This window comes from Mustela lutreola, chromosome 15 (assembly GCF_030435805.1).
Source record: "Mustela lutreola isolate mMusLut2 chromosome 15, mMusLut2.pri, whole genome shotgun sequence".
Taxonomy (NCBI): Eukaryota; Metazoa; Chordata; class Mammalia; order Carnivora; family Mustelidae; genus Mustela; species Mustela lutreola.
The window spans coordinates 12,498,649-13,075,364 of record NC_081304.1 but is presented as its reverse complement, the minus strand read 5'-3'; the positions used below and the strand labels follow the sequence as shown (position 1 = coordinate 13,075,364).

Sequence of the window (576,716 nt, the reverse complement as noted above, 5' to 3'; positions counted from 1 at the left end):
GCCTCCGGTCTGGCTTCCCCAGTCATTTTGGTACTAGGCCGTCCTTTATTTCTTAATCATTTCAGAATGTGGAGGGCAAAGGAGGCTGGATGCCTTAGAAACCCAGCCGGGCAGCATAGGGCCCCCGAGGCTATGGTTGCATCAGTCTGGCTGCCGCCCTGCAGAGTCCTGAAGACAGATCAGGCTTGCTCGGCTGCCTGCGTGCCCCCACCACTGCCCCAGGACGGCCGGTCCACCTTCCAGCCCAGCCGTGGACGGCACCTGGACGGCACCGCCCAGCAGTCTGAAACCCGGTTAAAGCGGGAGAAACCCACCTTGACCAGCACAGAATCCACCCTCCCTCCCCCTTCTCCGGGAGGCCCCACTCTGTCCCCCGGACTCAGGGAGACACTATTTGCCTTAAGTGCTCACCAAGACTTGAGGGGAGCTCTATCTACCCTTCCTCCCGCCCCCACAGCAAGAAGAGAGCATTTTAAAAATGTTTTTATTTAATTAAAAAAAAGACAGAACTAACAACCCAAAACCAGTAGTCGGTACAGGATTCACAGGTGCTTAACTGGCGAAACACACAGGGGCTGGTTGGAGAGGGTCGTGGGGCAGGAGGGGGCGGCCACGGGCCACTGCGTCCGGCCCTGGACGCAAGGTCTCGGACCGACAGGTGGCAGGGAGCCGGCTCCGCGCACGTCCCCGGGGATAACCTCGGCTGAGAGGCGGTGAGCAGGAGGGGTGGCCAGGGCCGAGGGGCTGGGAGCCCGAGGGGGCATGGTGGGGAGCAAACCCATGAAGACCAGGGGCACTGAGGTGGTCCTGCTCCTGCTCTTCTGTCCTTTGTTTTCTCTTTTCTAGGCTTTCCTGGTCCCTAGAGCGGGCCCCACGGTCTCTGCCTGGGACTGGGCAAGAGGTAGGATTCATTGGAACACAGCTTTCTCTGTGAAATGACAGAAACCACCAGGGCGGCAGGTGTGGAGGTGGAGAAAGAGCACAGCTGCCCGGCTTTGGGAAGGGACAGAAGAGCCTGGGGACCTCGCTGGGGGATGGGCTCCCAGATTTTGCCCCCTTCCTTCGAGTCTGGTGCGATGGTGTCCTAGATGGGGGGTGGGGGCAGGCTGCCGAGGGCAGTCGGGGGTGGGGGCGGGACGGGGACAGGATTGGCCCCAGCAGGGCGGGCCACGAGCCCTGACACGCCATTATTCACGGCTGCACATGCTTGGACAAACCACCACACAAAGCCAACCTCAACAGGAGGAAGGGGTTTCGAGCAAGCACAAAAGGGTCCCCAGCACACGGCGCCTCCATGGGCCCACACTCTGGGGCGGTCAGGTGAGGGGGGTCCTCGGGGAGATGTCCTCTCTGGGGGTGTGGGGGGGTGAAGGATGTTGGAGGTGACCATGACCCAGATCTGAACTCCTAAGGGGCTGAGTCCACCCCGGGTTGGGGGGGAGTGAGGGGGTTGGGGGAGGGGGTTGTCGCTGAGCAGGTGGCTGAGGTAAGAATTTGCTTGTCACTTCTAAGGATGACAGCTACTGGGACCACAGACGACCGCTCGAGGTGGGATTACCAAAGTCTCAAAAAGTAAGAAAGGATTTGTCTTTAGAAAGCACGTGTTTGATATAAAAGAGGGCGAGCTCCCTGTTCCAGAAAGTTTGGCTTCTCAACCCACACACGCTTCCACGTTCGCCGCTTGCTTCAGGAGGGAAAGGGATGGTTGCCGATGGAAAGAATGTCAGACGCGGAGTCGCCTCCCCGGTCCCTTGGGGCTGGGACGTCCCTCTCACGAGGAGGGAGGACAGCACGGTACGGCCTTTCCATCCGCATATTCTCGACTGAGCCCTTCACGGGGGTGGCAGAAAAAATCACAATCCCAGGCCTTTTTAAGATGAAGAAACCAATGTCACTTGCTTCCCCGGCCTTCACCGGCAATCAGTCGTGATTAACGGCTGCTTAGGAAATGGACGTTTGATCTGATTTTTTGGTCACTATTTACCCTTGGGTCTCCTTTCTTGCTCAGAATTTCAGGCTCCTGTTGCCAAATACCAGCGTGTGTTTGGGGCGGGGGGTCTGCCCCTCCCTCTCCCCGAGGAGGGACAGAGCAGCTCCTCAGGTCACTGGGGAGCAACCTATGGCCACCTTTCCTCAGACCTGTGGAATCTTCCAAACTCTCAAGTACCATCAGTGTGTTCTGCCCTTCCCGTGGGAGGCAGAAACTTCTACAAGCGGATAGGAATGCCAGCGACAGGCTCTGGCTTTTACCTCACCACCACCCCCCCAGCCGGCGAAGGCCTCCCCCTCTGCAGATTCTTCCACAGGCCTTGGTCTCCTCAGGTTGAGGGAAGTTGGCCCCAGGACAGCACAAAGGCCAAAGCACCAGCTGGCCACAGGGCTTTCTCCTCAGGATTACTGTTATTTCAACAACTGGCCACTGCCAGAGACAGAGAGAGAGAGAGAGAGAGAGAAAGAGAGAGAGAAAGAGAAAGGGCACTCGATAGACAGGAAGGGGGAAGCTCTGGCTTCCTTGTTTTCTGCTCACGGACTTGGAAACCTCAGATCAGAAAGCAGCAGACCAATGTCCAAAGGTCCCCGTGTGTCCGGTGAGGCCCTCCCAGGGGCCCAGCACCGAGGCAGGTGGGGCGGGGTGGGGGGGGACCCCAAAAGCCCATTCTTCTGGCAAAATTTGTTTCCGAGAGGAGATAATGGCTCGATTTTGTCTTCCCCGGGGGTCGCTCCAGGCCGTGCAGCCTCAGGAGATTTCAGAATCCCGGGGCATCAAACACGCTCTCTGGGGACAAAGTGAGCCTTCCGCCTCCACTTCCCATCCCCCGGGTGGCTTGGCGCCCAACCAGCCCGCGACACTTGCTGGAGACCAGGGAGGGGTGGGTCTGGCTTCCGTCCATCGTTGGTCCGTCTTAAGGGGCAGGTGCCCTCGTGTGGGATCCACACGGCGGTTCTGGGGACAGGCCGGCGCTGAGAGGAAGGGGCAGCTCACACAGGGGTCGTCCGCCGGTTCAGCATGCTGACGTGCAAGCCTTCCTTCAGGTCCTGCTGGAAGAAGTCGTGCACCTGCAGGAAGCTGGCCTCCTGGTCGGGGCTGTAGCTGGCGGCCGTGGTCACCTTGAGGGGCTCCCTGGACAGCGTGTACATGGACAGCTCGCCCATGGGGATGGCCCCGGTGATCTTCAGGCCCACCGGGGATGCCGCCCTGGAGGGAGAGGCCTCAGTGGACCTGGAGCTGGACCTCGAGCGCCGTCGCCGGTACCTGTAGCTCGGCATCCGGGCGTACGGAGACGAGGAGGGAGCCTTGAGGAACTCCCGTCTGGTCTTAAACCTCAACTCCTTATTTTTCTCAATGTAAATGTTCACAGCCAGGACTCCCACGGTCTCGGCCACAATGAAGGACAGGGCTCCAAAGTAAAAAGACCAACCGTAGTTGTAATGGTTTTTTTTGTCTTCGTCGCGCTTGTCGCTCGGGTCGCCGGTGTTGCTGGAAATGTAGACGATGATGCCTATGATGTTGCTGAGGCCTGGAAGAGAAGCAGAAGAGGGGGTGGGAGGGAGGGAGGCAGAGGTTAGACCCGCAGCTGGACCAGCCGAGGAGGAGGTGCTGGTGGCCACACTTCCCCGGACGGGCGCTGCTTTGTTCCGGTCGTGAACTTTCCTTTAAAGTTGTTTTTTTTTTTTTTTTTTTTTTTTTTTAAAGATTTTATTTATTTATCAGAGAGAGGGCGGGGAGAGAGCGAGCACAGGCAGACAGAATGGTAGGCAGAGGCAGAGGGAGAAGCAGGCTCCCTGCCGTGCAAGGAGCCCGATGTGGGACTCGATCCCAGGACTCTGAAGACTATGATCTGAGCCGAAGGCAGACGCTTAACCGACTGAGCCACCCGGGGGTCCCTGTTTTTCTATCATTGTTATGTCCAGTCTCTCTTCCTCCTTCCCCCTCTCTTTTACACACACACACACACACACACACACACACACACACACACACACATACATCTATTGTTTCTTTGCACAATACTCTTTGTCCCTTTGCCTTTTTCTGGAACAGTCTACCTGGCAGACGGTTCCACGTCAAGACAGAGAGAGCCGTCCATCTTTCTGAGAGCCCGTGGCAGCCGCTGCACAGATGTGTAACCGGGGCTCTGCCACGGACGTCCAGGAAGCGCCTAGTCCTCTGCGGTGACAGAGCTATCACAGACAGCCTTGTGTCCACACCATCCCACACACGCACAACTACAACCGTGGGATGAACTCCTTGATGTTAAACCTCTGCCTCCTCGGATATGTGCATTTCAAAGCTTAAAAATAAACTTTGGGGACATTAGGCATAGTGAAAAGTTGTGAAGAGGATGCGGAGAGCCCCTTTCTAGCTCCTCGCCGGGTTTCCCCCGTGAACGGCTGATGTTACCGCGTACATTTATCACAATCAGGAAACTCCCCGGTATGTTACTACTCACTATTTACTTATTTGAGAGAGAGAGAGAGTAGGAGCAGGGGAAGCGGGAGAGGGAGAAGCCGACCCCCACTGCACCCCCCTGTTGGCTGTCTCTGTTTGACTTGATCTTCCCAGAAGAGAGGTTCGGTAGAGCCAGGCTGCCTGGGTTTGAATCCGGTTCTACCAACAACCAGCCATGGAACTTTGGGCAAATAACTCAGCTTCCTGTGTCTCCGCATTCTCACATGCCAGACGGGAGTCCCCGTGGTACGCCCTTCCCGGGGCAGATGTGAGGACCGAAGGGGCTGGGACATGCCCAGTACTTAGCACAGCAGCCGGCACAGGGTGGGGCGGCTTTCCTGTTCTCTCATCATCCGCTGTGCTTCACTGGGCAGTAACGTGTCGTCTGGTCTCCGCACTTTGCCCTCCGTCCTCCCGCAGAGATCCAAGTGTGGACGGTGCGCTCCAGGCCCTCCCGGCCTCTGGACCATACCTCTCCCCAGGCTCTGACCATTTCCCGCCTCAAATGGCTTCTGGGTCTAAATCATCTCACTGCTGGGGCTGGAGAGGCCTCGAGCTGGGGGCCCCATGTGTGACCCCTGGCCTGCCGTGGCCGTGGCCCATGATCAGAGCTTCCATAAACCAGGGAAAAAACGGGAACGAGTGGACGTCATCTTGCTCGTCTGCCGAGACTGCTCTTGTCCCTGCTTCCTCGCCGCTCTGGACCCGTGTTTTTAGAGGAGTGTCCCCGGGCTCCAGTGACCTGGAGCACTGGGTATGGTTCCTCCTGGGGAGATGGGCAGCCGCCGAGAGCCCCCCCCCCCCCCCCCGACATGGGAGGCTGACAGCGCTGGGCACAGCCTGTGTCTCTACCACCAGATGGCCTCAGGGAAGCCACCTGGGCCACCTGATGGCCTCCTCAGGATCTGGGATGCTGTGGTTGTGCTCCCTGGGCACCGGGTACCATGGCCCTACTACTTGGTAGTGGAGGTTGGTGCAATTCTTCTTTCCCTTCCTCGGGGAGAGGAAAGGGGGGCAGGACTCAAACCTTATGGCAAGGATTTCGTTAATGGTTCATGCCTTCAAAAAGCCGGGGACTCAAAGGAGGAGAGAGAATTCTCCTCTTACCTCTGCCCCGGGAGGGGCCAAGAAAGAAAAGCATGGGGGCCAGGCCAGGAAGGAGGCTCTACACTCGGGCTCTCCTTGCCAACACACACACACACGCACACCCTGCACTCTTGACACACACACAGAGACACACACACACAGTATCAATTGCCTTGGGAGGACACAGACGTGGAAGGGATGTCGAGACAGGAGCATTAGAAGCTGGCCGAAAGACTTTAAGCCAGTGCCTTGACTGCTTTGGCCCGAAGTCACCTTCCTTCTCCCAGAGAAACCACAAGGAGTGGACAAGATGAGGTCAGGCACCGTGAGGCCCTTCCACACCTGTTCCCGCAGCCCCCCACCACTGTCCTCAGCAAAAGAAACTCGACCACCAAAGACCACCACCGACCAACGCCATTGCTGGGATTCTCACTGACCCTCCTCATGGGACTACTGGGCTGTTTCAAGATGCAGAGCCCAGGCCAAGCTAGGGCTGCCTCACCAGAGCGAGGGAAGAAATAAGATGCTTTGAAAGCAAGAACCCTGTTACGGCCTAGCAGGGAGCTATGATAACCATTTAGGAAAGAATCTCTGAATTCAGGGCCACCTAGGCGGCTCAGGTAAGCACCTGCCTTTGGCTCAGGTCATGATCCGAGAGTCCTGGGATCGAGCCCCATGTCGGGTTTTCTGCTCAGTGGGGAGCCTGTGTCTCCCTCTGTCTCCCATTCCTCCTGCTCTTTCTTGTTCTCTCTCTCTCTCAAATAAATAAATAAAATCTTTATTAAAAAAAAAAAAGAATCACTGAGCTTTGTAACACATCTCAAACTTACGTACTAGAAGGCCTAAGACATTAGGCAGGTCCTGTGTCTCCTGACAGAGACCCCTGTTGCAAGTTTATCTGAATCCCACAGGGGCTGCCTGGAGCCTTCAGGACGCCACCAGCCAGTTTCGGCCTCGGCAGGAGCCCCCTCGAGACTCCCCCGGAGACTCGGGCCAGTGTATGGGCTCCCACTTCCGGTCCAGACTTCTGCCAGGTCTGCAGTGGTGAGACATGAGTCGTGGTGTCTCCATCAAGAGGAGGGACGGTGTGAAGTCATTTGGGACCAGGTAGGCTGGGGGAGCGTGGCGGTCACCCACGGCTCTGTGGGTTTTCACTGGGTCGTGGAGGGCGGCTCCGAGGTGCACCCTTGCCAGTAACGTACCCCCTTCACCCTGTCCTCACCTGATAGGCTCCTTCAGGTCCTGGCTTCCGTTGAGCCCCTCTTGGTGCCCCCCGGTCCACCCCACCAACTCAGCCGGGCTTCCCCATCACAGGCTTCTGAGGCTCCAGCCCTGCCCTTCTGGGGCACTTTGCACACTTGGACTTATTAATCTTTCTGGTCAAGGTGAAATTCACAGAACATAAATTAACCCTTTAAAGTGCACACGTTCATGGCTTGGAATGCCTCTGGAGTGTCGTGCAGCCACCACTGCTCTCTAGGTCCAGAACATTGTTCATCACGCCAAGCAGAGACCCCATGCCCCTTGAGCAGTTGTTGCCCACTTCCGCTCCCAGCCCCCTCCCACTTGGACACCTGAAATCAATTTCGAGAAATAACTTTACACCTGCCCCCCACACTCCCCCCGGCCCATGCATGCACCAGGACGCAGACCCGGTGCAGGGGGAACAGAGCTGGCGACTCACCCGCGGCCACAAAGAGGATGCCCGCGCTGAGGACGATGTTGTTCTTGTGGCTGTAGAACCTTCCAGCGCCGATGCACAGCCCGCCGAGCAGCAGCAGGATGGTACTGAGGATGGGGAAGACGCTGGAGGCGCGCACGATGCCTGGGTTGGGCAGGAGACAGAGGGGAGGGCAGTGAGAGGGGCTGCTGTCCTGGGCGTCGCCATGGGCACCGGCCAGGAGCCCTGAAGCTTAGGGCCCTTCCCCTGACCTTGAAGGTTCCCATCAGGCCCTGGAGACCACGGTGGGTTGGGAGCTGGCTGGGTGGGTGTCGCTGGGCCAGACTCAAGGGATAGCCCAGGCTTGCTGGTTACTCCCTGCAAGATGCCAGGTGGCCTGGAGTCATGTCTGCCCGTGGCTCACTTAGGCTCTCCCTGGGTGTGGTTCACACTTCTGCCAGCCTGCAGGCAGGAGAGCCCCTCAGTGACATCTGGGAGCTGCAATGAGAGTCATGAAAAGGCTGGTCTGCCTTCCGTTCAGATGAGGCCTCACAATCCACGGAGCCTTTCACCGGCACCATCTCTAAGAAGCCTCTGGAAGGCTGGGAAGTGGTGTCCACAAGAGGCCGCTCTGATGGGTAGCTGAGAACACAGGCTTTGGCATCAGACGGTCCTGAGTCTGCTCTGCGACATGCTGGCTGTGTGGCTTGGGTCAAATCACTTCACCTAAAACGGAGCTCACCCGTTTCCAGAAAGCAGCTCACAGTGGTACCTACACCTGACGGTTGGTTTTGTACGAATAAGGGGCTTAGCACAGGGCCTGGCTGTAGCACACCCCTCCTAGGGGAGCTTCTCTCTCTGGCCTCTTCATCACTGTCCTCAACCCCAGGTGACACGCAGAAGCACGGGACCTCCCGAGGTCACAGGGGATGGGGTAGCTACACAGAGTGGGACACGAGCGGACCCTGCCACCCAGCAGAGCTTGGTGTGCACATTTGCTCCGCCCCCGATGAGGGGGATGGCCAGGGCCATGGACTTCTGACAACAGCAGTCCCCTCCTTTATAACCCGGGGAGAGTAGTCATACCTATCTGTGGGGGTTGAATCCTTCCCGCCCCCAGATATGACCACGTCCCACCCACGGGAACCTACAAATGTGACTTTTATTTGGATACAAGCTCTTCGAGGCTGTGATTAAATTAGGGATCTCAAGAGGACACCATCCTAGATGAGGGGGGGTCCCAAATCCAAGGACAAGTACCCTTGTAAGAGGAGGGAGAGAGACAAGCAGAAGACAAGGCACCTGGGAGAGAAGGCGTGTGAAGACAGAGACAGAAAGGGGTAAAGTAGCCCCAGGTCAACGACAGCGGGAGCATAAACGCTGGAGAGGCAAGGACAGCTTCTCCCCCAGGGCCCGTGGAGGGAGTGCAGCCGGGCCAGCACCCCTTGAAGTCTTCAGCCTCCACACCCATGAGAGTAAACTCCTGTCCTTTGAGGCCACCCAGCTCATGGCACTTTATCCTGGGAGGCCCTAGGCAAAGAATGCACTCCCTCCATTTTGGAAGGGCTCTGGAGACCTGGGTCCCTCTTCCTTAGTGTCTGGCTAGGAGGAAGGACAGGAGGAGCCCCGAGCTGTCCTGCCTGATGCACCTGCCTGCTACACCTCCCAGCCCAGGAGAAATCCTGGCTACGGGGACACTTGGTGGCCCCAGCAGGGGACAGTGAGCCCGGGAGCCCTGGCAGGCGCCAACTCCTGAGCCAGCTGAGGGAGTCTGTGGCCTCTCAGCCTCTGAAGGCAGCATTTGTCCCCTTCCTCGTAAGCCCACCAGTGTGTGCCCTGCTTCACAGAGGGGGCTTTGTTGGGGGCGTTAAATAAAGCTCTTCTCTCCAGGACTTCCTCCTCCCCCTTCCTCTGCCTTCTCGCAGCCACAGGCTCTGGGAGGAGGTTTCCCGTGGGCTTGGGAAACATGCCTCTGAGCCGTGCTGACCAGAAAAATCTGATTTCAGCTCCCCTTAGACGTCCTCGTTCTGCAGACAGGTTGGAGGCTGGAGAGGAGGAAGCCTGGTTCCTCCAAGGTCCCTGAGGTCAGACTTGGCTCCGAGCCATCCACCCTGCCCAGGTAAGTCATGTGTATGACTATCCTTTGCCGCATAGGCTCATCCCCGAGTTCTGGCTGTGCGGACACCAGCTGGGGTCGCTGTGGACGGTGGTATGAGTTGGGTCTTGCACAGAGCTGAGGGACAAGTGGGGCTGAGGTCCAGCCCACGCGTCACAGCCAAATCTAGCCGAAGCTAGCCCTGTCTCTCTAGAGGATGGCCACCTCCTTCTAACTCCCCCGCAGGCACACCATGACCTCCCAGCAGCCCTGATACCCGCTCTTAAGGCCTGACATGGGTTTAGTACAGAAATCAGCTGCCTGCTGGGAAAATGCGGAGCCTGGAGAAAGGGCACCAGGCACAGGGCAGGGTGGATGGGAATCTCTAGGGTTGGTCTAGTGGAGCCGGTGGAAGAGACATGGCAGACGGGGTGTGGGGTGGTGACCCTCTCCACACCTGCCTATGGGTCTATCAACTAGTGTGGGCACTGCCAGAGCCCCAAGGCTGGGAGGAAGCCCTCTGACAGTTATGCAACTCAATGTATGAGCCTGGTTTCTCTGGAAGACCTCAGAGCATACGGCCTGAAAGTTGACCTTGTTCTTGACTTGTTGAACACAGCCTCGGACCTGCTGGACAGCTAAGGTGCACCCCAACAGGCTCTCCCACAGGCAGACATCATGGTACCTTCTGTGACCTTCTCAGACCCCCCTGTTCTCCACTGGAATGTTAGCACCAGGACGACAGAGCGCTGTTGTGTTCACTGCAGTATCCCACGTGCCTAATACAGTGCCTGGCACATAGGTCCATAACCACTTTTTGTTAAATGGGTGATGAAATGAGCTCTCGTGACCCTTGTCTCTCTCTCTCTCCTGTGCATCTATATGTTTTTGGGATCACAATAGTCTGGGGACCAGAGGACCAAATATTGTGAATCTGGGGGGATGGTCACAGTGACCATACTCTTGGCTGTCCCCAGGGGTTGCCTCCTTCCTCTGGCTGAAGCTCCCAGGTACCTGCACTCTGAACCTTGTTTCAAGACCGCTTCCTTGTTTCCGCAGACCGTTTCCAACAAGGAGGAAAAACACCTTAGATCTGCCCTCCGCCCCAGTTCCAGCAGCAGCTAGAGCTGCCGGCCCAAAGCCATCACTTCTTCTTGTCCTTGGGCTTCTCTGGGCTTGTTAATGAGCCCGCTGCTCCCCGCACTGTGTACACCTGAGGAACGCTTTTCCTTCCCAAATGAGCTTTCGTTGACGTTCCGTCACCATCAATCTGGGAAAATCGCTGCTAGGCCCCTCCTAGTCCTTTCGACCCCCAACCTCAGGTACCCTGGCCGAGTAGGAGGATAGCAGGAGCCTGAAGCTGGACGGGAGAGTGGGCAGCACATTCCTGATCTACCCCTCCGCAACCTTGTTCCAACCTTTGGCATCCTGCCCTGGGCCCTGGGAGGCACAAGCCATGCACAGGATATGGGGGCTCCCTGGCCTCTGGCTTTGGGAGGAGAGTGCAGGGGAGTGTCCCCCCCCCCCCCCCCTTAGCTTCCTTCCTGAGGTGGCTGCCTTCCTTCCTAAAAGCCACAGCTCCTGCCAGGCAGCCCTGTCTTCAAGCGTCCCCCTTCCCAGTTCCCATACCTGCTTTCCTCACCGGCTGGGCCCAGGAGGGGAAGGGCTTCCCCTAGCTGCCCCCTAGCTGCCGTGCCGGTGGTCTCACCATCCCCGCCAGTTTCCTTTAAGCCCGCCCACCCCTTTGTAAACAGTCCCTCACTAGCTCCCCTTCCTCCACCCCATCTGAGCCAACCAGTCTGCTTCCTGCTGGGACCTCAAGCAGCTACATTGTCTGGTCTCTGGGTCGAAAGAGATTGCAGGGCTCCGGGCGTGAAGAGGAGACAGGGGCAGGGAAGTAAAGAGGAAGAGCCAGCGCGCCAACGGCCATAACCTCAAGTAAGCTCAAGCGGGGAAACAGGAGAGGGGATGCTTTGTTTCTCCAGGCCTCGCTCCTCACACCCCCAGTGGGGGCAAATCTGCTCTCAGAGCCTTAAGAACCGCCTGAGTGCCCTGAGTAGGGCAGAGAATGGCAGGTTCTGAGTCGGGCTTCATTTCCAGTTGAGCCATCCCCGCTGGTCTGAGCACCAGGGGTCGCCCCGGATGGCTGTGCAGGCCACGCACTGTACAACTTGAAGGGTGTCATTTATGCCACAGTCTATGTACGTGGCATTCCTTGAGCAGTGTGTCAGCTGCACGGCCATTTGCGGCGGCCCTGTGGACTATCATTTGCTTGCTTCCGTGTTTTCCCCCCAAAAGCAGAAAGAAAGGACCGGCAAGAGGAGGAAGAGAAGGTGACAGAGGGATCTTGGGAGGCAGATCTAGCCCCCAATTTTTTCAGGTTCTGGGCCCAGCCAGAGCCGCCCAGCACTTCCCCAGACTCCACGGGAACCGCACGCTGGACTGTTTCCCCGGATGACTCAGAACCCAAATCCTTTCTCTTAGGAAAAACAAAAACGAAAAACGATCCATAAGCAGGTGCAGAGTAGACTGAGCTCTCTCGGAGGACGCTGGTATCGATTCTCCATAACTGAAGCTGGGCCCCGGCCCCCGAGGGGGATGCTGTGAGCAGCTCTGTGTGTGTCTTAGCTAATGGGAAAGGGAAAGTGGCTTCAAAGCGGGCATTTCTTCCATTTCTGGGCCCTTCCCTGGCTGCAGCCTCATCCTTCCTCCCAGGGAGGTATTCACAGGCCCGGCGGTGAGATCCAGCTTTAGGGTGTGGAACGGGGTTTGTCCTTGTCCAACATATGCTGTGACTTCCCGTCGGGGGACTAACCCGGCCACAGGGCCTGGGCATAGGCGGGGGCTCCCCCAGCTGGTGTCGTGAGCGTGGACATCAGAGCCGGCTCGGCCACCCCTCCTTGCCTTCTCCCCCAGGCAGCCTGAGGGTGCCGCTTCCTCTGAATTTTCCAGAATAAATGCTGGGTGTGTGGGGCGGGGGTAGGCAGGCCCAAGGCTGGCAGTGCAATGTATTTAGGCTATCGTGCCCGCCCTTGGGATGCTTGGCCTGGGCAAGCCTTTGTCTAACCTCCCTGCTCCGGGCCCAGCAGCAGCAACTGGTGACTCTGGAACTAGTCATGACCAGCCACCCTGGGGAGGGGGATGCCCACACCATTACCGGCCTCAGTCTCCCCAGACGTGGGCCTACCCACCAAGGAAGCCCACTGGGAGACTCAGCCCATCACGGCAGTGTCGGACCAAAGTCCATCCTCTGGACTAAGAATCCCGAACTGGAAAGGGAGAGAAAGAGCCTTCGGAGGATGTACCCCCTTTATGCGCACGGGGCCAGGCTTTCCGCCCGTAGCAACCCCCTCTCCCCTACACACACCAAGGAAGCGAAAGATTCCTGACACTTACGAAGGAGATACTCGGAGCTGTCGTGGTCATAATCATTGTCCTCTGGGAAGTGATTGATCCGGAAGCAGTGGCCTTTATAAATTCCTGGGGAGAGCAAGAGGGAAAGATCATGGTAAATGTTGCATGGGGCACGGGTTCACGCAGCCGCTCCCTCCAGCCTCGTATACGGCGTGTGTGCCAGGCTCTGGGGCAGGCCCGGGGCATGGAGAGAGGAGAGAGGCCCGCTCTGGCATCCCTGGTCTGTGCGGGAGCGGGCACACACACAGAAGGACCACGCAGAGGGATGAGCGCCCAGGACGGGACCCTCTTGGTCATGGTCCACGTCTGGGCACCTGCAAGTGTGAAAGGCCCACCAGCAATGACTATGCGGGGACAAGAGCTGAGCTGCTCAGGGCAAGCAGGACATTCAATCCACCCGATCCCCTGGCCCGTCTGGTCCAAGGTGACTGCAGAGCCATCTCGAAAAATGATAAAGAATTTGCCCCTGGGAACCGTGAGAGGGGTCGTTCCGGGTGGAGGAGGAAGCCGAGAAAAGCAACGGCTGGGGTCCGAGCCCAGCAAGTGGTGGGAAGTTCTGTGGCCGGACTCAGTAGAACCCCTGTGGGGGAGGGGCTGGGCCATAGTGGGGCAAGGTCTGGGTCTGGGTCTGGGTCTGGGTCTAGCTCAGGGTCCGATGAGTTGGGATGAAATCTTACCCTGAGATGTCTGTGTAGAAAGGAGGAAAGAAATATATTTATATATTCAACCTGAAAACAACACTCGGGTTTTGACCTGTTAGCTTGCATATGGATATCTTTGCTCCAAATGCTCCTGTAGTACGTCTTGCTGCCCTCAACTCTACATTTAGGAGAGAGTTAATATTTGATAGAATCTGTACATAGAACTCACACTGTCCAACGTATCAACTTTTTTTTTTTTTAAGACTTTTAAATTTATTTATTTGACAGACTTCACAAGCAGGCAGAGAGGCAGGCAGAGAGAGGGAGGAAGCAGGCTTCCTGCTGAGCAGAGAGCCCGATGCGGGGCTCGATCCCAGGACCCTGAGATCATGACCTGAGCCGAAGGCAGCAGCTTTAACCCACTGAGCCACCCAGGCGCCCTGTATCGACAGTTTTTAAAAGCCATTCTTTTTCGTGGTTGCATAGCCACCCACAGTCATGTTTTGTCATTTCAGTTGGCCCACAGAATCCCTTTCTTGGGGCCGTATGCACACACTGGGAATCCTACCATGTCCTATTACGCTCCGAGGGACGTTGAATCCACACGTGCATTGTGCATCGACTCCTTTCTCTTTCCTTCCTTCCTTCCCTCCTTCCACTTTGAGCCCTTATCCACAGACAGAAGGGATGGGCATTGTTGGGGGTTGAATTATGTCCCCCTGAAAGATGGACTAAAGTCCTAACCCCTGGTACCTGTGAATGTGACTGTTTAGAAATAGGACACTTGGGTGGCTCAGTGGGGTAAGCCTCTGCCTTCGGCTCAGGTCATGATCTCAGGGTCCTGGGATCGAGGCCCACATCGGGCTCTCTGCTCAGCAGGGAGCCTGCTTCCTCCTCTCTTTCTCTCTGCCTGCTTGTGATGTCTGTCTGCCAAATAAATAAATAAAATCTTAGAAAAAAAAAAAGAAATAGGGTCTTAAAGACCTAAGCAAGTGAAGATGAGGTCACCCTGAATTCGGGTGGGCCCTAAATTTGGGGACCAGTGTCCTTATTAAAAAAAAGAGGGGGGACTGTGGAAAGAGATACACACAAGGGAGAAGGTCATGGGGAGAAAGAGACAGATCCTGGAGTGACATGTCTATACACCGAGGGATGCCAAGGATTACCCGCCACCACCAAAAGCTAGGGAGAGGCAAGGAAAGATCCTACCAATGTCTCAGAGGGGCCACGGCCCTGCTGACACCTTGCTTTTAGACTTCCGGCCTGCACCACTGGGAGACAAGACATTTCTGTTGTTCCCAGCCACCCACTTTGTGACAATTTGTCACGCTGGCCCTAGGAGGCTCATACACGTGTTGTGCTATGTGGGAGAAAATGCAGCGTGCCTCCCTCACTCCCCAGGGGGCACCGCAGCCCTACAGAAAGGTGAAGGCGCCCTGCCCAAGGTCGTGTTCCATCTTCCGGCTCCTCAGTCAGCTGTGGGAGTGTGGGCAAAACTAAGAAGTCAGGTTCACTGGGCACCTCCTTGTTAATTGTGCTGGAGTGAAACTCCTGTGGTCTCTCAGGCCCAGGCTTCCAAAGCACCTTGGCCAGTCCCCATCGGGGTCCCAGATCCTCTCCTGATTCTCTCGCTTTTTGGTACCTGCCGGCCACGGGGACCTCATCACCTCCCCAAGGCATTCCATTTTTAAACAGTTTTAACGTTGAACTTCCTGAAGTTCCTGCCTCCCTCCACTGGTGCTACTCACAAGCTCTAGGAATGAAAGAATCCCTTGGCCATGCTCGGACCTTCGAATCACTGAATGTGTCTGACAGGTTGGAAGTCAAAGCTACTTTTCTAGCTGCCCAGGATTTGCAGGTGAGGCCGGAAGCTGAGGACAAGCAATGACCCACCACCTGCCATCATTTGAGACCAGACCCCTCCCCTAGCAACCTTATTAACAGGCAGGATACCTGACCCCCATCCCCGTCAACCTTATCCCCAAACCTAGTCTAAAGAAGGAGGGCTGTGGAGAAGAAGGCACCACTTGTCATTGGTGTATGGAGAGTGAAAGAGATTGCTCCCTTCCCCTAGAGTCAAGGATTTGCGTATTTCCCTTAAATGAATGTCACCTCTAGGTCAGACCTCTTTAGTTCCTTCAGTCATTTCTTTATTGATGGTTCCAATAGGTTCCAATAGGTTCTCCAGCCTAGCTCCCTTCTTTGGGGCAGCTTCCATCTCTCGGCTCCCACCACCAAACCCAATGTTTCAGAGCACAGAAGAGCTGTCCCCTCCTCTCCTTTGGACTCTATGCTTCTGTTAATGGGACCTGGTGTCAACTCGGGCTCTCAGAAGTTTTTCTCAAGAACTGGAACACCTCCCCCTGCCCCCAACTTGTTTTTGTTGAATGGGATGTTTATTCCTAGTGCCTTCACATTTATTCCTGTCACGTTTAATTTTGTTAGTGTTGGCCCAGTGCATCCGATAGGGAGGAAATGAATGGCTGATACAAGAGGTAAGAGAAGACCATTTCCAATCCACTTCACATGTGCTCTCTCTCCGTGAACAGGTTATTCGCCAAGTTATCTATTAAGTGGGAGCTAAATGACGAGGTGGTAAATGACGAGATCCTGGCCAGACCACATTGCAGGAGCACTGAGACATTCCTGGGGATCCTCTCCTTCCTGGGGTCAGGAAACTACTTTGTCACATGGCCCCAGATGAGTTATTTCTTCATCTACAAAACTCAGGAACTGGGCCAGAGGGAGCCTCTCCTGCTCAAAGATTCTTGAACTGTTTTGTGTAGAAAAAATAGGAATTCAAGCTCCCTGCTCAGCGGGGAGTCTGCGTCTCCCTCTGCCTGCTGCTCCCCCTGCTTGCGCGCACTCTCTCTCGTCAAATAAATAAATAAAATCTTTTAAAAAAAAAAATCTTAAAAAAAAGAAAAGAAAAGATAAAATTGTGTGCCCAGGTTAACACAGTCATTCATCTACAGACATCTAGACCACTTTTGTTAAAGCATTTTCTAAAGGCATAGGAAACATTTGGAAAGAAATATCCTTGAAAGGTGCAGTGTTTTATCTCTGGGTGATAGGGTTATGAGCGAATTAAAGTTTCCTTCTTTACATTTTTTTTTTTTCCTGAATTTCCTACAGTGCCAAAACATGAACCGGTAGGGGTTACTGAAAGAAAGAAAAGAAACAGAATCTTTGATTCTTAGTGATGACGGGAGGGTCCTTCCGGAATGACTACAGATCCGATCAGATGTGACCACTAGTGAGTTCGGTGCAGACCGCGGGGGTGGGACCGTGTGGGAGGCACTGGACCCTCTCCTGGGGGAGCGTCCCCAGCGCCCCCCCACACACCAGGCAACCAGGGGGTGCAGCCCCCACGACGTGGCGGGGTTGATTATGGGGATGTAGGATTTTCAGTGCAAAGCGGGAGGAGACGGTCACTGGACACGTCCTTTCTGGAAGGCCAGCGTCCGACACAAGCTCCGCAACGGGCCACTTCGGAGCTCTCTGGTCACGGGGGAATCCTGGAGTAAAGACTGGTGGAGGGTGACCACACCGAAGGGGATCGTTCCATACTCCTCGAGCCTTACAAACACTGGCAGCAGCCATCACACCCACTGGGTACAGACACCTGTTAACCGCCCCCCCCCACCAGTACTTCTCTTCTGGCTTCTCACTCCAGCCCTTCGTCCACGAAGCAGCCAGCTCCACGCACGGGTCACCTGCAGACACCTCGATTCGGCCGCACTCATCATTTCTGGCTTTTCTCCCAGGGTGCAGGGTAGGTTGTAGGGGTGGGGTGGGGTGGGGAGAGCTGGACGTCACGCCCATGCATGGAGCTGGAAGACTGACATGGAGGGATGATGACAATCCTTCCCCCTCCCCACCCCGTAACCTTTGTGTAGGAGGATGAGGGGAGCTGGTGGATAAAGTGCTCATCCCCCATCCTGGGGGTCCATGCTGCCTGCTTCTGGGGGCCGGTTCCAAGAGGACCAAGTCTAGTGATGGTCAACTCAGGGACGCCCCCGGCACTGGCTCGCTTTCCCTCTAATCTGGGTTTTGCTCTCACCGGCGCCCCTGCCCTCCCCATCACCGTGCCCATCCCCTAGGACCGCCTCCCAAGATACACCCCCTGCCTCCAAGCCCCGGGGCTCAGGCTATGGTGAAAAAGGTGATGTGCTGAGCATGTGCCATGCACCGGCTCATTTCATCTTTGCAAAAACACTCTCTTGAAGATGGAAGAAAGGAGCTAAGAGACACTGGAAGGTCTGCTCCCCAGGCCGCACTGTAGAGGTCCAATTAGGAAAGCCTGGGCGTTCTCCCTTAGCTGCAAAGTCTCCTTTGCTCCATTTGAAAGCAGAGGCTTGGGGGACGCCCGGAGTGCATGCGGCAGAGCGGCGGTGCCTGGAATCCATCTTCTTGACTTCTCATCGCGTGTTCCTCCCTGGCGTGATGTTCTCGAGACTCCTCGGCAAATGTGAGGGGCTTCTCATGCAGCGTGGGCTGCTGGTCCTCCTTCCCAGGACGGGTCAGGATGTGCAACCTCACAACTGCCAAGAGCGCCGGATTAGCCTCCAGGAAACGGTCTCCTGACACTGAAGCCAGAGGCAAAGTCATGTCCAGGCCTTGGAAAAGGCAGTTGTGGATGAGCGGGGATGGCTTGGAGGCTCAGAGAAGGTGGCCAGACACGGCAGGGCCCCTTTGGCTCGAGGACAGGATGAGTGTGAGCATAGAGTGCAAAGGGTCCAGTGGAAGGAGGTGCTGAGCTGGGGTTTTCCTGCCTCAGTCATCCCCCAACAGGATTTTCACTCTCATGTGCCAAGCGTGGCCCAGGTGCTGGAGCTTCGGGTCTGAGTGAGGCCCCGTCCTCGCCCTTAGAGCGAGCTCTCGGCTGGGGGCACCCACAAGACGAGACACTCGGAGAAATCACCGTGAGTATCATCCCGGGGGGTGATCGGGGCTGGGAGGCAGGGGAAGGCATCAGAGGTGTCTTAGATGGTAGGTTCTCATCCTGAAGTTCAGGCTGAGCTCAAAGCTGAGGTCCGGGGCCGGGGTGGGGCCCAGGGAAACAGCCCAGATCTGGGAACCGACGCCTCTGCAGAAGCTGCTCGAACCCATGACAGTAAATCAGCCCCAGCCCCAGCCCTCCTCACCATCCCCGGCCAATCTGAGGACTGGAAAAGCCCAGAGGAGGCCCAGCTGCTGACGAGGAGGTGACAGTGAGTCCCACCCATGGGCCAGCACATCCCAGCAGACCCGTCTAAATCAGCTTATGCATTGGAAACTAGTTGAACAGCACTTATTTTTCTCCATGGACAATAATCTGGGATGCTGTCTCCTAACGAGTCCAGATTAAGGACAGGTGGCTGGACTGTGCTCTGCGAGTTGGGCCATCACATGCCGGTCCCGGCCCTGGTCCAAGGGCCAAGTGGCATGGGACACGTGGGAGGAGCTCAGAGGGAGCCTGTGTCTCCCGGTCCCGGCGCCGATGACACACCAGGACTGCTTCCCCTGCAGGGTCTTTCCAGAGCTGTGTGTCTGTCAGCTGGTCCCCAACCCTAACCCTGACTTCCTGCGGGAAGGGCGTGAGCAGCTTGGAGGACTGGAGGGCTGTACATTTCCAGGAGGATATAGGCCTTTCTAGAAAGGACCCAGGACTTGTGGAGGAAGTGGAGAACGAAGAGGCAGCCAGGCTTTGGCCAGGCTAATGGGGGGCGGGGAGGTGGGGACGAATATTATCCTTGTGGCAAGAAGAGCAGCAAGGATTTACTTAGCACCTACTATGTGCCAGGCTCTCTGGGGAGCACCTGTCACTTATTAGCTCACTTCACCTTCCTACTAAGCTTCTGAGCTAGATAGGACAACAAATCCCATTTGCTACTAAGTGTCCTAGCCAGGATTCGAACCAGGCCACCTGGTGTCAGCAGCCATACTTTTATCTCCTTCACTTTGGAGGCAGAAGGAAGCGGGGCAATCTCAGAGCTACAAGGAGTTCTGATTGGTTGGAGCGTGTCGCAGACGTATAGGTCCCTGACACTCTTTAGTGTTTTCCTGGACTCTTGGGCAAAGGGGCAGTGGCCGAGGGGAGTGGCTGGATGAGCTTTTCGCCAGAAGGTGGGGTGCCCGAGCTGGAGGCAGGGCCATCCAGGGCCCCAGTCAAGACAGCGGTAATGGGGGTGGGAGAGCTTGAGGGCAGAGCTTGGCTGAGGCTAGGAACTTGGAGGGGCGCGGATGCGTACCTGGGTAGGCAGCACAAGCAAAGGGCACGGGTCGAGGGGACGAAAGGGCACAGGTCGGCCCGCCTTGTGTTCTGGAACCATGGAGTGCGGTATGGGTGGAGAGTAGCAGAGGGGTTTGAAGAGGCTGGGCCCCTTCAAAGGGGGCCCGTGGGGGTCTCACAGGGTAAGCGGGGAGATGGGGCTCTACTGCACAGTCTTCACAGGGGGTGACTTGAGGTTGGAAGGCCCCGGCGGGCTACGGCCGCTCTTCAAGGGAGGTGTGTGGGGTGAGGGTCATGAGGGGTGTAGGGACAAGAAAGGCAGCACAGGGCTGTGTGAGAGGGGCCCTTCGTGTGGGGAGACCCTGTGTCCTGCCCTTCGATGTGTTTGCAGATGAGGGACTAGAGGCCAGGCCGGAAGGGACCCGGGCAAGATGGCTTCAGCATGGACAGGCAGCCTGTACTCCTTTCCGGGGTTGCAGTCACGAAGTATCCCACACTGCGTGGCCAGGCCCACAGAATTTCTCGGTTTCTTGGCCAAGATAGGGGAGGGCAAGGCTGGTTCTTCCGAGGGCTCTGAGGGGAATCCACTCCCCTAGCGGTGGCCGTTTGCCCGAAATCTTGGCTTCCCGCGGCCTCTGAAGCCTTGCCTTGATTTCCGCCTTCAGCCCCACACGGTGTTCTCCCTGTGTGTGTGTGACCGTCTCCACATTTCCCCCTCGCACGAGGACAGCGGCGGTCCTACAGTTTGAGGCTGCCCTAAGCACCTCATTTTAACTTGATTATCTCTGTAAAGACCCAAGCTCCAAATAAGGTCACATTCTGAGGTACTGGGGTTAGGACTTCAACATGAGAGTCTGAGGAGGGGGGCTCATAACACAGGGTGAGGGCCACGTGGCCAGGTGTCCAGGCCTGGACCCCAAAGTCTCCACACTTCTCCCACCTCTCCAGCTTCTGCTCCCGTAATCCCCCCTCAGAGTTCTCCTCATGATTCCTCCCCCTCTACGCCTATCTCCAGAGAAACTTCCCAGTAACTGTGATTTCCCACTTGGCACACTCTGGTGTCCTCTTACAAGCTCGTTTCTCTTCAGCAGCAGTGAGGCAGGCGGTTGGGGAACTACTCTCTGGGCTGCCACAGAGAAATGATAACTGGAAAGCTCGGGGATGGTGCTAACCACTCGAGTCCTTTCCTTACTGAAACGCAGGGTCGCCATGTTTGCTGTTAGATGAGGCACAGTGACCGAGGTGGTGAATGGAGTGTGAGTAGTGTCTTTCTGGACAACGCTCTGGAGAAATGGGTGCGCCCCTCCATCTCCATGGCACAAGGAGCCACGTGACAGAAAGGACCAAAGTCCCTGGATCTAACTATGAGGGAAAGCTGCCCATGAAGAGGACTATCCACTTTGAACTGTTCCATGAGCCATCAATCCACTTCTAGGAAGTTGAAGACATTACACGTTTTAGTGTGTCTCTGTTCCAGTAATAATGATACAAGAAGAGAACAAGGCAGACGTGGCCTCTGCCATTCCGGAGCTTTCCAGTTACAGAGTCAGTTACGGCCGAGGGGAGAGTCTGAAGGAAGAGGCCGGAGTTTCAGAGAGCACTTCATGGAGGACCTGACCTGGGTTGCTGAGCGGAAGTCAGGAAAGCGTCTCCTCGTCTGGAAAATGGAGAAATATTTTTATGATCTTTCAGAGCCAAAGGGAGGCCGAATGAGCCCCACGCTGGTCGGAGCACTTTGAGAAGAGTATAAATCCTGAGGATGTGGTGAGGGTGAATATATAGTTTCTTGGAGATGCCTTCAGACCAGACCAGAGCCCTCCGTGACCTCTCCACGGCCGTGGGGATTCAGAGCCTGTGCGGCCTCCTTGGACGTCGCTGGCCGCCAGTGGCTGGGACGTGCGTAGCCCTAGGTTAGTCACTGGGGTGCCTCGAGGATGTGTGGGGGTCTTTCTTTTGATAGAGACATGGTTCATCCTTTTGACCTTTACCCTTCCTTCCTTTTTAAAAAATTCATTTATTTATTTTATAGAAGAGGGGGAAGCCAGAGGGAAAGGGAGAGAGAATCCCAAGCAGACTCCACGCCAAGTGGGGAGCCTGATGCGGGGCTCGATCTTATGGCCCTGAGATTGTGACCTGAGCCGAGACCAAGAGTCGGACGCTTGACGGACTGAGCCACCCAGACGCCCCACGCTTGTCCTTTCTTTTACTTCAGTATTCATTGGTAGATGCCAGGCCCTGTGGGAGCCCAAAGACATTGGTCCTGCTGGCAGGAACTTGCAGCCCATTTGGGGACATGAACATATCCCCATCACCTTAAAGCAAGTGAGCCAGTGACATGTGCCTTGAGGGAAGTACGGGGTTCGCGGAGTTTCCAAGAACGAGCAAGAAAAGCTGGGTGGGGTGTCTGGGACCAGTCCGGGGAGTGCGTTTTGGCAGAAAGCATGCCTGGCGAGGAGCAACGGAGGCTGAGAAAGGTCTGTGGGCTGCTGTCACGGGCATGCCTGCGTCACCCTGCAAGGGGACTGGATGTCATGCATTGGCTCCGAGGTACCGCTGTGAGATTTTGTGCGACTGGAATGGAACGGTCTCCTCGTGACTAATGCAGGGAGCCCTCGCCCCCCCCGAGGCTCCGCATGGCTGCGATTCTATTCCCAGCCCCGCTGGGTGTCGGTTGACCTGTTAGGTCTGTGGCCCTGCCTGGGGGGTCCCTTGGGGGTCTTGTTTTCATCCCGGAGGAACCCAGCTGCCCAGGAGATGGCAGGCTCCGCTCCCCCAGGATTAACAAGCTCCCTTCATTGCTCCCCTCTCACAGAAGCGCCTTGTGAGGAGGGGACGCACTGACACGCTGGCCCAGAGTCACAGCTTCCTGCAGCTGCCAGACGACCACGGCCACTCAGTGTGGCCGCTGCCAGGAGCGCAGGGCGGGGAGGCCAGCGGGGGACCCAGGACTCAGCCTGGCTCACCCCCCGTCCACCGTCATTCACAAGGAGGGAGCCACGTTGAGGAGTGACGGGTGCCAACAGAGAAGAATGGATTCCACGGCAACCTGGACCCCAGGCCTCCTCCCTCTGGTCTTGTCTGCATAACCAGATGGCGGCTGGCGGCGTGGGGTTCCAGCTCCAAGACGCCTCCTCCCTCTAGCAGTGTAGGTGAGCTACTGGGTAGGTGCAAAAGGATGTCTCTCTTGACTGGGAGAGCCCTAGCGGAGCATCTGTGAGAGGTCACCCTTGTCATCAGCCACCGAAGGAGGACGGCACCTGTTTCCAAGGGGGCTAGACTCCGGCTCAGTGTCTGTGGGGTTCTGGTTCAAGCCCCAACCCCCAGGTAATGGGATTCCCAGAGAGAACTCTATTTCTGCCCTCAAACTCTGTCTCTATGAACCCGGGAGTGAAGTTGCTCTGGTAAACTGAGACAGGTTTCCAGGACCGGATTCTAAGGCTCGTGGGCTAGCTCAGAGGAGCGGAAGATGGGGAGAAGCCGTGTGCCTGGCGCTAAGCCCATCCGAGGTTCTGAGGTACTTCTGGAGTGTGCCCGTGCGGAGCCCCTTTCTCTGGGAATGGGTCCCTCACGTGGATTTCTCCCCAGTGGCCACTTTGGATGACCCTGCCCCAGCCAGGAATCCTGGACGCACAGCTGGACCAGCCAGAAGCTCTCTTGGGGGTTTGGATTTTGGATCAGAAGCAGAGGGGACCTAGGGGCCAAGGGACACTGGGGAGCTCACGAACGGGGTGTTCTGCCAAACTTCTGCTGCCAACCTTCCTCAATCCCTGGGACCTTCCACATCCGAAAAAGTCCTCTTCTGGGATCCAGCCGCAAGAAGCTGGTTTCTGTGCGCCAGGGGAAAGAGATTCCCACCCAGTCTGGGCGGGCTCCGATGCCCGGCTCCTATGTCATTTCCTCAGGACACGTGTGCGATGCTTTGACAAGATACAAAGATGAGCGTAGGCTCTGGGGCGACCAGAGAGCCTGTGGCATAGGAGGCATGTTGCGTCTGCAGACAGGAACACTGAACGTCTGTCCTGCGAACTTCGTCTCTCGAGGTCTCAGTCCCCTGGGAAAAGCCTTCATCAGGCCAGTCCGTTAATTATACACCATTATAATTATACAATTATGTATGTCTCTGCTTCTTCACCTATAAAGAGGGGATACCCATGCGCCCCCTTATTCCATGAGGAATAAGGTAATGACACCCCTTGAGGCCAGCAGGGAGAAGTTTCCCCATAAATGGTGGCTTCTCCTCCATCCCAATATAAAAGTCCTTCCTACCTGCTGGTGGCCAGTAAACCAGGTCCTTGGACAAGGTCTCCTCCCCCATAAGCCTGCTGAGAGGACCTCAGACATGGCTCTGGCCACCGCCTGCCCCAGGGCCCATCCTCACGGCCCTGCTCCTGCCCACGCACCCCGGCCCTTGGGCAGGAGATGGGAGCCTGGCCTCCTCGCCATCCCAAATCCCTCACGTCCCTCGGTGAGTCCTTCAAGAACTCCCATCGCCAGCCTCACGCCTCCTCCAACACTTCGCTACTAGGTGAGCCAGGATTATGAATCCTGCTGAGATTCATAATTGCACAGAGCCGGGGAGACGTCCCCAACCAATAGCTCCTTTTTCCTCCTAACGCAGGGAAATGGGGGTTCAGTGATTGTGGTTTTTTTCTACTTGTATCTGCTTGGGAACCGCTGCTTGGATGAAATCTCCGTATCGAGGTTCAGGTTTTTGTTCTTTGTCTCTCTCTCCCTCTTTCTTTCTTTTAATGAGGAGCAAATCCAGAGCTCCGAGAGGGTGAAACAGCTTTCGGCAGATTCCAGGCTTCTCTGCTGGTGTGCCTCTGCAGATCTCCGGAAAGTTATGCTCCAATAACCCGAGAGTTTTAATTGAAGGGCCTGGGCGAGGGAAGGAGAATCACAGTGTGGAATCATAAACTTCTAGAAGGGAGTCTTGGGACCATCCCTTTTTATCCCATTCACGTTACACATTAAGAACCTGAAGCCGGGGCCGTTTCCATGGTGATGGGCTGGTTGGCGCCAGGCAAGCCTAGAACTCAGGTCTCCTGACTCTGAATTCAGTGCTCTTCTCACCCATCCCCCGCTGCCTGCTCCAGTTAAGGGGTCTCGACCAGGGGTGACTTTGCCTCCCAGGAGACACTGTCTGGAGACCGTCTTAATTGTCAGAACCTGGGGGAGCTCAGTGCTCCTGGCAACTGGTGGGGGCAGGCTGTGCGAGGTTCAGAGCAGCCCCTACACCAAGAATTACTTATTTATTTGAGTTATTTATTTATTTAAAGGTTTATTGATTTGAGAGAGAGGGAGAGCTCATGCATTCAGGCACACACACTAGTTGGGGGAGGGGCAGAGGAAGAGATCTCAAGCAGACTCCCCACTGAGCACAGAGCCCAATGAGGGGCTCCTGCTAGGACATCCGTGATGCCAAGGCTCACGATGAGTAGGTGGCAGGCACAGAGCGGAGTCCTCTCGTCTCAAGGCCACGGCAGACATTGCTAATCGATCACAGTACTTTCCTCCCCTCCACCCCCTCTGCAGGGCCTGTGAGTCAAGGTGATGCCCACTGATCTTGATCATCTCGTGGCCAGATACCACAGAGCTGGGAGGTTACGAAATTATGCTGCTTGGGTGTTTGTCCCGGCTCTGTCGCACAGCTGTGTGACTGTGGGTCCCCATTAACCTCCCTGTGCCTCACTTTTTATCATCTGTGAAAGGGGACCATAAATGGGAAACTCTTCAGGGGGCTGTTTGGGAGGTTAAACAAGTTAATGCCGTCTACAGATGTCACGGTGCCCGGGACACTGTGAGTGTTTAAGACACGTAAGCTGTTCTCATAATCAACTCCGTTTAGTGTCAGAGAGACAGCTGGTCGTACTAGGAGAAGGGAGCAGGCCAGGTTTGTTCCGGATCGGGACCGACACAGATTTTTCCTTGTCTTCATATAGCTGTGATATTGCCGCTTTCAAGCGAGCAAAACCTTCCCGACTCTTAGGACTTTGCTTCCCTTAGCCTCATTGCCCAGGGACTAATCAGGGCTGGCTGCGGTTGAGCACAGACCTCCTGCAAAGCCTTGTGCGAAGCTCCTCCCGTTTCCTCACAAAAGCCTTGAAGTAACCCCAGAAGCAGAAAAGCGCCTAGGAACCCATTTTACAGATGAGGAAACCAAGACTCTCGGAGGGCAAGTAACTGCCGGAGGTAATCGAGCCCCCAGCAGCCAAGCCAGGATTCTGTTCCTGTCGGACCCTGGCACCGGACTCTCACCGCTGTGCCTCTCTGCCTCCTTCTTCTATTTGAGAACAGGACAAGGGAGAGAGAGGAAAGATAGGAGGCAGGGAGAACCGGCGTCTTGGGGGGCGCACACCTGCCAGGTCACGGGCATTGTCTGTTGGCGCGGATGGGCTGGTCTGTGGGGCCCAGACTCCCTCTCAGAGCACCCTGGGTGCTGGAGGGAAGAGCTCCCTCTGGGCAGCCGGAAGCCAGATGCAAACCCAGCTTTTAAGATCCCTCTTCCTGGGACGCCTGAGTAGCTCCCTCGGTCTGGCGTCCAGCTCTTAATTGGGGCTCAGGGCATGACGTCAGGGTTATGCTGGGCAGCGGGCTCCACGCTGGGCGTGGAGTCTGCTGAAGAGTCTCTCCCTCTCCGTCTGCCCCTCCCCCAAGTCTGGGGCTTTCGCTTGCATGGGGGCGAAAAATATAAAAGCCAGCTTCCCTCCTTCCAAGGCACAGCAGGGCCCACGAGCAGGGCGTTGGTGGGCTGGGACAAGGCGGCTCCCAGCTGGCTGTGAGCTAGTGTCGCTGGCTACGACGGAGAAACCCCCAGGAAGGGAGCAGAACAACTGTCATTGTGACTCAAGCAGACTGTTTATGGGGAGGATAAAAGTTAATGGGAAGCCATATCCCAGCTTCTCACCATTAAGCAAGAGAAATGCTGGTGGAAGACACAAAGCCGGAGAAGAGAGGCCCCGCATGCAACAGGGTTCTGCGCATAGGGAGCTCGGGAGGAGGCCAGGCGGGGTCCGCAAGAAGCGCGTCCCCAGGAGCCACATTCGTCACCTAATTAGGAAGGCAATCAGCGTCTGCCCATCACCGATTTCATATCATCTCCATGGGCTTCCACATCTGGGACCCCCATCCCTCCCAGGCCCACTGTAAGTCAGCTGGGGTGGAGGGGCCTGTCCTCTCCCTAATTCATCTAAACAAAGCCTGCTGTCCGGAGCCCACCCAGCCGGGCAGCCTGAATTTGCAGCCTCCTCTATCCTGATCGCGTGCAGGTGCCCTGGTTTCTTGCCAGTCCTCGGAGATGAGCGAGGGACGCAGGACCAAAGCCTGCAGAAGGGAGCTGCTCGGGGCAGGAGCAGGCGTTCCCACGCTGATACCACCACTGCTACAAGGACCACCACCAGGAGAGCTAACACATGCCGAGGCTCACCCTGTAATAAGCGATTTATGTTTTAACTCACTGAGTCCTCCTATAACCCGCTCTTGTGGGTTCTGCGTTTATCATCAACCCCATTTTCCAGATGGGAAAACTGAGGCCCTGAGGGGTTAAGTGACTTGCCCGGGGCTGCCCAAACCCTAAGTGCAGAGCTGGAATTAGAACCCAGGCAAGCATCCTTCAGAGCCTGGGCGCCTAAACACCCAGCTCTACTACCAGCTCGGATGCTATTGAAATACGTCAGGGGTTACACAGGCACTTGCTGGCAGTGCAAGGGCTGAGGGGGTGGGGGTAGCCTAACCCATCTGCCAGAATGTTCCATGAGCTACCTGGACCATCTCAGGAGCACCTCCCTCTCACCAGCTTCTGTATGTCCCAGGCTGGGAACCCAAAGTGGACCCACCAAGAGGATGACCGTGGGTCCTTGGAAATGTGTGCCGAAGGGCTCAGACGGGAAGGCAGAGCCCGGGTGAGGGAGGATGTGCGGAGCGCCTGCAGATGAAACGGATTTGGAAACGGAGCCTGAGGCAGGCAGCGGTACTGGGGGGCCGATCCCTGCTACTGAAAAGGAGCTTCCTGCCTGGGGCAGGGGGGGGGCACTCCTAATTTCCCTCCGCTGGTTCTCACTCTCTCCAGGTCTCCTCCTGCCCCCGCCTGCCAGGGCTGTCCACTTCCCGTCTGCCTGCAAGTCCTGTCTGCACACCCCAGGCAGGTGCCCTGGTTTCTTGCCAGTCCGCGGAGTGAGCTCCTCCGTCCACAGCTTCTCTGACCCCCCACCTGGATGGCATGGCTCACACCTACACTGTCCTCCCGCCCCTGGTTACCCTCCTCCTCCTCCTCCTGCTGTGGTTTTGCCTTACCCTCTGGGGGGTCTTCACTGAAGGCGCCCCGTCTCCTCCCTCTTCGTCTCCCTGCCCATCCCCCATCCATCAGACGATCTTGCAACGTGACCCCTTGGGGATACCCCAGGCCTGTCACTACCCTCCACCCACACCCCCCCCCCCCGCCCTCGCCTGGGTTTACGTGGCCTTTCTCTTAACTGGTATTCTTGTCACTGCCTCCTTCAGAATCACCTGCTGCAGTGGTCGGGTCACACGGGGCTGGCCACAGCACCATCGGTGACTTTCTACCTCTTACGGGACCAAGTCGGGGCATGTCGGCCATCAAGGGCTGGTTCCTGTTGACCGCAGGTCTCCTGCCTGGCCTCGTCCTCCAGGAACACTGAGCCGTGCGCGGCATCTCTCCCTCGAGGTGTGCTCTTCTGAGCCATCTTCTGGTTCTGGCTTTCCCTCTCATCTGGAGCTTTCCTCCTTATGAAGACTTCCAAAAGTCTTTAGGGCAGGTGCTGCCCCTTCCAAGAAGCCTTCCTCGACCCGCCTCCACCTTCTGTTTTGGGGCCACAAAATACTCGGCCCATACCCCTATCCCTGCACTTTCCTGCCTTGTATTTACATCCTGTCTCCTCCCTGAGCCAGACGACCAGGTTCTGCACTTGCCTTGGAATCCTGAGCTCCTATTCTGGTCTGCTCAATCAGCTGGATTGCAATGAACTTTCTCCAAAGGGAGGTTCTACAGGATTGGGGGCATGGAGGTGGGTGGGTCACACTTCCCTCCCGGCCCCCTAGTTCCACATCCACATGGGAAGAAAGGTGCTCTGCGCTTCCAACTGTCTTGCCCACCAGTGGGTGAAAATTTCCAGAAAAGGCAAAGAATTTCTACTCGCAAAGCCTGAAGGCATTGGCAGGTCAAGCCCAGCTTCTGTTCACAAGATGCCAATGGACACACTGCTTGTCATCAACCCTCCTAAGTCAACAAATCCTGAAAGCATGAGCCGATTGTAATATGATAAATACGACCGATCTAGAGGCGAATCCTTGGGCGGCCCGGCTGGGGACCCAGGGTGACCGGCTGTCACCCAATCTCCATTTTAACCAACTCTAAAACCAGAGTAAAAACTGCCACCTCGTAAATAGGGAAGGACAAAAGAGAAAAAGGAAAAACCCACAAGCCTTTCTGGAGCCCACTTTTTAAAAAAAAATTATTTATTTATTTAACAGAGAGAGAGAGATCACTAGTAGGCAGAGAGAGAGAGGGGAAGCAAGTTCCCCGCTGAGCAGAGAGCCCGATGTGGGGCTCGATCCCAGGACCCTGGGATCATGACCTGAACCAAAGGCAGAGGCTTAACCCACTGAGCCACCCAGGCGCCCCTGGATCCCATTTTCAAGACAGCATACGTTGCCGTAAACTCGTCTTGATGTCTCAGGAGACAGGTTGGCCCACCCAGAGAAGACACCGACAAATGCGAGGCGTGGGCTCCTGAGTCCCTGGTGGGGTCGACACCTGGGAGAGCCTGAGCCAGCCATCTGTCTGCCCCTACACGTTTCTCAGCCAGAGCTCAGAAGCCTGCACTAACTCGGGTGCCCCAAGAAGCCGCTGCCGAGTGATGGTAAGGCTTTCATTATTCAGTAAGCCATTTTTCCTCCCGATTGAAATCCTGAGATCCGGATCCGGACATAGGAACAGCACAGCCTTCAGTTCCCCGGCCGCACCCCTCCCTGCCTGCGGACAGAAGCTCAGGACGCCCATCTCCAGTACTTCGAGTCACAGCCAGGGGAACGAGGCTTGCGGAGGTGCGGTGACCTGGGTCAGCGGTGCCACGGTGGCCGGGAGCCAGCACCGTGCCCGGGGAGGGCTGAATATGTTACCTCTAATGGCTCTGAGTTAGAGGCTTTATACCTTGAGATACCAGAATAAACCTGATTTGAAACTGGCCCAGGGGAAATTTGTTAAAGAGAAATAAAGATGTTGGACGGAGTCTTCTGCACGTTGCAAGGTGGCTTTCTCCACCCACCCCTGCTCCCAAGGCCATGGATTTTTGGGTGATCCAGGCTCCCACCCTGCTCGTACCAAAGCCGTGGCTCCCCCATTCCTCACCCCTACTCCCATCCTGGAGCTGCCACTCTTTCGCTCGTGACCTGCCCACCAGTCAGCCTCCAAGAGGAAGTGCGGGGGGGGGGGGCATGGAGAGTGATTTTGTGCGGGCGCTCAGCCACATAGCCCTTAGATTTACCGCCTCCTCCCCATTTTACAGAGAAGGAAACTGAGACCCCAAGAAGCAGCAGAGAAGGGCGCCTGAGTGGCTCAGTGGGTTAAGCCACTGCCTTCGGCTCAGGTCATGATCTCAGGGTCCTGGGATCGAGTCCCACATCGGGCTCTCTGCTCGGCGGAGAGCCTGCTTCCTCCTCTCTCTCTCTTTGCCTGCCTCTCTGCCTACTTGCGATCTTTCTCTGTCAAATAAATAAATTCTTAAAAAAAAAAAAAAAAAAAAAGAAGAAGCAGCAGAAAGGTGAAACTTTAAACTCTGCTCCCTGGTTCCAAAGTGGACAATTTTTACTTAGGCAACTCCCAGCTGAGTTGCCACCAGGACTGGGACATGTGGGGACCAATCTGGGAGTCAGCTGAGTCCACAGGAGCTGTTCCTATGTGGTGAGTTTCTTAAACCCTCTGTGCCTCATTTTCCGGCTTCGAGCAGCCAGGGTAGCTGCAGGACCTGCCTCCAACGGGAGGATTAGGTAAAGCACGAGAGGTCCTTGGCCCTGTGCCTGATGTGTCTTCTCCACGTGTGTCTGCCCACCCTCGAGACACCACTGTCGCCGAATGACGGGATGTGTCATCCCGTGCACGAGTGGACAGGCACGTGGGTAGGACAGTGATGGGGGAGAAAGTAGACGGACGGGTGTGCACCTGTCCCGGGCACCCAGACCAGCCACCACGCATGTGCTTGGCTTCGAGCAGACAAGCCCTTTGGGGTGTCACCATGGCAGATGCCAAAGCCCTGGAAGCCAGCAGACTTGCCTGCCAGCCTCTCAGAGCCCCCCGGCTCCAACCGAGCCCTAATTCATAGGGTTGCTGCCAACGCTCATTAATAAATGAGCGAGAACCTCTCAGCAAATGTCGGACCCCAACATGGTGCTCGCAGTCCCCGCTGCGAGCCTCGGGCCCAGCCGGCCTCCGGGTGAGTGAGGCGGGAGGGCAGCCTGCAGAGCACCTCGGGGACAGCCATGAAGTCCCTTACAGCCAATCGGAGCCTGGGGGTGGTGGGAGCGATGTCTATTGCCGGGGTGGGTGTTCTGTCTGGGATTCCCTTTGGGGAACTCAGAGGCAGCCGGGTTTGGAGGGCCCTGTGTTCGCTGACATGGATCAGGACCGCTGGCTGGACGCTGAAAGGTCAGATTGATGAGTGTGTTTTCCAGCTGCCTGGGGAGCTAGAGAGTAGAGTAAGGAAAGGAAACATAACTCACGATCCTTCCCGGGGGGACACGTACCTGGCCTGGGGAGAGTGAGGTTCTAGGAGCAACAGGCTGGCTTTAGCCAGTGGGGACCCCCAGTTCTAACCCTGGAGACTGGCTCTGTTTCAGGGCCAGAAGCCCACTGTCTCTGCCCCCAGACTGCTTGATTTAGGGAGACCTGCTGGAGGAAAGTGGGCTCCCCCCAGAGGAGTGCATTCACATTCGGGGACCCGGTACCTTCTTTCATAAAGGGTCTCTCAGTGTCCCCACGGACAGGGACCCCCCACCTTCATGGGATGTCATGCTTGGGTGATGTTTTTATCTACAGCCCTATCAGGAACAGATCTAGATTTTGTTGGGCCCCGAGTTTGTGCAATTAGGCCCTTCTAAAAAAAAGAACACACAAAATTAGGCCTATAAAGTTCCTGTGCAAGGGAGGGAACTGACGCTTCTTAAGCATCCCACTAAGTCCATCTTTGGGCTAACCCAGGCCGGGGACCCAGGCCCCAGGCTGAGCTTGCTCAGGGAAAGCCATGCAAACACCACAGCCCCCTTCCACTCTGTTATCTTTCCAAGAAGCCCCCCCCCCCACCCCATCAGACCAAAGGTCTCTACATCAGGCTCCAGGCTAGGTTGAATGAATGGATGGTTGGATGGATGGATGGATGGTTGGATGGATGGATGGATGGATGGATGGTTGGATGGATGGATGGATGGATGGAAGGATGGATGGTTGGATGGATGGTTGGATGGATGGATGGATGGATGGATGGATGGTTGGATGGATGGTTGGATGGATGGATGGATGGATGGATGGATGGTTGGATAGATGGATGAATGGATGGATGGTTGGATGGATGGATGGATGGATGGATGGATGGTTGGATGGATGGTTGGTTGGATGGATGGATGGTTGGATGGATGGATGGATGGATGGTTGGATGGATGGATGGATGGATGGATGGATGAGGTTAATGTTTCATGGGAAAGACCACCTCTGAGATGACTCTTGAAGGATGGACAGAGCTGGGTGGGCGATGGTTCCCCCTGGGAACAGTCCCATGGCATCCAGATGGCGTGGTGGGAGGTGGGTCTGGAAAGGCACAGTAGACAGTGGAATTCCACTGTCCCAAGAAGGGGCAAGAAAGTCCAGCCTGCAGATCTGTGATTTATGTACTCTTCAATGTCAGGGCCAGATTATGTCTTAAACTTCCAAGGTTTCTGGTGGTTGGCTGGTAAGACACCTTCCAGATTCTTCACACGCCCCAGAACCATCAACACATGCTTGGGAGGGGACAGGCCATACCCAGGACTAGTACATGTGGGGGAGGGGCAGTCCCTGAGTGAGAACTCACTGAAGGTGCCAAAGGGACCAGCAAGGGATCTTACAGGAGGAAAGACATCGGCCCCCCACCCGCACGCCACCACCCCCGCTGCTCAGCTCGGCACCAGGAGGGGCCCGGTCCTTTCCTATGGGATCTGGCTTCTGGGCACAGGGGAACCGCACCTCACGCTATATGGGGAGGAAGATATTTCCCAAGCATTTTGTTCGTTTGCTTGTCTGGGGGACCTTATTTCATCCCCACCTTTCACCAGGCAAAGCTGCAGGGATGCTTACCATTCAGGAGAAGGGGAAGGGGCAGTAACAACTGTGGGACAGCTGAGCCCTGCCTGAGACGAGGCGGGGGCTAAGCCACACCTTCGGGCTCCAGGGCTAGGTGCGCCATCCATCTCAGTCTTCCTCTAGGAGGGAAGCAGGCTTGCAAAGGAGGGGAGGGAGCTACTGCTTCCTGAGCTCCTAGCAACTGCCCTGCTTGCCTGTCTAACCGATCTAATCCCCCACACAGCGCCCTGGGTCTGGTAGGATAGCCCATCCTTGATAAATAAGGAGACTCGGATTTAAAGGGCACGCAAGGAATTTGCCAAGGTCACACCCTGGAGTCAGGGACTCAGCCAGGACTCTGAGTCAAGTTCCGCTGAACCTGGTAGGCAGAATCCTAACACAGTTTCTGAAATCCCCCTCACCCCCACCCCCACCCGGCGTGCTCCCCTGGAGTGTGGGAGGAACCCGCGAATTTGATGAGATCACATTATATAAGACCCCACTGTGGCAGGCTGGAGGGGGCGAAATCAGAAACAAGTTCCTCCTGGCCTGGAAGGAAGCACATGGCCAGGTTGTGAACCGCCAATAGGGCCGTGTGGCAGGAAGCTGTGGGCGCCCCTCGGGCTGAGAAGCCCCAGGCTGATGGCTAGCAAGAGCATAGGGCCTTGTCATGCACAGAAACCAATTCTGCCAGCAACCAGTGAGCTCAGAAGAGAGCCCCAGTCTCCAGAAAGGAATGCAGCCCGGCTGACACCTTGGGAGCCGCCTGGGGACACCCCCACGAGCAGGGCATCCAGCCAGGCTGTCCCCAACTCCCAATCCACGGAAACTGTGAGGTCATAAGTCTGTGTTGTTGCAAGCCGCCAAGCCTGTGACACTTAGCCGAGAAAAGCCTTGCGAACGAATAGGTTTCTCATCTTAACCAGTCCCTGTAGCCTTCAGTAGCTCAGTCCAGTCCTGTGAAAATAGCCATTGACCCAGAAAGAAATAAAAATATTCACGTTGCCTTGGAAAAATGATTTCAGCTCTCTGCGAATCAGTTTCCTCAATTGTAACCGAGGACAATGATGGTCCCGACGTCAGAGGGCCGGTGGGAGGGTTCGAGGAGGGGATGCGGACTCGTTCTCAGCACAAAAAGCACGCCCTCGAGGCGCGGTGGCCAACAGTCACATTTCCTTCATGTCAGGTTACCCTCGGGAGGCTGGCTCATTCGGTGGTTATTGGCGAGGCCGAATTAATTTCCCTGGATTGGTTTCCCAGGCTCTGTCACAGAGCACAGCAAACGAGGAGGACTTAAAACAAAGGAGACGGATGCTCTCCTAGTTCTAGAGGCCAGGAGCCCACAGTTGAGGTGTCAACAGGGCTCTGCCTTCTCTGAAAGACCAAGGGAAGAATCTGTCCCAGGCTTTTCTCTTTGCTTCCGGCGCTCCCCGGCATGCCTTGGCTTGTAGCTACGACCGTTCCATTTCGGCCTCCACCTGCTCAAGACCGTCTCCCTGTGTGTGTCTCTCATCTTCTTCCAAGGACCCCGTCCGCAGACTGGGATGTCATCTTGACTTGAATATATCTGCAAAGACCCCCATTTCTACATAAGGTCCCTTTTACAGATAGCAGGGTGAGGATTTGGGCACATCTTTGTGGGGGTCGCAATCCAATTCACATCACACCCCGGTGCTCAAGACCCTCGTCCTCCTCTCCTATTTCCCAACTCTCCTGCTGTTTCCATGCCTTGCCTAGGATGGAACCAGAAATGGGAAGCCTCTGCTGGTGGATTTCTGCAACGTTCTGGCCTGAGGGAGGCAGCCCTGCAACGATGTCCTGTGTCCTCCAGGCCTTCTGGAGAGCAGCGGAGAGCTCAGGTTCCATCTGAGTGGCAAGGTGCAAGAGCCTAGCGAATGACTGAGGTGACGGGAGACCCGGGGGCAGGTGCTGGAGGCCGCCCAGGAGGAGGCGGGGCATTGTGTGGAGTCCATAGGCATTTCTGCGAGATCCCTAAGGATGGGGCTGGATTTCTCAGGAAAACAGTAAAAGCTGCTTCTTTCCTTCAGAGAAAAGCTGGTGCTGCAGATTCTGGGGCCTTTTTTCTTGCCATCTCCTCTATCCTCTCTCTCACTGAGGGCAGTGGGGGAGGTAGGTGCATCTGCCCAGTGGCCCAGCTGCGCAGACCGGCCGAGTCACTCGGAGCCCTGATGCTTGGGTTCCCTCATGGGTCTTCCGCCAGGGCAACAGGAAGGGACAGGCAGCAGGCAGACGCTGCTGCAGAGACTTCCAGGCACGGGTGCATGGGGACTTGCGCAGCCAGCTGGGTCCTTTTGGGTGGGCGACCCACAGTAGCCATACTGTGTGGGCCTACACACATGTGTGCACAAAAGGGCTGTGTAGCCACAGGCACACACAGCCATGGAGTGCAACTCCGCTTTCTCCCTCAGTGCACACCCAGGAGCATGTCGGAGCACAGCGGGCAGGGGTCATACGTGAGCCGACACACACAGACCAACACGCCTCACCACCCACAGGGGCAGCAGAGGGTACCCCTGTATCCCAGGAAACTACATTTCCCAGGCTCCCTTGCTCCTGGCTTCTGGGCAGTTTTGGCCAATAGGAGGCTCTGATGGAACATGAGAAGGTATAAGGAAGGGAGAAGTCAGGGTATTTCTCCCTCTGTTCCTTGGGCAGTGTTGGTGGCGGCTACTGACTGCATCTCCTCTAGGGGTCCAGTTCCTTTTGGAAGGTCCCTCCCTTTGCGGTCCCTGCTTCTTGCATGATCCAAGCACTTGATGGATGGATTGGCCTCTGGCAAAGGCACTGCTTCTTGTTCTCATTTCAATGCCTGGGTGGAAGGGGCTTCCTCTTGTGGCTCACGTCTGGGTGCCTCATGATTCCTCTGTTTGGCTTTTCAGCTCTTCTCTCAGCTGGGAAATCAACCCCCTTTACTACATTTCTTCAGTCTGAATGACAGAGAGAGGACTTCGTTTTTCAGGGATGGACCCGGACTGTTAGAGTCATGACAACGACCATTTATTAAGCATGTAGAAGGTGCCAGTGATTCTTTCACGCATTATCTCCCTGAATTCTCACATGCGGAGACACAGAGGTGGACCTGTTGATTCCATTTTGTAGACAAAGAAGAGGAAGTTCAGAGAACACAGCCAACTTACCCAAGGAGAAACCTCATTCCAACCCAGTTGTAATTGAAGGAACACTAAGCTTTGGTGAAAATCTCATTTCAACCCCTTGGTAGCTATCTGGGCTCGGGCAAGTTACCTAGTCTTCCTCAACCCATTTCTTAGTTCTAGAACGCTTTTATTTATTTATTTTTTAATTTTTATTTATTTATTTGATAGAGAGAGAGATCACAAGGAGGCAGAGAGGCAGGCAGAGAGAGAGGAGGAAGCAGGCTCCCCGCTGAGCAGAGAGCCCGATGTGGGGCTCGATCCCAGGACCCTGAGTTCATGACCTGAGCCAAAGGCAGAGGCTTTAATCCAGGAGCCACCCAGGCGCCCCCTAGAACATTTTCATTACCCTAAATGGAAACTCCGTATCCATTAAGAAGTTGCTCCCATTCTCTCCCCTGAGCCCTTGGCAACCTTTAATCTGCTTCCTGTTTCCATGAGTATGTTGCACGCGCTTCATATAAACAGAATGATACAGTGAGAAGCTGTAAAGAGTTGAACCACGTCCCCCTACTTCATATGGGGGGGGGACATATAACAAATTCATATGTTGAAGTTCTAATCCTCCAGGACCTCAGAATGTGACACTGTTTGGAAGGAGTCACCGCAGGCAAAGTTAAGAAGGCCATCAAGGTGGGCCCCATAAGGGTGGGCCCCGATTTGATACGACTGATAGGAAGGGAAGACACACAGACACATGCGCACGGGGAGAATGCCATGAGAAGATGAAGACAGAGATATACGAGCCAAGGAACACCACCGGCCTCCAGCAGAAGCTGGGGGAGAAGCACGGAACAGATTCTCCCTCACGTGGGCAGAAGGAACCAATTCTGCCCCGACCTTGATCTTGGACTCTGGCCCCCAGAACTGTGAGACAATGAATTTCTGGCGTTCAAGCCTGCCAGTGCGTGACACTACATTATGGCGGTCCTAGCTTTTATGGCTGGCTTCTTTCACTTAATGAGTTTTTGAGACTCTCTGCTACAGGGAGGGAGACATGACTAGGGTTGGGGATGGGCAGCTGCCACAGGTGAGCCTTCCAGGAAACAGAGCTGGGGTCGCACCTACAGGATCTTGGGGTGCAGAGCTACCCATGTCTTGCTAAGAAACTGGTACCAGGCTACGTGGCTCCTCTCACCACCCCGAGAAGTTCCCGGCTCTCCCCTGCATCCAGGGGCTGGGGACCTCCCTAAGGTTGCCTCTCAGTGTGGGGGTCAGGACCAATGATACCCAGAGCCAGACTGCCTCTGGGCAAATCCCAGGACCAGCTCTGCCACTTGCATGCCCTGCTGCTTGGGACACTCACTGCAACTCGCTGTACCTTTGTCCCCCCATCTGCAAAATGGGAAGAAATAAATAGTAAAGAGATGAGCTAAGACATAAGAGCTTTGTAGAGTCTGATCCAACCTAAAGTCCCTGCTGTTCCCTGCATGCACCTGGGCTCTGGCCTGGAGCTGTCCTCGGCAGCTCCACTCACGAAGCCTGCTGCTCTTCCCAGGTGTCCTGTTTTGCTTGGTGACGCACTCCTCCCGGGATGGGTTCCCCTCTGCATCCCCACAGCCAGTCTGTCTCCAAGGTGGATCTCATAGCCACCTTCTCTCTCTGCTCCTAATCCAGGGTCCCTCACCCTGGTCAGGCCTTCTCCAGTACTTTCCTAGCAGGTCTCTGTGCCTCCAGCCTTGCTTCGTTTTCTGTAGGAGAGCCTCAGTGAGCTCTCAAGACACGAGTCAAAACCTGGCTGCCACCCCCAGTGGAGCCCTTCACTATCAGCCCTTGCCATGAGGGCCAAATGCAGGCTCCTGTGCACGGTGTGAAGACTCATCTCTGAAAATGGGCTCAGATGACCTATTGCCTAGAAAGACCCCTATGCCCACACCTTGTGCCTCCGAGGGCCTCCCTCTCCCCACCCTGTAGGACTCCAGCTCCTGGAAGGCGCATTTATCATCACAAATCCACAAGGAATTACAATGGATTTGGCTGTCAGGCACTAAGTTCCTCTAGGAATAGAGCAAGATTCTCTTTTTCACCCAGGTAGCTCAACAAAATGTCTGCTGAGGAGTGAATGAATGGGTGAATGAACGAAAGCATGTGCCTCTGTACGGTCAGTTCCCCCTGACTGCAGACTCCTATGCATTCTGCAAGACACAGCCAACGTCACCACCTCTGGGCAGCCCTCTCTGATTTCCTCTGGCTGACAGAGGTCAGGATAGACCATGACAAGGATCCCTGCAGAGCCTGCCTCCCCATTTCAGAGCAAGCCAATCACAGCCCCCACATTATTCAACATGGTAGCCATTACTATCTTGTTAGAACCGAGGTGAGACCCTATCAGGCCTTGGCCCCAAGCTCTCCAGTGCCTCTTCCAAGTCCTTACTGGTGGCCACAGTCCGCTCTTTGACCGATATCTCCTGCTCCCTGCCCTAGGCACTCAGGCCTCAGACAAGCTCAAATAGAGCTGTGATGCTTACTCTCCTCTCTGCCCCACACAACGGTCCCCAAGACCTCCCCAAAGCTCACCTCCTTCGGCCTACTCAAATACCTCCCGGCAACGGGGCCCTCCCCGGCCACTCTCCTGATTTCTCTTGCTTATTGTCCTCTGAGACCATATAATCATTATGTGAATCACTGTTTTCCTCGCTGCTATGAAGGAAACTTCCCCCGCCATCTAGAACACCGCTTGGTTCAGTAGCAGGCCCTCGGTAAACATTTGCTGAATGAATGAATGACCCGAGTGTCCAGGACTCCGTCTGGGGTCTGGTTTTTAAATTCTCCGTAAGTATTTGAGGGATTTGAATCGAGATTCAGAAATGCTGGTGGGGATTGGGGGTACAGGGGGTGTGAGGAGGGCTGAAGGTACTGGCTTCCCCAGGCAGGGTAACGACAGGGCTCGGAGAGTCACAGTTGCCTGGCTGAGACCAAGAACAGTTTCAGAAAAACAAGGTCATTCTTGGCCTTGGGGCCAGACCCCCTTCACCCAAAACACATTACACTTCTGCTACACCTAGGGCGGGCCCTTCCTCAGCCGGTGTGCTGGGCTCAAGTGAGCATCTCCATAAGGATGAGGCCCGTGTGGAGGGGGAGATGGGCACTCAGCTTGTGGCCTGCCCAGTAACCAGAGCAGCCCCGGGGTGGGCTCAGACTCTGCTCAGAGGAGGTGGATACAGCATCGTGACCAGAACAGGGCCCAACGCAAGTTCAAGTCAGACTCTGCCTTCCCGGCTCTGCCGTCTTGAGGCCGATAGAGCCCATGTCCCTGTAGGGTGGCGAGAGTTCCATGAGGGACCGCAGATCGGGAGACACGAGCAAGTGGGGGATCTCGTCAGCTCCCAGTTACGCCGTTCTCGGACACAGGAACGTCCGTCTCCTCCAGCTGGCCAAGCAGCCTCCCCAAAAGGCTGGATGCAAAAATCATAGCTGAGTGGAAGAACAGATGAGCCAAGTCACTGAGTCCTTAGAATTCGGCACAGGCTAGGGGCCCACATTGCCAACGAGCATTTGTGGGATTGACTAGAATTGGAGAAAATACCAGCCAGCCGGTGAGGATCGATGACAGCAGGTGAGGGCCGGTGACAGGCCACCCAGGGGTCTTTGTCACCCCAGACCTGTATTGGTCTGTTTTAAAGTTTTTTTTTTTTTTTTTTAAAGATTTATTGATTTATTAGAGAGAAAGTGTGAGCATGAGTACGGGAGAGGGGCAGAGGCAGAGGGAAAGAGAGAATCCCAAGCAGACTCAGCGCTGAGCACAGAGCCCGACATGGGGCTTGATCCCAGGACGCTGAGATCACCACAGATCACCTGAGCCTAAGCCAAGACTCAGACACTCGGCTGACTAAGCCACCCAGGTGTCCCTGTCTGTTTTTAATTTTTATGGGTGATAACACACAGAGAGCAATCCTGAGGGCAGTTCGATGAACATATGTCTCCATGTCTACACTGATACAAATACCAACCAGGTCAGGATCTGGAATGTGGTCACACACACGCCGGGGGCCTCCTCTCGCCCCCTTCCGGTCAGTTCTCTGCAAAGGAGAGCCATGCTGCTGACTCCCATCGCATTTGGAATTAGACTGGTCCTGCGGGCATCTGAACTTGATATGAGAGGAAGCACAGAGTACGACCAGACTCTGTGCTTCTGTCTGCTTTTTGTAAGCTGGGCGTGAGCACGTGAATGCCAGCCGCCGGAATCTGGGTGTGAAAATGTGCTGGCAGGTGGCATCCCCTGCAAAACGTGGGTTCTGGGGGTTTGAAGTGTGTGGTTAATGCCTCGTTCAAGGAGCTGTCTCCAGCAGAATGCTTTTTACCTTCTCTACCGAGAACATCCAATCTAAAGAGCCGCCTTCGGTCTGACAGCAGAATCTTTCCTCTCCGGGCTGCATGAGTCAGACTCCGAGCCCAGCATCGTGTGCTGTTCTGGTCACGACTCTGTGCCCACCTCTTCCGAGAAGCCTGCCGTGCCAGCCTGGCCTGTGGCCAGCAGCTTGCCAACCTGCGGAGCTGCAACTGTGGGACACCTCCTGCTCTCTCTTGACATCCAGCCCTCCTCCCCACCAGCAGCACAGGAACACAGCAGCCTGCATTTTGACCCCTAGGTTCCTGGTATCCCTATGGACCATTCTGGAAATGTGTAGGACTCAGAACTGCCCGACCACCGCTCCTCAGGGCGACTGAGGCTGCTTCTCTTTCTTGATAGGCATAGGGTAGTTTTTCCCACGGGGCTGTAGAAAGAGCTCAAGTAAGTTTCCGAGGCAGACGCCTGGGTGCACATGTTGGCTTGTGTCCAGGAGGGTGAGCCTCCCTTAGCATCTCCGCCTCCCACAAGGGAAGTGTTACCCGTGTGGTTCCGTAAAGCGGAGGGGAGCTAGCCAAGTGCCAGCACTTGAGCGATTTCCACAAGTTGTAGTTATCGCTATCGTAGCTCGGCAACAAAGAGGAGGCGATGTGAAGCTAGACAGCCCGAGTCTGAAGTCTGCTGTCACCACTTGTTGGCTCTGGAACTTCGGGCAAGTCACTTAATATCTCCATGCCTCAGTTTCCCCCTCTCTACAGTAGAAGCAGTGACAGTACCCACTCAGCTGAGGACCAGCTAAATCCATACCTAAAGTGCTTGGGACAGTTCCTGGCACATAGTAAGCATGATGTAAGAGTTAGCTCGCTCTCTCTCCCTCTCCCTCTGAAATATACGTGATGAACCAATAGTTCATTAAATAACTACTTAAGTAGCATTACATCATAGCTGTTATAATGATGAGAGACCATACGGAAAGTTCTGGAAATAATACATTCAGTACCTGGTACACAGTAAAAAATTTTTAACTTTAAAAAAATTTTTTTAAATTTAAAAAAATAAAAAAAATTTGTAGTCTTGGGGCGCCTGGGTGGCTCAGTGGGTTAAAGCCTCTGCTTTTGGCTCAGGTCATGATCCCAGGGTCCTGGGATCAAGCCCCACATCGGGCTCTCTGCTCAGCAGGGAGCCTGCTTCCTCTTCCCTCTCTCTGCCTGCCTCTCTGCCTACTTGTGATCTCTATCTGTCAAATAAAATAAATAAAATCTTAAAAAAGAAAATTTGGAGTCTGGATCCTAAGCAAAGAAGTGGGCAGGGGTGTGGGGGATGGGTAAGCAGGTGAGGCAGGAGGGGAACAAGGGCGCCATCAGGCAGGACGGGGCTGGCCTGGGCACCTACCTGCTCGTGGGCCACTCAACAACCCGCCTCTGAGAAGTGAGGAGGGTCTCCTCCTGCTCCGCCCACTGCCCCCAGCCCAGGGCGCTTTGCACCAGTGGGCACGCCACAAAGGCTTGTTGACCGAAAGCCAGAAATGGTCTAGAGAAAACAACCAGGTTTAAGAACAAACAAAACAAAACAAAACAAAGACGGGTAAATTTCCTTCCCGATCCTTCCGAGATGGGAGAACTAAGAGAAGACATAAGCACCGCTTCCGAGAACATGAAGGGCTTTTAAGGGCGAAGATGAGTGCTTTGTTTTTGGCTTTGGGAAGGACTGAACGAGAAGGAACAAACACACCATCAGAGACCCAGCGATTTTTACGGGAATCAAGGAAGTGCCTTCTAGTCTAAGGCTGGGCATCGCAGCCACAGCCACTGGGCTGGGACCTCACGTCTGCCTCTGCAGGGCGGCTCGCACGGCTGTCTTTGCTAAGAGCACCGCTACCCACTAAAGCAGCTCTAACAAGCAAGCATCTGGCCTCAGGAACCCCTGGGCGTTGACAGCCCAGCATCGCCGGGCATTTGAAGAATCAACTGACTCACTGCCCCGAAAAGCAGAGTGGGGTTGGTACAGGTCATAGCGGGAAGTACCTTTCCTCCAGCATTTGCCATGCAAAGCCTTTTTGCAAAGAATTTACACAAATGGAATTGGCAATGGAAAAAGTCTGAGACCCAAGAATGCTTTATTTGAGGTTTTTTTTTTTTTTTTTTTTTTGTGCCATGAAGCATGCGTAAACTTGCCACAGGGAGATTTTTCAGAAGACAGAAGGGGAAAAAAAGGAAAGAAAATTCTGCTCAAACTTCACTGGATTCCTATTTCGAGAAATGTGGGCCAGTCTGGCTCAGGCAGAAAAATTCCCCCAAAGGAACATTTCATGATGCAGCTTTTATACGAAGTGCTTAGTTTTACATATGGGAGAAAAGTGTGTAGGAGCGTCTATCTGGGGTTTTATTTCTTTTTCATTTACTTTTGTGGTCAGTTTGGGTACTTTGATGGCATGAGATAGATTTCTAGGAATGCAAAGCCAGTGTGCAAATTGCGCTTGCAGGAAACAAAAATTCGCCCGTGGATAGCTCACAGAGGCTTTCATCCAGGAATCAATTTGGTTATAAGTCAGGGATGGCCTGTAATAAAACACTGACAAAAGGTGACCGGGCGTGATGCCGGGGAGCACGCTCCTGGAGGCATTTAAGAATAAAGAGAAAAAACACCATTAACACTGAATGAACCTACACACCCATTCATCTCTCTGAGGACGAGAGATGGGCCCTGGTGCTTTTTATTTACTTATTTATTTCTAAAGATTTTATTTACTTAAGAGAGAGAGAGAGAGAGATTACAAAGGGAGAGGGAGAAGCAGACTCCCTGTTGACCAGAGAGCCTGATGGGGGGCTTGATCCCAGGACCTTGAATATGACCTGAGCTAAAGGGAGATATTTAACTGACTAAACCACCTAGGCGACCCCCTGGTGCTTTTTAAATTTAAATATCAGGTTTCTAAATCCCAACTCCCCAACATAACAGAAAATCTGAAAAAGATAGGAGAGTAAAGAAATCATGCATAGTTCACACGACCACCATTTTAACATGTTGGTGAATTTCCTTCCAATGTATTTTTTTTTTTTTCCTTTTTTTTCTGGCCGCATAGAATAATCATACCATATTCCCATCTATTTTGTACCAGATGACCTTTAGAGGTTCCACATCTATGGGTTTTTGACTCACTCAATTTGCTACTTAATAGAATTCTTCCCATGTTTAATAAACCTTCTAATAATCACAGACTTAAGATAATACATTTTTATCTCGTAAGTGCCTCAAGAACTTTCAAAAGTCTGCCTTGAACCAGACACAGGAGAGGGTCTGTGTGATTTGAATATGGCATACTGCAAAGGGAAGAGGAAGAAGTAGGGGTATGAGGCAGAAAGCGAGAGAGGGAGGGAGGTTGGGGGGGAGGGGAGGAAGAACAAAACACGTTGGTTTGGTAGGAGGCTCGCGGAAGGTTGGCTGGTGGGTGTGGTGATGGTGGGACAGTGCGCGTTGGTCTCAACCCCAAACAGGACCCTTGGGACACAGCCACCCAGTGGGGAGAGGAACTGACCAGTGTGAAGGTGGGAGACAGGCCAGGGGCCAGAAGACAACTCTTGGAAAGACTGAACCTCAGGGGCCACGGGCCACAAAGGGCCACCAAGGCGGAAGAAGGGGGACCCCGCACATGGCTAAGCAAACCGGACTCTTCACCCACCAGGCATCTGGCCTTGACTCCCACGCAAGGAATCCGTGGGCAGAAAGACAACAAAAGCTATTTTTCAGGCAAGAGGAGTTGGACATCAGGAAAAATCAGAGCCCCTTTGTATGACATGCCAAATTGCTGAAGCGAGAAAACGTCTCGGGCGAGGGCTCAGATGCGAGCCGGGAAGAGCGCGCTCGCCCAGGGGAACCCGGCCGTCAATGTGCGCTTGTTATCGGGGCTTTTCAGAGCGAGGGCCGGAAGCAAGCGCGGGCCGTCCTCCCCCCGCTGTGTGGCAGAGATGAGCTGGTGACACGGCCTTGGCCGGACTGTCCGGCCCCTGGAAGGGAGCCTGGGTGTCCTGAAATGTCCCCTGGAAGCCTTCAGGGATCTGGGCGCTCTCCCTTGCTTGTGGTTTGGGCCGGGGGCTCGCCAGAGACTCCCTTCCTCTGAGACCCATCCTTACAGGTGGGACCCCTTCCCGCTGCCCCCACGTGCTGGGCATTCTCTGAGTTAGTAAAGGACAGTAACTACTGGGCACTGGACCCTTTATTCCTGGCTCGAGCTGAGCACGGACACAGCACATCTTGGCTCCTGGGAGCAAGTCTGCACTGGAGGGTTGCTACAGCCCATTTTGCAGAGAAAGTAACTGAGGCTCTACAGACACTGTGAAATGATTGACAGGCGACCGCACAGCTAGCAGGAGGCAGAGCCTGGGCTCAGACCCCACTCCGCAGGGGATCTGAGCGGTGCTCCTTCCCATGCCCTCACCATGCCCTACTTCTCTCCAAGAGGCCGCTTACACTGTCCCTGTGTTTTGCATGTCTATCGCAAAGCAGGTGTGTATGGAACCCTGTGTGTGTTTTCCTCTTGATCCTCCGGTGACCCTAGGAGACAGGTCCGGCTGGTGCCCCCAGGAGGGTGCCCCGACAGCCAGGTGTGCTCTGGAGCTCTCCATGCCCTGCACTGTTGTGTGTGAACATCTTGTCTCCTGTGGGTTCCCCGGAACCCACAGGGTACATTCTGCACCCATCGAGCCCAGCACGAAGCCAAGCATTCAGCAGGCACCCCATAAATGCTTCACAGTGACAGAGTTTTAAGCCGCACTACTATCCGAGGCAGCCCCTGTCCTTGTGTAGAGTTGGTGGCCAGCCCTTGGGTAAAAAAGAGCAGTGAGATCTACTTCCCAGCTCCCACCTGTGCTTCCCACCCCGACTGCCAATTTCTGCACAACCTCAGGACCTTCCAGTGTCAGCTTCTCTGTCCCATTTTTCTCAACAAAGTTCCTTCTCGGAGCAGAAGGACACTTGGGAGAGGTTATGCTGTTTATGGGATCCAATGCAAAGTGGAAATACAGATCCTCTTGTTCAAAAATGATTAAGAATTATAAGATGGTGAGAGCAGAACACCCAACACTCAGGGGTCCTAACCGCACAAGCTCCCAGCCCGTGAATACAGTGACAACAGTCACTTTGTAGCCTTTGCACATGGCCTGTGACTCAGGTCTGGATTTTTCTAGGATGGTTTTGCTTTTAAATTGTCTGCTCTCTCCCCTGCCCTGCCACTTCCTCAAACAAACTGTGAATGTCAACATTTCAGGATCCCAGTAACGTCTCCTATATTACCTCTTATACCTTCTACAACAATAGAAAACCTGTTGTTTTTTTATCTGGTTTTGGTTCAGAAAGTACAAATGCCACAGGGCCATTGGTCCCGTCGGGGAACCGAAGGCACTCGGGTTCATGTTCATGACCTGACACGTCATCACAAGGGGGAACTGTTTTCGTCCATCCAGCAGATGACTCCCGCACCTGTGTCTCCAGGTCTGCCCTGCTTCCTCCCTTAGCGAGGGGTGGTCCTCCACCCTATGCACTCAACCCACCCGGAGTCCAGCTCTCCTATCTCCAGTTCCCCTAGACCACTCGTGCTTGGTGCTGTGTCTTGGGGAATGGCTCCACTCCTTGGGGGTTGTCTATCATGCTATCCCATTTTACAGATGAGAAAACTGAGCCTCAGAGCAGCTGGAGGAGTTTGCCCAAGCTCGCAGGGAAAGCAGGGTAGAGCAGGATTCAAATGCACGTCTCTTTGTCCAGCCCTCATGCTATCAACCATCACATGGGCTTGGTTCAGATACATCTTCCCTGACACTTTTTCTGGAAAATGAAACGTCTGGTGGGAAAGATCAGAGAGGTGTGTGGGGCCCCATCTGCAGGGTTTCGTAGATCAGGGAATGGGCCTGACTTGATCACAGATAGGTTGTGGTCCCATTGAATTCTGTCAAGCTGGGGAGTGAATGCCATCTGATTATATATATTTTTTCTTAAACATTTTATTTATTTATTTGACAGACAGAGATCACAAGTAGGCAGAGAGTCAGACGGTGGGGGGGGGCGGGAAATAGGCTCCCTGCTGAGTGGAGAACCCGATGTGGGGCTCGATCCCAGGACCGTGAGATCATGACCTGAGCTGAAAGCGGAGGCTTTAACCCACTGAGCCACCCAGGTGTCCCCACCCAGGGACACCCAGGTGTCCCCTGATTATATGTTTATAAGAACTTTCTGGCTATGAGTGAAGGGCTGGCATGGGGTGGGGGGGCAGGAGAGAAAGCAGGGACATGGGTCAGGACCCTGCTTGGGGCATCAGGGCGAGAGATGACAGAGGCTGGGAGCCAGGTGGGGAGAAGGGGCAGGGGAGCAGCAGGTGTGTTCTGGGGGGGGGGGAAGCTGGCAGGGCTAGGGGAGCTCCCGCAAGAAAGTGGCTCTCGTCTGGCCTCTGTGGTGGCCAGCACGGTGCTGGACCCAGAGCAGGCTCACAGTGTTTGCTGGAGGTTGCGCTAAGCACCCAGTGGGTGGGAGAGGAGTCGTGACCGATTGTCCTGAGGAGAGACCACGCTGGCCAGCAGCAGCTCATGTGATATGGGAGGCTGCTGCCCACATATGCTTCCTTGCTAAGTACGTGCAAAGGTCCTGTCCCCTCTGCAAGTGCCTCCGTGGGAGCGGCCATGGCCTTGCCAGCACCTTCCCACTGCATAGTCCCCTAACCCCAGTGGGGGACAGTGGACAAAAGGAGGATGCAGGGGAGAGGGAAGGAGTAAGGAGGGAGGGGTGGGGAGGAGTGGGGAGGTAAAGGGATGAAGGAGGGAGGCGGAGGCGCAGGTGTCACTTGCCAATTGGCCAAACAAGCAAACCGAGGCTCTGCGAGGTCGGGGGACAAGCAGAAGGCGGTTCAGATGGTCAGTGGCAGGGTTGGGATCAGGCCATAGGTCTCCTGACCCCCGTTCTGACGGGTCCACAGCCCAGCATCCTGTCCTCCTCAGTCACAGCCCGGATCCCGCCACACAGGAGTTCGCAGCGACAGCCTCAGTACCAGGAAATGTGATGCAGGGACTCTCAGCCCGGGTGGCTGCCGTCACCGCTCTGGGCACTGCCTTGGTGCTAGACCTTATTTCAACTCCTAATGGAGAGCCCTTGGGTTCTGATTTTATGGTTCACAGAAGCCACTCGAGCAGTTCTGCCTCAAGAGGTGATGACACAGCACCATGTTCTCCCCTGGCCCGAACATCCCTGGAGAAGCTCCGTGTCTTCCTGTTCCCAGACGCTGGGGGCCAGTGAGCTGACCCGGGGCCCCGCTCAAGCCCGCTGCAAACGCGGAACAACTTCGTTCTTCTGGGGAAATTTCCAAGGTTCCGGAAACATGGAACCAGGGAGAAGGTAATCCTGCCTTGAATGATGCCAGGCACCTCGGAGGTAATTTTGCACCAAACCCTTTGCATATACCCGTGAGGTTTTCTCACCAAACCTTCCCAGCGACCCCAGGGGCTATCCCACCATAAAGGGACTGGTGTTTGGCGGGGGTTAGGTACCTTGATGAGTGGCCATCCGGACTCAAACCCACGTCCGTATGACTTCAGGGCTGGGTGCTTCCTTGTGGGCTAGTGGGGGCTGGGAGAGTGAGCTGCTGTGGGCATCTAGTCCTGCCGTGCTCCCCTGGGGCCAGTGGGTGACAGAGACAGCCAGGGCAGATGATGAGCCGGGGAAGCTGACCGGCCTTAGCTAATGGGTTTTCTCCCAGGCTCTGGAGCTGGGCTTGGGTCAAAAAGTCCCTGTGGTCTTTCCACACTCTCAGAGACGGGGCAATGGCCAGGGAGGAGGGACACCTAACCAGCTCTTGGGAGGACCTCTGCCTCTGTGGGCTTGGTGTGGTGGGAGGCACAGAAGGGTGGATGTCGGCAGGAAGGACCTGGCTTCGGGTGTGCAATCCTTGGAAGTGGGGGAGGGGCGGGAGAGGCAGGGAAAGGGTGAGGGCTGCTGGGGTTACAAGTTTTGCTGGCTGGAGGCTGGGAGTTGGCTAGTTTCTTAGGGGAGGTTGGCTTGAAGGACCTTGGAGGTCGGGGAGAAGGGTGGAAGTGAGGTGACAGATCCTGATGTTTAGGGGAGCAAAATAATCAGATTACTCTTCGGACCCAGCATCCCCAACAGGGTGGCTCCCAGGCCCCATCCTGGCTCCAGGAAAGCGGGAGGGTAGGGGGAGCCAACCTCAGGCATGGCTGAGTATGGTGTCACAGTCATGGTGTCACAGTCTGTCATCTCTGAGCTGGCAGAGTCCTCCAGGGGCAGGACCGTCTGCTTTGCAAAAACCCCGGAGCTTCCCTCGGAGGGTCATCGGGCCGCAGCCCTGTCCTGCCACTGCAGAGAAATCACAGGGTGCGTGAAATGCAAAGGGGCATTTCTACACCCGGGAACCTGCTGGGAAACTCCTGAGTCCTCCCCAGGGTTGTCCTAACAAACATTCCGTTTGGGGAGTATCTACTCTGTGTTTGTGCGCTGGGCACTTTCACATTTGTTGCTTCATTATCTTATTTTCCAGGTATGTGAACAACTCAGAGAGGTTAAGTAACCTGCCCCAAGCAGCACAGTTACCTGGGAAAGCTTGGATTTGAACTGAGAACCTGGCCTCCTGCCTCGCCACCACCCCCCACCCCGCCCCCACCATGCTGCCTTTTCAACAGAGTCTACTTTATTGTGATAAAAGGAAGCAGGGAATACTTTGCTCCCAGGCCTCCGTATCAGAGACAATCAGGCTTCTCTCCAGCAGAGATCTCCTCTACCGTGTGCATACTGGCCACCCCACGTTTGGTCATGCTCTCCTGTCTGTCCCCAGCCCCGGGAAGCTCAGGGACAAGCAGTGGCCCATCTCCAGCAACACAGCCAGCCTCTGCAGCGTGCTTTTTGTGTGCTAATCGGACTCAACCATCACCTTACTTTCCTGCTCTTGTTTCTACTTCTGACCCAATGTCTCCTCCACTTTTTTTTTTTTTTTTTAGATCGGGTCCCTTTCTTCCTTTCTCTCTTTTTTTGGTTGGAGGGAGAAGAACTAAATAAGTAAAATCGTATGATATCATTTTCACAGCTTTGAAAGGTTTTCACATAAAGAAATGGAGAAATGGTTATGTCCTTCGTCTGGTACCACGTCCTGACTCTCAGTTCAGAAGAGACAGTCTCATCAGTACCCTCTGAGCGCCAGGGCGGTAAAGAGAAGGATTGCGAGGGGTATGGAGCGGGGGTCTTAGGCGTGGCCCTGGGGTTAGAACCAGCGTGTTCTCTTACTGACCCCGATTTCAGGGATCTGGCCAGTGCTCACGTGTCCTTACCGGAGGCCAGGGGCTGCTGCTCTGAGTGTGTGTTTGTGGGTTAACTGTGATGGAGCTGATGAGCTGTGGCAGAGGAAGGCCCGGAGGGAGTGAGTTCCCTTCATCTCCCTGTGTTTCTTGCTGCCTAGTGCCCAGCCTCTGCCCCCATGCCCGCCTGAGGGAAGGCTATGCCCAGCGAGCCCTAATCAGGCAGTCCCCACACCCCCTTCTGCCCCAGGTCTGTTACCAACAAGCCGTGTGACCTTGGACGAGTCACTTTGCCTCCTTGGCCTTGGGTTTCCTTTGCTTGCAGAGTGTGAGGCTCGGGCCCCATGGGCAGGTCCCATCTCTAGTGTGGACACATGCTGGGGTGTCACAGGCAGGGGTGAGCTGGGTCCCCTGTAAGTCATTACTCTTAATAAGGGAATAGAAGTGACCCCTTCTGCCACCAGTCACCTAAAGCAGATGCCACCTCGTTCTATCTGTACATATGGTTTCTTGAAGGAATGAGTCAAGAGTGGGGATCCTACCAGCTGCCAGAAATCAGGTCCGCCTCAGCCCCCCACCTAAAGGCTGACTCCCTCAGAGCAGTGGTTCTCCACAGGGGTTTGATTTCGCTTCCCCACTCTGCCCCCCACCCCACCATGCCCAGGGGACACTGGGCAACGTCTGGGAGTATTTTGGTTATCAGAACTTGGCAGCAGAGGGATGCTTCTGGCTTCTGGTGGGGAGAAGCCAGAGACGCCATTGAACTGCCTACAGCCCACAGGACAGCCCCCGCCACCAAGAAGGACCCAGCCCCAAATGTCGCTGTCCTGACGTTGAGAAACCCTATCCCGGGGTGATGGGCAATTGATGATGAATCCAGACACTCGGGCCCGTGATGCCATAGAGTGGTCCTCCTGAGTTACCCTCCTCTGGACTTCCCAGCATGACTTCCGGTGGAGGGCATGTTGGGTGGTCGCGCCAAATCCTGGAACCCCCATGAGTACATGCTTGATTTCCCTTCCCGTTCCTGCTTCTTCCTCCGTGTTCCCCACTCGGCCATGGCCGTGCCGTCTCGCAGCTGCCATAGCCCCAGATCCAGGAGTCAATCCAGGCAGTCAGCCTTGACTCCCCACCTCTGCTGCCACCAGTTAGCCCCAAGATTCCATTCGGGTCCCCGGCAGTGAGGACCAGACTGGTCTCCTGGTGGCCTCCCTTGCCTTCCAGAGTCTCCACTCCCCATGTGCAGCTGAAGACTCTTCTAAAACCATAAGTCAGGTCAATTTACTCCCCAGCCCCAAACTCCGCAAAGCATTGATCTTGATCCTGACCTCCAGGAGCCTCTCGAGGACCCCCACGCGGTGCTGGAGCCCTGCCCGGCCTTTCCTGCCTCAGAGCCTCAGCCTGCCTTTTCCTCTTCCTGGAAGGTTTTCCTTCTTCCTCCGGTCCTCTGACAGCTCTTCCCTGTCCCCTTGACCGATGGCAACCCTCCCCAGCCTCTCCCAGCACACCTCCGCCCTGCGTCCATCCTAACCCTCATCCATGCCTGGAAACGTCAGCTACCCCATGAGAATGTTGGCTCTGGGAGAGCAGGGACCGAGTCTGTCCCGTCTGCCGTGTGACGAAGAGCCTCACGCGCCTGACACAGAGCAGGTACTTGGCGAGCATGTGTGGAATGAAAATAAGTGAGTGGATTGGATGAATGAATGAATAAAAAGAAGCAGGCCCGGCAGATTGGTGCCTTAGAGCCTTTCTGCGTGTGTGTCTTAGCAGAAAAAAGGTCAAGAGTCGCTGAACCAAGTAATCTCAGAGGTTCTTCTGGCCAGAGGAGCCCTGCCCCCCCCCCTGCTGGCCCGTGTGTGGAAGCCTCATGAACCTGATTCAACCAGGAGGCTGGGGGCAGGGGGCTCTCTGGGGCTTGTAAAGCTGAAAGCCAGAAATGGAAGGAAAGTTCCAGAGCAGCTAGGCCCCTCCCTTCAGGCTCACCGGGCCCTCTTCCGCAGTTCTGGTTTGTCTACGCCGTTCTTTGCCTCCCTTGCCTTCTGAGACTCTGGGTTTGACGGCCCGAGGTCTCTTCTGCTGCATTTCTGTGACGACAGCCCCCAAATCTCGAGTCTCTGCATCTGAAGAGACTGACCCAGGAGATTTATTTTAAAGAGCTGCTGCGTTCCTACTGAGCCTCTCTAAAGCCCCTCACCGGGGGGGGGGGGGGGGGGGTGTTCCTCCAAATCCGGCTCTGTGGTGAGGTCCTTAAATCAGACCCCTGGGATCCCCAGCCTCTCCTCACGAAGTCAGCGGGTCCAGTTCAAAGGAGCTGGGGTGTTCTTACAAGAAGAGAGAAAGCAGCAAAGAACAAAGCAGGACATTAAGGGAAGGTAGACAGGAGAAGGGGCTGCCAGGGCCCCTTCCTGAGTGGCTGGAGAGTGAGCCCCGGGGAAGCAGGCACAGGACGGGAGATCAGCCCTCTACCACACCGAATGCTGGTGTCCTTCTGAAATTCCTATATGTGGACAAAATTTGTATAGGTTGACGCTCTAACCCCCTGGGGTACTTGGCAGTGGGGCTCTGGAGGTGGTGACTAGGTTTAGATGAGGTCTGAGGTGGTGGTCGGGGTGGGGGTTCCTCATGATGGGGTTAATGCCCTGATAAGGAGAGACCAGAGAGCTCGCACTCCTCCCTGTGAGGACATGGTGAGAAGGGGGCTACCTGCAAGCCAAGAGCCAAATTGGCTGGCACTTGATCTTGGCTTTCCAGCCTCCAGAACGCTAAGAAATAAATGTTGCTTAAGCCAATGGGATAAGACAACACCCTCACTCACCCCTTCCCAAATCTGTGTGGTTCAAATAAAGGACATCCTCTGGCTGGTGGAAAGCGGGCTCATCTATTCAGACAGAAGACATTGTACAGCACTCAAGAGCTCTGACCATCGGAAGCCTCATCTTCCACATCTATGAAAGGCAGGTAATTAATATTTGCCTTGAACTATGGTTGACAATTACACGAACTTACGGAGTCCTGCACGGAGGTATTCACCAAGTGATGGGCATCTTTATCAACACCAGAGGGCAAAGGAGAGCCGGTAGGTGAGGTGACTAGCTGAGGGAGACCTGCTCTGGCTACTGTCCCCCACCCGGGCTTGACTGGACAGGCTGCCTGTGAGTTTTTGCAAGAGAAAATGAAAGCAAACACAGACAGGAAAAGTTCCCAGCGCAGTGCCTGGGAGTGGAGCGGGTGTGGAACGGACGTTATTTGAATTAAAACGTCTCTGAATGGTCCTATGTTGGGAGTGTGGTAAGGCAAATCTTCCCAGCACCTGCCTGGAAAGGGTTCCTAGTGTCCTGGAGGAGGAAGCCCCGCCCCCCTGGCAACTGGGCGGGGCCTGGGCGGGCTGAAGCCCCTGGCTAGTCCCTGAGAGTTGTCTTCTCGCTCCCCTGGCCCCGGGGTGCAGTACTAACAGTTTCTTTTTCTCTGTGTTCCATAACGTGAATGAAGTCTGGGTTTACTGGATGAGAGGCGTTGCTCGGGTGAGGGTGGTGGGTCCCTCACGGACCCTGACCTCCAGCGGCCCCCGCAGACACTCCGGAACTAAGAGCGGGCGTGGGGACTTTCCCAGGACACAGTGCACGCTCCCTAATGCTTGCTTACATTCCATACCTCGCCTAATTGCAAGACGCATTAGAGATTGAGCAAATGCTGGTTGGTGATACCTACGAGGGAAAAGTCCACAAAGATTTAGGACTTCTTTCCCGTGTCCCCAGCATTGGGCTGAGTGTCACCAAAGACACAAAGAAAGAATGAGGTGGGCTTGAGAAGGAAGGGAGCAGGAGGCCGATAGTGATGGGGATGGGCTAGTCCAGAACGTGGTAGAAGAAGAGAGAGACAGAAACAGAGACAGAGGCAGAAATAGACAAAGAGAGAAGAGAAGGGGAGGGGAGGAGAGAGGGGAGAGGGAAGGAAAGGGGAGGGGAGGGGAGGGGAGAAAGAGTATGTTATGCAATTTGGGCATCACTTGTACATTCTCACTTCTGAATGCCTTCATGCTGCTGTCAGCCCAACCTCAGAGCTAGGCTCCACTGGGTAGTCAAGTACTTGGTTCTATTTTTAATGGCAACCCAGAAGCTGTTTGGGAAAGGGCAGGATGACATGGTGGGAAGAGCTTTGTAGTGAGACAAAGGCTCAAATCTGGCCCAGCAGCCTCCTACCTGGGTGCCTCCGGGCAAGTGCCTCACCCTCTCTGAGCCTCTATACCCTCAGCTGCCTATGGGGATGCAGACAGTATCCTCTTGGGGCTGTTGTGAACGTGCCGTGGGTTAACATGCACAGGCTCCGAGCGCTTGTCCGGTGGAGAGGATCTGGGGGGGAGGGTGCAGAAAGAGGCTGGGGTGACGCCAGCACTGCTTGGCTGGGGGCGGGCCTGTCCGACTGCTGGGATGCCTTCAGTACGCAGAGGGCTCGGCTCTCCGGTCCTGGCAGCATCATTGACGGGAGACAACCAGGAAATGGAATCACTGTCACCAGCAAACCCTCAGTCACAACCAGTGTTTTGTTAGTGGCCCTGCTCCAATATTTCTCTTGGTTCAGCCCAGAGGCTTGATTTTTTCTTTTCTCTCTGCCCCCCCCCACCCACCCCATGTAAAGCTTTGGGAGCACTCCATGTAAAGCTTTGGGAGCACTCCATGTAAAGCTTTGGGAGCACTTGGCTAGAGAACAGGTGGAAATCATGCCTTTTACACACAAAGCCAACACTGGGGGGGGGCAGGTCCCAGGGAGGGGCATGGGATGGCTGTGCTGCCTGGGTCCCCGCCTGGACCCTCTCTAGCAGGTGGAGGCCTCACAGATGTCAGGCGATTGTGCTTCCCCGAGGTGAGCCAGCAGTTTCCACCCAGGTCCAGGGAAGGATGATACTAGCCACAACAAGGAATCCTGAACCAGCTCTCCTGGTCCTGGGTTGGTCCGAGGGTGGTCCAGCCCTTGGATGTGGCCTGGTTTGGCCCTCAGAACCCCTGAGCTGGTGGGTGGGGAATGACAGAGGCAGCTCAGTTCTTATGGTGAAGTCCCCCAGATGGCAATTCTCCACCCTCCCTCCGCCAGCGGAGCCAGCTGCCCAGATCGGCTTGATGAACACCGAGTGCAAACGGCTCGAGGCAGCTGGCAAGATGCTAAGTGCAGCATCAATCCTAATTAGGATGAGGAATTAATAAAGGAGGCATTCGAGCCGCTCTGCAGAGGCCGGGCTCGCCGCTGTGGAGGAGTTAGTTCCGATTCCCACTGGGAAACTGGGAGGCTTGGGGTCCACGGGTGCCTTCGGGTGATGACAGCGGCATGACTTACTGTGCCCCCCGAACCTCTGTGAGGGAGAACATGGGGGCTCTGCGGCCCCTGTTCTGTGTCTAATTCAGGTGCCGTGGCAGGTAGTGACGTGGGTACATTCTCCAGATGAGAAGAGTAGGTGTTTGTGATCTGAGCAATTGCACACCAGAAATGATGTTTTTCAAAAGAAAAAAGGAGGGTGTGATCGTGGGCCCACCGATCCTTTGTGTGGCTTGCTTCCCAAACGACTGATTGCACCTATGCCCGCTCCTCCAAGACTCCACTTAGCCCTGGCACTAAACTCCAAATTGCAAAGGGCAAGGCAGCCGCGTCTGGGAGAGGGTGTGGGGGGCAGAGGTGGGCAGGATTCCCGCGAGGGCAGGTCTAGGAGGAGGGGAAAGGGAGCAAGTTCAGCCTTCCCGAGCCGACCCAGCTCTACAAAGCCTCTTTTTATATGACTCCAAATGCGGCCAGAAAAAGGGCCATCTCTTTAAGAGCTTCCTACCAACCTCCACCAAGCTCCAAACCCGCTAAACTATTTGCAGGGGCTGTAACTGCAGTAAGGAAGGCTGGGTGTGTGGGAGAACTCCCCGAATGACGGAAGGGCGGAGTTAACACACGGGAAAAGGTTACAGAAAAAGAAAGAGGAAACTCTGTCCAAGGATATCGGAAAGGAACGCTCCGCCAACTCCCCCCATCCCTTTTCCGATCTGAAAGCCAAGACCAAAGCGGCAGGCCCCGTTCACAACCTGGCTGGGGCCAGACCGCCCTTCCACAGCCACCTGTTAGTTCCCGTTCCGCAGCGGGGCGGGCTGGAGGCGCTGAAGTCGGGCGCATTTTGCCATTGGAGGCGTCCGGGCCCCTCCCGCAGAGGGAGCGGTCCCCTTGGTCCCGGGACACCCAATCCCGGCCCCGAGAGGCATTCCAACCTTGCAACACCTACTTCACGCCCCCCTCGCGCATCCGTGGGGCGCCGCGCCCGCCCCACTTGCACCCACGGGGCGGCCACGCCCCTCCCAGGCAGTTGTTGGTCCGCGGGTCGCCCCTACGCACTCTGGCGTCCTGCCGAGGTCTCCCGCAGCCTCCCTGCCGAGGGACCGCGACGAAGGACTTGCTCCCCTAGTCTGGGGTGGGGGGCAGCCTCGGTGACGCACCCCTCCCTCCCCGCCGAGCAGGGAGCAGCGGGCCGGGTCCCCGTGGAGGAGTAGGCGGCGGAGCAGGGTCTGGGCGGCGTCAGGCTCCGGCGACCCAGGTCACCCAGAGCCGCTCGGAGCACAGCCCCCACCCCCACCCCCACCCCTCGGTCCGGGCCTGGAGCGAGCGAGGAGCGGCCCCAGCGCTCCCCGCCCCCGGCCGGCCCCGCCCCAGGATGGCCAGTTCCCATAGCAATCGCACAGACACCGGTTGCCAAGCAACCCCTCCCCCTCCTCCCTCCCCTCCTCTCCGGTCCGCTCCCCCCAACTCCAGCCTCCTCCCGCCCCCACGCCATCCTCCACCTCCCCCGGGGGCTCCGGCGCGGCCCCTCGGGATCGCTCCGGTCTCGGGCTGCACGCGCGCCCGTGTGAGTTTCCGTGTGTTTCATTGTGTCTGTGTGCGAGGGGGTGTGCGTGTGCGTGGAGTTTGTGGGATCGGCCTGAGGGACCCCGAGCTGGTGCACAGCTGGCCGCGAGGGGACCCGCCCGCTCGCTCCGGCTCCTTTGTGTGTCGCGCGGAGCCAGTGCCGCGCCCACCCCCTTCCCGGCCGGCACCCCGGGCAGGGTGTGCGTGTGCGTGTGTGTGTGTCGGGAGGTGGGTGGGTGCCGCGGCCGGCCGTACCTTCGATGCAGCACACCCGCCACAGCCCCGAGTGGGTGAGGTCGCCGCGGGCGCGGCGGGGCGCGGGCCCGTCGTCCATGGTCAGGTTGGTGCCGTTGCAGATGTGCGCGCTGGAGTAGAGCCAGTAGTCGGTGCCGATGGCGATGGCCATGAGCGAGAAGGCGGCGAAGGCTCCGGCCGTGGTCAGCAGCATCTGCAGCCCGCGGTCGCATCGCACCATGGTGGGCGCCTCATAGTCCGCCGCCCGCCGGCCCGGCCCGCCGCGCCCGCCCGCCCTCCTCCCTCCGCGCGCCGCTCCGGGGGCGCCCGGGCTGGGGGGCCGAGGGCCGGGGGGCGGCGCCGCGCTACGCGCTCCGACCCCGCGCCCCGGGGCGTGCCTGCGCTCGGGCCCCGCCGGGGCTCAAACTCCGAGGCGCGGCGGCGAGTGAGGGCTGCGCGGGCCGCGGGGCGGGCTGGCGGCGGAGGCCGGGGGCTCCTCCCTCTCGGCCCGCCCTCCCGGCTCGGCCCGCGCCTCCGCCCCGCGCCCTCCGCGCCTCCGCCCGCCGCCGCCGCGCTCCGGGCCCGCGCCCCGCTCCTTTCGGCGCCGCCCCTCGCGCCTCGGCCCCCGCCCGGCTTCGCGCTCCCCTCTCGGCCCCTCTCCCCCGGCCGGGATTTTCTCTTCCCCCGCTCCTCTCCCCTCTCCGCGCTCGCACGCGCTCTCGCCTCCTCTCCCAGGGTTCATTCACATTATTGGAGCGAAGGAAGCCGAGGCACGGGTTCCCGGGAGGACGGAAGGGGAACCGCGTTGCCAGCCACCTCGCTTACTCAACCCAGGACATCCAGCCTTCCCTTAGATGGCCCGGGGACTCTTTCATTTGTGGAGTGTGTGCGTGTGTGCGCGTGCGGGGGGTGGCCCTCCTTGCCCCGTGTACAAATCTGTGCCTTTACCTGGCGATGGATGGTGTAGGCGTCATCTGGCAGTGGGAATGTTCCGGTCAGATTTCCAGAAGCCCCAGATGTGGGTCACAGCTGAGAGATATTACAGGCCAAGCCAGGCCCTGGCCCCTTCCCTCCCCCACCTAACTGCTCCTGCCCCCACCAGCTCCTCCAGGGGACCCAGAATTTGGGGTTGAGGGAGAAGAAAGGTGTCAGCCAGAGGTCAGTTGGGAAGAACATAGCATCCCTGTTAGGCAGAGCGGTAATGGGGTTGTGATTGGAGAGGGGGCTCCCCTCCATTATTACATTTCTGGGTGCTTTATTCCTGTGAGTCCAGGAACACCCTAGTTGTAGCCGATTCAAGCACGGCAGCCCTCAGCTGTTCCCCTCTTTCTTCTTGCTCCCTCCTGAATACCTTTATTTCTTTTTGCCTTTCCCTCCACTAGAGCTTAACTGGCTTTCCCTCACCTCTGTCCCTTTATTGCCAGTCTCTGCCTCCAGCCCTGCTGGCTTCACTTAATTGCCTTTGCTGCTGGCATGATCCCAACCTAGACACGCTCCCTTCTCCCAGAGCCAATGCGGGCTCCTTCCCCTTCAAAACCTCAGCTCCAAACTCTTCTCTCCAAAAGGTCTTCGGAGACAAGTCCTGGGATGTCCAGCCTGACATCATTCTGTCTCTCCCCAAAGCTCGTGTGGTTGGCACCCTTGATGGCTGCCCTGGGGCTGCTGCCCTGGACCCCCAGGAAACTGAAAGAAGTGTGCCAAGTGTTGCTATTCTTCTTGTGAGGTGCAGACTAAATATCACCTCCATTTCTAGCACCTTCCCTGGCCTCCGCGACCCAAAGAAAATTAATGACCTCATGCTGGAATTAGTGGTCTCTCTTCCGTGAGCCTGTGAGCCTTTCTCATATCTGATGTATGTGGTAAGGAGTGGAGAAATGTTTGCAGAGTGAGAGGTGTTCCTTGTGCCCTGGAAAATCAGAGTCTGACTGGGGGACAATAGAGCCTATAAATAAAACCCAAGATAATGTAGCCCAAGGACCAGGCTAGCTGCATTAATTCACATTTGTGGCCCCTTCTCCTGCTTTGGGGGTATCTGTTCGTAGGTCCCCTGAGTCTCAGAGGACGAGAGCTGTCACCTGTATTCTACTTTCATCCACCTGTCACCCGATCTGGGGTTCTGTACACAGCAGGTGCCCAATGTATGCCTGAAAGTGCACACCTGGTGTGAGATGGCTTACTCTGACTCAGAGCAGGGCTGCCTTCCTATGTCCCTAATATCCACAAGGATAAATTCTAGGTTCTGTCCCCAGAAGCACCGAGAAGGGTAGATCTCAAGCTTTCTCCTTCTTGTTGTTACTGTTCTTCTTCTTCTCCTTCTTAAGGAGCAAATCTTTGCCTCAAATTAAATCTTAAACAGAAGCCCCAGATAAATAAACCAAGTCTCCTACCAGTTAGCCATGTAGGTCAGGGCTGGCATAGCTCTGGTTAAACAGGGGCCCCAGATTACCTGTACCCACCCACCTACACCACCCCCTGTAGCCCCGAGAGCTGTGGACCTAGGGTTCCAAGAAATATGGTGTGAAAACCAGCATCCTGAGCCTGCTTCTGGGTCCCTCGGGGACATCCTTTCCATTCCGTCCTGCTTGCAGTCTTTCTCGGGGACTTTGAGAGAAATAAATGGAACCAAGATAAACAGATCTTATTTATCTGTGGGGTGGAGCGGGAGTGAGAAGCTTCCCTCAGTCTGCTCTTAGGTCTGGGAAGTGATGCATGCGTGATGGGGCCTTCTTCCAAGCCAGCGATCCTCATGTTAATCCCACGGAAACAGAACGGAAATCTTCATTCATCAGAGCCCGAATGGACCAGTTCCCACCAGCATTCCCAGGAGCATGTGGGAGAGTGGAGACAGCCCTGGACCGGGAGCCAAGATGTCAGCATCTCAGCCTGCCTCCATCACTAACTGTGGGTGATCTTGGACAAGCCCGAACCACCTGAGAGAAAGACACCTCTCCAGCCTCCCCTTTCAGATGCTTTTGAGGATCAAATAGAGTACCTTGCACATTGCATACACTTAGCGACTTAGTGATCATTTGTGGAATCAGTAGTAAATACTGCCCCCCCCTTTTTTTGAGACAGTGAGCGGACATATGTTACTACATCATCTGTTATTCTCACTGTTATCCCCCTTACAATACCTGGGGAATCCAAGGCCCAGAGAAGTTGACTAACTCGCTCAAGGTCTCACACCTGCAAGGTCTCCGCTCAGATCCCGATAACCAGAATATTTCAAGGGCACCAAACTGCCTCTTGGTCTTTGTCGAGTGCTGCTTGACTGTGTTACATATGGCATGTTGGATGTGGGAGAAGGGGACCCCAATGGGGCTTAGCAACTTGCCTTTCTATCTGTGGACGCCCAACCGGCAGCCATGCTTAGTCCCGAGATGGCCAGGGTGTAGACTTTGGAGTCAAATAAGGACTTGACCGCCGGTGACGGGAGCTGGAGCAAACTCAAGACTGTCTGAGACCATTCATCATGCCTGGGTGAGCACAATTTAAATCTGGAAATTTCTGCTCAGCCGGATTAGAGAACTCTAAATGGCAGTGTTTAAGGGCTGCCTGAGGTCCCCGGAGTTTCTCCCATGTGATATTTCCAGTTCCGAGGGAGGGATGTGTCTTTTGCTTACTCAGGAGGAGGTTCTGGGCTGGTCTTGTTCTGGAGACAACGGACACTTGGCATCTTCCCTTGGGGAGCTGCTCAGTGTCAGATCCACGGTGGGGGGAGGGGCCGACTCACTGTACTTATTACTATCTCTGTGGACAGCTGAGCAGGTGGAGGTGTTTAGATCAGTCCTTTGAAGCCATCTTTTTCAACACAAACGGGTTTCTTTCCCTTTCACCTGCTCATTTGGGTAATGACCACAATTCTTCACTTTACTCTGGCTGTGAGGACAAATGAATGAGCTCCGAACCCTCCAACCAACCCAGCTCCGGGGTGAGGCGGCGGGGCAGTGGCCGTGGGAGGGCAGTACGCATTAGACTGTGCACGCTGTGTAATGGGCATGTCAAAGCCGCCCAGCATCTGTAGTCAGAAGGAAGGGAGAGGCCCTCCGCCAGCGAGGGGGAACGCAGTTCCGAGAGCCCTTATTAAAAGCTTTGCTTTCCCCCTTTGTCCTCCAGAAATAATGACCTTCGGGTGGCAACTTTTTGTACTATCTCATTTCCATGCCCAAAGCAGATGGTTCTGCTGATTTTAGAAGACTTAATGGGGCGGGGGCGGGGGTGGGGGGGAGGGGGATATTTGGAGAGCCAGGCAGATATTTCCGGTGAATTGACAGAAAGAGTGATTTTGATTTTCTATAGCACAGGGTTGAGGATGAGACTTAGAAGGTTCCGGGGCTTGGCTCAGTGTGGAGGCTTATCTGTAGCCCATCCAAGCTGCTCAGAATCCAAGAAGAATGCCTCTAGATCCTGGTACGGACAGCCTCCCCCGTCAGATTATGCACACCGCAAGAATGGCTTTTTTTCTTTTTCTTCATATTTCAGGAGGTTCCTTTGAGGAGGAGCGCAGATCCGAAAATGCTTCTTGGCTTTATGTATTCAAGTTTATTCCATTTCATTTGCTTATCACTTATATCCCATTCAAGGTGGCTGGGCCCGGATATGCAGCCTTCTTTCTCAGCCCTGCCACAGTGAAGCGGTGGGGTGCTCACTATCTCCACGCCAGGCCAGCGCCTGGAAGTGCAGAGGGAAGAGCAGCTGCCTTCCCCGAGTGCCCTCTCTGTGCTGCCTCCTATATGGGCATCGTTTCATCTCATCATGGCAACAAGCACATAAGGTCGATGCCTTTACCCCCATTCTGTAGGAGACGCACCTGCAGCCACACAGAATCAGCGACTGCGCTGGGATTTGAACCCAGTTCTGCCCGAGCCCAGCCAGGGTGAGCCAGCTAACAGAGGGCGCCGGGGCTCAGGGTCTTCCAAGTCCCTCTACCCACATCTGCTTCCTCCGCTTCTCTTCTTTCATGTCTTCCTCCAGATGAAATCAGGTTCAAATGACCATCAAGGTCACAGGAGGGTGGAGAGGTTAAGGAGGGGCTGCGCCTTGCAACCCCAGGGGCGGGGCGGTGAGTGGACAAGGGAGTGAGGATGAGGCACATTCCCCATTTCTTGGGCAGGTAGGTTGAGCGGGGCTGCTGCTGTCAGGGACCGGAACCAGCCTTAGGAGCCTGCCTTCTTCCTCCTCCTCCTTCCTGGTTCCTACTCCCAGTGCCTGTCTTGATGCTGGCCAGAGTGGAAGGCAGAAGGCCACCCCTGATCTGGGGTCCTCCGACTGCCACCCCGCCGCCCCAGGTTTTTCTGTTTACTGTCAGTGGGAGGGGAAGGCAGTGGCCTGCTGTCAGTGTTGCACAGCGAACAAAGCGGCCAACTATGAGCAAAGTCCGTGTGGGCTTTTTGAAGACCTGTGTGTTTTCAAACCGGATCCCACTAGGGGCTGCACTCAGTTGCCGGCTGGGCGGTCTCCCCCGCTAGAATTTGTTCCAGAACCAGCCCCGCTGATGAGCATATTGATATTAATGGCCTGACTTGGCCAAAGCTTCCGGCACAGCACGCCTGATAGTTAGCTGGTTATTCTGAGAACATTCTTTTCAAAACACTCAACAGGACAAACAGGCCGAGAGGTTCCTTTGTCCACAGACGGCCTCTGAAACTGAGCCGACTCTCAAAGGACTGAGAAGAACACTCCAAGGAAGAAATCGGCGGCCCAGGGAGTGCAAGCATTTGAAACGGCGGGCTGGGTGGAGAGCACGGCCGGCGGCAGCCCCGTCCTGCCACGGACGCGTAGCGTTTGTGCTTTCGCCGGAGCGGAGCTTTTAATTCCTAAAATATAACAGCCCTGGGCAGGAGCCTGCAAGAACCGGCAGCGGTTCATGCAGAACTTTGCTGCCAAGTGCCTGGCTGTGGAGGGCAAGGTCAGGTGCACGGTCCATCTGGCTACTTTCGGCTCCTGAGTGGCCCTTTCCCTTGCATCTCCTGCCTCCCTCATTCTCTCAGTGGCCTGCCCGGGGGGTGGGGGTGGGGGGTCAGGGGACAGGACTGGCTACCCTCAGCCCTTGTGGAGCTGTGCTTGCTACCGACTGGGGGAGTTTGCTTTATCCAGAGATTTCTTTCTGAATCATGGATATCAATGGAATATTTGCACTCTGCCGCCTCCGTTGGCTATCCCCGCTCATGTCCTTATTGAAGGGCTGCTGCATCTTTGCTGCTTTTCTCTCCACGGCCTTTTCTTGTGAACAGGAAAGGAAAGGTCACTGGGTTCAGGGTGACCCAGGTTTCTAGTCGTGCTCTGTCACTTGCAGCTGTGTGGCCTTGGACTAGTGGCTCAAGCTCTCTGGGCTTCAGGTGGGGACCCAGACACCTGCCTGCTGGGGTTGTTTGCAGATTTAGGAGCCTGGGCAAGACACTGTCGCAACAGTGCTGAGAGCTGAAGCTTCCGGAACATTCCACAAGCACCAGGCTCCTTTCTAAATGCTTTACTGCGCTGTATGGGACTCACTTGGTTTACTCCCAAACTCTTTGAAGCAGCCGTATTATGAATCCTCATCCAAGAGGTGAGCAAGACACAGGGCTGGTAAATCCCTCACCAAGGGATGTACCCAGCTGTGAACCTTAACAGTCAGGCTCCACAACCCATGCTTATAATTTTGATTTCATATGTGCTTAATAAATGGTAGCTTTCATTAACTCACTCATTAATGCCCCCTAACAGTTAGGTTTAAGTTACTCAGTATCCTCCCCCACGAATAATCACTGACTTTACGAGACTCAAGTATTCCTTTGTAAGAAAACTTCTCCAGTCCAGAAATACGGGATTTTTTTTCACTGGGCCCCTCTCTGTCCGTTCCTTTTGTCTTCTGGAAACCTATCAATGTGGGTCTTCTGAGTGACAAAGACATTATTATTATTATTATTATTATTATTATTATTATTATTAGAAAATGCAGGAGAGGGGCGTAGGGAGAGGGAGAATCTAAAGCAGGCTTTATGCTGGGCCACGCGGGGCTCGATCTCACGACTTTGAGCCAAAATCAAGAGTCGGATGCTTAACCGATTGTGCCAACCAGAGACACCAACAGACATTATTAAAATCATGGCCATCGACCGTCAAAACTCTGTGGCCAGAGGAGAGCAGGCCCTGAGGCGCCCAGTGGTGTAGGATTCCGGGCCGAGGCCAGCTCCTCAGTCCTCCCCAGCCACAGTGGCCCAGCAGCACCGGCCCTGGGAGAGCCACCGGAAGAACCTGCAGAGGACAGGTGACGGGCCTGGCCCCAGCTGACCGAGCCAAGGTGGTCTGAAATCAGCGGGTGTCCCCTGGTAGGTGAGCATCACATGAAATCAGAAATAATACTTACCGTATGAATGATGGGTGCAGCCAAGATTTTGGGGTCCTTTTCAAGCGGTCTGCAGAATCACCGGGTTCTTCTCTGACGTGTCTGCTGGGAAGTACCTGCTCCCTGGCATGGCCTCAGGGTCTTCTCCTCCCCCCACCCCCAGACCAAAGCACCACTGGGCAGAGCGAGTGCTTAGACACTCACATCCAGCTCCACACTTGGCTGGGTCTGATAACAGACCATTTCCAGGTAAACAGGGGATGGAAAATGAATTGACTTCCTAGAGCAAAGATGTTAAATGCTTTAGATCCTTTTAAATTCAAGGAGAAGGATTCTTTAGCTGGTGCTGTGTCTGTGGAGGGTGTTGTCCCCTGGAGCATGGCACCTGTCCTCTGGTGACCCCTACCCAGAGGGGGAGACCCTGAGGCAGCTCTGCCATTACCTGCAGGTAATGCCATTACCTCCGGGAACCAGGTGCTGTGTCTCCCCCTTCCCTGACCCACTGCCCCATTGGGCTCCTCTGCACACCCAAGTCTAACCATCTCTTGTCCCATATGCTGGATTTGTGATGCCCCCACAGCAGCTTTCATTTACTGGAACGTTATGTATGCAGTAGCACTCTGTAACAACCCAAATGTTGCTATCCCCATTTTACAGATGACGAAATGGAGGCTTTATGGAGACAAGTAACTTATTCACGGTCAAGGCTAATACACGGAAGAGCTAGGATTCCGGAGTAGGATTGGCTGTCTCTAGGGAACACGTTCTTGCCATAACTCAATACTTTTCAACCCCGGATGCCCTTGACAATGGCCTAGGGGGACTTTGGGGATATACACCCCACTCCTAGAGATTCTGACCACCCTGGAATGGGGCTTGAACAATCAGTATTTTTTTTAAAGCTCCAAGTGATTCCTAACGTATAGCCCGGGAAAGAATCGGGACACAAAGCCATGATTCCTTTGGACCCAAGGTCTCCTGGAAAGAGTTTGGCTTTTGACTAAATTCATTGTCAGCAAGCACAGCCCAACTCAGACCCTGCGGTAACTGACAGGGAGCGGTGGGCTGGGGAGCCCCTGGTATCGTCTGGGCTGGCTGTGCCCAGGGTGAGTGGGGAAAGCAGCTGTTCTGCTGGTTAACATCTGGGAGATTCTATAAAGCTCTCATGACCACTTCTAGCCCTGCAAGCAAGCCGACCTGCCCTGTCTCCAGTGTGGGTCAGGCTGTCCGCCTGTGTCTGCCTTCTCACCCAGCAGGTGGGAAACGCCCAGCAGGGAGCCCTGGCCAGGGCTGTGGCTCTACTGAAGGCCTCCCGGGCTGGGAGAGCCTCGCGACGCAGGGGCCAAGCCAGCATCGTCTTCTCCAGCACCTTATCCCACTAATAACTGGAATCTGCTGTGGGAAGCTGGTCACCCTCCCCTCCCCACTCCTCTGGTTTAGCTGGGAAAGTCAGGGAGCTTTGGCATCCGACCAGAGGGCGGGAAGGATGAGATGTGGACAGTGGTGCTAATGGTGGGGGAGGGGTGTCCCGTGCCTGGCTCATATGGGGGTTTGGGGCTGTGGGATGTCAAGTGGCAGACGTACCTGGTCTCTCAGGATGCCCCGGGCCCCAAACACTCCTCCCTCTGTCTGGGCCCCAAGCTCCTCCTCCCTCTGCCTCGGCCAATTCCCAGCAAGCCACCCGCTGCACTTGCCAATAGAGCCAGATGCTGCTTTAGGGAAAATACCTTCTGGAGTTTGTTGTCTGAGTCCTCCCAGCTGACACCCACGGTGGAGAAGATGTGTCAGGATAAATGAAAAATCTCTTCATAAATATTTGAAAAAGGCAAAAAGGAAAAGAAGAAGAAGAAGAAGAAGAAAAAAAAAAGAACCCCGAACTCCCCGCGTTTGGGAGCATCTTAGTGACTGCTGCTAACAGACAGGATGCAGGTCATGAACATCCCTCAGTTTGTAGTAGGATCCCAGGGAAGGCTGGCAGGAACCCCGGGCTTAGTTCAGGGGCCCCTCCCCTGGCTCGTCCCGGGGCTCCGGGGAGAGGACAGACCTGTCCGGCCTGCTTACGGAAGCCACAGAGCACACGCAGATGCCAAGCTGCCCTTTATCCATAATGCATAATTGTGTCTTTAAACTCCACTGCCATGGGACTTTATTACAAGTAGAGCACAGGCTAAAGTGGCTTACGGGGGGCCCCTGGGAGGAGAGTGAAGAGGCCCTGGGGGCCGGTGCCCACAAGCAGGAAGACAATGGCAGGCCCAAGACCCGCGAGTCCAAGGTTGGGGGCCCCCTCCCAACTCACACGCCCTCTGGAGGGTGGAGGAGGGGAGATAGGGCGCTTTGAGGCCGGGACTCCCCAGTAAAAGGGGGCGCTGCTCAGGCTCGATTATCAAAGCAACTCACCACCCAGGGACAGCATCTTGGTCTCAACCCTGAGATTCCGGGTCTGGCCACATCAGCCCTGTGCGCCCCTGGGATCAGAAACTGGGGGTCCCAGCAACACAGGTGCCCTATCTATGGGCTCTACACATGCCTTCCTGCCTCCCTCATGCCAGCTCACTTGCCTGCCTCGGGGGCCTGGTTCCTGCCCCTCTTGTGATCCCAGCAAATGGACTCTGCAACCTGGAGGGAACAGAAGGGCCCATTGGAGCAGGAACTGGGCTGAGGCAGGGTCTCCAGAGGACAGGACCCTGGAGTGGATAATCTAAGCGTGGGTGCCTGAGGTGAACTTGGAAAGACAGATGTGTTCGAGGCTCCCGAAGACCCGTGCACCCCGTGGAAGGTCTGTCCGCGAGAGCCTCTCTGCCCTGAGAGCTGGGCGCATGGCCTCCCTCCCACTCCGCAGCAGCGGACACCCTTCAGTCTCCGGAGCTGGTGTCATCACAACAGCAGGTGGCCTTCAGCCCAGGCTGGAGTATAAGGAGGAGGAGGCCACCTGGGAACTGGTGACAAGGTGTTTGTCCCCAAGCCTGGGATGCGAGGTCACAGAGACCTTGACCGAGGCATTTGGAGCCGCATTTCTCATTGACATGTGTTTCAGGATTCTCCAGAGAAACAGATCTCTAAGAGGAGATTTATTATGGGAATCCACTCCCAAAATTATGGAGGCTAAGAAGTCCCACGATGCACGGTCTGCAGGCTGGAGAACCGGGAAGGCCGGTGGCATAATTCAGTCTTCGTCCAAATTCAGTCCAATTCAGTCGCGTAGTTGAAAAATATGAGAACCGCGAGCTCTGAGGTCCAAGGCCAGAAAAAGATGGATGTCCCAGCTCTGGATCAGAGAAAGCCAGAGAGAGAATTCACCCTTCCTCTGCCTTTCTGTTGCAGTTAGGCCGTCCGTGCATGGAGAGTGCTTCCCCTGAGCTGGGGAGGGCCAGCTCCACTCAGTCCACTGGCTCACACACACGAATCTCTTGCAGAAACACCCTCACAGATGCGCTCAGAAATCGTCTTTGACCAGCCTCTGGGCATCCCTGAGCCCAAGCCGGTTAACACGCAGAATGAACTGTCACAGCCCACGTCCTCCGCATGCACAGGTATCGGAATATTATCTGATTTCAGGAGGAGGCTGGGAGCAGGAGAGCGTGGAGGCTGGGCCATGCCACGGTGACTCAAATTCTCTGTGGCATTCGGACTCTAAGTCAGTTCTACCCGGAATGCTGCACTCTGGCCGCCGTTCCAGCACCCTCCAGAGAAGCCGGTGGTGCCCACAAGCCTCCCCGAGAAGTAAGCCGGCTGGGAAACAGGGTCTGCTTCTCGCAGAGCCTCCCAGGTGCACGTTGCACGTGTCCAGTCCACGGCCGTGCTCACTGGCTTCTCACCAGTGCCTGGCCTTGGGTCGCTCAAATTCTCTTTGACGAGGGATCATGAAAGGTAAAGCAGAATCGCTCATTCAGTTACTCAGTAGGTACATGGAGCAGGGTGCTTCGGAGGTCCCCCAAAGGGGATGTCCTTGTCCTAGTACCTGGACCCTTGAACGTGACCTTATTTGGAAAAAGGTTCTTTGCAGACGTGATCAAGTGGGGGTTCTTGAGGTCACCCCGAGTTAGAGCGGGCCCTAAGTCCAGGGACAAGTGTCCTTATAAGGGAATGGGAGGAGACACACAGGCAGGGAACGGACGGACGCAGACAGGAAGTCAAGGAATGCCAAGGATTTCTGGCAGGCACCAGAAGGTAGGGGAGAAGCATGGCACGGAGTCTTCCTCAGAGCTTCCAGAAGGAACCAACCCAGTCATCATCTTGATGTTAGAATTTTGTCCTCTAGAACGTGAAAAAATAAATATGTATTGTTTTAAACTACCCTGTTTGTGGTTGTTTGTGATGGTGGCCCTAGGACCCAAAGGCAAGGAACAGGTGAGGGCTCCCAGGTCAAAGGCAACAGATTCCCCATCGTAGCGATGCACAGAGAAGTGGTCTCACTTGAAACGTCACATTCACAGACAGGCTTTTCCAGAAGGCCCCGTGTGCCTCAAGAACCTCTTCCTTCTTTGTTGGAACCTTTCGTCTTAGCTCTTCTGTAGTCATTTAAAGGCTGATATGTTTAGTGTCTGACTTTTCCACACACACAGCAAACCCCAAGAGGGTGGAGGCCGTCTCTGCTTTATTCAATTCTGAGCCTCCACCCTCTCATGTAGGGGCCTGGCATGGAGAAATGCCCAATATATACGTATTTGTTGAATGAGAAGATAAGTAAATAGCTTCCCTGAGCCATAGGAGGTAGTAAAGAAGAACCCACACTCGGGACGCCTTGGTGGTTCAGTTGATGAAGCATCTGACTCTTGATTTCGGCTCAGGTCATGATCTCAGGGTCATGGGATCGGGCCCTGCATCAGGCTCTGTGCTCAGCACGGAGTCTGCTTGTCCCTCTCCCTCCGCTCTCTCTCTCTCTTTAAAATAAATAAAATCTTTAAAAAATTTAAAAAGAAAACAAAAACATGCTTAAAAAAAAAAAAAAGAACCCACACTTGTGTGGCCAACTTCTCCTGAGACCCTGCAAGTTTATTATCTCATGACAGCAGGCTTGGAAATGTAATTACTTTGTTTTTCTCTCTCCTCCAAACACCTTGTTTTTAAAGTTTTTTTTTTTTTTTTTTTTTTCCCACTTGTGGAGTAAATAACCCCTAGGATGGCAGAAAGGGAAGGGTAGGCTCAGGAAAGAGCATACTTACTAAAAGTCAGACCCCCAGAAGGAAAACTTCCTGTCAAACGGAACATCTGATGAAAGTTAAAATGCTCTTGCAGAAATAAATTGGTTGCCCTAGCAACCAATTTCTTCTGGTTCTCCCCCAGAAGAAAAACATAGAAAGAGAAGGGGGGGGGGATGTCAGCTAACTCTGGTCTGAGCTTTGGAGAAGGAGCTGTCCAGCTAGAACTGGGGGAAGCAATGGTGACCTGTCTCACGTTACTGGCCTAGAACGATGCTGGCACGCTTGCCTCCGTCTGGGCAGTGGGGTCCCTCCCCCGAGCTGCATTCACCCCCTGTATTGCCTTCCTGGCCGGCTCTCGTGGGCAGCAGAGCATATGACCTCCTCCAGACAATGTCTCTTGCCCCCTCTCAAAGTTGTATTAAAATGCTCCTGTATTAAAATGCTCTTTAAAGAGACCCTGTTCTGGGTCCTTCGATCATGAGTAATCAACTTCCAAAAGACTCTCATTGTAAATTCAGATTTTTATCTATCTACGGTTTTCCAGCGTGGAATCCACCCACCTGTGCCAGGAGAGTTCACCAAAGGCATCTGAGCAGGGAGTGAGCGCTCAGAGGTGCCTCTTGATGGTGCATATGGGGTTCGTGGGGGAATGACAGCCCACTTAAGGGGGAGAGGGGCAGCGGCGGGACATTGAGTGCAGGGATGTGGGAGGGTGGGTGCAGGCACGTTTTTTATGAAATGTGGTGTTCCTGGTGAGCGGGCAGCCCAACCTTAGCTGGTTTTCTCTGAGCAGATTATCCGTTGAGGGTGTGAGTCTAGAGAAGCACTTGCCCCGGGTTTGATAGCGGTGAAAATGCCCAAAGAAGGTTGGAAGGTTGTTGGCAGGGGTGGTGGGGCGAGTCTATGAAGTTCATAGGTCATCGCACTCACTCCTTTTTGCTCGGTCTTTGGATCCTGTCTTTTGGAGGTAGGATAATGTCTTCCCAAAGAAGCCTGTGTCCTGGTCCTGGGGACCTGAGGATATATTACATTATGGGAGAAGGTGGAATAAAGGTCGCTAATCAGCAGACTTTAAGATGGGGGTTTATCCTGGCTTATCTGGGTGGGCTCAACAGTATCACGAGGGTCCTTAAAAGTGGAAGAGGAAGGCACAAGAGAGGCTCAGCGTGATATCACATGAGAGAACGGTTGTTGGCCTTGAGGATAGAGGAGAGGGCCCGAGCCACAGAACGCAGGCGGCTTCTAGAAGCTGGAGAGGCCAGGAGATGGATTTCCCCATAGAGCCTCTGGAAAGGAACACTGCCCTGCCGACCCTTAACTTTAATCCTGCAATCCTGGAGACCCATTTTGGAAGTTCGAATGACACAAAGGTAGGATAACCATTTCGTGTTGTTTCAGGCCTCAGACCGTGTGGTAATTTGTTACAGCAGCCCTAGGGCACCGATCTGCCTTGAAGCACCAGGCCCCGTGCCAGGTCCTGGGGGCACAGGGTCCACGGAGGCAAGGCTGCCACCCCCATGAGGTTTTATAGTCCAGAGAAGGGGGAAGCCAGGAAAATCAACAGTGGAGGCCTAGTAACGTAAGGGGTAGAGTGCAGTGGGGGTGGTAGAGGGTAGGAAAAGTGTCCCAGGATAACTTTTGAAAAATGGACTCAAAGGATTGACTAGTGAAAGATCGGCTGGGTACGATGTCCAAGATGGAGGGAGGACATGGCCAGTGGGGGTAGGGGGGCTTGCAATGCACTGCTGAGAGAAGCAGCATGGTGAGCTAGGCTAGGCATGACAGAGCTACATGAAGCAGCGTGAACTAAGCCAAGTACTGTAGAACTAAGCCAAGTACTATAGAACTAAGAAAGTACTATAGAACTAAGCTAAGTACTGCAGAACTAACTTAGGTACTGTAGAATTAAGTCAAGTACTATAGAACTAAGCTAGGTACATAGAACTAAGCCAAGTACTATAGAACTAAGCTAAGTAGCATAGAACTAAGCTAAGTACTATAGAACTAGGCCAAGTACTGTAGAATTAAGCCAAGTACTATAGAACTAAGCCAGGTACTGTAGAACTAAGCTACGTAGCATGGAACTAAGCTAGGCACTATAGAACTAAACTAAGTACTGTAGAACTAAGCTAAGTACCATAGAACTAGGCCAAGTACTATAGAATTAAGCTAAGTACTGTAGAACTAAGCTAAGTACTATAGAACTAAGCTAAGTACTGTAGAACTAAGCCAGATATTGTAGAACTAAGCCAAGTACTTCAGAACTAAGCCAAGGACTATAGAACTAGGCCAAGTACTATAGAATTAAGCCAAGTACTGTAGAACTAAACCAAGTACTATAGAACTAAGCTAAGTACTGTAGAACTAAGCACTGTGAGCTAAGATAAGAACTGTAGAGCTAAGCTAGACACTATGAGCTAAGTAGGATAGAACTAAGTTAGGTACTGTGAACTAAGCTAAGCACTATGAAACTAAGCCAAGCTCTATGGAGCAAAACTAAGCAGCCTGACTTTTATCTGGAGAGCTACAGGGAGCTTCTGAAGGGTCCCGAGAAGGGGTTGACAAGGTTTTGATCAACCTGACCAGACACAGCAGAGTACGTCAAAACCAGAGCCAAGCTGATCAAAATCAAAGCTTATCTGGTCACTGGGCTGAGAAGGGTCTCTCTCTTGGGAAGAGAGTGAGGACTTTCTGCCAGGGACCTGCCCTCCCCTCCACTCAAACTCCTCTGTTCCCATCTCAGCTGAGACTGGATCCCCCGGTATTCCTTGACCTGCTGCAAAGAAGTGGTCAGAACTCTGCAGACCGGGTCTGCTTCCCCAACCTCCAGACATTTTCCCCTTCCCAACCGGCAAGGGCTCCAGGGAAAAAGCCAAATGGAAAACAAAGCCATGGTCACAGGCGGAGGCCTGGGCCTGCCATCCTTTCATAAATTAAATATAAACTGTAAAAATGGATTATTTAAGGCATAATTGCCATTATTTTCTGATCTAAGAAAGCAGGAATGAGCACGGTGATGGATCGTAAGCCAGACTGGAAAGAGGCACGGAATTAATTTCCCGAGACTGCTGAAAGGCTATCTCTGTGAAGGGGCTGCAGCTTGCCCCTCGGGGCAGACCCCCCGGCCTAGGGTGTGCTCCAGAGCCCTGCCCCTGGGGTGGGGGGTTGCTGAGGCCTGGGCAGGGTGGGAGAGGGAAGGAGCAGCAGGTTTGCTGCGTGGGGGCAGGGGCTGGGCTCTCAGGATGCGCTCTGGCTGGTGGGGCTCGTGGGAGGTCAGTGGAGGACCAGAATCTGGGCTCTGGGAGGTGGAGGCCAAGCGCAGATTCTCAGCTAAGCGTCCTGAGCTCAAGCTTCAGGAGCTGCATGTGGGCTTCAAGGGAGGAGCCCTGGAGTCCTGCCTCCCCTGGCTGAGCTCAGCGACCCCTGCTTCAGCTCTAGTCATTAGAAGCAAGTCCCCATCATCCTCTCCAGCTCTACTCACTGGATCTTGTCCTGTCCCCCGGGATCCTGGTCATCATGATGACAACGCCATTTGATCTAAAAGCCACCTGCTTCCCCACGTCCCGTGGCCCATGCTGGAGGACCCCATAAGATGCATGCAGTTCCCATTTTACAGGAGAAGCTTGAGGTCCAAAAGGCTGAACAGCTTCACAGGAACGTGGGGTTAATGGCGCGGTCACAATTCGCACGAGGTCTCTGGCCCATCAGGCCCCTCTCTTCCCTCTGTGCCACTGGCCACTGTCCCAACACCTAGCCCACTGTCCCTAAAGGTCCCCAGGGACCAGCCTGAGTGGGACTGCTCTAACTGGGAGGGGTGTAGTTGGGGTTTCCCATCTGCCTTCAGAGCTGGGCTATCTCTTGCCCAGACCAGCTTCCCCCAGCCTCACATGGTTCCCAGACTGAACGACAACACGCCGACAAAGACACCAGCCCCGGTCCCAACGCTGGGTCCCTCCTGTCCCGTCTCCATCAGCCCCACACCTTTCTCACCTGTCCCCTCTAGCACTGGGGCCAGAAGGCACAGATTTTCCTTTGTCAGAAGCCCCATTCCTTCATTCATCCTTGCCATGAACACTGACTGAGCATTTGCCATACTGGGCGCTGAGCTAGAGACGGAGACTCTGCCTTTGGGAAGCTCCCAGGCTAGGAGAGGAAACAGACAAGGAAACAGGGGATGACGAATGTCCATGGCAGGTGCTGCGGTGGGGCAAGGTGGGGGTTGTTGAGGGATTCCCCAGCCGGCTGGAGGAGTGGGGAAGCAGGGGGCACTTCCTGGAGGAGGGGACATTTACACCGACTCCCACAATGAAGGGAAGAGCAGAGAAGAGCCTTCTAGGTGAGAAGCACAGCCCAGGCACACAGGTCTGAGGCTGGGGGGGGGGGCGGGGGCTGGAAGGATGTGGGGGGTGGACACTGCGGGGACAGCAGCAGGGGAGGCAGCTGAGGCTGGAATGAACGGAGAGCTGGGCTTGCCTCTTTTCTTGAAAGCGGTGGGACGTCACTGAAGGAGTTTAAAAGCAGGGGACAGGCGGCAGGGCAAACCTCCCTGCAGAGAGATGATGCCGGTGTGAGCGCAGAGCCCCAGGCAGAGGGCCAGGGAAGGGAGGCCCGGGGTGTGCAGGGTGGGAGGGTGCTGGCTTGGAGGCCGTGAGGATGGAGGAGCGGGTGAGCTTGGGGCTTCTTCAGAGGCGGTGACTGGAGTTCTTCTCAGACAGAGATTGCCACAGACCACGGCTCAGAGGGCAACGGGAGAGGGAAAGCAGCTGCTTGTGTTCCAGACCCTTCCTCGATCCCTTCTGGTCCCCGGGACGCGCTAGCCGGGGGTCTGTTTGTTCTTTTTTCCTTCCGTGCCCCGTCTTGAGCTTTCAGGATGCGTCACTCAGAACTGACTGAGCAATACCATCCTGACACTTGTGTGATTCACGGCCCCCGCGACGGGCGCTCGGGGAAGCTGCCGCGGCCTCTGAGGCCACTGGCATCTAATTGATTTAATACATCAGCTAAGGAACTGCTGTTTCCTGAACGAAACCTAAAATTGCATTGACGCCACAGCTGCAGCTGAGAAGGACTTAACCCCAGCCGTCCAAATGCACGCACGGAGGTGGCACCGGCATGGCAGGGACTGTCGCCCGAGTTAATGACTGCGCCTTTGATCTGTTGTCTTCTGTGTCCTCCCCCGGGGAGGGGGGGGGCTGGCCGTGGGAGAAAGCAGTGGGCTGCATGGGAGGCTCTTCAGAGGGTGACAATGGCCACTTGTAAGAAAGCAGGTCTCCCCTCTCCAACCCTCCCCCTGCCCCCCGGCACACACACACACACACACACACACACACACACACACAGCGGGGCTGAGATAATGAATGTTCTATGAGCCGCTCTCATCTGAAGGGAGCTAATTGATTCCAATATTCATTTTACTGGGTCCCATAATTCTTGATTATGCCTTCTTCTATGCCTTGGGAGACTTGGCGCTGACTCGCTGTGTAACAGGAGGCCTGTGTAATCCGCGTGATGATCCTTTATTCACCAGCAGGACAAACGGCGCTCTGTGTCACCATGAGCACGCCTGGGGAACGCCTCCTGTCTGTCACTCTTCGCCTCCCATCCTAGATGGCCGTGTCCATCCCAGAGCTTGTGAGTCATCTCTCCCCGCTCTGGGAAGAAGGAAGGGGACCTTTCCTGAGGCTGTCCCCTGGACAAATGGGAACACGTCGGGGGGACATCGTGCTTCAAGACGCTTCCCTGGTGGCAGGTGCCTGGAGATGGCATTCATTCACTCCGGAAGAGAGGAATCAGCTCTGTCTACACCCTGGGAGGGTGCGCGCTTCCCCAGCGCCTGGCCCCGGGCAAAGTTCCAGGAAGCCAGGTTATCAGGCCGGTTTCAAAGACTTAGGTCATTGCCGGGCTCTCCTCCCCGTAGTGGACTTCACAGGTTCCTGAGCGCACGGCCTCATTCACTCACTCTCTCGCTCCCTCTCTCTCCACACACATTCATCAAGCCCCTGCCGTGTGTCAGGCACTGGGGATATGGAGATGAATAACGCACGCGGCCCTGTTGTCAAGGATCGGCTTCTGGTGAGGAAGAGGGAGCCATGGAGCGTTGGGGACAAACATCGAGAGACACAGGGACAGAGGAGGGCCTGATGAAGCCCCGGGGGCTGGGCGGCCCCTGCGCTGGGGCAGGGACAGGGCGGCTGGGGCAGGGGATGCAGAGGCTCGTGGCGTGACACCAGACGTGACTGTGGGCAGCTCTTCGCAGAAGCTCAGGGAGGGGAACGGCTGAGGTTTGGGGAGCCGAGTCACAAGGGCTGCGCCTGCCTTGCTCAGTAGTTTAGTTTCACGGAGCAGACGACGGGGAGGCAGTCCGCGTCTTTAAGCCACACAGAGACAATCCGGAACGTGCAGCGTCTGCATTTTAGAAAGATCCTTCTGGCTTTGGAGAAGGAGATGGGGAGCAGGGGGGGGAGTCCGACTTACCATACAGGCAGGGGGCAAGGCAAGGAGAGGACAGGATGACGCCGAGGAGATGAAACATCCAGACTCAGTGACTTCTGAGACATGAAGGGTGAGGAAGTAGGGAGTGAATTTCACTCCTGGGATCCTGTGGAGGAGCTGGATGGTGAGGTTGCCCCTCTCTGTTTTAGGAATGCTTCCATCAGGCGAGGGATGGAAGACTGACAGTGACTGATGCAGTAAAGGCACTAATGGTCCACACACTGAGAAGTCTAGGGGTGAGCTGTCGCAAGCTGGTTGGACATCTCAATAGTGTCGTTAAAGATCTAGGATCTTCCTGCTCATCCACTGTGGGTGCGCAGTGCCTTTTGCCGCCCCCCTCATGACTGCAAAATGGCTGCTTCAGCTCCAGACATTTTCATGGCATCCAAGGCAAGAAGAAGGAGAAAGAGGTGGCCACAACCATGTCTCTATTTCCTTTAATTTTTTTTTTTTTAAAAAGCCTTTTTCGGAAACTTCTACCTATAAGTCAATGACCATCCGTAGTTGCAAGGAGGCTGGGAAAGTGAGTTTTAAAGTTTTCTAGCACCAAGAGTGGAGGCAAGTAAAGAAGAGAGGGATTGGGTATTGAGCCAACAGTGCTGCCAACCAAGAGGGACAAGTGAAAGGGGAAGGGACAGCATAGCCCCACGCCCTGGGCAAGTGAGGTGTGGGACAAAAGGCAGCCTCTGGCCCAGGGAGCTACGGGGAAGTGGGTGTCGTAAGGCAGCCGGCTTGCCTTACACGCACTCCTTGCCCTTCCTTGGCCTTGCCTGGCTGTGTTTCCATGGCTCCCTGCTCCTTCTGCCCACGGTAGGCACTGGGGGAGATGGGAGGGTCGAAGGAGGGAGAAGTCGGGGGGGGTCACTCCTCCCCCTCCCGCTCTGTCCCCAGGGGCTGCTTCTCTTTGCAGGCTTGGCTCCCACCTGCTGTGGCTCCAGTGTCCCCTGGTGGACGTTAGGCCCTCCTTGCTGTCCCTCTAGCCATACAGGGATGAGAGGGTAGAGGAGATCCTCCACTGGGGATGGCGGTGGGCTGGGGAGGGGGAATACCAGGCTGTGCACTGGATATCCTGGAGCTGGTGCTAATGGGGCCAGAGCCGCCATCGCAACAAGTGACAGAGGGAAGAGGCAAGGCAGAGTTCCCACCTTTGCACTCTCTGCTTCATGACCTACGTTTTTGCTTCCTGTGAGTCTGCTAAGACAAAGCTACAGAGATCAGACTCTGGATGTCTCTGACGAGGCTCGGAAGGGAAGGCTGGTTTTACCCTACAGACCAGGCTCCGCAATGTTGCGGCCACAAGCCACCTTCTGGTCCCAGTGGTTTAATGCCACAGAAGTCTGTTTCTCATTCACGCTATGTGCCCGCTGGAAACGCCCCTGTGGAGGACACTGGAAAAGTCCACAGGGGGCTCTGCTCTCTTTAGTCCTCTAAGACCCTCTCTGGTCACACACATCCACAAGTGCCACAGCTGTGGAGAGGAAACATGGAAAACTGTAGGTGTTGCTTGAGGTGGTGAAAGTCATTCACACTTTAGTAGTAATTAGAAGCTCCATGGAGGCAGATGTCTGTCTATTGTGATCACGGCTGTATCTCAAGCTTCCAGAAGAGTGACCAACACATACTAGGTGCTCAGTAAATATATGTGGAGTGAATTATTAACTCATTAGTCCTCACAGCAGCCCCAAGGAAACTGGTGTTATAATTACCTCCATTTTCCAGGGCAAGAAGCTGATGGTCACCAAAGTTAGGACATGGCCAGAGCTGACCACCCTGACCCAGAAATCAGCAGCGGCATGCCCGTAGGTCTGAAGAGTTTCTCCCCTCTCCCTCGCGCATGCTTCTCTTCTTTACGGCAAGATGTTGTCACCTCCCTTTGCCAATCTGGAAATGTCACCTACGGGGGAATGCCTTGACCATCCCTGGCTGGTTGGCTTCTACCAAAGAAGATCTGTGCACTAATTGTGCAGGTGCTGGCGTCAGCCCTCAGGGAACTCCCGAGCTAGTGGGGTCCTCCGAGCCAGGCTTTCTGGAGATGAGGGAAAACCCACGCCCAGGGATCCTGACCGCTGGGAGAGAGAGAGCATCTCATAGCTCCGGGAGCAGCCGCGCCTCGTTTCTCTAGGTGTGTTCATCGCCTTCAGTGGGGGCAGAAGTCAGTGCTTCTAGTCCTTTGTCACAACGCCCAGCCTGGGGCGGGACAGGTGCCAGCTGGTTTCACCCCTGTGGACTTTCCTCCCTTTCCTGTGGGCCGCAGCACCCCATCTCCGCCTGAGGACACGGTCACCCCTGGAGGCGGCCAAGTGGGCTTGCCGATCCAGGGCCCTGCCCTCTGCGGGTCAAGGAGTGGGGGTCTCCAGGGGTTGATGCGAGCACATGAACCCCTCCTGGGGCTTGTTTTTGGAGAAGGCCTTCCAAGATATGCACTGCCCTGCCGTCGGCCCCCTCCCTGGTTCCAGTTCCCCGGGCTCAGCTCTGGGAGCACCCCACCCCCTCTCTGCCCCTCATCCCTTCCTGCTGAGATCAGCCAGAATCGCAAGTTTGCAGCATGCGGCCCCAATAACCCAACCGAAGCACACAGGCTTGCTAAATCCAGAGCTGGAGGGCAACTCAGAGACCATTTGATCCAACCTTTTATCCTACAGCTGAACAAATTGAGGCCTAAGACTCCATCCGTGTCTGCAGAGCGGGCGAGACGGCGGGCGGCGCTGAGGGCTTTCTGAGAGTCCACCGTTTTTTCTCAGCATCCCGGGCCACCCTACAACTCCCTCTGAGGGCTAGAATCCCCCTTTTAGAGACAGGAGGCTGAAGCCCAGCAGGGCTGAGCCGTTTCCCGCAGGTCACACAGCTTCCCCAGGGCGGGCCGGGTCTGAGGCCAGCCATTGGGTTCTGGAGCCTGAGCTGCCCGCTGTGTGCTCTGCTTCCTCCTGAGGCTTGCCCGGGGCTCCGAGGTGCTGCCCAGGGTCGGACGACAGGTCCCTGTGGAACCTGTGCTCCGTAGGCCGGTATCGGATGCAGCTGTTTCTTCCTGCCTTCCTTCTCGTCAGTGCTGCCCTGGGTCTGGCGGGGTCCCCACTTTGCTGTGTTGAAGGCTGTTCCTTGAAAGCCTGTTGAGCCATCAGTGGGTCACATGGGGCTCCTCTGCCACCATGGCTGGGAGACGGGGCCACGGCCTGCGAGTCTGCAGAGCCACGGTTCTCAGAGCCCCCACCAGATGACCAGGGAGCAGCCCCGACCTTCCCTTCTGGGGCCGCTGCCTCATGCCTGACGGGAGGCTGTGCCATGGGGCGGGCCCCCTCACAGCAGTGCTCTGGACAGCAGCAAAGACCCACTGACCTCGGGGCACTGCACACATTCTGCGCAAGAGGATGGACTCACCCCTGCCCCCACCGACAGAGGCCTTTCGGAGGCTCCCCTCTTCCTAGGGTCCCCCCATTTTCAAGCCTTCAACCTGGCCTCCCCAAGGAAGGGGACCCTGCCCTCCTTGCTCCTTTCCTGTTCCCTGCGAACTCCAGCTGGCCAGGCCTCCCCCAGGTGCCGCTTCTCCTCTTTCCCGTTCCCAGAAAGGGAGGGAGGAGCCCCCAGTCCAGCAGAGAGAGCCCTGGGCCTCCTTCCTATTGGGCCCAAGAAGCAGCCCCTCAGCAGCCAGCCAGTCTTTCTGGGGACGGCTGGGCCAGCCTCGCATGGGGAGGGACTGTCCCTCTATTAACAGGGCTCGGCGTGCCCCTCATGTAGAACGAGCCCCGTGATTCTGCATCTGGGGACATTGCCTTGTTATCTAAATGTTTTTGTGTGTCTGCACATGGCCGGTTTAGTGCTTTCCAAGACGGGGGAGCAGAGCCAAGGGGCTAGGCTCTATTCTCCGGAGGATGGCATCTTTCTGGTTATCTCCCCACACTGCCCCTCCCCCCAGATACCCAGGGAGAGATGACAGGATGCGTGCTAATGCACGAGGCAGCGATCACCTCTGCGCGCACCGAGCAGGGCTGACAGGCAGTAAACGCGAAGTGACAGGCAGGGGCCCTGAGCACCGTGGTGCAACACAGCGGAGAGCGGGGAGGGCCCGGTGGCCTCCTTGGGAGGGGACATTTCAGCGGACATCTGGGGAGACGTGGCGTGGCTTAGCAGGACAGAACCGGTCGGGGTGAGAGAGAACGGCCGAGGCAGAGCGCGGGTCTCCTGAAGAGCTAAAGGAAGATCAGAACAGCCAGAACCAGAGCTGAAGGGGAAGAAGGGCCAGGACGGTTAATTGGGCACCTGAGAGTTCCAAGTGCTGGACGAGAAGGTTCTGGAAGGCTGGCTGAATTGGGCGTGGGGGGTGGTTAACCTGTAAATCAGATGGAGGGAGTCGAGTATTATGCTGAGAACAATGGGAGCCATGTATGTCTTTCAAGCAAATGAGTACGAGGCACATGTGGGGTAACGTGCGGACGTGGGATGGGCAGGGCTGAGGGCGGGGGCGGGGAGGCTGTATCAGGAGGTCATTGTCATAACCCAGATGAGATGCAGGTGGCTTGGGCTACCGTGTTGGCAAGAGGATGGAGAGGGACAGGTGGGTCCTGGGGCCATTTAGGAAGTAGAATCTGTAAGAGGCAAAGAGGAGAGAGAGAGGATTTAATAAATCACGGCCCCCTGCTCAGCCCCTCCTTTCTTGGTTTCCCCTGGTTAGTTGGGTGATGAGATAATGAGTGTCCCTTCCTAAATGCAGGGCCGTAGCTGCTAAACTGCGCAGGGGAACAGCGGCCAAAGGAGCCACAGCACCCCTCCCCCCATGGATCCCAGGGTCCCAGAGAGCTGGCAAGTCCTTCCCTTAAGAACCCAAACCCTCTCCACGCCTCCTCCCCACCAGCGCCCTCCTCTGTCCCAATGGATTGGTGCGTCCTCTCAGTGGAGAGGTGAGACCTCTCAGGGGTGTCCTCACATCAGCCCTCCCGTCCAGCCTCACGGGACCTCGGTGGGAAACTATCTGTATGCCCGTGTTCACAGCGGCATTGGTCACAAGAGTCGAAAGGTGTAAACCACCCAAGTTGTCCATCGGGGAGGGAGGGACCAAGGATATGCAAAGGAATACGACTCAGCTTTGAAAAGGCCTGGGATTCTGACACAGGCGACGGAAGGGATGGAACCCCAGGACATGCTGCTTAGTGAGATAAGACCCAAAGTGCATGATCCCCCTTATGCGTCAGGTTCATAGAGACAGAAAGCAGAGCAGTGGTTTCAGACAGTGATGGAATGGGGAGCTAAGGTTTCATGAGGATAGAGTTTCTATTTTTTTTTTTAAAGATTTTATTCACTTATCATTTTAGAGAGAGAGAACAAGACAGCAAGCAGGGGCGGCGGGGGGCACAGAGGGAGACAGAGAGCGAGAATCTCCAGCAGACCCTGCGATGAGCACGGAGCCTGGCGAGGGGCTCAATCTCACGACCCGAGATCACGATCTGAGCTGAAATCAAGAGTCAGTCGCTCCACCGACTGAGTCCCTCAGGCACCTCCAGAGTCTCAGTGTTAAGAGACAAATAAAGGTTCTGGGGCAGAGTGCTGGCGGTGGGTGGAGAGGAAGGTGGAAACAGGCTGAACGTCACTGAACTGTACTCTTAACAATGGTGAAGACGGTAAGTTTCATGTTATGCGTATTTCATCACAATTTTAACAAATCAAGCAAAAAAAAAAAAAAAAAAAGAGAGAGACCATCAGAGTGCAGGTGCACGGGCTGTCTCGGCACTGCTTTTGCAACTCCTTGTGAGTCTATAATCATTTCCAAAATAAGAATCTAAGGAAAAAGGGAGAAACCTACAGAATGGTGAAAAAGGAACATTTCCCTCTGTGTTCCCGGCCTATCTACCGACTTAGTCCTGTTTCTCGGCCACCCCAGGAAGCCACTTGGCTCCTCACTCGCCTTCCAAAATTTGTTTTGGCGCGCACAGACCAAGACAAACAGAAATGACAGTTTTCCCTCTTTGTAAACTAAATGTTAACACACTGTTCTGAGCTTTGCTTTTTTTTTTTTTTTCCATTGAACAGTAAATCCTAGAAACCCTTCCATTTAAAGATTTATTTATTTATTTGAGAGAGTGAAAGAGGCAGAGCGTGAGTGCAGGGAGGGGCAGAGGCAGAGGGAGAGAGAGACTTGAGCAGAATCCTTGCTGAGCTCGGAGCCCAGAGTGGGGCTTGATCTCACAACCCTGAGATCATCACCTGATCCAAGAGTCAGATGCTTAGCCCACTGTGCCACCCTGGGGGCCCCATAGAAACCTTCCATTTAAACACACAGAGAGTTTCCCAGTTATTTAAAATGTGCACAGAATCCCATGGTACGGGTGTACCGTGATTGGCTCAACCAGCTTTGGGGTTCACATCTTGAGCATCATTTTTGCTGTTCCAAACAGCACTGCAGCGAGTAACCTTATACACACGCCAGCCTCGCCTTCCTAGACGTGTGATCACGGGGTCTTCTGCAGGCTTCTCTGGTGACCAAGGGGTCACACTTGGGAAGGCTAGCTTTGCAGTGAGAAGGACCTGGCTTTCCCTGGCTCTGCTACTCACCAGCTGTGTGACCCTCCGCAAGGCCTTTCACCTCTCTGGGCCTTGGTTTCCTCTTCTGAATGTGGGAATGGCTGAGGACCTGCCTCCTAGAGTTAGTGTCCGCGTTCAGCCCAGGGCTGCTGCACGGTTGCGGCTATCAGCCTGAACAGGCGTCTGAGCCTTCCTGCCTCAGTCTCCCCTAGTGTCACTGAAGTGATGAACGTATGCACGCCCATTTTCAAAGGAGACCTCTAAGAACCCGCTTTGTCATGCTGGTACCCTCTCATCCAGTGGGGTACGAACACACCAGAGTGGGAGAGCAGAGAGGCAGCTCTCTGCCGGTGGCTCTCCGGGTTCCAGCCCACCCTGCTCTCCCTGCCTGTGTCACCCACGCCCCGGGTTTCCTGAGAGTGCCTGATTCCAAAGGTGGACCCCACTTTCCAATGCTGGGTGGAAAATCTGGTGACTGCGTTCCAAAGTGGCTCAGGGCAGGTGCTTTAGTCGGCCCCAGAGGGCTGGCTTTCCCTCTGCTGTCCACTGTCATAGGTCCCAGACCCGGAGCTGTTTCAGAGGACATTCTGGTTTCTGCCAAGCACACGGATGGTATGGTGTGACTTAACAGAGACTGGACCAGGCAGACCTGGAGATGTAGTCCTGCTCACCGATCACGTGACCTTGGGCAAGTCATTTCACTTCTTCGAGCTTCAGGGTCCTTGGTTGTAAGGTAAAGATCACACAGTACCTGGCCCCCTGGGGCTTTCCATGCATCACCTGGATGCATCCTCACGACAACGCCGAGAGATTGGCATCTTCAATAGCTCCATTTTGCAGATGGGAACACTGAGGCTAAGAAAATCCTGGGGCTAGTAAACGGATGCAGAAATCCAACCCAGGTCTGCCTCGCTCCAGAACCTGGGTCTGTCCCCGCACAGGCCTTTCCACCGACACAAGGACTCATTCATCCTGAAAGCAGACTGTACTTGGCCAGCAGGTGACGTGAAATCCCCATGTCCCCCGGGACTTGAAGCTACCTACCACGTCTGACAGCACCGGCTCCAAACAGGCTGGCTGGAAGTGAGCTGGGGAGAGATACAGTTGGCAAAACACATTAGCATCTTCCTCTCTGCTAATTAGTTTTGTGAAAAATTATTTATTTATCTATTTATTTTCACCAGAGAGCAATTGGGGATACGGAAATGTGGTGACATGTTTTACACGAAAAGGAAAGGAAAGGAAAATGATGTGCATTATGAGGTTTAAATCATGTCCCATGCAGATAACGAGCAGGAATCTGGGAGGCCCCCGTGCAGGGGAGAGACTGGGGTTAGAGCGTGCGTGTGATGGGGCTCTCGCTCTCCAGGGGTCTGGAAAGACACACCTGCAACCGGGACCGTGTCTGCCTAAGGGTCATGTGGCTGGTGTTGATTAAAGGCTATTTATTCCCTGTGCCCATGACCTTGTATGTGCTGGTCCCACTGCTTTAAAATTTCTTTTTCGTCTTGTCTGCCTAGAAAATGTTCCTCCACCTCTCCAGTGCCAAGTCAAGCAGCATCTCCTTTGGGGAAAGTTTTCAGACCCTGAGGGGTAAGGTTCCTTTCTGATCCCTTTCTGGGCCACCACAGCCCCTGTATATACATGATGCATCTCGTGACGAGCATGTCTGACGTTCAGTCAATGCTGGTTGAAGATGGGACAGCTCGTGTGGCGTGATGGCTGCAGGCTGAGCTGGCGAAGGAACGTTCCACAGAGGTGGGGACTTGGAGCTGCGTGTTCAGTGATTACAGGATCTGGCCAGGTGGTGGGGGCGGGGAGGTGGCTGCTTAGCACATAGCACTGGTGGGTGCACGTACCCAGGGTCTTCCCTGCCATATGGAGGCTTCTTGAAAGCAGGACTGAGGTCCCAGTTGACCCTGCCTTCCGGTCTTACTTAGCATTGCTACTACTTGGGTAGCTGATCTTTCAAGAGACCTCCTTGGCATAAGCTCCACGAAACACGTGCTCAAAGGATGAGCAAGACATGGTGAGTAAGCAGAAGACACTAGCCAAGAGGCCAGCCAAGGTGAAGACTCATGATCTCTGTGATCAGTTTCTGCGTGATACGGGGCCAATCCCTGTCCCTCTCTGGGTCTCGTTACCTCCTCTGTTGATGGGAAGTGTCAGGCTAAGTGTGATCTTTAGGATTCCTTCTGTTTGTCTTGTTGAAGACTGCCCTTTCTACATTTGGAGAGCTGCTCACATGATGAGGTCCCCTCTCCCCGCCCACGGGTAGAAGCCAGAACTCTCTTTCCCAGCCTCCCTTGTACTTATGGTGGTATCATGTGACCTGGACTCTTCAATCAGACATAAACCTGCTAGAGTCTCCCATTGGCAGAGCCAGTCTTAGGGGGCGGACACCGCTCACAGCTCACTGTTCACTGGTGGAAGTGGAGGTCTCAGGGGCAGCCATGGTTCAGGTCCCAGTGGTGATGCCCACACTGGGGCCCACTTCTGGTAGGAACTGAGGGGCAGATGTTGGTGGCAGGAGGATCTCTACTGGTCACCACGAAGATCACCGCCTCCCAAGTCTGACTCCCTGACCTGCAGTAGTTGTGATTTGTATAATAGTCCTCATCAATTTCTCTTTCCCCTGAGACCAGCAAGAAGGGGTCCTGGTGTTTGCCCTTAAGAACTGGGATGGAGGCAGCTAGTGTTCTCAGACTTAAAGTAGAGATAGAGAGTAGCCACTCCACGGTTATTGGTTTGCAGACCTGTTATCCCAGTCTGGCTCCCCATTAGCTGATCCTTCCTGGTCATTTTCAAAAGCTTGAAGAGAGAGCCCTCACCCTTTCAAAGCAGCAATTTGGAGAAAATGTCTGAGATCGTGATTTTGACCTTCTCATCTCACCGAGGGCCAAGGCCAACGTGACTTAGTTTTCTGCCCAATGCATTCTGCTTCACACGGGACCAGAGAACACGCACCCTTCTCTTGGAAACCTCGCTTCTTTGCACCAGCAGGTCTCAGAGCTGTGGTGCTGAGCAGGGTGGCCGAAGGCAAAGGCTTTGGAATTTGACAGCCCTGAGTTCCAACCCCAACTCAGCCGCACACCAGCTGTGTGACCCTGGCCATGTCACTTAAGGTCCTTGGGCCTCAGTTTCCCTATCTACAAATCGGGACAGTAATGCCTACATTGATGTTTGTTAGCAGGTTCGTGAGTATTGTTTGACTTGGTGGTATCCTTCAGGGCTAGAGGTATTCTCTAAGAGCAAGCAAATATATTTTCTCTTCCCTTTTAAAGGAAAAGTAACTGCATACTCTAAACAATATTGTATATCTTGCTTCAAAAAATAAAACAAAAAACAAAAACTTATTCGTACAGGGCACCTGGGTGGCATAGTCATTTAAGTGTTTGACTCTTGATTTTGGTTCTGGTCGTGATCTCAGAGTCATGAGATCGAGCCCCGAGTCGGGTTGTACGTTCAGTGCAGAATCTGCTTAGGGTTTTTTTCCCCCTCTCTCTTCCTCTGTCCCTCCTGCTCCTCTAAAATAAATAAATAAATCTTAAAAGAGACTTATCTTTTTATCTTGGAGACAGTCCCCTTTCTGTATATAAGATCTTGCTTAATTCATTTTTATGGCTGCGTATGATTCCATTATGTAGATATATCATAATTTATGTATCAAGTCCCTCTTGATTAGTTGTTTTTAATCTTCAACCAACACAAAGAATGCCACATAATTGTGTACATATGTCACTTCACACATGTGCAATTCTGGTATTGCTGAAAATGGACAATGTGTTTGTAATTCTGATAGACATTGCCAAGTTGATCTATACAGGGTTCTATCATTTCCCTCCCCATCATCAAGATATGGGACCCCCTGTTTCCTCTTGCTCTCTCCAACACAGTACAATCAAATTTTTATTTCTTTGCTCATCTCATGGGTAAGCAATGTATCTCAAGTTTTTCTCGTATTATGAGAACAGTTTCGTTTACTGGAGAGCTATTAGTATTCTTCCAGAGAACTTCCTGGTAAAGCTCTTGCCTCGTTTTCAACTGGCTTGCAGTCTATTTTCTTACGGATATGCAAGACTTCTGATTACAACGAGGAGCTTGCACTCCTGCCTCTTGGTCCTCTCTGACTTCCCATTCTGGAGTTGGGAATCACGGCATCTGTCGACTTCAGACTGGGTTTTCCATTGCCTCTGTGTTTGTTGCCTGGTCGTTATTCCAGCGTGAGGACATCCAGTGAACCATGCAGACTGAAGAGTAAGTAGACTTGAGTAATCGCGAGAACTTCTGAAAATCCTAGAGGAAAGAACACACCCATGTGCCACCCCTGGGTAGAGCTAAGATGCCCCTCTCTTTGCTGGGTGTGTCCTTAGGGATGTTCTTCCAGGGATGGGTGTGGTTCGTGCTGATTTGTCTTCCCAGATGCTGCTTGGAGTCATGGGCTCTGTCCTTGCCTAAAGCACAGAGCTTATCACATTCACATGCTTTCCCCATGTCTACTGTCTGTTTTCTCATCTTGATCCACTGGGAGACTGGCTAACTGTTACAATGGAGAAAGATTAAAAAAACAACAACAACAGGAATATGCACGTTAGAATAAAAGAGAGATGTGTTGGCCACTGATCTTAGTGCTTTGACTGTCTCATCCCATTCAATTCTCTTAGCAACACTATTGCTCCTATGTGTTACAGACACGGAAACCGAGGAACGGAGAGATCAAATAACTCGCCCAAGTTCCCACAGCTAGTATGGAAAGAAACCAGGATGCAGCATCAGGAAATCTGGCCCAAGAGCTGGCTCTCTTTTATCCTGCATGATTCACCTTATTCCCAGCCAGCTGAATATTTTTATCTTTTGTCCTCAGGAGAAAGAATGACTATTCTAGCAATGGCAAATAGAGTTCATCATGTATGCAAACTCTGATTGCTTGGTTGTGGCTGTCTGGAGCACCAGCTTGGAAAAGGTCCAGGCTCGGCAGGCGGTGGTTGATTAATAATGTCTGCCATTCAGAACAAGGAAGTAGCAGCAGGTACGCCTTACATTTGCTGTCTCTGGACTATTCTCTTGAAATGTTTCGATCTCGGGTTATCCAGTCAGGTCCCCCTTAGCCGGCTGCCTGCTCTCTCCCTGCCCTAACATTAACACCCCGGCTCCTTTTTTTTTTTTTTTTTTTTTTTTTTTTTAAGATTTTACTTATTTATTTATTTTTGAGAGTGAGAAAGAGAGAGCAAGAGAGCATGAGAGGCGGAAGGAGCAGAGGGAAAGAATCTCAAGCTGACTCCAGGGGGAGTGCTAAGGGGATGTGAGGCTCAATCTCCGAACCCTGAGATCATGATCTGAGCTGAAACAGAGTCAGAGGCTTAACTGACTGAGCCACCCCAGGGTGCCCCTTAGTCTCCTTCTCTCCAGAATCCATGCTCCTCATGTCTGCTTCCCTGTGCTCCCTAACAATACCATCTCCCCTCTCAGAAGTCAACTGCGGCCAGCATTCCTGCCTCCCGTGTGAAATTGCCCAAAGTCACCCTGACCTCTCAGATCTTTATTTTCTTGGACTCTCTCTTTTGTGAGATCGAGCCCTCATGTTTGCAGACCACTGCCAGACAGAACAGTTAAGGTGGGAGCAGGTGGTTTGGGGATGGGAGAACCCATGCCTAGTCTTGCCTTGGTCAGAGTCTAGCACAGAACCTTGTGCAACAAATGCGTAAGAATGAATGAGTGGTGGGGGCACCTGGGTGGCTCAGTCAGTTAAGCACCTGCCTTTGGCTCAGGTCATGATCTCAGGGTCCTGGGATGGAGCCCCATGTCAGGCTCCCTGCTTAGCGGGGAGTCTGCTTCTCCCTACCCCTGTGCCCCTAACCCCACTCTTGTGCACTTGCTCTCTCTCTCTGCCTCTTTCTCTCAAATAAATAGAATCTTTTTTTTTTTAAAGAATGAATGAATGATGTTCTTCAGACATTTCACAATTTTTTTTTTAAAGATTTCATTTATTTAATTGACAGACCGAGATCACAAGTAGGCAGAGATGCAGGCAGAGAGAGAGAGAGGGAAGGAAGCATGGATTCCCTGTGCAGAAAGCCCGATGCAGGGCTTGATCCAGGGACCTCGGGAACATGACCTATGCCAAAGGCAGAGTCTTAACCCACTGAGCCACCCAGGCGCCCCCAGACATTTCACATTTTTACCTCTTGCCAATTGTGGACAGAGATGGGTCCTTCTCAGCACCAGTGAGGTAGACAGTAATTTCTTAAAATCTGTGGGAACAGAAACTGAGCTTATAAAGCCTTCAGGGGCTGGTTATTGAGCAAGCTGAACGAGATAGAGCACAATGAACACTCATAGCAGGAACTCGACAAATATTTGACTATTACAAATAGTAACAATAATGATAATAATGCCCCTTATTGATTTAGCCATCTTGAGTGTACAGCAGCTATTTATTTCATATATTATTCAATGTTTCTCTTTCACTGTCAATATTCATGTATAATTTATATCGGTTAGTTTGGCTGTGTAACAAACAACCCTGAAACTCAGTGGTTTACAGCAATAATGATTTATATACTTCAAATGGGTAAACTTGATAGTATGCAATTTGTAGCTCATCAAAAGTTTTTTTTTTTTTTAAAGCAACAAAGAGATCCTGCTTTTTGCTTAACACATTGACAAAGATAACTGTTTTCCTTTGTTTAAAGGTAATGTTTCACAGATCCCTAGGGCTTTCTGAAACCTTTTCAGAATGTCCAGGAGATTAAAACTATTTTCAGAATACTATTAAATTTGTTCTCCTTTCTCATGCTTATTCTCTTACTGGTGTGCCATCGAGTTTTCCAGAAGCTCCGTGATCTGTGGTATTGCAACATATTGATGCAGAAGTGGGCATGAGAATCCAGGATCTTTTAGTAAGTCAGATATTAACTAGATTTGCAAAAATGTAAAACAAAGCCACTTTTCTCAATAGACATTTTTAATTGTGTAAAATAATTATTTTTCATTGAATATATTATTTAGGTTAACATTTCATGAGTATATTGCTATTTTAAGTGAATTGATATATTTTTGAGGGGGGAGGGACAGAGGAGGAAGCAGACTCCTCACTGAGCAGGGAGCCCCACTCAGGGCTTGGTCCAGGACTCTAGGATCATGACTTGAGCCGAAGGCAGTCGCTTCACCGACCAAGCCACCCAGGCACCCCAAATGAATTGATATTTTAAGAACCTCTTTTAACTGCTAAAATGGTTAGTGTTGATTGAAATAATCTGCATAAACAAAACTCTTTGGAATCCTTAATAATTTTTAAGAATATGGACCCTAAGACTAGAAAGTTTAAGAAATGCTTTTGTAAAGCAATGTGACATAATGATCCAAAACCTTGAAAATGAAGCTTTTCTTTAACCCAACATTGCCATTTTATTTATTTTATTTTTTAAAGATTATTTATTTATTTGTTTATTTGACAGACAGATATCACAAGTAGGCAGAAAGGCAGGCAGAGAGAGAGGAAGAGAAGCAGGCTCCCTGCTGAGCAGAGAGCCCAGTTAGGGGCTCCATCCCAGGACCCTGGGATCATGACCTGAGGGGAAAGTAGAGGCTTTAACCCACTGAGCCATCCAGGCACCCCTAACATTTCCATTTTAAAATCATTGGTCCTAAGGAAGTCATCAGAAATATATGCCAAGATATTCTTTTGAGTATACTCATCACAATATTATTTAAGACAGCAAAATGTAAAAACAAGAGGACTGTCTATCCACAGGAGATCATTCAATAGGTAATAACAATGCAATGCAGTATATACAGTTAACAAAAAATAGTATCACAAAATAACACCTTATTGTAACAAAGAATGTTAATAATTCACTAAGTTAAAAATAGGAGACCATTCAGGGTATAGAGTAGGATCCTATTCTTAAGAAAGTAGTTTAACCACACATGCATGGAACAAAGAATTTAGAATGTTCACAGTAACATTACGCATTTCCAAAGTACTCTATTTAAAAACAAACAAACAAACAAACAAACATGTAATAATGATCTCTTTAGGTCCTGATTTTGTGAGTTAGCATTTTGGACCAGGCTTATCTAAACAGTTTTTAGGTAAGCAGGGTCAGACTCAGCTGATCTTGGCTGGTTCTCAGTCAGATGTTGGTTGGACTTACATGTATGTCTATACTCAGCTGCTGTCGGCCAGGTGTTGTGGCTTCTGGAAGCCAGTGGGCTGAGGTTACGTGGGTGACACCTGTCGCTCACCATCTTGAAGGCCAGTCTGGACTCCTTCATGCGACAGCTCAGGGTGCCAAGAGCAGAAAAGTGGAAGGAGTGGGAGGTTTAAGCTTGGAAATCACACGTCATGTTCACTGTATGCCATTGCTTAAAGCACAACAAGATCCACCGCGTGGGGAAAATCAATGACTTTGAGGTACCTGGGTGGCTCAGTCTTTAAGCATCTGCCTTCAGCTCGGGTCATGATCCCAGGGTCCTGGGATGGAGCCCTGAGTCGGGCTCCCTGCTCGGCAGGGAGCCTGCTTCTCCCTCTCCCACACCCCTGCTTCTGTTCCCTCTTTTGCTGTCTCTCCGTCAAATAAATAAATAAAATCGTTAAAAAATAAATCAATGACCTCAATCTTCCTTCCTTTCCTCATTTTTTAATTTCTTAAGATTTATTCAGTTATTTGAGAGAGAGAGAGAGCACGAGTGGGCGGGGCAGAGGGAGAGGGTGAGAACCTTCAGCAGACGTCACAGTGAGCTTGGAACCTGATGCTGGGCTTGATTTCACGACCCTGGGATCATGACCTGAGCCAAAATCAAGAGTCAGATGCTTCACCAGCCAACCACACCACCCAGGTGCCCCCAGCGACTTCAGTTTCTGATGAACGAAGCTGCAGATTATCATAATGCTTTATGCAACCTACATGTAGTAAGAGCAATGGCTCTTTAATTGGACAAATACTTCCTCTGTGTCACGCACTGTGACCGCGTCTTTGCTCTCAGGGGAGAGACACATATGTCTCACCTGATTACAATCTTAGCTACTCAGAGAACCAAGCGCATAGTAGATGCCCAGGGAACACTTGTGGGAGAGGGGAGGGGCTCTCACAACCTCAGCCCCTCCTCCTGACTCAGCTGATAAGCTTCACTCACATTCCCCCACTGGGGTACACCGTGTGGCTCCCCCAAATCCTTCAAATTCACATGAAAGCAAAGCAGGGTTCCTTCTGGGACGCACAAACCATCTGCTGGGTTATTGTGGGGGTTAGCCCGGTCCTGTAGAAGCAAAGTGCCGGTGGCACCCGTTTATAGGGGAGTGGGGAAGAAAGCAAAGACCTCTATATTTAGGAGAAAAGCCTTATTTTCAGTTTAGACACAAGCAGACAAGCATATGAAAAGAATACATTTCTTTGATGTTGCCACTGATTCTGGGTCTAGACATTCCAGAAGACAGGCTTTCTAGGCTGACTTCACAAACAAGCTTCCAAGAAAGGGGTAGGCCAGTGGAGGCTGGGGAGAGTGTGTGTGTGTGTGTGTGTGTGTGTGTGTGTGTGTGTGTGAGAAAGAGAGAGAGAGACAGACAGACAGACAGAGACAAAGAAACAGAGAGAGACACACAAAGAGAGGAAAGGAGAGAGAGTGAGGGAGGAAGGTAGAGAGCTTCACATCTCTGAGAACAGAACCCAGAATGCCTCTGAAAATGTTGGTTTGCTTTGGGTTTTTGGTTTATTAAAAAAAAAAAAAAAATCAGTGATTTCTCCCATTGGAGAAGGTGCTTGGAGCAGCTGTTGCCGAGTCTGCTGCTGGGTCTCCCTCGCTGCCCTGCACCTTCTGTAGCAGCCACTCGTTGTGGCGGGACCACAGAATCTGTGCCATCCGGAAACCAGACTCTGCCTCGCTCTCAACGGCTCGAAGCAGCTCCTAGAACACAGAAAGAAATGCCCAGGGAGGACCCGTGCTGACCTGGTTCCCTTGTAGCCAGTGAGTGCAGAATACATTGGGTTTCCTGCCAGACAGAGAGGAAGAGGCTGGTCTGGAGGAAGGCGGGGGAATACAGGCCCATCAAACCCTGCAGGTAGGGCTGTGGGTGGGGGGTCATCCACACGGACTTTGGGCAGCTCTGCCATTTACTTACTGGGCAAACTTTGGGCAAATTACTAAACCTTGCCAGCCTGAATTGCCTCCTCAGTGAAATGGGGTAATAATTATGCCTATTAAGCTATATAACAATTCTGGCATATAATAATTGAGCAATTAATACTGTTTAGCATACAGTAATTGCTCAATAAACAGCAATGTTATGAACTGCATGTTCATGTTCCCCTCACTCATCTGCTGAGGCCTTAATCTCCAGTGTGATAGCATTGGGAAGTGGGGTCTTGGAGAATTGATTAAAGTTGGGTGAGGTCATGGGGTAGAGGCTCAGTCATGGGCTTGGTGCCCTTACGAGGGAATGAAGAGAACCGAAGTCTCTCTCTCTCCATCCTTCACATCAGGAAAGCAAGAAGAGAACTCTCAGCACGGCCCAACCTTGTTGGCATCCCAGTCTCGGACTTCCCAGCTTCCAGAATTGTAAGAAAGAAATGTTTGTTGTTTAAGCTACCCTGTCTGTGGTATTCTTGTTAAGGCACCCCAACTTTGACAAGTAGACACAATGTCAGTCCATTGGCATGTGTTGGGGGGTAGAGAGGGGCCTCAACATTCATGTTTCTGAAAACCGCCTTAGCTTTAGGTTTACCACCACGTGCACACTCCCCTATCCATCCCTCATCCTCAGAGGCTGGAGAATTCCAGTCCAAGGGCAGAATGAGATGGAAAAGGTGGTATATTTACATTATCTTTTAGCACTGCAGAACTCTCTAGAGCAGAAAGGAACTCCCTTAGGTGGTAGTGAGTGTCCTGTTCCTGGAGGTATTCAAGCAGAAGTTGACTGACCAGTTGGTAAGGATCTGTACAGGGGATTCAAGATGGTGGACAGATGTCAGCTTTTCACCTTTGCGATTCTCTGGATCCATAACTAGGTAGGTAATGTTCAGTGGTTAGGTAACAATCTCATAATGGATTCACATATTTAACTTGGCTTCTTTCTGTCCTCATCTGACTCCCCTCCCCAATTTTTTTTTTTTCCACGTGAGTTCCCCACAGCTGTTCCTCCCATGTGAGCTAGCAATAAGGACATCTGGAGATGTCCACAGTCATAATGGTCTTGGAGAAGTTCTGTATCTTCTTAGTTTTGTTTTTAAATTAAAACAAGCACTGTGTTTTCTTTTGTGGAAAAAAAACTATTTTAAATGATGGTTAAGACCTCAAGTCCTATTAGCCCCAGATATATTGAAAGTTAACCCCAGTATGTGGGCTGAACAGGGGACCTAAGAACTGTGCACTCGGCCATTTCTACTGGAAAACATTTTCCAAGATCTGAACCTGTCTTGAATGGACTGACATGTCGGAAGGCAGGAATTGTCTTACATAGAGTTAGACACAGATTTCAGGTCAAGGTCATGAGTTCTGGGCTGGAATGGCTCAGTTCACTTCCTTCTTCCCCAAAGCCATAGGAAGCACCTCTAATCTAGACCTCTAATCCAGAGTCTTCCCAAACTTAGATGTTAGGTCCCTAGCGGGGCCGGTGTGGACCAGTATGAGTGGTTTAGCTCATCCCATATATCTGCATCTTGTCCCATACCAGCCTGGCTCACCTCTCGTATGTCTACAGAAATCGCTGTGAGCACCATTTCTCCCAGGAGACACCTCGTCCCACTGACCAGTGTGAGCTGGGCTCGCACTTACTCTTAAAGTCGGTTATGAGATCTGCTTGAATCTCCATACCCTCTCCCCAGGGTGCTTGCAAGTGCTTTTGGTCCTGGTCTCCACTTGTCATCTCATAAGATTTCCTGTAGCTCCGCCCTGGCCTTGACCCCAACATGGGACACTCCCCTTTTGCCTGGAATCCTTAATAAACTACCACTCATTGGGTGACACAGACATTTACAGTGTATTGAGGGTATGGCAAGAGGAAGCCTGAAATTGACTTTGCTATTTTAAAGTTCTTCGGTCATCTCCATGAACTTGGGCTCTATCAAGCCCAAGTATCTGTATCTGAATACAGAGGCCAGAGTTCCATGAACTCTGCCCCCTTCGTGAAGGTGATCGGCCACCCCCTTCTCCTCTGTGTTTCTGCTCATTGTTAGACTTTGCCCCCATCTATCCATCTCTTGCAGCTTCCACCCCAAAGTTAATCCCAGGGTTTTCCTGGGATCGAGGGTAGCTCCTCCCTCCCTAAGAGCAGCTCTGGTACAAGCTGGTGAAACAAGTCGTTTCTCCCTCTACTATACTATCTTTGCCTGTGAAGAACAGTACATAATAATCACACGTTTATTGGTATCACCCTGGCTTCTGAGACAGCAGATAACATTGGATCTCTGCCCCCTGCTGATTGGCCAAGTGCCCCCTGGAAACACGGTTCATCGCCGTGCCAGCGACCACCAAGAAACCAAAGGATGCCCAGTGGTCCACAGTGCCCCTTTCATGAGTCCAGCCAAGAACCAATACCCTGAAGGAGGGATTAGAATAGAAAATTCATTCCCTTGGGGTTGTGGCTGCAATTTTCTGAGTATCGATTCCAGACACACAAATACCCAATTAAGAGGCCACAGTAAAGGACATGGGGAATGACTGAGTCATGTGATTTCCTTTCTTAGTAATCTAACAAGTTATCAGTTTCATCCCAATTAAGGAACCATTATTTCTTGAAACCCAAGTATGCAGCAAGTCTCAGCCAGTTCTCCCCAATGACTGGCTGGGCTCTCTGTCCACTGTGTTATCTGTTCATCCAGAGGCTGTGGGTCACCCACGTGGCCCCCTTTCCCCTAACCACATGGAGGCTTGTCTTTCATCATCAATCCCCATGGACCAGTGAGGGGTCTTCGCCCTCAGCGTCTGTGCCCAGGCCTGCCGTCTTCATCTGCCGTCTTCACCAATATCTCTTTCATCGTAGGAGGGCACCGGGAAGGGAAGAGGAATTAAACTGGTCTCCTCCAAACCAAGGCCTTGAGTAGACAGCCGCTATCCTGTGGGTAATGGGGAACCAGTGGAAGCCATTTGATTTGTGTGGTAAAGGGATCATATCGGTGGGGACAGATAGGAGGGACTGGATTGGGACTGTCGCTAGAGATAGAAAGGCCCATGGATATATCATGGGATTAGAGTAAGCTATAAAAAAAAAAAAAAGAAAGCCAAAATAGGGCACCTGGGTGGCTCAGTGGGTTGGGCCTCCACCTTCGGCTCAGGTCATGATCTCCGGGTCCAGCGATCGAGTCCCGCATTGGGCTCTCTGCTCAGCGGGGAGCCTGCTTCCTTCTCTCTCTCTCTCTCTCTCTCTCTCAGCCTGCCTCTCTGCCTACTTGTGATCTGTCAAAAAAAAAAAAATCTTAAAAAGAAAAAAAGAAAGCCAAAATAATGGTAGTTTAACAAAACAGAATTCTATTTCCCTCTCATGTTCAAGCGTCTGGAGTGGCTTTTGTAGTTTGTATGAACCTCATCGTGTCAGAGACGCAGGCTCCTTCTATCTTCTTGTTCCTCCAGAAGTGGCTTCCATTCCCATCACTTTCCAGGGTCCAATATGGCTGCTGGAGTTCCAAGCATCACGTCTACATTCCAGTTAGGAAGAAGAAGGAAAGGGAAAAGGAAATACATGCTCTCCATTTAAGGGTAGCTCCTGAATGTTACCTATGCCACTTCTGCTTACAACCTTTGGGTGGAAATTAGTCACCTGGATCTCACCTTGCTGCAAAAAGAGGCTAGGAAATGTAGACTTCATTCAAGGCCGTCATGTGTTGGGCCAAACATCAAGGGTTCCTCAACTACGGCAGAAGGGAAGGGGAACAAGCCTGGCTTCAGCTGGGAGTGGCTTCTCTGCACCTTGACCAAAGGCAGCCATGGGGACACATGACCTTCTCTCTCCACACACACAGGAGTCTGGAGAATCCTCAGTCGTCCCTTTCCGTGCTGGGTGCTGCAGGGGAGGCAAGAGAGAGCCATAAGATCCTCCAGGGTTTCGCTTGTTCGTTCCTGGATCCCCTGCTCAATGTTTGCTTTCATTTCTAAGGACTTTTTTTTTTTTTTTTTTTTAGAGCAGTTTTAGATTCACAGCAAAGTTAAAAGTTAAGAGGAAGGAACGTTGCGGGGAGACCAGAGCATGTCAAACATCTTTCAAGAAAACCCGTGGGAAAGATACTGGGAACACAGGATATTTTCCAGCGGCTGGAGAAGCTTAGGTTTCTCTGTCCTTTCCCCGCTGTGTGGATGTCTTAGCCTCATCGCCCGCCCAGCCAAATGCTTGCTCGTTCTCGAAGGTCTAGCCGGAACATCTCCTTCTCTGTGACCCACCCATGGAGCTCCGAAGACCCCTTTCGGGGTCCCCGAGGTGCCCAGTCATGGTGTGGGAGCACCTAAGCCCCCACGTTGCTCCCACTCATTGGACAGTGAGTTCAGTGAGGCCAGGCCTGCTGCTCCTTTCCGGCTGCCCAGGGTCTGGGACAGGGTCTGGGACAGGGTTCGGGACAGGGTCAGGGACACAGTAGATGCTTTCGTTCACCTGTGGAAGTGATTTATGCTCATCCTGGAATGAAGCCGCCTCACCATTCACCCTGTGTCTTTCTGGAGAGGGGCAGGGCTGAGGCGGTTCGTGGGGTGAGGGGATTGGGAGAGCCCTCCCCTCCCCGGGCGGGCCCCAGGCCGGAGCTGCAGAAGGGTGTGCCTGTGTACTGCAGGGGAGACAGAAGGTGTGGGGGATGCAGGGTCTGTGCTTGTGCCCAGTGGTCTGTGTGGAGGGCAGAGGTGTGTACACCCTTCGCTTGTGCGAGGGGGAGGGGTTGTACGGGGGCGGGGGGGGGGGCAGAAGCAGCAGCAGCTCGGGGAGAGCAGGAAAGATCAGAAAGAGGAGAGAGAATGCATGTGAGATTCAGAGTCTGGGCATCCTGCGGTGACTCAGGGCCTGCAGAGAGTCTAGGCGACTTTTCTTAAAGGGAAAACAGGTGGGTTTTTGGAGTGATGTGAGGCTGGCCGAGGACAGTTTGGTCATCTTGGAGGTAGATTCCAGACTCTTGTCAGGCTGTGTACAAAGGGCGCTTTCCCTGCCACCTCCTTGCCCCGGGGGCAGCAGCCTGCAGGGACGGCTGGAAGCAGGAGGGCTGATCCCCCTCCAGGTCCCTCCCAGTCCCTCCAGGTCCCTACCAGTCCCTGGCTCAGTGAGCAGTATTCCGTGGGACACAGGCTCCCTCTCGTGGGCCGTTGGGCCAGTGGGAGCAGAGGCAGCGGCAGGGGTGCGGGGAGCAGGGGGCTCTCACCCTAGCCCTGCCCCAGGGTACCCTCCGGCCCCGGGGTGTGGGGTGTGTGTGCTCAGTGGAGTCTCAGGTTGCAATGCCTTGCAGAAGGCTCTTCCAAGCACTGCCTTTGGAAAAGCAGCTCTCTGGCTGCCCTTTGACCCCTTGTCCCAGCCCGCCAGGAGAAGTCTGGAACCATCGGACCAACAGTCTGGGTCAGCAATACCTGTGAGCTTCTTAGAAATTTGGAATCTCACCTCCACCCCAAACCTCCTGAATTAGAAATTTTGGAGACAGCAGGGGTCCAGCAGTCTGTTCAGTCAGCTTTCTGGGCAATTGTGGAGCAGGCTAAGGTTTGCAAAGCGCTGTTCTAGATTGCCTAATGGAAGCACTGTGGCCTGAGCGAAATCGCCCATGATTTCACTCACATACTCATTCATTCACTAGAGATTATATTGAGTGCCTAAGATCTTCTAGGCACTGATCTAGGCCCCGGGGATACATCAGTGGATAAAAATCCACACCCTCGAGGCGCCTGGGTGGCTCAGTGGGTTAAAGCCTCTGCCTTCTGCTCAGGTCATGATCTCAGGGTCCTGGGATCGAGCCCCTCATCAGGCTCTCTGCTCAGCAGGGGGCCTGCTTCCTCCTCTCTCTCTCTGCCTGCCTCTCTGCCTCCTTGTGATCTCTGTCTGTCAAATAAATAAATAAAATCTTAAAAAAATCTACACCCTCGTGAGCTTATATTGAATAGCTTAATGTATAGAAACTTAGAGAGAAAGTGCTTAGTGAGCAAAAAGATGGAGCTAAGGAGACTAAAGAGGGGAGATACCAAGCGTCTAGGCTGTAAGTAAAGACTCGAGGAAGTGAGAAGAGGCAGCATGCCAAGAAGGTGTTGGTGGGAAAGGAAGCAGTTGGAGCAAAGGCCCTGGGGCAGGAATGTTGAGAACTAGCATGGCTGGGAGGCATAAAAGGGAGATTGTGGAGGTGCAGGTGCAGACTTAGGACTGGCTCTTATCTTCTCTTTGCCTGTGTCTTACTCAGATGCTGGGCTTGTATGCCTGGGGGCTGCCTCGCAGGGATGGAGCCCTGATGTCATAAGGCCACCATGACCCAGAGTGAGACGGGAGCCATTGGAGGATTCAGAGGAGAGGGGCAGAATGACCCAGGTGCACTGAGGTCCTCGGGCTGCAGGGCGGAGACCAGTCTGAAAAGGGACCAGGCTATGCAGGAGGCCACAGCAATCATTCAGGCAAGAGACATCAGGGGCTTGGACGTGGGTGGCAGCAGTCAAATGGGCAAGAAGTCATCAGATTCTGGGTGTTTCTTTTTCTTTTCTTTCTTTCTTTCTTTCTTTCTTTCTTTCTTTCTTTCTTTCTTTCTTTCTTTCTTTTTGATTGTTAACTGTGGTAAGACACCCATAATGTGAAGTTCAGCATCTTACCCATGTTCAAGTGTACAATCCAGTGACATTAAGCACATTTGCTGGGCAACCCTCTCCACCATCCGTTCACAGAACTCTTGTCGTCTCGCAAAACTGAAAGTCTGCATCACGTCCTCAAGGTCTGTCCCCGCGGTGGCATGGGTCTGATGTCTTTCCTTTTCAAAGCTGAATTCCATCTGTTGCATGGGTTGACCCCATGTCCATCCATCCCTCTGTCGATGCACACAGATTCCGATGTATTCTGTAGAGCCGGACGATTGGGTTGGGGGAGGGTGAGGATGGATGGGGGGAGAAAGAGAAGAGCTGAAAATGACACTAGGATTTTGGTCTGAGCGCTGGAAGGATGGCCTTGATATGACCAACGTGGGGGAGACCCCAAGGTAAGGGGAGTTGCTTTTGGCGGGGGGAAGTGGGAAATTCAGGTCTGGATGGTTCAATGGGGAATGTCCTCTAGCTCCCCTGGGGAAGCGTCTGCGGGCTGTAGGGGCCTGGCACTCAGGAGGGAGGTCCTTCCCTGGGGGGACCCATGTTCGGGGATGCCAGCACGTGTAGGGGTGTGGTGTGTCAATCCATGAGACTTGGTGAGGGGGGTCCCGAGGAACAAGTACAAAGAAGAACGGTCCAAGAACTGAGCCATGGGACACTACAGTGTTTGGGGTTCTGGAGAAGAAGAAGAATCCACAAGGGAGCTGTGGACTGAGTGGCCAGGAAAGGGTGGTGTCCCCAAGGCCAGTTGATGGCCTCCTGGAGGAGGAAGAAGTAATCAACTCATCTAATGCAGATGGGCCCCTAGCGTCCTGGCTGTGGAGCTCTGGGGTTAGCAACGTGGAAGCCCATCGGTGACCTTGGCAGCCATCGGTGACCTTGACCCTGTGGGGACAGTGGCTTGGGGTCAAGTGTGATGGGGTGGAGCAGAGAGGGAACCAGAGGGAAGGGTGGGGAGGCAGGAAGTCACAGCTGGGCGGTGGCCGGAGGAGGCTAAGGGGCCGGGAAAGTTTTGCGTCTTGTTTTATTCTGTTTTGAAGCTGCAAGAACCAGAGAGGAGGAGAGCGGCTGGAACCGTAGCCATGAGTAGGGACCAGGATCTGCGGCGCAGGAAGGGGGACACGGACAGGCCACCCACAGTGACAGGAGGGACAGCAGCGTGCGAGGACGCAGATATAACAGAGGTGGGTAGGACGGCCGGCAGCTGGGCACTGAGGGCGAGGGCGGGGAAGTGTTAGGATGCAGGGCCAGAAGAGAAAAGCCTGAAATTGTCAACCCCGGTGGGTGGAGACAGAAGGCTCGGGAATTCCTTCCAGCAGAGGTGGGCCCGGGACCCCATGGAGGCTCCTGGCTATGAGTTCCCCAGGACTGGAGTTCCTCCAGGTGAGCGCTGAAGGGAGAGGCGGCAAGGAAGCCGAGTGTGGCCCCAAAGGAGGGGATCCGGGTATGGACCAGGGCTCCCTGCTCCAAAACATGGGAATTGTGGGGGACCAGGTTAAACTGCCTCTCTGCGGTTTGGCACAGGAGACCCCATCTTATACCCACGAGTGTCCAGGGTAGGACCCCGACCCACACAACAGTTTGGGACTCTCCTGCTCCCTCTGGCTTGTGCCAGGCTTGGTGCAAACATCCTGAATCCTGGGGCCTTGACATGTAGCCAAGGGTTGCCGTGGGCTGTCCCATCTCCCACAAAGAGCTTGACCCGCCATGGCTGTGCAATTATGTAAGCGGTGCTTGTTGAATGAATAACAAATGCACTCATTTCTGGCCTTAACGTTTTCAGTGTACACCAGGGATTTTCAATCTGTTGTCTCTGTAGCAGTTCTGAATATGAAATTTTAGGTGGAAGCCCTACTCGAAGGGATTAAGAATTTGTCTGACTCTCACTAGGTAAACGGGCAAAATTTACAACATGGTCCCCAGTGCCGTTCGGCTGTGTCTCGGGATGTCACTGAAAGTCCTCACAAATCATGGCATCTGTTCATTTTCGTCGCCCCCAGGGCTGTGAGAGGCAGCTTTCCCTTTTTCTCTCTCGCTCTGCAGAGTTAACCCTTTCTTCTGGGTCAGGTCCCAAAGTCACCATCTGAGGGGAAAATACAGTCTACTAAAAAAATTACCTTTGGAAGTGGTTGAACGTGCCTAATAAGTATAAAATTCCTGTTTTTCTCACACAAACCTCAGTCCTGACACTGCTTGGTAATGTGTCACATACAATGACATCCTTTTATGCAAAGAGCACTTACAGTGTTTTTGATAGAATCAAAGGACAAAAAGTCAGGGATTACTTAAATACTTAAATCAGCATATGTACAAGGCAAAATGCTCACCTGTCCTGCCAAAGTCAACATTTCTCTCTCCCCGGCCTCGGGTCACATTTTGGCATGAGGTCCGCAGCCCTCCCTAGCAGCGGGGACAGGATCCACTCCGCTCCGTTGTTATCTCATTCAGGGGATAGGAGCAGGTGTGGGGGGGGTTGGAAATGGACACTGAGCCCCGGGTCACTGGATGGAAACCCTTTAGGTCCCGTGAATCCAAAGCAATTGCTTCATTTGGAATTCGGGAGCCACAAACGGAGAATTTAGAAAAGAGACTGTCAAACTAAAATATTAACCAGTACTGCAAATGGGGTGCAGAGTCCCTGCCCCGCCCCCGGGTCCCCTAGAGTGCAGATGCTCTTTTCACACTGGCCTAAAGCAGAGGTTCCCAAGTGCCTGACCGCAGACCCCAGCAGGATGCCGACTGACTGTCGGGGTCTCAAAGTCCACGTGGAAAAGCAGCTCTGTCTGCAGAGTCAACACCTTGCCTCCTGCGTAGACAGATGGCTGTTGTTTGAAACTGTATACGCATAGATACTGTTGTGATGAATTGGCCACAGATTTATCCCAAAACCTTGCGGACTTCACTGTAACTTTCCGTGGGTTTTGTACCTTCTCAGTCAGCATATCCCAGCCATGCACCTGCTCTGGGTAAATGAGGCCGGCACCTTCCGAACCCAGGAAGCCCCGGTCTGAAAGCTGCAACAAAAAGTGAGTTCTCCCAAGGCTTCCTCTGCTCTCTTCTCCCATCAGAAAGTCAAAGCCCTTGGTTTTTTTAGATTCCGAATTTTCGGAACAGAGTTTGTCGGACAGGAGAGCAGATGGAGGCAGGGTGAGGTGGCAAGCTTGCTATCCAGGCTGGAAAATGCCGATTTCCATTGTCTCCCAAAGCCGAGGATGCAGGAAGGGTCGGGGAGAGTCCCTCTCGATCTTGCTATGTCCCCACACTCAGAAAAGCCTTGCGGTGGTGGGTGTCCAACCCTCTTCCTTCAACCTTTAAAATCTCAGCTTCGGCTGGTTCCGTCCTTCCTGCTCTTATTCCCAGTCCTATTTCTATAAGCAGATCCTTTGCTTCTGGAAAGGTAGCATCTGCCCGGAAATGGGAACTGGCAAGCGACTGGCAAGGGGCATCTGACGTGGGCAGCGTGTCAGCACCCGAGGAACAGAGAGATACCTATTTCTGTAGACGAATCAGGAACAAGGCTGTGAAGGGGATTTTGAGGAACTGTGGCACCAAACAACATTTTTGCAAACTTTACTTTGAAATTTATATCTAAACCTAGAATTGCCCTTAAAAAGTCTATTAGTCTTAAAAAAATGAAAATTTTTAAAAATGCAAAAAACTGATATCAAGAGAATAATTTCTTCTATTTTCCCCTGGGCTGCTAAATCCTAGTGCAGGAATATACTAGAAAGTACTGGAAGAATCCTAGGTATCAGTCAATTTGCCTTCAAGCGGCTTCCAGTGATTGAAACAGTTGTATCGAAGAGGATACCAAGAAAGCACACTGGCGCGACAATCAGGAGACTGACCCTGAACGAGGCTCGTCTCACCTTGCGAGATCTTGCTCAGGTCAATGAATCGCCCAGAGCCTGGGCAGAGACAGGAGGCTGGTTGAGAGTCATCGGGGACATTTCCAGTGTTCCTTATGAAGATTCCATTCTTGGGCAAGTAAACACACAGAGCCATGGGGTTTTGGAGTTCCTTGGGCAGTGCACCCCAGAATTTTATGTGGAGCAAGAGAACTTTTTTTTTTTTTTTAGGATTTTATTTATTTGACAGAGACAGCCAGAGAATGAGCACAAGCAGGGGGAGGGGGAGGGGGAGAAGCAGGCTTCCTACTGAGCAGGGAACCCTACGTGAGGCTTGATCCCAGGACCCTGAGATCATGACTTGAGCCAAAGGCAGATGTTTAACAACTGAGCCACCCAGGTGACCCCTCCATGGGTTAATCCAGATGGTCATTTTCTACTTTTTCTGTGCACGATATTGGATTTCCATTTACTCTGTGAAGATGGCAAAGATATTTCTTTTAAGTGAAATGTATTTAAGCGAACAAGTGAGTTGGTTTATAGGGAAAAAAATGTTAATGCTACAAATGGAACCTAGACGTGGCAAAAAAAAAAAAAAATTGGGCATGTGCCCACAAACACAGGTGTATGTGAGGTTTGGAGATTTTTGTTTACGTATTTAGGGGATTACGATTTATTTTTTTGTTTATTATTAGTTACTTGTTTGTTTCCTTATTTAGGGCTTGAGAATACCCATTGTCCTGTCTCTGAATCGCAAGGGAGCTTTAAAAGGATTGGGTTTCTCCCCCCTGTGAATGTCAAAGTCACTTGAGTTCTGGGGGTCTCTCTGGCTCAATCTCTTCAGTTGCCGCATCTGACCACTAGATGGGGCTTCTCCCTCGGTGTCTGGTTAATGGGTGCTTTCTTGCTCTGAAAGGCCACCATTTTCTGAGCTTAATCCAACCCTTCTGGATTAATAGAATCCACACATGTTCCCTAGCATTCAGGCCTCACGTCTGCTGTCCCCTCCTCAGGGAGCCCTCCCGCTCCCCTCCATCTGAGCCTGTGTTATCACCGACATGGTGCTTGAACCTGAGTTTTAGGTATGTGCTAAGTGGTTCTGCGGTGTTCCCTCCCCGGACCTGCCCACTGGAAGGTGAATTCCTCGAGGGCAGGGGCTCAGGCCAGCACAGCCCCTGGCATGCAGTAGGCATTCGGCGCATACGGTTCAACAGCTGAGCTCGGGGCCCTCCCGCGGAACTCAGCCAAGGTGGCAGGTGACCATGAAAGAGGACTGGTGTTAAGAGTCAGGGGAACTTGATTTCACATGTCAGGCTTACGGGCACCCGGGTGGCTCCAGTGGCTCAGATGTATGGCTCTTGGCCCGCGGGTGGGTGGTTTGGGGCAAGTAATTTGGATTTTCCAAGGCTCCACCTTCCCCTGTGTGCAGTGGGGGAAGAAGGGGTCACGTTCACTGGGTCATTCCGAGGGCTGAGGGGGAGGTCATTTCCATCAAGGGGCCAACCCGGTACCCGGCCCGAGGTGAGAAATGCACAGATCTGAGGGGTTTCCCACCCTCTCCCGGGCAGAAGTTTTAACTTGACATTCTGTTTTCACGGAAAGTGATTCTGTAAAATGCTTCTCCCCACCCTTCCAAAAATACCAGCTGATGCGCACCTCATAATCTAGACCCTCATCCCAACCCTAACCTCCATCCCTATGCCCCTCCAGCCCCCTGCTTGTCATCTTGGGCTCCTCTCGGCTTCTGAAACTCACCTCAGAGCCATTCCGCCTGCTGGTCCCCCAGCCTGAAAACATCTGCCTTAGGCCTTTCCCTGGGGAACTCTCACTCATTCATCAGGGCTGGATTTAAACACCACCTCCTCCAGGAAGCCCTCCCTGATCACACACTCCACTGGGTCAGCCGTCCCGCTAAGGCTCCGCTGTTCCAACTTGCGTTTACTTTCCCATTATTTGTTGACTTATAACTTGTTCGTGGACAATATCTGAAAGTTGGAGTGGTTTGTTTTTCGACTACAGGTAGAAAATCTGTCCTCATAGCCTCAGAGCAGCGGGGCTGACACGCTCTGCCCGGAATATGCCAGATCCTGCAGGAGACTGCATCTGTGCCCTGGGCCTAGATGAGGAGCTCTTGCTTCCCTAAATGGCCCCCAGGTGAATTACGGATGTGCCTCTATTAAGAAACTTATTTGACAGTTAAGGTTTGTGAATTCGTAGAACAGGATCTCTGTGGCTGAGAGATTCATTCCCAAGGACAGGAAGGCAGTAGAAAGTGGGCAGTGTGTTCCCAGATTCGAGGATGGGAGCTGAAACATGTGGAACCCTGCCGCACTCACCCCTACTCCCAGTCTCCCGTCCCCCTGCCTCAGATGCGTGGGCTCCAGCCCTGCTGTCCCGGGCTGCCCTCTCCCTGCGCCTCCCTCTGCCTCCACCCTTCCCTGCCCCTCTTCCCCTATCCCAGAGTCCATCCGCGGTGAAAGATTTTGGAGGTAATTGCTAGATTCTGCACATTTTTTTTTTTTTCTTCTTGGCGAGAGACGGTGGGATTTCAGAGCAATCTGCCATGTTCTCTGGCCAAAGAAGTGTCTCTGTTACATGTTTGCAGCTTAATTATCAGCCTCCTGATTGCAGCGTCCTCCCAGCGGGACACACCTGTTCTGCCTTTGGAAGCTTGGCGTTTGGAGTGTATGCGCCTCCGTGTGTGTGTGTGTTTTGCAGGGTTGTTTTTTTTTCCCGCTGAAAAAAAAAATTCTGTTTGTCCAGGTAAATGTGTTTCACCCGTGATGGACTTTAAGTGCTTCTTCTTTTAAAGAAACTAATTTTATTTGTCTTTGCACTGCTTTCCCAAAGGACGTCTTCTTCTCTCAAGAATGTGTGCCGAGGGTCGCAACGGAGAAGAGCTCTGGGAATGGCTTCCCTTTCTATCGTGACGTCTTCTCTGCTCCAGGGCACAGCAGCAGACAGACTGGATGGTGTCTTCTCCTCTCCCCAGGCTCCCCAGTGATATACGCTCTGAGTCTGAGCCCCAAGCCTCTCTCTGCCCCTTTGGGGACACTGGGAATCCATGGCAGGAGACTTCTGTGCTCGGATACCCAATGCTGTCCCTTTCTTGTCCCACAGCACGTCTGTCCACCAACCTCTCAGACTCTGCCCACACCCTCTGCCCTGTCTGGGACCCCCTACCCCACCCCTGGGCCACCCACGGCCTCTCCTTAGTCTCTGCTTCCCGGCCCAGCCCCTGGAGTCAGAGCATCTATTGACCACTCTGCTGAGTTCTGGACACCAGCCTCATTTCTGGAGTCTTCCTCCGCCTTAATTCCTCATTTTCCTCATTCTGAAGCCTGGCGCCCCCTCGGCCCCTTCTCCATCTCCATCCTGAGTTTCCAAAGCCCAGCCCTTACCTGAACCCACATCCTAGTTCTTCAGAATGTACTGATTAAACAAACTGTTGCTCCCTAGGTTGGTCTACGATGAAAGTGGCTCTTGCGTTAGATGCAGATCTTTCAAGAAGTAGGACAACCATAGCTAACATGTATTGTACCTTACTCTGTGCCGGATCCTGGTGGAGAGCCCTGTTCAGGTGTCTTCATTAATCCCCATGACAACCCACCGGGTGATTCCTGATATCCTTTTACTGTGTGAGGAGGGGGAGGGGCAGTGGAACCTGGAAACAAACACAAGTCATCCGACTTCAGAGCTTCCAGAATTAACTGAGATGTGGTGCCCTGTCCTGAGAGCTGATCTCGAGGCTATTTCTGGCAGGTTCTCAAATTCGTTATTGGTGGGGTCTGCTTTGAGATCCTTACGCGAAGTTTGTGTGGGGAATGTCTTCTGTTGTGATTGGACAAAGTGGGGGGCTGGGCTTCATCCTCAGGGTCAGAGGTGGGAAGAGGTATCTGCAAGACCCGCCCCTCCATCTTCAGGGAAGCGCCCCTCCATCCCTGCGAAACCCAGCCAGTCGGCTCCTTCTGGACCAGCGGACAGCCTCCCTCTGGCTCCTCCTCACCCCCCTGAGCTGTGGTCCGGGAGGCTCTTGTCAAAAGTGAGTCTGGGGGAGCCTGGGTGGCTCAGTGGGTTAAGCGTCTGCCTTCGGCTCAGGTCATGATCTCCAGGTCCTGGAATCGAGTCCCGCATCGGGCTCTCTGCTCGGCAGGGAGCCTGCTTCCTCCTTTCTCTCTCTCTCTCTGCCTGCCTGTCTGCCTACTTGTGATTTCTGTCTGTCAAATAAATAAAATCTTGAAAAAAAAAAAAAAAAGTGAGTCTGGCCTGCCTTACCCCACAGCTTCCAAAATGAAGTTCAAAATTCTTAGTCTGGAGTTCAGGTGCTAAGTCCCTGGCCCCAGCCTATGTCTCCAGGCTCCCGTTCTGGCTCTAGGCTCCAGCGTCAGCGAACTCACCATTTGCAAACAAAACCAAGCTCCCCTACACGGGTGCAACTGGACAGGGAACGCCCCCTTCTCACTCACCCTTCACCTTCACCAAAAGTCCCATTAGCCCTCTTGGTCATTGGTGATTGCCTCCTCTCGTTCACTGTGACCTTCTAAACTGACCCCTCAACATGGCACTTGGCGGGTAGTGATGCAACAATGTTAATTCCCAATGGTGAATATTGCCTTGGGCCGTGTAGGGCAATGTCCGCCTTTGCAGGAAATATACAGTAAGAATTCGAGGTGATGAGCCATCAAGCCAGCGACTTACTGGTCTTGGGCCACGGTTCCAACAGAGCTGCTGTTCATCAAAACCCACATGTCTACCTCTCCAGAGACCGGGCACAAGCGCAGAGCAGGGCACGTGCAGCTCTAGAACAGGGCGACGAACAAGATTACAGAAACCTCGCCTCATAGAAGGAGCTACTAGCTACTTCTTTTGCCCTGGAAGCACCAGAAATCATGCCTGGAACCCCGAGGGTGCCACTTACATGAAAGTTTGGGAACCACTGGCTTAGAAATTTGTGTTGTTGTTGTTGTTGTTCCGGATTTACAAGTTTCAGATTGTTTCAAAATAAAATGTGAAGCACTGAGGTCTTGGTGGAGGCTCTTTGTGGACAGAAGTCTCTCCTGCCACCCAAGGCAGCCACACACCGTCAGGCTTTGCAGAAAGCTGCCGAAAACCAGGACAGCAGCACATGGGGGTTGACGAGCCTCAGAAACTGCGGTCACCAGCCACATGGTGACAGGCTCTTCTGCATTTCTGCAGGCAGGTGTGCGTGATTCCGAAGAAAATGCATGTGAGGCAACGTCAAAACCATGAAGGGACTCAGCTTGTTCCATTCTATACCAAGGACATCCATTAAAGAGGAAAATAATAAATTGGCCAGAAGAGGGCAGAGTTGTTAGCTTTTTTTTTTCTTTTCTTTCCCCTTACAAAGCTGCAGAAACATTCAAAATTTGGGAAAAAAAACCCCACACTTCTTTACGTGTGCAAATTCTCTGTTGAACAGCTAAGCGCATAATTTGGTAAAGGGGGGAAGTACATGTAAGATACTGACTTTGGACTCCAAAAACCGATTTTCTGGGTGCAGGCTGCTAAAGACCAGCTTAAGGACTGCTGGCTTGGAAAAGCACCTGAGGTTATAGATCTATGGCATTTTCTCAATGCGCAAACAGACAGATGCACAATGCTGACGTTGAGGAAAGTGGTGGTGTCCAGCATTTGGTGTTGGAGCTTTGAATCCATTTGGGAAATCACATTTAAAAGAGACACTGCCATCTAGAGGGTCTACAGAGGGCAGTGCCCAGGGAGACAGAATGTCCCAGGATCCCAGCTCTTCCAGATTGGGACGTAGTTCACTGGCAGAAAAGGTGACCAATCAGTGGGGACTTAGAACTGCTCTCAGCTGTGAAACTGCAAAGCATGGTTTCTTTGCTGTGGTTCCTGCGGGCAGAGCACAGCCAGAAGGTTCAAGGGGCTGGTGGCAGAGATTCGCTGTGCGGGAAAGAGCATCACTGTTGGGGTTGGCCAGCCCTGGAGCCAGCTCTGCGGGGGAGAGTCAACATGATGCTGGGGGCATCACCTGAGGTGACTGCACGGAGCAGGGAGTGTGGCATCTGCCCGGGGTGTGAAATGGGTGCAGAAGTGAGCTGCCTTCACTGAAAGGGGGTGGGCACGGGTGCTCCCCACCGTAGCTCTTCCAGCATGAAGGTGCGGATTGGCCCAGCTAAGTCCCTTGCCCACTCTTTGGCCAAAAGGGGAGTGGGTCCCTTGAGCAGAGGAAGGCATGAGATGCCCTCCACGATGAGTTCTTGCAGCTGTCTGTGAATCCTGTCAGCTAGCCTTACCTGGAGCAGCCCTGGGAGATTTTATCAGCCATTACATAATCAGCGATGTTCTGTTGCAGGTGCCTCGGGAAGCAGACCACGAGAAAGAGCTGGCGAGGTGGCGGTTGTCCTCCATCTGGCGTGGGACCGGGCAGAGGAGCAGCCCAGCTGCCATGCGGCCTCGCCCCCAGGAAGTGCTGGAGGCAGACCAGCTGAGTCGGCCCGGGGGGGAGCCAGTCCCAAATGGAGCGGCCGTTGGAGGTCATCAGCCGAGGCCTCGAGCTGAGGGTCTGCCCACAGTCCTTGCAGGGATGACAAGTCCTTCCCCGAAGGCGGATCTGAGTCCAATAGCTGTCCTTGTCATCAGCAGCAGCAACAGCATCTGCTCACCTGTGAGCTCCTCGAGAACAAAGGGACAAGGTCCCTTTGACCCCGCTGTCTTCATCCCCAGGTCTAATGCAGAGCGTGGCTCTTGGGAAGGCACTCCGTGGCCATGGGCTCACCTTCTCTATATAGCCGTTGTATCACATGTGATGTTTATAACCTGCACCGTAGAAGCAGGTGTCAGTGCTTTCAGTGAAGTTTCTGAGAGGTAAAGCCTTCTGTCTGACTGAGGACCAGGCTGCCACTGTGAGGACCAGCCCCGAGGGCTGCCGTGCACCTTCTCCCTCCCTCGCCGAAGCCACTTTCCCTGGACAAGTTGCCTTGAAGACCAGTGCTGGGCTTGGGTCCCCACTCTGAGCCTCTGGCGTCCCCGCCACGACCTGGTGTCCCCACATCAACTTGCCAGGAAGGCAGCCTCTGCCTGGGATCCAGCGGTCCCCCTCTGCTCCCCTGCAAGGGACCCTGGCTCAAGCCTTGTCCCGGGGCTGACCCGATGCAATGGATGGGCCATGAGCAGGGCCACCTGCAGCTCCCTTGGAACAGAGCCAACTTGAAAGCCATGGTGCTGCGGGCAGGTGCTCTGATGGGAGGCATCCGTAGAGAGGTGGAGGAGGAGGTTGGGGAGAGATGGGTCAGAGCAACGGCGGAGGAGCAAGGGCAAGGGCGAAGGTTCCGGGGTTGGTCAATCCTGGGCTCTCATATCTACAAGCCAGTGGCCATTAGGTACGTGACATGACCTCTCTCGGACTCAGTTTGCAAGTCCGTCTGATGGGAGTCCCTTCGTTAGACTGTTCTGAGAATTAAGTGGTTTTCCACGTGTAAAGGGCACAGAGCAGGTGCCGAGGAAATCCTCTTCCCAGCCCTCTCTTCTTTCCCAAGGGAACAAAGAGGCTCTGGAAGCTTGTGGGGGCAGGGCCTCTTTCCTCTGCACCGTCTTGGAGAGGGGGAAGGGGGAAGAGCCAGAGGAGCAGGAGTAGCGACAGCCCTGTGTTTAGGGGGGCCCCGAAACGCACCGAAAGCTCCAAATCGAGCTACTGTATGGGGATAATTATGGCTGCTATTTCTGTGCATTGGTTTAATGACGTTAATTTGGCGACAGTCTGATATTATAGCACCCTCTCCCACACAGAAGTGGCTTTAGCTCCCTGTTCTCCAGAATCCATTAGCATTTTTCCGGTTGGGTTTGGGGCTTGGGAGCTGATGACTCATAATGGGAGGGGCCTCCAGGAAAATCCCTTTTCGACATGGGGGCAGGAGCTCCTGGCAGGGTCATCCTGTGACAGAGAAACCACCCCCCCCTCCCTGGAAATGGCCTTGCAGCCTTGCCCTGGGTCTCTCTGAAAGCTGACACGGAAATGGTCACTCTTGAGCCATCTAATCAGGTCAGACTTCTTAAGCTTTTTAAAAAATTGGATGCCTGGGTGGCTCAGATGGTTAGGTGTCTGCCTTCTGCTTAGGTCATGATCCCAGGATCCTGGGATTGAGCCCCTGGTGCCTGGTGGGTAGGGACTAGGAATGTAGGGTAGTAAGTTTCCTACAATGCACACAACAAATATTACCCAGGTCAAATTGTCAATGATGTTGAGGTTGAAGAATGCTGGGCTGTTTCAGTGGGGATGGGGATTTGGGGCAGTCGTGTTTGCCGTGGGACTATAAAGTGGGGCTTCCATTCTGAAAAGCAAGAAGGGAGGATTTGGTCAAATTAAGTGCCCGCATATCCTGGGATGCATACATGCCGCTCCTCGGTATTCCAAGAAAATGGTCACAGCGGTCTGTAAGGAGAGACAGTGGCCATATTTTAGCACTGCTGTTTGAGTGGTGGGAAGTTGGAGGCAACGTGACCCAAACGAAGACTGGAGGAATTGGGGTCAGATCTGGGTGACAAGCTCTTCAGCACTCTAGGAGCCCACCCCTTTTTAATCTCATTTTCCCAGTGTCACTGGGATGAGAGCTAGGCAAAAGGCAACGATGAGCAGCAAGGGAGTGCATGTTCATGAAGAAAACCAGAAGCGTCATAAAAGTAGTGTTAATGGAAAAGCGAGAAAGAGAACAACATATGTAATGCAGAACAATTTATTCAAGTTCAAGTTAACATGCAAAAATCAACAATACACATCAAAGGAGCACATAGAAACAAAAAGATATGAAACACATTTGCGTGGTTGCTCCTGGGATGAGAGAAGAAAGGGAAAAAATGCATGCATGAGTGGAAAACCAAGAGCCAAGCCTTTGTGGGCCAGTGACGGCCGTACACCATGAACCGGAAAGTGTATTTAACTCAACTCTGATCTAGGGTTTGGAATAAATACAAAAAAATGAAATCATGTAGGACAGACATGCCTAGGATAGAAGCTGGCATAGAGTAGTTACTAAATAAATGGTAACAATAGCCAAAATAACATATTAGTACTAATTTAATTATTAATAGGCTAACAGGGTAAATTATTAAGAATGCTTTGATCATCTCCTCATCTCTTTTTTTCCTCCCCCAATCCTGATAAGAGAATCCACCACTGTTTCTAAGGACCCACTGAGGGAGAATAGAGCATCTTTTCAAGGGGATAGGTTGGAAGGAAGTCCTTGGAAGATGGTCGGGGAGAACGCCAACCCTGGGGACAGTCCCCGTCCTGGGAAGGAAATGAGCCAGGAAGTGTAATAGGTGGGATCCTAGAGTGATTGGGACTAGAGACCCTCAGAGGGCCCATGATGGGTGGTGGAGTGCTGTTTCTGAGGACACTGGACACCAGGTGTGGATGTCCAACTATCCAATAGCCTCCATCATGCCCTTCCCCTTGGATTCCTGGGAAATCCTGGGGGACATGGACTTTCTCACCATCCAGTTGAATGGGGGCTCAAAGTCACACTTAATGTGATTGAGAAAAGCCAGGGGATCTTTGTCACATTTAAGCGTGTTGAAGTAAAATTCATTTGTGCTACACTTTTTTCTTTGCACCTCACGTAGCCAGCAGCACGGGAGCACACACATATGGTGTTTCAGGAAACATTTTGTTGAGCAAATGGAAATATTCCCTCCTCCTCTCCAGCTGGTGGACTTTAGACTGTCAAGGTCTCCCTTCCCATGCACTTACACTGGCTCTATGTTTCATAGTGTCCTGGGATTCAGCCTGGAAAAGGGGACCTGGAGGCTGGAGCCCACCCAAAACTCAGGTCCAGGATCTGAGCCTGACTCCCCAGCCCTTCGTGGATCTGGTTGTTGGATGTGCCAGATGACCCTGGTCATACTCTCAAGAGTCAGACCAAGCATGCGCTGTGAGCCCTTCTCCTGGAGCTGGCAAGCAGGGAGAGTGCAGTGAGGAGTTAGGATGCAGGAGAACCTGGAGTTGTGCAACCATTTCCAACATGGGTCGTGTGAAATAATAGAAAAATCCACATGTTGGCCTCTGCTCTGGTTCCCAGAACAGAGCTCCTAAATCCTTTGGAATTTCAGTGGTGATGGAAGAGTCTTTTGTTCTCAGGAGGCAACCCTGGGTGGGCTCCTGGATAGCTTCAAGTGGTGGGCTGGTCACCAGAAAGACCGAGGTATGATTCGAAGTCTGGAACTCTCAGCCCTATCTGGGCTAAGGATTGATCACACCTACATGATGAAGATGCCATAAAAATCCCTAAGTAAGAGATCTGGAGAGCATCCGTGTTGGTGAACACATGCATGTGCCCAGAGGGGGCACAGGAATAGAGGAGCTCCTGCCTTCAGGACACTTGCAGACCTCGCCCCATGTACCTCTTCATCCAGCTCATCTGCATCCTTATAACCTTCACTGTATAATAAACTGGTAAGTGTGTTTCCCTGAGCTCTGTGAGTTGCCCTAGCAAGTGATTGGACCCAAGGAGGGAAGTCATAAGAAACTCTAATTTGAGCCGAGTTGGACAGATGCTGCAAGTCCCCCAGAGACCTTCTTCCTGTGGTTGGCACCAGAAATGGGGGGCGGTCTCATGGGATTAAGCCTTTAACCTGTGGGGCTGCTGTAACTCTGGTGAGTTTCAGAGTTGAACTCTAGGACACCCAGCATGGTGTGAGGAAGAATTGCCTGGTGTGGGGAAACCACACACATCTGGTGTCATCAGTGGTGTGAGGGTGGAGGAAGAAGCAGTTTTCCTGCATGGGTGAGTATCATGTGTAGAGATGGGACTGGCAAACAGAGAGCTTTCAGGAGAATGACATCTCACCATTCTTTCCCACTTACTGAGACTCTATCTTCTCATCCATCTTTGAATGGGACACTAGACTTTTCTCTGATTAAGGAGGTGGGTGCTGTGGCCATGCCGGGCATTAAAACTGTAGATACCAACCGTTTGAAACATCACTTGCAGAGCATGGCCCTTATTATGATCTTGTGGTTGTGAGCCAGCCCCTGACCCTCTATAAGGCCCAGTGTTCTTCCACGTACAAGATCAAGAGGGCTAAGTGAAATAGTGTTCTCAAAACCCCCTAGGACGTGCTGGGCACTCTAGATGCTTCACTGTTGATGGTGATGTCTGGTGATGACCCTCAGCGGAAGTCATAGTGTCTTGGACCGCTATTCACAAGAAACACACTGTGTTGTAATTCAAGATGGTGAATCCACTTTCCCCAAACCTGTGATAGACCTTGTAGGACCCCATCCAGCCTTGATCATCTAGGGCACCGAGACCAGCTTTGTATTTAATATGGGGTACTCACCTGGAGCTTCTTGTGGGCTTCCTTTCACTTAGTCTCTTTGTCATGTTGTTAAGAAAAATCATCTGAGGAGGACTTTACATTTTAAGTACATAGTTGTTGTCTTTTTAAAAACAGACTCTGTGGTATTTTCCCACAGATTCCATTGTATCTGGTATCCGTGGAGGAGGAGGTGGATGTGTGGGTGTGGGCGGGTTTAATATAACAATTGGCCTAAGTCCACTCTGCTGAGGAGACTGTGATACATGGTCTCTTCATTGCCTGATCAGAAACCTCCAAAACCCTCAGACCTTGTTCTTTTTATGATTGCTCAGTGTAAAATGAATTATTCAAAAGCCAGCGATGAAGATTGGTTTAAACTCTACATTGGAGCCCTGAGACTGTAAGGTCATTTCTGAGCATCTATCAGGCATACTCCGGGCCAGAAGTCCATCCCTTGGCCCTGAGAGTGGGGCAGAGAGCACACTGCCTCCAGAATGCTGAGTGCTGTTGTCCTTTTTCTCAAGGGCAGGCCCTTCCTGTATCCCAATGAATACCAGCTCAACGGAGAAAGGGCCCAGGAGCAGAGAGGCTGGGCATGAGCCCGTGGACTTGACATCTTGCCCACGGTACAGCCTTATTTAAAGAGACAGGGCCTCCTGGTTTGGGAGGGAGCAAGGATGATGCCTGGGCCCTGCTTGGATGCCCACCCAGGACCATCTCCTCTTCTTTTCCTGTATTTTGTTTGGGAAGCAGTACTCCCCGACCAGACTCAAGAGAAGGGCTTTATCCTCAGTTTGAAAGGCAAATCCTGGTAGATCCAACTGGTGGTTATCAACCCTGCTTTCACTCTAGAACTACCTGGGGAGTTTTAATAAGTTCATGTGCCTGGAAGTCAGTCCTGAGAGCCCAAAGCATGGCACAGTCTTGACATCACCTGGAAACTGTCAGAGAAACAGAATCTCAGTGCCCAGCTCAGAACAAAATCAGGATCTCTGTACTGGGAGAACGACAGTCAGAGACAGTCGTGGTGTCACAGATTGTGTTTTCCAAAGTTGGCTGCCCCAACAGATCTCTTGCTCATGACCCTGTCTTCACAATGTGTCTTTGACACTCCTCCCATCTCAGACTGGTAGGATCTATGTTCTTTGCCCTTACATGGTCTGGTGATTATGATGGAAGTGACACAAGGTGACAGCTGAGGCTACTTCAAAAAAGGCAAGACTGCCTGTGTCTTGGGATGCTCAATCTTAACATCCATCTCTCCTGCTCCAAGGAAGACATGGTGTTGTGGAGAAACTGTATGTAGGTGTTTAGCCGATGGCTTGGCTGAGGTCCCAAGTGAGTATGATTGCCAGACAAGTAAGCAAAGAAGCCTTGGAGGTGATAGACACAGACTCCAACCCCTGGGAGATCCTGAGTGAGGACCATCTCATTGAGCCCTCTCAAACCCCCAAATTATCAGATGTAATAACGATGTGATTTTAACTAAGATATTGAGGTTGGGGCTAATCTGTGATGTATCAACAGATGACTGGAGCATGTGGTCACCCCTTCCCCTTGCCAGGTGGTGGTTCAGGAATGGGCATGTGATCCTAGAGGTAGGTTCTTAGGGGTCTTTTTTCCTAAGAAAGCCACGGAAGAAGAGATAGTCCTTCCCTTCCTTCTGATATTGTTGCATGTTGATATGACCCTTGGCATAGCTGCCACCATTTTGATACCGACCTGAGGATAAAGTCAACCCTGAGGACAGCAAAACCAAGAGATGGAAAGAACCTGGGTTCTTGATGGCATCATTGAACCCTGAATTAGCCAGTCCTTGAACCCGCACCCACTCCAGTCCTTCCCTGATGTGAAGATAAGAAATACTTCCATTGTTTAAAGAAGTTTGAATCCGATTGTTACTTGTTGTTGAAACGTCTTGTTTGTTGCACTGCATAAGCCAGAATCCAATCTCCACCAGCTTTGAAAAGGAAGACTCTCAAGGCCAAACTCAGTGAGCAAGGTGGGTTTTCAGATACGCTTCCCCAAACTGCTTCTTGCTGGTGAGGAGAGAGCAAGAGAAGTGGGAAGAAAGCCCTAGCCCTAGGCTAAGTGCACGGTGAAGGACTGGAGGGGAGCAGGGCTGGGGTGACATGAAAATCAGCTCAGCTTGGGGCCATAGAGATGTTGACTCTGAACCAGGGCTCAGCCCCGAACCAGCACATCTGCTCTGCTGGGCACCACCAGGATTCCCATCTAAGTTCTCACTCAGGCTCACTCCTTCCCAGAGAAGAGAGACTGAGAGGGCTGCCAATCTAGTGGGTGGAGAAACTGAGGCCCAAAATGTGCCACTGGCTTGCCCAAAGGGGGTAGCTGGAGGCTCAAAGTTCAGCTTCGAGATCCTTCTTCTGGCCTTTGGAAGAATGGCTTGGGACTCAACAAAAGAAGCTACATGCCCTATCCCTGAACCCTCATCCCACTGGGGTAACCAGCCGTCACCTCGTCTGCTAATCAAGGCCACAGCTGAACTTCTGGCACCATTTCTTGGATGATATTTTCCAGGGAACTGTCAGTTCCCTCCTCTTACCCAACTCCCACCTGGAAACTTTCATCTCTTAATAGACACAATTACATTTTGGATCTCTTTCAGCTGGGAAGGGTCTTTTTTGCTTTTCCTTTTGCATGAAAGTGGTGCCCCTTGACCTTGAACCTGCTCTTGAACCCCTGGAGTTGGCTCAATAGGGCCTCACCTCCCATAGTGCTGTCCACGGGGAGCAGACATTGGATTGAAAAGGTCCCCTGCCTCTTGTCCCCTACGGTGAAGAGGAAGGAAGGGAGCAGCCAACTACTGTCTTCGAAAGCTCCGTCCCCTACTCCTGCTACTATGGGTCCTGCCAGGTGTACTCCATGACACTCAATCTTGTTCTTTTGCGGTCCCCCAAATTCTGCATTCTTTGGGGTGTCATCTAGGTGTCCCTAGCAGAAGGCAGAGGCTGGGGTGGGGGTGTCCATCATTTGAGCTCGGTTGGGTTTTGCCTATAAAAGTTACAGTCTTTTGGAGCACCTGGGCGACTCAGTCATTAAGCGTCTGCCTTCGACTCAGATCATAATCCCAGGGTCCTGGGATCAAGCTCCACCTCTGGCTCCCTGCTCAGCGGAAGTCTACTTCTCCCTCTCCCACTCCCCTTGCTTGTGTTCCTTCTCTCCCTGCCCCTCTCTCTCTCTCTCTGTCAAATAAATAAATAAAATCTTAAAAAATTAAAAAAAAATCTTACAGCCTTTTGAGCTGGAGACAGAGCCTGCAGACAGAGCCTGAAATGATTTTACACACCGCCCCCCCCCCCCATTATATGAATGAAAAACACAGGTTCCTATGCTACTGACCATGCACAGAAGGTGGAGCAGTGCCCGGCAGGGGACTCAGTCCCACTGCCTCCCTGGAACCCGCAGAGCAGAGGGCTCGGTGTGTGCAGATACCCAAGGACGCGCTCCCTCGGCAGAAAACTTTCACTCAGAAGTGGACAGCAAGATTAAACTTGAGTACACACGAGAAAGTCGAGGCAGGTCCTGGGAGGGTGAGAGCTGTCCAAGGTCCTAGAACAGAGGTCTAGGATCCCAGCGCTGTTGTAGGTGGGAATCCAGAGACTAGAGTTCTGCGCCTGTCCTAGGTCCTGAGGGGCTATGGTCGAGCTACGGCTCACCACCCTCCCCCAACTGTGGGAAGTGTCAAGTCTGCCCACAGCAGCCACTGAACCTTGCCATCACAGCCGAGCTCACACCTGTGGTGCCCGCTGGGTCCTGGCATGTGTGGCACATTCGGTGGAATCCTTTTAGCCGCACCCACTACGAAGCTGGAGCATTTGTGTTCCAGAGGCTAATCAACCTCTCCTGGGCTGTATTCGCATGCAGGCATGTATTCACGGAGTGTGGGATACCGGTCAAGACTGGAGGGACTGCCAGCCAGCTCCGTGCCCTCGTCAGGAAGATGGGCTCAGCTGGAGGGGCCACCTGCCAAGGAAAAGAGCCTGGGGCCTGGCTGGGCTGACTCCACCCCCACACTCCCCCCACCTGTCCTACAGTTCTTAAGATGGAATGCCATGTCTCCTGCTCTCCTCTGCCCTTTATCCACTTGTGGTGGTGAATTCACTTGTCAGCTCGGCTGGGCCATGGGGCCCAGATATTATTCTGGCAGGTTCTGTGAAGGTGGGCTTTGGATGAGATTGACATTTGAATCAGTGGACTCTGAGTAAAGCAGATCATTCTTTAGAACGTGCTGGGCTTTGTCCAATTGGCTGAAGTCCGAAATAGAAAAAAGACGGACCCATCCCGAGCAAGAAGGAAACACACCAGCAGACCACCTTCAGACTCACACTGCAACTCTCCCCTGAGTCTGCGGGCTGCTGGTCTCCTCCATCTCACTTTGCATTTGCTCAGCCTCCACCACCATGGACACCAATTCTTTAAAATAAACCTCCCCATGTATACCCCATTGGTTCCATTTCTCTGGAGAACCCTAATATATGGCTTTTGTTCAGGAAAGGAGGGGGCTCCCCTGCCCCATCACTGAGAAGCCCATGATATTTATGGATTTGTCCCTAGTGCCTTACCATCAACTCCGTCCACAGCCCTGGTAACAGACCATTCCTCTGAAGGTCATCTGGTGGGGCAGACGGTGTCCCTGACTCACCCCCGGAGCAAGGAGGAGGCTGGGGGGTTCCACAGGGGAGGGAACTGGCAGTTTCGGAATTGTTCCCGTGTGACCACTGGCTGAGCGCTTTTATTCCAGAATATATCATCAGACTTCAGTGTATTACCCTCCCTCTCCAAGTTTTTGAAGGTGAGAAAAAAAATCTCAGTGTGTTTTCTTCAAGTGCTTGAGGAAATCAGCAAGTGCATTGGGAAAGGACCCTAATTATAATTTCTGAGTTTATACACTTTAATATTTGACTAAAGCCTTTGATTGCGAAGAGACGCTGCAAATAGGACCCCCGGTTCCGAAACCAACAAAGAGACGGAAAGGAAGCTGTAATCATTGTGCTATGATTGATCTATGCCCCGTCCCTCGTGAGGGAGGACAATGACCCAGAACCTGACCTAAGATAAGCATCAACTACACCTTCGCAAGACACGAGGTGCTTGACTTAGCAGCCCAGGCTCCAGGCCAATCAAGGCTCATCCTAATGATGTCACAGTCAACAATCAGCTTGTGTTGGGGAGTGGGTTCTATTTTTTTCCATGTGCACACACAAGCCTGGCACAGTGACAGAGAAAGGGAGCTTAAGGGACAGAAAAGTACATTTTAGGAGGGTAGTAACATTGACCAAAACAGGAGAAGGGCACATCTAAACAACCGTCCAGTTTGAAAATGCTGCCCACTGGTCTGCACGTACACTACCTGATTCTTTTCCTGCAGAGGAGAGCGTGGTATCTGTCTGGGTTTACGGTCGCTATCAGTTTCGAGGCAAGGCTCGAAAAGTCACATTGGATGGCAATCTGGAGCTTTCTATGCAAGGCTGAATCACTAGAGTTGGGGGCAGGTGTGTGGAAGAGGGTGGCTTGGGGATCATTTGGACCAAGCCCCTCAGAGCAGATGGGGTTGCCCAAGGATCCATGTTCAGATGGTGGCTGAACAGGGACCACAACTGTCTTCTCAAATCTTCCCCCCTACTGTGCTGTGAGCAAGTGGAACAGTCCAGCCACAAAGTGACCTGCCTGTACCTGCTGGTTGCATGCCTGTCCCCACACCCCTAAGTTCTATGTTGAGCCCCTCACCTCCAGAACCTGGGAATGTGACCCAGAACCTGGGAATGAGACAGGGCCTTTAAACAAGGGATGAAGTTCAAATCAGGCTCTGAGGACGGGCTCTAATTCAATCTGGCTGGTGTCCTGCTGAGAGGGAATGTGGACACCAAGGGGTGGGCACACAAGCAAGGAAAAGACTATGGGAAGACATGTTGAGAAGACAGCCACCATTTGCAAGCCAAGGAGAGGTCTCAGAAGACAGCCGATCTGCTGCTATCCTGATTTCGGACTTCTGGTCTCCAGCATGTGAAAGCCCGGTCTTATTTTGCTACTCACAACCTCAGAACTGAAAATGCACACACTGAGAGGGAGCCTGGAGACCCGGGGCGTGGTCACGTCCTGCCCTGGGCCTTCCACTGATCCTTCCGCCCCTGGCCCCTGTGGACTTCATGCAAGGTGCTTGGTACCTCCCAGCTCAAATATGCTACTAGGAAAATGGGCATCACCCTGCCTCACCTTCTGGGAGGATCTGGCTGCCTCCATACGTCCCCAGTCCGGGAAGCAGATAGCGCCCTGTGTTAGGATTAAATGACAACCCCCATATATTCACGGGCACCCACAGGAGAGCAGCTGGACCTTTCCAAGGCTGGCTTTTGACTCAAAATGCACTAGGTGTCGCCAAATCTAGCTCCAAATCCCAGGCAGCCTCTTTAAAAGCTGCCTTCTACTTACGTGGTATAGATGTGTATCTACATGGTCAGAGTTTAGGGCCTTGGACCAGAAATACTGCCCATGTGAGCAGGGACAGTATCCCCAGGGCCTCATAACACTAACAGTGCCTGATAATACTAACGGGGACCTGCCAAAGTCTGACGTTCTCCTCGTCAGAGTCACTTATTGGGTTAAGGCATTAAGGACCCCTGTTAAGTATGTTATAGGGGGCCAGACATATTAAGACATCATCAGCCATTAACACCTCTTTGTGACTTCATCAGAGTGGCCTCAGACCCACTGTTACGCCCTTAGGGACCAAGACCCCAGGCAACTTAGTCCTGGTAGAAAGAAAGGAGGGAAGATTCAGAGCCTGTCGGTCGGAGGGGGAGATGGAGAGCACAGAAAGGGGTGCTGGGCGGACAGGGGTGGGTAACCAAAAAAGATAAAGGATTTCACAAGGAACGCTGCTTGGCAATTCTGAACCAGCTGGACCTCCATAGGAGAGTCCCCTTTTTGGCCTGATGGCCCAGATCATGAACAGGAAGGCCAGGCTAGTTGGTAGACACACAAGTCCCGCTGGGTGTGTGTAGGGAACTTGGCCTGCGGCCATGAGGTTGGGCGCTTAGGGACAATTACACAGCTGGAAAGGCCGCCTCTCCCGTGAAAGGGGAGAGCCCTAGGAGTGATTGGCACTCAGGAGGCGGGGCTACGCTCACGCTCTCGGCCAATCAGCTTGCCCGCTGGCCCCGGACTCCCGACACCCAGCCTGGGGCAGTTGGAGCTACTCTGCGGGGGAAGATGTGGAGACAACATGGGTCGAGTGACAACAGCAAAGCGTGGGGGCAACCTGGGCCTGTCAACCAAGGGCCTGGGGCTGCCAGACCATCGGGGGATCACGGGAAGGGCTCTCTGGCTGTCCACCGTCCAGGGAGGGAGGCGGCGAGGCTCAGCAGGGGGACGAGGACATCTGGTCGTAGTCGGGGCACTTGAGCAGGGCTGGGTAGTTGCTGTTCATCTGCAGGGAGGCGTCGCTGGAGATGTCGGAGGGGCTGCGGCCCCGGACCCAGGCGTCCGGGTGTAGGAACTGGCCTGAGTAATCGGAGCAGTTGCTCAGACGAGGCCGGTAGAAGCCGGGGTGCGGCCGGTACATGTCCTCGGCGGTGTAGCGCTTCATGAACAGGTACACGGACATCACTCCGGCGCTCTGCCGGGAGGAGGGGGCAGAGCGCTCACTGCCGGGGGCCTGGCCTTGCTCTCCCGCTGGGGCTGGGGTCTGCGTGGCGGGGGGTGGGGGTGGCGGCCACTAGAGCCGAGAGGAAACGTGGACAGGGGTGGGGCGGGGGGCAGAGCAGGGGTGCCGGGGAGGAGACCCCACCCCGACCCCCGGAAGGTGGGAGAGGGACACCTTGTGGGGAGGATAAAGGGCAGCAGAGTGGGCGGGGCCGGGGTGCTTGTCCAGACCCTGCGGCTCCCCCGGGGCAGTGCCCCGCCCCCACCCCACCCGTGAGGAGGTTTACCTCAGTCAGAAGGAAAGAGATGGCCGCGAAGGCAAACGACCAGCCGTACTTGTAGTTGAAGTAGGTCTCTGCGTCCTTGGTCCTGTTGAGCATCTCGTCGTTGATGCTGGAGATGTAGAGCACCAGGCCCACCACCAGAGAGAGGCCTGTGGCAAGGCAAGGGGTGCTTGGTGAGCAGGCCCCTGGGGTTTGCGGATGGGGCACCCACCTCCCCTTGGGGTTCAGGCAATAATGCTCTCGTTTGGGGCTTGAAGGAGAGCAGGTACTGTCCTCCTAAAGACCTCGTTTGGACCATTACCCCCTGAAAGCAGAGAGCTGCGGTGAAAAAGCCCCCTGTCCAGCCACCTTCTGAGACACAGAAGTCCACGGCTGTCACCTCACCTGCCCATGGGAATCACCTGTCTGATATACCTGCCTGAGCCCCGTGCCAGACCTTCTGGGTCACTTGTCCTGGGCGGGGGCCCTGACACTGCCATCCTCAAAGCTCCCGGCTGACGCTAAGGGGAACTAAGGGTGCATCCACTGAGCCAGCAAGTGGCTTTTGCTAAACTGAGGAATAAGACAGGCTCCCCTGACCGAGGCAGCCAGGGCCTCCGATCCCTAACTCCCTAACATCCTTGCGGAGACTCAGTGGCCCATGATCTTCACAGCCCGCCAACGACGTCAGTGACACAATGAGATCCCGAGGCAGGAGGGATAAAGTGAGTTTGTCCAGGGTTTGGCAAGCGATCAATCAAGAGGCCGGTAGGGACCAGACTTCTGCTCCATTGTCCTCAGGCACCGGACCCTCGGTTAGTTACTGTCACCGAATCAGGACATAATTAATTACTCTGTTTTGAGCTGCTCAGGCGTAATTCCACTCACATGATTAAACTAGGGCATCCTGAAGGAGGAACATTAAAGGAAAGGAGGCTGGAATCACTGTTGGCCCAAGGGAACCTTCTCTGTTGTTATTAAAACAACTTCGTGTGGCCCCATTCATTCAGAGATTTCTGCTCCTGTTGCCCCCTGCTGGAAAGATCTCAGGGCCTCAAAGCTACTATAGGGCCTTGACTCTTCTGAAGCTCACAGAAAGATAAAGGAAAAGTTTAACCCCTGAGTCTGTACCTCTTGGACTAGGTGGAAATATCACCATGCAGAAGACAGGCTGAGGACGCGGCAGGTGCCCAAGAAATATTTGTTGGACTGATGGGTAGAAAGGGGGGGGGGGTGAGCGGATTAATAGATGGAAGAATGGGGGGAAGAGGGGTGGGTCGGTTGAAAAACAGATGGACAGGATGGACAGGATGGAGGGAAGAAAGGATGGAGAAAGGAGTTAAGGGAAGACAGGAGGAAGGAAAGGGAAGGGACGAGAAGGGAGGGGAAAGGAGGAAGGAAGGAGGGAAGGAGGAGGTTACACTGATAAGAAAATGTTGAGAAAAGGAACCTAAAATGGCTTGGAAGTCAGGTGGCCATCAGAAAACCTGGTGACAAGAGCTCTTTTACTCCCTTCTCTCCCTCCCTCCCTCCCTTTCTTCTTTCTTTCCTCTATCCATCCACCCACCCACCATCCATCCATCCACCCACCCAACCATCCATCCACCATCCACCCACCCACCATCCATCCGTCTACCCAACCATCCATCCATCCGTCTACCCAACCATCCATCCACCCACCCACCCACCATCCATCCATCCACCCACCATCCATCCGTCTACCCAACCATCCATCCACCCACCCAACCATCCATCCACCCATCCACCCACCATCCATCCGTCTACCCAACCATCCATCCACCCACCCAACCATCCATCCACCCATCCACCCACCATCCATCCATCTACCCAACCATCCATCCACCCACCCAACCATCCATCCACCCATCCACCCACCATCCATCCGTCTACCCAACCATCCATCCACCCACCCACCCAACCAACCATCCACCATCCATCCATTCATCCATCCATCAACCCACCCAACCATCCAACCATCCATCCATCCATTATTCAAGCCATCCACCTACCCATCTTCCATCTTCCATCTACTCCTGAGGCCCTCCCTTGTCTGAAGTGCTATCTCCAAAAGAAAAGGTCCTCGTGAAAATGTACAGGTCACCTTAAAGGGGAGAAAGAACCTACCTTTCTTTCCCAAATTCTCTTGCCTTCTCACTCGGAGCCCTCCCCGTGAGTAACCACATCCCTACCCATGGTTCCCTCTCCTACTCCCCACGTGGTTAGCTCCTAATCTCTATTTTGGGTTCAGGCCCCTTCCATGAACGTCAGAGGTTCAGCCTCTGATGTCAGCCTTTGGGATTCCTCCTCTTAGATGTTATATGGACACCTCAAACCCAGCATTTCCCACACTAAACTCATGAACTTGGCTCAAATTTGCTGCATCTTCTGTGGTCTCTAGATTAAGCATGGATATGCCATCCACCCACTGCCCAAGCAAGAACTTGGCACCATCCTTGACTCTTTTCTTGAAAGCCTAGTCCTTGTCACGTTGAGTTGATCCCCAAATGTCACCCTGAATCCTGTCATTTCTCTCTCCTATCATCCCCTTAGTGTCGGCCACCATCCCCTCTCTCCTGTGCACTGAAATAGCCCCACACCTGCTCTCCCTGCCCCTGTCTCGCTCCCATCCTTCCCTCCATTCCCCAGAGTGGTCATTCTAAAATCCCCAAAGATGACCATATCGTCATCCCTCAACTCAAAATGCTTTTGAGGTTTCTCGCAATGTCCAAAATTCACAAGGCATCATTAGACATCTTCCCATATCCCTCCTGCTACATTCCACCTTCCATTCCCACCATAACGAGCAATGCACTCCCCAGTGCTCAGCCCCTCTTTCCTCCAGGCTCTCTTTCCAAACCCACCTGCAACCTCACTCCTTTACCTATTTTTTCGTCATCCTTCAGCTCCCCTTCTGGTGGTCTTCCCTGAACAACCCTTGGTCTGAGTTTCAGTCACTGCTCTTGGCCCCCATAGCAGTCCTGGCTTGTCCTGCTGTGATCATATTTATGTCTACTTGTTTCTATCTCTCACTCCGCTGACCTTTTTGTGGGCAGTGATGCCAGCACTCAGAATAAGAAGGCCTGGGAGAAAGAAAGAAAGAAGAAAGAGAGGAAAGAGGAGAAAGAAAGAAAGAAAAAGAAGAAAAGAAAAGAAAAAAGAAAGAAAAGAGAAAAGAAAAAACAAGACAAGACAAGACAGACAAGCTGGTGTCTTTCCAGGAAGAGAGATCCGTGTTTAAGGGACCTGGGTATGGACATTGACTGGAAAGTGAAAGGGGACAGTTCGAATCTCCTGATGACAGCTGAGGTCTGGGAGTGAGGGGGCCATGATTCCAAAGGCATATTGTACTTACCTTTCATGCAAAATCAGGAAGAAATAGCCCCTTCAAAAATAAGAACGCTCATTATTGGTGCAACTAAGAAGTCAGAGGTGGTGACAAATGGGCAGTGAGGAGAGAGCCCCAAGTTGAAATCTCAGCTCTGCCCCAGGTGAGCCTGGCAGGTATCTCCTCCTCCAGGGGTCATGGATGGGCTCAAGGTCATCAGAGGTCCCCCTCACTGATCCCAGTTCTGTCCGAGGCTCTGACTCAGCCACCCTGGTGCCGGGGCAGAGCCAAAGCTGTGATCACACTTCCTAGAGCAGAGCCACGGAGGAGTCAAACGTCGGGAGTTGTGAGTGCACGGAAGAAAACTGTACAGCTTACCTGAGAGGATGAAGAAGATGCCAGAGACAAAGGCAAGTATTGTCCTGTGGGGACGGATGTGTCCGATGTTGCTCAGGATAAACCCAATGAACATGAAGAAGAGGCTGACCAGGGGGAACGGTGTTGCCGAGCGAATCATTTCTGATTAAGAGGACAAGAGGACACCATTGGCCTCCCGTGGTTTTACCTACTTACCTCCCCACCCAGGTGTTCCCGACAGGCTCTGCCAGCTGGTCCCCCAAACCCCCTGGCCTGCATGAGTTCTCTGGGTTCCCCCCCCTTCTTGAGTGGCCCAGGGATCTCCCAGCACTGGCAGGGCTTGCGTCCCTGAGGCAGGGCTGGGAGGTCTGACTTCAAGGGCCAACATGCTTCTGTCTTCTCTTCCAGAGCAAAATGCTCCCTCCTTGGCATCCAATATGGCCACTGCAGAAGGGCTGGTCACGCATCTCACTTCCTGTCTTGGGGGCATGAACCCTCACCATGCACACAGGCATCTCTCTCTGAGGGTCATAAGAGACAGTTCCTGGCCTCTGTTGTCTTCAACTTATAATTTCTTGGGGAACGGTCTGCATAATTGTATCTCATCTTTGTCCTCCCTGGAGTTTCCCAAGGGAGAAGAGTGTCTTTGATATTTATGGCGGGCCCCTCGACTACACCGGAGATTTTTCCAATCAGCTGACTCAGGACAGGGGCTAGAAAGATCAACCATGTGATTAGAAGGTGGGGTTTCGAGCCACGTGATCCAGGCCTGACTCTGGGAAGAGAACGGGTGTCTGGAGACTGTGTTCAGTCATGGGCTCACTCAATCACACCTCCATAATGAAGCCCGGTGAAACCTCGGCAGCAAAGCCTGGCTGGGCTTCCCGGTTAGTGAACACATCCATGTGTCGGGACGGCGACTGTCCTGATTCCATGGGGAGAAGACATGCTCAACCCTCAGTGCCCTCCCAGATCTGGCCCCATGTGCCTCTTTATCTAAGCTCTTGCTAGTAAAACTGTGATGAGAAGTATAGCGTTTTCCAGAGTTCTGTGGCTTATTCTAGCCATGTTTTGAACCTGAGGGCGATCACAGGAACCTTGCTTCTTCCCTCTGCCCCGCTCTGCTCTGTTCTAGCCAGGGAACCAGGTCAGAAAGTCTGAGACACCTACTTAGAACATTGACGGTGGACTCCGACGTCAGCTGGGAGTTCATGGGCATCACGTATTCTATGGTGAAGCAGCGTCCCCGCTCTTCCCCTGGGAAGACAAGAATCATTTCCATTTCCGCGTGATTCTTGAACGTGGATTTGAAGTTAATATGTTCAAATGGTATTCCCAAATGCTCCGGGGAGTCTCTGCCCCACTGGGTTTGCACCTGGGCTGGATCTAAACCTAGGGGGCCCCATCCCTGGCGAGTGACCGGCAGTAGGGGTAGGGGCGCCTCCTGACGTCACATCCTTCCTAGAGAAGCACCCCCATGAAAGTGGACCCAAGCACCAAGAGTCGTACAAAACGCAGTCCTCAACTTGAGGTTGAGGGACACATCTGACGGCTGTCTTGCTGCTCTGGGGCAAACTTAGCTGATGGCGGTGCATGGCGGGCTTTGATGGACCAGACCCTCCCACCCCCCCAAAGCCTTGTCCATCATTTTGGAAGCCAGATCCTAGTGACTTCAAACTCTCCTTCAGACTTTAAGTGGAGACTGGTGCCACATAGTTTAGGGCCATGGGAAGTGAGGTTAATGTCAGATGCCATTTCCCACATAGACCAATGAGTCACCAGGAGGCCAGGCCTTGAGGTGTGCTCCCTGCTGAATACCACTGGGCGCCACCCACCACTGTCATTCTGCAAAGCCCCACTATAAAGCTGGGAAAATCACAGGTTCCCTCTGCCCTGTGTGCATGGAAGGTGACAGGGCCCTTCTAGGAAGGCTCAGTAATCACCCTGGGGGGTGGTTCCAGCCAGCTCAGGCTGGTAACCAGTCCTGCAGGGCATGGAGATGTCCGTCTCATGCAGGCTGGTTCTGGGCCATGATAAAGGGATAAAGACAAAGTGTTTAGAATAGCAACTCAAGGGTTCTAGAGAAGTCCTCGAGAGCTGGAGGGAGGCCCAGATAGGCAGGAGCAAAACCCGAACCAGCTGGCAGATTTGGAAGGACCTGCATCCGGGTTTTCTCCTCCTCATTTCACGGACGTGGAACAGGGCAACTGTCCGGTATTTCCCATTCTGTAAACCAGTGGACCTGTGACGTCGCATCAGGGAGGCTTGCTGCATCTTCATTTGCTTATTTGTGATGTGGAAATAAGTTGTGCCTTGGAGTTGGACTTGGGGAAGCACTGGGATTGATAATTCCACGAGCTGAGGCACGCAAAGGCAGTGCCAGACCTGTGGGAGGCCAGCCCCGTTCATTCAGCCTGGGAGGCAGAGTGTGGGGAAGGGTGGGGAAGACGTGGCTACATGCATCTCCCAGGCCGGGGGCTGGGGACACGGGTCCCAGGGGATGACAGGACCTGCTCCAGTGGACACTGTGACTCAGGGCTTGAGTTTGGAGTGGGCCCTGGTCATTGCAGGGAGCCCCACCCAGAATTCCCGAGGTCCGTCCCCGGGGAACTTCTCCTTCCCAGTGGGCATCTCTTCCCAGCGGTGGGAGGGGGGGGGGATGGGGAGGCTCTCGGGCTGGTTTTCCTGGGGCAGGGGCAGGGGCTGCTCCTCTCTCTGGGGCAGGGCCGTCCCAACCCGCGGTGCCCTTACCTGCGAGGAAGCAGACACGCCACAGGCCCGAGTGCAGGGACATCTTGATCTCCACGCTCTGGTTCTGGGGCAGGACCACGCCCTCCTCCAGGTAGAGCCAGTAGTCGGTGCTGACGGCGATGCCCAGGAGCCCCAGGCCACAAACGGCAAAGACGCTGCTCAGCAGGGTCAGGGCCTTCCTCCCGCAGCCACTCATCTTCCCAGAGGTCACCGGGCGGCCTGCGGCCAAGGAAGCAGGCTCTGGAAACAGGAGGGGGGGGGAATGGAGCTGACCGTAGCAGCCACAGCTCTGAGGAGGCCAAGATGTGGGGTCCTGGGGAGGAAACTCAAGTCAACCTCGTCTGGGTAACTGGACGAACAAAGACCCACAGGCCGCTATGGGGGTGCTTCCTCTCTCCCCCTCAGGAATTCACAGCTTCCTGGACAGGCTACTTCAGGGCTCTCCCTTTCCTGCAGCAACCCACTCTATCCACACGGAAGACAAGAGAAGCAACACTCTCCCTGCCCTCGAAAGGTTCCCATTAGAAGGACAAGGTACCCCCAGCACAACTGAAAAATGCAGCCTGAGGTCTCCCCGAGAGCCTGAGGAGAAACGGAGGCACGACCTCTGCTGGGGCGGGCTTCTCTGTGTTAAGAAGGACTCTGAGGTTCAAACGCACCTCGGCAGAGAGCATCAGGATCCAGAAGGGGAGGCAGCAGCAGCCTGAAGAGAAGAGAGAGAGGCAGCGAAGGCCCCTGGGAAAGGTGTCTTCCTCACAGACTCTAATCAGTTCTGGCTCAGCCCCAGCCAAGAAGCCGCACCACAGTCCAAGCCCAGGGGGCCTCTAGAACCATCAGACCTGGCGGGCTCGGCTGAGGGATTCTGGGGCAGCTGGCCTCCGGCGGGGGCGGTAGGGGTCGCCTGCGGGTGCTGTCCACCGCCGCTCTATCGTGCAGCCCACGTGGAGAACGACTGATCTTTGCTCCTCCGAGTGTGACCCATGGACCGACGGCATCGGCCTCACCCCAGAGCTTCTCAGAAAGTCAGAATCCAGGACCTCCCACCTTTCTAAACCAGAACCTGCCTTTTAACAACATCCAGTTGAGCTGCGGATCTGCGGAGGTCTGCGAGGCTCTGTGCCAAGCGAAGAAGCAGCACGCTACGGCGCAGTAAAGGTCATGACGGGGGAAAGCTGGGCTGTGACGGGAGCCCCGAAGAGGGTCACCTAGGGGGCGGCAGGGGGGCAGGCAGAGCCATTTCTAGAAAGGAGGGCAGCGGGCAGGGCCAGTCAGCTGAGATGCAGGGACCTCCCCGGCTGAGCCCGCTGAAAGGGGACAGAAGCCACGCTCAGGTCAGGAGGCTTGACTTGTCCCGGGAAGTCTGTGCCTGCTGTGGGAGCGTGGCGAAGGGAGAAGGGGGGAGAATGGGTGCTCTTCGCCCCAAGTGGGGATGAACTGATCCCAGCTCCTTAGCCCCGGCCCTGCCCTAGCAGCTGACTGTGGGAGAGCTGACTGGGCTACGGAATGAGCCCCGCGCCGCTTCCCTGGAGGCCGGGGTGAGAGCCTGCGAGCAGGGCTCCTGTCCCCGAGGCTGCAGAGCGTCGTCCTTCCTGAATCGGCTTTGACAAAGGAGGGAAGAATAAAATCCCAAACAGCCAGCCCCACCAACAAGCCAAGTTGTTGTCCGCACGCCGTGGGGTGGGAGACGGAGCAGGACGGCTTGGCTCCCTCCTGGGTTACAGGCGCCTAATAAAGCACCTGCTCTATGTGGGGGGCCCTGGGCTTCCGTGCTCGGTGCTGCGGACAAGGCAGAGGAAGCAGGCACTGTGGCTTGCAGAGTTTATGAGCTGGAAAAGGAGGAAACAGCAGCCTCCTGACGAGGAGCCCAGGGAAGGGGCTGGCAGGACTGCCAGGACGGGTGGTGACAAGGCAATGACAACTGAGACTTTAGTACATACACTTTGTGGTCCTTGCACTCCCTTCTGAGGCTCACAAAAACCCCAATCCGCCAGAGGGAAAGGAATTAGAAGCCAGGGGTGGTTGGGGGGCAAGGGGCGGAGAGGAGACCGAAGGGAGTCGATCCCCAATGAGAGCAAGAGCTCTGTACGCTGCCAGGAGCCTTGAAGTGAGAGGTGGGGCGCCTGGACACAGCCCGGTCACTAACTAGCCATGTCATGCTGAAACAGTAACCTTTCAGAGGGCCATTTTTTTTTTTTTCTCTAAGAAAATAACAGTAAAAGCCAAAGTGTATTAAATGTTCTTCATTGTTAGGTACTCTGCTAAGCACCTGACTCTCTCTTTTAATCCTTATAGCGGTGTTACCATCCCCATTTTATAGGCAAACTGAGGATCAGAGAGGTTAAGAAACTTGCCTGAGATGGCTCAGCTAGCAAGTGGTGGTGCCTGCCTTTACACTTCACTTGGCCTCATTCCTGAAACCTGTCCTGTGCCACCGCTAGGAGTGTTTTCCCAAGTGGGTTCCGTGGAGCATTATTCTAGTAACAAAGACTCCAGTGGGGGAAAAGCGTGGGAAGCACCACACCTAGGTCTGGAAGAATCACGCTGCCTATCAATGTTACAGGACTGAAAAGCTTGTGCAGTTTAGCTCATTGTGGTGTTTTCCAAACTCCTGTGCCCACAAAATGGCATCTGTTTCCATGGCACCCACTTTGGGAATGCTGCTGTCCCCCATGAAGAACGCTAAGCTCTCACCCCATCACGCCACGAAACTGCTGGGGGATTAAACAGAGCACGGACGCGGTGTGCTTTGTGAGGAATGAGCGTCACACGGCCGTGGGGGTAACCAGCCCCTGTCCTTGCAGGGGGCACAGATCAGGGCTTCAGACATGACAGCCAGCGCCTCGCTGGGGCTGAACGGCCAATTTTAACAGTAAGCTTGGCAGAGAGACAAAAAAAAAGATTCAGATCTGAGAGGTCTAGGAAGGAGAGGGTAGGGAGGAGATTGGAGCTGAAGCCGTACGTGCGGGAGAGAAAGGAAGAAGCAGAGGCTGGCCCACCAGCCACACTGCAGGAGCAGATCGCGAAGCCTGGGGTGAGCTTGGGCAAAGGGACCAGACCCTTCAAGAGTGTGTAACAAATCCACGCAAGGTGGCACAGAGTGAGAAACGGTCCTCTTCTCACAGTTGTATTTGCGCTTCCATTACGAGATCGCATTTTTGTACAAGTAAATGCCATGGGCTGAGGGCTGAAAAGCCCTTTGTGCACAGTACCTCATTGGGACCTCAGGACAACCCCATGAGTAGTAGGTGGTGTATGCCTCCATTTCATGGATGGGGAAACTGAGGCTCAGACATGTAATGCAGCCTACATGACGTCACAGTTGGGTGACATCTGTGACCTGAGATTGATTTAAATGTAGGTCTAATTCCCAAGTCTATGCTCTGGCTACATCATCTCCCTGCTGCAGGAATAAACAGGTTCAAGAAACTTGGGGTTATGGTCCCTGGGTAGCTCAGTAGGTTAAGCCTCTGCCTTCAGCTCAAGTCATGATCTCAGGGTCCTGGGATGGAGCCCCACATCGGGCTCTCTGCTCAGCAGGGATCCTGCTTCTCCCTCTCTCTCTCCCTGCCTCTCTGCCTACTTGTGATCCTCACTCTGTATCAAATAAATAAATAAAATCTTAAAAAAAAAAGAAAGGAAAAGAAATGAAACTTGGGGTGAAAAGGCACATACAGAGCAGGTCCCTGGGGAATCGAGAAATGGACACAACACAGTGTCTCAGAAGCTTGTCTTTGGAAATAGCCAAACGTTACATGAAGGCGGACACTCCCGACACTCCTGGGTTTCCTTTGGGGGAGTCAGCCGGCATCTCTGCTCATATTGAGAGGTGAACTCTCACCCAGCACTTCTGATTCCCCAAAACCTCCTTTCAGGGTGGGAAGACTAACGCTTCCCTCCAAGCACGCTTAAGAAAACCAGGGTCCAGAGGAGACAGTTACCTGAGATCGCACGGCCCGTTCCGTGGAGGGACAAGAGTGTGAACTGGAAATCGGAGTGCTGGTGCAGTGCTTTTCTCCCCGTGCTATACGGGGCGGACTTGTGCACTCGCCCACTCTGAAAGCACCGCCACGGACCGATCCTGTCTTTGTTCCGAGCCGGGCTCGCGTACGACTGCGCGTGCGCACAATTTCTTCCAGGCAAGGTCTTCAGTGGGCGGGGTAGCGGGCCCCCCAAGACTCGCCAGTCCGGAATGAATTCCTAGTTCCTGCACAGTCTTTGCTTTTCCACGGCCGCTTCTCCTTCTCACAAATCCTCTCCCTCGGCTGCAACATCCAGTTGATTTTTCTCCTGGGGGAGGCAGACCTTTTTTTGGTAAGTTGCTACCACCAGACAAGACATTTCTGCTATGATATTAAATGAATAAAGCTGGAGGTGAAACCTCGCATTTGCCAGGAGATCACCTCTGAAACAAATTCATAGGCTGGGAAGGCATAAACCAAATCGTTGATGGTGGATATTTCCAGGTCCTAAGTTACGTGTATTGGATTTTCTTTACACTGTTCTGTGCTCGACAAAAACCCAAACCCAACCCAAACCAAAACCAAACAAAAAAACCACTCGTATATCCAGAGAACAAAACTAAAGATCAGTCATCAATTGTCTGATCACTGCCCTTGTAAACAGCAATGGAAGGGCCCCAGTTAATTTCTGGGCTAGAGATGCCAAAATGCAGTGTCTTCCCTTGGAGTGTGGGGCTCAGAAGCACAGCATTTTCGAGCCTTTTAAGATGATTGTCCTGGTGCCATTACCTCTAAGAATTAGCTTGTTAATGATCATGAATTAACAGTCGCTAATTATCATCTGTGACTAGCAATTAGGGAGAAATGTCTCGTGGAGATTAAATCAGTAATGGCATGCCCAAGCCGATAGCGAAGGCTTAGGTGCTCAGAGACAGGTGAGCTTACAGGCATGAGTGAGAGCCCAGCTGGAGAACTGGGAGTGTGTCTGGCAGGGTGGACGGGGTTTAACTGGGGAGGAGAAAAAATGTGGAAGGAGACTCCAATGCAGACATCCTGATCTCAGTTTCCCACGAATACAGAGAAAACCCAGTAGTGCTTGATGAAGGGTTGGGGGTGTGGGGGTTCTCGACAGTGCTTCCAGGCAGTTACAGCAGCTGCTCCTGTGGGTGGGGCTGGGTGGCTCAGCATCAGCTTGGCCCACACATAGCAGAATGAGCTGGTGACCCGGGGACAGCCCCCAGTGGCCTTGTGGCTCTGCTTGCTTCCCCTCGTACTGATCCTCTATTACATTCTATGGTGGCGAAAAAGTGACCACAAATTCTTTGACACTCTTCCCACTGAGAGGTGGGACCCCCAGCCCTGTCCTCCTCTTGAGTTTAGGCAGGTTTGTGATGACTCAGACCAACAGAGTCCATGGAACTGACATCACAAGACTGGGTCACAGGAGGAGAAGCAGTTTCTGCCCGGTTCTCTGGGGAGCCCCTGCAGGGGGAAGCCAGTCCCCAGGTGAGAAGTCTGAGTCCCCCGAGACCACCAGGCTTTGGAGCAGAGTTTCTCAACTTTGGCCCTGTTGACATTTTGGGTTAGTCGCATCCTTGTGGTGGGGAGCTGGGATGTGCACAGCACGGTGGTCAGCAGCATCCCTGGCTGCCACTCGCCAGAGGCTAGTGTACCTGTTGTACTAGACAGAGATGCCCTTGGGTGGCACAGTCACCCCTGGCTGAGAACCACTGTCTTGGAGACCATGAAGAGGCGTTCTGATTGACAGCCTGAGCTGAGCTCCCAGCCACGGGATTGGGCCACTATGGATGCCCTGCCCCATTGAGCTTTCAGATCACCGTAGCCCCCGCCCAGCCTGACAGCATCTGCAGGACAGACTCCAGACAAGAACAGCCCAGCTGAGCACTTCTCAAATTCCTGACCTGCAAAATATGGTCATTGTTTTTTGGTTTGGTTTGTTTTGTTTCTCAGGGGCCTGAACTAACCCTGAGACCAAGATCTGAGCTGAGATCAAGAGTCAGTCACTTAACCAACTGAGCCACCCAGGTGCCCCTGGTACTTGGTGTCTTATATCATTGCATTCTGAGGTAATATATTCTACAGCAGAAGTTACCAAAATAACTATTACTCATTTAATTAGCATCTCCTTCTCACTGCCTAAGTAAGACAGAAATCTCAGGTGACCTGAGGGTCATAGTTTAATCCTAGAATTTATAGCTGTGTTGGGGAGTGAATGGCACATGGACTTTGGGATCTGACAGGTCTGAGCTGGAATGCCAGTTCTCCCATGTCACATCCTGGGTAAGTCACATGACCACTTTGAACCTCGGTATCTTCATCTGTAAAACAGGGAAAGCTTCAGAAGGATTGTTGTGAGGATTTACAAGTGTAATCAAATAAGGCTGGGCTACCTCAGGCCATCTCTGTACAATGCTGCAGTCAGGAAGTCCCACCGCCTGACTCCCAAAAAGCAGTGTGCAACAAGGCAGAATTAATAAGGTCCATCTGTCCCTGAAAAGGGTCAAAGTGTCCCAGACTTTTTCATCTCCATCCAGTTCTCCAATTTCCCTCTTATCATGCCAATTGCTGTCTGCAGAATTGCCTTCATTTATATCTCTGCCAAATACCAACCTTATCTTACCTCCCTATCATCTAAGGCATTTGGATGGGAGAGATTTTAGGATCTTCACACTGAACGAGCTGAAGTGCTCTGAATGGTCATGTAAAGGGTGTCTTCCTGGTGGGCACCATGGTGTTTCTGTAGACACAGATAATACATATAACATTAACAAATGTGTATGGAATATTTAAGGGTCAAGCACATTAGAGGCTCAGCATCAGAAGGAAGTAGGTCATATGAAGACCTGAGACATCTAGGCATGAAATAAACAGGTGGACATGTAATGACATATAAAAACCAACAGCTATAATACAGTTGGAAAATATAAAACTGTCTATATAGCAACAAAATGGTAAACTATAGGAGAATAAACTTAAGTGAAGTGTTAGTGTTGTATAAAGAAAACCTCCAAACTATCAATAAACATAAAAGACAACTCATAAATAAAATAATATATCATGTTTTTAGGTAGGGAGACAATGTCATAAAAATGTCAACTCTCTCTAAATTAATTGATTAATTCAATGCAATGAGTTCTCTTTAGAAAAATGACATATGGATCTGGGGTTAGAATAATAAAAAGCACTTGAGAGGAGACTTAGAGCTTTTTTGTTTTGTTCTGATATTTGTTTTTTTGTTTTTTGTTTAGAGAAGGAGAGATAAAGAGAGTGAGTGGGGAGAGAGAAAGAGAATCTTAAGAGACTCCATGTCCCACATAGAGCCTAATTAAGTGCTCGATCTCAGAACCCCGAGATCATGACCTGCACCAAAATCAAGAGGCAGATGTTTGGGGCGCCTGGGTGGCTCAGTGGGTTAAGCCGCTGCCTTCGGCTCAGGTCATGATCTCAGGGTCCTGGGATCGAGCCCTGCATCGGGCTCTCTGCTCAGCAGGGAGCCGGTTTCCCTCTCTCTCTGCCTGCCTCTCTGCCTACTTGTGATCTCTCTCTGTCAAATAAATAAATAAAAGTCTTAAAAAAAATCTTAAAAAAAAAAAAAAAAAGAGGCAGATGTTTAACTGACTGAGCCATCCAGGCCCTCATGAAAAATCCTTTTAAAAATAAAGATAGGGGCGCCTCGGTGGCTTAGTGGGTTAAAGCCTCTGCCTTTAGCTCAGGTCATGATCTCAGGGTCCTGGGATCGAGCCTCACATTGGGCTCTCTGCTCAGCAGGGAGCCTGCTTCCCTTTCTCTTTGCCTGCCTCTCTGCCTGCTTGTGATCTCTTTGTCAAATAAATAAATAAAATCTTAAAAAAAAAAATAAAGATAGATGAATGGGACCTGCCAGATATTTATGCTTGCTGTGTAGCTACAACAATTAAAACAGATTGCTGTCAATGAAAAAATAAAATAAAATAAATCATTAAATGAGAATAAAAAGAGACTTTTAGACTTCTATTTCTGGCTATGATGAACTAGCTTGTATTAGACCAACCTTCCTGTGAAAATAACTAGAACAGCTTTGTAAAACGAAAAATATCTATTTGAACACATTTTAGAGGAATCAGAGAAACCAAAATTTTAGAGGTCGAGACCTGAAGATAAAGGAAATGCACTGACATAAGCCCAACATGTTGCACAACTTTTCCACTTGAAGGATGTGTCAGTTCATACAGAATGTGGGTCTGAGAGGCTGTAAAAAAGGCTATGAGGATCTTACAGCAGACATGTGATGCTACAAGGGTCAATAATCAGTGTTCAGGCATCACCAAGTAGGGCAGACCTGATAAATAGCTCAATCTTTCAAAGAGAGGACCTGGGACAGCTTACACTGCAGGTAAACAAGAGATCAGCCTCCACAAGACTGAAGCCTATTTCAAATCAGCTCAATTCATGATTGGATGTAGGCAATCTTCTCTGATCTAACAGACTGCTAAAAAAAAAAAAAAAGTAAATCCTATTTGGGGGATGATAACACCATTAAGAACTTCTAGAATTTTCCATTAAAATGTGTAGTGTTCAATCAAAAATTACAAGACACATCAAGAGGCAAGACTTCGACAAAACAAAAGAGACATCAGAAATAGCAATGATGCGAATCATGATATAACACGATGACACTTTTTAAAGTGCTTTAAGAAAGCCGTCATCAACCTAGAATTTCATACCCAGCAAAAATATCCTTCAACATTGAAGGTAAAATTAAAAAAATTTTTTTTTCAGAAAAATAAAAACTAAGGAAATCTGTCAGCAAATTTGCATCAAAATAAATACTTGAGGCACCTGGGTGACTGGTGGGTTAAGCATTTGGCTTTGGCTCAGGTTGTAAATTCAGGGTTCTGGGATTGAGCCCCATGTTAGGCTGCTTAGTGGGGAGTCTGTTTCCCCTCTCCCTCTGCCCTTTCCCGTACTCATTTTTTCTCTCTCTCTCCCTCCCTCTCTCAAATAAATAAATACATCTTTAAAAAGTACTCAAGAGATTCTTCAAGCAGAATGATCTGGTATCAAAGCATAGAAATGAGGAAAGGTGAAAGAATGAAAAGGGTAATTATGTGTGTAAATCTAAATAAAATAGTGTAAAAAGGAAAAATAAACTATCTTATGGATTTAAAAATGTATGTAGAATTACTCTGATACTAATGTGCCTTTCTTTTCCCTCTAATTTTAAGATTTTCTCTTCATTGAACAGAAAAATGATGAAAACATGACTTACCAAGACTTGTGGCACAAAGCAAAGTTAGACTAGAAGGAAAATTATAGCCTTAAGAGCATGTATTAGAAAAAAAGAAAAACAGGGCCACCTGGGTGGCTCAGTGGGTTGGGCGTCTGCCTTCGGCTCAGGTCATGATCTCAGGGTCCTGGGGTCAAGCCCCACATTGGTCTCTCTGTTCATCAGGGAGCCTGCTTCCCCCTCTCTCTCTGCCTGCCTCTCTGCCTACTTGTGATCTCTCTCTCTCTGTCAAATAAATAAATAAAAAATCTTAAAAAAAAAGAAAAAGAAAAACTGAAAGTAAATGATTTAATTATCTATCTCAAGAAGATAGAAAAAATGCAAATAAATCTCCTCTCCAAATAGGAGGAAGAAAATAATAAGATAGCAGAAATTAATGAAAGCAAGCCTCTAATAAAAAAAAATCCACTAGTGTAATTGGCAAACTCCCAGCAAGACAGAGAGATACAGAGACAGAGACAAAGAGAAAGGATCAATGAATGAATGAATGAATGAATGAATATCCAGGGCTAGCAAGGTTGTGAGACTCACACATATGCACTTGGTGAAAGCGAATATGCAGGTCTATTCAAGGACGACACACATGAAGATTAAAAATGTAATTAATGCATGATTCAATAATTCTGCCAGGAATGTACTCTATGGATATATTCACAACAATACACCAAGTTGTATGTGCAAGGATATCTCTGCAGTGCTCAATGTTCAACAAGCAACTTAAATGACAGTGTGGGAGCTGGTTAAATAAATTAGGATTCAGCCCTGTAAGAGAATGAATCCTCTGTAGCTATTAAGTATGAGGCAGCTCTGTGTGTTCAACAAGGAGAGCTTTCCAAGATTAATTATTAAGTGATAAATGCAAAAAAGTGCCAGGACATTGTGTATAGTATGATACTCTTGGGTAAAAAAAACAAACAATCATATGTACTATGTAAATATTTTACATATATAAAAATATTTTTTATATTTATATATATATATATATATATATATACATTTCTATAGTATATATGTATATTTCTGTATATCTATCTATGAATTACATGTATATATATAGAGAAAGCGTCAGAAAAAGAGAGAGTACATGAAATCCCTAAGATAGTAGGTACTATATTCCAGAACTGTGAGCAGGGCACCCTAGACTTAGAAACTGACTCTTAGAGTTCTCACCCACACTGATGGCAAAATTGTTGGCTGAACTGAAGATATGAGAGATTTCGGAAGAAGAATGGGTGAAAGGGTTACAGAAGTGCCCCTCATTGTTAAACATACCTTATCCCAGAGAAGGCAGGAGGATGGGAAATCCCTGCCCCAAGCCTCAGGTTTAGTGAGAGGATTCAGTATATGCTGGGAGTCCAGTGGCCTGGTGGGTGAATCTGACCCAGAAAATCTCAAAGGAGAGAGATGTTGGCTACTTGTCACGGTGGTAGGAGGGAAGGAGAGGCCACTGCTGCTCTGTCCGGGGTTTGTGCTTCCTGAGTTTGTGGGACCAACGGTGTAGGAGCATTTCCACAGACCTGTGGGCCAAGCCTGAGAGCACAGCACTAGCATGGAAGGGACTAGGGTCCCGCTCAAGATGGCTGCCATCCAAGATGGCTGCCAGGAAGGGGAAGTAGCTTCAGCAGAGAGAAGCCGGGCGGGAACCTCTGGATTGCCAAGAGTTTGAGGAAGGAACCATGAGAAACATAAAACCCACAAGAGGGGAACTACAAATTAGAAGGCAGTGGAGATGGGAGAGTGTGTGTGTGTCTCTGAAGAACCCAAGGAAAGGACAGTGTCCAAAAACCCAGCCTTGAACGTTCGCAAACCCAGAGAGTCTATGCCATGTCATGACTACCCGTCAGGTAAGACTCCTACCTCTCCTGCCTCCTCTTCCTGTCCACCATCCCTCCCGCTGAGCCTGCAGCATGAGGGAGGGGTGCCACAAAGAAGAAAAGAGGCCAGCTGTACCCCTCTGCAGGGCTCTGAAAGGCTTCCCACCATGACACAGCTGAGCCGAGGGTGGGCAAGTGTGGTCATTTTGCCTCAGGTTGGAAGGTTTGGCTGTCCTTTGGGACTGGAACAGCTGAGTTACTGGCTGGGGGCGCTGTGCATTCCTGAGAGACTAGAAGAGCCACGCAGGTTGCCCTCCGCGTTCGCCGGGAGCCAAGGGAAGAACCAGCCCCTGAGTCAGTGTAAACAAGAGGAGGAGGGCTGCCCTGTCACTTTATCCCACAGGTACGTGGGCAGCGGCTTTAGGTTAAAAACCAGCAACTCCCACTTACGGCAATGTTTTGAGGAGGAAGTGAACGAGGTCAGTGCCCTTTCCTCTTCCTCCTCCTGGGCAGGGTCCCCCCCACCCTGCCCCGATGTTGATCCACCTCCTGATGGGGCAGAAATGAAAACATGACAATGGCCTCCCTTTGTGGGTCGTCTGGAGGCTGGGGTCCCATCTTCCCAGCAGCCTGAAGAGAAGAGGAGCGGGACTGAGCCATTGGGAAGCGACACTGTGTCTGCTTCGGCAAGGCGTCCCGCAGAGGTGCAGGGGACACAGGGGTGGGCTGTGACTCTCCTCTCAGACAGCGTGTCACCACTCCCTCTTGGTGGCTCCCCACCTCTGCCTGTTTGCTGAGTCCCCCCTCCTCCCCACGGGGACCTGGGCAGGACACGAGCTCCATTTCCTCTAACCCCTTTTGCCAGCCAGCCCCCCTTCTGTGGCTCAATGAATTCACGTTTCAGATCCAGTTCCTGGCTGGAGAGATACCCACCGTGGTGGGCTGTTTTAGGATTTCTCTGAATAATTCCCGTAAAGACTTACTTGTATGGCTTCTCCACCTGTAGGAGTGGATTATGGTACTGCTTCCTTGCAGGGGAGCTTGGGGGACTAGTGAACCGACACGGGCTAAGGCACTCACAACGCGAGCTCAGTAAAGGGAGGGCGTGTAGGGCACGCGTTGCCGTGGCGGATTACTAGGTAAGGGAGACGATTATTTTCATTCCCCATGCCCGCACTACGAGTGCTTGCCAGACCCATGGAATGTGAGCGTCAGAACGGGACGAACAAGGACGATGATGACGAAGAGGGTGATGACAGCTTGCCACCGACGGGGCGCATTTATCTACCGAGCCTCCATAATCTCGCCCTGAGATCTACCCTGCCAAGTTGCGTTATTATTCGTTCTTTACATAGAGGGACCTGAGGTTGAAGACACAGGGGTCACTCAGCTTGTTAAGTACAGAGACTAGATTCAAACTTTGGTATGTCTGGCCCCTAAGCCCAAAGGTCTGGGCACTTCTCCCCCATGCGGTGATGGAGACCAACCTCTTTTCCATTTAACGCACTCATGTAAAGAACTCACTGTCTTCAACCACACAGAGGTGGGTTCTTGAGTGAATATGTGGGTACCTTGGAGCTCTCAGCCCTGCCACTACCATGAGCCACAGGGACACCCTCCCCTCTATCCTGCCCAGTCACACCCTCACTGTGTGGCCCACGGGGGACCTGGCAGCGGAGGAGACGCACCAGCCCTCCAGCAGATGCCGGGCCATCCTTCACGCTAACCCCACGTGGAAATGCCCCCCCTCCAACTCCTACCCCGACAGAAATGGATTCGTGTTTTGCAGGATTTGTGGAAGCTCAAATCCCCTTTAGAAAAGACAGGAAAGGGGCACCTGGGTGGCTCAGTGGGTTAAAGCCTCTGCCTTTGGCTCAAGTCATGATCTCAGGGTCCTGGGATCGAGCCCCGCATTGGGCTCCCTGCTCAGTGGGGAGCCTGCTTCCCTCCTCTCTCTCTGCCTGCCTCTCTACCTATTTGTGATCTCTCTCTCTCTGTCAAATAAATAAATAAAATCTTTAAAAAAATCATAAAATCTTAAAAAAAAATCTTAAAAAAAAAAAAGGAAAGAGAGGGTTGCATACTTGCTTCTTTTAGATTCCACTTAAACAGGCGATGAGGGCTGCAAACGACACCATTCAGTGGCACGACGTCTTCACTGTTGACAATTAAAAGCCCACTCGTGGGGCCACCCCCTCACCATTCACACCGCCCTCACTGCCGGCCGATCCATAACGACCCTGCCTCCACAGCCATCGGGTGCAATAAAAGCCAGCCAGGAATGAAAAATAACTCCGTACCCCGTGTCTTAATATGTGTAGACAGGAAAAATGTTCAGGCGTGATCTAATTTTGGCGACACTGGCCATCTATCAGACCCAGTCTGCAAAACCCTGCAGGGAGAGCCGGGTCTGGAGTTTTCTCCTGTCCTCAGCTTCCCTGATTTGGGGTCTGCTGGCTTCTCTCACCTGTGCATGCTTCTACCTCCCTGATTCCCGCAGGCTGACCCACACACAGCTCTAAGCAATTTACCCGAGTTAATTCATTTCACCCTTGCAACAACCCCCTTGCGGTAGGCAAGGTTATGAAAATAAGGATAATACTAGTAGAACCTTCTTCATAGGATAATGAGGATTAAATGAGCTCGTTTAAATGCATCTAGTTTAAAATAAGAATAGTTGCCCAGCGCCTAGTAAGTGCACACAGCTCAGCTTAACCCTGGTCATTAGCCCCACTTGATAGCGGGGAGGTTGGTGGTTAAGGCATCTGCCTGAGGTCACCAGCCAGTGAGCAGGGGAGCTAGGACTTGACCCGAGCTCCCTGGCCTCATCCTCTGCTATGCTGTACTGCCTCTCGTCTATCCCTACGGACAAGTTCTCAGAGAGGGGCCCTGTTGAGTTTCCCACAGAGTACTTAGCTCACCACCTTGGAAACTCGCTTCCAGAAAGTGGAGAGATTCCTGGCTGACTGTCAAGTGCAAACTTGGTTCTGATTTTTCTCAGCACGACCAGCCTCTTGCCGAAGATGGAAAAGGCTGAAGGCTTCAAGCCCTTCGGTGTCTGGTCTTCGCATCACTCAGGTGGATGGCCACGCCAGAGGTTTTCCTTTGAAAAAGCCATGATACAGGTCATGATCACGGAGGAGGAGGAAGAGAGGCAGAAGCGCAGAAAAAAGCCATTGAGTGTTTCCTGCTGGACACTTGGAGCTATTCCTGGCCACGTCCAGCCCCCTCCATGCTTGGAGGAGTCTCTGAGACAGGCTTCTGCTGCCTCCGAGTCTTCCTTCTGGGAGAAGGGAGGGGTGGGAACAGCCCAGGGAAGAAAACTGCTCTGGCTTTGGAGAAGCTGCCTGGACCGCACTGGGGCCCAGAGGCCGGCTGGGAGCCTGGCAAAGAGCATGCCTCCCCCAGAGGTCCACACTGCTGCTTGACGCCTCTGGCAAGGCAGTCCATGGGGCCTGGCCAGGTTCCAAAGCCCCCCCACCCCCGCTCCTGTGCACGCATGGCTATAAATACCTCCCACCAAGCACCGGTTCCCAGCCCCCCACCCCCGCATGTTTTCCCATAACTCAGGATTCTGAGAGCATGTGGCACGCACTGTCGCGCCTCCCCTCGCTTCACTGTCCCATCTCCTGCCGCTGTCCATGCGCCCAGCCCTGTCCCCACTGAGTCGCAAGTCCGAGGCCACACAGAGAGCCAGCCGGGTTGCTGTGGACCCAGGAACGACAGCCCCAAGCCCGGATTTCCAGCACTCCTGAACCTTAGTGCCGACAGGAAGACCGTGTGCCCGCCGTGGCAGGGCGATAGTCTGGAACGAGATGGCCAAGGACAGAGAAGCATAGAAGGGGGTGACGCGTTCCTCTGAGGTGTCAGTTCTCAGGTGGATGCTTTCTGCTCCCCTCCCCGTGACTTGAGACGAAACAATACCAGGGCCACCCTGAGGTCCCCGGATGGCCTGGTTGGGAGCGTGGCCGTCCCTGGGAATCAGGAGGCCCATGGCCCCATGTGGGATGTGGAATGAAGTCCGTGGGCTCTCTCAGTCCCGGGAGGTGGGCCGTGGTCCCTGGGAGTCTCTGACCCAGCAGATGTCTCATGACCTTCGATAGATGAAGTTAAAGTGCTTACAGAGTTTTTAAACAGATTTTAATATTTCCTGACTGGATGACAAAGTAAAAACCTGAGGAGGGAACTGAGGGCTAACAGGAGGGGGAGGGGTGGTCTCACCTTTCACTGGGCCTGGGACGGTTGGCGATAAGGTGAGGGAGGCAAGGGCTGCTGCTTTCCCTCCTTTTCAGCCAGTGACCTACCTCACAGACCTGAGAGCTGTCAGGTGGGGAGGAGCCCTGGTCTGAAAAAAGAGGGGCAGGGCAGGACGGGCCTGAACCTCAGCCTGGTTCTGGCTGCTCGGTTCATCATGCAGTGGCCCATTAGTTCCAGGCTGGCCCAGAAGCACAGTGCAGGCCCTGGGGCCTCAGGCAACTCGCTGAGCCTCTCTGAGTCTCATGAATAATACAGGAATGATGGCTTCTTTACGGAGTGGCTCTGAGGATTCCGTGACATAAAGTAGGTCATGGGCTCTCCACCAGTGTTCATCTTTATTCCCTGATCCAGAAAAAGGAAGCAAGACTGGCCACCCAGGAGGCTGATCCCAGTGGGGTAAAATACTCAGGGTAACAAGATGGCGCCAGTGGGGTGGGAGCAATGGGCGAGGAAGCGTGTGTGCATCTCCCGTGAAAACTAGCCTCGGTAACGGTCTCCAACTGAATAAGGCAGAGACCGGGGTGGGTTTCTGTGGGCTGGAAGGCACAGAAACCCTCAGGAACTGCTTCTGAGGGAAGCACCAGCTCTCTAAGAAATCAGGTCAGGAACTGAGACAAGAAAAGAGAATGGCATCCTCAGGGGCCAGACAGGATTGGACAGGATACAACCTCAAGCCCTTAAATCAGTCGATCTTAACCCCTGCTGCCTCTTAGTGTCACTTGGGGAGTTTAAAAGAAATCCCACTGCTGGGTTGTTTCCGAGGCCAATTATATCTGACTCTCTGGTTGGGCGGGGGTGGGGTGAGGCATAAGACTAAAAGAATTCCAGATGACTCCAAGGCATGGCCAAGGTTGGGAGCCACGAGCCAACACGGGGGGACCCTCACAGGCCTGGAGATGTACAGACCCTACACTCATGGTTTGTTTTTGGTTTCATCTGGACTAAAGCAGAGCTATTCAACATGGCAGCCACTAGCCACAGGTGGCTCTTGGTCACTCGGAAAAAAAATATATTTTATTTATTTATTTTGAAAGAGAGAGTGAGACAAAGCGTGAGCGGGGGGGGGGGGGTGGGCAGTGGAAGAGGGAGAAGCAGACGCCCCACTGAGCAGGGAGCCCCATGCAGGACTCGATCCCAAGACCCTGGGATCATGACCGGAGCCAAAGGCAAACGCTTAACCAACTGAGCCACCCAGGCGCCCTCTGCAATGCTTTGAAATGTGGCCAGTCCAAATTGGGATGCGCCGTCAGCAGAGAATACACATGTGTTTTCTAAGACTTACTACAGAGAAAGAATGTAAAAAATTTCATTGGTGGTTTTTAGAACATCGATTACACGTTGAGATGGCATATTGAGCTACATAAAAGATATTAATTTTACTCTATCTTTATACTCTTTTAATGAGGCTGTCGAAAATTTTAAATGACATCACATGGTTCACGTTCTGTTTTTGCGGGACAGTGCTGGCCTGGAGAGGAGCCGATTCAAAAACGTGTTTTGTTTAGGTCTCCTATTTGTAATCTTGTCTCATCTGTTCTTTGACAATAACACTCTCTAAAGCTTTGCCTCGTGATTCCACTTACGTAAGATTCTTTTTTTTTTTTTTAAGATTTTATTTATTTCTTTCACAGACAGAGATCACAAGTCAAACAGAGATCACAAGTAGGCAGAGAGGCAGGCAGTGAGGGGAAAGGGATGCAGGCTCCCCACTGAGCAGAGAGCCCGACGTGGGGCTGGATCCCAGGAACCTGGGTACAACAGGTGCACCTGAGCCAAAGGCAGAGGCTTTTAACCCACTGAGCCACCCAAGTGCCCCTACATAAGATTCTTGACATGACAAAAATAAAGACTTGGAGGACAGATCAGTGGTTGCTGGGATCAGAGCCCAGAGTGAGGGGGGGAAGGCCAGGGGCAACAGGGGGGATCCCCGTGGTGTGGAAATGTGCTGCATCTTGACTTCGTTCATGTCAAGATTCTGGTTGTGGTGCTTTGGGATGTGATGCTAGAGATGTTACCATTGGGGGAAACTGGGTAAAAGGTACACGGCATCTCTCTGTGTGATTTCTTATCATTGCATGCGATTCTTTGGTGATCTCAAAACAAAAAGCTCAATGAGAAACAACAACTTCCCCTCTGAAACCATAACTCTCACACTCCGCTGGGGACTGAGTGAAGTGGGGTTCCCCTTCTGGAAAGCCACTGGGCAACATGCTTCCAGCCTTACGTATGTTCACTACCTTTGGTCCCAAAAATTCAACTTCTGGGAATGACTGATACAGAAATGGATACAGACAGAAGCACGGAAATACAAAGGTGTTTACTCATTATTGCTTCTAGTAGTGAAATGCTTGGAACCACCAATGTGCCTTTCTGAAAGGGAAGGGTTAGATAAACTATGGCTTTATCCTCTCGGGGAACAATTCCTGGACAGTCCCTGTCCTCGGTGACCATGTTGTCATGGAAGGAAATGCTGGTAAGACAATGTTCAAAAAAAAAAAAAAAAAAAAAAACAGGGGGGATGCAAAATAGCGATAATTTGCCAATTTGTAGATCAAGAATCTGGAATGACAAATAGAACAATATTGAGAGTGCTGTTTTGATAGTAAGATGATGAATATGTTTATTCTTCCTACTTGACTATTTATTTTCCCCGTTTTTGTTTAATAAATATGCACCGCATTTTTAAAGTGACATAATGATCTTTTTTCCCCTTTTTAAAATTGGTTGTCTTCCTGGAACCAAGACCAGTTAAGAAGGTTGGAGGCTGACTTGCCCCCTGCTGTCTGATTGTGGTGGTGCAGGCTGGAACCCAAGGCCCCCTCTCCCCCCTTTTTTTTCCCTTTCTTTCCTGGGTACCCGAGATCTCTAACACCCCAACCCAGAAATATGGAGTCAGGGAGAGGACGGAAGACTAGCTCTCTTTACTCTTCTGAATTTCCCAATGTGCTATAGAAGAAGCACGTATTTTCTCTGCTTGGGACACATGTGTGTATATGTATATATGAACGATAAGTTAAAAATTAATAAAAGATGACCTATATATAAAGAAAAATACATATTTTAAACCAGAGCAGCTTCATGGCAGAGGGAGGCTGATAGCGAGTTCCCTCCCCTCTCCCTAGAATGGCCTTCTCTGCTTCTTCCTGGGGCATAAGCCAGTCTGCCCCAGGCTCTTGCAATGTTCTATTTTTATTTTCATTATTTAACTGTGTCCCATATATAACTGCTAAGTGGAGTGTTCAGTTCCATAACTTAATGGACGAGTGACCTCCGTCTGCAATGCCCAAGTCACACGGAACTCCGCAGGCCATTAATGAGGTCCTCAGGCCCCCTCCCCTTGTCAGTTTCAGTCCCTGGCTAGGAGCGCAGGAGCGGGGCTGCCGCAGGGAAGGAGCGGGCACACGAGGAGGGAATGAAGGAGCCCACACCAGCAGGGGAGTGCTGGGGAGCCATGCAGACCCATGGATGGTATTTGCTCGCGGCCTGTTCTCAGGAGCTGAGCAGCTCACGGGGTTGGAGACAGGATGACTACTGACTTGATTTCTCACCTCCGCTGGCTTCGAATGATTGACTGAGCTCAGCTCCTGGCCAGATGGAGCAGGGAGCTGTCTTGGGACCCACCTCCTAGAGGAAGAAGGGGTTTTAATTCCTCTGCTTCATCATCTTTCTCGGTTATTGAATCTACACCTTCACAGTGCTCTAAACCTTGTCGTCTGACTCATCCCACAATGTTATACACTCAGGGACCTGGGGTCAGTCATCAGGCAAACAGAGAAACCACATGGCACTGAAGGGTTTGTTGAGCTACTGCATTGACCTTGACCCTCAGCATCAATGATGTTTTATGAAATACTATCATACTGGTTTCTGACCTCCCTGGATCCTCCCATCAAGTCTAGGAAGATGGTGTTATCGACGGCATGACTCATTCTGCAGGCAAGAAATCCAAGGTTGAGAGAGGTGTCCTGCCCAGGGAGGATGTGAAGTTGCATCCTCTGGGCTGCAGTCCTCTGCCTGTGCTCACCCCATTCTCCCCACAAAGAGGCGGGGTGCTTCCCCAGGTAGACCCCAGGACAGAGCCCAGGAAGTGCAACCCCCAGGACTTGGGCATCCGGGGTCTCCTGGACTGACCCGTGCTGGATCTTCCCCTCCCCGGGGCAGGAACCGGGCCCAGCCGGCCGTTTCTGCTTCTCTCCCTTGGCTGACTTCTCTCCCCTCCACAGCCTCTCCTGCCCGGTGCGGTGACTCCAGGCCCCTCACATGCTGAGTCCGCCTCATCCTTCCCACAACAACACATGCATCAGGAGGGAGACAGATGATTTGCTCCGGAGGGAAGGAGGAAGGAGTGGAAGAAATCAATAGCGCAGAATGATGTCTCTATATTGCGCCTCCCCAGTTTTATTTCCCTTCACAGAAGCGCGATGGAAAACAACTATCGGCTCTGGCTTTGATATGAATTGATCTTGAAGCCGGGTGAGCCCAGGAGCGCTCCCTTAATGGCTGGCCATTGCCTGCCCGCACTTGGGTTGACAACGAGTTCTCAGTCAATGCACAAGGGCCACCTACTTATCTGATTTGGATGTCCTGGCTCCTCTCTGCTCGCAGCACTGGGGACTGTCAGCAGGGTCTGAAATTGGTCACCAGCTGGTCGGGTGATAAGGGAGAAGGTGAAGAGAAGGAAGTGGGGCCTCTACCGCAGCCCCAAACCCATCTCTGTTGCACAGAAAAATTCCTACCTGCCTTGGGCTCAAATACCTTCAAAGCTGAGTTGAAATCCAATTGGTGCAAATAGCATCATCAGCCAGTAACACTTTAGTCTGAATTTGCAGAGCCTTGTTGAATGGAGGCAGTCACAATGCATGTCTTAAGGCATAGTGAGTAGTGCCTTAAGTGACTCACACCCAGGGCCCGGCCCATGGTCATCAACCAAATTCTGGCTGTGAACCGCCCAACTTGGGTGGCACACTGTGTGCTCTCATCTGGACATTTTGGTCAACCTCTTAGGCCCTCCATCTTCTCAACTAGGAATGTAAGATAATCCTTCCCTGTACAAGTACTAAGAGGATGAAATACAGTAGGGTATGTGGGGCTGGGCACAGCTCCTGGCACTCGGCAGCTGCTTCCATCTCAAGCTTCTAGAAGTTTCTTGTGGGAGTAGTATGAAAGAAAGGCATGGGGGGGGGGTTGCCTGGAAATCTGGAGCAATGTCTCACAGAAGATGTCAAGAGAGGGACAGCTCAGGGCAGCCAAGGACACAGAGGGCCAAGTGGGGACTCCCACCTTGGAACCCTTTCTGTTGTGTCCTCAGGGGTCAACCGGTGCCCCCAGAGCAAAGGAAGCATGAGAGGTGGAAGGACCTACCCACTGCCAAGTTCATACCTGAGGCTGTATCCCAAGAAGTTACAAAGGTCAAGAGTCCCTCATTCAAATTTGCTCTGGGTTCAAATCCTTGCTGCCTCACTTATCAGCTCTGTGACCCTGGGCAGGTGGCCTCCCCTCTGCATACCTCAGCTTCTGCATCTGCATAGGGAGGAAGAACATGGAATCCCTGGGATGACAATTACACCGACGTTCTCCCGACATGCACCATTATTGCGGCTCGGGCTGGACACAGGAACTCCCCATATGGACTTCTGCGTCTGAAGGGGGGTTGGGATTCCCAAGTCCCAACAAACAAATGCTCTAGGTTGTTGAAGTCCAGAAGTGCTCTGGCCACCCCACCCATCACTTCTATAGCCGATGAGGACTCCCTAGGAACTAGGGCTTCAGGAAGCTAGTGTTTGTGAATTCTTGCCTCGTTCGGGCAGTGTTCCAGCTGTTTCTCTACACAGCGATCTCATCCAGTCCCCGTGATGACTCTGGGAGTGCCACATGGACACTGCCCATTCACGCAGGAACTGAGATGACCCTCCACTGACCTGAGGTCACCCAGACACTGAGAAGTAGGCGTGGGCTCTGCGCCTGGCTTCTGAGACCACAGAACCTCAGTGGCCCCACAGTACCAAACAGGAATCATATCCCAGAGGGGTCAGGCTGCAGGGTCCAGGCTGTCAGGGTGAAGATCCAAGAGTAAGGCCAAGACAACTACTATGGGGCCGTAGGTGGTCTCACGGTAGGGTTGGTGCTGAAGGTGCGTGGGGAGCGTGATCAGGCTATCCTGATAGGGAAAGTTTAAAAAAAAAAAAAAAGGCATTTTCTATGCACAGAGCAAATCCTGTCTACCTTCTCCAGAAGACAGCATCCTCTCCAGGAAACAGTGGGGGCCCTCCTGACCCATCACTCACAGCCCACCCTCTGGTACTCCGTCACGGAGATGCCTCCCGCCTGGAATGATGGAGCCGGCCTTGGCCCCAGGCATTTGCCAGCCCCTGAGCTCCTTCGGAAGAGCAAGGAGAGGGTGATCAAGGTATCTCGGGTCTCCAGGATGAAGAGGTGTAAGCCAAGGTCACCCACCAGGGAACAGTCTCCTATTTTGAGACCAAGTGAGATTTACTCAGGGAGTCGCCTGCCTCCTCAGGCGATGGCCGGGGGTGGGTGGTGTCTGAATGTGTTATCCATGGGGGAAGGCGCTGCTTCCTGGATGCCAACGCTTCCTGTTCTTGCTGCCAGGGTGATGCTCCCAGCACCGCACTCGGTGGGACCTCTTTGGAGGGCAAGCTGTGCTAGGCAGGGGAAGGCCAAGTGCAAAGGCAGGAGCCAGGAACAGAGTGAAATTCCTATGGACCGCCCGCCTAGGACCCCGGCCTCGTGGGAGCCCTGGAAGAGAAGAGGCTGACGGTCAAGAGTGCAGAGTACCCAAGCTCAGGTTCCAGCTCTGCCAGCAAATACCTGTGTGGCCTTGGACGACTTACTGAACTATTCTGAGCTCCCACATGCTTAGAAAATAGTGGTAATCGTACTTAAAAAGATTTTCAGGAAAATGACAAGTTTCAGGGGGGACCTGGAACTCTCAAAGATTTGCTGGTAGAAACATAAAATGGTGAGGGGCCCCTGGGTGGCTCAGTGGGTTAAGCATCTGACTCTTGATTTTGGCTGAGGTCATGATCTCAGGGTAGTGGGATCGAGCCCTGAGTTGAGCTCTGGGCTGGGTGTGGAGTCTGCTTAAGATTCTCTCCCTCTCCTTCTGCTTCTCTCTGCCCCTCCCCCTGCTCCATGCATGTTCCCTCTCTAAAAAAAAAAAAAGAAACATACAGTACAATCCCGTTGAAACAGAGTTTGGTGATGCCTGCAAAATCTGAACACAGAATTACCATCCAACCCAGGAATCACACTCCTGGGGATATATGCAAAAGAGTTGAAAACAAGTGTTCAAACACATATTTGTATGTGAATATTCAGAACAGCAGTATTCCTGATAGCCAAAGGGTAGACGATGCCCCTCAGTGAATCAATGGAGTCACAAAATGTAGTCTATCCACACAGTGGAATATTACTCAGTTGTAAAAGGGGATGAGGCATTGACATAGCACGGACAGACCTGGGAAACACGATACTGAGTGAAAGAAGCCAGACCCAAAAGGCCCCATGCTGTGTGATTCCATTTATGTGAAATGTCCAAAATAGGTAAATGCCTGGGGACAGAAGGCAGATCAGTGGTTGCTGGGGACTTGGCAGAGGCAGGCACGGGGAATGACTACGTAGTGGGTGGGTTTCCCTTGGGGGTGACAAAAATGTTCCAGAATTAGAAGGTGGTGATGGTTACACAATGCTTGAATGTGCTAAGTGCCACTGAATTGGACACGTTAAGATGGTTGAAATGGTAGATTTCAGGTTATGTGTATTTTACCACCGTCAAACCCCCTAAAGATTGCATCTGTTTATGCCAAAGCACAGGATTCAGCACAATTAAAGGAGAGTACACAGAAAGGTCCATACAAGCGCTTGTCCGAGGGGGAAGGAGGGCCGCCGAGTGGATCCGAGGAGGACCAGGCACGACGCGCTGGGCACGGAGCCCGCACAAGTACCGGCCCAGGGAAGCCCAGCCTCCCTCCTGGTTCTCCCTCCCACGTCAGAGAGCTCAGCCTCTGTCGGCCACACACTTCACACTGCACATGGCCCTGTACCTGGGGGGCAGCTGGGACATGTTTTCTTTTTCTTTTTCATTTTTTTTTTAAAAAGATTTTATTTATTGAGAGAGAGGGAGATAGAGAGTGAGAGAGAGAGAGAGAGCACAGCCAGGGCAGGGGCAGAGGGAGAGGCAGAAGCAGAGTCCCTCCTGAGTCCTGAGTGATCCCGACACTAGGCTAGATTCCAGGACCCCATGTTCATGACCTGAGCCAAAGGCAGACGCCCAACCCACTGAGCCACCCAACATGTTTTTAAGATCTTGTTGCTGCACATCAAGAACCGGGAGCTCCACTGCCTCCAGGAGCTGCCAGAGACCTCATGCCCTGGACTCTAGAGACAGAAGTCTTGAACTTGCCTTTAACACCTGGTAACTGACACCTGGGAGATGTCATGATTATGACTGGTGAACATGAGCTTTGTCGGGGAGGGCAGGTCTACAAAGGGCAAAAGAAACACTGGGGACTGATTTCTGTAACCAGAGAGAGGGAATGGCATTAAGCAAGCAGGTAGCAGGCACCCCTTGGCAAGGCCCTGGCCCAGTGGGGAGAGGGGGAAGGAACGGATGCTATCAGTGCTGGGGGCAAGTTGGCTGATGGAGGTGTGCCAGGGATGCTGCAGAAGCACAGAGATGGTCCCGTAACTAAGGAGCATCTGGGAAGGCTTCCGGGAAGAGGAAACTTCTAAGCTGAGTCCTTTGTTCCTGTCTGGTGAGGAGTTTTTGCTTTACGTGAAGGATGGAGAAGAGAATTTTGGAAGAGTCAGACCCTGTGCCCAGCAACTTGATTACATTTTCCTTTTTACAAATTCCGAGGGTCTCAGAAAGGCCATTGGGATCCTTGGGTTTGAATTCTGACTCTACCACTAATGATCTGGCTGACTTTGGGCAAGTTACTTGAGCTCTCTGTGCCTTAGTTTCTTTACCTATGAAATATGATTAATGAAGATGACCTCCAAGAGTTGCCTGATAGACCCAGATTAGGGGATAGGTATGGGAGTAATCATCATTTAATCACTGCCTTTGCACTTGACCATGGCTTTGGGGCCAGGGTCCCTGACAAGGTGTCTATAAGGATCCACTGGCCTCAGAATTCAGTAGAACCTCTTTCAGACATCATGGAGAGGGGGACAGACTCCATGTCCACAGAACCAGGAAGACAAAGCAAGTGGCTGCCACATATCCAGCATATTTTGTTGTTTGACGTATAATGTCGTTGATCATCACACCAACCCTGGGTGGAAATGCCTACCCCCTTCACTTTACAACTCAGGAAACTCGGATGCAAAGAGGTAAGAACGTGGAGTGGTGGTACTCCATCCATTCCCTGTCCAGTTGGGAGACTCCTGATTGGGAGCCTACCTTTCTGCCCCTATGCCAACGCTTCCCAGCCACGCCTGATTCCTGGTCTGCAAAATGGACACGACAATAAGGTGTGTCTCCTAAGGACTGGAAAGCAGGAAGCTTACACGAGACTTCACGCATGAGAAGCACCCAGGAGATGCTAGCTTCTACTTGCTCTGTCATCCCTGCTGTCTCGTCTTAGTGGGAGAACTACACAGGGACCCATGCTCCCAAAGGACGGACAGCACAGATCTGCTGTGGCTCATCCTCTCAGGTCCCCAGAATGTGTGGATGTCCCCCTCCCCGACCCAGGCTCTCCCACTTGAGCCAGGATCGTCCTTCCCGCCCAGCCATGACCCCCATGCCCAGCTGCTAGTGCAGCTGCTGCGTTTTGCTCAAGAATCCCCACTGGGAGGGCACCCGCCAATAAGCCAGGAATACTGGCTTACTCCAGGGGTTCTGGCCTCCCTCACCCAGGGCCAGCGGGAAGCTGGCTGCTTTCCAGGCTTCCAGGCAAGAGCATCCCCCACAATCCAACCCCCACCAGCCTGGGCCAGCTGCCTCACTTTCTGCCTTGGGCGGGTGTCTGAGCCGACGGCATGCTGTCTGGAAGGGCTCATGCATGTCCAGACTCCCGGATCAGGGATGCTTCCTGCACCTTCCTTGCTGGGCAGAGGGCCAGGCAACGTGGCCTTGAACTCTGGGGAGGTGAGGAACTCCACACTGGGCAGCGATGCCAAGGGCACAGAAGTTTGCCTGAGGCTTCACCAAGGCGACTCCTGGCAAATTCCTTTTCACGCCAATCCAGATTCTACTGTCTGGAATTACACACAATGTGTCTCATTTCCCAACTGTTTTGCTGTAAGAGGAATTACTTCAATCCCAAGAAAATAAAGACGGTAAGTGAGGAGGGTCATCAAAACTCAATGACCTCCTTCTGAAATGTAGCTCTTGAAATGTCCCGTCTGTCCCTCCTTGCCCTCCTAGACTTTTCTCTCTCCCCCGGCGTCACGCCTGCACCTCCGTGGCTGGCGGCTGAGAGCAGCACAGCGAAATCTTGTCCCCTTGAGCACTGCGGAGACCTGAATGCCATCCTGGCTTTGCCACTTACCAGCCCTGTGATTTTAGGCCGGTGACTTTACGTCTCGGATTCCTGCTCCTCAGCCGTCGGAGAGGGAGGGGAGAGCGAGCGGGAGGGTTTAACTTCCCTTGACCTCGGGAGATACTGGCCTTGACCCCACCAGATGGCCTTGCTGCAGCTCAGTGAGTAGAGGCACATGCCCAGAGCAAGGGCCCAGAGCCGGGAGCGGGGAGGCGCTGCCTGGCCTCTGGCTTCCCGCCGGCGCGCGGGCACAGAGAGTGGGGGAGCCTGGGAGCTGGCCCGGGCCGCGTGCTGGGGTTGGGATGAAGGACAATGCACGCATCCCTGCAAAAGCCGGGGATGGCAGACATTCTGGGACGAATCCAAGGCCACACACAGCTACCAAGCGACTGAGCTGGGATCTGAACTCACCCCCGCGTGGCCCCGAAGCCGAATTTCAGTGTCGGATTGTAGAGCACGAACTGCTCAAGTTTGTGTCCCAAACTGTACCACCCACATTCTGGGCCTTGACACAGGAGGCAAGGGTATCACACGCGCCGGTGTGAACCGATGTGAGCGAACACTTGGGATGGGGTTGGCGCCCGGCAGCTCTCCTTTACCCTGGGGAGAAGGCAGAAATCCTCACGGCTCCCTCATGACCCCAACAGGATTGGGGACCCATGGGGAGCCGGCCCACTGCTGCCTGCCCAGCCACCTGTGTCCCTCTCACTCCCTGACTTTCTCTTCCTGCCGCTTGGAAGGCTCTTTGCCCAGATCTCTGCTTCACTCGCTCCCTCCCTTCCTCCCGCTGGTCACAGGGCAGGTGCCCTCTTTGAAAATGACACCCCCACCCCCACCCCCCGAAGCCACTAGCCCTGCCTCGTCTTTCTCTCAAGCATTCTCCCAGACAACCTCCTCTACATTCTCCCTCATGAGCATATCTGCTGCTCGTTTCCCTCTTTAGAAAGCTTGCTCCTAAGGGAACAGGACTGAATTTTGTCTGTTCTGTTCATAGCTGTTCATAGCCCCAGTGGTTCTCAGCAGTGGGTGAGTCTGCCCCCCAGGGGACATTTGGCGATGTCTGGAGACATCTGCAGCTGTCACGGTGGGAAGAGGGGAGCTACTGGCGTTTAGTGGGTAGGAGGCCAGGGACACCTCCGAACATCGTGCAACACACAGGACACCCCCCCCCCAAAAGAATAATCTGACCCCAAATGCCAACAGTGTCACAGTTGTAGCCCCATCACGGAACAGTCGTTAGCATGTACACAGCAGGCGCTCCATAAAGGATGATGCAGAAGAATGAAGAGGTGTTTCATTCATCATCATCATTTGAGAACAGATTTCATTGTAAATAATCTTCAAGGATGCTCATGGCTCTTACATAATGTTAAATGTCAATGAGATCTCAATTTTTAAGACGTGGTTGTCATTTGGGGGTTCGTGGCCAGAAGCTCACCCTGGTGACCAGTAACTTCTCTCTGCTCTCAGCAGTGTCCAGATGGGCTGCCGACGGCGTGCTGCCACCCCGTCCTGGGCCAAGACCAGAACATATTTCAGGCTCTGTGAGAGGGCCTGGATGACGCTGGGCTGCCCCTCCCCGAATCCATGGGCCCATGGGCCCCCCTCTGAGAGTTCCCCCTAGGAACTCTCAGTTCTCAGCCCTGCGTCTCCTAAAACTTGCCCCCACACTCACCATGTGGCTGTCCACCTGGGCAAGGAACCACCTCCAGGCGAGCCGGCGCTCCCAGGCCTCTCGCAGCTCAGGAGACTTGTGGGTCTGAGTGAATTATGTGGTTTTTGGTCTTTCTGGGGAAGGACGTGGGATGTTCAGGGAATCACGGGGGTTGAAAACTCCCCCTGGCCCCGCTCAGCCCAGGCCTTGTGCAGACCTAACAACTTACCACTGACAGCTTTAAACAGGTGGCGTGAAGAGCCCGGGTTCTCCAAATGCAGAGAACACCACCCAAGAATATAGTAACGGCCACGTGGCCATGGGCTAAAGGGAAGATGGGGCAGGAGAAAAGGAAGGATGCTTTTGCCTTGGGCCTAGTTGTCCTCTAGAACAGGCTGCCGAGACCCCGGCCCAGCTCTCTTGGTGGGTCACCCTCCCCACATTCCCCCTGGGAATTCCCACTGCAGGTTCACAATTTCCCCTGCCCGCTGCCTGCCCTGCCCCATCTCCCCAAGTTTTTCCCTCTCTCTGGGCCCTCCTGGGCCTTACAACTAGCCCTTTCTCTGCAGACTTTGCGGCTAGGAAAGGAAGTACCTTTTCCCTCTGCTACTATCTCTGCCTTCTCTTTTCTTCTCTCTCTTCCTCTGCTTTCTCCCTCTCTCCTTGCACAAAGGTCCTGAAAGCTTTTTTCCTTTTTAAAAGATTGTATTTATTTATTTATTTCAGAGAAAATACATGCGCTTGCAAGCACAAGCGTGGGGGGGGGGGGACCAGGGAGCCCGACCATGGGGCTCAATCCTAGGACCAGGGGATCATGACCTAAGCCGAAGGCAGACCCTTAACCGACTGAGCCACCCAGGTGCCCCACAAAAGCTTTTAAATAAGGTTTCGTGGCTGGCAAATGGGTACAAGGCATGAGCCAAAGGAACTAGTTTCTAAGGGTGGAATATTAGACAGCAGGCAGCTAGGTCTGTGGAACCAGGGTATTTGGCAGGCAGGGGTTTTCCTGGCGCCTCTGAAGTCACATGTAGCTGGCCCCAATTCTGCCAGGGAGGAAGGCTGACCCCAATCCAGAAATGGAATGAAAGACCAGGCACATGCCCAGTGACCACCTAGGAATGCGCCAGCAGGCTACATGGGGCAGGCCGAGGACACTGAAGGCTGGAAGCCTGAGGCAAAAGCATCAGCTCCCCCTAGAGGCAGGGGTTGGTGGAGCCTGGCTTCCAACTCTTGGCTGCTTGCTTTCTGGGGCTCAGAGTTCAATCTCTGAGCTACCCTGATACAAAAACTCACACCACTCACCCCAGCGCTGAGGATGGCATGAGGGGTCCTAGCAGCATGGTCCCCTCCCTCAAGGCCGACGGCTGAGTGTCAGATGGGGGCTGGAAGAAACAGAGACAAGCAGCCCCGAACACCTCCAGTGAGCCTGACGCTGACATCTGTGACCTTGCTTTACACAACAGCCCTTGGCCCCAACCCACAGAAGGGGAAACTGAGCCTCCAAGTGGTTCTGTGATTTGGCCAATGTCACATAGTCAGTGACACAGCTGGAGCCCATGTCTCCCACAACAACACAGGGCCTGCGTCCTCCAGCCAAGTGGGAACAGTTCAGTCAACCTCCCCCCTGTATTCCCCTTTCCCATCCCCAAGTCCTGGAAGCCCCACAGCCTAAAAATGGTCAAGCTCTCACAAGCTTGCTGCCAGGATACCAGGCGTCTCACCAATTGGACGAGCGTGGACAGGGCAGCCCTGGCTCTGCCCCTCAGGGTGTCCACGGCCTTGCACACGTAAGATGGAGGTCAAAGTCCAGGATAGGGACATCCGAGGCTCAGCTACAAACTGCATCTTCTGTAGCCGCGCTGGGGACCTGGCCCCAGGTGGGATGCCCCCAGCCATGTGCAGCGGCCACATTAGCAGGGAAGTGGAGAGGAAGAGCTTCTCGGGCAGGCAGAAGACACTGGGGGCCTGGCTGGGGTGTCAGCAGAGAGGCACAACCAGTCACCAGGACGTCTGTGGTCCTGAGATGTCCTGAAGCCAGAACAGTAGATCGAAGCCAAAGTCCCCACACCCTCCCTGTCCAACCTGGACTGTGAATTCATCAAGCCCTGGGCTTTAAAGAGATGAGGGAGTGACATGAGGCGGCCAGGAAGCAAGTCCCATCTTTTGTTCCCTAGGGTGGCTTGGAATAGGAGCCAGCACAGGTGACAGCTGGACTGTGACGTCTGTCTCCCACCTGGGGACTCAGTCCTGGGTCCTGCTCTTATCCAGCCACTGATAATCCCACAAAGGGGGTGAGTCCCTTCCCTTCCCAGAATAAGAGCTTCATCAACCCTGAAAGGGGACAGGGAGGTAGACGACAAGTTCCAGGGGGCAGGTGAGAGCCCAAGGCTGTAGGAGCGCCCCCATGAGCCCACACCCAGGCCAGCACTGGACGGGCTCACAACAGGATCCTCCTCTTTCCTCCGCGGTCAGGTTCCAGGAATTACTTGTTAAAGCCCTTTCAGTCCCAAGAAAGTGATAAATTGACTTCACTTTAAAAATTTTAACGAACTGCATCTTCACGGGTTGCCCAATTAGGATGAGGGCAAAGACAGCTCACCTAATTAAAATGGGGGAGGAGAGAGGCTTTGGAGGGATGGAGGAAATTTGCCGGCGCCTGGTGGGTGGGAACCTCACCCTCAGCCTGGGCCCGCGGCTCCCGCTCCCCGCCCACCCTCTGCCCGTCCAGCTCTGCTCCCCGGCATCTGGCGGCGACCCTTCCTCCACCCAGGCGGACCTGGGCATCCTCGCTGCCCCGCGGTCAGGAGGGAGAAGCGGGGAATTCGAGGCATGGATGGCCAGCCCCGCTCAACAGGTGGCGGTGGGCTTTCGCTCCCGTATTATCCGGATAATTTCTGCCAGCCCCACTCAAGCCCGTCGTGGGAGTGTGCCCCCAGCTTTGGAGTGGGCAACCAGAACTGCCCAGCAGCGCCGGGGCGGCAAAGTGGGGGCGGCAGCTCCTTCCCCGCACATTCCCGGCACGCACAGGCGCGCACACACGCGCACACACGGGCGTGTACACGCGCACCCCCCACCACGCTGCCCCTTCCTTCCCTGCGCCGGGCCGGGACGCGCGCCCGCGGTGGCCCCTGCCCCTGGCTCCGCGGGGACCCGAGGCAGCGCCGCTCCGCGGCCGAGGCGCCGGCGGGAGATCGTCCCCCGCCCCCCGCGCCCCCCGAGAGGGGAGAGCCGGTCTCCCCGCCGGCTTCCCGGCTCCTACCTCACCGGAGCGGCCGCAGCCCCTGACCCTGGTCCGAGGTCCCTCAGTGGCTCGGCGCGCCGGGCGGGAGGTTCGGCGCCAGGTTCCCGGGCGCTCGCCCCGTCGCGTCCGCCCGAACCGCTCGGCGCTGGAGACCGAGCAGCCGCCGCAGCGGCAGCCGGAGCCGCGAACTCGGAGAGGGAGGGGCCGGCCGGGGGCGGGGCCGGGGCGGGGCTTCCCTGCCCCTGTGCGACGGGCTGTGGGACCCTGCGGGACCCTGCGGGCGCTGGGCTCCCCGGCTGCGGGGGGAGCTCGTGGGCAGGAAGCACCTTGGTGCGGTCTGCAGGTGGAAAGTAGAGGCCTGGGGTGGGGGAGGAGAAGCTTCCGGGGCCGCTTAGGGGCTGCCCGAGACCCCCTGGCTTTGGTCAGACTTCTTTTCAAATGCCAACTGGTATTTATTGATCGCCTCCTGCGCGCTGTGGACTGTTCGGAGCGCTTTGTCTGCATGAAGTCATTTAAAGCCTTCCCAACAACCCCATTTTACCGCGGAGAAAACTGAGGCACAGAGACTTGCAGTGAAGTGCCTGAGGACGCACGGCCGGAATAGGACAGAGCCCGGATTGCAGCCCAGCTCTGTCCGGCTCCAGGACCCGTGCTCTCAAAGCCTCGCTCTGCTTGCTTTTCGCAGCATCAAGCAAATTGCGTGCCTCTTTCGCAAATGGCAATGGAAATGGATGTACAATAAATGGTAGCAACCAACATTTAAAAATTTCATCCTTCTTCAGTCTCTGTGTCTCCTTTATTCTCTGGGCCCGGGACATTCAGTAGGAGCTCAATAAATATTGGTTCATTGATGACTAATTTGAAAGCTGCAGCTGGGAGCCAGGGTGACCCTGTTCGGTCACATTGGATGTTAGCACTGAAGGGTTACCCTTTCTGGCTTGAATACTTGCCCATTTCTCTGTAATGGCAACCTGGCCTGACCAATAGCCTTGTCCAACGTGTGTGTGTGTGCGTGTGCACACGCTTGCACACGTGTAGCTTGCTCACAGACCGGCAGCTTCAGCCCTCTGCTCTAAGCACGGAGGCGCCTCCCTGCAAGGAGGGGTCTCCAAGATATAAGCTTGGTCAGCCAGGGCATAGGGAGGTTCTGCCAGAGGGTCAATAAAATCCCTGTAGACCATGAAATGGAGGAATACAGGGAGTATCTATATGTTTGGGAACGAAAGCAGGTTGTCAATAACAAGACATCGGCAATCTACATATTTGTGGAAGACTGTAAGACAGGGGCTCCAAGCGAAGCTCTTTTGGGTCTGAGGTCTGACCTGGGCATCATGGGAAAACATTGTCACATGGGAGTGGGGCCCTGTGGAGTTAGGACAACTGGAAGTTTTTAGGAACAGTGCCCCAAGTTTCTATTTGTGGCATTTTAGGCCTAAAAAAATGCCCCAGCTTTTTCTCTCTTCTCCTACTTCTCCAAAGAGTGCTCCTTCACACCTCCTTGAATTCCCTAAGGAGGAGAGGCCTCTCACCCCTTGGACAGGTGGGCACGTCTCTCAAACCCTCCATGCCCAGCAGCCCCAAACTTTCACACGTGCTCATCCCTTCTGTCTTACTTGCCCTCTCCTCCACTTGGAAAACTCCTACAAATCCTCCACGGCCTTACTCAGTTTGCTCTTTCTGACCTGATCCTTAATTTCTCCCTCCCCCATCTGGGTCCAGGAGCCTCTCCTCCAGCTCTCACCAGTTTAGCAATGGTGAGTTTACTATCAGTTTCCCCCGCTGTGCTTGTGAGCTCCTCGAGGGCACAAGTCCCGGCATACAGTAGGTGCTGAATGTAAGAAGCATTTCCCCAGGACTCAAGCTGTTAGGAGGAAAATCACCAAAGAAAACCACTGGTGGAGCTGGGTCCGTGCTGTGAAAAGATGAAAAATGGAAAATGTATCTTTCTCAAGGTCTGCTTCTAATATTCCCAGCAAAGGCCAGTGACGCTGTCCTGGGAATCCGAGTTTTATAGGGTCACCTCTGCTGGGCAGCAGCCATGTCCTCAGGCAACCGAAGAGGGAAGGTTATGAGGATATGAGGGTAGGTGTGGCAGGGGGGAATGGACTCCTTTGTGGGTCAATTGAAGATTAGGACAATGCCGAGGCTTCCCAGATCAGTTCCCTCTTTGATCCATGTGAGGCTGTTCCCCAGATCATCTTGATACGCCCATGAAAGGAACAGACCCATTGTCTGCAGAAGGCAGACCTTTAAAAGGAAAATCAGTTTCCGGGGTGCTCACAGCCTCCTCCCTCACCATTCTGCCTGAGGCAAGTGAGGATAGCTCAGGAGGTGGGTGGTTGAGGGAAAAGGGATTTGGATGAGATGGAATGAGGTCTTCAGCCTCCTTCTGCCCCTAACTAGCTGTGTGACCTTGGACGTGTTACTTGACTTCTCTGGGCTTTGGTTTACTTCTCAATAACCAGTGCTGATTCCTTGGGCTTGCGATGTATGCAGTCACGCAGACCTGCTCACTCTTTGAAACGCTCTGTGCCTGGTTTGTGATCTGCTTTTATCATCTCAGAATTTCAGTTGGGAACAAGGGGCTGATTTTCATTTTGCTGTGGACCCCACAAATTATGTAGCTGGTGCTAGTGTCAACACCCACCTTCCTGGGTTGTTGTGACACCTCACTGAGTTAGTGTTGCCACCAACGTCTAACACATGGGCTCGCAACAGAAGTTAGTCGTCCTTCCTCTGATTTGGTCTTAAAGATGAAGAGAACTTCGCCAAAAGCCAAAGCCATGGGAAGGCAGTTTCAGACACAGGGGCCAACACAGGCAAAGGTATGAGAATACGGAATTACATTCAGGGCAAGGTGAATGGTCTGGGGTCGGGTAGGCGTAGCAAATGGACGGAGAGAAACCTGGAGAGACACATTGGGGTCAGAGTGAAAGGCCTGCTTCTTTTAAGGACTTGGATCTCAGGCCTGGAGGCCTGTGAGCAGAAAGCTCCGGGAAGGGAGGGGAGGTGGGTTGTACATATCAACATTCCTAGCCCACAGTTCAGCTGCGGACTGGTTCAGATCATGAGACAGGCAGTGGTTGGCGTGGGTGGGAGCCCTGCTTGGAGCCTGCCAATATGGCATGTTTGAAACGCTCACTGTTGACATAATGGGAAAATGCTGTAGGTGTCAAAGCCAGCAGTGGTGCTCGGGGACCTGGGGACTCTGGGCCTGATGAATAATGGAGCAGCCCTTCCTCCCTGGTCTTTTTTTTTTCCCAGCCTTTCAATAATTCATGCATTCCCCATTGGTTGAAGAGTTTCATAAAACCTCAGCTTTTTCTGAATCCTGGGGCAATCTGAGCAAATCTGATGGCTTCATGCTTTAGGTCTTAATTAGAAACATACATACACAGAACCACATTCGGTTTTGTAAAATGTGCCTTGTATTCAATGTCAGGGAAAATGCCCGATGATGTCTCAGGGGAGGAAAGGTCCAGCCAGGTCCCTTGGAAGTGGAAGTGGGAGCTGGGTGCCCTGGAAGGGATGGATTGGTTGGGAGGAGGCCCACATGGTGTGCATTCTCCAGTAGGAGGCTATATATTTTGGTGTTCCGTGCCCCATCCCCCCCCCCCCGCCCCCCGCTCCATGAATAGAGTTTCCTTCACTGTCCTTTTGAAGTCATACTTGGACAGAGGGCTTGCTTTGGCCAATGAAATATGAGCAAAAGTGACATGTGTCATTTCAGGTGGAAGCTTTAGGAGCCCCTGAGTGCTTTGCCATCCTATATTCCCTGCCTTTGGGATTGTGGAGACACTGGTCAAGATGAAGCTTCTGTCACTCGGAATGTCACTCTGAAGTGATCACAAGAACTTCCTTGTTCACCTCAGATAGACACCGCACAAGCAAGTGGGGGAAAAAAGGTTGTTGTTTGAAGCCACTGGATTTGGAGAGTTCTTTGTTACTCCTACAGCATGCAGCCTAACCTGATTCATCTCTCCTTCCTCCTTCCCTTTCTTACACCTTCTAGTACCTACACCTGACTCATTCATGCAGAAGCATATGGGCTATACCTCGGCATAATGGGGAGTTGGGTTGGGAACTCCAAGTCTAAGTGGCCATCGATAAGGATGAGGGATGAGCAGTAAGAGAGATGAAGGTACTTTGATAGTGTTGGGATGGAGAAGATCTGAGTTTCTCAGCAGATCCAGATCGAGTTTGAAATGGGCATGACCTCAAGACATGTGGGGGTGTGTATTTGGGTGTGTCAAGGGGGTGGAGGGGAGGGAAGAGGGTCCAGTGAAGAAATCAGGGTTGCGGGAGGCAGAACTGGGTAAAGGCAAGGCAAGAACTGAGGCTGATGTAGAGTTGCCCTTATCGAAGTTTGGCTAAGAGTATTAGTACCTATTACAACTAATATCAATTACATGCCACACTCTGCTAAGTGCTTTCTATGTGTTAACACATTTGGTTCTTAGAACAATCCGATGAGCTAGGACATCACTATCCCTTATTTCCAGATGAAGAAATAGAGGCTTGAAGAAGTAATTTGCCCTAGAAATGGCCAAATTATAGTGCTTAAGGGAGAATGGCATGTTCAGGCTCTATCTGTGTCAGCATCACCCATGCCGCGAGTGGGCACAGCAGCCATAATCTTGAGGGCAGCTGTCAGGGCCCAGGCATGCAGGATCTGCTCTTGGTAGGGGAATCCAGGAATGGTTTTGGGGCCACATATTCTGGGTGCCTCGGCAAATGGGGAAGGCTAGGATGACAGGACCGCTGGCTCTGAGAATATTCAGGGCTCAAGAACTACTAGACTTTAAGAAACAAGAGACTGATTCCTTGTTCTTCCTCAAGAGAGAGGCTGGGTCGGGAAATGATGCCTCCTAACTAGCTGGTTGGTGGGGAACCTAGAAGTCGGGGCTGTGCTAAACCTTCAGGTGAGATTGTTTCCTCACGGGCTCTTCCTTGTTCACAGACTCATTCCTAAGTTACCTGCTTTTCCTCCTGTAGTTGACTTTGTTGGCGGAGGAGGTGTCTATGGGGACATTGCCTCTAAGGCACCCTTCCCCCATGTGGACCCCACCACACCCCTCCTTGTTCTGTTGTCTCTGAGTTCTGCCTGAGCAGTTTTCCATGCCCCTAGAGAAATCCCTCTTCTCTCCACAACCTACTAAAGTGCCTGGTCGGGCCCCACAGCGTGGCCTCCTGAAAACGGATTTCTTTTCTTCCGTTAGAATGTGCTCTCTAGATGCAGCAAAGTGCGAAACCTGGGAGTGCTCACGCAGCCGCTCATGTCTCTGCCAGGTGACCGAGCAAGCCACTCGTATTCCCTCTGGCCCTTCTCCAAGCTGCGCTCCCTGTACCCTAAGACCAGCTGTTCAGCCTCTGCTGTCCCCTTGGCAACTAGATTGTTGCTTATAAAACAGTTCCAAGGGCAGGGAACCCATCATCAAAATGGACTCCTCTCCATTTTGACCACTGAGAAAGTTGCAGGCTATTAAAGGAAGTGACACCAGAATGGAGGCCATAGATGGGGCTGAATGTAGCAGGGCAGGGAAGAGAAAAGACACAGGTGGACAGGGGTGGTCTGCCGGTGGCCGTAAAAACGGCGCTCAAACAGGTCAGCACCTGGACAGCTCCCCGCAGGGCTGAGAAACCTGCTCATTGGGGAAGGATCTTTGTAGAAGCGGCTTGCAGCCTTACAGTCCTAGAGTCCTGGACTTTTTCTGGTTTTCTGCTAAACTCTATAAAAACTCTCTGCCCTGACTCATCCCCTCGGGCCTCAGGAAGACACTGATTTCATCTGATAAGCTAATCCATGTATCCGACAGCATGCATTCTCATGGGCTAAGGTGTCGCATAGGTCAGGTGACATAATAAGCACAGTTCAAGAACCTCCAGAGGTTGGTGCCTGAGAAGAAGAGAGACTGCAGTGGTTGTAAGCCCAGCAAACTTGTTGACAAAGCGATGTGTGTGTGTGTGTGTCTGTGTGTGTGTGTATAGGGGGAAAAGTAGCTCAGCTCACCTATGATCCAGTCTGGTGACCGGCTGCCTCCCCGGGGCAAACAAACTTTGGGGTAGAAATTAGTGGCCTGGGAGGGCTGAACACCCAGAACAAAGGGCCCAAACCCCTGGAGGGTGAGAGGAGAAAGGGAGGCCAGGAAATGAGAACACTGTATTTCGGAACAAAGAAAGCAGGGGCAGGCAGGCTCCAGCCACCTCCTCCATTACCTGGCTCCTCCGAGGACAGAAAATAGCATCTTTAGTAACCATTTCCCAGCTTTGAAGTTAACAACAGCAGCAAAGAGCTTTGAAAGCTATGAGTGAGAGTGGTTTTCTAAGCGGGCAGCGTCTGGGAAGGAAGCCGTATGGGCCACCGGGGAGCTGGGCAGCCAGTGGCGGGGGGAGGTGGGACGGGCAGGTGTGCAGTGTAGAACAGACCCACAGAACCCTTGAAACTGACTGCATCATTTAGGATTGTTTTGGTTACAAATGAGACAAAACTAGGAGAGGGAATTAATTGAATCATGTAACTAGCATCTGGACTGAGAGAGTGTGGGGGAAACAGGTGCTCAGAGTTAAAACTAGAACAGATACTGGGAGAAGAGATGGATATTGTTTGCCAAATCCTCGGATGCTTTGCCACATAGAGTTTAAGGAAGAATACTCTTAAAATGCGCCAGCCTGGTTTCCCTCTCCAGGCTGGTATAAGCATGACACTAATTTTTTTTTAATTAAGAATTTTTTTTAATTGAAGTGAAATTCACGCAAGATAAAATTAACCGTTTTAGAGTGAACAGTCCAGTGGCATTTAGTACATTCACAATATTGTGCAACTGCCTCCTCTATCTAGTTCCAAAACATTTCATTTCCCTAAAAGGAAACCTCATCCCCATAAGCAACTGCTTGCTATTCTCCTTCTCTCCGACCCCTGGGTACTACCTGTTTGCTTTCTGTGTCTATGCAGTTTCTTATTCTGTATATTTCATACTAATGGAATCCTCCAATATAGAACCTTTGTGTCTGGCTTGTTACACTTAACACGATGTTTTCAAGGCTCATCTATATCGTAGCACATATCAGTACTTCATTGCTTTTTATGACAAATATTCCATGATATGTATCCATAATTTATTCATTCATTTATCTGCTGATGGACGTTTGAGCCCTTCCACCTTTTAGTTACTGGGAATAGTGCTATTATGAACATGTGTCCTTGTATTTTTTTTTTTTTGAACACTCATTTTCAGTTCTATTGGGTATATATCTCGGAGTGGAATTGCTAGATCATATGGTAAGGCTATATTTAATTTTTTGAGGAACTGACAGACTGTTTTCCACGGCAGCTGAGCGGCGTTATATTCCCACCAGCAAGTTCCAATTTCTCCATGTCCTTGCCAGCACTTGTTGTTTTCCATTTTTCAATCAGCCCTCCCAGTGGGTGCGAGGTGTACGACACTGATTTTGCAGGGCAAGGAGTCTGAGGAGATGGTTACTAATAGCGAGAGTTGGGGTGGGGCATGGGCAGAGCTGGTTTCGAATCAGAGCAATGTTGCTTTCCCCTTGGCTCTGGCTCCCCTTTCAGAACAAGCAAAGGATCATCTGGGCTTAGTTCCTGGAAGTGGGACCTCCCCATCAGCACAAGTTGGCCTCTTGAAAAAACAGACCCACCTAAAGTTTTCTGGAAGCTTCTGGAAATTTTTATTAAGAATGACACATCTCAGGAGCACCTGGGTGGCTCAGTCGTTGAGTGTCTGCCTTCAGCTTGGGTCATGATGCTGGGATCCTGGGATCGAGTCCTGCATCAGGCTCCCTGCTCAGCTGGGAGCCTGCTTCTCCCACTCCTACTCTCCCTGCTTGTGTTCCCCCCACCGACCCCCACCAAATAAATAAATCAAATCTTTAAAAAAAGAGAAAAGAATGACACATCTCCTACCATTAGCTTGTAAAGGTCATGGATTCTGTTCCCACAAGGGGATAGAAAAGATCTTCCTGTTTCCCTTGATCATTGCCATCTATTGGTAAATGTCTATTTCCTGATGGACCTCCTATCCATTTATAGGAAAAAGTTTAGCTCAGGCTGCCTTTCCCACCCATCTCCAAAACCATGATAATTGCAGGTGGCCCACTGGGGTAAGGGGACCCATCTTCTTGCAGCTGGGGGTGACGGACTCAGGGACTCCAGTGGCTCTAGAGGCTGTATCCCCCATACCTACCCCCATACAGGTCATTTATGAACATGCCCTCTGCAGGAAGATGTGTCTGAGATCAGATCTCATCTCTGCCACTGACCAGCTAAGTGACTCGGGTCAATTACTTGATCCCTCCAAGTTTCGGTTTCATCATTTGAAAAATGGGTTGAATGCCCATAACACATACCTGGAGGGTTTGTTGGGAGAATAAAGGAGACAATGTATTCAAAATGTGCCACACGGGGGTTTGGCAAACAGTAGCAAATGTAACTGTCATTATTTAGGTCTTCATGTTCAATTATAAATCCCTATGGGAGGGTAGTGTTTCTAGAAGGTTCACAGTCCTCGGCCAAACAGTCCCAGGCACTTTCTGGGAGCAGGTGTTGGCAGCATGAGAGCACAGGAGAGGCAGGGAGGGAACCAAAGGGGGGACTGTCTTCTGGGCACCGTTGGTGTCCCTGGCAGTGAGTAATCTGGCTGGGCCAGGACCCCGCTAGGAGAATGGGTGGAGGAAAGGTAGGGGCTACTCTTCCTGGAAGGGAAGATTGGGGATACTACCTAGGATTGAGCTACTATCTCTCCTGGTTGGGTGTCTTCTGTGTCTGTTGACGTCCCTCAATGCCAGCCATCTGTGGCCATAGTCAGAAAGATTCTGACTCAGGTCAGGACCACCTGGTCCTTTTGTCAACCTCATAAATGCTGGTCTGTGTTGGTGGGGTGGTTAAGCAATTTTCCCACTGATAGGTCAGGACAACCTCAGAGGACAGAGATACAGTCTCTAACGCTTCCTTTATTCTCATGTGCTAGGGGGAAGGCAAAGACTCCTGGCCTTCCCCAGGAAAGGACAACCCCGAGTTCCCAGAATGTAGGAGAAACCCAGTGCCTCAGGCTTATGAAGGTTCCTGAACCTTGGCACTGTTCACATGTGGTTGGTGGGGACAGGGGCTGCCCTGTGCATTGTGGGATATTGAGCAGCATCTCTGACCTCTATACCACCAGATGCCTGTAGCCGTCTAACTCCATTTGTAATAGAATGAACTAGAGGGTCTCAGCTCATCGGGTACCACCACACCACTATAAAGCACGTAGCTGTTCTTTATTATTTAAATGAGCAAATGAACCCTCAGAAGGACTAAATGCTCTTGTCCACGCTCACTCAGTAAGTTTAAGATGGAACTGGGGTTCATTCGTTCATTCAACATGGCTGGCACTCCTTGGTGGGTTGTGGGTGGTCTGGCTGCAGAGCTGCCCATTGTGGGAGCAACATGTTTCTGGTCAACGGACTGTCCTTGACTGGCTCTCCAGAGGCATGGGCGCCATTTTGGTTGGAGACTCAGATAATCTTCCACCCAAACCCCAGCTCCTGTATGTCATAGAAGTTTCCCAAATAGCAGTGGAAAGGAAGGAGCCCATTTCTCTTTCTCTCTGGGGTGTCCTTCATGTGCCCTGCTGTGCCCACCCCACTAGTGGCTGCTTGCCCCGTCCTGTGACTCACACTCTTTAGGCCCTGATATTATTTTTTATTTTTTTAGACAGAGGGGGAGGGGATGGGCAGAAGAAGAGGGAGAGAGAGAGAATCCCAAGCAATGCCCTGATATGTTTTTTTCTTTTGTTGCTTTTTTCTTCATTTAAATTTTAGGCACTTATCATACAGTGCAATATTGGTTTCTGGAGTAGAATCCAGTGATTCCCCATTTACCTACAACACCTAGTGCTCATCACACCAAGTGCCCCCCCTTAATACCCATCACCTGTCTAGCCCATCCCCCACCCACCTCCCTCCAACGTTCCTCAGTTTGTTCTCTGTCATTAAGAGTCTCTCATGGCTTATTTCCCTCCTTCCCCCCTTTCCCATATGTTCATCTCTTTTATTTCTTAAATTCCACATATGAGTGAAATCATATGGTATTTGTCTTTCTCTGACTTAATCCACTCAGCATAATACACTCTAGCCCCATCCGTGTCATCGCAAATGTCAAGATTGCAACTTTTTTGATAGCTGAGCAATATTTCATCACACACACACACACACGCATCTTCTTTATCCATTTATCAGTCCGTGGACATTTGGAAGGCCCTGATACTATAAGACTTGTTAACTGTAGATAAACGTAAACCCTTAAGCACACCCTGGCCCTGAAGTTCTTCCTCAAAACAGTGAGTAGATGAGCCTGGAACAGCCACTGTTAACTGGGGCAGTTTTGATCCTCAGAGCACACTTGACAATGTCTGGAGACATTTTTGGTTGTCACAACTTAAGGAGGGGGTAGTTATAGGCATCTAGCAGGTAGAGGCCAGGGATGTAAGACAGGACAGTCCCCCTCAAGAAGAAATAATGAGGCCCCAAAATGTCATCGTGCCAAGCATGAGAAATCCTGAAATAAGTAAACGGTCAGATTCATGTGCAGCTCCCAAAAGGTGAGGTAGGGCGGGGTGAGGGGGGGCGGTGGCAGCTCTCACAGGAATCGGGCAGATTGCTGGGTGAGCCTCCAGCCCAGGTAGCTTTGGATGGTCTGGTTGATGTCTGCAGCCCCAGCAGAATCAACAGGTCTCCGTTTTACTCTCAGGCATGTCCTGGCTTGGACAAGGAGCTACATAGTCACCCAGTTAAGGGGCACAAACCACAGCCACACCCTATGAAGGCAAAAGCCCCCGGACAGGGGCACAGAATTCTGCACAGATTCTTTTGAATCCCAGCATAGCCCAGAGATGGTGGCCGGTGGCGGGGGGACGGGAACCTTCACAGAGACACAGAAATCGCTCTGGCCTTTGGAACAAAATGACCTTCCTCACTCACAAAATGATTACTGTGTTTTCAAGCTAGTAAAATATCCTGGCATCTCCTCTCTGGCCTTTAATCTTTTCTTCAAAGTTAGTTTCTTGGGTTTTGTTCTGTTTTGTTCTGTTATGGACCGTTCTTGCCGCAGCAAGTGGTTGAGGGCCAGTGAATCCTGGTCAAAGGGCTTTTGGAAGAACCACCCAGAAAGATGCTCTCTCGGGAGAGCTTTGGTGCTGAGTGCTTCTCTCCTGAGCCCGCCCCCAGCCGGGTGATTCTCACGGGGCCTTCTGGAGGCTCTCTGAGATGCTTCATGAGAAGAGGCTTCACTCAGGTTTCACTGGGTCCCACGCTTGCCTGAACCAGCCATGGCCAAGGAGAAGGGGATTTCTGGTATTAGCTTGTGCCGATGAGCATCTAACCTCTGGAGCCTCTAAGCACCCAGGGAGAACACTTTCACCCCAAGTTGGTCCCAAAGAGGAGTCCGTTAGCAAGGTGGAACGCAGCGCTGGCCATCAGGTGGGCCACAGACACTTAGGCTTGTTTCCACGGAACCGTGAGGGAGATGCACCTGTTAAAGCCCTTGCATGCTTCTCAGGGGGAACCCTTTGCTTGTCTCTTTGATGCTGGGCTGGGCCGAGGTGGCCATCTTTTGTGTCAAATGGCCACTTCCCTGGGCCGCAGATGACTGCACCAGAAATGGGAACTTGACACCCCGACAGCCAATCCATGGGCTTCTGAGTGACCAATGACGAGGGCTGATGTGGGCTCACTCCGTGACCCCCCCCCCCGCAGTCCCTCTCCCAGGGGGAAATACCGCAGAGAACCCCTTAGGCTGTGGAGGGGCCAGGGGGCAGGGCCAGTCGAAGTTTTGAAAAAAGAGACAAGCTGAGGAAGCAGAGGTGCACCCAGAAAGTTCTATCATTCATTCATTCATATCACACTCTTGGGCTTCCATTCATATCACACTCTTGAAATGACAACATCATAGCAGTGGAGGAAGATCAGAGGTTGCCACGGGCTCTGGAGGGGGAGGCGTGACTATAAAGAAGCAGTAGGAGTGAGAGTTTTTGTGGATAAAACACTTCTTGATCTGAATATGGTGGCAGTTGTATGAATATATGCACGTGGTAGCACGTCATAGTGCTACGTGCATGCACACACGTGCACACGCAGCATTCAAAACCTGTTGAGCTCTGAATTAGGTCTGGAGTTTAGCGAGTAGCATTTTACTAGATCCCAGTCTAGGATTTGATAATGTACCGTTATGTAATATGTTATCATTGAGGAAAGCTGGATGATGGATCTGTGGCAACTCTCTCCATGATTTTGCAAATTCTTTCGAGTTTTAAATTATTTCAAAGTGAAAAGTCTTAAAAAGAAAAAAAAAAAAAAGAAACTGAAATGCTAACATGAGTGACAGAAAAAGGTCCAGCTCTCAGAGCTGCCCCAGATCGAGAGATTTCTAGCCCCTGGGTGGGTCGGCCCATCTGTGTTTATTACAAAGCAAGAAGCCTGAGCAGAAGATGCTCCTAGTACGTAAGTCTTTGTATGCATATTTTGTTATTTCCTTAGGTAAAAAAAAAAAAAAAAAAAAAAAGTCCCTTGCAGCAGAATTGCTGTGTATAAGCACATTTTTAAGACTTTCATTACTTCATGCCAAATTGCCCTCCAGAAAAATCTTAATGGATATTCCCACCCACAGTGTATGAGAGGGCTGGCTTCCCCATCTCTTGCCAAAATTGGGTTTTAATCTTTAAAGATAGCATCATCTTGGCCAAGCTGATAGATAAAACATTGTATCTTATTGTTCTTCTCTTCCAGGAATTCTAAATTATTTTCTTGGGCCAAGCTGGACCATATAATTGGCTACTTACCTGGAGGCTTGGGTTTTGCTTTTCACTTGGTCACTTTCATGAATTTGTGTTTTAACCTTATGCCCGTGACTTGATAAAGATTAGTACAGAAGGGTCATGTGAAATTTGCTACTGCATTGACTGTTTTCAAAAACCCCAGATGTTGTTGAGGACCTCATATCTTATATTGCTCAGTCTCTCTTTGATGTAATAAAATCAGACCCAAGAAATTTCCTTTAGAATTCAGTGTTAGGAAAGGCTTTCATTCCCAGAGGAACACACAAGCTTCATCTTTTCCAGCTATGAGAACCCTAGAGCTGTCACAGTCCCTCCCCCCTTTTTTTTCCTGCTAGGAAACGCAGAACCAAGTTTAAGAATCAAGGACAGCAGTTTTGTTAACTCTTGTGGGAAATATATTTATGTTTTTATTACCATTAGTGTTGACCTTCAATGTTTATTTTATTATTCACTTAACGGGTTTTAGTTGCAAGCCATTCCAAATCTTGTGAAAAGAGGCAAAAGCCAAAATTTCTCAATTATGAGCTCTAGTAATCATTGCATCCCTGGTATGTTGCCCAATTCTGGCATATAACCTAGTGCTCACATAAATATTTGACGAATGAATGAATGAATGAACAAATGAGTGAAAGCCCTTGACAACAAACCAAGAACAACACTGACGATGACTGAAGAGGAATACTAGTTCCTAGTTGATCCAAATGAAAGAAAATGTTATCATGGAAAGTAGGGCTTCCAGAAGCTTGGCAGGAAAAAAAGTACCAATCGTCTCAAAAATGCTCAATCATATTTCTGGGAACACAGCTGAGAAAATTATCCTAAATGCCTTCAAAATTTTAGGAACAAAGATGTTCATCACTGAGTTGTTCAAAATCATTAAAAACAAAACTAGAAACAACCTCAAAGTCCAATCATAAGGGAATTAATAAGAAAATTATGGTGATCTGTGTAATGGAAATTGATAGTTCTTTCACATACTCAGTGCAAAGCATTCTTTATGACTGCAAGAAAAATAAGAGCAGGACAGAGAATTATATAATCCTTATCTTCCCCACAGTGTAAGGAAATACACATAGAAGAGAAGAAATAAACGAAAAATGTCATCAATGGTTGGCTCCAGCTTGCACGACAATGGGTAGGTTTCATTATTTTATCTTGACTTTTCTATAGTTTCCAAGTTTTCAACAATAAGCATGCATTTTATAAGAGAATAGGCTTCCTTAAAAATAGAAAAGAAAAAAAAAGATACAACGCAAGTAAGCCTCATTGAAATGCATTTTGGGACCAAAAATTTTTTTTTTCTTCTCTTCCTGACAACAGTCAGTCCCCTGGAAGGCTCGCCTACCTATGGTATGGGGTTTTTAAAATATATCCCCAAATTCAAGGTTGAGTTCAGTCCCTCTCCCCTTGAGTCTTTGCTGTCCTTAGTGACCTGCTTCCGATAGAAGCTGGTGGCCGTGCTGCCTTCCAAGAGTAGATTGCAAAAGGCATCACCTCTTCCTTGCCATGTCTTGGATCATTTCCTTGGTGGGGGAGCCAGCTGCCATGTTGCGAGGACATCTCTGCAAAGACCGCCCAGTGGGGAGGAACTGAGGCCTCATGGCAATGACCATGAGAATGAGCCTTCTTTGAAGCAGGTGCTCCAGGCCCAGGCAACCCTCCACCTGGCGACAGCTCTGGTGACCCTTTCACTACAACCTCATGAGAGATCCCGTGCCAGCCCACCCAGATGAGCCATTACCGAATTCTTGACCCATAGTGAGATAATCATTCGTGTTGAGTTGCTAAGTTTGGGAGTGCTTTGATACACAGTAACAGATAACTAATAGACAAGGCAACTATTAGCTCTGTGGCAAGAGTGCATATGTGTGTGCATGTAAACCTTGAGACTCGGTTAAAAATTAGCAGTCACTGTTTCTTCTTTATTTTTTTTTAAAGATTTTTATTTAATTAAATAATTTATTTATCAGAGAGAGCACAAGCACAAGCAAGGGGAAAGGCAGGCAGGTAGAGGGAGAAGCAGGCTCCCCACTGAGCAAGGAGCCCGACAAGGGACTTGATCTCAGGATCCTGGGATCATGACCTTGGCTGAGCGCAGACGCTCAACCGATTGAACTACCCAAGCGTCCCTGTTTCTTCTGTTTTGGAGTGAATTTTGACAATGTGTATCAAAAACCCTAAAATGGTTTATAGCCACTGACCAAGAATCCAACATTTTGGAATTTATTCTAGGGGCAGGAAAACCTCCTGTAAGGATGCAATTCACAAGAGCAGGGAATTTTGTTGGCTTGACTTACTGCGGTATCCCCAACGCCGAGGACAGTACACGGTACCTAGTAGGGGCTCAGAACATATATATTTTTTGAATGAATGAATGAAATAATTGGTCAAGTGTGTGAAGATATAAAGATTAGAATATTTATCACAGTGTCGTTTATGATAGTAAAAAAAAAAAATTGAGAACCACTTAAATGTTAGGACATGCAAATCAAAAGTAAAAGATGATTTAGGATGAATTATAACCTGTACAAAAGGGAATATTATGCAGCCATTAAGAATATTTGGATGGGCACCTGGGTGGCTCAGTTGGTTGGGCAACTGCCTTCAGCTCAGGTCATGATCCCAGACTTCCAGGATCAAGTCCCGCATCAGGCTCCCAGCTCTTTGGGGAGTCTGCTTCTCCCTCTGACCTTCTCCTCTTTCATGCTCTCTCTCACTCATTCTCTCTCAAATAAATAAATAAAATCTTTAAAAAAAAAAAGAATATTTGGAAAGACCTGGGGTGCCTGGGTGGCTCAGTGGGTTAAAGCCTCTGCCTTTGGCTCAGATCATGATCCCAGGATCCTGGGATCGAGCCCCACATCGGGCTCTTTGCTCTGCAGGGAGTCTGCTTCCTCCCCTCCCTCTCTGACCACCTCTCTGCCTACTTGTGATCTTTGTCTGTCAAATAAATAAATAAATTCTTTTTTTTTTTAAAAAAAAAAAAGAATATTTGGAAAGACCTGTATTTTGTAGTGGAATCTGTCTTAGTTGATGTCCACTGAATGACCTATTAGATTAACCAACATTTTTTCCTCTTCAAAAAACTAATTAAAAAAATTTTTTTAAATAAAAAAACTAATTAATTCCCATCACATGCTGACTATTTTCTTTCCTCCCAATTCCTATTTTCTCAAACTTCTGTGCAATTTTTTTTCCCACTGTGACTTGCCACGAGTCAATTTATTCTCCCAACTTTTGATGTCTGCCCTATTGTTTTGTGGTTAATTTAAACAAACCACACATAAGCTGATAAAACACAAGTGCAGCTAATAGAATTATTTTAATAAACAAAATAGAATGTTGAAGAAAGATAATAAACATGAGTTTTTAAAAAATGGCTCTCGAGCTACTCGTGGGCAAGGTAACTCCAGAAGACTAGAAAATATTGCAAAAATCTAGGACTTTGCAGTCGGGTGGCTTGGTGACTATTTTGCTTTTCTTTAAATAAACTCAAATTGGAAATTTTAAGTCAAGCATATGGGTGTAGTTTATGCAAGAAAGAAACCCCACACTTAGAAGTCAACTTTTCTGAATGGTTGTGCATTTAATAAGCTGTAAGTTACAATAGCGTGCGTAAAGGGTGTGCATGTCAGCGTCTGCGATTCCTGCTCTGGATGGCGGGCTTCGAGTTCCAGTGGAGTCTGAGAAGAGGGCTTCGCTGTCCTTCTATGAAAAAGGCAACACAGTAATAATATTTGAATGAAGTGAGCAAGTTAGCAAGCCCCTTAAGTATGACAGTGGTTATCATGGCATAGTGGGGGTTTCTTTACCTTATCTGTATTAGTACAAGAATTAGGTGTTATTTTTATACATTCTCTAAAAAGTAAAGGCATTCCCATGGCATTTTGCCCAACTGAGCATTTCCTCCCCAGGCTGCCCACTGCCAATGAAATCAGCTGTGACTTTGACACATTCGCTAGCCAGCTTTTAACTCTGCCCAGACTCCCTGGGATTCCCCTGCACTCAGAGTTCCAACTCTTTTTGCCCCCCCAGGGAGGGGAGTGTTCACGCCAGGGCTGTCCCGTGGTAGGTGGGTGAGCCCCCCAGGCCGGCCAGCCCTGCCCCCAGCTTGCTTCCTCTTCTGGGGCCTCTCCAGGAGAGTTAGCCTGGTGGGGGCGGCTGCGAAGGTACCTGCCAGGTTCTGAGAACGGCAGTGCTATTTTCCACTCTCCACCCACACCCAGGCAGCTCAGAGGAAAAAAAAAGGGGGGGGGGAGAGAAAAAAGTTAGGGAAAGAGGGGAAAGTGGGAGAGAGGCTTCTAGAAACAGCTACAGAAGGGCATCTAGTCTCTTAGGCACCAGAGTAAGCCGAAAGAAAGACTCCCCCTTGATGACAGGATGGGCTTTGAAGAAAGCCATTAGGGGCAGATGGGCCCAGGAAGGCTCTGCACCCCCCACCCAGGGGCCTGAGCACGACAAGGCCAGAGACCTGGTGCCCAGCTTCTTGGCACTGCTTAGGGCTTATGTCACCAGAAGCCAGTTATTAACTTGGGCCTCAGTTTTCCCATCTGTAAGATGGGAACAATGACTTCTCTGCAGAGGTGCCACAAGGATTGCATGACATGATTCTGCTGACATTGCTCAGAGGGTTTCCGGTAGGAGTTAATTCTTCCCTTCCACCTGTTTGCTGGTTTCTGTGTGCTTGTGACCTCCCCTTTCCTTCTCAACCTCTGTCACTGCCCTCCTCCTCCAGGAAGGCCCTGGCACTGCTCCCGTCTCCCATCTGGCAGTCGGCTCGGTTTGTCTGGTGTTGCTCACCCTGGAGACTGTTCTTTAACCTCTCTGGACTTCCTTTCCTTTCTGTAAAATGGGCACAGCACATAGGACCTGCGCCCTGTGGTCGCCCTGGGCTTTTAAAGAAATGCATGCACAGTGGGGCGCCTGGGTGGCTCAGTTGGTTGGACGACTGCCTTTGGCTCAGGTCATGATCCCGGAGTCCTTGGATTGAGTCCCACATCAGGCTCCCAGCTCCATGGGGAGTCTGCTTCTCCCTCTGACCTCCCTTCTCATGCTCTCTCACTCTCTCTCTCAAATAAATAAAATTAAAAAAAAAAAAAAAAGGAAGAAAGAAATGCATGTACAGTAGTAACAGGAAGAGTGCCTGGTGTACATGTGATGCCGGCTCAGTACGCGCGAGGGCGTATGTGCGTGCGCGTGCGTGTGCTTGGTGTGTGCGCACACACGTGTTTCTAATCTGCATTTTTTTTTTTTTGCCATTTTCACCTGTTTCTGTTGAGTCTTGGAGCCCACTGCCAGCTCTTTCATTTCTTCAGATCTGTATTGTAACTTTCCCCTCTTATGCCTAGAATAGACCTCTCTGCAATATATTTATTGAATTAGCTTTTTACAAAAAGAATCTTGGAGAGACATCCAGTTCTGCTTTCTTGGAGCCAGAAACGCTTCCTGCACATTCCCTGCAGGCACAGCCTTGCTCCCTGCGATGCGCACTCTCGGGGGACAGAGGGTGAAAACAGATGGCCTTTGCTTTGCCCATGTGCACTAGCATTTTAGCTGAACTGTAATTCACCACCACCCACCACCCACGCCACCCCAGGGCGCTCAGTGGGTTGGAGAAAAAGCTCAGGGCTTGGACCACTCACTCCAGTGCCTCTGTCGGCAGCCTTTGCCTCCAGCTGCCAGGCCGATGGACAGACTCCCAACATGGGTTTCCTGGGCGTGAGCTCGTGAAAAGTTTTGGAAAGCTGATTTTTAAGTAGCACGCGGCATGTGCGCGCGCGTGTATGTACATCTCGTCTCCTTGATTAGTTGCTGGATACCACGGCCAAACACAGCCATGGTTTGCTAGACCAGGAGCAGTCTTGGGTCCATTCATTCATTCACTCTTTCAGCGCACACTGTTCCGAGCCTCCACTCTGTGCCAAGCTGCACCCTCAGTGCTGGGATCCAGCAGCGGACACAGTGGATATACCTGTCCCTCTCACAGAGCTTACATTCTGATGGGCTGGGACCCACACACAGCCAGATACACAGGCCGGCTCGGAGCTCACCTCCAAAGCACTCAGCCCCTGTGCCTCGATCCAGATAGCGTGAGGCTGCTAGGCCATGGGAAGGTTGGGGTTTTGTGTTAAAGGTGATGGGAAGACATTGGAGGGCTTGAACCAGGGAAGGTATTTGCTGGGACCAGGTCACCCTGAGGGCTGTGCAGAGAGGGTAATGGGGGATCAAGGGTTACCTCAAGGAGATCACGGAGAGAACAGAGCATGTGGAGAGTATGTTCTAGAACAGGGCTTTCCATGGCAGCGCCACTAACACTTTGGGCCGATCTCTCTGTTTGGGGACGGGGGGCCCTGTCTCATGCATCACTGCATTCTTGGCCTTTGAGCTTTACCTTCTACACGCCGGTAGCACCTCCCTCCAGTTGTGACAACCAAAAATGTCTTTGGATATTGCAAAACTGTCCTCTTTCCGTGGAGAACCATGGCCGTCCAGGAGAACCTACAAGACTTGTTGATGGGTTGAAGAGAAGTGGGCAGGTATAGACATGGGATGGTGAGGCCAGTCGTGGATGGAAGACTGGTCTTGACCATCCCACTCTGGGCTACAAACTGTATTACTCCCCAGAGGAGCAAATGCAAGCACAGCCCAGCAGGACCCCTGATTTCAAAAAGGAAGCTGGTAAGGCCAGCAGTCAAATATTCCCACAAAGAAGTATAAAATGGCAGCATGATAAGTACAATAAAGAAGGGATGTAGACACTAAGCAAGTGTATGAGGGATTAGAAGGAGAATATACTAGTCTGGGAGGAAAGAGAAGGCTTCTGCAAGAATGAATAATTCAGGGTAAGGTGGCATTAACTGGGCTCAGAGAAAAATGTTTCAGGCAGAGGGCACAGCAGGTGCAAAGGTCCTGTGGTTGGAAACATCACAGCTGGTTTGAGGAATTGAAGGAAAGCCAGAGAGTCAAGAGAATGTGGGGCTAGATGGGGGCAGATGATGCCAGGCAGGGGGAGAGTTTGCACAGGGCTCACAGCTGTGTTAGCGGGCTTGGTCTTTCTCAAGGGCAGTGGGAAGTCCTTGGAGTGTTTGATGTGGCAGCATAGGGCTTCCCTCTGCCCACAGGGAGGAGGCAGACCGGAGAGGCTGAGCGAAGCTGTGGACAGGAGGCTCCTGCTGGAGTCAGGGTGAGCCCTGGGCAGGGACTTGGACCCAAGAGGGTGGGTGTCACTGTGTGGTGCGTGGGGGAGGCGTAGGTGCAGAAAGATGGACGTGAGCAGGTCTTGCTGAAGCTGGGATCCTACGGCTGAAGTGCCTATTCCAGGCCTGACCCTGCGTTTCCTACAATGTATCCTAGCCACAGGCCTGCCCCTCTGGGAGCTCCCACTCAACACCCACACGAGGGGGTGCTGCCCAAAGTTTTGGGGCAGGGACAAGTAGGTAGGACCCAGGCTTGAATTCCTCCATGTGTTAGACACGGACCCACCTTCCTTCAACAGACGCTCAGCGCGCAGCTGCCCGGGGCCAGGTGTGGAGCTCCCGGGCCACCGTCGAGCCTTCTGGGGCTATCCCCGGAGCTCATCATACTCCAGGGACCTTCTTGCCGCCCCCAGAACCGCCCGGGGGCGGGGGAGGTGGCTGGGCCACTGCCAGGGAGCACAGTTGTCCCCGTGGGGGCCCCAAGCTGAGCCCTGGCAGCGCTCCCCCATCTCCCTCCTCCACAGCTCAGCTGCTCCTCGCCCTGAATACTGGGTTCCCGTTTACAGAGCAGCGCCCCTCCAGGCCTGCTGGGTGGGAGGTGCCCACACGTCTGCAGGCAGCTCTGGCCCCGGACTCCGAGGTTGGCTCCATACTTGCTTCCGACCAGAATCCCCTAATCAGCGGATTCATGGCCCCTTTCTCAAAAAGGACTAAAAGAGAGAAAGCCCTCAAGGCCATTCTCCTGCCCTTGGACCACCCCAGGCTCAGTCTCAGCAAAACCCAGGGCTGTGGCCTCCCTCCCACAGCTCCCACTTCCTTCATGGGACACTCTAACGCTTCCCTGGGACTCAGTCCTCCCCACTGTGGCCCACTGGGGCAGGTGCCATCCTCATTTCCTTATACAGATGGGGAAACTGAGGCATGGAGAGGTCCACTTCACTCGCCCTGCTCGAAGGGAGATGCCAGGCAGCGTGGCTGCAGACGTCGGCCCGAGTGGCCACTGAGGCTGCCCCTCTAGAGTCGGATGCAAAAGGGGGAGAGGCGGGGGTGCAGGGTCAGCAGATGCGAATGGGGCTTGACACGCGGAGGCGGCCAGGATCTAGGCACGGGGAGAAGGTTGTAAGGGCAGGAACCACGTCAAGCTGAATGAGCCTCCGAGCTGACTTGCTGACCGGCTGCCCGCCCAGCCGGAGACTCCCTGGTGTCCCAAGTACCAGGTGCGGGGAGTGGGGTGAGGCGGGGTGAGGGGTGATCCTCTAGGACAGGTTCTGCAGTCCTGCCAGGTCCCCCTGCTGCCCACTCAGGCCGTCCCCTAGGCTCCTTGGGGCTGGGGGTTCTGACCTCCTCGATCCTGTGGGGCCGCTGGGGTCACCCCGCACGGGTACCTCACGGTGGGCTGCTCGGACCCCGTGGGTCACCGGCTGTTGCTGAGGACGCCGCGCATCGCATGGAGACCCAGGGGGCGTTGCGGTCAAGGGAATGCGAGACAACCAGATGCACGGGCGCTAAGGTAGCCCCCCCGGGGGAAGCCGAGGACATCCTCTCTGCCCCCCGCCATCCTGCGAGGCCATGTGAGCACGAGGCAGGAGCTGCACGGATGTGTACAAGTGACCAGCCCAGGGGCCAGCCACCGCACACTCACTGCCCCGAGGGCCCCTTATTCATCCTCAGTAATGGTCCCACCCGTGCTCCCACTGGCAGCCCAAAGCCGCTTAACTGTAGGAGGTCCAGGTGAGAGCAGGGGCAGGCCGGGGCGGGGACCGTAAACCCAGTGGACGGGAGCACTCAGGACCCCACTCGGTGGGCTGGGAGTGAGGTCTGGAGGAAAGAGAACCAGGACAAGCCAATGTGGATACACTGGGAAGGGACATGCAGGCAGCTGCGGGACAAAGCAAGCCATGAGCCAGCGGGGAGGGCAGCCCCCTAGAAGGTGGCGGGGAAGCGAGCAAAGGCGAACTTTGCCAAGGCTGACCCTCAGCTTTTAGATGTAGGGTTATGGTGGCTCTCTTTTTTTTTTCTCACTCTCTCTTTTTTTAAAGATCGATTTATTTTTCAGCTAACATCTTTTTTGTTTTGTTTTTAAAGTCAATTAATTCACATATAGCGTATTAGTTTCCGAGGTAGAGGTCAGTGATTCATCAGTTGCATATAACGCCCAGTGCTCCCTCCATCACGTGGCCTCCTTAATGCCCGTCAACCGGTTACCCCGTCCCCCTCCCACTTCCCCTCCAGCACTCCCCTAGTTTGTTTCCTGTGATTAAGAGTCTCTGATGGTTTGCCTCGCTCTCTGATTTTGCCTTATTTTTCCTTCCCTCCCCCTATGTTCATCTGTTTTGTTTCTTAAATTCCACATCTGAGTGAAATTTTGTTTATTTGTCTCTCTGACTTATTTCGCTCAACATAATACCCTCTGGTTTCATCCACGTTGTTGCAAATGGCAAGGTTTCATTCTTTTTCGTGGCTGCGTACTATTCCATTGTGAGTGTGTGTACACCAACACGCACACACACACCCCACCTCTTCTTTATCCATTCATTTGTTGATGGGACATCTGGGTTCTTTCCATATTTTGGCTATTGCGGATATTTATGTTAAAGCTGGGGAGAGAGCATGGAGAGGGGCAGAGGGAAAGGGCGAGAATCTCAAGCAGATTCCCTGCTGTGCACAGAGCCTGGTGTGGGGCTTGATCTCATGACCAGGAGATCATGACCTGAGCTGAGATCAAGAGCTCAATGTTCAACCAGCAGAGCCACCCGGGTGCCCCAGCTTTTATTCTCTTTTGAGGCTTAGAGTGTTGAGTGTTAGGACTCTGGATGTTTTGGGATATTCCCTACCTATTTCACATTCAAAAATTACTCCCCGTTTTTCACCTATAAATAAAGTAAATCCAGAATGAAGGCTGCCATCCCGAAGCTGGGTGCACAGCGTGGCCGACAGGATGGGCAACGCCCTTGTCAGTTGCTGTGTGTCCCCCACCATTTGGGAGTGAAGAGCGGAAACTCCCAGCAGGCAGGGGTGCCTCCGCCAGGTGTCCTGCTCCCTTCCCCAGCACATTCCTGGCACCTGTGTCCACCTCCCAGCCCCCAGCAGGCTGGGGTTGATCCGTGCCAAGGGCTGATCCGTAAACGAGGGAGTGATCTGCTGCTCCTTTATCCCAGAAACTGCTGGGGTCTCAAGTCAAAGCACAAAGCATTTTAAGAAAATCCCAGCATGAACTTAAACGGAGAGGCCTGCATGGACAGGAGAAGGCCCCGGGGTGGAATTCTGGCTGCACCTGGGCTGAACCATAACTGTGAAGCCACAAAGGGACCAGGCAAATGAGACCGAGGACGCTGAGGAATGGTCATTATATTTATTCGTACACACTTGCTTCCAAACTACAATGAATGTATCTAACAAAGCATATCATGCAAACAAAGATCAGAGGTTATACAAATTGAGGAAAGCGGCAGTAGTAACTTACACATCCATCTTGCCTGCTTTAAACCAGATGTTGCTGGACAGTTGAATGGCCTCTACATTTTGTCAGAAGGTGATTATACAGAAGGAAAAAACCTCAACCTCCGTCTCTTCATCTTCCTCCTCCATACAGATTTGGGGTCTTATATGATGTTTTCCAATGAATGATTTAAACATGACCTGTTCTTCTCTCTCTCTCTCTCTCTCTCTCTCTCTCTCTCACACACACACACACACACACTCACACTCCCTCTCTCTCTCTCTTTCATGGGGCAAAAGCAATGATTTCAAATGTCTCTGACCATCTATAAAGGATACTCTGAAAGACCCTGCTAGAAGGGATAGGAGGTGAATTTTCAGACCATTTACACTCAAAAGCGTAACTGCCTTCACGGATGATTTTGGATCGTTCACTAATCCCCTTAAGGATCCCATTCTTCCAGGAAGAATATCAACAAAAATCTATGAACAATCACAAGAATAAATACTCCTAAAGTTAAGCAGAGGAGACAAAGACACAGTTATTTAACCAGAAAATGCAAAGCCACCTTTTGTTTTATTTTAGAAAAAAAAAAAAAAAAGTTCCTATAAAGTAGACTGGAGAGTTTCTGAAAAGTAGGGTTCTGTCTACTCACGAAAGAGAGAATTCGGAGACAGAGGCCCTTGGGAGTGTTTGTTGCCGCCTCTTCTTTCTCGGGGATATTGAAGTATAAATGAATTGCCTAGTGGACAAAATCTTTCTAGGGCACCTCTGAATTTTCACTGAATGTGAGCCTTGCACACTTGTGGGGACTAGAGACAGAGCCGAGGATGCGCCCAGTCCCCAAACCAAAAGGTGGTCACGGACCCTCACAGAGCAGAGAAAGAGATTCCAGGGACCCCAGGAGAATGTTATCCTAGGGTTGCTTCTGGAAGGGGGCAATAAAACCATCATTCCTATGGTCCAACGGTTTCCAGACCTTAGGTGGCTATCCTCAGTGTGCATCAAAAATATGGAGGGCATCAGTCTGCCAACACATTCCATCTGAATTTCCAGCTGTCCTGATCTGGACATCATATGCCACTGGCATGGGAAAATCCTGCAGTGGGAGTACAGGTCAGGGGTGCTCTAGCTGACCCCAGCTGAGTCCTCCTCCGGGCCCCATAGGATTGGAATCTTATCAAATTGTCAGTAGTTTTGTTTTAAAAACTCATTTTAAAAGAAGAATTGAGTTATTAAAGTTCTCTATAAAAAAGTACAAATAGCCCAGTATACTGTTGTTCTATTAGAATTAACTAATTTCTTCCTTAAGTTTTAAAAAAAAGTCTTTGGAACTTGTGGGCCTTAATGTAGGGTCCTTGTAAGGCTGTTTGATGACTGATCTGACCTCTACAATTATCACCTGACTCCTGATCACAGATCAGAGGCATGGGGTCCTAGTCACACGTGATTTTAACCCTCCCAAAGAGTCCCTGACATTAAATAATTAACAGGATTGTGGCTGACACCATTTCTAGATGCCTTCACTCACTGTAGCTCAGGTAACCTTTCCCAAGTTTCTGCATCTTCCTTAGCAGAAATATAAAATACACAGCATTCCCTAGATGTTGTCTCATCGGCCTCAATGAGAAATGACAGACATGTTTACAGTCTGGTGTATTCCATGAGATGTAATCCAAACAACTCAAGGAAAAGGTTTCCAAAAATAGTTTCCCACCTGTCACATTAGCGTGTGGTCACTAAGAACCAGAGTGCCCTTTCCTGTCACTGGTACTAACCGTCCTGGCCCCGTTGCTCCTGTAACTCTTAACGACTGACCATCACCATCATTCTTTGGTCCCCGGCCGCCTCCTTCCTGCTGATGACTAGTGTGCTAGTCACGGGGGTGTGGGGGGATCAGGCACTCCCGCCCCGATGGGCTTAAAGAGACAGGAAATGGTGTGATATGCACACACAAGAAACAGGTGACTTCGTAAAGTGAGAAAGTGACTGTCAGTTGGTGTTGCCTTTCAGAGGCATTTAATAATACCAGACTCTCACTTTCCCTCCCTCTTCAATCCTGAGAACATGAGTCCCAGCAAAAAGTGAGATTTCTCCCGCTAAGGGCAATCAGGTGGGGACAGGAGTGTTCCTTCGTTTTGCCCCTTCTCCCTCCATCCCCTGTCCTTCTAGGCAGGATGCTGCGGCGGAAGCCAGGTGGGGACCTCCTGTCTCCCAGGGTGAGCTGAATGGTGTGGCCCTGCCCAGAGCCACCTCGAGGCAGCCACTTCGAGGCACAGCAGCTTCCTGTGGCTGCTGTGGACGCGACCGGCATTCAGGGGATGCTTTCTGAGTACCAGACTGTGTCCCTGGCAACGAACCTGTGCTCGGGGACCAGCAGGAGGTAGCTATCGAATGCACCAACAACCCACAACACAAAGCCACTGGAAATGGCAGCAGCTTTCTTCCCGAGGTGGCCTCTCCTTGCACAGCCTCCTGGCCCCTCCTCTCACAAGCATCGTTCGGATACACTCAGTCCCCGCTCTTCTCTTCTCTAAATGCCATACGGACCTCAGCCTCCACTGACCTCCCACCTCTCTGCACGTCAGCGGTGGCTCTCTGGGTCCACACCTCGCTCTGCTGAGGACAGCAGCTCAGACAGACGCCCCACCGTCCTTGGCTGGTTGTGTCAACTGTGGTCTTTCATCACCCGGCAACTGGCCCCATCAGGTCAAGTTTCTGAAGCGCCCTAATGCTCCAATTTTCTGCCAGAATTCCTGATAAGAGAGCCTGACACATCTCCTAAGACCAGACGGACGGGGATTCTGCCTTTGCTGGCACCAGCTCACGGGGATCAAAGAGAAACAGAGGGGCTGGAGAGCAGCCATCATCATCTTTTGAATGAATGAACTGTCTTTAGGGAGCCTCCCATTCACCTCCGAGGGCTACACCCGGCCGCACACTCCAGAAACTTCCATCGAAACCAAGCATCCAGCGTCTTTAGACAAGGTGCCAAGAGGCAGGGGTTGCTGGCCCACTGGCCTGCAGCCTCAGAGCCCAGGTCTGCTCTGAGTCAGACACCGTCCAAGGGAAAAGAAGGCAAGGCGACACGAATGGCCCCTCAGAGTCACGGGCCGAGAGGTCTGGCGGGGAAGCCGACTGTGCTAGGTTCTGCCCAGGGTCCTGGACCTCCACAGGTCCCACGATACAGGCAACGCTCGGGGCCTGAACTCCAAGAGCTCAAGGGCTCTCCTCATTCCAGCTGCCAGCTTCCCTGCGTTTCCACACGAGGCCGCCACATTGGACGACACCATAGAACCACAGAGATCGCTGCTTTTATAAGCTGGTCTAAGGCTGGTCGCGGTCACCCACACGGTTCCTTCTTTCAGAAATCACGGTCTGGGGCTGCTCAGACCCTTAACACATTAGCCTTTACCTGGATTCGGTACCAAGCCATGCAGCAGTCAGGGCACATCACGGTGACCCATCGGTAGGCCCTGAGGTTTACGGTCTCCCCCGAAGTTTGACCTCAAGCCTCCTGTTCCCACGCGGGGCGCGGGGGTGGGGCAGCCAGGTTTTCTTTTAAAACTCTGCCACACATTCTGAAAGAACAGAAGCCAGCTGAGATGCTGAATACATTTCCTGGAGAATTATGAATAATTTGGAAACATTTTGGCTGGGTGAGGGAAAGCCTGAGACTGTTGTGGGCTCAGAAACAAGCAGGTGGCCTGGGGCTCGGGAGCCAGCGCCCCCGAACCCCTCATGTGTTCCTTTCTGAAACCTTCCTCGCTGCCTGGGGCAGGGTGACCGGCTGTTTTGCTTCTAAGGCTCATTCTATACACTGGCCCCTTTTCTACCCAACCGATGGAGGTGTGCCTGGCGAGGCAGTGTCCCCCAGATGTGCACTGGCCAGCAGGACTGCAGCTCTGGGTACGCTGGGGCCCTTTTTGGGTTCTGACGTCTACAGCCCATAAAAGAGGGCAGAGGAAGTGGCTCCTTCCGGGGCTGACACACTGTCTACCCCACCTCTTCCTCCAATCAAGGGTTCCCAGGACAGACCAGGCCCGTCAATCTCAAAGACCGTCCCGTGGTCGTGTGTCACATGAATTTTAGGCAAACAGCCAGAGAGTAGAAATGAGGAGGTGCGAGCTGGGAGACGCGTTTGGGGGTCAACGGGAAAGAGAGCAGCGCCGTAAGACCTGGTCACTGCTTCCGTGTTGGATGCTCTTGCTGTCGCAGGAGGCCGGCTTCTCCGAGGGCCTTGCGTTAGCACGGTGTCTCACTGCAGAGGTGCTCATCACAAGACTGGGAAGCCTGGTTCTAGCAACAGGTGGAAGAAAAATCTGCAGCTTCTGAAGAATCTGCGGATAGTGCCGGGGGTGGCTGGGCCCAGGGGGACTGTTGGGACTGGACAGTCGTCTCGTGAAGCGTGTGTGCGCGGGAGCAAAGGGCAGATCGTTCCGGGGGCAGCAGGATGGACAGCGCGCTTCCGGTGTGTCCGCACATGCACGCAGCAGGAAGGCCGTCTTCCTGGCCCTCCAACCCCGAGTCACTAACAGTAACAGGGCTGGAAAGGAAAAACCAAACGCAGTCCAGCCGGGGACTGTGACAACAACATCACGCCTACACAGACGTACTAGGTAGACTGGAGTCAAACGCTTCCTGATGTCCCCAAGAGGAAGAGTGGCATAGGAGTGGAAAATGGCGCTGGGGAGCGAGGAGCGAATGTCATCTCGGAAATAATCCCCGAAAACAAAAACTTTTGTTTGCAGGTAGAATCAAATATTTATATATATATTTATATATATATATATATATGTATGTATATAAGCCTAATTGATCATGTAAAATAGCCATTCATTTCAAAATTAGATCTACGATAAAAAATTAATATATCCGATACAGGGCCAGTGTGTGGGGTACGCGAGGAGTGGGGGCGGGCGGAGGGGAAGCACGCGTAGCTAGGAATTAAGCGAAAACTTAATCATAAAAGCAGATTGGAAACAAGAGCCTTCACAAATATAGCACAATTGTGTCTTATAAAATTATTATAATACTCTCTTTATACTTGGTACGATTATATCAATAATATAGATTCACTTGTTATTAAGGTTTCTTAGAAACATGCAAAATTCATTGCATGATGCATCTGCAAAACATATTAAAATCCTTCTAGCAATAAGACATCTTCGAGCTGATATGCACCCAGGTTTTCCTGACTCTACAGCTTCAGGTGTGTCATTCAACATGAACCGGACGTAGGGGACCAAACTGTATTGGTTTTCATCCCTTAGCGGAGGTCAAGGGCTGGGGATGGTAGGAAGATTGATCCATGGAGACTCATGCTCTAGTCGACGCTCTGTTAAGTTACTGTACACCGTACTCGCGTGGACGACACCGCAGCCTAGTAAATAAATAAGTACAAAAGGGGTGGGGGGGGCGTCCGTATCAGCTTCTGAGGACGTAGGTAGCAAAATACTGGTTGAGGGGTGGGGGTTGGCTAACAACTCTCGCGATAGTGGTATGATTGCTGATGGCACCCTGGATCGCAGAGTAATCTCCCAGAGGTTAAAATGAACACACACACACACACACACACACACACACAGACACACTGGTTTGTCCTTGATCTGAAATGATTTCACATGCTCTTTTAGCAAAGTCTTTAGAAGATTTGGCCTCTTAAAAAGAAATGCAAGTATCAAGATAATTTATCAACCAAACAGGGGAGCTGAAAGGTTCACCCGACGCTCATCTGAGGTTCGTTCTCTCTCCTTCTGAAGACCAGTAATCACTGGACCGTGACTGGGTGAAGACTGTCCACCCCTGGTAACACTGAGCTTGCGAATGACTCATGGGCGGGGGCATGATTCATCTCGGCCTCTCGAATTCTAGGGACTGTTTCCACTGAGGCAGAGAAAAGAAGCAGCGGGTATTTCAAAGCCTCCCCCACCCCCACCCCCAATCCCACCTGGCTCACATTCTGGGCTCCCCCGTTCTTTCGTTCCAAAGACGTCTCAGGTGGAGAGTCACTGGCCCCGGGACAGGTTCATTTTAACATCTCTGGTTGGGGGGACCCCAAGGGTGGAAATCGACAGAGGGGCAAGGAAAAATATATCAAATCGTACCAAAAAAAGGCGGGGGGAGAGCTTGTTTGCTTTCTAGGAAGGGTTAACCTACAGCCAGACAGGACTTCGACGTAAGTAAACTAGACACTGTACATTATACCATCTTCCACTAAGATAATATTCTTGGTTGTAAGAGAGAAACCCTGAACAGTTACTCACATTTGGACTAATAACCCTAAAATTTTCAGGCGCCCTCCCCTCAATCTGGAACAAGAGAAAAGGCCATGGCCTTAAAATTTTAGGGTTAAGGATTCATTTCCCACCGTCGGGGGGCCTGGGGGCCGGGGAGGCGTTGGTTCTCGGCGGCGGGTTTCATACTGCGCTCTGTAAGATGGGGTGCACAAACTGAGGGTTGACATACGAGAACCCCTCGAAATCAGACTGGTCTATGTTCGCAATGACCAGCTGATCGGGCGGGGTCAAGACAGGCTGGCCTCGCGTGAAGAACTTGTCGAAGTTTTCTGCGCCTTTGCCACACTGCGGAGAAGAGAGAAAACGTAGGACAGGTCAGTCATTATTGCAAAGCACAGGGGGTGGCTCTCTGAGAGGCCTCTGCAGGGACAAGCGTGGCCCGGGGGGCGTTGGGACTGGACGAGGCAGGAAGAATTCTGGAGAACCTGCACACCTACTGGGTTCCAAAGCCAGCCACAGCAAACAATCACGCAGAGTCACTGGGCTGTAAACCTTCGATTACCCTTGGAACCGAACCCCTCCAGGGAAAGGCACTGCTGATAGTAAAGGCAGCAGCAGCAAGGACACGGCTCGTTTTATTTCACTTCCACTTCAGAGAGCAGAGCGGGCTGTGAGCGTGATGCCACACGCAAGGGGCCACGAGTCACAGTCCACGCTGAGAGGCCAGGATTTCGGGCGGGAATGCAGACAGCGACCTCTGAGCCAAGAGGCTGAGATTTCTGTCCCACACGTGGTTCTTTGCAACCACAATTGTATTAAAGTAAGAGCTGTGTTATTCATGCAACTGGAAAGTTCTAAAAACCCCAGTCCCCAGTCTTCAACCAGGACTGAGGCTGGGGTGGTAGCAAGGTTGGGACATTCGCCCTGGGGCCCAGCTGGGCTTCAGCGTATCTAGATCTATCGGGTCAACTGCAGGTTGATACGGAGTTTCTTCACAGGTGGTCTCGGGCCGGAGGGGTTTTGCTTGGGGGCCCTGAGCAGGGAGAGCACAGTCTCCTCTCTGTCTCGGCAATTCCTTTCCTCCAGGGTCCACTGGGGCACTCAACCCAGACAGGGCTGCAGGCAGCGCCTGCAAATCAGACCCCAAATCGGGGGAAGGGGTGTCTTCACTTTCTCAGCCGCTCAGGAGGGTTGTGGCACAGTGACATCCCCGGGACCCCAGATGACTCTGGGACACAGGCGATACCAATCACGGCATTGCCCATGTTGCAAATGACCACCCTCCTACCTGCTGGTACCACGGGGCGACAGGAATAATTTCTGAGTTAGAACAGTTTTACACTAACCAGGCATCCCTGCATCCTCAACAGAGGACAGCTCTAGTTACACTGTGAAGGGGGGAGCGGGGAGAGGGGGGGCATCCCACTCCCGCGAGTGTAGAGCGGCCAGAAGAGCCACGCCCCCTCCCTGGGCTGCCATGGAAGTTGAGGGCACAGTGTTTCGCGAGGACCCCAGCATGCGGTGAGAGCGCAAGGGTTGCTGTTATTTTTGTAAGGCCGGTTTAGTCTCACAGACCGAATTCCCACTTCTTCTTCTACATCTTCCCCATCTTCTAGAAGGTTTCCTTGAGAATCTAGCTTCCTTAGGCTTTGTCCACCCTGCTCCTGAGGCACGTTATGAGTTCAAGTGAGGTCTTTCACAATGGACGGTTTTCCTTTCGGAGGGTGTTTTCGTATTCACGAGTGACCACCCATTCCGAACCCGGGAGATTCCACACCAGGGGACTGTATGGGGCGATGGTGGCCTCCCCGTGGAGGCCGTGCTGTTGGGCTTGCTCATCCCGCAGGCCCTGCCCCCTGCACGAGAGACGGTGCTGTGCTAGAGGAGGATGCCTTTTGGGAACTTGGTTAATCGACACCCAGCACTGTAGGTGCTCCCAGCGGCCGGGACACGTGCTCCCTTAAAAAGAGATCATTCGCATTTCTTTTGCTAGTCACTAACCACGCAAAGATGCAAAGAAGGAACTTCTAGGAAAAGTGACAGGTGAAGTCTCAAAGGGGAAGAGGAAGGTAGCCAAGGTAAAACGTGTCTCCGGCCATCCGAGCTGGGATTTGCTGAACTGTTCGGGGAAAAGCGGCACAGGTATGACCCTTCCTTTGGGTACCATCGTTAGGGCATTCACAGGTCATCTTCTAATGGGAGGTTCCAAAAGCCATGGCTCAACTGCCAAATAATGCAACAAAAGACTAGAAGAAGAGTCCCCAAGGTCTAAAAAGACAACCACATATACATCAGCACCGAGAGGCCCGGGGATGGGGACGGATGCTCAAGGACGTGAGATTCTAGAACTGCTGTCCTGGGGATGGTTACTCCTAAGGGCTGCCACAGCTCGTGAAGTGAAGCGTGGTAACACACGGGGCAGAAACCCTCGCTGCTTCAGGCCTCGTGCTGTGTGGGCTGCCGGGCCACAGCTAAGGGGGCTTGCGGAGACCAGGCCAGTCCAATCCCAGCTCGGTGATCACACTGCACGGGAGGAGGACCGATGGTCTCAGAACACCCAGACACCTTTTCCTTTTCCTTTCCACTCTAACTTGCTCTGGAATGTTCCCTGGTCCTAAAGAGAGAGAAATCACACTCCAGCAAAGGAAAGCCTTGGTTAAAGCCCATTCACCGAGCTGCAGGGACAAGCTGAAGGCCAAGAATAAAAATGCAGCTTGAGCGAGTGGATCTCAGCGAGCCACGGGCAGGAAAGCCCTGGAAACGCTGCAGGTTGCATCCCAGGTTCAGATGAGACCCAAAACTCAGAAGGACCTCTTGTTCCAAGGGAGCTCCCGTCAGATGGATGCTGCTTTCCCCATCTCAAAGAGCAGAGATTTTAATCACAGGTTTGGTACTATGAGAAATAGCACTTATTTTTCCACCACGGAGGGTCTCTCTTAATGCGTTAAAAAATGAACCCTCCATAACTCAGTGAATTAGCTCAGAGATAAACAATCTTCTTTAGGCCAAACAAGAGAGGATCTTGATCTGATCATTTTTCAAGATGTTTATGAAGGAAACTGTGACTACCCTCCCATCTCCACCACCAATGACTAGAAAGGATAATGAAAATCAGTGCTTTTGCATCTTCAGGGAAAAAATAAAGCCTTCAACAAGCTGTTATATTTTAAACACAGAAGATTCCTCCTGCTGTCTATGGGCCAACCCTACTCTTAACCATCGTCTTCTGCGCAGCAAGACTCAGGCGCCATCTTGAATATGGGAGGGATGAAGAAGACACCCAGAGAATGAAGGGTTCAGGGGACATTGGGTGATACTTGAGAAAGACTGAGTGGGTGACAGTGGGGGTGAAGAATGAGGCTGGCCAGACTACAGACATCCTCTCAACCTTCCTCAGAGATGGTGCAAGAAGGTGATTACCATGGCCACTGGAAGGGCAGCCTCTCCACAGTGTGTGACAACAGGCAGGGTGGGGTTAGCCATGGCCTCAGAGCTCGAGGCCACCTGCCGCTGTACACAGGATTTGCTACTTGGGAGCAAAATCCCCTGGCAGGATGTTTATTTCCTTCACCTCCAAAGGCCACCCACACCTGTCCCCAGTGGAGGCTTCTGCCATCTGGGATGCAAAGCACCACACAACTGGTGTGGGACAAAGATGGAGGAGAGGAGGGCAGCCGGAGGCACCAAACGTGGCTGGGCCAGTGTGTGAGCCAGAGAGAAGGACCCACCAGAGGTCCAAAGCCCAGGGTACAGCTTTGGGAAACTCACCCCACTTCTTTGTAAAGATAAAAGGGGGATGTGAACGTCCACCTTCCAAGGCAATTGTGGAGATCAAAGGACTGAGAGTGTGTGCAATCCCTTCTCACCATCAGGCATGCTACAACTTAAGGCACAGCCCATAATCAGCATGTAAAGGGGATAGGGTTCATATGTGAGGGATGAAGGAACACCATTAATAATCTACCTGCCTTACTTAGCTCTGGATTCGGGACATATATGTCCTTTGTTGTTCTGACATTCCTACCTATTTGGTGAACTCATCAGTTAGTAAAATGAACCCAGGAGAAATCAGGCACAGTAAAGATGGGACAAAACATGGGAAAATGCTGACTGCAGGTGAACTTTGGGATCACAGCACTCCCCATCCACGGTCCTGGATGGTGCATGGTCCACTCAACACCTGGCGCACCCTGAGGGCCGTGGGGAGAGATCGCCTGCCACGCACAAGTCGGCTTCTCGTGATTCTTACCTGGGAGAGGCCACTGAGAACGCACAATACATGTGTTGGTCTCATTCCTGTCCTTTACCTTGGTGTCTCAGTCATGTAGATTATAACCCCATGGTCACTGGTATGGGAATTAGGGTGAGTATGAGTAGCTCGAAAACATTGCCATTGCAAAGCAAAACTGAACCAAACCCAGAGGAGCAGGCAGAGCGTGAAACCAAGCGAGAGGAAAGGCATGTTGCAAGAGGAAGAAAAAAGGAAACTTATTGAGGTGGGGAGTGTCTCTGGCTGTTGCCAGATGTAGCAGGGCCAGCTTCATCTTAGGGGATCCTGTGTTTCAGTCCCACTGTGTGGTGGTCCTAGTGCAGCATTAGTAGGAACCCTGCTGACATCTGTGCATGGCTTTCTGACTCGCGGTTGTGTGCGAACTTCATTTAGTTACATAACTGACAGCAGACATGAAAGGGAATATTCTGCTTTGAGCCTCCTAGGAGGTCATGTCCACACCAGGGGACCATCCAGTGAGGGGCCTGAGGCCCCAGGCAGCAGCCCTTTCTATGACCAGCATGCTCAGGGAACGGTCTTCCGTGCATGACCCAACACTAGCAGGAGCACACGCCTGGGGTTAAAAAGTGGGGTTAGTTTGCTCATTTAGTCACTCAAGGATCTGGAAACGTGCTCACCGAAGGCCTGGATGCCCACTGCAGCCAGTGCATTTTGGTACAGAAAGTCTGGAGAATAAGAACGGACAGAGGAGAGTATTTGGAACAAAGAGTCAGTGCCTGTGGTGGGAACTTGAGAATCAGAATGGCCGGTGTAAAGGACGCTACATACCCACATGCACTCACGTGTGAACATCTCCCAGATATATCACCGGGTGAAAGGTCCAAGGTGAACAACGGAACGTGTGGTACAACCTTGCTGTGGGTATGATCACACACGCTCACAGCTTTCCAGAAGCTTACGGAAGAGATAGTAATTAGTGGGACCTGCATTTGGGGCGGGGGAGATCGCGTCTTGTCATTTTGTATCCATCTTTCCTTGCTTACCTATCTCGCCACAGTGAGCTAATGTTTTAATAATGATTTCTTAAAAAGGGATTAGGACCTCCTTCACCTCCTGCCAACACCACCTGTAGTGATAGACCAGAGGTTTTCGTTTCTCAGACAAAATTAAACAGTGCTCAGTGATCTGTTGCCTCGGAGCACGGGTCAGGAATCCGTGAGTCATCCTTGTGCAGGGGCCAGGCTAAATCTTCTCTGGAGCGTTCCAATTTCAGCACACGTGCTACCCAGGCGAGCACTAGAATGCACCTCCAGAATGGCCAGTGCTGGACCAGGGTGAGCCGGTTCTTTCGATGGGTTTGTTCACAGACTCAGGCTTTCAGCCACACATTAGCTGAGCAGATTCTTGTAGGTGTCAGAGCCACGTATCTGTGAGCGGATAGTCCTGGCTCATCCCGGCCGTATTCTGTGGAACAGGAATGTGAATTCCACTCGGCCTGGCTTTATGCCAACGGCCAGCTTGGGAGGATTCAAGGCTCCTTTCCCAAAACAGGCTGTGGGGATGACCATCGTGTTGGATACTGTCACTTCAGACAATGGGAGGCTGTCCGTTCACACACCATGAGGCACACGGGCTGTGCGATGAACCCCATCCCTCACCACCGAAGCTCCCCGAGTCTGGTGACAGAGCTACTTACTTATCTGGATTGTTATTTTAAACATCTCATGTCTTCCCATTTCTCTTTCAAGCAGAAGAGCACTTGGGGGTGCCTGGGTGGCTCAGTCAACTAAGACTCTGCCTTTAGCTCCAGTCATGATCCTAAGGTCCTGGGATCAAGTCCTGTGTCAGGCTCCCTGCTCAGTGGGGAGCCTGCTTCTCCCTCTCCCTCTGTCCCCACCCCCCCCCCTTGCTCGTGCACATGTGCTCTCTCGTAAATTAATTAACAAAATCTTAAAAAAAAAAAAAAGAGCACTGGGGAGGGTAGTTATCAAAGAATAGGCAGACTCCTTGCCTCTCATCAGCCCAACGGAAGCTGGCTTAGGCTGATCTAAAGGCACAAATCACACCGAGGGCACCATGAGGCGGCAGGCTCTGGTCTCCAGAGGCTGGTTAGGGTTCACGTATTGGTGGAGCTCCCAGAGTCTTGAGAATCTCTCACTTTTCCAGGGCATCACAGTTCCTGGTGCCACTGAACGGCAGGAGAATGAACCTATCTACTATCCAGGAGGACGACTGCATGCAGCCCAAGGCTGCCCATGGCATAGCGCGCTCAGACCAGCGCTCCGGGTCCCTCCTCCTTCTACTGGGATGGTCACCACTCTGCAGAATGACCTTTCCCGAGGGATCCTTCAGAAGAGCGGTGGCCTTGGTTTGAGGCAAGACGCATGGAACATGTAGGTGTAAGGAGGCATCACATTTGCAACTTACTCTCAAATGGTCCAAAAAAGAAAAAACCCAAACAAACCCGCCCGTGTGTGTGTCTGCACACACGCACACTCAGTGACGTAGAGAAAGAATGATAAAGCAAATGTGCTAAAATGTTAACATTTAGGGAGTCTGGGTGAAGCCAATGTACCAATTCTTTGCGCTATTTTTACAACTCTTCTGCAACACTGAAATGAGATGCTACTTCAAAATTAATTATTTTCAAAAATTAAAAAGGCATGCTGCACTGACTTTGGGAATTAAACCGGCATCAAACTTTCCAGACAAGCTAATGGCACCGTGAAATGCCTTGTTTCACTGCATTCCACAGACCCTGTGTTTTTGGTAAATCGGAAGTCTGTGGCAGTCTGGGATCCAAAAAGTCTACTGGCACGATTGTTTCCAATTGCATTTGCTCACTTCTTGTCTCTAGGCCACATTTTGGTAATTCTCACAATATTTCAAACATCTTCATTATTATATTTGTTACAGTGATCTGTGATCAGTGACAGACCTCTTTAAGAGCTCCCGTGATGCTTAGCACTTTTTAGCAACAAAGTATTTTTAAACAAAGATACATGCGTTGTTTTTTCTTCTTAAGATACAATGTTAGTGCACACTTCGTAGACCAAAGGATGTGTAAACGTAACTTTTAGATGCACCGGGAACCCCTCAAATTCATTGCCTCACTTTACTGTGTCATGTACTTCATCACATCGTGGCCATCTGGAACCAAACCCACAGGCACCCCGAGATACACCTGTAAAGAATTTCGGGGTGACTGGGAAAATGAACTTGACTGTACAATCTCACTACCACGGTACCCACTGTTCCTATTCTCTCTGGCTCTTGCTGCAAGAATGACAGCATCCTGATGAAAGTTATATTTTTCCCCTCTCTTTTTTTTTGATAAAATAAGGACAGCAATCTCCCCAGAAAGGCTCTCCATGACAGACAAGCCTATTTCCAAAGGGTTCTGCTCATCTACCAACTCAGGAATATATTTTGCGGTGTTAACTTTATAGATTAATCTCTCTTTCTCTCTCTAATAACCACTTAAGTATCAGGAAGGTTTTTGGCTCACCTGTGAACTAGCTATTCTGCTCCTAGGTGCCAATGGATAGAATTCAAAAAAGGAAAAAAAAAATCAATTAACATTCCGATTCTGATATATGTAGAAACTGTTATTTATCATGGGCAGGATGAACGGGAGCTTGAAGGCTGCTCTTGGGCATTTTATTCACATGAATAATAAATCAGGGGAAAAGCCTACAAAATTCAAAGCAACACTGGATCAGAGTCTTGGGCTCATGTGTGCCTCGAAGGGCATGCTCAGCCTTTGATTATTCAAGCAAAGCAGAAAGAAGGCACTCTCCTTCCCTGCACGGGTTTCTCAGGATGTGGGGCCAAGTGGGCTTGGCTGTGCCATATTTTCCCCTGGAAACCTCCTCTCGCACCTGATGCCATGGGAGGCAGCCTGGCCCCTTGCTTTTCTCCCTCAGCAACTGAACATTTACCTTTTCAGGAGCGACATCTTCTTTGAATTAAAAATTAAAAAAAAAAACAAAAACTTTCTTACATGGACTCTTCTGAACATTAATAAGCCTCTATGGGGACTCAGGCTTGTTTAGAACATTGGCCAAATGCTGAGCGGACAGGCCTTGGTCTGTGGATCGGAGGCTCTTCCGCTGTTGTGTTTTCTTTCAGAGAAAAAGGAAACCAGTTCACTATGTGCTTTTTTTTCCGTAAAGAAGGAGAGTTATGGGGCACCTGGGTGGCTCAGTGGGTTAAGCCTCTGCCTTCAGCTCAGGTCATGATCCCAGGGTCCTGGGATCGAGCCCCACATCAGGCTCTCTGATCAGCGGGGAGCCCGCTTCCTCTTCTCTCTCTGCCTGCCTCTCTGCCTACTCGTGATCTCTGTTTGTCAAATAAATAAATAAAATCTTTAAAAAAAAAAAAAGGAGAGTTATGAGAGAGAGAGAGAGTGAGCTCACCTCCAGGAGAGTATAACACAGCTGTTTTTCTTTTTGCTTTTGTTTGACATAATCAACCAGTACATAAGTGATGGATGCATCTTCTAGAAAACTGTCTTCACCTTCACAGTTGCACACAGCCTGCACACGCAGGCTTTTGGGGACGTGGCTCTGCCAGACCGGACTCCCCTCCCCCTCACCGGCCTCCTGGGGGCAGGCTGTTCCCTGGCTCTGCCGCTTGTATGCCTGGGATATGCAGCTCTGAGCCCCTAGACTCGCCACCATCGGAGGTGATGGCCACAGTCCCAGACACCTGATGCCGGCCACGTTCCTCTCTCCACTTGGAACGCAAGTCAATTCAAACCGAATCCAGAACACCGCTGCTCAGCAGGGTCTGAACGCCCCATCCCCGTGAGGTGGGAAGTTCTGTGCGGAGCGCCCTGACAGATTTATGCATCACAAAGGCTTGATTTTGTGGGAGCCAGGAGGGAATGGCCCCTTAACCCCCTAAATCTCAGGGAAATGGGTTCATGCTGAACAAGCAAAAGCATTGAGCAAACTTCACAAACGCAGACCAGCTTCGCCCGCTGGGGCTCTCGATTTGGTTCGGAGGGGAGATGTTCCCCGGGAGGGGTTTGGCACACATGCGGTCCAAGTGTCAGTCACCTGGCAGCAGGAGACAGCGAGGATGTCTTGCTCCGTCTCCCTCTGAAAGGACAAAACTGCCCATCGGAGAATACTGGGCTCCAGAGTTTTTCTGTCCCCTCTTGGCTTTTTCATTAGTCCTGGGTTAGGGAGCTACATTTTTCACCGAGGAAGCAGGGACACATCACGGAGCCCCTCGAACGTGCCAGTAGCTCTTCTTGGAGGCTGGGACCCCGGCGTGCCGTGTGCGGTCTCTGCTTTTGCACTGTTAGAAATGTCCTCTCCCGCCGCCCAGACCATCCTTGGCGTGTGCGGTCTCCACTCCAGCGTGGCACCTCGGGAACAGAATGACATCCCAGAGGTGGCGGAGATGCCCCTTTGGCCGGGATTAGGAGCCAAATTCTGCTGCTCTGCACGTGGCGTGGTGAAGGCACTGGGAGCTCTCCCGGGAGCCCCAACTTTCTGGTCGACCTCTGTGCCCTTGATACTCTTCGGCCCCGGGACAGGAAGTCTGCTGCTCACTCTCGCCGCGGCTTGCCCCTGTCCCCAGCTCCGCTTTGTGTCCCCTGCTGCCCCCTCCACTGCCCGTGAGTACATTTTCCAGCATCTTCCTTTCCAGCATACAGTTCTCCAGCCGGACATAGGCTCTGGCCTGGGAAAGCTCCCTGTGAGCAGAGGCTGTCCCTCCTTCTGCTCTGACCAGAGCTCTCAGCAAGCAGGCCTTTGGCATGTGGTTTCGGCTTCTGTATTGGAGTTCAAGGGCTGCTGTGAAGGAGGCTCTATCTTCTTTCCTTTTATGTTCGCTAGTGTTCAGCTAAAAACACAAAGAGCAGCATTCCAGGAATACACACACACACATACACACACACACACTCTACTGCTCGTGGCTCAGCTGCCCACCGCAGTTGGGACTCTGCTTCTGGTGATTTCCACGGCCCACGGGGAACAGTGCAGTCAGATTCCGGGCTCCGGACCCGAGTCACCCGCTTGTCCCCCTATATCTGAATTTAAGGCTCCAGTGTCCACAAAAAGCAGGTGACCACACAAACAGACAACGTCTTCTGAGGCCGAGGTGAGGACACATTGAAGGAGCTGGGTCTTACGGTTGACTTTGCTCCCTGTCGTCCCTTTCTGGAAAGCGACTGACAAGTGGCTGTATTTCGATTCACACCTATAGCAGGGTGAACGAGTTCTCTCCGCTGTTCCTGTACAGAAACTGAGCTGTGTGTATGAGGCTACTGTGTGCCTTTCATATTTTAAGGAGGCTAAACAAATCCCTAACGGAAATCCCTAACGGAACGGTCCTGAGACCGTCGGCAGCGGGCAGCGTTCTTTATCATGGCCTTTACACCCCAGGCCCCCACCAAGCCAGGCTTTGTACACCGAGGGGAATGACCCCATGAAAATGCCCTGAGATCTGGGTTTGGGACCCGCTAGGAGAAGGTGGGGGAGCAGACAGACGAGGGTCCTGCTGGACACGACGATTCAGGAGGGAGTCAACTGACCTGATTCATTTTAGTTTTGCTTTAGTTGGTGCTAAGAATATCTTGGAAAAGTAGAAGTGGGCTCCCCACTAGCAGTTTTATTCTGAGAGGACACACAAGCGTACCTGACGGGAGGTCGCTGCTCTAAGAACAAAGCCTGTGCCGACCAGCCAGTGACTCAGCCACCCCAGGAGGGTCCCTTTTCCCTGCTCATGGGCACCTGCCAGGGGGAGACAGGTGTGGGAGCTTCAGACCGAGGGCCAGAGCTGCTCTCGCTGCAGCCTTGGGGGCAGGGGCAGCACGGGGACACCCCAGAGACGGCGGCCGAGCTGGAAGACACTGTCCAGTGGTCCCCAGAGATGGGATGTGGGGGAGAGCAGCGTCCCTGGGAAGCACCGTGAAGGGGCAGGTGGCGTGAGTTAAGAGCCCGATGTCTTAACGACCCCGAGGTTACTGCCAGAGATAGAAACGTCAAGAAAGGCCACGGCTGGTTGCCACCGACAGTCATTAGATGGGCAGATGGCTGTCCCTGAGATGGCACGATGGTGTCGTGGGGGAGGGACACAGATCCCGGAGCCAGAACACCGCCTACCAGCTGTGTGTCTTCAGGCAAGTTACTCAGCCTCTCTGTGCCTTAGTTTACCCACGGAGCAGGGTTGTCGAGAGAGTTATTGAGCCGATTTGTAAAGAACAGGGCCTGACGCACAGTTTTTGTGGAATAAATGGGACAAACGGGGGTCCCGTGGGAGGAGTGTCAAAGAGGCGGCAAGACCAGCATGGGGGGTGGGGGTGACTCGCGCTCCTGGCAGCAGGGGCCGTGGCCAGCACGGGAAGCGCAGCCGGGGCCTGCGAAGAGCTGGCTGGGACGCGTCATGCTTTAGGAGTAAAGCAAACCCTGGAGAGCGGGACGCGGTGAAACATCCCGTCACAGACGCAGAGCAGAGAGGACATCCTGCTGGGCGCGCGAGTCCATGCAGCCCGATCGCCAAAGCTGAGGTGCCCCAGCTCCCTCTCAGCTCTTGGGGGGGACACTCGGCAGCCCCCTGACTGGTGGGCACAGGCCCTGTGGTCTGGTCTATGCTGACTCAGAGCCCAGATCGAAGTTGAGGCTGGTACCTGGCCGTGTTCTCACCCCGCAGAGGCCAGGAGCCACCAGCCTCCTCTCTCCAGAGAAGGGGTGGGTGGAACCCCTCTGGGATTCAGGAACATGGGGCTCAGGGGCAAGCCACATCCCCTACTCACCACTTTGGGCTTGAAGGGCGGCTGGATCTCCCTGTTCTCGAGTTTCTCCCAGTCGATCCTCCGGAAGAAGGCATGCTCGCGCACGTCCCTCTCCCCTTCTGGCCCGCAACCCAGCCGCTTGCCTGGGTGTTTGGTCATCAGCTAGAAAACAGCAGAGAGAGGGCGCAATGTGTGACACGGGCACCGGAGGTGACGACACCGTACTGTATAACTGAGATACGCGGAGAGAGTAGAACTTAAGTATTTTCTCCCCAAAAGACAAGAAGGTAATTGTGTGAGGTGATGGGTGTGACTTCTAGATGGCGGGAAATCTCCCACAGTGCGTATGCCTGTCGAACCACCATGGGGCACGTTTTCAACACACTGCGATTTTATTTGCCAATTACACCTCAATAAAGCTGAAAGAGAGAGAAAAAGACCCTCCCTCCCCTGCCACGCACACTAAAATTAGGAGAAAAAGAAAAGGCTGCACGATAGCACCTTCCCTTTGCCGGCTCTGCTACGAGCCTGATGGTGTGGATGCCTGGGGAGCACCCCGAGAAATCGGTGGCTGGCACAGAGTGACCCCAACTCACAACCATACTATTGACAGTATGAGTTTTTCTACAGCGATTTTTTATGATAAAGGACACCGGGAAGCGACGTGGCCCCAGAGCCAAACATAAGAATTTAATCAGGTGTCTTTGTACACTACCTGCATGAGAGCTGCCATTCTGTAGGTCTCTAAAAAATATGTATGCAAAAAGGGAGGCAATCATTAAAAACTGTGTGTGTGCTGATAACAGGCATCATATACCTGTTTGCTGCCTGGACCCAAATGTGTTCATCAAAGACTCATGTGCTGGGAAAAATAAATGCTGTGACCGGCAGGTGTTAATTCTCATGCGTCTACTGTGCAAGACAGAGGCGAACACGGTTATAAGCTCTGGGGTCGGGCCTGGCTCTCCCTGTTCAGATACATCAACAGTGCCCTGCTCTCGGAAGATGCCGGATAACTGCGTCCCACATGATCCCGATCAAACGTGCCAGAAAACGTTAGGAGTGTGTTACATTCTATATTCCACGGGGTCTGATGGTAATTTCGTGGCGTAAAGCTTTACAGTGAAAAATTAACCAGGTCAGGACCCAGTAATTTCTGTTCCTGGGTCTCTCCTCTGCAGAAAGGAGCTCCTAGGCTCCCCAAAACACAAAACCTAGAAGTTTCAGGGCAGTTCTATATGTAACAGCCCCAAACCAAAGTGGAAACAACCCAAACCTGCGCCCCTCCCCACCGCCCTAGCGTGAATAAGTCAACGGTGGTGTGACCACACAATGGAATGTTCCGTGGGCAGATGGAAGACGGTGTCCACGCGGGGATCTGGAGAAATGCCGCAATCACCATGTGGGGTGAAAGACGCCTCGCCTGGGGAGCGTCTGCTATAGGAGCACATTTGTGCCAAGTTCGAAACAGACAAGGCTAATTAATCCCCACAGGGACGAGCGGGGACACTGCTTATTCGGAGGGGTGGCGCGTCACTGCAGGACAGGAAGGGAGGGGGCGTCTAGGGTGTCGGAAACCGTTCCTGACCTGGGTGCAGTCACCCGGGTGTGTGTGTTTTGTGAAAATTCACTGATCTACACACCCATGACTCGGGCCCATTTCTGCACGCATGTTTGATCTCAAAAAAAGAGAATCGAATGAAGAATACCCAAGGCACACCAGGTCAGGCAAGGGAAGAGACGGAACATTTTCCGAGGACCCGAGGTTATTTCTGGTAACTCCTGGCACACTTTCATGAGGTGGATGAGAAACTACGATTAGCTACCGGGGCCAGAGCTCCAGGCAGAATGGGGAGCAGAGCCTCCTTTCCAGGCCGCCATGTTCCTCATGGCTCCCTGCAGGTCACCAAGCGGTGGCCCTTGGTGGCTGGAAGCAGAGGCATGGGTTTGTGGGCTCTCTGCCACCTCTCTCAGAAGCAGAACTACGGGAAAGAGATTTCCCCCATTCATCTTCTCGGTCCGCGATTATAAAAGGAATGCAGGTCTACTTACTCCTTTGCAGATGGAAACAGCCTCCTTGGACAAGGATTTGGGATAAGAGACGTTATGCTCCATTATGGACTGAAATAGCTCGTCTTCGTCTTCACCATCGAAGGGAGGCTGTTCCGGAAAACAGAGACAGGGGAAAGCAGGCAGGATGATTCATTAGCGTGGCGCCTGGAGAGCCCCATCAGTGCCAAGACACACACCGGGCTTCTGGGCACCCCACTGGCTGTGGACTTCGCTCAGTGAAGTTGCTGGTTTATTTGGTTATCTTTCATTAGGTTGGTGGTTGTGTGTTTTTCACTCTTTTCCTCTCTTTAGTTATCCTGCCTTGGGCAACCCAAAACAATCTTTAGGGAAAACACTCTTGAGTCATGCTTTTAATGCTTTGCAAATAAATTGTAATTAATCCATTAATCTTGCAATTTTGTGTTAAAAATTTAATTATGATCAAGTTAGGTTTCAGATGGCTCTAGTGTGTGGAGGGGGGGTGGGGGAAAATGATGGTGCCTTTGGCTTCTAAGCGTGAGGTGTTGCGGCCATCAGGACATGGGCTGAAAGGGCTTCCCCAGGTCCAGAAATTCATACCAGGGCCCTTCTGACCCAACAGGGAGCTGCTCTGTAGAGAGCCTTGCACCTGCGTGGTAGCAGTGCCGGGAGCTCAGCTTCCACTAGACACTCCCCTCTCCTCCTCTGCGGAGTTTACACTCCCCACAGGGCGAGCAGGAGGCATGGCAGTGCTGTGGGCACTCATGGCTTTAAAGTTATGCGAATCTGTACCGAATTCCAGCGCCACCATCTTCTAGCTGGGTGTCCACAGGCAAGCGACCTCCCTAAGATAGAGTTTTCCAGTGTGTATAACGGGGTTCCCTGGTGAGTCTGTAAAACCCACGATAGTCTGTCCCGTGCCCAGCAGGTGCCTGCTGCAGGGTGCCCAGTGGTACTGGTGTTTTATTGAAGCAGAGGGACTGTCTTAGAACGGGCTGCTAAAATCCTCGGGGGAGCTCAAGGCGTCCTTCCAACTTTCTCCTCCAGCACGTCTTTAATCCTGAAGACGTCCGGCAAATTACCTGTCACTATGGAGGGACAGCGCATGGGATAAGTAGGTTTATGGGGAATTTCTTAATGTTCCCTTTAGGCTTAGCTAACCTTGGGTTTAGCGAAAGAAAGGCAGACCAGGGGCAGCCGTCACAGCCAAGACAATATCCGCATGTTTCATCTCGTCGCATTTTCCTTCTCATAGAAAAGAGGTGTCTCTGTCGCTCTGACTGACACGGGTAGGGCTCCGCTAATGCCCAGAGTCCAGCTTAAATGTCAACGCCCTCACGGACAAAGGCAGCTGTGCCGTCGTCAGTGGGACAGCCCTTCTTACCAAATGTCTCCTTCCGAATGGGAGAGCAATGGGCCCAAGCAGACCGCTCCCCAGGAAAACACCCCTTGGGTCATTCCAACCTGCTCATCTGACCCCCAGCCCTACCCCCATCCACCACCCCCAGGACTGGAGAGGAGTTGGGTGTGGGGTCAGCCCGCAGGAGTTACACCTACTCAAGGGAAAGACGCTAAGTCTATAAGGAACCCTACGTTGGGACCAGGTCTGGGAGAGGGGGGGTTGGGGCGGGTGCCACTGTGTTGCTGGGTATTATTATTACTACTGCTGCTGTTATTATTATTTAGTCCGGAAATATAAATAAATAGGGCTCTTTTTCAGTCGTAAGTACCTGGTGTAAAGGATGTTTAATTTGGTCAAAGCATGCAGGTGGGTGAGGAGAACTAAAATCAGCTCCCCTTGGGGCGCCTGGGGGGCTCAATCTGTTAAGCATCTGACTCTTGCTTTCGGCTCAGGTCCTGATATCGGTGTCGTGAGATCGAGCCCCACATCAGACTCTATGCTCAGCACGGAGTTGGCTTGAGATTCTCTCCCTCTCCCTCTGCCCCTCCTGCTCATACTCTTTCTCTAAAATAAATAAATAAATAAATCTTAAAAAAAATAAAAATCACCTTGCCCGTGAATGACTCCAAGCAGAGCAGTAACAGGCCGGCACAGTGAGTTTCCCTGGGCAGAAGTACCATGGTGCCTGGGAGGCTCAGGGGCAAGGATGCTGGGCGTGGGCACGCCCCCAGCGAGAGCAGGAGGTCACCCGGGGCAGCCGGGAGTGCTGCTACTTCCATCTAGAGACACGGAGCAGGACAGCCCGAGGCTGGCCAAGAGCTACCGTGGAGGCCAGTCCTGCGGACCAACCCACCACCTCTCCTCTCTCTGACATCATGCAACCTACTTCTTCTGGACCCTGTGGTAGGACAACCGCAAAACGCCCCCTTTTCCCTAATAAGGGATCCATACATGTGGCTGAGTTGGGGCCACAAGATCTTTATAACTGAAGCCAACATGGCAGGGTTTCTGATCAGGGCTGTGAACTGCACACCTCCAGGGGGCTCCACTCTCTCTGAATTTCTTTTGTGTTCGTACTCTACAATGTCACAGTGCCCAGCATGTGAGCAGGGCATGGGTGCTGCTCCTGGTGACCCATCCATGCCCCTCCATGCGCCCCTTAGGGCCACTGGCCAGGAGAAACGTTACCAGTAGAGCATCAAACCCACTGCAAAGGGCCCCTGGAACTTGGGCCCTGTGGTGACAGAGGCAGCAGGGAGACCCCACTGGCCCCTCTGGTGTGGCTCAAGCACCAGCGGCTGGAATACTACGGGGGCTGAGGCACGGACCATCCTATCCAAAGGCTTAAGAGCAATTTTTCTTCAAAGAGAAGCTCAGACAAATCATCCCAGGAGTCCTTGTCAGGGGAGGAGGCAAGAACCTCCGCATCTGAAGACAGTTTGGTCAATGCAGATCCCCCCAACCCCCGGCCCAGCCCCAGGCTGGTGTGGAAGACGGAATGTGGCAGGGGGAGCCTTCTGCGCAGGTCACTGGCCTATCACACCTGCTCCACTGTCTCCTGGCATGGGAACCACCTCGGCCCAGGTGAGCTGTGCCTGCTACTGCTCCATGAGCAGCCGACCATGAAGTCCCCTCTGTGTTCCCTCTGAGAGCAGGACACCAGGCTCCTGACACACCCGAGACAGCATTCCTTAGAACTACAGGGTAGGAATCCTACAGGATACTCCTGGGCCAGAGTTTGCACCCTTTCCTCCCTTTATGGAGATCTGCGGTGACATTTACATTTTAAAGGTTCTAAGAAGTCCTGCCATTAAGAGAGCTGTTTAATCCAGGGTGAATCATCCAGGCCAGGGATGGCAGGAATCTCTAAGGCCCCTTGGGCTCTGATGTTGTGATAAAATTCCTAAGCTATGACAAAGGCCACAGGACCAGGCATCCTTGTGGCAGAGCCCTGGGCTTTCACCCCGTGTTCCATCCCCATGTGGCCCTAAGGAGGGGCATCTCCTGGCAATCCCAGGGAGGACACATGCCTCTACCCCTGACATTTTATCACCCACCGGGAGTCTACACTGCCTGACGAAGGATGGCCACTGTTTGGGAGTGAACAGCGGTAAAGATGGTGGCTACTTTTCAGGCTCTGTCTATGCGGTGGGCATCGTGTGGACTGCTTCTCCAGGCGTTGCTCCCTTAGTCCTCAAAACCACCATATGATGGACGTACACACTAGTGATCTCACTTTACAGTTGAGCTCATTGAGGTCCTATTATTAAGTGCTTTGGCTGGAGTTACAGAGCTGGATGTGGAAGAACCAAGATTCAAGCCCAGCAAAAGTAAACTATTGGGACTTCATCAAGGTCAAAAGCTTTTGCACAGCAAGGGAAACAGTCAATAAAACCAAAAGACAACGGACAGAACGGGACAAGATATTTGCAAATGACATATCAAATAAATGGCTAGTATCCAAAATCTACAAAGAACTTATCAAACTCAACACCCAAAGAACAAATTATCCAATCAAGAAATGGGCAGAAGACAGAAACAGACATTTCCGCAAAGAAGGCATCCAGATGGCCAACAGACACATGAAAAAGTGCTCTGCATCACTCGGCATCAGGGAAATACAAATCAAAACCACAGTGAGATACCACCTCATACCAGTCAGAACGGCTAAAATTAACAAGTCAGGAAATGACAGATGTTGGCAAGGATGCGGAGAAAGGGGAACCCTCCTCCACTGTTGGTGGGAATGCAAGCTGGTGCAGCCACTCTGGAAAACAGCATGGAGGTTCTTCAAAAGGTTGAAAATAGAGCTACCCTACGACCCAGCAATCGCACTATTGGGTATTTACCCTAAGGATACAAATGTAGTGATCCGAAGGGGCATGTGTACCTGAACACCAATTTTTTTAGTTCAGGTTTAGTTTTATAGTTTAGTTTTAGAGCACCAATGTCCACAATAGCCAAACTATGGAAAGAACCTAGATGTCCATCCACAGATGGATGGATATAGAAGATGTGGTACACACACACACACACACACACACACACACACAATGGAATACTATACAGCCATAAAAACAGAAATCCTCCCATTTGCAATGCCGTGGATGGAACTAGAGGGTATTGTGTTGAGCAAAATAAGTCAATCAGAGAAAGACAATTATCATATGATCTCCCTGATATGAGGAAGTTGAGAGGCAGGGCAGGGGGTTGTGGGGGATAGGGAGGGAAAAAATGAAACAAGATGGGACTGGGGAGGGAAACAAACCATAACAAAGTCTTAATATCAGGAAACAAACCGAGGGTTGTTGGAGGCGGGGAGGATTGTTAGAGGGTGGGAGGGATAGGGTGGCTGGGTGATGCACCCTGGGGAGGGTGTGTGCTATGGTGAGTGCTGTGAACTGTGTAAGACTGATGATTCACAGACCTGTACCCTGAAGCAAAAGACACATTATATGTTAAAAAAAAAAAAAAAAAAAAAAAAGACTCAAGCCCAGACATCTAACTGCAGAGCTTGGGCTCTGGGCCATTCTGGGCACTGCCAACCCCTCACACTTGCTCTGGCAGGTAGATGGGGAGGGATGGTCCCCCGGCGCTGCTGCTGGCAGGGCTGGGTGGGAGGTGCTCAGCTGCTGGTCCACCCACACCTAAAGAGAGCTCGACTCGGGCAGGTACGTAGGGAGGCCATTTTGGTATCTGACACGATGAATAGTGGGATCTGGAAAGACCGAGGGGCAGTCGCTACGGCCAGAGATATTTCAAGTCACTGTGTAGAGGGACTGTCTCTAAATTAGAGACCTGGCATGACTTCCCAGCCCTGACTTTGTTTGCTTATCTCCTGCTTATGCCACACGTCCACTGCCAGTGAGGAGAGGTCACCAAGGACCAATGCTGATGGTACAGCCGCCATCTTGGTCTTGCTGCGGGGGACCGGGGACAGGCGCTCTGGGGTGTCCACCCTGGAGCACATCCCCCCAGATCTCACGGGTCAGAATGAGCCACACGCTCTACCCTACCACAAGTGAGCTGGGAGGTACCATCCCACTGCGTGCCAGAAGGGAGGAGACCCCCAGCTACCGGGTGGGCAGCCGTAATGATCACCAGACTGGGGAAAGCTCCCTGGCACCCGCTATTAAATTAAGATCATGCGTTCTTGGGGGGAGTGAGGCCCAGGAAGGCACATCCACATTCCCCTCACCTCACCACAAAAACTACTCTTACTGTGTTGTGAACTCTTAGGCTTGTTGTATTATTTTCACTAAGGATGCATAATTTGGAGTTTCTTGTTTTTCCCTGACTTTTGCCAACATCTCTCTGTGGCTACCGGTATTCCCAGGCAGACGAACCCTGTGGGGCAGATCCTTCATCCATCTGAGACGGGCTCATTGGTCCGAGGGCACCTTCAGAATTGTTGCCGAGGCTTCCTTCTGATAACTAAGGCTACCAGAAACATCTCTGTGCATGTCATTTTTCTCTTCACCGAATTGCTTCCTAAGAAAAATGTCCCAGGTGTGGGCTTACGCAGTCGAAGGATGCGAGCATTTTTACGGCTCTTGTTAAGTCTCTCCAGGTCACCCCGGGAGCATTCATACAGGTAATTGCTGCTCGGGCCTCGGTGCTGAAGGCAGGTCAAGAGTGAAATTATAATTATATTCCGTCTCCTTCCCAGTCCGCGACTGAGCCTGGGGACGACAGGAGGGGATGTGTTGCTGAGGAGTAAGTGCGTGACCATTTTGGATTTGCTTCTCTCCCCTCTTTCCCACATTCCCATGATTATTTTTAAATTTCTACAGATCGGGGCTTAGTGTCTCTAGCTAAGCTGCATGTCAGATACGGTTCTCGGCTGGGTGTGAAAATGTTCCGAACCAGAGGTGTTCTCCTTAGCAATCTGCAATTGGTGAAGTTTAGACAGAGGAGGGGTGATGGTTCACTCTTTCTAAAATGATTTCTAAGTCACCTCCTGGTTCCTGGATGCTGGGGCCCTGCCATGGTTGTCCATAGACCGCTGGTGACCGGCGGAGGTGGGGGGTGGGGCAGGGGGCTGGCGCACACCCAAAGACATTTCAGGTGAAAAGTGCTGGGGGGAAAGCACCCATTACCAACGCGTCAGGAAAGAAGATAAAGCATAGATTGCCCTGGAAAAAGGGGACATAAGGAGGAGAGCACTAGTCCCTTTATGACGGAGACCCGTGAGCACGTAGAACCACAACATGCTTATTACAGTGCTGGGTAAATACTGTTTACGCCCCAAAGTAATCATACTTGTCAAGCAGTCCAGGAACTGAAGAAAGACTCAGGCTGTTTCTGCTTAACTGTCCCCTTGGCTGCGGACGATAAATATACCAAATGAGAAGAAAATTGCAATAAACTCTCTTTTCTGCTCATCGTCAGCCCTCTGTGATTAAAGAGGATAAATTTAGACCATAACCCCATCAACAGCTTTATAATTAATCTTACTTTTCAATAACTGCGTCTCTTCCCTCTGCTGGGTCTGGAGGCTGCTGCAGCTTCTGGGGGGCTGTGGGTAAAGTCTCAGAGCCTTCATTATCCTTTCTGGGCTGACTCACCGCCCAGAAATACATTGAAATTTGCATTGAGTCACGGGGAAGACGAAGAAGCGGGTACCGAAATGAAAACGCTGTGTTGGATTTAGACGAGTAACGGCTGAGCCCACCACGGCGCCCAAACGTGGGTCGCCTTTAAGATGTCGCTTCTAAAGGGTGTCACCAATGTCCACAGGGAAGGGGTCCTATCGGGCAGGCTAACGGGAGTCTGAGAAGCAGGATGGGAAATGGAAATGTGCCAGAATGTTTACGGAAGCACTGAGCGTGGGGAGGGCGTCTGCAGGTGGGGGCCTCAGAGATAATAGGCAAGAGAGGCAGGATTTTTAAGACGCACCCGAAGGGGTCTTCCCTGCAGGAGGGCAGCATTGCCTGAGCCTTCCTCTAGGGAAGGAAGTCCCTGGGCTTGGGGAGGAAGGAAAGTGGGGGTAGGCGTGTGGCGTGGCGGGGGGGGCACAGGACTTCTGAAGTCCTAGTCTCCTGCTCATCAATGACGAGTCAGCTCATCTGATCTCTTGGAAAGTGCCCTCGGAAGTGACACAGATCCTATTTCCACCCAACCAATTTCTTTTGTTGGCATATGCAAATGTGACTCAGTGAAAGCAGCGTTTGTTTCTGGGCTCAAGAGTCAGAACATGCAAGGGGGACCAAGAAGGGGAACTCCGTTTCCTGCGCCTTCGTGAACAGCCTGGCACTCAAGGGGCCCATAATTCAGTCAAACTTTATGGCCCAAATTCTAAAGACAGGAAATTCACTCAAGGGGCAGGCAACCACTGTTGGCTCACTGACCGTGGTTCTGATGACCTGCTTTTCCATGCTTACAAATGGGGGTATTTGGCCTGAGATGAACATTTTATAGGGGTTAAAAACCTAAATGAATCATCACCAACCATTTTACTATCAATCAAGTCTTAACATCCCTTCTCAGTTAACAACCCAATGTAGGCTGGAACCCTGTCTCTTTGAATCTCTAAGAGACTACTTAGATGTAAGACAATGAAAGACCCATAAAGGAGAGCTCACCAATGGCCTCCCACCCCAGAGACAAAGCCAAGGGTCTGTGATGACTTCCATGCTCACAAGACCTGGGGCTCCCCTTCCCCCTCTGACCTCAGGCCTCTCACTCCCTCTCTAATCCACTCTGCTCTGGCCAGACTGGTGGCTTCCCATCCCTTTCTTAAACATGGCCATACATTTCCACCCCAGGGCCTTTGCACTTGCTGTTTCCCTTGCCCAAAATGCTTCCACTCCACATATGTACTTGGTATCCTCTTTTTGCTGGTCTTCACTTCAGCTCTCCATGAGTCCCTCCCTGCCCTTCCTTGCTTCACTTTCGACCTTCCTCCCGCACTACATTTTCTTTCTGCTTTATTACTTTTTCTCTTAGCTTATTGCTCTTCTCTCTCTCTCTCTCTCTATCTTATAGGCTTCAAGAAGGTGAGGGTGTTTGTTTTGTTTCTGGTGGTCACCATGCAAAGAGTAAACCATCAACAAGTACACGCTGCATGCATAAATGAGAGTTGATGAACTCTGTAGGTCAGAAAGGGTGACTCTTCTCCCCCTCCGGGGACAAAGAGTCAAAGATTTCCTTGGGGGTAGCTGCTCAACATGCACATTTCTTTCCACTTACTCATACTCAACTTTTGGCTAGAGAGGGTACAGCTCCTCGACACCAGTGCTCAACTGCTGGGAATTAAAAAAAGCTGCCCAAGCTTTGCACAGTGGCAGTATCGTAGCCAATGAGGTTTATCCGAGGCAGGATTATTGCTAATTAAAAAAAGCTGCCCACAACAGAGTCATTTTTAGGTAAAATGGCGAAGATCTGTAGATGTTCACCCAACCTTCCACGGCTCACAGGTGCACTCTATCTCCCCCTCCCCTATCACCCCTTCCTGTCCCAGTGGGACCATGTGGCCAGTGGGCTGTAGGAAGGAGTGACATATGCTACCTCTAGGCTTCTCCCCCACCCACCGCCGGGCTGTGCCAAGAATATAAAATAAAGTCGTGTGCCATGTTGAACCACTGAGGTTTGGGGGGTTGCTTGTTACAGCAGTCTGTGTGATTTGCCCCAACCCGACAGATATTAAGGCCACATATTAAGAAAATGTCAGCTTTGCCATCATTCCCCGCTTATCCTGATATACGCTGCATTCCTCCGAGAAACCTAATCTGTCCTTTTATAACTGGAGGTTCAGCCTCGTTGGACTTTTGTGAAAATTGCAACAAACTGCCAAGGGCGAGGTGAGGAGAAATGGGGAGGAGCTACGAAGGCATTTCTTCAAGCTCCGCTGTCTTCTTCCTCCGCGAATGATTCCAACTCTACACCCGGGCAGCAGCTGCGGGGAGTCTGTGCAGACAAGCTTACAAGGAACCCTAACTCAGCCCCAGCTCTGAGATTCTGAAAACCTACAGAGGCCGTCCTCAACGTGCAGGGACTTTTGTGTTTAATAGGAAAGCGGCGTTGTTGATGCTCCGGGTCTCAGCTCTCAGTTTGGGGTGTTTAATGGCCAGAGATCATTGCTGTGCCTACTGAACAGAATCCACTTTCAAGGGCTGGGGGGGATTTCTCCCTCTTTTCACCTGGGTCAGGGAAGTCGGGGCAGCACCGGCTGCTGGGTCCCACCGAGCAGAGCCGAAAGCATTCACATTATCCAACAATAAGCAAGTATAGAAATGTACATTACCTGCCCGGCTAGCATTTCATATAATAGGACGCCGTAGGCCCACCAGTCCACGGATTTTCCATACGGCTGATACGCGATTATCTGTGTGGAAACACATACAGCTTACAATTAGTGGCAAATCAAAGAGCCTGGGTTCGAACAGACAAGTCAAGTGTGTAGGCCTTTCTGCACCGAGGGGAGAGGGAACCGCAAATCCCACACCCTGGGAACCACCTTCCCAGGACTCGATGCCCGAAACCTGCATGGGAGCTGCTCAGTCCACCCAGAGACGCCACGGTGTAGATTTCATTACCTTTTTTTATTTTTTTTTGGGAAAAAGCCGAGGTCCTTCAGACCACAGGTCTGAGAAATAAGATAATCAAACTATGTAACAGAATTTGGCTGAAAGTAAGGAAGATGGAGGTGGAGAAGAGGTACCTGCTGAGATCTCAGAGTAGTTTGAAAGAGACGTGATTTTATAAATGTCGCGTTTGAACCCTGTCTGAATCTTGACTCAAGCCAAAGCTACTGTAAAACAGAAATCAGGAGCAACTAAAATGTCTTGATAGATGATATTAAGAGGTTACCCTTAATTTTGTGTGGCAGGAAGATGGTACGGTGCTTTGTTGAAAAGCATGATGAGCGTATTAATGGGTGAAACACACAAGAGATGACGTATTCACAGGTGAAGTGACGCGACAGCTTAGATTTGTTTTAAATATTTGAGCAAACTAGGAAGGGGTCGGAACACGTGAAGTGAGTGGGAGCTGGTGAAGCTGGGTGATGGCCCCTGGAGACCTGTCTCCCTTCAACTGCCCTGTCTCTCTGGCTCCCAGAAGTACTAGAATAATTCTAGGACATACCCTTGCGGAAGAGGCTAATACTGACTTGGATTTCTAAGCGTGACATGGGGTATTAAAACACTGGTGTTTTCTCAAGGACACAATCCCTGACCCATGGATCAGGCCCCAGGATTCGAGGTGAAGACATCCAGACAGGTGTTCTGTATGACGATTCTGCCATTCTGCATACACACACGTGACTCTGAAATGTGCTGGGGTATTTTTTTTTTTTTTAATGGCCCACGGTGTCTAATGGAATGTCCTGGGACGTAAACAAACCTGCATGTCCCTTCTTCTCCATTTCTTTAATGTATTACTAATATTTCTCCTTGCAGCATGAGAAATATAGCTCCGGTGGCTCGCCTCAATGTGGTACATGTTGGGATCTGACAGCTCTAGAGCTCATTTTCTTGTCAAGGATATGATAACCAGAGGAAGTTACAAGGAGGCCTTCCTTTCTTTTTAAAAAAGTGCATTTGTTCTTTTTTTTTTGAAAACTTGGAAAATACACACAAAGAACAAAAAAGCCCTATCATAATGAGCCTCTGTGTGTTACCTGATGGTGTGAAATGAGGCTTGCCATTCTGGTTCCAAGATAGAAAATGATTGAGTCAAAGCCTATCTTGATTTAGTAGAACAACAGAAATTCTCTTGGGGAGAGTAAGAGAGTGCACTTGCTAAGCACCTACTATATCTTCAACGTGCTGAGCACATTCTGCAGAGTCCTGTGTGGCAGGAGTGATTGTTGTCCCCATTTTACAGGTGGGAAAGCTGACGTAGCAAGAAGTCTCAGAGACCCGACCAGGGCCAAGCAGCTCATAAGTGGTGCTCTGGATATTGAATTTTTCTTTTAAAAACAGAGTTTACGACTGCCAAATATATGTAATCACTCACACTGAGATTAATAAAATATTAATCAAAGGGCTTTGAAGATGAAAGAGGTTTAAAACCACCATTTCAGTTGTTGTAGTTGTATTTCAGAAACCCATGAATGAAATCTGTTCTTGTAACGATATTAAAACCAGTCCCGGCAATCTATTTTCATTAATCAGTGTTTTAGTTACTCTGTTGTTAACTCAGGCAGAGCTGGGGCACCGTGTTGCTGTGGGAATTATCAGGCTGGGGGACGGAGGGTGCTGAACTAGGGAAGTCCTGCTGTATTTTGTATCCTATATTCTGCAAGCGTCTGAGCAGTCTTACCAACCAAACTCCTCTACTTGGGCAGTCGGAAAGCTCGGAAAGCTGTCAGAGGTCAAGGTTAAGGAATTCCCTGTCTTTGGTCAGAGTGATTCACAAATCCTAAAAGCCAGGGCCATCTGAAGATTTTTTTTCTTCTTCTTCTTGACTCTTTATCAACTTTGGTCCAACTTGGTTTTTATTTCCTATTTGCACAGCCTCAAACTCTCATGACTCTTGGTGATAACACCCTCTCCTTCCTCCAAGGCTTTACCAAAGCAGAATGCCAAGTGACAACATCTCGTTTTTCTTGGCGACAGCATTTGGCAATCCCTCCAGCCTGCCAGCCCAGCTCCGGGGCTGAGATGACAAAGTCATGTGGAACACTGCTGTGTTCTCAACGGTAATAACCGGATGGGATCTGAAATTCAGCTGGGGCATTTCTTCTTGGAGAAGCTCACAACATGTCGCCCCTGGCTTACACGCTAGATGAAACAAGAAGGTTGGAAGATCTAAATTACAGGGTCTAGGGGTGCAACCTTACCACTGCAAATCCATTGTTAGAACGAAGCATGCTTTCCCCTCAAAGATGAGCTGCTACTAACATATATATTTTTAAAAAAATTAAAAATCTCACTGCAAAAGGGCAAGCGTGTTAGAGAGCCCCATTTGAAGGGAAACATTAAGATACACATGATGTAGGATGTGGGTTGTGCTATCCCTTGTGAGCTGTCTAGACCCGCCTGTCCAGTATGAAGTCACCAGCCACGTGTGGCTACTGAGCATTGGAAAAGTGGCTAGTGTGAATGATATGTAGTCTAGGGGGGAAAGGCACCTCAGATTCTGGAGATGCAGTTCCCCAACTGCAAAATATCTCAGTCATATTTTGGATCTACTGGGTTAAATAAAATATACTAGGCTTAATTTCACCTGTTTCTTTTTCTAACTTTTAAAAAAAATATGGTTGCTAGGGGGCACCTGGCGGCTCAGTCAGTAGAGCCCGTGACTCTTGATCTTGAGGTGGTGAATTCGAGCCCCGTGTTGGATGCAGAGATTCCTTATATCAATCAATCAGACAGTCAATCTTTAGGAAAAAACCCCCACACATACACAGAACTGGGGCCGCGAGATGCCGTTTGGCTTACATTTTGTTTCTACTGGACGGTGCTGGTCTATATCTTCTCACGGGCTCCTACAACTCACTCTGGTTCCTGTGTTCCTGTTGGCCTGGGGAGCCAGCTTTGGGCTGAGGACCAGGCTTAGAGGCCACAGAATGGATGGTGAGTTTCTCTTGTTTCTGTCCCCACTGGGGACAGGAGCAGGTGTCTCTGGGACTCGTGGGCCAACAGTGGCGTGCAGCCAAGCCTGGGGGGCTGCGACAGCAATTTGGTCTCCCCCAGCAGAGGACCTCACACAAGAGAGGCAGACTTGGCAAGGGCTCCAGTTGGCGGACCTCCCTGCAGCACATGGGGGTTGAACTTCAGCTTCAAAGACGGACCCCCAACAGGGCCACTGTCATTCAGCTTTCCTGTTATTTGTCATTATGATTATATTCACATGAGCCAATGGCTTGGGGGAGATGTCAGGATGTTTCAAATGGCTGCCTGTCTTGTAAAAGTAAGATATGAATGAGTTTTCTCCCAGCCTGGGCACAGGACCAGAATAAAAGGGGCCAGAGGGCAGCTTCTCATCTCCTGGCAGGCCAGCGGCCACAGTGGCTGGAAGGACACGGCTCTGAAACTATCCACCTTTCCACCCTCTGCCAGGGCTACATACTCAAAGGCCTCCCATAGAGGGCAGGGCTCCAGAAGCTTTCCAGGGGGGCGGTGCAGTAAGGTTTTAGATGCTACTGGCAATAGCCCAAATGACTATAAGCTACGTCACCACTGTAACACTCACTATGACCCAGGCTCCTTAGCTCTGCTAGATCGCTTAGCCCTCGTGAGACTTTTATGAGGTAGGAGTGCCCCATTTCCCAGATCAGGAAATGAGACACAGAGAGGTTAGGTAGCTTGCCCGAGGTCACACAGCGAGTAAGTAGCAATGCTGGGATTTGAACCCTGGTCACCTGGACTTGGCATCCACATTTCTTTTTATTTTTTTTTTTTAAAGATTTTATTTATTTTATTTGACAGACAGAGATTACAAGTAGGCAGAGAGGCAGGCAGAGAGAGAGAGAGAGAGAGGAGGAAGCAGGCTCCCTGCTGAGCAGAGAGCACGATGCGGGACTCGATCCCAGGACCCTGAGATCATGACCTGAGCCGAAGGCAGCGGCTTAACCCACTGAGCCACCCAGGCGCCCCGGCATCCACATTTCTGACCATTTTTCTAAACCGAAAATTCATCAGCTATGGTGGGAACCGGCCCTGAAAGGGGCTCAAATGCTTACCAGGATCAAAGCTGCCAAGACAGCCACTTCACTCAGGAACTCGGGCCCTGGAGACTTTATCTTAAGGGGACATGTGTGTGTCCCACGGGAATGCAGCATCTGTGCGAGGAGACCCACTCGCCCATTCCTGGCTGTACCTTAACCAGTTTCCACTCTTCGCTTTCACGTGACATTTACTCGCTGCCTGCCCCCCCAGAACTCACCCTGACAAACAGCCCGACCACAGAAGGACCTTCCCAGCCTGCCATTACAGACACACACTGGCCTTTATGCATAAAACATGCTCGAGTCCTTTTGCTGTCTCAAGGAAATAAAAATTTCCCTTCCTTTGATCAAAAATAGAACTATTTTACTTTAACGAAAAAATCATGGTTGTTTTGAAAAACATCCTAAGTTTCCAGCAATAGAACACGGGCCACAAGAGGCCTTCTTTATGTGCCTGGTTAAGAACATTGACACGTCACAATAGTACCATTTGGGGAAGAGAGGAAGAGCTACAGTGTCGTTGGGTATTCTGCCCTGACAGTGGGGACCGTGAGCTCATGAACTGTCTCCTCCACTCTTTCTTCTGGGGCCGACAGACCTTGGCCACCTCGAAGCTCCTAGGGCCGTTGTCACATCAGGCTGAGACTGCTTATCTGCCCTCACGTGACTCCAGACTCCTCCCCAGCGGGGCCGGGACAGCCCCCTGCACACCCAGCCCCAGAACCACCCCCCAACAGCTGGAGCAGGAGAAAAATGCGGGAGTGGATCTCATCTAGGCCCCAGGGGTGGGCACCACCACCTCTGAAGTCCAATGTCAACTTGCTGGATTGCTGAGGCTGGAGGGCGGCCCTTACAGGTGCTTTACAAAGGTCCTTAGGATTCTGGGAAGGAACCTATATTTCAGAGTAGCTAAGTGGGTTGCTTGAAGGTCACTGGGCTGGTTCACGACAAGCCCAGCACCAGGTTTGGACCAAAGTTTGAGCAACAGGAAAGCTTCATGGTGGGTAAGGGTGAGGCACCCCACCTCTCAGTCCAAGAGGCTTCCCAGTCAAAAATCCTTTGGGTGGTGAATCCAAGCCCAGAATACCAGCAGCCACCGCGCGGGAGGCACCCTGCGATGGGAATGCTCTGAACCTGACTTCTGGGGACCGGCTCTGCCATGGGAGAGCTGTGGGACCCTGAGCAAGTTGCTGAGCCTCTCTGAGTCTCCATTTCCTCAGCTGGGATGCAGAATTCCAGCACCCACCTGGTAGGAACACGGCGGGGGATAGAACGGCATTTCATATAATAAAATGTGTTTATTGCAGCTGAGTTGAATATACGATACAACCCCGTACTTCCGAACACCGGAAGTAAGAACTGGCCCCCGGGCACGGCAGGCAGGCGAAAACGAATCCAGGCACTGAAGGTACAGGTGGCTCCCAGGAGTACAAAGAAGACACTCCGCTTGGAGACATTACATGCACAATATGTACTAAACACCCCGACATAATAGTTGGCGCCTGGCAATTCTCATCAATGCTGAACTTTCCATTCATTCTTTCAGCCAGTATTAGCTTCCTACGTGCTAGACACTGCTCTAGGTGGGGGGTACGTGAAGTCATAAAACAGATTTTTAAGATACCCCTCTTGTGCAATTATATTGATTTTTACCCAAGCAGCAAAACTTCAGGTTTTCCTTTTTCCATCGACATCCAAAGGGGATGTCCTCACCTCCACTGTTTGTGGCTAACTGTCCATGTCTTTGGGCTGGGCCCTCTGCGAGGCACAGGGATCGCGACTCTAACGAAGGAGACAGGAAAATGGATAAATAAAACGGAAATGTAATGCCCTACATCAGGGATCTTTGTACACCACACGAGAAAACTCTACAGTATCTGAAGTCTTTGGACAAAAGGCAGGATAGAAGTATAAAGAAAATTGCCACAAGGTGAAAATGGAGTCCAGAGTATATATTTTCTGTTTAGACAGATATTGTGGCTCTATCCAGGATTGGAAAGAACAGGACATGATTGCTCTAATGGCAATAAAAGTGCTTTATAATCTCTTCATACTACCTACCCCTTCTACTCTGGTTGTTCCTTGTACTCCAGGAGAACAGAAAGCAAACAGCAGAACCACCTAAATCCTGTTCCCCCAAAATGTCAGGAGAGGAACGGCGAGTACAAGAATGGTTGGTAATGATTAGCACTGGCTTTAAAGACAAAGGGAAAAAAGGAAAAAAGGAAGGAAAGAGGGACGGACGGAGACAGAAGCAAAGCTCAGAGCCTCGTGATCACAGATCCATTCCCAGTGCCATCCTAGACTTTCATGTAGCACAGAAAGGGCCAGAGGCTGTATATGTATACGTACATGTACGTGTACATGTATATATATATTTTTTTATTTAAATATTTTTATTTATTTATTTGACAGAGAGAGAGATCACAAGTAGGCAGAGAGGCAGGCAGAGAGAGAGGGGGAAGCAGGCTCCCTGCCGAGCAGAGAGCCCGATGTGGGGCTCGATCCTAGGACCCTGAGATCATGACCTGAGCCGAAGGCAGAGGCTTAACCCACTGAGCCACCCAGGCGCCCCGTGTATCTATATTTCTGAGTGAGAGAGACAGCGCGAGCAAGAGTGAGAGCACGCAGGGTTGGGGAGAGGCAGAGGGAGAGGGAGAATCCCAAGCAGTGTGGAGCCAGACACGGGGCTCGATCTCACAACCCTGAGATCATGACACTCTGAGCCGAAATCAAGAGTTGGGACATTTAACTAACTGAGCTACCATGGTGACCCTATATGTTTTTAAATAAAGTTTTTTAAAGAGAAGTTTTAGGTTCACAGCACAACTGAGTGGAATGTGCAAAGTTCCCCTGTGCCCTGTCCCCACCAGTACGATCTCCCCGGCTACAGACATCCCTCACCAGACAGGAATGTTGGTCGCAACTGATGAACTACGTACGTTGTTACATCATTATCACCTTGGTGCTATACGATCTGTGGGTTTTTGCAAATATATCATGATGTGTCTCGACCACGGTGGTGTCGTACAGTTTCACTGCCCCCAGCGTCCTCTGTTCTGTCTAGCTGTCCCTCCCTCTGCACTGCCCCGTGGCATCTACTCATCTTTTTTATTGTCTCCCTTTGTTCTGCCTTTCCCAGGATGTGTTGCGGGCAGAAGCATACAGCACTCAGCCTTTCCTGGTTGGCTTCTGTCACGTAGCAATATGCACTTATGGTTCCTCCCGGTCTTTTTGTGGCTTGGCAGTTCGTTTCTGTTCAGTGCTGAATAACGTTCCATCGTGCGGGTGCACCACAGTGGATGCAGACATTCACCCACTCAAGGACACCTTGTTTGCCCCTGAGTTTGGGCAAATTATGAACAAGGCTGCTATAGACATCCGTGTGCAGGTTTTTTTGGTGCAAACATAAGTTTTCCAATTCACTGGATCGCACTACTGGATCGCACAGTGAAGACTATGTTTATCTTCGTAAGAAACCGCCAAACTGTCTTCCAAAGTGGCAGTGCGACCTCTGAGGGAGCTGCGAGTGACATTCAGAAAGCCGCACCCGCCTTTCCGGGCTGTGGAGAGCTGCCCCTGCCCCCGGTGTTCCTCGAACTCTGGGATGTGCGCTGCGGAGTTGTGGGACGTGGTCTTTTGTGGCCCTCGGAGCAGGCATTAGCACCAAGGTCCACGTGTGGAGGTGTTCCTGTTTCAAGTCCTTGTGGTTCTTCCAAGGAGGCACTAATCCCCTGCTTGGGCTCATCTCTCTCCAGCTCCTGGGTAACATGTGCTGATCGCGGAAGAAATCAGGGCGGTGACCATGAGAACGTCCTCCTGATGGACTTACCACTTCCACGTCACAACCTCTTCAGCGCGACTTCGGTAATTCCCCGTTACACCAAAGAAACCAAATACCTCTTTAGACACTCTCCTCCCAGACTGAGGTTTTCGAGAACCTTAGGGAGATACACTGTGATACCAACAGGAACAGAGGTCACATTTGCGTCTGAGCTACCGCTGAGCGCAGTTCCTGGGCTGCGCTGTGCTGGGCACCACTTCGGGTGACCACTGGGGAAGTCGAGGCACAAGCGAGCGCCCGTACAGTCCTGCACAGCAGAGCCAGGGTTCAACCTGGCCCTTGCTTCCCCGCCCTGCCAGTGCCCACTCTGCAAGCAGGAGCTGGGGATGGGCCCAGGACCTCTGAGAGACTGCCTCTTGCCTCTGACCTTGAGACTCATTTACTGCTGCCTCCTGTTCCATATGATGAGAAACAATGGTGTTGACCGTGAAAATGTCTTGGTTTACAACATAATTTACACCTAGCCTAAATGCAGGAGTCCATCCTGCTCTAGGACGGGTCCATCGCTAACTTGGGGGGGGGGGTGTGACAGGGGACACTGTTAGAAGAGTGACCAAGGCCCACATACCAGATGTCTGAACACACATTACTGATCAAGCTAAGCCAACTGTTAAATGTTCTCTTTTACCACCGTGACCAATATACCCTTCTGTATGAGTCAGCTCACGTGGCCAGAACAGAATACCACAGACTGAGCGGCTTAAACCATATTCATTCATGTTCTCAGAGGCCTGGAGGCCGGGAGCCAAGATCGAGGTACCCGCTGGCAGGGCTGGTACCGGTTTCTGACAGGCTTCTCTTCTGGGCTACAGGGCTCCTTCCCCAAGGGGCTCCCCTGCCTTTTTTCTGTGAGGGTCCCTTGAGCTGTCTCCTGACCCTCTTGTAAGGACACCAGTCCTACCGGATCAGGGCCCCATCGAATGACCTCATTAGACCTTCTACACTTCCTTAAAAGTCCTATAGCTCTACATACAGTCATATGGAGGGTTCAGGAGTGACATGAATTTTGAGGAGACATAAAGTCCGTCCATAATACTTCTCAACAACCTGGAGGGGGAGGTTGACTATAGAATTCACGGACCCCTTAGATTCCACTCCAATACTGGGAGACCTGGCCCACTCCCCCTCCCCGCCCCTGTTCCTTCTTAATCCTTCCTCACATCTATGAAGACCCTGTGTGTCCCGGCCTGTGCGTCCAAACTCTGTCCTGCTGTGCCCTGCGAACAGCCTCCCCCAGCCTCTCCATCAGACATGCGGTCAGGGTGGTGTCCCTAGCAAGGCTGGGTCGTAGGAAGAGGCCCATGTGGGTCATGGAAGGGAATTTTCAGGCTCCACAGGGCGTGTCGCTCCAGCCCTAGAAGGCGGACTACGCCTGGCAGAGGGCTAGCGGGGAACCGTCGACAGTTGGGGCCGGCCTGCAGGCCAACTTCGGCCTACCTCCCGTTTGCGTACAGGCTGCTGTGAGCACACGTCCAATGAAAACAACCGGAAAAAGACTATCGGCCTTTTGGCAGGAACAGTTGCTCAATTTTGCCTCCTGGTAAAATCTAAAATTTAGATTAGCACAAAGACTAAAATATTTACTCTCTAGCCCCTAGCAGAAGGGGTCTGCCTGATCCCAGCTCCAAAACACAGGGCAGGGGGTGGGGGATGCCCTCTTGCCTGGGTCCTCAGCACCTTAGAGATCTGCCCTCTCTGGGCTGCTGGGTTGAGAAGCCTCCCATGGACCAGCACAGAACTCAAAACAAGCTGCTCCCAAAACTGGGCCCAGTGACCCCCTCCTATCCCGTATGCCCTCCTGCATGGTGAACAGGCCACTCCCTCCCGCACCCCACCCCCATCCCTGCAAACATAATTTCTGTCGCCTCCCTTAGAGTTAGGCTGGCTCTGGGACTTGCTCTGACTCACATAATGTGGTCCAAGTGACACTGTGAAGTTCTAGGTGCGGCTCACGGGGACCTGTGGTTTCCCTTCTTGCGCTCTTGGGAGGCAGCCACCGGGCTGAGAAGCTCTGGGTAGAGGCCTGAGTGGTGACAGACCTCATGGAAAGACAGACCACACAGAGGAGGACCCATGGGGCCTCAGCCAAAAGCCAACAGCCAGAGGCCATCTAGGATCCCCCAACACAGCGGGGCCACAGCAGCCAACACCCCCTCAGCCATCAGGGGTCAGCGCCGCCACATCCCGCCGGAAGTTCTGCTGCACAGAATCAGAGCTGTAACGTGGTTGTTGTTTTAAGCCATGAAGCTTGGCAGCAATTACGCAGTAGCAGATAACTGAAGCAACGATCAGCCACGGATGGAAGTGGACGGACGGAGTGCTTCCTCTGAGGCGGCCGCGGGGACACTCACCTCACCTTCAAAGCCATGCTCTGAGGATGGTCCTGTGAGTGTTCCCATCTTACAGGTATTGCCCCAGGTTCTTAAAAAAGCAGAACTACAGCCGCAGTTCACTATACAGGAATGAAGAAAAAGCCACCTGAACTCAAACGGGAAGTTTCCCTCCAGGGGTGGGGCCTCTGGTCTGCCTGGGCCCAGCGCAGGGTCAGACAGGCCCAGCACAGGAAAGCAGACCTACTGTCGTAGCCCGCGAGTCCCCCTTCCGGTGGTTCTCGAACTCTGCCACCGCCCCCTCGCACTGGTCTCTCACAGGGTGGCGGGTGGGGGTGGCCAGTGCCTGGGGAGCGGACAAGAGCCACAGTGTGGTGTCTGCCTGGGACCCTCCTCACCTCAGGCCTCCAGACGTTCACTGTGCAGCTGAAGGAGGCAACTACAGTGAGCAGTGAGCCGGGAGTTAGGAATAAATCTTGGGCCTGTGGGAGCTCGGTCCGCTGCAATAAAAGATCTTCCAGAATCGGAGGCCTCATAGCCTGGTGGTCTTTCCAGACGTGTTTGGTAACAGGGCTGTAAGTGATAGCCTGGGGCAGGGTGGGGTGGGGTGGGGAGGCCTGCCCCCTGGCGACATTAGGGCCGCAGACCTGTACTTTGGGGCCCAGGTCACTTGCTGTCCATGAGCCTCAGACAGGGCGCCTGTCCTCTCCATGTCTCCTTTCCCTTGTCTGTAAAACTCTCCTCAGAGGGCTTTCCGAGGGTTTTAACGAGACGACAGATGCAGGCGCATGATATGTGCTAGGAAACGAGTAAGTGCGGTCATTGCTTGGCCCCTCCCCCACAATGGCAGAGTAAAAGGTGAAACAAGATTTCAGAAATCTCTGACCCATTTTTACAGGATTTAAACAAATCCCCAACCAAAAGGCCAGTGAAGGCAGCCCCAGCACGAGGGGGAGAAAGCTCAGGGCATTCGCGGGCTCTGCAGACAAGATAGCAGGAGCGAGGCCTGCTCGGGGAGTCCCTGGGCCACACCTCGGGGAGTCCCTGGGCCACACCTGCGGTCCCCTCCCTCCTCCGCCGCGAGAAGCGGACCGGCCCTGGGTTCAAGGCCCAGCTCTGCCCTGAACCGGGGCTATGGGAAAAACCGAATTTCTTTGCACCTTGGGTTTGCCCTCTGGAAAACAGAGCTTCGGACACCAGCTTTGTGGAGCTGCTCTGACGAGTAAAGTAAACCAAGTCTGTGAGGCCTCTGCCCTGGGTCCTGCTCGCCCACCAGAAGCCACTATCTCTGAGGAAGTCAGGAAGAAGGACAGAGTCCCAGGTGCCTCACGGCCACAATGTCCCAGAGGGGCCCAGGTGCTCCAGAGAACCAGGGCCAGCTGGGCTGGGCGCGGCGGGCAGACCCTAGAGGAGACGAGTGGAACCAACGTAACTCCTAGAAAAGATCTGAGGAGAGTTCCACAATTTAAGGAAGAACCCAAGGGCAAGCCTGGCCTTGGCTCTTTAAATATTTCTTGGAGGGAAGACAGCGGCTTCATTTCCTCTTGCGAAGCCGGAGGCATCAGACGGTGACCCCACACAGAGGGAAATCGGCCTCTGAAAGCCAGCCAGCCACCTTCGGCTTATCGTTCTCCGTCTTTAATCAAGGGCTTTCTGAGCTCCGCGGGCGCTCCAGAAGCGCCGATCCCGGGGGAGCCCCGGCTGCGCGCTCTCATCTCCCCTTTTTTTCTCAGCTGTGCAAGTGCTAATTTACTGCCTGGCTGCGTGCGTCTCGTGTGTTCTTTTCTCGTTTAACTTTCTTTCTTTTTTTTTTTTTAAATTTTTTTTAACTTAATTTTTTTTAAAAAAAAAAGATTTTATTTATTTATTTGACAGAGAGAGATTACAAGTAGGCAGAGAGGCAGGCAGAAAGAGAGAGGAGGAAGCAGGCTCCCTGCTGAGCAGAGAGCCCGATGCGGGACTCGATCCCAGGACCCTGAGATCATGACCTGAGCCAAAGGCAGCGGCTTAACCCACTGAGCCAGCCAGGCGCCCTTGTTTAACTTTCAGATCGTCTTCTATGCTCCATCCTTCTCTACACCCTCTTCCCCAAAGGCGAGGAACTGTCTCGGCGTGAGGGGGGGTCCCTAAGCCGGCACTTCGGGGTCTCTGCAGGACCCAGGCTGATGCCCCACGCCTTCAGACACTCCAGACCCCCAGCGCACACACCAGCTCTCGTGGGTCGCTGGCGTGAGGCACGTGGCGGTCCCCTGGGGGGCAGCCTTGGGGATCATCAGTCCAATCCCTGCCCGAGTTCCTGACCCCTCATTTCCCCAGCCTTCTGCTCCGTTCTGTTGCCGGCCCCCACCTCCCTGCTGCACCTGATTGTTCCAGACCCACCCTCCCTGCTGGGCCCTGCTCCAGAGCCTGGGCGAGGGCCTCAGCAGGGAACCAAAGAGAAAGGCCCTGCCTTGGGGGGCTGAGTGGGCTAGAGAGACACGCACGTGAGAGCACGGTGACGTGCTCTGTCAGAGGGTGATGAGCGCTGTGGAAGGACAGCGGGGCGGGGACCCGGGGCTGCAGGTTTGAACAGAGTCACCAGGAAAGATGGCCTCCTTGAGGGGGCATCCAAGCTGAGATGCAGGAGGAACCCCCGCTGCTGGGGAAGGATGTCCCAGGTGGAGGCGAGGAGAAGAGCAAAAGCCCTGAGGATGGGAGAGCCCGGCAAATTTGGGGGAATGGTAAGGAAGTCAGTGCAGGGGTGGGTTTGGAGAGATAGGGGTGAGGGGTGGAGGGCGAGGGGAGAGACGAGGTTAGGGAGAAGAAGAGGGCGGCAGACAGCAAAGGGTCCCGGGCTCCTCCAAGATGCTTAATTCAGAAACGAACTCCCTCCTCAGCTCTTGCGGCAGGCAATGTCCTGCCCCTCTGGCCCTCTCCTCCCCACCCCTCCTCCCCTCCCCCCACTGAACCTAGTCTCAATGCTCTTTAGGATTCACCTGTTCTGACAGACACTCAGCCCCGCTCTCTCCTCGCTCCCTGGTTCCCACTACCTGCTCACTCACGTCCAGGAGCCTCGAGCGTGTCACCGCCTGTGGATGTGGGAGGGGCCCCTCTCCCAGCAACCCCTGCCCCCCCCCCCCCCCCCCCCGCTCCACACGTCCTGGCCTTGCCCTTGGAAAAGGCCAGCCAGCCAGTGTGATTTCAGCTTTCTTCCTTCCTCCTGCTTCCCTATCCCGTTCCCTCCTGGCCTGTGCTATTCCGTCTTCTCTTCCCCCCTCTCTGAGCGTTTCCCACGGGCCTAGAGATACGCCAAGGTCTTCCCAGCCTTGTCCATACTCCCTTCATCTTGCTTCCCTAGGAGTGACCATCCCCCTTCCCCTGTCCCTCTACCACCCCTTCCCTCAAGACATGGCCCCAGCCTGGCTGCTGGTGATCACACTCCGCTCTTGCCACATTAGGGATGGCTGGTGCCCTCGGGCCGGATTCTCTCTCCCTCCCCACTCCCAGCTCCCTGACCCGCACAGTCCCCAGCCATCTCTGAGTTCACGAGCACTCGCCTTCCTTGGTATCCGAGACTATGGCTCCCCAGTTCTTCCACCTCTCCGGACACCCCTTGGCTTCCCTTTCTCCTCCCATTCCTAAAATGGGGTTCCCTCCAGACGTGACCTCTGACCGCCTCCAGAAAAGGTCACAGCTGGTGGCCCACTCACTGAATCTTACCCACGTACACTTCTTATTTTGAACAAGTAGGCAAGTTTTACGTATAAATGCAGTCTTCCGGAGGCGGTCGGAGGCAAGACGGGGCTGCCCCAACAGTAGGGATGGAAGGAGAAGCCACAGCCCCTAGGGCAGGCCTCCAGCTCCCCGACCCTCCCAGGAGCCTGTCCATCTGCACACGGCCAGCTGGCTGTGGGAACAGCACGCGTGCCCACAGACCCATTCCCTCAGCCATGTTGGGGCGCCATCTGCTCCTGCCAAGGGGAATCATCCCCATCTCTCAGCCTGCAGCTCTCCTGGGCGGCAGTGGCCCATTCTGAACTGCCTCCAGCCCCAGCCCCCCTCGCAGGTCCCCGCTGGGCTCTGTCCTCCTGCTGGGCGTGCCAGGCCCTTGGCAGGTGCACCGAGTATCTGGCTGATTGCTGTCTCATGTGGGAGAGGGGCTTTGCTGTTGGTGGTCGGCCGTGGCTTCTAAGGGTCCTGCCCCGTAGTACCAGCAGGGATCCTGGCCCGAGTCATGGACTGCAGTGAAGACCTCTGTGATTCGGGTCCCTGACTCCAGGTGAGCCGGACGAGCTCCTGGAAGACGTCACCCGTGTTGTACAATATCTCAGTGCTCGTTCGCTTGCAGAGTTTTCTCTTCTCTCTGGAGCCGGGGCAGTAAGTGGCCAGAATATACATCTGGGAGCTGGGGCCGGAGCGTCTCAGGTCCCAATCCCACCTCTTCCTGTTACCAGCTGTGTGACCTTGGGCGAGTCACTTAAGCTCTGTGCATAGACGCACTGTGACAAACCAGAAGTGCTCAGCGGGCTTGGTACAGAATGGACCGTCCCCACATCACGGGTGTGACCTACCATGCCCCCCACCCCCCGCCCACTGCAAAGACTCCGCGCAGCACATTTTCCAAAGACTTTGCTCCCACCATGCCAGGGGGGACTCAGAGCAAGCCCATCCCTGCTGCGTCTCCCCTTCTCCCAGGAAAAAGTGGGCCACGCTGGGATTCGGAGCTTGGTGCTCGGCTGCCAGGAGGGGTCTGACCCGCACACTCCCTACATTGCTTTCGGATGGGGAAGTAACCCCAAGGAAGCTTCCATGTGTCCTTCTCAGGGACTTGCACTGACCCCCAAGAATTCTCTCTGTGTGAAAGCATGGTGCAGGCTGTAGGCCGTGAGGTCGGGTCCGGGAATTAGACCCTGATGAACGCCCCCTCTGTGGGTGTCCAGCTCAACTCCAGAATCCCGTCTCTTAGCGACACTTTCTGCCTTGGCGCCTCTCCCTGGTTAAGGAGATGCCACAGTATTAATCCGTTTCAAGGTTTTTAAACAAATAGCCATAAATATTTAAGCCTCTGCTTTGCCTATTAGGAAAAATACCAGCTAAGATAATTATTTTTGCCTCTGCCTGACAGAAAGATTTACACAGAGGACAGGATTATGTTAACCTATGAGCAAATTCGGAAGCTTGGACCCGGGACGGTCTTCTTCACCACAATTATTCCTGCGGCCACACAGGCCACATTCCCGGATCCTTATGGGGAAAATGCCAGCGGAAGGTAAAAACAGCCTGAATTATTGATCAAGTTCCCAAAGTGGTGCAGCTTGCGATGAAAGTGAACTGAAATCAAAACACTGATTTGGGCTTCTGCTCACCTGAGCATCATGTCGTCCACACTGTGAAATGTGTCGAGGGACGGGTCCTGGTGGAGACTGTCCCAGTGGCACCCTGTTGGGCACAGTGAGTCTCGGAGATGCACGAGTCAGTTAGGAGCAGAACAGTAATTTTGTGGGGTAGGCAGTCCCCGTGTCTGCTGGGGGCCTGAGTCTAGAAGGGAAACCTGGTTCTGGGTTTCTCAGGAAGGTGGCCATGGGCCATTCCTCACTGCCTTGGGCACCTCTTCTGAGTCATGCTGTGGGGACCATGAAGGGGGCTGCAGCAGAAGACCACAAGAGGCCCCCACACTGTGCAGCAAATGGGTCAAGACAGAACAACACCCACAGCAGGACAACCTTGCTTGGGGCCCGATGATACTCCAAGTCACAGAGAGCAACCTTGTGGGGTAGATGTTATCATCCCCACTTTACAGGGGAGGAAACTGAGGCACGGGATGTTTAAGTAAACCACCTGGGCAGGTGGTGGACCTGCACTCCAGTAGGATGACTAGAAAGTTCTAGAAAGTGCTCAGATGAGAAAGCCAATCTCGAAGGGTTAGGTACCATATGACTCCATTATATGCCATTCTTGAAATGACAAAGTTATAGGATGGAAAATAGGTGAGTGGTTGCTGGGGCCAGGGATGGGGACAGGAGGGGGGTCGGGGAGAGGTGGGTGTGGCTCTAAAAGACCAAGAGGAGGGACGGAACTCTACTGTTTCTTGACGGTGGCGTTGGGAGATGGGAATCTACACTTGCGGTCGAGGTGCACAGAACTAAACAAACATACACAAAAATGAGTACAATTAAAAAAAAAAACACCCCAAAGTTACCCAGATATGTTAGAAGTGTGTCTAGGTGTCCCTGGAGAAGGGGGCTGGGAGCTTATCAAATATGGTCATGCAGGACACCATTATGAGTGTTACAGGATGGGCTGTAGCCCTTTCCCTAAAAGGTGTGTGTGCCCTAGCCCGGGAATCTGTGGCTATGGTAATTTTATCTGGTAAAAAGGACTTGGTAGGTGTGATTAAGGATCCTGGGACAGAGCGCCCAGCCTGGGTTATCTGGGTGGGTTCCATGTAACCACAATGGTCCTACCAGAGGGAGGCTGTGCGGGTGGGATCTTAAAAGTCAGAAATGGTAAGAAGTTATGTCACAGACGGTAGCCACACGGAGGCCGGAAAAGGCAAGGTGACGGGACTCCCCCAGAGCTCCTGGAGGGGCGCAGCCCCGCCGATAGTGTGACTTTGACCCAGCACGATGGATTTTGGACTTCGAAACCCCAGAGCCATAAGATAATAAATTTGTATTTTTTTAGTCCACAAATTGTATGGTTACTTGTTGTAGCGGCAATAGGAAACTGATACAATGATGAACATTAGGGGAAAGACAACGAACGTCCATTATTTGGAACATTTCATCTACGCGGATGCCCTTGTCCCTGGTGATGTCACGTGGCTGGAGAGTTACTGAACACAGGAAGCTGTTTGTTTGATCTCAGAGACCGTTCTTACTGGAGAGAAGTTCAAACCACCTTTATTCCTAAAAAACGCTTCCTTCCCTGTCACCACACATTTATAGCAGCTGGTGGGTGTTAAACGGAGAAGACGCAGCTCGTAATCACAGTTGGCTTAATGCATGTCAGCCGGCAGAGGCGTCTGAATAAATCCTGCATCAGGAAGCTGTATTTTTACTGTACACTCTCCCCATTCTTCATGTCTGAGGACTATGTAAGCTCACATCATGCCTGCAGACAGTAATATGTGAGTTCTTTGGGGGACAATGCCTCCCAAAGGTATGTATCAAGACACCATGTCACCTTTGGCCACGTCATTGAGAATTTAAGTTTCTAAGTAAATAATCGAAGTCTGTGTTTCCACACTGCCTGGGCAGATAAGAAACAAAACAAGGAACCTCTTAACAATGCGAAAAAATATTAAGCTTCCCTTAGGGACCACTGGCCACCATGGAGTGTAGCACTAGGTGCAAAGCACTGGATTTGGCATTTCTGTCCTCAGAGCAATTCTACAAGGAGGATATTATCTTTTCTAACTTGCCATTGTGGATGTGGGAGCTGAGAGGCTAAGGCACTTGCCTGAGTTCCCACAGACTGTGAAGAAAAGTCAGAGCTGAAGGACACGTTGGTCTGACTCCGAAGCTCATGTCACACCTACTGCCTCTAAGACAAACGCGTGGGGCAACAGGTTAAAAATATACCGCATGAGCTGCCAACTGCGAGCACGAACAGGACAGTGTCCAGAGAGGAAAGGTTGGGGTAACTTTGTATCTGTTAGCTTAGACCATGCTGGAGCTCAGCTGGGAAGACCCCGTTTCATCCACCGGGCTGTGTGTACACAGAAAGTTGGCTACGTAGCGACCCAGGGTTATAACCCACCCAGTCATGGGCATGTAGGTAGGCTCACAATAGGATGAAAATCACTCAGACTGTGTCACAACAGGGGTGCCTGGGTGGCTCAGTCGGTTACCTGCCTGACTCTTGATTTCAGCTCTGGTCATGATCTCGGGGTTGTGGGATCGAGCCCCGGGTCGGGCTCCATTTGGAGTCTGCTTGAGATTCAATCTCTCCTTTTCCTCTGCCCTTCCCCCGTTAGCTCACTTGTGCTCTCTCTCAAATAAACAAATAAATCATCAAAAGCAAAAAGATTGTAACAAAGAGGAAGCAATATGGTGACTGCTGTGGTCACATGTCTTGAAACCACTCCCCTTACAACCATACTGGAATATCCTTCCTAGATCAAACACCCTGGTCAATTCCAGTGGGTCATTTAGGGCACTGATTACTCTGCTTTTCTGAAAAAGCCACCACTGGACCCTCCTTTTGATGCAGTTTTCCCAAGCAGAGCATTTTTACAAGCAATATCCCCCCGCCTGCCCAACAGTGTAGCTTAAATTATCTTGACGAGGACCATGTAAGAGACACAATCTACCGTACACCCAGCTTACAAAGCCAAGTCCCACAGAATGAGACATTCCCTTACCATGCACTGAGCTCTTATACTTGTTTTCTATTTCGCTCTATTTAGTTTAGCCTATTTTGTGGTCCCTGTCTTGCTGCTCTGCTTGGCGATTCCCCCAGGAAGGGGGCTGTATTTGTGATTTGGAAGGTCTGCTCTGGAAACCAAGGAAAATCAGGGTCCCTACCTCTGGGGCAATGTAATCCGGCGTCCCACAGAAGGTCCTGGTGGTGACCCCATCCACCATGTGTTCCTTGCACATCCCAAAATCGGCAATCTTGATATGCCCTTCCGAATCCAGCATGACGTTATCTAACTTCAGATCCCTGCAAGGAAGCAGGAGAGCATCAGCATCCTTCCCACGACATCGTACGGTCGGTTCCGGAGCTAGCGAGAAACAAGGATCTTTGACTAGCTGCCACCTCAACGGCGTATTAACTCTGAGTCCTAGGAAAGCTGGGGCCAGGAAGGATTGGGTTTTGTTTTTTAGTTTCTGAAATCTCCAGAGCCTACCCTAGTGCTTAGAACAACAGTAGGTACATAATAAATGCACACCAAATAAATGACTACATGGTTGGACTAGTGATCCTTAACCTTGGCCGAACATGGGAATCACCGGATTCTAATTTAGCAGGTCTGGGGCAGCTCCCAGCCGTTTGATTTACTAGGATCCCAGACATAGCGGGGTGCAGGGGCTGGTACCCAACCAGGTTTGCCAAATCTCAGATTCAGGACAACCTTGCTGGGTCACATACATGTATTTCTTACATTCTGGCTGGTGCCATAGATCCTTTTACTCTTCAGTTAAACCTGGAAGACATTTTCCTTTCTTCGGCATCAGACTTTGACTGTTGCTAACTACTTGAAGAATTTAACTCAATCGTTTTTCCCCTGCCTCTCCCCAGCTCCCCGTGTTCTTCTCCTGCCGAGCCTCTATAACAGAAATTCTGTAACAGAAATTCAGTTTCTGCTGCTCCCTGACCTCCATTCCAAAAAAAAAAAAAAAGGCAGAGGAAGGAGCTGTCGGTGGAGAGAAAAGCACTGCTGGCAACTCAGCCTCAACACGCACCTGTATATGATTCCTCTTTTATGAAGAAAGAACAATCCAATGGAAATCTCTGCTGCATAAAATCTGCAAAAGAAAACGTTCATCAGGCCTGCTGACTTGCTCTCTGGATTCCTGCATATTCTGTTCCCTCAGTTCAGGCATCAAGGAGGCAAAAGAATGTAGGACCCCGGGAGGGTTCAGAAATCAGCATCAGCCTAAGGATGACAAACCCCTAGCCCTTCCCTTGGCTATTTTATCATTCCCACCTCCCCGAGGAACTTCACAGCTAATAAGTCAGAGAGACAGGTTTATTACCTGTGTAGAAACAAGCGCTTCTTGTCTGAGGCCGGTGGACAGTTAATTTACTGCTTACAAGAATGCTCCAATACAATCTCTTAAAGACTGGCCGCTAGACTGTTCTGTGTCAGGACTGGGGAAGAGTGGAGAAAAGGTCCCTTTTCCTATTCCTGGACAGAATGCATTAACGTTTGAAAGGGCAGTGATCCCCTGGGAGGGGGAGAAGCGTGCGCAATGTGCTTGGTAAGGCGGGTGTCCTCACCGCACCCCCCCAACCGTCCCCATTCCAAGCGCTCGGATAAATGGGACACACGCCATGATTCATGCTCCAGTTTACCCTTTTAAATAATTCATAATAAACTCAGAGTAAATGCTAAAAGGTTTTCAAATGTGCATAGGATTTAGGAATCTTTGAAATCTGAGAATCCACAATGTTGTCTGTGCCAACATCGTACCTGGAAGGCTTGAAATCCGTGCAATGTCTGCGCGAGCAGAGAACAACCTCTAGTGACGGGGAGGGGTGAGGGGGGCACCCCTAGGGCTGGCAGGGGAGGGACAGGATGGGGGAGGGAAAACAATGGGATTGCAGGTGATTTTTACATGATTTTTCAAGCTCTTCTGTATTTTTTAAGGTAAGAACCTTCTATCACCACAAACACACAACGCTGGACAAGACACCTTGATGTCACCTTATAACGTAAGGTGGCTGTTTTGCTACTAGCTCTTTACAGCTCTGTCATCAAGTTTTACTTTTCAACCCGAGCATTTTGATGCTTTCTAACAAACAGAGTTAAGACACGGGATAAAGATAGGCACTCCTGAAAACTGAGAAGTAAAAATCTAAATAGAAAAACAAAAATTCCCCTTCGACAATAACAAAAATCTGATTGGTGTTCATGTGTTTGATTGATAAGGAAATCTGAGAATGAAGAAAAAGAAAGAAAAAAAAAAATCCCCTTTTGCATTTTTTTCAGCTTGCTACCAAAACATGCCTTCTGCTTTTAGTCAATCTTCCCTAAGACGGGTCAAGCCACCCAGCCCGAAAGTTCTTTAGCGTTGTCTTTCACAATGAACATCAGCCAGGATCCAATTAACATTTGGTGACTTGATTAATTGGGGGCATCCCCATGAGGCATACTCTCCAAGAGAAATAAAAGAGCTGTTTTTTCCTCCCAAAAGATTTTTTATTTATCTATCTGGAGGAGATAGAGAGAGAGAGCACAAGCAGGAAGAGCAACAGGCAGAGGGAGAGAGAAGCTTTCTACCAACCACGAAGCCCGATGCAGGGCTCGATCCCCCGACCCAAAGGCAGCTGCTTAACTGACTGAGCCACCCAGGGGCCCCCGAAATAGCTGTTTGTATATGTCTGCCTCTGCTGTGTATCCTGTGACCTCTTGGCCCCTGGAAAACAGGGTGACTTTTGCAGGTACCGAGGTCCTCTCTTCGAAGGGCTGTGTCTCTCCCCTCTGCGGCTGCCTCCTGCATCCCCATGGACCTCTCCACATGGAGCTCACGATTCTCCTCCACATCGTCTCCTCCTTGGCGGCCGCTCCCTCCCAAACCTAAAATGAGGTGTCACCGGAAGAGGTTTCTCTGTTCTACACCGAGTTCTGCTTTTCTTCCTCCAGAACGTTTCTCAAAGACCCTTCCTCCTCTTTGGCTCCAAGGTCAAGACCTGACGAAGGTTCCATTCTTTCTGGTCTATATAGAGCTTCGCCAGCCCCGCTGCACCAGCCCCGACTCTTCCTCCTCGCTCCCTTCCCCGCTCGGTCACGGGGCTCTGTGAAAGCCGAGCCTGATGCTGTAAGTCCCCCTGAAGCCCTCTCCAGCCTTCCGTGGGCCTCAACCAGGCCCTCCATCAGGCTCAACGCCCAGAGCCCCCGCTCCCAATCCCCCCAATCCCAAACCACCTTCCTCCTCACTGACTCGGGCATTTCCTGAGGGGGTCCCCCCCCCCCACTCTCCTCTTCTCCAGGGCTCGCGTGCTACCTCTAATGTTACGGGTACACGGTACGACTGGCGTCAGGTGTTGAGCTCCTCGAGGGCAGACAGCCTTTCCCACCCCCAGTGCCCGGTGTGTTGCGACTGTGCAATAATCATTTGTTTAATAACAAGTGGCCGACTCAGTCAGGGAGGGGGTATGGGTGACGGAATGGGTGACAGGGGATACACCAGCGTCTCCAACCAACCAGATGTAGAATGAACCTCCCTTCGGAAGTGGTGACCAAGAAGTCTGCCCCTTGGGAGGAGACGGTGCTCGGCCCCAAGCGGGGGCAAACCCCACTCCCGTCTTTCACCCAGCAGCGGTCCCCATGGCCTGTCTAAATTAAGGGACTTAAAAAAAAAATACTCACACTGCTTGTGGTTCCTTAAATTTTCCCACTTGCTGAATGTGGTACATGAGGTCCCCACCGTTGACGTATTCCATGACGAAATACAGCCGGTCCTGAAGACGAAGGTTCAACATGTGAGCAGGGCTTGGCCACTGGCCAAGAGACTTCCTTCACTATTTCTAGACTGTGTTTTGCTTTCTCATTAGTTAGTCAACCGTGGGCCATGCTGGCAGGTCTGCTCAGCGGAGCCTTGCAAAAGTTTTCTTCCCAGATAAGACCTAAGTAATAGACCCTACTGCACGAGGGCCCTGGGATGTATAAAGTCATTAACGTAACTCTGAAATAACGGCTTTCTGTCCACATGGCCGTCCCCTTCCGGTTCCGGGTGCTCCTTCCCTTAGCAACGGCCTCAAACGCTCTTCCGCTTTCTCCTGCACATGTACTACATGTCTACATTAGGGGCGGTATGAAGAACCCAAATGGGCCAATTATTTACTTTTTTTTTTTAAAGATTTTATTTATTTATTTGACAGAGAGAGATCACAAGTAGGCAGAGAGGTGGGCAGAGAGAGAGGGGGAAGCAGGCTCCCCGCTGAGCAGAGAACCCGATGCGGGACTCGATCCCAAGACCCTGAGATCATGACCTGAGCCAAAGGCAGAGGCTTAAGCCACTGAGCCACCCAGGCGCCCTACTTTTAACGAGTGTTGCTGGTTTGCAACACTCAGTGGTGTAGTAGTCATGTGTTTCCACTGGAAGCTTCTGGAAACAAGTCTCGTGAGTCAAGCTGGGCTCCTATATTATAAATCCTCGATGGTATTTACTGTGGGGGAGGGGACTATACGGGGAGAGGCTAATGCAATGTGCTTCTGCACCCGTAATAGGCCCAAATGTTGTTTTTCTATTTTCTCTGTCACTGGTGTGCTCAATGAAGGCCCCACAGAGGGCGTACCTCATGGACCCCAATAAAGCTGCATATTTATGAGGTCACTGCAGTGGGGTAGATGGGGAATGATGGGGTTGAAGAGCCAAGCAGCTTGCAGCACAGCACACCCAGGTGAAAGCCGACCTCTGCTCGTTTCTAGACAATGTCACCATTTCATGGAAGTTATTAAACATGAAAGTGTCGCACGGGGAGGGAAAAAAAAAATAATGAGGCCGTTGCTAGCATCCAGGAAACAGCTCCCGGAGCTTCCATCACTAGCTTTCCTGTGATGAATTTTAATTCCATCTTTATTTCCGTGTTTTGCTGCTTCCCAGAGCCTCATCAGTGTAGTCGGGGGATGAGATCTGGGCTGGGATTCGCAGACATGGCTCCCTGCCTGGCGTATTGCGCTTCCCTCCCGGGCGCTACTCAGGCGCTACTGGGAGAAGGGGCTGGCGGTATCACCCGCAACGGGCTGACACGCAGGGGCCGGTGCCTTGCTCTGCAGCCCATGATTTGCCCCCAACACTGTGCAGTTCCATGGTCAGGGTCATGTGGAGATTCTAAAATCCAAGAGCACTGAGGGGGGCCTCCCAGCAGATTTTTAAAGCGAGATGGAAAACAGAAAGTCATTTTCTGGCCAGCAGAAAGTTGAAAATAATTACAATCATAACAGTAATAATTATAGCTACTGAATATTGAGTCACATCCTAAAAAGGGGAGCTACCGAGGGGTGGAGGGCCTATCTTTGGGCATGCCTGACAATGGTACCCTCGAAATGTTTATATTTCTCGTGGGCCACCAGCAAGCTCCATGCCAGGGCCCGGGCCCCACAAAGGGGCTGGTCAGTGCTTTGGAACCCTCTTGTCCTCTTTTTCATTATACTGTAGGAGGGACTCAGCAGACTTTCTGTAAAGGGCTAGGCAGTAAATACTTCAGGCTTTGGATGTGTCTTGCCACGATTTAACTCTGCCTGTGAAACAGAAGAGCCACTCTGGGTGACAGGAAAATGAAGGAGCCTGGCCGTGTTTTAAGAAAATGATTCACGACCTGAAATGTGAATTTCATCTAATTTACATGTCACAAAATATTTTTTTTTCCTCCTCTAAACTTTCTGAGAGCTCATGGGCTGTACAAAACAGACCAGACTGCCAAGCCTGCTGTGTGCAGTGCATAAGAACATACTCTTTTAGGAGATCAAGTTTCCCTGGGTTCTAATGCAATGCTTGGCAATGAGATCGTGGTCTTCAAAAGCCAGGACTGTGGGTTCTTTTACTGGTGGTGTAGCCTCAAGTCTTAGCACATGGCCCAGTGGATGGAAAACCTCTGGTACACATGTTTGCTGAATTAAATAGAATTAGTGCCAAGCCTGAAGGAAGGTGTATCCCAGAGAGAGGACTCCCCAAGTTTACCAGTGGCATAAGAGCGAGAGGCTTTCTGGAGCCTTCTCCACCGGAGGAAGGTTGATTCAGATGCTTACAATGCTGGCTTGGGGATGGCCCCTGAGAGCACGCCGTGTGATAAGCCATGGAGACGGCGCAGCCCCGGGGGACTCACCACGGTCTGGAAGCAGGAGTGTAGCTGTGTCAGGAACGGGGGCTTGTCCAGCAGAGCCAGGACTCGCTTCTCCACCATGGTGCACTCCACGTCGTCGTCTTGAATCACCACGTCCTTCTTCAGGATTTTGATGGCATACAGCTCCTCTGTGCCCTTCCGGTCGGCGAGCATCACCTGGGGGTGGGGTGGGGGGACCTGGTCAGACGGCCGTTCGGTTGGTGCACATTTGTAAACACGGGCTATGCACCTATTCATCAAGTTCCGCTTCGTGGGCCAATTCTAGAATCTCGCATGGCAGCGCACAGAAAACGCCGCCAGCACTGGACAGTTCAGAAGCTGTCCGGGTTTGTGCGCTGCAAAGGCTCTGGCCACATGGTGGCGCTATGGCGGCTGAGGGAAGGAATCGATGTGGTCCTCAGCATTGGCCTGAGTAGGCATGTTTTTCAGGAGCATCCTTTGGGAAAAAGGGGAGTCGGGAGCCAAGACAAAGAGACAGGATTGGAAATCACTTCCTGGATCTACCGTGAGATTTGGGGCCAGAGAAGCCAAATGAGGACAAATGGGTTCACTGCTGAAGAAACTCTGTTCGGCGTCTCTCAGCTATTACATTCGCTCACTGCGAATCAACTTTTATTTTTTTATTTTTTAGATTTTAAAAATTTATTTATTTTGATTAAGAGGAGAAGCGAGAGAGAGCATGAATGGGGGAAGGGAGAGGGAAAAACAGACTCCCCAATGGGTAGCCTGATGTGGGGCTTGATCCTGGGACCCTGGAATCATGATCTGAGCCCAAAGCAGATGCTTAACTGACTGAGCCATCCAGGCGCTCCACAAATTAACTTCTAATATTTAGTTGTGAAAATTATTGATTCAAATTATTGATTCAACCTACATTTCAGAGCACATGCTCTGTTCTCAACATGGAAACAGGGGCACACAGTGAGCCCTCTGGAGCTTTCTGGGTACAGTTGTTTTTAATGAAATGAAGTGGTGGGTGAGGCATCTGAGAAAGGAGTACAGAGAATGCGGAAACTCCAAGGACAGCTCTGGAAAGCTCAGGGAGCACAGACCCCATCCCCGATCCCAGGCATTCTCTGCAAATCCCCCCGCCCCTCCCCTCACCCCTTCTCCCTGTCCCCAGACAACGAAAGGTCCTCTTACCTTTCCAAAACTCCCCTTCCCCAGCACCATGAGGAAATTGAAGTCGGTGAGTTTCACTCTGTCCAGATTGTTGGAAGTTTGTCTCCTGTCTTCTGAAGGACTGATTACTTTGTTACCAGCAGGACCAAGCTTGGCTTTCTAAACGAAAAGCACACACAGGAAATCGATGGGTCATTTTTCCCAGGAAAAAACAGTGACAGAAAGCATTTAACTAAGCTTGAGGGCAGCTGGGAGGTGGGAGTTGGGATGGGGGCAAGAAAAGAAATCACAGGGCAATGAAATACTTATTCAAAAGTCAGTGGGTATATATACCCTAGGGGTAGCATTTGCAAAGTAGCAAAAAAAAAAAAAAATTGCCCTTTACCAATTGACTTGTTTACCAAGTCAGGGGATCTGTCAAGAGCTGGCTGATTCTCATTCTGGGATTTAGAAGTTAACGTCTGGGAGAAAACGGTGCTTCACGATGGTTAACATAACAAAAGAAATAAACGGTGCAGTGACGTGCAGTGACGCTCTTCTTATTTGTAGATTTTTCCAATTTAAGATTCATTTGCATAAAGGAGAGTTGTATCCTAGCAAAAAGGGGTTTCCTGGAGAGGAACCTCTTAACTGGCAAGCTGTGGGGATGATTTATTGCTACTTTAAAAGGCACAGTAAGAACATAGGGTTTGTTGTGGTTATTGGTGTTTTAAGTCAAGAGTTGAACTCAGGAAAATGGTGAGGTGCACGAGAACCTACATTCACACCAAACACCCAGCACCCTCTGAACCTGAAGCATCCTTGATCAGTGACCTGTCAGTTACCAAAAGGCGTGGTGGTTTTTTTTTTTTTTTTTTTTTTTTTTAATAAGCCAGGTTCCTGCTACACACAGGTGCTGGAGAAACTACACCCTCATTGTTCTGGTTGAAGAGTTAGAGTCTTGGATTAAAGGTCAAGGAGAGCAAGAAGGCTCAGCCGAAAAGGAAAGGCTAATGGCATCACTTGAGAAGGTCTCAACACTCAGCAAAGGAGCCTATAGAGAATCTCCCCCCACCTCTGCCTGGAGAACATCTGCTTGATGGTGAGGGCACGAGCTGCTGGACATGTCAGCTGCTGAAAAGGCCAGGTCCTGTAGTGTGGCTCAGCTGTCACTGCCCTGAGCCCGAGGGCCAAGACTGTGGCTTTGGATACATTCTAAATGTTCTAAATGATAGGGTAATCCTGCACACCCCCCACCTTCACCCCCCCTTGCAGCAGACCTAAGTGCGGCTTTGAGTTTCTGAGCAGGAGCCAGGACATCACTCAAGTCTGTGGTTATGAAAAGGAAGGTACACGATATAAAGAAGGCATTCTGGGCTTTGCTTTGTGACCAGAGCTCTCTCTTGTGGGAAGACTGGGGATCTGACATGTTTTCCTTAACAGAAGAGGCGGCTTTTGAGGAATCACCCATATTCCTTTACAGCAGCATCCGCCCTTCATCCCTGAGTTCCTGTGCAGGCACCTTGTGCCAGGCTCTGGGGAAGAGGTTTTGCATTAGCGGATTGGGCCATCTCCGGATGCCCAGGCCTCGTGCAGAGCTCCATTTTCTGGCTGAATGAGGAAATGAAGCTTGAGTGTGTTCGTCAGAGGCTGTGCTGTTAGGGGATGCTTTCCTGTGATAAAAACAACACGTCTGTGTAAAGATCAAACCTCACGGCTGGATGCATGCTTGAATTGAGCACATCCATGCGTGCAGAGACATTAAGACACAGAGAAGAGATGGCCCCCACTTTTTTGCAGAGACCTTAAGACGTGGGGGAAGGATGGCCCTAACATTTTTGCTTCGAGTCTGAAAGCATTTATACAGCTGTACTGTATTCCTCTATCGGCAAGGCCTGGAGGGACACACGTGTGAACCTGGGGGGTCGTTGGATACACTCACATTCTTTAAAGACAAAAAACTGAACTACAGTAATACGTAAACGGGTCTCCCCTTTGACAGAGGATGGAAGGAATGTCTAGACAGACTTGTGAGAAAGAGCTAAGACATAACCACTAGTGTTACATCAGGACCCCCTTCAACTGTGGGACCAGCCCTGTCCCCTGGAAGCCAGGAAGCAGGAATGCAGGAGCACCTGGCTCTGGGGGGCCCAGACAGACCAGGTTCGTCCACTTGTCACTGACAAAGTCCAAAGGCAAACAAACGAGGGGTGGTGAACTGAGAAAGTAATTTGTTTCAGGGAGGCCAGCACCAGGAAGACAGTGGACTAGTGTCTCAGAGACCATCTCCAAAGTGCTGAAAGCACTCCCAGGACTACGTAAGGAAAATGCAGGGCAGAGGCTGGGGGGTGCATTCATGCAGCTGGGCAGTGAAGGTCAAGTTGAGTACTGTCTTGGGGGGGGCGGTCAATCATGTGGGGGTCTTGCTGGTGCAGGGTATTCCTTATTGCAGGAGAGGGTAGTTTCGGTCCCCATCACGGGATGCTTTGCCCAAACGGTCTCATGCCTGTTTAGAGAGAAGTTGGAAAGGAGAACTCGGTCATTTAGAAAGTAGAGACTGGGATCAAAACGGAGGTGGCGGAGAGCAGAATTCCTCTTTCACTCCAAACATCTGCCCCAGGAATGATTCCAAGTTGATAAACTTTCTGGTGTGTGTTGTCGACATTGCAGTGAACAATCAGGAAGTTCAAGTGTGAGATGAGAAAAACAATGATGCCACTCTGTCCTGTTCTTTTGATTTTTAAAAATAAACATTATCTGAAAGAGGCACGAGGAGATTCATTTTATTTTGTCAGGCACTTCACAGTAAAATCTGAAAAGGCCCCCACACGACGGACTCAGTGCTCGGGGGCGCTTGAAACAGTTGAAAAGCGTCTTCACCTGGGTGAGGCTGTGATCGTGCCCGGCTGTCCAGGGACACCCAGCTTCCATCTGAAGCGCGGGGTTCCTCACCAGAGGTTCCACTCCTGTGAAGTCCTAGAGTCCCTGCTCCTTCCTCCTTTGACACTTCAGCACCACAGACAGCGAAAGAGGGATGCTGGGCTGCTGCCCAGATGGACCTCCGCAGCAGACACTGCCCTCACTGTGGGCCATAACCCAGCAAAGGAGGTTTGTGCTGTGACCTTAGTCCAGGTACGGGGAAAAGATTTTACCCAAAGGGATGTAAATGCAAGGAAAGCATTTTTGCATTTGAGTATTTCTGAACACGACTGCAACAGGATCTTGGATTCCGCTCTGAAATCAGTCCGTGAGGTTTGGGAGGAATGTCGACAAAGGAGTCTCCTGGCTCCTGGGAGGGAAAGCTGGAGGCAGGAAGGACACTGGCTTCTTCCCCTGCTCTGGGCAGATTCCATTTTCGTGTTTCTGCAGCGAGAAGCCGAGCTGAGTTCCATGTGGCTGGCAGAGCAGGGAGATGGTTTGGAAGGAGATGGGCCAGGCTGCCACACTGGGTGCATTCTCCAGCAGGGGGGCAGGCTAGAAAGTGGCCTGGCCCAGAGGCCGAGAAAGAAGGATTTCTCCCCAGCTCCCGGCAGCCCTGAGATAAGAGCAGCCTGGGGGGCTTCGTGCAGCTAGCCTTCCGACCAGAGAGATGTGGCTTCCATATTTCCCTGCAGAAGCTTCTTCTGGAGTCATTTCCCTGCTGCCATGGGCAGGTCTGGCTGTGGGACGGCCCGGAGCCTTTGCCCATGCGGAGTCTGCAAAAGCAACTCTTCTAAGGCAGTCAGTTCTATGAGACCAAAACGGCAGTGGTCTGGGCCTGACTTCGGCAAGTCCCTCGCTCAACCTGGGTCTAATCAGTGGCACAGCTGGAGGAGACAGCCAGTGGCTACTCTAGCAGCTGTGTAGCTGGGGACTGGTGGCGAGCAGACGACCCCCAGGACGGTGGTCTACACAGCCTCCACCTCCAGTCTACATTCAGGTAGCCTCTGGCCAACCCCCCCTCGTTGCCCCTCCCCCTGCCTCTCCTCACCCTCCACCGCCCCTTGCTGTGGCTGTGTAGTCCCCCCCCGCCCCCCCCCGCAGGCTGACTTCTCCCCACCTGCAGGTTCTAGTGTGACTGTCCTCTCTTCAGAGGACCCCTCCCCAAAGACTGGCTGCCATTCTCCCTCCCACAGCCCTGCTCTCAACAGTGCATAGGGCGACTCGGGAATATTTACGGTGTGTTTGCTTAACGCCTCTTCCAATCACACTGTACAGCTCATCTATTAGCAGGTTGTGCCAAATCAACCAGCAGATTAGGTCCAGAATCTGGCGTCTTCTCGGGGCCTCCTTCACCACCTCTCTCCATCGAGGCGGCTTGGCCTCTAGAGTCCCCACTTCTGTGACATCCCTTTTAGTATATGCCCTGGAGGGACCCTGTGCTGCCTCCCTGGCTTCTCATCTGCTGGACAGAAAAAGGCCGAGTTGTCACAAAGGATGAGGAAGAGCCCCTTGGCCGTGAGCTCTGTCTCTGACCTCGGTCCCAGGACTCTCTGGGCCCTTTGTTCCAGCCTCCAGTCTTGGCCGCTCTTCCTGCAAGGGCCTTACTATCTTGCTCATCCACCAAATCCAGCTCATGCACCACCTCTTCATCTTCTTGATGCCTCCTTCCTCCTGGGATTTCCCACCCGGGAAGACATGGCCTATGACCAGCCCACATCCCTGGAGCTTTCAGCTCTGCACCTCTGTGCACACCAGAGGCTGCCTGCAGGTTCTGTTGGGGCCACACCTGCAGGGAAGGCCTGAAATGCTCACGCTGGCACCCCAGGAAGTCAGGGCCTTGACTGGTGCACAAGGAGGTAGGTCCCACACCGTCTCCCTTGCTCCCCAGCAAGACTGGGCTCCAGCTTGTCCCCCATGTTGTGGCCTGGACAACGACCATGCCCTTACCTTAGCTGGCTTCCTCCCTTCCCTGGATGCCATCCCTGCTCCCGTGTACCCCACCCCAGGTCTCTTGGGATCACTTCCCAAATGAGCTCCTTGCTCTCAAAACCCTGTGGCAGAGCTGACCGATCAGGGGAACCTAAATGAACAGATGAACTTTTTCTGAGGATTTGCTGATCTTTCTCATCAGACTGTGAGGTCCTGGAAGGCACAGACCATCTTACTCATCTATGTGTCTTTAGGCCAGGCACTGTGCTGGGCACAAAACTGCACATTTGCTGACTATCTCACTGATTGGTTGGTTGATTGATTCTTTCAAAATCATACATCTTCACTGAGTCCTACAACAGAATTTGAAGAGGCCAAGTCATTGGCTGGTAGCTAATACCGGGCAGCCATCTGCCAGATGATCATACAGGAAAGCAGCTCTTACCGGGTTCGTCACTTCCTAGGGTGGCCCCTGGACACTGCATTTAGATGTGCAAGTGCAATGGGAACTTCTTCCCTCAAGCGGTCACTGCTCATGCTGGCACAGCCACAGACAAAGGCTGTGAGGGCACCTCTGCCTTTAGGGAGTTCGGCCACATGGTGATGCTACCCAAAGGCCATGCGAGATATGTTAGCTGGGCCAGCAAGCCGAAACCGTGCTCTTGGAAGTTTCTCTGAAGGGACATTTCTCCAGTGACAAGTCCTGATGGTCCTGGAGTTCGCTGGGATCCGAGGGAAGACCAACACTGAGCTTCTGGGCTGATGGTTCCTTTCTTTGAGCTTTTGAGTGGGTTGTCTGACGACGGGTCTCCCGGCGTGACAGAGACTGCTCCTTCTCAGCTTTGTGTACTGTCGGCATAACCGTTGTCATGGATGTAATTCAGACTTCACCAGAAGCGCAGATAAAATCAGTGTATGTCCAGGGATAAAGCTGAAGCTGAAGGCCTAAGTGCAGAGATTTCAGCAGACCCAAGGTAGGCCTCGGAATAAGCGGGCCAACATCCTTTCCTGCAGCAGCACAAACACGCACTGCACGGCCAGACACCCTGCTGGGCTGTGTGTGCAAACGGGGATTCACACACCGAAAGGAGAGGCAGAATGTCTCCCGAAGCCCCGCATCCAGAGGAGGGGCAGGGCATCGACTGGGGCTGAGATGGGAAGCATCACCTGTGAGCCCACTGGTCATGCTCCTTGCTGGTCAATTCCAAATCCCAAGTTCCTGCTCAGGACACATTTTGATTTGACTCATGGGTCCTTGTTAGTGAATTGAGAATATTCTAACATTTATTCCACAAGTATCTGTGTGTCTGTCACGCCCCAGACATGGGGCCAGATGCTAGGGAAACCAGAGCAGTATGATGTAGCCTTTCCTCCAGGGAACCTGCAGTGCAAAGGTACTGTGGCTAGCTCCCTGTTACTCAACGTGTGGTCTGTAGATCAGTGGTGCCAGCGCTGCTGGAAGGCTGGTCAGGAAAGCAGATGCCTGGACTCCACCCCAGACCTGCGGAATCAGAACATGCAGGTTTGACAAGACCCTCAAGTGAGTCCTGAGCACGTGTCAGATGTTCTAGTCTAAGACAGTCAGAATGTTTCTCCCAGTTTGAAGTCCCTTCAGAATCCCTGGGACCCCTTCCATGTGCAATAATCTTCAATTATAGAAAATCAATGGCAAATTCTGGAAAGAGCCCCAGACTTTGATTCTGAAGTTTAGATCAAATCCTGGCTTTACCTATTTGGGCTGTGTGACTCTGGGCAGATGATACAGCCTCTCTGGGCGTCAGACTGCTTATCTGTCATACAGTCATTCTAAGACCTCTGCATCCCTGGGTTATGCTGAAGCTGAAATGAGGAATCCTTTGCAAAAGCATCCTTGCAGAGTCTCCCATCATATCCTTCACCGTGGTCCTCTTTCCTTTGCCCTGGGAAGGAGAAGCTGCATTTCCCTCAGGCTCCTGACTTCCACCTGTGCCCTGCCTGTGCACTGAAGGCCTCTGTGAGCAGAGGCAGGTCACCAGGGTCAGGGTTCTGCTGAGGTGACTCATGGCCCAGATACCCTGTGATTATGGGTATGTGTCAAGGCTGCAGACGGGCTCAGCAGGAGCTCTGGACCTGTGGGGGAGGCCGCGGCAGGTTCCTGTGGGCTTCCCTGCATCTGTGCCCCCGCGCTGGGGTAGGAGAGGAACTGGGTCTCGGGCCCAGCTGCTCTCCGCTTTCGGGAGCAACATTCTGTAGCTCCCTCAGGGGCTACAACCATGCAGGAAGAGACCGTGACTTAGTGTGCTCTCCTCCTTGGACAATTTCCTAATAATCGACACATATCTCATTTTATGCCCCAGATACATTCACCAAGAGTCCTGACAATCATCGAAGGTATTCACAAATCTCAAGGACCCCTATGGTAAGTTTCTGTAAGGCACATCATACAAAGTGAAACTGACCACTGCAAATCCGAATTCTCCCAGGCTGGGGTTGAAGTGTGGATGCGTGTGAAACCCCTTTGTCTGAAGAGCTGTCCGTGTGTGTGATCAGGGGCTCTCCGTATGCCGCTTGTTATAGGGGGGGTCCAAGTGAAAACTGGGAGCTGGATCTGCCGAACTACGGCACCGGGAGTCTATGAGAGATGGGACTGTGGTCAATGTCAACTCTCTGTTAGGCCGGACCATTGGCATTTGGACCATTTGCATCTGGCTGAGCTGGGATGGTCTGACCTACAGGACTGCCAATTCCAATCGATTTAACATAACACCACAGACAATCTGCAATTTGTGAGTTCTATATAATGACGATGCACTAGCTTTGCTATGCGGGAAAACAGACAGACAATAAAGTCATGGGGAAGGGTACAGTCCTAAACTGCCAGCCCCCAAGTATGATCACACCCAGACTAGCAGTCCTTCTGAGAGGTGCTAACTTACCCTCAGTAGGAAGCCAAGCCCAAAGGTTTCTCTCCGGTAAGGAAGCTGAGAGTTAACCCTAATTCCGAGTTTCCCGGTGGGTTTATTCTAGAATTGTGGAGCCTCTGGGTAACCCTCTGAGGTATACCATCATGCTTCACCACATTCTGTTGTAAATGTGTCCATTTGTACCTATTTTGTGAATGCGTCTTCAATAATTTTATATCTCTTAGCAGAACAGAAAAATACGGCTTTGATGAATATATTTATCAAAGATGTTTTCCAAAGTGTAGAGAGAGGAATATGACAATAGAAGGTTCTACTTCTAAGATTCCAAGGGCAGACAGGCCAACAATGACCAACTATAGGGGCAAATGAATAACTGTGGGTTTCTTCCATAATCTTCTCCCTAAACGAACATGCCCTGTATTCAGAGTTTATCCGAACAATTCTGACAACGTAAGACTGATGGCATTTTGGTGCTTCTTCATAAACATGTGTCTCTGCCACATAGAACCAAGGACCTCAGCATCGCATCTCAGCCCTAAGGTGACATATTCACCAGCATCCACTGCAACATTCGTTAAATTAAGTTGTTACAGAAGAAGAAAACCACAAGGGGACCGAAGGCATTTTCAATGAGACTGTTAATAGAATATGGCCGGTGTATCTCTAAGAGCCATGAGTCATATCTACTACTTCCTACGCTGTCACCAGGCAACGGGTTAGGATGAGGGTACCTCATGGGCACTACAGCCTTCTGGGTAACATGGCGTCACTAAAATGCCCGATGTTCTCCAGCTGAATTATTTTTCCTCTTCTGGAACATGCCAAGCATGCTTGCCACCTGAGGACCTTTGCACTCTCTGCTCCCTCTGACCTGCAGAGCAACAAGACTGCCTCCCATCTCTGCTCGCGAGATGTTCCAACATTGAAGCTTCAGTAGGACACCCCACCTTCTCCTTCCTGTGGTGTGGATTCTACCTATTGTCTGTTTCCCTTTCTCCTTCCCCCTGCAAGGAGTACAGGTGCCTGCTCTGTTCTGCTCACTGATGTATCTCCAGGGCCCAGGAGAGAGTCTGGGACATGGTGCTCCTCGAATCCTTTTATAATGTATGGATGCACGTGTATACTGGGAAAGATGATCACTTCTCATGCAATTTTTTTTTTTTTTTTTTTAAAGGCAGAATTACTGCCTTTAAAGAATTTTTACAACAGTGTTGCTTCTTGTGAGCATAGTAGTACTGGTTCATTTCAGAACATTTCACAGGCATGGATGGATAAATAAATGAATAAATAAAGAAGACAACCTAAACTATCCATAGTTTTATCACCCAGAGAGAATCATTGTTGCCATTTTGGTGTATATCCTTCTAAATCTTTTCATGCTTTCTTCTTTGACATAAACAGAATTATATCATTTGCAACCCGGTTCCGTATGGTGTAAACTTTTTCTTTGGCAGCATTCTTTTGCCACATGTTTTTAGTGACTGCATCACACCTGCTATGTGGACCTGCCAGTATCCCCTATTGCTGGACAGCCACATTATTTCCAATAACACACAGATGAACAATTTTGTATTCTAAATCTCTGTGCACATCCCTAGTCTCAATGAGCTGGATTCCTGATGTGAAACTGGCCAGGTCAAGAGGAATATGGCAAAGGCTGGTGCCCAAGGCCAGGTACTTTAATCTGACCATGAAGTGTTGGACAGAAAAGCGGGAATCCAAAGATCAAGGCAACCTGATTCCTCATCTTGGTTTCTTTTGGGTCTTGTGTCTAATTTCATCTAATCGTCCTTTCCGAACTCCCTTTCAGATCTGGTAATCCAACCAACAACTATAAACTGGTGGCATGCGTCCATGTGTTCCTCCTGTACAAGCACGCCAACACCAACTGGCTGGAATCTTCTCCTGGTGCCGGGGATCACAGGTGGCCGGCAAATCACAGGTGTGCATCATTCATTCATCTGCAGGGGGTTCTCAGGCCCAGGGACGGTCAGCCACAGAAGGGTCCCGGGAAAGGTCCGCTCTGCCTTTGGGCAGGTGCAGACACTGGGGTGTAGAGAGCTAACTCCACTCCCCATGGCTCTGGAGCCCTTGAGGCAGTACTGGAGGCAGGGGTGGCGGGGGGGGTAGAGAAACAAAGATGTTTCTTTCTTCTATACTCATCCTTGAAACCGGATCCCCAGGGGATCATTCCCCTGAGATGTAATGTTGGACCAGCGGCACAAGGGTGACAGAATTTTTAGTATTTGGAAGGAAGCTGGAGATATGCTAACCTCCGTCACCCATGTTATAGACGTGGCGACAGGCTAAGTGATGAGTCTCACTCTTGTCTTCGTCCCCAGGTTCTGAATCCAGACCTCTGAGCTTTGAATTCAGTGCTTGTCCTCCCATAGCAAGGGTAGGCTGAGGTCTTCTGAGAAGGGACCACTACTGTGGTAAGGAAAACATGTGGCTCTGTCAGCCAAAGACCATCTCTGTTTCAACAACCCAGTCCTGCCATTGTCGTGTGAGAGCCACATGAGTGAGGGGTCCACGAACACCTGCATGGGCCACATTTTGGCCCGTGGGCTGCCGCTGACCTACCCTTGCCCCGTATCACTGCCGTTGGACGGAGACAGCATGCCCGTGTCTCCTTGTTAACCCAGCACGACGGCCACGGCAAAGACGACACACGGGAATTATCCGCTCGCTCTTCCGCGGCACTCGATGTGCTGACCTCCCTGGGGACAGGACTGTGCCGCGCGCAGGCACCCCACGTGCGGAGGGAAGGGCTGAGTCAGTAGAGCAGAAACGTAAGGAAACTACATTAAGTCATTTTCCTAATAAGAAATATTTTTATGGACACATCCACTTAGGCTGTCGCCACCGCTGAACGAATTCACAGGGAGCTGGTGGGCCTGTTGTCATGGCAACCGAGCCACAGTCTCCAGAGGAACATGCCCCGCCCCCGACACACCTGTGCCCTGTCCAATGTGGACAACGTGAAGTGCTTGGTTCTCTCTGTCCTGAGCGTCACACACAACTAGTAGCTTCCTGTGCTGTTTCCTGTGCAGCCAACCTCCTTCTCCTGCATTTCCCAGCTGTCCCCTCACTGTCCTCTCGGGCTGGCTGCCCCAGGGGTATCAGGTTGCAGGACTGGTTGCCCTGATAAACCAATCCTGAGAAGGCATTGCCCTCAGTCCTCCCCTGCTACTGAGACTCCAGACTTGGATCAGGGTCTGAGGACCAAAAACTCGCCCTCAATTTTTCCCTTTGCAATAAGAGGGGGTCTCTGGGCCAGTGGGGCGAGGGAGTACACATCGGAAGGTGCCATGTGAGGGCATGTGGCCGAGGGACAGTACTGTCAGAGCATGTCTCGTACTCAGTACTTCTGGGAAACCTCTAATCCTTCTGCCACCAGGAACGTCCCTCTTTGGTGTTAACGATGCACAGATTTACGAGTCTGCTGCGGCAGAGTCCGGAGCCCGGGAACTCCTGGAAGCTATCGGGGTCAGTGGTTCAGACGGGTCAGCTGTTCAGCACTGCTGCTTCCGGACGGTCAGCAACTCTGCTGCTGAGAAAGCAGACTGGATGTGACCGGGCTGGGGCCCAGGCAAGCCAGGCCAGACCACGGGGGTCCCTCAGACCTACAGAAAGCCTGGACTTCCTGCCTTGGCGGCACCTTGTCATAACATAAAATCGAGGAACAACTGGGAGCATAACGGGTTGATCCCAGCTTCAGGTCCGTCAAAAGAGTAAAAAGAGAGAGTCACAAATTCCTACGGATCTTAGGGGTGCAACTTTTCCTGGGATCTTTCGTTTGCAAGTCTTGACTGCCCTCTTGTGGTGTTTTCCTTTCCAAAGCCCCTGCGCTGGGACTGGGATCTTTGAGTAGCGATGTGTCTGTGTCGGAGATTCCCTGGGCCACCCTGCACAGGGGAAACTCCTACAAAAGCTCAAAGGAGACACAGATTGTATCTTTCTAGCTCTCCCTTTACAGAAGATGGTTCTAAATCTCCAACATGCAAGCCAGTCCTCTTGAGAAATGCCCACCGTCTGGGCCAGAAGTGTGTTTTAGTCTCTGCATGTTTCAGGTCTTGAAAACAGCATCTCTATGGTTCTAGACCTAGGATTCCTGAATCCCCCCTCCACCCCACCCCCAGCCCTTGGACTGAGCTCAGACTTTGCCAGAAGCAGGGAAAAGAAGGCAGGGGAGGGCTGCGAGGGAACTGGAGGGGCCTGGGGGAGCCTCTGTGTTTATCTGAAAGCACAGAACAATCTGGGAAATTCAAGGAAAAAGCCCACGAGGGAAATGCAACAGAAGCTAAATGATACAGAACAGCAGCTCCTGAAATCAACTGAAAACCAAAATCAAAACCCCTCAACACCAATAAAGCCTACAGCCCTGGGGAAAGTTCCAGACTCTGCCCTCCACCCCTGTCCAGCTGCTGCCAGGGAGGTGAGCAGGCCTGGGCCCCTAGCAGAGGAGGCCTGACCCAGCATCCTCACAGAAGTCAACCTAAACAAAAACAAAAGGATCCCTTTCTCCCCAATACTAGATACGTTTGCTCAATTACTCAATTTTCTTTATTATAAAACATCTCTGACAGCAGCAAACATTTTGAAAGTGAGGTCGAAGGTAATTAAATTCAGCACACAATTTCCACCAACCACTGATTTCACCCTATCTTCACTGGGCGTTTAAAAACCATACCAGTTTCTAGCTCAGTGGGTTAAGCCGCTGCCTTCGGCTCAGCTCATGATCTCAGGATCCTGGGATGGAGTCCTGCATCGGGCTCTCTGTCTGCTTCCCTCTCTCTCTGTCTGCCTCTCTGCCTACTTGTGATCTCTGTCTGTCAAATAAATAAATAAATAAAATATTAAAAAAAAAAAAAACCACACCACTTTTTGGGGCACCTGGGTGGCTCAGTGGGTTAAAGCCTCTGGCCTTCAGCTCGGGTCATGATCCCAGGGTCCTGGGATCGAGCCTCGTTCAAGCTCTCTGCTTGGCAGGGAGCCTGCTTCCCCTTCTCTCTCTCTGCCTGCCTCTCTGTCTGCTTGTGATCTCTGTCAAATAAATAAATAAAATCTTTAAAAAAAAAAACAAACAAACCACCACACCAGTTTTTATAAATGGAGGGACTTAATTATAGCTCAATGGGACACACCTGCTTCCCAGGCTGGCGGCCACGGCACTGCTCTGGGCTGCTGTGGTCCCGCCTGCCCCCCAACAGCCCCAGGGCCACCAGCCGACAGGGAAGCAAATAGCAAAGGTATGTCCACCAGATGCGGACTGGAATGCCCATTACGGCTGTTGATTTCTCCGAGGCCTCAGCTGCTTCATCTGTAAAATGGACTGACTGCTGCCTCCCTCCTCCTGAGTGGGGAGACCTCCCTTCCTATAGGGACGGTGGCATCACGAGAGCTCAGGAGCTGCGGCCACACCAGAAGAGAGATTCTTTTGACAGGAGGCAAGCAGAGAGGGGCAGAGATGTAACAAAGGGACATACAGGAGATGGGGGAGGGGTCCCCACGGCCCTCGGGGGCCATGGCCAAGCAGTCCATGTGTGTTTGCTGTAAGGACTGGTCTCCAGGGCAGGGGTAGCCCTCAGAGGATGGGCTTTGGGGAGGGTCTGTATGGCTCAGATGGGGCTTAGATGCCTGGAGGTAGATGGCAGGGGGTCTTGTGTCAATAAGCCGGGAAGGGCTACTAAAGTTTAAATTCTTTCCATTGCTGTGAACCCACCAGTAGCTACAGGCTGCTGGGGCTTGGGGGGCAACATGGGTAACACATGGCTGTAGCCCTAGCCACCATCTGTGCAGATGAGGCTGCCCACCCACGGCCACTAGCCAGAGTCACGGACTGTCCTCTCTGCCTGCCTCCTCCCAACGTGTCAACACAGAGAAACGGCCCCCGGGGGCCAGCCATGGACTGAGGACTGACAGGTCTATTTTCAGAAAAAGCCACAAGGTGAGGATTAGCTCCTGAGCAAGCAAGCGATGCCACTCTGGAAAGAGGTGTGAGCGACGGCGTTCCATTTCCACTGCCCGGGCTGGGGTGGATTTCCGACAGGTGAAATTTTCAGGGAGCGTCATCTGTGCTTCTTGTCCTGAGACCCGTGACAGAAGGCACAGGAAGCAAGTAGTGTGCACCAAAGCAAAGACAAGAGGCTTCACTGACATCTCCCGACCCTTCTCGTCAATGACCTTCATTGCTGGAAGGGGGAGGGGGTTGCTAAGCCTCCAATGCACAACTGGGTCTCCCGTCCCCGGGGTGCATGAGGTGGGGGTGGGAGGGGGCGCTCAGAAAACACGACAAAGTGTTCATTTTAACTTGGCGATGGCTTCTCAGAAAACAGCCATGTTTCTTCTCTCCTTGGGGAAGACGCCTGGTTCGTAAGAGTTAGGGGCAGGCAGAGGGAGGATGTGGACTGTGACAGCAGCAGCAACACTAGCCAGCTCACAACCCAGTGCTGTCCTGGCCACCATTCCTATGGCCTCGTTCAGTCCTCCCTGTGACCTAGGAGCCTGGTGATTTTTATCGCCCCCATTTTAGAGATGGAGAAACTGAGGTATGAGAGGTGAGCTAAGCGGCCCATGGTCTTACAGCCAGGAGGCTGAGCTGGGACTTGAACCCTGGTACCCTGGAACTTAACCAGGACACGGGGCTGCTTCCCTGCAGGGACAAGAAGGGAGCCTTGCCGCCCAGTGGGCAGGAGGGACGGCAGGCCTGAAGAGGGGACAGTCACTCACTACAGCTGGGAAGGGCCGGAGTTTACCTGCCAGGAGGGGACCCAGGAGGTAAAGGCTTCCTCCCAACTTTTTCTTCTTCTTTTCCCTTCCCCTTCATTTCCCTTTCCAGCCACGTCTGAGCTTTGCTGCCATGCCCAGCCCTTCCTACACGTGGTGAAATAAGAGCCCGCCTCACAGATCATTTCTCCCTGGGACGACAGACTTGCCAGCCTCATCACAAAGATGGAAACACACCGCTCGGGCAGGGGACATCTGGGCCCCAGGAAGGACCCGAATCCCCGGGTGTGAACCCACTTCATCATAGTAGAGCTTCCTCTGAGATAACGGGGCAGGACAGGTGATTCGTTTGCTTTTACAAAGGAACCATTTCCATGTCCTGGAAGGATCGAGAGGGGACTGGTCACTCTGACAGGGGACATTGCCAGGTGGCTCAGTGTGTGGGGCGCGGCCAGCTTCTGAAGAGGATTCTCCAAAGTGAACACACAGCATCACTGTGTGACAGCGTTTCAAAAGACAAACAACAGGAGGGCGGCGACGAGAGAAATCGTGACAGATGCATGTTTTCATACACTCTGTAAGACTCGTGAAACCTCAGAGAATATTTTTTTTTCTTCCCTATTTCCCATAACTCTGGGTCACTAATTTCTGGTGGCCTGAGGGCACATCATGCCTGTAGTGTCAGATACAAGTTCTACAGAAAGAAACTTGAAAAACATTATTTACTAGATGTTTTCCCTAGTGCGGTGTTTTAAAAGGTGTTTCCTAAGTTGACTCTAGCTTAGGCTCGGGGGCGGGATTTCCCCCTTGCAAATTCTTCACCCAAGTCTTTGAATGTTTAGATGTCTCAGATGGTTCCAGTATGAATATGGTGTAACGATCCAGAATGGATTTCAATTATTAACAAAGGCAATACATTGAAAACACAGCTGGTACACGGCTCTAACCAGCTCCCCAGAAGAGACTGGTGTTGTTAGAAAAGATTACGGATAAAATTTTTGAAATAATTTACATGCACATCGCAAAGTTCCATTTGACAGTTGGGGGGAGGGGCGGGTAGAATGCTTGATTAGGTTATGAACAATTCCTTTGGGGAAAAAAATGAAAAAAAAATGGAAAAAGGAATGAAATACAGTGAGTAGCATTAAGCCAGGCATTAAGAACATCAGAAAAATCTGATGATTTCAGCCCATGATGTATTACACTACCCTTTCTGCAGAAAGGCACTCGTGTAGTGTAAGTACACCATATTGTTTGCATGCTCATGTAGATGTCTACATAAAATTGAAAATGAGTCTTAGTATGTGATTGGGGATATATACTGGCAGAAGGAGAGGAAAATGTGTGCTGTCGATTTAAAGATGCACTCTTTCTGTTCGTTGGATGCTTTAAAAACAGACTTGAACTTATCTTGAATCACTGATCGGAGATTTCAATTACTTCCTAGTTCATATAATCTTAAATGGACTTAATCTGGAGACGGGGAGGACAGGTATGCTCTCCGGGTGACACGTAAGGAGCGTTTTCCCCCTCACTGGAGGGTCGTGGCCATTTGGAGGGGAGCGTGCTGACGGGGACGCGCGTAGGCGGAAGGTTCAAGCCACCAGAACACACAGTGCATCCTTAAGAGCGGAGAGCATGGCTGGGGGGGGTTTACTCAGGCTTGGCAGCCACAAAAACGTTTTTGTGGCAGGGAAGGTGGAAAAGGACAGAGTGGAGGAAGAACTACCTTTAAGAAGCGGACATGACATCCCTGCAAGAGACAGGAGAAAGGGGAAAACTACGAGGTTAGTCGGGAGGACGCTACAGACACAGGAGAACAAAAAGCACCACGAGCAGAAGAGTACAACTCGAGAACAACACAGCAGAGGTTTCATTTCCAGTGCAGACAGAAGGCACGGGGAGGGGCAGCCCAGGAGGCCGCGGGAGGCTCCAACAGACAAGGCAGGCACTGCCTGGAGGCTTGAGAGAGGCAGGTCTGACTTGGTCCTGGGGGGGGGGGGGGTGGCGGATGGACCCTTTCTTGTTGTGTGCAGAACGAGCAGACTCATGTCAGACCACACAGAGCCACGGCCCTTCTCACTCTTTCTTGTGGCTCTGATGTGGCCACACGTGACAACCCATCACACAGCCCCATGACCATCATGATGCTTCCTTTGCTTAGGGCCGATCCAGATGGTGGAGTAGTGGTGCCCCTGGTTCGTCGGTGTCTGAGGTAGCACACAGCTAGCTCCCCGCAAGCTTTACACACGGAGGTCGCCACTCCTCAGTAAGTCAGAAGAGAACAAAACCCACTTACCACGAAAACTACCCGTAACAAAATTAATTTTTTCCTTGATCATTCAGAAGACTCTTTGGAATCTTGAAGAGCCAAAGATCACTGGTAAAACATAGACTGGGCGGCTTGTTAACCGTGTTCTGGTTGCCTGAACACTAGGTGACCAGGTTTGGCCAATTTCTTTTGATATTTCAACTTCTGTCTAAAAAACAAACAAACACCCCCCCCCCCAAAAAAAAAAAACCCTCCTGACTGGGTAACTTTACTTTCGAAAGAGCTAACATGAGAAGAATAAATTGAAACCATCTTAACAGAAAGCTTTGTACCAGGAGTCATGAGATGAGTCCCGCCAGTTCATACAGAGTATGAGTGTGGGGGACAAAATTTGAGGAAAAGGCTGGTTTTCCAAACCCCACCTTCCCTGCCTGAAAAGGTCACCATATCCCCGAGCCTTAATGGAGAGGAGCTCAGAGACAAACAGATTGTATTGTGTGCTTGGAAGGGTTTGTCTACTAAAATAGGAAGCTGGTCAAATAATGAATTTTACATCTCTTTGAACAGGTACGGATAGATGAGCCTTGGTTACATCTCCTAATTATGGTCCTTTAAATCTGTAATCATGAGTCTATTTATAATTGTTCTCAAAATAGGCCATTTTATTCTAATCCCCAAAGGTCTATTTTAGGCCAGAGATCTTAATCCACATCAAGATTAAAGGCAACTAACAATAGCAACAAAAACATCCTTATTGAAATGTTGGTGCTGTTTCCAAGAACTTTAGAGGAAATTTAGTTAACATTTCTCCTGTGCCTTTCGGATAGAGCTGCCCAATCTTTGCCTTAATACCTCTCGGGAGAGAGGACTTGAGGTTGGCTGAGATGCCCTGAAAATTACATGGTATGGCTTCAGAAGGTCCCACTTCCCACTTCCATCTGCAATAGGCCACCTTCTACAGAGCCTACTTACAAAATCCTCTGACGGACACTTCCGTATGGGCAGTTTCCCAGCCTTCCCCTAACCGCTGGGCTCTCGGACTCGAATGGACCTAGAAGACCCCTAAGCCATTTCATGCTTGGACATGGCAAATGAACCCAAATCCTTTTTTGGGAAAAAAAAAAAAAAAAAAAAGTCAGGGGCGCCTGGGTGACTCAGTTTGGTTAAGCATCTGCCTTTGGCTCAGGTCATGATCACAGGGTCCTGGGATTGAGCCCCGCATCAGGCTCTCTGCTCGGCGGGGAACCTGCTTCCACCTCTCTCTCCGTGCGTCTCTCTGCCCACTTGTGATCTGTCTCTTGAATAAATAAAATCTTAAAAAAAAAAAAAAATCAAGGAAAGGTTAATGGAGGGAATCAGCCAGACTCCCACAGACCCTCTCCTTCCCCACATCCGTGAGCACTCCGAGGGAACACAGGTTGACCCTCACACTTCGATGTCGGCCGGGAGATGAGGAAGTAAAGCTCCTCTGTGCAGAGGCACAGAGGCAAGACGGTGAATGTCTGAGAGCTGCCTCAGTGTTAACTATCCTGTTTTCCATAATGAACACAAGAGACACGGAGCTCATTGGAGTCTTGGGCACGGGCCCTCTCTGACTCCACCTGGTTGGCTTGATGAGGCAGGGAGAGCCACGATGCCTCGCCCACTAGGACAATGGTCTTAAAAGTCAGAGACCTGATCCATGAAAAACAAAAATCCATCAATAAAACCAAAATAAAACACCCACGAACACCCCAGCCATCGGCTCCTGCGCCTCTCACATCGGGAGCTGCCATTTTGAGTTCCTGAGGCCACTTCGGCCTCACGTTAACGCCACGTCACATCACGAGAGCCACAGTCTTCTCAGCAGTGAGGCTCGACTGGAGTCTCAAGAACTGGAGATACGGGTACTTGGACAAGGAACTGACCTGCGGCCCAAGTTGGACACCTGCTCATTCTGTTTACTGGGTTCAGGCTGGAAAGAAAGTTCGGCTGCTCCTTTACTGTGAGGGTCAGGAATATGACGCATAGAGCGGAGCCAAAGTAAAACGTGTCACATCCCCTGTTCCTACTCGGTAATGTTCTTAAGACACGCCATTCACCAGTCAGAAATTTCCCAAACTACTTGTTCCTGGAGCCACTCAAAATATGGTAAAGGAGCTGGTCCATCTCTGGACGTGACCATATTCCTTGCACCTGGAGTGTTGCCCGAGGCTAAAGGAATTTAGGTGTGAAGGAGGGAGACACTCTGGGCTGCAGAATGGCCTCTCCCCGGAAGGCCTCCATCAGCTTCCTAGACACACAGGCTCAGACACCCTCCCCCGGGCTATCGAGGAAAGCCAAACGGGGCCTGATGTTTAAGATCTGAGGCCTCCAGGGCAGGGCTGGCCGTTTGCACTGTGGACACACGAAGGTGGCAAATCCAACAGGTGTGTGCAGCAGGTGAGCCGTCTTGGTCTACACAAGGAAATCTCAGACCCGTTTAAAAGGCTTGAGAAGCATGTTCGAATGGGGAGGCTTTGGAAAGCTTGACACAGAGGGGAAGTGGGGGGTCTCTGCAAGGGAATGCAAGTGCTAAGGTGTGTGCCAAAGCATGGTGTGTGTGCGAGGGGGATGGGGACGTGGCATCACAGGGAGCAGGACTGAGAAGAGACAGGAGGTCTGGGTCCTGCTACAAACCAGCTCAAGTAAGGCCCTTCTGTGCTTTTGTTTTCTCTCCACGGCGGTAATTTTGCACCTCGCCCCCCCCCCCCACTTCGGATATGCTACTACTACATTATCAACTTCCTCTGAGAAGGACCAGACAGCACATATTTTAGGCTTTGGAGGCCACAGAGCCTCTATTCCAGGGACGCAGCTCTGCTTTTGTGGCTGGAAAGCAGCCACTGACAATAAATGGACAAGCGTGGTTGTGTTAGTAAAGTCTTTAGATGCTCAAGGATGAAGTTCATCTAATTTTCAAGTGTCGCGAATACTACCCTTAAAAAAATCACTGAAAATATTCAAACCATTCTTAGCTCAGGAGCTGCATGAAAGCAGGTGGCTGGGGGTCCATTCCTGTGCCACTGGACTTGAATACTGGGTGTCACGGAGTCTGTCATCACCTCCACAACCACGGCAGGACACAAGTTTGTTCACCCATTATTCGACAGGTCACACCCTCCCCATCAGTGTTTCTCAAACTTTAAAGGGGACAGGATCCCTCTGGGCATCTTGTGAAAATGCAGATTCTGACTTCAGTACAAATCTAGAATGGGATCTGAGAATCTGCATTTTATAAGCAGACTCCATGCCTGGTGTGGAGCCCAAAGTGGGGCTTGAGCTCACGATCCCGAGATCAAAACTTAAGCGGAGATCAAAAGTCAGGTGCTTAACTGACGAGCCACGCAGTTGCGCCCTGCATTTCTGATAGGCTCCCAGATGATGTTCTGGCTGCTGGTCCATGTGTCATACCCGGAGTTAGTTGCAAGATCTGAAACACAAGTGGTCACTTTTTTTTTTTTTTTCCCCAGGCTACTCAGGGAGTTCTGAATCCTTGGGAATGACGTCCCTAGATCCCCAATTCTAATTCTTTGTAGGACATGTTCCTTGTGAAAACAGCAAACAGCATTATGTTGGGGGGGGGTGTTATACTTATTCTAGGCTTTTCTGTTTTAAGGGGTTTTGACTTCTTTTTTGGTGCTTGGGCTAGAACCATAGGGACCAGTGTCGGTGCTTAGGTACCGTATCTCTGTTTGTTGCAAGGGACACTGGCTCTTCCTTCCTTCCAACTCCTGACCTGCGAACTCCCTGTACTACCAGGCCTTGGGTGCACACGGATGGCTGCTTTTAACATTTACTGTAGGCTTGCCCTGTCTATCGAACCAGCAACATCCACCCATAAGCCACCCCCACCCCTGCCCCGCCGCCCACAGCTCCAAACACAAGGCTTTTTATGTCAATTCAGGAGTCCATTAGGATGGAACAGATAACTAGAATGTACAATCTTTTTCTGGTTTCCCACCAAAGTCATTTCCATAAGAGAAATTAAGCTGAAAACATGCTGCCAATGCTAGGCTATAAATGCATTCACCCTCCCTTGCGGACTAATCAGAAATAATGTGCAGTTGCTTTTGGGAAGCTTTCTTTGAGCCTGCTCCGTTGAGTGGTGGTGCTAAACTCTGCTGACAAGGATCTAATGAATGTGTGACAATGATTTCAAACATTGAACTTTGTCCTGTTTCGGCTTAAGAGTTTGCTTCTAAGACAGAGCTGAAATACAAAGAATAAAATATCCTTCAGCTGATGTGCATTTTATAGACTCCCCCCCACCCTGCTTAATAGCACACAGTTCAGAAAGTAATTAATTAAGCCATTTAGGGACCAGAATGAATAAATTAAAAAAAAAAAAAAAAGCAGAATCTATATTGGGGCACATAGATTTTGTGTTTTGGGTCCAAAAGGTCACTGGAAAGTACTCAGGTTTCCATAGTAACAGTAGCAGGCCTGATCAGATCAACAAATAGCTACAATTTATCTGAGGGTCTCCAGTGAACTATTTTCTTTTTTCTCATCCAGAGAAGAACACTCTGAATTAGATAAAGTCTTCAAAGACAATGGAGGGCTTCTGGAAAATCCAATTTCAGCAACAGTAAACAGGAAAATGTTTGCTAGCTCTTTCTTCACATAACCTAGCAACGGAGTCTCATCAATGTTGACTTAAATACTTTAATAGTAAGTGGATCACATTAATTTGTTAATCAGTAATAGGGATCATCTCAAAATGTTTCCCCGGAATAAATAAAAGTAGATGCATGTGTGTTCTTCAGGAAATCTGCAGTCTCCAGGGTGCTGCTTCTTTCTAGTAGTTTCTGGACCTCAATCATGAGCCCCACAAAGCAGCTCATTCTCATGGAACACGTGCGTCAATTTCATTTTGGCTCCTTTCGCTATAGACCCTGCTATGGTTCCGAACGGTCACAAATGCAAAACCGGGAGGACACAGACCTCAGGCTAATCCTGCCTCAGGGTCTGGCCAAGGGACATTCTGTAGAATCTTTTCAAAAAAGTCTTTCAAATCGAACATCTGAGCCATGGAAAGTTAGTGTCCTTTTGTTTCCAAAATATCTATGAAAACTAATGTAGCTCATGAGTTCACAGCCCTTAGGTAATATATTTAGTCTAGTCCCTGAGGTAAAGCAACTTTGTGTCTAAAACAGAGGGCTGGGTGAGAGCTCTGACCCTCTGCTCACAGCTTTCCAACTAACCAGACATTCTCAATACTTTTCACTGGGACTTCTGGGACGACTGTAAGAAATTTATATTATTAAATTATTAAGTAACTCAAATATTGTCCTAGCTTTGTTACATCCTTCTAATAGTTACTTGGTCATGCCAAAAATACACACACACACACACACACACACACGCACACACCCTTATCTGGGTCCAGCAACATGCTCAGAATCCCTAGAGAAGCCACTTCCTAAAATCCAGTTCTCTTGGATACAGATGATGTATAAGCCCAGGAAAAATATATTAGAAAGTCACTGGTTTTGCATTTCTTTTTTTCTTAAGATTTTATTTATTTATTTGACAGAGATCACAAGTAGGCAGAGAGGCAGGTGGAGAGAGAGGAGGAAGCAGGCTCCCCGATGAGCAGAGAGCCTGATACGGGTTCAAACTACCCTGAAATGTTGCCTGTATGGGAAACTGAGCCGAAGCAGAGCCGGGTCGGGGAGCCTGCCGCTGAACGTATGAGAGAGAACTGAAGTTTTAACTGCAGGCTCTAGAACGTGGTGAGTGTTGGGACCATCAATCTACTGGTCTGTTCTCAGGAATGATTCCCTGTCCGAACTTCTCCAAGCAGCGTTCTCAGATGCTCATGCCTCTCTGCAGCACCTCTTTGCACATAGAGGTGTAGGGTCAGAGTTTCTAAATTTTCATAAGTGTCAATCTAAACCAAATCTGAGTAAGCCCATATTATATAATCAGCTATGATGAAAGCAACAAATAAACAAAACAACCAAAACCCCCAAACCCCCCAAAACCCCAACAGTCCTGGCTAAGCTTTATTGAGCACTTACTATATGCCAGGGGCTAGGCTAGGCAACTTACACGAATGAGCTCCTTTAATCCCCACAGCACTGCTCTGCAGCAGACACTACCATTATCCCCAATTCACAAAGAAAGGCCAAATGAAAGATCAGAGAATTTAAGCATCTGATGCAAGGTTACTGCAAGTAAGGGGAATATTCAGGAGGGGAAACCACGACTATTTCCACTTGTGTCCTCTTTCTAAACTATCATGATGGAACATGGAGGAATGTGCCCAAGTTCATGGACCTGGGACGTGGACAAGCCAGGGTCTGAGCCCCAGCGGCAGGACCCCTGGGGCTGGGGTTCGCGCCAGGATGCAGAACCACCCCTCAAATGCAGGGGTCAGAGTGCTCAGCAAGAAACCCCCTGGAGCTTCGCGGTCCCTCACTGTGCTCCCTGCTCTCCTCCTCTTTGTCCCCATCAGCAGCACACTGCCCGCTCCCGGGAAGGGGGGGGTGGGAAGTGGCCGTCAGGCCCTTGCCCTAAGAGCAGCTGCCACCCTTTACACTCGATCACAAGCTTCTCTGAGTTCTCTGTAGAGAGCTCACAAGCAACACCACTATTGAAAAGCGTTCATCTTGTTCTCTTGCATCCTGGCACTCCGGAGAGCTGTCTAGGATGTCACCTGCCAGCTCTCTAATGGGACGCTGCTTTCCATGATTTTCTGACAACAGAAATAGTCCATGCAGACAAAGCCCAAAGCGCACTGCCTCTTAGCGATCTTAATTCTGCTACAAATGTGTCTATTTTGCCTCTTAACTTTTTTTTTTTTTTTTTTTTTTTAAATGTTAGATGTTAATTTACCCAGGAGTAGAGCACCTGTGGCAGGCTAGGACAGAAAAAAGACTCAGGTGCTTTTAGCTTCTCACTCTGCTCTACTTTAATTCTCTAAAACAGATGACGGAGACAACGAAAAGCCTCGACCCTCCCGCAGAAGACAATGGCGTGGCCTCCTTTAAGGAAAGCTGCTTGGCTTTTTTTACAGCAGCATCTTCAGTAACGGCAAACAACATGTGCAGGAGACCAGCAGCCCCAGGGGTAGGGAGGAGTTCACTGAAACTCCATTTGTAGCTAGAAGTCATCACAGCACAAATCAGAGACAAGGGTCTGTGATACCGGAGCACAAGGAGAGAATTCGGGTTTGACTGTTTTGACTCCTGAAATGTGACGTGTGAAGAGGCAGGTGGCTGGTGGTTTTCCTGGACTCCTGAGCCTGTGCTCGGGTGTGGTGGGCCCGAGGAACCTGGTCCGGGGCTCGGGTCATCAGCCCTATTGTTCCATTTCTCTATGGGGAGGATTGGGGCAGAAGGTGTTGGTTAGAAAGAAATCGCTCCAAGGGAGAGGGGCCAAGCCTTAGGAGAAAGGCACTGCCTCTGAGAGGGAGGGGAGGGCAGTGAGGAGGTGTGTGACCGGGTTGGGGGGAATAGGACCCTGGCAGGAAGTGGCTGACTCCAAAGGAGATAGTGGTCTCACAATGGGCCTCTCTTTTTCTTCTCCCCTAAACCTTCTCCCTTGTTCTTATTTATTTTAAAAAGAATTTTATTTATGTGACAGAGAGAGCGAGTGAGCACAAGCAGAGGGAGAGGGAGAAGCAGATGCCCCTCTGAGCAGGGAGCCCGATGTGGGGCTCGATCCCAGGGAGGAAGGAAAGGGTTAAGTTATAGACAGGGAGAGATGGGGGGCCCCTGGCTGGGCTCTGGGACTACTCCTCCGAGGCAGAAGCCCTAAGCCAGAGTGAACAAGAGATAAGAACACAAGCCACGTGGTTCTGAATGCTGGGGACTAATTTTCTTCGGTGGCTACAGTGTATCATGGAAAATGACCAGACCTCAAGTCATTAAGGGTGTTATCAGTAGTCGGTGCTCAAATCAAGTCGGCACATGAATCTCAAGGCCACAAGCTTCCCAGGGAGTTCTCCATAAGAGACAGCCCCTAGAAGTCCTCGGGGGCAACCCTTTCGGGACCCCTCTCACTCCAGGGAGCTGCTTCTGTCCTTTCTGCTCTCACCTTCACTTAATAAACTTTCACATCACTTTCCCTTTTGTGTCTGCGAGATTCATCCTTCAACTCTGTGAGACAAGAACCCCGGGATCCAATAACACCAGGACCCGGGGATCCTGACCTGAGCTGAAGGCAGACGCTTCACTGACTGAGTCACCCAGGCGGCCCTCCCTTGTTCTTGATTCTAGCACATTCCCAGCTCTGGGGATGGTCCAAGTGGCTCAGGGGAAGAATCAACCAGACTGATGTAACACAACACAGAGACGCTCAAGCTCACGAAAAACCATGGAGACGGATAATGACCAGAAGGTCTCCTGGAATGGTTGTCAATGAGGAAAAGATGTGCTCAGAAGATGCTTTTCTTCTAACTGGCCAGTTGAATGCCAGGCGTAACTCCCTGGGCAAAGTTCAAGAGGGGAAGGATTCAAATCCCAGATTTGGTGAAAGATCCAAAGGGCGTCAAGACACCGACAGAAATGTTGGAGTTTCCTGGGAGCGCCATCACCAGCAAACCAAGGGCGCCATTTTTGGGGTGAACAGGACGTGCTAGAAGCTGATGCTACACTTAGGGTCCCACATGGGATCGTTCTCGGTGTGGTTCATGGACGGGCTCACTTTGAAGTCTTTGCTCAGGACCTTCTGCCAAACAACCGTGCTGAGAAATGTTAGTGTGGACGGTCTCTTCAGGCTGAGACTCCTTTATCCCCCTGAAACCTTGCTTCACCCAGAGACGGCCTGACCCACTGCCAGTTACACCAAGTTCCCAATCCACCTACACGCTGTGTTCCAGAAACCCATCTAAATGTACATGAAGATCTATTTCCCCATAAAACAATGTTATAAATGGTGATCGGGTTTCATCAATACCCTTCTATTTCATGGTGTGGCTGGACTACAGGACACAGAACCAGTCTACCATTTAGAACATGATTACAACATTAAAAAAAAAAATGTTTTCCCCAGAAAGCTCCAGAAGTTTTAATAAAAAAAAAAGTGCTCTCTATGACCCAGTTTCTGCAATGGACCATGTTGAGGATGATGATAAAACACTTGTATGAAAGTCTGTTTTCAGGAAATTTCTAACGACAACCTAATTTCCTCTTTAAAACAACACCATTAAGGGGCGCCTGGGTGGCTCAGTGGGTTAAGCCTCTGCCTTTGGCTCAGGTCATGGTCTCAGGGTTCTGGGATCGAGCCCTGCATTGGGCTCTCTCCTTAGCAGGGCACCTGCTTCCTCCTCTCTCTCTGCCTGCCTCTCTACTTGTGACCTCTCTCTCTCCCTGTCAAATAAATAAAGTCTTAAAAAAAAAAAAAACCCACAACACCATTAAGTAAATACTATTATTATTCCTATTTACAGTGAAGGACATGCCCCGGGAAGCCACGTGGTTGATACGCGGCAGAACCAGGATCTGACGCTGCATACAGTCCGTGGGCTGAACCAGGGGCTAAACCATCGCTTATGGGCCAAATCTGGTCTGTCACCTGTTTTTACAATAATGTTTTACTAGCACACAACTGTGTCCCTTTGCTTACACCTTGTCTGTGGCTGCTTTGATGGCACAAAGGTATAGCTGAGTGGTTGTGACAGGAACCTAGAGGCCTGCAAAGCCTAAACTATTTATTATGCGACGCTTTACAGAAAGCATGCTGGGCAAGGGCTAACCAACCATTCTCTGGGCCACGTGTCTCTCTAGCGCTGGCCATGAGCCTCATCACAGAGGACAGGGGCCCAGAAGTAGGAGGAAGGAACAGGAATCCAGAATCTTCTCAATTGTGAGGGGATGTCCTAGGGAAATCACTGACTAGCACAGGGGTTAGAAAAAGCTTATTTCTCAAGAAGCCTCCTGCCTCGTTCCCAAAAAGATCTGAAGCAGGGTCCAAAGGTACAGACAGGAGCTCCATGGACAGGAGGAGGCTGTTTGCTCTATTCATTGCCGGAGCTTTAATATAGGACAAATGAACAAATACATGAGCTATGTTTGTGAATCAGGAACTGTGTGTGCTTTACTTGAAGATGAATGGGGAACGGACACACTGTCCACGAACACGGAGCTCAAGGTTCTGATTTGTTTTGTCTTTTAGGCAGATAAACTGCTCAAGGGGGACAATGCATTAGGGAGTTAGGTCATTTCCAACCATCTTGGGATTTCTTTGCCTCCTAAGAGCTTTACTCACTGATCATTCTGTTTGCCGGGTTCTAGAATCAAATGATATATTTGAAATGTTTTCCCCCATGTTATTAAGACAAATGCTAACGCGGAGGCATAGCTGTCAATGCTCATTTGTTTGGATTTTTTTTCCATCAGATTGAGTGACTTCCGATTCGAAAATCACAACCTCACTATTAACTCTTTCTAGAAACCAGGGCTGGACACAGAGAGAAAAATCCTATAGACTCTAGCTGGCATACGACACCCTGAGTAATGCCTGTTCCTAAAAGGACTAGTCATCATGCTGTATTTCATCCAGACATGAGTCACCACGGAACTTTAAATTAAAAATTTAGCTGAATCATACTGTTACCAGAGGGCGGGAAAGTCCTTCTGGAAGAGCGGGTGGGGGAGAAAAAAACTCGGATGATGGAAGGTCAGTCAGGACGGCAAGTATATGGAGAGATGTGGACAGAGAGGCAAGTCTGCAGACACTGGGAAGCAGTCATATCATGGCCGGGGACGGAGAGGGAGGGAATAGGGTGTGTGTTGGAGAAACGTCTCCAAATTGCACCCTGGTGCCAGGCAGCACCCCGTTTGGGAAGGCTGGCTATGACCCAGAACTGCTCAAAAGTAGACACAAGTCTTTGTGCCCAGGCACGCTGCTTCCCGACACTTGGACGCTGGAGAAGAATGAAAAGTTTCACGTTTACAGACCTCAACAGAACACTGCTCCGTGGTTAATTCCTGCCTGAAATCAGATCTGAATGTTCCCTTTCAAATACAACACGACAGCTGTGGGAAAATTCTCAGCATCTCCTTGACCCCACCATCAAGGGGCTTGGTCTCCTGCAACGCTAAGGAAATGAACCACTGCAATTCCAGTAAAATCGAAGGATCTGCACAAGGTTTAAAGCAAAAGCCGGGATGTAGTCCAGGCAGGTGCTCTGAGCACAGAAACCGGAAGCCGGACAGCAGAGGCTCATGGCCCTCGCTGCACTTGCCCTTGGGCTGGTAGAACTCCATCCAAAGTACATGGCCAGGAGGGAGCACCACACACGAGGCCTCTAACGAGCCTCTAGAGAGAAATGCAATTCTGGCCTCAAGCCCTCTGACCTAGCCCCCTACGCACCGCCCCTTCCCCCTGCCTTTTTTTTTTTTTTTTTTTTTTTTAAATTTGGAGCTCTGACCTTTACAAAAGCTAGACTCACTGCCCAGAAAAACAGGAAGGTTACTCACCAGGAAGCCATGGAAATGAGGCACAAAAAGTGGGTCAATATTTCCCCATCAGCAAAGCAAAGTCTCAGACATTTCCAGGAGTGGTCTCCATTGTGATGCCCCAGTGCAGACCCTCCCTCAACTGGGTTCTATACCAGCAGTTCCTGACCCGCTGGTTTTTGCTAATGACCTACAACTAGGGCAGGAAATTCACCGAGACTCTGTTTAGCTTCTAGGCAATCTCTCCCACCTGGGACATGGGAGTAGTGCTGGAGCGTGAGGTCCCAAAACGCTCTGGAAAGGGTCATCCTTCACAGAAGTGGTGTGATGTCAGGGGTGGGGCTCCTGTCCTGAGCTTTGAGGGGGAGGTGGGCATAGACAGGGAGGAAGTGATGGAAAAAATCAGGAGAGAGATAGCCTTGCTGAATATCGGATGTCGACACTGGAAGGTACCCCAGGCCTTAACACATCTTTGCACTTGAATGCCCTAAATACTACCAGGCCCCTTTGGAAAGAACTTCACTTTATACATAAATGCATTTTTTTTCCTGTCTCTCTCTCTCTTTTTTTTTTTAGGAACAGAGATTGCCAGCTGATTTCTACTGGCTGAAATTTACCTGTGTCTACAGCAATAGAGTGTTTGTCTTATACCAAGCTCTGAGTTTTAATTAGCTGCCAATATTAAAGGGAGTCAGGAGATGTCAGACTAAAAAAAAAATTGGCTTTTGGCTTCTCTCGAAGAACCAGGAGATCTGGCGGCACAGGACCCTCCTCTGGGCACGGCAATAACCAACTGGCACCAAGGAGCAGTGGCGGCCCCCGGTCCCCACCCTGCTGTCACCAGTCCTGAGGCCTGCTGCTTGCTGCCATTTACTTACATTATCTGTGACTCATTTATGCTCCCCGGGGCACCCAGGCTCACAGCCCTGACCTTAAGCATTTGCCATCAACATCCACCTCCACCAAGTATCAGCCTGCCAAAGGGCACTTTGAAAGTTTTTATGTTTTACAGCCTTAAGAATTCATTCCATCTTGATATGATCTGTATGTTTCTTTGGGACAAACCTTCATTTTGGAGAGGGCAACAACAGAGAGAGAGGAAAAACAAAACCACTGGAATCTCATTAGTGTCGACATTTCAGCCACAGTTCAGTATCTCTGTGCACGTGCGTGTGTGTGTGTGTGTGTGTACACCTGTTTCCTTAGGGGATGGGAATTCCAGTGAATCCTAATTCACCCAAGGAAGAGAAAGATTCCAAAAGAACTAACCGGTTACACAGACCGTGATGGCTACCGTATCCATCCCTCAAGCAGCCAAAATGCAGGTGATTAGAGAAACAGAAAAAAATGAAAAACGGTGATCTGGACCATAGGGCAAGTGCTTGGGAGAAAAGAGTCTGGTGAGCAGAGACAAGCATGGACAGAGCAAAGACCACGAGGGAGGTGGGGAGGGCAGAGGCGGAGGGAGAAAGAAGACAGAGGAATCTGGGACGGAAGGCAAACACCGACCCTCGATGGGAAGGAGACAGAGAGCCGGCCTCTTCTCCAGATCTGGAGCAGAAATGATGATGCCGGCCCGAGAGCTTAATTACACCCAAACCACCTCCCGAGTTAATGCCAAAATGTCCTCCTGCCATTTGGAGAAGTGCAGCTCTTCTTTCTAATGAGAATACCGCACTTGGAATCTGGCCTGTCTCCCCGCTGACGTGCCAGCCCATTTCTTATGCAGAAACCAACCAGGCTTATTCCTGGGATGGCTCTAGTCCCCACTCACAACACAATAATAGGCTTAGCATGTTAACACAGCTTGCAAAGGGAGGGGGTTGTGCAGCACTTCTGTTTTTTTTTTTTTTTTTCATAGAAAACTTTATATTTTGTTGTATCTCCTACTAGCCTTTTGAAAATACATATTTAAAATGATTTTAACATGACTGAGATTATATTTTATATATAACTTTATATCCTATTTTTTCTTTTAACATTACATAATTTCCCAAGTTTTTGTTATCTTTTATTTTGTATATCTCAATTGATAATACCCTGTATCATACATAATCTAGTTTAGATTTTTTTTTCATGTAGCTTTTATGTAATCCATCATAGAGCGACTTTAAGCTTAGTTTTAACTTGTAATACAAGAAAAGAAGACTAAAGTTTTCACTTTTGATAAAAGTTTTTAGAATCAAATTTTCAAATCAGTGGTTTTTTTTTTTTTTAACAAGTCTGAAAAAACATTCTTGATAGGGTGCTTAGGAGCTGGGAAAAATGTTTAAAAAGGCATATTGATAAGTGGTTGAGGCCTAATATTCCCAATAATTCCTTTTTTTTTTTTTTTTTATTAGTTAATTTTCTTTTTTTTTTTTTTTAAATTTTTTATTTTTTATAAACATATATTTTTTATATACATATATTTTTATCCCCAGGTCTGTGAATCACCAGGTTTACACACTTCACAGCACTCACCAAATCACATACCCTCCCCAATGTCCATAATCCCACCCCCTTCTCCCCAACCCCCTCCCCCCGGAGCACTTCTGTTTTTAAATAAAGGGGAAGGTGAATGCTTAAATTCTGTCCTCCAGCACGGGTGACCACAAGACTCGGGCCCAGCCTGAGGCCAAGCTTCCCAAAGGAAAGGCGGTTCCAGAAATTTCGCTGACATTCTCACCTCGAACTTCTGCCTGAGCTCCACGTTGCCTTCTTCATCCCCTTCTGGAATGGGCACATTGTAGTACTCACCTTCCTCTTGGTTAAGCAGCTTGTACCTTGGGGGGACACGGAGGGGGAGGGGAGTTAGGAAAGCTGGGATTGTACCACCGATACAGCAACTCACTCCTTCAACCTCTGGACGGGCTGTTTCTGAAATGGGTCCGGTGGGGACACTATAGCCAGATAATCTCACAGTCAATGGTCATTTTGGATGGATGCCGGCTTGTCTGCAGAATCACCAAGGGCGCTAACGTTTTCAAGACTATTAACCTTTGGTTGACACGTACATATTCAACCTTGGGCATCCTTACCATCCACTGGCCGGCATCTTCATCAGCTCTGAGACTCCAAAGGAAAGGGAGCCCATGAAGTCATTCCTTGTTGTTCGATCCCAGTCCCAGATTTCTACGGACAGTCGTCGGTCTTTATCCGAAGGTTTTAATTTGCTACAAAAGAGAGAGAGCGTGCGGGTGCACACACACACAGACACACAGACACACACACACACATGGTTATGTAGACCATGGTTTCCTGAGAGCCAAACCCCAAGGTCATGATAGCAGTCTGAGATTAAAAAAACCAACAGTATATTCAATTCATTTCCTGGGGCTCCCCACTGCCAACAGAGTACCAGCCCCCAGGAGCCAAAGCTCTAGTCTAGCGGTTGGCAAACCAACACCCACAGGCCAAATCTGGCCCGCCGCTTGTTTTTATAAATAAAGTTTCACGGGAACACAGCCATGGGATTTTGTTTACATATGGTCTATGACTGCTTTGATTCCAGAATGGCAGAGTTGTGTGGCTGCAACACAGACTGTATGACCCAGAAAGTCTAACGTATTTACTAACTGGCCCTCTTCTAAACTTGCCAATATCTGTTGTCTACAAAAGAACTATGTTTCTGGTCATCCAGAGAAACCACTTCCCGTGTTCTCGTCTGCAAGGAGGACCACTGGCTTGTGCTCAGCCACAGGTAGTGCCTTCTTACTCCGGGGGGTTTTCTGCCACTCCCTCCCCTCCCATGGCCTCCTTCCTGCTGTCTTTTCTACCCTTTCTACCTCTGAAATCCTGGCACTCCTTTAAACCCCATTTTAAATGTCACCTCCTCCAGGAAGTCCTCCCTGTTTAAAGGTGAGGATGATCTTCCCATTTTGGGGGCAACAGCATGTGACTCCTGTATTCCTTGTTTTACAAATTATTATTCACATTTTTACCTTCCTTCTCCTAGAACGCTCAAAAGAACTCAAGTCCACCAAGAAGTGGGACACACTTTATACATTTTGACATCATCAACATAAATGCCATTTTTTGTACACAGTAGGTATTGATAATAATTTGGGGCCTGCGCTGGATACTTAGTTACCATCCACCAAAACAGGTGACAATAGCAACATCTTAGCAGTGGTCTGAGGAAGTCTGAGGAACGAAGTGATGTTTAAAGACATTTATAACAGGCCTGCCTCATTCTCTCTCACGGGGAGGTGGGCAGGTTTGTGATGTGTGGGGAGGGAATTCGACCGGGAAGAGAAGACAAAACTTACAACGTAAAAGACTCATTCCACTGGGGGTTTAATGTGGAGCGGATAGTTTTGGTTTTCTGTTTGCTTTCATTCTTGGGATCAGGAATAAGTTTCAGCTTCACATAAGGGTCTGAAAGCCCATTTGGATCCATAGGAATTAGATTTTTTGCATCGCGTACTGTGAAGAGAAAAGGAAAGAAGATCAAATGTTATAAAAAGAGAACTGACCTGGGTTGCCCAGTGGCCCATGTCAAGACCAAGCTGGACGACAGAGATGTCAAGATGGTGTTTAAAGGAAGAGGAGGTGAGGACCCAAAGCCTCTCATCTTTGATATGAGAAAAGCTGCCTGCTGTCATTGCTGCCCAGATAACAGGCCCTACATGGGCCCTGTGGTCAAGCCTTGAGACACAGCGTCAGCCTGGACACCTCAGATTAGAAATGCCAAAGCCTGGGTCCCTCCCCAAAGTTGCCACAACAGAATCTGGAAATAAGAACCCTGGATGCTGCTTGCAGCCCTTCTCCAGAATTGGTTGTGTGCCCGCCCCCCTGCCCCCCTACCCTCCCAGGAACCAGCCAGCCTAGTCCAAGGCACTGCATCCCTGGGGCTTCTGAAAGGATCCATCTCTTTTCTTTGAAAGGGCCAGTGACTTCCAGTCTGGCTGTACATTGGAGTCCCTCAGGAGGGGGTTTAAAAATCCCAGTGCTGGGATGCCTGGGTGGCTCAGTTGGTTAAGTGTCCGCCTTTGGCTCAGGTCATGGTCCCAGGGTCCTGGGATTGAGTCCTGCATCAGGCTCCTCACTCAGTGGGGAGCCTGCTTCTCCCTCCCCCTGCTTGTGTGCGTGCTCTCTCTCTCTCTCGGACAAATAAATAAATAAAATCTTTTTTTTTAAACATTTTTTTTAAAGATTTTATTTATTTATTTGACAGAGAGAGATCACAAGTAGGCAGAGAGGCAGGCAGAGAGAGAGAGAGAGGAGGAAGCAGGCTCCCTGCTGAGCAGAGAGCCCGATGCAGGGCTCGATCCCAGGACCCTGAGATGAGGACCTGAGCCGAAGGCACTGGCTTAACACACTGAGCCACCCAGGTGCCCCAATAAATAAAATCTTAAAAAAAAAAAAATCCTAGTGCTCATGGAGCACCTGGGTGGTGCAGTCTGTTGGGTGTCCCACTCTTGGTTTCGCCTCAGGTCATGAACTCAAAGTCGTGAGATGGAACTCTGCATGGGGAAATCCGCTCTCAGCGGGGAGCCTGCTTGTGACTCTTTCCCTCGGCCCCTCCCCCTGCTCTCCCTCTCTCAAATGAATCAATAAATCTACAAAGAAAATGTGCAGGACCCACAACAGAATGAGAACCTCTGAGGGGCGTGGTCCACATCCTAAAGAGCTCCCCAGGCGACCCCATGTGCCGCAGGAGCAAGAGCCATCAGCACGTACAGCTGTAACACAGAGTATATCCCACCGCTGCGCTTGACCCTGTTCTACAACGTGCACACGTGTCCCCAGACCAGCGGCACCCGGGACATCTGCTTTGCACTCATCAACGTGGGGAATCACAGGCCCCACCCCAAAATTACAAACTCAGAATTCTCACTTTAACCAGACCCCCAGATGATTCCAACGCACACCCTCGACCGAGACGCACTCAGATAGGAATCCAAAATGAGGAGGAGAAAGGGCTGCTTCAACCACAGAGGGAGGCGTGCTCAGAGATGCAGCCAACAGGGGCTTGTTGTCTCTGCGGGAGGGGGTGACATGACTGCGCGGAAATGAGATAGGTCATTCTCTGCCACCAGGAGAAGAGGGGACAAAAGCCTGAGCCTGCCCACCCCAAATGTCTTCCTCACCATCTTCCGAGGGCATCTCCCCCAACATGGCTGACGCTTCCCATCATCTGGGTCCCTAATTAGCCAGACGCCATGAGCACCCATCTAAGGGTTCTCCCAGTATAGCCGCTGGACCAGCAGCATCGGCCCCACACTGACTGAGTCCGAACTCTAAGGGCAGCTGCCGTGGTCTGTGTTGCCAAGCCTGACTCTGATGCATGGGGGAGTTGGGGAAACACTCCTCAAGCCTATCAGTAGAGATCATCCGTTTAAGGTGATTGTGAAATGACGTCCTTAGGAGGTGCTGAGGAGGGGATGGAAGGATGTGAAAGATACTGGGTCCCTGGACGTTGTCCTAAGAGAAGTCACAGACCAGCATTACCCGTTACATCCTGGGGACACATGGAGTCTGCACACCTGCTGGCGAATGGCCTTATGCCCTCCTTGTCTAGAAGCCTTAGCGCAGGTGGGTGACAGGACCGTATCCAAATGGTCTGAGTGGGGACTGGGCTGGCTTACATCAACTAGCCATGGAGAAGCCACGGCTCTGTTCCTCATAGTCACTTACGCTTTCCAAGGACTTTTTCCCTGCATAATATCTAATCTCATCCAACTGGGAGAGGGTAGAACACAAGCAAGCATGCATGGGCTTTGCAGGTCAGCACACCTGCTTTCAAATCCTGCCCCCCTCACGCACTCCCAAGCAATGGGAAACGGAAGTTCCCGAGCCTCTGTTTCTTCCCTTAGAAAAGGGAAGAGGGGCTCATTCCCGGTGATACAGGATCACTGGGGGAAGCCAATGAAATCATTGTGCAGAACGTGCTTTAGACAGTGAGTGGAATGGGAAATGGAGAGGGAAAAGAACGCCACGACGTGAGTGCTTACTCTGCAGAGTCCCCCACTGCCCACAGTGTCAGAATCTTCGGAGGGAGTAGGAGGTCTCCCGGGGACCCGGCTGCCTGAGAATTCCCTCAAGCTCACGAAGAAGGTTTTCCAGTACAGTGCAGAAGATCCAGTCTCCTAAAACAGCAACCCAAGTACCGCAAAAGATGAAAAGTTTGAGCATAAAAATAGAGGGCTCCCATGAGGAATGGGAAGGGGCCAAAGGTCTCTTTCAAATTAAGCCCTGGAATGAGAATCAGATCCTTCGTCAAAGGCAGCAGCAAAAGCCTGAAATGTCTACCATGGAGGCTACAGCCAGATAAGCTAATGGGGAAGCAGAAAGGTCCGCCAAGAGTGTTGCCAGTTACAGCACGATTATGGGTGCTGGCTTTTTCATCTTCAATTTCTGGTCCTGACAGCCAGCACACACAACATCATTTAAGGCTGATCTCTTCTGAATGGTGATGAGTTACAGTCTTGATGGGATTTAAAGCTGTGGGCTTCCTTCGGAGCGATAATGATTGAAGTGGAAAATAAAGAGAGTTATCAATTCCAAATGTCATTGAAGTAGACAGTGGGTCCAAATTTCAATTTCCCACTGCAGCCGAGAACAGCCTGCCCGATGAGGACGGACTCATCACATGCCGGGGCGCGGCGGACTTGGGGGCCCCCATCAGCTCAGACTGTGGGCTCTGGGGCCAGGCTGCCTGCACCTGAATTCCGGCTCTGTCGCTCCGCAATGCCAAAACCCTGGTGCAAGAACCATAACCGCCCGGTGCCTCGGTTTTTGCATCTGCGAAATGGTACCTCCCTGGGAGGATTGTGTAAGCTCATTCACGTAAAGCGAGAGGAAAGGGGTAGCACACCGAGAGCCCAGGAATGGTTATTCTCACTGTCGTTGCTACAAGCTGTTAGCCGAGAGCACAGCCATGCAGGCTGAGATGCTCAGAAACTGGACTGACAGCCTACAAGTCGGCAAGTGGATGCCGTGAAGACCAGCCCAACGTGGAAATTTTCTAACATGGTTGTAGCTGCGTGGGGCCGGCAGGGTCATTAACCTGAGCCGCAGTCCTGGAGGGCGTCGCTAACAGGGGGAGTGCGGGGAAGTTAGGGCAGAGAAAAGAAGAGCCAGACACGTGGGGTGGTAGATGGGAAGGGAGAGAGGTAGGGGAGGGGAGAGAATGCGGGGGGGTGCTGATGGCCACTGGGTCTACCAGGGCAGCTGTTCTCCAGCTCGGCTGCGCATGAGCAGCGGTCAAGGATGGAAGTCTGTACCCCACGGGGTCTGATGTCATCGGTCCAGGCAGAGGCCCAGGCACGAGCATCTTCGAAGCCTCTCAGGTGAGCAGTACAGGACCCGTGCCATCCCGTGCACCTGGGAGTGGTCCTTCCCCCTGCCTCACTGGCGTCTCTTAAGAACTCAGGACATCACTCACCTCCCACCCCCCACCCCCCACACAAAATTCACTCACTTTTTAACACTCAACATTTATGTGGGTTTTTAAAAAATTTCTTGGAGAGACAGAAAGGGCAGAGGGAGAGAGTCCCGAGCAGACCCTGCACCCAGTGTCAGCCTGATGTGGGGCTCGGTCCCACGACCCTGAGATCATGACCGGAGCCGAAATCTATCCGACGTTCAACTGACTGAGCTACCCGGGTGCCCCTGACACTCAACATTGAAAAAGGAAATGTGTCCCTCTGATAAATGGAAAACGAAGGTTGTCTGCACTAAGGTGAAAGGAACCATAAAAATAGAGACGATGAGCATCTAACAGGTCCTTCCTTCTAGCCGACACACTTGCCTGAGGCTGGCTCTTCACCACCACAAAGGGGAGACCAAAGCAGGCCGAGTGTTAAGGACATTCCGGCTCCCCGTGGAGTCCCTCTCTCCACCTTACAACCCATGAAGGAAAACTGGAAAGGGAGTATCTTTCCCACCATGTCACTTAATACTTTCTAACGTCAGCACAGGACCCGCAGGAAGCCTTGGAGCAGGAGTGGGGTGTTTGCCTATCGGCTCCTGCCCTGTGCATGGGAAGCCTGGGCCGAGTCTGCAGACAAAGGAAGGTGACCACTGCACCGCAGGTCTGAGAACAGACCTGTGGGACCTGTCATGGGTCCCACAGCTCACTGTCTCCCATCTTCTGCGAGAGCCACACTGTTTGGACCCACAGACTTAAGACAGGAGAAACCTCGGCTACTGTGTAACCTCTTGAGGGTGGGACTCCTTTGGGGAAAAGCCCTATGGTGTCGGCTTGAGTTCGGAGAGGCTGGTGGTCTCTAAACACAGCGGCGACAGCGGGGGAGCACCACACAGCCCCTGCCCACACCGCTGCCTGGCACGAAGCCCCGCGGGCCCTGAGCCCCACGGAAGACATGCGGGGGACAGTCACAGAAGCCCGGCAGCCTCCGTGAGGACGACAGGCCTGCTCAAGAAATATGTCTGCGCCGTGGTGGCGGCCGTTTTAGAATCAAAGTCTGTTCTGGAATTCCAGACCTTTACTAGAGACCCAGAACACGGAGTTAGGTGACCACCTTTTGGCTTGAGGAGTGGCTTTGGGAAGGATCGGCAGCCAAGCCCAGCATGAAGAGAAACCAGCCTGGGTTAAAAGGTTATGTAATTTCCTGGTTATGTAAGGTTTGATTCCTGGACAAAGTCCATTCGAATGAGATGACGAAGACTGAAGAACACCTCCCCAGTGCCTCGGAGACACCTGACAGAGGGGGCAAGGCAAGCCCGGGACATGAGGGTCTGAGGAAGCGTCCAGGCATGAGAGCTGGTTCACCCAGAGCCCAGAGGCTGCCTTACCCAGCCTAGGGGGTCCACAGCAGAGGCGCCTTCTGGTGGACGGCACGGCCCACAGAGGCCTGAAGCCAGGGATTTTTGCCCCAGGCCTGCTGGATGGGGAACAGTAGCGCTGATTGCCCTGCTTTCTCAGGGAGAGGCGAGCCATCCCCACACAGACGGGCAGTCCCGTGAAAGTCTGGTGTGTGTCTGAGGACACAAAGTGACAGTCAGGCTTGAACAGAAGCTTCAGGTGGTGGCCAACGTCTTCTCAAGGGGCCAGTCTAACACAGTGGCTGACAGCATTGGCCGCTGGGTTTGGATCCTTGTTCTACCAATTTTTAGCTGTGCGACCTCAGACAAGTTAGCCCACTCATCAGCCTGTTTTCGAAGGTGTTCTGGAACGAACAGAGTGTTACGGAAGCATTTGCCGCCATTACTAATGATCATGTTAATATGTGTTTGCTGTCTTGATCATCCTTGTCCGGGCCTCCTGTCTGGTCCGGGGAGGGTGGGGTGGGGTGGCAGGGTACTTTCCTCAGAGTAAAGAAATCTGGTATGTTAAAAGGCTAGTTCGTAGAGTACTGGAATTTCCAGACCTCAGGGTTAGGCCAGAGTTCAACAGTCAGTTCCTAATTGTTCCAAAATAGCTTGGGATTTAAAAAAAAAAAAAGAAAGAAAAAAAGAAAAAGAAAAAATCAGTGCAATCCTTGACCCATTCAGAGAATGGCCCAGATGGTCTCCTGATCCAGGGGGTGTATGTGGCCTAAGTTATGGAGTATAATAATAAACACCCAGAGCTCACCACCTAACATAAAAGCTAGATCAGGGCCCACAAGGCTGAAGTCATCCACTGTCTCCTCCCCACCCCCTCCCTGCCTCCCTGTAGATCTTCGACCTCACTCTGAGGCTGCCTTCGGGCACTCTGGCTAGGCCCCGAGCTCGCGGAGGCTCTGAAGGATTCATACACGACACACACGGAAAGCTCCGTGGCGGACCCCGCTGTAACCCCTTTGCCCCCAGCCCGGACATGTCTTCACTGACCCGTAGTAACCCTGCCCGTCAGAGTTCAAATCTGTATGGGAACATTGTTGAGCGGTGCACAAAAACGTCGAGTGCCTCCACGTCCAAGGACAATTCAAAGAATGTGTTCTGCTTTAGAAAATAATTCTCTATTTTTAGTGCCCTTCCCCGCTCTCTGCAAGCATCCTTGTTCGTGGCTTCTGCTTCACAGGCCAACAACAAGGACAGAGGCTCCAAACAAAGGCTTGCTGCAAAAGCCGGGATTGTTCGGTGTGTGCCGATCCTGTGGCCCTTCCCCCGACCTCCACCCTGGCTCCACAGCAAAAACAAGAGTAAACAAAATTCTCTAATCCTACCTCTCATCATGCAGAAGCAAAAAATTACATTTTCTGGCGCTACAGTAAAACGAAACCGTACAAACTCTTCTTTGCGTGAAGCTACCAAGAGCGAAAGAAATGGGAATGCAAAAATGCCGGGGGACAGGCGAGTGCAGGCAAGAAGCGGGGGGGGGGGGGGGGGGGGGGACAGAGCCTGGGGTCCGAGGAAGCTGGTGTCATTTAGTATCAGGCAAACAGAGCGACGGGAGCTCCCCAAATCCACGAACGGTGTCTTCCAGCAAACCTGGAGAATTCTGATGTCTTATTAGACAGCCATAGCACCGTCCTCCCGAGAACCTGAAGACCCACAACTTCTTAGAAAGATATGATCACCTGTGGATAGAACGATCTCCTCCTCCTCCTCCTCCATTCATTCAGAATCGTCTCCCCATCTCAGGATTCTGTGCGACGTCACATCTACAAAGGCCCCCTTTTCTAAAGAAGCTTACGTGTAGAGACTACGTTGGTGGTTGGGACCCGATGTGTTTGCATGGTCGCTATCCAGCCCAGCATAGATAGGTACCATTAAGGAGCTTTTGCTGGGATGATGACAATGATCTAGAATTAGTGGGGGTGTTTGCACAATCCTGTAAAGATGCTGAAAACCTCTGAATCGGATACTTTAAAATGGTGAATTTTACAGCGTGTGAATTATAGCTCAATGAAAATAGGCTTATTGACAGATTTCCTTGTTTCTCACGACACCTGCTCATGTAAGCTTTACAACACCCCTGTGAGATAATGACTCAGATGCCCATTTTCCAGATGAGGAAACGGAGGCACTGGGTTGTTAAATAACTTGCTCAAGGTCAGGCATTTAGGAAGTGAGGGGGGCAAGAGTGCAAAGGAGGGGGTGTCTGGGTGGTGCAGCCAGTTAGACGTCCGACTCTTGGATTTGGCTCAGGTCATGACCTCAGGGTCCTGGGATCGAGTCTCACATCAGGTCATGATCTCAGGATCCAGGGTTTCAGGATCTCAGGATCAGGTCATGATCTCAGGGTCCTGGGATCGAGGCTCCGTGCTCAGCACAGAGTCTGGTTAAGACTCTCTGGGGGCGCCTGGGTGGCTCAGTGGGTTAAGCCTCTGCCTTCGGCTCGGGTCATGGTCTCAGGGTCCTGGGATGAGTCCCGCATTGGGCTCTCTGCTCAGCAGGGAGCCTGCTTCCCTTCCTCTCTCCCTGCCTGCTTCTCTGCCTACTTGTGATCTCTGTCAAATAAATAAATAAAATCTTTAAAAAAAAAAAAAAGACTCTCTGTCCCTCTTTCTCTGCCCCTCCCCACTGTGCTCTCTCTCTCTCAAATAAATGAATAAATCTTAAAAAAGAAGAAGAAAAAGAAAAGAGTGCAAAGGAGTCTTGACTCTGGGGCCTGAGCACTGCCCTCCACTCGGTTCTTCCTAGGCGACCTCTGCATTCAGGTGCAGTGGTCAGTGTAGAGCAGGGGAACAAACTTTTGTAAAGGCCACAGATCGTAAATACTCAGGGCTCTGCGGGCCACAAAGCCTCCATCCCCACTACCATAGCCTGTGGGTACAGAGCAAAACGAGCCAGAGACAACACGTAGAATAATGATCACCGCGTGTTCCAATGAAACTTCGTTTAAAAACCGCAGGCTGAGGGCCGCTTCTGGCCCTCGAGCCATAATTCACTGATCCCTGATGTAGAGCCGACAGACTTGTCTCACCACCTCCACAACGGGCTGGGGAGGACGTGACATGGAAATCGAGCCTCTACTTCCTGGTGAAGACTCTGCTGCCTTCGGGTTCCTTCTGCTTTAATCTGAGCGTCTTCAGCTCTGATTTTGTCCTACAGCTTGGGCGGGGGCCTGGACTGGGGCAGAGGAGAGGGCGTGTCATCTACCAGGAACTAGGCCGGCCACCGTCCACTGCTCTGCAGAACGTCTGGGAGCCATCATCTTGTAGATGGACTTGCTTTCTTTCCCCCCAGGCACAGGAGCTTTTCTAGCACAGTCCTCTGCCCTCCTAGACAAACCTGACTCGCAGCCAGCCTCCTGCCTCGAGCCTCTGATGGACCATGACTGGCAGCAGATGGCCAGCCCCACCTCGCTCACGCCCCTCCAGCCTGTTCCACACCCCGGCTCCTCCCCAGGACCAAGTGCACCAAATAGGGAGTGCGATAAAACATCAGTGGGGCCATTCTTTGTGCAACAGCTGCTGGGAAGTCGGAATTTTAGAGGAATGTGGGACAGAGAGGCCTATCTGTTAAAGGGCAGCCTGGCATGAGAGAGACCCCTCTCTCCTTGGTTAACCCGGCCGTAGCTAAGGGCCTGTCCCGGTGAGTCACCCTCCTGACAACAGCCTCGGTGCTCAGTTCAGGAGCATGTTAAGGGCCAGACAGGCTGGATCGGGTAGAAAAAGCAGGACAAACCCTCACCCCACCAGCTCAGAATGATGTTCCACATCACCAAGTCCTGAGGTTTCCTCTAGATTACACTTCCCTGGTCACATTACCAGGAAGGACACCCTGTTCTCAAGGCTTGTTTTCCGCTTCACTTGGGGCCTCTTCTGACAATGTTACAAGGAGAAAACCGTGTCAGAGAGGCTGCCAGTCTCCTCACGTCGCTACAAGCCAGTTCTGTACCAGCAGCCGGAACGGCTTGGCAAATCTTGAAGGGAAGCTGGTGGGGTGACAGCTTGCTTCCGGAACAGGACTTAACAAACGCTCCTCCCACGAGATGTTTTGGGGGTGGCCAAGCTGTCTAGCAGTAGGCAAGGTTCTGAGCTCAGGGAATCGGAGCTGGAGCCTCTGAGAGAGGCGGTGGCACAGGTGTGGCGTGTCCCAGGTGACTGTGGGGAGCCAGCGCGGGTCCCGTCAGGCCGGCCAAGAAGGATCACTGCAGAGCAAGGGACTGAGGTGGCCTCGGAGGGGAGCGTCTCCCAAGTCACGTTCCTGCTGTGCACGACTTTTCACTGAGTGACAGATGTGTCCAACCTAACACCTGGGCTAGACAACCTTTATTCTCTTGAAGCCATAAACCCCACTGGCGCCATGACAGTTTTTATGATGAGCGTAAGGCACCCATGGGCCCGGGTGGAGGACCACTGCATGCCTTAAAGGCCTTGTTCTCCAAGGACTGAGGGATTTCCCTCCTGTCTCCACACGCTTCCAGAACTTGCGTGCATGGGACAGGCAGCATTTCTCTCGGTAGATTCCTGCACTGGCCGGGGATTTGGAAGAGGTCTGGGAACGGGGAGAGGTGCTGGCAAGGGGGATGAAAACTGGCTGGGAGCTCCTCTGAGAGGGGAGTGTGGGTCAGGTGGTCCGTCCAAGGTCACGGCCGCTACAGCTGCCACACGCTTCTCCACCGGCGGGAACGTGGGTGCGGATTCCTGGGTGCCCACTGGCCGGGCAGTTTGAGCTCGGTTTGGCGGGAGGAGGAAACTTTAGAGTCAGCAGCCAAGATCGGACAGGCTCGATGGCAGCTGATCCTGGGGGACAGCCCCTCGTGTCTCCACTCATCAGACCGAGTCAACAGAATCGCTGAGCCGGGAGAGATAGAACGTCCCATTCTTCTACCGACAAAATGGAATGGACAAATTTTCAATCATTGCGTGATGTTGAATGTTTGAAGCTCCCAATACAGAAAACGAGGCTGATAGCCCGTATTCTGTATCATTTCTTTTAATACTTCTTTTTTTTTAATTTTTAATTTTTTATAAACATGTATTTTTATCCCCCGGGGTACAGGTCTGTGAATCGCCAGGTTTACACACTTCACAGCACTCACCATAGCACATACCCTCCCCAATGTCCATAACCCCACCCCCCTTCTTCTTTTAATATTTCTATCCAAATTTTAGAGACGCTCTATCCTCTGGCGCATATCCCTTTTGTGCCTGGTGGCAGGACTCAGGAGCTAGTTATGGGTTCTGACTGGTTAACTAAGCACCCTACCACCCACCCGAGTACATCTAGTACCTGTATTACCCAAAGACCCATTCCACACCTGTGAGGCCACTGTCTTCGTTCCTAGTCATTTTAACCCTCTCCTGCCTAGTCTAGCACCTGGTTTGCCCTCAGTAACTATTCGCAAAGTACACGAACCTCCACGCCGCCCTTCCCCCCGTGCTTCTGGGCTCCAGCTGCCCCATCCCTGGGCCCCTGGAACACACATCTCCACCCACACTGGGGCTACAGAGACTCATCTTCTGGGACCTTCCACTCTGCAGCCATCCCAGGCTACCGAGTTTCATCTTTACAGACCAAGAGCAACTTGCAGGCAGGGGTGGATCTTACCCTACTAGGTGTCTCCCCTCGCCCCTCCCCACCCCCGCCCCAGGGTCAGCAGAGGGCAAGGCAACATCCACGAGGGCCCAATGGGTTCTTGTTCTTTGGTTGAAAAGCTAAAGCAAGACAGGAATGTTCACACCTATTTTCTGGTTGCAGTACAAAAAGTGTCCATTTGGAGGGACTCTCAGACAAGGAAAAACCCCGCAGGCCCCAAGGAGTCACACACTTTTAAACAAAAATGTTAGATGCTCTCAAGAAAGCATCATCAAGCATTTAAAGGGCATATAATGTAGCTCCAACTTTCCGGGATAACATACCCGAAAGGGCCGTTTATGCTTGGTTTTCCAGGGACCACGTAGAACTTCTCGAGATTTCAGAAAGGAAATGCAAAGGTGTCACCAACAAGGAACTGAGCAACAACGGATTGTGATGCTGTGGACCAAATGGGAATCTTGGAGCTGCTCAGCAGGGGTCCCTTTGTACTAATTATGCCATGTCCAGTCTCCTGATGCCCTCTGTGCTGAATCCCACCGAATCTCGAATTTGATCTCTTCCATGTTAAGATAGGACCCGAGGCACCTGGATGGCTCAGTGGGTTAAACCTCTGCCTTCAGCTCAGGTCATAATCCCAGGGTCCTGGGGCCGAGCCTCCCATCAGGCTCTCTGCTCAGCAGGGAGCCTGCTTCCCCCACTCCCCACAGCCTGCCTCTCTGCCTACTTGTGATTTGTCAACTAAATAAATAAAATCTTAAAAAAAAAAAAAAAAAGAAGCTAGGACCCATTCATTTTGTATTACTTGTTCCTTTGCTGACAAAGACAAAAAGGAATGAGATGCACCAAAAGTACACCTGCTCAGTATCCCTGTCCAACTCCCCAGAGCCTATACAGAAACCTGGATTTGGGGACAGAAGTCAGCTCCCATTTTAGGACCTATTTCTTGAATGTTCTGTTTTGTTGCTGAGACTCACTGTGTGGTGATAAGGATGTAATTTCTGTCCCTGTAAATCCAGTGGCCGTTCATACGGATGTGTCAGCAACTTTTCAACCAAAGTGCCCCTGGAAAAAAATTTAGCAAAGAGAATCTGGAGGCTTATGGTCTGAGATGAGGAAGCAGCATCTGGTCCTTGGAAAAAGACCATAAATATTTTCACTACTTTTTCTCTTATAGTTAGTGGACAATAAATACTTCTGTTAAAGTTCTATAACATTGATGTTCTGAAACGAAATGGGATATGGTTCTGAGAAAAATAGTATTTTCCAAGTAATGGGAGACTGAAATGATTTTGACAAACACAGGAGGATTTTAAGAAATACTAATTTCCCCCCATTTAGTAATGGATACACTCATCACACAAAAATTTAAATACATAAAAGTATAAAGAGGAAAATTTAAATAATCCGTACTTCTGTTGTAAGAGGGAAGCACTGTTGGTAATATTGGTCTCTTTACTGCCAGGCCCTTTGCTCTGTGTGGAGCTCTACTGAAATATTTATTTGTATAGAATTCATATCTGTGAACCCAGTTTTAGATCCTGCCTTTATAAAATAACTAGGCATGCCTTGAAAACATTTTAAAGGGCCAACATCCCACTTTATATCATTATTTCTTCAACGAATCCCTTGCTTGGGGCTGTCTGTGTAGTATAAAATTCTTCATCTCCATAAGTAACACAGCAACTGATTACCTTCCTGCACAAATATTCGTCTGTGTTTCTGATTTTTTTTCCCCCTCCCCTGTGGACACAGTCTTAGAAGTGAATCAAAGAGCACAAGATCATTCAAGACTGTTGCCGAATCACTCCCTCCAAAGTCCTACCCAAGTCTTGCCAAGGGTGTGATTGAAAAATGCAAAAAAATAACATTGTAACTCTGGCTGGCTTGATTGTTTTTCAGGTCGAACTTCTTGTTTTCCCATATGGTTATTTTGGTTGTTGGTATTTCTTTTTCTTTGACTTTAGCCCCTTGTTCAAGTTTCCTACAAGGTGCCAAAGAATTTTCTAACCGGGTCAGAGGAGCTCCTTAGACGTCAGTGACTGGTAAATAGCCCTTGTATTTGCTGCAAACTGCATTTAGATCTCATTCACAATGCTTCTAGAAACACACAAGCTCAGCTTTTAAACAGTTCCATCTGTCAGACCTTTCCTTTATTTTTTCCATTTCTTTTATGTTGAGAAAGTTCTTACCCCGACGTTAGCTAAATATTCACTTATGTTTTCTTTTATTATTTCGTTTCTTTTTGATGGGTAACGTTTAAATTCATTTGAAGTTTATTTTGGTATGCCGTGTGAGGCAAGATCTAATTTATTTTTTTTCTTCCGAGTGTTTATGCAACTTTCCCAGTGACATTGGTGGAAGGAGACCCGTCTTCTCCACGGGATCACACGGCTTCGGCTGGTTTGTATTAGGCCGTCTTCTTCACCATATTTGACTTTGGTTTTTGTTTGTTTGTTTTTTAAAGATTTTATTTATTTATTTGACAGACAGCAATCACAAGTAGGCAGAGAGGCAGGTAGAGAGAGGGAGAGGAGGAAGCAGGCTCCCCGATCAGCAGAGAGCCCAACGAGGGGCTCGATCTCAGGACCCTGGGATCATGACCTGGGCTGAAGGCAGAGGCTTTAACTCACCAAGCCACCAGGTGCCCCTACATGCGTATATATTTTTTCTTGTTAATCTATCTTTTGTTAATAGAGCCCCAGCCAAGAATCTGGAAAGGTAGAAAAACATATTTTTTTCTTCTCCTACAAAGTATACATCTTGTTAATATAGCTGAAGTTTTATTAAAAACAACAACAACAACAACAACCCAATCTGAAACTTATGGAGAGTTTAAAGCTGTTACTTGATCCCCAATATTTGTAAGCGCAGGTTAGTGCCTGAGGAAATGCCAGAACTTTGAACACATTAACTAATCCCCATAATAACCCAATTTGGTATCCACAGTTTATCGATGGGGAAGCTGAGGTTTGGAGGGGTGAAGGGGTACCTACCACAAGGTGACCCAGCTTGGGGGGAGAGGCCAGAACACAGGCAGCCAGATTCTAGTATTTATTTATTTATTTTTAAAAAGTAGGTTCCACGCCCAACGTGGGGCCTGAACTCACGACCCCAAGATTAAGAGTCACACGCTCTACTGACTGAGCCAGGCAGGTGCCCAAGATTCCAGTTTATTCTTAACCTCCACACTGAACTCCTGGCTTGTCATTTGCTTTCAGTCTTTTGTTACACTGTGTTTTGTTTGCATTCTTCTTTTTCAAGAATTATAGTGTACGACAGAGAGTTGTCAAATATTATTTTTGACAGTTGTATGTTCAACGGATTTTAATCTTTACTACTTGTCCCTATGTTATTAGGCCTATCCCATTTCTGAACTTTTAATTTTATGTTATCTTGCAGTCCCCTTTAGGTAGCTTTTAAATGACTTTCCAGAAAGGCATGTGGGGGACGTATGTTCTGAGCCCTTACATTCCTGAGAATGGGCTGTGTGAATGGCAGTTTGGCTGGGTTAGAAATTCTAGGACAACAAGCTTTGTTTCTCCAAGCTTGATAAAGTGATGCTTCCTTTCCTCTTCAAATTTTGTTCTGCATACAATAAGAAGTCTAATGCCAACCTGATTATTGTTTTCTTAATATGTAACCTATATATCCTAAAGGAAAGGTGTTTGTTTGCTTTGTGATTAAGAATGTTCTAGAATGAGGGGCACCTGGGTGGCTCAGTGGGTTAAGCCGCTGCCTTCAGCTCAGGTCATGATCTCAGGGTCCTGGGATCGAGCCCCTCATTGGCGGGCTTTCTGCTCAGCAGGGAGCCTGCTTCCTCCTCTCTCTCTGCCTGCCTCTGCCTGCTTGTCATCTCTGTCTGTCAAATAAATAAATAAAATCTTAAAAAAAAAAAAAAAAGAATGTTCTGGAATGAGGGGCGCCTGGGTGGCTCAGTGGGTTAAAGCCTCTGCCTTTGGCTTGGGTCATGATCCCAGGGTCTTGGGATCAAGCCCTTTGTTGGGCTCTCTGCTCAGTGGGGAGCCTGCTTCCCCTTCTCTCTCTGCCTACTTGTGATCTCTGTCAGTCAAATAAACAAATAAATAAAATCTTAAAATAAAAAAAAAGAATGTTCTAGAATGAAAACAACAAAGAATGTTCTAGAATGGATAAATCACTAAATTCTACACCCGAAACTAATATTACACTCTATGTTCACTAACTGGAATTTAAATAAAAACTTGAAGGGAAAAAAAAAAAAACCAGAATGTTCCAGAACATTCCTTCCTTCCATTAATTATGCTGGGATAGAGTTCATTCCCTTTAGTTAGAATGCTCCATAAATTTGTTCCTATTGTATGGAATTCCTGCTTCCTGTTTCAATTTTTCTTCTTTCATCCCCGGGACAACACTATGATTCTCCAATCGTCTGTTCTGTCTTCCATTTTATTATCTCTTCCCTCATTCATTTCGTTCATTTGCCTGCATTCTGGAAGAGCTCCTCAGGAGTCTTTCGCAGTACTGATTTGATTTTCTACAACACCACCTCTGCTCTTGACTGTTCCATGATTATTGTAATCGTGTTAGTACAATTTAAGTTTGTTTGCGGGCATTTCTTACTGGCCCACCTCCCTTTGTCTTGTCTAGCTTTTTGTATCTATCCCTGCCATTGAAAAAAAAAAAAAAAGTCTCCTTTTCTTTGCTTCTCAACCTATTTGTCCGAATGGCTTCCTGTTCTTGTTTTCTGGAAATGCTGCACTGCGTTCGACAGAAGGTTATTCGCAGCTTTCTGAAATGTTTTGTAGTCCTTGTCCTCTCAGCAATTTACCTTTATTTATTTACTTATTTAGCAATTTACCTTTAAATATGTTCTCCGTGATATTCCCTTTTCTTTATTCCTCAATATATATTTTATTCAATTTTTAAAAAAAAATTTAAGTGCTCTCTATACCCAGCATGGGACTCAAACCCACAACCCTGAGATCAAGAGTCGTACGCTCCACCGACGGAGCCAGCCAGGGGCCCCCTCAATATACAGTTCGCATGGGTTACATGTGATGTGTATGTTTTCTTTCCTTACTCACTTTCAGTGGTTGAAGCTATATTCAGAGGGATATATGAAGAAAGCTATATCTGGACCTGGTGTTTGCCAACAGACGCTATGTTTGGATTCCCCATTGGCTCTGCCCACTGTCTACTTGGATCCTGGTGAGCTCTCTTCCGTCCAAACCAACCCAGCACTCAGACAGATGTGCCTGGCTCCCAACCCGTGTCGGCGTGTCTGTGCTGGGCCCAGGGGACGTCACGTCCCTTTCACAGTGCGTGGTAATCACACGCGCACTGAGGCGATGGCGTCCAGTGAAAATCCCACGGATGCTGCGGTTCTGCATACTTGCCCACCCAAACGCTAGGCGTCACACACGGGGCTCATGAGCCTCGGGATGGAATCCACCAAGATCAGTCCCTTCCTACGGCCAACCCTCTCTTCTTTTGGAAGCTACCCTGTGTGGGATGATAAGAGAGAACTGGATTTTGGCTCCCTGAAATCAAAGGGCTGCCTCCCAGGGTTTTTTTTTTTTTTTTTTTTTTTTTGGGCTGTTGAAGACCCTGCTTCTCTGAGCAAAGGGAGACATAAAGAACCTGCCTGTTTTCCTTCAGGTGCACGGGGCTTTGCTGTATATCGTGCACCAAGTATGGCCAGGCCATTAATAGTTTTTTTTGTTTGTTTTTGTTTTTTGTTTTTTGGTTTTTTTTTGAATGCAGACCCATCAGGCTAATAGCCCATAGAAACTTCTCTAAGACTGAAGTAGTTCGTCCGTCTCAGCTGTGGGTTTCTGTCTTTTCTTAGGCCTTCCTAATGTTCCAGAGGGACACAAAAGAGACTGCATTTCAGCAGGGTACCTGAACTCACAGGAGAAATCTACTGATTCCTTAAGCAGATCTTGCAATGCCACTGTTCCTAAAAACCCTGGTTAATGGAAAGAGGGGTATATTCCTCTGGGCTTCTCTGGGTTTGAATCTAAGCAGTTCACCATCCTTTCTCCTGGCAAACACTGTACTCCAGCTTCCATGCTGTCCCCTGGTGGCTCCGTGGGAAGCTTTTCCGTGGGTTTGCCCCACTGGGATCTGTCCTTTGCACGCCAAGGTTGGAGCTGTTGAACCCAATTCTACATCATCTTCTTGGCCATTTCACCTCCAGCTTGGATGTTAACTAAACCTTTAGATGTCCCCGACAGAACCTGAAGGGCAGCAGAGGCCAGGGTGGGAAGGAGCACCGGGGAAAGAGAGCCCGTCTCCAGCCTGCTCTGCCTGCCGCTCACTTTCCTGGGCAGTCTCCAGTGGAGCATGTAATCTGTCTGGAAAGCGATGGGATTGGTTGGCCTAGGAAATCTTGAAGATTCCTTCCACCTCAAACATCAGCTGCTTGCAAACTGATTTTTCATAGCACGTATTTATATGCCTTTGTTTTCCTGGTGTCACTTCTGTCCCAAGTTCTACATTCCTGGTCTGGATACGGCACAGGGAGTGAAAGGTCCTGTGTACCGCCCTTCATCCTAGAATTCCTAAATACGGGAGATCCCAGGATGTGTTGGAGATGATGGCTGTGGCCTCCCTCCCTCTCAGGAGATAGATAAAAAATTCTGCCTGTGATTCCCCCCCCTCCAGAGCTGGTGTGGGGCCGGGGAATATCCACAAACTGGAAGCTAAGAACTAGCTCTAAGATAAACACAGCTCCTGTGCTGGAGTTACTTCGTACAGATCATCTGAAAGGGAATCAGATCCCAGGGAAGGCATTTCTGTAAAGATGAAGGTAAAGGGACTTGTTAAAATGTGGAGCCATAATGAAGGGATTCCCCTCCCTCGGGGATGTATCCACGAGCGAAGCGAGAGTCTTCTCTAGGCATGAACCAACTCCGGGCCCTTAACCCTGGCTCCCAGCAGGGCTCGGGACATCTGCTCAAGGAGATGGAGGATTCCTAGACTGGTAAGACCAGCCTGTGTCCTGCAGGACTAAATTCAAGTAAGAGAGTGGGAGCAGAGGCACCAAGGCGGCCCTCAAGAGCATCTGTGAGACTGGTCCAGGGACCAGCATCTGGGTGTTGAACCTCTAGCACTTCTGGGCCCAGAAGCACAGTTGTCTCTGTCTTGAGAGAAATGTGAAATCTCAGCCTGGTGACTGGAAACATTTATCTAACTCCATTATGATTCTATGTTCACTGGGCAGAGTTCTGGGTTCCCTGAGGACTATTTACAGGGAAGGGGGGCGTTCCCCCAGTGGATTTCTGCCAGGTGTGGTCTACGGGACAGTATTTCACATGCAGAATGAACAGAATGGGTTCATTGTGATTTGCCTTCATGGGGATCTTAACTGGACCATAGGGGCTGCTCTGATCAAGCCAACAGATGCACGGACAGTTTTATTTCTCCCTATAAATTAAAAAGCTGGTGTCTTGGTGCCCTGCTCTGAGAAGCCTGCATTGGGTCTGGTCTCTGGGTGGGGGGGGGGGGTCTGGCTGCCTCTGACTGGTACCACGAGGGAATCTTGGGGCTTTCAAAACCGAAGGCCAGAATTAGCCGCCTCTTCTCCCCTGCCCTGAGATGCTACCCCATTTCCACATGCACATCTCTTTTGGGTAATGCGGTGCTCTGGTTTTGATGACTTATCCCCAACCCCATTCCAAACATACAGATTCTGGTTTTGGTTTTTAAGTAAATCTAACCTCCTACAAGACTAGAACTTGGAATACCCACAACTGTAGCTCTCAAATGTTACTGCGCATGAGAATCACCTGGGAAAAGTCACTCACGACAGAGATTTGCAGGTTTCACTGCTGGAGAATTGGGTTCAGGAGGCCTTAGGTGGGAGCAGTAATCCGTGTATGGAAAAGCATCATGCTTGGAGAAACCTGGCACAGGGAAGCACTTACTGGCCCACTGGGCTGACTTCAATGAGTCGCGGAGGGTACCTGGCTCACCAGAGACACCCCCTCTCCCCGCCTCTCATCATTCCTACTATACCCAGCCACAAACCAGGCAATGCTCCCTCTTGGGGCATCTCCCCTCTGCAAGCCGTGGATGGCAGGTTCCGAACCAACCCTCCCACTAGGGATCCATCAGTCAGCACCCAAATCTTTCTGTCCTGTTCTCATGGCAACTCCCAGGACACAGAAAGGAAATAGTCCTGGGAATCAAGTTCCAGCTCTACCTTGTCACTGGCCAAGTCCCCGAACCCCTAAGCCATTTCCTCATCCATAAATTTGAGAGAAAGAGAATCGCACTCCCTAGGAACTGTAATATTGAGTGGGCTTGTGCAGGTAAAGCTATTGGCACGGGGCTTGGCACAAAATAAGGAGTAACTCTGAATTCTCGTCATCACCAGTGCCATCTGGGATAAAACCCGCCGTCCTGCGGACGCTCACTGAGACTTACTGTGTGCCAGGCACCCTTGTAAGTGTAGGGATTCTGTAGGGTAAACAAGTTAAACACATAAATGAGTGAACATAAAGGCCTTGGGTGCTTGGGAGCAACACTACGGTGGGGAGAGAACTTTCCATCTCTGGAGAAAGCATATAAAACTGGGCTAAGTCTCTCTTGCTCTGGATCACTGTTGGTACTAAACCAGAGGCACACCCTCGGGGCCCCCCTGGAGCAGGGATGATGGAGTGGCCTTGGGGAGGCTGCTCTTGAGCTCATGGCTGGCATGCAAGCTCAAGGTCATGAGGCTTCTGGTTCGGGGTCTCGCTGAGGGAGCTTTTGGCTACTGTACGGACCTTTAGACAACCGCCAATCTGGGAGACCCTGGATTCTTGCCTCCCCAACTCCCAAACCTAGGGCATCAAAGCATCCGAGAGAGGAAGAGCTATAACGCCACCATGATAGATGCAGTTTGCTCAGAGGACAAGGGGAGGACCAGGGGAAGGTGCCACTACTCGCTTCTCTCCTGACGCTAGACAAAATGGCTTCATTTATGCTTCTGGTTGCATAATTATCATCTCCCCTCCCCTGCCCTGCCCCAGCCGAGATGATGCTTTCTCCGAGGAGTAAGACAACGCCAGAGAGGAAGAGGGTCAGAATGAGAAGCTGGTTGGGCTTCTGTCTCCACCAAGCCATTTCTCTCAAGCGGGGTTAAGCTTGAGTAAGTAGGGAGGGGAACCGAAGGCACCCCCTGCCCCTCCCTCCTCCACCCCCTCAGTCTGATTACTTCCCCTTCATCCGTGCTTAAAATAGACTGAGCCGAACTGAAAATAACCTAGGAGATTAAATTAAATTAAATCAGGCCTGGCTCCAAGGCAGCTGCTAATAAAATCATAAGCATTCACATCAGTGTGACAGACAAAGACGAAAATGTTTATTGGTTATTTTTTTTTTTTCCTCCCCCAAAGTAGCTGCCCCTTCAAGAGACAAAACCAAATGAAATCAGCCTTCTATCCCCTTCACACAAGGAGCTGCGTGCAGAAACCTTAGAGACTGGGGACGAGCAGGAATTTGTTCTTGCTAGACACCGGAGCGGGAGCCCCATCTCCCGGAGGCCTTGGCCGGCCTGCCCTGCCAGGAATGTGCGGGCTCAGCATCGCGCAGGACGTCTGGGCAGCCGGCAACAGTCCGACTTCCTCCATCAGCCGTTGGGAAGGGAATGGACAGTCCCACCCAGGGCTCTTCCCACCCCCCTGGAGGAGCAAAGATTCTCCCTGACATTTGTGATCACCAAGAAAGGGGTCAGAGCTGATTCTGAGGGATGTACTTCTAGGGAGCTCTCGGGGGTTCATGGAAACAACAGTCCATTAGCCTTTGCCTCTGGAGTCTTTGGAGAGGGAGCTAAAATATAATAAACCATCGCCCCCCTGCCCCCGGTCTATCGGCTGTATCACCGCACTCTTTAATCTGAAAATACAAAGCTGCCCACAAACATTAATTAAACTTGTGATGTCAGGGCTAAGAGTTTTTCACCTGGAAAAGCTAGACGTTCTCATTACCACTGGGATCTCTCTGATCGGGTCCATCTGTCCAGGGTGACCGCCCCAATGTCACCACATGTATCAAACCTAGCAAGAGACTAAATTCATTCTGAAAAAGACTGCGGCTGAGTCTGTCGGGTGTCAGACTTTTCATCCAGTTTAATAACCAGCGGCCTGTGTAACCGCAGAGCCACGGGGCTACGACAGCCACGGAGCGGGAAAGACTGCAAGCAGGGAGATTCAGCAGGAAGGCAGTCCGCACCGCTGGGCCCACGGGTCAAAGACGAGCCACGGGATGAAGATGGCAGGAGGGCCTCAAGAGGTGGGCGTTTGGGATCCAAGTGCTTTGGGGAGGACAGAGTAGAGGGGGGGGGACCTGTCATTCGGAGCATAACCACCCCAGCTGAAAAACCACGCGGGAGACACACCAATTTGCCAACCGCGGGAGGGACGAATGGCAATGATTCATGGATAAAATGTACCTTGCTTTGACTCTCCCCTGCTGAATGGAAGGTAACCTGGCTTCCCCCACCGGGGAGAGGCTGAGAATCCAGAGGCATTGTTAGCGTACCGCCAACTAGTTCATTCTCACAGTTGGAAATGCTCCTGAAAGCAAGGCTCTGGGGGTGGCAGGCCCAGAGCCTGGGGACTAAGCACTCCGCGCAGCCCGCAGACAAAGCTGCCCCGGGGCGGTGGCGGGGGGGGGGGGGCGGGGAGTCATTCCCCGCCACACAGTGCACGGTGCAGGCTGGAGGGTTTTGTCCAGATCCCAGGCCCTCATCAACCGTCCCCAACTTCCTGGCACCTGTTTCTGCCTCCTAGCGGGGACCACGTTCAAAGAACGCTGCTTCCTGGGGGTGCCATCCCGAAGCCTCTCCCCCAGCAGTGCCACTTATACTGGGCACTTGGACGGCTGTTTCACGGCTTCCGCATGAAAGGGGTGATTCAGGGGCTGGGCGGCTGGACCGGACCAACCGAGCCAAATCTATTTTTCCTTTCTCCTTGGCTATTTCTGGAAACCAGCCAGGTCAGGAATCCGTTTTGTTCAAAAGGGACTTGCGAGTCACACCCAACTTTTGTACAGACGTGGAGACACCGAGGTGGCTCTTCAGTCTTCAGTCACCCGGTGGCTGAGTAGCGTGGCTGACAACTCCCGGACAACTTTCTGCATGACCCTGGAGGCCCGTGTATGGTCTTACTGCACCGCCATCACCCTGTCTGCTCAGTACCGCCTCCTGGTCCAGCTAACTGCCCTTCCCCCACTGTGGTCCACCCCCGTCTGTGACCTTGTGCTGCAGCCACGGTCAAGGGGTCCAGAGAGGGCACATGATCCACAGGGAGCCAACGGATCCCTTCCCTGGGACTTAGGGTTGTGCCTGACATGTAGGAGACTCGAAGCCGTAAGAGGCAAAGCTGGAGGACCATCCGGGGCCATGTCTTCTGGAGCACGGGGAGAGCCCAGCTGGCCACGAATGGGACGGGTGACAGTAGTTCACAGATAGAAGAGGGATTATAAGCTCGCCCCTCCTGCTCGTTGCTTCCAGGGTCTCACAGCTTTCCCACCCTTGAGTTCTAGCAGATAGCCCAGACTTTTCAGGGATAATTCCTTCTCCATGAGTGGGCTGAAGTTTGGTTTGGTCCCTTCCAACCCCACACACCCTACACCCAGCTGTCACGTTCCCTTATTTTTTCTTCACCTCTAGAACAAAGAGCTTGGGCCACACTGGTGGTTTTGAAAGTGTCCCCCATTCTCCTCGTGGGTTGAGGAGGAGAAGGGACGTGGGGGACACATCCTCATTCCCTTCACCCAGAGGAGCTCTGTTGAATGGGACTATCACGGCCAATAAGAGATCCCTGGAAGGCGTCTGCCATTCAGACTCGTCTGAACGTCACCACGCCCGACGCTTCACGCTCCTCGTCCAGTTACAGACTTGCTGGAGCCCCCAGTTCGGTCAGTTCCTCAAGAGGGAACACGCTGGTTGGCCTCAGCAGGCAGCTCTTTCTCTCTGAAACGTACACCCAGCAGCAGAACGCCAGCGCTGTGGGGACCCTCGGGATTGGTACAATGAAGTGCCTTTGTATGAATCTGCATATGGGGAAAGCAAACCCAAGAGAGCTGAGGACAAGGTGCTGGAATCTTTAGGGTTCATATTCTCAGCTTCAAATACAACCGTTCCCTTCCCAGAGCTCTTTCCATCCTCAGAGCGCAGGTTCCAGGGCGTTCCTGGGTCCTGCTCGGTAGGTACAGTCAAGGAAAGGCAAATGACAGCTGGGGTTAGGTTTTCCGGCTGCGACTGGAATCTTCTAGTGGTTCTAGTTACGTCACGAACAAGTCCCTACAGGAAGAGTCAATGTGTCAATAAATGATGTACGCTGGTGCATCGAACTGTGGAACTTCAGTGTGGCCACAACAAAACTCTTCCCAGAGAAACAGTCCCTAAGGTTTACAGAGCATTAGTTAGCGGCGGAGCTGGGAGTTGGTCCCAATCGATGTGACCATAAAGCCAAGAGCACAGTGTCCTCTTAAAACCCTTTTCTTATCTTCTAAACGCAGGCCCCCTGGTACCCCTTCTTCATGCAGAGAGGGTCATTGAATGGGTGCTGAGATTTTTTTCAAAATTATAACGGGCATCCTTCAGAAGTTCAAGGTTTTAAGGATACTGGAGTTCCTGTTCTCATGGGAGACTGAAACGGGCTTCAAGGTCATGCAGAGTAGTGAGCAATTAGACCGATGAGGCTGCGCTGCACTGGTTAGAAAGTGTAGCGCACACACGTTCGGCCCTCGAGGGGAGCTGCCCACCCACAGAGTCTTCCGTGGGTACTCACCCACGCAGCCCATCGACTGAGACTGGCAATACACAGCCTAAGAACCAGGTCCTGCCCACCCTTCGCTCCGGCCGTGGCTGGCTGCAGGCAGCGTGACTTAAGGGGAAGGAGATGTCAGTGTGGTATTTTCCAGAACAAGAGTCCTCCCCCCGCCACCTTCCCGCAGGGTGTTCAGCGAAGCAGACAGTGCTTTTGATTATGTCCCCTGCCTCCAGTGGGTGGAAGCTGGTGAGGCGACACTTTCTGCAATGCCACGTCCCCCAAATTCAGCACCCCCACCTGGCATGCTTTTGTAGGAAGTTTGCCGCGCATCTGTTCCTCCTTCATTATTCTAGGAAAAAAAGGCTTGACTTGGTTTTAAAAGGGACCCTGACTGTCTTTAATTAACCACAAAACTTGCATTAATTACCAAGGAAAATGGGTGGTAACGTACAGCTACTGTTCTGCTCAGTAGAGAGGGTCCCCCGTGGGGAGACACTCTGGAGCAAGGCTTCCACAGGTGGCCATTCCCTACGTTATTCAAACAGGATATTTTAGAAAAACCCCCAGGAGCTAATGTAAGGCCAGCTTTCTCAGGAAATCTGCATTTTTCCCAAATGGAAATGCCTAGAAGCTGAGATGATCATAGTCTGCTGTTTCTCAGCACCATTTTGGTGCTAATAACCAGAGCAAGGGTATATGTGAACTGGAGATTCAAGGCATTTGAAAAAGAACGTTTGTGGGCATTGGAGCAGCTGTGTTGGAAGGAACCAAGAGGCACATCTGCCTCTTCTAGCTGTTCAGTGAACCACTCTTATCTGCTGTGAAGATGAAATGGATCAAAGGAGGAAAGATCTCTGCGTTTATTTTGGGACATTTCTACTGGTGAACCCAATGAACTCTGAACATTCACATTTTCCAAACTTTTGATGGGGGGGTGGGGGGGGGAACCCAAAGGGGAGCATTTATCTGCTCTCCTCTGATTCCCTTAACATCTCCTCTCCCCATCAAAGAGTTAAAAAATAAAGTTCCCATGATGTGATTAAAAAGACATCATTTGCAAACTTCTGATTCTTCACTTGGTGAACGCATTTACTTTCTAGAAGAAGATCAAGTTCCTTGCAATAATTTCATGGCAATTAATCTTGTGCTTAAATGATAATCCTATAATTAGAAGCAATTAAAATCCTGCACAAGAATGACCCGCTCAGTCAAGGACAGTGTCCCTGTATGCTAATGGCGTCGTCTTGAAAGAGGCTCCAGAAATGTTTCTCTCCTCTCCGTCCCCCCTTTCCAGGAATGCAGGCGTTCAAAGCCCAGCTTTAAGAATGCATTTTCACGGCAGGAACCACGGATGCCAAAGTGGTTGGATGACTGAGGGCCCTGTCCAGGATCCAGGGGCTTAAATTAAGATCATCTTAAGCAGGAGACACAGGAGCCGTGTCACTTTGAGCTTGATACCAGGATATTTTAAGACAAAGGCACACACCTCATTAAGAAAATGCCACGTGGGTTTTGCCCTTTGTCTCAGTCTTGCACCACCCATGGACATCCAGTGACTAAGCAGCCAGCGTGGAAAGCTGAGTCTGAGTCGCTGCACAGAGAACCGGGCAAGAGAGCTGGGCGCTAGTTAGTACACTTGACATTGAGCTCAGCCACAGATGGGCCAAGAGGAGCTACCACCCTCAGGATGTAAATAATGACATGTTTCCTTGGAGAGGATGAACCTCCTTCTTGGCTGATACGTGTTTCTCTGAAAGATCTCAGAAGTCACGTGGCTTCACAAATTGGGCTAAAACAGCATTATTTTAACTTGATCCAGATATACAGCCAAAATGGGAAGAGTTGCTTGGATTGGATACAAGAATACACAGTATAGAACCGAGTGATTTTTTTTTTATTCTGTGCCTACTGAGACTTCTATCATTGTCATCTGCTCAACAAACACATCAGCGCACAAATGGGAGGCTCTGGGCTGGATATGAGACGTAAGACACCATCCCTGTCCTGGAAGGGCTAACGGTCTGCGAGAGGGAGATTAACAGGCGGATAAACACAAGTGGAATCACAGTATAGACGTCATAAAGGGTATGGGAGAAGAGTGGTCAATTTTACACACGCTATAAAACGAGAGGAGAGGCTTTGACAAGGTACCCAGAGCGGAGTGTTAAAAGGGTGCTCCCGAGGGAGTGGGGGATGCGGCATAACCAAGGGGGTGGAGGCGCGAAAGAGCCTGCCCGCTGGCCAAACAGCACGGCCTTCTTTACAATTGGAACACAGAGTGTTTGGGGCAGGGGAGGCACCAGGAATAAGGACTAAGCCAGGCAAAGAACTGTCTGCTGAAGGGGAGACACACAGATAACGGGGCATCTGATGTTTAGAAGGATTCCATCAAGAAAGGAGACAGAGTAGATAAATCCCTTGAAAACATGCCAAGAAGTCATCACCTCGACACCACCCCCCACTGGAATGGGGCAGCCGGTGGGCGCTCATCCTTACAAGCTACTACTCCTCGTCCGCTCGGAGACCGCGCCTATTGTCTTTTGCAAACTCGTCTGCAAATGTTAAACACCAGCAAACGGAAGGCTTGTGACTGCCGGAGATGGGTTCTTCCAAGACTGTGGGAATGGGAGAGCGAGGACGAGTCTGCAACGGGAAAGAACCAGGGCCCAGAAGGAAACACCGGGGATGGCAGGGTGAGAAAGGGCGGGGGCAGGACCCATGGGTGGCCGAGCCGCGCACGGGGGCAGGACCCATGGGTGGCCGAGCCGGGCAGCATCGGGACACATCCCCAGTGGGTGTTCGTTTCCATCCTTCTTTGCCCATGTTAATTCTTTCTCAGCCAGCGTCCCTGCTGCCATTGTCTAAGCCCTGGGGGATGGACGCAGTGGGAAAGGACCACAGACCCTCACTGGCAAGAATGCCCATGGCCCCACAGTAATTAGAGGGGCCGCAGGACAGCACAGAGCAGTCTCACCTGGGAACTGGGAACGGGAAGTTGCAAACACCTGGGCACCAGTAAGAGCCACATCTGCGCTAGCACACGGTCTTCCCTCGGCAGGGCCAGGGGCTGGCTGTGGGGAGGGGGTGGGAGGCACATGCCTGGGAGCTGGGGTGGGGTGTTTTCCACTTAGCAGCTGTGTGACCTTGGGCAGGCCTGGGAGCTCATCTGGCCTGCTTCCTCCGTTACAGAACGAGCATAGTGATCGCCCTTTTCTCAAAGCATTGCTGTGATGAATCCATACATACATTCATCACAACATAGAAAGACTTCTAGTCAGGGCCTGGGATGTGGAAGGTACTTAAATGGATGCTGGTTTCTCTTCTCACAGGACCCAGGCACTCAAGGAACACCAGACGCTTCTCTGGTTCGCTCTCATGTCTCCTTTTCCACATTTGCTGCTCGTGTTCTGACTGGCTGGCAGTCCCCTGGCATCCGCATCGGGAGCTCTGATGTTAGCTCACCTGTGGGCTTCCTTCCGGCCGAGAGCAATCTCTACAGGCAGCAACGAAAGGTTCTAACTTATCATTGCCCGACATCCTGGAGGTTTGGTGTGAACAATTTCAAACCGACAGTGGAGTCGAAAGAACAGCACATCAAACACCTTACATACCCTTCCCCCTAAACTCTGTCTCTCTGTCCATCTATCCATCTCTCCCTCCACCCATCCGTCTATCAAGCCATCTAACTATTTTAGATTCGTTAATTAGGGTTTTGCTACAGCTTTCTGCACGTACACATATTTCCAGCTTTTTGGGTTTTTGTTTTGTTTTGCTTTTGTTTTTAACCGAACCATCCATTTGTGGGCGATCGGCAGACATCAGCACTGTGCTTCCTAAGTGCATCACCATGATCATCCAGAAATTTCACACTGGATTATCTAAAACATTATCTAAAACACTGTTCAAGTTCACCCCCTTCCCCACCACTGTTATCCAAAGCCCTTTATGGCTGTTTTCTTAGGTCCAGGATCCAATCCCGTGTTACCCAGGTTTCACCTGGTTGCCACGTCTCCACGTTCCTAACTCAAGAACGGTCCCCTTGACTCTTTCTGTTTCTTGGGATGGTGGCACTTCTGAAAAGTCCAGAGTGGCTAACAAACACAGAATTTCCCAATATCTGGATTTCTCTGCTTCCCTCTCCTCCACTCTCATGATTAGATTCAGGTTATAAGATTTTGGCAAAAATACTTGATAGGTAATACCCTGTTCCTTCTGTTACACCATGTGAGGAGACCCAGACTTTCAGCCTGTCGTACGGGGGATGCCGAGTTTGGTCACTCAGTTACAGCGGCAAATGTCCAATGGGGACCGGAACAACACAGGAAAACCTCCAATCCAAATGACAGTATTCTGACCAGTCAGCCTTAGTGGGGTATCACCTAAGGGTTTTTAAAAACTGTGATAAAATCGTGGACTTTATGGAGCAGATTTATTCTCAGAGTTCATGGTATCTGAATTCTGAAATTCTGCTGCGCGTAATGTGGGGCAGAGAAAATAAGGAAACTCCCTGATGGCATCCAGATCCAGAGATCCAGAGGGCGGTGAAGCAATGAACCAGGACTGGGGAAGGCAAAGGAAGAGCCCCGAGCTATGACCAGAGTGGGAAGCACGACTGTAGAGTCATGACCTCTGTCTGCTGCATGAGTGGAGACAGAGTGACACCCCAGAAGCCGTGAGCACCCCAGCACCCAGAACTTGGGTTCTTATTTCTCAGTTTAAAAAAAAATGCCCAGGGGTACCTGGGGATATTAAGTGCAAGGTGGGTTCTTCCATTCCAGAAAGAAAGGAAGTGCTAAAAGAAATAAAAAATAAAACAAACCTCACAGGTTATGTCAAAAGGACACAGAGAGAGTTTGAAGGAGCTCCCACTGGCTATATACTGAACAATCTGAACATAAAAAAATGGGCGGTAGGAAAGAACTCACGAGCCCAAATTGCTATTTTAAAAAATGCAGGGGAGGGATGCCTGGGTGGCTCAGTCAGGTAAGTATCCGACTTTTGATTTCAGCTTAGGTCTTGATGTCAGGATTGCGAGTTCGAGCCCTACTGGGCTCCACACTTCACACATTTAAAAAAATGTAGTTGAGGGCGCCTAGGTGGCTCAGTGGGTTAAGTCTCTGCCTTCGGCTCAGGTCGTGATCCCAGGGTCCCGGGATTGAGCCCCACATCGGGCTCTCTGCTCAGCAGGGAGCCTGCTTCCCCCCCTCAACCCCCCACCTGCCTCTCTGCATACTTGTGCTCTCTGTCTATCAAATAAATAAATAAAGTCTTTTAAAAAAAATGTAGGGGAGAGGTAAAGGAAAAGCTTTTCTTTCCGGTGAATACATCGATGGTAGAAGGAACTACAGAACTGGACCATTACCATTGTGCAACCATCAGTGTAATAACTGGTTACAGATCATCCACGGATGCTAAAGCCACTGGGTGGCAGGTTGCTGGTCTCCAAGTACGACACCCAGATTCCTTATTATTCATAAACAGCAGAGGGTTCCTTTGTAGCAGGGGCCTCTGATGAAAATACCGGAACTAGGTGGTCAAGCGCAGTGTCACCAGTAATAGGCTGTCTGGAGATACTCGAGGGTAAGCAGCTTCTTGCTGACCTCTTTCTATCCCAGCCCACAGACCAGCTACACCAGCTGCATCACCTCCCATGCGCCCGAGAGCTGGGTCCAAATCCCACAGCCGAGATTTTCTTTCATAGGAATTACCTCTGAGTAATACCTTTCCCTTCAAGCAAGCAGTTCGGTCCAACTCTTTGCTGGCAGCCCCACGCTGATGATTATAGTCCATGAGCCTGTCTGCCATGGGGAAAAAGCATCCCTGGAAAGCTTTTAGGCAACCAGTGGGCTACCTGCTCTGCCCCCTTTCCCAGCACTGACAAAGAAAAGCCGAGGCTCACTGTGAACCTCGGGGTGAGGTCCGGGTTTCAGGCTAGGAGACAGATGCCCGATCTTTGCAAACACAGTCACCTGGAACTGAAAATCCCTGTTTGAAAAAGAAATACTTAAAGCCCATACGACATGACCCCTAAGAACCGTACAACCTATAAACTGGGAGGACTAGAGCCTTGATCTCTTGAAAATGGAAAGGAATTTCCCTCCAATTCTCCACACCTCACGCTCTGAATTCCCCGCGTCCTGGACTGTGTGTTTTCCGAACATAGCAGTGCCCTCCAATGGCTCTGCACCTTTATCTGAAATGTCCTCCCAGCATCCCGGTCCCTGGCTGAGCGGAGGTCTCAGCAGCTTCCCCGCCTGGCAGGGGAGGCTCTGCTCTCCCCAACGCCCGCTGCACTTAAAGGCACCTGGCATGCCACCCAGTGGTCCCTTTTTCATGTCTTAGTCCATTCCCTCCCCCGACCCCTTCAAAGACCACACATTCTACAATAAGGGCCATATCTTAATTATCTTTGCTTCCTTGGCACCTTGAGAGAGCTGAACACATGCTCAATAAATGTATAATGAAGGGGTGATCAAAAAAATCAATGATTGTGACCCAAAGCTGAGTCTCACTGCCGTGACTCTGTAGGCTCTATAAGATGGAACCAGGACACACAGAGGCACTATTACTGCTTCATCGCAATGCCATGACGAACAACAAGTCTCGATGGCTGGGGAGGTAAGACATGGGCACCGAGGGGCAAACTTCCCTAGAAGGCAGACCCACTGAGGAGGATGTGACCCGTCTGCTGCAAGGAGCCTCAGATCCTGCCCCAAGCCCTCCCCTCCCCTACAGGACCCGCTGGAGAACTTTGAGCTCTGCACCAAATAAACCACCCAGAGTATTTGAGAAAAATGAGACTCTTCTGCAGAATAATCTATTTGTGGGAGACATGTGCTCCTGGAGCAGCTGTAAACCATGATATTTTTTCCATTTACTTACAACATTAAATTGAAAATTTGTTCCCATGAGGGAATTTTTTTTTTAACCACTCCTCCAAAAACCAAATAAAAAAGCACAGAAGAATGTAGAAAACCTATTAAAATCGCATATTGAGAGAAATAAAAATGACACTGTTCAGATAACATCAGCACCACTGCCCCGAGGCGAAAAATAAAAATATACCATGAAAGTGGAGGCCTTTCCCACAAATACCGCGCCAATCTAGAAAGGAAATTCATCTCTAATTTCGAAAGGCCGGTTTCTATCCCAAAGCAGGAGTCTGTTGGGAGTTTGATTTTACTTTGGGAATTATGGTCCATGTGAGCGGTTCTGCACAGGTAAAATAAAGCTGAGCTAACCTAACCATCAACAGGGCCATGCAGGGGTAAGACGCATTCTCCAAGGTACCACTTGCATTTGGACATAAGCTTGGCTACTACCCATGGCTCATTCTTTATACCTGCCCCTCATTAAAGCCAGGCTGCTTCCGCCACTCCATCTGGGCTCTTTACTGCAACTTTCCTCCCCCTGCCTCTCAGATCTCTGCGGGTCTCAGCCCGCTTCTCCACGATGCACCGTTCAGCACACACATAATCGAACGCTTAACTTTGCATGCACTTGGCTTTTCCATTAATTCCTTCATGAGTTACTTTTTTGCTCCCTTGGTTTTAATCTCGCATTGGGACTTTCTGGACCCCCAGAGAACCTGTGGAGTGCTGAACAGGGGTTTGGTGACTATTTATGGGTTTGCTATTATTCGAAAGGAGAGTCTTTAATTAATACGAGAGAGCTGGCGGGGCGGGGGGTTCACAGCCTTGGGGCTAAAAGCCAGGGGTTGGGAGATGGACATAGACTCAAGCTCCAGCACCATCACTTTCTACCTTATACCTCGGAACAATTTCTTCCTCTCAGCTCATTTGCACATCTCAAAATTGAGAATAATAATAGCACTTTATGGCACTATTGGAGGGGCCAATGAAACAAGGAATAGAAAGCACTTAGCACAAAGAAAGTTCCAGTCTCATGAAGAGTAAGTACACACCAAGTACTCAATGCATGTTAGCTATTGTTGACTTGGCTTTGTATTACTGGTAGTCTTTTCATACTGCAATAAGAGAAGTCTGATGTCTTCTCTTTGGCTCTTTAAAATAATTTCTAGTAACTATAAGTATACAGGTACCTATGTTTTTTTTTTTTTTTAACAAATTTAAAATGTATCTACTTTGAGGGGCGCTTGGGTGGCTCAGTCGGTTAAGCATCTGCCTTCAGCTCAGGTCAGGATCCTGGGGTCCTGGGATCAAGTCCCACATCAGGCTCCTTGCTCAGCTGTGGGGAGTCTGGCCCTTAACCCCGCTCATGCTCAGTCTCTCTCTCTCTCTCTCTTCTCCCTCAAATTAAAAAAAAATCTTTAAAAAAGAAAATAAGAAATAAAAATCTGTCTACTTTGATACTTACCCTATGGTTATAGAAGAATATTAATTCTGGGGGTCAGGAGGACTAGGTGAAGGGGACCCTGTACTATTTCTGAAATTTTTTTTAATTTGGACCATGAGCTCCATCTGTTATGGCTTATTATTTATATTTGTGTTCTCACTACATCCAAGTTAATTCTGATTCTGATAACCTACAATTATTCTCAAATAAAAGCTTTAGACAAATCATTACCTATTCGTTACTTCCTTGAGCTTGGGTTTTCATACTTAGGATTAGACTTCCCTCACACAAATTACAACCATATTTTATTTTATTATTATTTTTTTTACAACCATATTTTAAACATGGATTTGCTATGGACTGAATTATGTGTCTTCCCAGAATTCATATGTTGAACCCCTAACCCTTACTCTTTAATGGGAATCCTGGACCCCTTGAATATGGGGCCTTTGGGAAATAATTATATCCCAACAGTGGGACCCTCTTGATGGGATCAGTGTTCTTATAAGAAGACACACCAAAGCGCTTGTTTCCTCTCTCTTTCCATCCCCAAGTGAGGACACAGCTAGACAGTCATCTACGAACCAGAAAGGATAGTCCTCACGGGAAACCAAATTAGCAGCTCCTTGATCTTGGACTTTCAAGCTTCCACAACTGTGACCAATGAATATTTGTGTTTAAGCCACCCGGTCCATGGTATTTATGACAGCAGCCAGAATTAAGACAATGTTACAGTTCTTATTGATACTATCATTGAAATATATTATCTCTGCTTGTAGCAATTAAACATCCAACTATTAAATGTACCACCTGCTTGACTTTGGGCCAGTCACGTAAGTTCTTGATGCCTCCATCTCTCAAGTCAGGATAACCAAGTAAACGACCACTTAGGTTTAGAGAAGTTAACTACATGTCCTGCTCAGAAAGTGACCCTTTTGTGGGGACCACTCGTGTTGGCTGGTGTTGCCATTGTCATTAACCTCTTGCTGGATTCACGTTCTTAGAGCAGAGCTCAATCTATGCAAAGTATTTTATTTTTAATTTTAATTTTTATTTATTTTTTTTCCCTCCCGCATCTATGCAAAGCATTTTAGATGGATTCTCAATACCCTTGACCTAGATTGTTGCTCTAAGTTAGACTCGTTGGCTTTTGAGTGTGGAAAACCTATGTCTAACTCAGTGAAGGGTGCTGTCCCCTAGGATGATCCTGCAGAATCATGAATCTAATTCAGCTCTTGGCCACGACGGGGTAATGAGGACAATACTTGCTGTGCCTGTGTGACGGGACCTGCCCTTCCTCTTCCGTGTACCCTGTGCCCCCACCCCAGCTGGGAGCCTCTGGGGACTCAGAGAAGACCATGGAAAGCTCAAAGCTGCAAATCAGCCCCATACGGCTGCTGCTTTTATTACAGGAGAAGGCACGGGGCCGGTCCAGCGTGCGGCGTGCCCTGCTGCGTTCACACACACACGAGGGCTGACTGTTCAGACACTCTTGCCAGGGCATTCTTGCCTCTCAGTGGGCTTTGCCCCTCACCGTGAAGCTCTGAATGGTTCCCTGCGAGGTCTATTGTACTGCCCACAGCAGCGGCTTTATAAAGTGTTGGAAAAACAGGGAAACCTTTAGCCAACAGGCATTCTAACCTTCTGCTTCCGAAGCCCTTGGCACATACTGCTTTATGGTCATTTTCTCCTAAGCTATGTGCTCTCCGCACACCCCCCGCCCCCCATCCCCCAGGACTCTGGCAAGGTGGCAGCCTTCTCAGAGAACAAGTGTCAGGTTGGGGCACTGGTGGCCACAAGAGGGGCCCTGGCTGTCAGCCTGGAGGACAGAGTGGTCCCTACTGACAGCGTGGCAGGGGTGCAGGAGCAGTGGTCTGAGGAAATGAACTTCCCTGACATTCTCTACAGTGACATGCTCAGCCCCATGCCGAACACGGGGGAAGCGTAACCAGAGAACCTGAGGCGGTTTATCGTTGGTGTCACCCTTAGCGTGGGCTGAGCAGGTGGCCGCAGCCTGATGCCATGACACACAAGGGCCACCCGTACACCTCCCCCCTGCTTCCTTGTCCCCCCCCTGGCACCAGGGGACAGCACACGGACCAGGTGTCAGAGTTCCCCAAGCCACACGGCAGTTAGGACTCAGGATGGCCCCTGCGTAGCTGGGGAGTCAAGGCGGATGGCGTGGTCTCCGGCGGGGGGGGGGGGGAGACGTGTTCGTGGGAAATCGGGGGTTCTGCATCTGAGCGTCTCTGAGGCAATGGCGCACCCGACCTTGACCCGAACGCCCGCAGAGGAGCTGCGAGCCTCACCCCTCGGCGGGCACGTCTTACCGGTGACGTGGAGCTTCTCGTCGGTGACCTCGGCCTTCAGGTAGATGCGGCCCCGCTTCTCCGTGTGGTCCATCCCACAGAGGCTGGGCACGTTGATCACGCACTGCTTGTGCACGTTCATGTCACAGGCTGCGAATGGGGACAGTGGAGGGTGAGGCTGGCCGACGGGCTCACGTCAGTGTTGTGGTGTGCGAGCGCAAGTGCCGGGGAGCTACCCTCTAACTTGAGACGTTGCTATAATGTTTTCGGTGACACGGAGAACTGTTAGCAGATGTCCCTTACAACACAGGCTTCATGTGAATAACAATATCCTTAAAATACCCGTGCCATATTTGTCCAATCTTAACCAAAGCGAAATCCCCTGGCCTGCTCGTTCATGCTTCAGATATTTAACACCAGGCAAAATTCACACAGGTAAATGCATACAAAGCCCAGGCCAATTAATATTGCATGTATGCAGAGGGGAATTATATGCAAATTTTAAACAGAGGATATTTGTTGCCAAAGAATATCTTCTGCCCGTCTGAGCTTACTGTTTGGGAAGGGTGAGACTCTGTGGACTGAGTATAGGAAAGTCATAAAATTTCTTTCCTTTAGTTAACTCTGTATTTTCATGAAGGCTTAAGTACCTTGCCTTTTTTTTTTTTTTTTCAGAACTTTTATTTGAGATTTTAAACCTGTCTGCAAATCTTTAAATATTATTCTAAGTAAAACAAACACACGCCTGGCATGATAAGCCATTCCCTACCAGCTGACATTACGTGGGTGAGCCAGGGAGGAATGAAAAGATCAGTCTCTGCACAGTGAACCAAGGAAACCCCGAAAAGAATCCTGTGTATTGTCCCTGTTCCTCCAGGATTCCCAGAGGAGCCAGGGCCACTGGAATCCTCACACGCCCACGACAGGACGTGACAAGGCTCTTCGGTAACCTTCAAGGTAGAGCCCACATGCTCATTTCCTTTTCAGTGTTTAACGTGGTGAGGCAGATTGCCAAAAGCATCACAAATAATGCATATTTGCTAGGATTCGATATGGGAAGCAGGATAACGCACCCAATGAGGAAAGAATCATCCTTGTCTCCACCAGTGTGGATCGTGCTTGCGTTTCTGTTCCCAAACTGTGCCCCAGCTTCTCGCAGCGGATAGAAAGGGACATCTGCTGTGTTGTAAGGGACATCTGCTTCTTGACAAGGTGGGCTATTGACGGGACCTGTGTTCACCAACTCCTGGCTTCAAGTGCTGGGGCAGAATTGCAACTTCAAAGAAATGAATGCCAGCCTCTCCGGGAGGGAGAAGCACCATGGGGTGGGGAGCAGGGGAGGTGGGAGCGCCCTGGGTTGTATTCTTGTCTTGGCACCACCATGACTGGCTTTTTGATCTTGGGAAGTTCAAGTGCTCTCTCTGATTCTGTGACCTGCCCTGCAAACTAAAAGACAGGTATGGACAGGGGGTAGCTCCTGTCTTTGCTCTGCTAAGCAGAGTTGTATATGGCATTCTGACCCTGCCACCTGTGAAGGCAGAGGGAAAGGTTTCTTGTCTGCAGAAGGGAAGGGAGGGGCTGGGCTCCTGGCACCCATCTGCTTCTCGGCCTCCCTTGAGGAAGGAGCACAGGCAGCAGCCCCAGAGGCCCTATGACTCCAAGGACAAGAGTTTAAAACAAAAGAAGACAAAGCAAAAAGCACTGGTCCAGGTTAGTGGTTTTCAACTTTTTTTTTTTTAAGTAATGGAACCCATTTTTCAAATAAAATCTTAAGCAGAGTCCTAACACATAAACCAGATAAGTGTTAACTTCATCAGCAAAAAGTCAGTAGATCAATGCAAATTGATACATTTATTACAAAGACATTCATCGATCACCCATAAAGCCCTTGGATCCAAATAAAATTTTGAAACCAGCTGTCTCCATCCTGCACTCACTTCTGCTCTCTCTTAGCGCTGTCCAGCTCCATAACAGGAGAGTACCTAGAAAGGCTAAACACTGCCCAGCAACGTGCAGGCTGGCGGACTCCTTGGGGAAGTGGACGTGGCGGGAGAAACGTGGTTACACATTCTGCCCAACCAGTGAAGCTGGCAACGGTGTTTACACCGTCTCCTCCAACTAGTCAAGCTCCAGTGGGTCACACATTCAAGAATTCACTTGTGTCCCGTGGTTTTAAAAGAGTTAAAAGTAGATTTACAAATGCACTTAGGATTCGCACTCGCAGAACCCCTGAAAACCATGTCTTTGGAGCACAAGGGCTTCTCAACTCAGAGAAAACGACTGGTCTGGATCATCACAGAGGTTTTGTTTAGACTGTAAAATCTGACAGCTTCCAAGGTAAAGGACCTCTGTGTGCTGAGAAACTATTCATCTGCTCTATAATGTTCCTTTCATCTTGATTTTTATATACACGTTGTCTTTGCCCCATGTAGCATATGCCTAGAAAGCTTTGGCCATAGTAGAAGGAATTAATGAATGGCAACATATTGACATTTCCATAACACGTCCCTGTCGACTAGAAAAACAGGTTCAGTAATTACTTTTTTTTTTTTATCTTGAAATTATACATTTTTATTTAAACATGTAAATGGGGGGCGCCTGGGTGGCTCAGTGGGTTAAGCCGCTGCCTTCGGCTCAGGTCATGATCTCAGGGTCCTGGGATCGAGTCCCGCATCGGGCTCTCTGCTCGGCAGGGAGCCTGCTTCCCTCTCTCTCTCTCTCTGCCTGCCTCTCCATCTACTTGTGATTTCTCTCTGTCAAATAAATAAATAAAATCTTAAAAATAAATAAATAGACATGTAAATGGCCTGGGAAATCTTATAAGAATTATCAACGTAAAGAGTTTCCAGGTTTGTCTGCCTTTCTACCTGGCGCTTGAGGATGATACATACAGAACAGAAAGGGAGGCATGCAGAGGCTGATGCCATCCTTGTCCGTGGACTTCGGGGGTTCCCTCTCTGACTGGCCTGATAGAAATCTGGTCTGTCCGTGAACGTGCAGGAGGGCGAGTGAAATTCGGAGGTCTGGTTTTCATTTTCATCGTAGTTTCAGTTTTAAGGAGAGCCTACTGGATTTTTCCACAGTCCACCCACTAATTAGAGACACAGGAAGATAATGACTATGGTGGCTGAGCTTATTTTGAAGCCGAACCAAATGTGGAATCTGGAGGTGGGGATTCTTCTTTCAACACATGGCATTTGCTTTGGGGTTTGACTATCCTGTATTTTACAGTGACTGAAGATTTCCACCACAAAAAAAACACACACACACACACAAAAACCCAGCACTAACTTCGTTTATAAATCGGGTGGGGTTGATGTTTTTTTTTGTTTGTTTGTTTGTTTTTGATGTTGGTTCACAATTAGGCAAGTAAGGATTTTAATAGATGAGTATTTTGACGGTGGAGCGGTCCTACACTTTTTTTTTGGTGTGGTACGTATTTGAATGAGTTCTTTTATTGATGAGTGGACCTGGAAAAGGTCCGGAAGCTGAGGTGCTCTTGAAAACCTGGGGTATCAGCTGCAGAGCCTCACCATCTACTGGAAAAGAAAACTTACTTACTGTCACATTTCATCCCTTGATGGATAAGTCCGTACAGCAAGGAGCCACAGTGATCACAGAAGGTGGGGCTTCCATAGGTGTGGATTTTGAACTTGTGCTTGCTTCTGGGGTCCTGGTTGGGGGAGAGGAAGCACATTGTTTATTCCATCATCAAAGGAACACATTTTTTGGACAAAGCCAAGGTCAGATCCCACCATTTCCTCCTTGTCCCATGTCCAAGGTTCAATATGAGACTGTATGCTATTCTTTGGGGTAATACAGCAGGGGGTAGGGGAGGGGGAGACTTCATCGCATCATGTTTTAATAGGCTGCCCATTTGGGACCATATAGTAAATACCTGTGTTTCCTTTCTTTTCAGGGTGTAAGTGCACACACCAGGGTTTCCCACTTTGGGACCCAAAGTTGTAAAAGTGCCTGCGGGCAGGCAGGGGGGTTTTAGACGTCGTGGTATCGCGGTATCTGGTGCCCGGCACAGGCTGCAGCTCACGGTGGACACAAAAATCTGAGTGTATTTGTGAACTGAGTGACCCTGGATCCACTCAGTGGTCCTGGGGTGATCTCCTTTTGGGCAAGTTTTCTTGAAATACAGCATTAAGACCAGATATGCAGCCAAACCAACAGAGACCTCTTCCTGCTTCTGCACTATTTCCAAAGCATTATACGCATTTGCATGGGCAAATTCTGGGATAATGAGGTGAAAATTGGAAACGGCACTGAAAGCACACTTTCCCCTAGCCCCCTGCTGCAATTTCATGATCTTCCCTAGCATGGCATACAAATTACTGAAGGTACGAGACCGCGTTCTCTCAAGTAGCCTTTTAGTTCCTCAGTTTGCAGAGTACAGATAAGGAAATCAACATTATACACAGCTGAGTGTCGTAACCAAAGAGCACGGACTCTGCAATCAGACTGCCTGGGTTCGGTCCCCTGGCTACTACCTCCCAGAAGCATGACGTTGGACAAACAACTCATCCCATCCTTTCTGCCTCATCTGTAGACTGGGAAATTAACAGTGCTTATCTTACGGGGCTGTTATGAGGACAAAACAAGTCAGTCTTATTAAATGCAAAGGAGGAGCCATCTATTTCGAACGTGCCTCGTGCCTCTACGTCTTGGACCTCCGTTGACTGACATGCAGAAGCGGAGGGTTGAGCCAAAAGATCTTTAGGTCCTGCCTGAAATATAAAACAATTTCATCCTCAAGTCCATATCAGCATACTTTACCTTACTAAATTCCTCCTCCTGAATCATTCTTTGCGGCCCCATTGGCAGTTAATATAGAGCTGCCATTAACTGAATTTTAAGGAAGACAACAGAGGAGAAGGGTTTGGGGGAAGGGCAGGAGACTAACAGCTCCACTGCAGACTCCCTGAGGCAGACTTCTCCCTCCTGAGCATTTCCAAAGAAAGCTACTCCTAGCTCTCCACCTTCTAAGAGCCTAGGTGCTGGTGGTTTGAGAGCATTTCAAAGGGGATTTTGATTTTGTAAAGTGATTCATCTTTTGGTTGACTCTGAAATCTCAAATCCAAGCCACATATGCCAATGACTTATACAGTTGACCCTTGAACAATGTGGGGGTTAAAGGCATCGACACCCACTCCCACAGTTGAAAATCCATGTATCACTTTGACTCCCTCCCCCACTTGTTGGCTGGAAGGCTGACCAAGAACATGAAACAGTCAATTCACACATATTTTGTATGCCATATGTAGTATATGCTGTAGTCTTACAATCAAGTAAGCTAGAGAAAAATGTTAAGAAAAACATAAAATATATCTAATGTACTATAGAAAATCCGTATGTGTGTGAATCCATGAAGTTCAAATCTGTGTTGTTCAAGGGTCAACTGTAATTATGTTTTAAAAGTCATGAGTTTGAAAATCCTGGAATATTTCAATCATGTACAATAGTATAAAGAACATTACATGAAACACGTATCACTCAGACCTGACAAATTGTATGGTTATCTTCTCTACAGAGACATTAGTGGCCTTCAAAGTCACGTGGGCAGTGAAGAATAGAGCTAGGATTTGACCAATGTTTGCATCTTTAACACGGCTTCTCATCCAAGAGCTTAACAACAACAACAACAAAAATCCACCCAGAATGAAATTTTGGCTCTGAACATTCTTTTTAAAGCAAAGTTTTAGATTTTCAACACATTTCAACAAGATTTTATTTATTTGAGAGACGAAGAGTTTGCGAGAGAGAGAGAGAGAGAGAAAGCATAAGCGAGTGGGCGGGGCAGAGGGCTAGGGAGAAACATATTCCCCTCTGAGCCGGGACACCGACCCCCATAGGAGGCTCCATCTCAGGACCCCAGGATCATGACCTGAGCCAAAGGCAGACAACCTACTAAGTCACCCAGGTGCCCCAATATAACATTTTTAAAAACAAGTCTACCACCTGTTTTATGAATAAAGTTTTACTGGAACACATCTATGCTCATTCATTTATATATTTTCTGTGGCTACAAGGGAAGAGTTGAGAAGTAATGACAGAGCCCACAAAGCCTAAAATGGCTACGAAGCCTAAAATTATTAGCAATCTGGCCCTTACGGAAAACCTCTGCCAATCTCCTCCGGACCATGGTTTTCTCTACATGGCACCAGCATGACCTGGAACTTGTCTGAAATTATTTAGCTCTTCCCCAGACCAATTGAATCAGAAACCCTGTGCAGCCTCAAGCTTCATGTTTCAACAAGCCCTTCAGGTGATCCTAATACTGGCAGGTACGCTCAGGACTGAGAACCACTGCTGGAGGTTACTTGACAAATATCTAGTAAGTGCCTCCTGGACGCCAGGTGCAGATGTGTGTGGGCGATTGGCAATACTGAGTCAGGTCATCAGTTTCCTTCCTAAATGTCCCTTAGGGTGTGAAAAATCAATGTCATCTTTGGGAGATTATCGTCCTTATCAAGGAGTAGCTGTGAGCATGGTCTCAAGCCTGGGTTTAGCCTCCGTGAGAGCACTGCACCAATTTCCAGATGTTTGGCAGAATGTTGAGGGCACAGAACAGTGTCAGTATCCATTAACAGTCCCCATGTTGACAGCAAAGAAAGGAAGCAGCCAGCTTTCCCTGCAGAAGCAAGGCACCAACAACTGACCCTAGATAAAGAACGCACGGCAGCTCGCACTCAGCCCTCTGGAGCCTGTGCGTGCCAGGCGGCTCCGGGGCAGCTATCCTGCCAGTGGGCTATCACACAGATCTCTACTGATGTGGCACACACGCGGCTTGCTTCACTTTTCAGGAAAATCTAAGTCTTACTCCTCCGATCCCCAGATGGCATCTTCAGGCCTCAACCGCGTGGAGGTGTAGGAAGAGAGGAAACCACTGCTTCCACCTCCTGTGGAAGTCTGGAGAATGACCAAGTCCTGGAGTCCTCACGCTCCAAAATCATGAGCAGCCAAGGATTCTCATGTTAATGAGAATCATAGTAACACAATAATAGTAACCCCTGTTTGCTGATCTTCACAGGTGTGCAGGTGGTTTAAAATGGACAGGACCTCTCCTACAGAAGGAGCTTCTACCAGGATTCTGGAGACCTGGGGTTGGACTCTAGTCCTGATACGAACTCAGCAATTTTGGACAAGTCGTGTCACTTATTTACAAAGCAGAAATATCCCTGTCATAGCCCTGGGGATGGGGCCCATCTTTGGGAACGTACGAGATAGGGCTTTGCAAACCCCAAATCCCTAAGTAAATATAAGATTATTACAATTACATTATCCTTGGAAGTAAAGTCCAAGATGCTCAAGGTTTTCCAACAATACTTTAGGGACTTGGATCAGAATGGGAAGGAAGAGGAAAGCTGATCAACTTTGGGGCCCATGGGGGGCTGGATCGGAGGCCCAGTTGGCAAGGAGGCAGGGGACTTCCTCTGAGGTCCTGAGTTCCCGTCCTCTACCCTGGAGTGGCCTTCCCAGGCAAGTGCCCCCCACTGGGTGGTGACACGTGAACACAGAGCCCGTCAAGCCAACCTGCCTGTGTACCACTCCCACCATCAAGACAGCTCATCTCTGTCTCCGCAGAAATGGAATGCAGGAGCACAGACACTCATTTCCAATTGAATTAATCTCACCTTGTCTGACAAAAGAAACCACAGTGTTAGCTAAAGAGCTAGGACTTATGATTTACAGAAGCAACTGTCCTGAAAAGCTCCAGGCTCTTCCTGTTCCTATCCATAGCTGCTAGCTAGTGGCGCGCTTTACTTCTCTGGGCTCTGATTTCCTCATCGGGAATCCGAAGAGACTGGGTCAGCACTTTCAAAGGGGCAGAGTTCCCAGGGCCCACCAGCTGTCAGGAGTGCCCATGGGCTGCTGAGGGCACAGGAGGGAGGCCAGTGCTAAAATACCAGCGTGAAAATAGCCAAATGAGACGATCCCTTTGATTCTTGCTTTGAAGACGAAGACAAACTTTTAATTTTTATCCTGATGTATTTTAAGACTCCCAGCAGTTTGTAAAAATAGTACGGACTGTTCCTATATATGCTCCAGCCGGCCTTCCCCAGGGATAACGTCTCACATAACCACAGCACATCGGCAAAACCAGGACCTGACACCGTGACAAAGCCATTAACCACCCACTTCAGGGTTTCACCAGATCCCGCACATGTACTTCGCACGTGTGTATTATTACTGGATGGCTCATGAACCACACACACTCTTTACCGAACAGAGAATATGCTAGTATTTGCACAAATTCCGGCAGACCATCACCCAAGGAGTGTATTTATCAAACACACAATCTACTGACCAGCTCTTCAAAACAATATGATTTCAGGGCACAGGCTGGGCGAGCACTCACCCAAGTGACGGTGCCAGCCAGGGGGCGTGGCCATCAAAGGTGTGTAAGTCACACGTTTCCAATGGGTGCTGGTAATCCAGGCTTCTCTCGTGTGGCTCCGGCCCTTCCCTCCACCTGGCCCAAACATCTTACACCAAGAGCCCACGTGTGGAAACACCAAACACGCCTCCTCCCGGAAGCCTCTCCAGACTCTCCAGCACCAGTCACAATTTTCCTCTTTCGTCTTGGCCTTCCAAGACACGTGGCTTCTGCCTCTCCTACGCCACCTCCACATCCTACTCCTTACAAGGTTATTACCGTCTACCTCCTCTTTCCGGTTTCCCTCATGGACCACACACTCGTGCGCGTCACAGACACACCCCTGGCAGGCCACGCCACAGAGGCTAAGGGATGGTCCGGGATGGTCCTAAAGCTCCTGCTGAGCTTGCAGCTGGACCAGAACCAAGGCTAGAATGAAGGGTTGCTAGTAACCTTCTCTCCAAGCTTCCTGGAAACTTGAGCAAAAAGGAAAAAAAAAACACACCAGAGTCCTCCAGGACTGCAAAGCCACCTGGATGCCGCAGACAGGCATCTGTCTTGTTTCCCTCTAAAACCATTTGTTTCCCACATGGTGAGCCTTCAGTGAACGTGTACAAAGTCTTCAACAAAGCCTATTTTACCACTGTTCACCTGAGGATTCTAGGTAAAGTCATCCCACAGCGTAGCTATGGTAAGTCTGGCCTCACACTTCAGTGCCCCACACCCCCCACAAATGGCTGGTCTACTCCAAAGCCTTCGGTATTACCAAGTTAGCAACACCTCCCCATTTCATCCAATACATGTACATCTGACTTTTTTTTTCTTTTTTTTAAGAACGTCCCTAGACATTGGCAGCCTCTCATTAAGTGGAGTATGAAACCTACTGTCACCAGTCACAAGCCTGACATATTACAATGAAAGGGGGAGCCACTCAGCTCCGATGTTTCTGTCGTAGATGCGGTTGGGGGAGCGTAAAAGGAGTTTCTGACTCAACCGATTTTCATAGGAACGAATGAAGCCTAACCCACAAATCGAAATCTAAGACCTCTCAGAGGAAAGGAACAAATGGAAATTTCAAGTTCTACCGAAAGCATCTGCTGGTCTGTTTCTCATATGTTAGTTTTAGACTACGGCAACTTAATCAGCTTTCCTTGGAGACGCTGCTCTACATTTCCACCAGGACTTGTCAGTCTTTTGTCAAAATCATCCCAGCCACCGTCCTTATGTGATCTGTTAAAAATAAACCCATGGTTCTCTGCTGCACAAAATTTTGGTACTTTAAATGGCCTAGATGCCTTCTTGTCGTGTTATCTATAACTATCTGGAAGGTGTTCTCCAGGTACGCTTTGAATGGGTGGCCTTCAAGGTTGGCGTCCACCAATACTTGATGTGAAATCTCCAGAGGGTTAAACTCCTCACCTGCCCAAAGGCTGGCAATCAATGATGCCTTTTGATGTTTACATTTGAACAGACATCATTTCAAAAGCCCTTTTCATCTGATGAGTAAAATAATGGCAGGCGTTTGGCTGGAGGTCAGCCTGCATTGAATTTCCCACCGGTATCTGAATGCCTCTGAAATGCCCCCACAGGTCTTTCACAGAGCACCGAAATGGCTGTCGCTGAGGGCCAGAGTCCAGACTTTAAGATGTTCTGGAAAAGATTCTGTTTTTAACTAAGCGAAGCCTGCAGGGTGGCTGCCTTCATCGCCCAGAGCAGTGTGGTTCCTTCAAGCTGCTCCTTCTAAATACCAAAGAAAATTCTCCACTTTCACCATCTGATGTGTTCTCATGAATCATTCTTTAAAGCCAAGCCCCGGTCTAAATGTCACCCACATGCTGATTACACAAGCAACACCAAAAACATTGCTCCAAGGGTGAATCTGGCATCATTTCTGAGATCTTAAATTTCTTGGGAAGCAGGGTGTTTTTTTTTCTTCAATAATTTTTAAAATTCCTATTTAAATTATTTTATGTTACCATGAGAGAGTACTACCAAAACCAGATCACACGAGCAGGGAGATTTTATGTAACTTGAGTATCACTCATAATTATTACACCGGACACCATGTACCACACAAGCCCCCCACATCCCTTCTCGGGCTGTGGTATCAGCCTGGTCAACTATGTTTGGATGTAGGGAATGCACCTGGCCTTAGATTACACTGGTCTTGTTGAATGTTGCCTGTGTTAAGGAAGAACCAAGGAACTTCCATTTCTGGTGAGTTAATTTTTGATCCTAATGTAACCCTACATTATTCTGATGAATAACATTCATCTTTATAGTTGAACTAACTTGTCAAGCCAGGCTTTGCTAGTAGAAGGGTTCCTATGGCCCTTCGCCCAGTTGGGCAAGATGCTATGATCATTAAATACAAAGTGGCAAACTCTTTAAAAAAGATGCTACATAAATCTCTACCTGCAAGACAATGGTTAAATAAACCATAATATATTTATACTGTGGGATACTATGTAGCAGTTAAGCCAAAGGAGCTAGATCTTTCAGTAACAATGTGGGCAGACCTCCCCAGTAGATTGTCTAGTGAAAGGAGCGAGCTGCGGAATGGAACATAAAAAGTGACATTTATGTAGAAAGCAGAATGAAAGACAACCCCAGATATAGAACAATAATACAGCTTTCCTCTAGATAGATATATAAATAAAAAGCCTCTGGGAAAGTGTGGTGACAGACTAGATTCAGAAACAAAGGTGAGAGACCCTACGCTATCTGAAAAGATTTAAGTTGAAAAGAATGAATTCATACATTATCTATGCAAGCTAAAGTACCCCGAATCCCAGCTGAATGTATTTGGTTATATTTCCACTGGATCATGAGATGCCATTAGAGAGACAGCCCGGACATGTGGAAGAAACTGGGGCATGACTGTTCTAACTGGTGATGAACGGACTATATTTGTGGCTTTCCCAGTGTTCGGCTGAGAAGGTGTCTGAATGAACTCACTCTGCAGATATCCGGCACCACCAGCCATCGATAAAATGGAAATCTTAATTAAAAATTATAACATAACCATCTTCTCCCTCCGGAATCAATTCTATGTTGCCATCACCTCAGGACAAAAACTTGACATAGAGTCATGTCCTGTCAGTTATGGCTTTCCAATTCTGAAAGAATCTTTGATGGTTTAGTATGAAAGTATGGTATTAAAATCAGATGCTGAAAATTTGCAAATATTCAAACCACAAAGCCTAACTATTCTTCATTTAAAAATGTGGGCTCTCCTATCCGGCTATCAATTTCTTCATGTCACCTAAGAAATTATGTACCGGACACGTGATGGTGTGCCACGTGGTACATCCATGGTGGCAAAGATTCAGGGTGTGGCTCCGGTCCTGTCTTGTTTGGGAGAGGCAGAGTGACACTGCATTAACAAGTCACAAACTTTCTAACAAATTCCTCCTAATTTTCAAGTGGCTCAACACAACGAGCATTTATTTCTTACTCTTTCCCCTGGGACCCAAGCTAGAGGGCAGCCCCCAACTGGGACGTGGCCAGTCTAATGGCAAAGGACAAATGTCAGGACTGCTCAACGGCTCTTAAATCTCCAACTTGGCAATGATGCCATCATTTCTGCTCACATTTCATCAGCCAAAGCAAGACATGCGAGCCGTGATGGGAATCAGCAGGGCAAGTGTATGTAATCCTTCCCAGGAAGGGGCAGTAAGCATTCTGAGTAATAGCATAATCCACAAAGACCCAGAGAAAGCTGCTCGAAGTCTACTGGCATTTTACATTATTGGAGGAAGGACAAAAGAATGGATTAGAACTTCAAACTTTGAAAGCTCGTAGGTTTTAAGGTCAACTAAATATAGTTTTAAGTTGGAGTATCAAATAAGCCATCTACCTTTTAGATGTTATATTAACTTAGCAGCAAAGAACACCCCTCTATCTTATTGGCTTAGCATCGCATACATTTCTTTCTCTCTCAGGTTATAAGTCAGGGCTGCAGAGTGGGAGCACTGCCTGCTCATTTTAGGACCAAGGGATGAAGTGACAGCCATTGTCTGGGATACACCATTATCAGGGAAAGAAAAGGAAGAGGTAGAACCCCAAAATGAAATCTGTTAACGCTTCTTGCAAGTGGCTACTTCCCACCTCTCCCTCCCTCCCTGGCTCACCACGGGTCAAAGCAAGGCACAGGGGCAAACTTGACCCTGGGTGGAAGTGCTCCTGGTCTAGGGGGGACCTGCAAGCCACATGGCATGGTGGCATCCATCCTCCTTTTACAGGTGGTGGAGCAAACAGTGGGGGACAGTACAATCTTCCACAGATGCCCCTCAGTGTCTCTATCTACACACCACGTATTTAGGAACTGGTGGACATGTTTGTTTCCCAGATAGATTTTTTTCCCTTTCCTGTAGTCATACTGACTCTTCTAAAGGAAACCGTTCAAATATTTTGTTTCTTCACCCACTCAATTAGGCAAGGTGATTGCTTTATTTAGCTTTAGGATAACCTTTCGAATGGTGACCTGTTCAGAAAAATCTCGCATTTAAAAAAATATATTTTTTTTCCTGCTTTAAGTTTTTATTTTGAAGTCACTTTTAAACCCACAAGTTGTAAGAAGAGTGGAGTTCCCTGGTACCCTTCAGCCAGCTTCCGCACCCCCCACCCCTGCTCCCATGATAACAGCTTACAAAGCCACAGTGGATGATTAGAATCTAGAAACAGATATTGGTACACAACCCTACGGATGTTACCAGGTTTTACACGCACTCATTGTGTGGATGTGTATAGCCCCGTGCAAATTTGATCACATTTACAGTCACGATGAGAAAAGCTCCATCACCACAAAGAAGCCTCCTTGTACTAATCCATTTACAGTCACAAGCTACCCCCTCCATCCCCAACTTCTGGCAAGCACTGAGCTGTTCTCTGTTAGATAAATTTCTATAGCATTTCTTTAAAGCACCCAATAATGTTTGTGATAATTAAAGATCTGGTTAGCTCCAATGCCACAGTTTGAAAGGAAAATAAAATAGGAACATAAGAAGCATCTTAATTATGTGAACCCTTGCCAGCCCTGAACAAAGTGATTTGTTCCCTAAAAAAAAAAAAAAATTCATGGCCAAGTTTATAGGACTATCTGAGAACACATCAGAGATAAAAGGAAACATATTTATTCAAGAGTCTCCAAGAGCCCATCTTCTCTGTTTAATATAGGAAAGACAGAATTGGGCTGTTGGTCGTGTGAGAAACTCTGACATTCTAAGACATGTGGGACAAAGTCTGAACCTAGCATTTCATGGTAGGGAGATGCTGCCCTTCTTTGTCATGGGCTTGGAAAAGTATGTTATTTGCAAGAAGGCGGATTTTCACGGCTCCCTAAAATGCTGGAAGATTCCCCAGCAGCTGGTGTTTGTTCAACTGATCAAACACAACAGAGCAGGCAGAAGGTGTATCCCTTTCACTCTCCTGACTGCAAAGTTCAGAGGGGGCAGGATTCTTTCTTTCTTTAGGTACGTCTGATTCCTTCTCCAGCTCATGCAGTACTCCTAATAAATACTTCCCAAATAGCAAGGCCTCCTAGCTCTAGCAAGGCCTCCTAGCTCTAGCTCTAGCACCCTAGCGCCTGGGTGGCCCACTTGATTAAGCATCTGACTCTTGATTTTGGCTCTCAGGTCATGATCCTGAGATTGAGTCCCACATCAGGCTCCGAGCTGGGTGTGGAGCCTGCTTAAGATTCTCTCTCTCTTCTCCTCAGTCCCTCCCCTTCTTCACAAGCACTCTTAAAAAGAGAGAGAGAGAGAAGGAGAGAGACAGAGATTTACTACCTGAGGGCCAGTGATCTTTTTAGTTCCGCACTAATGTGTATTTTCTTTAATGTGCAGCTTATGGCCAAATTTTGTAGTCACTTGTTAGTGTTCAATTGTTGATTTGCCCATTCATTTATACAGATAAATTCATATTCATAAGAAAACTAGAAAGTATGGTTAAGTAGAAAGGAAATTATATACATATATGTTAATATTTTGACACATTCGTCCAAGAAAGATGAGCATGTGTGTTTTATTGGGAATCATATTAAATAGAGTGATGGTCTTGGGGGGGGGTCTTTATTTTTAAACAACTCATCCTAAACATCTCTTCATATCATTAAACACAAGGCAGTATCACCCTTTACTACATATTTCATCACGTGGAGTTACCATTGCTGATTTACTCAATCCCCAAGCCCTGGATTTTGGTTTACTATTCACTTTTGTAAACCACACTACCGTATGTGTCTGTGAGCACACACCGTGCAAACGTCTTAGCTCCTAGAAACCTTGGGCCAATGGAATGAACATAAAATACGAAATTTAAAGGCTACCATAAGCTTTTAAAAAGCTTATATAAGCCAGGGGTTTGATTTTGATGAAAGCCACGTGGGCTGTGCTGGAGATGGCTGCTGAGCCTTTCGGCAAGCTAACCAGAATCTAGTTTTCAATTTGGCTAAAAAGTGATACGTGGGGGCGCCTGGGCGGCTCAGTGGGTTAAAGCCTCTGCCTTTGGCTCGGGTTGTGATCCTGGGGTCTTGGGATCGAGTCCCGTGTTGGGCTCTCTGCTCAGCAGGGAGCCTGCTTAAACATAAATAAATAAAAATACAAAAATACTAAAATAAAAAGTGATAGGTGACTCACGGCTTCTCCTTGATTTTTGTCAGGTGGAGGCATTTGTCGCTGCGTTAGGATCCCCCCGGTGGCTCTCTGACTGCTGAGAGCTGCCACAAAATGGTGGCTGCCTCCCCCCCCCCCCCCCAGGCTACTCTCTTCTTAAGGATTTACTGTTCTTTCTACCCATATCTTTTTGTTCTTCAATCCCTCCCCCCACCTTTTTTTTTTTTTTTTTTTTGGATAGTAAATCTCCAACCATTTGTCACTTAAGGATGACTGGTCTAAAGCCATAAAATGGCAGAACATCTTACAAATTAAAAAAAAAAAAAATCTCTATTTCTGGCATTAGCTTCGCATGGGTGCTCTGGGTTTGGCTCTGCAGCTGCGCCTGGGTGAGACCTTTCCATCTCAGCCTTCCCGCGTGAGAGCCGCCTTCTCAGGGACAGCTGTGTTGTCCCTCAGCATCTGCCGCTGCTCCCTGCCCATCTCTGTCCACGCATCTCCAGGCTGGGAGGCTGTATGCTGGTGGCCCGAGGGCCTGCACGCCTTATATAGAGGAATTCTTCTCTTCCTCTGCTTTTTTTTTAAACAATGGGAGGTAACACGAATGCACTTTCCTCCAACTGTGACGTTAAATGCATGCCAAGCAATAAATACCTCCCAGAACTCGGCCTGAAGAATGCTGGCCACAGCAGCACCTGCTCAGACCTCCCCTAGAAGGACGAGGGTGACATTAGAGACCTCCGATCCGACGATCCGACGTCTCCAGCTGCTGGTGTGATGGGCGCAGCTCTTAGAGAAATCTGAAGTCTGCCCTTGGGATGGCAGAAACCTACTACGCACGTCTGAACTGTGTTCTTCTGGCTTTTGTTACATAAAACAAACACCAAGCAAACATATCACTGGGAACACGCTGTTTTGCTCCCCACGAAGGGCTAAATTAAGGCAGAAATTCAGGTTGTTGGCCCCACGAGGGTTAGCCTCAGTGCCTGCTTCTCCCCTCCTGCAGGGGGAGGTTGGGAGAAGGTGTCTGGAAAGAGGGGGACGAGGGAGGCATGTGGCATGGAAATATCTTTACACGAACACCTCTAACTGATGTTCTTTTTATTTGAAGAGACAGAAATACCATGATAGCTGGTATTCTAAAAAAAAAAAAATTTTTTTTCCCCTCCTTGTTAACTGGCTTAAACTGAAGGGGGGAAAATCAACATTTAAAGCAAAAGGGGGAACATAACAAAACCGAATGGCAGCCGGTGGTCCATTATGACCAGTCGGAAGGCTGCCCTAGACCCCTGTTGGTCCAGCTATATAGAGACGACTCAGAAACATATTTCCAGTGTGTCTGTTTATCCATTCTTCCTAAGAGGATGCTGCGGTGGGTGGACGAGGTGTGAACACTTAGGTCTCAGAGGACTTTCCCCTTGTGACATGGCCATGGAGGGTTCCGGGAAGGACAAGAAACTGAAGCTTAGGATGAAGAAAGATCCATGGCTACGGAGCAGTAAAATCAAGATTTCAACCCAGGCCTTTGACTCAATTGATGGGTCCGACCCTGTCCTAGATGTTGAACCCAAGGCAGATGCAGGCATCGATTGGGCGTGAAGGCTCCTTCAAGCATTGAAATGAATTTGATAATACTGTAGATGCCCAAACTTATGTTTCCCAGGTAACACAAATGGACATAAAGCAGAACACTCTTTTCCCCGTGAGAACAGAAAAATATCCAACAAAATGTAAAGTAGCAGCTAATAATGTATCATGAAATGGTAACAAAGGTTAACAGAAGTTTCATTCTTAATATCTATAGATTCCCATTTCTTTTTTTTTTTTAAAGATTTATTTATTTATTTATTTGACAAAGCAAGGGAGAGACCACAAGTAGGCAGAGAGGCTGGCAGAGAGAGGGGGAGAAGCAGGCTCCCCGCCGAGTAGAGAGCTCGATGTGGGGCTCGATCCCAGGACTCTGAGATCATGACCTGAGCCAAAGGCAGAGGCTTAAACCCACTGAGCCACCCAGGAAGCCCATGGATTCCCATTTCTACCATTGCATACATGTCTGGGCTGGAGGAGAAAGCCAGATACCCTTTAATTCCACTAGAGGGAAATAGAATGACAGTGAGGGATGCAAGTCAAGAAATTTTAAAGACTGTCACCAAGGGTCCTGATGAACCCTTGTGTTTTAGAGCACACGTGGCCCTCTCCTTTACAACCACCTCCTCCAGAGAAGTGAAATCAGGCTGTAATTGTCTTCAGCCTTCATGATCACATGCAATTGCAACATTGTTCTTTCTAGGAAGTGATTTTTCTATTCTTCTGAATCAAGCCTATAGCATCGGACAGCCACACCAATGTACTTTCACAAAGACTCTAACTGGTATGTGTAAGCGCGTATATCCTGCACATGTAGAAATTTCAACAGGGAGGGTAGCCTGGGACCAAAAGAAAAAAAAAATGCCATGGGAGACCTTCTTACAATCTACGGAGTGATGAGAGATTTGTTCATCAGGCCAACGGGGGGTCTGGCCCAGCACTGTCCAACAGAACCTTCTGACAGCGTGGGAACATCTCACAACCCGTCCTGTCCAGCACAGTCACCAGCAGCTCTGTGCTGAGCTCTTGGAATGTGGGGGCTTCTACTGAGCAGCTGGATTTTTAAATTCTCGTTTACTCGTAATTCATTCCAACTTCAATAGCCATGGTGGCTAGTGGTCACAGTGCTGGATGCCACAGATTTAGAACCCCTTCCAGAGACACCCTGTATGTTCAAGTCTATGCTCCTTTCTTCCTCCTCCTTGTCAGAGGTCCCAAGATGCAGACTCACACTGGGAGGGAGCCGCGGATTCTCTGTAGATAACCAGGCAGGCGGGACTATGAATCAGTGGCTGGACGGCTCTCCTGAGCCGGCCTTTCATGTGAACCCCGCTTTGCTGTCCTGAGCCAGGACTTAGAGCCACACATCTAGTGTCCTGATAGCTTCGGGCCCCACTCCACAAGTCCAACCTGACCACATTCCTTTATATCATTCGCTGCCTAGCACACACCATTTCGTGGCTCAAAAACCTCCAGTGGCTCCCCACTGCCTTGGTCCCGCCAAAATCCAGTTGCCTAGCCTCCGTTCTCCCCACAGGACTCCCTGTCAGCTGCCCACCCCACAAGCTAGCCTTGGTGTCTGCTCACAGGCCTCCCTCCCCTATGGGGAAAAGCCCTCTCCTTGCCCCTGCCTCTTCTCAGCATGGCTTCTACACATGCCTCAAGGCCATTGGTAGGCTGCCTCCTCCCGGTGGCCTCCTCTGATTGCCTCTCCTATGGTTTCCTTCTTCTGTTTCAGAGTCGGCTCCCACCCTAACTACCGTTTTCTAAAAGTTTATAAAGGATCTTTGTTATTTATTTGCTCTCTACATACACCCTTTCCTTGTCCTCACCTCAGGGCCTTTGCACTTGCTGTCCCTGTGCCCGGAATCAGGCACCCTAGCTCTTCACATGGATGCCTCCTTGTCATTCAGGGATCAGCTCAGCTTCCCCTCTCCTCCTGCTCAGAGAGGTTCTCCTTGATTCTCCATCCAAAGGACTCCTCCACGCAGTTAAGATGAGCACTGAGTAATGTACGGAATTGCTGAGTCACTATACTGTACACCAGAACCCCTATAACACTATATGTTAGCTATACTGGAATTTAATGCTTTTTATAAGGAGCCCTCCAGATACTCTGTATTCAATATCTTCATTTATTTCTTCACTTAATCTGAAATTAATTTTATTTAGTTTTTACTTGTTTAAATTCTGCTTTTTCTTTAAAACATAAATTCCTTGAGTAGAGGGGACCTTGTGTCTGCTTTGTTCATGACTGAACCTCCAGTACCCAGAACAGGTCGTGGCATAAAGCAGGCTCTTCATGAACTTCTGGGGGAAGGACTAGATCCTGGATTGCCTCCTGATGGCCAAGAAAGTCAAGAGATCAGAGACCGTATCTCACATCTCCGGGAAACTCCATACATGTTTGCGGAAACTCCATACAACCAAAATTCTGGTTATGAACGTATCTGTTTGTAACTGGCTTCCCTCTGTGACTGCTAATCTCATTTTGCAGATTACAGATGGAGATGGCCATTGTCTGCATGTGATTAACTATGAACTCAGCATTCACGAGAAGTCTGCAGGCTGCAGATGTACCATGATGGTTATTCCATGCACTTTTAAAGACCCTTTTTTTAACGCGGACTCTCTGCCAGTCTTTGCTAAGGTTTAACACAGCAAACACATCAGAGGATTGGGAGTTATTTTGACACAACTGAATCAATGCCTCCAGTGCGATTTTCCTGGTCACATCCAGAACCTATATGCAGCCAGATAAGATACTAGACTAGCTGTTAACCCTTGCCATTCTTGGACATTTCTGTGATATTTCCTAAGAAAGTACATCAACATGAATACCAAGTCAGCTACCGGCATCTGTCTTCAAAAGTGCACCCTGTTCATCAATGGAGCATTCAGGCTTAATGTTTTCACGTAACTCTCATCCTAAGAGCCACGATTCCATAAAGAAATCTGGTTCTGATGAAGATCTAAAGAAATTTCTACTTTGTAAATGGAGCAAATGATCCTCTTGCTTGGTAGACCAAGTGGTATGCCAGAGGTGATAAAATTTAATTGCTTATACCAGGTTTTACAATAGCAAATTTAGAGCAAAGTAGGTCCTTTTAAAAAAAAAAAAGATTTATTTTTATGGGGGGGGGCAGAGGTAGAGGGAGAGAGAATCTCAAGTAGACTCCCCGCTGATCGCAGAGCTCAACCCCTGAGATCGTGACGTGAGCTGAAATCAAAAGTTGGCTACTTCACTAACAGCCACCCAGGCTCCCTGCAAAGTAGGTCTTTAGGCAGGAAGGACAGCAGGAAAAAGGGGCTTGTGGGACTGGGAGGTCCTCCATGGATAGAATGCCTCAGTGAGTAGAATCATGATTTTGATAAACTTCAAAGAAAAATAGACACACCTGAACTGCAAAATTATCACCAAGAAAAGGCCATTTCATTTCATGCAACTCAAACCCTCGGCCATTCTCTTGGGTTGGCACTCATGGGTCTCTGCAGGCCACTGCCCCGAGGTTTCACTGACTAGGACAGCTCCATCCAAAACATCAGGAACAGAAGGGAGACTCCTTACTTGACAAACATGAAGATCAACCCGAGTCTTCTCCACGGAATCTGGGGCTCCTCCCCCGTTAGACTCTCAGGGGTTAATAGGTGTTAGAAGCCGATGCACAGGCTGGAACTAAGTCCTTGAAAGAACCCAAGTGAACTTGTGGTGATGTACAGATATCGATTTATTTTGCCTCCATCGCCAGAGGACAACTTCATCATGGAACTTCAGAGCAGAATTATTTTCAGATGCTCCGAGATAAAATGGATTTCAAGCCTCTAGGCTATTTTGTTAGCTGCAAGATAGATCTATTTCCCTCTAGAAAACACAGAGAATAATTGAGAGGGGGTTCGGGAGAAATTGGGACTTTCCAGGTAGAGTAAATGTCTCCAGTTCCTGTGGACTGATGGCCAGGCATCTGGACAGGACACGACCAGCTCACAGTGTCCGTGTGCTGTTGAAAACATGCTCACTTTGACTTCTTGGAATCACTCAGCATCCTTGTACTGGGACATGAATTTCCTCCCACGGCAGATACTCCTAGGTTCCTGACCCAAGTCCATTCCTCTTTTTCCTTCCCCTTATAGATTTCTGGGTTTTGTTGGAAAGACAAGTCTAGTTGACAAAATGCCCTTACTAGCTTCTCTTGCAGCTACAGATGTAGCCTTGTGCTCTGCCCGATCAGATGCAAACACAAGCCTGCAGGTCATTTCCAGGGAAGCTGGGTTTTCCTGCAACTGTTGCTTCCCCTTTCCAGCTTCTTAGCTGGAGAAGGAACAGCTCTTTATGACCAGATGTGATCCTATTCCCTCTTTGGAAATGAAGATTTGGGGCGACTCTTATAAAAAAAAAAAAAGAAGAAGAAGCTGGAGTTTTCATGATCTCAGGAAAACAGGCTAACTAGGCTGCCCCGGGGCTGGCTGAGTGGTTTTGTCTTTTTTATCCCATCTCATCAAACTTTCCCAGAGCTGGAAGGAGAGAGCACGGCTTCTGCTTCTTTCTCTTGTTACCGTTCACTTGACAGGGGGACAGAGCTCATCAAGGGAGCACTGCTGTTTGAAAGCCGCACCATCTGTTCTGTATGGGACCCCTGTTGATGGATCTGTGCTCTCAAGGACCCCATGGTGGCCATTGAAGGGAACATGTGACAGTGTGGTTGACCTGATTTTTTTTGTTTTTAATTGCTCCAAAATGCCTGTTTTCTTAGATGTTTTGGGTTGTTTCTAAGCAATAACTGCCCACATTCCAGCTAGCCCCCTTATTACTGTATAATGTCATAATGGCATTAGGAAAGCAAAGAAAGGTGGCGGGGGGGGGAGGCTTCTGGGTATCCGACAGACAGCTTGCCTTCTCTCCTCCCCTCCTTTTCAGCAGTTGAAAAGGGACTATCATAAACTTCTTAAAACATCTGCGTAATGGGGTTTTGTGTTGAGACACTGAGTCGGGGAGAGAAGAGAGGATTGGTTTCAACACCGTTGAGCTTGGCCAAGACCCGCGGCTTGGAGAAATCTGCTCAGCCTTGCCAGCCCTCAGAGCCTTTATTTCATGGATGAAGATAATGATATTCATTGGAGGGGCCTATTAGGCCCTTCTGTGGCATATACAAACCAGCCTTAATGGATATTTTTAAAAATTTCCCATGGGGAAAATAGGCCATGTGGAAGAGCCAGGCATTTAACTGTCACTTCCTCCCAGGGAGAAAAAAAAGAAAAAACAAAACAAAACAAAACAATCCAAAACCAACACCCGCAGCAGCCCCACTTAGATCCAACGAGCTATGGCTCTCACGGTTAAAAAGCTCTTAATGCTTCTGCCTCCACATTTGGCTTTAAGGGTTTCCTCAGACCCATAGCCACCTGCCAGGGTCATAGACTAAGTTAGAATACTTTACACAGATGAGAGGGAAGAGGGTAAGAGACGAGAGAACCCCAATTTGCTTCTTTTTGCAACCAGCTCGGACTTCCGTAATCCAGTACTCAATGAGACAGACTTCATTGCAGCCCTGTCAGCCATGGCACACGGTGTGTGCCATCATGCAATGTTATTTCCTGACTTTTGGTCCTTCAGTTGCCTTAGAATACCACGCAAAACTGCCGAGGCTGGCGTATCCCTTCAGTCTATAAGTCTTAACTTCCTCAGCTCTTGTGGGGAGGGTACGTGATATCTGGGGCTAATTATGCTCGGTGGGATCAATTTCACTCCTATGGGCTCCCCCTCCTTACCTACTTGCCGGGGAGAGTCTAGATATGCTAGAAATTAATAAAAGAGAACACAGATGATCAACGATGGATGAGTAAATGAAGAGAGGGATGGAGGGAGGAGAAATTCACGTGGGAGGAAGTGGGACACACTCTCTAGTTAAAACTCTTTAGATATTCAGCAAAGATCCTTGCCCCTAGCCTCACCTAGGTCCCTGTAGAACGCCGACACGGCGTACACATGTAGTACATTCCCCAGAAGATGAGATGCCTGAGTCAGACTCTTATTAAAATGCATGAGTAAAGTCTCAAATTCTGTAATCCCTGGTTACTTGATGTCTGCTACTTATTTTTGACAATCCTGGAGCTGTTCAATGCCCAGAAGGTTCTCCAAACAGTACGTGGAATGAAAGTTTTTAACATGGTTAAAAAAAAAAAAAGTCTTCATAGGTCTAGGGATAGTTCCTCTGTTTTATAAATGAAATACTTGCAATATGCATCGATAGTGGCCAGTGACTAGCAAAGATGACGCGTGCTCACCTGGGCGGGAAGTAAGGAATGAGAAGGCAGGCAAGAATGAAGAGGCAAGAGCAAGCTAAGCTCAACGGAGACGATCCCGACATCTCCAGACCAGACTCCTTCAACAGTGCGCTGGGAAGGTAGGCAAGAATTGAAGGCAAGAGCAAGCTAAGCTCAATGGAGACGATCCCGACATCTCCAGACCAGACTCCTTCAACAGTGTGCTGGAAGAATAAAGTCCCCCTTGACCTGAAAACTCAGGTAGCATTTCTTCTGACCGTACTCCAAGGTGACCCTGCGGGGCCAACTGATCTTTCAGGACACAATAAGTTTCTGGCACCAGCAAGGTCTTAAGACATGATTAGCCTCTTAGCCTGATAAAATCTCAGTATCAGTTCAAAACAACATTAGTGTAGCTCTCACTGGAACACAAGTTCCCACTAAACCGAAGAGTCATCAAGGTGCTTCATTTCCAAAAGTCCTCTATGTTCGTTACAAGAACGTGACAAAGGCAGGCCTGGCGGTCATCAGACGGTTGAATGACCCGATTTCAGCAGGGTTTTTAGGAAGGGAGGGGAAACGCCGGGCCCATCTGTGGCCTCGGTTGGGAAGGTGCCCGGTGGTTCCTTCCCTATTTGGATTTGGGTTTTGGTAGCTGGAGGCAGGTCTGCCTAAGCTGGCCTGGCTGGTCCTCGCCAGTTCATGCATAATTCACCCAAATGGATGGAACAGGCCCATTAGGGACAAACCCTGGCCTGTTTCCCCTGTTCGTCATCAAATCTGTTCTCTTTTGATCTCACATCCTCTCCTTTGATATCGACGGAGCTGGTGTAAGTCAGACAGCGACAGGAGATGGCTGGTGGCAGACGGACTGGGGGCCACCAAGAGAACAAAGTTAGGCTTCCATCCTAGCCAAGGAGCCAGGGGGTGGGCAGGGGGAGTCCAAGAACCAGATTGCAACTGTGCAGAGAAACAGCCCATCCCTAGTCAGGTTGAAAGACATGCAACAGACCAGATATTCCACACTTAAAACCTGGTCCATCCTCCTGTCCCCGTCAGGCCTGGCGATGAAACAGTGCCTGAACATCTGTGTCCTTTGATCTCAGACTTCTCACATTTTTCATTAGGAAGAGACGGGGATGACATGTGGTAACGCGTTCTGTGTCACTTTTTCAGAGGCTGTCGTTTATAAATGTTCTGTGTTAACCAGAATTATAGATGAGGAACAATTTCTTTCTTCCTTTTTTTTTTTAAAAAAAAAATATTGTGAGCTCTTCAGACCTGTGTCCTTGCCTTACTCAACACCCCCCCGGGCCCCACCCCCTAGCCACAGGGAATCTGGCCCCCCAGTTCCCCTCCAGAAGCTGGCCACGGCCCCACCCTCTAAGCCCTCCCATAGCTCCCCAAAGCCTGTGAGAACTCCTCTCCAGCTGCCGGCCCCCTCTCCTGCCTCAGCTTCCAGCCATTCTGCTCTTTCCCTACTGCTTGGGTCCCTCTGGCACAGACGCTTACGGCGCTCACTGCAATTACAACTCATTAAGTGTGTGACGATGGCTCAGAGCACATGGGTCTCTCGGAAGCCCAGGTCCCACCTGGTGGTTTCTGCCATCCTGGGGACCGAGGTGCCTACACACGCAGCTCCAAGCCCCGCTGTGTAAATCTCAGAGGTGGACGGAGATGGCCATTGCGCGAGTCCCTGCTTTGCAGCACCAGTGCCCAGCATGGGGCTGGGGCTCAGCGGACCCCGAGAAGACATCCGAGGCGTGCACCGAATACGCCGGCAAACTGATCCCAGCGCCGCGGAGTCCTCACTGCACCTCCCTCATTTCACATGTGAGCAGAGATGTGCTGGCAGACACTAGGCTCTCTGGTACCGGGGCAGGATTAGAACCTCCGTCTTAGGGTTGAAGGTGCAATGTTCTTCCCATCATCATTACCGGGGTGAGGAGACAGCCACTTCAATGTGCCAAATTCTACCTAATGTGTGGATTTCTGCCTCATTTTGATTTTTGTTTCATTCTCCCCAGAACTAAAATTCACAGACACTCAGCAGGTCATGATCTGCTCGACCCCAGCCAGAGACCCTCGGACTGAGCCCTCAGGAAGGGCCATGCATTATAAAGAGACTTGTCTATTTTTCTTGCCTTCGGAAACCAGGATTCAGAACAGTGATGAATGTCTTGCTGCCTAAAACCTCACTCAGCAAAATGGCTGACCAGAGCAAGGAGCACTTTTTCTTGGGCCTGAATCTAGAAGTAAAATGCTGCATGTCCTAATGCCGGTCACAGGGACTCTGGAACTCCGTTCCCTGTCCCCTCACGCAGGGGGAAGCCAGCATGGCCCGAGGCAAGGACTGTTGTTCTAAACCATGATTTTTTAGCCCAGAAACAGGGTTCTGTCTATGGTTCACTTTTCAGATTGGGCCCTTCATCCACCAAATGCTAATCTTCAGAGCCTTATGGGATATAATCCCATTACGGTAGGGAATGCTGGTTACCTACCCTGTCTACTCTCCCTCTCTCTCCTTTGTAACAGAATCCCCATTTTGGCTGGGCACACTGAGATTTGTAGTGGAAGTAAACATTTCTCTAGCAGTGATGTGTGGCCATATGACAAATGAGATATGTCACAGGAAGGACTGGGGTGCCTGGATGGCTCAGCTGGCTGAACACTGACTCCTGATTTCAGCTCAGATCATGATCTTGGGGTCCAATGGTGGAGTCCTACCATGGGTCACGTGCTCAGCAGGGAGTGTGCTTCAGGATTATCTTTTTACCTCTGCCCTTTCCCTTGCTTGCTGTCTAAAATAAATAAATAAATATTTAAATAAAAAAAGGGGGTGTAAGGACTTCCTGAAAAGCTGCTTAAGAGGAGGTCATTCAGCTGGAAGAGGTACCCCCTTTTTTTTGGCATATTGTGGTACGCACCCCAGATGTGAGGGCTGGAGCTTCAGCAGCCCTTTTTGGCTGTGCCCAGGAGCCATCAGCTCAGACTGCATGGTGGAGACAGAGCCAGACAACGGGAGAGCTGCTCCATAAATCCTGGTCTGCTCCCCTACACACTCCTCTCACACGAGAGAGAAGAGAATGCTCTTAGTTCATCTGCCATCATCTGGAATTTTTCTATTGTATATAGATGCGTGCAAGTCTTAACTGATAGGCCCATGATTACTAACCAGGTCTTGACACAAAATTGGGATGTCTGCAATACATCTATCCCTAAACCCTCTCTGGCCGTAAAGACAAAAATGCATGCTCAGCTAAAAGAGCCAGGAAAGATATAGGACTTGACATTTGTGGAATACTACGTATTTGACAAATATGGTATTTCATAGCCACAGTGTTGTATAAGGTACAAACAGTCCCCCCACTTTCACAGATAAGGAAAAGAGGTTCACGTAGCTTAAAGAATCGGTTCCATATCAGCTCTCAAGTGGCTAAGAGTCACATATTTGGATGAGATGGACCTATAAAAGAAGGTAACTTCACAGAATTAGAAGAGGTAACGTATACAAAGGTGCCTATCATACGGTATGTACTCTACAGCATCGGGTCCCTTCCGGATTTTTAAAAAATCCTTCCTGAAACATACAAACACCCACGTCCCAAATTTTTGAGGTGGATTTTGTTAGATTATTTAATTTGGGAGCTGACTTCCATGGAAACCTACAATCATTTAAAAAGTCATACCTGAGAAATGAAGTGGCTGGGTTTGCACCCTGGGTTGAACAGCCGGCAAGCACCTGCCACTCCATATACCCCTCCCCCAGGATTCCTGTCCACCTGGGACCTCAGAATGAGACCTTATTTGCATAGGCAGTTGGTAAATTAAGAAGAGGCCCTCCTGGGTTAGAGAGGGCCCTAACTCCAAAGGCTGGTATCCCTATAAGAAGAGGAGAGAGTGGGGCACCTGGATGGCTCCGTGGGTTAAGCATCTGACTTCAGCTTGGGTCATGGTCCCAGGGTTCTGGAATCGAGCCCCATGTCAGGCTCCCTGTTCAGCAAGAAGCCTACTTCTCCCTCTCACTCTATACATCCCTTCACCATCCCGGGGCTTGTGCACTCAACCTCTCTCTCTCTCTCTCACAAAAATAAATAAAAATCTTTAAAAAAAAAGATAACGAAAAAGAAAAAAAGGAGCGAACACACTGAGACCCAAGAGAGAAACAGACCATGTGGAAACAAAGGCAGAGAGGCTGCAACGATGCAGCCACAAGCCACAGTGTGCCAAGAGTTGCCAGGGAACAAAGCAAGGCAGGATGACTCTCTAGAGCCTTCAGAGAGACTATGGCCCCGCTAGCTCCTTGATGCTGAGCTTCTAGCCTCAGGACTTCAAGGGACGACTTGTCTGCTGTTTTGAGCTACCAGTCTGCAGCAATTTGCTCCAGCATCCCTAAAAATTCAGAGCCTGGAAACATGTACAGTATCACAGAGCACTGACCAATGAAGGTATTTATTATACTGAGATCCATTTCTGTGTATCTGGTAAATAACTCTGTAGGCTGCTGTGCAATTTGACCCCCCGTTTTTGTTTCTCACAGCCACTGCTGTGTTGTCCTTGACTCAACTCCTAGGAGCCTGCACCAGGCTCTGGGATTCTGGCTGAGAACTCTAATTAAGGGTCAGTGTCCTACCCCACCTGCTGGTGGTGTCCTCGTTACAGACGTGGGAAAAGTCAGCTGTGGTGGGTCGGATACACCAATAAACAGCTGCTAATTAGATTTGGAGATCAGATGTGACTTTATCATGGAAATAGAGACAATCCTTGTACACAGTTGCAACTTGTGTATATTTGCCGAATTCTAAATGTAATGTTCTATTCTTCTGAAATTAACGGAATCAAGTTGAGTGTACTTATGTTCGGAATATCAGATGAATAAACATGACTTTATACATACCCCATAGTTTTACAAGTCTGTGACGGAGAAACCCAATTATGATAATTTAAAGACAGAAACGATAATTTCCTTCAACTGTCTGCAAGAAAAAAGGTTTTCTTCTCCTGGAGAAATTCACAATACGACAAATGAGATACTTATCTCTTGAGTTTCCATACAACTTAGCTAAAGACAAAAAACCTCCAATGGAAACAGTCTCAAAGGCACATATGAGTTTTGAATTTATATACCATGAAAGATCCATAAATATTAAAATGCTCTCAATGGAGAATAGCTATCTCCACTAACTTAGTAGTCCCCTCTGTAGTTCTAGCACCCAGCCCAGCAGGCTATGAAAGGATTCACAATTCTATATATGTGCTGTATTTACTATATTTATATTATCAAGTTCAGATTTCTTCAATAACCAGAATGATCCCTAAAAGTAGGTTACACAGAACTATAGCATAAGTCAGTCAAGCTGCTTATAATGTCTCTTTGGTGTTTAAAATATTTTCCATTTGGTTTCTACTCACACATCAAGAAATGCTTAAAATAAAAAAAAGTACTCTTATAATTGCAATGATGAACAGATAAACAACCCAATTATAAAATGGGCCAAGGATTTGAATAGACATTTCTCTACAAGAGACATACAATGACCAATGAACACATGAAAAGAAGCTCCACATCATTAGCCATTAGGGAAATGAAAATCAAAACCACAATGAAATGCCATTTGACACCCGCCAGGAAAACCAGAATCAGGAAGATCAGCAACAGTCAGGGTGGGCGTGGATGTGGAGTGGCTGGAAACCTCATACGCCATTGGTAGGATTGGAAAATGGTGCAGCTGCTTTAGAAAATAGTTTGTTGGCATCTCAAAATACTGAACATAAAGTTACCATATGACCCAGCCATCTACTTTCTGGTGTATCATCCACTAAACTGAAAAGGTGTGTTCACACAAAACCTGTATGGTTATGTTCACAGCAGTATTAGTCACAAAAAGTGGACACTAGGGCACCTGGGTGACTCAGTCAGTTAAGCGTCTGACTCTTGATTTTAGCTCAGGTCATGATCTCAGGATTGTGAGATTAAGCCCCACATTGGGTTCTGCATCAGGGATGGAGCCTGCTTAAGATTCTCTCTCTCCATTTGCTCCTCCACACTCCCAAAGGATAAAAGATGGACACAACCCCAATACCCCTCAATGGATGAATGGATAAACAAAATGTGGTATGCCACACAGTGGATATTATTTGGTCACTGTTGAGGAGAAAGAATTTCTCTCCCCTTTAAGGGTTCTTCTAGCTGGACTAAGAACTGACATGACATAGATTAAGAGGAGGAGATGAAATGTAATAGGTGTACGTATGAGGCATCTACACAGACATGGACATTGCAGAGATAGGCAGAATGAGGTCTATATGTCGAGGAGAAGGGGGTAGGGGTTTGGGATTTCTGAGGAGGGGAATGCAATTCACAGGGTGATAAAAAGAGCACATTTTGGCAATGAGATATTTGCACTGCCATATAGATGGGTCACATGCATAGAATAGATCTCTGCTAATAACCCTTATTCTGAGAAAGACTCCCAATTTAGATGCTTCTGTGTAGTTAAGGGAGGACAAAATTTTCTCTTGAGCCCACAGGGTTTGTTTGCACAACTCCGTGGATATACTCTGTAGATATAAAAATCACTGAACTGTACATTTTCAGTGGGTGAAATTTATGTTATGTGAATATCTCCATAAATCATAAAAATGTGGACAGTGGTATTTTTAAAACAAACATTTATAAGAAAAATGTAAAGCAATGCTTATTTTTATTCACAGTTGAAAAAAAACCAAACCCCTTTGCCAAAGCAAAACAAAAATCAAGGTGGCCCCTTTGACAATTCCTTCCAACTCAGTCATAGGGGGTCCCCTTGCTCCTTCTCTCTCTTTCTCAGCCGTTCCCTGCATCTCTTGGGGCTCTGGTCAAATCATTCAGACAGTGTGACACATTTTGAATTGAGCTGGAAGGTGCTTGGGGAAATCGGTAACATCTTTCTAGAGGACAGACAAGTTAATGGTTTTGTTGGCCAAACTGGAGGCTCTGACCCATGACTGGGCACAGGCAAGGTCTAGTCCCGCTCCACTCACTTCCCAGTCTCTGGCTGGTCTCTCCATTTCTGCTTGCATCCGGCTGTGCCATTCACCAGACGCTGCTTTCTACTGGCAGACAACGCGGCCCCATGCAGTCACTCGACCCTCATCAGTCCCTCCTTCCTGTATCCCTGGACTCACTCGGTTGATCACGGGACTTAGTGGCAAAGGGGAAGCACCACAGTCTGTGTTTGAAAAGCCAGTGGTTCTCTCGCAATCCCGGGGAATGATTCTAAGTGCATCCCAAAGAGAAATATTTGCGAAGGAAGAAACAAATCTTGCAAAACTCCCGTGTTTTATTTATCTTCTTTGTATTGTTTTTAGAGAGAGCGTGTGCGAGCAGGGGGGTGGGGAGAGGGAGAAAGAGAGGGGGAGAGAGAATCTTACCCACGCTCCACGCTCAAAACCCAGAGATCGTGACCTGAGCCGAAACCAAGAGATGGACGTTTGTTTAACTAAGCCACCCAGGCACCCCTCCCTTGTGTTAAAAAAAAAAAAAAGAAGAAGAATTAGAAGAAGAAAAGAAATAAAAAAAGAAAAAGAAAAGGTTGAGTCATACATATTAGGCTTCTTAATGCTCTTTTAAATTCCAAGAAGACCAGCCAAATGAATAGTTTACAAAGGTAACTGAATTGAAAGCTCAGACCTGTGAGGCAGAAACAGGAGTTCTAGATCCCACCAATGAACTGGATGGTCCCTGCTGTTTCTCATTCCTTAGGTGGGAGGGTGGATTGTGCCCCCCAAGGCTGGCTGATTATCTGGATCACCTGGGAACCTCTTTTTTTTTTTTTTTAAATAATAAGTCTTTTCATAATGGAAAAACTTTCAAATACATGCAAAGAATAAAAGAATAGAGAGAACATTCAATCCTGAGTAGCCATTTCCAGCTTAAACAATGATCTACTGGCCTGTTCCCTACCCCAGAGAATATCCCTACACTTTTTCCTCCTCCTTCCACCCCTCCTGCAGAGCTTTTCAAGGACACAGATTCCTGGACCACACTCTGTGGGCTTCGTTCTGATGGATCAGGTCTACAAGGGGACCAGAGAATTGTTTTTGTTTCTCCTAAAGATTCAGTTTGGAAACTCGTGCCCTGGAAAGCCCTTAAATTTCTCTCTAGCAACAAAAGTTCTATCAGCTTAAGATGTACAAAGCAACCAATGCCACAGGTCAAGTTTATGAAAAAATAAAAATATGTATTTTATGGACAGTAGATGTTCTTCATCGTCCCTTGAGCCTGTGAAGAAGAAGCTGACAGCCCTTGCTTCAATTTGAACATGGACCTGGAACCTCAAGAAAAAATGATCTTCATTGCAGGGTGTGGAGAAGCTCCCGTTGTTCCAGATCATTCTAACTACTTGCTTGGAACCAGACTGAAGTCAACCACCACCAAAGTGAGAATTTAGGTGTGTAGGATATATTACACAGCACATAAACTTCAAAATTGAACCAACTGGTTCAGTACGCTCTGAGATCAGCTGATAGGAGTCAGCACCGAAGCGTGGACACAGTAGTGGACAGAGTAGTAGACGCCACCAAAACTCTACCCTATTGCCTTGCAGAGGCTTCGCACTTGGCCAATATTTTCATCTCTGACAATTTTATCTGTAACACAATTCCCTAGGACCATCCTAGCTTTCAAATTAATCCAACTTTCTGACAATGCCCTGTCCAGAACAAGCATCCAGATCTGTAAAGGTAGCTGCATTCAAAAACCAATTTTTCAGCCTTCCAGCTAGAATACAAAAAGCTTTATTAGCAAGGAACTTGATGCTGCATTCTTGCTAAAATCCTAAACATGGAAGGGACTTCAGGAACCCTGTAGCTACTCAGACTGATAATGAATTTTTTCATTTAAAAATATCACCTTTAATTTCTTTTAACTGGTGTCCACGTATAATCAAAATGACAATGTCCATTGAAATAGATATAAAGCCAGAAAAGTGAGACCAACTGATCCTCTGGGCATCCCAAACAGCCCCTGTACTTGATGATCAGACTTCACATACCCACAAAAACCAGGCTACCAGTGAGCCTTTGAGCTGTTAGCTGGACGCAGAACCTAGGAATAGTAACTAAGGCTTTGTGTGCATCCACTTAGTAAGTACCCGGAGCTGGCCAAGGAACTAGATATTGCTACAAGACAAACTAACTTTTGTAGCTTGATATATGTTCCCTGGGATCAACACCAATCTATACAAGAGGAGAAAATGACATTGTGTTTTCTAAACTAGACCTCAACAATTACCCTAAAATTTTAAAGCAAGCTGTGCTTACCTATATGTGAGATTCAGATTTTGATGCATTTTTCACAGAGGGGTTGGTAGAAGCAATCCATGCCTTCCTCCCCCCAAGAGGATAAGTTTTTAAAACATAATTCATAGCTTGCTTGCAACAAAGTCTCCACTTCACTGATTATATATCTGAATTTTTTCCAATAAACCCTATGCAAATTAGAAAAGCAAGAGAATCATTTAACCCTAGAGTAGTTTGGCAGAAGTACAACTAATCCGTGTTGTCTTAAGCACATTTTTCTCATTAAGATAAAACTGCCTAATTAATATTTCAATTTGAAAGCCAGTCAAGTAAGCCTGCATCGTTTGGGTTTTATTGATTGGAATAATAAGCATAAAATTAATAAATACTCTAGGGAACAGAATTCTTTTTTTATTTTAAAGATTTTATTTATTTATTTGACACAGAGAGAAAGCACGCATGCACAAGCAGGGGGAGCAGCAGGCAAAGGGAGAGGGAGAAGCAAGCTCCCCGCTGAGTAGGGAGCCTGACACGGGGCTCGATCCCAGGACCCTGTGATCATGACCTGAGCCGAAGGGAGATACTTAACCTGAATGAGCCACCCAGGCACCCCTAAGGACAGAACTCTTAAAAATAAAGTCTATTTATAAAAATGTTTTATAATTATTTTTGGTAAAGATTTTATTTATTTATTTGACAGACAGAGATCACAAGTAGGCAAAGAGGCAGGCAGAGAGAGAGAGGGGGAAGCAGGCGCCCTGCCGAGCAGAGAGCCCGATGCGGGGCTCAATCCTAGGACCCTGGGATCATGACCTGAGCCAAAGGCAGAGGCTTTAACACAGTGAGCCACCCAGGCACCCCTATAAAAATGTTTTAAATCTTAAAAGTAACTGCATCACAAACAAGAAAACAAAAAATTTCCCAGAATGTCACCAAACTCAATCATGGGATCATTCTAGTATACTTCCTTTTGGTAACTATAAACAAGTTTCTTTTTCTAAAGGTATACTTAGAGTACCTGTAACTTTAAAAATCTTACTTTTTCATTAAATATTAGGTAAATTTACTCATATTGCCGTGACTTTAGAATAATTTTCAAATGAATGGATAAGTGAGTCATAATCTGCATCATTAACTTCATTAAAATTAATACCACAGTGGACATATTCATGTATAAAACTTTTTATATTTTCGTATTCTTTTCTTACAAGAGACTACTAGAATACCCACAAATATTTTAGAGCTCTGGATATACATATTGCCAGCTAGCTTTCCAAGAGTAGTACCAGTTTCTAATGCAAACTGACTCATGGAAAAATATGTGATATACTCTCTACCAGCCACGGATATTGGGTGTTTAGAAAATAAAATTTTTTTCTGCTAATTAAATATGTGAGAAGCGATCCTTCATTTTTCTAATTTTGATATTTCTGCCAGAGTGCCAGAATAATTTCTATTTGCTTGCTAATTATGTTCCCTCTATTGTGAGCTCTCTATTGTGGGCCAATTCATCTACTGCAGATCTTATACATTCATATGAGCTCTTTACTAGACTTAATAATCCTATTACCTCCTTGTTGTTGTTATTGTTGTTTGGTTTAACTTTGTTAAAATCGATAAAAAGAAGGGCGCCTGGGTGGCTCAGTGGGTTAAGCCTCCGCCTTCAGCTCAGGTCATGATCCCAGGGTCCTGGGATCGAGTCCCATATAGGGCTCTCTGCTTGACAGGGAGCCTGTTTCCTCCTCTCTCTCTCTGCCTGCCTCTCTGCCTACTTGTGATCTCTCTCTCTCTGCCAAATAAATAAATAAAATCTTAAAAATAAAAAAAAATTGATAAAAAGAAGCCCCACTGAAATGGACGTGGGAGGTTCAGGAGGGGAAGCTCTCGAGCTCCATCACTCCTCGTCAACAGCAGACCCAATGGGAAGAAATGGACCTAGCAGGTGGGTACCATTTTACTACTTGGCAGGGGAAGGAAAGGCTTTCATCCTGCCCCGGCAACAGCCCAACCAATGAGAGACACTCACAACTCAGCCAATGAGAAGCCACCATACTTTCAACTCTGACTTTACTCCAATGGATTTTTTGTTTATAATAGCTTTCCCAGGGAGGCCTGGGTGGCTCAGTCTGTTATGAGTCTGCCTTGGGCTCAGGTCATGATCTCAGGGTCCCGGGATGAAGTCCTGTGTCAGGCTCCTTGCTCAAAGGCAAGACTGCTTCTCCCTCTGCCTCTCCCCCTGCTTGTGCTCACTCTCCCTCTCTGACAAAAAAATAAAATCTTAAAAAAAAAAAACCTTCCCAACCTCCCCTTTTCCTCTATAAAATGAGTGTGTATCTCTCCTTTGTTGTCTGGACTTGCCGGTGGTTTTGCCATACCTTGTTTGTCCCAGATTGCAATTCTCTCCTATTCCTGAATAAACCCATCTTTTGCTAATAGAATGGCAGGTTTTTATTATTTTTTAAGAGATAGCGAGCACACGTGTGCTCACGTGTGCAAGCGTACAAGTGAGTGGGGGTGGGGGAAAGGGCAGAGGGAGAGAGAGAATCTTAAGGAGACCCCATACCCAGTGTGGAGTCCAATACAGGGCTTAAACCCACCGCCCTGAGATCATGACCTGAGCCAAAATCAAGAGTCTGATGCTTAACTGACTGGGTCATCCAGATGTCTCACTGGCAGTTTCATTTTCAAGGTAACAACTTTATTATATTTAACCCCTTTAAACTCTCAAGTTTATTTTTATGCATGGTATGTAATAAGTTTCTAAATATAAGGATTACCTCCAATTACTGATGACTTTACTCCAAATATCTTTTACCGAATAATCTTTCACTTCCCATGGAGAAGTAATTATACATTGATAAGTAAATTGATAAGTAGTAAACAATTCAGAAACATCACCCCCCTCCCCCACTAAGGTGAACACATGCTTGGAAAAATCTAGGTGACACAGAAAGAAGAGACCAGAACACCATCGTTACTCATTTACCTACCACACTGATGACTGTGCTTATATATTTATGTGTGTGTACCTATACATACAATGATATATTGTTATCTCACTGTGGTTTTGATGATTAATTCTTCCATGAGACATCTGGTGTTTTCCCACCAGCAGGGAAGCCATGTTCTGATAGGAAAGGCACTAAGCTTTGACTTCTTGTCCCCACTGGGGAGCTGGGTGATAGGCAAAGATCTAAACTCCTGGGCCACAGTTCCTCAGCTGTACAATGGTGACAGTCATACCTTTCTCAGGCTCTTAAGTTGCTAGGACTGGGCCTAGAATGCAGTAGGCATCTAATAAGTGGTCGTTGTTACCACTGCCCCCATACTGGCCCTCTACTTGGAATAAAATAATGTGGAATCTGGTGCCCCCTATAAACACAAGATCTAGTTGCAAACCCTGTGTGTACATGATCCCAGGATCACAATGTGGTAAGTACTCTGATGAGCTATTCACAAGGAACCACAGGAGCACGGGAGAGAAGGTGCCCCCATCTAGGGGGAGAGGCGGTGACTGCTTCCCAGAGGAGTCAACCCAGACAAAAGGTCACTCTTTACCATCCTATTTCACAATAAGCATGCTTCTGCCAAAACAACTTAGCAGGTCATTATATGCAACATAATGGGTCTTGGTGGTTAATGATTTACAAAATCCTAAAATTGAAATCCTAGAATTAAAATTATTTTATGTTCTTTTTCAAATTTTATTTTGTAAGTGGATCCCAGAGAGTTACTTCCTCAGAGAACACAGACCAATTTGGACTTTGGAGCGGGCTGGGGATTTGGCTAAATCAAGGCATACACTCAAAATCAAAGACTTTATCTTCTGAGAAGCAGATGCTATTGGCATGCCTTAAGAGAACCCTAGTTAAGTAGTGTGCTAGAAGGCTTGTACTTTGTCCTTAGCATATGCTACGGAGAGGAATTCCACAAGTGATGTCTTCACTCAGCAGCTAGGCCATCCAGGACTCAGGTCCAACCAGCAAAGGGACAGAGAAGACCACCTCAGCGAGGGCAAGCATCCTGTTCCAGGGCCTTCCTCTCTTACAGAAGAACAACACGTGGCACAACAAAATCCTGTGCATGGCCTTCAAAACCCACGTTTTCCTCTAAAAAGTAATTCTCACAATACTTAGTACTCTGAGATTTGCCTGTGGCTGTAGGGAGTGTTTTATCCTGCCAGGAAGCCTTGTTGTCTCCTGGGCCACCTTCTTTTCCTCACAGATGTTGCCAGAACTTGCCCGAAGCAGGTTTTTTATTTGGAACTAATATCTGTCTCTCCCCCCTCCCCCCCTTTTCTTAACCAACCCTGTTAAATCTTGTTTGCAGAAAGGGTTTAGGACAGCAAGGTTCGGTTCTGGTGGATGTTGCAGAAGAGAAGCAGGCAGCTGAAGATGGATGGAGAGGAGGGCCTCGGAGAGACGAGGAGGAAGGCAGAAACTCTAGTGTCCACGGATGGATGAAAGAGATCATGTGGTCTATGCACGCCGTGGGATAGGAAACAGCCTCAGAAAAGAAATTCGGACATAGGCTACAGCACAGATGAACTTGGAGCATAGGCTCAGTGAACAAGTCCATCCCAAGAGGACAAATCTTATGTGATTCTGCCATAGGAGGTACCTAGAATAGTTAAAATCAGAGACAGAAAGTAGAGAAAGGGTTGTCAGAAGCTGGGAGTGGGGGGGATGGGGTGTTGCTGTTCCGTGGGTCAGTGTTTCAGCTTGGGAAGACAAAAATGTCTGGAGAACATCATGATGGTTACACAACAAGGTGATTGTACTTAATGCCACAGAAATGTACACTAAGGATGGTTAAAAGGATAAATTATATGTTATATATATTTTACCAAAATTAAAATAAAAAAATAAAAAAGGAATAGATAGACAAACTCGGACTACCCCAGGCCGCTCAGTGGCATCTCAAGCACTGTGTTCATTTTAAGATCGACAGGAGATTCTACCTCAATGCTTGTGTATAGAAGAGCTTAGACCTAAGGTGCATTCCTTCTCGACAACCAAAGAAAACACAAGTGACATTTTCAAGGCCACGGTCATTCCTTGTCCTACATTTAAAAAAAATAAAAAGGTCACGTGAGGCCTTTGGGACAGTGGTTCTCTCTCGTTCCTTGTCCTCAGAGAGAGGATGAGCTCAGGAAATGTCCAAAGACCGCACAAAGCAGCTGGCCCTGGCCTTCCATTTATCCCGTCACAGAGAACACCTTCTGGAGACCGTCTCCAGTTGGAGTTAAAGAATCCCAGAGCAGAAAGGGGGACTCTGGATGGCACCCCAGAGCCAGATTCAGAACTGGAATCGCTAAGGTCCACACTTCAAACCCCACTCCCAGCTTCAGGTTCAAACCCAGTGACTTTTTCTCATTCTTATAGCAGCTAAACTACACCATCCTTTATAATTTTTTTTTAAGATTTTATTTATTTGCTTGAGAGACAGAGATCATAAGTAGGCAAAGAGTCAGACAGAGAGAGGGGGGGAGGCAGGCTCCCTGCTGAGAGCCCGATGTGAGGCTTGATCCCAGGACCCTGGGATCATGACCTGAGCCGAAGGCAGAGGTTTAACCCAATGAGCCACCCAAGCGCCCCCATCCTTTATAATAATAATAAAAAAAGGGATTTGTTTTAAGTTGAATATTTCTTCAATTTCCTGCAAAGTTCCTGAATATGTGAAAGAAAGGATAATCTTCCTCTTTCCATCAGGCACCTAGGAAGACACTGATTCCCCCAGAAAGGATGGGAACATGTGGGCACAGGTGGACCAGAGCCTGGCTCTGAGCAGTGATGCAGCGAAGGCAGGAGGGAAAGGAAGAAAAAAAAAAAAAAAAATCCAATTGAACCTTCCGTGACTAAATTACAGGTCTGACTTCTCCTGCCCTGTGCGTGCTTGCTTTTTTTATCTTGTTTTTATGGGGCTCGGATAAACCACAACAAACAGCAAAGGTACCGAGTGGAAAATAGGCCAGGAGGTGCCCATCAAGAAGTAAAATAACACTTATCAAGCCCTGAGAGATGAATGATAGGAGCTGCACCCACCGACTAATTACAGAGCCTGGGAAAGGAGAGCTTGTGCAAAGGAAACATCCCTGACAATGTGTGAGCCGGCTGCTTCACAGGCAGCTGTGCAAACGGGGTTGCCTGTGAACCTGGGCATGCCCTGAGACAATGTAGTGCCCATCTCTGCAGGACGAGCCAGCTTGCTTTGGGGCACTTCTGATTCTCCAAATGGGAAAAATTGTGCCTGTTGCATTTCCAAGGCTCTAGGCCGTCTGCCTTTTCAGCCGACAAAACAAGGGGGTTGGGTACTTGGTGGTAGTAGATTTAAACTCTGTTCATGCACCATGTAATGCGTTGAACTGTGTGGCTCAAAAAGATGTGCCCAAGTTCTAACCCCTGGTCCCCGTGAACGTGACCTTATTGGGCTGCAGGCTGTTTGCAGATATGATTATGTTGAGGCTCTTGAGATGAAATCATCTAGAATTTAGGCTGGGCCCTGACTCTGAACCAATGACTGATCTCCTTACAAGAAGGAGAGGGAGATTAGAGACCGAGACACGGGGAAGAGGCCCCTTGCAGACAGGGCCGACTCCGCCATGTAGCATCTACAGATCAAGGGCTGCCAGTGGGCACCAGAAGCAGCGAGAGCCTGAGAGCCTGGAAGAAACCTTGCAGACAGCCTGATTTTGGAATTCTGGCCTCCAGGACTAGGAGAGAATAAACTGCTATTGTTTTCAGCCACCCAGTTGTGCTCTTTGTCAGGGCAGTTCCAGGACGCTAACCCAGATGTTCGTTTCCTCGGTAAGAGACTTTACAATGTTTCTATCTTGGTCCTTCATCTAGGAATGTGGACTCGCGAACCAACCACAGCTCAGCGGCCCCACTTGAACAATGCAATTTGTAGCCGTGTATGAGATACTGTCTGAGGCTCCCTGTGGCAGAAAGGAGGAGAGTTCTACGGTAATTTGTAGCTTGATTATTTTCCCCTGGAAGCGGGAGATTGGCTTTTTGGATTGGGGGAATTTAACTGTCTGTGCACCAAAGGAAAAAAAACCGCACAAGTTGTAAACACAGTTTTTGATGATTTCCTTGTACGTGTCAGGCCATAACATTCTCACAAATATAATGTGAAGGGCCCGCGTTGGCCCTTTATTAATGTTATTCAGACCACAGTGATGACAGAAGGGATTCCAGAAATTTCTTACCAAATTAAAAATAAGGAAGCCATCTGGGAACATGATCTACAGCTTTGTCCTGTGGAGCGCCATCGAGCAGAAGCCCAGGGCTGGTAAAGAGAAGCCTAAAACCCACTGTCATTGGGCCATCTCACTGCTTACCCTGTGCCAGGACGAGACGGCACTGCGAACAGGCTTGGGAACTCAAGGTTTTCTTCAAACATTGTCCTTGGATCTCCCAGGGAAATATTCTAATAGGAGAAGAGGGCCAAGACTGCCAATCCTCCTGCACGACAGACCTTTGGGGGTGTGAGCGGACACGGCACGGACTCCCCCTCACACCAACCGTGTCTTCCGAGGCCATGTGCCTTCCAAGGTGTGAGGGGTGTCTGCCCAGGCTGACTACCGAGTTCCACCACCGAAGCAGCAGGAATTTCCTTCTCGCCTTTTGTTAGAGAGCCAAAGGACCAGAATCAAAAGCACTTTCACATCTGTGACCCAGATCACCTTTACGTCCTCCGGCAGCCATTCCTCTCCTCTCTGGGATGGAAGCCTCTTCCCCCCTGCTGTCTGTCCCACCACGAGTTTCAGTCTGGTGTCCGTCGAGGACCGCATGTGCCAGAGCATGTGTGACTCTTCAGGGCCTTGACTTCAAGTCACTGAGCTTTAAGCCCCTCCCCCCCAATTCCATGCAAACAAGGAAAGCATCCCTGAAAAGGAACAGAGCACCAAGCTGAAAGAAACCAGGGTCCCTGAGGGACCACTACGGAGCACGGTGGCCCCACCAACCTCAGGGCTGCTGCATCAGAAGACAAACTTCTAACCTTAGCCACTGTAATTTTGTATCTCTTTTTGGAGCTCAGCCTTCACCCTGACTAATCCTCTGGATCGGGCATTTAAGCACTAAATAAATGCTTCTTTATGTAATGAACTGGTGTTCTTTGGCTGTGAACACTCAGAAAACAAATCGCAAAATCCAACGGCATCGCGGTTTCCTTCCATACAAGGCTTGGAGTCAATTTAAGTAACTCCGTGAAGCAGCAAACTAGGAGCTTCAAAGGAGCGACAGGAGGATCCCGGGCCAGAGGTGCCTGAGTATCATTTGCCGTGTGACTCTGAGTAAGTCATTTTATCTCTTTTTTATGTGGACGAGATCCGTGATTCTTCAGACGCACAAGAGAAAAAGTAGAACAAAGGAGGAAGTTTTTCATGAAATTATGTAACGCAATCTTTGGAAACATACTGAGCTTATGTTCTCTCTTCCTTCCTCCCTCCCGTCTTCGTGTTCCTTTGAGGGAGGAGGGGGCTGAAAAGGGCTTTCTTTGATAAAATGGTGGTCAAGAGACAGAGCTTCTACTCATTGTCTGCAGCAGCAAAGCAGCTCTTTCTTCGAGTTTTATTCAGCAAAAAAGCAAATCCTCATGGCCCATAATTAAATCCCCAGAGCAGGGCACTTTTACTAGGAAAGAGCTATTTAGGAAGTACCAGAATGATGAATGAAAACTCGGTCTTAAAAACCAGCATCTGATTTGGGGGGCTCTTCCGCTGCTGGGGGAATGCTTTTCTCTGCTGCGGCAGTTTCCTCCCAACGATTACCAAGCTGCTGATAACAGGAACAGCCACAGAGCTTCCCCGTACTAAGCATTTCCCACCACCAGATCCTGGGTGAAGCATGTAGCACCTGATACTTCTGTCTGGTTCTCAGGAGGGCTCGACAGTCATCTGGTCATCCGGATTTTACAGATGCAAACTCCAGCACAGGGAGGTTGAGTCACGTGCCTAGAGTCACAGAGCTGGGATCTGAACCCAGACGGGGTGAGAGCAGAGCCGTGTCCTCAAGGTGATTCTAAGCCCCCACGGCAGGTTCTCCGGGCTGCCGCACTTCCTTTCTGTAGGGCAGGATCATGCCAGCACTAGCACCCTCCTAATGTCCCCTGGGATCTGTTCCTCATCTGATGTCCTTGTGTGTATATCCAAGGACAACATTAGTGATGCTGTTTATACGACATTTATATAGAACCTGACAGTCAGCAAACCACTTTTCTGTCCGTTCTGCGATAGGAATCTCACATCTGCGATGCAGATAGGCTGGTGTCGTTACCCTTGACTGAGGCGGCGGAGACCGCAGAAGCCAAGGTTACATGACTCACCTCAAACCCAGGCGAGGCTCTGCTTCTGGTCAAGGTAAGTGATTTGTATCATTTGGAGAGAAAGCTCACGTGTGGCAAGGGCTGCCCAATGTATCATCCCAAGACCATTATGGTCCTCCCCCCTTAACCAGAGATCAGCCTCCTTCCTCCTGGGACAGCCTCCCGTGCCCTCTCTGTTCAGCTGTTCTGCTGAGCCCTGACACCTGCGACTGGGGTCATCTCAACATTTCCATGTCAACCCACAGAAAGTCGCTGGCACGTGACAGGTGGTCAAGAAGTGTTCCAGGAATGAGTGACCCAGAGGAGGAGCCCTCCCCTACCACACTAAACAATTTGGGCTATGTACCAAAGTCTTAGAAATGAGCATGGCTTTAGCCCAGTAATTCCAGGTCTTGAATCTTTTTTTTTTCCCCCCACAAGGAAGTAAAGTATGGATATTCATAAATATCCATGTTCCCTTCAAGGATGCTTCTTATAGTTAAAAAAGAAAAAAAAAAAAAAGGAAACCCTGAACAAAATCGATATTAAAGATTCTTTTATAATCTTCAAGGTGCAAGAGAGAGCTATGCAGCCATTAAATTTGACACCATAGAAACACATCCATTAGCCTAGAGATTTCCAATGTTTCAGGAAAAGGCATACAATCTAAAATAAGTATTTTATGACACTTTTGTTATCATACATTGTTTGCACAGTCATATACATATTAGAAACACTTTATAGAAGTCAAAGTATTAGTTTTGCTTCATGATGAGTGTAGAATTATGCTTTTTGCCAGGGTTTGTAATAAACGTGGACTGCTTCTGTATTAAGAAAAACTTGTCTCGGAGCTCCTGGGTGGCTCAGTGGGCTAAGCCGCTGCCTTCGGCTCAGGTCATGATCTCAGGGTCCTGGGATAGAGTCCCGCATTGGGCTCTATGCTCAGCAGGGGGCCTGCTTCCCTTCCTCTCTCTCTGCCTGCCTCTCTGCCTACTTGTGATCTCTGTCAAATAAATAAATAAAATCTTAAAAAAAAAAAAAGAAAGAAAGAAAAAACCTGTCTTCACTTTGGGAGGATGGCGGCTAACCAACTACGTGGTGGTGGGAGTGGGTAGGCTACTCTAACCCTTCCAGAAGTCATAGGAACTGAAGGTTCCGTGTGCTAGAAGCAGGCAGGCAGGCCCTCTGACCTGAGTGATGGCCTCTGCCATTCATCGCCGACTCCCAAACAAGTGAGTGTGGAGAACCACCAAGAACAAAAGCATTTTCCTAAAGGCAATACTTTTAAAAGGCAAAGGAAATCAAAGCCTCAGAAAGAAAATAATAATATGAAAGCCTTGTCCTAACGACACATCAATAAACAGGAAATACAATAATCCATGCCCTTAGCATGTCACCAACTAGCCTCAGAGGCAGAATTAACAGACCCTTTTATAGATGCTCCTCTTCAAGGCTGGCCTGCTTATCCCTTTTCTCATTTTCCTTTCATAAGGATTTTGGTGAAAATGTCACGGACCCAGGGAAGATACTTGCAAATGATATCGCCAGAAAAATCAGCACCCAGAATATGTCAGGAAGTTCTACCAATCAGTGAGAAAAGAACCATCTCTCCCCCTCCACATTTCTAAAACTAGAGGGAAAATGTGCCACGGATGTAAACACACAACTAGAAGCGGCAGCTTGACGGGCTGGTAAACATCCAAAAAGGTGTTTAACCCTCCCAGCAATTACAGAGAGCCAAATGCCTATTTCACACCCTGTCAGGTTGAAAAATTTTGGTGAATCTTATAAAAAGCCCTCATCAGTTGGGATTTGGGGAAACAACCCTCTAACCCAGCTGGCGGGATGTACATTGGCTCAGGCACTTTGGAAAGCGAAACTGCCAAAGCCAGTAAAGGTACGCCCACCTCACGACCTGGAGTTTCCCTTCCAAGAGTGCCCCGACCGACTGCAATTCTCGCATGAGAACAAGGAGAGCCGAAGAAGGTGTGCACGGCCGCTCTGTTGAAAAGAGCACACACGCAGAAGCAACCTAGCTGTCCACCTGTGAGGAACAGACGAATTACTGTCATTATGTAGCAAAGTCAATGAACGGGACCTACGTGAATCAACAATGGAGAAATCTCAAATTCACGGAGGAAAAAGAAAACAAGTTACGAAAGAATTTGTATTGTGTAATACAGGTAACATTTAAAATAGACAAAATGGGGGTGCCTGGGTGGCCCAGTCAGTTGAACGTCCGACTTTTGGTTTTGGCTCACTCAGGTCATGGCCTCAGAGTCATGAGATTGAGCCCTGCACTGGGCTCCATGTGGAGTCTGCTTGAGGGTCACTTCCTCTCCCTCTGCCCCTACCCGCCCCTCCGCTCGTGCAGCCTCTAAAATACATAAAATCTTTAAAAAATAATAAAACACACAAAATGATGCTAGATAATTAGCCAGATATTTATTCACGTGTTGAAAAAATCTACGGTAGTGATGCCTACCTCTTTCAGGATGTGGTTATCCAAGTAGGGAGGGGGAAGAAAAAGTGATGCGAGGCGAGAAGATGAAATAAAATCTGACACAAGAAAATGTTATTAGAAAGATACCTGCAAAGGGCTGTGGGCCCACGGAAAGAGATGAGACCTCAGTGGTGTCAGGAAATGGATGGTCGTACTCAGCTTCCACGACTCCAGTTCAGGATTATGCTCATTTTTTTTATTCCAGGAAGATGGGAATCTCCAGGTTTTTGAGTAGACACAACCCACAGGCCAGACTCAGAGACCCTACACAATGGCAGTATATAAGCAATATGGTGGCACTAGGGTAGAAATGGCCCTTCAGGACTAACGCTGCCTTGCACATCCTCTCTGTCTCTGTATCCTCTACCGGGAACCATGTCAGTCTACGGTGCCAGTGGCCCTAATGCACAAAGCTGAAGAATGGGGACCATGTCTCCTTTCTACGTCCTGCCCAGGCCTGGCACACTGTGGATATGGATACTTAGTCAACAGTAACTCATAATAGCTGATGGTCTCAGGGAGAATCTAGAGTCTTCCAGGGAGTGAGCCACTGAAGGAACATAGTAAAAGTCCATCTGCGGGGAAAGCAGGATTCTGTTATTTGGTATGGACAGAGAAACAGTCTTCCATCTAGGGCCAGACCTCAGGGGCAAAGGTATAGATGGCTTCTTTTCTTTCCTTCTTTTTTAAAAGATTTTATTTATTTATTTGACAGAGATCACAAGGAGTCAGAGCAGCAGGCAGAAAGAGAGAGGAGGAAGCAGGCTCCCTGCCAAGCAGAGAGCCTGATGCAGGGCTTGATCCCAGGACCCTGAGATCATGACCTGAGCCGAAGGCAGAGGCTTAACCCACTGAGCCACCCAGGTGCCCCTGGACGGCCTCTTTTAAAACAACTCATAAGGGGCGCCTGGGTGGCTCAGTGGGTTAAGCCACTGCCTTCGGCTCAGGTCATGATCTCGGGGTCCTGAGATCGAGTCCCGCATCGGGCACTCTGCTCAGCAGGGAGCCTGCTTCCCTCTCTCTCTCTCTCTCTGCCTGCCTCTCTGCCTACTTGTGATTTCTCTCTGTCAAATAAATAAATAAAATCTTTAAAAAAAATAAAAAAAATAAAAAAAAAATAAAAAAACTCATAAAGGACCAGTTACTTACTGGCCCAAGGTCAAAAAGGTGAAGCCCTTTCTTCTGATAAAAGTACAGACAATTTCTGTCCTCTGTCTTCTTCAGTGACCACTGACGACCAGACTCTCATCAGGCCCGTTAAGGATATGACTGGGGGAAATGCTGTTAATTCTGCCTATTACCTGAATACCTAGAATAGATTTTTTTGTTTGTTTGTTTTTTTAAAGTCAAGAGTAATTTTTGAGGCTCAACTAGGTACTGAGTCCTAAGCTGAAGGATATAAAAAGCTGGTAAAGGCCAAGTGCGTGGCCATTTTTCACCAAGTACCTTGGGGTGGGTTTACAGTTGCCCCATTTGTGATTTCCAATCACCTCCTAGAGGCCCGTTCTCTGCTGACTCAGATCAACAAGGTTAGGACGCCGTAGCGACCACAGCAAGGACCACCACGAACAGATGGCCAGATTCTGCCCAAACTCTCCACATTGACTGACTGAATCCTGCTGACATCCCGCAGTGACACAGAGAGTTCCACTCCATCCCCACCACTTGTCTGGACTCACCCAACAGATCTGTCGTCAGACATAATCCATCTCAGGGCACAGAAGTTAACGTAAAGGTCAATGGGTGACATATTTCTGACCCAAAGACATGTATTACGTTCCTGCATCGTGCTGGCTGCTTTCACATGTTATCCGATATACTCCTCAGGACCCAGGCAACTACATATTATCACCTCCACTTTACAGATGAGAAGCGCCAACGTTGGAGGACATCTGATAACACCTTTGAGGCCACACGTGAGTGAGTGGGGAGCCAGCTTCCAAATTTCAGCTGCCCGCCTCCCACCGCGACAGCTGCCTTACTGCCAGTGTTCTGGGGGGAGGGGGTCGCGGCATGGCCAGCCCTGCTCGGTGGCCAGCTAAAACACCTGTGAAGCCAGCAACAGCAGGGCCAATAGTGGCCCCCCAAAAAGAGAAGTCCAAGTCCTAACCCCTAGTATTTGGGAATGTGTTCTTCTTTAGAAATAAGGTGTCTACAGATGTAATCACGGATCTTGTAATCTCTTTAGATGGGCCATAATCCTAGTGAGTAGTGTTCTTAGATAGAAGAGGGAGAGGGTCGCAGGGGAGAGGCCATGGTGGGGCAGAGCCTGGAGTGATGCTGCCATAGGACAAGAAACACCCAGAGCTGGAAGAGGTGAGGAAAGACCCCGCCCCACTCCAAGGCTTTGGAGAGAGTGTGGCTCTGCTGACACTTCCATTTTGGACTTCAGGCCTCCAGAATGGAGAGAGAATAAACTTCGGTTTTTTCAAGCCACCCAATTTGCGGCAATTTGTGACATCAGTCCCGCGAAACTATCCCCAGCCTTTACCTCGAAGATCTGCCTGAAGCCAAGCCATGACAGTGCAGAGGCAGAAAGAACGCAGAGGAGAGACAAGACAAGGGACAGCGGACTCCTGTCCAGTCGGGTCTCCTTTCCAGGCTACCCGACAGGGTGAACCAAAACCATCCAGAGAAAAAGGCCAGCACGCTTAGAATACATATTGCCGGCTTCTTAAAATATGCTTATCTACTTAAGGCTTTAGGCTGTGGGTCTTAATTTTATGACACACACCTCTGCAATCTTAGAGTTGCAATGAAGATAATTTATCTTGGAGAAAGAACATAATAGCTTCAGGCTTTTTTCTTCCCCTTGCCTTTTTAAAACGCAAATCCATCTTAAAAAAAAAAATAAAAAGTACTCATCACCCATAATCCTATCATCGTGACAGATTTCACATTTTCAAAAATTAACTCTCCATTAAAATATTTTTTCTTTGCTCTTTCACCAAAGTGATTATATAAATATATATATACATATATGTGTGTGTGTCTGTGTGTATATACATACATACATATATATATATAAATTATATATATATGTGTGTGTATATATATATATATATATCTCATTTAACTGAACATCGACCCAGGAGTTGTTTGATTTCCATGAAAGATCTGTGAGAACAGCACTGTAATTCTTAAGAATGTTTCCCCCAAAGAAATGAACCATTAACTGTGACTTCCTCCTGTTACTTCAAAGCCTCCTAGGAATAAATCCATTTTGCACAGTATTTAAGGCTTTATCACCCATTCTTAACCCCTGCATTTTAGTGTGTCTCTGAGTCTCCAGACAGAAAAAGACCAGTTCAGGAGTAGATGTCTAGAGCTATTAATAAGACAGCAAGATAGACAGAAATTCAACAAACCATAAACCAGTACCCCATGAGATATTTTTCCCCCCAGAAAATCTGTCATTTCATATGTGACTTCTCTTACCTAGTGGTCACGTATCCAGGAGCCCTATCTTTACCAGGCATCAGAACCAAACCATAATGTATTTACCGAGTGAAAATGAAAAAAAAAAAAAAAAAAAAACCCAAACAAAACAAAACAAAAAAACACAGCAAACACCTAGTGCTTACTCTGTGCCTGGATGGTCTGAAAAGTCCTAACAATTAGTCATTTGCTCAATCCTCGTACTAACACAAGGCGGTAGATGGGATTTTCCTGCTCTTTACAGATGGGGAAACGGAAGCAGAGGGGGTGAGCGACAGCCTCCCAGGACACACATCTCCTAAATGGGAAGCCGGAATCCCGCCAGGCTCTCCGGTCCTGAAGTCAGCCTTGCTTTTGACCCTATGTTACATAGAGTTCGCATTCTTAAGAGCCTAGTTGAGGGTTGGACACGGTTTCCTTCCTCTACTTTAGATCATTTTAAGGCTCCTACTGAGGAAAAGCAAGGTAGATTTGATGGAGAAGGTAGGCCAGGTGAAGTTACAGCTCACGTCCTGTGGCCACCAGGGGAATAGGAAACTATGCAGTTTAGGCAAGGTAACAAAGTCCTAGAGGTAAGAGAGTTTGGTATGGAAGCAAAGTAAGCCTCTCAGCCATGAACACCTAGAGTCCCTTCTGTAGGGGGGAGGAGGAAGAACAAAGAGCGTGTTCCAGGCAAATGCTGGGCATGGTAGGTAGTGTCTGTAGACAGGACGTTATTATCATCAAGGGCGCTATCCAAAATATAGAAGACCTTGCACAGCCCTGGTCCTGGAGCTCTGGTCAATCAGACCGGATCCTTCTACCCACGGCTAGCTAGCACAGCCAGGCTGGTGAAACCAGCTGAATACTTGTCCTGACTAGCCTCCCATCGCGCGGACGAGGAAACTGGTCCAGGGACATAACTCACCCACGGAAACACAGCAAAAGGACCGGGTTGGGGGTTCTACACCGTGGTGCCCAAATTCACTGAGAAAACGTCATCAGCTCAAGCTGAGGACATAGAGAAGTTTGACATTTTTAAAGAGATTCTCCTCAAATATGGTTAAAGTTAAAAAAAAAAAAAAAACTAAGTGAACAGCATAGGAACAGCATAGGAACATCACATCTTGGCACCCATAAGTCACGTTTTCCCGTGAGGAGCCACCATCACTTGGCCGTGGCTTGTCTGGGGCTGCTTCTGCACCATGGCCATGGAGCTGAGCAGCTTCCACGGAGACCGCGTGGACAGCAAAGCTGAAAATATTTACTATCTGACCCTTTCCAGGAAAAGTTTGCCCGTCGCTGGTCTAGAAATTTGGGATCCTTTCTTTCTCAAATGGTAAAAAATAAACAAGGCAGTAATGTATTAATAAAACAATTTACAAATAACAGTCATTATAATCACTACACTGTAAATTCTAAAGGGTGGCTTTGCGCCAAGTGTGTCTGATCCTTGACTGACAGCCTCCCTCTGATGAGACCGCCGTTCCAAGCATCTGATTTCGATTCCTAGGAACATGGGATAAGCTGAAGATTGAGGAAACGATTTTTTTTTTTTTTCCAAATCCCAAATGTCATCTTCAATGTACATCGTCCCACAACACTGTATGATTCCAGGGGTAAAAACTTCAACAACAGGCAAAACCAAGCCAGGTTGTCAGGAGTGAAGGCAGCCCTCCCTTCGTGGGGAGAGCAGTGAGCGGAAGGGGCGCACGGGGAACACTGCAGGCTCTGCGGTTCCGTGCCTGGAGCTGGGTGCAGGTTACGTGGCTGTGTCCAGGTGCTGGAAACCCACCGGCACACATGTGAGAGTGCACTTTTAGGAAGCATGCTTTAGTGTAAAAATTGGCAGGGTAATACTTAGCTATGTGCAAAGTCACGTGCCTGGTGTTTGTTCCCAGATCCCAGACATGCTTCGAAGACACAGAAATCTGAACCCAAACCCTGCTCCGTGATCTGACATTGGACAACAGAGGATCCAAGGTCTGTAAGGGAACCCAGGAAGGCGGTGGGTGGGGGGGTTGGTCAGTCTGTTCCCATCCCAGCCGGCCCTCCACTGCCAAGTCCTGCTGGCTTCCAAGCACTGCGAAGTGTCTGGGCTTGGAGGGCTGAGCAGGGATGCGGCCGCACCAGAAGGCAGGGCAAGGACTGGACAGCCATCAAGGAACCTTTCGACTCCTTAAAAATGTCAAGTTGGGGTGCCTGGGTGGCTCAGTGGGTTAATCCTCTGCCTTCGGCTCAGGTCATGATCTCGGGGTCCTGGGATGGAGCCCCACATCAGGCTCTCTGCACAGCAGGGAGTCTGCTTCCCCCTCTCTCTCTGCCTGCCTCTCTGCCTACTGGTGATCTCTCTCTGTTACATGAAGAAATAAAAAATCTTAAAAAAAAAAATGTCAAGTTGGAGGAGCAATCCTGGCCACCCGTGCTATGAAGGGAATGGAAATTTTAGCTTTAGCGACACACCACGGGTATCCCACCAGGAATCCATTTTATTTAGGGTGTAAGTTTAAAGGAAACATTACACATGACACTTGTCAAAGAACGATAAGGTGGATAGGAATGACCACACAGGGTTCTTCCATGGGGACAGAGGTGGCAACTAGAAAAAGTGCAAACGTACTACAGGGGAGCAGGTGGCGGTCAGGGGCTGGAGAATTACTAGCAGGGAAGCATGGGGGGAGGGGATGGGAGGATTCATGCAGGCAGCCCAGGGCAGGCAGACGTCTCCAGGGGGAGGGCAGTGGATGAAGAAATGCAGCACACACGGAGCGTGACTGGATTTCGAGGCTGGGGCTTCTGGATAAACAAATCTCCTGAGATTCTTGCTACAACCAGACAGCACAGACCGACACACACAACCCCAGAGTCAGGGCTGGTTGAGAAGGGAGTTCCGAAGAGAGAACTCTTGAGTTTGGTCCAGGAGAACCTCTGTCCAAGCCCCAGCAGCTTAACAGAGTGAAGGTCGCATCAGCGTGGAGATTAACAACAAAATGACGAAGACACCTGACTCCGGACTCTGTAAATTCATTCCTGCCTCTGTTCATTCACGTGCTTGTTGAGCGCCCACATGTGTGGGGGTATCCTGAGGCGCTGGACTCAGTGGGAGGATCCTGAACCCTAGAATGTGGAGGACAGGTCCACATGCGCACAGAGACACCGGCGCCAGACTGTGAAGGACAAGAAGGAAAGGGCGCGGTGAAGGAAGGAGGGAAATCCAATCACTCCCATTCCCCCCTTCTCCGTGCTTCCTCCCCAAGACTCCCCTTCCATCCAGGGTCGTCACAAGCTGAGTAGACTGACCCCTGAGAAGTGCCAAGGAGGTCCTGTCACTCCCTAAACTGCTGCCAGGGCTTCCCTGGCCCCGTCTCTGCCTTCTGGCCTCACCTCGCTGGACCCAGCTACAGCCCCAAAGGCCTCTTTGCAAGGCCTTGCCAGGCCCAAGCAAGGGAACAGAGGATTACAGCACGCACTTGGGGACCAGACTAGTCAGGGTCAAATCCCACCACCCTATGAGCCTCTCTGTGCCTCAGTTTCCATATCTATAAAATTGGGACAACAAAAATACCCGGTGTGTAGGGTTTTGGGAGTCAATACAGGCCAAGACCTTCAGCCGGAGCGTGGCACGGAGCAAACCACAGCAAGTATGTGCTTTGGTGACCACCGTTATTCTTAGCTCTCTCCTTCCTCCGGGCCATTGCCCACCCGGGTCCCTGGTCCTAGAGAAGTCTTGCGTCAAGCTCCCATGCCTCCCGAAAGCTATTTCCCACCTCAAACTCAGCTTAAATGACACACCCCTGACTCTTGGTCTGGCCCCTCTCCTATCACTGTCACGGCTCCAGTGACCACACTGACTCAGGTGATTACCACTGTGACCATCTGAAGTCCGTCTTCCCCACCCGTCGTACGGTCACGCAGGGCAGAGCCGCTGATGCCTACTCAGTGCTGCATCCCCAGCACCACCATGGGGGCTGCCGTGGAACACATGCGTAATGTGTATCAGGGAAGACAGCAGCCCACGCCTGAATTGTAGCCCCTTGTAAGGGAGGCGGGAAGCAAGCCCCAGAGCTAGACGGGACGGTTGGGTGAGGTTATAAAGGCCGGCCCACGCAGCTACTGAACGATCTGGAACAGAAACATGGGCACTGGGGGTATGATTCACAGCACAGAGGGCACCAGGGCCAGACTGGAGACGTGTGGTCCGTTGGGGGATTACCATGGCAGTCACGGATCTGGAGGTAGATGTGCACCACCGGGCTGAGACATCGGATTCGAAGTCCCGTAGGAGGGCCAGAACTGGCTGACCTACGGACAGAGCTGCTTTTTTAGGATGACTAGGAATCCATGTCCCTTATTTTCTTTCTTTTTATTTACCTATTTATTTACCTTCCTTTTTTATTTAGGAGGAAGGAGCAGTTGGTGCAAACCAAACTAACCCCCCAAACGTGTATGGCTTCATCTCTGTTTTGTTCTTGTTGACCAGATGGCTGGATGGCTCGCTGGGCTCACCTCTGCGACGGGCATTTCCTGCACTGTCACTCTAAGGAAATGAATACAGAGGGGCTCCTCTGTGACGGATTCCTCTACCCCGTCCTCCTTCTCCAAGGATCTGAGACCCGTTGAGCTGGAGGGTTCCTCGTGAGGATTCCTGAGGGTTCCTGTGACCCTCGGGAGCCCCAGCCGGCCCGCCTGTGGGCTCTTCCTGCCACAGGTGCGGAGTCTCGGGAGGGCTGACCTGGGGGGTGGGGGCTGGGGCTGCCCTGACTCTGGGACAAGACGAAAAGCAAATTATCAACAGAAGACAATGGATCTCAGGGTGTGTGTGTGTGTGTGTTTTAAATGCAGCCTCTTCTTCCCTCACAGATGAAAAGCAAACCAGTTTCTGCATCCAGCATTCAGAAGGAGGCTGGGGGAGACGGATGGAGACGGGCACCATGAGCCGTGTCTCCCGCCCTCCAGGCCAGTCCGCTCCGGCTGGGGAGGGAAGGGGGCTATTAGCAGCTCCGTCGCTCGCGGGAGGGAGGCAGCGGGAGAGGATCTGAAGCAAAGCACCCGGGGATGGACAACAATGACTCACAAGGCATCGGGGACGGGCGAGGAGCAGCTCTCTCCCCCGCGTCCCCCCTCCACCTCACCTCAGTGTCATTCCCTGCTCTGAGGATAAATGTGACAGGGACTTCGGGTTAAGATGCTGCTGTACGCTCATGCTTTGGACGCAGCCTCCTTCAGCTCCGAAGACACAGACGCATGTACACACACGCACACACACATACACACTCACACACAGAGAAATACGAAAAGATGCCGTCCTCCCCCATACAAGACAGGCATCTCCGTGGGGCAGAGATGGAGCGGAAACCCGAGGCCGTAACCAGAGCTGAAGCGGCAGGCCGACCGCGCTCCAGGTCTGAGGCAGCCAAGGGGATGGACAGTGGCAGCTCCTGCAAGAGACACAGACACTAGAAGTGGCCGGGCAAGGAGTGGGGAGTGGGTTCGGCCGCAACAAGGCTGGGGCTGAGACCCACCCCCCCACCTGCCAGAAGATGCCCGTGCCCAGGCCACACGCCACTTCCCTGACGGTGCTCGAATTCTGAGTCCTCATCTGCTTTTAGTCTACTCTGTGGGGGGTGGGGGGGAGCTTCCTGCGGGAACACAGCAGCAGAAACAAAGGTATTGACGACTGGCGCAAGATCCAAAAGCCCACCTGCTGGTCCCCACCTGCGTATCCCCACCTGCGGGGGGGCCCCTGTGTCCCGCCACCTGCGGCCCACTGAGGCGGTTCACCTCAGCATCTCTCAACCCCTCTGGCTAAAGACTGCTCCCATCTCAAGGGCATTGCTGTTCTCCAGAGAAACAACTTGAGGGTCTGAGAAGGGAGAAACGCAAGAGCACGAAAGTCCTCTGTGAGCACTTTGCAAGCGACACGAAGAGCAGAGGGCCCCTCGCTCGGGAGACAGGAGCGGAGCCCAGCTGCTGGCCCCGGGCGGGGTCCCCACGGGAGGACGGCTCCTCTGACTTAACGGGGACCGGCAGAGCCATCACACAAAATGAAATTTCAAGCCTGGTCAAGTGGTACATGCATATCAAAGGTCTCTTGTCCCATGGAAAGCAGAACTGAAATTTCGGGATGGAGAGCATCTTTAAGCACTTTGCAAAAATCAATAAATAGGAAGCAAATCCTATGCCCAGGTAAAGAGCTCTGGGCTTCTGCCCGTCAAAAGGCACTTATTTCAATGATAGACTGGTCCAGAATTCAAGTTTTTCCTCCAGCTTAATGACCTCTGGAGTGGGGGACTAAAGTCTCTGTCATGCTTCCAATCAATTTCACGAGGGTCAGAACCCAAGCTTCACACGTTGCCAGTCAGCACGGAAGCTGGTGCTAGAATGGAAATGAATTTCTCTTGGTTCGCCTGCCTCAGGTATGTCCTCTGCACAGGAGCAACAGTGCCCATCCAACCGGCTGTCCTTAATGGGTTTTCTGTGGGGTGACATCGTCTTCTCAAGCTAACGTCTGGAATCACTATAATTTATAATTAAATTCTCAGTCACTGAATGATTAGGTGCTTCTAATTTTAAGTACTAATATTAACACGAACACGGAGTGCTGTTTATCGGGACACTGTCCCTAAATGTTACTTCATTTAACACAACAGAACACGAGGTGGTAATGGGCAACGTTTCTGGAGTGTTTTCTATGGGCCAGCCCAGGTTCTGAGGGCTCTGCATGCTAAAATCTCATTTTCACCCTCATGAAGACATTCTGAGGCAGAGGCTGTTGTCATCCTGTTTTGAAGATGTGGAAGCTGAGGTTAAGTTAGAGGTTAGGCAATCTGCCTGAGGCACAGAGCTGGTAGTCCGCCATCTGCCGTCAAGTATAACGGAGACGCAGCCCACCCTCTGTAGTCTGTCACTGTGCCGCCGAGCTGCGCGTTTCAACACACACAGCTTTCTAAGTATGCATTCACTCTTCAATAAGCATATATGTGAAATGGCCAGGTCAAGGTTCAACGGTAGTCCCCTTTATGCCTGGGGGATACATTCCAAGACCCTCCGTGGATGCCTGAGGCCACAGAGAGAACCAGACCCTACACTGTTTTCTCCTACACACATAGACCTATGATAATGTTTAATGCCTAAATTAGGCACGGTAGTGATTAATAATTTAGTAAAAAGAACCATACATCACGTGATGTACTGTCACATGAGTGTGGGCTCTCAATATATCGTCCTGTGCTGCGCTCACGCTTCTTGTGTTGACGGGAGATGTGATGCCTACAGGAGGAAATGAGGTGAGATGACTGAGGCAGGCGTCATGACAGAGGGCTAGGCTGCCACAGGACTCTGACGCTGTACGTTAGAAGGATCACCGTCTGCTTCCAGACTATGGTGGGCAGCAGGGAGCTAAAGCCGCAAACACATGGCGGAGGACCGCGAACGGTCAAGTGTATTGATACTAACTGCCAAATTCATTTCCAAAAAGGCCGTAGCAATACACGGGCCACAGACAAGTTACAAAGTTCACCTCCATTACCCATCTGGGGCGTTGCGATTTCATTAGAACAAGTAGGATCTTGCTTCACATCGTTTTATTACCCTTGAGGCCATTTTTCTAGATGCTTATTTATGAGTGGTATTTCTTTGGAGAAGGTGTAATGTTTTTATGAGCTGGATGCATATTCTGGTGGGTGGATATGGCCCTTCAAACGGAAAAACAAGATTTAGGAGGTGAGATCTAGCTCGCTAAAAACAGCAGCAAAGCATAAGGTCAAGGAATAATGTCATGTTTTGTTTTAAGTGCTTGTCAATATTTTTTTCACAAATCATCCCTTGAATTTTGGGTGATTTATTTAGTCTTTGTACTTTTGGAGTACTGTTAGAATTCTCTGTAATGAGCGTAATCAGAAAGAAACAGACATTTTTCAAATGGAGATCTGGTGGGGAAAGGTGATTGTAGTTAGGCAGTGCCTTCCGCTTTCTAGACTAATAAATTAATCACCCAAGTGTCCTTGATTTCAGTGGAATAAGAAGAGATCAAGAGTTCTTGGGGATGTATTATAGTCTTAGAGATTTTTTTTTTTAAGGGGAAGGAGGGGAGGAGGGAGAGAGAAGATCTTAAGCAGGGTCTACGCCCAGTATGGGGCTCAATCTCACAACCCTGAGATCACGACCTGAGCCGAAATCAAGAGTTGGACGCTTCTCGGACAGAGCCACCGAGGCGCCCTCCCCACCCCCCATCTTAAAGATTGATAATGTAAGGACATTCCAGAAGTGATGGCTTACCTGCTGAAGGCAGGATTCTTATATCTATCGACTGACAACTGTCAAACTCACCTTGCAAGAAGCATTGCCGTTTTTGTGGTTTTTCTGCATTTTAATAATTTTCACATTCTCCACAGTTATCCCATTGGTTCAACCCAGAAACAAGTGTTTCTACATAAAATGTCATGAGAGATTCATAAAAAAGTTCCTCTGGAGACAGAATGCAGCTCCTTCAAGCTCATAAAAACAAATGTATAGTCTTTTAAATGTGCGGGCCAGCAGCGCTGGATCTTCTCAGAAATGCGAGAGACACTTGGGGTCTGAGAGAAGATCTCACCAAACACCCATCAAACCGAACTGTCGACAGCTGTATTTTTCAGTGAAAATTGCCCTACAGGGGACAGTTCGTCATCCCTCACATGTTAGCAAAAAGTGGTGTGAAAACCACAACAAAAAAATTACATAACTTTTTAATAGTTTAGTCGAAAAACTTCAGAGGAAAGGTTCAGTGGTTAAGAAGTTAAGCATGGACAATTTGATGAACACCCACTTCTGGAAAGCCAGCTCATCCTGGATGTTTTGTCTGAGTAGTTACTGATAATATTTTTTCACAGCATCTCAAAGCACCACATTCATTTGGGAAGCTGTATAAATTCAAGAGAGGCACCAGATTTAACTTATTTTGTTGAGGGTCTCAGCATCACAGACCATAGCCAACGCATTCTGTTTCAGTCAATGTGCTGAATGAAGAACACCCCAGGTATGGGAGGCACATTTTGAGGCAGAATACCATCGTAACACGATAAGACACATGGAATGTTCCCTACACCCTAACGTGGACTAATAATGTCTGGGTCCCATAATCTTTCAAACTTCAGTAATAAAACACATCAACACTCCCTGTTTCAAATAGAGGGACCTCCGTCTCAACTGGGCTGCAGTTCGGTGGAAGGTTTTATTTGTAGAATTATACATCTGTCACTAAGCAAAAGTCTTCAAACCAAAGGCTTAGATCAATAGTCTGTTTTCTGAGAAGAACCAATTCCAAAGAATCCACTTAGGAGGGTTGTTCAAATAAACAGAGGTTGATTAAAAACATGGTTTTTTTCTCCTCCTCACATGTGTTTCTTCTGACCAATTCATTTGACGAGAGGCTCCAAATTAGCTTTTTTTTCTGCCCAGGAGAACATTCCGAATATCAGTGATAAAAGCTCAAGTGATCAAGTGGTCTTTTGCAAGGGGAAAAAAAAAATCAACAAAAAGGCAATGCGAGAAGATATTTACAAATCATACATCTCCTAAGGGGTTAATATCCAAATTATATAAAGAACTTACACAACTGAAATTAAATTAAAAAAAAAACAATTAATAAATGGGCAGAGGACCTGAATAGACATTTTTCCTAAGAAGACATACAGATGGTCAATGGGCACATGAAAAGATGCTCAACATCTCTAATCAGGGAAATGCAAATCAAAACTACAAGGAGATATGACCTCATACCTGTCAGAGCAGCTATCATTAAAAAAAGACAAAAATAGGTGGCTCAGTGGGTTAAAGCCTCTGCCTTCGGCTCAGGCCATGATCTCAGGGTTCTGGGATCAAGCCCCGCATTGGGCTCTCTGCTCAGCGGAGAACCTGCTTCCTCCTCTCCCTGCCTGCATCTCTGCCTACTTGTGATCTCCGGATGTCAAATAAATAAAATCTTAAAAAAAAAAAAGAAACCAAAAAGACAAAAATAACAAGTGTTGGCAAAGATGTAGAAAAAAGGGAAGCCTCATACACTGTTGATGATGAAAACTGATGCAGTCACTACTATGGAAAACAGGATGGTGTTGCCTCCAAAAATTAAAAACAGAACTACCATAGAGTTCTGTAATTCCACTTCTGGGTATCTATCCACCACCCCCCAAAAATGAAACCCCTAAAGAAATACATGAACCCTTATGTTCACTGCAGCACTATTTGTAAGAGCCAAGATAATGAAGCAACCCAAGTGTATGTCCATAGATGAATGGATAAAGATGTGGTATGTACGTACACACACACACACAGGCACAGTGGAATATTCAGCCATTAAAAAAAAGATCTTGCCATTTGTGACAACACTACTGGACATAGATGGTATTGGTGCTAAGTGAAGTAAGTCAGAGAAATACAAATACCAATAATATTGTAATAACTTTGGACAGTGACAAATAACTAGACTTATCATGGGGATCATTTCATAATGAATAGAAATATCAAATCCTATGATACAGGTATGAAATAGGATACTGTATGTCAAACTTCAATAAAAAATGACTAAGTAGTGTCAACTCATTTTCAACTTAAAATATTATTTGTTAACAGGCAAATAATTGAGTTTAAACAAATCTGTATATACAGAAAAATCACTTTGGAAATACAGGTACAAAGACCAGTGATTTCCCAAACCAGCTCCTTGCCTATATATTCAACCAGGTCAAGTAATAACCTGAAAATGGAGAAATAAGTACGTACGATTCTGCAATAGAATAGTATTTAGGAATAAGATAATTTTATATGTTAAGATTTCCCCCAAATTCCTCCATTGTGGTGACTTTTTTAAAAAAACGAAACAAGATGAAACCGGAGAGGGAGACAAACCTTAAGAGACTCTTAATCTCAGGGAACAAACTGAGGGTTGCTGGAGGGGAGGAGGGTGAGAGGGAAGGGGTGGCTGGGTGATGGATACTGGGGAGGGTATGGGCTATGGTGAGCGCTGTGAATTGTGTAAGACTGATGAATCACAGACCAGTGCCCCTGAAACAAATGATACATTCTATATTAATAAAAAACCAAAACTGTGCTTTTGTTTTTATACTTCACGTGTCTACAGACACTAGGAAATTTAAGAAGCGTATGTCAACATGATTAGAACCTCCCTGGAAGGTATGGTTTATATAAGCAGATTACTGTGTCATCACAATTTGCAAACTGTTCTCACATATTACCCCACTGGACCTTCACAGCAATCTTAGAGATGGGGCTGTCCACATGGACCTCCAGTGTGATTTTACTAGTAGGGGAGACACCGATAGACAACGGCCAAAAGACTTGACGCAGGTCAGGACTGGACACGGAACCTAGAACCCAGGACTCCTGGCTTCCAGCCCAGAGTCCACCCCACTGGGTTATGCTGTCAATCTGCTAACGAACATTCCATTCCCAGAATTCAGGCTGAGAAGCGTGCAGCTATTTAAATACTCAGCTCTAGACAAGCGCAGTTCTATCAAGACGTTACATACAATCTTAATAGGAAAACTGCCAAAACTAGCAAAGAATGGCAGGGAAGCCCGAGAAAAGAGCTAAAGCAGAGTCTTTCACACCCCAAGCAAGTGATTTAGCAATATCACAATCTCACTTTCTACTCATTGGCATCCTTCCTCCGCTTGCCAGTGCCTCAGAGGCACCATGCAGACACCACCACCAAATGGCACAGTAGCCTGGGTGTTTGAAAACATTTCTAACATGAACTTTTCTTTCATCAGGTATAGCGATACTTTTAGGTACATGTAACACACATCCCGATTCATGAACCCCTCTATGTACGTATCTACCACCAATCAATAGTCACAATGGAACCGGCCCCCCAGAGTTCCCCCCATCCCTTGTGCTTCTTCGAGTCACTATCCTCTCCCACAGGGTAGGGATGACCTTGATGCTTGGCACCATCAGTACATTTTGCCTCTTTCTGAACATGAAACATATGGAATCATAAAAATACAATTTGGACCTCGATTCTGCAGCTCAACATGATGTCTGAATCCCATTTTTGTTACATAGTATTCCATTGTAGGATTATTACCAAAAAATCCATGCTAACTGGGTAGCATGGGTTTTCCAGGTCAAGGCAATTACGACGAGGGCTATGAATGTTTCGTGTATGTGCCTACTCTTGCTACGCTGAGGTCATGTTCCTTTTGGGTCTGCACCTGAGGAGTGGAAGTGTATCACGGGGGTTACATTCAGCTTCCATCAATATGGACCATTTCCCAAAGCAGTTTTAAAAACATACAACCCTGCCTGCCCCCCGTGGGTCTCTCTCAGCAGTTAGTATTGTGGGGTTTTATTTTATTCTTCACGAGGGGTTGTGGGTTCTCACTACCTTGTCTGCACTCCTCTGATGACCAAGGAGGTGCAGAACCTGCTCACATATTTATGGTCCATGTGTACACCCCTTCATGAAAGGTACAAATCCACTGCGTGCTTTTCTACTGGATAATCTTGTTGCTCTGTAGGAATTTTTAGTCTGGACTCAATTTTTTACTAGTTGTAAATGTAGCAAACCTCTTTCCTCCCCCATGGCAGCTTACCTTTCATTCTTTCAATGGCTCAGTGAACACATTCGCTTAATTTCATTGTAGGCTAATATATGAACCTTCATGGTCAGTGCTTTATGTTCTGTTTAAACACAATTTTCTGTAATTCCATTTTCTAGAAACATTACTATCTTACCATTACAATTAGATCTATCTGTCTGGAATTGGTTTTTGTGTAGGGTGTGAGTGGGTGGAGGTTTTGTTTTTCTGAATATGGACACTCACTTATTCACCATCATTTCCCTGCTCCTGCATAGTTGAAGGCACAACTTTAACATGAAAATGTTGACTTAGAGGTACCTGGGTGGCTCAGTGGGTTAAAGCCTCTGCCTTTGGCTCAGGTCATGATCCCAGGGTCCTAGGATCAAGCCCCGAGTTGGGCTCTCTGCTCAGCGGGGAGCAAGCTTCCCCCCTACCCGCCCCTCTCTGCCTGCCTCTCTGCCTACTTGTGATCTCTCTCTGTCAAATAAATAAATTAAAATCTTAAAAAAAAATTGTTGACTTAAATGTATACAGAAAAAAATGTCCAAAGACCTCACGTTTCAGTCTTCCATTAACTTAAGCATCCTTGCCTAATTCCCATAGGAAAAGGGAAGTGTAAGTCCAAAGATGCAACGCAAGGCTTTGTTCCCAATTTCACCGCTTTGTCAAGTCACACAAAGTGACTCTTCTTCAGGACGGGTGAGCGTTAGACAACAGAGCACGAGGAAATGATTTTTAAATTGTCTCAAAATGAAATGATTACAATGTCATTTTATACCACGAGGAACTCCTTATGTACTTCTCAAAGCCCATTTCTTAAATTTCATTTTAAAAACATCCATACTTCATTAACTCCACAGCAGCTGTCGAAAGAGCTGTCCCAGGGAGCAGCAGTTGGCAGAAAGAGTTCAAGAGAATCGATTTCTGCAATGCACGTCTTCCTGGTCTTTGATGCCTGGATATCCAGTGGCCTGAGTGAACACCCAGACTCCCATTTCTGGAGCCATGCAGTCCCTCTCACCCGCAGAAGCTAACAGCACCTCCTAGAACAAGGGGAAGAACCTCGTGGGGAAAAATGCTAGCCTCTGCAAAACCGGAAATTCTCATTCCCTCTTTTTTTTTTTTTTTTTTTTTTTTTTACTGTTTTCTCATTTTATTTATTTTTTTAATTTATTTTTATTTTTTATAAACATATATTTTTTCATTCCCTCTTTTTTAATGTAGCCCAATATGTTAACCTTTTATGTTTAGTGCTTTTCATGATTCGTCAAGAACACTTTCCCAGGGAACACGTGCAACAATAGCCTGTAGCCACCTCCTCCTTTTTTTCCCATCCACCGGCTAAGATTTTGGTCCTATCACAGTCATGGCATGAACTCAGGTTTTTGGACATCTTCCTATCTGATTTTCATTTCTAAGATAGATAGATATATCTATCTTACTATCAGACTCCCCGCTGAGCCAGGAGCCCGACACGGGGCTCAATCCCAGGAGTGCATGCTGCTGAGGAGGACCTTTACCTGCTTGGGAACCAACACCCTGCTTCCTTAACATCCGTAATTTGGTAACAATCAAGCAGCAGCGATCAGTCTCACTCACCATAGGCAGCCAGGTGGCCCTCTCTAGCCACACGGCCATACTCTGGAATGTTCTGAGAGTGATCTAGTGACAGTGCATAACACACTGCCCAATCTGGCTTCTTATCCAGGCACCTGAGCACCCTGTTTCCTATTTGCAAAAGATTGCATGTGAATACCTAAGAGACACTAGTCACTTATATTCATACTGAATTCTGCAAACTGAGCTAAATAAACGCTTACAGGAAGTTCCCTGTATCATATGTGCAGCTTCCCTGCTCCTTGATATTTACTTGCCACTGCAGAAAGGCTTGCCTCTTCTGCAGTTCACACACCAGCTGTACAATGGTTACAGGTGGTAGTCCTCAAGTGCAGTGGAAAATGCTTGAACACTATAAACATATAATGTGACAAGTATTGATATTTCCATTTAGGCTTCAAATTATGTGGTCAATTTTTTTTTTTCTTTCTGAATTACAAAACATCCTTTCATGAAGCATCTTCCCCCAAACAATTTGACCATATCCTCTCTGGTCAGATCCTGGCTCTGATGCTCGTCGCCAGCTGTACACGCCTCGGACACTGTCCTCTTTGTCCTCCTCTGGTCGCCTCTACAGTGGGGAAAATAGAGCCTCTGAAGGCAGTCGTTCTATGTAAAGCGCTTCTCGCAGGTCTGGAAATACAGTATTTTTCTTAATGTTAGTTACGGTTAGGATTACATACACTGGAGTATCTGAGAACGCCAGCTGAAGACTCAGGGAACCTGGAAAAATGCTGGGCAACCCATCTTGGGATGGCATGGACCACTTGGGCGGCTCGCCTTCGGTTCGTCCTCATCACACTGTGTTGTTCCTCCCAGGTCTCCTACCCAGGCTGCCCCGACCATATTTCAGGAATTGCTCTTTTCCCTCCCCAGCTGTCAGCAAGAAATAAGTCTGCTGGTTGTGGCCATGATGGCCGGATGACTGTAGGGTTTGCCATTTCTCACAGTAGAACCCTTCTGAATTGGGGTAGAGAAGGCCTCCAGGTATGCTTCTGTTGTTTGACTTATAATTTCTTTTTTTATTGTGATAAAATATAAAGGATTGCCTGGATGACTCAGTGGGTTAAGTGTTCAACTCTTGATTTCAGCTCAGGTCCTGATCTCAGGGTCCTGGAATTGAGCCCTGCGTCGGGCTCCCCACTTAGCAGGGAATCTGCTTGGGATCCTCTCTCCCTCTTCCTCTCTCCCCCCCACTCTAAAAAACAAAACAAAAAATTCATATATATATAAATTCAAATATGTATTCATATATATAAATTTATATATATAAATTTTTATATAAAACAAAATTTACCAGTTTAGCCATTTTTGAAGGTGTAACTCAGTGGTGTTCGGTACATTTATGCCCCTCCACAACCATCAGCACTATCCATCCCCTGACCTTTTTCATCGTCCCACACTGACACTCTATATATCCCATGCTGACACCTCATTGTGCACACCTCTGCCCCCCCCACCAGGCCCAGGGGATCACTGTTCTACATGGTCTCCATGAATTTGACCATGAATTTGACTATTCCAGGTACCGCACACAAGTGGCATCATACAACACATTGGTCTTTTTATTTTATGATTGGCCCCTAAGGTTCATCCATGTTATAACAGGTATCAAAATTTCCTTCACTTTTAAGGCCAAATGATATCCTATTAGATAGATAGACCATATTTTATCAATTCAAGCATTGATGGAGACTTGAGCTACTTCCATCTTTTGGCCACTGTGGCTAATGCTGCTATGTACATGGATGTACAGAGCAGCTCTGAGATCTGCTTTTACTTCTTTCCGGTAGGTACCCAGAGACAGAATTGCAGGGTCATAGATCTCGTTTTTAAGGAAGGCATCATCCCTGGCTGTGGAAATGACACACACTGATGTTCTCTTCAGTTTTCTAGAAAATGTTCTCAGTGGTAGGACTAAAGCTAGCTCAACTCCAAGGCGAAAACGTGGCTTCTTTCTGCCCGTTTGCGTGTGATGAATTTGAAGCGGCATCGAGCTGTGCTCCAACTTGGTTTCACACACTGACAAGGAAGTCGGATTTCTTCATTAAAACAGACTAATGAGTTCCGCACTCAAAAATCTTAAACTCTAGCTCCATTGGTAAACACAAGCTCTTTGACGAATCTTGATGGAATTAAAATGCCTGTGAAAATTATCCTTTCTGCACGTCTACCCCACTACCACCTGATAGGATGGAGCTTATCAGTCTCATTTAACAGGCTTCAGAATCATTTTAAATGATAGGTTTTGAGGAAAACAGCAGCTCTTGTTCTCCACAAGCCCACCTTTCCAGGTGGCTCACTTGTTAGTACTTCAAACTCCAGCAGGCTTTGGCTGAATCAATATTTGGATGGGAACATTTCCAGGGGAAGCGTGATGGGAGGCAAGTGCAGAGAAGACAGCCGACAATCTCCCCGCACCTATGACTGACTCCTGGAAGGCCCCCAAACTCCTCGGAGAGCTTCCTGTCAGGCCTGAGACTGTTGGCCAGGCTTGCCCAGCATTACCTCAGGTGCTTTGAAAATCTCCAAGCACCAATTCAGCCCAAGTGGAAGAAAAATGCCAGAGGTGGGACTGACAAGATTAAGTTCTTCAAGTGGTTCAAATTACGGCCAGAAGTTAAAAAGCACAAAGCTGGGAGGAAGTAGACTTCGAATGGGATGACACAGCTTACAAACTGTTTTCATACATTATCTCTTTGAGCCTCAGACCAGTTTGGTGTGGTCAGATGGGCTCATGCTATGGCTCCTACTTTACAAAGGGGGAAATACAGTTCTGAGAGGTCAGGGGACTTGCCTAGAGCCCCAAAGCTGACTTGGGGGTTGCCATGTCCCAACCCAGTGTTCTTCCCACTACAATCTGCTCCGCAAGCCCAATGAGAAAACTTCCTGGCAAAATTTGGAACCCCCTCCCCACAAAGAATACACTGATGATGGGTTTGAAATACAGATAACCTTTTACATTTTCCAGAGCCCGACTAGCAATGTGTACGGAACATTCTTAATTTTTCATAGAACCGGCTTCAATTTCAGTTCGCATTTTACATTTTCGATTGTACTCTTGTTTGCTCATCTTCTTGATTTCCTTTGGGCCCGACCGAGGCCCTCCCTGATAATTTCTTTACAGTCTTTATATTTATGATTTAACCATTATACGATGCTCAGCATCAGAGATGCAGCTGTGAGCCTCTGAAGGGAGAATTGACCTTGGCCAAGCATACCCACCTTTCTCAGCTCTCCAATCTGCAAAAGACTGATCTGCCTTTTATTTGGGAGAGCACTTCCTCATTTCTGAGGAAGTGCCAACATCCTAAATTAAACCCTCAACTCCAGATCTGAACCAGGAAACATTCAGCTGTGAGCTCCCCCCACCACCGTCAGCCTCCCTGCTGTCCTTCATCTATATGCTCCAAGCCTCCACGGGCCATCTTTCAGCTCGGCGCTTATTAAAGAAGAAGGGGAAAGTGACACTTAAAAACACTATAAATAGTGAATCCACACTCTATCTGCCCCAGTGGCCAGGACTCATTAGATCTGAAACAGTTTGGCTTCTCGCACAGGAGACTGGAACCCAATTACGACAGTTCACATACAAAAGAAATGATCTTGGTAACATTAAGATTCCACTTCTAAGCTGTTTACTTGAAACAGTCCTGGGGTTTTAACTGGCTTAATCCTTATATAAATTCTGAAAGGATTTTTTAAAATTAGACCCTAGAAGGATTTAAATGAAGATTTCCAAAAGTATCACTCAAAATGCTCAAAGAAAGCAAGGTTGCATCAGCTGACAGTTTCTCTCTGGCTCTGCCCCTAACTCTTTGCGTATCTTTGGATGAATAACCCCATCACCTCCCTGAGCCTCAGTTTCTTAAACTGTACGAGGAGGGTGCTGGAGGGCTTCTGAGGCTCACCTACTCAGTCTGGTTCCAGGACTCCTTGGCTCAAACCTTCCAGGGCAATGGCTAGGACGGATCCAAATGCGGGTGGGGGTGGGGGGTCCTTCAGCTGTAACCCTTGAGCCCAGAGGGATGCCATGCTCCTTCAGACATGAAATCACAGCAAGAGAGAGACCCCTGGGCACCAAGTTCCTGGTGCTCCCAATTCTCACCAGCACGGTTTCCTTTGTAGGGACCATCCATTTGCCTCTAGTAAGACAACCAGGAAGTTAGCCATAAAGCACTCCCAGTGCGAGGTGGGCTTAGAGCTGCGCAGGATCTGCCCAGAGCAAGCGGATCCATAAGCGAACCTTCTCCCAGCCGTCACTTCCCACCACCTTCACCACGGTCTCCAGTGGGGGACCTGGCCATCTTCTACCTGACCACTGCATTTATCCATGGCTAACCCACCTACTCTCTTGCTCATTTTTCTGTTTTTTTTTTTTCCAGGCAGGAACCAGGGTCATCTTTATGACCATCTCAATCCGAGCCGAATACCGCAGCACTCCCCTTTGCTGCAAATGGAACAGAAACCCTAACCACAGCCGACAGGTGTTTCTGTCCACCTCACCTGCGCCTTGTTCCCCTTTGTCCCAGGAGCTTCTGGCCCACTGCCAGGCTCCGCTCTACCTGGAACGCACTTTGCTCTTACCCACACTGATATGACCCATTCTCGGGGTCTCGGCATGGAGGTCCAATCCTAGCCAAGCCATGCCCCAGTCTCCCAGAGAAGAAAGCACATGTCTAGTGTTCCCTATCAGTGCAGTTATTCTGGGCTAGACAGCACCTAGCATGACTTGCAGTAACACATCGGTCTGCATACACGTTCATGGTCAGTTTCCCCATCTAGACCATAAGCTCCAGAAGGGGAGATGTCCACAGAGGCTTCAGTGTCTGCACAATGGCCAGCACATACTTGCTATTAAATAAGTATCTGGGACATCAGCCATCGACCAAATCAAGAGTCATCAGACTGAGCCTCGCACCCAGCAATGAGGGGCTTCACGGGGTTTTATGGGAATTCCCGAATGCACAGCTGTCCCCTTGCTGGCTATGTCTATTAAGTCCTTACATACAGCAGAATTGGGTGGCAGTGGGCTATATTCCGAGGCGGGGGGTGCATTTCAGGCTTCCCAGATGCCAGCAGATGACAACACTTACTGGTGGGCATCTGGGCTGCGCAGGCTGGCGTCCTCTGCCTCTGCCTGTGAGATGGGACAGTGGGCTCCAAACCGGCATCTCACATCTGTTCTGCACACGAACTCAAAACACTGTTCTCTGGCTACCTCCCCCTCATGGGCCTGCAGGAAATCCACCATGGTGGGTCTCCTGGTCTTCTAGGAAAACATAGAACTTCAGCAGTTAGAAAGTATGGAAGGAAAACCCACGGTGTCCGTGGAAGCAGTAGAGGAGGGACCTGCCCTTTGCTGAAATCATTCCGATTTCCCCACATAAGACACAAACCCAATTTTGGTACCTATCGCATGAGAGCTGCTACACCTATGATTTTACTGAATAGATCCATTTGAAAATCCTCATGAGTAATCCTCCCCCCCCTCAAATTTTGAAGGCCTGAATTATCCGTTAGACGGTGAGTATCATTTTTAGCACTGGATCCTGCACCCATTCAAAGAGTCCCTGTGGGATCCTGAGTGATATGTCTGAGAAATGTCAAGCAGGAAATCTGCTATTGTAAGTAGAGTGCATGAATAAAATATATTACTAACAATTTTAGAATCGTAATTTGTATCAAGTTGTCTGCCTTTGTGCAACTTGCTTCACAGAGAGGAGTCTCTGAATAATTCATTGCGTCCTTAACCAAGTCCCTTAAAAAAAAAAAAAATCAGAGACAGGGCAGATAATATTCTTTCCCTTAAAATGACTCCAACCCATCCCATTTCCTACCAGTTCCTACCAGTGCTTCCGACAACACAGAGGGATGGGAATCGTTGGGTCTTCGCCGCTGGAGACTGGGGGCTTACAACTTCCTGAAATCATCGAGTTTGCTGCCACATTGCAGGCAGGTTTGTTCTGATCTTGCTCCAAACTAGCCTGCTTGTTCCCTGACCTGGTCCTACATGGTTCTTCCCTGGGGAGCACCAGGGAGCGAGCCCTTCTTCACACCCAACTGCCTTTCCTGGGTCTCGAGACAGCTTTGAGGTCTTCACACTTTCTCTTCCTTTGGTTAAGTGGTTTCCAGTTCTTAGGCTCCAAGAGTCAACCCTTCAATAGTATCTTTAAATAATATATTATGGACAAAAATGGAATTGGATAGCTTTTGTCACCCAATGCCCATGAAAACTATTGTCTTAGGTTTAAAAACAAAGGAACATTCTCCTCAGAGCACACTCATTGGGTTAACTCATTGGTAGATGGCTCCAGGTGCAGATGCATATTTAATAGATGTTTTCTGGTCATAAAAACTCTATCTTGAATTTTTAAAGCACCTTTCAGAGAAAGACCCAAATGTGTTTAAAATGGAAAGCTTCCAGGCAGTAAACAGAAACTCGATACCCAAAGGTGTTCTCATGAGCTGGAAAAGGACTCTAGTCTCAGGGATGGCTTGCCCAAGCTCAGCTGAGCTGAGCTACATGAATGCCTTCCTTTTCACCAAGCACTCTTCTTGAGAGAAAGTGGTAGAAAATTGAAAATTCATTTGGCAAAATAAATGAGAAGGCTATGTATCTAATGGCAAGAACAACAACAAAAAAATTAGTAGCATTCATCGCCAAGGTATGACAAATGAAATGCTTTGCAGATTCTTCTGGGATTCCGCACATTTTTAATAACATCTTCAACAGCATCTGGAGGGGAAACTCTTCACCTAAGGATGATCTAAAATTACAACAGAAACTAAGTTTGTCAGATGTGGTATTTCATAATAGAAGTGCCTGTCATCATAATTTTTTTTAAACCCCGAAGACCTTCTGTTCTTGGAACTCAAATAAGTCCTGGAGGACTAGCCTTCCAGTACTGGTAAGTGGTTCTTAAAGGGTCAACTAGGCTACAAGCCACCACGTTGCCTAGAAATTTCTCAGATGAAGTTTAAAGAAACCAGGCTTCTTACAAAATAAACTTATAAGGAGGGAAGCTGTCTGAGATACTTGCCGAGAGTACCTACCACATTGGGTGAGGAAGCAGCAAAGATGGCCGAGTGACACAGGGGAACACATAATAATAAGGAAAGTCAAGGAAGAGTGAGCATTCCTCCAGAGGATTCTGCCATGGGCTAGAAAAGCATGATCTTGCTGGGGATGGGTCTTCGGGTGCCAGTTTCCATAAAGAAGGCCATGTGTGGGCTGCCACCAAAAGTCTGGCCATGCAAAAGGGTGACAACATTCTACATGGCTGTCCACCCTCCACATCTACCGAGTTGGAAAGGAAGAACAGCCCTGAAGCCTCTGTTATGTTTAAAACATGGTGCTAGATGTGTAGTAAAACACCATTCCTGGGTGCCTGGGTGGCTCAGTGGGTTAAGCCGCTGCCTTTGGCTCAGGTCATGATCTCAGGATCCTGGGATCAAGTCCCGCATCGGGCTCTCTGCTCAGCAGGGAGTCTGCTTCCTCCTCTCTCTCTCTGCCTGCCCCTCTGCCTGCTTGTGATCTCTGTCTGTCAAATAAATAAATAAAATCTTCAAAAAAAAAAAAAAAAAAAACACCATTCCTGATTCAAAGAGTTCACAATCTACTTAAAGAGACAAATGTATGATCTTAAGTATTATGGGATGGTATCAGCACACTATTGTGAGTGTTCAGGGGCAACAGATAGTCCCAACTGGTTGTCCATTCCTGTGACAAGGAGAGGCCTCCCTGTTGAGAGATTACAGAGCTTAGATAATTAAGGAACTTAGGAAAAGATTTCAAAATCACAGTAGGTAAGCCCAGGAGACACGGGGGAAGAAAGGGTCTCAGAAGGTGACAGGTGTGGCAACTAAACTGTCTTCATAGTCACATAATTATTTATTAGGGACACAAATCCTCGGATCCTACCATACCTGAGGATAGAAGAATCATAACTTGAAAAACACTCATTTTTAAGAAATTTTTCCCTTAAGTCTATATAGATTTAGATGAGTCATGACGGACACACCTGGGATCAGAGAACTGATGGGCCCTTAAAATAGCGGCGCACGTACTTTACTGTGTGTTGCAGAAGGCAGCTATGGACCCGGCTGCCGGGGACTTCCCACCTCCTGGTTTTCACACCCTCTGTGGGCTTCTCTCCTTGAGTGTGGGCTGGACCTACTGACTTGTTTCTAACAGGATACAGCAAAAAGCACTGGGCTGTCATCTTTGTGATTAGGTTCTAAGACCATGAATCTCGCTAGCATTTCTCTTGAGGTTACTAGCTTCAGGGACGAAAGCAGGAAGCCCGGAAGTTAAGGATCTGGGGGTGGTTCGGTTTCTAGTCAACAACAGCAAAGCACTGCCTCAGTCCAACGGCCATGAGAAACAATCCTGCCAACAATCATGTGAGCAAACTCTGAAGCAGATCCTTGCCCAGTCGAGCCCTGAGATAAGCACACCCAAGCTTACAATGGAACTGCTGCCTCTGAGACCCCAAGTCACAGGTACCCAGCTAAGCTCTGCTCGGAAACTATAAGATTGTAAATGCTGCTGCTTTAGGCCATCAAGTTTTGGGGCGATTGGTTATGCAATGAGAGATACTACATTGTTTAATATATATCTACAGTATATGGCATTAAAAAAAAAAACTCTCATGGTCCAGGCTTTTAGAAGAAAAATCATATTTTTCATAACTCACCATACTCTAAGATCTATGTATTTTATAACATGTAAACTATACTTCAATAAGGGAAGGACTGATTCCTCTTATCTCCTTCAGAAATTGGAGTTTTTCATAAAAGAGTTCTACTTAAAGTGATACCTGTACCCGTAGGACTTTCCCAGGGCTGTGGTAAACAAATGATCCCAAACCTGGCAGCTCGGAACCACAGAAATGGATTCACTTATATTTCTGGAGGCCAGAGTCTGAAATCGGTATGACTGGGCCCAAACCAAGGCATCAGCAGGGTCATTAGTATGTGTGCTGACTTCGCTAACAGTAGATCTCCCCACCAGCGTAAATCGTTTCCTGGATAGGAAGACAGGAAACAGTCCTGCCAAGGGGCAAAGAATATCAAGGAGAAACACTGTCATCTGTACTGGCTGAATCATCCCCATGAGGCTCAGTGGGAGCCTGTCCTTCATCTCGATACACTTTTTGTTAGTTTCATGACTAATGAGAAATATAAGTAGCCATAGTTTTTGCTTCATAATACTCTCCCACCAATAAGCCCAAGGGAGCCTCTCTGTTCCAAAGCCAGCAACAAGTTCGCTTAGGCTGTGGACCCACTGTTACAGCTAGAATTGGTTTGGTTTCTCTAATCAGGAAAAACCCTTTGGAACGTTCTCATGCTTGAACAGTGACTTGGGATTTGTGGACAGGCCTAAGAAAAAGAGCAGAGTGACAAGTTTCACTAAATTCCAACAGCTACAAATCATCATTAATGTCTCTCAATGTTGTTAGTCAGAATTACCTAAAAGATGTTTGCATAATCTTCCCACGTTAAGTGCTTTGATACATTGGAATAAATTAATTTCTCTGCTTAAGAAAAATCATGTGCTAATGGAAATATTCAAGTCAAATTTGTGGTATTAGGGGTTCACAGTTTCCAATACCAGTGTGGAAATCATGTTTGTTATGCATCTGGAAAATATGCCCATGTTTTATACTCCTTGAAACTATCAAAATGACTCAAAACTGAATGGACAAAACTTAGGGTGGACAGAAGTAATCACAACATCTGCCAAACATAAATTTAGTTGTTTGCACATAATTTTCAATAATGAGGAGGTAAGAGTGAAACCCACTATCAATTCCTAATTTCCAATGCACACTTACTGAGAAAGGATTAGGAGGTCTGGTGCTGTCTTAGGTGCTAAGAGACAGAGGAATCTTACAATATCTATCCCCTCTTGGGAAGGGGGCAACAAACTAGGCAGTGGAAAGGAGCAGGCACTAGGACTGGGGTGTGCATCATTCACAGAAGGCCACCACTGGCTCCACCAGATGGTTCAGAGGAGGAAGGACTTATGTAGATTTTGAAAGGGAAATAATTGCTTGACAGGTAGATATAAGGTGGGCAGGAAGGCATTCAAGGCTCAGTGTGAGCAAAGGTAGAGATGTGACACATCCTGTCATGTCTGGAGAAAAACAGTAAGTGAGAAATGAATGCAGAGAGGTAAGGACAGGCAAGATCACAGAACATTATGGTAAACTGATGAAACAAGACTCCTGAAGATCAGACAAGAAATAACAATGGGTTTAACTTAGTAGTAGTAAGAATATAGTTAGGACAGATATGGGAGAGAGGCTATAGGGGTTTTTTTTTTTTTTTTTTTTTTTTACATTTTCAATTTTAATTCTAGTATAGATAGCATACAGTGTTATTAGTGTCAGGCATGTAATACAGTGATTCAACAATTCTATGCATTATTCGATGCTCACCGTATGTTTTCTCTTAATCCCCATCACCAATAGAATTTTAAGCACAGCACTCGATGCTTGACTAGAAATGAGGGGAAATGGAAGCAAACTGTTATAAGGGGCTTACACTATATACGTGATATATTATTGGAAGGTAGAAGGACTGCTTAAGGATAGATATCATAAACCTTAAGCAACTACTAACAAACAGAATCAAAGAGGCATAGCTAAGGTTGTGGGTTGAACTATATCCCCCCCAAAAACATACATCAAAATCTTAACCCTAAGTACACGTGAATGTGACTTTATATAGAACTAGGATCTTGAAGATATAATCAAGTTAAGATGAAGATTTACTGAATTAGGGTGTGCCCTAAATCCAATGACTAGTGTCTTTATAGGGAGAGGTAGATTTGGGGACAGATATGCACATATGGGGAATGACTATGTGAAGACAGAGGCAGAAAATGGAGTGATACAGTTATAAATCAAGAAACACCATGGATTGCCAGCAACTAAGAAATGAGGAAGAGGCAAAGGAAGAATTCTTCTCTAAAGTCTTTGGATGGAGCATGACCCCACCAACACCTATTTTTGGATTCTGAAGTTTAAAAACTGTGAGAAAAATAAATTTAAGACCCCCAGTTTTTGGTAGTTTATATGGCAGCCCTAGGAAGCTAATACAACTAATAAACCCATCATGAAGTAAATTAGAATAATTTAAAAGTACTCTATCATGTCAAAAAACATAGGAAAGAAGGAAAATGAACAGAATGCACCATCACAGAAAGATGATTGTGATTAAATGTAAATTAATGTTACCTCCTATTACATGTAAAGGATATAAAAACTCTAATCAAAAGGCAGAGCTTGGGGTGGCTCAGTGGGTTAAGGCCTCTGACTTCAGCTCAGGTCATGATCCCAGAGTCCTGGGATCAAGTCCTGCATCAGGCTTTCTGCTCAGCAGGGAACCTGCTTTACTTCCTCTTTCTCTGCCTCTCTGCCTACTTGTGATCTCTGTCAAATAAATGAATAAAACCTTAAAAAAAAAAAAGGCAGAGCTTGTCACAGTGCATAAAAAGATACCATCAGGGGCACCTGGAAGGCTCAGCTGGTTGAGCGTCTAACTTAGTTTCAGCTTGGGTCATGATTGGGGTGGTGGAATCGGGTCCCGAGACGGGTTCCACACTCAGTGGGGAGTTGTAGCCTGCTTGAGATTTTTCTCTCCCCCTCTCCTTCTGCCTCTCCCTTTGCTTGTGTGCTTGCTCTTTAAAATACATCCATCTAAAAACAAAAGCTAATACCAAACTATATGCTGTTGACATGAAACATATGTTGAATTAAAAAAAAACAGATATGTTAAAAGAATAGAAGGTGACATAGCGTGTTAACAAAAGAAAACCAGAGTGGCTATATCAACAACAGGGAAAGTAGATTTCAGAGAAAAATTAACACATCTAAATCAGGTATTGTACAAAATACAATTTAAGGTAAGAGTGAATATGGTGCATTTTTTCGAGGCGATATTATACTGATTACTTCTTATTTTCCACTGGAATCTGTTGGATATTAAGATTCCTTCTGTACTGAGTGTGATTCCTAGAATGATTAGATTTTAAATTGCTCTCCTCCTCGTGGTATATGCCATTACAAAGTTTTGCTCCACTGTTTTTCCCTTAAACATAGCCAGCAACACCAAGCAAACTGACCATGACAGAGCCTGGAATGTTTAAACCATTTTTTAAAAAAGATTTTACTTATTTATTTGACAGAGAGAGAGCACAAGCAGAGGGAGAAGCAGGCTTCCCCCCAAACAGGGAGCCCTAACATGCGGCTTGATCCCAGGACCGTGAGATCATGACCTGAGCTGAAGGCAGAGGCTTAAACAACTGAGCCACCCAGGTGCCCCAAACCATTTTTTAAAAAAATAATTTTAGCTCTGGCGATCTCTAGCTACAGATGTAAAACATGAAGAACTTGCATGAAGCATCACAGGATGTAAAACAAAAGTCTCAATACATGGATATGAATAATTTTTCTTAAAGACCTACAGTGTTGTAGATAAATTCTTTATATTTCACTCTGGGAGCACTGGCAAATAGAAGCAACATTTTTGAAAGCAAAACAGGAAAATCTTTCATTTGCTTAAGCCTAAAAAAATGTTTGGCAACTAATCAATATTTATTGAAAAACTCAAATCATGTAACCTTGAGCAAAACATTTAACCACTTTCACCTGTAAAATGGAGACTGTAACAGTATCATGTGTAGGGCAGTTGTGATAATTCAAACAAATTATACTGGAAATTATTTTCTTGAATAAAGAAGACCTAAAGTACTATATAACAAAGTAATTCTTGTAAGAGAAATGTCCACATTTTCTGGATAATTAAATATTTTTAGGTACTGAGTTGTTGTTGTTGTTGTTTTTTAAAGCCAATGCAGGAACAAATATTTCTGAAATGTATTTTAAGTACCCTGATTTTCTTATAAATCAACATAATTGAACATTTCCCCAGTCACTGTAATGACAACCGTGAACCAGTATTCTGGTCTGCAGCAGCGGGGCAGTGAGCTAGGAATAGAGCAGTCTTATTTGGGCATAATTACTGGGCCTGCCGAAATGGAGTCCTGTTCTCGATGAATCTACCATTTCTCCGCCCCTCATTTTCTGCTTCTGATATTTAACACAGAAAACCGGAGGATGGGCTCGTTGGGGTTAAAGGACTTCGAGTGCTGGCATTTCCTGCAGAGTAGGGAGCCTGGGCTCCCAGACGGCGCTAACGATCGCCAGCATCCCGTGCTGTCCCAGTCTGACTTCTGCATCACACACGCTACGATGTCTCGTGTTAACCCCTAGTGGACAAGCTGGAACGCACGGACTCTTTGGTCTCAAGTAAAGAGTTGATATCATGAAAGGCCTAACCTCGCAGCAACTTCTACATTTTAGTGTCTTACAGTTTCTTATTCTACAAATAGGACAAATGAGCTACATTTTGGTGAGAAGAGCAACAAAGAGGCATGTGGTATTTAAGGAATGCCAGGAAGCCAAGAAACTCTGGCATTCTTTTGAATGTTCAATTAGGACACCTGAACTGTTTTCAGGAAACTCCTCCCAAACTGTATTTCATATAAATATTTTCAGCTCCACCCACTGCCCAGAAACCTGTTATCCTAGATAAGAAACCAGCAGATGACCATTTAGGGGGCAGAGTTTATAACAGATCATGTGCTAAATCAAGCACAGTTTAATATTGATTATAAAACAAGAATAGAAATTATGGAAGTGTACAGCTTTGGAAGTTGTGTAAGAACAATTCAACTTTAATCGGATGAAACAATAATTGACTTCAGCTGTAACTCCAAGGTTGTTGCTGTTGTTTTTTTTTTTTTAAATAACATAGAATGTATTATTTGTTTCAGGGGTACAGGTCTGTGATTCACCAGTCTTAGGTAATTCACAGCACTCACCATAGCACATGCCCTCCCCAATGACCATCACCCAGTATAACTCCAAGGTATTTTAGAACCATTACATTTTCTGAGTAATTTATTTGAAAAGACCTCATTGACTCATCAAATTCTATCTTTAAAAGGACACCTCCATTCTGAGAAAATTACCTGCACATGCTAGAATAAAATGACCTGTCCAACAATGTAATTTTAATTCAATGAAAAAAAAAAAGTACAATTTATACTGTATCATTTGATAGGATGATGGTATTTCCCAAGGGAAACAATGCTTAGTACACAGTGGTCCATGACTAATTTTCCATCCCTCACTGAGTACCACAGGGCTCTGCCGTGGAATCCTGCCCAACTACTGGCTTCTGAAGAGCACGGTGCCTCAGCTCAAAATGTTCTACCCCCTCCCCCGGCACCATCGCACCCCCTCATCCAAGTCTTAGGGCACCACCTTCCCAGACCCTTCATACCTGTCCTCTTTGCTAAGAAGCCCTCTTTGGACAGAAACAGTCCCTCCCCGCCTCCTCTCCGTGATACCAGTACTTCTCACGTGGGACCTTCTGGGTGCTGGCTTGCTTACAGCAGGCTTATGGTCAACCAGCTGCCCGTCTCCCATTCACACACAGGAAGCTTTTCAGACTAAGAACCACCCCAGTTTGTCCATGGAAACTAGCATGAAGCTTCTGCACATAGTCATGCAAATAAATGTGACCTGAGTGAATTCACCACAAACTGTATGATGGAAAACCTAGGCATAACCAAAAGGGAAAAAAGAAAAACACTCTATTTTTAACGCAGATACAGAACAGTTTCTTATAACCCCTCCATATTCATTTTAAGGTTAGGGAAAAACAATGTTTGGCTTGGTCTACTCTGTATAAACTCTTTAAACATGGACTAGTAAGTTTATAAAAGCATGAAATGACTTTTTTCCCCTGTGGCTTTATACAGAACCATAATAATTGCAATCTGAGCTCAGGGTCACTATAAACGCCTGATACTAACCTCCCACTACGGGATTCCACAAGATGGCTTATTACCAGCCTCGCAGAGAACAAATGTGGTCAAACTATCTCTAAAATCTGCTGTGGGACTCAAAAATGTTTCAGGGGCTCATACAGGCTTTGGGCTTTGATATTTAATTGATAGCTGAGAAGCACACACTGGTGGAAAATCTTATACGACTCAAGAGTTTTAAACATAATTATACATTTTTACAGGGCATTTTCTGCAACCACCAGAATAAGTATGTAAGTGTGGTAAAAAGTGGCAATATTTTTCCTTAATTTTCAACATAATTAGCTGCCTCCCTTTGTGGCTTTTGTATTCGGCAGGCGCAGAGAGTTTCCAAAGTGCAAGGAGCTGCAGATTGGAAGTCAGCTTCACTTTGCACACGTAATTCCTACTCTCAGAACTGCAGCTGTCACCTGCTGCCTCTAGATTTGCCTCTCTTTGGAGGGTAGGAGTTTTTCCTCCACATCAACTCCAGAGGGTAAACGAGCTCTGAATCTCAGTTACCTGCTTTTCATCTGTGCAGACAGACATTAATTTAAGCCACAGAGGAAAAAAACAAAAAACAAAAAGAAACAAGAGGAGCTAAGCCTCCAAAATCTTTTGGTGTCCCTTGGCTCTGCACAAGTTTGTCAGTCCCCTTTAAAAACAGGAGCAAAAGGAACCCAAGTTGGGGGGTGGGAACAGGCAGCAGAAGCACATCCTAAAAGACCTTCTTACAAAATTCTCATCTGCAGCTCTTATTTCTGCAATGCTAAAATAGTGCACAGCAGGTTAAAATCTAGTTGTGTTTTTTTTTTTTTAAATACCCTTACTGTTGCATCTTTACTCATCAAGCTTTCTTATAAGAGGTATTACAAAGAATAAAAGCCAGACTCCATTGGTGTCGATTCCAAACCTCCGTGTTCCCCCTACAGCTAGAGTGCTCCCTCACCAGCATTGTGATGGCCAGAGGACACACGTGGGGGGCATGACCAAGAGCCACTCCCTACCTCTGTGGAGTGTTCCTGACCTGCACGTGCCTCGCCTTTTCCGGCGCTTCCCCACAGTGGGGTGGGATGGGGTTGGGAAGACAGAGGCTCTGAGGGTTGAGAGGGAAATGCTTTGTGCATCACATCTAGTGATGGACAAGCGTGCATTAATAATGACTGTTGACGATACACATGTCCTACACCATCACTGTCAACCTTCACGAGGGGGGTTGGCTATCTTTTTTTTTTTTTTTTTTTTTTTTTTAAAAACAGCTTGGGACAAATACAAAGGCAGAGAAGGGGAAAGGGGGAAGAAGATGAGGATCTGCTGTGGGTCTTACCCTCCATCTCGGACTCTAAGCTGTCAGTAAAAATCCAGATGTTCTAGCTGAGCTCGCCCTTCCTGACTCCCCAATGGCCACTGTGGCCTTTGCCAAGTACTGGGGGTGCCCGGGGCTTGCAGGGCTCCCCCCACCAACCCGAGACACCCCTCTGGGGGCCGCTGCAAAACTGCTGCTCCCCGCCCCCCACTTGCAACAGCTACCCTGCCGACTGCTCTTGGGTTATTTATGAGACAGTCCCCGCGCTCGGAAGACGTCTGTCTGCAGATTATTCATTCCCCCTCCATGAAGCAAAAACCCAGCACACACCGTCCTTCCCCTTCCGGCACCCAGCCCCGACCGGGTTGCGCAGTCAGCTGCCTCCCTCACCGCCCCCTCGCCGCCAACAGTCAGGGCTCCTGACTTGGGCTGAGCCGGCCGGGTGCTGAATGTTCCCCTTTGTCTCCGAAGCCCCGGGCTGGCGCTGGGGCCGGACAGCCTGCACAACAGTGATGAATCAGAGTATTTATTTTTGAGGTTTTCTCCAAGCTGCCTCTTCATCAGCTCTTAAATAGCAGCATTCAAGCTGCCACAGACACTTCCAGAAGTTTTCTGGCCTGGGGTTCCCAGTGGGGGAGAACTATGCCTTCCTGGCTCCACCACGCCGCCGAGTCTGGGGGAGAGGAACAAACTAAGACAAGCCGCGTGGCCTACATGTTTAAATTGATTTTTAAAATTATTTGCAAATCCCTCAGGTTGCATGAACAATGGCGGATTCCTATTTTCAAGTGTGGCTGACCTTTTCTAAAACGGTTTTACGCTTTTCACTCTTCTTTAATTGGTGCCGCCTAAGACCACGCATTGTACTTATTTGGCGCGTCTGAGCGAGCTGCTGAATCCAGGACGCGCAAACCTAGGCCTTGAAATCTGAATTCTAAGAATCCTCCGTGGGCACAACCATTGTTTCTGATGTAAAAACCTCAGGCAAAAGCAAACGGTTCTTCAGATGAAACGGTCGGGCTTGGAAAAACGTAAGAATAATGCACAAGTCAGAGATTTGTTCTTTCTTGCTGCGTTTGACTATTAATAACAAAGATATTCTCCACCGAAAGCATTTATTTATACACCCCCCCCCCCCCCCGCACTCAGCTTGATGCCGTGAAGAGTGCAGGGGAGTCCTTGTGCAGGAAGGCAGAGGCAGAAGTGGGGGGGGGACCCAAAAACCAACCATGAAAATTGGAGAATGCTACCCAGAAATACCCAAAATACAAAACCGCCTCCGAGAAAAGTTACTTTAGGAAAACTTCTGCATTTTTGTACAACAAAGATGAAGAGGGCATGAGGAGATTAATCTCCGTTCCGTCAAAATTATATCTCATGACTTTTCCAGGGTGACCTGGAGACCACAAGGCATTTGATCACACACAAAATCTTCCAAGGAATGTTAATTTATAAGGGGTGCCCCACATAGGCAATCTAAGAACCCCAATTACAGATCCCATCAAATCACAAAGACAATTTAGGGCTTAATGATTTCATTGTGATTCCTACCACACCCTTGGGGGCAACAGAGCAACAAAAGCTGAGAGTCTGGTTCAAAACTTCTACTTTCTCAATGATTATTATCTGCAAGGTTATGCTAACCCGTGGCTCAGAGTAATTTGCACCATAAATTACGATAATAATTTACTTTGATTGAGGGGGGCTTTGGGGAAGTACTGTTCTTTGAAGCAAAAAAAGAGAGAGAGAGAGAAAGAATATTGAAGGCTTCTGCCACTTCTGATCTTGGGTAGACAAGAGTTCTCAACATTTATATGCATTTTTAAAATTATGATGAATAATGGGGGGGTTGCTTCTTGAGAGTAGAGCTTAGAATAAAGAGCTGGAACCCAGAGAATGAGTCACTCCCCTAGAACAGATTCTGATCAAGAACTGGGGTGAGCTGCAGAAGGAATGCCAGGTTCGTGGGTTAGCTACCGTGGAGGGATTTTAAAGGCAGGCTCCTGGGAGGCAGGCCCAAGTCCTTCAAGTCTATCCAGCACAGACTGCAGGGAATGGCTCCAAGGAGTCTTAGTCTAACGAGTGCTGGAAGATGGGAACCAACTGGTGACTGGGCAACCATCTTGTCTCCCTGAACCTACCCCCACTACAGGAGTCTTTCATGTGAGCCACTGGAGCAAACTAATTTCTGTGGGGGAAGAGCAGTTGGAGCCTGTCTTGTTGGCCCTTCCTACTAAAGACAACGATAGATGGACGCTGGATATGCACCAGGCATTGTTCTAAGTATCCACCACCCTTTGCAAGAGCTCTATGACACAGCACTATCATCTACTTTCTATAGAAGAGTGAGGCTCAGAGTTTAATTTCCCAAGATCAAAGAGTTATAGCAAACAGTAGAATAGGGATTTGCACTCAGAGCTGAAATGTCAATGATTAGGCTACACTGCCTACACCATCACACTTTCTCAGGGAGCGGATGTTGAATGAACAAAATCTCAGCGAAGCTGCTTGGATATTCTGATCCTGTTCAAGGTTTTAATTTGAGTGGATGCTTTTTCATTCTGGGTGCGCCCTGAGCCCTGGTTATTGCCTCTTTCTCTTGTAATTTCTGAACCTGTCACTGTTCATTTCTGATTTCGTGGCTATAGCAAGTGAAAGGGGGGTGGTGGTGAACATGTTCAATTAGCAGTCTACCTCCCAGGAGCGCCTCACAGGTTCTGTCGGATGGGAGGCTAGAACTAAGAACTAAAGGAACAGCCACCACTTCCAATTCTGTATGCCTGCAATGCCCCCTTAGAGAAGCTTTTTGGAGCTGCCACTCTTTGGATTCCGAGGTTCATTGTTACAAGAGCTGAACTGCTCTAAGTATAGAGAATCATTCCATTGCTTACCAACACCATAAAAATCTGATGTTACAGAGAAAAAGAAATGGGACTCAAGTTTGCCAAAGGTCTCCAAACAGGTGGTTCGCAAGCTATGAAATTAGTGTCCAGAATCTTTCTCAATAATCCAGGTCAGTGCTTAATAATGCTCTGGGCAGCAAATTAGCCTACTTTACATATATAATTTTCAGGATGCATTATATGTATATATATATAGAGAGAGAGAGAGAGAGAATGCTACAGGACTACTAAAACCCAACTGCTATCTTCTGAAACTCTTGAGAATTTGGAACAGTAAACCCTAGTACAGCAGGTACTGTTGGGGCTACATAATTTTATTTTGGTTTTATTTTGGCTTATTTTGTTTTGCTGTCAATTTAAATACCCAAAGTCAACAATGTGGCTTTTTTTCTTTTTCTGTATGGGCATATGTTAACATATTAAGTACACCTGTGTGGAAATTATGTAACTTTTCTTGGTAACAGCTTTGAGACATATTTTGTCTACCGTACAATTCACCCATTTAAAGTATACAAGTCAAGGGGTTTTAGTGTATTAGCAGGTTGTGCAAGCATCACTACAATTTTAAGAACATAGTTATCCCCAAATCTGACCCCATACCCATTGGCAGTAATCAGTCCCTCCTTCTGACCAGCACCGCCGGCAACCATTCATCTACTTTCTGTCTCCATGGATTTGCCCACTTTGGACATTTCATATAAACGGGACCATCTAGCATGTGGTCTTCTCGGGCTTCTTCCACTTCAAACATTTGCAAGGTTCATCCACATTAGGCAGCAGGAATCAGTACTTCATTCCTTTATACAGGTGAGCAAAGGTTCAGGTGGCAAATTCGGATTATGAATTTAACAATCATTTGTCAAGTGTAACTTTACTTACCCCTAAAGATAAATAATCCACATTCCTAGATTATAAACTTAAGGAAACAACCCCAAATCCTATTCAACCTGTGCCTCGGAGAGCATATGGCTCGATAAAATTTGACCTGAACTCAGTTTAATTTGTCAGAAACAAAATCGGTTTTTTAAAAGTGCCAAATTTTACTGATTCTGAAGCACCCCAACACTGTTGAGGGGGTAGATACACAAGCCCTCCCAATTCTTCTCAACTCACTGCTGAGGGAATTAGAATTCGATTCAGTTCTCCATCTGCAAGGTAAGGATGTGGGGGCGGGGCGGGGGGGGGGCACTCTCGCCATAGTCCCAGGGAAACAGGAAGATAGGAAACTAGACATCACGCTCAGATCTGAAATGGACAGACCAGCAGCCGCATTCTTCACCCCTTGACTACCCACGAGCACAAGGAGAAATTCTGGCTAAAAGATCATTTCTACTCCCAATAACAGCAACGCCAACAGGAGGGAATCTCAGGTTTCTTCCCTATCTAGGAGTGTACCTTATCTGCATAAATATGGTCTCATTGATAAAAAAGTAAACCCTCCCTCATCCTGGTAAAGGAGGTGCATCTTCTCTATAGAATTTCTAGGAAGCTTAAGACACGTTGCTTCCGAGTCACCAAAACTCTTCCGGACCCCATTTGGTGGAGTTTCTCCTGAAAGATATTAGATGTTTCCCTGCCCATTCGAAGGGGGATGGGGAGGGAATAGGACTCGAAGTCCAGACCTGCCCTGAGCTAGACCCTGAGCAAGACACTCACGTGCCTTGGCCCTTCTCAGCCCCACAACAAACCTCTGCAGGAACACAACTTAAACGCATTCTTAGCAACCCATGGGGTTCTTGCAGTGGTTGCTGGTGGGGACACAGTGAACAGCAGCATCTCCTTCTCACAGCTCGAAGCAGCAGTAGCCCAAGCTTACAGACCCAGGAAGTGGAGAAGCCATTTCAAACCCCAGCTTTCTGACTCTGAAGTTAACCATGTTAAACGCTGTTCTAATAACATTCCGGATATTTTGATTTCCATTACCCTTCTCTCCCCAGATTGCATGATCTAATCTAAGCTGTAACTTCCTAAGGCATTTCCTTGTGGAGTTTTTCTCCCCCAAGTCTTGGGCATTTCTCTCTGGCTCTTGTGTGAATGAACCTCCCTTGATCAACAGAGGATCTATCCAGATCTCACAGGAAGACCCTGGCCACTAGACAAACCATCCACGTTTTGTAGACACGTTTCCTAGCAGAGCACATCAATACCGCAGCCGCACATGGTGCGGGTATCCAGGGCCGTGATCAGCAACAGGCTAAGAGGACCGCAAGAAATAAACGCCAGGTTTAGAAAAGTCGGGCACATGGAAGAACTGAAAAATAATGAATGTTTCTAAAAAGCAATGAGTCAAAACCCAGGTAAGAAACAGAAATCGTGAGTGGTAAATATGAAAGGGCAGAAGCCAGGGTCTAGGCAAATAGTCAGTACCTACAGAAGGGCGAGGAGGGAAAGAAAGTTACCAGTGCTGACCTCTCCATACAGTCCAGGCACGGTGCTATTTTTAGTATGTCTTCGCTTTGACTTCAAAGATAGGCATTTGAGCGCAAAAGAGAATGACTCTGAAATCCGGAGACCTGGCCTCAATGACAACTGTCCAACTGCATGGGCCCCTCCTTAAAATGAGGGGTCTGGACTAGAAGACTCTGGTCTCATGATGCATGAGATCCTTTTTCTTGTTGAGAGAACAAAGAGAAGATCGTGGAGGAGCCCTGATGGGGGCTCAACGGAACTGGGAAGGGGGGGATGGAGAAGATAGGGACCAGGCAGCAGACACAGACACACACACACACAGAGACACACACACACACACACACACACACACACACACACACACACAGAGTCTCTGCAGCTCAAGTGGTTTGCAGAACCCCTTAAGGGCTACATTACGTGTCTCCTACTCTGGCCACAGCACCCACCCTGAGGAAGCTGGGCCAGCACTGAGCTGGTGGGGACACCTGCCAACAGGTAGAGGTCTCTGGGCAGCAGGAGTGAGAGCATTTGGGTCCAAGATAGGGCAGGTTAGAGATGCAACTCGCTGCTATTTATTTTTCATTAATTAGCCCTCAAGGCATCAATAAATATCTTTTTCTGCCATGTGTTGGCTTGAAGTAAGAGCTCCTGGCCTGAAGACGGGGAGATCCACAGATGGCCTATTTATACTCAAGAACACTTTAGTAGGCCTCCTCCTTGATGAGTTTTTCTCCATCTGGCAAAATTCAAATGATGCGGACGGCGAAGAGGGGCTCCAAAGCCAATTCACAGACCAGACTGCAGATGTTCAAATCCCAGTTACCAGGAAACCTCGAGTGAGCTACTCAACCTCTCTAAGCCACTGGGGCTTTAGGTGAAAAACCAAGATGATAACAGCGGGGTTTGGGGATGACTCAAGGAACCAGTTCATTTCAAGCATTGAGGATGGACGGTACCTGGTACTTCACAGGTGTGGTAATGCAAACTTCGATTACTTACAATGGTGTTACTGTGCATAAATGTGGACAGGGAAGCACTTGCTACACTCTCGTCTCATGGACACTGATATATATTCAAATTATCATCCTCTGGCTCCGTAAAACCAGCATATGCCATTAGAAAGCCGAAGTCCCAAGCGATCCTTCTTTATTTTGTTCTAACAATGATGCAGATATGGGTCAAATTATCATAAATCTTGAACTCTTTGTCCATTTCCCTCACGCTAGAAGTTTATTATTCAAACACATTTGGCCCAGAAGTTTGGAAAGATCAACCTGTGACTTTCAACATGCAGAATATAAAACCCAAGAGGAAATCAGACATTTAGGGATAAAATGCAACGATTGTCCTACTTCCCAAGAATCGACAGAAGGACCATGGTATCGCGCTCGTGCTCCAGAGACCCCAACGATGCCCTTTAGCCAAGCCCGGCTGCTTGGCTCTCATCTGATGGGAATATGCAAATATGAGTCTTTGACACAAAAATCCCATCAGCTCCCCTGGAGAAGGAAAACAGTCAAGGTGAATGTAATCAAAACTAATCATTTTCATATGGTGGGAGATGAGCTCTGAGAATGTCAGAATCTTCAACTTGCTTTTAAATGACAGAAAAACTTAGGCTGGAAGTCACAAGCTTCACCTCCCACCTCTCAAGAAAGAAAATGCTCAATAAATACTTCTGCCTTAACGAAGTAAAGGATTGGTTTCTGCCCCACCAAGTCCGACAGCCTCAGACAACTCGTTTACATGCCGGGGACGCAGGGGGCTGCCTTTTCCAATGGCCTCAGCAGAGGCAGAAATAAGCCTGAGCCATTGCATGCACCTCTCCGAAGTCGACAAAGTCCTTTTGGTAGGAATCTTGAAGAGGAAAAGATGCTACAGGCCACATGAAAAACCGCCTTTGGATCTTTCCTAGTTGCTCTTGACTGACCCTTGAGGTATCCAGTTAAAGCCTCGGATGGGAAAAACTGATGGGCAAGCCAGGTCTGTAATTCTAGAGGCAGCAGCAGAAGACTGACCCTTAAAACAATCCTTCTCTGGCCAGCTAAATTAAGAATTATAAACCAAGGGGAGCGCCTGGGTGGCTCAGTGGGTTAAAGCCTCTGCCTTCAGCTCAGGTCATGATCGGGCTCTCTGCTCAGCAGGGAGCCTGCTTTCTCCTTTCTCTCGATCTCTGCCTGCCTCTCTGCCTACTTGTGATCTCTGTCAAATAAATAAATAAAATCTTTAAAAAAAAAAAAAAAGAATTGTAAACCAAGGGGCACCTGGGTGCCTCTGTTGTTAAGGGTCTGCCTTCGGCGCAGGTTATGATCCCAGGGTCCTGGGATTGAGCCCTGCATTGGGCTCCCTGCTCAGCGGGAAGCCTGGCTTCTCCCACTCCCACTCCCCCTGCTTGTGTTACCACTCTCGCTGTCTCCTCTGTCAAATAAATAAATAAAATCTTAAGGAAAAAAAAAAGAATTATAAACCAAGCAGCTAATATACAGATGCCCAGCCTCGGATGGGATTTGTTTCAACACACACAGCCTTAATAATAGCATGAAACATTCTTTTTTTTTTTCTTAATTTTTTATTTTTTATAAACATATATTTTTATCCCCAGGGGTACAGGTCTGTGAATCAGCACTCACCAAAGCACATACCCTCCCCAATGTCCATAACCCCACCCCCCCTTCTCCCAAGCCCCCTCCCCCCAGCAACCCTCAGTTTGTTTTGTAAGATTAAGAGTCACTTATGGTTTGTCTCCCTCCCAATCCCATCTTCTTTCATTGATTCTTCTCCTACCCACTTAAGTAGCCCCCATGTTGCATCACCACTTCCTCATATCAGGGAGATCATATGATAGTTGTCTTTCTCTGATTGACTTATTTCACTAAGCATGATACGCTCTAGTTCCATCCATGTTGTCGCAAATGGCAAGATTTCATTTCTTTTGATGGCTGCATAGTATTCCATTGTGTATATATACCACATCTTCTTGATCCATTCATCTGTTGATGGACATCTAGGTTCTTTCCATAGTTTGGCTATTGTGGACATTGCTGCTATAAACATTCGGGTGCACGTGCCCCTTTGGATCACTACGTTTGTATCTTTAGAGTAAATACCCAGCAATGCAGAGTAACTTTTTTTTTTTTTTAAGTTTGATATATTTTTTTTAATATAATTTTTTATTTTTTATAAACATATATTTTTATCCCCAGGGGTACAGGTCTGTGAATCACCAGGTTTACACACTTCACAGCACTCACCAAAACACATACCCTCCCCAATGTCCATAATCCCACCCCCTTCTCCCAAACCCCCTCCCCCCAGCAACCCTCAGTTTGTTTTGTGAGATTAAGAGTCACTTATGGTTTGTCTCCCTCCCAATCCCATCTTCTTTCATTTATTCTTCTCGTACCCACTTATGCCCCCATGTTGCATCACCACTTCCTCATATCAGGGAGATCATATGATAGTTGTCTTTCTCCGCTTGACTTATTTCGCTAAGCATGATACGCTCTAGTTCCATCCATGAAACATTCTTGAGGATAAGGACGCGTCTTGTCTGAAGCAAACATGGGAGTAGAAGAAATGCTTTTTCTCTCTGGCAAACCAAATGCAATTGCATCGGTTCAGAGACAGTGTCGGGGAAGAAAAACAGCTCATTTTGGTAAGACAGAGTCTATCACTTTTCTGTACATTTCTGGGCATCCCTTTAAAGGCATCATTCCGTAAGGGGAGAGGAAGGACAGGAATCAAAAGGTTGTTATCTAAGAGACACGTCACACACAAAAAAGCTCTCCTGTTTGAAGTCTCTCACACCTTAAAATTCATTTTCAGATGGCTGAGGTGCTGCTGACTACCTAAGGTTAGAACCTCCAAGTGTTTTCCAGCTGAGCCTCTCCCGTTCACTGAAAGCAGGAGAGCAAACGTGCCCATTTTGTGCTAAAGAAACACCGCTCCCTCCCGTCCGTGCTGGGCTGTGTGTACAAACCAGTTCCACCCAGGGCAGCCAGCTGGCCGCGTCCCTCATGGGGAGGAGCTGGACCTCACACCCCCTCCAGGGAGGGCGTGCTGCTGCTCAGGAGGCAGAATGGGGACTTGCCCACGGCCATCGATGGGCGAGCCACTTCATCCACTGGTGGGGGAGAGCAGGAGTCCAAGCCAGTCCTCAGGGCTTGATCCCCCCCCCGCTGCCTGGAAGAGGGAGGGACACTGGGGTTGTAACTAAATTAGAAGATGAACAGAGACTTACGGGGGAAAATAAATCAATGGTACCAGGAAAGACGACAAGAACAGAGTCTGGTGGAAGCCACCTGGCAGAAAGCTAGCGAGTTATCGTGTGCCTGTGTGAGAGCCCCCTGATGGCTCCAAAACTCAATCTGTGCAAAGGTGCTTGCGAGAGACAGAAGGGTCTCCCGCAGCAGCTCAGTCTTTAGCACAAGTGAATCCCTCGGGGAGGAAAAAGCCCCTCCGGAAGGCAAAGCCATCTGCAGATTTCCCTCTCGGAAATCCACCCGGAACTGCTGAGAAGCAGAACGCAGTGCTCCAGCAGCAAAGGAGCTAAATAATGCAGGAACCAGCCTGAGCGAGGAAGGTTCTGGAGCTGCTGTGTGCCCGGCGCTCCCCTCCCTGCCTGGCCCAGGAGCAACCACCACCGCTGGAAATGCAGGATGTCAGCCGCCACCCCTGGAAACGCGGGCCCCAGACCATGAAGGTTTGGGAAGTGAAGCCTTAAGATGGCTGGAAGAAGCCAGCCTACTTTCGGAGCCGGACAGCGAGACGGGGCTGGGCAGACATCCACCCCAGGCCTGTTGCCTGTGTGGCCCTTGAGGGTGGCACAGAGGTGGGCATGAGAAACAGCCTCGGGGACAGAAGCCTGGAACCGCGCGTGCCGCTGCTCCCCTTCAAGGGGGACAGTGAGGACAGGAGGCTGCTGAAGGATGGATTGTGGACACGGGGCCAAGTCGCTTCACCTGGAACAGTCAACGCCATAAACACCAGGGCAGACCGAGGGAGCCAAGAGCCCAGCCTCCCCACACCAGCCACCGGCAGTCCCCCAAGCAGGGAAGCCGGCTGGACTTCCAGGGGCGCCTCTGCCCTAGCTTCCCGCTGAGGTCGTCTGGGGAGCTCAGCTAAGACACTGGGGCCACCGACTGCCCCCTCAGATGGGAATGATGTGACCTGGAGAAGGGCCAGGCCCCAGCCCCTCCTGGAAGAGCTCCTCCGAGCACACCAAAGGTGCGGTCAAGGGGCCCGGTCTAGGAAGCTCCAAGAGGCTTCCAAGCTGCCCCCCCTGCTCGCGTCAGTCACCCTGCCTCTCAGTCCCGTCTCCCACACAACAGACTGACGCTGGTGTGGCTTCCACGTGGGGGGTGTCCCCGGCTCACCGGCTCACCGGCTTCCTTGGAGCCCAGCACTCACGTGTTTGCTGAGTGAACAGGAGAGGCAACAAGTCCCGCTGGGGCCACAAGTGGTGCGGAGAAGACCCTAACTGTCAGCAAGAATCGGCATAAAAAATCTGGGTAATCAAACAGATGGAAGTATTTCTTCTAGAGATTTTATTTATTTATTTGACACAGAGAGAGAGAGATTACAAGTAGACAGAGAGGCAGGCAGAGAGAGGGGGGGGGGGGAAGCAGGCTCCCCGCTGAGCAGAGAGCCCGATGCGGGGCTCCATCCCAGGACCCTGGGACCATGACCCGAGCTGAAGGCAGAGGCTCAACCCACTGAGTCACCCAGGTGCCCCGACAAATGGAAGTATTGTCAGGAGAACATGAGAGGGCCCAAGGGGGAGAGAGAGAGACATGAGAGAGAGAGACGCGAGAGACGAGAGAGAGAGAGAGCATGCGTGGGGAGACACACACACACACATACACACACACACACACACACACACACACACATACATCCCTGGCTCCTTAACTGCTTACACCACAGGCAGGATAAACCAGGAGCAAAAAGATGATTTTTCTAGACCTTCCCCATTTACCCCAATATTACCCCCTCTGAAAGGCAGGGGAGGAGGGGAGGAATGCTAGCCCTTCAGGCTGTGTGGCTGCACAGGATTGTAGCAGAATCTCGAGAAAGGAATCCCACACTCGCTCCCTCCTGGTTGAGGGAGTGCCTTGAAGTAGGCCAGGGAGCCCCCCTCCCTGGAGCCCTGAGCACACGCGGTTCTCCCGTCTCACAAACAAGCTACAGAAGGGCTGGGAGGCACCACCTCGCCCACTTCCCCAGAGCAGAGGATGCTGGGAAAACATCCATTTTATCCTGCGGGAAACCGTCCACCTGAGGTTTGTGAAAGATCGCAAAGGTCCTGGATCTGCTTTTTTACAACTGAAAAAAAAAAAATGTATTGGAAGTATCTTCTTTCTGCCCAAGCGTTTTCAGTGTGTTTCCCCGGGTTGGGGGATGGGAGTAGAGAGGAGGTGGGCCTGGTGAGGGAACCTTGCTGTTGGGTGTACTCTCGCTCCTCCACATCTGCATCTCTCAGTAAGATTTTATGTCGCAGGGGCGCCTGCGTGGCTCAGTGGGTTAAAGCCTCTGCCTTCAGCTCAGGTCATGATCCCAGGGTCCTGGGATCGAGTCCCGTATTGGGCTCTCTGCACAGCAAGGAGTCCGCTTCCCCCTCTCTCTCTGCCTGCCTCTCTGCCGACTTGTGACCTCTGTCTGTCAAATAAATAAATGAATTTTTAAAAAAAATTTATGCCGCGGTCTCCGGCTCAGTTAAGTATATTCGTGCATTTGTCCCTCTTTCCCCGTCTCAAGTCACCATGTGGCCACAACTGGAACAGACACGCTCCGCCTGCCTCTCCGCTCAGCTCAAGGTAGGTGATGAAATTCAAGACAATCGGGATCCGAAAAACAGGATTCTAGCCAGGATGTGTTACGCAGCAGCCATCGGAGGGAACGGAACTGGGGTGGGAGCCAAAGTAGCATCACTGACTTTCCAAGAACGTTTAAGGGTGCATCATTATATATTAACGGATGAAAGCAGAAAGGGCGTGATTCATGATTTGGTTCACACTGACAGGCAAAGTTCTGTCTCCCCCGCCCCCCGACTCAGTTTTCCTTACTGCGTACTGCACATCCGGGAGGACTGAGAAGGGGCAGAGGGAGGTACCGGGAATGAGTCAGCTGAAATATCCAGTCCATTTGATTAGCCTGCACGCCGTCAGGCAGGGTAATCAGCAGCTTATTTTGAAGCTTAAGAAGACAGTTGGACTCTGACTGATCCGGCTAAGCCGCGGACCACAGTATTCAAGGCCTTCACGTGAGGACTCACAAAAACGAGCCAGAGTCCTAGAGGACGTTCCTAAGGACATTTTCAAAAGCGGTCTTCGTTCTATTGCTCCAAATACGTCCCATTCGCCTTGGGACAAATAAAAAGAAATGAAAACTTTCCAAGTGTCCTTTTGTCTGTGAAGAAAACTGCAAAGACCAGGAGAATCTGGAGTCCCACCCGTGGACCGCTCCTCCTGCAAAGAAGTACCCAAGGGCCGGGAACCCCCATCAGCAGGGGCATGGCCATTACCACCAGCTCCACGAGGCAAACCCTTTTACCAGTGAGCCCACCAAGATAAGCCAAGAGAGCCTCTCGGCCTCGAGATTCTTAACCACATCTGCAAAGCACTTTCTGCCACGAAAGGTAACACGTTCTTAGGTTCTGGGTATCGGGACATGAATCTCTTTCCAGGGACATCATTCTGTCTACTCCCCCCACCCTCCCCAACGCACACCCATTACACTGTCGCACCAGGGGACCTACAGCAATCCTGCATTCTGTTTTTTTATCAAACACCATATTATAAACATTTTCCATACCCCCCCACATACACCAAGATTACAGGTTTTAAACTATATAACACTCTATCTAGTTAAAACCACCGTAAATACATGCTCAGGGGTGTGTGTGTATAATATAATGGAAACATTCTTTTAAATGTTGTCATATTTTTACTAAAAAAGCACTTTTTAAAAAAAAGATTTTATTTATTTATTTGATAGACAGAGATCACAAGTAGGCAGAGAGGCAGGCAGCAGAGAGAGAGGGGGAAGCAGGCTCCCCGCTGAGCAGAGAGCCCAATGCGGGGCTCGATCCCAGGACCCTGAGATCATGACCCGAGCCAAAGGCAGAGGCCACTGAGCCACCCAGGTGCTCCCCAAAAGTACTTCTCTTAATTAAAAAAAAAATTGCTGCCGGAAAATTCGCTGACCCCAGAAGCCTGGGCCTCCCACCACAACGCCAAAAGCTGACAGAAGTGCATTTGAGACAAAGGTCTGCAGCATTTCTCTTGGGAGGAGAGGTGAGCAGGCTTGCACTTCATTCCACCCAAAGCACAATCAGATTGTCTTTCAGCAGAACAGAAACAATCACCCTATTGTCTAACAGCATGAATGACCTACAGAGCCACAAAGCAGTAACAGTAAAGGCAAAAGGAGCAACCCGCTCCCTCCTTTGTGTGTTCTACAGACTGCAATTTGTTGGTCTGTCAACTTTGGTTTAAGGATTATTTCTTGTGGATGAGACAGGTATTGGCTTTCCCCGCCAAAATTCAAGCGCCAGGATTATTTTTTCTCCCTGCTTTACCTATTTCATAGAAACACACAAGAATAAGAATGCAAGATACACTAGAAAAACCCTCAAAAGAGGCTACAAGGGAAGCGATGATGGGGGGGGGGGGTCACAACTGAATTTGCTTCACATAAACTATTCAGTCCCGTAATATGAAACTGGGGTCAGCAAGCCTTTTCTGTAAAGGGTCAGTGACTATCTTCAGCTTCGTGGGCCAGTCTCCATCACAAGGACGCACATTCAACTCTTGCTACGGGCCCAAAGCAGCCATACCCAACGCATACCCTGAAGAATGGCCATGGCTCCGCTCCAGCGGGTCATTTACAGAAACAAGCGTTGGATTGCCTGTGCCCGACAGGCTGTAGTTTCCGATCCTTGGTACAGAAGGCAGGTGTCTTTGTTATACAAAGACCAAACTATACCCAAAGTGTTTATACACCATCTGTCATTTACCCTCTGTGCTCGTTTTTTTTTTTTAGCAAGTCTTGGCTCTTAAGAGCCACGAAGAGAAAGTGGTATGTTTTTCATTCCTAGCCCCAATTCCTCACCTCTCCCTGTATCTGTGCCCTTTTTTACATGACTCTGGACTTTCTCCCATAAAAGTCAAATATATTTCATGCCCCCCCCCCCTCCACACGACGTTGGGCTCAGCCATGTGACTTGCTTTAGCCAAGAGAATGAGGCAGAAATGCCATGTGCCTGTTCCGGCCGAGAAGGAAACACCTCCTGGCATTTCGGCTTGCCCTCGGGGGCTTTTGCCAGCCATAGAGGGACATGCCCAGGCTACCCTCCCCAGTCAGAGGGGATGAGAGGCTTGAAGAGCAGAGTAGATCTTCAGTCCTACAATGAGAAGGCAAGGGGCCCAGTGGAGCCCAGGTTAAGTTAGTCAAATCTTTTAAGACCTGTAGATGATGTCAATGATGACACCATTGTTGTCTTAAAGCCACTAATTTTTTTCAAAGCCCCACGACTTTTGGGGGGGAAAGAGCGAAAAGTGCATGGAGTGGTCCCACCAAGTTTCTGTTTAATTCATGGAGACCGATGTCCATTTTCTACTTCGGACTGAAATTACTGAGTCATGATGCTCGGTAAAACTTCTGGTTGGGAGACAAGGCTCAGTTCAATGAAAACGTTCATCTCAATTCTGGGCAGGGTCAGCTTAGACCCATGCTTTTCCAAGGACACCCCAACTACCCACAACTGTGAGAAGTGGGTCCGTGTGCCCCCCCAGAAAACCTCCACCATCCAACAACTACAATGTCACAGTCACTAGTGGCTCATCTCTCCACAGAGCAGAGACAGCGAGCCACCAAACTCGGGGGGATTCTCCGGTCCGAAAGCTGGTCTCTAAGGGGATCATGTAAAATGGGAAAGGCAGGGCGCCTGGGACGCTCAGTCAGTTAAGTGTCTGACTCTTGATTTAGGCTCAGGTCATATCTCCGTGTTGTGAGATGGAGCCCTGTGTTGGGCTCCTGGGGAGTCTGTTGAGATCCTCTCCCCCCAAGGCCCCCCAACTCTAAAATAAATAAATCTTTAAAAAATGTGGAAGGCATTTCTCAAAGCCAACCTTCTGAAGTCTACGTAATTAATAACAGACGGGAATTAATACATACACAGAATGTTTACAACTTTCGATCATTAATAACAAAAGCCATTTGCATTGATATTGATGACGAGCACCTTGAGATTTTAAGCTGGTGAACCCTTCCCGGGCTCGCACTGCATCCATCTGCCAGCTCACTGGCGCTGGATGGCCTCATTCCCAGGCATGGGGGATGGTGCCGGCTTGGTCTAGGAATCCTCAGCCACAAAGCTAATTCCTGCTTCACGTGGCCTTTGAACTCTCAAGGAGGGCGGTGAGCGCTTCTTCCTATGAAGCTGCAGGGCTTTGCAATGCTGTGGCTCAGAACCTTCCACGATGTCATTCTCACTGCATTCTACTGGTCAAAGGATCTTACGGAAGCCCGCCTAAACCCACAGGTGTGGGCAAACGGACTTTACCTTCTGACCAAGTCGTGGCAAAGTCATTTACAAGGGAGCATGCAACAACAATGGGAAGATCCGTGGCCTTTCTCCCCCCCCCCCACCGCCCCCCGTATACTACATATGCCTGGCAATCGTATTCTATTGTTTCTATGCAAAAGTGCATTATAGTTTCCAGGACTCAGTTTTCCTGCATAGTCACATTTGGCAGATTCTGGAGGGAGAGGCTGGAGGGGATTTTGGATAAAGGAAGGTAACCGTTGACAAGGGTCAGATTACTTCTCACCTGGAGCAACACGGTAGGTACATTTCCAGGCTCATGGGACTGGAACACACAGTCTGGGAGCACAGGGAATTTTGCTTAGCTCCCTGACAGATCTCCAGGGCCCAGAGGAGTGCCTGACCCATGGCAGACGAGCAATGAAGATCTGCGAAATGAGAGTGAATGCCTCCTACCTCCTCGGTTATCGGAAGTCAACAGTCTGACTACCGGTACTTAGAGCAGAGCGATGCTGTGCTGAGATGTTCCCACATTAGTCTTCCAAAATGACATTAACAGCTTCTTGAGACTAGAAGTCGAACAAAAGCATAATGAAGTCGACCTTCTATTTAATTCCAACAGAACAAAAATGCTTTCATAAATGGAAATTTCTGTCTTTGTAAACTTCACGGGAATGTGAATCGTGAACAAATCAGCAAAACACAGCCTTCCACTTCACAATAGATCTTACATAGTAGCTGGAACGAAACTCGAAGATGCACAAAAAAAAAAATGCTCTGGAAAGGACGTGCAGTAAATGTTTTTGTTGAATGTTGCATGGTTAATGGCGGAGACAGAAGACCCCTGGTGGTTGTCTGGTCCCCTCCCCCCACAATGAGGAAGCCGAGACCTCAGGGCCAGGCGGCTCATTGAAGGTCGCTTGGCTGGTTAGGGCAGAGATGGGAAAAGAATTCAAGAGTTCAAACTGAGCTCTGAACTCTTTCCACGACACACACCCAGCTGACAGTTCAGTGGTATAAACAAGCTTTTGAATATAAGCAACTATAAATAGCAATTAGTCAGAGTCTTGTATTAGATGTGTTGACATCATCAGCAAGCAATTCTGTTACAAGACTGCTCTGACGCTCACTCCGAAACCTCCGCAGTCACAGCCTCCTTTGCTTCCACCAGCACCGGGCTGCACGACCCTCTGGTCCAGCTTGCATTCCTCTTCCGGCAGCTCCCGGCAATCCAAGTTTCATCACAACATTACCTGTGCACCTGCTTTTCTCATCTACCTACATCGTGTATTTGCAAAGACAGGGAGGGTGATTTTTCTAATTCTTTGGCACGTTCCCACCATACTGGGCAGCCACTGACGTTTTGGTTAAGCATAATAACCATTCAATAAATATTAGCTATGTGACAGGCAATGAGCCAAGCATTTTACATGCATGATTTAACTCATACCCCAAACGCTAGGTATTATTTGCCCTAGACCCATAGAAAAAGGTGCTGTGGTTTGGAGAGGTGAACTGACCTACTTAAGGTCACACAACTGGGAAGGGTATTTGGTGATGAGAGTCAACCTGAGAATTATCTGCCTCTGAAGTTTGTGCTAATTCCTGTCCTTCCCAACAAGACCTGCTTGAGTGTGGAATGGGCCCAGGAAATGCACTGTGGGAAGTGTCCCCGGTGATTCTGATGTACGACCAGGTTTGGGGGTCACTACCCCATCCTCCGCAATCCTACAGTAATAGACAAGTTGGCCCTTCCCATCTCTTGTCAGGTCATGAGCACCACGCAGAGTTGGTTTCTCTCCTGTGCTCAATCCCTTCCCCTGGAACCCTCTACAGCCATTTCTGGACATAGACAGAAACCTGGGGGCACCAGAAAGTTCCTCCAGGAGCAGTAACAGGATTCCCTGAGGAAGGAGCCCCAAATGACCAAGGCCTGACAGCACAGCCCGGGAAGGGGCAAGTTCCTGGCCCCATCAGCTTCGCGGGGGCCTCCCAACGAATAACGCTCTATGCTCTCTTCTTCGGGCCTTTTTCTGCTAATGAGAGTCACCTGCACATGTCCTGTATCAACCAGTGACCCAGCTACACACTCCCACGCCATGTCCCCCAACTTCAGAACGGGCACTACGCTTTTCACTGCTCTGCCTCTAACCCAGGCAGCAAAAAACACCCCAAAACATCCTTTAAGTTTGCTTTGAGCCGCTGGTCCATTCTTCCACTACACAGGACCCCATGGGGCTCCGCACAACTGCCTGTGAGGGAATTACTCGACCCCGTTTTGTATCAATACCAAGCACCTGACCAAGGTTTTCCGGGAGACCGGCAGCAGTGCTTCCGACGAGCCCCCTGCACTTTCTCCTTGCTCAGGGACTCTCTCCCACATCGTCCTCTCTCTCCCCTCTGGTTCTGCTAATAGCCAGGAACGCCTTTCTGCCTAGCGGAGCGGAGATGGAGTCAAAGATATTACTAAATACTAAGCACTGATACACACAGAAATTAGAGAAAGTTAAATAGAATGGGGGGAGTGCTTTATAAAATAGAGGTGTTCTCTCCTGCCCAAGCCGGCTTCAACAGCTTTGCCTCTGGTCATCCCCAGTCCTGGGATGTCCATCAGACCTTCTCCAAGCAAACCGCCTATGCTGCTGCCTCCTGGCTCCCAGTCCACCTCCACCAGGGGGGTGCCCATCTCAGGATCCCAGCAGCTCCCTGACGTCTTGTGGGACCTATGGTCCAGACCAAGAAAAAGGCCCCGGTCCCTGTCATACAGAACGGGAACTGAACTCCGGCCGAAAGGAGAAGGAGAGACTAAATACCGGCTAAGGGGCAAAGGGCTGGAGGAAGGACTCTTCCCGAACTAGTTCAGGTCCCACACATAGGGTGGTCTCTCCTTGGGCACAGAGTGTCCTCCGCTGGAATCCCCCACAGCCACTTTTCATATTTTGAAAATCGATCAAAAGTAGAAACCAAGTCGGGACGCCTGGGTGGCTCAGTTGGTTAAGCAGCTGCCTTCGGCTCAGGTCATGATCCCAGCGTCCTGGGATCGAGTCCCACATTGGGCTCCTTGCTCAGCAGGGAGCCTACTTCTCCCTCTCCCTTTGCCTGCCATTCTGTCTGCCTGTGCTCGCTCTCTCCCTCTCTCTCCCTCTGATAAATAAATAAAATCTTTAAAAAAAAAAAAAAGTAGAAACCAAGTCTATTTCCTAAGCCAGTGTTCCTGGCTTTTGGCATAAGATAAGCAATTCTTGACCCTATTTTCTCTGCTTACCCACATGGTAGAAAACTGTACAATTAAGAGGAGTTCATTCTCTACAACAATCTGAATAGGTCTCAGACCGGCCTTCTTTACAGCATATATTCTTCTATCTTAGGACTCCTTAAAGAATACAGACTGAGCCAGACCAGAATCATCACTGCATAATTGGATGTTTACTTTCAGTGGTTCTAATTAGCCAAAGAAAAGAGAAATCACATTCTAATTTTCCTTTAGGAAAGAGTCGAACCTCTGTTCATCATTCGTTCCCCTCTTCTGGGATCCTACAGACAGTACTTATTAGAAAAAGGATGGGCGAGCGGGAGGTTCTCTGTGGTCACGTACTCCCCCTAACCTTACAGAGGAGTCTACATTTGGATGACGCTGAAAACAGGTTTGAAAATTATAAAAACAAGAAACGGGACTTTGACGGTCCTTATAGCCCATGGGCCCTAATGGTCCTGATGCACCATTAGGGCTGTATTTGTACTCTTGTGCTATCTAAAAACACAAGCTAGCAATTGCCAGATTCTTTTAAAGTCTGTGAATACACTTGCTAGAGAAACTGCAGACTGTTGCAGAAAGCCTGTAAATGTCAAACGTTTTTAGTACTTTTCTTTTTAAGGAGGCAATTTCCAAATCAAAGCTACAATTTGGTTTGTATCGAGTGGGCAGGTCCCCAAAGAGTCCTGGCGATGCCACATGTCACAAACTGTCGGAGGCGTCTCGTACATTTGGAGCCCTTGCCTCCTAATATACCGATGATAGCTTGAGACTTTTAAATCATTGCAGGGTTTTTTTGTTTTTTTTTTTAAATACTCTATAGCAGGTGTTTGAGAGGCCCTGGAAGAATTTTATTGTGTCTAAAATAGCAGGGGCAAGTGATACTGGAATCACTCTCTTTTTCCTGGTAAGTCTGTGGGCGAAATCTGCTCGGTTTGGAAAGCCCAGAAAGCCACTATCGATTAGGAGGTAAGAATGCAGGATCCCAGAGTCCGAAAAGCACATGCTTAATTATTTCCTTAGCCTGACCAAAATATATAGTTATAAATAAATCCGGACACCTGACATTTAGGAGAGAAATGGTTGCTAACGGCATGAACATCGACAAGCTGAATTTGGCCTGTTTTTTTTTTTTTTTTTTTTTTTTTTTTTAATAGCAAAATACAAAGAGACTTTTGCCATTCAACGTTATCTTGTTCTCCCAACGGCTCAGAAATCCAGAGCTGCTGGATTCACGACCCTCTGTCGGCAGTAGAGCAGGGAAGCAACAAGTACTGTCAACAAAGGCAAACAAACCGACCCCCAGAAATATGTCCAAGGAGAGCTGTTCTCGGCGTGTGTCACCTGGATTGCTCACTGGACAGCTTGTGGGGTCTGGTCCCAGAACTGCCAACCCCATACATCTGCGGCACTAGGATATTTGCTTTTCTTTCTTTCTTTCTTTCTTTCTTTCTTTTTTTTTTTAATTTTTTATTTATCGATTTGACAGACAGAGATCACAAGTAGGCAGAGAGGCAGGCAGAGAGAGAGGCAGGAAGCAGGCTCCCTACCGAGCAGAGAGCCCAACTTGGGGCTCGATCCCAGGACCCTGAGATCATGACCTGAGCCGAAGGCAGAGGCCCAACCCACTGAGCCACCCAGGTGCCCCGATATTTGCTTTTCTAACAGAGTCCCAGGTGATCGTTAAGCTTCCGGTGTGGAATACGAGCTCGAGAATCTCCTGCCAGGGGAATACGCTGTCGGGGGTAAGAAGGCAGCACGTCCCAAGCGCTAGCATGATGCGTTCCTTTCCCATCATTCCCCCACATAACCCGTGGCACAACCGACAGGCCTATCACCGATGGAACGGGAAGGAAACGCAGACCCAGTGAGGTTACGGTATCGTGTGGGAAGCGAGAAGGCAAGAGAGCATCTGAGGGTAGCAAGAGTCCGCCGTGCATTCCAAGTGCTTCTGCCCACCTTCAACCCCAAACAACAACATCATATCCATTGTAAAAACAAAAACAAACGAACAAAATACCCTGCGTTAGGAGCTGACCGTACTGCCTTACAACTTGCAAACTTGCTAATAAAACTTGCTAACTTGAGGTCTCAGAGCGATTCAACCACCAACATGCACAGCCACATCTCAGCTCAGGGGCCAGTTTCCACCTGTAAACAGTTGCTGGGCATTTCAAACCATCCCACAACTTTAGGTTCGCTCATTTCCTGTACTACTCAACCAACTTCCCAAATCCTCCTTTCTTGGAAAGTCAACCCTAACTGGGCACATAAGAATGACCTGTCCGGACCCAGGATGTGTCACCCCATCTGAAATAGGACTGCACGTGCCACTGCCTGGACTTTAATGCTCCTGTGGCCGAGGACCCTGATTTGTATTTAGGGGTGTCGATAGGACGTCTCTAATATAAGCTCCAAACACAGAGTTCCATCTGAGCTCTGTAGAATATGCGTCGTAGCACAACACTGAATAAAGGCTCCGTGTTGACAATGACCTACAGTAACTCCAGATCAGGGAGTCCCTTACACTGGATAACAAAGCAACTCCGAGATCTGTTTCCATGACAACAGCAGCATCACACAGGAAAGAGCAGGAAAGACTATAGAAAGGCTCTTTAGAAATTGCTACCAAAATGCATACACACTTGACGAGGCTAAAAACAATGTTCTGGGCACTAGATTTGGGGTTAAAAATCATTTCTTTCCTCAATGTGCTCTCTAATGATGTGACTATTTTTAAACATCTAATAGGAACTGATTCAGAACACTATAAATACCATCCATCTGCTGAATTTCAAGAGGTCTAAAATTAGGTTACCAGGTTCATCAATTTCCCTTAGAAGATTCTAGTAGAAATAGACCAAACCTTTCCGGTGGCAGTAACAGTGAAATGCTCCTAAGTTCAAATGCTATGGTTAATAAGTCATCTTCATTTAAAACCTAATTAGTAAGAAACTCCAAAATCCATTTTTCTCCCTGAATAAAATTAAAGTGGGAAACACCTTAGGAGGCAGAAGTTTCTTAGAAGGCCCTTACAACAATTTGCCACATACTGAAAATAACTCCTAGCAGTATGTGTTAGAATTAAATCATACATTACAAACAACCAAGAGAAGAAAACATTACATTTTCCTTTTCTACTATGCTCATGATGGGCCTCTGCAAATGCCTGCTTTTCTCTTGTGGATGGAGGGGACACAAAAAGAAACACCCAACAACTAGAATAGTGTCTCTCTCTCTCTCTCTCTCTCTACACACACACACACACACACACACACACACATATATATAGTTTGGTTTTTTGGTTTTTTGTGCCATGATTTTTCCCTCATGGACATCCAAGAAGAAGGGGCCCTCCTTCTAAAAATATCCTAGAACATCAGCCAAAATTGGGACCTATTTTTTCTCAGCTGCTGGGAGGTAAGGTTATTTCACCTACATGTGTACCAAGTTATTTTTACAACTTGCCTTGTTCTGTTCTGATAAAGGAACCCAGGGGCCTGCTGCCGTCACATGCACGGGGAGCACGCCGGCGGATCTGGCGTCCACAGCAGGAACGCCAAGAGACGCAGAAGGAAACTTTCTCCGTGGAGCCGGAAGGCACAGCGTGCTTCATCCACAGTTGGACAGGGGGTTTTCAACTTTGTCAGCAGCACGGGAATCAGATACCTCGACTAGATGGCACTTGTGCAAGGTAACTATGGCTACTCGTGCTTCTCAGTGACTGTCTGTCCGTCCTGCCAAGAGGCCACAGCTGGCTCAGACGACCTGTGAACGCAGTGCTGGTGTCTGTGTACAGTCAAAACAAAATTCCCACATAACATGGCAAGGTTGGCTCAGCCAGCCTCCCCACCTTTGGTCAGCTACTTGCTAAGTCAGGAAAGATGCCCTCAGCCAGCTACACACCAGACTGTGGACCAGCGCAGAGGACAGGGAGATGACAGATGGGCTTTGCCCTTCCCAGGCTTCGGTATATGGGCAGAAACGGAGAGATCATTACAGCACAGCATTAGAAATGTCTTCAGAGGAACGCCTGGGTGGCTCAGTGGGTTAAGTGTCACGATCCTGAGGTCCTGGGATCGAGTCTTGCGTCAGGCTCCCTGCTCAGCAAAGAGTCTGCTTCTCCCTCTCTCTCTCTGCCTCTCCCCCTGCTTGTGCTCTCTCTCTCTCAGATGAATAAATAAAATCTTTTTAAAAAAATGGAAAAGAAATGTCCTTAGAGAGGTGCCCGCGGAAAGAACGGAAGAGGAGGTGTCTAGCTGGCTCTGTCAGGTAAGCGTCTAACTCTGGATTTCGGCTCAGGTCTCGATCGCAGGGTGGCGCGGTGAACCCCCGTGCAGGAGCGCTCAGTGGCGAGTCTGCTTGGGATTCTCTCCCTCCTCTTCCTTTGTCCCTCCCCCTGCTCATGCTCTAGCTTCTAAAATAAACCTCAAAAGGCGGGGGGGTGAACTGAAGAGGAGCAACTGAAGGAGTGGGATGGAGCAAGGGTAGGGGTGGAGTGGAAAGAGACCCATCGGGATAGAAGAAAGGGGAAGAATTGGTCAGATAGAGATCTGATAGGGGTTAATATTCAAAATATATAAAGAACCCCTACAATTCAATAGCTCCCCCCCCCGCAAAAAAGCCCTCAAAAATGTAAATGGGAAGGTCTGAAATAGACATGTGTCCAAAGATGACATAAACATGCCCAACAAGCATATGGAAAGATGTTCAACATTAATCATCTGGGCGGCTTGGTTAAGTGTCCAACTCTTGATTGTGGCTCAGGTCACAATCTCAGGGTCATGAGGTGGAGCCCCGCACCAGCATCCACACTCAGCGGGGAGTCTGCCTCAGGGGGCTCCCTCTCCCTCTACCTAAAATAAATTAAATCTTAAGGAAAAAAAAAACGAGAAATCCCTTCATACTTGTTAGGCTGGCTATTGTCAAAAAGACAAGAAGTAACTGTTGGGAAGGATGCGGGCAAAAGGGAACGCTCATGCATTGCTAGTGGGAATGCAAGTTGGTGCAGCCATGGTGGAAACAGTATGGAGCTTCCTCAAAAAATTAAAAAAAAAAAAAAAGAACCCACAATCATATAGTCCAGCAATTCCACTTCCAGTTTTTATCCGAAGACAAAAACACTAAGTGAAAAGACATACACCCCAAGTTCACTGTGGCATTATCTACAAGAGTCACGATCTGGAAACAAGGTATCAGCGGATGAATGGGAAGAGAAAATGTAGCACCCATGCATGGAACATTATACAGCCATAAAAAGTGAAACCTTGCCATTTGCAGCAACACGGATGGACCCAGAGAGCATCATGCTAAGTGAAATAAAACAAATACTATATGATCTCACTTGGAATATTAAAGAATAAGAAATGAGCGCATAGGTAACAACAGATTGGTAGTTGCTGGAAGTGAGAAAAATGGCTAAAGGTGGTCAAAACGAATAACTTCCACTTATAAAATAAGGGGATGTAATGTACAGTGTGGTGATTTGTTAATACTGTACTGCATTTTGAAAGTTGCCAAAAGAGTTTGTCTTTTTTTTTTTTTGCCAAGAGAGAACTTCCAAAAGTTCTTAGAAAAAAACTTAGAAAAAAAAAATTTTTTTTAACAGATGTTAATATATGGTAACAGATGTTAACTAGACTTATTGGGGTGGTCCTTTTGCAATGTATACAAATGCCAAATCATTACGGTGAAAGCCAAAAACTAATAATGTTCTATGCTAATTATACCTCTATTAAAAAAGAAATGGTCAGATGGCAGGGGAGAAGGGCATTCCAGAGAGAAAATTCAGCACCCTTTTGAGACTCACCTCAAACCTGAAATGTGGCAGAGCCATCTCTGTTCCTTCTGAGTAAAGCAGGCCTGGCATCCCTTGTCCTACTTCTTGGAACTCCCTGTTCTGGAGTCCCTCTTCTATTATTAGAAACATCTACTCTTTGGAAGTTCTTTTTGGAATTTATGCTAAACTCTGCCTTCTTATAATGCTTAGTCATTGGGTCTGGGTCTAAACTCTGGTGTTCCAAAGTTAAGTCTACCCTTCCTCCTAGGATGAAAGGCAGTGCTCACTGATTCCTACAACTTCTTTTCTTCACAGTAAACATTCCTAACTCATTTTCTGGATCTCTATCCTACCCATCTCCCAAAATCTCCCTAGAATCTGCTGCCCATACTGCACTTTGGATTCCAGAAGAGGACTTGCACTCATGGAGAAATATTGCCTCTCACAACTTGGGGGGATGCTCTGCTGAAGACAAATCTGCTTTAATAAAATGTGTTACTGATATATTGTTTTGTTTCAGTCAACCCTATTTACTATCAGGAACTACTAAGTAATAAGAATATTGTGACTGGATAAACAGTTATTGAAACTCAAGATATTTCATTATGAAAACCACAATGCTTCTTAGAAAAGAGCCTTCACCAAAGAATTACAAGTGTTTAATGGAAAGAAAAAAAAAAGAGAGTCTTATCAAAACTGATCACAAGACTTCTTCATTCCGATCTCTTTTTTCTATCTACAGATTAAGAAACTTAGTTTGATTGTATCTGAAAACCCCTCATGACATGTGAGTAAGAGAATCCTTCCTGTGCTGAGATGAAGTCACAGCAACAGAAAAGGTCACAAATACAATATATGAAGACATTTATGTATAAAAGGTGGTACTCCATCCCCAACATTGAATTCAAAGTTAGTTGCCTATCCAATATTAATTCTCTTCTTATTACTGAGCTACCTTGATTTTGTTCTGGGTAGACATATACCCAGCTTAAAACAAAACAAACTCCAGGGGTACCTGGCAATGTAGTTATGGAGTATCTGAGTAGCTCAGCCACCTAAGCATCTGCCTCTTGATTTCAGCTCAACTCTTTATCTCAGGGTCAAGCCCTGCCTTGGGCTCCACAATGGGTGTGGAGCTTACCTAAAAGAATAAGCAAACAAAATACAATACCTCCAAACTCTATGTTTTCTAAGCAGGAGAGGCTATGTGACACAGTTCTGGCCAACATGGAAGTTGCTAGATTGGGTTTCTGGGGGAGTTCTTTAAAAGGGAGTAGACTCAACAGGCACCTTTGCTCTGACTTCACCCTTCTCTTTCCTCCTGCTTGGAACATGGACGGGATGGTAATGGAATAGCCACCTCACAACGAGGGCAGCAAAGGGGAAAATGAAATCTGCAGGATAAGATGGCTGAACTGAAAGGCAGAATGAGGTTGGATCCATCATGGAACCATGAAGATGCCACATGAACCCTGGACTTCCAGTTCCACACATTTTGTTACAGGAGGAGCATGATGTCCCTTATTCAGGTCCAGCCACTGCGTGGTCAGGTTTTCCAGTCTTCTCGCTTGAACACAAACCTGAGCTGATACACGAGCATGAAGCCGTCAAGACACCTACGACAAACTGCTTTCTTGTCACACAGTTGAACAAAGAATTCTCAGATGTGTAGCTGTGTTCCATTCGCATGATGCTCTGGGAGACCACAGGACTTTATCATATTCCAAAAGTATATGATGACTTCTCAAAAACTGCATGGTTCTAACGAGATTAAATCTCGAAAGAAGCTCTCCAAGTCCAATCATCTCAAAAATCAGTCATCCAATGACTTCAATTTCTTAGGTTCCCTTCTAGATCCTGCCCCAACACAAATTCTGTCTGAGCTGTAGTCATAGCAATGCCTTTATAGTAAGCGCCTGGTACCCAGCATCAAAGAAGCACTTTTCCATGCCTTTAGAATCATCATTCTCAATGGCTGCACATAATCTATCACACTGATGTATCCCAATTTATTTAACTCCCTACTATTCAAGAATGTTAGGAAAAACCAATGGCTGCAGAGGGAAACCTAAGAACAAGGATGCTGCTACCAACCCAGTGGGCAGCCAGGCCATAACTTTCCATGGGAAGATCCCATTAGATATAAATTATTCTCAAGGTCTGAAATTCAACACTAATCCCACTTATCCAGAATGGCTGACATTCAGAATCGGGTAGTTAATTAGATAAGTCTAAATAAGATTGATCAGATACATTTTATTTTGAATTTTATAGACCACATATTAACATCAGGATTATGAAGAACATGTTTTCTGGAAGACACATTCAATCACATGGTAGGTCTCAGGCTTAATGGACACGGCCCAGTTTATTATACTAGATGGCACAGCATTATAATCACAGAAGAGAAAACGATCTCCACTGATCCTAGGATGTTTCCTTTCAGTTATATTGTTGGGAGGAAACAGAACTTTAAGATTTGTTTCCTCCCTTGTAAGAGTAATGGGCATTTGGCCAGCCAAAAATATTGAGCACTTAACGTGCCAGTCATTAAGTTGAATAGAAGCCTAAAACAGCATACCTACCACTCACGGTGTTTCATGCTGGTCAAAGAGATGAAAAAGTAACCAAGTAAACATTACGGATTCAAGTGGAGGGTTACAAAATACACACAGTAGGACAGACTGCTAGAAAGTGAGGGGAGGGTGGGATCTCGAGAGGCCTTTCCAAGGAGGGGTCATCTGAGCAGCGGCCTTAAAGGTATGAATGAGCCTCACTGCAGAGGAAGCCATGAGAGCAAAAGACCTGAGGCTCAAATGAGCTTGGCATTATCACGGATATAAACAAGAATAAGATCACCATCCGCATAAGCCTTATGGACCAAAGTAAGCAGTTTGTGTTTGATTCTAATGATCAGAGGCAGCCACGGAAGGATTTAGACAGAGCAAGGCAATGATCTGATTTGCCTGATCTAGCAAAATCTCACTCCAGCTGTAGGAGAGAGGATAAAGTGCAGGACACAAAAGCAGAAGCGAGGAGCTCAGCCAGAGGCAGTTTTGCTGGACTCCCCCAGTTCCGCTCCCAGATGAAGAGAAGTTCGCTAAGGTAAGAATAAGATCGAACTTAAGCACAGAACTCCCAAGCTGACAGCAGGTGCATGTACTTGTAGAAAAGGTCTGTTTCACTTCTGTGATTCATTTTTAAGTTTTTCAACTTACCATTTCCCCCCCATTCTTGTTCTGTACATCACATGACTCTAAATCACCAATTCGTAATGAGAAAAACGTAATTAAAATGAATTACCTTAATCTTGGTGCATCATTCAAACGTAGCAAATGCAAAAGAGAGCAGACCTGCCTTACTAATTTTAAGAGCCTGCAGTGTGATCTCTTCTTTTTCAAGCTTCCCTGGTCTTTTGTGATTAATTTTAGTAACAGCAGAACGACCTGTTTAAGAACAAATGAGTCATGATACAGCTTAGTATCTAGAAACCTAAAATCACCCTCCTCCACAGAAAATATCATTTTCAAGTATGAAATCTTCATGTTTTAAACATTTCTAGCCTATGTTAACTCTACAAAGCTTCTGGCCTTGAAAGAGAAATGGGGAGGGACAGGCTAGGAACTCAAAATTGTAGAAAGCAAGCAACATGCAAATTGCCTTCTGAAAAGTGCTTAAGTGTGTTTTATGACTTGGGGAAAAAAAAAAAAACCCTCACTTGTAAAAGTTTATAATCAGTGTATTTCAAAATATAATCTTTCATTTTGCAGTTTCCCACCTATATAAATTTCTCACGAGCATGAAGAGCTACCTCTGAGTTATGTATAAAATTATCTATCCTGGCACAGTTAGGCATACAATGTACATGCACCTTAGAAAAGCAGTGGGCAGGGGTGCCTGGGTGGCTCAGACGGTTAAGCATCTGCCTTCTGCTCAGGTCATGATCCCCGGGTCCTGGGATGGAGTCCCATGTTGGGCTCACTGCTAAGCAGGGAGCCTGCTTCTCCCTCTCCCTGCCATTCTCTGTCACATAAACAAAATCTTACAAAAGAAAAGAAAAGAAATGCAAAGCAAAGCAGTGGTCAAATTGGAAAGAAATCAGACTACTGCTTCCGCCTTAGTTGTATCATTTTCCTTATTGAACTGTGGTTATGACCCTTCTCCAGATCAACTGCACAGTTAGCAATCGCCTTAATGAATATAAATTCAAAATATGTGGTTGACAAAACAAGCATCTCCTTTTAGCAGGTCATTTTCCCATCAACATTTAACAGAAAAAATATTCACCAAGTTAAAAAAAAAAAAAAGTCTGGTCACACAGTTAGCACAGTTTCAGAGACATTTTGCCTAATTTTGTTAGGCTTAAACTTTGGGTACTAACAGAAATTAAATTGTTAAAATTGATCTTTTGAAATACTTCACTTTCCAAAAACAATAACTAAAAATCAACGGCTGTATCAATACCAGAAATGGCCGGTATGGATTCCGAGACGAGACAATCTTCCGGAACATTTTACAGATATATTATGCAAACTAAGGAAATTATTTTCATTCTATTTTGAGATCAGGGACTTGATTTTTTTTCTTATATTCTCTCAACAAATATTAATGATTGCCTAATTATGAGTCAGATATCATAGTAAGTATTGGGGATACAAAGATGAATAAGATTTAGGGGAAAGAAAATAGTAAAATAGGATCAAAGTAAGTCTTCCTGTAGTCAGCTGTCCTGCTAATGACTGCAGTGACCCCCCCACCCCCACCCAGGCAGGACCCACACTGTGTACGTTCCCCTCTGTGATGCTTAAGTCTGAACGTCAACTTGACTGGGCCACGGGGTACCTAGATATTTGGCCAAATAACGGTGTTTCTGTGAGGGAATTTTTGGATGAGATTAACATTTTTTTTTAAGATTTAATTTATTTATTTGACAGAGATCAAAAGTAGGCAGAGAGGCAGGTAGAGAGAGGGGGGTGGGGAAGCAGGCTCTCAGCTGAGCAGAGAGCCCCATGTGGGGCTCAATCCCAGGACCCTGGGATCTTGACCTGAGCTGAAGGCAGAGGCTTTAACCCATTGAGCCACCCAGGCGCCCCTGGATGAGATTAACATTTAAATTGGGGATGAGTAAAGTAGATTGCCTTCTGTAATGAAAGCCTCAACAGAACAAAAACACTGACAATCCCCCATCCCCTAAACAAGAGAGTTCTTTCTGTCCGATGACCATGAACTAGCACATGGGCTTCTTCCCCATCTTTGGACCACAGACAACACACAGGCCCTTCCTGCATCTCGAGCCTGCTGGCCTTGGGACGAAGCTTCACTGTTGGCTCTCTGGGTCTCCAGCTTGTCTGTGGATCTTGGCACTTGGCAGTTGCATAAGCCAATTTCTTATAAGTCTGTGTGATAAACACATGCACATCCAAGTAGTTCTGTTTTTCTGGAGAATCCTGACTAACCTACCTTCACAGTGACTCTGCACTTCACCATGTGACCTGCCTTGGTGCATGGGACATCAGAAGACGTGGTGCTAGCCGCAGCTTAAGCACGCATACATTCAGGCCTGCCCTCTTCAAAAACTAGCTGCATGTTAGAAGACTATGTTGCCCTCCTGGAAAGGTCACATGGAAAACCAAAGCCTGGCCCAGCTAACAGCCAGTGGAGTCATCATGTATGATGCTGTAGAAGCCTTTGGAAAATGCTGACATGTGCTACACACACACACAGACACACACACGACTGCATTACCACCAGCTGGCCATACAAAGGATGGACGACGGGAGAAACCGCAGTCCAGAGCCAATAAGACCAACTCATAGAACACGATGAGATCTTTGTGAAGACGGCAGCTATGAATACGGAGAGGAGAGGCAGAGCCCACAGAACTTGGGAGACCGCTTAGATGTGAGAGACAAGGAAAATGGAGCAAGCCAGATGATCCCGGGGCTTCTGGCTTGGGACTGTGCACAGATGATCACCTGGTATTGTTCCAACACAGATCAGGAGAACAGGGATAAGCCCCAGCTCAGGCAGGGAGAGTGGGCAGCAGGAAAGAACACAAGGGTTCTGTTGTGCAGCTTGAGTGTCATATTCTCAACATGAGGAACCTGAGAATTCTCTCCACACCTGGGAAATAATCGGGGGGAATGCAATCAAGACTATTTAATGCCTGATGGCAATGGGACACTTCCTGGCACAAGGACATTCTTCTTAGAACCTAGCTTTTTCCCTCAGTATAAACTCAAATGTGTTTTGGTAATCTCTTAGAGGATGAAAATTGAAATGTGAAATGAGCAATGATTAGAACGAACCTTCCCACCGTCCATCGCACCTCCTGCTAATACTCGCCACCATGACTGTTCCCTCACAGCTTCTGGTACGACGTGATAGAAACAGCTGCCAGAGGAGCTACTCCCCCACTTGTCTCATAGGTCCTAGCCACTCTCAAAGGCATATACAGAATTCCTAGTAAGTGAGCTCCTTTGATTTTGTTTTTGGCCCTTGGTCTCACTGTAAATAAACAGATGTGGCAATGATAGCAAGCTAGATAATCCTCTGCAAATCTTCCTCTCCTGGCCAGGGAAATGCACTTCTCTTTTTGTCCATAGGAGACAGAGTCTCCTGCTAGAAATTCATTAAACAGAAAACAGCCAAGGTGAGGAAGGCAGCTAATTGAATGGGACTCCTACTTCAGCCTGTGGAAAGGAGTGACTCACGAAAATCCAGGAACAAGCCTCAGGCATGAGCCAAAAAGCTCTCTGGGCTGGCTTTCAGCTTAGAGGAAAGCCACTTAGAACCAATCTTTCCAGAAACCCAGGGTCCTGGAAAGTACTACCTTCTGCCTTCTTGAGGAAAACCCAAACAATCGACAAACTGCTCTAGGCTCTCAGGGCATCCCGCCAGCCCCCGTGCTGGGTCTCCACTAGCTCACCTTGCTGGTCTCACCCGTGAATGCGTTTACTGTTATACTATCGGAGGAACTTATTTCCAATTTCTCTTATCATTTTAAGATTTCTCAGTCACCCTGACTCCAGATTCTACTCACAAAGAAAGAGAATTTTTCCCTGGCAGAAAACCTGCCCTTCGGGGCGCCTGGGTGGCTCAGTGGGTTAAGCCTCTGCCTTCAGCTCAGGTCATGATCTCAGGGTCCTGGGATGGAGCCCTGCATGGGGAAATCTCGGCTCAGCAGGGAGCCTGCTTCCCCTCTCTCTCTGCCTACTTGTGATCTCTGTCAAATAAATAAATAAATAAATAAATAAGGAGAAAAAAAAAGAATAGCTGCCCGTCAAGTGGCTTTGTTCTTTAACCCACTTGATTTTGAGGAAAGAGTACAGGTTTGGAAACAAAGGCTTGACCCAAAGCTTATGAATTATTTTTTACTAGATTAACCAACGTTGAGCCTTGACTTTCACACATAGACAATAGGATTCACGTATGCCTAGTGTATTTACGTATGTTATCCACTGAAGTAATCACCTGAATAATGCTTATTCATGTGCATGGCTTTCTACTAAGAATAAGCTCTTTGAAGAAAAGGACTGTCTTTTAACCTTTGCACCGCACAGTAGGCGCAATAATAAATATCCAAGCAGCATTTAATGACGGCATACAGCAAATACATACCAAGGACCAGAAATACGAGGTACTAAATATACATTGGGAGATACCACGAAGACGTCATTACTCATATAGCAGAATTTCTAGCTCTGGGCTTCCAATGATTTCAGTTCCAGTAGTAGGCTCCTTAGACATAACTGCCAACCACAGTTCTCAGGAACAGGTTCATTTGGTGGTTTGTAAATCATGAACTGTCTGATAGTACTAAATCCTTGTACGGGTCAAGAAAAGTAAATATAGAAGCCATCACACCAGTTTGTATCCTAAGCAGTCAAAAGCTCTATGGCTCAGGTCCACCATTTCCCAAACTCACAATAGTTAAGACAATGATCTGCAATGGTTTGTGAGAAGCAGGAAAGTCCATTGAGTATGTTTCTTCCATCCCCCTCCTGTGCTGCCCTAATAATGCTGATGAAATACCCATTCCTAGGTCTTGGGGAGACTCATGAGCAGTCCATGGATAGCTAAAGCCGAGTAATTCAACCCTAGATATGTACAACTAATGGTCCAATTAGGTGATCGGACCTTCTTCCACTTATTCTGGTTCAAGAGATCTCTTTCAGTACCCATTCTGTGTCAGGCTCTGTACAAAACTCTTGTTTTTCAAAGGAAAAGACACAGGACGTATCCACGAAGGATCTGCGTTGTAGGCATGATTGGGAAGCAGGGCAACAATTTCTTCTTCTTCTTTTTTTTTTAAACAAACATGGGTGTTAGGTAGAAGTGCCACTAAAAGGCTACACGGTGGTTCCTATATGCTTCACACACACAAGTCTCCTTCAAACCTGAGGTCTAGAAACAGTCTGTAACTCTCCAAGAAAATACTCTTTTAACCTTATCAGCTTATCTTTTTGGACCCAAAACTGGACCATCCACCCGAATTACTTCCCCTTGTGTAGACCTGGCTCCACGGAACTTGGCTGCGTCCCCAACCAATGTCCCCACACTCTCAAAGGCTGACAATTTGCCCAGAGTGAAGATTTTGAGAAGAATGTGCTACTGACCTTACACGTCATTCCAAGAGTGGAGTTCCAAAGATGTTTGAGCAGAGGCAACTGAAATCTCTGGATTAAGTTGAAAAGCCCCTTGGGTGGGGGGAGGGACTCCCCTGAACCAGGCATAACCGTGACCCAATGAAATGTGAGGCACTACTACCTCCCTCTCCTCAGGGGCCAAACCTGGGTAGCTACAGACAATGGATGTGCCATCACCCAGCTGTCTCCTTTAGTGCATCCGAACTGCGGAAGCAGGGCTTTGAGGCTATTTTTAATTCCCGGCTAAATTAATTTGGCGCAAAAGTAGCAGGAGTCCCTTCCCTTGGAGGAAATACTTCTGTTACTGTGAATCTGGTACATAAAATAATCCACCCACTGAAGAGCAGAATTAGCACGGGAGCTTTTTGTTGGGTTTGTTTCCCTGAAATAACTTCTTTTTAAGGTTCCCTGTGGCATCACAGCACGTGAAGAATGGCACCGGTGGGTGAGGGCAGAGGGGGGGTTCGGGACCCCGCAAAGGCTCCCTCCCAGCTTTCTCCAGAGGGGATCGCACCGGGCCACACACAACACTGCAGGTCTCCCTCGCCAGCCTTCTTTTTACACGTCCTCTTCCAAAAGCGTGTCACCTGAGTTTATGTGCCACTGGAGAGCAGCGTTTGGCAAGACAGAGAACTCCCTGAAACCAGCAAGAGAAATGTGTGAATACTGGTCTTACTAGTTTGTAAAAGAATTTGGAAAAGAAAGAAATCTTTAAAATCTTTAAAAAACCTCTCCAGGAAGCCTTGCCTCCATCTTCTATGAGGCACTTTCTCTCTCCCACACTTAAAAACTCCACAAGCATTTCAGGTCATTTAGGGCAGTGACCCTACGCAGTCTTACAGTATCATCATTGGAATGCTCAGCTCATCTTTTCGATTAGGGAGGATGCACCAGGACGGCAAGAATTGTCTCCACCTCCGTATCTTCCCAGCATGAAGCCCTCGGAAGTATTCAGCGATGGGATGCCACGGAGGGCTGCAAACAGCTCTAATGACCACCAGGTTCAACTTCCATGTTGATAAATAGAAAATCCAGGATTTTTAGTGACTTGATAGGGCAGGATTCCCCCATTCCCACCCCAGAACTCTTTTGACCTGGCTGGGCTGAATTTTAAACGCAACTTCTTAAGCCCTTGTACCTTTTTACAAATCTCCCTTTGTCAGGTCGGGAATAGGAAAGTGTTTCGGGTGTGACGGGGTCTGCTCACAAAATTGCCTTATTTCCGTATTAAATGTAAAAGCCCACTTTGAGAAAATAGACTGGCTAATTACATTTCTAGGCTGACTTTAAATGTTTTGAGTTTGGTTACAGATGAAGTCCTGAGATGCCGCATTTTAAACAATTCAGCCGCCTTTTTCATTAGCTCCGTTTCTAAGACACCAGAAAGAACTCAAGGTCGCCATCATGAAGAGCGAGTCATTTTGTACCTGGACCTCTGCGCCCCCATCCCATCCCAAGGTCCAGCCCCGCACCAGGTATCACTTTTGGCTTTGTGGCCGTTTGTCTAACCGTTTCCAGGTCCACTCTAGCGATCTACGGAATCTCCTCCAATGTCTCAGTTTCCCCATCTTTGCAGACCTGAAGATGTACTCAGATCGGAAGCCGGCCCCCTGCCCTTCAGGCAAGTTGATTTCTTCATTTATATCCTTCCAAACATTCTGGAAGGCACCCGCTAACTCATGATGCTGTCTGTGTCCTCTCCCAGGTGAGGTACGCTGATGTTTCTAAATCACCCAAATGCTGTTGGATTGCATGGCTCAGACCGAAAAAGTACCAGGTATTCCAGGTACAGTGTCTCCCCCAGACAGGCAGGGACACTGGTAAAAAGGCTCCAGGCAAATAAAGACAAACCAAAGGAAACCAGAGTGGGGAGGGGCGCGGAAGCCTTTGAATAGGTCCGCCCCTTCCCCTCTTCGTCAACGCTCACTGATGCCGTACACAGAGCAAAAATTCCAAAGATTGTGTTTACAGTGCTGTCTAGCATTTATGTGGTCTCAGACCTATCCCATAAAGACTTTTCTCTTGCTACTTTACCTATGGAAAGGGTGTGTGGGTTCTTTGTTGGGAGAGTGCAGGGCAGGACTGAGACTGGGAGGAATGTCTGAAACGGGTCCTCACAGTTTTCTCTCCCTTATGGCACGGCACACACAGAAAACACTAAGTACTGGAGGAAAATGAACGCACACCCACATGCACCCGGGAAGCCCCGAGCACCCCGGGGCCCTCCAGCAGGGCGGGCGGCAGGGACAGACGGCATTTGAGCGGAGCCGGTTCGAACGAGCAGGAAGCATTCCGGACTGAAGGACAAAGCAGCTGGGCAGCTGAAATTTTAGAAGGTGAAGGTCAAGAGTCTGAGGAAGTCTGCCCTCTAGGACCCAGCCCACCGCCCCCCCCCTGCCTCACCCCATCTTGGTGGCCAGAGCCACCAAGAGAAAAACCTCAGCTCAGGGGATCAGTGGCATCTGACGAGGCAAAAGCATGGTCGTTTCTTTCCAAGAGCAAAAATCACCCCCCAAAGGCAAGGCTTGTCCATGTCCTAGTCCATGCCTTAATGGGGGACCGAGGGGGTGGCAGGAGGAGGTTTGTGGTTTCTCAACATGGGCCGGTTTTATCTCTTTGTGGTCCTGCAAGATCTTAGACATGGGGGTGAGATGCTGGGCAGAGCGCCAAGCTGTTTTCTGAGACTGCACAAATCCTGCACTGACTCCAAGTGCCTTTCCGACACCGACTCTCCCCTTTTCCTCTCTTCTCTCCTTGCTGAGCACCGGGGCTGCACCTGAAGTCTCAGAAATGCCTGGCTTTCATCGCCAGACCTGCTGGTAGGGAGGGTCTGGCATCCCGGCCCAGCCTTGGTGGGGAGGTGGGTGGTGCTGGGAGAGGGGTCCTTCCATGCCTCTGTGGAGCCCAGACACCCCTTCTAATCCCCAAGGCTCCCGACATGTCTGCATCCTTTCAAGGAGCCTACTCCTTGAGTCTTGAAGATGGTCTCTGTTCAAAAGAATTAGTGGTGATGCAACATGGGGGCTTAAGTGGGTAGGAGAAGAATCAATGAAACAAGATGGGATTGGGAGGGAGACAAACCATAAGTGACTCTTAATCTTACAAAACAAACTGAGGGTTGCTGGGGGGAGAGGGTAGGGAGAAGGGGGTGGGGTTATGGACATTGGGGAAGGTATGTGCTATGGGGAGTGCTGTGAAGTGTGTAAAACTGGCAATTCACAGACCTGTACCCCTGGGGATAAAAATACATGTTTATATATTTAAAAAAAAATTTTTTTTTTAAATCACACCTCCATTTAAAAAAAAAAAAAAAAAGAATTGTTAACTATTTCTCTCTGGTTCCTGGAATCTGGGCAGTGCTAACGTCACCCTTTCCAGTGCCTGTCCTTTCATCCTGAAGAGGTAATCCGGTATCCGTGCACCCCCCAGGGTCTGCCCCTGCTTGGTCCCTGTGTGGGGAGGCCCCGGAGTCTGTAGGGCCAGCCTCGTTAAGCAGCACATGAACCGTGTGCCTTGTAAGCACTTGCCATGTAGGAAACAAACCTTCATCGAGAAACTTTAAGATTTTTCAGGGGAAAAGATGCTTAAGGGTTTTTTTTCTTAAGCTGTATTTTGTGTTTGTATTTGTGTCCATTCCATTAAGTGGCCTTTCCCATGCCCTTTAGCACTTTTGTAAATGTCTGAATGGAACTTTGAAGGATTACACCAAGGTAGTAGCTAGCAATGTCTCCACTGACAGCACGACCTGGCCACGGCACCCCCTCTTTCCTCTCGTGGCCTTGAGTCAACCACAAACCTCTTGGACCCTCAAGGGCCAAGTCACTGTGCCGCCGGATCATTTACATCTTTCTTCTATGGGCTTCGGTTTCCTAATCCATAAAGTAAAGCTAACCTAGAGAATTCTTTAACACCCTTTCCAACTCTCTAATTCTAGGACTTTAAGGCGTATTCAAGAAAAGATAAAATAAGGAAATTCTACCATCTCATCTCAGCACTGTGTCCTGACACCTTTGTGCTTTCCGGTTACCCCCCTGCTGCATTTGAGTCTGGGCAGCTTGGGATTTGTGCAATAAATAAATCACCCTGCCCTCAGACAGCCCTGGCTGCAGGAAGCCCTCATCGTCGACCTGTGGATGCCAACAACCAAGACGCGAATTTTCTCTTTGGAAGAGAATGTGCAGACTGCTCAAGTACTTTTCTCCCCCTCATATTTTAAAAAAAAAAAAAAAAAAAAAAAAAATCTCTTATCTTCACTTCTGCAGATATTAAAAGGTGAAACTGAGCATTTCCGGCAGATCAACACAACACGGGGGACGGGGGGTGGGTGGGGACAGAGCTCGGATGAGCATATCAGATCACAGGTGTGTGTCCCGTTTATCATATGACCAACAGACCGGCACTAAGGCTTCCTGCCTGGCTTGGGGACCTAGGAGTATGGTGGCCTCCTAATAATCATCAAAGCAGGGTAAGAACTTAACAGACATTAGCTAATCTGTAGCAGGCACCAACCAAGACTCCCCGTGTAAACAAGATAGTCCTGCGCAAGCGGGGATGTATATGAACTCTGCGTAGTCACCAAAGCTTTTAGATTTCATGACATAAGCAGAGAGCTGGCCTACAGCCCTTCTAGGAAATTTTAAAACAGCATCACTCTGTCTTCCTCCTACTTCTCTGCCTGCTCCTCCTTGGTCCCCCTCCCTCCCTGCCGTCCCTCTTCCAGCCAATCTACTCGAGTTCTCTTCTGGGTCCTAATCTCTTGTCTTCTCATTCCGTCTACCCCCATCTCTAGGCAAGATGAGCTCCATGCCCAAAGCTTAAAACTAACCAAGAACAGAGGAACCTGCATCCTCAGAAGGATGCACTGTACTTCCCAGCTCCGCACCTGCATTCACAGACAACTGTCTTCTCAGTGTGCGACTTCTCAAACTGCACGTGTCTGAAGGGAAGCCCTCGATCTGTCCTATCCCACACCTTCAAATACAGCTTCCCGCCGTGGTCTCGATGGCCTCCTTCCATTCTTGGGTTTCAGACTGAAGCCCGAGAGTTTTTCCTCCACATCTCCATCTCCCTGTATGCCCCACCAACGGCCGAGAGCTGCTGATTCAGCTCCTAAAATTTATCTCAAATGAGTTCCCTGTGCCCATCCCTATTGCTGCCACCTCCCTCGAGCCCTCATCACCTTGCTCTCCGGACCGATACTTCATCCTTTGCTTGGTTCTCCCCATCTTCCCCATCCATGAGGCCCCCTTCCTAACCTGGTCCATCTCCCATAAGGAAACCAGGGAAGCCCTTATACCATGCAAACAGGACCAACATTTTTCCTAATTTAAAGCCCTTCTCTGGATCCTTATTGTTCTTAAGATTGTGTTCAAAATCCTCAACTGCCTGATGAACAGCTTCTTCTTTTTCTCTCCCACACTGAATTTCCCATTTCAGCACTTTCTCACTTGCTTTCCCCTTCGCCTAAAATGGTCTTTCACGGGGCTCCTCATGCCCCACTGCGCACGTGCGAGCGCACACACACATCCCCCTTGTGCATGCCTATCTCCTATATGGTCCCACAGCTTGGTTTAATGCCATTCCTTGGGGAAGCCTCTGACCACCTAGAGTAGGTCCTTGGGTAAACACAGTCAGAGAACCTCTACCCTATTTTAATGAGTGATATCTTCCATGTCTATCTTCCCCCATATTAAGTACTTAATAACAAGTAACTGGGGTACATGGGTGGCTCAGTCAAGTGTCCAACTCATAATTTTGGCTCAAGTCATGAACTTTGGGTCATGAGATCAAGCCATGCATCAGACTCCACACTCAGTGGCGAATCTGCTTGAGATTCTCTACCCCGCCCCCCGCCTCTACTTCCACTTCCCTGTGCATGTATATGGGTGCCCTCTGGTTTTCAAATAAACGAAACTTTAAAATGAACAGATAGATAGCACTTAACCAAAAGAAAGAAGAAGTGGAAAGAGGGAGAGAGGCGGGGCAACAGCTACACTCCTACGGGCCCCCTGCCCCACCCCACTCCTGCTGGAGCCAAAATGGGAGAATGGAAGAATGGGTTTAGGAAAATGAGCAAAATGGCCAAAGAAACACCACATGATACTCGAGGCCAACTTTCAGGAAAGCTGGTACTCTTCATCTGCATCTATTTTTACCTCTAAGATGCCCCAAATGGAGACAATAATCCAGAAAGAAGAGGAATGTGCAAGGGCCAGATGGAGTACACTACTGTTTTGTAGGCAGGTGGGTCGTTCACGGACATGGGCTTTCTGGTCCCTGCAGACAGAGAACAGGATGATCTCTGAGGCTCTGGGGCACTGGCTCTGTGGGCCAGGGGTGGCTCTGAGCCCAAGGTTCCCACTCTGTGTGGCTTCCACGAGTACCTTCACCAAAACACAGCATGTTTCCACGTGCTCAGGGCGCACTGGTCCATTCCTTCATTACATGTGCTAAAAACCACGCACATCTGAGCCCCTCAGAGCTCACCATGAGTAGGCCCTCTTCAGAAAAGGGAAGAATTCAGTCCTGTCTGCCCAGACAGAGCTGCTTTGAAATCTGTGTTTCCTGATGGGAACAAGAACCAGAGGTAGGAACCACACTCGGAGCACGTAATTTAAGTATTAGTGACTGAAATGATCCAGCAAAAGCAACTCAGAATAGAAAGGTTTCCTCTTCCAGTCCTCCTCTGCAAAAAAAATTTTTTCCCGCTGTTAAAATATTTTCCACGTAACAACCCAATTTTCCGCTCAATATATTTTAGATATTGGGATTTCCCGTGCCTGACTCCCACTCTCCTTTGCGGATCCTACTTTCCAGTAAACAAGAGATGTAAGAGAGATGCTCGCTAGAGACAGGCAGAATTAGGGCACAAATAAAATTATGTGTTCACACATGGGCAGCTTCATAGATCAGTTGTTCAGTGGAACAGATGCTAAATTATTTAAATCAAGAGCAGCATTTGTAATCCATAATGAAAAGGCAGGAAGGATCTCATGGAAGTGAACTAGGAGGAGGTAGTTACATTGGCCCAAAGTAAGGACGGACCTCTTAGTCCACACACCGTTAGGGTGGACAGTAAAGGGTGATTTACGTTTGTTGGGAAATTTGTCAACATTTCCGGAAAAGAACCACACCGTGTTTGTGAAAGCTCCTGCTGTAAAATTGGTGAGGTTAGTCCTCACACGGATACCCACAGTGGAAGGGTAAAAGCTACGAAATTCTTCTCCTGCCAGGGCTCCAAAGGACTAGAGATGTGTTCATCAGTACGAGCTGACGTTATGCAGGGCTCACGGACAAGTCTTCCCATCGCGAGTGTGTGCCCCAACAGCTGGGCCGGCATTCAAAACGGCGAAGTCAGAGATCTACATTAACAGCAGGTAACAGTTTCCAGACTACTTACATCGGTGTCGGGTCCCTTATCCGCACCCGGACAAGAAAAAGTGACAAACTCATGGCACCTCTTGTGAACCACAAAACAGCAAACTGGTGGAGAGAAAAGAAAACTAAAATTAGTAATTTAATACACAGGCTGTGTTTTTCCAAAACGAGGCTCTAGGTCCCTCTAGACGTCAGCTTGATTTCACTATAGACAGAGTCTCTAAAAGCAATCAGAAGGCATTGTATGCGAGACTCGGCAACATTGGTATTTATTGGACTTAGAGATAATAGAACCATAAAATGTCAGGCCTGACAGGGCCCAAGGAGACCCAAACCCTGGTTCCTATTCTCTAAAGTTGAGGGGATCGGACAGTGATTGTTAAGATACTTGCTCAAGATATAAACTGGAAATCAAAACTTAAACTACTTTGCACAGTCCTATGCCAAACGCATGCATATAAAGGGGGAAAAGAAAAAAATAACAGATCATACGTAGAGTGACATCCATGTGTGTTATAGAACTTCCTCAGCAGGATTCTGAATTCAAAGAACTCATTAAGACACAAACCCAGAGAGTGCCAGGGGGGGCCCGTCGGTGAAGCGTCTGCCTTAACCTCAGGTCATGATCCCACGGTCTTGGGACTGAGCCCCACATCAGGCTCCCTGCTCAGCAGGGAGTCTGCTTCCCCTCCCTCTCTGCTCCTCCCCCTGCTCATGCTCTCTCTCCCCCTTGTCTGCTCTCATTCTATCTCAAATAAATAAATTCTTAAAAAAAAAAACCCACAATCTATAAAAAACAGCCCTTTGAAACAAAAAAGGGAAAAAAAAGGCAAACACCGTCACACGTTCCTGCACGTGCATGCTTGCCATAAAGACTATCACCAGTTGAGGGACGGCCCCACAGATCTACCACAGAGCAAATATTTCCCAAGTTCAATGCGGTTTTGATAAATATTCAGGATGGGTCAATAAAAGAATTGTTATAGAAATTAATAAGTAATCCCCTAAGAGGTTCTGTGGATGGTATAATGTGGAGGATCCAAAAAAAGATCAACGACCTGGTTAGTCCTTCCTCGAGAGCTTGGAGTCTCTAAGGGTATGATCAACTACTCCACTGCTCTTTGTTGAACAACGTGCTAAAAGATATCACACCATAAATAGTGGGTGAGCCCTAAGTCGTTGCCGCAGAAGGAACAGAACTCCCCAGAATCGGAGCTCTTTTCTCCCCCTCCCCACAATGAGACCACAATTCCTGGCACATGTGGCCATAGACAAGCCAACTGAAGACGGTCAGTTGTTCCAGGAAGGGGGAGAAGGTGGCAGGTTTATGGCAATCCCAAGAGGAGAACAAGTCCCAAGCCTCGTGCAAGGAAACCACACAGAGGGCCCAAGTGGCCACAAAGACACTCAGGATGTTTTTGATGAGCGTCGGCAGCCACGTAAGATTTGAACAAGAGTAACGTGGACAAAAACGGTGCTTTAGAAGGGCTAATGGTGGCAACAGGAAGAACTGAATGGACAAGATCTGGGCCAGGAGGCCCAATTAGAAGCCTCTTGCCTGGTCTACAAATGAAAGTAATGGCCCATCATTATTCAGTCTGCTAAGAAATGAAAACAACAGATGCCGGCGAAATTGCCGAAGAACAGACCTGACTTTCCAAGGGACCAAAGCTCCTGCTGAGTGTCTTATTATGTGTCATTTGGATGGGTCCCTTCACAGTCCGTACGGAGTCTTCATGACGTGATGTAATATGCGTCAACACCTACATTGTATCAAACACAAAATATCGTTTCCTCTTTCCTTCCACTGTGTCCTAAGCCACTGACAGGAGGAAAAAAAGATGTAAGAGACGATGCCAAGATTTATACATGGGAGACAGGGAAATGAATACCTGAAAGGAATTACATATATATTTAAAATATACATATTACGTGTGTGTGTGTGTATGTGTGTGTGTTTTAGATAGATGAAATAACCAGAGCATGAAGATGTGGGTATGCCCTGTCAGGGTAGTGGATAACGGACAGTTGTTTTTTTTATGAAATAGCTTTTTTTTTTTTTTTAAAGGTGGTCATAATACAGTATCAGTATAAAAATATTTCTGTTAAAAAAAAAGTACATGAGGGCACCTGGGTGGCTCAGTGGGTGAAAGCCTCTGCCTTCGGCTCAGGTCATGATCTCAGGGTCCTAGGATGGAGCCTCCCATCGGGCTCTCTGCTCAGCGGGGAGCCTGCTTCCCCTTCTCTCTCTGCCTGCGTCTCTGCCTACTTGTGATCTCTGTCAAATAAATAAATAAAATCTTTAAAAAAAAAAATATGTGGGCCCGGAATGAGCAGGTGGCCTTGGACATAGGAGGGGACCATACACAGGAAGCTGACAACAGAAGAGGTCTTGAAAAGCATCCTTTTGGGAGCAGAGGTGCCCGACGGAAGGGTTCTTCGTGGCCGCCTGCCCTTCCCACCGTGACATCTGCCCGCCGCGGGGGCAGGAGAGGACAGTGAAGCCAGGGACAGCCAGCTCCCAGGCTGCCCCAGCAGGCCCAAGACTCCACGAAGGGCAGCACTTAGCTCCTCCAAGCCCTCAGAACAGCTTTTTCCACAATGTTCCTGCTAAAAGCATCCCCAGGGCAACCCTCCCTAAGGATGGGCTGGTGGTGAAGCGGAACCCAGATGGCACAAACCCATCTCATCGGCTCACTCTCCCCAGGCACGAAGTCACCGCTCACTCACTGGAATCAGAAAGCGAAATTATGCAAGGAAAAGGGTCACAGGAGCTTGATTTCTCCCTCACAATTGATCATGGATTTGGGGTTTAGAAGAGAAGACGAGCATTCGGATTCCCTTACTTAATCGGTTCGACATACGGGGCTTGGGTGGGGGGGGGGGGGTTAGTTCAGGTGAACATTAATGAAACCTGTATTTATCAAATCCATTTGGATGGCTTTTTTGTACCACTCCTTTCTATTCCCATCTACCGGTCCATGCTATTATAAATCTCAACCTGCCAAATATTTCTTCCGTATCCTCAAAAATAAAAAGAAAAAAGAAAAAAGTCTTATATCCAATTTTATCCCAAGAGGCCCTCACTATGCAGTATAATTTGCAAGCGCAGTTAAAAAAGTCTCATCTACCCCCAAAATTACTTCCTCCTAGCCTACCTTAGCTGCCTCTCCTCCTTCCTGCCTTACACATGAAAGTCCCATCTAGAAAGGTCTAGATACGGGCGCCTGAGTGGCTCAGTTGGTTAAGCCACTGCCTTCGGCTCAGGTCATGATCCCGGGGTCCTGGGATCAAGTCCCATATCGAGCTTCCTCTGCTCTGCAGGGAGCCTGTTTGCATTCTCTTGCATCCAGTCCTACAGCATCAACTCCGGATCATTCCCACAATCTGCCTTCTGCTCCTCCTTCTCAAACAGCTGAGAAAAATGCTACTCTAGACTCTTATGCTGCTACAGATTCAAGGTCAACGGGGCCCCTCTCCCCCTGCTTGTGCTCTCTCTTTCTCTGTCAAATAAGTAAATAAAATCTTTTTAAAAAAAAAAAAAAAATAGAAAGGTCTAGATTCACCCAACAGCAAGTGGAGAAATGGATCCGCTGAGAGCTGGTCATGCATGTGAGCTACCTGGAAGATAAAGGCCTTGTAAGGCTTGCTCCGAGACTTAAGATTCAGAATGGACGAGGAAGAAGAAACAACCCATGCCTAGGTGAGTAATAAGCAAGGAGAGAAAGCCCAGTTACCCCCTCCTCCTGTCCCTCTCCCACTCCCACCCCAGGGGCAGAGAAGAGGAGCCGTGTGGTGGCAGCCTCGGGCTACACACAGCATTGGTCTGGGAAAGGCCGCCCCGGGAAGATGAGCAAAGGTCAGAGATTCCAAAATGATGGCTGGTGGGCCTTGACCTTGGGTTTCAAGTTCCTAACTAAACTGCGTAATGCATCTTTTGTAAGATAATATAATGCAAACATTTGAGAAGTCTTGCTCGGGTAGCCGAAGAATGAGGAACAGACTGAATGTATCGGGTTGACCTGGAGATGGTCCGCATAGAATTTCCCCAGGCTAAAAATCAGGAGCGGTTTTTATTGATTAATTCTAAAGGTCTTCATCTCACCATGCTGTATGGAGCCAGGGGAGCTGGGGAGAGCTGGAGACCAGGCAGCTCTGTCACACCGTGTGGATCTCACACATATTGGTCTGACCTTGGCAGGCGGGAAATGGAGACACGCATCACGGAAGGGTCTTCCCGCTCCATGGTGTGTCCTGGAGCTGGACCCTTGGTGATTAAACAAGAATTTGCTTAAGCAAGCACAGGCTGGCCAAACAGAGATGAGGCCCCATTTTCCAAGACTTTGGGGGCATGTTTGCTTATATAACCAAATGACAGGTTTTAAAATATGAAGCTATCCTGTAGCTTAGAGTCACCGAGTAAATCTTCATTCAATTGTTTTCTAAGCACAAAATCGTTTTCCTCTAATCCTCTATGTGATACGCTCATGCCGCCCAACAAGGGATGGAGGACACATGAAATGCACAAAGCACACGAAGCGAATGACATAGGAAGACTAAAATAAAATAAAATAAAGCCCGGAGGCTTGGTCAAATAAGGAGTCTTCACGTTACCTGGCTTTAAAATGGAGGCGGTTTCATCGACTGATCGGAATCACACACTCATCTTACTTATGGAAGGAAACTAAATGGAAATTAAGGAGACTGTTCACCGTCTGTCAGAAATAGATTTCCAAGACAGAATAAGAGTCACCTACGTTTGGGTCAAGAATTCGTCATGGTTTCTGAAACACAGGTTGCGTGGGGATGCCGCCGGGTCCACGGACGTTAGCAGCGGTTCTCAGTCATGCTCGTTAAAGTGAACAGAACCCAACAAAGAATAATCTGAAAGTCAAATGCTCTGTGTGAGAGAAACACTCCCTTCTGACACTGTACCCCCATGAATTTGATCAGAATTAACTATAATGGTCTTGGCTCATTAGACCCTACCCCCGGAGGAACAGGAGAGGGCTTGATTTCGGCGCCAAAAGTCATCACGCAGACAGATGCCTTGGGGTTCTTGGTACTAGGCAGTGTTCTCCAGAGTGAGTTCGGGCAAGTGGCAAGCCCAGAGACGTTTTCTGTGTTTCATTTAAGCAGAGCTTTTTTTTTTTTTAAAAAAAAAAAAAAAAAAAAAAAAAGGCGCACAGTGAGCTGATGAAGGAATGAAGGAATGAGCTTCAGCTCCTGCTTCCTGCTTGTCAAGGCAAACTACTCCTCATGAATGCCCCCGACACGAATCACACGTAAATCAAGGAGGTGCGGGCGGCTGCTCTGACAAGAGAGAAAATTCTGACTGAAGATGATTAGTCACCACCTCATACCCACTAGGAAGATTATTAAGAAAACAAAACAAAGGGGCGCCTGGGTGGCTCAGTGGGTTAAGCCGCTGCCTTTGGCTCAGGTCATGATCTCAGGGTCCTGGGATCGAGTCCCACATCAGGCTCTCTGCTCAGCGGGGAGCCTGCTTCCCTTCCTCTCTCTCTGCCTGCCTCTCTGCCTACTTGTGATCTCTCTCTGTCAAATAAATAAGTAAAATCTTTAAAAAAAAAGAAAACAAAACAAAGTATGACACAGAGGATGAGGAGAAACTGGCTATCCCTGGGGAGACCAGAAGACGGTATAAAAAGTGAACACAGAACTGCCCTTGATCGGACAATCCCACTGCTGGGTCTCAGATACTTGCGCACCCAGGTTCACAGCAGCAGCATCGATAATAATTAAAGGTGGAAACAACTTAAATGTCCATCAACGGATGAACAGATAAAATGCGATATATCCATCCGATGGGTTATTTGGCCTTAAAAGGGAAAAATTCTGACACATGCTACGACATGGACCCTGAGAACCTTGTGCTAACAGAAAGCAGCCAGATACAAAAGGACAGATGCTGTCTGGTTCCGCTTATATGATGTACCTAGAAGAGTCAAACCCAGACACAGAAGGTAAAACAGAGGCTGAGGCGCCGGGAGGAGTGGGGCGTCAGCACTGAAAGGGTAGAGTTCTATTTGGGAAGATAGAGAGTTCTGGAGATTGAAGGTGGTGATGGTTGCACAAGGTGCCCCAAAATGGTCAAAATGGTAAGTTTCAGGATAGGAAGATTTTACAATAAAGTTTTGTTCATCAACCTGGGATGATATTTCTGAAATCATAAATGAGACAAAGCCTTTAGTCCTGTTTCCGAGAATTTTCTGTGGTTTTTGTTATTGAAATCAACAAAGACTTACTTGCTTCCATCACATAAAATTCTTAATAAAGGTAGTGACCAGATAGAGAGGGGGCATGGTCCTCCGAGCAGAGGAGGACCCTCCTGACTACTGAGGACCAGACAGGTGTCCCATCAACCCTCTCATCTCACTCACCAGCGGTCAAAGTCAATAATGCTGACAGAGACTAGCCCTTTAGACTGAAGGCCTGACTTTTTTTTTTTTGCCAAAATCCCTATGGCACTGATGCTCCTCCATCAACGTATGAAACAGGACCACCCTGTTTACACTGGACATGGATTGCCACATTCACAGAAGAAAAAATAAATATACTACATGTATCACTTTCCATCTCTCTTCAAGAAATCTTTACCGTTCCTTTTCAACCTGTCTGTATCATTTGCAATTCAGGTCAGAGTCAGGTAAAATGGAAGATATGCATAAAAACTCCCTGCTACCCAAAATTAATGGGAGAGGGTACACATTATATAACAAATCCCAAATTCAAGGAAAAAACCTACCACAGTTATGAGTCTGACATTGTTTAGAACTGAAGACTGGTAGCTGGCTGAGTTTTCTCGAGTTCCTTTTTTTAAATACATGAATGGTTGCCATCATGTGAGATGGTTTTAATTAAATTTTGCTTAGCTGGAAGGGATTAATGAAAGGTAGAGTCACATCAGGATACGATGAAATGAAAATCTCTAAGGCAAGTGAACCACTTTCAGCTTTGTAGGGAAAGTCATGAAAATCTGAGCTTATGTTATATTTGCATGCTCAAAGAAAATTATTGGTTTCAAATTTGTAACAATGAAAACAGTCTTCTCGTGGGATACATGTTCAAGTTGTGTGAAAACAAATCAAGTAAATGTGCTTTATCACATATTACTAGAAGGGATGACATTCTTCAAGGAGCACAGACTCTGCCTCTAAGAGTCTGTGCACATGCTCCTGGGAAACTCTCCAAGCCCCCAGTACCGCCTGATCCTAATCTGTGATGAGGGACCGCCCCCCCCCCACCTTCCCCAGGAGAATCACCTTTAACCTTTTCCTCTTTTCTAATGTCACCAAGTCCTACTGACGGCTTTTTTTTTCTTTCCTGCATTCCTTCCTGATTGGATTTAAGATACCTTTTGGAGAAAGCTCAAAGACTGAACATGAGTGTAAAAGAAAGGGGTCCCCTGGTCACCAGTCAGAGAAACCACACAACTAGGGTCGCCCTCTTGCCACCAAGACTAGAGCCTTAGTGTGAAACAGCCTGTCACACTAAGGAGAAAGAAACCAGCTCTCCGTGTTGGCATGGCACTCACCTCTAGACTCTGCAGCTACGCGAGCCATCAAAGACCCTTTCAGATTTTCATTTTCTTCAATATATACCTACACCTCTACATATACCATACAAGATACCTGAAAATGTCAGATCATTATCACACAGGCATTTCCGGTTCATGTCCTTGTACGCAGACTTCTCTGTACTTGGCAAGCAAAAGATACCTAAAGCAATAAAGGGAGACCTAGCAGATTGTGGGAAATGTACAAAGGGGGCTGAGAGGTAAGAATGAACTAGAACATGGAAACTCATGGGCTTCACTCAACGGCTCACGGGAATTACACAGGCTGGAGGAGGAGGCGTGACTGTGTGTTTAGTTTTAGACAAAGGGAGTACCCCCAGGCTGCAGGGACACCCAAATCCATGTGTCAGGCAGGCAAACGGGACTTCAAGCTTAGAGGCCCAAAGGCAGCTGGGGCCTGCAGACCCGATTCAGAGAGGCATCTGCACAGCTGAGAGCCGAAGGGAGAAATGGCCGATGAACTCCAAGGAGCAGGGAAGAGCCTCGGCAACGCCCACATCCATGGCTGAAGGTGGGAAGGAGGTGGTGGTGCTGAAAGTGAGAGGACAGAGTCCTGACTCTGGGGCCTGAGAGGGGCTGGGGGAAGAAGAATCTCAAGAAGAGTTGGGCAATCACCAATGTAAAGGATTCTTCCAGAGCCAAGGGGAAAAGCTGAGATTTGGCCCCTCAGGGCCCAAAAGCCACACACCTAGAAGAACACAGATAATGACAGCAACACAAATACCAACAGGCCCTTGATACACAGCCTCTCTTCTTCCTTATCTCCATAGTCTTCAACCCAGAACCGAAACTGGGTGGAGTTTTCTGATAGCATCAATATACAGCAGTAAAATCATCTTAATTCCTCAAGTAACTATGTATAAAGGCCCAGCTGTTCCATAGCACAAACAAAAATCCCTCAAAGTATATGACAAATCAGGCAACAGTGCTTGGAGGGGAATCCTAAGGCTTGATTTTTAAGCTCAGATCTGGCCGGGTTTTTGCAATTTTGAAATCATCTCAAGAACCCAACCTCCCTTTTAGGTCCATAAGGGCATATCGAACCTTCATAACTGGGAGCTATGACACCTGATCTGAACACTGACCATCCAACATGCACCCTGGGGTTCTGCTTTTTGACCCTAAAAAGAAACTGCATCCATTCTACACAAGACTACCACACCTGTAACACCAGACTTTTCTCGGCAATATTTTTTTTCTGAAGACCTTTTTAAGTGCTTAGGTTCACAGCAGAATTGAGTGGAAGGTAAAGAGATTCCCCATAGGTTTCCTGTCCCCGCACCAGCACAGCCTCCCCCACTGTCAATACCCCTGCCAGAGAGCTATGTTTGTGACAACCGATGAGCCCCACGGACACATCATCATCTCCCCACAACCATGGTTTATATGAGGGTTCACTCTAATATTTTCAAGTCTTATTTTTTCGGTCTCCAAGGACTCAAACTGGGATCTGAGACTTAGGGTTAAGAAGTCAAGCTTGGCTCTCGAATCCTGTGTTTTAGCCCCCCCCCCCCCCGCTAGTCTAAAATCTCCTTATTTTAGTGGAATATGACCAGCTTCCTTTGCTCAGAAGTAACTCGAGTCTAAGAGCGTGGGTCTGACTTGGAGGGAACCCAACACTGTACTCTCAGCAGAATGCGTACCACTTAACAGGACCTCAAACCTTTCCCAGAATGGCAAATGAAAGAAACCTCAGCTCCAGAACTCTGGGAAAACAGAAGGTGGTAAAAACACAATTTTAATGAAGAATGGACTCCTATAGCATAGATGAAACCTCTGAATTTATAACTTAATCCCATCCAGCCTGGGGTGGGCGCTCAGTGGGGATACACCTGTTTCTTACTAGGGTTATAAAAAAGCTACATTGTGACACAGTGTTGGAAGAAATATTCCGGAGATTACAAGAGGCAATGAAACGGAAGGAATCTCTTTCTTTGTCTCTAAATGTGTTTTTCTGAGCATGTCTATGTATGTTTCCACGCAAGCCTTTTGTGGAATGTCACTCATCCTCTATTCATTCAATGATTCAGTGAATATTTATTGAACACCTACTATAAACCGATACTTTATAAGACAGGAATGCCAAGGAGTAGTCAAATCAGTTTCTGCTCATAGGGATCGCAGGGTCTCTAGTTAAAAAGAAAAGCATGTAAAGGAGTAGGCATCTCATATCCTCTCTTCCTTACTTCTCTGCCTCTCCATTCTCTTTATCTTCTACTGTTTTCCCTCCTTTAATTTGTTATAAGGTAAAATCCAGGGTTTATTTTGCAATATTTATCACTGAATAGCTTTACTTTTCTCCATTTTAATTTGGCAAAATAGAACATATACTATTTAAAAATTTAGACAAATGGAAATACACAATGTCTGTAACTTGCTTTAAGAGACTTCAGCAAGAATTAAAAAAAAAAAAAAGATGAAATAGGATTGGTAAAAAGTCAACAATTACTGAAGCTATGAGACCATACCTGGTCTATTCTCACTACCCTTTGCAGGTATTTGGAAATGTACATCATAAAAAGCAAAGAGAATGAATAGTTAGACAGGATTTTACCCCTGAGCTTAAACTCTTCTCCAGCCACCCCCGCAATGAGTCAAAGGTCATTGAGAAATCATCCTGACAATATTGACAAAAAGCTGCTTAGAAAAAAACAGAGCAGACTTCAAAAATAAGTCACTTGTACACCTCATATGTCGAGAACAATCTCAGAGTTCTTTCACAGGACAGAATTTATGATCCTGTAACAGTGGTCTTTCTAGCTAGTCTCTAAAGTACCCTCAGGGTAATTTATCATTTCCACTCATCTCTCCTATGCAGAATTGCCAGATCCTGTTATGGGATGACTTGTGTCCTCCCCTACCCCCCAAATTCCTATGTGGAAGTTCTAATCGCCAGACTCTCAGAATGTGAAATTATTCGGAAATACAGTTGTTCTAATTCTTTAGGATGAGGTCACACTGGCCAGGGGTGGGCCCTACTCTAGTGAAACTGGTAATCTTATAAAAAGGGGAAACGGAGACACAGTACTCAGGGGAAACTCAGACACAGGAATGCCATGTGAAGACGTAGGCAGAAATCAGGATGATGCTTCCACAAGCCGAGGAATTCCAACGATTGCCAGCAAACCACCAGGCATAGAGAGGGTCATTTTCCTTCACTGTCTTCAGAAGAAACCAGCCCTGCTGAGAACCGTTATCTCTCATTTCTAGTCTCCAAAACTGAGACAAACTTGGTTAGGCCACCCAGTTTGTAGTACTTTGTTAAAGCAGTGCCTGGGTGGCTCGCTTGGTTAAGCATCCAAAAGACTCTTGGTTGTGGCTCAGGTCATGACCTCAGGAGTGTGGGATCGAGCTCCGCATCGGGCTCCATGCTCAGTGTGGAGTCTGCTCGTCCCTCTCCCTCTGTACCTCCCCTAGCTCACGATCATTTGCTATCTCTAAAAGAAATCTTTTAAAAAAATATGTAAACCAAGGCAATTTCTAGAAAGCGTTCAATAAATGAAATTTTAATCAGTGCTGTGTGTCAAGAAAACCACAACACCTCACTTCTCAAATGGAACCCAAGTTATTAAATCTACCACGTGGCCAGGGAAAGGATTCATACATAAATCAACTTCAGATTTCAATTAAGTGATATGAACAAGTAGTAAGGCTTCAAGTCGCTCTTCCCGGACAGCTCTATGTGATAGCATACCTGTACCCATGAAATTCACCTGTGTCACCGACGGAGACCGAGGATACCCTAGAGTCCAAAGCAGCAATGAAAAGCTCAAGGAAGTAAGAGTTCTGTTCATACTTCCAACAGGAAAAATAAGGGTGCATGAAGATTATGGGTGATTGTAAGCAAAAATTGTTTTCTAAAACCTGAATTATTGATATGAAATAGAAACTCTGACATTCAAAAAAAAAAAACAAAACAAAACAAAACAAAACAAAAAAACAAAAACAACCCTGGGGCACTGGTATAGCTTCATTTGCTCATGATTATAAAGACATTTAATAAAGTCAGAACTCTTAAAAGGTCCCATATAGGAGTATCACCAGAGGCTCAAAATTCAAATCCTTGACTCTGGGTGTGTATGTCCTACTTAATATACTAGCTGTGACTTGCATTCGAGATAACAAGGACAATCAGGATAATGAGGTTTGTATACTGCTGGGCTATACATAAAGGACTGCTCACCTTTGGTGGTGAAATGGCCGTTTTCTGGCTGGAGGTAGAGGAACCTATGACTTGAAATCCTCAGGGGACCAAGAGCCCAGGGAAGTCATCTTTAGCATTAACCTTCAAGAGGATGTTACTAATTTAAACATCACGGAGTCTGAGGACAGCAGAAGCAGGAGACTTCAGAAAGAAGCTGCCTCTTAGGGGGACTGAGTGGGTGGGTAATAAGGCCTAGATTCCTCTCTGCCTCTAGTTGGCTCCTGATTAATTCCAGGTTACAGTTTTATTCTTAAGTCAAAGTTTTGCCAGTCGCCTCAAGAGTCAACATCCTTAACAGGTTCAGCAAACAAGCCATTCGGTTGCAACTGAAGGCCAACAGCCAGGCTTTTCTGGCATTTGTAATTTTATAGCTTATTTTGAAAATGGACCAGATGTGGGGCACCTGGGTGGCTCAGTATGTCAAGCCTCTGCTTCCAGCTCAGGTCATGGTCTCAGGGTCCTGGGATTGAGACCCATATCAGCTCTCTGTTCAGCAGGGAGCCTGCTTCCCTCCTCTCTCTGCCTGCCTCTCTGCCTACTTGTGAGCTGTCAAATAAATAAAATTAAAAAAAAAAAAAAAAAGAAAGGAAAAAAGAAAATAGACCAGCTGTAAAGTTCCATGTTTTTTTAATGAGCAACAGCTACATCCCAGACATGGGCTAGACCCTGGTGTCTACGAAGATTAGTAAGGCCCGGGTACTCTGAACAGCTTCAAGTCCAGTCTGGTGAACAGTCAAAACTGATCATTTCAAGGTCATGAAAGGACCCTCAGTCAAGTCTTCCCGGTACCGGCTGCGAGCACCAAGGGCTCTTCTCCCGGCCTCACGATTCCGGAAGATGAGTGGCGGAAATGATTCTGTTGCCGAGGCTGAAAAAAGGACATGAGGTCGAGGGACTTTTTCTTAGCCCGATGCGCAGTCATCTGACAGAGTCTGCAGTAACACCTATGTAAAAATATGAAAATAGGCATGGACTGTCTCATGCAAACTACAGAGGCAGGTAGGCGGTCAGAGAAATCAAGCACTGATGGAAAGGAATGTGATTCATATCAGCCAAGAAAATATTACTCTTGGTCATGATTCATGGAAGGAAATTATGAAGTTGTTCCAAATATTTTAGTCAACACTCCTTTCAGAATCCGGTGCTTGCTCCCCACCCCCCCAACTTTGGTCACGTAATTACAAAGCTCCCATGGGTAAGTTAGGGAAAAGCGCTTCAAATTTAATGTTCTGGTTTGGCTTTGATTTCAGTCAATATTGGAATAGGGGTGGGAACGGTCTCAGAATTGAAAAGACACTGACGTTTAGTTAGAAATGCAGGCTTATAAACACGAAAAAAGAGAAAAAGAAAAAAAAAAGCAAATGTGGTACCGTGTTACTTCTGAAATTTGAGGGGCCTAACCCGGCAATCATTTTTAATTCTTAGAGATAAATACATGCAGAAGTGTTCCATAAATAAAATGCTTTCATATTCTTGAGATTACATTGAGTTTATGGGACAAAAATCTGTTTGCATTATTATGTAATTTTCTACCCATGTAGCATTTCCCCCGGCGTATCTTCGAGGACAATTCAAAAGAAGCCATAATACACTAATTACCTCCCTGTTATCGAATATGTTGGGAACTAATAAAGCATCAGGGATGTGGAATGTAACATAATTACAAAGCAATGAGGCTACAAGTTTCCACAAAGGAAATTAGAAAGTGTCCAGGGGATTCCAGTGCCCACCGGTAACAATGGTGAGCACATGGGGAAAGACAAAGAACAAAGTTTTCATACAAATAAGGACATTAGGCACAGACAGAGAAGAAATAAAATTTAAAAGACAAATCAACCTTACAAAATGAGTAGGTTACATTAATGAATTGCATGCTAGAAAACAAGGCAAAGGAAATTAATGACTCGTCATCAAGAATTTTAAGATCAAAGGGCTTTTAAAGTCTACACTTAGACACGATGCCTCAAAAAACTTATATTTGACAATAACCACAATATAGAGCTATTTACTGGTTTTTTAAATGTACATGTTTTCGCATGGGGAAGAATCTACAAGGATATGGACCACAGTGGTAAGGATATGGATCCCCTGTGTCTGGGATTGTGTTTGGGAAGATTTATTTTTACTTTTTTGTTCATCTGCATTTTCTAATTTATTCAACCATTAAGGTATTGACTAAAAATATAACTTTAAAGATGTTTATAGCACCAGGTGTTAAGACTGGAAAGTTCTTTTTGACTCTCTTAAAAAAAATTCCTTAGTGCATATTTAGAATTACATGTGTTATATCAAGTATCAATCAGGTATTTCTTTTTTTTTTTTTTTTTTAAGATTTTATTTATTTGACACAGAGAGAGAGAGATCACAAGTAGGCAGAGAGGGAGAGAGAGAGAGGAGGAAGCAGGCTCCCTGCCTAGCAGAGAGCCTGATGCAGGCCTTGATCCCATGACCCTGGGATCATGACCTGAGCTGAAGGCAGAGGCTTCAACCCACTGAACCACCCAGGCAGCCCCAATCAGGTATTTCTTGAATACAACTGAATGACTCATGCTGCCCGGTGCTAAGCCTTGGGGTATGCACAGAGATTAGAAAACAACTCAGAAATACGCTTGAGGACAGTGACTGAGACAAGCACAAAAACCAAAAAGCAACACAAAACAAAACCAAAAACCCCAAAACAAACCATGAAACTCTTAACATCTCATCTTTGTCTGCTTGAAAACCTTTTGTTCTCCCATAAGAAAGGATGAGATCTTGCCATTTTTGACAACATGAACAGACCTAGATAATACAAAGGGAAGGAAGTCAGAAGAACAAATACTGTGTGATTTTGCTTATATGTGAAATCTAAAAGACAACGAACAAAAAGCAGACTCAGACCTATAAATACACAGAGCCAGACTGATGGCTGGGGTGGAGGGGGAGGGGAAAGAGGTGGGCAAAACGGGTGCAGGGGAGTGGGAGATGCAGGCTTCCGTTTACATAATTTTTAAATGATGAGAGATGGGCACGCAGACATGTGGCACAGATGCTTTGAACCACATAATACGGAATATCAGAAATTGGAAAGAAGCTAAGAGTCCAACAGAGGAAAAGTGGGTTGGCAGGTGTGCATTTGAGATTTGTAATTACTCCACAGCCGTAACAACCGGGTGGTAAGAGAATATTTGCCAAATGAAGCAGGTAAGCGTCTAGAATGGTTACTAAATAAGAGAAAAGCCAGCTACAGCATAAAATGGTAAAAATCTTAAAATGCACGCACTATTCAACTCATTCATGAGGGAACCAGGAAGTTGGTAAAGCTCATTCTCACAAGAATTTGAGGTCACCCGGTAAGGCATTCTGGGAAAGGTTTGCTGTGCCTGAGAACGGAAGTGCCTGCTCACAGGATAAGGAGAAGCTTCTAGAACGGACTCTGCTGGTAACTGCACAATTCCATGAATATTAGAAACCACTGAATTGTTCCCTTTAAGAGTGGAAGATACATAATGTGAATTCTAGATCAAGGTTTTCTTTTGCTGTTGAAAAGTCACATTTATGGGGTGCCTCAGTGGCTCAGTGGATTAGAGCCTCTGCCTTTGGCTCAGGTCATGATCTCAGGATCCTGAGATCGAGCCCCACATCGGGCTCTCTGCTCAGCAGGGAGCCTGCTTCCCCCTCTCTCTCTGCCTGCCTCTTTGCCTACTTGTAATCTCTGTCTGTCAAATAAATAAATAAAATCTTTCAGGTAATGGATGTACAGCACTGTGTAATTTTAAGGTCTACAGTAGGACTTACTTATACAGCAAAATGACTACCACAGTAAGTTAACACATCATCTCATGCTGACACCAGAGAAAGCTTTTCCTTGTGATGAGAAATTTTCATTGTTTTTGAAATGCTAAAAATCAAACAAGCAGGTAGAACACTCTCAGTCTTTGGGTACTCTTGGTAAGCAATGTCCCTGTAGAACACTGAAAGGACAGGTCCTTCATGTTATGCCTCATTTCCAAATTTTAAAATCTTTTCTTAGCATTGAAATGGTATCTTTATGCCTTCTGAGATGGTCTTTGGAACTACTGGCAAGACTAAGAAAAAGAGAATATTTTGAAATGAAGAAAACCTAAGGAAAGGCAGAATCTGGCTAAGAGGAAAATTGAGGACCCCAAGAAACAAGGCAAGGCTGGGCCCCTGGAGGCCACTGAGGGGGTAAGCCCTTCTGCTCTATTTCCTATGAAGAAAGAACATACACCAGAGAATTTGAATGGCTGCCACTTCCAGAAAGAGGTTAACAGGACTAGAACTCGCCAGCACCTCCCACCTCCTTCCAAACCGGCTTCCTCCACACACAGGCCAGGCACAGACAGAGCCCCCGCCCAGCTGATCTAGACCCGGTGCGCATTGGCTAATGTTTTCTCCTGGCTTTGCAAAGCCTCCCTCTGTGCCCAGGGCCTTCCCTAGATCAGGCATGTCAGGAAGCCTGGCTAGGACAAGGGGAAGGCGGTGCCATGGTACACAGAGGCACAGGCCTCGAGGGACAAGCCAGCAGAACTTGGTCCCCCCCACCCTGTCAACCCCAAGAGCTGAAGACCCCAAAAGTGTGCTAAGTCCCAGGAGAACCAACTACCAAGAAAGGGAGTCAAAAACCACAGCCTCTTCCGTCCAGATGCGGTAGAGAATGAGCTAAGATTACAAAAAGGCCACCACAAGTGGGGAGGAGGGTTCCTCATGATACGCATTCCTTCAAACCTTGTCCCATGGCATTCAAAACCCTCAATACACAGCTGTGTGCTTGCACCTCATTCCGGGGACAGTCATCAATACCTACAATGTGCAAATACCTGTATCTGTGAAAGATACTTTCTGACAAGCAGACAAGATAAAATGTATCCACTTTGGATGTGAGTGGAGAGGGGAGGGTAACTTCTGTGAACCCATGGAAGGCAAGTTTCCCAAAGCGGGGGCAGGGTGTGGGGGTGGAGAGAAGGGAAACTGGGAAAGGTAGTATATACCCTAACTGACTAAATTAGAAACCCAAATTAAAAATCCATAGCTAGAGCAGGCTGATTCCACAAACTAGACGCTATCAAGAGAACAGCAAATAGTAAGGATAATGCAAATTCTCAAATGTAGCTTCAGTTCTATAGAATAACAGAGATCAACAACACAGATGAAGACAAAGACACTTTAACTGATACAATTAATTAGTATAGATACCAAAAAGCAAAAAGAGGCTGCATTAACAGATGTATATAATCTAGCATGGAGGAGGTGAAAGTTCCATACAAGCTTTCATTCCTCCAGAGACATGATTCAGGGTTCCAAAAGTTCCCTCATCGTGGTGCTTGTGGTCTCTTTGGTTTAGGGGAGACTTAGAACCAAGTCCTAAAAAGAATGGAGTTCCAGGGGCGCCTGGGTGGCTCAGTGGGTTAAGCCGCTGTCTTCAGCTCAGGTCATGATCTCAGGGTCCTGGGATCGAGTCCCACATCGGGCTCTCTGCTCAGCGGGGAGCCTGCTTCCTCCTCTCTCTCTGCCTGCCTCTCTGCCTGCCTCTCTGCCTACTTGTGATCTCTCTCTGTCAAATAAATAAATAAAATCTTAAAAAAAAAAAAAAAAATGGAGTTCCACCTGAAAGGGAAGTCTTAGCCTACAATGTAGTTCTCTGCAAATACTTTAAGGTCTGGTATTTGCAGAAAGGATTAAGCTTGTTCTGTCTGTCCCTAAAGGATGGAAACCCTATAGGACCCAAGAGTGAAAGTTACAGGGGATCAGATTTCAGCTAAAAGTGGATGATTCAGGGCTGCCTGAAAATGAAGGCGGCCTGTGGAAGTACTAGGGCTTACCAGAACTGTGAATACTTGGGGAGGCTCTCAGATACTCGGCCTGACCCAGATGACACATAAATTTTACAGTGGGTATATGTACTCTAGAATCCCAAAGCAATCACATTCTACCAAAGCAACTAACTGCAATAATCCCATTTTATTTTTTTTTTTTTTAAAGATTTTATTTATTTATTTGACAGAGAGAGAGATCACAAGTAGGCAGAGAGGCAGGCAGAGAGAGAGAGAGAGAGAGGAGGAAGCAGGCTCCCTGCTGAGCAGAGAGCCCGATGCGGGACTCGATCCCAGGACCCTGAGATCATGACCTGAGCCGAAGGCAGCGGCTTAACCCACTGAGCCACCCAGGCGCCCATCCCATTTTATTTTTTAACGATTGGTTTTATTTGACAGAGAGAGAGATCACAGGTAGGCAGAGAGGCGGGGGAGGGGGGAGGCTCCCTGCTGAGCAGAGAGCCGGATGCAGGGCTTGATCCTAGGGCCCTGAGATCATGACCTGAGCTGAAGGCAGAGGCTTAACCCATTGAGCCACCTAGGCGTCCCAATAATCCTATTTATAAAAAATTTTAGGGGCGCCTGGGTGGCTCAGCGGGTTAAGCTGCTGCCTTCGGCTCAGGTCATGATCTCAGGGTTCTAGGATCGAGTCCCGCATCGGGCTCTCTGCTCAGCAGGGAGCCTGCTTCCTCCTCTCTCTCTGCCTGCCTCTCTGCCTACTTGTGATCTCTCTCTGTCAAATAAATAAAATCTTTAAAAAAAAAAAAAATTTTAGTTCCTCCTAATCATTTAAGTTCCAAGAAATGAACTTCTAGCACGTGCGCGCGCGCGCACACACACACACACACACACACACACATCTAAAAGCGACTCTTCAGAAAGAAAGAGCTTTATTTCCAGGGCGGGGATGGTCTCAGCAGCATGTTTTTGGTTTTTTTTTTTTTTTTTTTTTAATATTTTTTTAAGATTTGGCACTTTTTAAAGAGATGGCACTTTTGCAAGGTACAGAGTGACAAAAGCCTTTCAACTGGTCTGACTCCTTGGCTGAGCAGACGTATTCTGAGACAACTTTCGCTGGGCATTGGGCAGGAAAGCTGAACAGCTAGGAGCCCAGGCTCCCCGTCCATTTTCAAGGTTCTCACGTGTGCACGCACACCTACACGAGACAACGTTACTGGAGATCTCGGAGAACGTCAATAGCACCACTGGTGTTGTTTCTTCTTGATTGGGCCACACTGCTGAAGGATCGCCATGTTAAGCTGTATAGGGCTGGGTTCCCTGAACGGGATTGATGACACGAGAAAAATCAAGACTATGAATACCAGTCTTCATGTCACTCTTCCTGAATGAAGGAAGGATGAGGCAGCTGTGCCAGAGAGAAATAAACTACAACCACACCGTTCACACGCAAGCAGTCAGAGTTCCAACCCTGCCTGTCTGGCATGAGGGCTCAGGCTCCTACCGCTCTGCTGGGCATAGATTAAGGCTCCCGCAATCACACCCCACCTCGGGTTATTAGGTGATGGTGCTCAGATCACTGACACGCTCAGATTTCCCCCACCGTTACCTGGATCTAAACAATGGGATGGGAAAGGTCTGGCTGGACAGAGGGACTCTACGGTGACTGAGGGTCGGGGCACCCAGCTGTTTCTTTTCTGAAGTCCAGGTGTTTCTGAAGGTGCCAGAGCCCAGGTATGAAGATGGAGTCCTGAGAAGGGCAGGGCAGCTCCAGTGGAGAGGGAGAGACGAGCAGCAGTGCTCCATGTGTGCAAACTGGGACAAGACCATGCGGTTAGCACGGGTGGGACGGAGCAGGGGCACTGGGAAGCTCACGGCTGGAGGCCGATCCCATGAAAGTCCTGGACTAGTGCAGACAGAGCAGGTACAGATGCGACGCCCAGGTGGGAGCACTGGGCAGGAGGGGGAGGCGGCCCACCTGCACAGTCGGGAAAGAATCTTTGATGCCGGAGCAGGAGAGAATGGACAGGTGACACGTCACAGGCCCTTCTCCCAACTCTGGGTAACAGTCTCCCCAATGAGGAAGAGGGGAGGAAAAGCAACCCTAAAGGCTTGGACTTCAGCCTGGCCGAGAACCAAGCTGCCCCTTTGCTACCAATCAGGAAATCTGGGTTCAAGCCCTTCAGATGGTGCAGGAGAAGCTGCTGTCTCTTCAAGAGGCCCCATTTCTCTCAAGATGGAAAAGTGACCTGCAGTCCCTGTGGACCCTACCCAGATTCTCCTGCTACTTTACATCTGGGAACCACTCGGGAGTCTGAGAGAGTGCGGGACCCGTTTTCCAAAACCCTTTTCTGCGGGGAAGTGCCTGGTGTGGGGGTTTGCCGGCTGAGGGCGCCCACCGGATCTGCAGTCTTGCTCCTTGGAAGACACTCACTCCAGGCAGCCCGCCTTCCACTCTGCTGACTCTTCACTTCCTTTCTGGCAACCGAGCACTCAATCCGGGAAGTAAATATGAGGTCAATTTTGTGGAAACACCTGATAATGGATTTCTGTTCCCTTGACAAAAAAAGAGGAGAAAATTGGAGAAATGCTAACAGGATTCATGGGGTATAAGTAATGACTTTGACTATTTTCACCCTGCTACCCTCCGTGAGCAAACGCGGATGTCTGCCCGCGTGTGGCTGTGAGCCGTGAGCAGGCGCGGCTCCTTCCCCTGCTGGTCGTAGCCCCTGGAACCCACAAGGCAAAACTTGGACCTTCCAAGCTGGACGTTGCCTCGTTGGTTGTGAATTGAATGTCAAGCCTCACTGATCGCATGGATTGATCCAATTCTGATTCTTCTACTTCCTCATCTTTCCCCTCAAAATCCTGTGGAGGAGCTGAATCTGTTCGCCCTGAGCTGAACCGGGGTTCTGGGCAGCCCCTGGTAAGCCATTTCTTCACCAGTGGTCAGGTGCCGACTTTACCACACCTTTCACGAAACCAAGTGGGGACAGGATGGACAGAACACCAGGAAACACAGATCTCCCTCTGTGCCTTTCAGAAATCAGGTTTAATTTCTACCTTTTCATTTTGTTTTAAAGATTTTATTTATTTATTTGACAGAGATCACAAATAGGCAGAGAAGCACGTGGGGCAGGAGGTGGGGGGATGTGGGCTCCCCGCTGAGCAGAGAGCCCAATGCAGGGCTCGATCCCAGGACCCTGAGACCATGACCTGGGGCGAAGGCAGAGGCTTTAACCCACTGAGCCACCCAGGCGCCCATCTACCTTTTCATTTTTATTTATTTTTTTTTAATTTTGATTTTATTTATTTATTTATTTAACAGAGAGAGAGAGAGAAATCACAAGTAGACAGAGAGGCAGGCAGAGAGAGAGAGGGAAGGAAGCAGGCTCCCTGCTGAGCAGAGAGCCTGATGTGGGGCTCGATCCCAGGACCGTGGAATCATGACCTGAGCCGAAGGCAGAGACTTAACCCACTGAGCCACCCAGGCGCCCCAACCTTTTCATTTTTAAAAAGTAACTTTCAGTGTTGCTTTCTAGTCCTGATATAGAAAATTTAGGAAAATAGTCCATTTGTTTTCCAACTCATTCAGACTCCTCAGGATGCCAATGTTTTATATTTGCTCTGCCTAAAACCCCAGAGGGACAAAATCATTGCTCTGCCCCGAGGGGACAATATTTGCCTGTGACCATCCCGGAACACATTGTTGCAAGTCCATTCCATTCAGTACACCTTCACTGGGTATCTGTTATGTGCCAGACCCTGGCCCTGCAGGAAATGAATAACCCGAGGGAGTTCGCGAGCTAATTAGCAAGCACCTGCTCTGCAATGACAAACACTCTGGGCGGTTTGGGTTGTCAGCAGTGGCTCCGATCTATTGTGTGCCCTGAGAACAGAGCACAGAACACATGTGACACAGAGCACCCATTCCTTCTTCGGTTGTATTACTGATTGCCACCAACACGAAATAAACTCTGCTCTGATAAATGCGACTCATGGGAATAAAAAAATTCAGGAGATGAATTATTAGGTCAGCAAATGCAAGAAGTCCAACTGAAGTTTCAGAAATGAGAGGGTATGCCCAAAATAGGACCCAAGTTCATGAATTCAATGCAGCCTCATGCTCTAGAATGCACTTTGTGTAAACATAATAAACTGAAAATACCGGTACCAGATGCCAGCCAGACCTAAGGAAAGCTTTAGAAAAGGTGTTCCCCTCTCATTTGAAACCTAGCCTTGGGGGTCATCTAATGAAACAGATGCTTAGTTGGAGCTGCTACTTACCACAGGAGCCTAAGAGGGGGGAGCCAATCAGAAGACTGCTTTTGATCTACTCTGTTCCCTAACCTACTCAAGAAGGCGACACCGGGTTCAGAGTTGCACTGCATTGCCTCCGCTGGTCTTCCTCAAAATTAAATTCTAGAATAGCAAGTCTTTCAAGAGGGGACGTCTTGGTATTGAAAGGAAGGGCTCACAGGGCCCATTAGGTCTGAACCGTGTGACACATGGGGAGTTCCCAGGTCTGCACAGATCCGGTCCCGAAAGCCAGCTGGGGCCGGGGAGCTCCAACTGCGTTTCAGTCTCTGCCCCGTAAAAATGCAAACAGGTTCAGGTCCATTAAGCATCAGCTCTGAAATATGTCAGGGGAATTTCTTGGGTTCCCATGTGACCAAGGGTTTCATTTCTGTGACCTCTTCCTGGGACAGGCAGCCAAAATTTGTTCTTTCCTCTTCCACAAAAAAGTCATTCCCAAAACAAAACAAAACAAAAACCCCAATACCCCACCAGACAGGCAGCACGCACCAACAGGTAGATACTATGGGTCACTGCCAAAAAGAGCATGAGCTTTCCAAGTCATCTTTAACCTCCCGGAAGCCTCTAAGTGTTCCTTTGCGGGCCTCTAAGTTCATGGACATGCACATAGATCCTGAGGTTTCTGCTTCCTCTGAGCCTCGCCCACTGGGCTTTGCCACTTTCCCCGCAACCCAGCTTCCCAAAGTTTCACATTCCTAGAAACCACAAACGCTTCTACTTAGGGGCTTGGAGATTTAACCCAAATGATCACAGGTGTCTACGTCAGGAACAGAGTCTGGGCTACTGAACTTATATATTTGCTTATATATTTGCAGACAACGTGTCCCACTTCCAAATGCTGCCTCAATAACCGGACCGAATTAGGCAGCTCGGTGGACGACTAATGAATGTTCTTTAGAAGGCTTCACAACCTAATGGGTCTCCAGTTTACAAAATCACATGATGTGTAGGAGCCCAGGAAGATAACATAGGATAGATGAATTGTTCAACAGCTAGATCAATGGTTTTAAGAAAAAAAGAAATCAAGACCACCTGTACTAAGGTGCTAGCCTGTGGTTATTACTTGGTAGAGGAATTGCATTTGTTTTCAGTTTCATTCATTTCATCTTTTATCCAGTGACCGTGTGAGACTCGAAACAGAAAGCAGAGCTCCCGTTACTTAGCCCTACATGTCATCGCGCTGGCTATGGAGCACCAGGAGTGGGAGATCTGGGCTCCGAGCAAGCCCTTGTGGAGTGACAGGATACCCTCCCTACAGCAAATGCACGGATCCCAGCAGAGCACCTGGAAGCCAGTGGAGAAAGGCACAGGTGCCTCCCCACCCCGGCCAGCTACGATCAGGTTGTGCTCCCTAGCAGTCTTGAGGTGACAGATGACTGGGTGTGGCCCCCACAGAGAAAGAGGGGGAAACTACAAGCAGGGACTCCCTAACCTTTGGAGACAAAGCCTCTGCAGGGGAAGTGGGAAAGGGGGGCCTGATGGAGACTCAGACGCCGTCCTCACATCCTTCTTGGTGCTGAGTAGCCAGAAAGTCTACTGGAAAGTGATGATCCCAGAAGGGAATGGAGCTGAGTTACTTCCTTTCATCATTTCTGCTAGGAAAGGAGGAACCAAAGCAGAGAACTGCCAGATAGATAGGGATGGTCATGGAGGGAGGGAAGAGGAACTGGTAAGTGGGAATCTGGGCTTTTCTTGCTGCCCACAGCCAGGGTTCTCCCTACCCAGGTTTCCCTTCCCGTCTCTCCCTCCTTCCTGCACGGTTCACTTCGGGGCTCTTGCTGAATGACGGCATGGCTGCTGGGTTTCAGAGAGCAGCCCCCCACTTGAAGCACTAGGAGCAACTCTGGGCATTTCTTCCAGGTAGCTTCCCGCTGAAAAGTGCACCCACAGGTCAGAACATAGTACAGCAGGACATTGGCTTCCTAGCTAGTCACTCTGTTACTTGCAATAGTGTCAGACCCTAGGAAAAATGTGAATTATAATTTTCCAGGAAAAAAAAAATTAATCTGCAGGAACGAGTCAGCCAGCTGCTCACCAGGTGCTGCCCTGGGGTAACACCTGGGAGCTGAAGGCAGCCGGAGCCCTGACCGGCCACACGGATGGGCACACGGAGTCCCTCAGCACAGAGACACATGGTGACGGGGCCACAAGGGCATCTGCCGGGATCCACAGCCACAGAAAGTCATTTGTTTTCTTCCAGATCATGTAAAGAAAAAAAAAAGGTGGCGGGGAGGCAACATGCTGCATATATATATTTTTAAAAGATTTTATTTATTTATTAGAGCAAGAGAGAGGATACAAGAAAGGGGAGCAGGAGAGGGAGAAGCAGACTCCTGGCTGAGCAGGGAGCCCGATGCCGCGCTCAATCCTAGGACCCTGCGATCATGACCTGAGCTAGAGGCAGATGCTTAATGTGCATATTTCTTTTCTAATAGGGTAACAAGGCAGTATAAACCCAGGGAGGAACAAAGCCATTCTACAGCTTTCCTTTCTGGAAGCCTAAAATACCAAACAGACAATATGTACTTCATGTGAAAAATGGTCACTTCAGCAGTCTAGCCTCACCGTGGGCTGGAGCTGATTAGAAGGAAAATGAAGTGCCCGGCGGAGCCCATACAGTCCCTGGAAGCTGCTAATGAGAAGCCACTGGACGGAGAACCCCTTCTGCCCCACACGTTCGCAGGGAAACGCAGTCACCCGCAGGGACACGTGACTCAGACATGACCGTCACATCAACACTCCTCAGAGTGAAGAAAGGTTATTAAATAGTGAAACCACAAATAAATTAATTCAAAGGGGCACCAGACGCAGCTACAATTCACTGCAGGGGTCTTTTCCTGCAGAACAACACGCTCGCCCAGCTAGCATAAACCATTCAAGTGTTTTGTTCACAAGGAAATTTAATGCATCAAGTCAAAAACCCTCATTTACAGAGGAAACGGACTCCATCAGTAACATCACGGGGGTGTTTAACTCTAGATTAGCCCCACGACATCTGCTTTTGTCACAAGAAACACAAGTACCGTGAGCATCACCCTTTCGACACATCGGTCTTCAATGCTCAAAGTAATAGGGTTGGCGGCAGGCTGTGGCCTAAAGCCAAGTTGACAAGCCACTGTATGCCCAAAAACACCTCCCCACATCTCCTGGGAGCCAGGGCAAGATGTGGTGTCATCACTCTCTAAAATTCTCAAAGAAAACAAGGATTTACTAAACTGAGCACCAGGCCCGTCATGCACGTTTTCGGGGAAGTGAAGCGGCCAGCAGAACAACGCCATTGAAGGTTCCCCTTGACTGTTGGTGCAGTTTTGTTATTTAAGAAATTTCTTGCTACAATGAAAAATGAATCCTCTCATGGTATCCGGTGTGACTCTCAAATTTAAAGCCAAGACGCGGGACGCCTGGGTGGCTCAGCTGGTTGAGCGGCTGCCTTCGGCTCAGGTCATGATCCTAGCGTCCTGGGATCGAGTCCCACATCGGGCTCCTTGCTCAGCCGGGAGCCTGCTTCTCCCTCTGCCTCTGCCTACCTTTCTGTCTGCTTGTGCTCACTCTCGCTCCTCTCTCTGACAAATAAATAAATAAAATCTTTAAAAAAAAAAAAAAAAAAAAAAAAAAAAAAAAAAAATAAAGCCAAGACGGGAGTCATTTTGATTTTTCTCTACGAAGTAAGAGGTCACAGTTCAAATCCCCATACTGACTTCCCATTTCTTTATGACCGAGGGGTGAAGCGCCTACTTGGGGTATCCTGTATGCACCCTGAAAAGGAAGTGGAAAGGAGGATTTCTTTATTTAAAAAACCAACGTTTCTCCCCACTGAGCAAGGAGCCCCATGTGGGCCTCGATCCCAGGACACCAGGATCGTGACCTGAACCAAAGGCAGACACTTCACTGACTGAGCCACCCAGGCGCCCCAAAACTTTGTGCTTTTTAATGGTGGATTTTACACAATACGAAGTATACAGAAACAGCTCCAGAAGAGTTGTAATGCTACTGGGGTCTACAACGGGTTTCTTGAGCGGTAACTACTGTCACAGAATACAGACAAGGCTTGCATGGAATCCAAGCAATCTTTGTTCGTGGTCAACACAGCCCCTTCTCTCTCTACACATCCCTATGGTTACAGACCCAACACACTGGTTGCCAAACTTCCTGAAATACTCTTAGGATAAGCCAAATAGAAGGATTACCCAACAATAATGACTTCTTGGGGTAGCATGGAAGTATGTTCTCTAATTTTTAGCAAAACAAATCTTGTTGCAAAACAGCTCAGGACTAAGATTCTGGATATTAAAAATGTGGATGATTCGTCCTCTGTGTTCTGTAAATACTAAGTCATTGTGGGGTATCTACCCAGGCGTCCGCTAGTCATTCATTCACACATGAAGTTACTGGTTACATTCTTGAAGTGACAAACTATGTGTCCGCTAAAATAGGAAAACCAGCACCCTCTTTAAAACAGGAAATCACATAATTCTTGAAGATAGAAAAATCTAGAGGACCTGGGGTTTGACAATGACTTCAGATAGAGAACCATGAAAGAAGTAAATGGATGAGCTGGGCTTCAGTAAAATTAAAAAGTCCCAGGGCACCTGGGTGGCTCAAGGTCCTTGGGATCCAGCCCCACATCCAGCTCCTTGCTCAGCAGGGAGTATGCTTCTCCCTCTCCCTCTGCCCCTCCTTATTTTATTTAATAAATAAATATATAAGAAGTCCTGTGCCTAAAGTCATAAGAGAGAGAGAGAGTATGTGTGTACATGTCAAGCCACAGGCTGGGAGGAAGTATTTGCAAAAGACATTCCTGATGAAGGACTTCCCTAAAATATACGAAGAATTCTTTAAGCTCAATAACAATCAACCCAATAAAAAAGGGGCCAAAGACCTTAACAGTGCCTCGTCAAGAAGATACACAGGTGACAAACAAGCAGATGAGAAGATAACTCCGTGTCATATATCAGAAAAATGCAAATTAAAATGACAAGTCATTAGGAGAACTGAAGTCCAGAACACTGGAAAGAGAACATGCCACTGAGTGTGTGATGCTCATTCACTGCCGGTGGAAATACAAAATGGTACGTTCGGAACACAGGCAAATTCAGATAAAACTAAACATTTTTACCATATGATTCAAGCTATGACACTGCTGGATTTTGCCCAAAGAACTGAAAACTTACATCCTCACAAAAACCTCTACATGGATGTTTAGGGCAGCCTTATTCAAAAATTGCCAAAACCTGGACGTCATCAAAATACCTTGCAGTTTGTGAGTGAATAAACAGTGATAAAACCAACGGCCCTTTTTCCGGCACTAACATGAAATGAGCTTTCAGGACGTGAAGAGACATGGAGGAAACTCACACGCGTATTACTCAGTGAAAGACGCCAATCTGGAAAGGATGCGCGCTGTACGGTTTCCCCTGTAAGACCTTCCAGAAAAGGCAAAACGAGGGAGCCAATAAAAGCAAGAATAAATAATAGCTGTAACAATGTTATATAAATAAAAGCAGGAAAGGGATGAACAGAGAGGAATTTTAGGACAAAGTATTCTGTTTAACACTATGATGAGGGATACATGTCAGGATACTTATCCAGAAATCCAAAGAGGGGCACCTGGCTGGTTCAGCCAATAGGGCATGCTATGCATAATCTCAGGGTCATGAGTTCAAGTCCCACATTGGGTATGTAGCCTACTTCAAATAAAAATTTAAGAAGGGGAAAAAAAAAATTAAAAAGGGGAGGGGCACACCTGGGCGGCTCAGCAGGTTGAGCATCTACCTTTGAGCATTTGCCTTTGGCTCAGGCCAGGATCCCAGGACCCAGGGATGGAGCCCCACATCGGGATCCGTGTTCAGCAGGGAACCTGCTTCTCCTTCTCCCTATGCTGCTCCTCCCACTTACGCTCTCTTGTTGTCAAATAAAATCTTAAAAAAAAAAAAAAAAAGTGTGCTTGTATGCCTCTGTATTTACAAACGTATGAACGTATGCATGTGTGATTCTCCCTTCACAATTTAGCTTTTATTTCCTAGGTTGTACAAACAATAAGTCTCTGGGCTTTTTTTTTTTTTTTTTTTTTTTGCCCCCAAAAGATGGCCTTTTATGTCTCTAAGCATAGAAACATAGAAACAACCTTTGTATAGAAAGCAAACACTGGAGGTGGGAGGTAGGGGGATTTGTGTTTTCGTACGTTGCCTCTAAGGAAGCTGCCGTCACTGGTGATGATGACCTTTATCTTGGCTTAGAAAAGAAGTATCCAAAAAAGGACCAGTACCATTTATGTGCTTCAGTAAACTGAGAGGCCACTGATGGAAGCCTTATCTATTTTGAGAAGGAAACTGACTGACAGAGAGAAAATGTTTACAGATCCTACAGGTAAGGTTGTAAAAACTGAAAATACCTTGGGGTAGGCTATTATATAACCAGATATCCCCAAGTATTAGAAAAATAGAATTTCCATACGGATACAAACTATCATCTTATGGAGAAGCTAGCTGCCAGGTGCCTTTTCTGTGTACCCCCCTCCCCCAGCAGTATCTGCACTGAATCGGGGACCTGCTAGCTGCTGCTTGGAATGAAGAGCCTGGTACTTCTCTCCCAGCTGACGCTTCCTCCTCTGTATCCTGCCAGACCGACCTGGTTTAGGAACAAAGAGGAAGAAGTATTGACAAACCAGGCGTGGTCTTACATGCTCTTCCCAAAACTGCTAAGCACCATTCAGCCTCCATTCCCCCGCAAGGGATGCACCCGGTCACCCTGACTTCAGAGGGGAACAGATCTGAGGGCAAGAGTCACAGAATTGGCTCCATACCCCTTCCCCACAACCAAGGTTTCACGTCAAAAGGAATGGAAATACAGATTTGAAAAAGAGAAACCCTCAAACCTCTGCTTGTGGAGGCCGGAAACCCCTCAGTGAGGTCTCACGGAACCCGCTCAGGAGTCAGGAACTCTGTCGCGTGCCCACCATTGCCGGGTGCCCAGTTAAATCTGGAGTTACCGTGAAGCCCACAAAATGCTTCTGCATCAACCAGGTGCTGAGGTCAATGCTCCTTCATATCCACCATCAATATACCTAAGGGCCAGTGAACACTGTCTCCTGTTAAGAATGTATCTTTGAATACCTTCCCCTAGAAAAGTGTATATGCTTTGGGCCCCTGGCTGCCTAGGACCAGAGCTCTCCAGCCCTCAATGACTGCATCTCGAAATGGGCATAAGCAGCACTGAGGGCAATTATGACACTGAAATCTGGGGTCATGCTCTCATTTTGAGTATCAGAAAATAAGAGGTCTCTGAAACTACTCCAAGTTCATGCTACACCTGTGTTCCGCTGTAGAACTTTTGACTGTCGCTAGATAATTACCTACCTATGCTTGAATGTGCGAGATAACACAGGCTGGTTGAGACTGATCAAAACTAGTTTGGAGGGACTTTGGTTAAAAAAAAAAAAATCTTTTTTTTTTTTTTAAAGAGAATGGTGGTGACCATTCACATAGAGACTGGTGGTAACCTTCAAAGTATTTGGATGTGCTTTTTTACAGAACAAACCTATCAAGACAGAGTCTCAGGGAAGGCTGTATAGATTTATTTCATTAACCTGTTTCTGTGATAAACCCTGGGTAGGGCCTGTGACATGGAGCCTTTAGCCACTGCTTTGCAGGTCGGAAGCATCTCCCGCAAGTCAGATCCTGGAAACGCTGTTCCGGGTCTGCGGGAGCCTGGCGGCTCGCCCCGCCAGCCGCAGACTGACACAGCGTCTAGCAGTAACAGTCGAGGATGCACCCCCGCTGGCTCTCCAAAGCCTTAGCAGAAGAACTCCCTGGGAAGGACAAGACAAACCAAGTCCTTGTACTGAAGCTCAGTAAGCACCAGAGCCCAGGTAGAGAGTGATTTTAGGACTCCCCGCTCTCCGCACAGCTGAAATGCAGAAACAACAGAAAGGCACAAAACGTCCAAAGAATAGCGTGACACGGGGTGGGAGGTGGTTAGGGAGGAGGCAGGTGGGCTTGGAAACGGTGTGATGCCTTAGCTTCCCAGCCCTGTAGGTTTTGTTTGTTTGTTTGTTTTTGTTTCTTTCTCTTCCTCTTCCACACAAACCCTTCCATACACTGAATGTTTAGACTGGACAAAATTTGAAGGCAGTAAAAAAAAATTTTTTTAAAAACCTACATAGTAGTAAGAACCCTGACTTCGGTGACATGGCTTAGAAATACATCCAAGCGCAGCCCGCACACCGGCTTCAATTCTGCTGGGCATTTCCAAATCCACAGTCAACAATGTTCATAGACTTCATTCATAGGACTTGTTCCATCACACGGTCCTGGAAACCAGCAACGCCCATTCCTTGGGACTTACTCAGAAAACCAAAATAACACCCTGTGGATTGCAAATTTCAAACACTGTGTTGGAAACAGGCAGAAAGCAAAGATTAATTAAAAAAAAAAAAAAAAAAAAGTCAACTTTGCAAGAAAAGCTTGCATCCAGTGAGGACGGAAAACCTGCCCTTCATGAATGATTCATCCCCAGAGACGGAGGATGGATTACTCAAGGCCCCGCTGACGTGATCCTTCCTGCACATGCAGGAGCTGGCCGGCCAGACAATGAGGCTGCCTGCTCACTCACCTGGTAGCATTGTGGGGGGAAAAAGTCAGGAAACCAGCTGACAGCAATCCTTTCACAGGGAAAAAAAAAAAACAAACAAAAAAAAACAAAAAAAAAAAACAGAAAATAGCAATGTCCTAAATAATTACGTGCTTCTGAAGCACTCCCAAAGAAATTGGATCAATACAGTAAAAATCAGCAGAAACACTGTCCAGCTATGACCATGCTTCTCCATCCTTGCTCTTGATGTCAACAAGGTAGAGCTGGACAGAGATGGCATTATAGCCAAAACAAGACACCGCAAAGTCTAGTTTATCTAGAACTGTTAGAAGACAGGTATTTCAGAAGAATTTTTCAAGTGTCCTGCACCTACCAAAAATTAAAAAAAAAAAAAATTTCAGGGCAGCTGGGTGGTTTAGTCGGTTAAGCATATCTGACTCTTGATTTGACTCAGGTCATGAACTCAGGGTTCAGGACTTGTTCCATCACACGGACAGAGCCCTTGTCGGGCTTTGCAGACAAGCAAACCTGGGTTCAAATCCAACTCCCCTGCTTTGTAGTTGGGTGAACCTCAAGCTGCCTTAGCTCTCTTGAGTCTCTACATCCCCATATAAAATGGAAATCATATACCCCCTGTCAAGTGCCTGAAGCACAGTTGACATTTATTCTGGGCTATTTCCCTCTTCCCCTTTTTGCTTGCTCTAATCGGATGTAAGCTGGGAAAGAAAGCAGTCAAACTTGTAAAAGGATATAAAATTTTTTTCATCATTTTGTGAATATTTTAATATTAAAGGTTTTATCACAAAATTCTAAGTATTTATCATTACTCTCAAATATAATGAAGCCATGTGCAGAAGGTTCTGAAACTTTCCTTAAAAAGCCGTGCAGAAGGGACGCTAGCCGGGTACAGCATGCCATTGGGGGTTTTGTGATCACTCTTTCGAGTACTCAGTTTTCGTTTAATTCTGGAGTCTAGGCTCCGTTCCAGAAAGTTGTAGTTTTCTTCGAGCCTTAAATCAATGTTTCAGATATAACTGTTCAATGGCCTAAATAGAAAGCAGATTCATTCACACAAAGAGCCCAACAAAAGAAGGGACACGTCATTGCAGGATTCTGCAAGACAGGTTTTCAGTAGCATCTCACATTTTAGAGGTTAAAATCCATATACCGCCCACCGCTGCTTCCCCTCCATCAACTAAGTAGTCTGGAGCTCTCATCTTGGGCTTCCTTCATTTTTGGAAATCGCCGTCTTCACAATAGGACCTTGGGAAGGTTCTAATGTTGATGTCCGGCTGCTTCTCCAAACCAACTCGGTGGGTAAAAGAGGACGGGTTCTTGCACTCAGTAAGAACCCTTCAGGGCATCAAGGCTCACTCCTTCATTTGGTAAAGAAGAGAGGTCTGGAAGCGTCCAGGAGCTGATCCAGCAGCTAACTCCGTTATGATAAAGACTAACCTTTGCGGAGAGCTGAGTCTCCAGACTGCTCTGTAGGGGCGATTCCAGTCACACTCTTCCCCCCACTAAGCAAGCCCGTACATCTCTTCAACCCAAACCCAGAAGAGGGCACTACCCTCAGCAGAGGCACAAGTGTGTGTTCTCCTGATCCACACAGACTCACAACTTAGGCTTAAGAACTCCTCTTTTTGGGACGCCTGGGTGGCTCAGTCAGTTAGGTGGCAGCTGCCTTCGGCTCGGGTCATGATCCCAGAGTAAAGGGATCGAGTCCCACATTGGGCTCCCTGCTCAGCGGGGAGCCTGCTTTTCTCTCTGCCTCTGCCTGCTTGTGCTCTCACTCTGACAAATAAATAAATATAATCTTTAAAAAAAAAAAAAAAAAGACTACCTCTTTTCTGCAACAAATACCTAAAATAGCAGAGATGTTACAGAACAAGGAAAAGATTCCAAGATGACTCTATCTCTTAAATTCTTATTGAAATACTCAATTACCGTCATGATCACTCTGGGCAAAAAGAAGTCTTCTACCCGAGCCCCACGAGGCACCCTCCCTCGGCCACGCTGGTGGAAGCCACTGGCTTTCAAGGCACACCTAGCATCCCAAAGCCAGCCTAAACCACTGGAATGCCTCCCTGTCAGCTGTTACTCACCACTCTTTCCTTCCAACCCAGAAAGTCGTGCTTCTGAGGCTCTGTGTGCCTCTCAGTGGGACAGCCACCGGCAAGAGGCAATTGAGGATGCCCTGGCCTGGGAAGCCAAGTTGGGGGGGGGGGGGCAAGGGGATGAGGGAATTTTGCTTCGGGCTTTTGTCTTTTCTCTGACACCTACACTTAGCTCTATATTAGACCCCAAATCATCTCATGCAGTCGAACAGTGAACTTGAAGCAAGCACAGAAGCGGGGCCTGGAAGCCGGCCAGCGGACAACTTTTGAGTATAGATGTTCAGGGATCTGCTCCAATCTGCTGCTGAGAAAGACGGTATCACCCCCGGGCAGGGTCTGACTGTTCCAAACCCCGGCTTTCTACAGAGTCATGGACAGAAGGGAAGGAAAAGGAAGGTCAGCAAAGACCATTCAGAGCCCTTCAATGGGGGCAGGACAAGGGGAGACGACAACGAATGGCAGTGTGCACTCTCCAGTGAGTGAGTGACGGAGACACAGGCGTCCAATGGCGGAGGGGAGGTTACCACAGGGTCCTGGGATCTGCCATAACCACACACCACATACCAGGGGTTTTAATGTAACACGAATGAGCTCTCTTACAATCGTGGAGGCTGGAAGTCCAAAAGCAAGGTGCTGGCAGGGCTGGTTCCTTCTAGAAGCAGAGGGAGAACCTGCCCCCATGCTGCTCTCCTAGTTTCTGGGGGGGCTCCCAGAAACTCCTGGTCTGCTTTGCCTTATTAACACATGGCCATATTGTTTCTCTCGCCACGTGGCCTTCTTCCTGGGCCTCCGTGTCTTGACGTGGCTTTCTTGGGAGGACAACAGCTCTGGAATTAGGGTCCCTGCTGACCTACTGTGAGATCTTAATCACACCTGCAAAGTCCCTATTTCAAAAGAAGATCACATTGTTGAGATTCCAAGCTGCCATGAACTTTGAGGGGCTGCTGGTCACACCCCAGTACAGGGAGAACGAAGACAAGGGGCATACCCTAAGAGGTTTCTATGACCTTTCCACTCTCCTGCTCACTCACAGATGAAGAATGAAGTCAGGCACTTTGGGCTCTCCCTAGCCCTGAGTTCTTAAACCCTAAGTGGAAGGAAAAAATCACGCTCGGATACGACCCCAGTTCAACAAGATGCCACAAGTGTGGCCCTTCCTTTGAGTGTGTTCCGATGGGCTCGCAGGCTTGGCACCCTGTCACTTTTAAAGGTTGATGAAGAGAATTTTCAGGAATGTGGGCATGAGAGTCTGGGCACTTGTGCAGACTTCGCAATTCACTTCCTTTTCCCGGAAGCCTCGGCTCAAAAGGCTTTGGGGGACCCCTTCTCCTCATGGCATCAACATAAGTGGGTGGTCCTTTCTCTCTGAAAACCCAGCATTCCTGGCAATTTTAGGAAGTCTAGGTGGCAAGAAGAGGCACATCACTTTTTTCAGGCACATTTGTGAGATGTGTGGAGAGCTAACTAAAATTAATGAACTTTTCTTGCCAAAAAGAACTCGGCTCTAAATTCGGTCATGTACTGCCAAAGTGTGTGAATGAAGTCAATTTGTGAGGAAAATAAGAACATTCCAAAGGAAAAAAATCACATACAGGCAGTCCCAGACGCATTTGTGCTGATCTAAAGATATTCCTCTTCTGAGAAAAAAAGGAGTCCATTCCTGCAGCTGAGCGGACCACAGACACTCAGCCACCCCATTACCACTCAGCATGTCTCTGCCATCGGCCTCCACGTCCCTCTACAAATCTCACCTGCCCCCACTTCCTGTCCCCTGGTCAGGCACCTCCTCTTGCCCCACCCAGCCCTGGGTCAATGGTAGCGCGGCTGCCAGGGTGAAGGAAAGGGAATCCTCCCTCCGACCCCTCAAAAATGTTCTTTGATCTTGGGATTGGCTACCTTGAAAACCTTAAACTTGCCCAGATCTACCTCTTCCAACCCCACATTTGGGTTTTCTTCCAGAAAGTATGCTTTACCTCCTTGATCTTGACGGTTACCTGGCATTTTAGACCCATGTCCGGCTTGTACTTGCCTGTCACGGATGCAATGCCCACCTGAGCTGGTCCGCTCCACTGTCCGTCCTCTCGGAAGCTGACACACTGACTGTGGAGCCCCCCAGGACCTCAGACCGCCAGAGCTACCATGTGCCCGCCACTGCCCCGGAGAGGAGGGTAGGCCTGACTCAGCCAACCAACTGTAATTTTAAGCTGAATACAATTAATTTTATAATTGTGAGTCATTCCAGATTAATTCGGCTCAAATCAAATCATGAAACTAGGGCAGAATGAAGAATGATTTCAAGAAATCAGACGTGAAGTCCCCGTAAATACTTGGTTCACATCTAAGGCTGACGGCTCGCCCGTGCTATCAGCTGGGGTTACTGAGGGGAAAAAACCGGACTTAGCTCAAAGACACAGAGATCCTATCCTGCAATCTTAAAAACCTGCTTGGCCCTGCGATGGGTCTGGAGGAAAAAAAAAAAAGAAAAACTAAGGTATTTTGACTCCTATTGAAGCTAAATAGCCCTACTGAAAACCTAGAAAGATACATACTTACATCAGGGAGAGAGGAGAAAATAGAGCAGATTTAGATCCAAGCAGAAAAGAAATGCAGAAGTGTGGCAGGAAGCTCTAATCTGAGCTCCTTCCCAGGGTGTTCTGCTCTCAATCCCAGTTCAATCCGAGACCTGACGGGCTTGGAAAGGTAGCAAGTGGATGCGTCCCTGAGATCGTAAGGGGCAGAGGCAAGGTTGGTGCAGAATCACGCACTGCTGGGCAGGTGCCGGTCCCCGGTCTCCCGCGGGGACCCCCTGAAGTCTCCTGCTCCCGCCAGTCCCAGAGCTTCTGCCCCAAGCCACGAGGCCCACCCTCCGTGGTTGCAAACTGGGGGTATTTCCACTTCCGCCACCACAGAGCCAACAGGAAGTGAGGCCACTATGGGGCCCTCCAGACAAGACCCCCAAACGCCTCTCTTCATCCCCCATGAGTCATTGGGTCGGTGCCACTGCTCACTCGCTCCCACACAGTGGGGGGTCAAAACCATCCTGGGGAGCAGGACCCCAGCCATGCCAGGTCCCACCCCTTCCGAGAAACGGGGTCTGGAGCCCATCTGGGGGTTTCCTGGATGCTGTTTTAGCTACAGATGCACAGGCCCCTTTCCTGGAGGCGCAGGCACAACACAAACAAGCTGGGTGTGTTCCTATCGAGCAAGGAAAATGGAGGTTCCTGGGGGCACATGGGGTCTCCCAGGGAAGGACAACCTTAAAGGCAGAACCGTGGGTCATTCCTCATTCAGCTCAAGGCTGCGGAGCTCCTCCCCAGGTTCAGTTGCCCCGTTAAACGGCACAGGAACGCCTGTCCCTCTCTGTAGGGCCGAAGGTCAGGCCTCCCCTCGGCAACACCTGTGCTGCACCTGGACCCTGGGGTCCTTCTCCCAGTCCTGTCTGGGGCCTGTCTCCCCGGTGAGTACGATGCTGGCTGGGATGAAGAGCGTCAGCCTTCCAGGAGGCCATGTGACGCACCCAAACACAGAGGAGGCCACAGACTGGAGACACTTCCCTTAGATACAATGAAGCCAGTTCTCGGGTTTTCAATAGATCAAATGATTCAGGCTCTGTGGATCGTAAATTCCCCTCGAAGCCCCCATTCCCTGGGGGCGGGGGGGGGGGTCAGTCTTGGAAGCGTCCCTGCTGCGTGGAGAGGCTCAAATTGACCTCACAGAAGCGAGGGAAGTGGGCTGCCAGGTGATTGTCTGCTGTGGGCCCCGCCGCAGAGAGCTCTCATCAGACTGATCTCAGCAATGCCCTGCTTTTGATCAACTTTCTGGGCAGCTAGACTGAGACAGAATCAGAAAGGTATTTGCCTGGAGGAAAAAAAAAAATTCTGTCCCCTGGCCTTCATTACAGATCACCCTCGAGTTAGCCAGATGGTACAGAAAAACCCAAGCTTCGTGGAAACTTGGCTTCGAAGCCTTTCATTGATGAGCTGGGAGTGCTGTGGAGAAACAGCGTGGGGAACCTTCCTTCCTCCGGCTGCACACCCCCTGCCCTGCCTGCCCCCAGAGGTTTCGATGTCCAGGCATGACTGTGGACAAAAGAGCAAACACAGGTATGATCAGAGCACCACGACTCCCCCCAAAACACCTGTTCCACTCTCTCGTGTCAGAACATGACAATGAAAATTACTCTAAGTGGACCTATTTTAGTTAGGGGGGAAAAAAAGTACATTAGGTCCTTCCAGGAAGGAAATGTAGACGGCATATGGCCCGCACGTTATCAAAACAGAAGCATCCTTCACTCAGCTCGTCCTAGGAGAAAAGTATTTCTAATTCTGTACTTAAGATTTCGAAACGAAAGACCCCTCCTTGACACGAACTTCAATTATAGTCTCGCCTTTGATTCTCCACTTACAGACCACATGTGGAAGAAACCAAACGCACAGCTTCAGGGTGAGGAGGAGTCCGGGTGTCCTGGCCAGACCCGCACCTACGTCTCTTATTCATTTGTGAAGACGAGCACCCATGGCTACTCTCTCGGGCTCATTTTTAACGAATACACCACCTGGTTCATGAAATGAAGCATCAAAGAGAGAAAAACAGACACCCGGAGTCTCTATTCACTTTGTGGTTTCTTCTGAATCATGTGAAACCCATGAACTCTTCCTTTTTCTTCCCAACACGCCCCACCCCTTTCTTTTTTAAAGGGAGGGAGTGTGAGAGCCACAGAGCGGGGTCACTGCACTCACGCCCAGCAGGAAACCGCCACGTGGCCGTTCCAAACCATACCGCTCTCTTCCAACGTTAAAATGAAAAAAAAAAAAAAAAAAAAAATCAGGTTTTACCGGGTGCATGAATCAGTGGTTTTCGGAATCTATGGGGCACAATGTACAATACACTATGGTGTAGGAACCCATAACTGGGCAACCACAATATCCCAGGGTCAGCCTGTCCTGACCTGTGCACTCATCGCTGTGCATGAAGGGGGAGGCCCAGCACGTACAGAGTCGCGAGTAGTAAGGGTGTGGGTGAAAGTCACAGGAGAAACCGCCACGGGCTCTGGGCCCTTTCCTCGGTTCCAGCTCTCCGTTTCCTCTAATGCCTCCGCTTTCCTGCGACGTGTCTGCTCCTCTCCATCTAGCTTCCCCCCTGTAGACTGCGTGACCCTCCTTCTGCGAACCTGACGCTGATCTTCGCGAGGTACCGCATCAGGAACCAGCGCTCGCTCAGCAGACCGTGCGGCAGGCCTTTTCACCTTTGTCTTTTTTTTTTTTTTTAATTGGACACATAAGCACTAACCCACGGAGGTACTGTTATCTCTACAGAAGGAGGAATGAAGACAAAGAGGAAAGCCCCTCCCGATCCCCTCTCGACCCTGTGGTCCCACGAACCTTCCGAGGCTGTTCCCTACGTTCATCTCTATGACATGAGGTCTCTGAGGGCCCGGCCCGGCCCAGGGCACTCGACAAGCACATCGCTAAGGGCTGACTGTGGGGATTAACTGTGCCGTCAAAGGTCACTCAGTTAATAAGGGCCAAAGACCTAATTCCCAAGCCTCCGCTCTTCCTATCCATCCAATGAAATTCTGGTAAAGCTGTCAATGATACTTTAAAGACAGAAACAGAAGCATCCCTCATTCCCTAAAGGAGGCCTCCTTGAAAATGAAAACCAGACTAAACGAGAAATCACATCTTAAAAGTAATCAATACAGGAGTTCGATCCACGGTGCCTCTAAACGCAGGCTTCTGGCAACAAAACACACCCATGCCCACGTCTGAGGATGATCGGGGAGCATTCACCAATAAGAGGTTTGACTCCTTCTGCCTTCTACCATGGTGCTGGTCTCCGCTCCACCACAGCAGTGGTCACACAGTGTGCTGGAGGGACACACCCTACCACCAACAAAAGCAGCACAACCCCAAGTCTAGGCACAAGTCCCTGGTCCCAGTGTGCGTATACCTCGTCCCTCTGGCTTGGCACCTGCCGTTCTGCTTACAAAGGTAACAGACAGCTCTGGGCCGAACCACCCAGCAGACAGCAGGCTTCTGCATTTAGCACAGAGCCAGGGACACGGAAGCCCAGGTCTGGTGGGAGAAAAGAAGGTTGAGGTTGTAGTACTGGATGGGCAAAGATGTTTGATTTAGGAAAGTGAACAGCCAGGTTAGATTTGCTGCTTTGTCTATGTTTTTCCAAGGCAGGAGGAATAAGGAATGACAAGGGAAAATATCTCCATTTCCCCAAGTATTTGTTCTCTTGAAAGCACATATAGCATGTTTTAAGTTGTGCTTTCTCAAAGCGAGGCTCTCTTCAAAATACTATAAACCATGTGGAGAAAAAAAAAAAAAAACCTGAACAAAACAGCCAGATTCAATAAATTTAAAATGTTACTGATTTGTTTTGCCAAAAATCTTTTTTTTCTGATGTGTCCGCAAAGGTGTTACAGGAGAATAGATTCACCTCACATTTTAAAAGCACCTTTTTGTTGGGGGGGTAAAGTCGTATGCATATTGTCGCTGCTTGTCTGGTTTAGCATGGGGCAAGTCAAAGAGCCAGGGAAATCACAGTGAGTTCTTTTCAAAGTACAGACTTGTTACAACCTGACAAATCTGCTCATGTGTTTGATCACTAAATTTGGATTTTTGTGCAACTAATGTCCAAAATAAAGACACAGCACCAATATAGAGCCTTTCTAAAGGTTGAAAGCATTGATGAGGGTACGAGTTCCTTCCCAATCTGCCACCCTCATTATACCTCATGGTTTTAAGAGAGCAAAGCATTAATGGGTCTTCAAGAGCATCACAGAGCTGAAATGACCGGTGCTTTCCATCAGGCACCTTCAGTTTCCACACCAGCCTTCAGCTCTCTCTGAGCCCCGAGAAGCAGCAACACTCACCCTTCTTTTTAACCAGATCTTGTTTCTGCCGTGCCACATTGATGAGAACACACTGCATTAGGACAAAAAGGTCTTGGGATCCGCATTCCCTTTGCGTTTAGAAGCATGTACTCGGATATCAACAAAACAAAATAAAAGCAGGATGTTGGCCTTTAGGAAAAAAGGGGGGACAAAATGGAACACAACGGTCTCCTTTTACCAAGACTGCTTTCTGAATAAGAGAAGGTTCACTGTGCAATCCCAAGGTTTAATTCAATCTGATCCATTCGCTGTGTTCTCCGAGCCACGCACAGAGCTGAACTACAGACACAAAAATGAATCTGCTATCCTCACCCTGAGATGCTTTCTGCCCAGCAGAGGCAATAAACAAACAACCAAAGACCCCACACACGGTGCAGGGCACAGACACAATGCTTTGGGGGAGCAGGCACGGTAGTGAGGAGTTCCGTCTAGGATTTCAGAAGATGCCAAGTGCACAGGAGAACCTGCTGAACAAGGGGATAAAAAATCTTAACTCTCCTCCTCCGAGCTCACCTGGCTGTACACAGCCAGAGCTACTCAGAGGGGGCTGAGGGAGGAGCTTCCAGAGGAAACTGAACCGGTTTGGCAAAGACACACATTAATTGTTCTCTTCTACCAATTCGCTCCGAATTACCCCTGATGCCTCTCCTCTGTCTCCGTTCCATATATATCTTAAGGGTAGGACACTTCCCTTGCTGCCATGCATTGCTAATATGTTAAGGTTCCTGCCAAATACAGGACTTGCCCTGGTGATTTCTTGGCCTGTCTTGTGCTGGCTTCATATTGAAGCAATTCTGGAACTTAAAAGCTGTGGTAAAGGACGTTTTACATTTAAAGAATCATCTGCTAAGTGAAATAAGAGAAACATTTTATGATCTCTCCTAAATTTAATCTAAATTCTAAATTTTTAAAAAAAGATTTTATTTATTTACTTGACGGATAGAGATCACAAGTAGACAGAGAAGCAGGCAGAGAGAGAGAAGGGGAAACAGGCTCCCTGCTGAGCAGATAGCCCAACGCGGGGCTCTATCCTAGGACCCTGAGATCATGACCTGAGCTGAAGGTAGACGTTTAACCCCCTGAGCCACCCAGGCACCCCCTAAATTCTAAATTTAATCTAAATACAAACATACACAGGTATATACACCACACTCACAGATACAGGAAAATTGGTGGTGGCTAGAGCAGCAGGTCAGGGGTGGGAGAGATGGGTGATGTTTTAAAAGTAGTCTTTTCAGGGCACCTGAGTGGCTCAGTTGGTTAAGCAGCTGACTTCGGGTCAGGTCATGATCTCAGGGTCCTGGGATCAAGTCCCGCATCAAGCTCTCTGCTAAGCAGGGAGTCTCCTTCTCCCTCTCTCTCTCTGCCGCTCTGCCTACTTGTGATCTCTCTCTCTCTCCCTGTCAAATAAATAAATAAAATCTTTTTTTTTTAAAGGTTTTATTTATTTATTTGAACAGACAGAAATTACAAGTAGGCAGAGAGGCAGGCAGAGAGAGAGGGGGAGGCAGGCTCCCTGCCGAGCAGAGAGCCCGATGCAGGGCTCAATCCCAGGACCCTGAGATCATGACCTGAGCCAAAGGCAGAGGCTTTAACCCACTGAGGCACCCACGCACCCCAAATCAACAAAATCTTTAAAAAATAGTCTTTTCAACAAATGATGTTGGGGCAACTGGATACCACATACACAAGAACGAAGTTGGGTCCTCTACTTCACACTGTGTACAGAAAGCATCATTTGCCGATGTTAAAGCTACAACTATACAACTCTTACGAGAAAACATAAAACCCACAAAAAAATAAATAAATAAATTGGACAAAGTTTAAAGCTTCGTACTTCAAAGGATATCATCAAGAAAGTAAAAACAAGGATGTCTGGGTGGCTCAGTGGGTTAAGACTCTGCCTTCGGCTCAGGTCATGATCTCAGGGTCCTGAGATCAAGCCCCGCATTGAGCTGTATGCTCGGCTGGAGACCTGCTTCCCCCACACCACCCGCCTGCCTCTCCGTCCACTTGTGATCTCTGTCAAAATAAATAAATAAAAACTTTAAAAAGAAAGTGAAAATGACGCAAGAATGGGGCAAAATATTTGCAGGCAACAGCTCATATAAAGGACTTAAATTCAGAATATATAAAGATCGCTGACAGCTCAATAAAAAGACCAACTAATTAAAAAATGGGCAAAGGATTTTGCACATTTCCTCCAAAAGATATGCAAACATGCAAAAAGAATTATGGAAATATGATCAGCATTATTAGTCATTATGGAAATGTGAATTAAAATCATAATGAGATATTACTTCACGCCAAGTAGGAGGACTGTAATTAGGGACAACCCACAACAGTGCTGACGAGGACGTGGAAGAAACGGAAATACGGTCCATTGCTGGTGGAACCGGAAAACGGTGTGGGTGCTCTGGAAAATAATTTGGCAAGACTTCAAAAAGGGAAACGCTGTTGCCATATGATTCAGCAATTCCACTCCAAGGGATATACTCAAGAGCCCAGAATACAAGCCCGCGCAAGGCTGAGGGCACACTCTTCCAGTGCTCACGGCAACGTGGCTCTCCACCTCCCGACCTTCCCTCGCTCCGGCCTGTTGCTGCCTGGGTCTGGAGAACAGTAGGCTAGGCGCCAATTTAATGACAAAAACCACCACCACAACCACCACTTCTGTTAATTTAAGAATTGAATAAATGTCTGGATCATATACATGTATTAAAGCTCGCACTGAAGAAATAAAAGGGAGCTGAGTCCATTTCTTCAAATGTTAAAAAGGATTTGCATTCATTTCTCAGAAACGGCTGTGTGATAAAAAGCAAAGCAAGCTGGACGTTTCACCCTCTGAGTTCAGTACTGGAGGGTTGCCATCCCACCTCCCCCAACACACCCTGACCAAATCCTCCAACCAGCTAAGCTGCCTTTGTCTGCAGATCTGGGGGATCATTAGGGCCTTGAGACAGGCCTTCATTTCAGCCCCACGAATGCACCTCGGTTCTCAAGGCGACCGGGGCCTCACTTCCTGGGGATGAGTCACAGGAGATGCTGAACAAGGGGCTGCTGCCTCCAGGGCATCGGTGTGGGCGAGCCCCTGTGCTCTCGGACTCAAACACCAACACTGCAGGCAGCAAGGAGTCACCGACGTGTTCAAAGCTCAGTGCCCAGGGGAGGCAGCCCTCTGCAGACCCTCACTAGAATCTAGACAAGGGTCCAGAACTCAGCCATGTCAAAGACACAGCTGCTCATGATAAACTGAACCCCAGTCTTCATTTTTTTTTTTTCTTCTGTCTTTTTTTTTAAAGCATCATTAGAACTGTCTCTGTCTGGGTCCAGTCGAGAGAAACTGAAAATGTCTGGCATCTTTCTTGAGCAGGAGTGACTGAAAAGGACAGGGCTTATTTCCATCTTGGAGAAGATGGATCAGGATGTCGTTTGGATACTCGGGCCAGCGATGGGGATGACGGCGGTGTCCAACACAGGCCCCTCAGGCTTCTGGAAGGAGGGGAGAACAGGGAAGGGAGGAGAGCCTATCATCAATAAAATTAGGAATCAGTACCTTTGCCAGAGCCAGGACCTGCTGGCTTCACAGAGAAGAACCAGGGCTCCCAGGTCGACCTCATCTCCCGACGTAAAGGGGGAGCCCAGCCCTAACACAGACAGGTTAAAAGCACCACCGAGGGCTAGACCGCACACCATCCTTCCATCATGGTCATGGGGGACACGGGGATGGGCCGGGGTGTCTGCGCCACTTCCTGCCCAGCACGCTCAGCAGAGCACTGAGCCCCGGCCTGGCCGATGTGCCTGAGCGTCGTCTCAGGTCCCTCGCACAGGCAAGGTCACAGAGTGAGTCCGTCTACACAGGGAACTTCAGGTCCTCTGAGGGGTCAGGCTCAATTAGTTCTCCTCCTCCCAGGATGGCTTTCATCAGGTTTGTGCCCCAATTACCAGGGATTCCTCCGTGTCACTCAGTCAGAAGCCTTCTATTCAGGGATGGTTGTTTCTGATTGACCCCCTAAAGCCTCACACTCCCCAGATCCACCGCCCCCAGCCAGCCCGGAAACGCACATGCTGGAGGCACTTCTGCTGGAACAGAGCCCAATCCCCACTCCGGTTTGCTTTCAGCCTTCCCCGGTTTCAGGCCTGAAAGCATCCCCAAGCACCAGCACCCAGGTAGAGACTGAAACGGTAGGGACCTCACGGCAAAGGGAGCCGGAGAAACTCCGGGCTTATTCAGGAGTCCCACCCTGGCCAAGGTCACGGACGGGACACCGAGAGGCAAGTTCAGGTGGTAAATTCAGGGTCAGGGACGTGTCAGGACAAATGCCAGTGCTGGCTGAGGTCTCATTAGGCCAATTTGTGTGCCCACGTGTGCCCACGGGCGCACACCCGGGTAAGTGTGGTGGGCATGGGCGTGGTGGCGGGGGTGGTCCGTGTGCTGGGTAGTGGGGACAAGCATGCCACGTAGTAGAGGAAAGTGCTCAAGGACTCCAGAGACTGAGCTGGATTTTCTAACAACACTAAGAAAAAAAACAAGCGGGGAAGGAAATTCTATTTTGTGCTCTAAAGCTTTATTCTCTCCACCAGGTGCAAACACGGACGTCAGAGGTGGGAGACCTTTCAACAAATAATTCACAACCCCAAGTGCTAAAATTAAACTCCCACACAGGCAGACAACAAGGGAGGACTTCTCCCTGAAATTCACTGCCAGCATGCCTCTTCCCGAGGAATCCGCTGAACCCCGACCTCAACCATAAGCCCCCGCTGACCCCCTCCTCCCAATGTCACCAGCCCCTCGCTGAAACTGCAATCTTAACTCTCTTACGCTCCAGAGAAATGGGTGTTCCCTGCAGGTCGTGAGGAAGGTGGTTCTGGGTCCTCGCCCAGCAGGGAACCAGTCTCTGAAAATCTTTCCAGAGAATCTTTTGGTTACGGGTCTCAGGGAATCCCCAGATGCCATCCACGGTGAGACGTACCTCTAAGACACTAAAGAAAAGTGCCCACCAAACCAGGACATGTTGTTGACTGTAAGACACCCCAGATTCCAGAACACCGACATGGGAATGCACAGGGGTCTTCGATTTGCTGAGAGAGAAGCCAAGCCTATCTACGGCTACCCTATCGGAAGTTCATGGACCAGAACCCGAGGAGCACCAGAGGCACCTGGGAAGCCCACGGCAAACACGCCCACGATGACCATCTATGATCCCGCACCCCACCCGTGCTAGGACCAGTACTAGGAATTTCACATACGTGGGGCCCCCGAGTCATGCAATTCCCCTGAGAGGCATCCGCACCACACCCCCTTTCACAGAATGAGGCACAGAGTCCCGAAGGGTAACTTGCTGAGGCTGGTGAGAATCAGGGCAGCGATTCCCCACTCGGGTCTGTCTGGGTTCAAAGCCCATGACTTCCTACCCCAGCCTGCATCTCAGAGAAGTCTGTCTAAGGGTTGTGGGGGAGCAGCTCTCTGCCCACGTGCTCACCCCCTCCTCCCTTGGCAGCTTGCCAGCAGCTGGCAAGAGGGAAGCATATCCTCATTAGGTTGTGGGTGGTCAGGAATTTCTTATTAGCTAACCCTCTCTCTGCCCTTTCTTCCATCCACCGCATTTTTAGTCCTCCCATTAAATGAGTTGCACCTGCCAATGCCGAGACCCTTCCCCCACCCCCGCGAGCCCATCCAGCAGGGGGATCCTGCTACTGAGGACCAGTCCTCGAATCTCAGGGGTGCTAAACAGCCAGCCTTGTACTGACTGCACGCCACACGGCCCACCCTGCCGCAATCTGTCACTCATCTTAACAGATGTCTACGTGCGGCTGAAGGAAAGCATGTAACCCGTTTAGTGAGTTGCTTATTAGGTTCCTCTTCCCACAAACTCTCGTGGGCATTCTCTGTGGCCGGAGCAAACAAGCCTTCTGTTTCATGCACGGTGACATCCAAGAGGTCCAACTTAGTCCCTCAGTCTCCAGTAGCAAGGCTAGATTTCTCAGAGTAACAGATGCCAACCAGTCCGCCCCAGTGATTCCCCCAAGTTGCTGCTCCCTCGTTACCTGGGAGCCCCGCGTCAGCACCGTTTGTCACGGTTGGGCGTATTGTCGTTACCAAGTTCAAGAGGCCAGCACGGAATACATCAGGAAGGGCAGCTCAGGCCCCAAACCAGAATGCCTTGATTTTCTATCCTTACCCACCACTTGCAGCAACGGGGCAGTCACCAACCTTCTCTAAGCTCAGCCGTCTGCCCAACAAAGTTCCGAACGACCAGTGGAAATTTCGTGAGGTCTGAGACTGAGTGTGCGGAACCACCCTAGGAGAGGGCCCCTGAACAGGAGGTGAGCCCCCAAAAGCAACAGGGGTGGAGAACTGCTGTCACAGTCAGCAAATGCAACTTTGTAGGCTTCCCCGAAATGAGAAAATGACAAGCTCTCAGACAGGAATTCAGGAACTGCTCATAGCCATGCCATTCTGTTACATTACCCCCCAAAAAAGTTATAGGCAAATCTATGAGAGAAAAAGCAGAAATACGTATTTAAAATCCACAGCTGAAAAATACTGAAGAGTTCTATGTGCTAAGTGTGAGGGATCGCAGGTAAATCCGAGGCAGGATAAATAACAACGGGCCTCCTTGAGCTTTTGAGCTGATGGGACAGACTCGCAGGAGTGACATGGTTTTAACACTCATCACATGACTCCTAGGACCGATGTGATGAAGAAAATGTGTGAGTGATATGAAAGCAAGTCAGAACAGGACCAGAGATGATCTGGGGTCCAAAGGACAGTCTTCAGAGATAAATAATGTTCTAATGGGAAGTGAAGGGGAATAGGAGCAGTCAACCAGGTGAGCAGGGGCAGAAGGGCGTGCAAGGTCAGCGGCGTAGCTCGGGAAAGGTCTCGGGCAGAAAGGAGGGAGGAGGGCACACTCGTGCCTCCTGGAGACGTCGGAGAACAGGAAGGATCGGAGGACACATGGCCTGGTAGTCTACTCCGAATTCTGGATTTTATCCTGAAAAAGCACTGGAAAGCTTCTCAGTGATGATAAGCAGGAAGCATGGACTGGGACTGAGAGTTTTAATCCCTCGGTGCAGTGGAAACAGAGTCGGGGAGAAGGGTCCAGGGACCGATGCAGGGAGACTGGCTGAGCGGCTAGACCCAGAAGAGACGCCACGAGGAAATAACACGCCGGCGTGGAAGACATTGGCCGAACTGGGGCCATAAGGCTAAACTGGTTGGAACGTAGGGGTACGGTCCTGGGCGACCTTTCTGTCCTCCGACTGTCAACTCAGCATTGCCCAAAGGCACCTGAAGTGTGGTGTGGCACAAAGAAAACCGCAGGCAGCTGACAGTCGGCTGGATTCGTTCGAAGGAAACCATGACCCAGAGAGCACACCACTGGCATTGCTTACGTACAGACAGACACCCACCTAAGCTACCGGGGCTCACGGTCCCTTCGCTGTGAATGAAGCACTCTGTCTTCACCTGAACTGAATTCAGGCAACAGGGAAATGGGCTACCTGTGAAAAAAAGCCAGCCCAGTGGCTCGGAGTGTGCCTCCTTCAGAAGGCTGCTCGCAGACGCTTTACTTCCATTTTCAGGGGGAAGGTCTACAGATCTCCAGGGTGCTCGCTAAGCCACCTGAATAGGAGAAGCATCCTCTCGAAGATGAGGAGAGTCACATGGAGCAGTATTAAAAATAACAAACATTTCAAGGGTTTTCAAAAAAAAAAAAAAAATCAGCAAACAGATGGGGCTCCAGTCCATTTTTAGATACAGAAACAGACTTTGAAGAGAAAGGGGAAGTAGGTTCCACCCTGAGGGAACAGTGTTCTGCCTCTGCTAGGGAAAGGGGAGTCGGCCCAAGCTGTGAACTTAGGAACATCCGATCTTCCAAGTGCTGGCTGGGATTCCTGGTAAACCAGGCCTCCAACAAAATCCCCTTTGACCACCGGCCCCAGCTGAGGTCATCTGCATGTTCAGCACCTCATGATCCTCATGGCCTCTCTCAGTGGGCAGGATCCTTTAAGCACTGGGGCTTATAGGTCAAGGTCCATCCCCCTGCTAAACTCTCAGTCCTAGAGAGGGCAGAGTAGCTGCCCCCACAAAGGACATACAGAATGGGAACTTGCTGAGCATTTGTTGACTTCTTGCATAACCAAATTGGTCAAGAGTAGCTCAGTTGATAAAAAAAATATTTAAAGAATGAAAAACAGCCTTATGCCCCAGTGGGTCACCACCCTCTTCAGCTGCAGAGGACTGGAAGTCTTTTCTATCCCAGGCACAAAAACGCTTACAACCGCGGCACTTGTGCTTACATTTAGCTCATGTTCACCTCTGCAGAAACCTCAGCTTCCGAACTCAGTGTAGTTGCAATCGCCTAGAAACCAATGTCTTGTAATATTTCAGGAGTCTATGTTTCTGGGATTTCGTGGGAAACGAACATTCTGGGGGAGCGGGGGAAAGCAAGACCCTTATTTAGAAGAGACACACATACCACCCAAGTTCTTTCTGGGAGTGATTTAGGAAATCCATCAGCAGAAGAAGGCTGTTGGGCTAATTATGGGACTTCCAGGGTGTGTGGGAGGGATGGCAAAAAAATTAAAAAATAAAAAATAAAAAACCCCACAAAAACCAAAAACAAAACCACCAAACCCTTCTTTTACTTTTTAAAACATGGCAATGCTGATTCCCTTTTCCTGCCTCTGCTAATCAGGCCCTTCAGGTCAAACACAGGAAAGGCTTTCTTGTCAAGTGTTGAAAAATGGTGCTTTTTGCCAAAAAGAACATCAGCAAAAGACTGTGCACCAAGGCTTATCACACCCTCTGATAGAGAATGCAGCTCATCAGGAAGCCCGGCGCTCAGGTCTCCCAAGTGCAGGCAGGCTTCCACAGACCTCAGCCACGAAGGACCTCAAACCTTGAAGCACAACCATGAAAAGACAATAAATGCCCCCATTAGAACTACGTCGCTGCCTAAGAGAATGCATCTGGAAACCTGACAGCATGAAGCCAGCCAGGGCCACGTGTCTGCAGGACAGGACCGACACAATGTTTTCACCTATCAAGCTGGGTACGGTATAGTAGTAGTTAATTTATTACAAGTTGTTGCAACGGCTGAATGGTACCATAGGAGACACAAAGTACATAAGGCTTCAAGCAGGTCCTCGTCACATGCCACTACTGCCCAGAAGCGCAACGGTGGCGATTATCATCACTATTAAGAGGGGATGTTTACTCCTCTGTTCTCCCCTGAATCTTCTCTTCTGGGTCCGGTCTCACCGAAGTACCTGGTTCTAGAAGAATGACTTCCCACATAGGAGCAGAGCTCAGACAATTTGTTTCCTCCCTCAAGTGCTTCCTTTTTTGAGCTTTTGGCTGCCAGGAAATGGTTCAGCTGGCTGTTTACAGATTTGGGATCATTGCACAAGTACACATGTCCAGGCAGCATCCACTGGGAATACCGGAGCTACTGGCGGCCAGAAGCCTCGGGACGCTTGAATTTGCCTCATGCCTACAGAGCTGCGCCTCCGGGGGAGAACCAGACAGAATGAAATGCCTCAGGACCCTGGTTGCCATCTGAGCCCAGGATCCTGAGGTCACCACGCCCTCTGAAGCCCTGGGCTTTGCTCAACCCCCATCATGCTAAGAAGAGGACACCCCTTGGCTCTGCTGTCACCTCAGCCCCATTGGAAACCCTGCTCCCTGTCGTCTCTGGGGGTCTGGGCATTTGCTTTCTCCTCCCCCTCCCCACCTCCAGCAGCCCATATAAATGGCATAGTAGCTCCTCATCTAGAAGCCTGCTGTACAGTCTAAGATTGCTTCACTGATTTAGTCACGGTGTCCAAGTATGAGGAGAACCTGTAGAGCCTATTTATAGACATGAGCCATTCTTTGAAAGGACAGAGAGATGTAGGGTTTTCCACAAACGAAGCAGAAGCAGACAGGGAGGCAAGCTCGCAAGGTGGCTCTGGGCTGGCTACGACATTACCGCACCCGGCTCTTCTATATGAAGCGGCCAAAAGAAACCTTAAGAGGTCTGCCCACTTCTGGGATTGACAGCATCCCGACCTGAGCTACCCCTAGGGTAGCCTAATCCTCACTGCACCTGCTCCGGGGGTGGCCAAGCAAGCGGGGCCTCCAGCCGCGGGACACTGTTCCAGCGGACAGCCAAGGCACCTACCAGTATGAACAGGGGAGGAACCCCCTCCGTTTTGGTTTCCGAACTTATGTTTCCTAGTAGAAATGACCTCTAAAATAAAAGCTGTAGAACTCCCCAAGTTACTTCTTCCCCAGTGCCTAGAATTATGAATACGCAAATAAACTTATAAACGATTATGAATAAACATCATGAATAAGAAACAATCTTTTGCAAAAAAAGGAAAGAACTGGAGGTTTAAGGTTCAAGCCACACATCATTCACACAAGGTCAGAGCTGCATTTATTCCCCATGGAGAAACCCTTTTTTTGGTGCCTCCCCACATCCCTCCACACCTGCACTCCCTTCCCACATTTTAGACAAGAAGGTGCTTTTCCCCTGCTCAAGATTTCCTTCTTCGTGTGTGTGCACCAGGCTGCCGAGTCCCTCCCTGGGGACTTGCATTCACTCCCTCCTACACTTGCATTTCTGATGTCTTGCCTCCTACCGGTGGCTTTCCATCGGTCTTTCAGAATCCTCCACTGTCTCGTGGAGAAGCAGAGGGAGGACCGCATTTGCCCCTCGGACGCCTCTATACACAACTCATCGTCATTTCTCCCAACCTCTCCCACCCTGCTTCTTAGATCCCTCGAACCTGGCTTCTAAATGATCTCAGAACTGAACTGCCTCAGCATCTTTAACAATATCTCCACACTTTCCTCCTCAATTTGCACTCAATTCTCAACAAATCTGATTTGGTTGACATCTTCTCACACACACACACTCCTTCCTTGGTTTCCATGACAACAGTCTCTTGATTTGCCCAATTCTCCAGTTACTCATGGTCCATCTTGGATTTCCATGTTACCCTCCCACTAATCCAGAGGGGTCTTCCCCAAGGCACCACGCTCATCTCCACTTGCCCTGGTCCCCCATGTTATCAATCTATGGGCTCACTCCACTGAGAAGATCCTTTCTTCCCAGAGTTCCTTCATCTGCATCTCCCAGCTCTAGACATCTTGTCCTCAGCCCTCCACCTGGCCCCACACCTGCAGTCTGACTGCCCGTACAGCGGGGACGGACAGTAACCCAGCACTGATGTTCACGGAGTGCTCGTATCGTGCTGAGCACCGTTCTGCACATCCCAGATGTGCTCGCTTGTGTAAGCCCTCACAGCCGCCTCCTGGGGTAGCTGCTATTATCATCCCCATTTTAGAAACGAGTAAAGTAAAACAGGACAACGGGGCCAAAACTGCAAAGCTAGTCACTAGGTAGCACTGGGAGTTGAACTCAGGCCGGTGGAGTCCAAACTCTGAGCCACGATGCAAACCCTCCTCGGCTCTTTTGAGGCCCGGGGAAGGATGTCCCACTGCAAAGTTCTTTCCAGTTTTCACATGATCTTCATTCAAAATCGATGCCATTCACGCCAGCCCTCGAGCTCTGGGGACTTGCAATCTTTCTTCCCTCGTTTCTTTACACTTCAGTGTTTCCCACTGCCAGCAGCCCGGCCAGCATCCGTTCCCTCCAGCACTGCCCCGAGCAGCTTCCCGCTCATTCCTGTCTGGTGGGAACATTCCAGCACGTGCTGCCTCGATCCGCATCACAGCTCTCCCTCAAGGAGCTGCAAGGATTTCCCTGCCCCTGAGACAGCAAACCCTCGGGCCTTCTCACTCAGCCATCCCCTGCTTGCCTCCCCACAGGGTTAGAGCAGGGGTTCTGTGCGGTGGTCATGTCAAACCTTCGTTCTCAACATGAGTCACTTTCTCTCTGGAAAGTTCTCCATTTTTTCTTCAAGAGCCAGCTCAGAATCCCCCGCTCCTAAAAGGGCCTCCATCCCTGCTGGGTGAGATCCATTCCCTGGGCTTTGTCCTTCACGTGTACTGGTTGAAATGCATCTTTTCACATTCCCCTTTTCTATTCCCTGATCTTTCCCAGATTTAACATTTTCCCCCACCGAGCCTGCAGATTAAGCTTTTGTACTTCACCTTCCCTCCCAAGAGCCTGGTCCAGTGCAAACAGTCTAGGTCTTGTTTTGTTTTGTTTTGTTTTTTAATAGGACAGTTACTCTCTGGCCAGGAGCACCTACAACTGTTTGTAAGGACATGGCACACGTGTACCATCCCACCAAGATGACATGCTGCCAGTCGTAAGGAATACCAAGCCTTGTTATCACAACATTTGGGGCTTTTTGACAACATACACTGCACTCAAAAAGATAGAAGAAAAACCATGTGTGTTAGGAAGTCCATCCAGCGAGGTAGGACCTTAAGGAAGAAACAGGACTGAGAAGGGACACACACTTAGGCAAGAGTCCTGGGACAGGAGATCAGGACATGTGCTCGGACCAAAAGCTATGGCAATACCAGCCCGTCTGCCCTCTTCTACTCAGGAAAACCTTGTCATTCTGAATTCAAGCACTCTGGACTCCATGACAAAAGGCTGGCATTTCTATTTATTTTAATTTCACCCACACATGATGTGAATACAAACAGTACAAACAAGAAAACACAAATGAATTTGAAAATTGGCATCAGGAAAAATACGGATCACACCAAAAAGTGAAGATTGGGAGGCGGAAATAATGCAAAGATTTGAGGCTGAGTTTCTTGGCGGTGGTGGTTTTGCTAATACTAAATGAACAACTACTGTGTTCCAAGAAGGCTCTAAGCCCTTCACATTACTGCACCTTAATCCCACCAATTTTATGAGGTAGGTAGCACCCTTAGAACTCAGGGATTTTTAGGACAGCTGGGTGCCACAATTTTACCGAGGCACAGAGAAGGTAAGCCACCTGTCCAGGTCCACACAGCTAACCAACTAGAAAGCGGAAGCCTAGACCATCTGATTCTAAAACTATCCTCAGGGGCCTCCTTGGGAACAAATCTGGATCTGCACCCCACAGTCACCAAAGGGGGACATCGTCACAATGCCAGGGCCCAGTACAGAAATGGGGAGCTTATTTCAGCAGCGGTACCTGCAATGAAGAGAGCCCTCCTGCTTCTCCCCTGCCCCTGCTCACCTGCGGGCAAGGCCTACAAGATCGACACATCATCCGCCTTTCAAAAATTATTTTAAAGCCACTGATTTCCTTTTATTCAGCATTCCGAGGCCCACGATGTCTGACCAAGGCCTACACAAACCACATTTGATAAACACATTATGAAATCCAGTATCACGGGGCTGGCTTCCATAGACACTGCCAGCCAGTCCCAGCCCGCTCAACGGACGGCCCCCATCAAGGCATGAAGATAGGGACAACACAGCCATTGTCCCTAGGGACAAAGCAAAGCTGTTGTACAGATTAAGGAACAGCAACGAAATTAAAAATAGAGCTTCCCTATGACCCTGCAATTGCACTTCTGGATATTTACCCCAAAGATACAGATGTGGTGAAAAGAAGGGCCATCTGTACCCCAATGTTCATAGCAGCAATGGCCACGGTCGCCCAACTGTGGAAAGAACCAAGATGCCCTTCAACGGACGAATGGATAAGGAAGATGTGGTCCATATACACTATGGAGTATTATGCCTCCATCAGAAAGGACGAATACCCAACTTTTGTAGCAACATGGACGGGACTGGAAGAGATTATGCTGAGTGAAATCAGTCAAGCAGAGAGAGTCAATTATCATATGGTTTCACTTATTTGTGGAGTATAACAAATAGCATGGAGGACAAGGGGAGATAGAGAGGAGAAGGGAGTTGAGGGAAATTGGAAGGGGAGGTGAGCCATGAGAGACTATGGCCTCTGAAAAACAATCTGAGGGTTTTGAAGGGGTGGGGGGTGGGAGGTTGGGGGAACCAGGTGGTGGGTATTATAGAGGGCACAGATTGCATGGAGCACTGGGTGTGGTGCAAAAACAATGAGTACTGTTACGCTGAAAAGAAAAAAAAAAAAGGGAACAACAGTCACTGTTCCAAGGCTCAGGCTGAAACAGGCTCATTTGTCCCCTAGCCCTACAGTTTCTAACGAGCCCAGGATGGCTACAGGAGCCCCTGAAAAGTTTGGTTAGGAGACCAAAAGCCAGCGTCCAGAAGCCAGGTTCCCCGAGCTCTGCCGCCATGTGCACCCGATCGCTCCCTCCACCCATCAACAGAGCTGGACTAGAACAGAGCCCGTTCGTGAGGGTACTACGTCCTCGGGAAAGCTGCACAGACAGCTCAGCGTGCCCAACCTCGCCACGGGAGGTCCCGAGTCAGAGGCCTTGAAAACATTCCCCAAGTGTCTCGGATGTGAGAATCTGGCTGAACCGCTGGGCCAGGAGAACTCACGGCCCATCTTTATTCTCCTTCAGCTGCTGTGTGTTTGGAACAAGAAAACGCACTTGGTGGCTCAGAGAAGAGATGAGAGGAAGAAGAGGCCCCCCAGGACTCAGCAGGGAGGGGGCTGCTCTTGACTGTGTTTGTAGGGAGCTTCTGCGCAGGTAATTTCAGGACGATATGCCTCCAGGGCCCGGAGTGAGGGCTGAGGGGAAGCTCCGGGCTCCGGGGTTTCCTCTAGACAAATACTACTGGGAACACGCACACTGATGTACTCACAGCCTCCTGAAAACATCCTGCTTATTGGAACGTGTAATCTCTAAGCTCCCTTTGCTTTAAAAAAAAAAAAAAAAAAAGTAAGGATCTCTCCAAAACCGGGAGGAATTCTTCCTTCTAGATGGCCATCTTCCTCCACTGTGATCACGTACCCCAGAGCCTTGCTTTGGGCATCCCAACTGCATTTCCTTACACCTTACAATTTGCTTGGCTCATCAAGGGGTCCCCTCAGCTACAGCAAGGTGCAGGACACGCCGACGGTAACGTGCGTCGGCAGCAACTGGTCCCGGGCTCATAGAAAGCACAATGGACCTACTCCCTGGCACTGGCAAACTCACTTTATTAATTCAACAAACATCTACTGCACCCCTACTGTGCGGGAACCAGTGCCGAGAACGTGATTAGGGCATGGTCCCTGACATCGCGACGCTGACGCTCTCGAGAACTGAACAATGACTGCCTTCTCTTGTTGACCAGCTGGGGGAACCTGGGAAAGCCATACAGCCCCCCTAAGCCTTAGCGCTCTTAATTACCCAGTGCAATGAGAAGTCAGGCCCCTGCCAAAGAAATCTCAGAAAGAAGGAATAACTACGGGGAAGACTTCCCAGGAGGGTCTCTCCTGCAGCTTTGTCTGAGAAAGCATTAAAAGGGGGGAGGAAGCGGGGAGGGGAGGTGGGAGAAAGGGGGGGAAACCTGGTCTGTAGTCATGGCAACAAGAAATCACCAGTTTAACGGATCCCTGACAGCTCAGCACCGGTGCACACCACTCCTGACATCACCATGTTCGTGTCAGAAGGCCAAGAGCAAGCTCACCCACATGAACTTGACAGCTAACGTCCACTACACTCTCACCTCCCAAGGCCTGCCCAGTCCTGTATTTCATGCTTCCCAAAACCTTCTACAGGCTCAGCTCCCAGCGGGTCTCAGCAGGTGTCTACATGGCAGAGCTCTCCTTACATGAATAAATCCACCTTTTAGTGCTTCTGATATTGGGTAGTGGCTGCTTGAAAATGAATCCTCAGAATGTATTCACCTGCCTTCCGGGGCCCATCTCGGTCTAAGGATGGTACGAGGGAGTGACTTGGAAGGGAACTGGAAATGCTGAATTTCTCCACAAAGGAGAAAGCAGGAGGATGTGGGGAAGGCCATCACTGCTGTGCCACAAGACGGTCCTCGGCTTGATCAGTGCCGATGCACTTTTGTTCTGGACTTACTTCTGAACCGCCATGCTCACCAAGGATGAAAAGCAGCAAATGCTATGCAGCAGAGGGAAGAGGCTGGCCCCCAGGGGAGATCCATGAGGCCTCTGAAAACTGAACCCCGTACCCGTCCCACTCGGGAAGCAATAAATCGAAACACCCATTGAGTCCTGGATTCTGTTTTAGAAGGAACTCCAAGGTGATCCAAGAGGGGAGAAAGGAGTCATTATAGAAAACGTGAAGGTGCTGGTGCTCTCGGGGGGTAAACCACAGCTACCCAGAGTAAAGCTTTCTCTGCAGGCCTCCAAAGCAGAAACCAAACCCGCTAAACTATTTCTGATGTAATCGGTTTTGTTCTGACCAGCGAGGGTCAGGACCTATAAAGGACAACGAAACTCAAACCGTTTCCCTGCAGGCAGAGAAAAACACGAGTCACCTTTCCTGAAGACCCTGGTCTGTTCCATCAAGAAAAATATGAAAAGATCTCAAGTATCAAAGGGGAAAAAAAAAATCAAAATGAATTCATTTCCATGACTATTGTCCAGCACAGCTGCACTGAACTCATTTACATATGCTATTAAATGGCCCGAATAAATATGAATATTGCACCACATAAAGCATTTAAGAGGTCCATGTCTGAAATATCTAAAAGTATCAAAAACAATAAACCCAGTCGCCCCAAAAGCAATGGTGACTTCAAATACATTATCATTCCCCCCCAGCAGGAAGATGACAAATTAGTGGACAATTAGGAAAAGAAACTCAGCATTCTGAAAACTGGTTATTAGTGGTACATAAACAGGAATATGTTTTCCAGGGCGAACAATGAGGGCCGGCTGTGATTTCATTCCGAACCCGAGGCTCAGACCTTGTTCCACAATGCAGGTTCACCCTGTGAAGCAAATTAACGTTCCACTAGTCGTGGGGTCCCGTGATTTCCTTGCAAAGTCCTGTGCCAGTCAGTAAGGTGGTCCTTTCCTCTCTGCCTGGAAGGTAAAATGTTCATGAAAAATAACGGATGCAATCAACAGTGATTGAGCGAAGTAGCCGTCTTCGACACTGGTCTCGATCACTTGGTCGCTGCCTTGTGCCCCCAGAAAGCCTCCCAAAGCAAATCTTCACTTCCGTTGGGCAAAAGTCAAAGGGTAACGGTAGGGAGGTGTAAGTTAACTTTGTTTCTGCAAGTGCTCCAGACCATAGAGGAGAACTAAGCTCTACCGGAGGTAAATCTGGAATCTGCTCCAATCTGGAACCCTTCTTGAGATCAGTGCACCCTCCCCCTACAAACACCTGAAGACCCACTCTGTCCCAGATTCCGGCTTCATCCCCTACAGGAGAAGATAGGGACAGGGCAGATGCCTGTCATTTGGTTCATCATGAGTCTAAACATGGTTTGCCCACACCTGGAAGATGCTGGCTCTTCTGCAGCCCAATTTCCTGGGACCTGAGGCACGGTGAGGGGTCTCTGTCCAGGCTGCTGGGAGGCTGGTGCTGCTGGACCAGATAGTACACTCTGTCCCTGTATTTGATGCTGCCCCCAAAGGCTAGAAGCTCAAGGAACTTGTCATAAGGAAGGCAGATTTTCTCTCTGCATGAATTTTACCCAAAGCCTGAATCGGAAACCATGACAGCAAGTGGAGGATAAGGGCTGGCTAGCTCCCAACGCAATTCAGAGACTGTACAAAAGAATATGGGCATGTACATCAGTATGTTTATCTTTACGTAAAGAGTAGCTCATGGGTCCTTGAAGGATGCAGAGAAAGAACATTGTATCCAACAGCCCCAGATTGATGCTGGCCACAAACATTAAGTATAGAATTGTATCCACAGCCTCAAATCTGTTACGTTTCACTTTAGAAAATGATCTTAAAAGCAAGCAGGAAACCAGATTCGACCTCCCCACCAACATGCCCGCAGTTCTCTCCCATCTGTGACACATCACTTCTGCTATCCAACATATACTCAAGAGGACGGACTCTGCTCTACTTTCGCCTACACTTTGCAGGGAGCCACGGGACTGAGGTGGAGGCAGGGGAGACGCGTACTTGGCTCCAGTAAGGAGAGAAGGGAGGATAGGTGACAGCTTCCTTCCATAAAAATTATCGGTAGCCAGACGTTGGGTGGGAAAGTTAACATTCTCGCCTCATCTGGAAAGTGAATGGACCGAGGCAGCCATCCCTGAGATCTCAACCCAGCCCCACCTACGCCATGTACCTGCCAGCTCTCATTTACTGCTCACCGGTTCTTAAATAACCACAGATCAAATCACACTAAGAAATTCCTCATCTCCTAGAGTCATAAGGATGTAAATTCAAGTTCTGTTTCTGGAAACCCATTTCATACATTCACCATCCCCAAACAGATTATGAAAAAGAAATGGAAAGATGGTAAGATCCAATGGATACGTTCAACACATTTATCAGCTTCATGAAACTGAAGAGTGTCAAAGCTAGACTGTGAAATTTCTTTCTGGAAGATGTTACTACTACTACATGCAGCTAGACTGACTGGGGCATCTTAAAATAGAAGTCCAGTAACACCAGGAGTATAGCCTTTTTTCCAATAGTTACGAACGGAGCACCTACCATGTGCCAACAGCTAGGCCAATGTTGTGTGACAAAATCAGATATATTCCTACTCTCAAGGAGTCCAGGCCTGGCAGAAGAGCCAGAAACAAACTCCCAAAATCTCCCAGAGCAAAAAGGCTTTCTTTATCTTCCCCCCCAAAACCTTCAGACTACATCGTTTTAAACAAGACAGTTTGATATAAAACTTCCAGATACTAACTCTAAGTGCATGAATGGCTCCCAAGTCTTTAGAAGGTGCAAGCTTCAGCAAAAGCCTAACTTCACCATCACATCTTCAATGATCCCCTATTCCCAGACTCATCAAAATTAAACACCTATTGCTAATAGAAGCCTTCCTCCTGGAACTACTCAACTTTAATGGAATACGTTCTTTTTTGAAATGTCTTGTGCGGTTTCCCCCGAATGTTGATGTGATACCAACCTCAACCCTCCCCTCAGCCTCCACCAAAGTAACCAAGTCAGTCATCCTTGGCTCGGGCTGTCTTCCTGTGACATCTCATCTCAACTGTTCATTAGCATTTTGAAGACAGCTCAACGCCTTTGCTAAAAAGCACTGCTTTGTGCAAAGGCTTAACGGATTCACCTTCTGATCGCACATCCCTGACATCAAATCTATCTGGTTTTTCTACCCCTGTTCACTCCAGCACCTCAGTCCCAATGGGATCATGATGGCATCAGCCAGACAGGGGGATCTGTCAAAGCCAAGAATGAGCTGGGCCATGACCACAGGGAGATGGTCTTAGTCATGGTAAAGAAAGATCATTCAAGAGTCACCAGTCAGTCATAAGCTGAAGGTCTCATGTGTTCATTAGCCCTTTGCCCAGTACCACAGAGTCCGAGGACAGGAGCGGGAACCAGAAGCTATAGAAATAGCTTTTTCCCTGTCTGGGACAAGCAGATTAAACATTAATTTTCATATCTAAGACCATCAAAATCGGTCTTAATTCGACATTTGAAATGTCTGGATCTTTTAATTTATAACAATAAACTAATCTACCTTTGGGCCTTCTATTCCTATCAATTCCTTTCCATCTGAAACTTGACATTAATGACTAATCATCCTTAAAACCCTTTCCTACTTGGTTTCTATGATGTGCTAAGTCCCAAATGCCTATCTTCAGTCCTGACCACACATTTGACCTACAAAGCCCCTGCCTACACAACGATCTCCAGTTAATACGTAGAAAATAAGGCCTGTGTCTTTATAGAAGCAGGCTTGGCTGTACACAAAAAACTTAACTCAAATTGCTTTAAACCAGGGGGTCAACACCCTTTTCTCTGAAGGGCCAGATAGCATGTATTTTAGGAACCATATATTCTCTTCCACAACTACCCAACTCTGATGTTATGATGCAAAAGCAGCCAGACAATTTGTGAACTAATGGGTACTGCTATGTTACAACAAAATTATTTACAAAAAAGAAAAACAAAAACAAACAACAAAACAGGTGGAGGGTGGCCCATAGGCCATCATTTGCCAACCCCTACTGTAAGCAATAAGGATTATTTATCTTACAAAACAAGGAAGGTTTGAGGTAGAGAGATCCTAGGGTTGGTTAATTCAGCCATTCAACCATGTACAAAGGTCCTACTTCCCTCCAACTTCTGCTTTGCCATTTAACAAAACTGGCCCTCCTCATGGTCACAAGATGGCTGCCACAACTCCAAGAGACACATGGATGGATAGACGGCATCATCCCACAGAAGGAGAAATGGCTTCTTCCTTGTGTCCCTTTATAGGCTAAGGAAACTGTCAACAGCCAACCTGTCTGACAGGAATCACATCCCCAACCCTTAATGGGATTCCCATGATGGTCCTAGAATTTAGTAGAGTCACATGGCAAGGGTTGGGCTCCACCCTCCACCCACACCTGGGCTCTGTCTGCACAGACAACAGGGGAAGGCGACGGGGTTGAGCGCCAACACACGGTGCCTATGATCATCTCCCCCCAACCATCACCAGTTTTCTAACCACTCAGATCTTCTACCTCTTCACTCACTCCTACCTGTTTGCTCTGCTACCTCTCAAGTCCGGGCCTTCACTGCATCGCTGGTCCATGGACACTACCTGAAACCTTGCTCCTGTCTGGTTCACTTGACATAATGTGCCCTGACTGACCTATATGACAGAACAGGCCTTGCAGTTGTCCTGGTGTCCCTCCTCAAAGGCCTACAAAGGCTCTGTCAGCCGATGAAGACCAACTCCTCCATCTACACTTGGGTCTGACCTTCTGCCAGCCTTTCCTTCCCCAACCCCACATCACGTCTCGACAGTAGGATGCATCCACCCACCATCGTCTCACGGCCCGGCTCGTGTTCCCTTCTTCTTTACTTGCACCCTTGCTGCTCTCCTGGCCTGAAATGTCCTCCCTCATCTCCAAGTAACTGCATCTTCTCTTCCCAAGGCTGGCACACACAGAGAACATAAACAACCCCGGGAGATCTGGGTTTGACTCCCTCCTAGTCCACATGGGCTGCACAGTGCCTGAGCCACGCTGACATTCCTCATCCACACAGTGAGGGCCGTGAGTCCCTCAGAGTCCCTGTACAGACCAAAACGGGCCTGAGGGACACCAGGCATGGTGCACAGGAGCTCCCTTCCTCCTCCTGAATCACACCACCTCTGAGAATCCTTCAGACCATTCTCGCTCCTGCAAACTTCCATCCTTTATGTTAGGATTAACCTACTGCAGATACCTTAGGGCTTTCAAAAGCTTATGTTACATGCAACCACATATTTACATATTTATATATTTTCTAGTAGGCTCCACACCCAATGCAAGGCTTGAACTCACAACCCCAAGATGAAGAGTCACATGGTCTACCAACAGAGCCAGCCAGATGCCCCACAAATACCTGGGTTGAAAAGACAATACAAACCCCTTTTTTCCCAAGCACGCTGCAATCCCTTTCCATTCAGAACTCCTTAGTTTTGGAATCGGTTTAATAGGCAATGGAAACTTCACATTTCTCATCCTAGAAAGGTATTAGAAATATGCCTTCAACCGATTTTTCAGGGGAATGGTCAACCGTAGCACAGACACCCTCTCACAAGGAAAACAAAAGGCCTCGAACCACAGGTTGGTGGGAAGTGGACACATTTCCCTCATGGAATAAGCAGCAGACAGCAACACTCATCAGAGCACCACGGGAGGCCGTGGCCCAGGGGGCAGGGCAGAGAAACCACCGCAGCAGGTGAGCACGGCACACCTGGGGCGTCACCAGCACGAGGGAGGGCTTGCTGGTTACAGCTTTGATGCCAGATGCACGTGGACACGGACAGAGGTGGGACAGAGACGTAGCTCATGGGGGTGCCACTCCCCTGATTTAATCGGGAAAGGGAGGCTCGCCCATGTTCAGTGATTCAGCAAGACACTGCTAAGTTAACGCAAGAACAGTGCAGTTACAAGCAGTGGGACCCACCACCACCTCCTCAGTCATGGGAGACTGGGCCTTTTAGCAGACTCTTCCACATCCAAAGGGTATAGAAACAAATCACCCTGGCCTTCAGGCAGCACACAGGGGCGATGAGACAAAATCCATTTACGGATCTCCTGCCAACGTCCCAGATGCAGACGGCGTGTCATTAGTTCTTATTTCACGCAATGCTTGAGAAACATGTGAATTTCTAGGAGAACGGGAGTTTATATTACATAAGTACAACATCGTGGCTGATTTCCAGGATACTCGTTGTTCCTTCTCTCCAGAAAGATATCTACTCAACGTGTGCCGAGCAAGCTGACAGACGGCTCTTGACTCAGGAAAGAAGTGATGCTTCGCCCCGAAGACCTCCAGCGGGAGAGAACGATCCTCCTCTCCACCAGCCCCCTCACTCCCAGGAGCTCACAGCTCTACTGCGAGGACAGCGTTGTTCTAATGCTACAAAGTGCCAAAGAGAATGGTTTTAATAAACGGGGTTTCTATGCTCTTAAAAAACTTGAACACAAGTCCTTGATTCTATTAGCGAAAGTGCACTGCGGCTAACAGAGGGTTCACGGTGCCCCGGAGCAGCACACGGCTGTTTGAAAAACTGACATCACCAGCACTTGGCAGATAGAATTCTTAAACACATTCAGCTCCAGAGAAGCGCTCCCAGTCTAATTAGAGCCATCCATGTAAGATTCAAGAATTGGAAGTGGGCTGTAAATATTTTTTACTGCATAATATGATGGTGTGTCTCAACTGGGGGCAGGCCATTTAAGTAAATCGTAATTATGACTGCGGATTATTGCCCAGGAAGAAAAACCAGGATGCATTAAAAGCCTCAAAAACAGCCTGCTTTATTTTTTTTTATTATTTTTTCTTATTAACATATAATGTATTATTTGTCCCGGGGTACAGGTCTGTGAATCATCAGCAAACAGTCTGTTTTAGAGTATGCAAGGTGACCAGCCAGACCTGGCAGGTGGCATCACTGAGGGGACTGTCCCTGAGTCGGGTTAACAATTACTGCATCATTGAACCTGCATCAGAAACTAATACATCAGAAACTACAGGTTGACTAACTGAACATTTAAAACAAAAATTATGGTATGTAAATGATGCTTCTCTAAAGATTTTTGGAAGAAATCTGTCTTACTAGCCTTATCATTCCATATTAATACTTTAAATGAGATGTACTAATCTCTGAATTATCAATATCCCAAACCTGTAAAATCCATATAGTCCCAAATTTCTGAACACGGAACCATAAGAACATTAGACATAACTATTTACTCTGTGCATAAATGGTTGCATCAGGCAGGAATCTGTGGGAAAAAAACAAAAACAAAAACAATAAAACTTCTCTACTCTCTGGACAAACGCCATTATCTCAGTACAGTGAGTAAGATGAAAATCCACCGTACATCCCTAGTGCTTTCTAGATTCATAGATTTAAGTCTTTCTGGGAGTATCAACTTTAATAATCAAATGAGGTAAGAGCTCAATCTTACCTGTATTTGAATAAACTTAAAGATTGTTATGAAAAGGTGACGCTAGATACCTTTTTAAGAATACAATATTGTGGTACATAAAAGTGATGTGACGTGAAGTCTCCTGTCCTTTATTTGATGATTATGCTACAAAGAAAGGTAATAAGTGGGGTGCCTGGGTGGCTCAGTGGGTTAAAGCCTCTGCCTTCGGCTCAGGTCATGATCCCAGAGTCCTGGGATCGAGCCCCAGGTCAGGCTCTCTGCTCAGCAGGGAGCCGGCTTCTCCCTCTCTCTCTGCCTGCCTCTCTGCCTACTTGTGATCTCTGTCTGTCAAATAAATAAATAAAATCTAAAAAAAAAAAAAAAAAAAAAAAAAAAAGACTTGTGAGAAGTCTGTCCTGCGGCCTTCAGCACAGGCTTCTCTACCCTTAGGGTTACCGTAGAGAGCCCTATCACTGACAGAAGTCATCGCTGCCTTGGAGTCCTTTAAGCATTTGAAATTAACTTGTCTCTACACCATTCAACTTGTTCATGTATTCGACATGCCTTTATGCAAGCATATTCAATATTTGAGGATTTATTCTAGGTTCTCGGAGGGTGGGCGGGGGGTGTCACTTAGCGCCTTGGTTCAATTTTGACACATTTGTACATACTGAGAAGGGAGGTCAGAGAGAAGGGGACTGCCCCTTCCTTCCAGACAGATGAAATCTGAAACTGGCCCCCAAATCAGCTCTCCCTTCTGTTCAAAGAGCCTGGGAAATTCTGTGACAAATTCCCCCAAATGCCAACGCGTCTTTTTATTTATTTCCTCCTAAGTTACTCAACCAAAACTTTTTGGTTTCACTTCTCTTCTTCTTGAGTAAAAGCATGACAAAATGATTTGCAGGTGGACGAAGAGCAGAGTAGTAGTTAAACAAGCTCTTTTGGATTTTGGGGCAAAATTGTGTAATAAGGTTTTGACTGAGACCACTTATCTACTCACTGAGAACCTAAGGATATTTCCATTATGGTATAAAATTAATACATTCTGATTCTGAATTAATACCTTCTGAAATTCTAATCTATTCTTTTCCCCCAGGGTTAATTTTTCCCTGTAAAGATGATTTTGGAAATTCTAGAAGAGGGATGAATGCAGGGCTCAATCGTATCGCTGAATTCCAGGACTTTAGCTGAAGAGAGACCATCTCCTGAAGCATCTTCTTGATCTAAAACTGGATTCATTACAAAGACTTTGTCAAAAATAGCCCATCAAGGGGCACCTGGGTGGTTCAGTGGGTTAAGCCTCTGCCTTTGGCTCAGGTCATGATCTCAGGGTCCTGGCATCAAGCCCCATACTGGGCTCTCTCCACAGCAGGGAGCCTGCTTCCTCCTCTCTCTCTACCCGCCCTCTGCCTACTTGTGATCTCTCTCTGTGTTAAATAAATAAAATCTTAAAAAAAAAAAATAGCCCATCAAAATTCCCCTAAATGCCTTCTCTTCCCCCTTACTGTTAACTAGCTATTACTATTTCCAAAATACAAAGGCAGTGCTTCCCAATCTTTAGGAACAAGGAGTCTCTGGGCCGGGTCGGTGTCTTCCCTCATTCAGCACACTCCCAGGACTAGCTTGGTTTACTACTTAGCTCCAGAGCTAAGCGCTGAGCACAGGGGGACAATAACACAAAGCACACGGACGGACACAGGCTTTGAAGACTGTCTCCATCAACTCCCACAATTTCTACACTTGCAGTCTCCAAAACGTCACAAAACTAGGCTCACTTGCAAATACGCAGCATCCTCTTTGGGCTTCCTTGCTTTTTTTTTTTTTTTTTAAGAACTTAACCCACATCAATCTGTAAGCCATCCCCATCTTCTGACCAGTCATGACCTTCCTGAGCTTCCTTCCAAATGGGGAGACTATTGTTTCCACACACAGTCAAACACGCTCCCAGGAAGTGTACAGAACTGGCTGAGCTGTCTGCACAGTCCAGGACGACGACCGTGCTCCAATGATGCTGGCGTGGGGACAGGAAACTGTGCAGTAGCTAAGACGGATGCGTAGCCCCATGCAGCGTGGATGCCTAGCATGGGAATTACTATGGAAATAAAAGTAGGTTTAAAAAAAAAAAAATCCCAGTCACATGCATCCTGGGGGACTTAAGAATGGCCCAGGCTCTGGTTTTTGTTTGTTTCGGGGTTTTTTGTTGTTGCTTTTTTTTTTAATTTTTAATTTTTTAAATTTCTTTTCAGTGTACCAGAATTCATTGTTTATGCACCACACCCAGTGCTCCATGCAATCTGTGCCCTCCCTAATACCCACCACCTGGTTCCCCAAACCTCCCACCCCCGCCCCTTCAAAACCCTCAGATTGTTTCTCATGGTTCACCTCCCCTTCCAATATCCCCCAACTCCCTTCTCCTCTCCATCTCCCCATGTCCTCTGTGTTATTTCTTACGCTCCACAAATAAGTGAAACCATATGATAATTGACTCTCTCTGCTTGACTGATTTCACTCAGCATAATCTCTTCCAGTCCCGTCCATGTTGCTACAAAAGTTGGGGGGGCGCCTGGGTGGCTCAGTGGGTTAAGCCGCTGCCTTCGGCTCAGGTCATGATCTCAGGGTCCTGGGATCGAGTCCCGCATCAGGCTCTCTGCTCAGCAGGGAGCCTGTTTCCTCCTCCTCTCTCTCTCTGCCTGCCTCTCTACCTACTTGTGATCTCTCTCCGTCAAATAAATAAATAAAATCTTTAAAAAAAAAAAAAAAAAAAAAAGAAAAGTTGGGGATTCATCCTTTCTGATGGAGGCATAATACTCCATAGTGTATGTGGACCACATCTTCCTTATCCATTTGTCCGTTGAAGGGCATCTTGGTTCTTTCCACAGTTGGACAACCGTGGCCATTGCTGCTATGAACATTGGGGTACAGATGGCCCTTCTTTTCATGACATCTGTATCTTTGGGGTAAATACGCAGTAGTGCAATTGCAGGGTCATAAGGAAGCTCTATTATTGCATCACGAAGAGAGCAATTTCTAGACGGGAATCCAGTAGAGGAATATATATTTCTATGAGGACAAGCCAGGTCTTTCCCTTTCCAGTATGAGACCCAGCCAAGCAAGGGACCAAGACACATGCCTGGCTGATGAATAAATAAGTAGCCGTCACAGTGAGACTGACGGCAGGCGGCTCTCCTTGCCACAGGTGGTGTGCAGTTAAGGAAAGATCACTGGGTTCTCTACCAGTCCACTTGATGAGCACTTACTAGACTTAAAACCTCAGCTCAGAGCCATTACAGAGACACTGTAAAGTCTCCCCAAGTGTAGAGGGGCCACAGAGGGGCAATGCAGGACAATGCAGGACAGAAACCACCAACGAGTATGCTCCAGGCAAGGACAAATCCTTCTGTGGCCAAGGATTCTACAGTTCTTTCCGGGTGGAGATCAGCTTGCACTCTATCTAACCAGATTGTTTTGTGGCACTGGGGGCAGCTGCGCATTGATAATTATATGTAATACTATGGCATACTACAGACTGATGTTCTTCAAATGCTCTTTTCATTGCCTTTATAAAAACACCATCATTCCAGAACCTCTCCAGGTTCTGTGACATGTGGACAGAGGGGGTTTCAAATGTGGACAAACCACAGAGCAGAATCTGGCACCCGAATGCCAGCCCACGAGAGCAGTCAAGCTTGCCCCATGGAAGGAAAGCCAGGAAGCCAAGCGAGCTTGAGAGTCTGAGTGCTGGGGATCAAACCCCGGTGCCGCCTCTTTCCTGTAGTACGATTTAACCTTGTCACCTGCTTCTTCATCTGTGAAAAGTACCCACTCGAGGTTGTTGAGTGAACTGAATACATTTGTCTATAATGTGCCTGACACATGATAAGCGTTCATCAGCTGCTGAAATAATTATGGTCAGTCGTCAAAAAGGCTCAAAGAGGTGTAGGCAGGCCACAAAGGTTGGGGTGAAGGCCGGGCACATCTGGCCCCGTGTGGCAGCCCTCACCACTACTATCCACACTCCCTCGGCTGCCTTTCTCTGTGCGAGCTTCTGGTCACTTCCCTGGTTCCTCCTTCCCTTTCCCTGTTCCAGGTCCATCGGACACCAAGAAGGGTTGCTCTGATGCCATTCTGCCCCACCTTCTGCCCAGCCCATGCCCTTCCCCTTTCCCAGGTGTCCACTTTCAGCCATCAGGACAGAGGTCGCCCATCCTGCAGGGGTCCACACAAGCTGCCTGTGTGGTGGTCTCCTCAAGAGGTCCAGTCTCAGCCAGCCAACTTGAGCAAGAGCCAGTAACAACAGTGCAGGCTCTTTCTTGATGGGAGACTTGGAATTCATTATAGGTGATTAAGAAAAACTAGGAAGAGAGGCTCATTCATCACACATTCATTCATTCATTCATTCAACCAACATTTAAGGAATGCTCACTGTGTGCCAGGGATGTGTCTAAAATTCCCAAGGAGCCACTCAGGACATGGGAATCTGAGAATGCAGGTGCCTTGGCATTTACTGCACCCAGGCAAAGTCCTGGTCACTCAACCTACCCAGGAACCACTGGATTCCAGGGTGTTTAGAGGGGAGGCGTGGCCAGAAACCTCATCATCCTGTTCTCTTTGAAGAAAAACTTTTTCTCTAACATCAATTTAAGGAAATCTTAGATCTTTATGGCAACAAAGAAAAATGCTTTCTTTAAGAATGCTCTTAAGGAATCTGACAGTTTGGTTCTAAAACCTCGAGCTTCTGACAAACATGTTCCTGCATAAATAGCTTAGGACAGTCAGGACTACCTTTGGGCCAAAAGTTAATAATTTACAGCTGAGCAAGTGTAGGGAAACTGCCACTTTCTAGCAAGCTCCTGAACCCTTACTGATCACTATGAAAATTACAAAGGGCATGCTCTTCCAGTATAATCTAACTCAGAATCAATCTCGCGCTAATTTAATGTGCTGTTCTTTGAAGAAGGCAGTCCATGGGTGGTTCTGCCCTACTTGGCTATTTTTTAAATGAAATTAACAGCAAAATTTAAATTCAATGACAGTATCTCTCTCAGCTGTGGTAAAATACATAACATCGCTGAACTTCAAGTCAGCAGAGATGACACAGACTTCACTATGGATACAGACAAGTTGGTCTAAAAAAGTTTATCTATCAATTATAAAATGAATCCAAGCTCATTTTGGAAGTTTTGGAAAATGTAAAAATATGAAAAAATATATATATACTTGCACCCAAAGACAAAGGTTATCACATTGATATGCTTCCTTCCGGTCTTTTTTTCCTGAGTATGTGTAACTATATTTCCATCCTGGTTTATTTACAGACATTTGTACCTGGCCATCATCTTCATTTTCAGGGGCTTCGTACTATATATCACAATGTATTAAACCAGCCTGCCACATTTTCTATCTCCTTTAGTACAATGCCTGGTGTTGAACTAGAACATCTGCTTCAGTCACGTTGTCAGCCATAAATAGAAAGCAAGCAGAACTGGAAGCAAAGGTCTGAAAGACTAGAACCCCTGGCCAAGCTGGTCTTGCTACTTGAAAAAATGCAAAAGCCTCCCGGGTGTCTGCAGCAGGGGAAGAGAAGGGTGGCATGTTTTCATGAAGTTATTAACACAAACACAGAGACACAGCCACCTTGCCACTCAAGTAAGGGGTACTGGCAAATTCACACAGTAAGGATTCCAGGAAGCCGACCAGACAGGGCTCAGCAAGGCGCCCTAGAGAAGCTTATCAAACTGTCAGGGCCCTAGTGTAGAGATCCCCAACTTCCCTAGGCAACAGTGCTCCCACTTTCTGGGCTCAGCACAATACTATCCAGTTATCATCTCTGAAGTGACTGCTACCTTCATTTTAAAAGAAAATGTCTGGCAAATGCCCAAGTCTGAAGAGCTACGATTTATCCATTACTTTCCAGTAGAAATTGTGGGGTGGAGGGGGTGGTTCATGAGAAAAGCAGCTAGGTCAGCTAATATCAAAAATCCCACACACTGGGGCACCTGGGTGGCTCAGTGGTTAAGCATCCAACTCTTGATTTTGGTTCAGGTCGTGATAACAGGGTCATGGGATAGAGTCCCATACTAAGCTCCATGCTGAGTATGGAGCCTGCTTAAGATCTTCTCCTCCACTCAACTCAGGTGCTCTCAGAGAGAGAGAGAGAGAGAGAGGAAGGAAGGAAGAAAAGAAAAAGAAAAATTGCATATACGTTTGTTTAAAGTAAGCTCTGTGCCCTGCATGGGGCTTGAACTCACCATCCCTCAATCAAGAGTCACATGGCCTATGGGCTGAGCCAGCCAGATGCCCTGCACGCATCTTTCTTAAAACAGCCACACATCAGTATGCAGAGGTGCTTTATCTGTACTTCCCATTTTGTTACAGAGAATATCCAACATGTAACTCAGGAGTCCAGGTTTAATAAAAGTAATCATATGACCGCTTCATCGAAGACATGCCCAAGTGTGGACATCTTTTCATCACGGGGAGTAGTAGAGGGACAACTGTCAGCACAGTGAGCCACTGCCTCGACTCAGACCAACGAACCACCAGCTTTTCCACCAGCAGGGCAGATGTCAACATTGTGAAAACACCACACACACACACAGACACACAAACACACACAATCGTAGCATCATCAAAATAAATTTGACCTTGAAGACCTTGTGAAAGGCTCTCCTAGACCCCCAGGGGTCCACAGACAGGCTTTGAGGACCAGTGGTGCCAAGACCAGGAGAACTAAAAGGCCTCCAGAATAGTTATACACATTTTTACCAGAAGTACCCACGTAATCTTCAACTGTTTAAGCATGTCTAAAAACACAGCTTGTTCTTTAAGGATTCTCAAATACTCACAGAACATCCTAATGCTATGCAAAGATCAGCTCACTTAGAGCAGCTCTAAGGCAAAGAACAAAACCCTAGTTTGGTGTAAAGCATACGTCTGAGGAAGTCCTTCACTGGTCAAGTTCAAGAGTTCAACTACTTCAGAATGTCAAGGAATTGGGATGAAATGTATACAACTGCTCTCAAAAACCAAGAACAACAATGTCACTTTTTTTTTTTTTTTTATAAAGGCCAAGAGGCCACTCTGTTATATTAGGATACTTCCTTAGCAATTTTAGCAGCTGTAAACTGTCCTGCAAATCAGGAAAATGAATAACTTAGTAACAGACTAGCCACGTCTGAGTCACCATCTGAATTCACTTATGAGTTGTTAGATTATGCTGGGAGGTCTTTTTGAAACACTCACACAATATGCATGATCTGCAAATATTCCTCATGTAAAGAGAAAGCATCTTCAAATGGGGAGGTGTTTGATCATCAGTCATTAAAAATTCTTACCTTGATAACCCCTACAAAATTAAAGAGCCTCCCAAGGCAGAAGTCCATTAACACGTATGCCATGGACTTCTGAGGAAGGGACTGGGGAGATGGTGACCAGTGGTCACATTCCCTGCAGCCTGATATGGCAACAGGCACATAGGCAGGGACCCTGTTAGTCCCGTTGGTCCCTGTTGATCAAAAGAATGGGTCAACAAATGAATGCACAAATATGGTAGACAGTGGTGGAGAGAGGGATCTGCTAGCAGACTCTGGTTTCTGTTTGGAACTCTCCACATGCAGAGGACGTCCTACTGCCTTCACCTATTTCAAAGGGACTACAGAGCATCGATCTGTCCATACAAACCCATTTGGAAATATGTAGGTTTTTGAGATGCAAATAATTTCAAAAGTCCCGATACACCAGAGAGAGTGACGCAATACATGGTATAGGGCTACTGGACTCACTGAAGCAAAGACCCAGCACCTGCTTTCCCAGGGTTCCTTTCCTAGAAAGGTGAATAGTATTTATCATAAATTAGAATTCATCAGTGGAATGGACACTGTACACAGGACAAGGTAATGACAGCATCGCTTGCCTGGTATACAAGAGACATAACACAAACATACATGGTACCCCCCACTCCAAGACCTAGTGAAAGCAACCACGATTTTCTGACAAGCAAAGGAGAAATAGAAACCAACTTTTTTTTTTTTTAACTAACCTCCCACCCCTGACCCTATTCCTTATTTCATGAGTGTCCCGTATTTCAAGAGTGGACCTCAATATTTTCTAAAATTCCTCCAGCTGTCACTTGTAAGTGGAAACCAAACACTTCCAAAAACTTTAAATTTTCTGGTAACTGGCAGATACTCTATCAAAAGCACTCGACTTCCCACATATCAGACCAAGTAATGATCAGCAAGTGTACTGGTCTATATTTGTGTACTGGTCTATATTTGTGTACTGGTCTATATTTGGCCTTCCCCTTCTCTGCTCTAACTGTTGAAGGTAAAATGAAATGAATATTTGCACTGAAAATGGAGAGAGTAAGACTAAAACCGATTTTTTTTTTTTTAAACAACCAGATAAATTAAAAAATGCCAAGTTAGGTAACAAATTATAGGTCTGGACACTCCCACTTGGGGAGGCACACTCAAACACATGCGGTGCTTTTAACACCCAAGCTGATTTTTAAAGCCTTGATTCAAATGATTGGTTGACACAGATTTAATGTATCCTCTCATTTTTACGGACTAGTTTTCAAGGCTCATATTATAACACTAAGATGTTTGACAACCTTCAGACTAGAATGCTGCCCTAATATATAGTGATTTGAATAAGTCATACCATTACAAAGATACTAATTAACAATCAATGAAATATAGTCAATACAATCTCATAGCTGGAAGGTCTTCTTAAACACTGAATAATCAATGAAATTTTCCTTCCAAATATTCTTCTTTTCACATAATCATGGGCCCACAGCTGCCTTTGACAGTCTATTTTGATTAGAGCATGTTTTCCAGTAAATTTCCATAAATTTTATGGTGTAGATCATCCATCTACCCAAAAGAGGTACGGAAAGTGAATTAATGTCAATGCCAATTTTTATAATATGTAACTGAGCGTAACCTTCTTGGAGTCATGGGTGGTTCGAACTACAAATTACATAAATGCTCAAAATCTTAGCTGGCTCATTTCAAAATGATGAATTTCCAGTTTTAAAAGTAACAATGCTCTTTAACTGCTTATCCATTACCTATTTCTAAGAAATACACATAAAATCACATTCAAGACAGATCTCAAATGCTGCTTGCAATGTTCAAGGATGAATGTCGTAAGCCTTAGCAAATTAGGAAAAAAGTAAAATTCTGTTAGCATACCATAAAACACAGCACTTTTGTTAATGTGCCAATTTAGCTGTAAAGGAAGAGGAAAGAAATGTTTTAAAACATTCTTTATATTAGCAGAATCACACAAACTTCAAATGTATATACGCACATAATCATGAATCAGTCTAACAATTTCTGGGAGGTGTTTGGATTCAAATAATAGATAAACAAATATGAATGTCACAATTCATAAATTTAACTCCTACTTCAGCAGGAGGCCTGCTGGACAAATATAAAATTAACTTCACGGAATCTACAGAACAGTGTAAAAATATTAATACCCGGGCGTTAGTTTTCAAAGCAAGCGAGACTGTCTAGAGGTCACATAAGATTTTCAGAAATGCAATCGTTTTCCTGAAATTAGATTTCCGGGAAATGAAATCTTCTATAGATAAAGAAGTTGCCAAGAATTGAGCCCGTTAGAAGCCAGCTTGAGGGCTCTCTGCTGCAGGGGTAAAACCTTGCCCTCAGTGCCCGGTCTCTCAGCACAGAGGCCAGCGACAGGAGGAGAGAGGAAACAATAAAGACAGACGGGCTTTATTTTGACCTTCTTGGGATCAGAATCCAACCAACTACAGAAACCAGTCCAAATGGTCGAATTTTTTTTTTTTTTAAACCAGATTCCTAACTTCACAGCAAATGCATATCCAGCGACATCTTTTCTATGATGCTGAAAAACCCAGCAAAGCTCAACACAGCTTCACGAAGCTGCCTGGACATTCTCCACCCTGCGTCGATTCCTGGCAAGAAAATCTGCCTATTTTTCCAGTCATGATAGAGAAAGTGGTCATTAGCCACCTGGGAACTGGTTGTATTTAGGATTCCAATCGTACCCGTAAGTGACCCAGAACACTGGTCTTTTGTTTACGGAGGGTCACGCGCACCGGGACAATGGGGATACCTCTATAAAGTCCCGTCTCAGAGCGTATCCAGTGAAACTTTCTTTTTAGGACAAGTTATCCTGGTAAAGAGTCTAAACTTCTACAGAAATCACACTTTTAATTCAAAGCCGCCTTTCTTTTCTTAGTGAGAGACCGGTAATCAAAAATGCACAAGAAATCAGGGTGCTGAAACCCAAAGGCAAATTCTCGGTTATCCATTTCCTCAGACATCCATACCAAGTGTTTTGGGTGTGTTTGGCACTTTGCACTCACTCTGATGGGCTCCTGCCAGCCCATCACTCAGCCCACAGACTCTGTATATGACAGAGCAAACGGGCAGCTATTCAAATCTGACAGCTGGCTGGAGAGAAGGGAAGGAAGCCACCTTTTTTTTTCCCCCTTCGCTAAGAGGTGAGAATAATGTATTTTATCTTCCCCCATACCCACCATAATAATTGGCCACAGGAAGTCCCTGAAACCCACTAGTAGGAACACAGCCACAGAAAACCTGGCAGAGCTTAGCAAGGCATATTCTACCAAAATGCCTGACTTCAAGTTAAAAAGTTGCTAATGAAGAGCACAGATAGCCATCTGCCAAGAATTTTCAACTCTCCCATTCAGGCATTAGTAGCTATTGGGAAGGGTTAGTTTTACACACAAAGGAACAGGAGATGACTCATTGGATTATGAACCCTTAGAAAAATATGCTTTGCCTACCAGAACTTCTACATCTACATTTTAAAGCCAACTAAATCTTTCAATGTCTAACTGTGAAATTCAAATAGCAATTACACAGAGGGGTAGGTCCCTCCCTCCCCCATTTATTAATGGATAGGCAGGAACAGAAAGAACCCTGATGCTGAAAGATCTGGCAAGGGTGCTCAATGCAGGTAGAGGTTTTCCATGTGAAAGGACAGATGGACCCAACCCAGAAAGCATCACAGAAGGAATGGATGGTCCCTGGGTAAATCCACAGAAAACAGCAGCACAGCTCATTTCTGGATCTATGGGCCATTACAGGAAAATCAGCAGTGAGCCGCAAAACCAGGGAATGCACAGTGGGGTCCCCGGCAAGGAGACCCTCCATGACCTGCACACAGCTCTTCCTTCTGACCCCTGCCTCACACAAGTCCCTATGAAGTGCGCGTCTTCTGCCCTCTTGGCAAAGTGAACAAAGACCATCCTATGGGTGACAGGAGAGGAACACATGGGCTGAAATGGGTTTTAAGGGAGATCAAGAAGGGCTTTCCAGCTCCTGTAGTATTGGGGTAGTGATAACATGACAACTAGGTTTCAGCGACTCTTGAATGCTAGTGCTGAGGATACACTTAGAGCTACCCTCCAGCTTGTTAATGGGGACCCGCCCAGAATAAATGGAAGACAAGCATCTAAGATACAGATACAGAGACGACAGCACATTCAGCATTTAATGCCGCAAGCAAGCATTATCAAAGTTTTCTGGTTTGTGTTTTTTTTTTTTTTTTTCCTCCCTGGAGCAGTCAAGAATAGGAAGTAGTTACCTTGCCAGGAGTATTTGATCGATGATGCTGTGCTCTACAGCTGGAGAGATTTTCTGTGGAGGCTTCTCTGGCGAGACAAAGTGAAAACTAGCAACACATATTTCCCACGCGTCTCTTAGCGCAAGGTGCATGCTGGACATGAGGACTGAGTAAATGACTTTCCAGTACTTTCCTCCCAGGCACCCAGCATTTGATGCATGGAACAGAGACAGCGAACTGAGGGTAAGAATTCGTGTGAATGAGTCTTGTGCTTGCCTGCGGTCTTGCTTTTTAAGATATAAAAGAAACAGCCGGTTGACTTTTGAACCCTTTCATTCCTCCAGCATTATAAGGTCTAGGTGGTTCTGGGAAAGCCACAGTGGTCCTTAAACCGCAAACAAAGGGCACTACCTTGGAACACGTGTCTTTTTCCGTTTGAGTAACCCAAATCCAAACACATAAAAGTAGACAAAATAAGAGAATCTACTGGATCCCCTGAAAATTAATACTTGTTCACGTTTGTAATGGCTCCATTTCCCCATGCATTCCATTTAAACCTCGGATTTCTTTTAACAACACTATTGAAGGCTGGCATTATGCTGCAAAGCTCTATTATACTTGAATTGTTCATAAATGGATTTAAGGTGCTGAGTTCTCTGAAAGACTACTGTGTGCGTTCTACCTCTCAAGAACATTGGGAAAGATAGTCCTCCACGCCACTGGCCCTCCTGCAGAGAACAGGGTATTGGTACCTGGAAAATGTCCACTTAAATTGCTTTAATGAGTTCTAAGTAAAACATTACTCCCAGTGATTCATTTTTCCATTTGATTGGCTGAGGATCTGAATTAAAGCTAGCATCTTACTTGGAAGCTGTACACAACAGGGGGTCAGAATTCTACTCATCCATTACTGAAACATGGCATTGTTGAGCCGTGCAGGTATGTAGGCTGTAGTAAGTCGTCGTCAAATTAGGGTCAGGGATAACATCTCTGTAGGCTAGGCTGGAATGCAGAAAGATTTCAGGGAGTACCATAAACCTCTTGATATTAAAACATGTTGCAATGATTTCAACAAGACCCCAGAAGATTACTCAGCATGGGTCACTGATAAAAATAGAAGGCATGAGAGATGCCTGGGTGGCTCAGTTGGTTAAGCGGCTGCCGTCAGTTTAGATCAAGATCCCAGGGTCCTGGGATCGAGTCCCGCATCGGGCTCCTTGCTCAGCAGAGAGCCTGCTTCTCCGCCTCTGCTGGCCGCTCTGCCTGCTTGTGTGCGCGCTCTCTCTCTCTCTCTCTCTCTCTCTAATAAATAAATAAATAAAATCTTAAAAAAAAAAAACTCTTAAAAATAGACTCTTAAAACCCAGAAGGTTCTTGATACAACCCTGTTAAAAATAACATGGTGCCATGTACTTAATGGCAACTCAAATCTTGAGTAATCCATCACTCCATACATAAATCTGAAGCAAAGGATCATTACAAAACCACTGTGCCTGCAGAGGACATGCCAGGATAGGCAGAAAGGTGGGGGGGGGGGGGGTTCAAGTTGAAGGAGCCAGTGATGACCCAGATGAAAAATGAAGTCCTGAGGCTCATCACAAAATTATTCCTGAAGCATGTCCAGTACCAATTCCATCCACATTTCAGAGTTTCTCCTCTAACCAATTTCATCCATTGCCCCTAAATGTCTTACCCATATTTAAAAAAAAAAAAAAAAAAAAAAAAAAAACGACTTCACAAAGATTTCAGCCCACCCTTTCCAGTGCCTTTTAGAACCTGGTTCTACTTTTTTTTTTTTTTTTTCCTAGATTTTATTATTTGACAGAAAGAGAGAGAGCACCAGAAGGCAGAACGGCAGACAGAGGGAGAAGCAGTCTCCCTATGAGCAGGAGCCTGATGCAGGACTCGACCCCAGGACCCTGAGATCATGATCAGAACTGAAGGCAACCACTTAACCGACTGAGCCACCCAGGCGCCCCTACATTATTCTTTACCTTAAATCTTCAACTTCTCCCTCAAAACCAGGAGACCTTTTTCATGCTGTGGTTAAGAGAGATCCATGCAGATTCCAAGAGGTGGGGCTCTCTTACTACTTGGGTCCCATGGAGCTCATCTTGTGCCTCAGTTCTCCTCGGGGAAGTGGGCATCATTCCCATCACTGACTGAATTGCATTGAAGGAGGTCATCCACCTGCTGCTGAATGCCATAGGCAGGGGAAGCCCTGTGTAACGTTAGCTGCTTTAATTACAACTGACCTCTTCTCTTGCACTAGAATATGCTCGAGTCTCTCCCACCTTAATAAAGAAGACAGCTTCCCTTGACGCACCTGTTTTTCACTCTTCCCACTTCCCCATCCACCTGAACTTCTGCAAAGAGTACATTCAAGCTCTCTACCCCCTTGCTGAACATGTTGCTGAGATTAGCTTCCCACAAACACTGGGTTACACAAACGGCTTGGGCAAAGGTCCAGATGATTCAGCTGGTGCATCTGAGGTAACCGATCACTCATTATGAACACTCCTATGTTCTTAGCCCCAGTGACCCAAATCCCTGTTAGTCCACTCCAGATCCATCAACAATAGTGCTTGGCCAGAGGTCTCTGTTCCTTCTGCCCCATGTCCAGTTTGGGGCCTACCTAATCCACGGTCATGGTTTTAACCACAATCTATACCTAATGAATCCCAAGAGTGCGTCTCCATCCCTGACCTCTCTGGCAAGTTGGGCTCAAACCCAAGGCAAAGTGGACATCATCGCCATGCAAAGGTCTTACAACAGATGCACCAACCTCAACCTGTCCAAAATGGAATTACATGTACCCCCAGCATCTCACGCGCATCCTCAGAGCGAAGATCGTGGAGCCCGTACCAGAAATCTGTGACCTGTCTTCAAGTTTCCCCCATCTTCACCACCCACACATTTAATCAGTCAGCAAAATGGCTGCTGATTTTTCTAAGTATTTTGCAAGTCCCCTGCCTTCCTTGGACCTACTACTGCTGCCCTTCATCAGGCCTGGTCTCACCTGAAATTTCATGAAACCAAGAACCTAACCTCTACCTCCCCTCCACATGGACAGAGTCATGCAACAGCCTTGCTTCGATGCCCTACTGCCTTCCCAGCTTTGATAGGGAAAAACCCAAGCTCCTGGATGTACATCAAGCCAACTTTGTGGGTCTCACTTCCCTCGAACATCTTATCTACACAGCACCATGCTGCCCAGGCCTTCCCCTTGCTCAGGTGGGTCTGAATCCAGGGACTCCATTCCCGTCTTGAAGTCAATGGGTGAAACTCTACTGATTTTCCAAGGTTCAATCTAACTGGACCGGCAAGAAGCCTTATGCTCTCACTGGCACGTTATAAGACTCCGTATTTCCAGAACTAAATGTTTGCACTGAGTACAGCAGAACTCCTTTACATAGGGGTTTTAAACATTCTTTTTAGGGAGGATAGCAGTCAACTGATATGTCTCAGTTCACAATACTTTAGTATTTGTTTATAGGTAATAGATTGATCTTGGCCCTTATGACACTTATTAAACAACAACAACAAAAACAAGGGTTGGTGAGGACATAGAGACGTGAAAATCCTTGGGCACCGTTGGTGAGATGAGAGTGGCACAATTGCTCCGGAGAATAGAAGGGAGAGTTCTCAAAAAATTAAAAAATAAAACTACCGTATCATCTAATAGTCCCACTTCTGAGCATAGATCTAGAAGAATTGAAAGCAGGGTCTCAAAGTAGTATTTACACACCTATATTCAGAGCAGCACTATTCACAATAGCCAAGAGTTGGAAGCAATCCAATGGTCTAGCCAGCGATGAATGGATAAACCAATATGGAATGGGTGTGTTTATGTATATACACATACATACACACACGTATACACATGCATATATTGTATTATATAGACACATATACATACACACACAATGGACTATTATTGAACCTTAAAAAGGAAATTCTCATATACCTGACAACATGAATAACCCTTAAGGACATCCTGGGAAGTCACACAAGCCAGCAACAAAAAGACAAAGACTATTTATCATCCTACTTATGAGGTATCTCAAGGAATCAGACTCACAGAAACAAAATAGCATGGTGGTTACCAGGGTCTGTAGGGACAGGAATGGAGTTCTTTGATGGATACAGAGTATCAGTTCTGGAGATCTGTTTCACAACAAATAGCAATATGCTTAATGGTCCTGAACTGTCTACTTAAAAAGGGTTAAGATGTCAAGCTTTAGGTTTTATGTTTTTGTCCCAATAAAAAGACACCATAGACTGAAGTTCTGAAAAATTCAAAGGGGAAAATAAAAATTTAAGATTTTAAAAAATCTGTCTTGGTTGGTAATAAACCTATTTTCTTATTACATTAATATCAAGAAAATTCCACATAACCATATGAAAATGTTATCCAACAAGTGATTCCTCCTGCCCACAGTGTCGTTCCTCTGGGCTTTCCACAGCCAAACTGCTGGTGTTATTTCATCTCTTAACTAGATCTGAATCTACATGAGAAACTGCAGAACCAGTACACGCAAAAATTGAGTATTAAATAAAATTAAGTCCATGAATAGAGCACAAGTTTGATTTTTTTTAAAAGTAAATATAACCACTCTGCCTGGTACGTGGAAATCTCTGCAAGCTTTTAACAGGCAGCAGGACCCTAATTGCATAACCTTGTTTTAAATGAGTAGATGCAATTATGCTATAATTTTACATATTAAAAGAGCATACAAGTAGCATAACACCACCCACCTCCCCATCATCCATCTGCCCTTCCCGCTTATTATTACATATGCTGATGATTCTCCCTGTCTGATTGCTCTGAATATTAACATACATCCTCCAAATTAGGTAACATTCCTTCTCTGTCTTGCTTCCTAATTGTCTGATTAAACCTAATTGTCTGATTAGACCATGCTACTTCTAGCTTCCAGTCCCCAGGATTCAGTTACTCGTGGAACAATCTCTGTCTTCACTCGCATGTCTTCCTCCCTCCAGCCATCTCACTTCTTTACCCACATATCCTAACCTTCCATATTAGTCTGACAGCAACTTTGATTTTTCTCCTAAAGCCTCTCAAAACCATCCTGAGCCACTATTCACTTGAAAACTGTGATCGGGTTACAAGACGGCCAAATGACCACCTAGTTTGTCTCCTCAGTTTCTCTCCATTGGTATCAATTGCATCTGCATGCCACCTGTAGAATGCCTGGGTTGGAATCCCAAGAGTTTTGAGTGTTTCTCCAGTTTTAATCTTTGATTCATTTCCTTCTACCTTTCAAGGACATTGAGCCTGGACTGTGTGTGTGGGCTGTGGAGCCCATTCCCAAGCTCTGCACATTTCCGGGTGTGTAATTCCATGGAAGTTATCTGAGCATCAACTGTATCAACAGAATGAAGACAACGGGACTTGCCATAAATGTTGTAAGGATTAACCATGGAAACAAAGTGCTGAGGTTCAGTGCCTGGTACACTGGTACATAGTAACTGAAAAAAAATGTCAGTGATAGTAGACATCAGCATCCTTGGGGAAGGAAACATAACAGCTATACTCCTTTGGAGTTTAGACAATGTCACAGAGCCCTGTCCTGCAGAGGCCATGGAAAATGATGCAAAACACAGGAGTCAGCACATAGTGGTATCTTCTGGATGCAGCTTCACCACTGCAGATGGAGAATAGTACTTATCAATAATACCTCTTGAGTGGGCCCGATTCTCCCTCTGACCTATTACCGACGACACGTGTTGACATTATCACAAAGCTCTAGGCTACCTTGACACACTCAAGTCTTCAGCATCAGGAATTACTCATCATACTCATGAACAGAGCTTAGAGAAAAAGATGAAAAACCACCTGTGACCCATGCACCCACCATCCCTCCATTATGCCTCAGAAGGACATTTGCTCCTTATTAGTCAAGGACAAGGGCTCCAAGACTAAGAAGAAAAACAGAAAAAGTGTCTTTGTATTATCTTATTTTAAACTTTTGCATCAAAAGGACATCCTTATCCATTCAATTTCCTTGAAGTTATCGATCCCTGCATGGGCTGAACTGTAGGAATAAGCACACACTTCACAGGGAAGAATGTAAACTTGTGCTGTGTTTTGAAAGGTAATTTGGCAACACGTATGAAAAGCCTTAAAAACCATCTATACTGTTTGAGCCAATAATTTTGCTTTTAGAGATTCCTACTGCAATATATTTTCCATATAAATGATTACGATTACGTAGAAAAGGGCAAAAATAGAGAGCTAAGAGTTAAATCAATGACAAAACATAAATAAGGTAATTAATGCAGCTGTATTACATTCTTGACAAATATTTAAGAACATGAGAAGATACTCATGATACATCAAGTGTAAAAAAGATAAAAACTATGTAAGATTGCATTGTAAAATAGAAGCCTAGAGGTATTAAAAGAAAAAAAAAAGCCAAGAAAGATACAGGATAATAACTTATTCTTTTATCTTTTTCAAATTGGCACCAAAGAACTTATTACTCATACACATGAAACTAGGAAGAGGCTACGTAAACCTGTTTGCAAGCAGCTTCTACCACAGCCTTCTTTCCACACCGGTAATTCCCCGGTTCCTACGAACACCCCACCCCCACCAAGGGTTTGCAAGACCTCCTTCACAAACGGACCCTGAACCAATTCCATGATTTGCAGCCGAACTAGAAAAACTCAAATGAGAACTATTTTAAGTAGGTGACAGAATTATACTTCGTAACCATATCCTTGCTTAAGTTTAAAATTAATAGCTACAATATTCAATAAAATAGCAGTTTAAGCCTGCACTAAAATAATGCTAAAAATACTCCTGCTGCCTGAGCCAAGGACTTTTCCCAGTGGGAGACTTTTCAGGTTAAACATGAACGCTGGTTGAATTCCATCCCATCAGTAGGGAAAGCAAGGGAAAATAATCAATCTACAACACTGCCTGCCCTGTCCACAAAATGCAGTCCTGGACAAAACACAGCCCCGGGGAGGCCCAACGCTCCCAAGAATTAACCGCTCTCTCTGCTGTCACCATATAGAATATTGAGGGATCTCTTATTGCCTGTTCTCAGGGGATCCCATCCAACAGTGCTCAGAGCAAAACTGGCCAAAAAGGTCAGCTGTTTTAATCAACTAAAATAAAAGTGGGTTACCATGATGTGTGGACATAGCAGCAAGCAAACAAGAAATAGGTCAGTCTTAAGAACTATTCCCTGTCCTCCGTGGATGGGACACTGCTTAAAAGACCACCCTAAGCAAAGTGGACCTGCATCACAGCCCCCAGAACTCCAAGCCTGCTCTGTCCAAAGCCATTAGCCAAATGTGCTCACTGAATATGGGAAATGCATCCAAGTCCAAACGGCAATGTGCTCTAAGTGTAAAATACCAACTTTAGGAGACTTTATACCAGAGACCAAAAATACTGATAATTTACATATTGATCATATACTAACATACGGAATTAAATAAAATATTAGAATTGGTTTTGCTTGTTTCTTGTGCTTTTAATGGGGCTACTGAAAAATGGATAGTTGTATGTGGCCTGCATTACAATTCTACTCCACAGAACTGTCATCAGCCATCAGGTTGTATACCGTTTTTGTTTATTTGTTTTAAGATTTTATTTATTTATTTGACAGACAGAGATCACAAGTAGGCAGAGAGTGAGGAAGGGAAGCAGGCTCCTTGCCGAGCAGAGAGCCCGATGCAGGGCTCATTCCCAGGACCCTGCAATCATGACCTGAGCCGAAGGCAGAGGCTTTAACCCACTGAGCCACCCAGGCACCCCTGTATACCGTTCTTTAAAGTGTGCACCAACCACCAGAAATAGCCATGTTCGTTTCTTAGAGGCACCCCACCCACAGAACAGAAGTCCCACGAGAACAGGACTCACAGCTACACACGCAGCATCTGGAACCGAGGCTATGCACCCCACACCCGAAGTTGGGAATGGTGAACCAAGAACGTGAATGAAGCCTGGCATTCGTCGGTCCCTCATGGGCAGGGCTGTTCCTCTAACTTAAGACTTGGGGTGTGAGTCTTTCCTGGCAAGAGCATCCCTTGCCCCTACCTGCCCCCATCTCCCCACGCAGGCCCCACCCATGGATGCACTCACGTGGGCTGAACCCCCAGTCCTAAGCCTGACCTAGCTCAGTCATGTCACTGTCTGCGGGCCTCTGCTTTCAGGAAAACATTTTGTTTGTGGTAAAGTGTGAAAGCAAGATCCGCAACCCCACCCCAAAATGGCTCCTGTCCTCCGTGGTGTCCAACGTGCCCCCTACTCCTCTGCCTGCCTAGACTCCTGTGTGAAAAGCCCGTGAAGGTGTCAAGCCCACCTGGACCTTCAGGGAGGACCCCCACTCAAAACCTAGATGAGACACCTCAGCAGCTCTGACCCAGGAGCGGCACAGCCGATAGAGAATGGAGGACCCAGGGAGGACCCAGAGGGACAGCAGGCTGCTGCCACCACCCCTGCGCACAGACCCAGGCTCTGGAGCCCCCAGGTCCAGTCAGTCAGTGGCAGGAAATGGTGGGCCCCTTCCTGTCCATCCACACTCCTCTCACATAAATAGAGGCTGAGTTGCTTTCTGGGGGTCCTCTGCTGCACTGAGACGTTTGCGAACTGCATTTGGGTGACAAAGCTGATTGTGTGTGTCGGAAGAAACAACTCCATCAAGGAACAACAGCCAGTGCCTGAAGCCCCCGGGGGGCTGGACACCTGGCGGCCAAGGAACTAACCAGAAGTTCAGGTTGCACTAAGACGCCCCCTGCCACCATCCCACATTCTCCCCAAACTCCAGACCTTCTACGTATCTTCCCTCCCCCCACTTCCTAGCAAAAAAATCACCTAGTAGAATGCTGAGCAAAACCGAACTGCGGTTAATCTTACTTAGAAATTATAACTTACTTCATAAAGTCAAAATCAAGACCCAGGTTTGCTAAGGGGGACTTCTATCACTTCTCAGGGTGCCCTGTGTTCTAGAAGCCCGCTGGTCTAGATCTGAAATTACTTCCCTTTCATACAAGCAATCATGGTTTCCACTCCAAACCAATATGGAATATTTTTCCATCATTTCCCTTCTAGCGAGCCAACAAGATGCCTAAGAACTCTGAAAGGGCCTTTCACTGGCCCAGAGTGGGAGCTGTTTCCTCACATGGATGCCTCTAGTTATTGTAAAGCATACGGAGTGCCCCCCCAAACTGCTTCAGAGGGGGCCTTTCAAGAACACATTTTTAAGTTTAGCAAAACCTCCTTTTTATGGTAGAAATAGGTGAAGTTCTGCTATTCGGAACAGCCTACATTTCATTTATGGACATATAAAATTCTTAAGTGTCGATACAAAATTAAGCCACACTGTTATTAAAGTGCAAAAATTGGATTTGTTTGTTGCTAGAAGTCACGGAGCACTCACTAGCATTGTGCACAGCAAGGAGAACCCAGCTGACTAAGCACTTGGCTGGTCCACACAGCCGTCTCCCGTACAGTCATAAACCTACTAGTAAATGCAAGCAAAATGAAAGGCACTTTTTCAATGACAGCCCCTGGGAGGTGAAGGAAGGAATCAGTGCGGTTATTACAAAATCACAGCGGAATTTATAAAAGCCAGAGCTCCAAATATGGTAAAGCTGAAGGAGTTTTTCAAGAAAATACTAGATTTGTGTAAGATGGCACCTCTTCCCTGTTCAAATGTTCGACGCGGCTATGGTGAGCTTTGCAAGCTTGGCTCTGTGCACCTGGTTCAGCTCAGATGTTACCTTTTCAACGAGACTGTTTCTAATTCTTCCCGTGTAGAAGGTAATCTTCCCTGCTCTGTACTCTCAAAGCATCACATTCCTCCATAAGACTTCATAAGGACCTCTTATTCCTTTCATAAAGCCCAAGGAATCAGGGAGATAGTGCCGTCACATCCACAGCTTACTTTCAGATCACATGATAACCGTGCTCGTGTGCGCGCGTGCATGTGCGTGCGTGCGTGCATGCGTGCGTGTAGACAGGTGATGGAGCAGGCGTACCATACACATTTCCCATCCCATAAGCATCAGAACACCCACCTCCAGGCACCGTGGCAGATGCAGGGGTTGGGACCACTCACCAGCCTCTGCCCAGACCCCAGGGACCGTCTGTCCACGGGAAGAAGCGATGACCACAACAAAAAGTGCCCAGGCCTTCCAAAAGGGGAGAGGAGGAGGTTCTACATGAGGGAGGGGGCACCCATCTGCTCTTGGACAGAGAAGGGGGCACTCAAGTAACACATCAGGAGCAGTCACGTGCTTGTGGAATGAACAAGCGAATGAATGACACAGTTCGTGAAGGCTGAGTGGTGCCTTGAAGCATCCAGCAGAAGTTGTCTCGGGGTGGGGGGTGCGGGTGCAGGGTGAACACCTCTTATACTGCCACACAAGCCAAGACAGAAGGGATAGATGGCATTCTCCCCACTGCTCTGCAAGCTCCACTCCAGGACCCTGGCACTCAGGGGACAGGTCTAGAGCAACAGATAGCCAAGGCTTGTGGCCAGCGGGGTGGAGAGTGGAAAATGCCTGAAGGACCATGTTAGTACTTTTAATTCTCTACTAAAAGGCTGGCTGAAGGAGTCTAGCAGATCCCTCACCTGGGCAATCCCTTTGCACCCCAGGCACAGATTTCACCAGAAGTGTGCAGGAGGATCGGATTTCATTTCTGAAACACTGGGAGGTTGCCGGGAGTCCCTCTGCCTTGTAGATTTGGTTCCTTGGCTTCATAGGCTAATGGCTCCTGGAATGGGTTCCCTGGTTCTATCTGACTGATCTTTGGTAGAGAGAGAGGAGACCAGCCTCATTCCGGGGGCTGAGGTCAGGTAGCTCCTTACACCTTCCTTCCTGCTTAGAAGCTCATGGCTGCTCATCCCCCCCCACCCCCCCACCCAACCCCAGTCTAAGCTCCTGAAAACTTTGCTAGCCCTGCGTAAAGTTTCAAACAATGGAACTCCTGGTTTCAGCTCAGGTCGTGATCCCACAGTCGTGGGATCAAGCCCCATGTTGGGCTCTATGCTCAGCATGGAGTCTGCTTTAGGTTCTTGCACTCTCTCTCTCTCAAATACATGATCTTTAAAAAGAAAGAAAGTTCCAAACAGTGGAGATGCCCACAGAAGCTCCTGTGAAACTCCTTTTGAAAATCCCCAAACAGGTCACCCAAATAAGCAGCAGCTAAGGAAGGACTACTATGGGAACAGAGATGGGATTTCTTCTCTGGAGTGTCAGTGGGGTAATCACTGGGAAGTTACGAGATCAGAGTATGCAGCATTTCCCCTCTGTCCTCCACAAAAATCACCGCCCGCCCTGTTGACAACTCAGAAACACATCTGTGGAAACAGTATGGCTTTTTTTTTTTTTTTTTTTTTAAAGATTAAAAAGCAGTGTTCCTTAAACAAAAAGCTGAGTGGGAGTTGGCTGATTTCAGTTCCTTGTTGGCTCAGGGATAGCTCTTAAAAGTTATTTCACATAACCCAATTTCAGCTATTGTAGCCCAAGGAGACCAGGAATGCTAAGCTATTAACATGACCGTTTATATCACAATTTTCCCAGTATTCTGGGATTCTATCTTACAAAAATAGTCTGTCCTCCATGAACTTACATTGTTCCAAGCAACTTATTTTCACTTGGGTTATTTACAAAGCGATGAGCCATTATTCCTCTGCACTCACCATCAATAAACTTGTACTATGCTTTCTACAAAAGAATGTTAAGACTGTACAGAAAAATGAAATTCTGAGGTCGACCCAGGTGTCAAACAGATGACCATTTTTTAAACTGACCAGCTGACCAGCCTGATCACAAAAGGTGGGGATACAATACAAGCTTTCTCCTTGGCCAAAATCTGCCAAGTGGCAGTGACACACTTCAAACACGACCAGAGCACCACAAAGCACACAGTTGTGCTGGGCCCACCACTCACCATCCACTATCTTGGCTCAGGACGCTAACAGTTAGGACAACAGAAGATGATGCTGAAGGTGGTGCCTGTTTCTCTCTCCTGAGGACCTGGTCAGTACTACCCTACTTTTTCTTTTCCCCAAAGATTTTATTTATTTATTTGACAGAGAAAGAGATTACAAGTAGGCAGAGGCAGGCAGGGGGGCGGGGGGAGCAGGCTCCCTGCTGAGCAGAGAGCCTAATGTGGGCCTCAAACCCAGGACCCTGGGATCATGACCTGAGTCGAAGGCAGAGGGTTAACCCACTGAGCCACCCAGGCACCCCTATCCTTCTTTTCATATACATTCTCTCCAGTCCTCACAAACTTACAGGGGTGCCCATCTACAGAGGGGGACATTGAGGGGAGGCCATACAAAGTCACAAGGCTAGAGAGCCCACTCACCGCGACCAGGTCTAACCAAGGTCAGTTGTGTCCCTCACATGTGCCATGCTGCCAAAAGAGGGGTTTGCAGGCCTTTCCCTGGGGAGACACAGGCCCATGGGAAGCCACAGGCCTCTCTTCCTCTCCATTACCAGCCCGGCCCTTTTATGGAAGTGGAATTCAATTCTACACACATTTACCTAAGCACCTTCAGGTGCTAAGGCTTTCCGATGATATTCCAAGGAGGATGTGAGCAAAAGAAAAGCAGCTTTGGGGGGTACCTGGGTGGCTCAGTCGGTTAGGGTCCAACTTGATTTTGGCTCAGGTCACCATCTCCGGGTCGTGGGATGGAGCCCTGTGGTGGGCTCTCTGCTCAGTAGGGAATCGTCAGTGGGATTCCCTCATGCTCTCTCTCCCTCTGCCCCTCCCTCCCACTCTCTCAAATCTTGGGGGGGGGGGGGGCATTTTTTTTTTTTTTACCTCAGGTTGACCGCATCGTTGTGAGCCGAACGAGAGGGCGCCACGCTGAGACTATCGCAGGACATGATGCTCCTTCTTAAATAAAACCCTGATGGTTCTATTAATGGCTTAAATGAGTCTTTCACCAGGAATCCCTGAACTGTTTCCCACACCTTTTCTCTCTCCCACATTTATGTGTTTCTTAGTAACATCCATTAGTCCTCTGGCTATTCTCCTCAGGTCTTATAAAATGAGGTCATTGTCCCCACTGAGGCAAATGGCAGACTAGAAAAGGCAAGACAGGGCTCTGAAGACTGAGGAGTTGTATCACGTTACATTTAACTGTGTGACCCTGGGCAGGTCACTGGTCTTTCCCTGACCTCAGTCCTTTGTGAAGATGAAGCAGCCACCCAAGGTGCAGGGACTGACAAACCCTGGGCGCCAGCGAACCCCCCTTCATGCGCATGCACTGTGGTGTGGGTACATGGTGTGCTTTTTTCCAGGGAGAGGGTCCTAATTTTTCCAAGATTGGCAACAGAACTGTGTCCATGAAATGGTTAAAAGTGACTCGAATCTCTAAGGTCTAACCTGCCTCCAAAAGTCTTGGGCTCTGTACAAAAGAAAGTCTGATTCCACAGAAAGTTAAAACCCTACCCCTCCCTGCTTTCCTTCCTCCTCCTCTCCCTCCTTGCCTTGGGACCCTGGGACCTCAGGGTCATTGTGCCCCATCCCTGCTCCATGGTCACCTCCTGCTTTCTCAAGCACAGAAGTTTTCTGCTCCATTATTTTAAAGCTGAGACGCCTAGATCAAGAGGAGGCTACCTCCACACCAAGAAAGGCAGAGAACGGGGGCGCCTGGGTGGCTCAGTGGGTTAAAGCCTCTGCCTTCGGCTCAGGTCATGATCTCAGGGTCCTGGGATTGAAAGCCCCACATCTGGCTCTCTGCTCAGCATGGAGTCTGCTTCCCCCCCCCCCCCCCGCCGCCTCCGCCCCGCCCCACCTCTCTGCCTACCTGTGAGCTCTGTCAAATAAATAAATAAAATCTTTAAAAAAAAAAAAAAGAAAGAAAGAAAGAAAGAAAGGCAGAGAACAATGAAGGAACAAGGGTCTGGAACCCTTAGAACAGGACCAGTTGTAATAAAGAGCCGGGGGCAACACAGTGGAGTGCGGGGGCTGTGTTCCTGGCCAAGGTGAAGTGGGGAGCCCTCTGGGAGAGCTGCAGAGCAGGCCGGCAGCACTCTCCAGCACTCTCCTCGCTGTCCCAAGGCCTGCTCTGACTTCCTGCCCACCGCCCTGCTGCTCCAGGGGCTCCCACTGGGAGGGCGGGCAGGACTGCAGGGGCTTAGAGGGAAACAGAGGCACTAGCGAAGCCAGTGACAGCCAGACCTACAACCTCACTGCTCTCAGGAGAAGCCACCTTCCCAATGACCCTTCCCTCTTAAGTCCTGCAGGTCAAAATGAGGAGCACTTTCACCTGGAGCATCAGGAATCTCCAGGGACAGGAGAGAACAGGTACACTCCCAGCACACCGGGCGCCTCCCTCTCTCGCTGACCACCCCCCACCCCACCCCGCAGCAGGGATGGACACGGTCCGACCCTGTGCCAGCTGTTAGACTGGGTCTGACAAGGCCTGCCTCGCCGTGCTGCCAGCGGAAACATCGGCTCCTTGCCTGGCCCTGCTCTCCTGCCCACGCCCAGGACTGCTCCTTGAACCCAGCCGAGCACCATGCTTGCCCTCCAGCTCCACCCTACGACCAAGAAAAATTCCTTCCCGGTTTTCCTGTTTTACCACCAGCTGCCATCAGTCATCCAAATGGGTCTCCACAAGGCTCATCAAACCGGATGTTCCTGCTCATATGCAAATGTCAAGCAACACTAAACACACAGAAGATAACCTTTACTCTTGTTCAAGTGCACCGTGTTGAAACCATGGGGGAGAACATTTCAACGGCAGGTCCAAAGACCACGGAGGAACATTCCTTCAAGTTCCTCGAAGGGAGAGTTATAAAATGCACTGGGCACACCAGCGTTTCCTAGTGTGTGTCACCAGGCAGTCAGAACCAGAGAGAAGTAGAAAGACGTAATGAAGAACTTGCTTTTAAGCCTTACGCTAAAAAGAAAAGAAACTATGCCTTTCAAAGAACCAAAGTTTACTAACTAGTCGAGACTCACTCAGGGCAACATTAGCAGAGGACAGCTGGGAATCCCCATCGAAATCTGAATTGCATTTTTAAAACACACAATCCAGGGCACCTGGCTGGCTCAGTGGGTTAAAGCCTCTGCCTTCAGCTCAGGTCATGATCTCACCGCCCTGGGATCAAGCCCAACATTGGGCTCTCTGCTCAGCAGGGAGCCTGCATCCCCCTCTCCCTCTGCCTGCCTCTGCCAACTTGTTATCTCTCTCTGTCAAAAAAATAAATAAAATCTTTAAAAAAAAAAAAAAAACACAACCCAAGTCTTTTAGGAATGAATATATATTCATTCCTAATATATTCATTCATTCCTAAAAGAATTCATATATATATATATAAATTTATATAAATTATATATGTAAATAAATTTATATATATTTAAACAATATATTTATATAATTTTTTAATATTATATAAATTTTATTTTATATATTTAATATAAATTTTTATATATTTAAATAATATATACTTACATAAATTTATATATATAAATTCCTATATATATACATATATGTGTATATATATATATAATTTTTTTTTAAGATTTTATTTTTGGGAAAGGGAGAGAAAAAGAGGGAGTGCACACAGGGGAAGGGGCAGACCGAGAGGGGGAGAGAGTATCTGGGGAATCTGGAACAGGCTCCAAGCTGAGCACAGAGCCCAACATGGGGCTCCATCTGACGGCCTGAGAGCACGACCTGAGCCTCCAAAATCAAGATCAGACGCTTAAGGGACGGAGCCACCCAGGTGCCCCAGGAATATATTCTCAAGGGTACAAAGGTGGACGCTGGGGCTAGACCTGTCAGTGACCGAGCAAGCACCGTGTCCCGGACACTGTTCTAAGTGCATCATACACATGAGAGATTTTACTACTCATAAAACCCTTAAAGGTAAGGATTCCCATCCCCATTTACAGAGGAGAAACCGCAGACCAAGAGTAGTAGAACCCCTGGTTCAAAGCCCAAGGGGCGGCAATGGGAATTCAAACCCAGGCAGTCCAAGCATGTCACGGAAGCTCTGTGTAAGTCACAGCACAGCAGGTGACTTCAATATTCATCAGCAGGAAACTGCTCAGTCAGTCATGGCGCATCCACCTAATGGAAGCCTACCGACTATTGCCAAGTTCTCTGTCTCCGTGCTGAGGGGGAAGGAGAACCAAGATCGACACTGTTAGTGAAAAAGCAAGTCGCAGAACTGTGGGATCCAATGGGGGTTACAAACAAAAAGACAGTCACAGTCGAAAGCAAAATTCTGAAAAGGTACACAAGAGAACTCAACGGTGTTTACATCTGTGAAATGGGCCTGTGGCCAGGGAGGCTTGTTTTTCTTCTTTCTTTTTTTTTTTTTTTTTTTAATATCTTGCAACCTTCCATGTCTTTGTAAACCCAGAGTATGTATTCAATTTGAGGTTTTAAGCATGTTTTTATAAAAATAAAACTTAAAAATTTATCAGTGATACCACATAGTGAGGAAAAGGGCAGAACCTCATAAAGCATGATCAAAATCCCACATGTGTGTGTCTGATTATGAAGTGGCTAATTTAAGTACCTGATTCAATGGTCTTCCCTATTTTTTTTTTTTTAAGATTTTATGCAACCTCTACACCAAACGTAGGGCTCAAACTCACAACCCCGAGTTCAAGAGTCACAAGGCAGCCAGGTGCCCCGGCTCTTTCTTATTTTAAACTCTAGGTTGACATGTAGAGTACAAAGTACCCAAAAGTACCCAAAGAGTCCGTGAACACAGAACAATTCATAGCCCGTGCTGTGTTTGCCCAGGACAGTTCTGCTGTACACCTGCTGTCCCCACTGGACAATAATCACACGGGCTACCTGACCTAGGTGTGCCCCACTAAAACCAAGGAAACAAAAACTGCTTCATATCTCAGGAAGACACTATCCGAGAAATGAGGTTGACAAGTCAGAGAAAGAAGGCGGATTCAAGAAATCCTGATTCAGATATTTATTGCATAACCTAGCACTAAGATAAAATAATTTAGAATTCTGGGAGAACTGAAGAAGCAAGGTCAGTTTCAAACTTCTTTTTTTTTTTTTTTTAAGATTCTACGTATTTGCGAGAGAGTGAAAGGGAGAAAGAGAGCGCACACACAAGACGGGAGAGGGAGAAGCAGACTCCCCCTCCCCCGCCGCCCCAAGCAGGGAGCCGGACACAGGACTCAGATACCAGGACTCGGGGATCACGACCTGAGCCCAACACAGACGCTTAACCAACCAAGTCACCGAAGATCCCAGTTTCAAACTTTAAAGAACCTACTTGGAACGGTTCCCTTCTCCCTGCTCCACAGGAAAACTGAAACATTATGAAAGTAGGAATAGAACATCCCCCCCTCCCCAAAAAGAACTAAATTTTATTTAAATAAGAGATCATTTTTCATTGCTATTCTATTTATAACTCCATCAGAAAACACAAGAAAATGCCTACGTTGACAACGGGTTTCTGAAGCCCTAAGACAAACCGCTATTCCGGGAAACAGGTTTACCACTGACAAAGTGAGGTAATGGGCGGTTTTATTCCCAGTCACTGCTTCCACGGCAAGTAATTCATAACGGAGACCAACGGCCCATCAAAAGGTCAACTATAATCGTCCAATCATTTCAGTACAAAATTATACTCTGAGCCATACGATGTGGGTATAAATGTATTCACTCATGTTTAATATGTAGTTATTAACCATTCTGGGTGCCCAGCAAATACACTCTGAGAAGGGCCAGAGAGGGCTAAGTGCCCAATAAAATGCACAAATATATAGGGTTAAGTGCGATGGAGCCCTGATCTATACCTAAACTTATTTTGACTTTCATCATTTCATCAAGAACTATTTTACTTTCTTAGAATTTGACAAAATCTTCCATGAGGCTTCAAATGACTCTGCTTCTTCAAAAAGCCCTGAAAGTTGAAACGATGATATTTTCTTAATAAATTTCCTTGCAATCAACACAGGTATTATTCCACTGATTTAGAATTTGTCCTAATAACCTTATTAAATAGACATCGATGGCTGTAGAATAGTGTCCAAAACCCATGAGGATAGATAGTGATGCTCTCATGGGCTTTGGGAGAAACAAGATTTCTCACCAAAAAGAACACCGTGAAAGACAAAAAGAAATACCACTTTTTGCCTACTGAATTAGCAAAAATTTGTGAAAAGGTTCTTTTCTCCCCTAAACATAGACACTTTATGCTGGCAAGAACCCAAGCAAACAGGACGTCCATTCACTGCTGATCACACCCTGAAATGAGTACCAGGCCTTTGGAGAGCAATGTGGAAGTACTTGCCAAGAACCATTTAAAAATCCACCCCTTAGAAAAATACCAGCACTTGTCAATCTTCCCTTCAAGAAATAATTGGCAATTCAGAAAAAGACAAATGCACAAAACTGTGCATTATAGGTCATTCCCCAGAGCAGTAAATTAGATGATTTGTAGTAAAGAAACAAGATGACGGCAAAATCTGGAAGGCACGCAGCGACCCTGAGATTACTAGTCATGCCCGTCATTAGGATATAGTGTTTGTTCTACAAAACTATGGACACTACTATGTATAGGGACACATCAACCGAAAAAGATACGGAAAGATAGCAAACTGTGTGGGATGACTGCAGGATTTGTTGCCCTCGGCACTACTGGCATTTGGGGCTGCATGGTTCTTGGCCATGGGGGGTCTGCCCTGTGCAGGTAAGAGGCTGAGCAGCCCCAGTCTCTACCCACTAGATGCCAGCAGGATACCCCACCCTCAGCTGTGACCATCAAAATGGTCTCCTGACATTCCCAGATGTGCCTCGGGAGGCAAAAATCACTCTTGGTGGAGAACCACTAGGCTTACACTTTTTTCCCCTCTACTTTCTAGTTTTGCTTTAAAATATGAATGCTAATAGCAGAAGCCAACATCTAATGACCTGCTCTCTACTCAAAGCCCAAAGCCATTCCCTCCAGCACCAGTAAAACTAGGTGGGTCGCTTCCCACCCAACAGCCCGAGGCCTTCCCCACTGGCTGGCCCGCCCATCCCTCTGACCACACTGGAGGCCAAGGCTTGGGGAGGCACCAAGTTGTTTCTCCACCAAAGCAGCTCCCCCAGCCTGGCCCTTCCCTGCTTTGTACATTCCCTCCTACAAAACTAACCCAAGTCTAAAAGTTTTCTGTTTGGAGATTCACAGAGCAAGAGTCAGAACGTCGCCATCTCTCCCATCATTCGGGGTCTCGCCGTGACACACTCCTTACCGTCGTCGGAGACACGGGGCCGGGCCTAATCGTGTCACCAGCATGCATTTCCAAAGGAGCTTCCAGTCCTTTCCTGGTTACTACAGAACTCCCCAAACAAGAAGAAAATAGTATTTTGACTGGTCACATGTTTTTGAGACAACAGGTCAGAGAAGTTACAGAACAACTTAAGAATGGCAGCAAAATAACGACTTACTCTGTTTCTTAAAATCCAGCAAGTGGAGCGGTAAGGTTTTAAAAACTACGACAGTGGGCTGGGACACCTGGGGGGGCTCTGTGGTTGAGTGTCTGACTCTTATTTAGGCTCAGGTCATGATGTCAGGGTCGTGAGATCCAGCCCAGAGTTGGGCTCTGTGCTAGGAGCTGAGTCTGCTTAAGATTCTCTCCCCTTCTCTGCCCGCTCTCCCCTCTCAGCGTTGGTTCACGCTCCCTTGTTCTCCACAATAAATAAATCTTTAAAAACGAGAAGAGTGGGGATGGGGTTGCATTTCAACTTCAGGTACTAGCAAATCCATACCCATTTTTCTGCTCCACACTAAACAGTTAGATCTTAGAGTCAATCTTCTTTGACAGTTCGTACGATGAATTCCAGACGGGCCTCACGCTACCTCTGCAGCTGACTTTCCAATCCGTTCCCTCCCTTCAAATTCAAACTCTGGGGTCCCTCCTTCTCATGCTGCTTCGCAGGGGTCAGGGAAGGCTCAGAGAGGCTGAAAGATGCCTGTGGGCTCAGCTGCACCTAAAAGCTTCCACCAGCCAGCCACCCGAACACCTGCTTCCCTAAACTGGAAACTCCCTGAGGACAGACATGGCACCCCAGGCTACCGACGTGAACTTGTAACTGGCCGTAAGCTATCCCTGAACAGCTCTATGAGCTTCTCTCACATTCACAACTTCTGTCATGTTTGGGCGGGAATAGAAAAAAAAAAACAAAACACCTCGGTAGAGAATTCTTTCCCGAGGATTCTTTATAAGGAACAAATGCAAGTTCCGTATCAGGTGGCCCTTCTCGCCTATGTGGTTTTGCTTTTAACCATCTCTGGTGCCATTCACGGAAGCCCTAGCGACACTTCATTTGTTGAACGGCTACAGGGACAAGGAACTCGACCAACCGATTCCTTCTGCTACCTGGTTCTGCAACTGCCTTTGTGAATCTAGGTTACGGTAAGGAAAAATACATTATAAAACAATAAACATTAATATTAGGCTTATACCATTAAGTCATCCATAACAACGGTTTATTATTCCTTTACTGCGGGCAAAAATAATGAACATGTATTTATACAACTTAAGATTATCATAGCAGTGTTTAACATTCAAGGGAGACGTGCTGATTATGCTGATGACTCAGCGGGATATTAGAAATATTAAGAGACGGGGCGCCTCAGTTAAGCGTCCGACTCCATTTCGGCTCGTGTCATGATCTCAGGGTCCTGAGATCAAGACCTGTGCTGGGCTCAGCGCTCAGCAGGGAGCCTGCCTGGGATTCCCTCTTCCTCTCTGCCCCTCCCCCCACTCACACACTCTCTCTAATCTTTAAATATTAAGTGGAATATTTATTTTTTTAAAGATTTTATTTATTTGACAGACAGAGATCACAAGTAGGCAGAGAGGCAGGCAGAGAGAAGAGGAAGCAGGCTCCCTGCTGAGCAGAGAGCCCGATGCGGGGCTCGATCCCAGGACCCTGGGATCATAACCTGAGCCGAAGGCAAAGGCTTTAACCCACTGAGCCACCCAGGTGCCCCTAAGTGGAATATTTAATAAGCACTTAACCAGTATTTATTAAGAATCAGGCTCTATTCTAAGCCTTTTAACCTATCAACTCAACTAACCCTCACAAGCACCCCGTGAGGTATGTAATTGCTAATTGCGTTTTTACAGAGGCAATCATGAGGAACCCGAGCAGATGACCAGCTTCCTAAGATAAACTCTAGGAAGTATATTTACATAGCTAAACAGAAGTACGCGCATGTAAGTGTCGGTAGACAGCCGAGTCCTTCCCATAAAGCCAAACAGTTTTCCAGCCCGCATGAAGCTTTACATTCTTATTTCTGTTACATGCGCTTCTCCAACGGCCCACTGGGAGCCATGTCAAAACACTTCCCAAACTGGACCGTGTCTTAGCAGTCAGGCTCGATTTTAGAATAAAATGAGACAGGGGCATTTATTTCTTCAAAAAACGAAAGCTACAGTTTTATGGAAATTTTAATTTTTAAAAATGCTTTTAATCAGTCTGGTTGACACACGATTCGCTTCCGGTATGCAACATGGGGACTCATGAGCTCCACACCTTACTCTCAACCGCGAATGTAGCTATTAAAATATTAAGATACCACGGACGACATTCAGGGTTGTATGTCAAAGGTACGTAGGTTGTACCTTTGGTTCACATGGCTTATTCCATAACCAAAAGCCTCTGTCTCCCACGCCCCTTTATCCACGTCAAGCTACCACACCACGGAAAGACGTGGAGGAGACTTACATGCACGATACTAAGTCCAAGAAGCCAAACCAAAGAGGCCACATATGATAGGATTCCAATTACATGATTTTCTGGTGGGGAGAAAACACACTCTAGAGACCATCAACGCTCAATTATTTCCAGTAGGGGGAGAAGAACAAGCCGAGAATCTTTAGGGCAGTGAAAATATTCTCCATGATACTATAATGATGGACCCAAGTCATTATGTTTGTCCAAACCCGCAGAACGGACACCACCAAGCGTGAACTGTGATGTTAACTGCAGACTTTGGGTGACCAGGATGGGTCAGTGTAGGCGCATCAGTTGTAACAAATGCACGACCCCGGCAGGGGATGCTGGTGGAAGAAAGCTATGTGTTTGTGGGGGTAGGGGGGTAATGAGGAAATTTCTACTTTCTCAATTTTTCTGTGAACTTAAAACTGCTAAAAAAAATTAAGTCTTGTGGCAGTGGGTGGGGGGAGGTTAGTGGGGAGCACACCCCTTTACAGGAGATTGAACTCAAGCTCTAGACTGGCTTTGTGTACTTCCAGCATCTTCCCTGTCCTAGTCAGAAAAGGCTTCTCTGCCTCCCTGTGCCAAGCTAAACCAGGAGAGAAGAGCCCTACCTTACCTTCCCAGGGTGTCTTCTCAACTCCAGGCTGCTCTCCTCGTACACAGAGACGCTCCGTAACTGGCACAACCCCAGGGACGGGTTTCCAGGCAGGCCTCCTACCTACTCTCTCTCCCCGTCCAGGATAGTTCCTCAGTCCTGCATCTGTATCTTCCACCAGCGACCGAAAACCAGAGCTCCTCCGCCAGCGGACCCACCTGCCCCTGGACCACTGCCTTCTGCCACCTCACCATCATCCTCACCCCAGGCCTCAGCTTATTCGTCCTGCATCCTTCCTGTCATGCCAAGGCTTCTTGTCAAACCTGTACATCTCAGTACCAACAAGACGACTTGCTACAACAGCTTCCTGGGCCCCAGATACTCTGATTCAGTGGGTTCCAGTGGGGCCCATGGGCCGACACTTACATCAGCCTGAGGCTGCCAGCCCGGGACGGTGCCCCGAGCACAGCTGGTGCATACAGCCCTGAGCCCAACATACAGAACTCCGGACATGCGCTCGGAACGCACAAGGGCATCTCTGTGCAGATCACGCATCACATCTTACAAGTGCCCTCGCCCCTCAGTAGCCGTGGCCTCACTAGACCCTCAGAGCATCTGCCCCCCACTTACAGCGGAGGGTTAGACATCATGCTGGGTCCACACAGTTCCGACGGGCCAGCCGAGCCTGAGAAGCCGGGAACAGTGAGACTTGCCAGACCTACTCCGAGCCTCGGCAGCTCTTCCCTTCCAACTTAGCATTTCCCTGGCAGATAACCTGGAGGATAAAAGAAGCCCCGAGGGAACAGGAGGAAGTAGAGACACGACCATGCAGGAACGGCCCCGAAAGCTCTAACAGCACAACCTGTCGAAGGAACGTGTGGCTTACGCCGAGCATTTGGAATACAGGAGACACGGGATGCTTTTCCCAGAGATGGAAATGGGCCTCACCAAGAAGTCATCAGCTAAGAGGGCAATATGCAGACAAGCAGGGAGACTGGCTAGAACCACCACTGGCTCCATTTCAAAGGCAGCAGCCCAGAGCAACACCAGCCATCCATCACTGCACAGCCCCAGGACTAGCATCTGTCTTCAGCCAGCAAGTCAGACGGAAAGGCCGCCTGTTGTCAAAGGCCAGCGCCCTTCAAGGCTTTGGAGATTCAGGTGTTTCCAGGTGAGCGGGCAGGAAATATTCATGAACCAGATCTGGGCACTTCCTTTTTCGGGGAGCCTTTCAGCGAGCACTAGGAACGACCACACGCTGCTCCCGCTCCTCTCCACGCCCTAGTCCTCCCAGAACCTCCGCTCAGGAGTGCCGTGCAGAACGCGCCGCTAAGATGAACGTCTCCATTCCACGGTAACACCTCCCGTGAAGCTATACTCGCCTCGAGGCCATATCTGTGAAGACACCACAGCAGGAACCTACCTGGCAAGTGCCAGCACTTGGCACACGCCCAGTAAAACAGCGATCATAATGTCATTGCAGATGTAATTACTTCCCTGAAGACCAGGACCACAGACCAGGAATCCCCACGGGCCCTGGAATCCAGCCCCTTTTACATCATCAACCTAGACTCCTTTGCTTAATTCCGGGGGCCGACGTGCAGGGGGCACTGGAGGACAGGGTGGGAAATCAGACAGCGGCGGGTCCTCTAGGCTGGCTTGGTGCCGTGGTAACAAGCAATGCGCCTGCGGAAAGCAGAGGTGAGAGGCGACATCCACATGACCCTGAGAACAACAGATCCCGGAGAAGCAGGCCTGTGGTCTCTTATGAGGACCAAGAGCTCAGCAGGCGTCCACGGGGACGCTAACGCTGCACACAGAACAGCAGGCGGCGGGCGGACCGCGGGGTGAGGGCGCTGGATCAGGTGCGGTGAGCTGGAGGTGAGAAGAAGGACGGGCTGGGGAGGCTCAGGAGGAAGCATGAGCCGGGACTCCGGCCACCCCCGAGGGAGCACAGAGCCCCTCCTCCAGCAGAGACCGACCTGCAGCACCAGGGAGGGCAGCACTGTCCCCAGGAAGCTCAAGGACAGGCACCCACCGCACAGGAGGGGAGAGGCAAGGGAGGGGCTGTCCTCCCCCAGCGCAGCAGTCTGGGCCCCCGGCCCCCAGCCCTGGAAAGGACGTCGCTAACCCATGACACACTGGTCTCCCGGTGAACCCCGAGGGATGCTTAAGGGCTGGGGTCAGCCGATTCATCAGTCCTCGAGATGACCTAACCCATCACAGCGCAGAAACAGTCCACGACCACAGGAGGCTGATGTCCATGGCACCCACAGCAGCTAAGTGGTCTGGCTGCTCCGGGATGGCTATCCAGTGACTCCCTCAAAGACAAGAGCAATACCAACAGCCAATGTGACCCTTTCAGAGAGTTGTCAGGAACCATCTTGGTTACTGCTCATTTCTCCCTGTGACAGGGGACAGCATCTTGGCTCACCCACCCATCTCTTAGTCATTTTCTGTGTAGAGTTCCCCTAAGAATAGACAGCTGACCCTTGAACAGCACGGGTCTGAACCATGTGGGTCCACTTCTACGTGATTTTGGTTTTTTATGAATACAGTACTATAGACGGACCTTAAGTTTTTTTAATGATCACTTTCTTTTCTATTACTTTATGCAAGAATATAGCATACGATACACACAAGAAACAAGTTAACGTACATGTTAAATGACTTATCAGTGAGGCGTCCAATCAAGAGGAGTCAAAGTTATACTTAAGTTTCTGAGGAGTCAAAAGTTATACTTGGATTAACTGTGCAGGGGTGCATATCCCAATTCCTGCCTTGTTCAAGGGTCACTGTACTTATGTGGGCTCTAGCTTAAAAAAAAAAAAAAAAAAGAAAAGAAAAAGGATTTCAGAGTATGTTAAGAATGCATCTAACAAAAAAGTGACAAAGATTCAGTTAAAAGTTTAAGAGTGTGACAGAATATCACCTCATGGGAAACTGTAAATGTGTCACTGCTTACGTTTGAAACAATTAGTGATTCACCAATACCACCCAAACAGCTATGAATTTGGCTGCGAAATGGTCTCTTAAATAAGCAGACTTAGGGGGCGCCTGGGTGGCTCAGCGGGTTAAAGCCTCTGCCTTCAGCTCAGGTCATGATCTCAGGGTCCTGGGATCAGGCCCCCACGTCAGGCTCTCTGCTCGGCAGGAAGCCTGCTTCCTTCTCTCTCTCTGCCTGCCTCTCTGCCTACTTGTGATCTCTGTCAAATAAATAAAATCTTAAAAATAAAATAAGACTTAGCATTTAGATAAGCAATACACACGCACGCACCCGCATCTCTGAGGTGGTTTCAGTTAGAGGTCTAATTTTGTGATTGCCAAGGAGCTGCCCGTACACATACATCTAGACTTTGGACTTCCAACCCAGCTTCCTCCACATCTGGTCCGTGGACCCTGGGTCAGTGCAGATCCCTGGGTGCCAACCAGACACACAGAATCTCAGATGCTGGAAATGCGTCTTTAAACGAGGCTCCCAGCAGATTCGCGCACACACAAGGCGCAACAGGTCGCTCTCTCCACTGATCGTTACTGAAGTCTCACACACACATTTCCAATCCTACCAGCTTCAGCCTCTGCATCTAGCTTTTTCCTCTCCAACATCAGTTCACACACGAAGGACTTTAAAGACCTCGGCTGAATTTAACAACAAAGTTTTAGGCGTCTCTTATGTGCCGGGTCTTGGGTGGGGACTTTCAAGACATTGTCCTGCGTCCGAAGAGCCACTTTTCACCGAAAAATCCGCCCTCTGGGTTAATCCGCCCTCTGGTTTGTGGGCCGCATGTGCACATTCAAGGGAGGACACCGAGGCCCCCAATTTTATTCGTCATTTATCCAACCTCCGTTGCTTTAATCTCATCAACATCTCGCTGAAGTCAGCCTCGGGGAATTACCTTTAATAATGGGGAGGGGGAGAAAATAAAAGGTTCAGCTCTACTCAGGGGTCTTTCCCCTCCACAAATACCTCTTCTGCTGTTTTAAGAGGGAACTTGGGACCATAGAACAATCGTCACAAGATCCTCCCGTATAACTACAAAGCTCAGACCTCATTAGAGGAATCCCAGCACTTACCATGCTTGCCCTAGCCTTCCCTTGGGCCAATTTCTAGTCAACAGAAGCTGAATGATAAAATATCGGAGTTACAGGTAACGCACAGCTCTGACCGAAGCCCGTCGGCCACCTCCCACGGGCTCTGAGGAGAAACGTGCCGGTCAAGGATCAATGGGGTAGACCAGAATGATGTATTTGACAAGGACAGGGAGCCAGCTAGCCAAAGTCTCTCAATTTATTTTTAGGTTAGGAAACTAAAACCGAGACATGGGGACTTTCTCTGGGTCAGATGATCTGGGCCAGCCCAGACAGCAAGCCCAGACTTCTAGCTGCTCCCCGCACTCCAAAACCAACAAATCACGAGGCTCAATATGAGTATTTTCTATTTGTACGCAACTTGGTATTTTTGAAAGGCGTGTTCACATGGATCTTCTCTTAGAGAAACACCCTCCCTTCTATAAGGCAGTGCTCCATATACTAAGAATGAAAACCGGAAATAAACATGCCTAGGGATTTGCCACAAGTCAGGAGTCATCAGAATTGAGGATAATTGAGCCTAGATTTTCAAAATGCCCAATCAGCTACAGCATTTAAACCAAATGCATAGACTTCCATAGAAGAAACACCCAAGGGGCACCTGGGTGGCCCAGTGGGTTAAGCCTCTGCCTTCAGCTCAGGTCATGATCTCGGGGTCCTGGGATCGAGCTCTGCATCAGGCTCTCTGCTCAGCGGGAAGACTGCTTCCTCCTCTCTCTCTGCCTGCCTCTCTGCCTAATTGTGATCTCTGTCAAATACATAAAATCTTAAAAAAAAAAAAAAGAAGAAGAAGAAGAAACATCCAAATTATATGAACCTCATTTTTTAAAATACATATTCTGACAGAAATGCCATCAAGTGGCTACTTGAGACATCCCAGAGTGCTGAGTTCATGATACTGACCAATCTGGAGAGTTTGCTGATTTTCTCCATATGTCAGTTACTCTCTGTGAAGGAGAATGGTACCTACATGGTGTTCTGGAGATACAGGGAATATGTCCCGTGGGATACCTCTCAAGGGCATATGTATGGTTAGTATGCAATAAACTCAGCTCCTTCTGAACAAAAACTTTCCACAAGGCATTTCAAATGATCCCTGCATGTTTGTGAGCACAGTTTCTGTGTGGCAAACCAGTGTAGTGTCTCCATTGTTCCCCCAAGACAATGATGAACACTGAGAACTTGGGGCATAGCTCAGATTCAAACCTGGTTTTAGGAGACCCACAACTAGGTGTTCTGACCACAAGAGGACTCCTTTTATTTAACCCAAAGAGTTCTTTAACCAGGAGAGAAAAAAAAAAAAAAAAAAACCCTTATGAAGCCATTCTACCCGATTTACAGTCAAAACTAGGACTTAGCATCACCACAAGCTTAACAGATTCTGAAAGGTCTGAGCAAAGAATCTACAATGGGTACAGAAAGAGCAAAGCCCCAAATCTCTGAAACTTTGGAATTTAAAACTTTTAACTATTATTTTAAGTACGGCCATCGCTTTTATCGCTTTTACTGGATGTGTTTGTCACCCGTCAGCCTCTGGCTTCCAGACCATAATTTTTCACCTGTCTCCACACACTTTCATCAAGTCTTTTATCCACCACTGTGACCACGGGCTTTTTCTTAGCTCAGGTTCCAAGCTGGAGAATTCTTGGCCAATGGCCCAGGCACTTCTGCTCAACTCAACAGGTTTCCTTTTACTTCCCAACATCGACTTCCACAAAGACCTGTGGGATCCATGTGGTTTCCCTTAGAGAAATCACATCTGGGGTGTACATGTGTGTGTGTGTGTGTACACATGTGTGTGCACATGTATGCGCATGTGTGTTTTAATTCAACAGAGTACTGTTAAAAAGCTTAAATTTCCAAATTGTTAAAATTGCAAATTGTTTGCCAGTTGAGACCAGTTAAACATGCTTTACTTCTGGCACCTCGAAAACAACGTTTTCAAGAGATTTTAGCCTTGCCCTGACAAAATTACTCACAAACAGGCAGGGGCAGGGTATGGGGCAAGCGGAAGAGATCATGGACCTGACGATTATTGTTCTAGAAAGGACAGCATGGTAGGAAAGGTCCCCAACGAGCTCCTCCGATCACTGAATACTTAGACAATGGTTTAATTAAAAATTCTGCTCACCACGAAGTGTTTTTTTAAGCCTGGCTTTTGGATCACGCATACCTTTTTGTTTTGATCATTGGGCATACGGAGCCAAGGGTAATTTCTTCAGGCGAGGAGAAATGCATATGAGTTTACTGGCTGAGGGTGTCCCCATCTGCCCTCTTCAAGAAAATGGGCAGAGAGGTCAGGCTCCCCATGTTCGCCTCCCCCAAAGTATAGCTTGTCCACCATTCCTTTAAATCCTTTCTCCCCCAGTTCCTGCTAGCTCAGGCCTTCAAACTCCATGGCTCTTATTAGACCTTGACAACCTCCCTACAACGAATTCACATGCTCAATTCAGTTAATGGATAGATTAAGGTCTCCCTGAAATCCACTATTTGCCTCTGCCCCGTAGAAGAGAACTGCCCCATCCATGTCCAACCTCCGTACCAGGCCCTGAAACAAGAACACAAAGGGAATTTACTTTTAATAAGGTAGGCAGGTGCGTGTCTGTATGAAAAGTGGAGCTGCGAAAGTCCCTCGGGGACAGCTTTGTTTCAGAGCACCTTTTCCATCAACAGCGATCAAGGTTTTATTTATTGAAGACCGTAGAAAACTTTCGGCTTCAGAAGGATTTTTCTTCTTTGAAAGTACTGCAGTTGCATCATGAATAAAATACATAAAAAGATCACCTGTGAGGGTCTCTAAAACGCCAGTTCTGGGATGGTTATCTTTAACACTGGAAATAAAAAAAATATAGAAATTGTTTTATAACTGGGGAGATTATGGCAATCTGTGGGGGTGGTTTCAGGGACAGCTTTATAGCTACCATGATCTTAATTATAAAGCCAAGTTGGAAAGTACAGGAGAATCCCCTAGCCATGATATGGACACATAATTAACATAAAAGATCTCTCTGTATTTCGGACTATTCAGATAAGAGAACGGGTACCTATTTTGGATGCTTTCTGTATATAAGCAAAAAGAACAGAAATACTATATTACTGTCAACACTCAATTCATAATGAAGAAAAACCGTGGCTTGGAGAATGTTAAATGGTGCATACTAAATCATTTATGTTTGGTTTTGGCATGGGTCTTATACTTCTGCTTAAGTAAGTGTATGGTAATCAAGGGGTATTAAACATTCATAAGTCTGCTTTCTCAGTAGATCTACACTGAATAAAATCAATTTTCTGTCAAGGCGAATCCTCTTCAGGAACTATTTATTAAACGTTTAAGATGACACGAGACTTATTCTAGGTACCACGAGGTATATGAAGAGTTAATCTACTGGGGAAGGTAAATACGACAGTAACTGCAAGATGAGAGCAGAGTAAAATCAGAGAAGAGGTTAGTGGTCCAGAGCATGAACTTTCTGGTAAAGTATATCTAAGGCGGGCCATTTCCTCTGGTGAAATAAGGTGACAGGAAGTCATCAAGTGCTCTGTCTGGGGCTTAGGTCATCTCACACCCTCTCTTCCTTTTATCCTCTTCCTGTGTTAGGCTTTAAGTAGCCAGCAAAACCGGGAAACCTTTCTCCATCCTTCCTCATGCTCTTGCACGATGCGTGTTATACCGAGACTAATTACCCACCGTCTTGCTCAACACATACCGCAGATCCAACATGATGTTGAATTTGGGCACTTGCCCAAAAGTCTGCCCTCCTAATTCCAGTAGGGCCTCTCCTCTGAAAAGCTGCAACTGTGCTATAAAGTCAAGAACACATTGTAGGAACATCAAGATAAGATAAACACTGCTACAAAAAGGAGACTCCTTTTCTCTTCTCCTAGTGTCTGGGATAATATTCGTTTCTTCTAGAGGAGGCTTTACAGATGGACCTTTGGGGTGTCATGAACGCATATGAAGAAAGCCGCCACTTTGCAAACGTGTGATGGGATGGGATCTTACATTCTTTGGTTCTGAGATAGTCTGCAAGTGGGAAATTACTTCTGTAAAGGGTTCACTGAGTCACCCATACAAAAGAAAAATCACATTGATTGGTCTAAAATTAGAAGATTTGCAGAAGACTACGATGGGATGGAAAGTGGAAATGAGAGAAAAATCATTGTGTGAATACATTAACACGTGTCCAAGGAGGAAGAACAGCCATGGAGCAGTGGAAAGCCCTAGATCAGGGGAAAGCCGTCCCTCATTAGGTCATGTTCAGGGGCAAAGCATCGAACCCTCCCTCCTTCACCCCCACATTCCTGACACTTCAGCTACACTGACCCCCTTCACTATTCTAGATCTTCCAATCTCTATGCCTCTGCTCTTTGCTCACAGAGTTCCCTCTCTCCTGCAATGCCCCTCTCCTTAGAGGGCCACTTGTATGAAATGCATCCATTCTTTAAGACCAAATTCGAATATTACCTCCTCAGTTCCTGTTCTGTGGCTCCAAACCACTTTGGTTTGACCTCTCTGGTGACAATGATCATGGTTTCTCTTCTTGATTATGGGTTGTTCCCTTGTCTGTTATTCCCATGAAATTAAAAGCCCGTCCTTAGCTTGTCCATTTCATTCGTTCTCCCTGTGGTCAGCACAGTGCAGAGCACAGACACTTTGAGAAATTAAATGGGCTTTATTGGAAAAGTGTTTCTTCTTAATGAATTTACTTGTAACAAACACTATGCTTTCACTAAATAGACAATAATGCCTCATTAAGTCATGACTTATTACTTATGGAATGTAAGGAGATCTCTTTGCATCCAGAAAGCTGGTTGTGTGGTTATTTACCAGGCAGGAAAAACAATTCCAAAAGGGGCAAGACATTGCTTCCTTTGTTCTGGGTTTGCACTATTATTACTCAGTCACTGCTGCTTCTAAGATCCACTCCGTACCACCGCAACGGCAACAGATTGCCCTGTGTGAAACACAAAGGTTGAGCAAAACAAAACACACCAACGTAGTCATGAAGGGTTTTTTTTGCATGCCCTGGGCTAGCTGGTACTAGGTTTTGTAAGCTTTTACTCACAGTGAGCATATCTGCGGAAGTAAAATGAGTTTCTGCATGAGTGAAAGGACACAGTTGATGGAATCGTTGGGCATGTTTAGACGGTCTCCAATGTATCCGATCTCTAGAATCTCTAAGATCCCTAGGACGCTACCTTAAAATAAGACATGTCTGAAGAACCCACAAAACCTGCAAGGCACCACACTAGTTGGTGGGGATAGAAAAATATATACCCCCCTCAAGTGACAACCTGACTTTACCTATTGTACCCTGTGCACCAAGCCTACGAGACGCAGGAGGTAAGACTTGGTCTCTACCCTAAGAGCCAGAGGATTGAGTGAAGGCATCAAACACTGGGCAGTTGTAACAGATATGAATAGCGGAAACACTGGAAAGTTCAGGACAAAAGGGCAAAGGGACAGGAGAAAACGCCCAGGCTGAACAGCCAAGAGGCGCTAGGCAGGCTGAGAGCAGGGGAGGGGTGGCGCTCCACGCAGGAAGCAGCCGCAGAAGCCAGAGCTCTCAAGTCCTTCTAGAACCTGGAAGTAGCTGATGGGTGAGGAGGTGAAGACTCAGAACGCGAAGCCTCTGAAGCCAGGCTGTGGGAAATTAGACCTCACACCTCTCCTGGGAACCAGATACCACTGGACTGTTGAATCAAGGACAGCACGGAGCGCGCTGCCTGACACAGAGCACACGCTCAGCAAATACTGGCGACAGCCGTTCCCCAGACGATGATGGTACGAGAGGTAGATCTGAGGGATTCGCTTTCTTAACGGAAAGTAAAGTCTACACATCTGTAAACACTCCAAAAGCAGTGACCACCTTTGGTGAGAATGAACTGTTTGAAAAGCAGAACAGGGCTGGGTAGTGTCCATGCTCTTGGCTAAATAAATAAATTAATTAATAATAAATAAATAAATTTGATGTGCTTATCTCTAGAAAGAACTACAAAAGGATGAAGAGTTGACCTCTTTTGGCCTTTGAAGTCTCAAGATCCACAAAGGATGCTCTCAGCGGAATGGCTTGTTGGTATTAGGGCTCCAAAATACAGTTATCAACATACACAAAGACAAGTTTACACTCAGACCAGTTCCCTCCAGGAATATGCCCCCGGACCCAGCTAAGCAGCCTTCAAAACCTCAAATCATGCAAATGACCTCCAAGAAATCATCACAGATCATTAAGAGCTTGTTGAAACCTAACTCTGTGTCCTCCCTGCCTTCCTTCTTAGTCACCTGCCCAAGAAAGAAGCAAAACAAAAACCAGACTTAAATTCCTTCAATCAAAAAAAAAAAAAAAAAAAAAAAAGAAGAAGACTCTTCTACAAAACAAAAGAAAAAAGAAGGAAACCAAACTCATTCTCTAAACCTCCCTTTGCCCTTCCCTGAGACTTCCGAGTACCACTCTGGAATGGACAATCCACCGGCTCTGTGGTTTCTGAGTGATGGAATTCAGCCAAGTACAGGAAGAGCCAAGGAATTTCACTATCCAGTTCAGCGTGGCTTTGAGATTTCCTAAAGTGATGTGTAGGAAGGATGCCGTAAGCCCCATCTGTCCCTTAAGTCTGACCTGTCTGTGGCTCCTGAACCACCCATGTGTCAAAGAGCTGGTCCTTCCGCGTCATCCTCCATACCTCCTGCTGCCACAATGTTCACAAGCTCCTCACCCACCTTGGGGCTTCTTCTATCCATGCCCCCATCTCCCAACTTCTCAGCAGAGCTGAGGAAAAGGAGCCATGACCAAGGCCATGCCTGCTAGCCACGTGGCCGAGAACACAGTGTTGGGTATCCACAAGGAAATGGTGGGCATTTCTCTGGTTAACAACTAAGACTCCCATGGAGTCTTCCCCACCAACCCCCCAAGGACTGAAAGGGAGTGCCAGTCAGTTAAGGGGGCAACCTCATTTGAATTACAACTCCTAAGACCTCTCACAAGGGTGAAAGGTTCTCCTGGTCTGCGGAACTTCTCAGCTACGGAAGCTTTTCCCTCCAACTTCAAATATTACAAAAAAGGTAAAATCCATTTAGGGTCTTGGGAACTGAGCCCACCACCGTCCGAGTAGAAAAGTTATTCTGGAACAGCTCAGAAGACACCGTTTCAGTTGTTGACATGAAGGATTCCCAGCTGTCCCTACATACTCTCCACACACAGTATCATTGTCTTCAAGGATATCCTGGTCATCTCTGCTGGAATCCCAGTCTAGGGAAGCTTAGATTTAAGGGGTGAAAACCGGAGCTAAACAAGAAACACTGAAACAACGAATGGGTTTTAGCAGGAGTTAAACCATGGCTACAACAAATAATTCCTTATTCCGGTTCTCTAAAATAATTGCAACAAGCTTGCTTAAAGTACTTTGAGTCTATGTGCAAGTTTATGCCTACTATAAATATTTCCATAATCCTTTTCTGTTCCCAACTCCTTGAGAGACTCCTTTAAAAATCTGAAATATTTTTGGTGCTGGCCTAGAATGAATTAGTAGTCACTTGGGACACAACTGACTGAGTTGTCCGTCAACATTCTTCAACTCACCCCCTGCATAATTCACACGCACGTGAAATAGGTATTCTACTAAGTAAAACCACCAAGTCTTCCTTTCAGAGGACAATGAACTCATGTTGTTAAAGCCCTCTAGAATTTCAGATCCACACAGCCGGGCTGGGATTCTTCTATAAATGAGATGAGGACTTAATCCTGTCAACTTTACAGCTCCTGAGAGGTTTAGGCCATTACATGGTGTGACCGATTCCTAAGGAAGCGGGGAAACCAGTTTTCTGCAAATCAAATCCAGTGTTGAATACGACTAAGAAACCATGATAATGCTTTTAGAATCTGCACGTTTTTTTTTTAAATTAACACGTTTACCATTTCTGATGAGCGAGCATAGGTTTTCAAATAATAAAGTCAGGAACGTCCAAGCTGTTGGTGATGAAAGCTAGTGCCACTCAGGTATTTCCTGAGAAACTCCTTGTTGAGGACCATTCGTGGGCTCTAAATTCATATTTTGAAATTCACTTGGCTCTTTCTCAATGCATTTTGGGAAGGGGAAGTTTGTAGAAAAATTTTATACTAGATTTCCAGACAACAGTAGCGGGGGGGTTTTTGTAATTTTTTAATTTTTTTTATAAACATATAATGTATTATTAGCCCCAGGGGTACAGGTCTGTGAATCGCCAGGTTTACACACTTCAACAGCACTCACCACAGCAATACCCTCCCCAATGTACATAACCACACCCCCCTCTCCCGACCCCTCTCCCCCCAGCAACCCTCAGTTTGTTTTGTGAGATTAAGAGTCTCTTATGGTTTGTCTCCCTCCCGATCCCATCTTGTTTCATTTATTCTTTTCCTACCCCCCAAAGCCCCCATGTTGCATCTGCACTTCCTCATATCAGGGAGATCATATGATAGTCAGACAACAGTAGTTTTAAGGTGAGCTCGGCTAAGATAAAAAGGCCACCAACTTAAAAAGCATCAGGATAATGAAGAGTGTGTTGAAAATCGTAATGAACTCACAGGGACTTTGAGGTTCATTTCATTGGTCAGTGGTGAAACACGTCCTTAACACAACTTCAGGACTACTCTCATCCTAGTACCCTGGTTCAACTGCTATCCAGTTTCTCGCAATATATGCAATGATGGAAATCAAGCAGAAGATCAGGATTATTAATGTGAAAATATGAGGCTCTTTGTGGGAGTGGAGCTGTTTGGAATATATTCACTAAATGAGTCAGCCATGAGATCTTGAATTAATTCGAACAGAGCCAATGTGCCGTCATCACTCAGCACAAGAAAAAATAAAATTGAAACCAGTAAAAAGGTGCTGGGACAGGTTTTGTATGCTGATGAATGAAGCAAGGAAAACACTGTCTTCTCCACCAATCACTCAGCTCGCTCTTACACTGTAAAGAGCAAAGGAGTTGCTTCTGTCTCTCAACATGAGGTTAGCTTTAGGCTTGGATCTTTCAGAGAGGAATCAGACTAATGGTTTACCATCCATTCATTACTACGTGCAAAAAGGATTTGGAGTATTGCAAGGCCATACTTATTTTTTTTTTTAAATAGACCTATACTGGATATTTCATTACACAATAGGCGAAGTTTCATTATACAAATAGTGTATTGCGCCCTTCTTCTTCAAAGGAACCACAAAAAATTAGAGAAAACGAAGGAAAAAGTCATCGCCAGCTCATCATGTGTCACCACCACCTTACAGGTTTACCCCCAGATTTTGTTGATATTCACGCTGTCATCAGTGACTAAAAATTTTAAGTGGCAGAGTCTATTTTTAGGAGCACTTTCCCAAATTCATTCTAAGCGGTGACTTGAAAATTTATCAACGACTTGTATAAACAGCCTGAATGACTGAGTCATTTCCCCCAGAACTGGACATAAAGGAGGTTCCCTCTTTGCTATTGTAAGTAAACCAGCAATGGACAAGTGTATTGTCCAAAACTCTTCCATACTTAAGATTTTGCAAGGCTGGACTCTCAGAAGCTGAATCAGGCAATGAAATGACTCAACATAATCAGGATGGCCACGGTAATAGTGATGGCAACATTTCAGACAACCAAGTTCAGAGATGGCTATAACCAACAGCCAGGAACCCACCACCAGACTTCAACTTAATAGCAGGAATTCAAGAACTGGCAGGAGAAGGTACATGGGCAACTCCATCCCCACCAGACAGGAAGCTGCCAACCCTTACCACAAAAATCCCAGAATCGTACTGGTGCAGCAGGCAGCATTCCACCACCTTTCCCTTCATTAGTACCTGCTGCAGGGTTTTAAAAGATCTGGGTTGGCTGCCTGCTTATGACTGAAATAGCGTGATCTCAGTTTTAATGAAGCCCTCCTTGCATGTAAACCGAAGACATTGGGAGGGGCCTGGGGGGGACAGAAGTATTCAATGAGAAAATTCAACCTCTAAGGAATTGAAGACATTGTGGTTGGGCAAATATCATGATATGTGATTATGTGATTATGTCCAATTAATCAATCTTTCAGGAAATACCCCATGCCAAAAAAAGACTATTCTAATTTTCACTGTTTTCTCTCCCTCTGGCAATGAGGGTTCATAATGGGTTGGTGAAATGTAAGCTCGTATGAGAAAGCAAGCCTCCCGTTGCTACGATGCTGAAAAGTGGAGATATGTAATCAGCAAGGACAATAAAAATTATGTTTCTCCCCTGACTACACTAGAAGACAAAGTATCACGAAAAAGCAAAAGGATAAATGAAGCTTTTTGTTTAGTCATCCTTTTGCAGGAGAAAATAAGTACTTAACGTGCAAGGCAAGATCTTTTAATAGCTATGGGACATGTTACTAGTATCCTACAGCTTCTCAGCTGGAGAAATAGGATTACTGACCTAAGAGAGCTTAAACTGCTGAGTCCAGTGGGCAGCCCTAGGGCAAATAAGGAGGAAAAAGGAACAGCCCAGTCTTCTGGGTCCTGCAGAGGAATAAAAAAATGGTGTGTTCCAAGGATGGGCTAAGACTTCAGGCTGCAATTTACTCCAAGAGGGGTTTTAACCTTCACTTTCAAAATAGGCTGCAAATGTCAGAGGTCAGACTCAGTTGGGCTAAAACACCATTTGTAGCATACCAAAGCAATTTCAGAATGGCCACAGTGCATCAATGAATACTTACTCAACTCAGGGTGTCTACGAAGCAACTATCCCCAGGCACCATATGCAGTGAGGGACAGAGAACCCAGAGCCTACACACAGGAAAGAGAGCTAACTCTTCTGCCTAAAAAGAACTCTAAATGGGGAAAGAAAAAAAAAAAAAAAAGATTGTTTCTCAAATCTGAGTCTGAGTTTGATGGGTTGGAAGTCATCTTCTAGATCAGTTTAAATGAACTTCACTTGGAGGAAAGCAGCACAAAAAAAAGCACTATGAAATCCAGAGTTGTATGCTAACTCAAGGACACAAAGTTTTAGTAAAAGGCAGTGTTAAGGTTTTCAATCACAGCCAAGAGCTCTTCCCATGAAACAGATGAGACACATTTTAAAGAACCTGACACTTAACACATGAAAAAATTTCAAGATGGAATAGAGGACTTGTTCATTGGTAATCCTAGCAAAGTAGCACAGAACCTATCTCTATTTGATGTTCTAACTCATGATAATGGGAAAGCAGTGCATCAAAAAAAAAAAAAAAAAGAAGAAGAAGAAGAAGAAGAGGAAGAAGAAATAAAGAAAGATAGAAAGAAAGAAAAGAAAAAGAAAAAAAGAAGAAGAAGAAAGAAAAAAAAAGTCCCAGCAACCAAGGATGCCACCGGCCTAATGGGAGATCCTAGCTAGGACCTCGTTCAAGATTCTAGAAACAGTCCACCAAGGCAGCCACAAAACTCAGAACAAGCCACAGGAACCAGACATAATTTCAACTCTCCTCTTTATTTCCCAGTATTTTCCACACAGTTTCTACAGGGGAATTCCTCAGTGCTTTCAGAACAGAAGTTAGAAGGAAAAGTAAACTCCCTTTCTGCATTGAATGACCCAATTACACTCGTTGCGTAAAGGACAGGACACTGGTCATGAAATTCAGCAGGCAGCCCGAGCAGGAGGTTACCAGGAGCAATTATAAAAATTAAAATAAAGATTATGATCACAGTGAGCCATCAGAAATGGTTAAGCTTCACCAAAACGTGCAGAAAGACCCGCTTGCGCTGTACTTAATGGAAAGGATTTCAAATGTTAAATCCAGGACTTATCCCTTTAACCAGGGGGTCTTATTAGTTTAATGCAATCCTATCTACCCAGATGTCTGATAGATTTCTCGAGAGCAGGGCATAAAAACAAAACTATCGTCACTGCAGCCAGGTAAAGATAAAGCTGACTGACAACGAACAATCATCTTTGTCAAACTGTAATGTTTCGCATATTAAAAACAGATTACTGGAGGATCCTAAGAATTTTTTTTAAGAGCATGCAGTGGGAGAGGGGCCCAGGGGGAGAGCGAATCCTCAAGCTGACTCCCCACTGAGTGCAGAGCCTGAGATCACGACCTGAGCCAAAACCAAGAGTGATGCTTAATGTACCGAGCCACCCAGGTGCCCCCCGGACTATTTCTGAAGTATCAAATATTATATTATGTATGTAAATATGTATCTAATACATATATATTGTATATATGTATACAATATGAATACAATATGTATATACAATACAACTATTTGATCTCAGAAAATTTAAGAACACCCCTCATGTACCTTTGTCTACCCTTCCTTCCTCCCCAAACCCCGCAGCTTAAAAAACACTTCAAAACCCTCTTCTCTTTCCTGACATTCTCTCTGTTCCATTTTCTCTCGAGTTGTGCATGGACAGCCCACCACTTTGGCAGAATTACTACTTCCACAAGCCTGGGGCGGAGCTGCCTGGGCTGTCTGCCCGACTCCGGTCCCGCTCTGAGAATTCCATCTCCTGCCCAAGCACAGGCCTCAGGAAGGTGCCGAGCTCCCCCACAAGAAACCGTGGGAGGTCACTGGAAACAAAGGACGGGAGGTGTTGTCAGTCCCCTAGCTTGTTAGCTTGCTCTGAGTTTCGTAGCCCTGGGTGAGGCACTTTCCAGAATCTTGAGACAGCTCCCAGGAGCTGGTGTCCCTTCGGGCCTCTACGCTAGGTTGGTTCCCTAGGCTCCTTCTGAGTGGAATCCAGAATTTGTTGCGTTTTGCTGGCTCAAGGTCTCTCGGGCATTTCATCTAAAACCTGTGGTCGTCAGCATTTGGACATGGGCGCGTGTACACTCAGGACCTGATGTGGCCTTCTGAGAGCCTGTAAGCAGGGACGTGGAGGCGGTCCCGTCACTACCCTACGGAATGTAGCCAGCGCCAAAGCAGGTGGAGGCCTCCGGGGGCTCCTGGTTCTGAGACCCTCCTAGCCCGGCAGCACTGGCTCTCCTTGGCCCCGTGCGCTGCCTCCCGGAAAACCTGCTTTGGGGCGTAAGCTGGCGTGAAGAGGCTTTTTTTTTTTTTTTTTTTTTTTTGTAACCAAGAAGCCAGTCATGTTTAACTATTTAAAAACATCTAATAATTTATAACCCCAGAATAGCTTAGAAGACGACTTCTTGAGCAGCATAGAGTAAGACATGACGGTTTCCGATTTCTAAACATTTTATAGTCCCCCCAGCCCTTTCTAAAGCAAACATGCAGAAGAGAACATTTAAGTATTAATAGAGTCGATCTCGTAAGTGATGGGCCATTAAAACCTGAGGCTCCTAGGTGCGGGGGTTTTCCTTTCAAACCTTCAAATTCAGAAGGTCTCGGACTTACGATCCATGCCAAAGGAACGGATACCGCGAGGGCAAAGCTCCATCCGGCCCCGAAGCCGGGGGCACTGACCTGGGCCAGAGCCGAGCTCCCCGCCACCCCCACCTCGGCCTGTCTGCTGGCAAGCGTCCCTCCCCAGCCTGGGGGGACATGAAAGGAGAACTGTGCGGACACTCCGCGGTTTATCGCGGCCACTAAAGCTGGCCATTGAGCAGTCCCTGCCTCTCTACCCATACGCCACGTCCCAGGCTCAGTACTACGTAGGGCCAAGAACAGGGTGATCGGGAAGGAGCTGAGTGGACAGTCTGTCCCAACACTTAAGACTTTAGTGCGAGAGCAAACGGACACACAGTTACGATGTGCTCCCGTCTCTGATCAGGTGAGCAGAGAAAAGCATGGTCTGCTGCAGGAAGCAGTCCGCTCCCCACACTGGGCAGGAGGAAAGAAAACCGAACAGGCCTCGGCACTCTCCGCCGTTCCTCGGTGAGCATCCCCGACTCTCCAGGAACTGGGCCCCAACACAAACGTCCAGGCTCCTAACTGTAGAAAACAACAATTCTAAATATTTTCATTTCCTTTCCTTTTTCTGTGGTAGGAAGGAGGAAAAGAAATGGCCGTTTCTGCAATCAATCCCTCCCCTGCCTCAGTGGTCCACGGACATGCACCAACAGGAGCCCAGACGGGTGGGGCCGACCATCGGGGGGGGGGGGGGGGGGCGCCCCTCCCGAGCCCACCCTTTCAGAACAGGTTATTTTCCCCCGGGACCACGGACAACTGGTGAGAAGCCTGTTCTTTCTGAAGGGGCTCAGGGGCAGACGGCCGTCCCCCCGAGTTCGTCCCCTCATCTGTAACCGGGCTGGGCTGTAAGCAGACTCCTGCAGGGCCACAGGGCTGAAGACAGTGGCCAGAGCTTTAGTTACAAGATCTCTTTTCACTGCCCATCACGTGCTCGTCCTCTCCCGCTCCTTCCCCGACAGCCATTTACCAGCTCCTAGGGCGGATTCTGTTTTTTAACCTCTGTAACTGAAGAACCCGATAGGGCCATGTGATAAAGGACCGGTGGCCTAAAAACCCCTAAGTTTCCAATTCCAGCAGCCGTGGCTCACTTTTCATGTTTCACACACAGAAAGACGTGAACAAAGGCCCTAAAAATAAGAGACCCGGGAAGCAGCCAAAGAACTACCGAACACTCAGAGCCTAACACTCCATCGTTAGCAGTTTTGGGGAGCAGGGCCAAGTGTTTTTCTGCCGGAGGAATAATTTAGTGTTGGTGCGCAGTCAGCAGCTTGGAGAAGGGACAAGAACACAGGGGCTGGGCAAGCAGGAGGCCCCGGGAAACCCTCTCTGCCCTGCCAACGTCCACCACACAGGCAAACCCTTCATCGTCCAATTGTGAGCAAGGGAGGATTCATTTCTTCTACCCATCAGGCCAGGAGAGAAAGTAAAAGCAGAAGACAATCACCCAAAGGATGGGGCAAGTTACCTGCAAACCTCTGTAGAGCCCTCTACTCCCAGACAGGTTTTTGGGGCAGAGTTTCACATGGCTACTGGTTTTCTATCGCCCACCCCAAGGAGTCTGCCACGCCACCAAATGCTGCTGCAGATTCGGGCTCACGGGCGAGCAGCAGGATCGCAGATACTGCAGGAATTTTCACTTGTTAAAAATAAAAGTCTCAAGAGAAAAATTGTACCGTAAAAACTTTAAACGGGAGGCAAAAATAAGATATTTGTTCGAAACCTGCTACCAGAGGCAGGCTGTAACTTTGCAGAGGACTGGCCGCTAGGAGGGCCAGGGGACTCTCAAATTACACCCAAGAAGAGGGTCAGGTCCTGTCCGCTGTATGGGAGCTCCTTAGGGAAACCAACCTTAGCTTTTCCCATTTTCTTCCATGCCTGGTATCGTTTGAACAACTCCACGAGGAACCTACTGAAGCTCTGAAAGTCACATTACCAAAGAGAAAGGCTTTATGAACATGCTCAACCCGACCCTAGACACATTCTCAGTTAAAGGCTACATTAAAAACCTATTTTGGAGACCTGTAATTTTTAAGTGAACAGTTTCACTGCCTTTCCACTAAGCTGCTGACTAAAGCGGGGAGTAATTTTACAACTCCATTATCCACATGTGGATGATTCATTTGTTGGATTACCCTAACTTCAGGCCGCCCACCCCCTGCGCTCTGTGGTCCAGCCTGCCCCCGGATCATGGGTCAACCTCCTGCTGCTTGAGGCTCAAGGCATGCAAATGGATTTTCATGTAAACAGCAGCAAAACAGAACCATGATATTGAATGCCTTGAGTGCATTTCTGCAAGAGAAACACAAATGGGGGGTTATGCATGGTATTGGACAACTTGTACCAAACTTCAATTCATTAAGTATGAACTTGAATGTGGTCTTCCCAGACTCTTAGAAGTGGGCTTCAAAGTATGATCCAGGACCTCCACGGGTCAAGCAGCATCAGAACTATTATTCTGATGTTACTAAATCATTTGCATTCCTCATGGTGTCGAAGTCTGCCCTGATGGTGCAGAAGCAAGAGTGGGAAGACCACTGGGGCCTCAGTATGAATCAGGGGGGCAGCACCACATTGTGCTAACATGGACTGTGTTCATCCCACATGAAATCCCAGGAGATAGATATATTTTTAATGCCAGCTTCATGTTTAAGAATGTTTTGAAGTTTTAAAAATTCTACGTTGACATTCTAATTTGACCTATAAAGCACCATGGCTGTACTCAGGAGGACAGTTGACATGTTCACACTTAAACATGGGACACCATCTTTACTTGAAAGAGCAGCTACCAAACTGAGCTTATTCAAGACTTGGGTATTTGGCAGAGACTTTCTTGAAAATGAAATGAACCTGTCACTTCATGGAAAATAACTGAGTATTTATTGGCAATGATAAAAATCAAATTTCAAGTAAAAAAAAAAAAAAAAAAAGATTTTAGAAAACGTGTGTCTTCCATGAGTTTGACAGCTTCCTGATAAAGGTATTTATGAGACTGATGATCTTAGCTCTTTTTTGATGTTTCATAATGAAATGTGCAAACACTTAGAAGACCTGCAGGACTAAATAAAATAGTATTTTTCAAACAACCAAAGAATAAGGTCGTGCAGGGCATTACTAGAGCGATTCAGTATTTGAGACAGACCAACAGGCACAGATATGGTCTCATCATCTTTTCTACTAACCTTTAAGAAACCCCCTTGCCAACTATTAAAAAAATGTCTCCAACTATTTGAAGAGCATATTAAAACACTCTTCCTTTTTCCAATTCCATCTATTAGACCTAGAATTTGGCCAAACCAACATCAACATCTCGTAACAGATTGAAAGCAGAGCACAGGAGTCCAATGGCATTTCATCAAGTCAGATAGCACAGAAATTTCCAATACATGAAATATCCCCCCCTTTTTTTTACTTGGAAAATGTAACCCCTTTTCATAGAATTATATGACTTGTATAACTTGTATATGACTTATATAACATGTAGGGAGTTTGTTATTTTAACTTTTCACCTTTGATGTTTTTAATTTCTAATATGGTAAATAATGGTAGATAAAAATTTATATAAATAAAAGGTCTCTGGTGTCCACAATTTTTTTTAGTAGCAAGGGGCCCTGAGACCTTAAAGTTCAAGAACCACATGGCCCCACATATACACGATGAATCACTAAAATTCTACACCTGCAACTATATTAGACTCTTACCTGGAATTTAAAAACTGGGGGAAAGAAAAACCCACAAAGCCCCTTGTACAGCAATCGCATCTAGATAACACTACTGGAGGCGACTGGGGGGGTCTCAGTCGGTTAAGTGTCTGCCTTTGGCTCAGGTCATGATCCCTGGGTCCTGGGATCAAGCCCCACATCAGCCTCCCTGCTCAGTGAAGAGCCTGTTTCTCCCTCTCCCTCTGCCTGCCTCTGCCTACTTATGTTCTGTCAAATAAATTTAAAAAGAAAAAAATCTAAAAACAAACTAGCAACAGAAACAAAAAAACACTGAACTATATATTTAAAAATTGTTAATGCTATGTGTTTCTAACTACAATACAAACATCTTTTAATATTTAATTAAAAGAACCACAGGCTTAATATAATTCATATCTAAAATTTCAAAATGTTCTTTACTTAATATTTCCAAACAAAAGTGACTTCTGGTGTTGTAGGACACATACCTATTTCTAATAATCTTGGCTTTTCCAATATACTTCATTGTTATCTCTTAGAGTCTGTAGTTAATACTAAAACCAATCCAACATCTTTTATTGGCATTTAATTATCAACTCACAAGTCTGTCACTGAGTACCTTCTAGATGATGCTAGAAGTACAGGGACTGAGGCAGCTGACCTCACAGACTTGATATCCCAGTGGCATTTATCCACCTACCTACTTCCACATTCATTCAATAAAATTAAAAAACCATCTGTTATATACTTGGCCACTGCCTCAGAATCACAATATTAATCTACCTAATTGCACTTATCAGGACTATGAATTCCTTTCTCCAGCGTTCCCAATTTTTGCTCATTTCCAAATTCCTTTGGAATTGAGAGCTTTCTTCATCGTACGATTGAAGGCTATTGCTATGTTCATTTTTCCTGTCCACAATTTCATGAAAAAAAAAAATTTCATGGTAAGAGATTTGTCAATAATCAGAAGGACTATGATACACTCATCACCACTCTAACATTTTCTTTCTTTTTTTTTTTTTCTGTGAGAAAGAAGTGGTCCCCTACCCAGGAGTTTAGGGAAAGCCAGCCTCTAATATTGGATGGGGGGCGCCTAGAGTCTACTTCTTAGGGCTAAAAGAAATGGAGGCTGCCATTGACAGGATGACCCCAAACTGTCTGGATTTCCTTATAAAACCAACCAGGCAAGTAAAGGCATATATAAACACAACTCTGAAAGTCATTAAAGCAAGATTCCAGAGGAAACTGAAAGATAATTGTCCATTAGTTACACGGGCTGCACATAAATGACTGCTTTAGAAAGTCAGCTTCCTAACAAGGGTTTTTAATTCAATCACAACTTAAAAAAGAAAAAATCAGCAGCACCATGTACAATAAAAACTAGCTAGAAATTAGCATGGGAGGAAAGGATGGCCTTGCAGAAAAAAATCTCTAGTCTGAATCTGAATAATTTTGCTACTGCTAGCAAGATAGGGTATATAAAACTCTGAAGAAAATCCGGCTGTAGAGGATAAAAATGGGCATTTTGTTTACCAGATACAGGAAGCAAAATTAAAGGTGGTAGTAATCTTTTCTTCTGGGTATTAAGTAAAAGACTTGATTAGACACCATTCATTCATTCATTCATTCATTCAGTAAAGCTTAGACTACAAAGCACCAGGTAAGATACGAAGACCAAGCAAGCATCAATTTTATTAACCAAAAGGATATGTTGATACTGGACAGCAGTGTGACTCAGGATCAACCAGACTGGATGCAAACCCAAGTTGTGCCACTTCTTTGATGCAATTCAATTCCATTTCCTTAGCTTTCAAAGTCTCAGTTTCCTTATCTGTAACATAGGAATCTCAACATTCATCTCACAGGGATAATTATGGAAGTTACAGGGCATAGGGCTAAGCTAAATGATCACTGTTTTTTTTCCCCCCAAAAGGCCAAGCAGTATACGCAAATATATAAATAAGGCAAAAAAATAACACAAGCATAGTAATTGAGAAAGAAATGGAGATCACTTTGGTCTTAGGTGGTCAGGGAAGAAGTAAAAAAAAAAAAAAAAAAAAGGGCAGGGGGGCTTTAGGAGCAGTTTAAACTCCCCACTAATGAAGCTGAGTAGATTTCCATTTATCGATAACGTTCTTGTGCTTCATGAGTGCGTTGCAAGTGTTTGCTAAACAGTTATTGTAAACATACTCAGTGGTTCTTAACCTTTGAGTCCTGGCTCTCTCTGAGGGTCTCATGAAAGACATGGATGGACCCACTCATCAGAAATTGTTGTTGGCTTTTTTTTTTTTTTTAAGGAGTAATGAGCCCCAAGAAGCCCACTTACACAGGCTCTGGCGGAAGATATACAATGCTAGACATCATGATACTATTGATTTTGAAATGAAGCCCAAGGTCACCCAGTTCAGCCTCATGAATCAGACAAGCACCAGTTTCCTCTTCCGTCACATCTTATCTCCACAAACGGTACCACCGCCGGCCCCTGTTGGGCAAGCTCAGAACCTTCCAAGACGCTCCTTCCCCGTCACTCCCCTTTCCACGAAGTTGCCCATTTCTCAAGTATGGCCTCTTATTTCCACCTTCCTCTGCCCTAATCACTGTCATTCCTCAGCAGGATTGCTACAGCAGCATTGTAAGTGGTCAACTCACGTTCGATTCTGCTCTCCCTCCAGCCTGGTCTATGCACAACCAGCTGAGTGATCTTCTAAAAAATGATCATCTCATAACCCCTTTCCCCGACCCCGCCGCACCCCCAGCTCTTAATAGCTTTCCATGAAAACAACGGAAACTTTCATCAAAAGGGAGCTATACCATTCTGTGACTGTAACAAGGAACAATAGGACCCCAGAGTGCAGAATTGGGGAGAAACAAAGTGATATGAACAAATTAAGCATGGCAAAGAGAAGAGAAGGAATATCAATAATATCAAGAGCCCTAAGTATATTCTCAGCTTCTTAGGAAACTCCAGTCCATATGCATAATACAACCAGTGTTTGGTATGGTAAACGTTCCCTCTCTCCCCTTCTCTAGTTTTAGAAATCAAGAATACAAAGAAAAACCATTCATATCCCTAACACCCAAAATTATCTACTTTTAACATCTAGGCATATTTGCATCCTTTTTTTTTTTAATTAAGTATTTTAAAGATTTTATGCAATGCAGAACAGAAAGACAAATACAAAAATAAATCAACACAAACATCTAAAAAAATATCAGTAAAGAGTCACTCTAGGCATCTTTGTATGTACGTGGATGGCTGGACTGATGCAGGCAATCTCATGCTAAAATTTCCTCGCATTTTCCTGCTCTCTGCTTGGAGATTTTTCTTCAGTTACATTATTTTCCACAGGATCTAGGCTTGTAACTTTCACATTCTGTCCTGCTCCCATAATTCCCTGAAGTCACTTGGCATTAGTTCTACCTACACTTTAAGTGGTTCATATGCTCACCCTGCATCCCACACTGTCTCCATTTCTGAGAGAGTTTTGATTCAGCTTTTAATGGATGGATCTCAGCACTTTTTAAAAATAGGACCACATCTGATTTGGTCACTGGTGCACCCTTAGTGTCTGTGTATAGTAGTTGCTGCAGAAACATTCACTGATGTGGTGGCATTTAACTGCAGAACAGTATGAAAAAGCGGTTTAATCTCTTAAATGACATATACTGTATGTGCAGCGCACAGAAGGTAATCCAACATGTTGAGTTCCTTGTAAAAGAGCTGTAAGAAAGTAATTCACTGAAGTCACAATCTTACAAGATGCCATGTTTGAGACTTTTCTTAGTCAATTGTAATAATCTGCAAGGCAGCTTAAGAATATATAAATGCTTAGGGCAAAATGCCAAAATTATGTTTATGCACATAAAGGGCAGACCAACTTTATTCAGGTCAAGTTCAATTTCAGATTCCAGGTTGCTATCACTTGTGCTAGGATCATACTGGCACAGTCAAGTATCTAGTTAATTATTTGCGACTGATTACCATTTATAACTCTTCTCATCAGAACAGTTCCTAACTTGACTACTTTTCATAAATTCAAAACTCTAAGATTGTTTATAAAGTGCTTTTACCCTTCAACAAACTTTTTCAAGTTGAGATTTTCAGAATTAGCAAGTCTTCACAGTCCAAGAATCACAACGAACAAAATGCCTCAATTTGTACCTTTACTAGGAGAGGTCCTATCAAAGATTTTAAGTATTTTCAGATTACTTACTACCCAGCAGAATCTGCACCTTAGAGATTAAGTGCAAATTTTTAAAATGTGACCATGAGGTGCTAGAATGAAATGAAATTTGAAGGGCTTACTTAATATTTACATTCTGCTGCCAGTAAGCTGTACTATAAGTGAAAGAAACGGCAAGGCTTGCCTTATCCCAAAACTTCTGTATCAAAGAGCAGGAAGCCAGCAGCCTTCTAGACAGAGGTCTGGGACCGGCAAAAAAAAAAAAAAAAAAAAAAAGAGAGAGAGAGAGAGAAGAAAAGATTCAGCAGGGCATTACGAGGGCTTTAAGGCTTCCCAAAGAAAGTAAGGAATTACAAAAATCTATGCAAGTGATTTTTCAGATCTCTAATAGCATATCTATGCTTCCTACTGGCATAAAGGGTTTAAGAACTCAACTGCCCTACCCTCCTGATTCCCACACAATCAGCCTGGGACTCCCCTGACTTCTGGCACTGGCCCTTTAAGCAGAAACTCAGTGTTGACAGGGCCCCAGAGGGCTGCAACTAGGCTCTCCTACCTTCTCAGTTGCCCAAGAAGTTTAGAATGATTGGCTCTGGCCTAACCGGGCTAACAGTTGCTCTCCCGATGGTTAACATAAATGACTTCTAAATGAAAGATGTGAGATACTCAAATTCAGATAGGCTTTGCTTGCTCCAAACAGACAGCAGCACCCAATTAGGACATTTTTCTTTGTTCTCCACTGAAAGTTTTAAATATCCTAATGTTTATGCTCTGATTTCCCTATCCCCCCCACCCCCCCCAACATAGTTTATACTCCCTCATCTGAAAGAAACTAAGAAGCCATGGTTACACTCAGGCCAAATTCATATTTTGGAACAACATCCATGTTTGCATAGCAGAAGCACCAAGCCTCTGCTGACCTGTTCCAGATCTTCTGGAACACTCACAACCTAAGCCCAGCCGTGGCCTTGGTCTGACAAACTACATCTGGCAGCACTGATACCAGGATTCCCCAGTCCCCTCCCGAAGGCCAATTCAGCCACCCCAAAGCAGTTTCCCCAAGGCCGTGGTAATTGTTTTCCATTACTGAGATTACCTTCAAGCAAAAATCCATTACTTTTGCCTGAGCAACTGTCTGGCAAACATTTTATGGCCGATAGCTTGTTTGTAAGGCTTAAATATTTTTTATCTGTTCCCAAAGAGTTTAATGCAATACATAAACAAGATGAAGGTATGTTTAACACAGAACTAATCCACACTATTTTGACCCCAAAGCAGTCCTTAGAGTTAAGCCCGGAATCAATTAAGGGCACAAATGTTAAGGCTTACACTTTGAGCTCATGGAATAAGAGTTATAACTCAGACCTCTCCCTTTCACCTCTATTACATAATTTTATAAAAAGCATTTGAAAATCTGATCAAGCATGCATTTCCTAATTGGCAGATTCCAAGATGAGCCCTAAGTATTAGGTTACTTTGTTGCTGGCTTGGGGGGGGGGGGGGGGAGGGACTAGCTTGAGGACCTAAGCTGACATCCGACTATTTCCATAAAACATTTTTGTCCTTTTTGGTGGCCTTCAGAGGCAAGCTGCCACTCTTTGCTTGGCAACTGGAAGAAATCAGATAGGGTTTGGGGTTAATGCAGCAAAAGGAAACGGCTTCTATTTAAAGGTCTTTGGGGGAGGGGGGTAAAAGGAGTCAAGGAAAAACAAGATTCTGGAGTTTACAGTTCTTTAAATGTATTCCAGAACAGCTGTTCTATTTCTAAGTTCCCCTCAAGTAGTAATAACAAAACAATATTAGGTAGCTAAAATGAAGAGAATAGAAATAGAACTTCCTTTACAAGAATGGTTTTTCAGTAACTCTAGGAAAACGGTAGAAGTCATGGAAGACTTTCTTAGCATAAGCTAAAATTAAGTTAGCTTCAAAGTGGGTTAAAAAAAAAAAAAAAGTCATCCTTGAGTTAATGAGAGGGATCTTAGGCCAAGGGGAAGCTTAAGAAATTCGGGTTTTCCAAGAGACTCCACATTCCTCTTGAGCCTCTGTTCTCAGAAGGCTTAAATTTTAAAAGAATGGTTTAAATAATAGGACAAACAAGCAGTGGGACTACACTGAGGCAGCGATGTAGGAAGTACATGGTGGAAACTTTGTAACACTCCGGAAGGTTCGAACTCCAGATAAAATGTTGCAAGTCACCGTCAAAATCCAGCCATCCCCAACCCCTCTGTTCATACTGTAACAGTGACTGTTCAATGTGTGTATCTTGTCCATTTCTTTTAGCACAGACTCCATGATCTACCCCACAACCTACCTCTTTCCCCCTCCAACACTCCCCCCACACACAAACACACTTTTCAGTAAATATGTAAGGAATGCCAAGAGGATTGATCAAAGCTTCTTTAGCTCTGCAGCAGTTAGCATTTTATAAAGATAAAACTAAAACAGGGCACGGGAGCCTAGGATGGTGACGATAAGCATGTCCTCCTATTACCTTGAGGTCAGGCAACATTTCCACATGGAGTAATACACCCGCCGGGAGAATTTTATTGCTATCTACAACAAACTACGTATCGCGAATAGATTTTTGTCAGTGTCTGAGAATCAGCTGCATGAAACCTCTGCCAAGAAGAGCCAATTAAAATTGCAAAAACATCTTATTTGTTGGTTAGAGTCCATTCCACAAAGTGTTCCTCCCCTCCCCTTCTTCCCTCTGTAACCTTCCACAATGCTGTCAAAGCCTGGATACAGCTGCAGAATCTTTGTTCATTTATATTTTTAAAATTTCGTCTATTAACACAGCTTTGAATAACCCCCCAAACCCCATATGTTTCAAATGAGCATATGGGGCGGGGCGGGAGGGCAAGGGGGGGAGCGGCGGCAGGGAATGTTATGTGGTCCTCAGCATACCTAATTTGCTTAGTGAGCAGTTGCATAGTGAAAACAATCCTAGAAGTCAGGAAAAACCAATACAAGGAAAATCTACAGCCTAGCAGATGTTCCCAGTGCCAGCCTTCGCTCATCATCTCCTCTCCACAATTTAGTAAAGCAACATTAGGTGCTTATGCTAATATGCAGAGCATGGTTCCCAGCCAAAGTGGGTTTTTTGCACAGTAAGTCAAAACAGCCCATTGTGAAAATTAGACTGAAGTCTTCCATTTAGTGCCAGGCAGAAATGCAAAGGGACAAGTTTGGTCAGGGACCAGAGAAAGCCAGTGCTTTCTGGTGATTGCAACAGCGCCTTGGCAGCCTCAGGGAGCGTACCAACGCTGAAAGCTCCCTGAACAGATGAAAAGAAGCATGAGGCCAGGTTAAAAACAATACCCAAGGGGATCTGGGATTTTCTGCATGCCTGAGGAAGATCGGGACCCTCTGGGTGGAGGAATTTGAGTGGATACAGCGGAAGAACAAGTTATCTACCAAAATGAGGAATTTAAGAAAAAAAAAAATTCTCAGGTCAAAAAAAAAAAAATAAAACAAAACAAAACAAATACCCATGCTGCTTATGTATTTCAGAGGAATTAAACTCGCTTCTGGGTTCATGGAAAGGCACAAGAATGATCCATCATGGGCTAAAGTTTCATTATTTAGGATTTCTTCAAGAATTCCACCAGATGAAGCTCTTAATACTCAGAAGTCAAAAGACCAAGGCCAGCTTTTCCAGTCCTCCCTTAAACCGCACAGAGATCTGTTAGAAAAAGTTAGGTTTCATTACCTATTACCTATTTCATTACCAATCCATCCAGATTTATAGTTTAAGTCTGCCACCAACACTGCTCTCCGCACTTGGGCAAGTTAACACCTCATAGAGACTTCGTTTCCTAGCTGGGAAAGTGGAGGAGAATCTTAGTATTTTTGAGTCTAGAGAAAGTGAATTTAGCTTTAGTGATCAGCTGACCATTCCTCCTGCTTTCTCCGTCCTCTCCACAGCTCAACACCCTCTCTATGCCCCCAGATAACTCCGGGTCCCCTTTGGGACTTCCTAGTCACCCTTCCCCAGGATTTTCCGGCTGAACTCTGTAGAGGAAGCGGGAACATCACCTACAGTCTTACAAGTAAAGGAGACCTATCAGCAGAGTCAATCCTAGAAAGGCATAAAGTGCTGAAGGCTCTGGTTCTATACAAGGATCCAGCAGGGATCTCGCATTTTCCCAGAACAGGCAACAAAGCACAGATCCGAGCTTAGACAGCGAGCAGAGCGGGCGCGCTCGGACACGCAGCCTCCGCAGGAATGGGAAATGCCTGATGGAGATCACGCGGACCTGAGACCTGGCCTGCCTCGGGATGGAGGCCACCCCACACAGCAGGCTCTACTTCCAGGGCCAGGGAAGGTCAGCAGAGCTGTCCCCTCAACTCCCTTGGGTGCAGGGTCCTTCCTACTACAGATGGAAGGGGGCGTGTTGGTGGGAAACAATCGGAAAGTTCCTCGGGTGGAAGAAGAAAGAAGCAAATAAACCTGCAGAGGGTAAATAACTCTACGACAGAAACAGCAAAAGGTTAATGTTATACTATATAAAGAATTCTTCAAAATTTGGGGGAAATAAGCCAATAAGAAAGGAGGTTAAAAAAAAAAAATCAGGATGATCAGTTGCCAAATCCTAAAAGAAGAAATACAAAAGGCCAATTTTGGTCTGCACTGTGGGGTTTCTCCTCTGGAAACGTTCCCTCTCCTCTGTGGTTCTGCTGCTTACTTAGATGCCTTCTCCTCATCCTTAAGTCCTGGCTTAACCACGTCCCACAGAAGCCTTCTATCTTTTGCAGGCTGGGGCAGGCTTCTCATTTGATGGTGCCCATCCGTTTTATCATAATTGGATAATGGACCCTCCCTGGGACCATAAGCACATACATCCATCTTGTCCGCTATGATGTCGTGTACACAAGAAAAGGGCCTGGCACGCAGATACTCACATTCATTCAACAAATATCAAGCACTCCCTAAGTTTCAGGCATTATTAATGTAAGTGGGAAAACTTTAAAATCACTAGTAATAAGATGGATACATTAGAACAATGACACACACCATTGCGGGCCTTAACAGGCAATTTGTTTTTAATGATAATACATGGTGTCTGCAAAGACAAGATGAAATGAGTGCTTGGTTGAAAAGAGATTTAATAATGCTCTGAAGGTAATGTAAGGATATGGATCAAAAGCCTTGAAGTTTATACCATGTAGCCTAATCATCTCACTTCGAGGAGGGCCATCTTAATTCTCTGTAAAGAAAAAACCGATTTACACGGCTATTTGCTGCCTTGCCTACATTCGTGAAAAGCAAAAACAATGTCACTGCCCAAAGAAAACGGCAGAAGTTATTCTACATAATGGATTATACACATTGTGTTTTCAAAGAATATTAATGACATGGGAAATTACTTTTTAAAGTTGTGGAAACATCCATAATCTACAATTCACCACATTAGCCATTTTTAAGTATATAGTCCTAGAGTATTAAATAAACGTTGTTTATTTGTTCCGCAGCCGCCACTGCCAGCCACCGCCAGGCTACTTTCATCTCCCCACACTGAAGCTACCCGTGGAACCCTAACTCACGATTCCTCCCTTCCCCCAGCTCATGGAAACCAGACTCTACGTCCTGCTTCTGCAAAGGCGACTACTCCAGCATCCCCCAAGGGGAATCCTTTGGTTACTGGCTTGTTCACTCAGCATCAGGTCTTCAAGATTCATCCATGTTGTAGCGTGTCTGAATTTCCGTTTAAAGGCTAAATAGTCCACTCTGTGTGTATACCATTTTCTTTTATCCATTCATTAATGGACAGCTGGGTGGCTTCATCTCGCCAGCTGTCATGAGGAGCGCTGCTATACACATCGCTATGAATATCTGTGCAAGTCTCTGCTTTCAGTTATTTGGGATATATATTCCCAGGAACTGCTGGATTGTAGGGTACTTCTAAGGTGTAATTTTTCTGAGGAACTGCCATACTGTTTTCCACAGTTGGACGCACCACTTATGGTCCCACCAGTGATGCGTGAGTTCCGATTTCTCCGCATCCATACCAACACTTGTGTTCCTGTTTTCTGGATAACTGCCATCCTAATGGAAGTGGCATCTCCCTGTGGTCTGTTTTACATGTCCCTAACGATCAGTGATGCTGACCATTTTTTCATGGGCTTAATGGCTGCTGTGTATCTTCTATAGAGAAATCTATACTCAAGGCCTTTGCTTACCTTTTAATAGGGCTGTCACAATATTTTTTTAGTATTTATTTTAAAGAGCACACATGCAGGGGGTAGGAGTGGGGAGACAAGCAGACTCCCTGCTGAGCAGGGAACCACAGCTGAACTCTGGCCCTGATGACTGAACCTGCAACCCATGAGATCACAACCTGAACCAAAACCAAGAATCAGCCACTTCAACAACTGAGCCACCCAGGCACCTCTGTCAACATATTCTTAAGTGACAAAAGTATCACCTAAAGATGTATATAATTTTTAGCATACCAGGAAAAAAAAAAAAACATACATAAGAGGAAGGAAATTTAACAAAAGATGAACAAAGATGACTTCTTGATAGGAAGACTGCAACTTAATTTCTTCTTTACACTTAAGTTGCAACATGTCTAACAGAAACAACTGGAGGGAAGGAGAGGTTTAAAAATCCGAATCCAACCACAAAGTCAAAGTCTCGATTAAGAGCAGGACCTTAAAAAGTTTCTAAAAGTAGCCTCCAGGAGAAAGACCACCTCCTTCGGCTTCTCGTGCCACGGCATGGGACAGGTGCACTCAAGGAGCCACATGTTCTCTGGGAGTAACAGCCAAGAATCACCAGCACTGGAGAGGACTTCACCCCTTCATTCCCCCCATTTACATACTACAGACTCCCCCTCAGCCTCCAAGTAAGAACAATGCACAGAACCTGGAAAGTAGTTCAAAAATGATGAACCTATTGATAGAATTACATAAAACTAGGGGCACCTGGGTGGCTCAGTAGGTTACACATCTGCCTTAAGCTCAGGTCAAGATCCCGGAGTTCTGAGATCAAACCCCGAACCATCAGACTCCCCACACAGCTGGGAGCCTGCTTCTCCCTCTCTGCCTCCCCCTGCTTGTGCGCTCTCATGGAAGCACGTGTACTCCCTCTCACTCTCATAGGTGAATACTTACAAAAAAAAAAAAAAAAAATTATATAAAACTACATGGCCATGCAAATAACCTGTCTTGAAACATTAATGTAGACCTAATAGGGTCCCAGTTATTCAGACTAGACCACATTGTCCTTGAACATCCATCAGAACAGCTTGATAAATCTTGCTAGAACAGCAACACAAGTAAAGACTAAGTGATTGGAGAAATACAAAGCTTTTCAGCATTTAGGGAAATACACTCCCACTAATAATTACTCGTGTTTGTTACACTTTGTCAGACTCTTAGGCAAACTTATTTTACCATTATTTGTAATACACACTTCACTGATGTAGACTTCCAGCCTCCATGCTGATTTCTCTTGGAGATCTATTTCCATGCACAGCACATGCGACAGAGCTGGTCACGTAGGGCTGAAGGAAAATCTGATGTCTTCATTTCATATAAACAAAGACTCAAGGGAAGAATGAGATTCTCCTACCACAAAGAGATCCCTTAAAAATGCCAGAACAGATTTTAGACCTCAGAAAATTGAAGCATGAATCCAGCTAGGTTGACAGTCCTTGATGCTGGTGTTCCCCGCCCCCCACCCAGTCTCCCTCTAACCCCTGCACAATGCCCACCGCCACCACCACCAAACCCGAATCAGAAGCTAGGAAATTAATTAGATGCTGTGGGTGTTGCAAGAATTCCCGTGGTCTATTCCAAGAGGCTGTACATTTATATATCCTGTTGCAAATGGGGCAAAAACATAAGTGTTTAACAAGGCAAACACTGTACTTTACAGTGTCTTTAAGACCGTTTTCATTAAGGCTGTAGTGATGCATTTAACAACTAAGGTTATATTCTAACAGTCCAGCTGTCACCAGTTACCTTCACAGAAATAAAGGTAATACAGAATACTCAAATATTCCCATTCTTCTCAGTCACTTCCAATAGTTATGCCACCCTGACTGGAGGGTCACATTGCTCTGGCCAACAAGAAGTGAGCAGGGTACCCTTCGTGAGCTGAAACGCTGAGAGCCCGTGTGGGTGTGTACTCTGGTCTCTCTTCCCTAGCTTCTGAAGGAGGCAGCCTCTGATTCTAGATGCCAGCATCATACAAGACCATGTGGACAAGTGACCCCTCATGGACTCAGAGTGGACATGTACAGCAAGGAGGAAGAAAACCTCTTGTGTTAAGCCACCACTGTGACTGGGGGACGAATGTGTCACTAGGGCATGGAATGACCAATCCCAACTAGTACAATGCAAGTGTAACAGTATTAAATACAGAACATGGTACCAACCACATAGGAGTCTCCAGAGGTTAAAGGGGGGTTGGCAATTCGAAGCAGTGCCATTTATACTTTGGGAAGACAGGAAGCTCGGAATATACTCTTTCCACCTGAACTAGCAAGACTGGGTTCTCAGAATACACAATGAAGACCGTCCCATACACGACCCCTCCTTTCCTGATAACACGAGTCCAAGAACCAGGGAGCTAAGATCTTATATTATTTGACACTCCATTTCTAGAAGTTTCTCCAGAAGCAACACTGTAAATTATCTTCCGGGCAGTCTTCATCAGCAGCATCTTGGACATGTCCCCTTGTTCATTTATGGAATTGCTCCAGAGTTAAAAATATGGAGAACTAACAGACAAAATTCTTAGGAAGAGAGAATAAACAGTCTAGGAGTAGACAGAGTGAAAGCATGTGCCGTCTTCATTCCTATCAGGATTCCCAGAGTCTGAACCCATTAATCCTACTACCACCAGCCTCATCCACACAGACAGGAGTCCAAAATCCTTTTTTCGGTTGCTTTTTAAAAATCCAGCTTATGAATTCTGTAATCTAGTTCATTCTCGAGCACATGACTCTCCAAAAATCTCTTCCTGAAATCATGCTGAGGCCTCTTAACGAAATACTTAAAAATGAGGTCTCTAATAGAATATCGTATCTTACAATCTCTCTAACACTGACAAATGCTCGCCTACTGACCCTCTTTATCTCTGCTGAGAGGATGGCTATTACAGATGCACCACTAAAGAAAGTGGAAAAAAGTCCTTTTACGGATATGTACACATGTCCTAGCTGAGTAAAGGCAGAGGGGCAAGGACTGGGGTATGTGCCTCCCTTGATTAGCTGAGAACAAGCTTATTCCAGCTGTTTTCTTCTGTATTAATACCCACGAGAGAAGCAGAGAGGAGGAGTCCGAGACCAGCGGAGTGCTGAATGCATCAAAATGTTTAAAGAATTCCATTTTCTGAGGGTTCTTTCTCAAGAATGAAAGGATAACATTTTCAACCTGGTTGGTTGAAAGACAGGGACCTTCCCAGGGAGCCCTACCCTCAAAGACGATTCATGGAAAGACAGAAGGACTCTGGGTCAACAGGATGTGTTAAAACTGAATAATCCTCAGTAACTATCCAGGGAATCACTGCTCAGTTGTCGTGTCCACGTCCTTTATACTCTTTGCCCCATGACAATGAAGCTCCACCCCCAATGTCCCCTCAACACAGCTCCCCTCTGTAAACTCCATCCTGCCTGTACCAACAGATCCCGTCTTCCCTTGGCTTTCCCGTACCAGAGCTCCTGGGTTTTCTTCCTGCCTCACTGACCGCCCCCCTTCCCCTCTCTGGCTTGCCCATTCTCAGCTACAGAGCCAATGGAGGGGAGGGTTCCGCTGTGCTGACTGGACTGGCCCTCTCCCCCAGGCACACTGATCCCTGTAAAACTCCAGTAACAGAGGGCTGCTTTGGGTTCCCAGAGCACAGTGCTCCCTTCGTTATAGGAGGTCTGGACAGGCTGGTTGCTTTGCTCAGAAAGCCTTTCCCTTTTTCTTCGCTTAACTCCTTTTCATCCTTAAGAGCTCATTCAAATGCGGTTTCCTTAGGTGAGATTTTCCTGACCCCCCCCAGCCCAAGTTAGGTCCCCTTTTTATCCACTAGCAGAGTCCTTACGTCTTTCCTTTATAATTCCATAAGCCGTCTATAGTAATTTGTCCACGTGACTATTGGATTAGTGGCCAGGTCCATTACTAGAGGGATTACAGCAGAGATGGTCTCGGTTTGGCTTATTTGTATCTCCAGCATGAGACACTGTGCTTGGTAGACAAAGCAATTTAATGGAGATATCTATATCTACATATCTATCTCCATTACAATAAGATCATAGTCTAAAATTTTTTAACCTCATTTTGAGAAATTCTCCTGCAAACCTGTATTAATGTTTGAGTAAAGCTAACTTCATAAAATAAGATCTGAGGATACAGCAGAAAGGAATTGAAAGAATTAAGACCGATGGATGAAGGACAGATGTTTACAGAGCTCATTTCAAATGTCTGGAAGTTATGGAAGTAGAAAATGATAAAAAAAAAAAAATACAGGAATGTTTTTAAATAAGCTGATTATCAAAAGTAAGATGAAAGTATCACATCACTTTCAGCCAATCTCTCCTTTATCAAATTTTAGAATACCAAGAATTCACAGATACTGATAAACTAGAGCCCTATCAAATAGAAACCCGAAATAGGACATCTGGTAAACACCAAAAAAAAAAAAAAAAAAAAAAAAAAGCACACACCTCCAATTCTAAGAGAAACCAAGTTTGTGATGACCAGATTGCATCCGACTCTGGGTAAGTTCAACATAATTGAGCTCAGCAGTTCAAAAAGATGGGCAGAGCAGGCATACAGCAAACCTAATTACAAAGTTTCCCTACCTCGGATAAGGACAGAAAAGAGGACACTCCTAGAAAGTAAAATGGTAGGATTGAATTAATCTTTTATATCAAATATAAACTCATTCCCTGTATCTTTGAAACCTCAATTTAATGTTTGCCAGGCTTGACTGCTCTTGTTTTATATCCTCCTCTCCCACCAGAATATAGGACAGGAAATTAAAGAGCATAGTCTTACAAATAGATTTTCTACATTTTAATGTGAGTGATGGGTGTGGGGGGTGGGCATGGGGAGACAACATCTGGATCCAAGTTGTTAAAAAAGAAAAACAGGTAATGTTTTTAAAAGAATGTAAATCCATGAAGAATTTACCTTTCCAAAGCCACTTTTTTTGGATAAAAGATCACAAAAATCCATTTTTGATTAAAGAAAAAGGAATCCTTAATTACAGTCTATATTCAAGCACTAACCTAACCTAGTAGCTTAGTTGTAGAATTCAGGCAACACCACCTCTGCCCCTAATCCATAAAATAACCAATCTTCATTTCTTTACAAAGATTAAAGAAGAAAGCTGTGTCAAGTGCTTAACACCCAACTATACGCAAAGGCCATATGCAATAGATTTTAGCTACTGTTACTCTCAGCAGTTAGCACAGTGCCTGGTAGAGAACATGCACGAGAATATATTAGATTTATGGTAACCAACCACAGATGGAAGTCTTCAGGACACAACATCAACCATAAAACTGAACACTTAGGGGCACCTGGGTGGCTCAGTGGGTTAAGCCTCTGCCTTCAGCCCAGGTAGGGCTCTCTGTTCAGCAGAGAGCCTGCTTCCCTTCCTCTCTCTCTACCTGCCTCTCTGCCTACTTGTGATCTCTGTCTGTCAAATAAATAAATAAAATCTTAAAAAAAAAACAACTGAACACTTAAGGCCAGTTTTTTTTTTTTTTTTAAAGGAGGAGAGGTTTAAGGAGATAGTAATGGAGATTATTTTAAAGGTCAAATTTGCACAAATAGGATCTGTGCCTGCAAAAGCATGCAGTCTTATAAACTCAAAGTAATCCTAGGGTTCTGTCTAGCTCAAAGGATTGTAAGCAAGCTTTCCAAAAAAAAAAAAAAAATCACAACTATCCACCCCATAGGGCTTTTCTCCTCTCCCTTAACTCTGTTCAATTTCAGGAACATTGCTTCCTGATCTACTACTTCCAGCTTGATTTCTTCTCTGATGCATTTCTCAAGAGTTTTGTATGCCCACTACCGCCAACCTCTGCTCAGGTTAGGATCCCACTACTTCAGCCTTCATGATGCGTCCCACAAAGTCAAAAACAAAGGTGTGCTCCTAATATTGCCTCTACAGATTAGGAGAAAGGGGGGTGATTACTTGGGCCAAAGAACTCTGCAAAGGCCACAAAAAATCAAAACAATACGAATGACAGATTTCAACTCTTAAGAAGTTCACATACATAGAACAGTAAAAATCATTGGCTTATCCAGGTCAGAAGTCAGAAAACCCTAACATTTTACATGCTAATCAAAACAGCATCAAAGAATTGAACCGGGCTTTTTTATTTCCCTCCATCCTAAACCAACCAACTCCATTCCTGCTTAAGACTAATTCCAGGCAACCAAGGATTTGTTTTGCATGAAACTTTCAATACTTCATTGATATTTTTTAAGTTCAGTACCATAGGATTATTTTTCGCAGATGCGGTCTTTATATGGAAGAAGTGAAAAACAATGAGCAGCGAGATGATCAAGCCCTCCCATCTTCCTCATCCTCAAGAGATCAACAGCTTGGGAGGGCACCGGGAGAACACCCGGCCTAGGGACGACAAGTTTGCTGGTCTTCCACGTCAATTTCAATCAACTGATATTCAAGGCTACTTGGGGTACAGAGTTGAGGATTCTGAAACTGAAAGAGAACCGTGATTACTGTTCTCTGCCACAACCCCTGGCAAGAAGGTTCCATATTCGCTACCCCCCAACCCCCCTTAGAGAGGCCAACTCCCTCACTATGAAGAGGACAGGGGCTGAAACCAGAATCAAACCCCAGATTACCTAGTTTCTAGCCTAGCACTTCCTATGTGATTTTTTTGTACTTCTGTGTTTTTTATAGAAGTATCCTTCAGATCTCTAAGTCACGCTTACCTAGTTAAATTTTATTTTTATTTAATTTCTTTTTAAAGATTTTATTTGAGACACAGCAAGCACATGATGGGGGGAGACGGAGGGGGAGAGGGACAACCAGACTCCTCGCTGAGCAGGGAGTCCCACACAGGGCTCGAGCCCAGGACTCTGAGATCATTACCTGAGCTGAAGTCAGATGCTTAACGGACTGAGTCACCCAGGTGCCCCTCTCCTAGTTAAATTTTAAATTCTTGAGTGAACAGGCCCTCTAATTCTTATGAAAACCCTCTTCGTCCATATCAGCAGCTAGTGCACGCTTCTGTACACAGCAAGTCCTGCAGTAGATGACCAGCTGCTTCTTTGGATAGGACACACCACCCTCCCCTCTCATGTGCTTATTCTCTTTGCCCCTCAATGGTCCAGTGCACAAAAATAATTCGGAAGTGCCAATATTGATCTTGTGTTGGAAATCAAGACCAAGAACTAGCAGAACAAGGACCATGGGTGAGGTTCAGGCAGGTAAATAGCTACTTAACAATTAGCAATTCTTTCCACCGCCACCAAGAGACACCCACACCCACACATGCCTCTCACCCACAGCACTTGGTAAGCACCAACATCTGCACAGAGGTAAAATGAACCCCATACATTTGGAAAGACCTGACCGCCGAGTTTCCCACATGTAGCATGCAGGTGTTTCCATGTTGTATGCTGTATGCCGCAAAAATGTAACAAGCCAATTTGACTACACGAACAGTCCTCCATTTGGGATACTTTGATAGGAAAAAACACTGGTGTTCCTTCCACATTAATATACGTGTGACCAGGGCGCCTGGGTGGCTCAGTGGGTTAAGCCGCTGCCTTCGGCTCAGGTCATGATCTCAGGGTCCTGGGATCGAGTCCCGCATCGGGCTCTCTGCTCAGCAGGGAGCCTGCTTCCTTCTCTCTCTCTCTGCCTGCCTCTCAATGTACTTGTAATTTCTCTCTGTCAAATAAATAAATAAAATCTTAAAAAAAAAAAAAATAAATAAAAAATAAAAAAAAAAAATATACGTGTGACCAACATGCCCATGGTTATAATGGCATCTTAAACCATGACCCAGACTGAACCTGAGTCCAACCAAACCTCTGTACCCAGGTGCCATTTGGCTGAAAACAGAGGAACGTGGTATGCTACACAACAAGCATCAGAATCAATGAAAATTTGGACCAGGGGGAGCTCCACAGGTCCAAAGAACCAAGTACTCCCGGATACAGCATAAGGGAAATATTTGTAAAATGTGAACACTGAGACAAGCCAGTGAGATCTATGGAAACCCCCTGTATCATTTTTTACCTTTCCTAGGTCTAAAAGAAATTCAGAATAACCGTTTGAAGAGAGAAAAGAAGGAAAAAAACAAAAAAAACAACAACAACAAAAAAAACAACCACCAATTTCTTCCAAAGGTTTAAGAAGGAGCTTGATGAGAAAGAACCCCAGTCCCAGTTAGAGCCAGGGGCATTTTAATCACTCACAGAGAAGATGTGGTTGGTGTCTCAGGAACAAGTCCCCAGCCACTGCCCCACCCTAGATTCAAAGTTTTTTTTCCCAGAAAACTGAGCAATATTTGAAAAGGCAGGCTATCATCCAGAGCAGGCAGTAACCTCCTTAAAGCAGGAACAAAGGAGCAGTCACGAAGGGGGCACAGAAGCTTCCTACCCTCAACACTTAAGTCCTACCAAAATTTTTCAAAATTATTCATACACATCAAGTCAGCAGTGGTATTTTTTCCACTTAGAAATTCTTAATTTTGAACACGGCTCAAAGACTCAGCAATAAAGATGTCCAAGAATATTGCAGGGAAATTCACCAAGGGGAGGGGGGAGAGAGCCATCATTCTGGGCTCATTTTTAAAGGAACTTAGAAATCTAGGACACGGAGACAAATTTTCCGAGGAAAGATTACAAGACTTATGTCATTGGGATTTAGATAGAAAATAAATTTTGAGAGAGGTATGCATAAACAAACCTATCATCAGATCTGTCATTTTGTATATTTTGTGTTTCTATTACCGTCTCTGTATTTCCAAGGTCAAAACCTCAAATCAACACCACTGGAACTATGAAATAAAGGTATGACTTCTGTATTTGGCTATTCTCCTGCCCTGAAATAAATTCTAAGGGAGGAATGTTTTTTTTTTTTGTAATTAACATTTTTTAAAGATTTTATTTGACAGGAGGAGAGTATGTGTGTACACAAGGGGAGCGGCAGGCAGAGGGAGATGCAGGCTCCCCACAAAGCAGGAAGTCCGACATGGGGCTCAATCCCAGGACTCTGGGATCATGACGAGCCAAAGGCAGACCCTTAACCAGCTGAGTCACCCAGTCACCCGGGGTGGAGTTACTTTTACTACAGAAGGCAAAACCAAGTAAACTCAATGGTTACATTTAGTCACTCTTCACATCTTGTTTCGGGGCCTCCTAAAAAGATGTGCATTTGCAAATTAACCAGGTACTAACTGATCTGTGCATATATATTTCTGGTAGTATATATATAAAATGCAAAAATCAGCTCTGGTGTAATATTTCAGCATAAGATTAACAGTAGACTAAGGAACATAGGGCTGTAGGCTGTTCCCAAAGAATCAAGCATTAAAACTGGAAAGACAAAAGTCAAAGAAAAATATGTAATTTCAAGTCGTCGTCTCCTTTGCTCACGGATTCCCATCCAACACAATATCAAGGTCTTATTCCCAGACTGGCCATCGACACCATAAAAGATAAACGTATAATCCTTAACAAAACTCCTAGACTTTAGAGCAAGATGCATATTCATGTCTAGAAGGCATAGTCATTTTTCAAATAGAAGGAATCTAGTGCCTACTTTGTGGATTCCTGTTTTTTGGGGTTTTTTAAAATACAGATTATTGGATGAGCACCTATGCTTACTGGCAAGAGCACTTAAGAGTCAAGGCTACAGAGTACAAAGGTTTATGAGCTACTGAGCAGCAGGAAGGTAACACTGGATGGAAGTTGGGGCTAGAGATTAAGGTGGTCAGAAATGTGCAGTTACATCAAGTCACTTAGATTCTGCTGGCCAACTCCACAGCTATAAATTCAAGGACCTCAACTACATAGTCTCCATAGTCCTTTCTTGCTTTAGAATTCTAAAAACATGGGGCACCTGGCTGGCTCAGTCCGTAGAGCATGCAAATCTTGATCTTGGAGTTGTAGGTTCAAATCCCATGTTGGGTGTAGAGATTACGTAATAAAACTCCAAGAACGTGGCTCTTCCTGATCCTGTAACTATAAAACTCACCAAGGAGGACAATGAAGGGGCAGATTTAGATGTACAGTAATTCAGATTATTAACCTACATTTAAACACAAGCATGTTTTTATCAGCTAACATGTAACTTAAGCAATATCAAATCCAATGCTTTCTTAATTCTTTTTTTTTTTTTTTAAGATTTATTTATTTGACAGAGAGAGAGATCACAAGTAGGGAGAGAGACAGGCAGAGAGCAGGAGAAGCAGGCTCCCTGCTAAGCAGAGAGCCCGATGTGGGACTCAATCCCAAGACCCTGTGATCATGACCTGAGCTGAAGGCAGAGGCTTAACCCACTGAACCACCCAGGCCCACTGCTTTCTTAATTCTAAGACTAAAATTTTGCCCATCTCACATGAACATGTTCTACCATTTAAGTTAAATATCCCAAGAAAGTCTCCAGATAGTTGTAGGCTGTTAGGACAGAATACACAAAATATTGAATTTAAAATAAAAGGGATACACAAGAAATGCAAACAAGGACCAAAAAGGTAACAATGCATTACAAAATTTTGAGATAAAACTTGAGCCTTCGTTAGTTCTGGACCAACGAGAGTCAGCCAAAAGCACCCTGTTCTCAATCTTATCCAAGTTATCACAAATATTTTATTTTTCCCTGTGCTTGTGCTTTCAGTCATTGAGAGCATTAATATAATGAGAGGTAGAACAGAAAGTTTCATAAACCCAGAGCCTCACAGAACAAGTTACCGCTGATCTATGCCATCCCCATTCATCTTAATTATTCTTCTACCACGTTATATTAGATTCACTTTAGACTACTATAGCAAATCTTAATCAGACGAACTACTTCAGCTCCTGCCTGATAATTAATCTTCATAAAATACAATTTTGCAAGTTAATTTGCATCTCCCGAGCACAGACTCCCCTGTTATGGTGTTATGGTGCTTGATGGTACAATTAAGCAAAATGGGAAAATAAAGACCATGCATCTCAACTTTTACCCCTAAACCTGCATTTAGACCTAAATCAAAATCAGTCCTGCATGCTTCTGAACTGCTTAATTCCCTGGATTTTTTAAAGGCACGCATACGGTAGAGAGAAATTTTAAGAAGAATGAAGTTTTCCATCTTAATGAGTCATTTGGATTGAAAAAAGTAATGTGAAACTAAACAAAAGTCAACTTAATGATCAAACTTAGCATGTGAAAAAGTTAGATTTATTAAGATTTTGAAATCAGGCAAATGACTCATAACATGATCATTGTTTTGTGATTCACCTATCGGATGTTAAACACCCATGCATGGCTTATGATTACAAAGTGCACCCAAGAAAACACTTTGTAATAAGATGAAACTAGATTCTGAACTATTCGCTACACTGTAAGTAATTAATGACCAAGGTGCAGTATCTAAGATTTTTTGTGTAATCTCCCATTGTCATGTTTGAAGAATTATAGTTGCATGCACTCATTCAAAAGTAAAGTACATTAAGCTCGTTTACTGCCTCAAGACCAACCCAAACGGAAGCTAACAAAAGCCTTTACAAGCACATGCCTAGCTTTCTTGAATCAATGAGAGTTTTACTCCAATTACAACAAACGGCATCACAAATCATACTTTGTTAGCTAATTTAGGCAAAGGAAGAATGAATGAAAGAGACAACAGGGATTGGCTACTTGTCAGTACAGCTTCAGACAGTAAACAACTACTGCCCATGAAATACAGATGTTTACTAAATCCGCCTGGTCTCCAAGGCACCAGAGCATGGACCAGCGGCATGACTTCCCTCAGCCCCTACGTCTGCTCCTACAGAGCGGGAAGGACAATGCCACCTCCCCACCAGGCGGGAGTGTCTTGTAAGCACAGATCAGCACAGGAGCAGTAGTACATGCGTTTTTCTTTAGCAGGTCTGAACCCACACGAAAATCCATCTTCAGTTCCAAACCACAGTGCTCTGCAGCCTTCACAAAGGTTTCTAATCAGGTTACAACAATCTCTAGAGTTTAGCACCATGGAGAGAAGGAACAACCACCGGCGATGAGCCGGAACTTCTGACAATACGCAGTTTTTAAAACCGATTTTAAATACGCTAGTTCTTATTCCCCTTGTTAACGTGTATGAACAAATCTAGTCTCCGTATCTCACACGGTCATATTAATTCCCATGCTGTCACACTTGACCTCCAACAGGATGCGGTCATCAGTGGAACCAGCTTCATAAGAGAGAGACCCTTGGAATGGTGTCAAAGCCGGGCACCTTCTAAAGTTACTTTCTAAAGTCCAATACAATTTTTCACGTGGGGGATACAATGCTTTACTCTCCGGTACTGCCCCCCTTCTTCTGCAAACTAAGAACCACGTAAAAAGAGACCAAAGCCTATGCTGGCCCAGAAGCAGTCGGTGGAGGAAAGCATGTAGTTCTACACAAATCTGTGGAATCTGTTTTTCTGCTGGGGGTCGGCACTGGCAACATCCCGAATAGTATGCCCCCCCACCCCCCAAGCCCATGGCCCATCCTGGCCTACGCTCCTCCCTGCACGTGAGTCCCTTCCATTCCCTCCTCTTCTCTTTCCCCAGTTATTTCCTTTCTGTTAGAAAACCTTCCCCAGGGGCCTCTGGGTGGCTCAGTGGGTTAAAGCCTCTGCTTTCGGCTCAGGTCATGGTCTCAGGGTCCTGGGATCAAGCCCCGAGTCAGGCTCTCTGCTCAGCAGGGTGTCTACTTCCTCCTCTCTCTCTGCCTGCCTCTCTGACTACTTGTGATCTCTGCCTGTCAAATAAATAAATTAAATCTTTAAAACAAAACAAAACCTTCCCCATCTCTTCAAAGGAACTTCTCTGTATCCTCCAAGCCCAAATGGAAAGCTACTTCCTAATGAGCCCAGAAAACCTCTCCCGGCCCCCAAATGCTTCAACAACCCCTATTTCATTTGGACTTCTATTTCAAGGTTTTTTTCATCCAGTGTTTCCCTCTGCTCTGATGCCAGGGGCTCTGACCCATGCCCAGCAGCGTCTGGCATGATATACAGAGGTCCACACATCTGGCATTATCTCCCACTATGAGCAGTAAGCACAGTGTTAGAGTAGAACAATGCTTCATCCTTCCACACCTCCATAGTCAAGTTCGTGGCACAAACCTAACAAACAGTAGGAGCTATGAAGCAAAACACTTGGGTTCACAGCGTAGAGTCTGGACCCATACCACCTGGGTTCGAAGCCCCGCTCTAACGTTTTGTGACCTGGGACAAGCTCTACGCTTCTATGCCTGTTTGTTTCCTGGTCTGTAAAATGGAGGTAACACTGCTCACCTTTTCAAAATTGTGATGATCAAAGGCATTAATGAAAAGTGCTCAGAACGGTGCCTAAGAGCAAGCACTCCGTGGGTGACCATTTCAAATGCAGGAAAGTCCACAACATGGGCTACTGTGCATGAACTTCTGTATATACCATAAAAGTCGAAGCATCGATTATTCTATTGGTGAAACCATGGGAGTCAAATCGTCCCCAGGAAATAATTTCGTTCAGCTTAGCTGTTAAATACTCTTCTCTTACCCCATTTCTCTTACAAGTTTGTCCAAGTTGTATCTAAAATTTATAAACAATTTCATGTCCCTGTATTTCCACCCTTGTGTCATAACTACCTTTTGGAGTTAGCTTAGATAATACAGATGGACCCTGTATTTCCCAAAATGCCAAAACTAAAGAGGTATAGAGGTTGGGGGGTAGGGAACCACAGCCAAGTGAAGGCATTCGAGATTAACTCCCCTCCTGCTAGTCTTACTTTGTGAACCTGCTCTTAATTCTGATCTTGTGCTGACAATTAATCAAATCATTCCCCTCCATTACATTTTTGATAGAAATCTATTTCCAGAAGCCATTTTCCCCTTTGTATAATTTAATAGAAGGCTTTAATGTAGCCACAGTAATGTCATCTAGATTTGACTGAATGCCACAGCAATCCTGAAGTGTACCCCTCCCTCCCCAGCCTGAAAAGTCTAACCTAAGGTTTCACAGTTTAGTAGAAAACAAGACCTGAAATAAAGGGTTTGTCATGGAAATTCTGACAGGAGGACAGCGAAGCCTTAATTCTGTCACCAAGAAATGTTTCCATGTTTTCCTTTGTGGCATCATTCTTTCCTCTAATACAAATCCAGGCTTTGTAAGTACCGCAAAAGTTTCCATTTGGCTCTGAAAAATGTTTTCTGCAGAACCGTTTGAATTGGGAGCCCTGCTCCACCCTGCCGGCCTGGTAGTTCAGCACACGCACTTCGGAGAAGGGGATAGGAGCCTGGGCTTCGTGGGATGCTCCCGGGATGAATGCGTGCAAAATGTCAGTGCTCCTACACGTCTGGAATCTTGCAGCATTTACCGTTCATTGTCCCTCTCCGTAGAGGGAGACTTTTTTTTTTAAGAATTTATTTATTGATTTGACGGAGATCACAAGCAGGCAGAGAGGCAGGCAGAGAGAGAGAGAGGAGGAAGCAGGCTCCCCCCTGAGCGGAGAGCCCGATGTAGGGTTCGATCCCAGGACCCTGGGATCATGACCTGAGCCAAAGGCAGAGGCTTTAACCCACTGAGCCACCCAGGTGCCCCTGTAGAGGGAGATCTATTTAAAGTGACTAAGTCAGTTCTAACAGTTCTGCTTGGGTGTTTCTATTGCCACGCTCATGCGGCCCTTCTCACATCAAGACACAGAAACCTTTCAGGTACATGAAGTTTAAAAATACCAAGATCAATAAAGTTGAGCTACTACTCCCTCTGAAGCATGGTCATCTGCTTTCGGCGGTTAGCCATCTCGAAGCAAAACAGAACATTTAAAGGACTGTACCAAGTACCTGTGTGGTGGAGCTGGTTTTAATTTTTCACCCTGTACCCAAGACCTTTCCCCGCTCAGGCTATGGTCCATAATAGGCTCTTGCTACATTTGTAGTGGTAAGATTCATTATGGATGCCTGGATATATCCCTAAAGACAGGAGGCACACTGAGTGCTTTATCCCTCTTAGGTTTAGCATTGCCCAGAACTTATAGATACAAAATAGCATTTTCTGTTCTTTATTTTGAATAGAGATGCTTAGCCTCAGAAAATACTTTTCCTTAAGTCACTCAAGATCTATCCTAGTTGACAGAACTGTGAACTATAAACTAGATTTTTAAAAATGGTATGCAGGCAGAAGTCACTATGATCCTTCTGGCTATGGACTTTCATATCATATCTCTCCTTTTATATAATCACACACCCAACAAATATTTATACAGTCTCTACCAAGCGTCAGGCACTGCGTTAAACCCGGAAGATGGAAATAAGTCTCACTCCTTGTTCTCAAGGCTGGCAGAGACGACAGACAATATGGGGTAAAGGGTCCTGGGAGAAGCAGAGCATCCAGAATAGCGAGGAGTATGGAAAAGGTCAGAACTAAACTTTAGGCTAAGACTTACAGGTGAAACAGGTGGTAGCATGGAAAAAATATATATATATACATATATGTATATATATACATATATATATATATTTAATTTGAACAGGACACTTTCCAGGAAACTGCAATTTATTTGCAACAACTGGTGGGTGGAAAGCAGGAAAGCATCCTTAGATGAGTCTGAAAAAGCAAAACAGACTTGAAATGTCCTGGTCAGGAGCTAGACTTCACTTTGACGGGGAAACTCTGCAATGAATGCTATTTTGAAAACAATCCTTTGATGGAAAACAAGGGAGCAAGCTAAGCATTCATGGACCTAAAAACTTGGGTCTGAATAACATTATTTAGGAGAGTGAGACACTCAGAGCATAGTAAAATCATTTCATCATAAAATTAAAGCAGGAACTCCCGCGTTAGATTCACCCGCAAAAGTCTTAGGATTCCTACTGCTTAGAAAGAGGAACCACCCCTCCATAGGCTACAGCATCCGATTCTGGCAGGGGGTGTGTAAGTAAAACAGAATGCTTGCACTTAACACACTAAGTGAAAGTAGCAATTCGGAAAGCCATAAATGAGAAATTGTTTCCGAACAAGGATGGAGCACCAAACGTGGATCCCGGGCAGATCTGGCCGTAGGTCCCCGCTTCTACCAAGTATTTGTGTGTTTTTGCAAAGGCAGAAAGTGTTGGAAGCAAAAGCAGTTCCAAGTGGCCATCTCCACCACGCTTCTGTTTTAGGTATTCCTGAACAATTTCATCTTTGGAGTGGAAATAATACTTTGATCGGACCTCAGTGCAAAACTGCCAGAATTTCCAATTACACCTTTCCGTGGATTGGTGTTCCCGGAATTGCACTGATGACCCCGGGAGCTCACTTATCGCTCGCCCCGCTTCCAGTCTGAGGAGTAACCAGCGAGAAATGGGGTGCTGAGATGCTAACCCCAGGTCTGAAGATGGAAACTCCTGGCGTCAACTGTAAAAATCAGTGGATTGTTGCTAGTTTAGGAGGGCTGATCCAGGACGGAAGGACAAGTCTGTTAAAGGCATTCTATTTACCCAGACTTCAGCCCCCCTTCTATCTCCTGGCACTTGGTGTCCACTCTGTTTGGCTCCCAGCATCCTATAAGCATCCCATAAGCTGTGATAACTAGACAACCTTTTGTGAAAAGCTGCCAATATGCATCCCCTCTGTTAAAGGTGATCCTCCCTTAAATCAGCCTGGTTTTCTGGAATTCCTTTGCTTACACAGCCATGAGGGGGAGGGCAGAGGAACTTCTTTTCCCCCCTCAAACATCAACTTTCATTTTTTAAAAAATGATTTATTTGACAGACAGAGATCACAAGTAGGCAGAGAGGCAGGCAGAGAGAGGGGAGGAAGCAGGCTCCCTGGCGAGCAGAGAGCCCCATGCAGGGCTCGATCCCAGGACCCTGAGACCATGACCTGAGCTGAAGGCAGAGGCTTTAACCCGCTGAGCCACCCAGGTGCCCCAATCAACTTTTATCCTTATAGAAGGGATAAGAAACACCATACCGTTCATGTGAGCTGATAGAAAGATCTACCCTGAAACATGCCTTCAGAATGGACTGTCAAAGGCTGAGGGAAACCATTTAACCCCTAACTGCTGGAAAACAGCTTCAGTTGGAGTCACAGGTTAAATACAATATTTGGGGTGTGCTTAGAGAAAAGGCTCCAGGTTCAGAACGGATTCAGAGCAGCATCCTGAAGTCACAAGTATGCATTTGATTCCCTGCAGACCCTCCACCCCCAACAAACATCCAGTGTTGATCATTCTGAGCCACAGTCCTCCCTTGATCATGGTCATAGGTGGGAATGGATTCTGATGTGGTCTCTAGGGTGTCCTAAAGATTCTAGCTTGGTTGTTCATTCTGATTTGTGACATTAAAGAATAGGGGAAAAAGCAGGAAAAACATGCTAAGATGAATCAGATCTATCAGGCTAGGTAAGTTACTTGGCACATCAAATAAGCAGGGCACATTTGGAGGCTGTTTCTATCACTGAAATTTGAGAAGTGTGCCAGTCCTGTTGGGGGCGGGGGGCAGGATCAAGTTGGCTCCTTCCCTTTTCCAGTGGTGAAAGTAATAGATAAGACCATTTTGGTTCCACTGCCCCAGAAGAAGACAAGACTCGAGCAGCGTGGCAGGTGGCTGTGCTTCCCAGGACAAGAGTTTTTGGAAATCCCGGCCACACAAGACTACAGACAGAAGACAGACCTTCCAGGCTGGAATCTCAACTTCATCAATGACCAGGCTGGGGGGGAGGGGGGCTGCTCTCGGCTAGACTTGCAAGAGGAAATGAGCTCTGAGTAGATCAAGCAAACCAGGAGAAAGCAAAGCCAAACAAAAATCAAAAGGCAAATTCTGTCCTCGGGGCTATTTCAGATCTACAAAGGGACGAGCTCGTCTGCAGCTCTACAAATCTTAAGAGAATTAATTCATGGCTTCTGGATCTGCTCTGTACTCCTCTTTGCTCTCCCCGGTGTTGATGGCCCCTGATTTCAGTATTTGGGGCAGTAAATGTTCCCAGTGGGACCCTCCTGGGTGACCTGCCCAGGTAATACCCACTTTTTCAGGGCTGCCCACCCAGACTGCAGTCTAAAGGACAGAGTGTCCATGAAGTACAATCCTAGAGATCTTCAGAAAAGTTTCCCTGCTTCCGCTCAGACTGCATCTCGGTGAAGGGAAGAAGCAGGGGGGGAAATCTTTATGTGCTTATAAAAGGCTGTCTACATAGCACAGATCAGAAACCCAGTTTTGAAGGATGACACCTCCCATCTTGAGTCAATGTTAAAAACTGGAAGACTCCGTGAAGTAACGACTATTTTAAAAGCCAGCTCCCATGAGGCAGTGACTCATTTGGAGCATACGCGCCTCTCTAAAGTATACTTAGCTGCAGATACCGCGTCTGAGCAAAGGGACATACTACACACCGGGAGCTAGAAGTTGCCGCCTCCATCGGGTGAGAAAACAGATAAGGAGGAAGAGAGTCACCCCCAGCTACCATCTCCAGAGGGTATGTTGCCAAAAGTGCAGGATGAGAAGGAGATACTCCCTTGAAGAATGGGACTATCAAAGAGAGTAGGAAAGATTTTAAGTTGGAGAACATTAAGAGAAAATAAGTATATTCTAACTTAAATGTAATCTAAAATGGTCAGATGTTAGGGGCGCCTACGTGGCTCAGTAGGTCAAGGGCCCAACTCTTGGTCTCAGCCAGGTCTTGATCTCAGGGTTGTGAGTTCAAGCCCCATGTTGGGCTCCATGCTGGGCATGGAGCCAACTTCAAAATGGCCAGATGTTAGTACTTTGGAGAATGCTACAATGGAAGTGTTAGGTAACTGTATACTTGTGCAATTAGAAAGCACTGTCCTGAGCTAACATCCAGAAGTTATAAGATATCCGCATGGGCTTACTCGAAGTCAAATACAGAGGACACATGCTAAACAAAATGTGGCAAGCAGATAGCAGGATACAAATAGGTTGTATATGAAATAGTTTATGATTTAAGACTTGTAGATGCAGTATAGAAACTCATGTAAGGAGACCTCTGGTTTACTTCTTCAAACAACAGTGCATAAAGTACATCGTCACTGCTGTATTTTGTTTAGTTTATCAAAACTAAATTTTAAGAATTAAAGGCAATTCAGGGATGGATATCCACCATATATGGGGGGGGGGGGCACCAAATCGCAGGATTTAAAATTTTGATCTCTTAAAGCTATTAGTGAATGGATAACTTAAAAAGAACTTACCCTGAGGAAGAGAGAAGGGGATAGAATTTCACTTTTTACTTTATGGGAGTTATGCCAACATAAGACTATTAATCTGCTAAGCCACTCAAAAAAGTCCATACAGTCTTGGAGGGGGGGTCATGTAGCCCCCCCCACCTTGTGTCCCTAATATAGCCACTCTGATTTCACCAACAAAACGGACTCCAACAAGCAGGTCTAAGAGACCAACCTTATCCTGAAGTCTCAGTATGTAAGAAATGGTACAGTTTAACATGCCCCCTTTCTCCCCAACAAGAATTCTTGTGTTTCTATAGGTCCCCACCCAAATATTACAACAAACAATAGAAGCAAATCACAGTTGCCCAGAACCACACTTTCCACGTTTAAACTTCTTTTTAAAAAAATCACATTTCAAGCCAAGAGCCAAACATTGCCTAATGTAAGTTCAAGTCCACAACTAAGAAATGTGAAGAGCTCCACCTTCCTTTCATCTCTTATAAAGAGGGATGCAACACGCTGTTCTCTTTATTCTTTAAAGGAATAGCTCTTGATCTTCCAATGTTACTGATTTTTATTCAATAGGGGTTTGAAGCACCTGGTGAAGGTAGAATATTACACCATAAAATACCTGCATTGAAAACAGATTAAGAAATTGTAAGAAACAAGTTCATGAATTTGAAGAACTTTAGAAGTTAAACCAACTTGCACAACTTTTGAGTTATAAGTACACAGTGTCTCCCTAATGTGCTTACCATTAAACAGCATTAGGATAATATTTTCCACGTTGAAAAATACACTTCCCACTTGCCCTAATAAACCGACGCCCAGATGGGAAATGTAACCAGAACTAAACAAACATAATATAGTGAGGAGAGCTAAAAGGTACACTAAGACCCTGGGATGCCTTCACAAGGTACAAAGTATTAAGATTAAACAAATAGAGGGAGAGTATAAGAAATGAGATACTTAACGTGTATAAAAAAGGACTACAGATCTAAGGTGGAAATAAATGGATTTCTTTTCAGATGCAATCAGTAGTATGTATACACATTAAAGGTCACGTTCACCCTAAAGGAAAAAACATGCCTGCCAGCACAGCAACCCATTATAATCTAGGTAACTTTAAAATGTGTTAACTTTGTTCTGAACAATAATCAGTAATTAAAAACACAAAATCACTCCAGCGATGTACGGCCTAAGATTAGTTACAATGAGTCCAACCCGATACAGAGGTAAGAGATAAAGAACAAAAAAACGAGCAAGAACAAGAAAAGCCACATGAATACAAAGTGATTCCATTTCTTTTCCTCAACACCCACACAAAGACAGCAGTTTCTGACAAGAATGTTCTTGGCAAAAAATAAAGTTACAGGAAGGATTTTTTTTCAATGAGAAAAAGGCAGCTCCATATGCAGATTACTAGGCGATACGATTTTTTTTTTTAACAGCCCAAATTTACAGACCTCATTTTGAAAATATCTAAGCTTTTTTTTTTTTTTTTTTTGGATCACAAAGAAAAGATGACTAGAAATACTGTTCCTGTTTGGAATGCTTATTTCGTGTTGTACTTGAAAATAAAATCCAACGTGGCAGCTTACCTTGGCACTGGAAGCCTTGTTTCCCAAACCCCCTGAAAAACAGAAACAACAAAGTATCTTAACATATTTTGTGTTGTATACCATATTTTAAGCCAATTATGAGACAAAGTATTCAATAGAATAAGGGTTTGTACATGAAAAGCAAAGATTCGATAGCAAAAACACGCCTAGAGTACTGAATAAATTCAACTTTGGGGGGGGAACTCTGTATAGCCTTCAAAGCCTCATTAAATTATTTCAATGTATCAAGGTTCTTTCCAGTTCACACTTTGTTAATGATACTTAAGTTTCCAGACAAGAACATGACTAATATATTCAGTGTTGGTATAATATTCGACAAATAAAGACTTTATGGTTGAAGGAATTGCTTTAATTTTGTCCCTAAAGACAAAATGAAAATCCTTTTTCTCCCTAAACGCAACTAAAAAGTGGCTTCATTTGTTATGAAGGTACTTCAAATAGGTGTCTAGATACTGCCAACAGTACTACCTCACATTAAATTTTGGTTTAAAAGGAGCCAGATTTCACAAAGTATCATTTTTATTGGTTGTATCTGAAGTTAACGATCTAATTTTTTTAGAGCTTCAGTAACATTCAAAGCAAACACAGAAGTTATTTTGTTCTGGTAAATTACTTTAGAAGACTTATTCTCTAAGCAGAGAGCCCTAGCAGGGACATAAAATTGTAAACACTGTTTCAACTATGATGAACCCCATTAAAATTCTTAGTCATGATCTCTTGCTTTACATAGCATTTTAAGTTGACAAAGCACTTCATATATCTTTATAACTTAGTCATTCCCCCAAACACACGTAAGCCCAAACATTTATAGTTTTAAAGTATCAGTATTTTGATATTTAGAACAAACTTGTAAATTAAGGACCTACAGGCACAATGAAAGACAACTGAAGTTAAAACCATTGCTAGATGATCCTGGTATTTTCTCGGAACTTTCAAGTAGTTTCTGGTTAGATGGAGAAGCATTACAGGAATTACTCAGGGAGGAAGCTGACAAGGGGACCTTTATTTTCCACTTCACATTACACCTGACCCGAAGTGCCATAGCAGGTCACTAGGGGCTCAATCCTTTAGAGCAATTGATAGTGGAAAGACCTTGGCTAGCCTGGTTATGTATGTTGCAAGTACCTTTCCTAATTCATCTACTTTCCCCAGAAAGTAGTCCAGAGTCTCGGTGTTCCCTTTTTATGGGATCTCCCAATTGGCATGGGAGGCTGAAGATGTCCCCTTAACTAGATGCAGTAATCTCTTGCCCTGATGCTCCAAGAACTTTTAGCTAGCCTTATCTACAATTACTTTGAGCACAACTGCTTCATGTGCTGACTACAGTGAAAATCATTCGCAGAGGTGGCTGTGCTTTTTGTGAAAACACTTCTGAGATTTTCTAAAAAGGAAAGGGAAATGCCCCTCGTTTAGCATTGTCTGTGGGGGACTCTCCCTTACAGACACTTTCCCCAGGTACTGAATAGCCATCCATAAAGGAAAAGTTAAGCATCATAGCACCTTTGTGGGACCCTTAGAAGTGATTTCCTCCAGATGTGATGGATTCAGAGAATGCCACCCATAAAGGAAAAAATTAAGCTCCTTATGAGCACATCTGCGGGGCTCATGATTTCCCCCAGGTGTGGTGAACTCAGATGCCATCCATAAAGGAAAAGTTAAGCATCTTATTAGCATCACATTTCTGGACTTTACCCTTGGAGTTGTTTCCTCCGGGTCTGGGGGGGGGGGGGGGGCAACAAGATACATGCCACCGGGAGGGTTAGTGGCACTGTCCCCGGAGTCACCATAGCTCTGACTTGGAGTTTCCCACCTACATTCAGGAAGGTGAGATAGAAAAAGCCCGGGTATCTGCCAACCTGAGGAAAAAAAAAAAAAACTCCTTACTGCTCACACTAGAGCACCTGGGGTTCCCTAGAGGTTCAGCTTTAAATGTGGGGGGTATTTTTCGGGGCGGGAGGTGTCACCGATGTTTTGAGAGTAAGAGCCATTAGCTCTCACCGGAAAAGGGTAGATACAGTTCTGCCTAGTTTCGCAGGGTTCAAAGACCCCGGGAGGCCATCCGTTTATCAGTCCCCCCACCCCACCCCAAACCCCTGGACTCACAATACCGGCATTCACTGTAAACTCTGTACCTGAACTCCGACGCCTTACAGTAGTTTCCTTAACTAGGGCCTCTGTCCTCATCTACCGGGCTGCAGGTCTAATCTCGTGTTGACAGGGTCTATTTTAAATGACTCCCTCTGCCCTTCTGCCATTTGCCTGCTCGGTTTTAATTCCCCCTCCCCCACGGCAAGCTTTCAACAGTTTGCTGCCTCTGGGCTCTCCCTGGGCTCACCCAGACGAGTCCGGTCTCCCGCGCCCAGCGGATCCAAGCTACAGTAGGCAAGGACCCAAGGTTGCAGAGGAGTCCAAGCCCGCTGGGAAACAACACCCCCCACCCCCTCCCTCCCCCACGAAGGCGCCCAGCCCGGCTCGCCTGGAACTTGGACCGCGCGGCGCAATCGCCGCCGCTCCCCCGTTACTCCGGGCGTTTCTCCGGGAAACTCTGCCCTTTGGATTCTCTTTCTCGCTCTTCCCTTCGCTCACACCCAGCGAGCGGCGCTCCCCTGTCCGTACAGAAGGGCGGGCGCGCCGGGGAGACGGAGGGGACCCGCGGAGGCGATCGGTGTCGCTGCGGCGCGGGGGCCAGCCTCCCCCCTGCGGCAGGGGGGTGTGTGACCCGGCGCCGACTTCCCCGGGAGTCCTGCCCGCGAGTGTCCCCGGCGCGCGCGCGCCGTTCCGGGCGAGAGTTCGGACTCGGCCGGCTCTCTCTCTCCCAAGTTGCCCGAGTGAGTCGGCCCCCCGAGTGGGCGCGCCCGAGCGAGGGTCCCCGGGACGCAGGGACCCAGGCTGGAGAGGGACGGGTCCCCAGCCCCGGGCGCCCCGGGGCGGGGGCGGGGGGTAGGAAGGAGGGGGTCCGGCGGCCGCCGTGCGCCCCGGCCCGCGCGCACCTACCAGATGAAGTCGGTGCAGTGGCTGCAGAAGGTGGGCTGCTTGAAGAAGCGGGCGATGAATTTGTGGTCCTTCACCTCGTGCACGTTCTTCTGCCTCAGCGCCCCTTTGCGGGCGAAGCGGTTGGCCACGTCCTGAGACGCCGTGGAGTCGTTGGCCGGGAAAACGTCAGCCATGGTCCCCCCAACCACCTCTTGCCTCCGCCGGGGAGCGGCAGCAGCCGGGGAGGACCGGGGGGGGGGGGGGGGCGGGGGCGGGCGGGGGAGGGGCGGCGGGGCGGCGGGCGACCCCGGGCGGGGGGCCGGGGGCGCGGGCCGGCGGTCGCGGCGGCGGCGGCGGCCGGGGAGAGTCGGGCCGGAGCGGGCGCGAGAGCCGGAGCCGCTCGCGGGCTGGCTGGCTGGCTGGCCCCACGCTCACTGACAGCCCGGCGCCCGGCGCTCGCGCTTCCTACTCTCGGCGGCAGAGGCGGCCCGGAGCGGCGCCGCCCACCGCGCATGCCCGGAGCGCGGGAGCCGCGGGGGCGC

The 576,716-nt window shown here is 48.8% G+C and overlaps 3 protein-coding genes, 1 non-coding gene and 1 pseudogene across 8 annotated transcripts; 1 reads left to right on the top strand and 4 right to left on the bottom strand.

The window, feature by feature from the left end:
- Positions 1–2,236: 2,236 nt before the first annotated feature.
- Positions 2,237–57,179, bottom strand: CACNG4 (calcium voltage-gated channel auxiliary subunit gamma 4). Its single transcript, XM_059149577.1, has 4 exons — positions 56,749–57,179; positions 12,688–12,771; positions 7,221–7,361; positions 2,237–3,518 (listed from the first exon to the last, which is right to left on the bottom strand). Exons 1-4 carry the CDS (start codon positions 56,966–56,968, stop codon positions 2,980–2,982), a joined length of 984 nt encoding a protein of 327 aa, XP_059005560.1. The 5' UTR covers positions 56,969–57,179; the 3' UTR covers positions 2,237–2,979.
- A 62,078-nt stretch (positions 57,180–119,257) lies between these two features.
- Positions 119,258–159,359, bottom strand: CACNG5 (calcium voltage-gated channel auxiliary subunit gamma 5). Of its 5 annotated transcripts, XM_059149590.1 has the most exons (8): positions 159,195–159,359; positions 132,395–132,743; positions 129,116–129,159; positions 128,457–128,696; positions 126,876–126,962; positions 125,727–125,867; positions 122,027–122,172; positions 119,258–121,713 (listed from the first exon to the last, which is right to left on the bottom strand). In XM_059149590.1, the coding sequence occupies exons 4-8, from the start codon at positions 128,650–128,652 to the stop codon at positions 121,456–121,458; spliced, it is 828 nt and encodes a 275-aa protein (XP_059005573.1). In that variant the 5' UTR covers positions 128,653–128,696; positions 129,116–129,159; positions 132,395–132,743; positions 159,195–159,359; the 3' UTR covers positions 119,258–121,455. The 5 variants fall into 5 exon arrangements, with proteins under 5 accessions (XP_059005573.1, XP_059005572.1, XP_059005571.1 ...); XM_059149589.1 differs by lacking the exon at positions 129,116–129,159 and having other exon boundaries at positions 128,457–128,769; XM_059149588.1 differs by lacking the exon at positions 129,116–129,159.
- A 23,178-nt stretch (positions 159,360–182,537) lies between these two features.
- Positions 182,538–576,446, bottom strand: PRKCA (protein kinase C alpha). The gene is made up of 17 exons (XM_059148178.1): positions 576,196–576,446; positions 573,181–573,212; positions 424,275–424,357; positions 309,152–309,263; positions 305,612–305,740; positions 271,110–271,266; positions 269,880–270,014; positions 269,528–269,624; positions 238,718–238,855; positions 237,557–237,730; positions 235,098–235,189; positions 232,468–232,530; positions 231,586–231,724; positions 212,534–212,614; positions 202,908–203,015; positions 200,877–201,017; positions 182,538–189,222 (listed from the first exon to the last, which is right to left on the bottom strand). Exons 1-17 carry the CDS (start codon positions 576,366–576,368, stop codon positions 189,058–189,060), a joined length of 2,019 nt encoding a protein of 672 aa, XP_059004161.1. The 5' UTR covers positions 576,369–576,446; the 3' UTR covers positions 182,538–189,057.
- LOC131817202 (U6 spliceosomal RNA) lies at positions 194,298–194,405 on the bottom strand. The gene has a single exon (XR_009348390.1). It is a non-coding gene; the product is annotated as a U6 spliceosomal RNA (small nuclear RNA).
- On the top strand, positions 211,560–211,691 carry LOC131817129 (U4 spliceosomal RNA; annotated as a pseudogene).
- Positions 576,447–576,716: the final 270 nt, after the last annotated feature.

What these genes read in the sequence shown, in the direction of transcription:
- CACNG5 (XM_059149590.1), bottom strand. Translation starts at nt 128,652, where the DNA reads ATGAGTGGCTGCGGGAGGAAGGCCCTGACCCTGCTGAGCAGCGTCTTT. An exon ending in GCGTGTCTGCTTCCTCGCAG is followed by an intron (nt 126,963 to 128,456) that starts GTAAGGGCACCG and finishes TTGTCTTCCCAG; the next exon opens with GGGAAGAGCGGGGACGCTGC. An exon ending in GTCCACCGTCAATGTTCTAA is followed by an intron (nt 125,868 to 126,875) that starts GTAGGTGTCTCA and finishes CCTCTTAATCAG; the next exon opens with AAATGATTCGCTCGGCAACA.
- CACNG4 (XM_059149577.1), bottom strand. Translation starts at nt 56,968, where the DNA reads ATGGTGCGATGCGACCGCGGGCTGCAGATGCTGCTGACCACGGCCGGA. An exon ending in CAGCTCCGAGTATCTCCTTC is followed by an intron (nt 7,362 to 12,687) that starts GTAAGTGTCAGG and finishes TGCCCAACCCAG; the next exon opens with GCATCGTGCGCGCCTCCAGC. An exon ending in CATCCTCTTTGTGGCCGCGG is followed by an intron (nt 3,519 to 7,220) that starts GTGAGTCGCCAG and finishes CTTCTCTTCCAG; the next exon opens with GCCTCAGCAACATCATAGGC.
- PRKCA (XM_059148178.1), bottom strand. Translation starts at nt 576,368, where the DNA reads ATGGCTGACGTTTTCCCGGCCAACGACTCCACGGCGTCTCAGGACGTG. An exon ending in TCAAGGGATGAAATGTGACA is followed by an intron (nt 305,741 to 309,151) that starts GTAAGTAAGTTT and finishes CCCCATTCGCAG; the next exon opens with CCTGTGACATGAACGTGCAC. An exon ending in ACTCCTGCTTCCAGACCGTG is followed by an intron (nt 235,190 to 237,556) that starts GTGAGTCCCCCG and finishes CTTCGTCTTCAG; the next exon opens with GACCGGCTGTATTTCGTCAT.